Genomic DNA, 497,500 nt, shown 5'->3' on the forward strand with positions numbered 1-497,500 from the left:
TATATATATATATATATATATATATATATATATATATATATATTAGGGGTGCAACGATATTCGTATCGATATTGAACCGTTCGATACAGTGCTTTCGGTTCGGTAAGCATATGTATCGAACAATACAACATTTGTAATTTATTTTATCAATTTTCCTTCTGACGATGCTGTCTGTGTTGAGCGCTCAGTGAATCTGCATTCGACTACTCCGCCTAGGCTCGACAGTGCAGCCTAGGCGGAGTAGTCGAATGTAGATTCACTGAGCCTCAACACAGACAGCATAGTCAGAAGGAAGAGCGCAGGGCAAGTTAGCGAGACAGAAGTTAAGCTCTCCTTGTAACAGGCAAATTGAACCTCATTCAGATCTGGCGTTTGGAATTATTTTGGTTTTCATGTGACGTATGACCCTGAAGGTAAGCGAGTCATGGACTAAAGTAAAACAGTATGTTGGATGTGCCATGCAATGCTCAATTACATTGGTGTGAACTAGTGTGTTAGCGCAGTTAGCTCGTTAACGTGTTGGCCGTCTAGCCCCATGCACGGAGCTATCGGCGGTAGCTCGTTAACGGAGATTTGCCGTGTTGTGGCGTTAAGGTCATTTCAACGAGATTAACCTGAAAGCACTAGTGGGAACACAACGAATATGACTGCACATTTACGCCGACATCATCCTAGTGCAAAGACAAAAACAACAAGCATGCTACTAACTTTAGCCGAGTCATTTAGACAGCTGTTAGCACATGATTCTCCTTATGCTGCTGAGAATATAGCCCAGAAGAAGCGGATAGTATAGCTTTTATTTTGGAAAGAGCCATTTCTCTGTAATAAACTCTCTTTTCCAAAGATGAGTGATTCCTCAATCAGATACAGGGCTCGCAATATCGCTAGCCCGACGTCCCGGAGCTAGCGATTTTTTCAGTCGGGCTACCAAAATCTATCTCTTCCCTGCCCGTCGGGCTATTGTAGGAAAAATATATGTCAATGCTTTTGCATTCTTTCAGAAATGTAGCTGGGTAATTATGTCATTGGCATCGGTGAGCCACTGTCAATATGTGACATATTGAAATCGCGTTTGAATTTGCGCTTGTTTTTTTGCTTTCACTTTGCAATCGTGCGAACTGTGTATAGAGAGTGACAGCACTGATCTGTGAGTGATGATAATTTGTGCACCAATTCCTCTGACATCGTCTTATTAATCGTTAGCTTACTATGCAAACATGACAAGTGAAATCTCCCGCAGCAAGCTTAAACATGTGAGAGGTTGATCGCGCAGAGAATCGCTGAGCTTATGTGAGTGCGTGTGTAAAAGCATTTCAGTTCTGCTGAGCCAAATAAGACAGGTCAGGGTGAAGAAGTGACAGCCAAAGAAAAGCTTACCACAAAACGGAGAAGTTATGACAAATCAGACTATAAGGCAAAAAGAAAGTGCAGCTTTATGGTTTCATGGACAAAAGAATTTCTGTGGCTGCAATATGATGAGCTAAATAACCAGGGCTGCACATAAGTGGTCCGCAGGTGCGCATTCGCTGTCAAAATAAAAAACACGCACAAGGGTTAGGGTTAAATTTAAAAACTGTACTTTTGAGTTAAAATATATATTTATAATTTTAATAAATGACAAATAAAAAATGCATGAACATTTTTTTTGTATCGAAAAAATATCGAACCGTGACACCAAAGTATCGAACCGAACCGAACCGTGAATTTTGTGTATCGTTGCACCCCTAATATATATGTGTATATATATATATATATGTATATATATATATATGTATATATATGTATATATATGTATATATATATATATATATATATATATATGTATATATATGTATATATGTATATGTATGTATATATATGTATATATATGTATATATATGTATATATGTATATGTATGTATATATATGTATATATATATATATATATATATATATATATATATATATATATGTTTATGTGTGTGTATATATATATATACCCGAGTCATTTAGACAGCCATTAGCACATGATTCTCCTTATGGGGACCTGATATGTTTAATATGCTGCTGAGAATATAGCCCAGAAGAAGCGTATAGTATAGCTTTTATTTTGGAAAGAGACATTTCTCTGTAATAAACTCTCTTTTCTAAAGATGAGTGATTTGTCGATCAGATAGATTTATTTTTTTATTACTTTGTTGTTTTAGCAACATTAAATTTAAAAACTGTACTTTTGAGTTAAAATATATATTTATAATTTTAATAAATGACAAATTAAAAAGGCATGAACTTTTTTTTGAATCGAAGAAATATCGAACCGTGACACCAAAGTATCGAACCGAACCGTGAATTTTATATATCGTTGCACCCCTAATATATATAGTTATTGTGGAAACAGTAGTCAGTCAGCTTTTTATTTCTCATATTTGGATTCAGCACATAAAAATCCATAAGAAATAACACCGTTTATCTCAAAACCAGATAACCTCTTAAAACGTGTTGACAACTAAAGTCTGATGCTTTGCCTCATTTGCCCTCATAAGTAGAAACACTCTGTTCTTAATCGTATTTAGTAATTGTTTTTTGAAAAGTATATACTTACAAATTTTATATTTTATCATTTTATATTAAAACTGTGAACATAACACTGAGGCAGGATTCATTATTTTCATCAAAAGAAAACCACTGAGTAGAAAACAAACTTCAGAGAGAAGCATTTCAATACAGGTGATTAAAAGAAGGTGTGCATGAATAACAGGGATGTGCCAGAGTGTCATTTCAAATAGAAACCTGTAAATCTATTCCAAAAAGAATTATTGTGAAAAATAAAAAGGTATGCAGACAATCAAAAATGCAGCTAATCCCATTTATAATCCTACTGTGTGCAAAGACAATCCCTTCAAACTTCAAAAGAAGGCAGAGCAGCAAAAACCAAGTGCCCACAGTGACACTTCCACACAAAGAGCTGCTTTTCAGCTGTAAAAAGAAAAAAGACATCTGATTATCATTTCAAATAACTTAACTGACTAAGGTGAATCTTTTCTCTAATTAGACTTGAAAGCTGATCTAAACTTGGGGGGGGACTGTAAGACAGATAAAGCCATTTGAAAAGTAGTCAAACTGGTTTTATCCTGCTGGGTGCCACTTACCTGAACACTCTGTCATCTCAATTTCTAGGCAATGCCCAATCCTCCTCAAGTCTGACTGCTTTGTTTTCAGCTCTTAAACAGTACAAACTTCACTATAAAAGCCTCTGCTGTACACTGTTATATAAGAACAAGGTGCCAGTCAAAGAGAATTAGTCCAGCAGTCTGTGGCCTTTCTTCCAGTGGGCTTTAAAATCTGATTTGTAGGTTCACAATTTATATACTACTGATTTCAAGACTCTCTCTGAGCTCTGAAGCAGGCAGATGAAACTATGCAGCATATGAAAGACTTGCCAGTGTGATGGTGTGGGAACACAGCCTCAGCCGTAGCAGACGGTGAAAAAAGGGTGCGAAACTCCTGGAGCTGCAAGCTCTGCAGAGTCACAGAGCACAGAGAAAAGTGGCATCTAGACATTATGGCACCTATCCATGTTTCACTGTCTGGTCTACATAGTGTGTGTGTGTGTGTGTGTGTGTGTGTGTGTGTGTGTGTGTGTGTGTGTGTGCGCGCGCGCGCGCATGTGTGTGTTCTTGCTTTATTTGTGTCCTTGTGAGAACCAACTTTTGACATTCAAAGTCAGGATAATTTTAAGCGTATTCTTATAAAAAACTGACATCCTTTTTTAGTAAAATACATGACAGAATTTATTAATAGACTCATTTAGATCATCAGATTCATTCGCATGATATCACATGACTGTTGAAGAATCTTTATTAATGTAAAAGAAATATCACTTAAAGCACTTGTGGGAACACATCGGTCATAAGAACATTTTCAGCTGCATGCTTTATCTTCAAGGCAGCAGCAAAAAAAACTAATTAAAAACTTGTATTCATCTCTATGTAATTGAGTTACGAGATCACACAGTAATGAAGGACTATATAAGAAAGGTAATTGAAATACTTTAATAACCATAGCCACAAGGGTTCTTCGTGGTTTTCATCACAGTTAAAGATCTCATGCTGGCAGGGGTCACAAATCATATGCAGATATTTGATAATGAGCTTTAAAAGCAGGTTGATCATAACAAGGGCATCCATGCTATCACTTACAGTTTATGTATGGATTTATCTTTGTTTCTGTGAGTTACTGAATAGATGGAGTTTATATGAAAATGTGTTGTCTGTCAAAATGGAAAAAAAGGAACTAAATTATAAAGTATTGCCATATGTTATATACTGTGCTTTTATAAACTAAGGCTACGTTCACACTGCAGGTCTTAATGCTCAATTCCGATTTTTTGATCAAATCCGATTTTTTTGTCTGCTCGTTCACACTACAAATAAAATGCGACAGCAAACGCTCTCTAGTGTGAACGCTCAAAGCGGCCCGCATGCGCAAAAGAAGATGTCACACACAACGCGCTCTGTTTAGACCCAGAGCAACAATATTGTTTGACTGATGGCCCTTAATATAAAGACTTCGGACTTCACGTTTCCCAATTTTTGCTTTAAGTTATTTTGTTATTTACATAATAATGTAGATAACCTAATAATGATCCTTATCGCCGTTTAAGAGAGGAGCGGTGCTTCAAAGGATAGCTGTAGATTTCTGTCAGAATCTGCAGATTATACAGTACAAATAAAATGTTTATGTTGTCTTCCCAACAGTTTCACTGACATCTACACTGGATGGCCAGGAAGCGTTCGCGATGTCTTCTCGGGCGCTTCTCTGGCGCTGATAATTGGCTTCAGTCTTGTGTCGGTGACGTAAAAGGCGGATTTAATGCGACTTGACCGTTCAAACAGCAGTCGCTTTCTAAAACATCGGATATGTATCGGATTCAGTACCACATACGAAAGTGACCCAGATCGGATTTGAAAATATCGGATTTGCGCCGTTCACACTGTCATAGCATGATCGGATATGGGTCGCATAGGATCAAAAAAATCGCATTTGATGCGCTTTCGCCTGCAGTGTGAACGTAGCCTAAGATCTGTTCTGACTAGATAAATAATAATGCCAAAATATATTATTTACTTGCATTTTTTCACTTTTCTTACAAATTGGTCTTCTTATTACTGCAAAACAGGAGACCCAGTACGGTCAAAAACAGATTTCTGACAGTGCCCTATGCTCTGAGCTAAATCTACAAGAACAGAAAGACACCCACAGTGTTGGTACACTACAAAGTGTTGATGTTTGCAACTGTCACAGTTTGCCTAAACAACAAATAATAAAAATATGGATAATACAAAACTAATTCTAAACGTGCTGCCTGTGACAGAAGAGTTATAAAGAGAAACGTTTTAAGGATACATTCCCTGAATACATGTGTGCCTGCACATTCACTCATACACAATGTATTAGTTTAAATCTGTGAATAATTGGGGGTAATCTAACTCAGCTCTGCATGTGCTTCTGAAGTGTAAATGGACTGGTTATTATATAGTGGCTTTCTACTCTACCTACAACATGCTTCATTCACCCAAGCATGTTCTTTTAGGTATTTTGTATGTAGCATTCAAATTCTGATGGGTGTCTTTAGGGCCTGCTATGTTACTGGGATATTTGGCATGAAGTCTGACACAGACAGGGATCAAACCACTAACCTTCCAATTAATAGTTGCTCTATATCCTGAGGTCTGAGCTTGGAAAGGAAAGTGTCTGGACTTCTTTAAGTTTCCTTGAAGCATTTCACCTCTCATCTGAGAAGCTTCTTCAGTTCTAAAAGCAACTGGTGGAGAGTTCCAGATTTTAAGCCCTATGGGAGTGTCCCCAAGAGAGTCATGAACCCCCTGTTGATCCTCCACCTAATCACACGAACCAAGGTGTAAAAGCAGGTGTGGGTCACAATCAGCCAAGGTTTCAGGTGAACCCACTGTGAAACCTAGCCCCACCCTATCATGTGATTTATGGAGGTCAAATGGCCCAGGATGTGACTGGGAGTTAAGGCGTCTGAGAAGGATCTCAAAACTGGATTACCTCCTGAGCTACAGCCACCTGGGAAAATACGTTGGGTAGGTTGAACAGTTGTGGAGCAGGCCGAAGACCAGAGTAGACTGGGAGGCAGACTCTTCAGACACCTACTATGAAACAAGCTCCCAAAGTGGAATAAGTGGACAAACACCCTCCCTACTTTCAAGATTAAACTTCAAACGTTCCTTTTTGATAAAGCTTACAGTTGGGGCTGGGTCAGGAGACCCTGAACTGCTGCTGGGAGTTTCCTATGCATGATGCCCTGACCATTTCTTCTTCATTCATCCTTTCCCTTTCCGAATGCTTGTCTCTCCCCTGACTCCCAACCAGTGAGAGCAGATCACTGTCCCTCCCTGAGCCTCGTTCTGCCAAAGGTTTCTTCCCATTAAAAGGGAGTTTTCCTTCCCACTGTCGCCAAGTGCTTGTGTGCGTGATTGCTGCGGTTTCTTTCTTTACCTTACAATATTAAGCAGCTTTAGAGTTCTGCTCAACCAATTGGTAGAGCACATTTTCAGTCCCTATATCTAACTGAGGCTTTCACTGAAATTGCCATACCTTGTTGAGTCTTTTCTACCAATTGGTTTACATCTGTAATGCCAAAAAAGAATCCACCAGAAGGCACTGTGAATGGAAACTGTTGGCTCTTCTTATACCTCTCCAACCAGGAAGTCAGAAACAAAAAACCATCCAACATATTTTGAGTTTTTTTGATGAAACTAAGATAGGAAGATATAAATTTTTTATATATATGATAGTGTTAGAGGACTTACTAAACAGATGTATGTCACTTGACAGCATTAAAAAAGTGAAATTAAATGTTTAAGATTTTTTTTTTAAAAGTGCTCAACCAAACGGTTGATTTGTTCCTTTATGGTGCTACTGCTAACATAACCTAAATGTTACTAAAATTGATTATTTGCCATAAAATCAGGCCACTAGACCCATTTTGTTTATCCATTGCTATTCATAAATCACATCAAGTGTTAGCACAGCAAGAATATGCTGAAATAATTTCCTCAGTAACTCATTTTTGTAACTTTCTGAGTTAATGTTAGTAAATATTGTAAAAATCAAGAATAACACGTGGAAATCACAAATATCACAACTGATTACCTTTTAACCAAATTACAGTAGTTTTAAATTAATATTACTAAATTGTCAAAATTATAATTTCATGTTTAACAAGTACTATATGGACGCGAAACAATTATATGGCTAAAAATCACATGGTCCTGTGGCATGATACTCATGATACCATCCATCTTCAACCACAGTGTGTTTGAGGTCATGGTTTCATAAGCCAACAAGGCTGGCACTCTCCACCAATATATTGCCAACAAACCAGATGAGTGGGGCTTTAAATTGTTCTGCCAAGCAAGTTCATCTGGCATCATCCACGACTTGCTGTGTATCAAAGGGGATCTACATTCTTCAATGCTCCCCTCAGTGAAAAAGAACAGAAGCTACCTCTAGGGGCCAAAGTTGTAAAAAAAACTGTGTGCAAACCCATAAAAGAACCTCAGCTCTTCACAAGTTTCAGCTTGGTCCAGAACTTGCACACCTCCTTGGGTGTCAGGTCCATTGGTACTGTATGACCAAACAGCACCGTGGAGCTCCCCTGATGGCAGACAAAGACCTGATGAAGAAGGGCCATGGAGCCTGTTATTACAGGTCTGATGAAGGTCTGAGTGCAATAAAATGGTTTGACAAGAAATGTGTCAACCTTCTAAACAATGCCTGTGGGTTCATGCCTCTTTCATCAGTCAAACGGTAGAGCAAAGAGTCCAATGCAAAGATCACCATTCCATGCCCATCACTCATCCCTGTATATAATTAGCATATGGGAGAAATGACGCTTTCTGATATGCTATTACACCTGTATAAGGCAAGTTATAAGTTACAAGTTAAGGAGATGGCATATTCCACTGTTCGGCTACATCCTTGACTTGAATACCTGGTCTACAAGAGAGACTGTGCCCTACTGGACCAGTAACCGATGGCTCTCAAAAGGTTTCCACCTGGCTGTGTCTGAACCAAGTTAACAAGCCAGCACCTAGAGTTGGACAACCATGATTCAACTCTCCAAGACTACAGAATAAATGCTACACCCTAACACCCCAACGATCAAAACCACAAGCAGCTGTGCTTGATTTGCACTGTTTTAGGTTTTTTTTTTTTAAAACAAACATGATTTTGCACAGTAGAATTCAATCACAAGTGGCCTGAATGTGAGTATTTTGTGCTGTTACACATTTTTCACATTTGCAGATTTAAAAAATATGCATTTTGTTGTTTGATAGAATACTTTCTTTTGATGGAATGAAAACAGCAATGTTCACTGGCATGCTACTAGAAATAAACTGTATCCAATGCCCTGGATAGTTTTTGTTATTAATTTAATTATAATTTGGCCCTTTATTTGATTTTTTCAACTGTATTATCTAATGTACTTGTATTTGCATGACATTTCATACTTTTACCATTAAGTGACATCTCAACCATTTGGTAGAGATTAACATTTTAAAAACTACAGGGTCTATTGAAAAAAAATTATTGATTGTGGTTATTACTCACACAAATCAATAAGAAATGCAAGCAAAAATGTTTCCATTGTTTTTTTCTTGGTGTGGATCTCAAAGGGTTAAGGCAACTGCTGTTGTGAATTTGGGCTATATAAAAAGAACTGATTTTAACTGAGTTTACACACAGAAAAGTTTGAATTATTAGCATTGGTATTTCCAAATATAGCATTACAGTAAGGATGAGGATGTTTTCAGAGAGAACTAAAATCATGTAGGAGAACAGTTTCTGTGTAGATATATGTTTTCTCAGTGTCTTCTGTCTCACAAACAGGAATGATTGGATTAAATGCTGGGACTCTTTTGCCAACTGCCATAATACTGTGCTGTATTTACAGAATTGATATCATGCGATGACAACAGGACAGTCAGGTATTTTGAACATCCTTTGCTGTGACAGTTAGTGACACAACTGGTGCCTCAGCCATGTGTATGAGGCAGCTGCTGCACATGGAAGTAGGTCAGGACAGTAATTCCTTATGAGAGGAGAAAGCAGAAAAACTGCCAAACATGTCACTCTCTGTTACACAGCAATGAAAAGACTAAGGACTGAGGGTAGAGAGGAGAAGGGAGGGGGACAGAAACAGAGAAGGAGAAAAAAGAGAGAAACAGAAGGGAAATGGAGAAGATGGGAGAAAACAATGATGGAGCAGAAGGCAAGAGGCAAGAGAGCAAGCCAGTGAGGGAGTGGGAGGAGAATGCGAGGATCAGAGTGAGAGGAAAGAGAATATGACTGTACGAGAAGAAACCATTGCAGAAGAGTGATAGGTTAAGAAAGCGAGAATAAATAGAGCGGTGGGGGAGAGCACGGGCCAATGCTGAGCCGTGCAGCACGACATTAGGATTAATCGAGACTCTGTGGAAAAGAGGAAGCAGATGGACAGCTGTGCTGACTGGACTGATTCCTTTGTCAGAGAAAGAAGAAGATGAAAGATCTTTTTCAAACCTGGCCAGCACGCACACGCACACACACCACAGTAGGCGAGCCATCTGGAATAGTGTCATTAGCCAATCACAGAGATAGAGACGGAGACAAAGCAGATAGGAGGAGAAGCAGAGAGGTGAGAAGGGAAAGAGCAGTACTGTGTGTGTCTGAGTGGGTGTGTAATACAAGGGCACAGAGGCAGCTTATACAGCAAACAAAGATATAACCAGTGAGAGAAGTTAGTTCAAGCTGATTTTTCCAACTCATAAGCCAATAATGATTTGAGTTTTTAATTATGGGTTATGGGTTTTTTGGGGGGTTTTTTTGGCATATCCAGAGCTTTTGCTAGAAAAGTCCAGTGGTCTGAGATCTGTTATAGTGGAAATACAAGTGTTATCAATAACATTTACAATTACTTTGTTCTATTCAGATATTCCAATAATTCAATGAGAGCTTGATCCATGAACAAACCCTGAGGTACCCCTGAGCAAGGTACCGTCCCTACACGCTGCTTCCCGGGCAACCAATGGCTGCCCACTGCTTCACTGAGTGAATGAGTTAAATGCAGAGAGGAATTTCCCCACGGGGATCAATAAAGTATAAAGTATACATTAAAGACACAGAAACAGAAGCACAAATGCACATAGTGTGTGAGTATGTATGAGTTTTTGGACTGCAATGGACTGTGATGGTCACTATATTTGGTTGAGAAGGAGCCATGCTAAGTTATCAACTAATGCTAACAAGTGTGGTTAGCAAGCTGCAGCCATAAAATGTATAATACACAGACATACGTCTCTGATCATTACTATTAAATAATAAAATACAAGAATTCACTCCCTGGAGGGCAAACTTCTTGGATGCTCTGTAAAACACAGCAGGCCATGTTATCTGTGAGACACTTCTACTAAAATGTTCCAAAAAGACCAGGAGTACAAACAAACCATTAAACAGCAGTCGAGATATTTCACAACCAGAACGTAATGGCATAGTAGCTCATGCCAGCTCAAACTAACACATAAACTAATAAGAAATCCACAAATGTGTCCGTTACCCTAAGAAAATGTGGGGGAAGACCCATTAGGTCAGACCTTCCCAAAGTGTGGGGCCCACCCCCTAGGGGGGGCGCAGAGCCATTGCAGGGGGGCACGGCATGAAAAGGGAAAAAAAAACAAAAAAAACAAAGCTTGGACACTGCTAGCACGGGCTCCCACACAAACGCAAAGCAGGAGATGAAGCATTGCTGAATATGTTTCCAAACCAACTTCATTCTAAGCCAAAGACTAGAAAATATGGTGAAGCATATCTGCCCTTTGGCTTCACCTGCACAAGTGCCAAGGTAGGTCTCCCCGGCAGAATTGGTTTTCCCTTCGTCAGGAGCACGCACTGGGCTCTCCAAATCAGGGACAAACAGTATCCTACATTCTTGATTTTTAGTTCACAAACACTTCTTGTAATAACTAACTACTCCTGACATTTTAGAGATGTTAGCTCTTTATACAGTAAAGTTACAGCAGGATAAAAAAAATAATATCAGGCTGTTCCTGCCACAATTGTTCCCCCTGTCTAAATGCCGGTATGGGAAACAGTATGTTTATGTTTTTAAACCCATTTTGCACAGAGAGGCATTTTTTTAAAAAGGTATTGATAGCAATGTTGAATATTATTACACAGGAAAAAAAAACAATTACATGCAAAATAATTACACTGTGATGCCTCTGCCTTTCTAAATGGAGGGACAGTAATTGCATGTGTATGTGTAAAAGCGTGTAAAACCTGACGATAGAGACAAAATACTGTTAATCTGACTATCTGCTATTCTGCAATTCATCTCATGTAAACAATAACGTGGCGCACAGCGTGACTTGAAAGAAGGCACACTGTTAGCCTTTGCAGTAATTTCCATAGCTTAGTACTGCAAAATCAACAGTAAAAAACTCTAAAGGATGTTAGCAGTTTAGTACTGTAATTTGCATGTAATTGTGGGAAAATTCCATGCGATTACATTATTTTTACGGTAACTCACCGTACTCATGGAAACAGCTGTAAAATACAGCAAATGTAACAATTGGTGATGTTACTGAGATTATACTATTACACCATCCAGATTTCTGTTGTTTTCTACTGTAGATCTAAGAGTAATTACTTAAATCCTCATTCAGAGTGTATTACTATAAAATGTGATTCACTGTGAAAGTAGTATAACATATAAACTACAATATACAGCATCATTTTTAACTTAAGGAGTAAGTTGCAGCCACACTAAAATTTAATTCCTTGAACTGAATGGAACCTCATATATTAATAAATGTATTTGTTTAGTCAAACAATGTGAAACATTAGTAATACTATTAGTTAATAGTATACTTGTACGGTTAGTATTGTGATAGTCGAGTATATTTTAATTATACTCTTGTAGACATTATGACATTATGCTAGTACAATTATGGTGAACAAAAAGTACATCTAAAAGTTAATTTCAAGAATACTGTTATGTACTAAAATGGGGGCCAATATAGTCCCAAGAAGCATTATTAGTATACGTACTAGGTAAGGTATACTTGGGAAATATAATTGAAGTATACTTATTTTTTGTATGGCCAGTAGGGCTGGGCGATATATCGAGTTTTTTAAAAATATCGATATATTTTTATACGAGATATAAGATGTGACAATATCTTTTATATCGATATAGTCTATGTTACGTTATAATTGTGGAGCCACAAGTTTGCCTCTCTTTCGTCCGCTTTTGTCTTTACACAACATTACTCGGCCTCGCCTCTCCTTCACTGAACACAGCTCCCCCTCCTCCCCCATTGCTTCACCTGCAGGCAGCAACAAGATGGACACGGCAAATCTCCCTTAACGTGTTACTGCGCATCGCCCCGTGCGTGGGGCTGGACGGCGTCAACGTGTTAACGAGCTAACCACGCTAATGAGCTAACCACGCTAACGCCATGCACGGCCTGAAATCCTTTCATTTTCTCAAAAATCGACAGCGCGCCCTATGTATGAATCTGGTTGTGCTTGATGACCGCGAACCGATTTTATGTGGAACACGGCGCTCAGCAATCTGTCAAAAGATGTTTTAGTACGACTTTGCTAAGCTACGGAGCTGCACCGGCTTGATGGATTGTTGGAGCATTACGGGTACCGAGGAGCCTTGCGGACAGTGTTGCCAACTCCTCAGTAAGGAAAATCGCTATTGGTTGTCCTAAAAGTCGCTAGAAGTCGCTAAATGACGTCATCGCTTAATTTGCATAATTGGTCATGCTAATCTAATTGTAACCTATGTTGTTGGAGAGAGAAATAACATTGTGGAAGAGACATAAAGTGAGTAAAAAACGTCCTAAATGCATTTAGAGTTTATTTAGAACTACAAATTAAATTTCTTTTAGCAATTATTGTTTTTTTAATCTCACAATTCCAACCCTGCTCCTTTACCCGGGCTTGGACCGGCAAAAGTGACCCTAAATAGGCACTCTGGTGGAGTTACTTTGTGTGTGTGTGTTTATAAGTAGTTTTAAACCTTGTGATCCACAAAACAGCATAAGAGTAAAAGAAGAACTGACTGCATTACAGCACCCGCTGCTTGTTGAGAGTAAAAGCAATACGCGCTTTCACGTCTTTTTTTAGCGACTTTTTTTCTAAAAAAAAGTCGCTAAGGGGTCTGAAAACTCGCTAAATATAGCAACAAAGTCGCTAAGTTGGCAACACTGCTCGCGGAGTGATACGTACTGTGCTTCAACGTAATATTACCGTATTGTGTGACAGGTGCGATAGCCGACACCACACCTTCACCTGATGTACAACGTGACGTATGACGCACACGTCGGGTATTCACTTTCTAAACAACAATGGGGATAGAAAATATTGCTCGAGGTGGTTAATGCTCCTTTCGCTGGTTGCCAACCACCATTAAATAAGAAACAAGAAGAAAATATTGATCTGCTTCTTCTAGTTTTACACGTTTAAGATGCAATTCAGACTCAAACAAAGCTGCAAAGCAGGAGAACAACATGACCATCAACTATTCTGTGCCACAGATCCAGTTCACTGCAGCACAGAGTGATGATGAGACCGTTAACATGTGCAACTTAGAAGTGGTCAGAGGTAACTGGATGTTCAATCGGATTAAATGCAAGGTTGAATGGATTATATCTGAAGATCATATGCTATTCGTGATAACTCTGCTAGACTCCAAATTGCTCATCCATGCAGGAGTATCTCAAAATTAAATGAAACCACTTAACACTTTTTCCCTAAAAAGGACTGACATGGGACACATTAAAGTTGGATCGGAACCAGTTAATCAGTCTGAAGGTAAGTGTGTTTTTCACTCATTCGAGAGAAGTCCGAAATGCGTTCTTATTACTGTTTGTTTTGACTTTTAAGCTACCCTACCAGGATATTTTCATTCAAATGCTAAGACAAAATGTCAATAGCTATGAATGTGGAGACTCAAAAGACTAGTTAGGTAATAGTTGCCGATGGATTTATGAGACTTGATAGAAACTTGGACGTTTGCAACAGGTGAATCTGTGAACTACCGAGGTTGCGCCCAAATGCTTAAAGCTGTTAGCTGGTCAGTGTTTTCAGGTGTGCTTGTACTACCTGTACGGTGCGGAGTGCTGACTAAGTCATGTTAAACCCATTAAAGCGTCGAGCTCAAATATCTTTTCATTTTTGTGCACTGTTCTCTTGTAGGAACACATTTTCTGTTTATTGAAGCCTTTTGTGAATAATTTTGATCATGTAAAAACTGGGAATTGGTCCCTATTGACAATACTCTTATTTTTTTGCATTGCATATGTCATTCAGGAAAGGTAATTGGTCACTTGTGGCGGACCACCAGGTGGCTCCACTCACACCCAAGTTGAAGGGAAGTGTTGGGGTGGAGATTTTGGCGCTCAATATATGTGAAGTTCTGAGAGAGTTAATAAAGTTGGAGTGAGACACTGAGACCTCTCCTGTCGTTATTACATTACCTCCACACACTGAACTTTTTCCAACTATGTGTATTTCTAAATTTTGTGGCTTCAGTGCACGCAAATTTATATTGTTCAGTTTGCATGTTAAAAGCTTGCCAAGCACCCCAAGGCTGATTATGCTTGGTAAGAAGTCATTTATGAAATAGAGCTGATTAGACCATATTAAAATTTCTGTTTGGCACAGGAGCTTTTCGTGGACACAGGTATCCAGTCTCTGTTTTGTTAGCTCAAATTTCTGTAATTTCCTTTATAAACCAAGGTTGTTGGACATGTGTCTCAGTGAATCCAGCAAAGTAACAATATCAAATTTCACATTACATATTATTGATCAACATAGTAGTCTAGCTACACCAACAGCAAAAATACTGAAGTCAATACTGTAAAGTTTAACAGCAGCACAAACTATAAACTCCAAAATAACCTTACAGTTGATTCATCTCCGGTAATTTAATTGGTCTGACTCTTTGCTAGGTGTGTTTAATGTAATTCCCAATTATGTACAATTATAATATGTTAAAACGGACTTATGTACATAAGGCCATTAATAATTAACTGTACATAGCTATTTGCTTTATGACTATCTAGACAGTGTGAAGAAGTGAAGTATTGAAATTATTTTATGTTGCATAATGACAACATGTTGCCCCTATACATTTAAGGACAAAGTTCAATGACCGCCACCTGCTGGATGGTGAGTGCAGAGGGGTGTGTAATTGTTGAGCTGGACAAAGAGAACATCTTTGCTGATGCAATGTCAGTCTTCTTTGGTTCATTCTATGTATTGAACCTGGAATACCAGGAGTCAGCGTGTGCAAGGTTTTTTGTAAGGATAAACCCTGAAGAGGGAACAAAATGTACCTCCAAGGTTGGGATGAGCAGAAAGACTGCACTCAGAAAAATAAAGGTGCCAACTGGAACCAAAAGTGGTTCTTTAGACTGATGCCATAGAGGAACCTTTTTTGGTGCCACAAAGAACCTTTCAAACAATGGTTCTTTGAAGAACCATTTCTTTCAGTGGTTCATTGAAGAACCTTTAAAGGTGTCCCAAAGAACCATCAAGAAATGGTTCTTTGGGACACCTTTAATGGTTTTTCAAAGAACCTTTTTAAAAATGGTTCTTAAAGAACCATTTTTAAAAAGATCCTTCAAATGGTTCTTTAAAAAAACCATTTTAAATCTTTCAAAATAAAATGTATCACAAATTGAATTTGAGTAGGGTAAAATAAATACGAGCACAGCATAGACATATATTAATGGTTTATTGTCATTTTGTAGTTACCAAAAGACAAAAAGGCATTTTAACACTCAGCACAACATCACTACTAATACATGTCACATATTAGTGTTTTAAACAGTAATAATTAAACATTTTTACTATACTATAAATAAATATATATAAATACTGTATCTATAGATAACACAATTAATACATGTATTGTTTAATTAATAAAACATCAGAAAGTGATAAAACACATTAGAAATAGCAATAGCTTCATAACAGACCAATAAATCAACACATTTTCATCAGCAGATGCTTGCATGTTCAATAAAAATATTTCAACAAGTTTATGATTAAAATGATCAATGAACTTCAGCCTTACGCCATGTAATGTACGTTTCATGTTGTACTCATGGTCCTTTGTTAGTCCAGTTTAGGATAATGTCTCTGACGTATGTATCATATCAAATATATGTCATATCAAAACAAGCCCACACCTGCAGTTGTTTCAGTTTTTCACTGGTGTTTCCTGTCAGCTGGTCAACCTCACTCAGGCGGACATCCATATCAGCCAACCAAACGACAAGTTCCTCCCTTTGTGCTTCAAATCCCTCCCACTCTGAGACAAGGAGCTGAAAGAGAGAGAAAAGAGTCAATTATAAAGAAGAGAGAAAAGTGAAACCCTCCTCAGTAGGTCTGACTCGCATACCTGCAGTTGACCTGTGATGGACCAGTTGGATGTTCACGTCATCCCTCGCCAATGCCAACAGCCGAGTCTGCAGGGTGCCCTGGAAGAGCTGAGTTAATGTTCGACTCCTCCTGGTCAGGCTCTCCAGCTGGATGAGCCGAGGTCTCCCCTCTTGCCGCTGCCTCTGAACACAGAAACACAAATTGCATCTGAAGCAGGAGGTGCAGATTTTTTGTGTTATTCTTTTCTAAATCCAGGCTAGATCACGTGGAGGTATTTGGAAAACTTTTTTGGCCAGTGGACGACTGTTGTCTTGCAGAAAGTCAAATCAAACATATGCGATACACAATCAATTCACAAGAACACATTATAAAAAACAAGTCCAGTTCTTGCCTGATTTCAAATGAATTCTGCATCAAAACAGGGTAAAACGAGTGTTTGCAGCAAATATGAGCACAAAGCCTCACTTTGTACAAGCCTGCTATTAAAGTTCTCCTCTATGCAGACGACTTTCCTGTTTTCAAGGCACAACTTGGATCTGCTGTACGAATCTTATGGATACACACTAAATGAAACAATAGCGTGCATGACTCCAGATTCTGATCCCTCATCCTAATATGGTCCCAACATAGCAACAGCAATAAAGCAAATGTTGAGGCTTCAAAATACAAAGTCCATAAACCAATGGCTGACATGGGTTTTATCATAAGGGTGATAAATATACAGATTTCAGTCTGTCTTAGAGATTTGATGTTCATTTAACTGCAGATGCACTACACGTACCTGCTCCATGGTTTTTCACAACATTTTGCACATCACTATTTAATACAGGAAATAGGTGAACTAAAACAAGTCATCTTTCTTTGTGAGAGGACCATGTTAATGAAACAAACCTCAATGACATCATAGGGATCTCTAAAGATGCTCCTGCTGCTTCTCTTCTTCCTCATCCTAAGCTTCCTTCTCCTTGTCCTCGCCTTCCATCCAATTGTAATTCAACCTAATTGTGTTTCTCCCCCTCCTCTTCCTCATTTTGTTGGAGCTGTGAACACAATGTGAATCTGGATTAATTTGTGCAAACAAGAAAAATCTACAGCTTTTTGGTCAGAGGTGCTCTTGTGATTTAAGCCGGGTAGAGTAGATTTATGTGTTGATGCTACCTGCTTCAGCTCTGGCTGCTGAGTGATATTTACACCCTGGCTGGATTACAAACTTTAACCATGTGCTGAACTTTGGCCCGGCGTTGATACCTCTTGTTAGTATAACGACCTCTTCTTAGCTTGTATGTATGATGTATGATGGTGGATAAATGAAATATACAAAGAAAATTTAACTATATTACAAAAGAACATCTATCTTGGAAACATCAAATGACCGGAGCATAACTTGTCAACTAGTCCAAAAATAAGTTATGCAGGAACAGTCAAAGACACACCTTCTCATGTCACATTTCTATTCATTTCTATATTAGACAATAAAGAGTTATCTAATCTAATTATTCATTCAAAACACTTATGCATAGCTGTATTTTATACAGCTCATACAGAATTCAAAGTACAGGTTCATGTGAGTATTTAATGTACGGCTCAGATCTACAGAATTTCAGAGTTTCTAGAGCAGACACAGAGCTCACATCACAACAGGCTTCAGGCGCCATTTTAGTGACTTTAACAATATATTACATTTTAATTTCGGTCTAGCTGACATTAGGTTATGTACGCAGCACGCAATTGAACCACATATTTTAGAACCTTTCGCTTCACATGGGACCACTGTGAAGCGAAAGGTTGTTCACATTAACCCTCATGTCACAACTTTCCTCCAGTGGCTTACTGAATTTGAGTGGAGAACTTCAAATTAGGTAACTGTTTTTGCCATTTTTAGTGAATTTCTTGTATAATTTAAGTGACCAATGTGTTGTTACCCATGTCTCCACAGATGATCCATGGCTCATGCTTTCTGGACATTTACACAAGACGAGCAACAATGAAGACAAGCTCTCTTGCCATCTTGCAAGACGCTGTCTCTGTCCAATAGGTTTTTTGAGTGCAACAGTTTTGATTTTTTTCCCTTCTTTTACCCGTTTGTTAAAAATTATTTCAGCTACTTACACTTTAATTGTCACATGTATTGGCTCACCCTACAAATCAATGAACTCAGTTCACAAAGCAAGATCAGGGTTCAGTGCAGGTCAGTCAAGTTCCTTCACACCACACACGCTCATCCATGTCCTTGTGGACCCTGTTTTGTGCATTGATTTGGTGGTGTGAGCCAGTATTTTGGACAAAGTGTATATAAAGGCAGAAGTGTGGGGCTTGATATTGTATTCATTACAATTCAATTTATTTGTATGGTGCCAACGAAATGAATGCCAAGGCACTTCACATTGTAGGTTTAAGACCCTACAAAATATAACTAAGAAAACCCAACACTTGAGCATGTTGTCTGCCATGATATGGATATGACATAATATCATTATTGTTTGTACAACCATATGAGAAAATAATGGATTACATGGTTTAGTAAAAACAAGTGCTTCCTCAATGAAAATATGTTTTCAGTTCTTTTCAGTTTTTGATTTTGGAAATGTGTATTTCAGCAGGGAAAAATCAGAATTGAAATAAAGTGGTGTAAAGCACATGAATTATATTTTGTGTGTGTGTCTATCTACCTATCCATCCATCCATGCATCCATCTAGCCATCCAATTTTTTTGGAACCCTCCAGTCTCTTACAGTATGTTACTGTTAATTGAAATTACAGTAAATTACGACCTGTTAAACAGTAAATGACCGCCTGGGACACGGTATCCTCTAGCAGAGATGAATATTTTTGGTACTGATGATGCGTGATAACGGTAAGTTACTGGTTAATATATTGCAGTTTATTACCTTGCAGCGGGCTTACAGTGACATATCGTGAATAAACGGTAGTATACCAATTTCTTAATCACAGTATGATGTTACTTTGTTGACGTAATTTATGACATAACGGTATCTCACTGGCGTCACTGTCGCCAGTGAGATACCGTAAAAAAGGCTACAGTGCGTTACCATAATTTGTCCAAGAGTATTATACCATACCAGCAAAAAACGGTATCATCCTGCAGAACGGTAAGCTACCGTAACACAGCGTCACGGTATGAGCTGGCAACAGTGACGCCAGTATGTTACCGTAAAGTGGCGATGAAAAGTCTAACAGTGCACATAGCTTTAACATTGCATGAAGAACTCTGTATTCCTTGTCCACACATAAACGCAAAGAAGGTTTAAAAAATCTCCGTTTTCAGTGATTCGAAACGCCGTTTACGTGTGGACGAAACAGCTGCATTTTCAAAAATACCCGTGTAGGTGCGGACGCAGCGTAAAAGAGTTAGTAGTTTATTTTATTACTACCTGCAGATTACTTGTATTTGCTTAATTGTTTACTAAATGTTTGAGGTGTGAAATAAACCGCAATGGAGCAAAATATGGGTGTGTGTGGTTGGAGGATGTGTTAGTGCGTGCGTGTGTGCGCGCGAGGGGGGGGGGCGCGAACATTTTTCCTGTAAAACAAAGGGGGGCCTAGCGAAAAAGGTTTGGGAACCACTGCATTAGGTGTACACTCTAGGAGGAAAAGTGATTCTTGTGAATTGTGGAAGGCCAAATGTGTCGCCACGGCGTGAGCTCACCGGACCTTGAGCTAAAAATAAAATCTTTTACATTCAGATATTAGGCTTCATTAGGTTGATGACTAATAATACTGCAAGGGTGCTAGATACAGTAGCTATCCATATAGTATTTGTCAAGATGATTAAGTGTGGAAAACGTGATGGCCCAATTACTGCTAAAAATAATCAACATACATCAGCCACTTGCAATTCCTTAAACTGCAATCTAGTAATTTAAATAGTAGCTTTTTTTTCTACTTTATATATAATGTTACAGCAGTGCAGCAGGGGATATTGATATTAAACATGGCAAACAGTTTTTAAAAATGTGCTACTATTTGTGCAAATCCCTGTGAGCCAAAATCTCATACACTTTGTTCAACTCTGTGTATGATGTCAAAGAACGTGGCTATCCATTATTTGTTACCACTTAGAGACATCTCACTTTAAGTGACTCAAGTAAATACAAAAATGAATTTATGGATCTACAAAGACGCATGATGGGTCCACTCTAAACAGCATTGGTCACAAAGGTAAAGTCCAAGGACAGTCTGGGTAAGTCAGAGTGAAAAATAGATAAATAATAGAGTCAATAAAGAAAGTAAAGAGTAGCAGCAGCCTTCTTCTTCAAATTCCAAATAATTAGTATAATTTTGGCAGTACTTTCCATAACTGCAAAATTCAGCTGTTGTTCTCGTTTATCGGCACAAATCAATGGGGGAAAAAACATGCCCAAAATGGCTACTGTAAAAATATAAAAATGGAACACTGTAAAGTTGGAAAAGAAGTGACAGACCAAGGAAAACAATTAAAGAGAAGCTGGAAGGAAGGGTTGAGGGAAGAGCAAACACACAGTGCTGATGATGGCTGGCTGGTAAATGCCTCCCTCTCTCTCCACGCAGCCATCTGAAGCTGTTTACAGCCACTCAACCCACAGCACATGGCCATTCGTTTTGTATGGCGAGCTTCCAGTCGAAGCGTTTGTTAACAATGGCCCAATGCCATCAGATTAAACCTAACAGTGATCAGATGGCATTTTTATGGAGGAGCCCATCATTTGAGGTGGCTTCCGAAAGCATCGCTGTCAATAACTGGCTGCTGAAAGAGGAATGGATGCACCGAGTGCTTATTGATGAAACGACTTGACTTTACAGAGTCAATACGCTACAAATGGCGACAGTAAGTAATTGCCTTCTGGAGCACACTCCCTCAACATCAAAGCCATGGAGCTCATGAATTTATAAGGTAGTGCTCAGGTTTCTGACAAACCGCCCAACATACATGAACATGAATGATGCTCTCCCCGTGTCAGGAGGCAGGTCATAAGGGAGCAGTAAAGTTTTTAATTTGTAGTCTAAAACCACGCTAAACATCATTATTGCAGGAAAATGCCAGAAGGGGCTATGACTGCACCAACGGGAGAAACTCTGAGGATAGTATCTTGTTAGTAAAAGCTTCAAATGAGGTCTACAGTCAGAGTCAAATGTCACCACTGCAACGTATGAGGTTTAAAATAACTTGCACTGAAAGCAAGCGCCAAGGGAAAAATTACTCCAACAGTGCATTTGGTTTGTGTCGCTATCACTAAAAGAGGAGTGAAGGAATGCAGCTCTTATACACATATATGAAATATGTAGCAATATTAATATTCTGCCCTACGCTATCATCTCTTTTTCATATATTTAGGTAGCACCATTCAGTGAATGTCAGAATTTGAACAAAGATCTTCAGGGACACTGCAGCAAGGTCAGGACTGGCGCTGAGAAAGGCAGATAATGTGAAAAACAGCCAGAGCTCCGAAGCTCCGACTTCCTTTTTTTACCCGCAGCTAAACACAACATGGATATGAAGACACACAGAAAAATGACAAGCAACATGGAAAGGAAAGGAAAAGGAAGCCATGTTTTTTAATGTGCTGTTTTGCAGTTTAAGGAATTAAAAATGATCATGTAACCAGACACATTATAAGACAAAGGCGTGGCCCTCAAATCAAAAGATGTGCATGTTAGGTTAACTGGTGATTCTGAATTGACCAACAATGTGACATAAACATAAAGTATTTGAAAAAGATACACTATATGAATGCAAAGATAAACAGCACTGACTTGTAGTTTAAAGTGCTTTGAGTGGTCAGTGACACTAAAAAAGTGTCATGTAAAAGCAGGTATATTACAAAGGGGTGTCTGGGTTAGGTGACTAGCGGTAACCACGGAAAGTCAGTGAATGAAAAAACTTCTGTTAACACAAAGTGGAGTGTCTGAATCAACTGGATTACTGAGAGTGGAGGATACTGTTGATTGACACATCACACTGTGACAAAAACCTGAAAAGTTGTATTGACGTATATTTTTGGATGCTTATTATAGTCATTGGTATGGAATTTCTAATCTAGACATCAATGAGAAAGCTCACAAGTGAATTTATTAGCATTAGCATGATAGAAAGGTTGCATATGATTGCATTTGTAGGCAATATACCCTACCACGCTAGCTACCAAGTTAGCAAGCTTCGTATATTAAAACGTACAACAGAAATGTTGATGTGTGGATGAGGTTGTAGCAGGTAAACAGATTGCTGTAATTAAGCTTAGTATTTCTAGTTTTTCTTAAATTCTTGGATGTTAAAATTTGTAGTTTTCTGCTTGAACTGGCAGTGGGGGGTGGAAAAGATGCATGTATATTTGCTAAAAATTAATGTGTCTTAAATCATTGGTGCTTTTTCATTCTTATTCTCTTCTAACTGCAGTTCGGACTTAAACTCCTAAGATGTCAGCGCATGCATTCTCTGATAAGATGATTTGGGTGCTAACACCAGGTCTTCTGGGCAGGTTTCATATGGACAGATGTTGACCATAATGACACTCGAGCAAGCATGGTCAACCTAATTGCCTATTCCCCTATTGAACACCGGCTCAAATGATGAGTCGAATCAACCATTGCCTATTTAAACAAGGACCCTAATTGTTCCCTGCAGGCTAATGGCTCATCACACATTAGACTCCTGAGCTCTGCTACCTCCCAGGTTAAAAGTCTGGGACCACTGAGTCTGCGGGGCACAGTAATGAATACATATCATCACCAAGGTAATGGGAAGCCCTGTGTTCAACGTGGGTCTCCAGCATCCCCTACTGGAAGTTGGTGTTTAGTGCTTCACACCCTGGTTTCAGGGGATTTGAGCACTTTTCATAGGTTGTAAAATGAGATGCTGTGACCATGGCAGAAGCACCTGGCGGCCTTTTGCACTGCAGTCTGAGTTTCAGCTTTGTGCCTTGTTTTGTGAGCAGAAAGGTTTCCGTACATGTGCAAAACAGGAGCATTTCAGTTTAAGATTTTACTAACCCTGCTGATACTGGCAACTCCAGGAATTTTCAATAGATAATACATTTCAAATAAGGTCTCATAGATTCATTTTGGCATTATAGTTTATTTTTTGTTGTGAAAAGTTGTAACATTTGGTCCAAATAGGTACAAATTTTAACCTAATGTAAGAGGTTAACAAATTAGCATTTAAAACGTTTTAACTCCTGCTCTTTTGAATCTCCATTAATAAAAAATATTTTTTAAAACCGGCTTACCTGAGCTAGTCTTATTTTGACACCCTGCATTACTTGTTGTTTTTTATTTATTATTTCCTGTTACCCCTTCATTAATATAATATATATTATTTTAGAAACTGACGGTTTGAACATCAGATGGCTGCAGCTGCTCTGCTCACAGGCAGAAAAGTGTACCTGTGATGACTACAATAGTGATATCCATTCTCACTGACATCATATATAGCCAAGAGTAAAACGAAACTGTAGATCAGTCTGGCTCATGGTAATTAGTCATACATTCAACATCTCAAAATGTGGCCATAGTTGTGAACGTTTTACTTACATTTTGTAATTACAGTTAACTTACCTGAACACTATTGTTATATCATAAAGCTTATTATCATTATTTCTTAAAAACTATTCCAGTAACAGATTAGCAAGCTTCTGTGTGGTTGGTGCTTGCTTACACAGCCGTTAGCACAGATTGCTGCATAAATAAAAAGGAAAATCAGGCCATGCTGCATATTATGTAATAAATGTGTCCATCAAATACCTCATTATAGTTTGACTCATTCTTGTGAAATCATTCAGTGCTATCCACCATGCTGACGCCTCATATCTTCAAAAGGCACATGTGACGAACAGCCTGATTGTCCCATCTGCTGCGTGTGCATGAAGGAAATATGCAAAAAGAGAGCCCGAATGTATATAGCTGTGTGTGTATGTGCAAGTGCGTGTGCACATACACAAAATGTGCTGTACCTGTGTGTATGTGATTTAACACCAGGGAAGGCCTTTTTGCATCGTGTCAAAGCTGTTTGCTTGCACCGCCTGTCACTGTGCTGTCTCTGGCAGTCATACACAAACATCTCTGAGCTCAGTGACTCATCCTACTGCCAAGAAATGGAAAAGATCATATTTTCAATATCCTTTTTTTAAGTTGGCTCTAAAAGTGAGTGAGTCCCTATAGGCTCCTATTTTAAGATACTTTAGCATAGAAAAAACACATTTACCACCACAAATGTATTTATTTATTTAGTCTCTATTCAGGATAAAACCATTTGATGTTAACTTACCTGCCATTTTGAATGTGTGACATCACATAAATGGCAGACCTATAGATATCTTTACAATGGCTTTGGTTGCCCAATTTTGAATGGGCAATTTTTAGTACCATTTCTCTAGTATCTAGCAAGTATTTGCTGACAAGTCGGTATCTTCCATGGAAACCACAGGTGATACAACAATCTGGGAATGGGCAAAGCAATTACAAGCAGGTTTTTGGTGCAGCACTATGGAATTACATCTATGTTGAAAATTCAACAATTAAATTAAATTAAATTAAATTTCTCTTGCATAATTTTAAAAACCCACGCACGTAGAACTCAGAAGCCACGCACACAAAGAAACCATCGTGTACGCAAGAGTGACAACGGACAACTGTTGTTTAACAGCATCCTATTGGCTAACAACTTCTCAAACATATTTTCAGGAGATGGCTGCCCCTCCCTAAGCCTGGTTCTGCCAGAGGTTTCTTCCTGTGAAAAGGTTTTTCCTTCCCACTGTTGCCAAGTTCTTGCTGATGGGTGTCATCTGATTGTTGAGGTTTTCTCTCTGTTATCTTTATATAACAGTATAAAGCCCATTGAGATGAACTGAATTTGGACAAGAAAAAAGACAAAGAGTATAACAAGAAATCAAGGTCACCTGACCAGGTGGCTGAATTGCGCCTGTTCACATTGTCATGGCTTAAAAAGATGTTTGAATAGAACAAAACCACTGTTAATGTGAACAGTAGCAACTGTGATTTTCTTTTTATCACAAGTCAAAATATCTGCTCTATATTGTTTTGAAAATTTATTCTGCACATATAAATATGGGGTACTTTTCATATGGATTATATTGAATATAACTGTTTTAAATGTTAAGTGGTGAGAATTGTATTAAGCAGGACTTCATAAACCACTGTTAACAGCACCTATTGTCCGTACAATGTCATTCAAACTTCACATTTTCATTCATTGTTCCATAAGTCATGTTGCCACTGATTGTCAATCGAGTTAATGTGTAATTTAGCTTAGCTCAGCCTTTTCGCTTGGTTTCCTTCCTTAAGATTGACTTCCAGTTGCTCTCAGGCTTCAGCGAGCAGTACATGGATCAACCCAAGGTGTCATGGTCCCGGGTGTCCCAGTCTTTATATTTTTGATGATTAATATTCTGTGATTTAGTGGTTTTTCATGGTTTAGTCTTTTGTATTTCTAGGTCCATTAGTTATTCATTAGTATTTTGGTGATTTCTAGTCTTTAGGGTTTGTTACTGCGCCTCCCCTGTGTTCCTTGTGTTGCATCTAGTTATCCTGGTTTCTATGTTCGTGTATTTCCTGTTTTACTTTGACAGTCCCATGTCCTGTGTTAGAGTATTCTGTTTTGCTTCCTCCCTGTCTCGTGTGTGTGATTAGTCCCAGCTGTGTTTCCCTCCTGTTCCTCATTCCCGCGTTACCCTCTTGTGTATTTAGTTCTCTGTCTTCCTCTGTCTGTTGTCGGCTTGTCTGCGTTTTTCACCCCGTGTTTCCAGGTTTCTAGTTTTATGCAGTGTTTTGTATTTAGTTTTTCCAGTATAGGTTTCATTAGCTCCATTCTAGTCTTTCTTTGCTTTTTGTTTGTACTTTTGCTCAGCCAAATAAAAGGCTTATTATTTGTTCATCACCTCACTCTGCCTCCATTGTCTGCTTTTGGGTCCATATTATCCTCACTCCACCCCGTCTGCCTCTGCAGATGTGACACAAGGGTCAAATACATCTTAGGTCCTGGGTCATCTCTTTGTTATATTATATCCTATAGCCCAAAGATATCATTTTCAGATAAGGTTCATCTACTTTAGAGAGCTTTCTAGGCCTGACACTTATGGACAGCTTTGTGGCTTTGGCTCAGGAGGTAGAGCAGGTCATCTACTGGTGTTTCAGACTCTGGTTGTTCTAGTCTGTATCCCAAAGTATCCTTGGCCAAGATACAGAACTCCCAAGTTCTCCAGTTCTTTCACTGCAAACCACTTAGGTGTAGAAACACATGAATGGGTGAATAAGACATGTTGTATGAAGCACTTTGAGTGCTGAAATAGAAAACTATACAATAATAATTCCATTTACCACAACTTTTTAGGGACACTCAGCACACCATGCAGATATATAGCCAGTTTTTAGCTTAGGAATCACCTGGAGTAGATTTTTATATACCATTCAAACTCTACTTAATTATATATCTTTGTGACAAGCTGTTAGTTTAAAAGTGCCTAAAGACACTATTTAAAATGGGTTCTTTGCATTCTTTGCTCAAGACCACTTTAAAAATACAACAAAGTCTGGTTCCTTTGAAGCAAATTACAAACTGAGGGTGGCTCGAGACTTTCACACAGTAATGCATGTGCATCTATGCCTGTGAGAGGGAGAGCACAAAAAATAATCAATAAAAAATAATGTGTTATGCTTCACACACTCCTGACTTCAAAGGGACTTTAAAATCAATTAGCCTTGTCATAACCACCTCCGCCTCCCATCTATCGCTCTCTGTCCCCCACCCTAGAACCCCCACCCCAAACCACTCTGAATATATGCACAGACCTTAACCTGAATATTGTGATAAAGTACAAACACAGCCAGATGCAGGCTCAGCAGTGGTAGAGCCGCTTCTCTTTGAAGTCTGATTAAAGTGACTATTGTGCTGCATAATGAGACTTGCGCTGACCTTTGTGGAATAATTTGGCTTTATTAATTCAAAAACAAAAATTATCTGAGACTTTGTAGTGTGTGTAGGGGGTGTGCATACATAGTGTGTCTGGGATTTGAATAACACAGTAAATGCATATTGCCATTGTTACGGGAGGTCTGTTAAGAGAGCCTCCGTGCAAAAAAATAGGAATTCTAGTAGGGACCAGCAACAAACCACCACACACACACTGCAATGGGTTACACAAAATTTATTTGTTCTTCCTCTAGGCAAACTACCGGCTGAAGACCACCCCGGCCAGGGATCCAAAGCCCAAAGACCACCGCGGTCCGAGTTCTTCGCCTAGTTACAAACAGGGGAGAGAGGGTCACTGCACGAACACGCAACCAACCGTATCAATCCTGCAGCTCCCTAAAACAGGTTTGCCACCCACCTTTTCAGGCTTTAACTTTGTTCGAGGCTGGGTCTCCACATTACCTCCCGGCAGTTAAACTTCCCCGAGCTGGTCCAGTTCTTCTTATCGGGGCGCAGGAGGTCTCCAGTCTAGTGCTCGTTTTCCTCTTTTCCAACACGTCCCTTTTTTTTCAGCACGTCCTCTCTTTTCCAGCACGTCCTCTCTTTTCCAGCACGTCCTCTCACAGCTCCATAGGAATACGTCCTCCTTTCCACGTCCTCCGTTTCGTTAAAAGCAAAAACCAGGCCAGGCTAAAAAAAAATCCTTTCTATTAAAAATGCGCACACTTTGTCCTGGATCTCCGGGGCTCTCCTGCTTCACCGAGGTCCTACTAAAAACAACAACAACACTTCCTGCTTCCTCTCCCCTTTATAAAGAGGAACTCCAATCAGCCGCTCCCTGTATTCAACTCCGCCTCACTGGCAGCTGGGCTAGAGTAAAATCTCCCCTCCCACACAGGTGCAACAACCGTAAATAAACACAAAACCATGCAATTAATTCCAAAACAAACTCAAAAACAAAACCAACAAAACTTAGGGGGGGGGGGGGTTTCTCTCCGTCCTTTCCCACCATGCTATACTCCGTAACACCCACCCCAACTTTTTCCTAGCCCGTCCTCGGGCACTCTACTAAGTATATCGAGGTGGGGGCTTCCCGAGATTTTCACGGGCAGATCTCCTTAAACCCTCCTGAGTTGCAGGGGCGGACTTGTTGGAGGACGGATAGTGACCTGGCCCTGGCATCTGCTGTGCCATACTCCATAGAAGTAACCACTGGTCTGAGGCTGTCGCTATATCATGCGCAGCTGCCGTTCCTGGTTCTAAGGCGCCACCTCCTGTTTTATCATTGACGGAAGGCAAGAAAGTACATATGCGCAGGCGATTACGATGGACCACTCTAACAGGCCCATCTTTACCTTCTGGCCGAACTCTGTAGACTGGGTTCATAGGGTTTGGCTGGCCAACTACAATTTGGATCTCTTCCTCCCAGTGTGCTGCCAGTTTACCCTGTCCGTCCCTTCTTGTCGTATGGACTAGAACCCTTTCCCCCGGGAGCAATGGTGCTGCCCTAGCCCCAACATCATACCTGTCCTTCATCCGGCCTGCAGCCTTCTGGCTGCTCTTTTCCACCATCTGGTATGCCAGCCTCAAGCGCTCATGATGTCTCCTCACCCACTCCTGCGTCGTGGTTGACTCCATGTGTCTCTTCGTCCCCATAAACAGCTCGCCTGGCAGACGAGCATTCCATCCAAACATCAGGTAATGGGGGGTGTAACCTGTAGACGCATGGACAGAGTTATTATAAGCCTGGAGCAGTTCGGGCAAACATTGTACCCACCGAGTCCGCCTCTCTTCCTCTAGGGTGGACAGCATATTTATTAATGTCTGATTGAAACGTTCACAGGCCCCATTTCCCTGAGGATGATAGGCAGTAGTTCGGCTTTTCCGACAATTATAATACTGACAGAGCTCCTTTATGAGGGCGGACTCGAAATTAGCACCTTGATCCGAGTGCAGTTGTTCTGGGCATCCAATTGGCTGAATAATATGTCTCAACAACATCTTCGCTGTAGTTGCAGCGGTCTGGTCCCTGGTAGGTATTGCCCAAGCATACTTTGTAAACAAATCAGTGGCGACCAAAATGTACTGGTATGAGTCTGCCGGTCTACCTAATGTCAGGAAATCAACTGCCACGGTTTGGAGAGGTGCGTGTGTAAGAACAGGACTAAGTGGGGCCCGACCGTCACCACGACCTTTATGACGTACACACCGTTCACAGGATGTTGTCCAGTCCTGCACTCTCTTCTCCATTTGAAGCCAATAAAAACTACGGCGCAGCATCGAAAGTGTCTTTGCCACCCCCAAATGACCATTCCTTTCATGGAAAGCCTTCCATGTTGGTTGCTGTTCCTCCAAAGGAACAAGGATTTGGTAGTACGCCTCACAGGTGTTGGAATCCACCCCCCTGCGGACCAGAACACCCTCCAACAGCTCCAGCCGTGACCATTGTTTCATGTAGTTTAAGACTGCAGTAGGCTCCTGGCGTCTTTCCTCCCCAGATGGCATCTCTCCTCGGGCCATGTAGTATCTCACTCTATGCAGCGTGGGGTCCTGCTCTTGTAAGCCTTGCCAGCATCCTGGATCCCAATCGATGTTCACAGCCTGAACCCATGCTTTTTCGTCCACACTCTGTGGAGGCACCAAATCCTGGGGTTGCACCTGCAATGGCATTCTAGACAGAACATCAGCATTCACATTTTCCTGGCCAGGCCGATACTTAATATCAAATTGATAATTTGCGAGCTGGGCTACCCACCGTTGTTCCACTGCGCCCACTTTTGCAGTCGATAAATGGACCAATGGATTATTGTCAGTATAAACTGTGAACAGAGACCCCCATAGATAATCTTTAAATTTCTCAGTCACCGCCCACTTCAAAGCGAGCAGCTCCAGTTTAAAGGAGCTATAGTTTGCATCATCCCTTTCGGCGGGTGCTAAGCTTCTGCTAGCATAGGCTATCACACATTCCTTCCCATCTTGTACTTGAGACAGTACTGCACCAAGGCCCACTTTACTGGCATCCGTATAAAGCCGGAAGGGTAATCTGAAATCAGCAAAAGCTAAAATAGGAGCCTCGAGCAATTTCTGCTTCAGAAGATCAAAGGACTGCTGACAATCCTCATCCCAATTTATGGGGATATTCTGTTTTTTATTCTTCGGTACTCCCACTAGCAGCGAATTAAGAGGCCTAGCAACACCCGCAAACCCTGCAATGAACCGCCGATAATAACCGGCAAAGCCCAAGAAGGAACGCACCTGATGAATAGTCTGCGGGGCCGGCCACTTCTGTACAGCGGCAATCTTATCAGGGTCCGGAGCCACACCCTCACTGTTCACCAGGTGACCCAGGAACTTCACCTGTTGCTGGAAAAGAACACATTTATCAGGTCGCAACTTCAGCCCATAGCTCTTCAATCTTGCAAACACTGCCTGCAGATGTTCTAGGTGGCTGTCAAAATCCGGTGAATATACTATCACATCATCCAGATAGACAAAAGCGGACTCTGTGATTTGACTTCCCAAACAACTCTGCATCAACCTTTGAAATGTTGCTGGAGCATTACACAATCCAAAAGGCATTCTTTCAAACTCATACAAGCCAAAAGGAGTACAAAATGCAGTTTTTTCCCTGTCAGCTTCAGAAACTTTCACTTGCCAATACCCACTTGCTAGATCAAGGGTGGAGTAGTATTTTGATTTAGTCAGCATCGTCAAGGTCTCTTCAATTCTAGGTAATGGATGGGCGTCTTTATGTGTCACTGCATTCAACTTGCGGTAATCCACACAAAATCTCAATTCCCCATTCTTTTTCCTTACCAGGACAATGGGTGCTGCCCAAGGACTTGTACTCTCTCGCACCACCCCTGATCGAATCATATTATTCAGCAATTCTCGCACTTCCTGATACATTTTAGGGGGGATTGGCCTATACCGCTCTCTAATAGGAGGTGCCATACCTGTCGGAATAGAGTGCGTAATTACATCTGTGTGGCCATAATCCTCTTCGTCGGCAGCAAACACATCGCCCCACTTCCTCAAGAGACCATTTAACTTTTCCTGCTCCTCCATAGATAGATTCGACCGCCCTTGTGTCATAACTTCAATGTGAGGAGCTTTACCAGATGGTTCCAAGCTCACCTGGGATACGCCCACTTCAACGATGCCTGGCCTGGTTTGCTCAAACGTGACTTCAAAAGGTTCCTGAATGTCAACATTTTCCGTGGAGAATGTAGCCAGGGCCTCATAACGTCGTAACGTAATAGGAAAAGGATTGAGATTCCTTACTTTGATGGGGACCCGGCCTCTATAGACAGTTCCTAGCGATCGAGCAACGGCAACTGTACTAGGCCCTTCCAATGGCTCCACCAAGATACATTGTCCTTTCCTCAGTGTCTGTGGGGCCCTAGCCCAAATCACCTGCTCACTGTGCTCAGGGATCTTCACCGGGTGGCGGTAAGCGGGTCGCAGGGTCCCTACTTGTGGTACAGGGACAGCTGCCTGAATTCTTTGACAGTCCTGAAAAGCAGATGCCCACGCTTGTTGAGCGTCTACAGTCGAGCCAACAGGCCAGGTCTGGGTCTGCGTCTGAGGTTTCAAAAAAAACACATCCCAACATGGAACGATGATGTTCATACCTAATATAGGTAATGCATTAGAATTATTGGGGTCGTCCTTTGAAATCACAATTCCCATATCTTTCAGGGTAATGTCTCCCACCTGTACTTCAGCTAACACATAGCCCACGTAAGGAATAGCCAATCCATTCGCGGCCTTCAGCTTTAGCCAATTAAGATCACTCTCTTTCCCCGGCTCCCGTTCACCAAACAATCTCCTAAAACAGGCTTGTGGCATTAATGTTACATTAGACCCAGTATCCAGCAAAAATGTCACTTCTTTACCATCAATGAATACTTCTACTTGACGGCATGCCCCTAAAAATTGAGGGTGGTTTAACTGAGTTGGACCACTATCATCCTTTCCAATCACCTGGCCCATAGCGACTGGATTTACTCGTTTAAAGCCATCTGAGATGAAGTGCCCCGACACTCTCTTGCCATGTGTCCACTAACTCCACACCTACTACAAATAGGCTGCCCATGCTCATCCCACTTGTGCCGTGGTCGCTCCACTAACCGTGGGGTTTGCTTTGTCACCGGGGGTGGCTCGGACACTTCAACACCTCCCCTATATTGAGGGGAACTAAGGTTCCACCTTTCTCGCTCACCTCTAGGAGCTGAAAACGTCCGTGGCATTGGTGCTGGTCGGACAATTTCCCTCAGCTCCTCCTGAAGAGTATTTTTGAGATCCATAATTTGCTCCTTCATTTCTGCAAGGATCTCCACTTTAAACTTATCTCTCCAATTCAGAGTATCCTGCCACTTTAAATCCCCTCTTACTACAGCACAAGCGGAGTCCTCATGTACGCCATACAGCACATCCGCTTCCAATTGCAGAGCCTCTTTACGCACCTGTTCAAATGAGAGGTCAGGATCGTGCCTTAATAAACGCCGCAGATCACGCTGTATCTCACCCTCCCTAAGACCCAAGACAAACTGATCACGCAGGTGCAGGTCAGCCCGCCGAAACCCTTGTGGCTCTTTTGTCTGCAGGCGATGGCCCAACTCCCTTAAGCGTAACGTGAACTTTCTAATAGGCTCTTCTGTCCTTTGTCTACATTCATAAAACATGGCACGCAGGGTACCCACGGCTGTTTTGTCCCCATACAGTTCTTTAAGCTGAAGAAAGATTTTATCTGGCGTATCCCGCTCCGCTTGTTCCAGAATAAGAATTTCACGTCGTGATTCTCCTCCTAATGCACTCAATACAAAATCACATTGCTGTTCTATCGACCACTTTTGAGCACGGAGCATTGCGCTAATTTGACTCTCCCAATCTTCATAATTCGTATTAAGCCCACAAAATTTTGGTACCCAGGGCGCACCGATAAAAAATGGTGACGCCATATTCCTGGTTTCAGATAACTCATCCGCCATATTAATCAGTCTAAGGCAGGTAGGTTTGTATACTGGTCACAAATCCTGTCGACAAACGCCAAATGTTACGGGAGGTCTGTTAAGAGAGCCTCCGTGCAAAAAAATAGGAATTCTAGTAGGGACCAGCAACAAACCACCACGCACACACTGCAATGGGTTACACAAAATTTATTTGTTCTTCCTCTAGGCAAACTACCGGCTGAAGACCACCCCGGCCAGGGATCCAAAGCCCAAAGACCACCGCGGTCCGAGTTCTTCGCCTAGTTACAAACAGGGGAGAGAGGGTCACTGCACGAACACGCAACCAACCGTATCAATCCTGCAGCTCCCTAAAACAGGTTTGCCACCCACCTTTTCAGGCTTTAACTTTGTTCGAGGCTGGGTCTCCACATTACCTCCCGGCAGTTAAACTTCCCCGAGCTGGTCCAGTTCTTCTTATCGGGGCGCAGGAGGTCTCCAGTCTAGTGCTCGTTTTCCTCTTTTCCAACACGTCCCTTTTTTTTCAGCACGTCCTCTCTTTTCCAGCACGTCCTCTCTTTTCCAGCACGTCCTCTCACAGCTCCATAGGAATACGTCCTCCTTTCCACGTCCTCCGTTTCGTTAAAAGCAAAAACCAGGCCAGGCTAAAAAAAAATCCTTTCTATTAAAAATGCGCACGCTTTGTCCTGGATCTCCGGGGCTCTCCTGCTTCACCGAGGTCCTACTAAAAACAACAACAACACTTCCTGCTTCCTCTCCCCTTTATAAAGAGGAACTCCAATCAGCCGCTCCCTGTATTCAACTCCGCCTCACTGGCAGCTGGGCTAGAGTAAAATCTCCCCTCCCACACAGGTGCAACAACCGTAAATAAACACAAAACCATGCAATTAATTCCAAAACAAACTCAAAAACAAAACCAACAAAACTTAGGGGGGGGGGGTTTTCTCTCCGTCCTTTCCCACCATGCTATACTCCGTAACACCATGGGAACCATCTGACAGTTTACCTAGGGCAGCTTCTCTGTCCTTACAAAAGGTAATATGATACGGTGGGACTGCACTCCATTTGTCCAACCATTTCAAACTGTCCCATTTACTTGACATATTCAGAATATGTGATGTGCGACACATCATAGTTCATAATTTGAAAAAACTCCTTATTCCTGGTCAACAAATATTGGTGATTACTCTCTTTCAAAGCTGGAGTAGTCAAAATGTTCCTGCTAAAAAAAGATAAATGTGTGCGCACAGACCCACAGAGCATTATAGTATCACATCTTCATGTCCCCTTAGTGACTTTTAGCTCAGTGTTTTTGCAAAGAGCTGTGCATACATAACGATGAAGCATGCTAAAATGACTAATTGCTGCTGTTAAAAAATATTTTTTCTTGTATTCCGTCTTAATCTCAATCATATGAGCTTTAGTGGCAAATACAAGTTAGAAAAATGTGCACACGTCCACATCAAAAAAGTGAAGTGGGCCAAAAAGCATGAAAGTAAAAAACTAAGCATCTCACTACAGTTTTACCTTTTTATTGCATATACTGCATGAACTGCCACAGTTCGTGCAGAAATCCCAGCTTAGCAGAGAATGTTGATGACTACTCAGGTTTTTACCCTTTATCTCCAGCTGGGGTTCTAGGTTTGATCAAGTCAGCTAAAGCAAAGAAGGCCTAAGAACCTAAGAAGTACAAAGAACTACTTTTGTCTTCTCTGTGACTGCTGCTACGCAGCACAAACTCAGGCAGTAGCAATCCACATCATCAGATGAGCCATATGCATTTCTGCGTTCTGATTAAAGAACAGAGTGTTTAACACCTACAGATTACCAATCTACCACAATGCCAGTCACTTAAGGGTTGGTGGCATTCCCTTAAGTGACTGGAATTTATTTATTTATTTTTTTTGTAATAATACACCATTGCTGTATACATCTGACTCTGATTTTTCAAAGGGACAGTCCAAAAAAAATTTGGACTGACTGAATTTTAAAGGTGAATCAATGCAACCAAATTTTATGTATATATGTGGTTATGTTGTGTATTGCTTTAGCTCACCAGTTGCCCAAGAGATCATACATAAGATTAAGTGTAGTAGCCTGGGTTCAATTCCAACCTGAGTCTCTTTGTTGTGTGGCTTCCCTTGAATTCCTTCTTCTTCATTATTCTCATCAGATTAAGGCAAAAAATAAAAAATGTTGGTGTATTAACAGCATATATCAGCAATTAGTTTTTGAGTGTGTATAGGATGAAAAATAACTTTCAAAATTAACTGTGCAAACCAGCAAAAGTGAAGATCAGAAAAACAATCAACCACCTTAAGAACAGAAAGATACCAGAGACAGAAAAGAACCAACATCTTCTGAGCATGTCTCTGTATGTGAACACAATACAACTCCAGCATGGATACTGACTTACACAACACCTCGTGGAAAAAGCAGTTGTTGCTAATATTGCTATTGTTTTTCCATTGAATAATACAATGCCAAAATCCCAATTCCAGTTTACGGAGCCGTGGCTCAGGCAACAGACTGGGTTATCTACCAATCAGAAGGTCTGTCATTCGCTTCCCTGCTCCTCCAGCACTATCAGAGGTTAGCAGGCGTTCTGGCAAAGATTTGTTGAGAGCACTGGTCTTAAAGGCTGATGAGGCTCCACCTAGAGGTGGAAACCGAGAGCTAATAGAAAAACAGCCACTCACATGGACCATGACACAATCCTTCATACCCTCTCCATGACACGCTGGATAGTCGGAACACTTTCAGCCTCAAACTCTCCCTGTGACACTTGGACTATTTTCACTATTTTCACTTTCACATATCTTGTTTACATTGTATACAGCATAACTTTAGAGTACATATTTAACATGTTGCATCTTCAACAGAGTACCTTATTTTTATTTTTCTATCTTTCATATTTATAATTTAATTCAGTGTATGTAGCAAAGCAAATTCTGATGCTGATCTGAATCAAAAGCATTGTAGGGCAGGCAGAACTTTGTAAATTTTATGTAGATTTTTTTAAAAGTAAGTAAGTGTCTTTTGTCGAAGAAAATAAATAAATAAAGAGGAATGACCTCCGTGATCAGGTTATAGCCGCATCAAACTTTCTGAGCAGTGCCAGAGAGAAGGTGTTGTGTTACTCATACTTGCCCAATAAAGCTGATACAGATGTGTGCAGAATATCTCTGTTGTTGCTGTACTTTATAAAAAAAAAATTAAAAAAAAAACTAAGCAGTAGGGGAGACCGGGGATAGTTGTAACATTTTTGACATTTCTGTCTGTAAATTGGAGCTCTGTTAAGGTAGTGGATTCAAAATGTAATGCAAAGTATTTACATGTCTCTGCTATTAAATAGTGCAGCTATTTTCTCTGCAGCACAATTACCCATTGCATGGTATGGTCTCAAACACAAAGAGTGAAATGTTACAATTAACCCCATAGTCTGGGTTAGTTGTAACATATCCTGGGGTGAAATGTAACACAATGAAATAAGGGTACTAACAAAACATTAACATGTAATCTTTGTTTATTCAACACATGAATGCACTTAGAGCCATTTATGTAGCTCTGTGTGTGTGTGACAGAATGCCGAAATCTAGCTTTTGAACATATTCCAACCCCCCAAAAAAGACAAATTATGGAATTTTCTGCAACTGAATATTTCATTAATTTTGGTTGGTCTTCCTAGAGTTTGGCCTCATTGGCTCAGTGGGCATTATAACCTACAACTCTTGCACCAATTTTGAACATAACAATGAAGCTGAAAAAATGTAGTTGTTCACCAGCATCGCAATTCCATTACTTTTTATCATGGCTTACCTTGGTGTGGTTTTCAAAGTGCTTCAGAAAGATGAGGAAATCTGTTTCTTGCACCCATTTCCACTACCAGTACTTCCTACTGGTCCATCTCTGACACAGAGGTCTGCATAATGTATGTGTGGGAACACAAACAGTGGAGGAATTGTGTTGCCAATGGCATTAACCACATATACAAATGCGACCAGTGAACCTCTCTCTGCTGATGTCGTTGCCCCAACTTGTTTAATATAAGTTAAAGTAATAGTGTGGTAAGTTTTAACATCTGCGTTATTGTTACAACTGACCCAGACTGTTGCTGTTACAACTGACCCAGACTCCTATAGCCATGAACTAGCTAACATTACAGCCAACGGCTAAAACATTAGCACTAAAGACCTACACAGAATATATCCCCATAGACATACAAATAACATAATTTAAGTTTGATGAGTTTCGCTGCAAAGCAGATAATGCTATTAGAAATTGAAATAAATGGGAAAAACGTACTTTTTGGCATACAAATTACTTTTTTTCGTGTTAAATTGTCTGTGTTTGACAAAATGTGCTGATTTTCCACATGTGATAGCAGAACTGAGTTGGGCATGCACAGGATGAGTCACATCATTTGAAACTTAGCCCTGATTGGAGAAATTGAAAGTGTTACAACTGACCCATGTTGCAACTATCCCCGGTCTCCCCTATTCAGGTCACTTTAAGCAATGCTTAAGATGGCTCACTAGATGGAGCAACACGCTCAGACCTGAAACTGCACATATTCAAAAAGTAGTTCAGTTCAGTTATTTCAGTCAATTATCAGGGAGAAATTAAACTGAAGGAAATCACAGTGCTGACACAGTCATACGAGTTTTGAACACAAAAAAGTGTGTCTTAATGTGTGAGCCAAGGTTATTATAGTTAACTTAAACTAAATAAAAACATTTAGTTTTTATTTTTATTTTAGTTCAATCAAACTTAAAGAAGTTCACTTTTGAACCTATATAAAAAGGTTTGGTTAACTAATTGATCCACAGTCAATACAGAACATAATAAAGTAACCTCTATCATCTTCTTGATGTCACTTTGAGACACAGTGAGTCTCTCTGCTACCATAGTTACTCTACCTGTACAGGGACTGTCCAGCACATAACAGCAGGGTACAAGATTCTAACATGCACGGCATACATGGAAGACCATATACAAGTGGCTGGCACACTGTATAAAATACAGGAACATCTATGTTGAGTATGGGATATACATGGACAAAATGGGATATACCCCACAGGGTGGTTGACAATGACCAGGCTAAGATCCTGCAGACTTACTGATACAGAATAAAAAAATATTTTATTCAAAGACATTTTTGGTAAAAAAAAATGTAGGCCCTACTGTAGACCCATCGCCCACAGGAGGCATAGTAGGAGTCTGTTGCAATGTATGCCAGGTAGCAGCCAAGAGCAGTGACTCTGCCAGACAGATCTCCAGCTACCCAGAATGGTTCTTGGGATATGGAATGTCACCTCTCTGAATGGGAATAGCCTGAGCTAGTATGTGAGGTTGAGCGAAACTGACTATAGTCAAGCTCGACTCAGTGCACGACTTGGGCTCTGGAACCAGTCCCCCGGAGAGGGGCTGGACTCTGTTCCAGTCTGAAGTTGGCCATGCTGAGAGGTGGTGGGCTGGGGTGGGTATCCTTGTATCCCCTTGGCCTGACGCCTATATTTTGGAGTTTTCATCATTCGACAATAGGGTCATTTCCCATTTCCCATTCAGGTCCTGAATGCCGTTTATACTTATGCCATATTTTTTAAGTGATTTCATGGACTTTGCTACAGTGAAAGAATTAGGAAAATAATTTGTGTCATCTTTTCATTTGATTTTATGTGATGTGTTATGTGTTAAGTGTTCATCCTTCTTAGAGTATTTGTACAACCTTTCCACAGTATAGCAGCTTTAGAGTTTAAAGCCCGAAAATGTGACACGTAGTGCTAAAATGCATCTTAAAGCACGTGTTTTGGATGCCTACACCACAGCTCTGTCTTGTCCTAGGTCTGAAGCAGTTTTTCTGAACAGTTTAACCCTGGAGAACCCATGGGGTCAAATTTGACCCCATGGTTTCCCTAGTAAACCAATGGGGTCGGATCTGACCCCATGGGTTCTCCAGGGTTAAAATATTTTCTGAAAACTGATTATTCAAACTGATATCAAGGCATTTGGAAAGATGTACTGTATGTCTCTTTACAAGTGATATAAAGAGAATATCCTCTTTTTAGAGTGTCTTTGAATTCAACCTATGTAGGTTAATTATTCTCATTTCCACGTGATATCCTTTTGTTCCTAAGACATTACCAGGTCCATATCAGTACAGATATCCTTCTCTTTTTTTTGAGCAGTGTATAAAACACTGAAACCAAAATGGTGTGTGGGAACAGAGAGGCATGGCTGAATAAGAGACAGTGTATGCTTTATTCACACTGACTAAATAACTCAAACGATTAATATATGAAAATTCAAAAGAACTTTATTTTAGACTTTCATGCAAGGAAGGCAAACCTTAAGTGGTCCTGATAAAAATATTTGTGTAACCCTAGGTCATGCTTGGTGTTAAAAAAATCTTTTACTGTCAGATTTGCATAGATGCAAAGTGAGACAAATGTTTGTGTGGGTTCTCAGCCATCCAGGTGATGGCAGCATTGAGAGAGATCTTGACGAAGGAAACTGGACTTATAAGAAGACTTATCTCATCCAAGAGGCTTCTTCGGTTCTAAAAACAAAAGGTGGAGAGTCCCGGGAATTTAAACCCTAGTGGGGATTGTCCCATTTGGAGGCGGGTGCCTTCCTTCTTGCAACCAATCTGCAGCGGCACAACACGCCAAGTTACAAAAATTAAACCCGGAAAAGAGTAAGATGTGGGCGGATCGATCGAAATGCCGACAGCATCGATACTAGCATGATGGAATGGATGCTTTAGCTTCGTATTTTGAGGCATGTCTGTGCAAACGGCCGTGGCGTCGTCATCACCCCCAAAGTGTGGCTTGTGCCATCTTGTGGCATCACCTTAAAAATGTCAGATCTACACATGATGCCATCACCCCCAAACATCGGCAGTGGGAAACGCTGTGGCAGGTCGAGGCACCATCTGCTGACGTCATTTGTCCGCGACGAGGAATCTACGATGGCCGAATCAGAGTATGTGTTTGATTTTATAATCGTATCTAAGTCCATCCGTTCGGTTTCCTATGTGTAGATGTGCTGATTGTGCTTTTTCCTTTAAGTACGAATCTTAAAGATTCGATTAAGGTATCTATTTAGAAGGATGATGGGTGAAAAAGGCGTATCTTGAGGAGCTTACTTTCACATGGAGCTAAGTGTATACCGTCGGTGACTCGAAGGTAGCTCCGAACTGAATAAGTATACCCATGGCCTCCCGACCTGGCGTCACCCCTAAAATTTCTGGGTCAAGCTATTTGAATTTGTGTCAGACAATTCTGTTCTCCCGGCTGTCCTAATACAAGGACGCAAGAAAAGCCTTGGGACCTCAGGCTAACTAGGTCCTCATAAACACTATGTGTTTTTGGCGAATCAGTCTTAAACAGACCTATTATACCTGTCATACCCCAGTAACAAGTAACCTACCGTGGTAACACTGAAAAACCAAGTTTTAGGTGATTCCTAACAAGTTTTAGGATTACACCTGAAGCTACTCAAAGCCTCCAGTTCTCCACAGCACAATCCTGTGACTGAGCCACGTTTATTTAGTTTGTCCAAAGCTTTCTTCTCTTACTTTTTGTTCTCTTCAGGACAAAAAAGGCAATCAAGTTGGTTCCAGAGTATCTTCTGAAAAAGAGGAAGGCATACCAGGCAATCAAAGCCACGCAAGCCAAACTCGCACTGCTCGAGAAGAGAAGGGTAAGCACTGATGCCCATATTACATATATACAATACAATATATCCAAACGTCATGACCGTGCTTTGTAGTTAAAAGCTGTATGGAATTTATGTACTGTTGTGCATTCATGTGTGTATTTCTGTAATGCTGTAGGTGACTAAAGGGAAAATCAAGTTCAAGCGTTTGGAAGATTTCTTAAAGGAAAGCCACACACAGCATCGGGATGACACCCGCATCCAAAGGGTCAAACAGAGACCAGCTGAACCACTGCCTCCAGCCAAGAACAAGCTTGCCTTCGCCGTCCGCATTAGACAGTAAGTACTGGAAAGCAGACACAGGCTTCCAGAACCGGCCGACAGTTTGTTTAACCCGACTGGTTCTCTCCTGTTAGGACTAAAGGTGTCAGCCCTAAAGTGATGAAAGTGATCCAGATGATGAGGCTGAGGAAGATCTTCAGTGGGAGCTTTGTCAAAGTTAACAAGACCTCCATCGCCATGATGAAGATGGTGGAGCCTTATGTGGCGTGGGGGTGAGTGCGTGAAACACAGTGTGCTTTAGAGGGTAATGCTGGCTTGAATTTGTGTTCAATCCTCTACATACTGGGCTGTGTGTCGGACAGATTTCCCAACCTGAAGTCGGTTCGTGAGCTCATTCTGAAGAGAGGTCAGACCAGGATAGGCAGAAGGAGAGTTCCCCTCACAGATAACACCTTCATCGAGGAGCACATGGGTGAGTCACTCACACTACACTCCCTCCCCACTCACCTGCAGTCGCAGTGCACTTCATTTCAGCTGTGCACTCTCTCTCTCTTTCCATCCCTTCCTCTTTCTCTTCCTCTCTTTCTCCCTCTCTCTCATGTTTTCTTTTTTATCTCCCTGTCTCTTCCTCCTCCCACTCCCTCTGTCATACTCCATCTTTCTTTCAAGTGTTATGTAAAATAAAATACATGGTTCTATTTTTACTTCTTAAATTATCTTTAAGATTGTTTTTTGTAGCCATTTCCCTCAATGCCGGGTTTCGTGGCGGTTTTAATTTTCATGAATAAGACGCTCTCAGGACTCATCGAGTGACGCCACTGACCAGCCAGTGGGCTGTATGCAGTCTGACAGCATCACATTTTAGTACCTGGTCAGATCGCTTGGAACCCCGGGCAAGCAGGTGGCAAACCGTGCTGAGTTGATCCAATTAGGTACTAACAGAAAAGGGGCTATGATGTCCTCTAGAGGGCAGATGAACATAGTTGTGTGTATCAAGGTTTTGCACTCATGATCAATAACAACGTAATGTTAGCTTTCCTACTATCACATGTGATAATTAGAAAGGTCCATGACCATCTGGTAACCACCAGGTGAGTATATCCCAACCAGTTTTGAGTGGTTGATGGAAGTTGCTGGGGAGATGATGGCTAAAGCCCCAGTCACACATGCCTACATATGGTCAGTGACTCCCTGGAAACCATCTGTGTCTATATAATAAATGGGTACTTCAGGTCCAGTTAGGGAAAATCTCCTTGTGATCTTGTGATTGCTTTGGTTGGCAGCATATTGCTCTGATCGCAGTTTGAATAGAAGTGGTGGACTTGTCTACAAACAGCATCTAGCTGTAGTGAAACAGCTCCGGAAATGGAGAAGGTCCTTAGAAACATGTTTACTGTAACACTGAGACACAGCTTTCACTTTGAGATGAACCATGTCTATTTCTGGTTTGCATTCCACTTTTTCAAATTTTACTACTACCATGCTTGGAATTGGGAAGTATTTGCTGACAAACATGAGATATTACTGGCAACCATGGCATTCTCCTAGCAACCGGAGAAATTAGTACAAGGTTCTTGGTGCCGCACCATGTTTGTAACTGATTTCACCCAGCAACAGTGGCTGTCTGTAGTACTGTCATGCAAGGACGTGAGTTGTCAAAAAGCTGTATGTAATTGGCTTTGCAATTAAAAAAGTGTGTAGCCGCAGCCTTTTATCACGATACACATAATTGCCCACTCATTTCGTTCCTGCCCATCTCAATGGAAAGTTGCTTATTTTTTATTAGTTACCCTTTCTTGAAGCCGGGCCCATTTTGCCCACTGCTCATTGTTTTTATTCACAGATATTGTTTTTATTGTGCTAACAATAAAGCACACAACCTTTTTCTGCTTTTGACTCTAATGGTAATCAGAATTTGCAAAATACAGATATTATGGATGAAAGATTATAGCTAGCGGCTACGTCTCTCTTTTAGGTACAGTCTGTGGGATATAGCTGCTACACAGGCTGTTTTGGGTTTTTTTTGTTTTTTTTGTTTTTTTTGTTCATGTTGGCTGAATATGAGTTCAAATTCTGCAGGAATCGGCTTTAATGAGCTTTCTCTGCTCCTCTCGGCCCACAGGTAAACACGGAATTATCTGCTTGGAGGACCTGATTCACGAGATCTACTCTGTTGGGAAGAACTTTCGAGCTGCCAATAACTTCCTATTGCCGTTCAGGCTGTCAGTGGCTCGTCACTCCATCAAAGACAAAGCTGGGCTCCTGAAGGACCTGGGAAACCCAGGGTACCGTGGCACAGATATCAATGTAATCATCAGACAGCTGAACTGAGGGGGAGCACGTGCAGGATGGACACTGGGTTGGACATCAGTTTCAGAGACACTGTACCTGTTGAGGAGCAGTTGTCACTTCTTTGGCAGAGAAGGTCTTATTACTCGTTCTGTGGAGGCTCTTGCCTTATCCTGTATGAATTATGTTAAAATATTAAAGTTAACACATACATTAAGATTCCTCAGGTTCTCTGAGGAACAGTCAATACTTGCTACTTACGCAAGGTTATTAATGAAATGATCTAGGAGGGCTGTTCTCCATGCTGAAGCCAGCAGCCCACCTGCTATAAACTCTTATGGGGTCTGTAACCTCCAGTGTCAATAGGTTTAATGTGTGCAGCATGCTCACAAAACTGATTGCTGTTATTGAAGAGGGTGATGGATGGTATTGATTTATGTTATAATACTTTGTTTTACAATTAAAAAAACTAAACTAAATGACTGTTCGTGTGATGTTTGTTGAGGTGTTTAACGCACACGTTAAACGTTAAACAGAAGCTTGCACCACACAAGGGAAAAGAAAAAGACAAGTTTTTGTGTGACGAAACTGAAAAGGTGTCTGAGGAGGAACATTTTTTTTGCAGTGTTTTCTAACAAGTGGCGAACAATTTAGAGGCTCAACCACCCCAGTTAGTCCAGATATGTCATCTGGACTAACTGCCTTTCCACTTTTCAGTGTCTTCATAAACTTATACCGTCGTATACCTTCACCTTTTAAAGCCAGCATACTGTAAACCATCATTAGCTACAATCATATTGCAATTTCTCCAGATATAGTAGTTTTTCTAGACAGCTTGACCATCATTTGTGCAAACTCATGGTCTGAGATGAATTTTTATATTTTTGGGGGTTTATATAAATGCATTCAGGTCAAATCTGAGCAATTTGAATAAAAGAAAAAAAATAAGCTTAACACAATAAGGAAAATTTACAACAAGGAAAAAACCAATTATTCCTTTGTTGTAACAGTGTTTCAATTCAGTTTTATTTATACAGCACCAAATCACAACAACAGTCGCCTCAAGGCACCATAAGTATCTGTTTAGATACCATATTTCTAGGAACTTTAGGGCAAAGTACAATATGTTAGTACAATAACCTCATTTTTATCTGAATTTAGAAGCAGAAAGTTAGAGTTCCCCCAGGTCTTTATGTCTTTAAGACATCCCTGCAGTTTAACTAACTGGTGTGTGTTGTCTGGATTCATACATAAATAAAGTTGGGTGTCATCTGCATAGCAGTGAAAATGTCTGCTATACCTTCTGATGATACTGCCTAAGGGAACCATGTATAATGTAAACAGAGGAATGGGGTCTAAAAGACACGTTGACAGTTTGGAAGAAGTAATTACTGAAGTTAACTCAGAAAGATCAATTGGAGAAAAAGAGTAAATGAATATCAATGGTATTGAAAGTAGCTGTACATAATGTTACATCTGTGAGATAATGAGTATTTTTTCTCTAATGGTTCAATTTTTATTTGTGAAGAAGTTCATGAAATCATTACTAGTTAGCTTTAAAGGAATGGGTGGCTCAACAGTGTTCTGACTTTTTGTGAGCCTGGCTACAGTGCTGAGGAGAAACCTGGGTGATGATGAATAGTAAGAACTTCTAGCTTTATGAAGGGCTTTTTTTTATAAAGCAGCAAACTATTTCTCCAGGCTAAATGATAATCTTCTAAATTTGTGATACGCCATTTCCTCTCCAGCTTACGAGTTATCTGCTTTAGGTATGCATTTGAGAGTTATACTAGGGAGTCAAGTACTTCTGATTTGAGGCTGTCTTTTTCACAGGAGCTACAGTATCCAGAGTCATACATAGAGAAGAGGTAAAATTATTAAGAACATAATCGACTTTTCTTGGAGTAGTTCTTGGTAGAACTCTCCCAGGTAGCTGCTGTGCTCTGTGTTGGTACAAGACATGATGATAACAGTGGGTGAAATGTATTCTTAAAGTTAGTTACAGCACTATTAGAAAGTGGCAGAAATGTTCCTGGTAATAAATCGCATACTGTTTAAAGTTGTTTATTTCTCCTTAAATGCTGCCACATATGTAAGAAAAATTACATTTGTGGGTTGCACCTGTGACAAACTTGCCAAATCTTCTCTGCCAATGAAAAACAGCTTCATCTGCTACTGATTGTGTAGGTCACACTGACATGAACAGCACACTCAAGCTGATCTCACATGTGTTCAGTGGGATTGAGGTCAGCATTGTTATGTTGCCGACACCAGAGCAACAGCAGTTTGTCGAATGTACTGGCTCACTCCTAATAACCCTGCAACTTTGTTTTGCAGAACACCAGCTTTAAGTTTTCCTATGGTACAGTCCCTATCCAGGTCAGTCAGATGTGGTATTCTTGGAGCAGACACTGACCCTGTAGCAGACACTGACCCTGTAGCAGGGTCCATGTTCACAGGTGTTGCCAGCTCGGCTAACCTGATTGTCATCACCTGGGATACCCGAAGCTCAGAACAAGAGTCAATATCAGAATAAGCTGTTTGGCATTGGCAGAAAAGACTTGGCTACTTTTGCATGGGAGCAACCTACAAATGTGTTTTCCTTACATGTGGGGCACCATTTAAGAGGAAATAAACAGGCTAAAACATAATGAACCAAACACAAATTTCCTTGCTTTTAAATTTTTGTGCTAAGTTTATCTTTTCGTGCCTGTGTTTGAAGCCAAGGGAATAAAGCAATCAGTTGATGTTATGTACCCTGACTTTCTACAGTATCATCCCTCCTCTGTAGTGCCACCGTTAATTCAGTGAGGCGCATGAGTCACCAGCCGGAAGAGGGGACAGAGATGTGTGCAGCTGCGTATTTACCAATGCGCACTGGGAGCAGTGAAGGATGTCATGGGGTCCGTTTTGATGAATGTCAATAATGCATTGTCTGAACTCGGAGCGAGCGTGTGTCATCGGGGGTATGAATACTGAGAAAATGTCTTCATACTAGCTTTGGATATGGAAAAAGACAGGTAGGATACAACCGTGTGCGTGTGCTCTGTGGGGTGAACGAGGGATATGTCAATGAGTCGGCAAAATCAATCAGCTGCCATTGCCATGGTGATCAATTACCAGCGATGATGACGTGCCCCGGTTCCCCGGTACTGTTGCGGCTGCTCACTGGCATCACGACAAACATCGTCATCATGCCCGAAATGACTGCAACAGTTACAGTGCTCCCATGTTCTGTTGCCTCAATTCATTCCAGGTGGAAAACTAGAGCTCTCAAATCATAGTCTAATATTTAAAGATTTCTAGAGTGCCAGAGCAATCTATTCCCTTCACAGATTTTAGAAAGACTAGTTGTATTGGATTTGGGAAAGGGAAAGAATGGGCTGTGAACGTATTTCAAATAATTGCAAACCATTCATTAGCATTCTGATTTATTCTTCACATTATTAAAGAATTCTTTGGGTTGTGTCTCAGTGGTTTAAATAAAGTTGCCACTGCCAAAGATCTTTATAAGAGCGGCGTCAACAAATTAGCAGGATCTTGTATTTAAGTACCGTTAAGTACAAAGTTGACATGATGGAGTATTTCAATTTTATGAAACTACTTGTGTAACATATTTAGTAGATACCCGGCAGTAATTTAAACCCAATGAACTATATGGAGGTGGTTAGGTTTAATTTTAGTTTACGGGGAGCACGTGAAGGCATCTAGTGTCAAGGATAATGGGAGGTCCTACTCATGAAGTGGCTTCAACCCAGTGATGTGTTGCAATTAGAGCAGGTTGCCAGCGAAGACTCGTCCACAGGTAAGCATGCTGAGCTAATAAATTCACTCAAGAGGAAATATTATCAAGGGGGACTGGTATTCGCTTGTTTAGCTGTCGCCGAGGGCTCTGACAGAGCCGGCTATCAGATTAGTTTCACGTTGGTGCACGCGGTACCAATGTGAAGTTTAGGTCAGGGTGACTGGGAAACAAGACCATGTGGGCGCACTGATCAATATTTACCTGGCTTCGTCTGCTCGTGCTTCTTTAGGGTTAAGTAATGTCTCTTATAGCTATCCTGAAAACAGAACTGCAGCTACGTAGCAAAGGTGAGCCGATTTGGCTAGCTGTGTGGCAGGCAGCTGGAATGAATAAGCGCGTGGGGAGTCTGTAGCCTGCTAATGTGTCCGTGTTTGCGTTTCCAGGTTAATGTTCCTTACTCTGCTGGGAGCAGCATTAAGTGGAAGGTTTTACGTGTGTTTTTATGTTTCACACTTAGCATAACAATACAGCAACCAGCAATTCCACTCAATGTACTGCTTACGGTGGCTTAATTACCCTGTGACGTTCACGTCACTATTAACGTATTCTGAAAATTGTCCGCTCTCAGGTACTCAGAGATAAGTACGGCGAATAATTGTGTTAACGGAGCCTGTCTCTTAATCACAATTTTTATAAGTCAACTACAACATCATAAAATATTACATTACAAGAGATCCCTGAACTGGAATTTGATAACTCTGCATTTTTGTTGGGTCTAGGGTAATGGATGTGTGACAACCGTTGTGATTTGACGCTGTATAAATAAAGTTCATTTGTAACGTATTTATTTAAGGACATTCTTCTTTTGCTACCACATTTAAAGTGTCGTCCAATCTAAGGGTCCGGTTTTCTCAGCTTATCTGTTCTGCTGCCAGTGAGAAACTACACCATACTCTGCAAGCCAGCGTTCCGACACCTCTGGCGTTACGTTACCAGTTATCGCTAAATAATAGCACACTGTCATCATTCACTACAACAACAACACTTGTATTCTCATAACAAAGCTCATTAAGTGGTGATATCAGGGTTGGGGTGTAAAACAATCACTGGTGATTGCTTTATACTCCGCATTGCACTATGCACTTTATCTTTGTTGCTTATAAAAAAACAAATCCACTGTCTCCAGTCTCCGCCCACCCCCTCTTACCTTGATATCTGTGCTCGTGGTGATTCTTTTACAGAGCAGATCAGGCTGTGGCTCAAGGTTTAATGATTACTCACATTATTGGGCTTTTAGGGTAACTGAGATACAAACTCAGCTGGAGACTGTGGCTGCACAAATTCCAGAGATGATGACAGTAGACCAGCTGTGCCTGTGTGTAAACATGGAGCTTGAACATGTACAGTGTCTCTGAAAGTGATGTATTTTTTTTTAATGGTCAGTATATACAGTAGTTGTGGATTACCTAATTTCTTATTGTCATAACCTCATATAACTCATGGTCCAGTAGACAAAAGAAGTTAAATATATTTACCAGAACACGCCATTTTTATCCACGAGTCATTTTTCTTATTAAGTTGAGGAATCCTGTGACCTTTGTGCCACTTTTACAACTGACTTTTATATCAAGTGACACACTCAACTAGGTTTGATCACTAACAGCAATGGTGATTTGGATGGTGACTTGGGCAATATACTTAACCTCGAGTTGCTCCCTTTGCGTTCACTGAATTTTCAATTTCAAATTTATATTGCGTCAAATCACAACAACAGTTGCCTCAAGGTACTTTATATTGTAAGATTGTAGATTGTAAAAACCCAATGATACTACAAAGAAAGCCCCAGCAATCTGATGATTAAAACTAACATACCCAAATCTTATTTAGCCTGTCCGCAGTTGCTACTCCTATACAAGCCACTTTGCAACCCATTTCTGCTCCACAGTTCGTCCTTTTTGTCCTGTGTCCGATTTAATAAATGTTGATCTTTTGTATGCTGGTGTCTTGATGCTGGTTTCACCACCTCCAGCATTTCATTTAATAGGGGCAGAGGTCTTGGAACATGTCAGGAAATGGAAATCGGTGTTTTCTCTTCACTGAAATGGTCCTCACTGTCCAGATAAGTATAAATTTAGAAAGTCACTTGGAAAGGACAAGTTGCACTGAGTTTGGTCAGACTGTCCTTGGAATTGCCTGAAATCAAATTTAAAAAAAAAAAAAAAAAATCTGTTGGATGAACAATCAGTCGGATTTTTCTATTGGAGATTATGTATCTGAATTTCAGGAGCGGGACCACGCCTCCAAACACGCTCCTTCCAGTTGCCATCTATATAGGTTCCCCCCAGTTCTGCAAACTGTTGATTCTCGTTTACGTACCCCACCCTTCCTCTGTCCTTGTTCTCAATTCTTTAACTTCTTCACTTCTATTTAGTAGATTTGGATTTGCCAGGCCCGGGAGCCGTTGCCAGTCCCCTTCGAGGCCTTCCCCAAACCGCAGCTCAATTCATGTCCAAGCATTCACCTTTACCTACTAAAACACTGTCAATCCTAAAATGAGGACGTGGGCCCAGCTAGTGAATTACACTACAAAGGATAATAGGACATTGGTAGTATTCTTCCCATTTGCCCTGTAGTCCCTATTCTTAATATCCTGTGAAACCTAAGTTGCTTTAAGAGGAATGTTTGTGTTGAACTCTGTCTGATGAGGAGAATGAAAGCGCGTGGGTTGCTTTTAAACGGATTGTACAAAGCATTGGCCCTATTCAGGCGTTGCTCCTGTACAGATGCAAACCTTCCCAGGCTCACCCTTCCTCGCACCACCAAAAAGCAGGTTTCCTTTTTTTTTCTCTACAATTCACACACTACACAAGGATGATGCCACCAGCTCTGCTTAGACTACCTCACGTAATGTACAATCGTTGTCCCATTGTTGCTAGGCAACCACGACCTCCATGACCTCGTTGTGGTGTTTTGCGTAAGATGGCACAGCCACCGCTGAAAACGCACAGGCACACAGAGCATGGTCTGTAAATGGCCTGTATTTATAAAGCGCTTTACTAGTCCCTAAAGCATGGCTAAATAAATAAGTTTGCGAGATAAGTTCACTGAGACCGTGTACACCATATAAAGGAATTTTCCCATTTTGAAGTAAGTAGGTGAAATAGGCGTTAGCCAACTGGTGCAGAAGTAAATTTCTTGCCATGAGTCTTCCTTCCTATTGAGCAAGCCATTAACTGTACACTATTCAGACTGGAGTAGCATGTGGGGTTGCTGTCAAGTGTCCGGTTAGAGGCCACATAAAGTGAACGTTCTGAGACCCACACAGCATAATTGCAGATGGACATGCAAATGGTTGTCCACGCAGAACTTGTGTAACTCAAAAAGTGTGCACAAGTGTAGTCATCAATTTCTAGTGAACTCACGGACAGGAAAAGTACAGTACTGTGCAAAACTCTTGAACCAGCCCTCATTTCTTTATATTTTACTTCCAAGGACCTAGACCTTCTTGTATTTTCATTTTTTTTAAGCACTGGTGTGGACAATAATTCTTCGGTCTTTCGAGCTTTTTCTTTGGACATTGGCTGCTTTTTCAGTCATTTTCAAACCACTCAAAGAATGAACCAGCATTGGCAAAGAACCAATTTTAAATAGTATCTTTCGGCTTTTTATTAGCAGTCTGCTACAAAAGGACATAATTTATTCCAATTTCTTTGGTTGAAAAATCCCACAGATAACAGATGAGCATAAAGTAGTCTTGGACCAATAAGACGATTCTGAAAAACTATTAGTCCAAAATTTGGTAATCTCAGCCCAAAAAAAGAAAAAATGGAGAGAGAGCTGAGGATAAAAGTAGCACCAGGCCTAGAAAAACTATCCACAGCATCTGATAGTCATATCCTAAAGACATGACTTAAGGACTGGAGAAATGCTGAAAATTGAGTTGAAGCTGTGTGGGATCATCTCGACAATGTACAGAACAAAAGACCGCCAACATTCAAAGAAGAGCCTAATATAAAGACCTGAGGGGTGGCTTTAAACTTTGCACATTACTGTGTAATTTAGGCTTTGCGGTGGTTCAGCTGGTGTTTATCACAGAGATTCCTTCCTGGTTTCCTTTGGTGACTCTCCATTGTCTTTTCTCTTCGTCTTCTCCCTCTGATTTCTTCTCCCACTAGGTCTGTATTCAGACCTAGTGATAGCTGTGCTGCTCCTCTCTTGGACTTGGGCCTACTGTGGCTGAATAACAACCCCGGAGTAACTAACCTTGGCTACTGTTTGTCAAACTTAAATGTGATTTTTAAACTAAATCAGCAGATTAGCTGTTCTTAAAGCTGTTTTGTTTTTGTTTTTTTATCTTTCAGGGTTTTTTTTATCATTTTTATTCAAGATCAAATATGTCTTATCTTTTACAGTTTTTTGAATATCTTATTCATGCTTTTATCACAACTTGCTTGAACCACTTTGCATGGGCCGTACCAATGCTTCACTCACATGCCTCAGTCATTTCCCACATCCTGGCCTCCTGCCACTGGCTCTTCATTTTTTTAGGGTCCATTTTAAGATTTCATTTGGTTTTAAAACTTTTAAAGGCTCAGTTACAACTTGCATTTCTGAGCTGTTGACTCTGTACATCCCCTTGAGGTTGCAGAGGTCCATAGACCAGCAGCTCCTGGTAATTCCCAAAAGCTTGATTTAAAAAAACAAACAAGCTGACCAGGCTTTTTCAGGTGTAGCCTTTAAACTTTATAACCATCTTCCTGCCCATGTTGGAGTGCCTCACTCTTAAAACTCATTTTCACTCTTTGGCTTCTAACTCAGAATGACAGCACTGGTTACTACCTTGTAGTTTTTGTTTTTATTGTTTTAGTGTTTTGCCATTTGGTATTTTTGTGTTATGCTTTGTCATGCAAAATAAAACTGGATTGGATCATGTATGGGAAAAGCCTGGTATTTTGCACATTGTAAGCTCAGTTGATAGCAAGCACTAAATCTGTGCCGTAAAGGTCATTTCATGTGGATTCGGGTACTCTGATGTGAGACATTTGGATAGCCCCTGCTCATGTCCCATATGGAAAAGAGGTAGAGAGAGATCTCTCTATCTATCTATCTCTCTATCTCATATAAAATATCGTTTCTACTGTATCAATAGAATCACTACTTAAAACCTTTTAAAACTGCATCTACTAACTGCCTGGTGGGCATTTGAATTTGCAAACCAGGATGAACTGTTACGACAGATCTTTATTGCTGTCATGAGTTATTCTGCTCTGTTTTTATACTTGTACCTTTGGTGAGTAGCTTTGCATGATTCCAGTTCAAAATGATCCTCGTTATACTGAGCCTTCTTGAAACCCCTCATTCACTGATTTGAACAAGCCGTCAACAAGGTTGTTGCCCTCGTTTTGCCTCTTGCAATCAGAAGAGCTGTGCAGCTGAGATGAGCATATAAGCAATATTTGCTTTCTGTGATATCATGACTGCAGCTTTCTTTCTTGCTGTGCAGATTGCTGAGGAACAGTATAGCTTTATCAGTTCTTCATTTGCTCAGAGTTGCCCTCAAGCTTGCAGCAGATCTCCAGAGCAGAGCAAGGGCTGCTGTCACCAGCTGTTGTGCCAGACAGTAGAGTTGGAGTTTGACTGCAGTGTGAGAGATTGGAGACAATGGAATAACAAGCACAATAGAAACCTGTATATTCTTGGGTGGCCTGCATGTGGGCAACACTGATATAAAAGTGACCCATTTTGTGTTGTGACATTAAACAGCAGCACTGTAACTCTGCTCTGCGTTATGAGGCCTTTTGAATGAAACCAGCTACACTGGCAGCTGCTTCTGTTCCCAACCTGTCACAGCTGTGTATATTAGACATAATGAGCCACTGGGATATAAGTGGGATTTAAGAACATGTTTTATTGGCCAGTGTTTGATCAAACCAGCTGAGACTATTACACAGACGTGTGTGTGTGTGTGTGTGTGTGTGTGAGTGTGAGTGAGTGAGAGAGAGACTGGACTGACACACACACACCTTCATACACCAAGATGCTTTCTGCACAATGCTCAGTCTTTTGCACATTTCTATTGCACTTATGTGTCTGCACTGTCTTTGTTTTGTTAGCAATTTTTGCACATTGCACTTTATATAAACCTGTGTTGATTGTCTGTTATGTCATATGTAACACCACAGTCTTGGAGGAATGTTGTTTATTTTCATTGTGTACTGTACCACTGCACATGGTTGGAATGACAATAAAGCCACTTCACTTGATCTTTAAAGACATTCTCACACATCTAGTGTCACTCCTGCTAATCCTTCCCGAGCTTGTCTTTTAAAAGTTGCTAGAATGGAAACAAACAAGCGCTCCAGCCATGAAAAACTCAGTAGCCCCATCTAGATCTTTCACTACTTGTCATTTGAAACATTTGAACTTCAGGTGCCATTTACTGCTGCCAACATATGAAGATGTATCAAGTAGCTTTCTGAAGAGCAGCTGAGCAGGTGTCCATGTGAAAGTGGTATTTGTGTAAAGGCAGACAGTGACATTCCAGATGGAAATCTCATAATCCTTGAAAAGCAGTCGGTGTCAACAATGCTGGCAGTTTCCTAAAGCACCACTTTTTCTTCTCCTTTTTTTTTTTTTTTCTTTTAGTAAGTTGCTCTCACACATTCTTTACTATCTGATCAGACAGTTAACCTTTGATCAGCTGTTGGGTGACACATTAGACACAAACAAAAACTGATGTTTCCACACAGCAGGACCTCATGGTTAAACTAAGTAATTGAGACTGACAAAGTCTCGCTCTTTGCTCTGTGTTCTTAGCCCGACCTTTTTGCAATCAGCTGCCCTTCAGCTTTTTCTTGTCATAAGAAGTGTGGGATAGTGCAGCTCAACACGCTGTGAGAAAGCAACAGCAAGAAAGAAAAGCTGGTTTAATATGTAGAGGAGAGGGAGGAATATTTTCAGTTGAGCGCTGCATGGAGTGAAAATGCAGGGGGAGGAACAATGGGAGAATCATTTTTTCAGCATTAAACAAAGTACAGGGAACACGATTGTGTGTCTTGTTAAAGCATAATAACATGTTGGATTTTATTTGGTGAAATTAATCCTTATATATTGAATCCTTTGTAATAATATTGTGCGAGATCATTTGTCTTACTTGCTTCACAGGGGCTGCTTTTTTAAAAACATACAGAGTTTCTCCTCTGTCTTCACAGTTCTCATGTTTGACTGCTGTGACAAGGCAGGATACGTCCTCCAGTAAACCTTAAGTGAGGGTGTTGAGTGTCTGTCAGCCTGCAGCAGCTCAGTCTCAATAGGTACAGTCATTTCTTCTTTTCCCATAATTTTGTTTGTGGTATTTGTTTGTTTGTTTGTTTGTTTGTTTTTTTGATACCTAAGAATTGCATTAAGACTGACACAGAAACAGTTACATCATGATGCATAGATATTAAATCTTAGCAGACGAATAGAAACCACTCGTGTCATATGTAACTCAGCAGGTTAAACTGTCATAATGAGTATATATCAGGCATTTATTTGCACCATAGATGGTATAAAAAGATAGCTATATAACTTCCAGATCTGAAAAGTTAAACCAAAGCACAATTGCCTAAAACCTGCTGTTCTTAGTGGGCACCAGGAGATGATTACTGTTGATGCAAATGGATTTATGGGAAAATGGGCCTCTGTCCTGACCTCTGTAAATATCTCACTGTTGAGTTTATCATGGGCTCAGTCACACATTTCTGCTCCTGTTGAATAAAATATTAGGTGCATTTTATAAATTTTGCTATTTCTTAGTGTCATAAAGGAGCATATTGAGGTACCATATGCTCATTGGTGAATAACTTGTGATTAATTAGTTGCCAGTGAGTGTGGTCTTACATCCATCTTTTTTTTTATTTATGGTTGATGCACACCCTCGACGGAGAGGCCAAAATGTTTCTGGAGAAGTGCTTGAGAGATATGTGAGGAGATCTCATAAGAAATTCCAGCAAGCCCAAAGCCGGCCCTACTCAGGCTTCTGTGCAGAAGATTATGATTCAAAGAAAACTGAAGAAATGTTAATGAATTTCAATCCTTTAAATTCCAGAAAGCTAATAACAACTTTGAGTGAGGGAGAGTGTGGGGACTCAGTGGAATAAGTATTACACACTAGATGAGACAGTATCCTTTCACTAGCAAGAGCAACTAGTTATTGAATGACTAACCTGAACTGTGTCTTAATGGAAACTTTCCAGACCAGATTCTCCAAAAAGTTTGTTTGTAAAAAAATAATAATAATAATAATAATAATAATAATAATAATAATAATAATAATAATAATAATAAAAAATAAATAAATAAATAAATAAATAAATAAAAAATAAAAATGTAAAAGCACCAGACAGCAGAGCATCTGGAAATTTGAATGGTAATTATAGGCAGTGGATCATCTCTGTATCAGCATGGATGAGTGTTAGAGCTGGCAGTAATGCTGGAGTCTTATTTTGAGATTTGTTAGTCGCACCAAAGCGAAACATCTGTATACACGGTTTTTGCAAAATTTTTACAAACCACGCACTCCTGTTTCTGTTCAAACCCCAACTCTTTGTTACCAAACTCACAAAAACTGTCCCTTCAGATTTGTTATTTTTGCATACAACATCTCGATGCCTCTGCTGCCTCAGTATATTTCTGAGCTGCTGCCCATGCTTCCTCCAGGTTTCAAGTTGGATAAATAACTTTACATCCTTTCCTACTTCCTCTTGTTTTCTCCAGCTCTCAGCAGGTCTCCCTTTGGGTGAGGTGTTCTCTCTGACATTGTCATCTCAGCCTCTCAGAGGCTGTGCTTCCAAAGGCCTTCACTCTCTCAGCCCCTCCACGTCTGTGCTCATCATGGGGGAGGTGGTGCAGATGCACTTCACCACGGTGGACTATGTCATTTTTGCCTTGCTGCTGGTGGCCTCAGCTGGCATTGGCCTCTTTTATGCCTTCTCTGGGGGACGCCAGCGCACAACACAAGTATGATTTTTTTTTTTTTTTTTTTTTTTTTATTGAAAGAGTACAAAGTCAATTTTCCTTTTTAAATGTTAATAAAGATTTGTGACGCCTGTGCTGTTTGCCACAGGAGTTCCTGATGGCTGACCGCTCGATGAGCTGCCTGCCTGTGTCCCTCTCCCTGCTGGCCACGTTTCAGTCAGCTGTGGCCATCCTGGGTGCTCCATCTGAGGTGTACACATTTGGGACAGAGTACTGGTTTCTGGGATGCTCCTATTTCCTGGGTCTTCTCATTCCAGCTCATGTATTCATACCAGTCTTTTACAGACTGCGACTGTCCAGTGCTTACGAGGTATTCACAAGAACAGTTAACATGATTACACACCTGTATCTGGCCTTTACTGTTTGTGTTGTCTTGTTTTTGCTTTGTCATTGTCGTAAGTTTCCTTGGGTTAATCTCTTATCTCTCACACACACCGTAAACAAGACAATGAACAACCATCAGGCACTTGTAGTTTGACCTGACTTGGTCTCTGTTTTCTAAAATGATTATTAATTGTAATCTTTTTTTTCCTCTGCATTTTTCAGTTTTGCACTCTCTCAGCACACTTTTTTTTTTCTATTTTTGCCTTTCTCAAGTATGATCTCAGAGCTTAACATTCTTATCTGTCTTATCTGTGTTACCCCTGACACATTCACATCAGAGAAACAAATGTCCTTGCCTCAAGAATCTACGTCTCTCTTTATCTAAACTCCACTCACTGTTCCTCTATTGAGGCTTCTGGTGCTTCACTACAAATTAACTGGACAAATGACTGATGTCTAAGCCGAAGATCAGAACTTAAACAACCATTTCTGATCCTCAGTAAACATCTAATGTGCTGAATGCATATTACAGGCTGTCTCTGAGATGATATGTGGTTAGATTTTTGATTTTGCTCTTTTTTTTTTCTTTTTTTTTTCTTTTACATTCTTTCTTCGACAGTATCTGGAACTGCGATTTAACAAGACTGTTCGCATATGTGGGACTGCGACCTTCATCTTTCAGATGGTATTTTTATGGTTTATTTGTGAATCCTTATGAATAAGTGATGTTTTAATGTGCAATAGATACCCAGTGAAAGCTTAAATCATCTGAAACAGAGATCATATATTGCAGATTATTCTACATTTATATATCTACAGTAACTAGTAAACCGGTATTACAGTTGTCTTTAAATCAGTCTTATTGCTTTGAGCTGTTTTTAGTCACATCATCATGAGAATTTCCAGATGCAATGCAAAATCTTTACCCACCCACTGCACTGGATCACACAGCACAATCAGTTAACACTGGGCTTCACAGTTCAACTTTATGTGCTATTTAACACCGGTAGCTTGTGCCAACAATTAATAAGGAAAAAAGAAATAAAAATTCTAAAAACTCCCAACAGACCCATGGTGAGTTAGTTGAGTCTGGGGATGCGTTAGAGTAAAGGTGTTGTGGTTGTGACACCAGTGCTCGCTGTACTGTGAGATAATCATTAGTCTCTGTGTACGGCAACATCAGGCTCCACATAAAACATTGTTTTCCTAACTTTGTATAATCTAACAAAATTCAGCTCACTCTCTAGGCGGCGTAATATTAGATATTGATTTGTGAATTTGACTGGCTCATTGCAACACCTTGATACTTTACTTTTCCAATCGTTTTTTTCCCCAACAATTTTTCCAAATAAACAAAACGCATAAGAACAGAATACATGAAGAATAGTTTTCTTTGTCTTTTCTTCAGATCATGTACAGACCTTTAGAGTGTAAGACCATATCGTTTATCTTTTAAAAGATGACCCAGGCTGATAAGCCTGCCCTGTACAGTGTATTTAAAAGAGCTTTATCAGTGAACTCCAAAATATGACCTCTGAACTGTGTTCTTTTTCTGGGAGCCTTACTCTTCTATATTGTTGGTTTCTTCCTCTGCAGGTCATTTATATGGGAGTAGTCTTATATGCTCCAGCACTAGCTCTTAATGCAGGTAATGCATGGGCCATTACTTCATTTTTCATGTTAGGTCACACCTAGAAGGTTGGACAACCTGTTGCAGTGTTCAATGTTTTCGTTCTGTTCAAATGCAGTGACAGGATTTGACCTATGGGGGGCAGTGCTGGCTATGGGATTGGTGTGCACTCTGTATACTGCTTTGGTAAGTCTAAATTCACCAATCTTAAGACACATTTATCAGTTTGTCATTTTGACAAAACAAGTCTTTTAAAAGATTTTCTCCAGCTGCAGCTTATATATTTCATAAGAACAAATCCTTACTAAGCAAGGGAGTGAAAAACACTGGAAAAAGCTTAGGCAAACTTAGGAAGTTCAGATGAGATTACTTGTAATGATGAACATTATGGTCCGATGTTAATCTGCTACTGTTCCTGTCTCCCAGGGGGGGCTGAAAGCAGTGATGTGGACCGACGTGTTCCAGACGGTGGTCATGTTTGCGGGCCAACTGGCAGTCATCGTGGTGGGGACTAGTCAGGCAGGAGGAATAGCAGAGGTCTGGAGGAAAGCCATCAACGGTAGCCGTATTTCTGGACTAGAGTAAGTAGTTTGCATATTTGAAAGGCAACTAAATTAAAGGAGTTCTGCTTCACTCAATGACACCAGGTAGAAAACAGGAGGTAAAAATGGAATTCACTGATTCGCAAATGTCACAAGTCCATATTTTATTTACAGCGGAACATAGAAAGACAAAAAAGAATGAGCTGGAGTCAATAATCGCATGATCGGGTATAAAAAGAGCTTCTTAGAGAGGCAGAGTTTCTCAGAGGTTCACCAATCTGCCAAAAGTACTGCCTTTACATATTTTGGAACTACTTCTTGCAAAGGAGCTCTTTCACTCTCTACCTTTGTAGCCTGAACCCCAACCCTCTGGAGCGCCACACCTTCTGGACACTTGGTGTTGGGGGGGTCTTCCTGATGTTGGCTCTGTACGGTGTGAACCAAGCCCAGGTCCAGAGATACCTCAGTTCCCGCACAGAGAAAGAAGCTGTCATGTGAGTAACATGAAGTTGTCAGAAAAAGCTTTGCTAACGCCTTCTGTTTAAAAACCACTAAACCCTATTGATAACCATCTGTTTGTCACCCATCGCGCCTTTCCAGGTCCTGCTACGTAGTCTTTCCATGCCAGCAGGTTGTCCTGTGTTTAGGATGTCTCATGGGTCTGGTCATGTTTGCTCGCTATGGAGAAGACAGCCCTCTGGATAAGGGTTACGTCACGACTAATGATCAGGTGAGCTCTTATTTCATCTTTAAAAGTATCAGTAAATTATTATTAATGTTTTAGATCTAATGTTAAGTTTCTTTTTTTTTTTTTCTTCTTTTTTTTTTTTTTTTTTCCTTTTTTTAGATGGTGCTGTACTTTGTGATGGATGTGTTCAGAGATCTGCCTGGGCTTCCGGGGCTGTTTGTGGCCTGCCTCTTCAGTGGAGCACTCAGGTGATTAACCCAAGAACCACGACTGATGGTCGGGATTCACACACCCTTACACACTCTGTGTTATGACTGATTTAAGGTATTGTCATCTATTATCTCTTAATGTTAAAAATCATAGGTTACAGAGCACATCACATGTTGTGTGAATCCACGTTGTATTCACTTTAGCAATTAAGCTAACAGAATATATAACAGGACATTTGATTCATGGAGAGATTGTTTGGTTTCTGGGATTAAATCAGAACTTCAGCTATCTGTCCCTGGTGTTTACCAGATGTTTATTCAAACTAATTTGGTAGCCTTTTTGACTATGTTCATGAGACTACTCACAAAAATCGAGATTAACCACTACCAGATGGGTGCAGAATAGCCATAGTACAGCAAGCTGGCTAACCTAATCTTACTTGCTAACATCCATAGCAAAATCATGTGTCTGTGGAAATTCTAGTTGGCTAAACTACTAGAATAGTGTGATCCTTGAGATTAACTATATATGATGTACAAAGGTATATTGACTGCAGTTCACTATGTTATTAATTGCACTGGTGTCATTATTAACAGTTGTTTCCTGGAAGTTTTTCAGAGCACTTTAAATAGAGGTCGTGTTTCTTGGATTCGTCTATTTATTCGTGGCACTGATGACACTGCATACAGGGCTAGATTTTTGTGGCATTCTGCTGTGAAAATGGTATAAATGTATTTATTTTTTTAAGTCTTAAATTGTGTTTTTAAAAAGTGTTCTGCAAACTTAAAAGTAGATGACCGCTGAAAACTTGGTCGCAATCCTTCCTGTATCAGCTTTTATAGCTGGTTACTACCTTACCACCCAGGCAGAACTACAAATGGTGTTTTAACTTATTCATGTTATTTATACAGTGGGGCAAAAAAGTATTTAGTCAGCCACCGATTGTGCAAGTTCCCCCACCTAAAATGATGACAGAGGTCAGTAATTTGCACCAGAGGTACACTTCAACTGTGAGAGACAGAATGTGAAAAAAAAAAAATCCATGAATCCACATGGTAGGATTTGTAAAGAATTTATTCGTAAATCAGGGTGGAAAATAAGTATTTGGTCAATAACAAAAATACAACTCAATACTTTGTTATTGCCAACAAAGGTTATGTTACAGAGGTCAAACGTTTACTATAGGTCTTTACCAGGTTTGCACACACAGTAGCTGGTATTTTGGCCCATTCCTCCATGCAGATCTTCTCGAGAGCAGTGATGTTTTGGGGCTGTCGCCGAGCAACACGGACTTTCAACTCCCGCCACAGATTTTCTATGGGGTTGAGGTCTGGAGACTGGCTAGGCCACTCCAGGACTTTCAAATGCTTCTTACGGAGCCACTCCTTTGTTGCCCGGGCCGTGTGTTTTGGATCATTGTCATGTTGGAAGACCCAGCCTCGTTTCATCTTCAAAGTTCTCACTGATGGAAGGAGGTTTTGGCTCAAAATCTCACGATACATGGCCCCATTCACTCTGTCCTTAACACGGATCAGTCGTCCTGTCCCCTTGGCAGAAAAACAGCCCCATAGCATGATGTTTCCACCCCCATGCTTCACAGTAGGTATGGTGTTCTTGGGATGCAACTCAGTATTCTTCTTCCTCCAAACACGACGAGTTGAGTTTATACCAAAAAGTTCTACTTTGGTTTCATCTGACCACATGACATTCTCCCAATCCTCTGCTGTATCATCCATGTGCTCTCTGGCAAACTTCAGACGGGCCTGGACATGCACTGGCTTCAGCAGCGGGACACGTCTGGCACTGCGGGATTTGATTCCCTGCCGTTGTAGTGTGTTACTGATGGTGACCTTTGTTACTTTGGTCCCAGCTCTCTGCAGGCCATTCACCAGGTCCCCCCATGTGGTTCTGGGATCTTTGCTCACCGTTCTCATGATCATTTTGACCCCACGGGATGAGATCTTGCGTGGAGCCCCACATCGAGGGAGATTATCAGTGGTCTTTTATGTCTTCCATTTTCTGATGATTGCTCCCACAGTTGATTTTTTTCACACCAAGCTGCTTGCCTATTGTAGATTCACTCTTCCCAGTCTGGTGCATGTCTACAATACTTTTCCTGGTGTCCTTCGAAAGCTCTTTGGTCTTGGCCATGGCGGATTTTGGAGTCTGACTGTTTGAGGCTGTGGACAGGTGTCTTTTATACAGATGATGAGTTCAAACAGGTGCCATTCATACAGGTAACGAGTGGGGGACAGAAAAGCTTCTTACAGAAGACGTTACAGGTCTGTGAGAGCCAGAGATTTTCCTTGTTTGAGGTGACCAAATACTTATTTTCCACCCTGATTTACGAATAAATTCTTTACAAATCCTACCATGTGAATTCATGGATTTTTTTTTCACATTCTGTCTCTCACAGTTGACGTGTACCTCTGGTGCAAATTACTGACCTCTGTCATCATTTTAAGTGGGGGAACTTGCACAATCGGTGGCTGACTAAATACTTTTTTGCCCCACTGTAACCCTCGGGCTGAACCCAGTACTTTTTTTTTTTTTTTAAATTACGAGTTTTGGCAATAACAAGTCAGGCTGGCAAAGGCTATGCTGCTTTATCAAAATGTCAAGCAGCTGTTATTCATTGTGTGTGTGTGTGTGTGTGTGTGTGTGTGTGTGTGTGTGTGTGTGTGTGTGTGTTGTACTTGTAGCACTCAATCACAAGGCATGTCATTACCCTTTTAAGTTGGTTATTAAACAATAAAATCTAGTATATAAAAACATATTGAGTCCATGTTAACACTTTTACATGCATAGTTATCAGCTTTACTTTGATGTGCAGCCCAAAAAAATGAGTATCAGCAACTCTCACCTGAATAGATCTCACTGTAAAAGTCAGGCGTATGAGATGATGGCGTTCTGGTTCCTGGAGGCTTGTGCAGTGCAGATGTGTTTAAGCCACCCTTAACTTTCACTTAAACCGGTTTGTTTGTTTGATTGTTTGTTTTCTTCTTCTAGCACTATTTCGTCAGCCTTCAATTCCTTAGCAACGGTAACTATGGAGGACCTGATTAAACCTCATTTTCCAAATATGACTGAAAGCAAGGCCACGCTGCTGTCCAAAGGACTCGGTGAGACAAGTGGTGGAGTTTTGTTTTCTCATCTTTGCTCTAAACATGCAGTTATGTTGGAGTTCAAGTACTGTTGTGTGACTTTAATCTGGGATTGTGTTTTTGTTTGGGGTAAAGAATAATTCACATTTTACTTGCATGCTTAATGGATTCGAGCGAATATAGCCCTTTTCTACTCTACTGCAAGCCTCGTTCATTCAAGTGCTTTTATCTAACATTGACACTCCCGTGGACACATCAGGTCTGACCCCCCCACTACCTTCTGAGCCAAATGCTTTTATTCTGGTATTAGTAGTAGATGTTTTCATTTTACTTGAGTGTACTGGTGTTGTTTTATTATCTTAATGTCGGCGTATTCTACTCCATATTTTTAGAGTAGGGTATCTAGGTCAAGAAATCCTTATTTATTCTTAACTAGGGTTTGGTGTAGGCCCTCATTCACGGTCTAAAACGAGTATCAAGTCTTTCCCTGTTCTAGACAAAGCTGCTGTGCTCATAGCCAGAATTGTGCTATCAAACAATAAAAATCATAGCAGAGAACAGACTCAGTCTGCAGCAATCTGAAGTCTGATCTAGCAATTCACATAAGTATGTGTGTGTGTCTTTACCAGAGTAAAGATGCCATACAGTCCATGCTTTGCTTTTTACTTGTGGTTCTAAATACTTGAAGTTGGAGGTGTAACCACTGTGTGCTTGTTTTTCATCTGCTCCACAGCCCTGGGTTATGGTCTGGTGTGTCTGGCTATGGCCTACATTGCTTCTATAATGGGATCTATGCTGCAGGTAACTGTTCATCAAAAAGTTTGAAAATGCTTTATTACATTTAAGTGAATTGAGAAGTTTTGGAAAGTGAATGGTGGTAATCATGGCACTGGTTTAAAAAAAAAAAAAAAAAGACTATTCATACAAGACAGTTGTCAACTTTCTGCAGAATATTAAAAGCAACAACACAGAGACACTAAGTATTTAGTATTCATTATTGTGATTTGACCTACAGTTTGTTTGTTTGTTTTTAATTAGTTCTTCTTGTGTGTCCTCAGGCAGCTTTCAGTATCTTTGGCATGGTTGGCGGACCCCTGCTGGGACTCTTCTGTTTGGGAATGTTCTTCCCCTGGGCAAACCCCATTGTGAGTCCTGTTTTAACTTGGGGCTACTAATAATTCAGTGTCTGTGAAGGTTCTCAGTCATCCAGGTCATCGTAGTCTAAGGAGCTTGGAAAGAAAAGTGTCTGGACTTCTTTTGGTTGCTTGAAAAGACTAGTGTTTGAAACGGCTTTTGTTGTTATTTTTGTGGTCACACATAAATTGACACTGCTTCTGTCCTCCTGTCAGGGTGCAGTGGTTGGGTTGGTATCGGGCCTTGTCATGGCTTTCTGGATCGGCATCGGGAGCTTTGTGATGCGCATGTCTGTTCCCACGCCAGCACCTGCACTCAACGCCACTGCTCTGCCACTGTTTGATAACATAACTACCACTGTCATGAACACCACAGCCAAGTCAGGGTAACACATTTCATCTCAAGATAAACCACTTTAAATATGGTTTAGTAGTGTTGAGTGCTGGTTGATTGTACAGATGACCAAAGTTTGATGTTATAAATATCAGTCAGCATGGACAGTAGGGCCAGCAAGAGGGAGGTCATTTAAACTGTTGTTTTTTTGTGTGTCTCTTTATTCCCTCTCTCAGGTCAGCTGGTGTGAAGGCACTCTACTCATTGTCCTACATGTGGTACAGCGCTCATAACTCAGCCACTGTGGTGGTGGTGGGACTGATAGTTAGCCTGCTAACAGGTATACACATGTAGCTGTAGTCTGTGTCACAAATGGTTTACATCGTCTGTTATATAACCTTATTGTTTCTTTCCTCTTTTCCACTAACCCAGTGGACACCTTGATTCCCCAGCCAACTTGGCCAATATAATGACTCTGCCATTAATGTTAGAGAATTGGCTCCATTTACAGGATATGACTAGCTAGGAAAACTTTAGCATTAGCCACTTTTGTGTTACAACTCTAATCATAAATTATTATTCTGCGTCATTATATTTAAACCAAAAACTGATTTTGACCAGTACTAATTAATAATTTAACATTAACTTTGGGATTTTTTTTGACCTGTGAAATGACCAATACACTCATAACTCTCACATATAGGTGTGATGTGCTGTTGACTAAATGTTGTCTTAGCTAGCGTAGCATAATGGAATTGCGTATTCATTGCACCATGTTGGCATTCTGGTCATATAGCTAATGTGTACACTATAAGAACCTTTGCCCATAAAGCATATGGATGCTAGTGTTGGAAAGGTTACTTTCAACACTACAGATTACAGAATACATGCCCCAAAATGTATTTTGTAACGTATTCCGTTATGTTACTCAATGAGAGTAACGTATTCTGAATACTTTGATAATATAATAGGTAATCCATTTTTTTTTTAAACTACGTGAACGTACTATTGCTGTGTGAATTATTACTTTTACTGAAGGTTACTCGCCATACCAACACCGACTAGATTTTTAAATCTTAATATAAAATGAGTAACAGTAGGGTGGACGGCTACAGTAAGGCTGCACTTTTTGCAGCGCTCTCGTATAGAAAACTGTTTCACGCGTATATAAAACATGTCCGTAGTAAAGGGACCTCTGGCTAATACGTCGGGCTCGTAGCCGAAAACTAGCTTTACTTTTTTTTCTGGGTCAACTTTGCTAGCGAGAGACAGAGAGAGGTGTTGAAAGGCTGCTTCAACAAAACTTATTGTTTCAGAGAAAAACACCAAAAAAAAGTGTACAGTCGAGTCTTAATAGCTTACTTACAACTGGGCTCGTCAGGCACTCTTTTTGGCTGCAGTGGTTATTATTATATTTGCATACTTCCATCTCCCGCTTCTGGTCGATGACAACTCGTACTTTTCGACTCTCCTTTTTCTCCCTCCTCGCGCTCACAAACACATAACGAGTATGGCAGTCCATTCTCCCTGCAGCACGGACTACACTGCCCATTCTTTAGATAGCCCTAAAGAATGCAGCTTCTATTGCCTTCATATTAAATCATTTTTGTGAATAATTCTTTAAAATATTTCAAGTAATATGCCGCAAGTAGGGGTGACATGGGCCACGAGATTGAGACACAGGCATTAGAGCCTCTTAATGCATGTTTTGTTTGGGGCGTGGAAACCAAAAATAGAGAGGGCATAGTCGAACATATGAAACAGGAAAATACAGCCGTGTAATCCCTTTATTTCAGCAAAGTAACTGTATTCTGAATACCACCTTTTTAAATGGTAACTGTAATGGAGTTACTCATATTTTGTATTTTAAATACCTAACACCAGTACATTTATTCCGTTACTCCCCAACATTGTTTATGGGTTACAGAAACTGTGTGATTTCTTCTGATAAGGTCCAGTCAGCCTCTTCTGCACATATCACCCTGTTACTGTCATCATACTAGGGCCTATGAAAGAGAAGGAGCTGACCCCGGGCACAGTGTACCCCGTCCTGGGCACGCTGCTCTTTTTTCTGCCCGACCGCTACAGAGAAAAGCTTTGCTGTATCACTCCTCTGGCTCAGAAGGTAACCTCATATTTCCACTTGTTTCCACTTTTGTTCGTCTTTCAGTATTTGTGCTTTCAATAGTGTGTTTACCCTTGTTGGCCAGCCCACACAAAGCAAGACACAGCCTTATCAAATGGCCCAAAAGGACCGCAACGGAGAAGCTTATTCCAAAGAAGACACTGTCACAGAGGAGAAGGAGATGGAGAGCGACAGAGCACAGACGGAGGAGGACGACTCGGAGGATTCGAGGGCTTGGCCCTCGTGCCGGCTGACGGCTCACACGGTTCACACGGTTCAGGAGACAGCCTTGTGATCCTCTTTTTCTTTTTTGATGCACAAATACACTTTCAGACCAACTGCTACTCTGTGCAGTCTCTCTCTCTTGGTGAGAAGTGCAACAGATTAAAAAAAAAAAAAAAAAATCAGCAATGATTCTGTGGCACTAAATTTGAGTGTTGCTACTCACAATTATTTTTCTTAAACAACTTCAAATGAGCTTCTGCCAGGCTGGAACTGAGCTTTGGAAGCACAGGCATCAGCAGAACTCCACCGGTTATTCTCCATTTGTAACAGGCTTTTTAGACATGTCCCCACAGGTTCAGTCTGAAGTAACAGACTGGGCGGCTTTCATGTTTGTGCTCGACAAAAAACAGAGAATCAGCTAGTTAACAGATACTTAATATAAAATGTGTTATTTTTATAGAGATGCTGGAAGCACAAATTCTAGAACATGTACAAGAGAAAATAATAAAAGTAAAACAGACTGAACTTTAACAGAGGGCATGACAGGTTTGTGCTTCTATGATAGTGTAGTGTCTTAACAGGACCTCTGTTTGAATAGTCACCTTCTAGCTGCTAATGTAGATGTCTAAATATAAGTCCGTTAAAGTAGAGCTGCGAACTCTGATGAGGGCAGAGAGGGAGTCTCCAGCTGGCAGTGAAATTGGATGGAGCTCAGTAAATCCTTAACTTTACTCCAGTGTTCCTACACTGGGACAATATAACCTGCTCAGCGTATTTAAAAGAGCCCAATATCATCCATAACCTTCACACATTTAGCACTACTTTTATGTTCCAGTTTAAAATCCCAGTCAGTAAATGCACTGAATACTAATTGTAGTAAGTAGTCGTTGTGCTCTGCTGCGTCAGATACACAAAACTGCACAAACACTCCCAGCATCCTTTTCTGATGAGCTGCTTGAAGAGATGCTGATAAATATAAACAGTAGTTCAGTTTTTTTTCCACAGTTTTAATATGAACTTTAATCTTGTCCAGAGAAGACTTTAAATTTAAAAATTTTAATGTTTTGAATTTGATGCCAGCAACCAACTGACAAAAGACTGGAAAGCTTGTGTGATGCGTGAAGAAAAACACAAACACGCACACCTCTAGCAGAACACCTCACAGTTATCCATCCATTTTCTCCAATTACTGTGGAGGGACTGGAGCCTAGTTGCCATAGGGCTAGAGGCAGAGCACACCCTGGACATGTTGTCAGTTTGTTGCAGAGCTAACAAAAAAACGACAGACTATTTCGTATCCTGCTGAGCTGCTATGATGGTAACTTGGTTTGGTTTCATTTTGTGTAGTTTTCCGGTGAGTGTGATTGCACATATCCAGGTTTATCTGTCAGGATCTGTTGGAGTCCTGCTAAAGTGCCTCACTGAGCGAATGTTTTAGCTGAACTCCTGTTAGCTGTGTTTCCATGAGCTTTGCATGTTTAAGCACAAGTAGCTCAGTGTAGTCCATTACAGGAACTGTGGACAGTTCTCACAGTTGCTTATAGATTCACCTCTGCCCCCATCTGATGGCAGTATCGCTCCAAAGCCATCATGGACCACAAGAGAGTAACGTAATGTATTTAAAACTGATGGGGTCGCTGCTTAGAACTTTGTGTCGAGCTTCTTTTAAGTGCCCGTTCTTTTAAATTCAGGTTGCTGTCGTTGACAGTGTGTGATTAACATGAGTAATATTGTGTATAGTTGAATATTTTCATTATCGATGAAACTTTTTGGAATCCCAGAATTCTTGGCCATCATCATTTAAGTGTTTGAAGTCATGTCCTGGTGTTAGATGTCTTTGCGTGTCCAATGATTCTCAGTCAGTACCGTCTGTGCTCTTCCAAATGGACACAAGTTCATTTATTTGCCATGTTTGCTCGGCCAAAGTAGTCTGGCATGTTTCCAGAGAGTTCACTTGAAGCATGTCTACACTGTTTACCCACATCCCATTTCAGTAGTCCAGAACTAAGACTTGGATGTCTTGGTTGCCTTAGAAAATCCTGGAGTTAGTCCAACAAATGATTAGACAAAGGTTAGAGACTCAAGACCACCGTAACTCCTGTCTGATGGAACTCTGGCCCCTTGTAAGCAGCTGTCCGTTTACAGAACCAGCATGTTTGTACCATCATCCCGAGACTTGAATACCTCGATTTATCCAAAGCATATAGAATATGAATTCATTCTTTCTGATTTGTTTTCCGTTTTGTTTGTTGTTGTTTTTTACCAGAACATGTATTTGAGGTCATGTTTGTATATTTTTGTAATTTCACACAAAGCCTATCCACATTTCTTGACGTGAAATGTGGAATTCTATATGCAAGAACCATAAAAAGGTTTTTGTGAATGTTCGGCAGAAGTGGGACGTAAAATACATGTTGGTTTGTTTTATGGGAACAAATGATGTTTGTCACGCTGTTTGTTGTTGGTGTGTGTGTGTTTCTGCATGTGTTTGTGTGCACTGCTTCCCAAATTCTGCCAGATTCGCAACAATTTAAAACTTTTTTAATGGTTCCTATAATTGTAGAACTACTTGATGACGTATAGTTTCTTTATGATTGCGTAGTATCAAATCCTCCTTCATACCTGAAATTACTTGAAGTGTGTGCCTGGAGTAATAAACGCCCTTTATGATGTGAGGGATCAAAGTTCAAGTGTTGGTGTGCTGTATTATTATTATTATTATTAATGCTGTTAAATGTGTCATTTCTAGGCCTGGACAGGGTGCAGCACTGTGATTATAATAAATACTAACATGTCTAATAAAGCACAAGAAGTCAGTAGTTCTGCTACTTGAAATGTGAGCCTGCAGCTATCAAGCCACGTGAAACGGGTTGGAGGCAGCGTTTGTAGGTCTGGAGATTGAGTTTAAAACTGAAAATGTCGATGCGCGCTCCTCTCTGGCCTTTTTCCAGTGAAACGGCAATGGCACTTAGTAATTTCCTGAAACAATAAATATTGTTTGGAACAATATTTATTACATTTGTTTTCCCATCAACAAGAATTCTTCCTCTTGTGTATTCCAAAAAAGAGAGAACCTCCATAAGCACTGGAGCCCACATAACTCCTCTGCTTTGGCTGTGCCTTCATTTGTGATAAAGTTTTGTTTTTTTCCAACTCAATGTATTCTTCATGAATTTAGCAGGATTCTACCATATTGCAGTCTGTACTCAAACATCTGTCCAGGAGTGGACCAAAGTCTGCGTATTGCAGAAGTGAATTTGATCGAAGAACAGACGGCTGCTGTCAACAGCAGGAGTGTGATGCTAAACAGACTTTTTTATTATTATTATTAAACCTGTTGTCGTGATTCACTGTTTTTCAGATGTATGATTATTAGATTTCTGATTGAACTGAGATGGCATAAAAAAATGATAAATTAAAGAATGTTCATGGTTGTGTCTGTCAACTTCATTGCTGTGAAAATTAACCTAATTTTAGTGGCACTAATGCAAAACCTCATCTTCTTTCTCTAGTAATTAACACACCTGTTGAAATGGAAGGATTTGTAGCTTCAGCTTACCTGTGTTTTGTTATTTAACTATACACATTGAAAATACAAAGACATTATTTATATGCACTGCTAAATACAACAAGGGAACTATTGAATCAAAGTGTATTGAGTCAATAAAACTTGTAGGGTGTGGTCAGAAAAGTATCAGAGGGGTTGTTAATCAGTGTTAGTGAAATGAACAACAGGTGCGCTAGAGCAACGGTCCCCAACCTTTTTTGCGCCACGGACTGGTTAAAGCACAATATTTTCACGGACCGGCCTTTAACCCTTCAAAGCCGGTCCCGGTAGCACTGCAACCACATAAGCTAGCGCAATAATTTTTTTTGCATATGAAACCGGATTTGTTGTACTTACATCTGATGCCATCAGCTTGTCCTAGGTCACAGTTTCCTTCCACATATAGCTTTGCAAAAACTGCAAAGCTTGCAGCAACAAAAACATAATATTCCAGAAACACGCTTTGCCATCCGATCAGCTGTTTGTAACACTTCCTACGTCCATCAGCACGAACTATCGTGTCATCCATGTCCTGCCCGAAACCGGAAGTGACGTCATTTTGCGGAAATGTAGTTTTTTACTATCAAGGCCTTATGAGCCTATACTGGTATTTTTAAAAGTTATGTTTGACTTTATGACTTTGTGTGTCGTTTCTGGGATGCTTAGGACTCATATTGCACTGCTGGAAACTGTTTATTTTGATGCATATGCTGCTTTTTTTGCAAATTTGCATTATTATATTTATTTTCGTTTTTCCTGCAGTGTATAAAAATTGGTGTATTTCAAAAATAAAACTATGAAGACACTTAAAATAAATTTCCTGTGGTGGGAAACTATTTTGTGCAACTTTTTTGTACTTACAGTTTTGAGGGATAAGCCTCTTAAATTTCTCTAACTAGAAATATATGTTAAAAAAACAAAAACGATTTTAAATTTTTTTTGTAGTTTATTGCACTTTCTTGCAATTTATGTAGTTACTATGCACTTAATGCAGACATATTATTAAAATTTGGGCTATAACGGTTGTATTGATGTATGTCACACAGTGGAAAATTGTGTTTTTATATTTTGTTTTGGATTAGACTGTGTTGGTACATAGTGTCGATTTTATTTGCATGATTTTATTGTAATAGTGATATTGAATGTTTGTTTATTGATATTCCTATTGCATGATTTTATCCCCATATTTATAGTGTGTGTTTAGTGTTGATTGAACAATGTTGTTTTTTTTATTTTTTTATTTATTTTTTTATTCCACTGTGGATTAAGCGGACAATTGTAGGCACCTGTGAGGTGGGGGCGTTCCCCGAGGTGGCCTATCAGCCGCCAAACTGACTTAAGGGAGATGGTGAGCGCAAAGACTGAAAGAGAGACACACGAAAAGTGAAGAGCTGGAAACAAAACGTGTGCAAGCCAGCTTATGAACAGAAGGACCTCCGGCCTGACTGTGGGGCGCCACGAGACATTCAGCGATCGGCCAGCATAACCCGGCGATCCAGTCCCGACGGACAGAATAGCGACCGTGGGAGGCGACGCGTGAAATCCACAGTAGGGCAGGGGTACGCCTCTGCCTGCATCTGTGAGTATCGCTTTCCCACTGTTGGGCGCTAGGAGTAGCTTTGCCGGGGAAGGGTAACAGCGGCTGCGCCGACAACGTTGCTGGCCCGTGTCTGTTGTTTCAGGGCGGAGCTACGAGGGAGGCCGTGCGCGGGTGTGGAGAGTGGCTGGACTGCACGATCGCGCACCGTCAGGTGGAGATAGGAGCCTCCTCCCTGGTCTTCTGCTGGCGAGATTCCCCATCCCGGAGAAGGAGTTCCTTTCCTGTCTCTTTCAGCTCAGGAGAATTTGCCCGCGTGTTGCTGGACTGTGAGAATTAGGACCCTGGGGGGAGTTTTTAGCATAGGGAAAAACTAAAAACACAAAGCTGAATGAATGTGTTTAAATCATTCCGGCCGGCCGGGTTTTTAGCGGGTTGCAAACACTATTTTTATTGTATACGGGGATTTTAGCTTGTATTTGTAACTCTGGCTGTGGGTTGTTTTTTTTTTGTTTGTTTTTTTATGGAAAATAAATGGTGTGTTTGAAGCCAGCTAAGTTTCTGTGCTCTGAGCGCTGACCCACTCACTCCCCTTTCTGCTTGTATGTATACAGACGTGGTGGTGAAGATTTAGGTCCACCAGTTTAGCGGCTACATGTATATCAACTTGAAATGCTCCCAAAAATGGCTCCACAGCATGTAAAAATATAATATAAGCTCTGGCGGACTTGGTTCTATGGTAGGTCTTAAAGGGTTAAGGTGTCGCGGATAAATACGACAAAATAAAACTAGTACCGGTACCGGGGGAAAAAAGCAGATTTATTCATAACACACGTGAAAAGACCCAGGAAAACAGAGTTAACGATAAAAACTATAACAAAATAACGCTGAAAACCGATAAAAACCCTGAAAACCATACATTTCACACCTGAGCCTCAACTCTCGCGGCCCGGCACCGGTCCGAGGCCCGGGGGTTGGGGACCGCTGCACTAGAGGGACAACAAAGACACAACCCCCAAAACAGGAAGTGTTTTACAGGTGGAGGACAGGTGGTTTTCACGAGTTTTGCATTTGGCTATGGTCAGTGTCACTGCTGGTAGTATGAGGCGATACCTGAAACCTGCAGAGTATGCACAGGTAGTCCATTTCATCCAGGATGTCTGTGTGGACTGAATGTGATGTGCCAGTTTTCAGCCATACCACCCTGAGCATCATCTCAGACGCTAAGCAGGGTCAGGCCTGGTTAGTACTTGAATGAGAGACCGCCTGGGAATACCAGGTGGTGTAAGCTTATGGGTGGCTGTAGAGCAGTCTGCAGGCATGCATTTACTCCAGAGATGGCAAATTTGTTTTCTTTAATGGCCACAGTGGAAAATAAGAACCACAAGAAGAGCCAGACACAATTTATATGACAAATGGCATGGTTTTATTTAATCAACAATGTATGCTCAAAATCTAAATGGGAAGAAGAATTTGGTATCAAGTATTAGATATCGCAACCACAGACATTCAAGAGGAAGAAGGTTTGCAGAATATCCATAAATGCTCCTACAATGCAAGACACTGATTCCATTTAAAGCTTTACATCGTATACACTTTTCAAGAGAAAGGAGAGACCTTCAGGGTATATTTTATGTAACCTACCTGCGAGAAATGCTCCCTAACTGAAGATATGTTGCCACAGTTTTGTTTTTTGTCCCAAGGTTAAAAAATATTGAGTCGACATCTTTGATTCAATGTCTCAAATTCTTCGGAAAGAAACTTATTCTCACTCGCTGGAAGAAGAGAGATGCACCCTCTTTAAAGCTCTGGCTTAATGACCTTGCAAATACATTACATGTGGAACAAATATGAGATACTCTTTCTGACAGACTCTCCTCTTTCAGTAAAATTTGAGCACCTCTACATTTCTGCAGCTATAACCATGTTATAGTTTTTTGGCTTCTCATTATGACAAACTAGCTGGGACTGGGGTTGTGGGCGCGTGGGAGGGTATTGTATCATATTAAGTCATGTTTTGTTATATTTTGTTATGCTATGTAATCTTAATGTACAAAATATACAAAATAACAGAGCTAGTATCTGATTCTGTAAATTCCATTGTCATACAAATGTGAACTGCTCAATAAATATATCTTGAAAAGAACATTTATAACATTGAGTGAAACAAAAGTATGAAATCTCTAAACTTTGCACATATGTTCTGTTTCATAGAGCTGAACATGACAATTTGCGTTGAGTATGAAAGAAATGAAATTACATACAGATACAGCCTTTGGGTATGGAACTGGCTGCACATAAAAACAAAAGCTTTAATTTACAGCTCCAGCTCTCTCAGACTGGGCACAAAGAAATATAGCCTGTTGTTCTGCAGCTGCATGCCTCTTTTAGTTCAGCAGCTTCCAGGAAACTCTTCCAAGATGCCATATCTTTGCTGGTGTGTGGATTCATCAAACAACAATAAAAAAGTCTCTTGGCACACTGACACACAGGACTCTCCTTACACAAAGTATGAACAGGGCACACTTTCTGTTCAGAGCAGCTCGTATGTAGTTGGCTAAAATTATTGTGTAATGCGAGTAAGCTTGGTGATTTGGCCTGCTTTCGACTCATGGTTTACTAAGTTGTCTGGTGTTGGCTTAGTTGCTTATTACATGGTCTAAGTCAGCGGTCTCCAACCTTTTTTGCGCCACAGACCGGTTTATGCCCGACAATATTTTCATGGACCGGCCTTTATTAAGGTGTCGCGGATAAATACAGCAAAATAAAACTAGTACCGGTACCGAAAAAAAGCAGATTTATTCATAACACATGTGAAAAGACCCAGGAAAACAGAGTTAACGATAAAAACGATAACAAAATAACGCTGAAAACCGATAAAAACCCTGAAAACCAAACATTTCACACCTGAGCCTCAACTCTCGCGGCCCGGTACCGGTCCGAGGCCCGGGGGTTGGGGACCGCTGGTCTAAGTATTGCTATGTGATAGGCGTTTTTCTGGATCTCATTATCTCAGCTGATATTAAGCCTCATTAAGCCATAAAGTTTAGCTGCAGCTCTTAGTTTGATAAGGCTTATACTCTCAGTACTTACTGACATGCCTTACTGAGCCTTTCAGCTTAAAGGTACAGTCTGTAATTTGGGAGGTTATTTGGTAGAAAAAACCCAGTTTGCAGTTTGTGGAAGCTGATGTGCTCCCCCACTGCATTTCAATATAGTGGCTGGGGAGGACATCTGTATCCTGACTAATCGCATTTTATGTACGTGGCTAGAAAAAAACAGCACTGACAGAACTGTTAAGCTTATCCTTAAAAACTGAGAATGCATCAAGAAGATCCTGAGGTGAATCATCTCCAAAAGTTGATTCTGTTCATCTGGACGTAGCGTTTTCAGTGGGAGAAATGTTTCGTCACTCATCCAAGTGACTTCTTCAACCTCAGCTGACTGCAGGTTTTGCCAATCTTATAAACAGTACATTTGCATAATGACTGAAACCAGCCCACTGAAAGAACAATGGGCTGGGAGGTCAGTTCCTTCAACATGATTATGCAAATTCTCACGATCATTGATCAACAACCACTGACCAAAGACCACTGATCAATGGCCATAAGTGTCAGCTGAGACTGAAGAAGTCACTTGAATGAGTGACGAAGCGTTTCTCCCCCTGAAAACGCTACGTCCAGACGAACAGAATCATCTTTTGGAGATTTACTTACCTGGATGATTGAGAATGCATCAAGACATTTTAACCCACTTTGGCAAGGACTGCCTAAAGCTTGTACGTCAGTATGAGCAAACAGCATGTAAGAATGTGGATTGCAGAAACCACCTGAGATTCAGCCTCAGATGCAGACAATACAGGATTACTCCTAAAAGTCTGCAAATGAGCTCTTCAGTTAAAGGCTTCCGGGCAACAAAAATCCTCCAGAGGGCACAGCACCAGCTGCTTAATCTCACGAGGAGTGGATCTGACAAAGACTTACGATTCTTCTAGATGAAAGTACTCTTAAAAAGGTGTTTGATTTCACTGAGAAGGCTCGTCTAGCACAGCACAAAAAGTCTAAAACCAGGCAACAAAGGAAGTTTGACTTACTTGTTGTACGTCAGGAACCACAGCAAAATACAGAGAGTGTCCTCAATGGCCAGAACAGAGAAGGATGCGACACCGAGGATGTGAACAAGTGGGTGAAGAATTTGTCTGACAGACAGCTCACCCAAACAGAGAAAAACATCCTTGCTAAAGGGCTGAATTTTGCTGTCACGCCAAGACAAATCCCGCTAGTGGAACTGATCACAGCCACAGAAACAGCAATTTGAAACAACAATATTGCAGAAGTGGAAGCAGAGCAACTACGGACAAAGGTTTTGGCCTGTCTCAGCAATGCAAAGCCCCCAGCATCCAACATCAGCATGGAGAAGAGGAAGACACTCACATCACTTAGTAATAACAACAACATTATCATCCTTCCGACAGACAAGGGTGGGTGCACAGTATTGCTAAACCAGAAAGACTATCATGAGAAAATGTTGTCACTGCTCAGTGATGAAAATACTTACTGAAACAATACCCAGGAAGTGGTTACAGGAAGAGGGTGATATATTGTCTGAAACAGTTAGAACGAGACAATGCTATTGACCGGACCTCGTACCACAGGCTATACCCAGGGGAATCTACACCAAGTCTGTATGGTTTACTGAAGATACATAAACATGAAAGTACATGAAAATACATCAAACACCCTGGATTTCATTGAGAAGGTGAGAGATGTCATTATGGAGGCAAATGAAACAATTGTTTCGTACGCCGTTACATCTCTCTTCACTTGCATCCCAGTCACGGAAGTGTTGGAGGTAGTTTGTAAGAGATTACAGGATGACCCCATCCTCAGCAACAGGACCACTCTCAGCATCGACTAAGTGTGTTTGCTTGTGGAACTGTGTCTTCGTTCAACCTACTTCACAAACAGGGGTCAGTACTACAGGCAGAAACATGGGTGTGCCCCAGTTTCACCCATCGTGGCCAATTTGTACATGGAAGAAGTGGAAAAAAGGGTTCTGTTGTCCTACCCTGGAAAATCACCAAGTCACTGGTTCAGGTATGTGGATGACACCTGGGTGAAAATCAAATCTCACGACGTACCACAATTCACGGATCACATTAACTCGGTGGATCAACACATCAAATTCACCAGGGAGGATATGAAAAGTGGCAGGTTAGCCTTTTTAGACTGTGAGATTTCCATCAGTAATGGGGGACATCTAAAAGTTGATGTGTACTGGAAACCTACGCATACGGATCAGTATTTAAGGTCTGACTCTCATCATCCACTGGAGCATAAACTGGGTGTCATCAGGACGCTACAACATAGAGCGAACACCATCCCCACAGACACAGCGGCCAGGGAAGCAGAAGAACAGCACATCAAGAAGGCCCTGAGTAAATGTGGTTATCCCAGCTGGACTTTTGTCAAAGCTGGGAAGGCTCCAAAAGAAAGCTCCAGCCGATCCAGGAGAGAAGGACCAGCGCTGACTAAGCGAAAACCTGTAGTGATCCCGTACGTGTCAGGAGTATCGGAACAGTTGAGACGCATTTTTTCCAAACACCGCATCTCAGTGGCTGTTAAACCCCAAAACACGTTGCGCCAAAAATTGGTCCACCCCAAGGATCGGGTCCCTCGACACAAACAGAGTAACATAGTGTACGCTGGTAAGTGCCAGGAGGATTGCCAGGATTCATACATCAGGGAAACCAAACAACCTCTGGATGGCGAAGCGGATGGCACAACACAGAAGAGCTACCTCCTCAGGCCAGGACTCTGCAGTCTATTTACACCTACAGGCCAGTCGACACTCTTTCAGTGATGAGGATGTAACATCCTGGACAGGGAGGAACGCTGGTTTGAGCGCAGAAAAACTCTGCGGAAGTTAAAAGCACAGTTAAATATAAAATTAAAGAGAATGAAAGATGTCCTGTTAATTATTAGATCATGTATCCAGGATTAATCCTGCAAGTTTAGCTTGGTGATAATTCACTTATGCTCAATTGTAAGCATAACTTTGAGTTGAGCATTGTGTTATCTGAGACTGATCAAATGTGATCCAGAAGCAGACGCTGAAGCAAAAAAGAATAATTGCAGAGCATCATGCTTTTCTTCTACTACCCCCCCCCCCCCCCCAAATCTCCCTGTCTTATTATTTCCTATCCGTTTTTTTTTGCTCTCTTCTCCTGTCCTTTGTTCTTGTTCTGTATTTATCTTTTATCCCACTCTCTCTACTCTCACACTCTTCTCCTCTACCCTCCCTTCTACTCCATCATCCTCCTCTCCACTCATCTTCTTCCTCCTCCTGCTCATTGTGATCTCCCTGGACTTCCATACAGTTCCAGCAGAGGTCCAGCCAAAGTAAAGGGGAGTGTGGCCTCAGAGCTTCATAAATCGAGCCCGTAATCAGCATGTACCGGCCATAATGAGCACAAGATAGTAAAAATATGTCTATTATCTCCCAGCATGAGGCGGTGAGGGGGTAGACACTTTGGATACACACTTTGTTGAAGCTCTTCCAATGGCATAAATAGCTGTCTTTAGAAGGAAGCATGGACAAACACACACACACACATACAGAGTGTACTTTAAGGGCTCTCACTGGCCTGTACATGGAGTTGTTCCATCGAGTGTAGGCGTTCTGATGCAGTGTATGTATTACTTTAAGTACACCTAAGATAAAACCACCATCAGAAGAGATGGGACACCATCTAAACTCACACATAATAAATGAACAGAATCCAATAAAATTATTTTAGCCCCATCTGTCCATACTTAAGAGAAAATATTGTAAAACCAAAAAATCTAATTATGAGTTTGACGCTCATTCTGATATTGATAACAGCAACACATTTTTAAAATGGTCAGACAGAGATGGCAAAAAACAAGACAGCAGTTGGAACATCTCACCTTTTTTAATAATAATGTAGCAAACAATCTGTGGACGCCATCATCTACAGCACGTAGTCTAAAAAAGAATCAAATTACAGAGGCAATTTCTTGTACACACTGCAAAAGGCCCAAAGCCAGGGATGAATGGACTGAAGAGATGTAGGAAAACTGTCCTCTGGGCTAACCAGCTACACTCTGAGTTCATCTTTGGAAATAATGGGCATGTCCTTCGGGCTAGAGGGGAGAAAGACCACCCAGCTCGTTGCCAGGGCACAGTTCAAAGCCTATGGTTTTATGGGGGTTATTAGTGCATATGGTTCTGGTAACTTGCTCATCTGTGAAGGCCTCAATAATAATGAAATGCTGTTTTTTCAGGGAAGGCCTTGCTTATTTCTGAGGGATAATGCCAAATAGTCTTCTGCACATATTACAATTTTTTATTTTTTATTTTTTAAACTACAGCAAGTTATTTACTACATGTCCAAACATTTACAGGGTGTTGGTGAAAGAAAGGGTGGCAAACTGGTACATTTCCCCTTAACTTTTGTGAAGAACTTCTCTCAAGATATTTATGGACAGGCAAGCCTAGAACACAACACCTCCATCACGGTGGAGTAACAACAACTAGAACAGACTGCATTTAGGAAACTTTAGAAGTTATGAACCGGTCACCGCAGATGGCCGCCCCTCCCTGAGCCTGGTTCTGTCGGAGAATTCTTATTGTTAAAAGGGAGTTTTTCCTCCCCACTGTCGCCAATGTGCTTGCTTATAGGGTGTTATGTGATTGTTGGGTTTTTCTCTGCATGTATTATTGTGGGGTATACCTTACAGTATAAAGTGCCTTGAGGCAACTGTTGTTGTGATTTGGCGCTGTATAAATAAAATTGAATTGAATTGAATGAAGCAGTGGTTAAAATATAAATTCTGAAATAGATGACATTTAAGTGCAAGCACTGATATATGTTGTTGGGTCACTTTGGATGTGGTCAGTGGAAGTGAAAATCCTGAAAGTAGTTGAAGAAGTTCAGGTGGAAATGACATTGTGGAGGTCTTGGTTCAACTCACTGGGTTGAGCCACAGGTTGTAAGGCTAATGCAGAGGCTCACTTGCTGTGTGTCTTCTCCTGGTCTTCCTTTGAGCTCGCGCTCTTCTTTCTATTATCCTGCACCAATAAAGGCTAAAAACTTTAGCCTTTATTTATTTTTTACAAAAAAATTAAATAAACTACATCATGCATCAAACAAGTTAACAGTGGGTTTAAAAAAAAAAAACTTATAAAATTAGACTTTTGACATTTTCAGAGCTGTGGTCCATGTCCTTTAAAGAGAAAAGGAAGTGTTGATGTCGGTTGATAGAAAAACTTTCCTACAACAGCATGAGCATGTCATTATTCACTGTTTCCAGGCTAACTTAAATAAAACATTTCAAGGGTTTGAGTTTGTTTTTTGACTTTTTTGCACACTCACAGACTCACGTTGTTGTTGCTTTACCAAATAGTCCAGCTTGCCCCTCTATAACCTCTGATGTAGTAGTCAGAATGCGGCAGCTCCAAATTAGTCATCGCTACACATGGGAAATCGAGGAGACCCCCCCCCCCCAGCCAGCCCCAGACAGATTTATAGAAGTAGCCTTGAACGTTGGGCTGTTGCTTGTGGAGCTGAGCCCATTTTGTTCAAGGGGGAGACGCTTCCAGTTAGTCTTGTCTCCCATCTGTACTACACCCGACAAACATATCCACGTGACTTACTGGTTCAGGTTCTTATTTTTAAAATGACATCGTGATCATTCAGCACAAATATGAGTCAGTGAAATATGACTTGAGTGGGAAAAAAGTGGGGAGTGTTTTTATCTCAAAGCGTTGTTCAATCACAGCACACTAATGTCAGGGGAGGTTGTTTCTTTTAATGGGAGAATGTCTTTGGATATCATACGATTGGGTTTTAGTCAGAAATAAAGTTATTATAATTGCACACAGAGTATATGATGCTGAATCTCCAGAGTAAAAGATCCAAAACGTCCATAAACGATTCTGAAATTTCACCTTCCTTTTTTTAGCTGCATTTGTTTTGTTTTGTTTTTTCTGGGGGGGGGGTTCAAGGCGCAAACAGATATACAACATCTGCTTCTCTCTTACCAAACGTCTTTTTTTAACTGTGTGATGACCCCAGTGCACTTGTCACTGCTTACAACAGACTGGAATGATTTAGTTTGAAGTAAGTCCAGCTGTGCATGAACCTGAACAGATCACCAGTTGCTAAAGTCTCCAAATAGGAGCTTCCCAGAAACAACTTATTTATATTTGAAACTGTAATTGGTAGTTGTCACATTTCGTCACATGAACAGAGGACTGTTGGATTTGTCTTTGCAGTATTGTACAACTGTGTCGATCAGACTGTGGGTGGGCCTCACTGGTGGGGCAGCTGGATAGGGGTGGGGAGAAATAAAAGTGAATTCATGTGATTTTTGTAGCAAAAACATATAATAAATAGAACTTTATTTCACTTCTATTCAACCTGGATCCTTTTCCATCGTTACTGTTTACTGCAGTCTTAAGAACTCTTAAAACTTAAAAGTTGAGGGATGGAAGGTCGGTGAACAAGCTGCTGGTGGGGGTCTGGTGGCACTCTGGACATTTTGAGTGATATTCACTTTACTGCTCAGTAACTCTACAGGCTCAAAAACACCACAGAGCTATTCTGGAGTGATTTCTGATAATTACAATCGCTGTGTTTTTATGTTACAAGGAGATCATCTGGGGTAGGTCGAGCATGGATGGGATGAGTTGTATAGGAGGTCTTACGCTACACATTATTGAACCTGCGTGAACCGTTAAGAGTCGCTGCTGTCCTAGTGCAAGTAAACGGTTACATTCTGTGGCACTGCTGTAATGAACACTCAGTGATCAGACCCCCCCCCCCCCCCACGCACACACACACATTCAAATAATAAAGTAGGAAAACCTCACAAACGTAGACTTTATTTTTTTTTAAAAGAAAAAAAAAAAAAGCAAACAGGTGACTCTTCCTTGCAGGGAGAATATGATTTTTTTTCCACAAACACATTTTATTTTCTGTTTAAGACACATGACCACATTTAATTTAAAAGAAAGAAATCCAACACCAGAAAGTAAAAACTTAGCTGCAGGTTCATTAAAGTTCATTTAACTTCCGCATTTAGATTAAAAAAAGTAATTTGACAAAAACATCATTGTTTATATGTAACATAAAAATGTCTGCCTTGCTCGTCTTTAAGCCCACGTCAGCAGCGGTGCACCACATCCTTTGAAATTTGCCCATCTCTGCACATGAGTGTCTTTTGATGTCTCCTTTGCTACCAATAGCTGGTTACGATTAAAGATATAAAACAGCATAAAACAGGCTTTCACTCATCGTCTCCTTCTAAGGTAGGGCTCAGTGGGTGTGTCCTGTCCTGTCCAGGTGGAGTCATCTGACTGGCTGACAGCAGCTCTCCCACACTCCCACAGTAGAGCAGAGAACGCATGGGCCATTTCTGAGAAGAGACACACATTTATCCAGAGTCATGCTGGACGTCTGATCACAGGCTTAATCTAAGAACAGCTACACATTCTGAAATTCTGTACATTCTATATTTGAAACAGCTCATTACACTCAATGTGTGAACAAGCCACACTTGTTCAGTCTTACGGAGACAAACGTTAACATTTAACATGCTAACTGATGCCTGGAGATTCTGAGGTATAGCTCTTACTTCGTGGTACTGTGTTAACAAACACCTGAATTTTTTAACAAGCGCTAAAGGTGCATCTAGGAACTGCAGAGAATCCTGTGAAAACCTCTTTTACTCGACTGTAGCTAAAAGTATTTTGCGCAGGCACAGTGAACAGATTATTGACTAGTGATGGCCAATTAGCAAGTCTTCAAGTTGTATAATATATGTGAGTAAGACAATAATGGGCATAGCATGGAAGGCAGTGAGCTGTCACTTTCTAACCTTAACAGGATGCAGGTATCCACCCGGCCTTGAGGCCGTGTGCTCCGTTAGCATCCCTCCTTGGTCTAGGGTCTCTGTCAGGTGAGCTATGTAGTTAGTAGCCAGAACCAGAACATCCAACTTTGAGAGCTTGGTGTCAGGTGGGACTGAAGGTAGAGCTGCCTGCAAAGAAGGGAGAAGCTGCTGTGACAGCCTCTTTTTCAGCCGTCACCAAAGACGGGCGTACAGCAGAACTACTGAGAGTGCAGTGTAACGTAACAGCTCTGAGGCAAGTGTGTGTGTTTTGTACCTGCAGAGTGTGAAAGGCCTGCCGCAGGTTGCGTACTCTGCTCCTCTCTCGGGCTGCGTTTTCCGGGGAGTGCTGAGCCCTCAGCGCCCTGTTCAGGACCGCGGACCCACAACCAGAACCGGGGTTTGACCTGGACCCGCACACTGATTGTACCTGCTGCAAAGAGCACGCCGAGAACCTGACATTTCTGCAGACTGATTATCAAGTATTACTAAAAGAAACAAAAGCGTTCTGATTTTGTGACTGCATTATTGCTGCTCTGACAGTGTACAAAACACTGCTGCTCTCTCTTTAAGTTCTGCATTAATGGAGAAGAAAACAGGTCAACCTGCAGGACAGACCCAAGCAGTCACAAATATTTCATCAGCACACATCCACACATGATCGCTGCCGCTCGCATGTAAGTCAACAAGGTTACACAGTGACTACTTTGTTTGTTCTCCAAGCGCCCTTCTCTAATTGTCTGGGTTTCTCTGCGTTTCCATGTCACTACGGTTAATACAAACTGATTGAACCAGACCTCAGAAGAGGGAAGCTCCTCCACACATTGTATGAGGCTGTGCCACAGCTGAGAAAAATACTGACTATATTTGGCTACTTTAAATAAACACATATTTTAGATGTTCTCATGAAATTCTTCATATCATGCAAGAAAGGTTTTGCACTCTCCCACCAGCTGCTGGAAGTGATCAATCACTGCATTGCATAATTTGTCTGCAAAATCAGGGTCATGTTTGAATTTGAGAAGAGGAAAAAAAAACCTGGAGCATTATTTCAAACTCACCCACTTCTTGGACTCCCGACTGCTGCGTACGCTCAGCTTGTGTCCATGCGGGGAGGCTGGGCTCTGGGACGAAAGAGGCTGCCGGCTCTGCGGCTCGGCTGCACAACCAGAAACCAGCCGGTGGTTTTCTGCAACCAACATGAGACCTTCCAGAGGATTCGCTGCCATGAGTGCTGCCAAAGTGCTGCAGTAGATTCCCTTCAAGTCTCGAGAAATTAAATTACATTCAGTGTGTTTTCATTGGACGGATGAAGCTTTATTTTCCAGTGCTGGAGATTGCTATGAGAGATACTTTCTTTTCCTAGGTACTTTGCTGGACCCAAAAGAAAACAGAATCTGAGGTCATCCCTTCATCTAGTGTGAGCACATTTTTGAAGTCAAATCTGGATATGAGATGTGACTAGTTAAGTGAAGAACAGCAGAAATGCTCATCTGATCTCATGAAGTTATTAATGAGATGATTTCCCGCTGCGGGCAGCTCCAAGCTCCTCTGGAGAGTTCATGAGACTTCTGTGGGACACCAGTTCCACCCAGACCCTTAAACAAGGGCTGCTTCTCTGCGAATCACCATCCACCCAGAGACATCCTCCCAAGTCTGACCGTCTCTATCCCTCTCTCACTCTGGCTTTCCGTGAATCTCTGCTCGTTTCCTTATCGGGTGAGGTAATGTGGGGAACTTCATGTGGTCCTTATCTCAGCCGCCCGGTCATCCTGATCCTCCCATGGCTGCTTGGTTGCCAAGAGTTCCAGGCAGGCAGGCAGTCAGGCCTGGGGGAGTATTGCTCTGGGAGGGTGTCCTGAGCCAGGGCACTGTGGGGGCCTTGGGAACCTCAAAGCTGTGCTAACAGCTGGAAACAGAATTCTGGGGCAGCGCGACATGGGATGTAACGGAGCAGTGAGAAATACATTTATGGCCTTGGAGTACTTTTGACTTGAACAGTCATGAATCTGATTTTGTGGCAAGCTAATGCTGTACATCACACCAGCAAGTGTTTAGGATTAGCAAGGTAGTCAGAGCTGTCAAATCCAAAATCTTGGGCAACCCTAGTAGTGAGGCTCAGCTTCCTATTCCATGTAAGAAACGGAGAACTGAGCCTGAAATCAAAATCTGCCTTCGAGGCTTTTTGCTCAAAGGTTTTATTCTCACAGAGAAGCACGTGACACGCAGCAAAGGTCACCCAAGCTGGTTAGCAAGAACAGACACAGCAGGCATGTGGAGCATTTCAGCCCTCGTCTGGATTACTGAAACTCAGAACTGGATAAGCTTTTTAATAATGCAAAGCTGGACAAGCACATCTGCATAACTCACTTATTAGATCCCACAAACACAAAAGACTGTTTAAGAAAGCGGATTACATAATCTGATCATTTTACATTAGAAAATGATGTGAATGGAAATGAAAAGTTAGAAAGCTTTCTGCTGAAACTCACTCAAGCTGGTGAATACAGGCCTCAGACAAACACACTATAACTACGATAAAACGTTTCAATACAAAGAAATATACTGAACACACAAACTCATGCACAGAGGCTGGAGGAACACCTTTTGGCAGCACAGAAAGATTAAAATATTTTCTGAAGAGGTCAGAGTGACTTGTGAAAAAAAAAAACATTCCACTAGAGCCAAAGACATTTGGACTTGGGTTGCTTACTGAAGAACACAATTATAATTACAACAAACAATGAAGCTCAGTGTTAGCCAAAAAGCACGGATTTGGAATAAAACAAAACAATCTGGGCTACTTGTTTTCCCATTGTTGACAACTAAATATATAATTTAGTCTGATATCTGGAGGTATCAGACTTTTGAGTTTGTTTGCAAACTGTTAAATATTTAATCCCAGGTTGCAGTTTTCAGGCTTCACATCTTAACCAAAGACCACCTTGAATAACAGCTTTTTAAAGGCCCTCCAACTTGTTAAATAATAAAATCTTATGCACAATTACAATAAAGTTAATTTTGGACAAAGTGGTAATGTAACCAACACTCCCATTAGCTACCATTTCCAACCACAACTTGAATTATCACACGTCCAGACTGTGTAGACATGTGGGACATTTTAAACATTGTCTGAATTACAGAATCCTAGAACTGCAAAATGAGCTGCAGACTGGGAGCCAGTTTGGGTCTGTGGCTTTCGTACATTTCTACACAGAAGAAACTTCAGAAACGTGCAAACACACAGTAAAGTTTACACATACTTCTCAGAATGAGTCTTTAGCAGTGGAGCTGTGTCAGAGAGTCAAAAACTGAAACTGAAATACAGAAATTTAAAGCAGCGTCAGTTTTATTGGGTTTAAAATGCAGCCAGAGGTCAGTCTGGTGATTTTGGAAAGGCAACATACACAAAATTGCAACTTACTGTTCTGAATTTGACATCTTTATTGACTTTTAACGGCAACAGCAGATATACAAGGAAACTCTTAAAGAGACATCAGGAGCTCTGATTGTGATTTAACTCGTTTTGCAGCACTGTCACTATATTGTTAGGCCTCGAATGAGGAATTTCTAGTCATGATAGTAAAATATATATTTTAAATTAACTTGCACCAACATCAAGGTGGGGTAAACTGCCGCCAATCAAAAGCTAACTGACACAAGATGTAAATCTGATGCACGTTACAGACCCTGGCAAGTAACTCCAAGGCAGTAAAGGATCATCTGCGTAAGAAGTTGTGGAATGTCGCAACAGACGTCTGACTTCAAAGGTTTTCAACTTCCAAGTTAGTTTTAAATGACTCTGAAAAAAAAAAATTAAAACATAACCTGAAGCTTTAAGGCAATCAAGTGTTATTATTGTTGTGGCTTAAGTGCAGAGGTTTCGTGCTATCAGTCAGAGGAATGCCTGGCACCTTGTTTATGCTGTCAACACAATCCCACCATGTGCCCCCTAACCTCCCATCTGCAGCTGCTTAGAAACTGTTCTAACAACTACGAGGCTGAGAAATGCTGTAAGGAAGTTAGAAACTAGTGAACGGACCCCTGGATTCATGGAGTGGGAAGTTGCAGAAAGACGCTTTTCTTTCCAAGCTCCTTAGACTACGATGACCTGGACGACTGAGACATCACAGACATTAAAGATGGATCCAACCACTGTCACATCACCCACTACTTTGTAGCTATTTTAAACCTTGACTTCAACCTCGCAACTATTGCCATCTTGGTGTTTTTAAACCAGACATCATGGGGCAGGGTAAATCTGACTGAGAAACTGAGAGACTCTGCACAATCATTATTGCAGCTGTGCGATTTTACCTTGTTTTGTTACCTACTTTACTCCAAGTAGATCAAAGAGAATGCAAAGATGCTATCATTTTATATTTAACAAGACATGAAACCTTCAGTTGACACCAAAAGCCTATCAGTAAAGTTTTTACTGAGTGCATGTATCAAGTGACAAGCTGTGCGGTTTTTCCATAGACTTCTATACAACCAGGATCATTTCTTTAATCAGATTTGCCACCCCCTGCTGGCCTTTAGCAAGAATGCAGGTTTAAGCTCTAGTTTTCACCAGAGACTACATCCAACTTTTCCATAAATTTCATAAAAATAAACTGCAAGTTTAAGAATGAAAGGTGTAGCCTTAAATTCTAAACAGTAGATTGAAAACAAGCTGTGATTTTCATAGTAACCCAACCTCTCAACAAATTTTCAATTTCAGCCACCACTCATTATTTCACCATTAACACTGTATATGACTTTATCATAGTGTCACTTAGAGAGCTATCCTATCTTACAGAATCCACTTCAGATAAGAAATACAAAGCTTAGACTCTGATTCTAGATGAACTATGTCCACTTACTGCTCAGAACTTTGTCCCAGCTGATGTCTATTCATACTTCTGTATTTGTCAGTCCACCCTCTACTCTTTCACCTTCCCTTCCACAATCTTTGTGAACTTCTGGATGTCCTCTGCCATCAGCTGGGGCTCTTCCATAGCAGCAAAATGACCACCGCGGTCCATGGGAGTAAAGGTCACAAGTTTACGGTACTTCTGTTTGACCCACAGCCTGGGCGTGTGCATCAACTCGTTGGGGAAGCAGGCGAAACCCGTGGGGACATAGACTGGTATCCTGGGAGGAGACGGTGACAGTTGTGAATCAGCATTAGATTTTACTAAACAAGTCAGTCATTCTGAATATTTCAAAATTAGGTTTTTAAATGACAAAGTTGGGTGGCACAGAGCTGTTAAAGACTGTTAACAACAAACACCTTTCAACCAATAAGATGTTGCTGATGTGCTTTATGGGAATTTGGCATTTGTTCTCACTTACTTTGCATGTGGAGCATCAAGACCTTGGCCAAAGTTTTCCTTGTAGAACCTCATGGAGGAGATAATGCAGCCAGAGGTCCAATAGATCATGACGTTTGTCAGCAGGTCATCTAGAGAGAACTTCCTGCAACACATGACCCCACTGATATAAGACTACTGACAACTGAAAAACTAAGGAAACAAGCCTATTTCAGAATAGACAGCACTGCTAATACGCATGCTACTACTCAAGTTCACAACTTCTTATAACCTTCAATCCAATTTTATTTATACAGCACCAAATCACAACACCAGTCGCCTCAAGGTGCTTTATTTTGTAAGGTAGACCCTACAATAATACATACAGAGAAAACGCCAACAATCAGACGACCCCCTATGAGCAAGCACTTTGGCAACAGTGGGAAGGAAAAGCTCCCTTTTAACAGGAAGAAAACTCCAGCACAACCAGGCTCAGGTGAGGGGCAACCATCTGCTCCCACCAGTTGGGGTGGGGTTCCACTAATATTAGTGGGACATATTCTAATATTCTGCTGTATTCACCGTGTGAGTCCTCCGTCCTCCAGGTTCCTGAAGTCATGGCTCGTCCATGTGGAGAACTTCTCCAGAATGTAGGCAGCTAGACCCACTGGAGAGTCATTCAGCCCTCGACCTCAAGGGTCAGAAAGTAAAATATAATTCAATGTACACAAAATATTTTAGGAATCTTGAGCAAATAAAATAATTTGAAGGGAGATTAGAAGTATATTAAGTAAAGGAAAATGCAACCAAGCTCCCCAGTCAGACTTGAACTGGGTTATGCTGCTTGAAACCATCTTCTCCAAGTTCTTACCCACAGTGTCAGGCTTGGTGGCCTGGATATGCATGTAGCCAGTCTCTTTGATGGATTCTACCACCAGTTTCTCCATGCAGGGAAATAATCGCTGAATATCAAAGTCAGTGAAGCCAAACAGCTTAGGGAAGTGCCGGCCAAGCATCATGGACAAAGCCATGGACAGCCCTGGCTTGGAGGGCGGGGCAAAGTTCAAATGCAAGCCTTTGACAGTTCTGGGGGCGAAGCAAAAAAACAAACAAAAAACTGCTTACAAAAAAGATGTCCAGAAATACAAAAATGTTTGCATGCCTCACAGAGGTCTACTGTTCTTTGAACAAGTATACTACAGAAAACTATCGCCATGCTCAGAATTTGGTGTAATATTTCTCAATAAGACGTCATTTATACCCAGTACATTTGGTGTAGCTCTTGTATCACATACTTGGGTTCCAGCTGAGCCATGTTGGTGGTGACCAACCAGCCCCAGTCTCCAGCGTGAGCGTAGTACTGCTGGAAACCCAGACGCTTCATCAGTTTGTGGAAGATACGAGCCGCGCATACCGAATCAAAACCTGTTCACATGGAGGCAGAGTTAGAAAACGCAGCATTCTTGCATTTCCTTCACACTGACTTTACTAACGGTGAATTCCAACATTTATTTTAGTGCTGCTAACCACTGACCATCCTGTTTTCTCTACCAGCTGGCTCACTGGCCAGGTCTCTCTGATCTAATCGTGATAACTGATATGAATCAGCTGAGAGGATCTCATCCTTACAGTCAGACCAACTGCAACATTTAACATCTGGAGCTCAGCTGTGAGCTAAAGGGCAACTCCAATCTAGCTGTGCAAGAGGTTCATGAGGCACTACACTAAAATTGGCGAGTACTGCTGCCACCATCTGCAGTCCAACCACTACAGTTGAGAGACACAGTGGAGAAGCAGCTAATTATGTTGCTCATTTATAAAAAGTGCATGTGTGCACATATGAAAAAGTGCCTGATTTCTGATTTCTTATTTTTTCACTCTGCGACCTCTCCAGGGTCTGGGATAGGAAGATGATGAAGGTCCCTTCTTTCTTACTTAGCTTATTAGGGTCAACCTGGATTTACGCTGTTTTGTGTATTTAATGTCCTTTGTACACTTTGTGACTGCTTAGGGTTTACCAATTAACAAAAATACTACCCTGCACCCAACTTGTATTAACAAGTTGGGTGCAGGGTAGTTTTTTTTATTTCCCCTTCAACAAATATGGTTATTTTAAAGTCTTTGACCATGATAAAAGACTCTAGTGATACTGTTACAACAGTGATGATGGGATGTGGCCAAAGTAAAGAAATCCCAGGCTCACCTTTCTTATGTGGTGCTTCAGAGAAGCCATACCCTGGAATGGAGGGACACACCACCTCAAACACGAGGTTGTGTGGGTTTGACAGGTCTGTGAGCAGAGGGATCAATCCATAGAACTCATAGAAGGAGCCAGGCCAGCCATGGACCATAATCAGTGGAACAGCACTCGTCCCTTCTGGCACCTTTTTGGGTTTCACATGCAGGTAATGGATATCAATGCCTGGACAGATTTTTAACAGGTTAGAGACAACCAACAGTATTCTTCTTCATGAATGTGGCAGCTTAGTCTCACCCTCAATCTTGGTTTTGAAGTGAGGGTACTGGTTGAGCTTGTCGACCTGCTTCCTCCAGTCAAACTCATTTCTCCAGTAAGACACCACCTTCTGCAGGTACTGCGAGTTGAAGCCATAATTAAACTGGCTGTCCTCCAGTGAGGGAAAAGGACGAGTCAGATCAATCCTCCTGTAGAGGTCCTGACAAGAAATAAGAGAAGATGTACAAGTCTATTTGTGCGAGGTGGAATTTCTCAGCAGCAAATGCACCATCTATCCTGTGTGACCAACTGAGAGGAAAACTAACCTCCAGCTCTTGATCGCTGGTGGTTACCCTGAAGGAGCGGATAGTGTCGTCCTCCCCAGCATCACGGGGTGCTCCAGAACCCCACCAGCCATCCTCTGTTGTTAGGACCTGATTCTTACTCCTCTGAACCAGGAAGTAGATCAGTCCACCAATCACCAGAGCAAGTAGGACCTCTGTGAACATGATGAGAGTCTGCAAGAATGAATGACAGACAGGACAGAGGAAAAAAATGAAACAACATCTACACCCAGGCATCATTTAAGGTAGTAGCCATGAATCTGTCATCTATAGACTGTACTATGCTGTACCTGTATTTTGTCACTTTGTCCAAAAATAGATAATTCTTTTTTAAAAAGAAGTAGTTTGCATCCATCCACGTTAAAAATGTGATCAATTTACTACTGCACAACCCCCTTACTCTTATTTTGAATTGAATTAAATTGATATACCTTTATTAGTCCCACAAGGGGAAATTTCATAAGGCTGCCGACCTATTGCATGCAATGGCGGCACCATCTTACCCTCCAACCATACATACATTACACAAAACATCACATGGGAAAGACAGGTCAGAGAGGTATAACAATGGAAAATGCACCACATGAGGAAAGATAAGGAGAAAAAAATAACTCCCCCCAGACTGAGCTCCAACAGGGAGATCAGTTTGAGAACAGAAAAAAAAACACCTCTGCACAAAGCACATGAAAAAACTCTTAATACACCAAAGAAACACATGACAAGCAACAGGGGTGGGTAAAGGGTGCAGCATCAGAAGGGAATAAGTGTCGAAGGCGTTTGGAAAGGGAGGGGGGATGAGTGTGTGCATATCAGTGTATATGTATGTGTGTGCATGTCCAGAGTTCAGCTGAGACAGTGTCCTTCGCCCTGCTAGGCTAAGTAAACAGTCTTCCAGCCAACCCAGGTGGCCTTGCATGGAATGGGAAGGAACAGACTCAACACAGTCGTTATCAGGGAAAGTTCAGTCACTGCTGAATTAGTCCAAATCCTGAACTTTGGTTCATAAGGATTACCTGCACCAATGCTGACCCCATTATTGACAACTTTGGCCGGGTTCATTATCAGAATCAGAATCGTGTTTATTGGCCAAGTATATGTGCAGACACATACAGGGAATTTGGTTCCGGTAGATGGTGGCTCTCAAGCACAGCAATGTAAATCACACACACACACACACACACACACACACACACACACACACACACACACACACACACACACACACACGTGTCTATATATACACATTACACATACATACACAAAGCTGTGTAAACAAACTATAAATAACGAATCTAACTTACATACATAAAATACAGAAATGAATGAGGTGGAATGAATACTACAAAATGTACATAAGGTGCAGTTGCAGTCTGGCAGTGGGAGCAGTGTGACAGGTCAACTGTTAAGAAGGGAGATGGTGAGGGGAAAGAAACTGTTCCTGTGTCGGGTGGTCCTGGTCTGCAGGCTTCTGTACCGTCTGCCCGTTTCCTGGTTCTTGAGAGGTACAGATCCTGGATGGAGGGCAGGGGGGTGCCGATGATCCTTTCTGCTGCCCTTACAGTCCGCTGCAGTCTGCTCCTGTCCTGTTTAGTGGCTGCACCATACCAGACTGTGATGGAGGAGCACAGGACAGACTCAATGACTGCAGTGTAGAACTGGATCAGCAGCTCCTGTGGGAGACTGTACTTCCCCAGTTGTCTCAGGAAGTACATCCTCTGCTGGGTCTTTTTGAGGATGGAGTTGATGTTGGTCTCCCACTTCAGGTCCTGGGAGATGGTTGTACCCAGGAACTTGAAGGTCTTCACAGTTGACACAGGGCTGTCTGATATGGTCAGGGGGAGCAGAGTTGAGGGATGTCTCCTGAAGTCCACTGTCATCTCTACAGTCTTAAGAGTGTTCAGCTCCAGATTGTGCTGACTGCACCAGAGTACCAGCCGCTCAACTTCTTGCCGGTATGCAGACTCATCACCATCTTGAATGAGGCCAATGACAGTGGTGTCATCTGCAAACTTTAGGAGTTTGACAGCCGAGTTCTCTAACAATATACAGCATTGTACCACTCCTTGGATCCTTATATTTTTCAAGGAAAATTGGAAGTGGGTGCGTTGATTTGTTCATGTGCAAATTAGCATACCTCAGCCTTTTCTCCCTTTTTCCTTTCCTTAAGAATGGCTGTATGACAGCCGCCCTTCTAATGAGACCAGTTCTGATGAGGCTTCAGTAAACAATAGATGGATCAACTGAAGGCCCAGATGCATCTCTCATCTCTCAGGTCCTGTCTCAGGTCTTTGCTAGATTTACTTACTATGAGCACGATTTTCAGATACCTCTTACCTACTGTAGAGTGTCTTGTGACTTCTTATTTTATTGTATACTTATCCAGTTTCCTCAGATTTTTTAAAGGACTAAGTGCACATGTGCCAAGACTTGTAGCTCTTTAGGAATCACCTTGTTGGTGGAAAAATACTATGTCTGTCAACTGTGGCATCGTTGACAATTTTTATAGATTTAACTGAAGAAATGGGAATAAATTATGTGTCTTTTGAACAAGATGCTGGGAACAATGTGCTAATGATGCCATTTAAAATTGCTCTTTGCCAAATTAGGTGTCTTTTTTGGCAATTAACTCCATTTACAGTGGTTTAACACAAAACAGCAGAAAATGTCCACAGAACTTTGAAAGATCTTCACATAGTGGTGTGCGATACTGCATATTTTGGTATCGATCCTATACCAAGTAAATTCGGGCCAGTATCGCCGATACCAATACCGATACTTTTCAATAAATAAGGTGTATGGCTCATTGAATTGCTAAATCGCAATTAATTTTCATAACCTTAAGTGTTTTTTGTGATGTTTCCTTTGGTATTACTAATTAGTTAAAACCCAGGACATAATTAGGAGAAATAATTTATTTATAATTAAATAAAAAACGTTTTATTATTGTGGCAGCTCGTGGTCTGCGATGCTGCTGCAGGTGAGATGGACTCACCTTCACTGCATCTACAATGATGCCTCGCCGGCTTAAAACCTGTGCGCTGCTTGTGCTGTTGTTGTTTTTGGTGTTGATGTGTACAGCTGGCAGCAGGAGGGCTGCAGCCATTGAATGTAGGCTACTGTTACAGCAACCGTGTGGACAGCGCGCAGCTAGGGGTGAGCAGGAGGCTGGCGCGCCAGCGGGACCTGCCTAGCTGGAGACAGAGGTCGAGGTGCGCGGGGGTCCTGCCACGCCTGAGGGCGGCGTGCTGTCCACTTCGGCACGCAGGCTGCATAGTCCTGCGTGCCGGTGTTCCAGATCAACTGGCGTTTAGATCAACTGGCGTTGGTCGAACAGATGTGTGGCAGTCTTGCGTTTCAGGAGCTCCTACCGACAAACCAGCAAAAAAAACGCCAAATGTGTCATCTGTGACACTTGTGAGGTTGTCTCAAACACACTCCGTCAGTCTTGATGCTGTTGAACAACAAAATGTTTAAAAATGTGGCGAGTTTACCTGGTGATATCCTCATGCGCGACGCGATCGCGAAAACAGCAAACAAGTAACACCACGCCGTTGTTGTTCACAGGACAGCAAGAGTAAACGATCGGGAGACTCTTGTCGTCGTTATCGTTCCACTCGCACGGTTTATTTCACCGAATTCAGCGTTTTTGCTCCACAACTAAAGCGAGCAGTTTGCTCTGTGCACCAACATGGAGTCGAGTCAACCAGCGCCACCTCTGGCCAAGTGCCACAGCCTACAGCCAGATCAACTGGTGACACACATCTGCACCACGTTTGAATTCGTGTCATGCACATTTGTACCTTTCAATTGTGTGTTTGTGCGTCATGCAAATAAACCTTTGAAATGAATGAAATGATATCATGTATTTATTATCAGCCTACATTTGTACAAAATGCCAAATGACATACACATAAGAATCACCATCCTGATATCAATACTTTTGCCCATACGAAAAATGTCGTGAACACACTAATATTTCACCAGTGTTGTAACATCACATGTCGTTAGCATAGTCTGCCTGTGTCTTCCCTCTGCAAACAAACATGTTAGAGTTGGTTGTGATATACAGTCTGCATAAGTGTGGTCAATCTAATAAACATTTATAAGGAGATGGCAGTTACTGTGAATGTACAGCAGTTACACAGTGATTAGTAATAAACAGTCAGACAATGACTCTGACAATCTCATTCAATCTTGCAGATTGCACCTTCTGTGGAAAGTGGTACCACACGGTGTGTGTGGACTTCCCCTGTGCAGAAGGCGACTACAAATGTTGTGGGTGCTAAATAAACAGAAAAAATTGATCCCTGTTGTCTTTGCTTACTGATTGTTTTCAGTGTTGACAATCCACATTGCTGGCATTGCATCTTTCAACATGTTTGTGGGTAGATTTGGATGTACCAGGGGTAAGTGCAGCCACTCAGCCTCTACTCATTGTGATCATAGCAGCAGGTGCAGATGTGTCACAAGTTAATCTAGTAGTGGCCTATGGTCATGTGTTAGTGGTGGGAACAGTCATATCCACTCACTCTCACTGGCTGTTTATTACTAATCACTGTGTAACTGCTGTGAATTCACAGTAACTGCCGTCTCCTTACAAATGTTCATTAGATTAACCACACTTATACAGACTGTATATAACTCCAGCCATGTTGATGAATTGCCTATATTGGCTGGAAATATTCATTTTCAGGGAAAAGACACAGACAGACGATGCTTACAGGATGTGATGTGACAACACTAATGAAATATTGATGTGTCATATTTGTCCAAGGCGTATTTCATTGTTATGGAAAAAGAGAATATTAAAATCATGATGACCAATTGGAGTGGTGATTTCTATGACTTTGTGTATATAATTTGGCATTTTGTACAAATGTAGGCTGATAATAAATACATGATATCATTTCATTCTTTCCAAAGGTTTATTTGCATGACGCACAAACAGACACAATTGAAAGGTACAAATGTGCATGACACGAATTCAAACGTGGTGCAGATGTGTGTCACAGGTTGATCTGGCTGTAGGCTGTGGCACTTGGCCAGAGGTGGCGCTGGTTGACTCGAGTCCATGTTAGTGCACAAAGTAAACTGCACGCTGTAGTTGTGAAGCAAAAACGCTGAATTCGGAGAAATAAACCGTGCGAGGGGAACGATAACGACGACAAGAGTCTCCCGATCGTTTACTCTTGCTGTCCCGTGAACAACAACGGCGTGGTGTTACTTGTTTGCTGTTTTCGCGATCGCGTCGCGCACGAGGATATCACCAGGTAAACTCGCCACATTTTTAAACATTTTGTTGTTCAACAGCATCAAGACTGACGGAGTGTGTTTGAGACAACCTCACAAGTGTCACAGATGACACATTTGGCGTTTTTTTTGCTGGTTTGTCGGTAGGAGCTACTGAAACGCAAGACTGCCACACATCTGTTCGACCAACGCCAGTAGATCTGGAACACCGGCCGTCTGCCCAGCTGCCTGTGAGCCCCAGCTCACTTCCACGCCTGCTGCGGCGCCGCTGCTGCTTGTCATGGGTGGTCATCAGGTCAGCTCCGGGGCTTCCGCTGGAGGCGCGGGCGACCGCCAGAGTGGACACTTCCCCGTAGCTGGGCTGGGGCATGGGGCGCCGATGGTCCGGGCCAATTCCCTCGCCTGCTCGCGGGGTGAGGTGAAGTGGGCGAGGAGGGTATGTGGCAGGGCATGTTCTGCGATGCTGCTGCAGGTTTGGTGGTGGTGATGTGTACGGCTGCTAGCGGGAGAGCTGAAGCCGTTGAATGTACTGTTACAACAACCGTGTGATTATTGTAAGAATAAATGATGCTGCGAAGCATGAAAATGCCATCGGGTCTGCCGTGGTGGCGATCTTTTTTTTTAAATCTTAAGTGCACGCAAACCAGTAAACAAATTAAAACAAATACTGTTGTTAAACTAATACAAAAATTACAATTAAAATTCTCAACAACAAAAACAAAAAATATAATTAATATGTAAACAACTTAACAACCCCCAAAGTGTCTAAGTCACATCACGTGTCAGTGCAACACCGAAACATAAGAGTGGGGGAGAGGGAGCAAAGTGTGCCTGCTCTCCGCTGACACAGGAGCGGTGAGTCCAGCGACCTGGTTGTTTAGTTTTTGCCGAAAGCACAGCGTTGTAAGTGAGCAGAACTCAAAGTAAAGAATCGATATCACCAGGCTAGTATCGATCCGATACCAATGCCGACTTGGGATCGATACTATCGATATTTGGATCGATCCGCCCACCACTACCGGACACATCAGTGGCAGCTAACACGGGCCAGACTGCAATCCACTGGTGGAAAAGTCTGGACTGAGACCCTGTTTGCGTGTGTATTCATTCAAAGAGGATACACTGTATAAAGTTCAGCATCCCTGGTGGCTGTTAGCCCTTTTAGTCAAATGAAATAGGTCTGTTTTCTCGAACAAACTGCCCCATTCACACGAACACTGCAGCCAGAAATGCATCTGCCGCTCTAGATCCATCCAAAAACGCTACAGTGTGGTCAAGCTACGAACACAGATTAATGACTATTTTTTAATATTTTTAAAAATAGATAAACAAAATAAATGATACAACTTGTTTATATATGATATTTGATATTTTGCTCACAGGTATTATCATAAAGCTATAAGTCACTAACAAAAACTGACGACACAGTGGGAGCTTTCCCACGCACTATTTATGTCAAAGTTAATCTCGTCGAGCTCTTTACTGGAGGTATGCGAGGTGGCTGTACCTTTTAGGTTGTTGGTCGCTTCTTCTTCTGCTCATAAAATCAAAACAATTCAGCAGTCAGGAAAAGTAACATAGCTCTTCGCAGTTTTACTATTAAAGGTCCGGTCCAGAAGGCTGCTCGCTGCTGGCGGCGCTTTTCTGCTCCACTGCGAAACCAGCGTTTTTTTCCCGCCCTTGTGTCCCTGAACTGAACCAGAGCTGAACGCAGCAACAGCACGAAGCGGGAGCAGGCAAGAACTGACTTTTGTCCTAGAAACCAAATGCATGTGGGGATATCAGGAAGGGATCATGGGAGTTGTAGTATTTTATGGGGAAAATGTTTTTAAATTGGTTGGGAAATAAAAAGCAGGGGGAAATGGAATCCGGGGTTATGATAGTCAACTGAAACAATGTTCCCACTTTGCTGCACAACAGGAATAATTCGTGCTTTCAAAACTGAAATTAAATGACATTTTAATTCCATTCAAGGCAATTCTTGTCTGTGATCAGGACAGTGGAGCCTTCCGGTGTCTCAATATAACAAGTTCTAGGGCTCTCATCTTTTCTCATCTCTTCCCCAGAAGATGGCAGGCATGAGGGGGCAGGGAGCTTGGATTAAATGGGAGAATCCAATAAAATGACGGCTCACGGTTTGTTTGTTTTTGTTTTTTTGCCCTTTATCACCGTTCCTCTTCCCCGCTGTTTTTCTTTCTCCCTTTTCTTTCCCTCAGTCATGTCTGTCCTGTGAGTAGCAAGTGAAAATAAAATAAAAAATTAAAACAAAGGTGAATCAAATAGACCAATACGGCAAGGCTGGGATGGTCCATTTGGTAAAGTAAATCCGTTGGGAATCTTTCTTTGCCTTTAGACAATAATTGTGATGGCAAAAGAACCAAACGGGACAGGTGAAGAAAAAAAAAAAAAAAAAAAAAAGAAGGCTCACTTGGACAGATATCCAATGCAGAGCCCTAGGACGTCAAATGTCTAATCCAAGCTGTATGTGACATCTCACCCAGCCATACAAACCTCCCGATATGGAGCAAGGCTGAAACACCTTCCTGTCCAGTCTGTTCTGGGAGAGAGACACTCACTTATGTCTCATTAAAGCCAGCCACCAACATTTCTGTTAATATTGCAGATGCCCTCTTTTCAAATGAAATAAACAAATACAGACAAGAAAATGAAATACTGTAATTCTTTATTTCATGCCGCAACATTTGTACAGATTAGCTTTGTCCCAGTTGCTGTCACAGAACTGATAGGCAGCTTCCTGGACTAGTTAATATTCTTATTTATTGCTGTCATATATCAAAATACATCCAAAGTATTGCTCACCAGTCACAGTCAAAGCAAACAAGTTTTGTATTACCACAATGGGTCCTGGAGCAAAGAGAATGGTCAACGTCTCAAGGATCAGACTTAATTGTTTTCCCCTCTCTAATCAGGTGAAGAGTATATACACCTTTCTAAAACCCTTTACTCAATTCTGAATTTTGTCTAGAACCATGGCAGATCTAAGTGTGGAAACAGTGGCCTACAGTGGTCAAAATTAAAAAGCAACATTAAATATCTAATGAGAAACATTACTGGCATTACTACTTTTACTTACTTTAATTAAAACATGATTAAAAAATATTTACATGGTATTCAGTCAGAACAGCATAAAAAAAAAAAGCTACCCAATGGAGTTATCTATTGCTACTTGTATTATCGCCTACAGTTGCACAGGCATAAAAATACTTAATTTGGATTTGAAAATGCACAGGTTACAAATGCTTACACAGTCGACTGCTCCTCATGTTGTCACAGTATAAACTTCACTAAGTGGTCACTGTCAGCTGACCTGGCAAGTTAAAGCTTGAAAAGATAAAAACACCAAATTGATGTGACACTGCAGAGAAATCATCACCCAGAACACGATGAGGCAAACATCTAGAAATAACTGTGGGAAATGTGGGGAGGTGAAAAAAAAACAAACAAAGTTCCATCACCTGTGATGTGGACACTTGCCACATGTTCATATTAGAAAATTACATATTCACAAGTTTATGTCATGTAGCTGTGACATTACACTCATAATTACACACACTGCCTCCCAGAGAGCACCAAGGAGGAAGAAGTGGACAGTGAGTGAATCTGAGGTAGCAAAGCCAAATTTAAACACTTTGGAAGTGATCACGCAAAAAGAAAGAAAGAAAAAAAAAATGCTTTGACGCATTAGTGCATTTTTCCTCAAAGCCTCTAATACCATTTTTACAATTTCAAATCAAAACTAGATCTCTCTATAAAAGTATTCACATCAAAATTAAGACAAAACTTTTCTAATCTGACTTTCTGACAACATCCCTGGTCCTGAGAAGAAACACGAGTCCTAGTTCCACTGTACAGCTTATCAGAGAGGGGTAGCATGTTTCCATCCCATCCTTCACAATATGCACAAGCCACAGAATTCCTAACAGGAAGCCATACTTACAAAATCATCTGTATTAGCCAAGCTGATGCTGTAAAATTTTTAGAATTGGGGCACAGTAACATGTCCCAAAAACATAAGCATAAGCATGTGGTGTGTTATTCTTTAAGTATAAAAACAAAATATGTATATACAAAAATATACATCCTAACAAGACATTCCTAGCAGAGGCGTTTCATTTTTCCCCTCGTTTTGTAAACTTTTATGTATACATTTTAATTTTTTTTTAATTATAAAAAAGGCAATTTTCAAAAACTCAATATCATGATCATCAAAAATTCAGTCCTTCAGTTCAGAATTAAGCAATCAAAAAAATAAAAAGTACAAAAGGTCAAATCGGTCAATCCATTCATATTTTGGGAGCCTTCACACAGCTGTTTATACTGGGTTTAAAACAAACAAAAAATGTCCTCAGCTCTGAGTGTCCAGGGTCGATTTCCTCAGTAGACGCGGGGGATGATCCGGTAGCGGACAGTTCTGCAGTACTCGTCCCATGCCGAGCCGTACTTCCTCCTGCACTCGCTCATGTCACGCGAGTCTCGGTGTACAAGCAGGATGATGAAGTAGATCATGTAGTACCACGGCAGGAGGTGGCTGAAACCTGCAGTGACAAAACATCGCTTTAGCCTGACTGTACTCCAGAACATTTTTTTCCCAAGTTAATATCAGAAACATTAGAGAGACACTCAAGACAAATGGAAACATTCACAGATTAACTACGACGTCCAGGGAAAAGTTAAAAAACTTTTGGAGCAGAATTGAGTCTTTAAACCAGATTACACCATGGCAATGTGCAGTTTTTATGTCCCTGTGAGGATTCAAACTAGTACCAAACATCACATTGTGTTCACCTGAGGGCAAACCAACACAATGAGAGACTGAACTACTTACATGGGCACATTAATTTCAACATGAGATTTTCCCTTTGCACACATCACAAAATGAACAACTGAAATAAATAATAAACACAGAATTTCAAAACTATTGAATAGATATTTGATGCCATGAGTCTCTTGAAGAAGTCTTCTTCAAGAGAAAAAACACTGACAGAGCTACCAGATAAACAGGTAAAGCTTTGAACTCTGTGGTGCAGGAAGTAAAGATGGATGGCAGTGGAGCTGCTTTGTTTTCCCACTTAAAAATTATTAGTTGGATTGTTGCAAAACAAATATGTAATCAAATTTACTGACAGCCCACTATGTAAAGGAGCTGCAGTTTACCATTAGTTTACAGATCACCCCCACACAATGGTCGCCCCTCTCTGGGCTTGGTTCTGCAGGAGGTTTCTTCCTGTTAAAAGGGACTGCTTCCCTCCTATTGTAACAAAAGTGCTGGCTCACAGGGGGGCTGTCTGATTGTTGGCATTTTCTGTTTTATTGTTGGGTCTTTACCTTACAATATAAAGCACCTTAAGGCGACTTGTTTTGATTTGGTGCTATATAAAAATGACATGAACTTAAAAATAATAGGGTGCTTCTGTGCTGCTACAAACTCCTCTGCCTGTCCTGCTCTCGACTTGTTTTGTATTTAGCATCCTACATTCTTTATTACATTAACTGTAAATGCCAAGCAAACTCACCACAGGGTAGGGACCAGGCCAGAGCCATGATGAGGTCTCCCAAATAGTTAGGGTGGCGAACCACTCCCCACCAGCCAGAGACCAGCAGACTTTTCCCTGTAGCTGTAGGGATCGTTTTCAAATCTGGAGAGACAACAAGAATAAAAAGATGACTGAATAGTACCAACATGTACTGAGAAACATGCAATAACTCATTTGTGTTTCATTTCATTTTCTCTTTATGTAATGTTGATAATTAAGATTTAGGCCATTCTAACACTGCATGAGATTGCTGTTTAGACTGACGAGTATTATAAACTGAATGAAAAAAAAAGGACTGGGTACCATGTGGGCAATAGAACCCCATCAGCCTTCAACAGCTGAGGGGTTAATTTAAAAAAAAACAAAAAACACAATCAGAAAAAAAATGTGTATTTAGTGGACCATTTCATCTTAGTACTATTACCTCAGACAATAAAGAATGTTCATCAGGAAAAGAAACATGAGCCTGTTGCATAAACGAGACTTAATTTGGGATAAGCCCACAGGAGAACTTACGGGACAGTTTAGGGTTGGATGGGTTTCTCCTGAAGGCATTCTTCTCAGAGTTAGATTTTCTGAAGATATAGAAGCCAATCACTGAAATACAGAGAGAAAGGACACAAACACCAGAATGACTCAGCAAAATATTAAAAACATATGAAGAGGGTGAGTGAATTCAGTTTCATGCTCTCCCTCACATTTGAGTGTGACGATGGCTATGACTGCTGGCAGGCTCAGGGCGTTGGGATGGAGGACCAGGTAATACGCTTGCAAGGTGTACGTAAAAGGAACCCACACCAGATCACCAAAAGCCAACATGAAGCCAAAACCATCATGCATCAAGTCCATGGTGGTCAGGATAGCCTCCTGGGAAACAAACACATTCATTTGGTCTGAACAACAGATAGACTGGCAAGTTTACAACCTGTGAACCTGACCAGTTACTTCGTGTAAAATTGGCATAGAAAAATACTCTGCTGAGCTTACCTCATTCCAGAGGCCGTCCACCACGTAGAGCAGCTGGAACAGGTTCACTAGGATCATGGCATATGATGGAGCATCAAGATTGTGCTTCTTCATCTCAGCCAACGCCATGGCAAAGTTGATCAAACACTGCACACATAAAACACACAGAACTAAAATTATTAGGAAAGATTCCTGATCACCCGTAATGCAGAACTGCCATTTGTGGAGAACGCAAAAAATGTTAAAATGTGTGGGAAAACCTAATGCTGAGGCAGCATCAAAGCAGCATACTTTAAACTACTGAGGTTTTGTAGACACATGACCACCAACCAAGTGACATTAACTTTAGCTGCCATTTTGGACATGTAACAACAAAGGATGACATGAATAAGGCCATATTCACGCAGGTGTGACCAGTCAGGGATACCCCTGAGATACAATATTATACCAGTTTTCCTACCAACCAGTGGTTGCTACACATCCAATACGCCCAACAACTCTTGAGTCACTTGCGAAACCACAAAAGTCCACTGTTCTGTCTCTCCCTACCCATCTCACCTCATATCTCCATAAGTGTCATCAAGATTAACAACCTTTCCACTCCTTGTACTCTTTATAGCTGCCCTCACTTCTTCATTCACTAACTGTCGTTTATCGGTCTCTTATGTATCATTTTCTTTATTCATGAACTCCTCAAAGGACTCATTCCATCTTCTTAACACACTTTACTTAGTCAGTAGTACATTTCTATCACTTTCCCTAACCATCCTAACCTAAACTTAAAAAAATAAATTTAAACGATTCAAAGATATTCAGCTCAATATAGAAGGAACGTCTTTCTTCTTTAAATCAAATCTAAACTGATGCTCTAATTTAACCCTACAGCAGCAGACAGACACAAGGAACTCTTTTAGTAATATCAGATGACTTAAATTTAAAAGGTATTTCCCTGGATGGCCAGCAGAGAGCGCAATGTGTGCTTCAGACTAATTTTAAACAGATGAAGCAGAACTAATGAAACAAAGACAACCCACCCAGCCAATGAGTCCAGGGCGCATCTCACAGAAGAATTTCAGATCAAAGTTTTTGATGCGGGGATTAAGTTCACGTCCTTTGAAAAAGTCATAAACCACATTGCCTGGAGAAAAGACAGAAGCAAACTCAAGGTCTGCTGATTTACATAAACTGGCAAATTAAACAGATGAAGGGGCACAACAGAATGTACGCAATCTTCTTACCCGAGTTTCCCCCCAGTGCCAGCTCTTCTGAGGCGGCATAGCGAGAGCGAACATACAGGTAGATGCTGAGCAGGACGGAGATGATGAAGGTGGCAGTCGCCAGCTGGAGGAAGTGGCTGTGGATGTAGGTAAGATCAGCACCCTGGTGCACTGCTACTGCCACCACTATAGCACTCACCATTATGGCAAAGAAACCTGGAGGTACACACAGAGGCCGAAAAAAATATACTGAAGACCACAACTAGAATAATAATAAATATCATGACACAAATAAATGACTATAGTTCTTTACTATAAACAGTGTAGCACAAAAAAAAAAAAAAAAGGACAGAGACATTTATTGGTTCAGATGAAGCTACAGTTACAAATGAGTGATCGTCAATGACGTGACTTAGTAGTATGTTCTTATTGGGAGTGGCTTCACACAGACTCACCATTGGTTCTGTACTTCAGCCTCACTCCAGACCTCAGTGGCATGCCCTCACTCAGCTAGAGAAAAAGAGACAAACACCAGCAGCACTTTAGTGGAGCCACTTGGAAAAAGACAGATTGAAGTTGAAAGCCAAACATCAACTTAGGGTTTCTATTTAAAAATTTCAGATCTTCTCACTCACTTTTCCAACTGGCAGGATGTAAAGCAGTGCCTGAAATAAGATCCAGAGGATGACAAAGCAAAGAGCCTGGGCATCCCAGAAGGTGTCAAGTGGAGGCAGAGGAGGGGGGGCGTTGATCAGACTGGGGTCCGTTAGGTTGCCTTGAAGTATTACAAAGAGAACCCAGGCTGGCAAGAAGAGCAGCCAGAAGTACGCTCCTGTAGGCAAGACAAGAAACAGCAGGAATATTAACAATATCAGTTTGGTCAGGTTCAGCTTTTCCTCGGCATCTCTACCACCATGCTCCGATAGATAGTTAATTTTTTGTGTGTCTAACTGATTACAAATACACAGAGTTCGTACAAGCTCACAGAAGTGAGGCTGTGGCATGAAAATGCATTTTTCCCATCCTCCTACCCATCTTCCCTCCAAAGTCGAGTGGGGCGGAGGGGATGGTGGATGGGGCTGCAGCCTCCTTAGCCTTTTTTTCTGGCTGATCTGGTTTGGCTTCAGCTGGTTTGGCATCTCCGTCAGCCTTCCTACGGCGTAGATTATAAGGGCCTTGGTTTTTCTCAGACTCTGCCTCCACCTTAGCTTCAGACTTCTGGAATAAGATTTTGGGTTATTTAGAATTGGACACAAGTCAACAATTCATATTAATACAACTCAAAAGCATAACAATTTCAGCCAATCAGTAGGATAATGCAATCCAACCATTTGCATCTCATACAGAGGAAATCGATAGAACAAGAAACAAAGTTACTAATATCGAAATATCACAACACAAAACTGCCTACACCTACAAGCCTACACTACTACCTACACTGACAAAATACATGAATGAAATAATTAGGAGATTAAGTGTCTTAGCCCAATAAAGATCATTGCCATTTGCTGCTATGAAAAGAACATCTTTTTTCCAGCCAGAAAACAACAAATAAACTGTCAGAAATCTGCAGTAAATAAACATTAAAGTCAAAGAAGAAAAAGTTTTATATCTTAACTTAAATGCAGCACAGATTACTGCACACAGGACTTTAGACTGTCAGAAACAGGCACAGTAAAGAGGCAGCACATGCTAGTGCAACATGTGACTAGTTAAATGAAGTACAGTCTTGTGAGAGGAGCCCCCCCTCAGAAAACATACATGGGCCCCCGACGTGCATGCATCATGACATTCCATCAGCTGCAACTTACCTCAGAGCCTTTTAGTTCTGTTTAAAACCTTTTCACTTGGAGTGGTCTGCACAAATGTTCTTCTATGAGCCAATTATTTTGAGACACTTGAACCTTTTTAAATAAAAGTTTTGACACGTTTTTTGGGTTTTTTTTAAATTGCAAGACAAAACTCACCTCAATCACTTTGCTAGCAGTGTTATTCTCCTCTTTCTTTTCATGCTTATTGTTGCTACTGTTCTCTGCTGCCTTTGTCTGTTCCTGCTCAGCAAACAATGGAGGGTGATTGATGGAAATGACAGAGACAAAAACAAAAGAAAATAAAAAACAATGTGAGGAACATACAGAGGGAGTGTGATTGTGTTATGGTCAAACACCAGAATGAATGACTCACAATTTCCCCACAAGGACAAGGTACTGATGAATTAGGACATTTGATAATGGACTGGATCTTGCCAGAAATCTGTGGGCTATTTCACAGTTAATGGGACAACTTCTGTACCGCACACATTTTTTAAAATGTATTTTGGGTAGGGATGTTCCTGGCAACAAATCTACAGTTGTCTAAACGAGGGGAAAAACCCAAACATTTGCATTAGTCCAGTCATCACGTTCCTTGTTAACCAAATCATGTTTTAAGTGTAACTGAAATGTGTGTCACCTGAATTTCCATTCTAGTATTTCACACCCTGGTGCATAATTTGGCCAAATCTGTGGGCACTATAATGTCTTTGAACCGGTAACTTGTGTTGTACATTAATAAACTAAGAATATTTTTATCTGTCTGGCATTAGCAATGGCAGCAATGTTTACATATCTAGTTTTGCACATCCTTTGTACAAGGAGAATCCACAGTACACATTACAATCTCATGCTATGGCACACTAAGTAGCACTCTCCACAAAAAAGAAATATATAAATAAATAAATCACTACAAGTGAAATAATATACTCATGTGGCAAAGTGAAATAGCAGAACTTCATTAAGCACACAACCACTATCAACAAAAAAAAAAAAAAAAAAAAAAAAAAATGAACCCATTGGTCCAGGACCTTATGAAAGATTACTATAACTGAAACTGAAAGCAATGTAGACAAGTGCTGCTCTTAGCGTGGAGACGACTGTCATCTAGTCACAGTTCACTTTTATCGTTGCAAGCGTCTCATGAAGTACTTAGTGCGTCCTTAGCTTTCTGCTTCTTAATTCTTCAATTTCCAACTCCAAATATTATCTGGACACATTTTTGACTGATTGCATCGTTTGATGGGTGTCAAGTTTTATGAAGGGTGACTTTGACAAGACTATGTCTGTCTAAGCAACCCACTGGCAAACGGCATTGCAGTGAAATGATTGATATAATGATGATAATAATAATAATACATTTTATTTATAGGCACCTTTCAAGACCTTCAAGGTCACCTTACATTAATACAAAATAATTAAAAACAAAAGGTAAAGACAACAAAAAACAACTATAAAAGCTAATTAAAGTAAAAAACAGAATAAGACTGAGGCATGATGAAGTGTATGCAATTCTGAATAGATGGGTTTTAAGATGTGATTTAAAAGTAGAGAGAGGGAGTTTGTAGTCCAGAAATCTGGTGGATGTGTTCTAAAGTCTCACGGCAGAACAACTAAAGGCTCTGAGTCCCATGGTAGTCAGGCGAACAGGTGGAACAGACAGAAGGGACTATATAACACTGATATAGTCAGGTAACTAAAGAAGAGACTCTCTATATGTAGTATGTCTTCATTATAACAGTTACCTGCATTTATACGCTTTCTGCTGGCATTCTTCAACTTCTCCTTATCATGTTTTTGACAATCACTAATATTCTATAGTGCTCCTCCCCTTTGTGAGTGTGGACGCTTCATCTCTTTGCTCTTGAATGCTTTGCTTCTTATATTGATTTTTATGCTGATTTTTTCCCTTTTTTTAATTATTAATACTGCTATTACAGTATTATTAAATACTGTAAACTCTCTGAATGCAGCTGTATTCATCAGTGGACCTGTACCGCCGGTCAGAGGAGGAGACGAGAGATTCAGCAGGTTGTTTACACTGAATAAATGGCTTATATCAGCATGTGCTGACCACTCAGTGCACTTTATCGACAACTTTAATATTTTTTGGGAACGCAGGCATCTGTTCAAAGCAAATGGATTTAATTTTAACAAGTCAGGGGTGAAACTGTTCACCTCCAACTTGTTTTATTCCATACGTCATCCATCCGTGCTTGGTGCCAAGGCTGAGATAAACGAGGAGTTATCTCATAAAGAGGAACAAACAGTACTCCAAGAACAGACAAAGCCCAGCAGAAACCTTGAGGAGGAGCTCCATTTGCCCCCACCCGGGAAGAGCCTCAGAAAGGAGAGACATCCATGGCATCTGAGGAAGAGCCTCAGAAAGGAGAGACATCTAAGGCAAGAAGAGGGGTCCCTATTTGCCTCCAACTCTCTCAACAACACCAACGACCAGGACAAGGGACCACGACCTTCCCCAGTCCCCCAAACCCCTGACAGGCCATCACCCTCCTCCCCCTCCCTTTCTCCCTCCTCCCCACACCTGAAATTCACTGAGGAGATGATGGAGCGGGTCAATGCTGGGCTCAGATCTACCCCCCGTCCCAATCCCTTTTTGTCCCCCATAAACCCCCCACCAGAGCGGCCAAAGGTTCGCCATCGAGCCCCACCCTCAACAGAGCAATCGAAGTCACATTGCCCAGCCTCGCCCCCCTTAGTTCCTCTTCATGCCCTGTCTCCGCAGTCTGATGTGTGATGTGTGAAGGGTCCGGGCTGTGAGGATTATGGCAGTGATGACTTTTCCCAGGAGAAGCTGGGACCCTGTTTATTAGAAGGTTTTAAAATTTCTGTACTTTTAGGTGACAGGAGACATGTGGCCTGGTCAAAACACAGAGAGCTGCACTCTAAAAGATCTTTAAACATAGTAAACATACCTTGTGTGCCACAGACTGCTCCCAAACACGAGGGGACAAGTAATACCTCTAAAACACTTAAGTTGGCTTTATTAAACATTAGATCTCTAGCTGGGAAAACATTTTTAATTAATGATTTAATCACTGAGCACAGCCTTGATTTTATGTTTTTAACTGAAACTTGGTTGGACCAAAGTAACAGTGGAGCTGTTCTCATCGAGACGACCCCTCCTAACTACAGTTTTATCAGTGAGGTCAGGGCGAGCAGGAGAGGAGGAGGGGTTGCTGTCTTATTTAATGAATCATTTCAATGTAAGCAGCTATCTCCTGGAAGTTTTCAGTCTTTTGAATATGTGGCTTTACAGCTGAAGGCCCCATCCAAAGTTGTGTTTCTTAATGTTTACAGGCCTCCCAAATACTGCACAGACTTTTTTAATGACCTCAGTGAACTGCTGTCTGTGATCTGTGTTGATTTTGACTGTGTAATTATTGCTGGGGATTTTAACATTCATGTGGACAACCCTCAGGACAAAGGGACTAAAGACCTGAGTAACACTCTGGGCAACTTTGGGCTGACTCAGCATGTAACAGAGGCCACACATAATAGAGGACACACTCTTGACCTACTGATCTCCAAAGGCCTGAGCATTTCAAAGGTTACTGTGTCTGATGTGGGCAGAACAACTAAAGGCTCTGAGTCCCATGGTAGTCAGGCGAACAGGTGGAACAGACAGAAGGGACTATATAACACTGATATAGTCAGGTAACTAAAGAAGAGACTCTCTATATGTAGTATGTCTTCATTATAACAGTTACCTGCATTTATACGCTTTCTGCTGGCATTCTTCAACTGTGTAATTATTGCTGGGGATTTTAACATTCATGTGGACAACCCTCAGGACAAAGGGACTAAAGACCTGAGTAACACTCTGGGCAACTTTGGGCTGACTCAGCATGTAACAGAGGCCACACATAATAGAGGACACACTCTTGACCTACTGATCTCCAAAGGCCTGAGCATTTCAAAGGTTACTGTGTCTGATGTGGGCCTGTCTGATCATTACTGTGTTTTCTTTGAAAGTAAAATCTCAGCCCACACAAATATATCAACAACAGTGATCACAAAACGGTGTATAACTGAACACAGTAGTGCAATTTTTAACCAGGTCTTCCCATTAACACCTGACCTGCCCAGAGGGTCAGTCAATGAGCTCGTCAATAGCTTCAATGCTAACATGTTAAATGTAATGGACACTATTGCTCCCATTAAGGTGAAGGTTATCTCTGGAAGGAAAAAGTCTCCATGGAGAAACTCCACACTGGTGAAAAATGAAAAAAGAGAGTGTAGGAAAGCTGAGCGCAGATGGAGAAAAACAAACCTCCAGGTTCATTATGACATTTATAAAGAGAAACTTCACAATTATAATTTACAACTGAGGAATGCAAGGAGGTCCTACTTCTCTGACATCATCACTAAAAACAGCCATAATGCTCGGGTCTTATTTTCTACAGTTGACAGGCTAACAAACCCTCCTGTGTCAGTGGCAGCTGAACTTCATTCGACCATGGCCTGCAATGACTTTGCCAAATTCTTCACTGAAAAAATCCAAAAAATTAGACAAGCAATTGGTACATCAACAGCAGATCCAGGATATGTACTGTGTCCACCAAAAAACTGTTTAAACACCATGAAACAGTTTCAACCTATTAACAGCAAAGACCTGGAGGACATCTTAGGTCAACTGAACAACTCCTCCTGCTGTTTAGATGTCCTGCCAACAAGTTTTTTCAAAAAGGTCTCAAAGACTTTAGAGTCAGACCTGTTACAGATCGTCAACTTTTCTTTATTATCAGGTGTGTTTCCAGAATCACTAAAAACTGCTGTAATCAAACCTATACTGAAAAAGGACAATCTTGACAAGACACAAATGAACAACTACAGGCCGATCTCAAATCTCCCGTTTTTAAGTAAGATCATTGAAAAAGCAGTTTCTCAACAGCTCAGTTACTTCTTAAAACAGAATAATTGCTACGATGCCTTCCAGTCAGGTTTTAGACAGAACCACAGCACTGAAACCGCTCTGACCAAAGTGTTTAATGACATATGTCTGAATACAGACAGTGGAAAAATGTCAGTCCTAGTTTTACTGGATCTCAGTGCAGCATTTGATACAGTTGACCACAACATATTACTCAAACGACTGGAGAACTGGACAGGTCTTTCAGGAACTGTACTAAACTGGTTCAAAACATACGTAGAAAACAGGAAATACTTTGTATCAATAGGTAACTTCACATCTGAGCAGACAAGTATCACATGTGGAGTTCCCCAAGGTTCCATCTTGGGACCCCTTCTGTTTAACATCTACATGCTCCCACTGGCACAGATTATAAACAACAACAAAATAAACTATCACAGCTATGCAGATGACACACAAATATATATCACAATGTCACCAGGAGACCGAGGCCCTGTACAGGCTCTTAGTAAATGCATTGAGGAAATCAATGACTGGTTGTGCCACAATTTTCTCCAGCTAAACAAAAACAAAACTGAGGTAATAGTCTTTGGCGCCAAAGAAAAACGATTACAGGTCACCAGAGAACTTCAATCTATACATCTAAAAACCACAAACCAGGCGAGAAATTTGGGTGTAGTGATGGATGCAGACCTAAACTTAGAAAAACACATTAAGACAATAACAAAGTCAGCTTACTATCACCTCAAGAATATATCAAGGATAAAAGATCTGATGTCTCAACAGGACCTGGAAAAACTAGTCCATGCATTCATCTTTAGTAGGCTTGATTACTGTAACAGCATCTTTACAGGTCTACCTAAAAAAATCAGTCAGACAACTACAGCTCATTCAGAACTCTGCTGCTCGAGTCCTCACTAAGACCAAAAAAGTGGACCACATCAGTCCAGCTCTGAGGTCCTTACACTGGCTGCCTGTCCGTCAGAGGATAGACTTTAAAGTTCTGATGCTGGCCTATAAAGCTCTGAATGGTTTAGGACCAAAATACATCAATGACCTCCTGACCCAGTATGAACCATCCAGATCCCTCAGGTCATCTGGATCCGGTCTTTTATCAGTTCCCAGAGTCAGAACCAGACACGGAGAAGCTGCATTCAGCTTTTATGCTCCTTATATCTGGAACAAACTCCCAGAAAGCCTCAGATCAGCTGAAACACTCAGTTTATTTAAATCCAGGTTGAAGACTCACCTGTTCTCAGCTGCATTTGAATAAAGCACCAAATCCACACTTTAAGCTTAAATTTCAAAACTTACATTTAACTACTGATTTTATCTACTGTTCTGATTTTATCTGTTTTGATTTTATATACTGTTGTTTGTTTGTTTGTTTGTTTGTTTGTTAACTAGTTAGTTAGTTAGTTTATTTGCTTGTTTTATTCAATTTTAAATCATGCTTTTTATTTGTTCTTGTTTCTAATGTCTCTGTAAAGCACTTTGAATCACCTTGTTGTTGAATTGTGCTATACAAATAAACTTGCCTTGCCTATAATCAGACAATGACAAGGCAGCATAAGCACTTACCACAGGGCTGAGCCTCACTTCCACTGTATCCTTCAGTCTGGTATCTCTGCGAGAAGACGGTGTACTCTCTGTGATTGCTGTTGCAGCGACAGCTGCCGCTGTACGAGATGACGAACGACGTGTGGTCCTTGCCGGGGAGCGTGAACGGCTGCGACGGCGGGCTGGTGAGCGGGAACGAGAGCGAGAACGGGAGCGGGTCTGGAAACCAGTGACGCTCTGAGGGAAAATAACAATCGGGAGGAGAAAAAAAAACTGAAAGGGGACTGCTATACGTTTATCATTTAAAAAATGTTGCAAAGATTAAAAACTGAGGCTGAATTTTCACAGAGCATCATCTTACAGTTGAAATATATTCCTGACCATACCCACGACAGTTCTAAAACGTAACTATTAGTAGAATGCTACAGACATTACAGCTACAGTGATCCCTTTTACATGACTTAATAACTGCATACCAGTATCATCACTGATTAACAATCCAGTCTGTGTTTTCTCTTTTATCTTTCCTTTAGAACAAAAATATAACTAATTTAAAGCATTAGCGCTTCATGGTTTGAACCTACACCCACAGTGGTTAATGTGCAGATCTGACTTCAATGTTGAGAAAAGAAAAAAGAAAAAGAAAAAAAGAATTCACAATAAAGCACTCAGTGAAACCGAGAAAAAGAAAAAAAGAATTCACAATAAAGCACTCAGTGAAACCGAGTGAAGAGTCAGCTGCAGTTCACAAGAGCACGTGACTCTGATCCTACCTTAATGTCTTGCTCCTTGAGCTCCAGCTCTGTACCATCTTTGTAGATGACAGTGTAGAGCTGGCTTTTGGAATCAAAGCCCAGCACCTTGACCTGATAGTACAGGCTGCTGCCGGGCCAGCGGCCCATCACAGTGTCCCCTTTCTGGTACTTCACAGTAGGCATCTTCATTGACCTGACAAGGAGTTAATCAAAACAGAGCACGAGTTCAGTACAGAAGGAAGTACAACAAGCAGGGGAGAAAGTGGCTGAAAGTGAAACAGAGAGGACAAGAGAGAGGAGCAAAGAGACTTGACCAAACTGATAGGAGATATCAGGAAAAGCAGAGCAGGACTAACTTGTTAAATAATAATTAATTTAAACCTGCCACTGGTATTTACAGTAAGGCTCAATCATTTGAAGAAAAAAAAAAAAAAAAAAAAAAAAAAAAATGGCCTCGTCACTGCAGGCGGCCCCTTCTGTCTCCTTTCGTACCACTGAAGCACAGCATATGAAAGACAACGAAGCTTGAAAGACAACAATAGCAGCATCTCAACATCTCAGTGCTTTCACTTTTACTTGACAGCTTTGGCAGTAACTTTGAACTTTTGATAAAGTGCAACGGTGGCCAGGCAATACATCTGTAGTGACTGATCTTAAATATCGTTAGTCATCTTAAGTTACTCTGATGCACCACAGTATGACAACGGTCTCAAAAACTTGAACATTCTCACAGAATGTGCTTTGCAAACACAGAATGGAGCAGCAGCAGCAGCATCGTGTTAGTGAGGTCCTGTTATGAAGCAGAATATTTTCACATAACCATCTTAACATTCTGAAGGCAAGAATGACAAGCCGATTTGCTGGATCCAACCAACAAATCAGACATTGTACATGACCGGTAAGCAACCTGTCATCCATCTACATGCAGTGTTTTTTGCTCCCTCTGTGTTTATTTTTTTATCCAAATTCTATAAACCACACTAAATGCTCAGCAGAAAAACACACCTAAAATACAGCATTATTACTAGTTACTCAGCTGAAAAGAAGACTTTTAGATCATCACTGCACTTATCAGTCTTATATTTCTCATGACCAAATATCAAGCAGATGTGAGAATAATGATAACACTGTCACATGGAGGAAAAACAATGAAGAATGTGGATTTTATAACCTAGTAATAAAAAGTTCTTAAAATGTGCTCTTAAAATGAGAATACGAGCTCTTCCAGTGTAAAAAACACAGCCTGTGGACACAGAGTGTAACCAGCTTTATCATCTTTCTGGACACTAGACCAGAATTTACAACATTAACAGGGTGATATATTCAATTAATCCTGTAACTAGCATTTAAAACCAGAAACCCAGCACTAAAGTGTCTACTGAAGTGACAGCAAACTTCCGTAAAACCACTGATTTCTCTCCCCCAGACAGAGTCACTGCCCCCTGCTGGATTTACAAAGAATCCAGGTTTGAGGCTTTTCTGCACCAGAAGCTTAGACCATCTTTTATATACAGCCTATGTTTGCAAAGTACTGCAGGAAATATAATTCATAATGTAACTGCACAGTGCAATTGTATTGAGAAAATATTTAAACCAAAGATGGAGAAGATGTTGCTTAGAGCCGTGAGTCTAAACACGAACTTAATTAGAGGACGAAAAATAAAATTCCACTATAACTACAACCTGACCAGAGATAACTAGCCTGCTGTGGCCACTCACCAAAGATTTATGCTTCAAAAGAATTAAGGCAAAACATATCTAACCTGAGGACATCATAATACAAGGCTACATCCAAAGTTAAGGCTAAAACCCCAAACTACACAGGAATACAAAAAGTCCACCCTGTCATCACTTCTGGGGTTTTTTTGTTTTTGTTTTTTTGGCAGATGTGTGAAACCATCTTGGCAGAACAGGGGTGGTGCAGCAGCTTTCTGAGGTCATCCTCATATACAGAGGTTAAATGCCATTTTTGGCAACCAACTGTCAAGCTTGTTTCCTGTGTCTCCATTTATCCACCCAGTGATGTTATAGATATTCAGTTTACAATTTCACAATTGTATTAACTAACACTACGGAATGGCAAAATCCAACAGGAGTGCTCATCACTGGACACAAAGAGGAGGGCCAGGCAAAGTCAGCATTATAGAACATCAGTGACCTGGGAGGCTCAGTGTCTAGAAAACCAACACACTACTGCAGAATTGCTGACAAGTCTGTCCCTGCGAGGTTTATCCAGAGCTGTCTGTCCCAGTGGGTCGCTCCATTCAAGTCACAGCAACAGGCAAGGAATTTCACACAAACTGTCTCTGTATTCATGAATTTACTACTTTTGACCTGAACACGTATTCACTGGTTTACCTTTGCTGATAACCTCTTTAGGCAGCAAATTATCAGAATGCAGTTTAACTCTGTGACTTCTAATATTTAAATACTTATTTTATGGAAATAAAGCGTTTTAAGTTGTTTATTTTCCTTTGGTAGAAGTCAAGATATTTTACAATTGCAAATAAATAAAAACATTTTTTTAAATCCTGGTTTCCCTTTCTCATTAACCATTTTCTTGATAATAGTCTAGTACTGAAATGTTGAAAATTGCATATATTTCTACAACAGAATAATGGATCAGTACTTTAATAACCACATGAAAGGAATGCCAGACTTTACAGCATTCAAGAAGAGTTTTGGTTTCAAGCTTTAATCCCGATCTGTTCTGATAATAGTTTCAAACCACATACCCCAATGACAGCCAATGTCAGCAGTGATGCTAATTAAAATTCCATACTCCAGTAAATGGCATGTAGGATGTGCTTTGAGTTATTTTTGTTTTGTTTTTTTAACTTTACACAACATTTACTGAGATGTGACTGTCTCTATTGGTATATTATTGTATTGTTCTGAATGTCCTAATCTTACAATCTGAAACTAAAAAGTGAAACTAATAAAAACTGAATTAAAACCTTTGTAAATATTACAAATTAAATTGAAACAAGTACATTCACCAGGAATCTATCTGAAAGCAAAAAGTCAAACTATAGTGAAACGAAAATTAAAATATAAAATATAATAACTCTTTGAAAGTTGTACTTTCTACCATCAAACGTCAGAAATTAAGCATGGTGTACCCATCAATGAAATACTTTTTCTTCAACTTGACAATTAGTCTCTTGTTTGCCTTTATAATCACACAGTAACTCCACTAACTTACAAAGGCTCCAACTGTCCAATCACCACCGTTATAACAAAAAAAGCAGGAAAAGTGATAAATTTCCACTGCTAACTGATCGAATCTTCGAAAAACACAAAAACCCACAGCATCTGCGCAAACACCCCATCTCACAACAGGACACACCCAAAGTATGTCCCAATGCTGCTTTCCTGGCTCGCGTGCAGGCTTCCATATGGGATATGTGGTGTCTCCTGACTGAGGAGAGTTCCCCCTCAGATCCCCCCTTTGGGCTGATGAAAGGATATGGCTATAACGTGGGTGGGGTTTAAAATAGAAGACAGGCAGCCACCCTATCCACCCCTCAGCTTTGTGCTGAAAACTGCCCCACCTGGTACGCAGTCCATTTGAAATGTAACATGCGAGTCAAGTTGTAAACTCACACCAAAAAGTTAGATAAGTCATCTAAAAGGACAAAGGGTATGTACTAGAGCATCTCTAGAGTAGGTCAAACCGAACCGTTTTATTTTGGTCCACATAAAAGGAAAGGCAGATAACCCACAGCAGCACAAACTTTACTCGGACTATTAAGGCGCCATCAAATGTCATGTTACTGCAGTGTGTAGACATACTGTAGTTCACACAGTCTTATACTGGTAAAAAGAATACTGAGTATAAACCGTATCACGACCGCACTCATGTGGCTTCAAATGTTAAAAAAGGCGCACTTTTGTATGCATTTTCCTCCTTTTTCACTCCCTTTAAATATATGCATTATACAATTATATACATATGTGTATGTGAGATATGACATACATGTGAATAACTGTCAAAGCGCCGCTTTTACTGATTGCTTTAACTGCAGTTTTTGCGCTTGGGCTAGTGGGGTAAGCGACACTTTTCACGTACCCTCAGATAACATAATGGTTTTTGCCAAAGTGCAGGAGCTGTTTCTTTAACGAAATACGCTAGCTTAGTTAGCTTCGAGATAGCGCGGATGCAACTACAAGCGACAGAAAAGGAAAGGAGGGAAAACGTCATGCATTCAAATACTTCTGGCGAAGAAAGCAAAAGCACCCGCCATAGAAACAATACGTGGGCACGCATGAATAAGTTCGGCAAAGCTAAACTCGCTGACGATAACGCAACAAACCCTTTAAAAAAGGACACACAGGCAGCTGAAATTACGACTGAGTTAAACGTTCACGTTACGATCGCTTAAAGACTATGTTTCACTACCGGGCACCGTCTAATTTCTGAACTGTCTATCGTTAATCTGCTTGTTGGCGAATAGCCCGAACAGAGGTGGGTAGTTAAATTCGCAGTTCCGCTTACCAAAACCGACAAACTCTAATAAAAACTTGACCTATCGAAGAGCAAGGTTACCACCACACGTTAAAACAAATTCGTCCAACTAATTTTTTTGGTTGTGGGTTTTTTTTCCCACTTCAACCAACAGAAACAAGATAACCTTTCAGAAATTAGCCAAAGCCTACAACGCCGTTATACGACCAGCTTGAGTTAGCTTCGGCTAAGCCCCAGTTTCCCAACAAAGAGAAACGTAAAGAGTAGTTGCTCTTTGCATTGCCAACACATGCAATTGGAAGACGGACTTACCTTAATATTGTGCGAATAATTCCAGTAAGTACAACTGCTTAAAATATCCCGATCACGACGACGAATTAATAAATTAAGCTTAATATTTTTAAAAACGAACTTTGCTAACGTTTGACGTAGAACTCGTTCTCCCTCCCTCTTCGGGCAAAACCCACCAGTGACTTCAAAGGCGCGAAGGCTTTCGATTGGTTAGTCCAGCGTTCATTTCAAACGACTCTGCGATTTCATTGGCTGTCGGTGGATTTTAACTGTGTTGGGATTGGCTTTGAGAGAGTCACGACTACTTTGTTTACCGGTATTAAATTACTGTCAGACAAAACAGCGGTATTGACAATAATATCCCAAATTAAACTGTGTATGTATAATATGAATACTTTTTGCTTCATAAACGCGAACATTCTGGAGGGCATAATGAAAATTATTATTATGAGACTAACAATGTTGGAATAAAAATAGTATTAATATAAACGTATTTTTCAAACTGTTAATACTTAACAGTTGCTATTTTTGTTAGTACAGCCTACTTTAACTGATTGCAGTAACAAAAAAATGCGGTAAAAGTGAATGGGAATCATTCACTTAATTCTCACTTTGCCTTGTCCAGGCAAAGGCTCTGGAGACACATGCTTTCACATAAGTCACCTGTGTGACATTGATTTTAATGCAGAGTTTATCACGATGCATTACAAAATCTCTGCATTTAAATTTACACGAAAATTGCATCACTATTTAGCAGTTAAGTTTTCTGTCATCAACTTCTTTTTTGCTGTAATAATGCAGCAACAGAAAACCCTTAAATCTGTGAGTCATAATGCATTTGCTTTCTCATCATAAAGATACCAATTAATTTTAGTACCCCTTCAAAAAGGTTTGGGCCTGTCTCCAATGGAAAATGACTAGGATTATAAAAAGTAAGGTTTATTTAAGTCAAGCATAAGCAAAAAGTCATGCTTATCAAATGTGTAGTCACTCACTAAAGACCTATTTTAACATGGGGAATAAACCCCCTGATAGGTCTTACTGAACCAGCTGACAAAACTGGAGTGAAAACTATTTTTATTTTTAAAACAGCCTGTCCAGTTTAAAGTAAATTTCTTGCACCTGTTTAAATATCTGCCAGATTAAAGAGAGTTGATTACAGTATGCTGGACTGAGTATTTCATATGTATGTATGTATGTGTGCTGAGGAAGATTGCCCCAAACAATGGTAGTGAAGTGAAGCAGAAATGGTGTCTGACAGCAGAAGAGCATGACTTATTTGCATGGGGGAACCTGACAGTTGACACATTATTGGCACCTGCCGCTCAAAGCTAAAGCTCATTAAGACAATAAGAGGAAGAGGGCTTGATTTCGAAAATTCAAACTCGCCAATCAAGTCACAGCATCAGTGTTGTCTCATCTTCCTCGTCCTCATCTCTGCAGCTCGGGGTGTTTTCCTGTCTTAGTGCAGCTTTCGCCACAGCACGGCTCCTCTGTGGCTGCAAGTCAAAGCAAACCTCAAATGAACTGCAGATGCACTGGCACAGAGCGCTGTATGCTCCACCCACAGGAAGCATGGCTGTGTATGTTGTAAGGTGAAGCTGCACAGGAACCAATAAAAGAGGTTTATTCTCTAAACCAGGACTCTTGGTGTAACCCAGAAAATGTATGAAGTTATTAAACTCCATAATCAAGTACCATATACCATAATCAAGATGAACTCTGATAACTAGACGCCTCTGCAAGTAACTAACAACAATCCCAAAAACGTGATTTTGCACTTAAAAAAAAACTTTAAAAAGATGTGAAGGAGCCACATCTTGCAAAGAGTTTCATTGTAAACATTTTCCTTTGACACAAGAAAAACCACAACTTGCAGTGTTAGGTTAAACTTTTAGTCTTGAGATTCCTGTGGCCATCCTTTCACGCAGCAGCAGTTTGACTGAGCTCACAGATGTCAGTGGCACTACAAGGAAGAAAATGTGCACAACATGCAAGCTTTCGATAAGTGAGCTCATTTTTAGTTAGTTTCCCCTCTTCCTGTTCACATCTGCTCAGTGTGCACGTGAGACGACGTGGAGCAGTCAGACATTATGTCACTTGACAGGCTGTGAAATGGTGTGCAGCAACAGATCTGGGAGGAGAAAAAGGAGATCGAATGCTGATTTCTGACCAAGTAGTTGGAATCTGCTCATTTCCACTTCCATGTTTCCATTGTTGAACTGCATTAAGATTAGTTTTGTATAAGTTGTTGTTTTATCATAAACTGGGCTTTGGTACTTTATTCCTCTCGAGCCGTGAAACGAGCCGTTTCAGCCAAAGTCTTTGTAGAATAAGAAGCATTTATTGGGGCGATTATTCTAAAATTTATTTCAAGTAACTTTTATTTCAGTGCATGTACAGGATCACCAGGCCAAACTGATAAAAACTGCTTTCAAAGGTGTGCTGACTCAGGCCACCCTCATTAAGTCTGTTTCGGATTGTTTGGTGGGACACATTCACAGTGTCCTGCTGAAGGTCATTTTGTAGCTGTGGCAGTGCTCACCCTGTTCCTTCATGTATATCAGTATAATCTTGACTTGAAGTTGACCCATTAGAGCATTAACTTAAATGTTCCCATTCAATTTTCCTGTTGACTCCTGGGGGAGCATAGGTCCGCAACAACCCCACGCCAACGGACTCTGTTCTGGGCTGCTCTCTTTAGCTGGGTCCACGTCATTCCGACGGCCTTCGCTTCGCTCTCGACAGATCTTCTCCACATCTGTTTGGGTCTCCCCACAAAATGTTCCCATTAAACAGTGAAAAATAGTTGAAATCAGTGATCATTTAAAAAGAAATCAGTTCTAGTATTGTATTGCAATTTTTATTTCATTTGCTCAAACAAAAACAATATGTTAGCATGTAAGAAAAGACTAGACATGAGAACAGTATGGTACATTTCAGATGATAAAAGAATACGTCTGGAAACCCCTCTACAAAACTTACTTCAGTCAGTCATCTCTGCCATTATTCCCACAAATTCACAACTTCCATTCCCTCAGCTGGATTTACAAAGTGTTTCCATCATTGAGCAGACCTCACAGCCAAAACCAAAACGTTTTTTTTTTCCCAATCAGAGATTTCCAAGCATGTAAAGAAAGCTAAGCTGCTGAACACAAAGAGTTTCTGTGACATTTAAAATGGCATGAGGGAACACAGAACACTGCAGCCAGACTCATTGGGACTTCCAAACAGGGCTTCAGGTTTACAAAAAACTAAATCACACACACTGAAGATCATCTTTGAACCCTCGTAGGCCTTGTGTATCAAAGTTTGATTGTACTTCTGAGCTGTAAGAGAAGCAGCTTCACAGCTGCATGGAAAGAAGTCATGAGTTATGTTGAAAGCAAACAGAAAAACACTTTGTTTTCTTGGAGGGAACAGTACCAAAGTGATTGAAACTCTCCCTTTAAAATCAACTTGACCATGATGAACAAAGAAAGAAACTGCAGATGATCATAATGACAGTCCCATAGATATTATTACTAGTCAACTTTAAATCTTTGACATATTAAATGCAACTTCGGAACAAGGCACAAACTACACAGCTCCACAAAAGAGAAACTTTTCTTGATCAAAACATTTCCACTTCCATTGTGACATGTTTCTGCTTTTGACAAAATCATTAAAACCTAAAATAAAAAGGCGACTTTTCTGAGATTGATCATGTTTAGCAGGAGACCGTCAGGGTTAAAATCCTTTGGTGAGAGAGCCACAATGTTGGTGACAGAGGCTCTGAGCGACAGCTGTCACGGTGGATTGCTTTGTTTGTGTGTGGGTTTTTTTGTCTTAAAGTGCAATCGATGCTGTGTAAACACTCTTGGTGAATGAGTTGATGAAACAGCCTTTTTTTAAGTGGATAAACCTAAACTGTCTCGAAAAAAACATTCCTCCATGGATCACACCATGTCCACACATGAACTGAAACTGCTTTCATATTGTGTTCACAGTATTTTCGAACCAATCTCAAACTGATGACTGTAACTGAAGAGGAAAATGACATTTCTCAAGTGTGTGATGCCTGATCTTATGTAGCAAAGCTATAACATCAAAGCCCTTAAACAGTTGTGTAGAATGAGATCCACCAGAGGCGCCAACATCCACTGAAAGACATGATTATCAAGCCATCTGTTGGGTTAAGTAGTATAAAAACTGTGGTGATAAGAACAACAACAACAACAAATTAGCCAGTTAACCCAAAGATTCTTCTAAAGGGGGCATGGCCACATATTTTACACACAGTTTGTTAGACGTGCCATTAGAATTTTGAAGATGGTGTAATGGTTTCTTTGGTCTGGTAGGAATTTCAAAATTCTTCCTCATGAATTCATAATCAGGTCCTCATGGTCATCTCAGCCTGCACTACAAAGCAAATCTGGCATTACAATGTTGGAAGTGTGCCCTTTAGATTCATCATGCAGGTAGCTGGTTCATCGAAACTTAAGGCTTCACTCGCACTTAATTTTTCAAGTGCCAGCTAATGACATCATTTGCGAGGCAATGAAACCATCATGAAAAAAAAAAAAAAAAAGAGTTGCTTGTGCAATCTGCATATTTGCAAAGTTGCACAGAGATAGCTAGTTTAGTTTAGTTAAGCTGCATTAGCCTGCCTTGTGAGTGAATAGTTGTTGTCAATATGACGGTAGTGTCTGCAAAGATATGTCCCCAAAGGACACGAACAGCCACTGTCTGGCACTAAAGCAACCTCTCCACATACGAATACTGCCTCACTGAGGCTAATGGAGTTAGCAGTTAGCGTTATCTAAGTTAGCCGCCTGTCACAAACTTCTACAGAAATGAGTAATTGCTTCACTTTGATCCCAAACAGCATGTTTCACTGGTCTGCTGCTCTTTTGGGATATTTACATCATTTTGCTTGCTACCAGCAGCACTGAAACATGTGCACAATATGGCTGGCAGGTGCTAACAAGTTTTAGCAGCCCTCTCAACAGCACACAACTAGCAAAGAATCACCAAGCCAGATGAGCACTTGATGTTACCCCTATTCAAAGTGAAAAACGGGTGAGAATGTTGGAAATGTGACAGGTGCCCAAGGGAGCTAGCATTAGCTGTCACTAACTTAAGTAAACTAGTGATTACTCAGTGCAATTATCAGCTTTTCCATTTGATGTTAAATTACAGGCTGAACAAGCTTGTTTGCTCAGGCGTTTTTAGAATGTAATCGAAACATCGCAAGCGACACACTGCATCCAAGATTGTGTGGGCAACACAAAATGTCACAAGTGAGAGTTGGAGTCCAGAGAGACGAAACCTGAAATGTGTGTGGGATTGCTGCCTAGGAGTGACCTGTGGAGATGGTATGCTGCTGCTTTTTAAGATCCCATTCTGATGCTTGCAATATACACTAAAGACGCTCACGTTAAAACGTCACCCCCTCTTGAATGCTTAAATTGGCTCCTGCAGAGCACACTGTGGCTGTTAGCTAGCCAAGAAACTCGATTACGTTTTGGAAATGGCCACTCTTCAGGATCTCATTCAGACAACAAGAGTACAGAACCATACCACAGACTTTCATCCATTGCCTCAACCTGTTGCGTTGTATCTTGAAGCTTTGTTGGGACATCAGTCTCTCAGCTCCAAACATCTCTCTCTTTTACTGATTGTACTTTAAGCACTGAAGCTAAAGACATGCTGAAAGTGACAGTTCTATCTTATATCATAGCATGATAGGGGTAAATACAGTTTGTCATTTTAAGGATTTGACACCAGCAGGAGAAAAAGGCAAAGAAAAAAAATGACACGGTAAGCACTGGTGAAAGAATGAATGGCACATTCATGTCCTTGCATGGACACAATCTCTTAGATTTTTGGGTTATCCGGTGCACCTTTTGAAAAAAAGTTTAATTTTATAAATGTTTTGAAATGAAAACAGAACAAACACCCCCCCTCCAAAAAAACCCAACAAAAAAACAAAACTAATAATAAAGTTCACCTCCAATGTGGCTACAGATACAGTATCCTAGGATTTATAGAAGAAAAATTCTGAGCGTGTTGTGATATAGAAATGAATTCCATGAAATGATGTCTTACAGTGTTGCGCTGTTATTCAATCACATCAGCTTTCAGCTTTACAGAAAGGTGGTGGTGACACAGTAACATCCAACAGGGGCCCAGAAGAGCCCCCCCGCAAAAAAAAAAAAAAAAGGAGACACTGAAATGTTTGGTGGTGTTTAGGAGCAGGGCTGTAAAAATAGATGCTACACTTATTGCTTGTATTAAAACTTGTGACGGGTAATGTAAATTCGTGGCAGACCTGTGACCTTCGCCGTACTAAGAAAACAAACATGCTAAAACAAAAAAAACCCCACAACAGACTGAGAAGGATGGATGATAGAGACTCGTTAAATCAAGTGAAGGGGAACACCTATCTATACGTCTGGTCGAGGCGCATGGCAGGTGAATCAGCACTTCTGTTCAACAGGTAATGTTTGGTAGAGAGCTACAGGCAGCTACACCCCTCAGTGTCTCATCCACCTGCCGCTCGACGACAGAAAAATGACAAAAACGCTCGCTTTGGGAGGGAAACGGTGCCTCTGATGATGACTTCACAGATGAAGAGACGGGCCAGGGAGCATCCTGTATAAAGACTGGATTATTGAGCTACTCATATGGCCGTAGATCCACACTGAAACAGACGTTGGTGGAGAGATTTTATTTGTTTTGTCTAACTTTTTCTCTCTTTTGTATATGTTCAGGTTAAAATAGTATTTGAGGAAGACGAGCTTTACAGTGTCCTGCAGTGTTAGCCTCCACCAGAGACTGTCAGTCCTTCATACGCAAACACACGCTACCCCTATGGCATTATGGGAGAAAAGTTTTTAAGTTTCCATCCTTCGGCTCTCTGCACACTCTTGATAAAACTTTTGACAGTGAGCAACTTGTGGTTAATGCAGTATCACAGAAGAGTTCACTATTGGATTTATTTTCTTCTTATAGGAGGACAAACAGAGAGGAGCCATCTTTGCATAAAGACTTTCGCTCCTCTGTCCTCCAGGATGCCCTCAGCAGGAAGGCGAGGGGAGAGAGGGGGTTGTGAGATGGGGCAGTGGGAATACGAGGCTTTGCAGAATGGATTCTGTGAGTCACAGCTATCAAAGGCTACAAATCTCCTACCACCACCAGCCTGTCTGACACTGCTCCGCACCAGATAATGTCCTCTCTGTGTGGTAAAATGATTTTTGTCGTAATCGCCACCGTTTTTTGTTGTTTTCCATTGTTATATTGTCATGTCTTTAAGTTGACCGGTGTTGTCTGTCGGTTCTTGTGTGTGTTTCTGAACGGGGAAGTCAGATTCCTCTATGCTGTGCTGGACCTACCCAGCTCCTCCCGGATTGCTGAAACACAGAACAAAGACACGGCCACATTCTTAACGTGGATCACAATAAACTAAGCCAACAACTGCAGTTCCTGTAACACTCACTCAAGGCTGGCTTCAAGGGTGAGTCAGTTTCCCCATGTTAAAATACCCAACTTTCGGTGAATCTTTGTAGAAGTGAAAGAATTGGAGCAAAGAGTTATGAACCACCACACTTCTCCAGCGTGTTTGTGCTGTTGGCACCTATTATAGCAATGCCAATAGAATTTAAAAAGTATGAGCTCCTTTGAATGTACACACCCAAGAAGATGATGCTCCAGTCGTGGTGAATGAAATTATAGTATTTTAGTTGTCAGTCAATTAAAACTAACAAGCAGATATCTGTATCCTTACATCACACTAGGTACACTGCAAAACACTGCTAACCAAACTTGCTAGCTTGCTAACTTGCTTAATGGACAAGTTAGACCTTCTTGTCAAAATATGATCACTTCTGGCTCTCACAAAATAAAAAAAAAAGTTTTTAAACAAAGTGTCCAGAAACCATTACTGCACTGTCGTGTTTAGTATGGACTCACTACAAAGCCTTGCTGGTCTTTCTGTAGGATGACTAAAGTGGTGATAATTACCATCAATGAGCTCTTCTTTTAGTTTTGACAGCTCCTTCCTCATCTCATCAAGAATGTCCTAAAAAAAAAAAAAAAAAGTCACATTTTCATATAAACATGATAAATGTCATTAGACCTCAGAGACGAGCTTGTCTTGTGCAATTGTTAATTTTGCCCCCCCCCCCCCCTTTTCCTTCTTTTACTGTGGGTATGCATCCTGGCAACTGGTAAAAGAAGCTCCCATCTCAACTTTACATAGTAGCTAATCCCTTCTTAGGTAATCTCTGTGGGATTAGAGCTAAAGACTTACTTAATGACACCAAGATGCAAACAAAGTGACATACACAGTATGGAAGGCGTACTAAAATGATGAGCCTCAAGTTTGACCTATAACTTAACCCAGGCTTACTCAGTGAGACAGTGAGTGTGGTGAGTGGGTCTGTGGGCTGTCACGTCTGTGGCCAGTTGTAGTGACAGATATGCAGAACTCTGACAGACTCTTTACTTATCTAAGAGGCTCATTCACAAGGTCAGAGGGAGGAGCTGCCTTCTAACAGGACTGCACACACCCACACTACCACGCACTGAACTACTAACAGGGCTGCATAAATAATGAAGAAACACAGACCAAGGTCAATAGACGCTCCAGTTCCAAGTTCCATTTTACTTTTATTTTACAACAACAGCACTATACAGCTGACTTGCTTTAATATGAAAACTTTGTGGAGCAATATTGATATTGTCGGGCGACTTTTGGGCCACAAGGAAAAGAAATTCAGTCACCATATACTGCAACAACCTGAAAACCACAATCACAGTATCAAAGGGAATATGCAGAAATAAAATCTGTGTCTAAAAATGTCTACTTACCTGTTTCAATCTATCATAGTCAACAGCTTCTGTTGGCACACCATTGGCACTTAAGGATGCAGTAGGTGTAGGAGTGGATTTAGGTCTATGAGAAAAGACAAAGAGCATAAAAACTACTTGTAAGATCATAAAGCAACACCAGCTACTATGTGATTTATGAGTAATAAATGGAGGTTTTGAGCTCAGTAAAATCATTTAAACCACACAATCTGCCCTCCTACAAGAATGCTGACTCTTGTTTAGCTGCTTGTAAAGCAACTTGAGTAAATTACACCATGAGAGAAAACAGCAGTCGAATAAATATGTCTCAAACTGTATTTGAATCTATTTTATAGAGGAGGAACCATAAATAGTTGAGAGGATAACAAATAAAAACAAATCCGATGTAATATTTGACATCATTTACATGACAATAAACTCTGCAATCAAACTTGTCTGTCACCACAGGCAGGAGATTTATTAGTATGCTGAACTGCACACTGAGCATTTTCTCTTTTGTGTTAGTCCGATATAAAATGCACATAAACACAATTAGCAGCCAAATCCTGGTCGATGCATGCACAAACATTGGATACTGTACACAGAGACATGCAAGGGAATACACAGAAAAGCAAACACACAGTTCTCAGCCACCTATCAAACTGAAATAAAGAGGGGGCAGGTCCAGTTCATGAAATATACTATAATTATATGGAAACTGGATATTAGACTATGCAGTATGGATAGTTTAATATCCATACTGTGAATACACCAAAATATTAAATTCCTTATTAATTCACTAGCACGTTCTGATATGACACAGACTCAGTATTAAGAAGCTGGCAGGTTAAATACTGGGTGCACTGGATATTTGTCTTCTCACATGTTCCTCTGTCAGCTGATGTCTAGGAGAGTTAAGGGCGTGACATAGTCACTCATACCAGATATCCCAAGAATGTGGTTGAGCTGAAGCTTCTCTGGAAAGAATAATAGTATAAAATTCACTGTGGAGAACTGAAAAACTTATAAAAAGGTTATTGCTTCCAGAAGACATTCCCTTACTTTTCCCACAGCTCTGGAAATATTGAATGTGTCCGTTACAAAATAAAGCAACCTCTGTTTGTCTAGACAGAGATTAGACCACATTCGTAACAGTGCAAATACACTTTACTACCCCTGTCTTTTTAAGGAGGAAACCTGAGGTGTGGCACAACTTCCCTGGACCCCCCCCCCCACACACACACACACACACTTAAAGGAAGGAGGAGGATACCAGTAATTAAGAGAAGGCTGGTATTGCCCCATACACCATGTGAGGGACAAAAAACATTCAGAGCAGCCAGTTACTTTCAAGATAGGACACGTGACAGGAATGAGAAGTGAAGGAAAAGGAAGTGACCTAAACAGCAGGTCATTAGGTAGCTATGGGACTGGGAAAAATTCGGAAACTGAGATTGTGGTGTGTTTGTGTTCCTTTTCATGCTGGTCTCAGAACAGAAGAAATGGTGAAGGTAAGAAACAGACTGAGGAAGATAAATCAGTGCGCACACATTATACAACATTTACACAATAATTAAAAAAAAATATTAAAGCAAACAAATTAGTGTTTTGCAGATGATTTGGTGTATGTGTATATTGTGATTTACCTGCCCAAATGCTGCCCATCACACAGTAATACAAAATATAAAAAAAATATATATAAAAAGTAGCTACCCCTGGCTGTAGCTCAGGTAATACACACCACTACCTGAGCTACAGATACACATTCACATCGGGATGTGAATGTGTATGAATGTTATATAGGGAGCACTTAACAGTTTAGAAAAAGTGTTTGTGTGAATGGGTGAATGAACGAGTTGTATAAAGCGCTTTGACTGCTCAGAGTAGAAAAGCGATATATAAGAACCAGTCCATTTACCATAACAGTAAAAGTCAACGTTTTTCTGGTCAGATCAACAAAAAGCTCCGTGCAACACTACAGGGTCTGACAAGTGACAATCTGCTCAGCTCAGCTCTCTGTGGGCTGCATATGAAAGTCAATTTTATTAAGCTGGAATCAAAAACACCCATCTGGTCTTCTCTCTTGTGTGTGCACACACACACACACACACACACACACACACTCTTATCTGTCAGAGCCTGCTGGAACTGTTCTGGCTCTTCAAAGATAATACTCTGCCAAGTCTACTCTACACTGGGTGGACACACATTTTTGTGTTGGTCTGTATGATAGGGTGGGTGTACAGTATGTGACGGACACATATGGATTTCCCCATTTAAAATAAATTAAGTTCTGAGAGCAGCGGGCACACAGCATGCAAACACAATGACTAGATTATATTAGAAACCCATCATCCAGACGCACACTGATTTAGAACACACAAATTGGACCAAATGGCACGTATTAAACAACAGACGAGCAGTCCCGGCCCCCTACAAGACTGATAAATGTAGTAAAGAACACAAAGACGGCACACGATTCAGTCCAAACATCCAAGCACTTCGAAAGAACTCCTCTCCAACCAAATCGTCACAGCAAACCTCAACTTTAAAGGAAGTTTGATTTGAAGAAAAAAAGGTTCTCTCAAACTTTTCAGGGCTTTTCGCTCTACCTGTTGGAGGAATCTGCTCCCATGGGATTCCTCCACGGAGACTCTCGTCTGTGTGAGCAGCAGAAACACTGACTTTACAAATTACAGTGTAAAACCTATATATGTACTGCAAAACGCCAGCCTAATGGGAAGGCTTCTGTTAATAAGTGGTTGTGTAGATGTAAGAAAATACCTGGTAAAACCCTGATATAAGTTATGTTTACTTAAAGTTTCTTGTGGAGTTCCACAAGGTTCAATACTCGGCCCCCAAACTGTTTATACTATATAGATGATATCTTATTTGTTACATGTGTGGTGATGTCACTTATTTCAATTACTTTCTGCTGTTGTGGAAAAAGTCTGAAACAGCTTCTCATTTCTGTGTAAAGGAAATTAAAATGTACTATAATTCAGTGATAAAGTATATTTAAAAAACAAAACAACAACAACAAAGAAAAACAAAAAAAAAACAAAACAGAAAACCCAGAAACATGTGGAACCGCCTTTGGGTGAAAAGTTCTGAGTTTGATCCTTTTTTGTATCTAATCTGATTCATAACTGTTGTTGTTCAGGCTAATATTAGTTAATGCTAGCATGCCTGCTAACACAGATGAAGTATATTTTTTGATACATAAAATATGGTCTTGCATGGTTAAGGTTGACTAATTCATCCACCACACACCTTCATCTGGTTATGGATGTACACCATTTTTATTATTTGGGTCACTACTGTATATGAAAATATGTGGTAAGGATGCCATTACATTCTCACCCGTTCATTCTCACACACACGCTGGTGGTCTTATGAATCTGCACATAAAGGCCAGGATAAGCTTTAGTGGTGTTAGCCAGCACTAAACGGCCCCAGCAATGCATCATGCTAAAGCTAGTTGATGCTTATGCTTCAATATATCCTTGTATAGTTTCAGAGGCTAGGAAATCATGTTTAGCTGTGTCACACTGCCATTCAGTTAGGAAATGATCGGCATTCATATCCTGGGTGAACTTAATAAACAAAAATTTAATTTAGAACATAAATGTACTTGTAATAAACAAACATTTCAAATGGAGATGCAGGAAGACACTGTACCTTCCAATAACTGGAGATTTGCTACCATTCATGGTGTTTGTTCTTTCCCATGGCTTCCTGGGCATGTCTGGAAAACAGAAAACAAAATATAAGAAATACTGAAACCAAACATGAACCGACATTAAGATCAGTATGCCTATAACCTAACGAGATTAAAGCTAGCTGTAAACCTTGTCACCAGTTTCAGGAAGATGCTCGTTAACTGCTAATGCTGTTGTCTTCATTTAACACTCACCTGGTGTGCTACAAGCTGACACTTTAGGGGTCGTATTTATCTCACCCTCCTCCTATTGGGCACACAGAAACAAGGTTTAATGAGTCACAATAAGGATCAAGAACAGGTCTTGTGATGGAGTGTCTACACAGAATCACAGACATCTTTTAAACAAATTGAATCTGTAACACCAACACAAACTCAGAATTTTATCCTGTCTTCCTTCTTTCACCCCAACCAATCACAGCAGATAGCTGCCCCTCCCTGAGCCTGGTTCTGCTGGAGATTTCTTCCTGTTGAAAGGGAGCTTTTCCTTCCCACTGTTGCCAAAGTGCTTGCTCATAGGGGGTCGTCTGATTGTTGGCGTTTTCTCTGTATGTATTATTGTAGGGTCTACCTTACAAAATAAAGCACCTTGAGGCGACTGGTGTTGGGATTTGGTGCTGTATAAATAAAATTGGATTGAAGGTTATAAGAAGTTGTGAACTTGAGTAGTAGCATGCGTATTAGCAGTGCTGTCTATTCTGAAATAGGCTTGTTTCCTTAGTTTTTCAGTTGTCAGTAGTCTTATATCAGTGGGGTCATGTGTTGCAGGAAGTTCTCTCTAGATGACCTGCTGACAAACTTCATGATCTATTGGACCTCTGGCTGCATTATCTCCTCCATGAGGTTCTACAAGGAAAACTTTGGCCAAGGTCTTGATGCTCCACATGCAAAGTAAGTGAGAACAAATGCCAAATTCCCATAAAGCACATCAGCAACATCTTATTGGTTGAAAGGTGTTTGTTGTTAACAGTCTTCAACAGCTCTGTGCCACCCAACTTTGTCATTTAAAAACCTAATTTTGAAATATTCAGAATGACTTGTTTAGTAAAATCTAATGCTGATTCACAACTGTCACCGTCTCCTCCCAGGATACCAGTCTATGTCCCCACGGGTTTCGCCTGCTTCCCCAACGAGTTGATGCACACGCCCAGGCTGTGGGTCAAACAGAAGTACCGTGCCAAAGTGCTTGCTCATAGGGGGTCACATGATTGTTGGGTTTTTCTCTCTGTGTATTATTGTAGGATCTACCTTACAATATAAAGCGCATTGAGGCAACTGTTGTGATTTGGTGCTGTATAAATAAAACTGAATTGAATTATTCATTTTATATTAAACCAAAAACCTTTGCGATCAAGACAAAATAACAGAGTGCAGAAATTAAATGTTGTCAACTGACCAAAAAAACAAAAAACAAAAACGCTCCCTTAAAAACTGACCACATATCTAGAGGCACAAGTTTGGAAAGCTAGAACGTGGCTGTTGCTATATGCAGGTAGAAAGCACTAGATGATTTGTAATTATAAGCAAGAAGTTGACTCTTAAATGCCTTTAAATACCTGTGCGCAAAACATTCATATTGGCCTCCCTACTTCCACTGCCCTTATTAAGCCTGGCAGAACCATGACCAAAGCTTAAAAAAACAACAACCCCCCCCCAAAAAAAACAAAAAAACAAAACAGGAAACTAAATCAAACAAACATAAAAAAACCCCTAAAAGGCTAGATTTTCTCCATAGAATCATGTATAAGTAATTAATATAATACTCTAGGAATAGAAAATAGTATGGAAAATGTTCAATGTTCAGCTAGAATTCAACCATGTCAAGTGCTATTTAAATAGTGATTGGTTTATATCTTTATTAATATATCCACAACTCAAAACACTATTTTCTGCAATTTAGGTAAGTACTTTATGACATATGTCAATAGTAACAGACAGGTATGTAGAACATGACATCCTCTAAAGACATACAGACTTTCATATCGAAAGTACTCAGTGATCAAGGAGTGAAAATACTCTGAAATAACCAAAGCACACTGAGGAGCTATCGTCTGACGATAGCAATAATGACATTTTGAAACAAAGTCAAACACAGGACCATAGCATGACAGGGGCTTAGACGATGGTTCTGGTATTACTTACTGATCTCTGGTCAGGTTCAGGTGACGAGCCCTTCTCCGCAATTCTTCTCCTGTAAGATGTAAAAAGCCCAGGCACAGTGAGGAGGGCCTTAAACACTGATCGATATCAAGTCTCATTTCCAAATTTAAAACCACTAATTGCCTATTTTCAGAAATTAGGACAAAATTTGCATGGTGAACAGACAAATCTGGTTTTGGATGATAATATCGTGCGAGTGTACCTCCTGGCCAATAGGGCGCTCATCTCCTCCATAAGCCCCCCTCCTCCAGGAAGTGGCCCGTTACCTCTTGTCTCTGATTTAGCCCCTGTGGCCCCCATCATGGCTGCTGCCAGAGCTGCCCCTGCATCATCACTCTGAAGGGCCACAAGCAAAAACACATTTGTGTTCTTCATAAACAGAGAAGGTATTTACAGTGTTTGGGAAATAAATAGAATAAATGAAAAAGGATTGATGTTTTTAATACTCATTTTATATCAGAAAAGCTATGTTTTTTAAAGAAGTACAATACATATTTTACTCAAAACACAAGTAGCCATGTAGTCATTGGCAGACAGTGAGCATTACATGAAGTCCTCCTGTGAGCCCTAATGAGATGTGACAGATGGTGCGTGTGTGTGTGTGTGTGTGTGTAAGAGAGAGAGAGTGAGAGAGAGAGAGAGAGAGAGAGGGAGAGAGAGAGAGATCATGTGTGAACATGGTGCGTTTGGATAATGTTTTAGTGACTGTGAGATTGTGTATGATGATCGGGGGTGACCGAAGTGCATGCATATGCAACCGGTTGCCTTCCTAATACTTATACACTGTATCCTAAATGGTTCACTTATGAAGACATGTTAGTCGAGCTTTCCATTGGTCCATTAACAAATCAAGCGCTCACCCTTGGCACTTTGCGCAGCTTGGCTCCAGCGAGGGCAGCAGCCAGGCCTGAGAGAGGGCGGTCCTCTGCAGGAGAGAACAGTCCGGTGGGAAGAGGTGGTGCTGGGGGTGGTGGTGGAGCTCCGGGAGGGGGAGGGGGACCCGGCGGAGGAGGTGGCGTCCCGCCTGGAGTCAGTGTCGGAGGGAGTGGAGGAGGTGGCGGGGGTGGAGGGTGGCCGCCGGGGGTGGTGGGGGTGACGGCCGGGGTAGCAGCCGCAGAGGTCACAGTGGAGCTGGGTGGCAGGGGTGGAGGTGGGGGAGGGGTGGGGGTGGTCAGCCCTGGAGTCTGTCCCACGTCTGTTAGGGACAGGGGTGGAATAAGGAGCAGTGGGGGATGGGTGAAGACAGAAAGACATTTTTCAGAACAATTCCAGACACAAACCTGCGGACGGCAGGATGTTTGCATTAAAACTGATCACACTCCAGCGATTAGATGGATCTCTGGGGTGGGACCACACAAAATAGCATGATTACATTCCATATTGTTAAAGCAATGATTCTGTGTTACCTCTACTTTCCCTGTTTTATGCTTAAGCAAATCAAATTCCTTTTTTTTTTTTTTTGAAAGGGGGAAGGGCAAAAGCTCTTTGGGGAAGCGCACGAAAAAACAGGAGGAAAAACCCTATTTTCATGTTGTCTTTAATCTGACACTGGATAGTTAAGTTGACTGTTAAATGATGAGAAAATGTATTGAAAATGGATTAGGATGTAGACTGAACTATCACTAAACTATCACTTTTGAGGGGGAAAAAACCCCCCCAAATAGGCAAAGTAGTTCTATTTTCTTAAATATGATACTGACTTATGTTTGTATATCTTTGGCTGACATTAAACTGTCATATTTCATTTTGACCCTGCTGGCTACGTGTTAGCCACAGGTTTTCAGATCAATTATTAATTTGAACTGCATTACTGGAACCAAACTGCAGGATTTGTTGCCAGTGTGTCCCTACTTTTCAACATATAAAAGGAATGATGGCATGCAACATCATACTAGAGCAAATTTGTTTTATTAAAATGTGGAATTAATGACTGGATTTGCGTTTAAAGGAAGGCAGCGTGCCAAAGGGGTAAGTCAGATATCACAATTGCTTTTCATGGTTTACTGAAAACCCAATTTGGACCATTTAACATTCCAATAAACAGAACTAAGACATGCAAGCCACACTAAACATTCAATTAAACAAACAGTTTGGTGCAATGACATACATACACATACAAGCATGCATGTACACACCAATGCATAATAACCAAAAGACAATTATGAAAAGGAACTTGGGAAGAAGCATTAATTCATAAATGAGTCTCAAACAACCAGATGTTTGCTTTATGTGGGATAGTTTGTGCGGAACCTATGGTATGATACAAGTAATCCAGCCTCTTTCGCCCAATCATTGTGATGAACTCTGAAATATTTGTTGTTACTTTACTCTGAGTACAAATCAGCTCCTTTGCCCATCTTTACTTTTAAGCATATTCCCTACAGGTGCACCAATCAGAGCCTGTCTCAAAAAAATTAGATCAGGTATATCAAAGGTTCTGTGTTTGCTGCACCTTGTGTCAGAAGGAGCACGCCCATCACTAGTGGGACAATTAACATAGTTAAGAGGAAGCTAACAGCTGCATTTCAAAGTGACACCAGTTTTTCTTTTCTTTAGACTTTTTGACATTACCCTTTAAATCAATGACAGTTTTCCTATTAGCTTCTCTCTTAATGTTTGGTGCATTCCTAATATTACAGAACAAGTTCATGTGGATAAGATTTGAACAGCACAGTCGATGTTCCACTGATCAAGTCGAGTGAGCTTCCAGCTGTGCCTGCTTAGAAATTGGCTTCCAGACCCAAAGTAAAAAAAAAATCAAATTATGGAGAGTGAAAGGTCAAAATGTGTGTGAAGCTTGTCTGAGAATGAAGAAAAACAAATCAGGCAAGAGATGAAGAAAGCAAGAGTTTTACGCAGGTCTGTCAAAGACACAGACATGCCATGCTGAACAACAACACATTTCATATCCAATGAACAGCCAGCCAGCACGAGGACATACACAGGCTTTGTGAGACTGACAAAGAAGCTAGAAGTTGGAAAACAATAGCTGTTACACATTGAGATCCCACAAAAGTTACCATAGTGAATATTTTAATATTAGAAATTGTAACCAGACTGAGTTGAGTTACAGCAACCAGGAAAGGCACAATTTTTCTAAAGAAAACTCCTAGATCAGTCTGTGTCACAGGACTTACTTTGTGTTGTGGCCAGATCAGTGACAATGTAACAACCAACCCCTGTTAGAGTGTGAGTTGCAAGCAGTGAAAGACAGAGGGGAGAAAAGCAGTGAGAAAGAGAGAGCAGAATCCAGACTGGAGGCCTTACCATGGGGCTGGGGCTGACAGGAGGAATCCCCCTGAGCCGATTGGGGCTCTGAGCCTGCGGCTGTGTCCAGCTCCCCTGGCCCCGACAGACCCAGGCCCCAACAGAGGTGTTCAGCAGAGGCAGAGGTGGCAGCAGCAGCTGCAGCAGCAGGGGGCGCTGTGGAGGGAGAGGGCACACCAGGAGCCTGGGATGAGGAGGGGGGAGACGAGACTGAGGAGGAAGACGGAGGGGGAGCTATGGGCGAAGGGAGAGGGGGTGGGGTAGGCGGGGGAGGTGGTGTTGGGCAGGTAATGCTGAGGGGGGTGTGGCCGTGTGGGATGGTCACAGGAGAAGGTGCGGGAAACATGGGTGGCCCATTGGGGGATGGCGAGGGAGGCTTTTGGGTGAGAGGGGATGGCGCGGCAATCGGGATCAGTGGCCTTGGACCGGTGGCCTTCCCCGGGGGGCTGCTTATCATGACCGGAGGTGAGGGAGGCAATGGAGTAAAATTGCACGCTGACCACACCACAGACTTGGGTGGAGGAGGAGTTGGAGCAGGGGCAGGAGCAGGGGCAGGCGGTGGGGCTTGGGGAAATGCCTGCTGTCGCCGTGGAACTGTGGCGTAGTGAGGCAGGACAGGATGGAAGGCAGAACCGAGTGAGGTGGCAAATCGGGAGGCTGAGTGCCTGAGTGGGGGGGTTGGGGGGGTTGTAGTGGAGGATGGCGACTGGGTCCCAGGAGATGGGTAAGTGGGCGTGGATGGAGATATGGGCGTGGAGGGGGTCCTGCCGTACTCCTGAGGTGTGGGGGTGCACAATGTGCTTTCGAAAGCTGGACGTGCGAATTGGACAAAACCGAGGTTGAGGACAAGACAGGACAGAAGCGGACAGAACGAAGGAAAGAAGGCAGGAAGGAAGCAGCCGTCGTGCACACAGAAGGGAAAGACAGCAGGTGAGGAAAGATAGACGGAAGAAGGGAGGGAGGAAAAAAGAGAAGGGGGCAGATGAAGCAGAAAAAACCAGCACAGAGCTAAACTAAAGTTTTCCTCCAGCTTGTGTGTATGTTCTTAGGCTAAGGTGATGCTACTGTGTTAGTAAACAGGTGTTAGCACTGAGGACACAGGCAGAGATAGAAAGCTTTCAGACTTCTGCTCACTGAAAGAAGAGGGAAAGAATGAACGTACTGAGGACAACAATCAAATGACAGCTTACCACTCATCTCACTCTGATATCTCACATAACAAATCCAAAGTATAGACGAATATACCAATGTCATAAAGACTATTCAACAGCAGCACAAACAGGTCCAGATAAATTAATTCTAGACATTAAACAATGAAAATTTCCTGAAATGTAATTGCAATAGTCATGCATGAATACAACAACATTAATATGATTAGCAGAACTAGGGGCTTGTCCGGGATAAGGTGATGAAAGTTATATGGATAATCGTACTTTTGAGCAGTGTGATAGTTGCATGAAGAATGATTCTGTAAAGCTGCCTTCACACATGCACCTTTCACATTTTAGGAAGAGTCAGGCTGCACTGTTGATAGTTTAATGATTGTAATGAGTATGCAGTATCGTCATACCTACATAATAACCAGAGATGGGCAGTAACGCGTTACTTTACTCGTTACTTGAAAAAAGTAAGGGATTACTATTGCAAAAACGGTAATTAGATTACTGTTACTTTCCCATAGGAACGCTGCGTTACTGTGTTACTAAAACCGTGATTTTTTTCGAGAATGTCTCATGACAGTGACGTAAGCGAGTGCGACGTTCGTGACAACAGCTGTCTGCAGATCAACAGTGGATAATATATCGAGTGCGGGAGAGAGTATGAGCGTGCAGCGTTTAAAGCGTGGAAGTACTGACCTTACTTTGAGTTTGATTCCATAAAAAGTGACAAAAACATTAGCGTCCGTTGTGCGTGGGAAGAAAACTTCTTTTTACAGCGAAAATAATCCCCTAAACTTCCAATCAAGCACCGAGTAGCTACGACGTAATGGGAAACTCACAGAGAAACTCGTGGATTCTTCCACTGACCACCGCGGCACACCTGCACCAGGGTAAACCTCCGCCTACGCCACTCCTGCTTTACAGGTGAAAATAGAGCAACAGGACCGCTGAGTCTTTGATTTTATTTATTTTCTGCTGTGTTTTACTTGTATCTATTTGAAAGACAGTGTAAACACACAAAAAAAATTATTTTATGTGCTGGAATGTGCAGAAAATAGGTTTAAATATTAAACAAATTTCTTCCAGTCAGAGAATGTTGCATATAATTAAATTTTTGCTTGATGCATAAAGTTAAACGATTAAAACTAATAAAAGAAGTTTTAAAAAGGGACCTTTCCATTTGATTACATTTTGTATGATGGATTATGCAGAAAAAGTAGAATTGGGCTGAAAGATCTATCGCTTTATCACCTATTCAGGTTGTCAATCGTGAAACTGAAGTAACTAAGTAATTAATTACTTTTGAAAATAAGTAATCAGTAAAGCAACGGGATTACTTTTTTGGGGAAGTAATTAGTAATTAGTTACTGATTACTTTTTTCAAGTAACTTGACCAACACTGATAATAACAGACCCATCTTTCTCATTTGAAAGACAACATTCTGAACCCAGTTCCTCAGCCTGGAGATCTTCCAGTTTGTAGTATACAGATGCATAGCTTATATGTCCAAATCAGAGTCTTTACTAGTAGATGGGATGCCCATATTGTAATTGGTGTCCATTATTTTTTAAACTGATGTTTTAAGAACAAGAAAGGGATAATACATTAAAATGTAAAGAAAACAAGAGTCAAATTGAGCCTGAGGCCGCTTTTACTTCTTTCACTTTAGAAAGTTAAGAAAATATTACATTTTGATGAGGAACCAGACCACAAGTATGCTTAGTTTATTTTTTCTCACCAACATTCATTTGTGTTGTTGAGAGAACAAGCACGCCCCCCCCCCCCCCCAAAACAAAAAAAAACAAAAAACAAGGCAGAAGTATGATTGGACTCAATGGGCCTACTATAGACTGATCTAAAAATTGCAGCAATAAAAAAAAAACCCCATTATGAATGGAACATCAGGCACATTTAGATCAAGTAAGGTTTTTTGATTTTTGAATGATTTGATTAATTTTTAAATGTTTTTAAATATTTTGAACTTTTTGATCACACCTCATATTGCTTTAATGGGGTGTAGAAGCACATCTTCACGTCAAAAAGGAACAGTATGCAATGAATTCACATTAAATTCCCTCTCTTGTTCATTATGCATCTTAGCTTGGTCCCACCCTGTCTAATTACTTTGATTTTGCACCTCTAGTGCTTAGCATAGCCTAGACTGTGTTCTCTGTGCCTGCCATATGTTTTCAATGTTTGTGGATGGTGTAATCCTTACATCACCTTCTGCTCTACTTCACTTTACACGTGCTGCAATTCCACACCTGTATTTCCTAAGTTTTGCGAGTGGATTTTAGGTTTTTGCTCAGAGTAATACTGTGGAAGGGAATATTCACAAAAGATAATTTTGTGATTGTTTTTTATTGCAGATGTTAGATGTTCATATTAGCACCATTACTTGCGTAACCTCGGTTCTCAGAGTAGTACGAGTGAAAGTATCATGGGAAGGGCCTTCCTCATTGGCCGGTGATTGCAACGACCACGTTGGGCAGAATAGCCCACCTAGAGTTGTGCTAGAGTTATTATTCAAGATAAGCCCCTCATCTAGCTTCGCTTCAATGAGGACAGCTACCTGGTGAGAATTCTCACTCATGCTACTCTGAGAACCTGGATTACACAAGTAATCTCAAATTCTCAGACTCTCGCATTGCCAGAAATGCTCATCACTACCAATTCGCAAATAGCCCATCTATCCAAGTGAGGACCCCGAGCTTGTAATTAAGTGTTGCTTTTGCTACATTTTCCAAGGCCATGAGTGCACTGGTTGCCAGACTACTAGTATAGTAGACTGGCGCCTGCAACCCCCAATTTATATAACCAAGAGCAACTGCCTCCACAATCAAATGCAACATCCATTGGGTTTCAGCAATACCCTGGTCTGCCCTTGAGAAAACCAGAGTCCACGAAGAGTACATTGAAAGTGCATGAATGTTACTGACATGTTTAGCAGATGCTAAAGCTAGCAGCAAAACTGTTTTCAAACAGATGTTTTAAATCAACCTCCTGCAGAGGTTCAAATACGGGGAGGGCCATGAAGCCCAACACTGCTAAGTCTCAGTGGGGTCAGGGTTGCAGAATCTTCAATTCTGCAAAGAGGTATATGTGCATGTAGAGTTGGAGCAAGGAGTGTTGTGACTGTGAGATGAAGGGCTCTACTGAAACAGAATTCATCTTTCAAAACGTGAAGGGACACCTAATTAAATCTGTCATTGCCTCTCACAAGGCACCCAGGTCCACTGTCTAAAAGTTCTGTGAGCCCATTTTCACAGGACTATTTTTTATATAGAGTTACTGTAAATACTATATATTTTCTATATTAAGTTAAATTTAATTTCTTAATTGGACATAGTTTTAAAAAAAAACCAACTTTTTTTGCTGAAAAAATATGGTTCTACCACCATCTCATAAATTGGCAAACTTGTTTCTAAAAAGAAGAATTTAGAAAAAAAAAAATCATACAGCACAGCAATCACACAAGTTACAGCTAAAATCACACAATCAGCCCAAGTTCCTGTTAGATTCTGATTTGATTGTGAGATAGCATCCTAGTAGCTCCCTCACAGTCACTGCAGTGGTACTTCAGATTTTGTAAACAGCAATCACTGCACCCTGTTTCTTAGTGTTATTCTGCATGACATGTAGGGCTTTTACATGCACGTACGCACACACCAACACAAACATCCAACCCCAGGGGGGTTTCACCAGCATTCGACATGATGATGTATTTTTAGGCTCTGAGTCAGGCCACTGAACTCTGCCTGCCTCTGTGTGTGTGCTTATGCATGCATATGGTAATTGGCCAAGCGTGGCACTGAAGCATGCCATCCAACACAGCCTTCCCCGCTGACCCAGAGTTGGATTATAAGGAAATTTCATTCTTATCTAACAACCAAGCAGCTCCAGTTTAGAACGCATAAAACACTAGGGTGGCGTCTACCTACACCTCTACCCTGCTGCTCAATTTAAGCAGTAATTACACTTGACTGCAAATATTTGCACTCATTCTCTATGCTTGACTGAGGTGATGTGTTTGTTCAAAATTATTTTCCTCAGTCTCAGAGTTTATAAACTGTAGAATTTTAATTTGTGTATGAGCTGGCAGCACACTTTCTAACATAACACGCTAACTGTTGCATTCATGTGGAATCTGCTCACAGCGCCTGGCAGATGAGATTACTGTAACTCAGCACCAATGAGACTAGATGAAAATGTTAAAACAGAACGCTTCTCTTCATTCTTCAATACATTTCCTGTATTTCAAGTACTGCATCTAGTAACCTGTTTTGGAACATTCGGAGCGTTTCTACTGGAAAATTATCAACTGCTACTTCCGAGAAATGGACCAATTCTGCTTTTCCTTACTTTTAGTCATATGTGTACTGTTCCAGAAGTGGATGTTCATATTAAACATTGCAAAAGGGTCCAGTAATGAGGTCAGCATATGCGTGCAAATTCCTTGTGAGCCAAGTGCTCAGGCTTCAGACTGATGTTTCTAGCCTTGACGCTTTATGACATCAATGCGAGTAGGCATCCCAACATGGTCATCTCAAACACACAATGCTTCCTGTGAGCACAGAGGCCCCTCCCAGCTGGCTCAAATTTTGTTTCCAAGCTGCAGCCAATCAGAAGGAGACTCTCTTAAACTCTCTTAAATGGAGGGAAAGGAGTTAAAAGGGATTAACTCCTTTCCCTCCGAATGAGGCTTCATTAATGAAGCCTCATTCAAAAAGTCACCATGAATACAAAGAAGACTTGGATATTTGAGTGCACTGCTAATGGACTTGATTCACCCACAGTGCAATGCAAAAGCAGGCACTGCTTGCTGCTGGAAAACTGAGTTGTTTTTTTAATTGGGATGGATGGATAAGAAGACAAAAAACAACCCCCCCCCCCCAACCAAACAAAACAAAAATATGCATTGTGGTTAAAGTATAACAAGTCTAAATATCACATCATCACTCAGATCATGTACCACTTTTAGGGAATTTTGTTTTATACCAACTGAAAACCACCACGCGTATAAATAAACTGTTAAATATTAACACAATAATGACACTGTATGAAACTGACACAAAAACTTCACTAAATGTTCAAATAACAAAAATGACCATTTTAAAATGTACTTTGGAGAGATAACTGAAAGATAACGCTTGTCATTGACTAGTCTATATTTACTGTGAGCCTGAGACAAACTGCTCCTTGGACAGAAAACAGTCACATTAGTAATATTGTAGTAGTAAAATTAGTAAAATGAAACAAGTGTGCGCAGCAGCAGAAACACAAAGTGGATTACTCACCAGCGTTGGAGATGCGTCTCCCTCTCTCCCAGTCCTGCTGCTCTCTATCCAACTGCTCCTGCTGCTCCTTCTCCAGCCGCTCTCTCTCCACCTTCTCCCTCTCCATCAGTTCACGCTCGGCACGCTCCTGCTGCTCCCGCTCAAGTCGCTCTTTCTCTGCCTGCGCCTCCCTCTCCTGATGCTCCCGTTCCTGACGTTCGCGCTCCTGACGCTCCAGCATCTCTCGCTCCAGGCGCTCCCTCTCTTGGCGCTCCTGCTCCTGACGCTCTCTCTCCTGACGTTCTCGCTCCTGGCGCTCCCTCTCCATCTCCTTCTGTTTCTGTGCCTCCTGAAGCTGCCTGGAGGAGCAAAAGAGATGCAGGAAAATGATGCAATTTAAAAAAGAAAAAAAGAAAAAGAAAAAAAAAGAAAATCATCTTTCAATCGCTTCTGTTGTCTTGGTCAAATTTCTCCAAATAAAAAAATAAATAATTTTTTTTTATTTGAGCCTCTTTGAGTCTACAATCAAATAATGTGTGCTGGTATTTTTTTTTTTTTACAATGAACAGTTAGCTGTGGAGATGGGTTAAAAAACAAACAAACAAACAAAACAGGATAAAATGCTATGAATGAGTTTGATGCACATATTCACCATCATTACATAACACGTATAGAATAGAATTCAACTTTATTGTCATTGCACATGCACAGGTACAGGGCAACGAAATGCAGTTTGCATCCATCCAGAAGTGCTTTAGCCATGATATAGATATATTACAATATATATTAGCAATAATATAGATATGCAAGTATATTACAGAAATGGGTCATGTCATATGATAACAAATTTTCCTCGGTGCAATAACCATGCTGTTCAGCCAACTTCGCAACTTCACCCAACTTCGTTAAAATCTGTGCGCATTAAAAACACACACACACACACACACACACACACACACACACACACACACACACACACACACACACACACACTGACTGCCTGATGTGAAAGCCTGCTGCACAGAGCCAGGTGTGCCTGTCAGAGACACAGAAATATCAAAACTCTCACTGTGGCTTTTTCCCCTCACCTAAAATCTTAAAATGTGACCTTAATACTGTGTTCAGCACAGACAGTGGTTGCAGACTCATGTTTAGCCACTAGGTGTCAGCAGAAGGCAGCAGCAGAAGAACAGGGAAACAAGAAATGAACCATTTAAGCCATGTGAGCCAGTGTGAGCACTTCTGTGTGCCTGCATGTGGAAATGAAATCAAGTGCAACTTAAGGAGGCCATTTTTAATTTGCTATAGCTGAGATTCTGCGCAAAGATCGCTGCAGGTAAACCATTCAGTTTACAAGAATATAAAAAAAGAACACAATAGGAAAAACTATCATGTTTGAAAAATAAAAACTAATACTTTAACACCTTTTTAGAACCTTAACTAGAAGGTAAGACCAAACAATATTTAAATGGTGCACTATAATTAAACAAAAAAACAAAAACACAGTGAACTGATAAGAAAAAGAAGACATTTTGAGACCTTTTCTCTGATTTCAACCATCAGATTTTCTACTTTGTGCACTGGGCTACTATGCAGATTGTAGCAATGACTCCATGAGGATGTAAGCACAGACTCAGTATGCTGTGCAGCAGAGCTTACTGGGGGTGTAAGCTGATATTGCATTAAAAGGTTTTAAAAAGCACAATAGTTACAGGTTAGAAAAGTGTAAACGAAAAGACGAACACCAAACTGTTAAATGGAGGGGAGCTTATGGCCTCCAGTATCCAGAACCCTATGGAAAAAGCCCATATTTGTAGACCAGTTTGGTCTACAAAAATGGTCTGCCTCTCAGCGCTCTGTGGTGCTACATTTTTTTATTTATAATTCCCTTTTTGGTCCGATACTACAAGGTGTTAGTGGACTGCCTCGCGGTCACCATTAAGCCATATGGATTGCGTATTTGAAGACTTGCTCTTCTCTAGAGCAGGTTATGCTCAAGATAAGAGATCAACACACAGCCCCACCCCCCAGAGCACTTCTGAAACATAATGTCCACTCCAGGAAAAGCCTGTGGAGCTCAGTAAGTAAAAAGAGACTGTCTCAACACCACTTCACACCAATGAGACTTCAGCTGAAAGAATACAACTACACGCTAAAAGGAGGAGTCCTTTTACATCTAATTTCATTGTAATTACTGACAAATAAGAGCGAGGAGAATTCTGCAACCATACACGGCATGCTTTTCTCCCTTTAAATAGACTTTAAAAAGTGAATTTTAAATAAATACAATTCTTCAAGCTATACAGTGCTTTTCCAAACAATCATACAGCAGTTTTTACACTCTATAGTGTGCTTTTACCAACACACACACACTCACACCGCGCACATGTTCAGTCTGTATCATGTGCTTAGCTTTTTCAGATGATAGTTTTTCTTAGGATGAGTGAAGCCAGATAATGGCCATGTTGAACTAGCTTCATAGGACAGATCCCTGCTCCATTGAATGCATATGAAATCATGTACCAGAGCCATGCAGCACTCTGATAGACTTTTGGGTACAAATAAATAAAGTGTGTCTGTGTAGGGTGTGAACTGGGGGAAAGTACAAGAGATAAAATGCGAGGCAGAGAGCAGGTGCAAACAGCGGGAAGGTGTAATCTGTCAGGTTCACACACACACACACACCTTTAATTTCATTGGAAAGCCTCGACTGTGTTGTCATAGCCTGATTTACGGGGTCATAAATTATACTTGTTGCAAATAAGTGAGCGTTACATTCATAAATTACACAACCAAGAAGAGAGATGGTGGGAAATTAAGTTAAACGCCAAAGGGCACTCCCCTCTCCCTTTCTCTCTCACACACACACACACACACACACACACACACACACACACACACACACACACCAAATGAGACGCTGTCACATCGCTTGCCCTCACTCATCCTGTTTTTCTGAAAGCTGACTCACAGCTAAAAGTCAATCATCAGCACAAATGCTGCTTAATGCAAACTCCCTTTGCTTCCATCTGCCGGAGGGGTACACAAAAACTGCACTCGGCCTAATGCACTAACACACACACACACACACACACACACGGAGGAAGGTTTGGATTTGTGCTCTCACACAGTAGAATATATGTTGATTGTTCACTTCTAAGCCAAGGCAAGCAGGTGACTTCAGTTACTATAACAAGAAAAGGGTGACCGACCTAACACCTGTTTCAAATCCTATATTTACCCTTTTAATTTTAAACTGCAGATTTTGAATTCTGCACAGCTTCCCAGGTAAGGTATAAAATGAGACCAGATTCACCTTCTACATAATATGACAGACAGAATTAACAACTGTTCACAGTGGAAGCTTACCTGGGATCACTACAGTCAAAAGACAACTGAAAGTAATTTAAATGTGACAGCACAGCTCTCTTCTGGGACTTACCCACTCTTCTGTGCTTACACACTCACTCGTCACTTTGTTAAATATATCTGTTCAACTGTTCATTAATGCAAATATCAAATTAGCCAATCAACTGGCAGCAACTCATTTAGGCATGCTGAGATGGTTAAGACAACCATCAGAAGTTCAACGTGAGCATCTGAATGTGGCAGAACTGTGATTTAAGTGTTCTGTGGGTAAAAACGGCTGGTTGATGTCAGAGGATAAAAGCCAGAGTACTCTGAGCTAATAAGAAAGCAACAGTAACTGAAATAACCATTCCCCCCCCCCAAAGGTATGTCTCACACTCAATATTCACTGATGTGCAGCTGACAAATTAGCAGCAATTGTGTGATGCCATAATGTCAGTGTGGACCAAGATCTCTGATCCCATCGCCTTGTTGAATCTATGGCATCAAATACTGAATCAGTTTTGAAGTCACAAGGGCTTCCATCCCAGTACCATCAAGAGATACTTACACAAGCGGACAATGAGTGTATGTGGAAAGCATAAGATCCAGAGAGCAGCAGTCAATGACAACAGATATGTATGTCAGCAATGAATGAAGTCAGGCGCTGGGGGTGAAGGTGGGTTGCAAAGCAGCTTGCAGATGTTAAATAGCTTTTAAAGTAGAAGTCACATTCTCCCAAATATGGTGATGCAGAGCTTTATGTTATGTACTTTCACCACATCTTATGTACTCACAGGCACGCCCACACACACCCAGATGCATTGGGAACAATTAGTATCTCTCCTGGTAACACAGACATGCAAACTTAAGGACTCGACCCTTACATAACCTGCTCTACATCCCGAACCACCACCAACCTATATGAGGCAACTGACTGCATTACTAGCTGCAAAGTCAACTGAGCTCAACTTTGCAGCCTGCATGAACTAACGCTGCACGCTCAGTTTTATTGCTGGTAATTTAGAAGCTTGATCCAGACAGCTGTGATCTATGATACAGAGAAGAGTTAACAGGTGAATGATTTCAGTGTTTGGCTTCATTATGACTGATTCAGACCTCAAGTAGTACTCCGTCTCAGTTTGGCTGTGATGTGCCTGCAGAGCTCTTCAGCACCTTACTAGGATTAGCCTGATCAGTAAAAAAGCAAAGAGGTGAAAAGATCAAAGTAAAATCTCTTCCTTCAGCAGTGGTATGAATGAAACATGGGTTTCTCCCATTTTCCACTAGCAGAGAGACAGAAAACACCAAAGGATGGAAAGATGGAGAGAAAAGAATGATAGAAGGAAAAGGTGGAAGAAAGCGAGCCCATGGAAAGTTGCTCCCTCCTTAACTCCCTTGTCTGCCTGTCACTCACACACTTAAACCGTCCCAGTTCTCACGATGTCTCAGTTGTGCATTGATGTAATTACAGAAAAACGGAGCAAACCTGGATTCATGGCCAATGAAAGTGCAGCACAGCCATGTCTCTGAGGATTTCAGTCTTCTCTGGAGGCTTTCCAGATCTACAATAATCTACACTCTGATGGCAAATTAGTCCCTGTGGGATCCTCAGCGCTGCAACAGCATCAGAATATCTTCGGGATTAAAAATAACTCATGATGTCATGGTTGATGGCAGTAAAAGAAGTTTCATCAGGAAGAGGTCCACGTTTTTCATTCATTTTGCAATTTTCTGTGTGATGATGGTCAAAGTGCTAGCAGCAAAATGTTAGCAGGGAAGTAGGCACCTGGTGCAATTTGTCAACCAGCAATGTTGGAAGTTATCTTAAAGCCTTTCTCTGTTCTAAATCCATATGTGCTTTATTACTCAGACAGGGAAAGTGCAGAAATAATCCTCTGTGAAAAGGATGACTGCTCCAATCAGCTGCTGTTGAGATGTTTGTGGGTACACATGAAAACACCTACGGGTCACTCCTAAAGCTTCATGATAATTTAATAGTTTGCAAGATTTAATTCCATCTGGTCCTAGAGATTAAACCAAAACACTGCCTGATGGTCAGAACATGAACAGCCTGGCAGTGATGCAACCCACTAGCAGGACTGATTATAACAGTTCAAAGACCTTCTGTAGTGGGTCCTTGGAGCCCTTATCCACTGGTAACTACTGTGTTCAACTGCTAAGAATTAGATTTACAATGGTTCTCCCAAAAACACTGCTCACATCATGTGTTATTAGTAACAACCACAAGTTATTTAAGATGAAGTTGTTTTGTGTATTATTTCACTCCATTTCTGTCAGAATTACATCTAAAATTGTAAATTACATCATACAGAACCATACCTCAAAATCTACATGTTTTATATTAGATATTAGTTAAGTTACAGCAAATGGAGTGTTAAAAAATTTACACCAACCAATCACTGAATCCAAGCACAGTGGTTTAAAAAAAAACAAAAAACAAGTCTTGAACTTTTCCCAATACTGGAGGTGATCCAGTGCAGCAAGTTTGTGCAGCAAGTTTCCACACTGCTAGCCTCTCCCAAGACTGTAAGCTAAAGAGACTAGGTGATTCACTGGAGAGTACACCAACTGTCGGGACAATGTGCAGCATAATAAAGGTTATCTTTATCAAGGGACAAGTTCCAAATTAGAAGTAAGAATATTCATAGCCAACATTTTACCTTTCAGCCTCTTTTAAAACTTCTTAAACTCATTTCGAGCTCTATATTTTTATTCTGGGATAGTAGAGAATAGCTTGGCATAAATCACAGTCTAGACAAATCCCGATTTAGCTGGTTGAATTTCAGATCCCTCACTGAAATTCTGATTAACTGACCCTACAAACAGAAGGTTTGAACTGCAGGTGGGTGGGGCTGCTGCGCTTACAGTTGTATTTTTACACATTTTTAACAAAACGTTCCCATTGAAGAGTGTGAAGGGTGTCTCAAGACCTTTGCACAGTGCTGTATATATGAGAGAAAATAAAAGCAGACTAGTAGCATCTATGCTACAGAACTGTGTTCCCACAGGGACTTTTGTTGTAGGGGTACATTCTGACAAAGAAACATGAACTCCTAGAGATAGTGTAATTTGTCTTGTGTGCTCTCCCTCTGGTGACGGAGGTGTACTTGCTGAATCAGTTCTAATTAGAGCGAAGAGGCAATCTCAGCTCTGCTGTCAGGGTTGGAGTTTGTTTTGTTGTAGTTAAATGCCTCTGCTGGTGTTGATGAATGTCTTTAGGCTCAGAGGATATTCACGCTCTTGACTGGTGCAACTTTTTGCCCAGAAAAGGACATGGGAATCATGACTTTGACGTTTCAGGTCTCCAGCCTGAACATACAGGTTTCAGTGCAGGGCCATCCCTTTGTCTAAGTGCGATAAGTAGTAGTGTGCCAGCAGCTGGACAAACGTATACACAAATGCTAAAATTTATGAACGTAACACACGCACACAGCATTCTTCTAAGAGGGAGATCATGACATTCCTACACAGTGAGCACACCAACTTAAAATATCCCATCTGGAGAGACGTGGTCATGAAGAGTGTGAATGTGGTTAAATGTGTGTTCTCTTGTATCTGTGTACGGGAGGGAGCAGAGCGCCTGTAGTCTATCAGGGGGACACCTTTGAGGTTATGACACAGTGTAGCCTTTCAGCTGATGTCATGTGATAATAATAAGCACATTCCTGTTCAGTGAGAGCAGCTTCTCCCACAGCCGGAACTTCAAGCACACTCACACTCTTTCATTAATAGCAACAGATGAGGAAATAGCTTTGTCACAAACGCTTTTATGGACGGAGAAATGAGCCTAGTGAAATTCCTGTTAATACTGATACACAGTCAGTGTCTGTTAATGGAAATAAATCCATAATATAAAGCAGCCTGTGAATCTGGGCCAGTTTACAATTAACCTTTGCAAATGTAAAATGTTACTTTAGAAACTAATAACTTCTGTTTCCGGTTTAGTTGTCATTCCATAAATTCTTTAATTGCTCCACTCCACTGTAAATAGTTTCACAAAATGTATCAAAAAGCACATCTATCCATTCAGCTCATATTCTAATGTGTGAAATTTCCTCCTCATAAGCAGAGGTGAATAGATGGATGGATGGAATTCCATTAAAACCATCCAAACAGCACAAACACAGTGACAGGTTCAGTTTAGTGCCTCTGATTGGCTGTGGATAACAGGCATTACCTGCCAGTCAAAACAGTCACACACAGTTCTAATGAAATTTAAATGGGTGATTTACACCCCAAATAACTTTAACTCTTTTATTTACCAGATTAAACAAGTTATGGTCATGACTGAAGTCGGGCATTTTTAAACATGGAGTCTATCAGGACTGATGTGATTTTGGAACAAGCTTCAAGTGACCGTTGGGGAATAGCAGTTTGCATACTTTGTGTGGTTCAAAAAAAATCTTTCCAAAGTTTTTACAGTTTTCTGTCTAGGAGGCAGAGTTCAGCATCTTTTCTCTTTTCCAGAAATCTTTTATGGAATTCCATTCTGGAACTGACAGCGTTTAATAAAGCAGAGTATGTCGTCACTTCCAGGAAACCGATGTAACAACTACCACATTAAATTCCCCTTTCTATACAGTGCTGTCTTATTTCCTGTCTCCAGTGGATGAATCAAAAAACGAGCTCCCCTTCCCTCCGCATCCCTCTATGCCTCGCAGGGAAACGTCACAGGATTCAAAGCTGTGAAAAGCCTCGTGCACCGTTTAACTGGCGTCTCACTCGCCTCGTGACAAGCGTTGCTGGGAAACCGTTGCTATGCAAGTGTGGGCGGTGGCGCGGCCTGAATCTCGGCATGCACGTACATGCATATGCACACACGTTCCTTTCGTCTTTGCAAAAACTTTGAGATACTCAGGAAGTCGGGAAGGATTTGGGATGATATTGAAAACATCAAAAGGCTTACAGTCAAAACTGAGAGGCATGAAACAGAGGGAGAGAGCTGCACAGGCACAATGCAAACAGCGATAGAACAGGATCTGCAGTCAGGCTGTAAGGATCAAAGAGCTGCAAATGTTCTCAATAGGAGTTAATATTTTTAGTTAGGCAAGAAGTATTAAAAAAAATTATAAAGACTACTCTTGATGAACTAAAACTAAATAAATAAAGAAGTATATATGGTGGGAAAGTAGTATAGGTCAAAAACAAATCAGTCTAAAGTGAAAGAAAAAGTTTGAGTCACCATCATGTTCAGCTTCATCAGTATTGGACAGGAGTCCCTATAGCATTCGCAGCGTGGAGGCTCTTCCACACCAGCCCATCACACAATCATTACACACCATTTCTGTATTTCCAGCAAGCTCTAACGGACAGTAACTGAGTGACTATTAACCGAATACCTTAGTAATTAATTAAGTCTGCGACACAGCTCGCTGAGAGCGACACTTTTTGAAGCAGCATTTAGGGCCGTCACAAGCTCCCATTTTTACAGCATAATAGGTCCACTTCAACAATGTGAGGAGAAGAAGCCAACAGAATGAGGGCTTCTCCTGCCACTTCTATATTCTTGTTAAACCATGTCATGTTTTTATTATTGACTATAGTGGTTATCCAGAGAGGGAGACGTTTCATTATGTCCCAGAATACTGGAAAACAAAGAAGCTCACATTCTGTCAGCTTTAATCAGATACAGAATAACTAAATAAAGCTAAACTGAGAGCGAATTAACAGAAAAATGTCAGTGTTCATTTAACACTGTATTATATGTATTATGTATAACACAGTTATCTGTAAAGAGAACCTTAACCACATCTGTGTAACGTCAGCACAATCTGTCCGAGCAGAAGAACACCGCCTGTTTCAGATGATTTATTTTTGTTTTACTTCATCCTGAATGACGAGTGATTTTATCCACTGGCTGTAACACTCGAAATATTTATCTGTACAGTCCTTCATACTGAAATATTGTATGAATATTTCAATCTGTGGCTTTAAGACATTCGGGTGTTTAAACATCGAGCTGAAAATGATGTCACAATCTGGCTTTGCCATTTTGCCACAAGTGACAACTGCACTGAAACTCCTGGGACACTCAAGTCTGGCAAAATCTGCTGGCCAGCTGGAGTCAGCGGCTTGCTTGATTGGCTCACAGGACAAGGAAGTGTTGTCTGAATGGACAGGAGCCCAGATGGACCATATGGACCTACTCTATGAAGAATCTAGTCCAAATGTGCAATATACACATAGACACACTCGATGTGTCATGTGACCCACTGATAAAAGAGCCCAACCCTGCTATCAAAGCAATCGGTCTTTGAGTTTTGAGTGTGTGCTTGCATGCAAAGAGTGTGGATTAATATCCAGCACTGTCATTTGAGAATATCTACGGATATCAGCACAGGTTTGTGAGAGCGCTCGTTTCCACCAGCAGCTGCTGTGCTCTTACCTTCGAGCTCCTTCGCTAACAGCTAACAGAACCTGAGCAAAAACACACATGCATCTTTATCCTCTCCCATACTTCCATCCTCTCTTTCATTCAAGGCGATGCAACACATTTCCTCTTTCGCTCTCTCCCCCGACACACTCGCTTGCACCCACACAGCACACGGCTATTTATAACACAGCCTATTATTTCCAGCTCGTGTCTTTTTAATCTGAGGGTAGTACCCTGCATTTCTGAACAGGTGGTTCAGCTTCACTTTTTCCCTTAGCTGCAGAATGAATACATGCAACAAATCACTCACTCCTGAAGTGGCATTGTCTGCTTGCTTTCATTCATCTATGTATTCATGAAAAGGAGGAATACTAAGAGGGGGGGGACCGACAAACAGGGAAACGTGCATCATTTTCCCCTCCTATCATGTGACTCAGTGGAAAATCCCATCACAGAGATGTTTGGATATTCTGGCCTTTCCACAGTAGAAGGATCTCAGTGTTTGCTTCTCACACAGAGCAGAGACCCACAAGTGAGCAAGACAAAGCCACACTGATGAGTATGGAATGAGTCTGAATGAACATGTGTGGTTAACTGAGGAACGAGGTGGATCTCAAAATGAGGCAGAGAGGAATTTGGAGAGGGGGAAAGACAATTTCAGTATATCCACACTCTCAATTTCTTTATTCACTCCCAATCTCTATCATTCACACAGCACAAGGCTGAATGATTCCTGATGAACAGCAGAGAGCAAACTGAAATTAAATATTAGCTCCTTTGATGATAGTGTCTGCAATTATTCATAACAGACATGAAACAGGCTGGATGAGACAAAGGTGTCAAAGACAACTTATAAGACAACATAAAATAAACGTCAGTGAAACTTATGAGTGGATTTATTTCTCCAGGTTATTATTTTTGTTTAAGTGCTTCCCAATAAAGATTAAAAATAAGATAAATTACAAACAGGGAGTGAAAGATGAAAGACTGAAGGTGGTGAAACACTAGCTCTCTCTTCAGCTACTTTAGCCATAGTCTGATGCTATGCTAGCTCTTCTTTGGCATAACCTGACCCCGAACTAGACCCAGAAGTGTTTCCTTAATAATGCTGTAAGATGCTGGCCTATCAAGTTAGTCTACCAGTAGAATAAGAGACAGAACCTCTGTGATTAATCTGCATCAAAATGTCAGTAAACTTCCTGCTAGGATTACAAATGTTGAGCAGTTTTTGAGATGTGAACTTGGCCACCTTATCAAAGTTACAGCCAGTAGTCAAGGGAAGCAGCAGAGGCGGTTTCCTAATGTGGAAGAAGTGAAAAGTTGTGAATACTTTCCAAATGCACAGTATAGAGCTCAATGAGTTAGAGCCTGTTATTGAAATAGGACACCACTGAGGCTGTTTGTGACATTTGTTCCCTCAAAAACCCCTCCCTTCTGCAATCAAGTGTAAGTGGTTTTATTAAAAAGTGGAAAAGTTTAAGAAACACAGCAACTCCTGACCACAGACCAAAGATATAAAGTTAGAGCCTGGTTGCTAGGGCTGCCACGATTAGTCGACTAGTCACGATTACGTCAATGACAAATTTAATAGTCGACACGTCGTTTAAAGCCTCGTGAGATCCTGAAAGACGCAGGAATAAGTAGTAGGATTTAAGAGTGTAATAATGGATTGAAACAGAAGATGGCAGCACTCCATGTACAAGGATGCCAGCTGCCGTTAAACCCCGAAGAAGAAGAAGCAACTCCAGTATCATAGCTGTGTCCAAATTCAGGGGCCGCATCCTTCGGAGGCCACATTTGAGGGCCGATTACGTTACAGCGACGCAACGAAGGCTTTCCAAATTCGAAGACTTCTGCAATTCCCAGATTTGAAGGATGGGTCGGGCATATCCTTTGTGGCCCAACCTATCCCAGAATTCATAGCACGGCTCAGCCAATTCCAGTTTCCAACAATGGTGGCAGCTACTTAGTTTTAATTTTAATCTTATTACTCTTTCTGGGTCACAAAATAAACTTTTAACATATTTTCAGGCGAGAATGTAGGTGTGTAAACTTCAAATATCTGCCCAGTTTATCAAGACACCACATATTTGTAAAAGTGCTCCTACGTTTTCGGAGACATCTAGACAGGGTTCAAGGCTCACTAGAGCCTGCGAGATAACTTAGATAACTGAAAACTGTTGTTGTTTGGCTTTTTTCAGTGTTTTATTTGTTCCTGAGTAAATTTGTTTGGCTGAGATTAAAGTTACAGTTTTCACATAGCTGAATAAACGTCAAACAGAAAACTGATTAAACAAAAGTGTGAGATGGTAGAGAATTTACTCCAGTGTCCTGTTATATTTTAGATAGCAAGGAGCAGACAGCTGAGTTTATTAAAGTCCACTGAGACAATCTGCAAAATTCATTAAAAGTTTAATAAACTATCATCTTGTCTTTATTTTTAGTTAGCACATACCTTAAACACTTCAAGCTGTAAGCTAATGATAGTTATATAAGCGCAGATGCACGCTGATGCAATAAGCTGTATGCATGCATGATCCGATTAGTTGACTAATCGCAAAAATAATTTGTGACTAGTCGACTATTAAATAGTCGTTTGTGGCAGCCCTAGTGGTGCAAGAGTCATCAGTCATCAGTGCGCTGCAACTTGATAACTACAGTTTATCAGTCAAACATCCTCTGGCATAAATGTCAGGTGACAGTGCCAACCACTACACCACCATGACACCACATGTCCTTAACTTTACCTAATTTTAGGTGGCCATAGCTCTCTAGCATTGCTAAAATACTGTCTGAAACCACATCAGTCTTCCTGATGTAGAGCCTTGGCTATGAATATGAGCCATAGTTGATCCCACAGCAACACAAGCTACCCGCTGAAGTTTAGAAAATTTAGAATTAAAAGGCTCAAAAATGGCTTTTAGATTGCCATGGATTAACTACGGGTGTGTCTACAGTCAGATGAAAACCACAAACCTTTCGAGTGATTAGCTGAAGTAGGCAGGATGTACAGTGGAGGTAAACAGAGCCAAGACTGAATTCACGTGTTGGACAGTTTGGTCAGATCAGCAAACACTACAAACTGACCCTACAAATTAAAATCCCATGATGACCGTTTCACAGATGTTCCAATAAACAGTCAACAAAACCAGCTGGATCACAGAGAGTGGTGTAATAAGGGGATGTAAGACAGCCATCTGTTGTTCAAAAAGTAATATTTGTAAACCCAAGAGTCCAAAGCTTGCAGTGAGTTTGTGTTTCTTTTAATAAAGCAGAAAGGTTAGTACTAATGCGCATTTAATTTTTACACTACTCTCCTCACATCGCCTCTTCTCCCGTCACCGACCCCCTCGCTTTTCTCAACCTATGTTCTCTTTGATCCACACATCCTTTGCACACTCTTCCACGGGCTTGACAGTAGCCTCTGTATCATAAGATGACCTCTGTCACGTTTTCACTTCCTGCCTGTCTGTCATCTGCTGCTAAGTGTGGAATGTGACTGGAACTGGGAACAAGAGCATGGAAGGGAAGGTAAGAAGGAAGAGATCGATGACAGCAGGCAGAGACAAAACGGTAAAAGAGAAAAGCAATAGGGAAGTAGGGAAAAAAAGCAAGAAGAAATGGAGGGGACGCCAGCTGCCAGATTCAAGTTCCCCTCCAACACAATTAGAAGTACTGAGGCCCACTTTCACAGAAATCACTGCACTTTTCCATTTATTTCTAATAATGAGATAAACTAAAACAAGTAATCTAATGTTTCCTTCCACTATGGGAAGAAGTTTGGTGGGTGGCCATGTCAAAAACACCATATAGATTATTGCATTTTGCATGTGTCTGCAAGTCTAAGTTCCCTTTGAATTTTGCAGGAATGCAAAGATGATTTTGCAGTATGTTGTAAAAATCTGTCTTAAGCATTACTGGACTTGCTGTGGCAGCCGGTTAAAAAGGTGCATGTAAACAGTCTAAGTAGTCTATGCCAGAAGCACAAATGCAACACCGTTCTAATCAAATTACGAAATCCCCCCCCCCCCCCCCAAAAAACAAACAAACAAACAAACAAATAAACAAACAAAAACAAAACAAAACAAAACCCCAAAACAAAGACCCCAGTTCAGCCAAAACCCACATTTACTCAATGCCTTCACTGTCTCGCAGTACACAATACTTTAAAATAATGACGTGTTCAGCAGGATTGGAGTTTGGTTATTTGGAGAATCATCACATTTGCAATGTGCTTGAACACCTGGATTGATCATGTTTCAAGTGTTACACATTTCACTTTGATGCCCCTATTTATTTCTCACTTCACTGTTAACTCCACGTAGTTGTAATAAGGTGTTGTTGGTTGACTCATGTGGCGCATTAAGACAAAACTATTAAGACAGCCAAGGCGTCTCAAGAATTGCTCTGCCTGTGAGAGTGCTGAACAGGTTCTGAACCTTAGCCAACAGCTGTGCTCCATTAATGCAGCCCGGTGTGTATCCATGTAACTGTGTGTGTAGCTGTTCCATGGTTTCTATATTACCTCAAGAACAAGTGGCCTTGTATGGAGAAGAAAAACAAGGTTTTGTTTGAGTGTATGCGCGCATAAGACTGTATATCCACAGCATTCAGAGGCCTTATGTTACAGCTGAGCTTTGCTGGTGTCACTAAGCACATAAAGATGACAATTGTTATTCTCTGCCGTTAATCATTTTAAAACAATAATACAGCCCAATCTCTGAGCATAGCTACTATTTTACCATTTGTTTATACTTAAATTTGGCCCACGGCTTTAAACTGTTCCCACAGACTGTATCTAAAAGATGGACCTCACCCACTGATGAATAATCTTATTTTATTTTCTTGATTTGCCATCACATTGCACGCTCAAACAGAAGTGACTCAATCACAAGAAGGTCTGTTCTAATTCCCACCTTGCTTTATCATTGTTCTAGGCATTAACCAGGGCCTTACAAACTTAACTTACGAAATAATCACCACTGTGTGCATAAAAATGCATGGTATGTCCTTCAATATCAATCATACAGATTATTCAATAACTTCTGTAACAAAGTAACGACATAATGGCTTGATCAGTATGAGGAGAAGAAGAGAGTGCAGGCAGAGTGGACATTGGTGTCAGAGGTGATCTGTGACAGATGGTAGTGAGACCTCACCAAAGAGAAAGAAGGAAAACTAAAAGTGGCAAAGTGTAAATGTTAGGATTTTTACTGAGTGTGAACAAGATGGACACAATTAGAAATGAGCATGTCAGAGGGACAGATCGGGTTCAGAAACTTGGAGCTACTGTTAGAGAGGCTAGGTGAGATAGTTTGGACATGTGCAGGAGGAGGGAGTCTGGATAATATAGGCAAAAGGATGGCGCAGATGGAGCTGCCAATCAGGAGGAAAACAGGAAGACCACAGGATGGATGTAGTGAAGGAGGACATGTAGAGGGTTGCTGGGATACGTTGAGATGGAGGCAGATTATCTGTTGTGGCTCCCTCTGAAGGGAGCAGCCGAAAGCCAACAACAATGAAGACGTAGCAGTAACTAATCAGATTACTGGATTTAGAGAGCAGGGAGGAGGAACGTAGTAAAGCGATGAGTTGAGAAAGGGAAATTATGTTTGGTGCAGTAAAGTGTGGTCAGACCAGAAACAACGGTCTTCTTCTGCTAACACAACATTAATTCTCTTTACAAGCATCTGCACAGACAGCATGCTAACATGCTAAAACAAAGTTAGAAGCAGCAAAGCAGCCAAAGCCTGATCTTCAACAGGTAACAAAAGCAGTGGTTAGTGTTGTAGCATCCATTTCTACCTGTCCTGTTCCTACAGCAGGAATAGGACCTGGTTTACAACTTTGTTGACAAAGATCCTGTGTGCATCCTCATTAGGACAGGGACATGTGTCAGCATGTGGGAATATAAGCTTTAGGCTTATATCAGCAGTCCCCGACCTTTTTTGCGCCACGTACCGGTTTATGTCAGGCAATATTTTCACGAACTGGGCTTGAGGTGTCACGGATAAATACAACAAAATCAGTACTAGTACCAAAAAAACAAAAGATTTACTCATAACACAGGGAAAAGACTAGAGATGGACCGATCCGATATTACGTATCGGTATCGGTCCGATACTGACCTAAATTACTGGATCGGATATCGGAGAAAAATAAAAAATGTAATCCGATCCATTAAATATCACGAAAGCAGCTCACAAAACTTGCGACACGCCATAACTCACCTCAGAACGTTAGCACGTCGGAGCAGTATGCATCACGTGATAGAGCGGCTGTGGCATGCAGGACCGGTCGGTGGTCTGGATAGCATTTGGAGCTTCGCTAGCAACCCGGCATTTCATCTCCGACAAAGTTATCCCGAGAGAAGTAAAGCAAGTGTGTAAGTCCATCTCTGAATGTTTGTAAAGCATTCCTGCATTAAGCTTAACAAGCGACTGCCTCTTCTTGCTGCTACTTCAATCATGAAACTGCTTAACGATCAGCTGATCGGCTTTTCTGTCGCGAGTCCGTGTCTCTAGTTTGCTTTTGGCCCACTTTGCACCAGAAAGAGGAAACCAGCGGATAAACAACAGCAGCACGTTTAAGCTTGATAAGCTGTTGTTAGAATTTATTTAATATTACTTTCTACTCCAGGATCTTTTTCTACGTAGCTGATGCTGGTAACTGTGCAGGGGCGGATCTAGCAAAGTTTAGCCAGGGGGGCCGATAGGGCATTAACAGGGAAAAGGGGGCACAAAGACATACTTTTCTTTCTTATTCTCATTTAAAATGTCTAGCTTTTAATAAATAATTATCTGACACCCAAAGTTTTAATTTGATGCAAAATGAATAGAAGTCCATTACTGTATATAGTGACTATTAAGTCTAATATATATATACTGTATATACCCTAGTAAGCTATAGTACTTTTTCCTTTGGGAAGGTACCATCTGTGCAGTCTGCAATTTTGTTGAAGAAAGATGTTGAATCTATTTAATATTTCTTGAAAAATAATTGATTTCTGTGCATTTTTTTTCACACTGCATCAAATTAAGGTTGATTACGTCGATTAAGCATCATGAGGTGGAGCGTGAGGGGTGGTTCCCTATTTTTTATTTATTTATTTTTGTTGTTGCTGGGAGTTGGAACCCTATTAGTTAGGTTGCTTAATATTTACGCTAAGTACTCTTTAAAATACCAGAATAGGGAGGATGGTGTAGGTTTAAGTTTATTAGATTGATCAGTATTGCTGAACTATGAAATATTTTTTTTTGCATACAGGTATAACAGAATAGCTTTAGTGTAGTTGTTGTTTTAAACTTGAGTATGAACTTATACAAAATGCAGCAAGATATTTAAAAAACAGCTTTGTTGATTAAAAAACACTATATCGGATTCATATCGGTATCGGCAGATATCCAAATTTATGATATCGGTATCGGACATAAAAAAGTGGTATCGTGCCATCTCTAGAAAAGACCCAGGAAAAGGGAGTTAACGAAAAAAAAAAAATCATGATAAAAACCCTAAAAATCATAAATTTCAAACGACTCACGGACCGGGGTTGGGGACCGCTGGTTTATATCATTACTGGTAATTATGTGCCATTATATTCCATGCCATGGTACAGTGTAACACAAAAGTAATGTAACAAGTAGTGTGAAGAAGTACTCGCCAGGTAGCGATTAATATCATGTATTACTTATTTCAATACATGATATGTAATGCATTACTTAGTGTTGGACCCTGCATTATGACAGACTTTAAGCATGAAAAGTAGTCCTTACCTCCTCTGCAGGTCCATCTCCTCTGGTGTGGGACCATTCTGAACCTGGGGGCCCTGTCTGGGCAACGTAGGACCTGTAGAGGGCAACACACACACACACACACACACACACACACACACACACACGCCAACTGTTAGACATTTAGCTCACATGATCATTGTTCCAGTCAAAGCCTCTGACCTATCAAAATACAAGGTTTTTAAGGTAACCTGTGCAAAGAGCTGCTCAGAGCAGTTCATAGTGAAAGCAGGGAGATTCTCCTGGTTGCCATAGTAACCAAATTATCTGGCAAAATATCTGCAGTTTATCTGGCTTCTGTAGCTCTCTGGTGGCTTCATGTCCTGTAAAGCCATTTCTGGCAGACACTTGTTATTTGCTAAGAAAGGGAGGTAAATACTCAGAGCTGGACTGAAGCGCCAGGTCTGAGAGAAGAAAGAGAAAAAGCAGCACCACGAAGAAAAAACAAAACTAGCACCAAAAGGCTTTGTGGAATCTTTAACACGCTCACGTTTCATATTTGATCCAAACACGCAAACACTCAGTGCTTCCACATACATCTGCTACACTCCAGGTTCAAGTCATGCCACCACCCCACCCTCTTCCTGTAAGAACATTTGGATGCAGAGCAGTTCTCCCTTTCTTTTGTTAACTGAGATGCATCTCAGACTCCCAGGGGGGCTTTGAGCTTTCAGTGTGTCCAGTTAGTTTTTTTTGTTTGTTTTTCCAAAGGAAACATCATCACAATAAAGAGCAGTGTGAAAAATAACAGGTACTTTAAGCTTAAAATAAAAGTAATAAACAATGATATGAGTTTCTGCAATGAAGTAAATTCAAAGTGTAGATGGTGGAAATCACAGAATTAGCCCTGTTTCATTTGAAACACTGAATTTAGAACATCCAGTCATTTTTATAAAAGCTCAAAACCTTCTGAACAGAAACCGTCATGTATCCATATTAGTGTGTACCACAAATACTACAAGTTTCCAGTCATTCAGAGAACAATCGCCACCATATTACCCACTTTTCTCTTTTATCAGCCATTTTTATAACCAAGCAGGTACAGCAGGTGTGTGTGAGAGTGTGTGTTTGTGTGTTTTGTATACAGACAAAGCAATAGGAACTAGTCAGAATCATGCGAGCCGAACTGAAGACAAACACAATTTTCTGAGAATCTGCCAAGTCTGTCTGACAGTGACCTATCATGCTTTTATTCTTGTAAGTGTTACATTACAAATGCAGTTTGAAATGATCTGCGGTAATTTTAAAATGACTCAATATCAGTGCAGCACCATGGGTCAACCATATTACGACGCGGCTGGGGGGAAAACGTAGAGCATCACAAATATGATTCCTGCAAGGAAGGACCAGTTTGACTATTATTGATCTTTTGAGGGGTAACATCAGCACCTAAACAGGAGAAAAGAAAGCTATTAACCAAAAAGGCTAAATCTTTATAACTACAAGGACTGCTTTTTTCAAAGAAGATATTTATGATTTGTACAAAATGAGTAATCTAGCTCTTCTAGACAGTAAACATCTGTTCACACAACAACAACACAGAAAAAGGTCTGATTGGAATAAGCAAGCCGGTCTTGTTAGATCCCATCTCCAGTCTAACACCAATGGCCGTCGGCCACCGAAAACTTCAATATTAATAAAATGCAGAAGAAAATGAACAGCATCCCCCACAGGCAGGGAGCTGTGAACACAATATGCAGCATCTGCAATTGCAAGCAGGTTTTGTCTGATTGGCTGCCCCTTATAAATGGGAAGTAGGTGGGTCTTCTGTGCCCAGAGCCATAGCTGTGTGCCTGAAATGGCCAAATGATGGCCTCTCTGTGACTTCATGCAGATCTGAGAGTAGAAAATAGAACATTTTTTAATTGTTGTTTAATATTAAAAAAAAAAAAAAAAAAGGTAAAACAAATCCTGCATGAGTGAAACACTGACAGCTCTGTGTACTTTACACTCACTAATGAGCTAACTTTTACCTAAAGAGGGGCATTAGTCAGAAGGACCAAAGTGGTGCTGTGTACATAAAACACACACAGCAATGAGAAGCTTCTGGATCTGCACGGAGCAGATTTGAGTGTAATTAGTATTCAGCCAAGTCCTGACCGTATCAACAGACCGAGACAGAAAGATAAAAGGGGCTGAATCTGGGCTGCAACCAGGCTCATGACTGCATCTGAATACCAACGTGCTCACACACATTGCCTCTACTTAACACTGCCATTGGTATTGACAGCAGCTACTTTTCCCACAAGGGGAGAATACGAGGTTTGCCACGTCTGTGTCAAAGCAATCAGAGCACAGGAACAACAGCTCTCTTTATGTTACTTCCTTTTCTTCCACTTGCCTTATCTCAGCATTTTTTGTTCAATTTCAGACTTTTAGGTCATCTGCAAGAAATGGTGAAGGATTTTCTGTCACCATAAAAGGCCACTTGACAAAAGAGTATCCAAGCAGAAATAGCCAAATATTTGGAATACAGATTATCGAGTTAAAAGGGGAGATATGAGTCAGCGTGGTGCCATTAAGGCCTTCATTTATCAGTCGTAAATACTAGCTGTTTGTTTTGAGGACAGGTCCATACCATAAAAAACAAAAAACCTACTTGATTAAAATATGACTGATCTCTCCTTCAAGGCCATCTACTAAACACTTCTGGACCATTTTAAGACGTTAAATCAAAACTGTGACCCTTCAGCTTGATTCATTTTTTCCATTTTCCAGAAAGCAAAAAACACAAAAAAGACAATGGAGGCAAAAAAAAAGAAAAGAAAAGAAAAAAAGCTGTCCGCAAGAGATGGCCCAGAACGCAGTTCAGATCATTCACATAATTTTATGTGAGTGTTCTCCCAAAGACACCTCAGGGTGTTGCAGTAGAAGCTTGGATTGCCACAAACACCCAAGTGGAAGACTGTGGGCATGGACAAAATCCTTTGGGGTGCTCAACTGGATGGGATGTGGGAAATGTGCAGAATGTGCCAATGCCTTGGGCTCTGGTTCAAATTATCATGAGATGCTCCTGTGCAGTTTGTGTGTTGTGATGGAGAGCCGCGTCTATCTGGGGAAAACTGCTGCCTTCAGGGAACCCCTTTGCTTTGGAAGTACAAATGTACTCAGTTATTTGTTTGAACCCTGCACTGTCACAACACATAACACTGATATATTCACCTACATCCAAGTTATCTGATATTTACGACACTGTTTTTGTTACCTTTTTGTAAGTTGATTATATAAAGCAAAGAAAGTTTTATTTTTCATTAAATTCCATTAGGCATTTGAATTTTTTAAATTTCTAAATCTTCCAATTTAGCTTTCATATTTGTGAGGAAACGCTGGTTTTACTACAGGATTTCAATAGCTGGATAAATTATAGAGAGTCTAGTCTTTATTTACGCACTCAGAAATGAGATATGTAGATTCCAATTTAAAAATTATTTGTTTGAAAGAAAACTTAGCATGGTGACACGTTTTGGTGACACCCCAAGATTTTAGCATTTATCTGGTGCCAGTTTATTACCAAAGAAAAAGAAGAAACCTTTAACCTCGGCTCAGCTAACTAATGCTACCACACCCTGTCATCTACACATAGACACAGACAATCATACGCTCTCATATTTACACTTATGGGCAATTTAGAGTTACCAATTAACCTAACCCCACTAACTGCATGTCTTTGGACTGTGGGAGGAAGCCGGAGTACCTGGAGAGAATTCACGCCAACACAGAGAGAACATGCGAACTCCACACAGAAAGGCCCTGGCCTGATGATGGAATTGAACTCAGGACTTTCTTGCTGTGAGGCAACAGTGCTAACCGCCCTACCACCCCAATTTTTGAACCTCTTATTTTTATTCATGAATTTAAAACAGGCTAACACAGAGTGACACATAACCATTCACCATCACAACAGCAGCCATTTGTTATATTGGCTAACTGAAGTTATATTAGTAACTTCACTATCAAGTTTATCAGTCAGATATGTTTTGCTAGTTTAGTCCCTGGTAAATGGATCTGTATTCACGCAGACCCAGATGGATGCACTGGGGCTACAGTACCTTGTGTACAAAAAAAAACAAACCCCATGGAAAATATCAAAAAAAATATCCACAAAACAGCAAGGCTGCGAAAGGTGAACCGCATCAAAGAGAGGGACCACTGTATTTATGAGAGATGTGAGTTTGCTAGTCCTGAGCAAGAAATGCAGATCAACTCCTAAATATTTATTTGTTGAAATCACACATGAAGACGAAAACATGTGCTTAATTTTTGGAGAGCAGGTTTCTGTGAGGATTACTTAGAATCGCCATTACAAGACTAAACACACAGAAATACAAGAACCTTACAGATGCAGAGCAGAGACAGACAGCTGAAGGACTGCTAGCAAACCTGCAAACACAAGGACTTTTTAACCAAACTTTATACATCCATTTACCATAAAACTAGCTAAAAACTGTAATCCATTCTTTGATGGTGGCTGTTGCAGTAAAAAGAAGAAGGAGAAAAAAGAAGCAAGAATATGGCCCTCTCCAGGTAACAAGTTACATCGGGGCTACTGTGGGAACTTGAGCGCTTCAGTTGGAAAACAAAGCAGGCAATTTTGACTTTTCCTCCTGTTTATTTGTGTAATAAATGCAATAGTCTGAGAGCTGGCAGCCATGTACTGAATGAAAGAGGCTTCTACAGGAAGTCATTTGTTCAGAGGTAACATGCCTGGATAGGCTCAGCTGAAAACTGGCATGATAATAAATACCTAATGTTGATTCTAAAACTTAGAAGACACCTGATTTTATATTTGAGAAAATAACTACAGGAGTTATAAAGAGTGGCTAAGCTGTGACTTCAGATTCTGATTTATGTAAAAAGCACAAAGCACAGAGCGTCCTTAGATTGTTGATAAATATCACAGAGGGGGAAAGGATTAGCACAAGCTAACATGGTTTGTGTGTGTTACCATCAGGATCCCAAAACTGAATATCAAAAACTAACACAGAAAATAGATGCAGCTTAGCACTTAAATAACAAACACAATGCTCTTAAAGCTACAGTGCCTTAAAAAAAAAAAAAAGAAAAAAGAAAACACTTCAGAGACACTTTAATCCCTGAACGTCAACATTGTGTACTGATTATCCCCAGCACAAAGTAAATCTGAACAAGACTGATACAGAGCACTTTTTTTGTTACCACCTCTGCATGTAGCTATCCATCTACTGTGATCCAAATCATCTCATCTTATTACCATGATGATTTCCTTCTAGTCCAGTCTTGAAATATTATCAAATGAAGGCAGTCTATATCTGCAACTGCTGACATGGTCCCTTGTCTCCATCTTCCACTGCCTGTGGGTGTAATTGTGTTACTGTCTGCTCTAATAGAGCTTATGTGCTAATGACAAGACTCAGACAGCAGCCTAGCAGGGCAACAGCCCCAAAAGCTGCTCAGGAGGGATGACTTTAAATCAAATCACCGGGTCAGACGCTCATTTAGGCCTCGTTTTCTCATTAGACCAAGCTTTTTATTACTGTATCTTAGTATTTAACTATTTAGCACAAGGAAGGCAAACGCCAAACCTGCCGGTGCTCGGAATGCTTTCTCAAAACACAGCCAGCCTCCCTTTTTGTCAAATGGATCGTCTCCTTAGAGCTGAAGTGATCCAATGACCCCAGACAACAGCACTTGGGAAAGGCTGGGAAAACAGGCAGAGAAAAAAGTAAAGCCAAAGACAAGTAGGAGGTTTAACAAAAAAAAAACAAAAAAAAAAGCAGTATATCATTAGATCACCATCAAGGTCTAAAACACTTTTTTGGAAACAAGAGTATTGGCAATGTGTCATCTCAGCAGGAGTACAAGGGAGATAATAGTTTATAGGAGATAACAGAAAATCTATAATTGCCATCCACTCACAAATCTGATAAGTAACTTTTCTTGAGCAACCTTGAAATGTCCTGCAGATACACACAAGTACAGTAGCCACTGACGGCCATCACTCCTGTATACCTACATGAGGGCAGCGTCATTGTGGGCCTCCTCTGGCAGCAAACGTAGCGCCACAGTCCGTGTGAGGCCCCGTCTGAACCGTTGCCAGGCCTCAGAGTCACTACCACCCTGCTGCCAGCTCCTCTTGTACAGTCCTGGGACGTCACATATAAAACCATAGCTCGGGCTCTCCAGAGTTTCCTCTGTCAATTCCTTGTGCCTTAGCTGTGCAGTGCCCACAGTGAGGGAGGTTTCTAACGCAGACTGATGCTTACGAGCAAAAGTTCCGTCAAAAGAAGACTCCTTTTAATAAAATAGCAGTGGCACAAGTTCTTTATTCTCTGCAGTCTGATGTCCTGATATCCCAATATCCGGACAGTGCAACTTTAAAAATGATGCTGGAATGCTGGGTGTGGTTTCTCTTTGTGCCAGTTCTCCAACAGATTAGAATTGATGGAAACAAAAGGAAGAGGGGAGGGAGGGATATAAAGTAGGAGGGAGGGATGAGCATAAGAGGGAGTGAGAGAGAGCAAAACTGCTGGAGATTCAGAGTGAGTAGAAAGAAACTGATGGGACATAAAAGGAAGATAAAGAGGCCAAAGGAAAAGAAATAGACCGGGTGTTGTGTACGTAATGTGGTACGATGGATTCCCTACCTGATGGGTTGGTCCACCGGTTTGTACTTCCTGGATCTAATCTATTATTTATGCACTGGATACAGAGAAGGACACATGCTGCTGCTCTCAATATCATTACCAGCATGTGCATGGAGATGTAGAGGGACTGAAACTCCACGGTTTGTTGTTTCACATAAATGTAGAATACCTAAATTATTCATTCAGATGACAAGAAATGGCATCAAACAGAAAGGCTTAGTTCACCCAAGTTAGAACACCATATAATGTCTAGACCTACAGACAGAGTGGATTTTCTTCTGTGAAATTCTCAAACGGACTAGCCACAGAAAAAAGTGTAACAATTAGAAAGACCTCTTTGAGCAAGCACCTGGCGACAGTGGGAAGGAAAAACTCAGTTTTAACAGGAAAAAACCAGGCTCAGGGAAGGGCAGCCATCTGCTTCGACTGTTTAGGGAGGGTGACTCCATGTAATTCCTGGACACCGAGCTCACACTCAAGCCCTAAAGACCATCCAAATAATATTTATAATCGATAAACAAAAGTATTTATAGCCTGTTGTCTGAGCCTGGAGTAGAATAAACATCAGTCTCAGTTCTCCAGACATCAGTCTGAATACAATCCAAACACCACTTTCAATATACTAGAAGATTTTTTGTTAGCCCATAATAAAAATAAAGATCAGAAATGTACATATTAAAGTTCTGGGTAGACAGAAACATCGAGGTTTAAAAGTAGTTTGGCTTAGTCAGTAGTGATATTAATATTTACCCCCCAAGCACTTGCTTATGATGTTTTGTTGCTATTTATTCACACACTTTGTGTCTGAGGAAAAAAAAGATACTGTTTTCAGTTCTATTGGTGAATGCCATTTAATGATCATTTACCAACGACAGTATCAGCCAAGCATCAGTACGGCTGCATCCCTGCTATGAACCAAGGTAACTGAAAGACAGGTAAGTCTGCTATTTTCTTCCATTGTGTTGGAGGCAGAAATCTCAGAATGATGGATGAGAAATTGTGCAAACAAGATTAAAACAGCTGTTTTGCTTGCTGGAAATGCAACGCTAGTCTGACAACCGTCTGACCTGAGGATGTCAGGGTCTGCACAGGACGGGGGTGCAGCATGGACTACAAGTCTACAATTAAGCTGGTACTAAACCAAGGTGATGTATTACTGGAAACAAACTATTTTATTATTTTTTTGAATCAATGACATGGTAACGATATTATTTTTGAGCTCACAGGAATTAAACAGCAATATTTCAGTCCTTTCCGATGTTTTATAAATCATTTATAATTTATAGAATATACTTCATTTTATTGACCAAACAAATAACAGCTGATTAAACCTCAATTTAAAACAAAAAAAACAAAAGCAGGAAAAAAAAAACTGGTTTTTTTTTTTTTGGGGGGGGGGGGGGGGGGGGGGTTGTTTTTTTTTTTTAAAAAGTCAGGTTGAGCAAGCTTAAACTTTTTTGGTTCTATCCTCCACGTCTCATCAAAAATGAATATGGTGATTACCTTTTTTTTTTTTAAAAAAACCCAACCTTAGCATTAGTTATCGGAGCTATCTGATATGATCTGGACACAAAACACAAAAGTAAAGGGGGGGGAAAAAAGGTGCCATCAAACCTCGCAACCATCCCGTTTATACAAGTGAGGAGCTGACACTGTCAACTGCCAATAGGTCAAGGTATTTCTGTAGTGTATGTGTCTGCAGTGGACAAGCATTTATTCACTTCATTTCTCTATAAACATGTCCATCCGTCAAACCCTTAGGCACCAACATGCTAAAAAGCACACGGGGTTATAAATAATCTATGAAGCTCCGAGTTTCTGCTTTGGTACACACTTTGATCCACAGAGCCTTACGGTGTCACGAGGTCCTACATTTTTTAGCACACATGGCTACAGGGAGAACCAAAGCCAACAGCGTGTTAAGATACAGTCAGAGACATGCTGCCCTGGAAAACCGAATGAAATTCGAAATTGAAACTGCCTTCACACAGTCAAAGGTAACATGTAAGACAAATGTCCACAGCCAGCTTGATTTAGACTGTCTGGCACAAAGCTCAGACAGCAGGATTACAGGGACAACTTTTTACACACCTAAAGCTCACAGCGTCATATAGATCATGATGTCATCCTCCAAGGTCTGTTGTCGGGTAAAGTGGCCGCATCTATAGCCCATGCAGTAAGAGAGAACACGGCCGATCTACAGAAGTACATTATTCTAATCAAATCAGATTTTGGTCATATTTACCAGCTCAGAGCATTGAACTAACTCCATAAAATCGCTTCCATTGCATTTGCTTAATTCTGTTTACCACCCATAGAACAATAACAGTTTACTGAACTGCGTTTGAGTCCAACTGTGTAGCCAAATACGTATGCTGAGTGAAGCATTGTGTCTTCTGGCCATCATGAAAGGATGCAGGTGTAAGGTGCTTCAACAATATCTTGAATATCTGTCTAGTCATTACATCCTTTTTTTTTTTCTTTTTTTTTTTATCTCCAGTTTGTTCTGCGGGTGTCTGCAGTTCTCCTACTGGCCAAATGCAGGCAGGATTGAGAGAGTTACTAGAAAACTAAGTATTTGTGACAGAGCCGGGAATGTGCCGTCCGCCTCAATCTCGTGCTTCCTGCTGAAGTCTGTGTCTTCGGGAAAGGAAGGTGAAATGGTTCTCCATCAATAACCATTATATTAGATAGCCAAGTAAATGGCTCATCTGGCACATAAACCTTTAAATTCTCTGCGTGGCTTCCAGCTTTCCTCATCAATTGCTCTGCCGCTGCCTGTCCAATCCCTTACCTCTGTTAACCTCATCCATTACTTCATTAATTTAAAGCAACCTTGCCATGACCTGATTGGATGGCTGACATTACACTAAGCAGGAACTTAAAAGCTCATAGATGCACTCCACCATCAAAAGCAGTGACTTTCAAGCTATTGGTTACTGGGATTCAAAAGCCTTCTCTCTTTGCAAAGCGAAGACACCAGAGTGAAATCTCTTCTTTGAAAATGGCTGATCCAGATGTTCCGTTGCTGCAGTTTTAAAAGATTTTAAAGATTTAACGTGTTCTTTTTATGTGTCCAAATTTAAAAGAACTTGGGCCTCTGGAAACCCCTGTTAAATCATTGACAAATTAAAATCTGAATTTGTGAATTTCTTCTTGATTTCATTTTTTACCATGCTGTTCAAGGTCAAGCTTAAAAGCTGTTACTCCTTAAATCAGAAAAACAACTTAAAAAGACAGGTGTTAGGAGTTAGATTCACACAGAATTTGCATCATTACAGGACCTCTGACTCAATCAGAGAGAGTACATTAATTATTATGTTAATTAGCGACAAATCCTGTTACAGACAGACGTGCAGGAGATTTAAGTAGCTGCGGGTCCAGGCTGAGCTGAGCCGTCTCCATCTGTTTCTGTATCTCCGACTCACTCAATGTGTCAAAGGATTATTTTGGGGCTCGTGGGAGTCACAATGTCTAGAGGGGCAGTAGGGTAATGATATCTATACCTCTGCTCAGCTACACATTTCAATCACCACCCCTTGAATGACTGCTGGAAATCCAATTCCAACCCAGTGCTCTGTCAGAATATCTGAGTGACAGGGCAGGGATGATTCTGAATCCATGTCAAACGACAGGGATCATCTGTCAGTGTGACACAACCTACAAACATGTACTTAATATAGTTTCAGATCTGCCCGGCAACCTGCAGAATCAAGGGTTATGGTAAACACTTGGAACTAGGGGAAAGCAGGGGGTTTGACTTAGAGGGGACCAGATGATCAATTCAACAACTGGATCACATAAGAAATTATTAACTGGTCAATCACTTCCCTCTAAATGTTAATTAAATGTAACTAATTTGTTGGTTGCAGACTCGCATGTAGAGCCAAACTGTTTGTGCCAACCTGTTTGGATGTAAAGCAATGGCCCATCTACAGCAGGATGGAACCCAATGGTCCTGATCCAAGGACAGAATGAGTTCCACACACAGATAAAGGCAGAAAACAGGGCTGGCTTGGGTGTTCCTGTAAAGCTGCTCCCTCTACCTTACCCACGAGAATCTTTCACACACACAAAACCAATACTGTCATGAATTATATATTACTGAATGACTCATTATAGCTCGACAGGCTAATGGTAGCAGCAGCAGCAGCAGCAACAAGGATGGATCAGTTTGGACAAGAATGTGAGAGGAAAACACTACCAGACAGCAACAAAGTAGCTGTAGTCACATGGAGTGTTCAGTCACCTCCCCCCCACAGTCTTCACTGTGAAAACTTGAATTAGAGAACGAAGAAAAAACAGAAATTAGAGATAAGCCTAAGTGGGGATGAGGAATGCAGCACAAGAGGGGGCAGCTGTACATAAAACTGCTTCATCAGCTTCTCCGGTAAAATGAGTCTCCGATCATTCAGAACTGGCAGTGAGTGCTCAAAAAGTGCCGAAAGGCTCATTTTGTCAGCATTAAATGACAAGAAATGGCAGCAGATTATTTTAGACTGAGAGAAGAGAGCATTCTGTGGGTAAATAATAAGACCTATTATCTATCTTCTTTTTCTTTTTTTTAAATTCGATATTTCATCATGTCAGAGCATTCCTCCAGTCTGCGACATCTTATGTGTGCAGGAACGTCGAGTTTCTTTTCCATGACTTGGAGTTGGGACACCGCAACAAAGTTTGCATTTTTTGGTCTAATTTTTGCTATTTGAATCTAAGAAAGGTTTAAAGACAAGACAGCAGTGGAGATCCTTTAATTACACTACCACTCTGCTGATACCCTCCCAGCTCCTACAGATTCACACAAATTGTATTTAGCACATGATTAATGAGTAACAGCTGAATGACACAGATTCGCTTGACGCAAGGAATCTTTGCATTCCATGCTATAAGATTAAAGCACATATGACTTTGTGGGAATGCAATGATGAGCAGGAAATTTGGCACACACCATATAACTGGCCATTAACCAGAGACCAAAAGATGGAAACTTATTAGTGTGACTCAAGTCTTGTGGTGTCTGAGGATGTTTTGACCATCTGAGCTGAAAAATGATGACAGCCATAATTACAGCGTGGTTGTTTGGCTTTTTAACTCAAGTGTTTTGTTTACTTCCTCGTGAGTTTTGGCAAAGTTGAGCAAGATTTGGTTTCGGTGAGGGTTTTCTAGATTCATTATGATGTTTCCACTGAGTTGGGCCTGTACCCAAAAGAATACATGCCTTAAAGCTGCATATTCTAAGTACTGGTCTATATTCTAGATAAAGTAAGCAATGTTTCTTCCTGCTTAAAGGCCAATACTAACTGGTTTCCCAAACTATCATAATATTTATTGTAGTGATAATTAGAAACTATTACAAAGTTTTACACAGTAATATTCAGCCAGTATAGTAAAATTGCAAGGATTCCATATTAGCATGCCTCCGTTTATGGTAATTCTTTTTTTTCTTTTTTTTTCTTTTTTTCTTTTTTTTAAACCAGATTTCCCAACCTTAGAATTTAAAAAAAAAAAAAAAATGGCTGTAGCTTCTAAATCTGAAAAATGAAGAGGCAAGTACTGTTGAAAAAAGAAGTCCAGTTTTATAGTAAACTAGGAAAATGGGGAAAAGGGCTGTGAGCACTTAAGTACCACCAACTTGAGTGAGGGAACAGGAAGGGAACTAAAATAGCTCATTTCAGACAGTGGATGATTAAGGGGGTTGCAAATGCGAAGCTGCTATAACAAAGTGAACAAATGAAAATATGGAGCTGAAGAGGAGCATGAAATATCCCGTGTAACATTTGTTCAGAGTCGTCTTAGGTTAGTTGGCTTCGCACTCTGTACTCTGGAAGCCGGTCAGTGGGCTTTTTGGTATTTCCGTACTCATAGCTGTGTTTTTATGCTTGGACGGCCTGTCAAACAAATCATTACATATATCACACCCAGCTGGCAAACACAAAGGAGGACTTGTGCTGTGGCTCACATGTACAATTAAACTTGTTTCTCTTTCAAAGATCATGAGACCATGGCAACTATGGTCAATCTTCCCTCCAGCCTTTTGACACTGTTGCTACACGACAACTAGAGCACAGCTTAACCAATGAAATTACAGGAGAGCTCTGCAGCCAATCAGGTTTCTGCAGAGTCCTCACTTCCGACTGACATGTGTCTGAGACTCATGGGACAAAATGCTTAGACACGCTGAGAAGGCGGCAGTGGAATATATTCATGTTTGACTGTTCATTTAACTCGACGACAGTAATGACATGATGGTTTACTGATGGATAAATCTTTGTGCCCATAACAGGTGTTCTATTAAAAAGCATATGAAATATAAGCAGTATTTGCAGCTTCTTTAAAACAACAGCAAACAGAGTGTTTGTCTGTTGTTTTTTAATCTTGATAAACAGCTCAAAATTAATTTTTAAAATTTCTTTTATTAATAAAAAAAAAATCGTTTGTAGTTTTACAAAAATACAAACGATTTTGCCTCATCATGCATAATCTAAAGACCAAACAGAGGCACGCAAGACAACATAAAACAGCCAAGCAGATAGGTGCTCCGGTTCAACACTTCTGCCAGGCTGACTACTCACTCCTGAGGATGATTTGAGCGCGGCTGATCTTCTGCTGCTCCTGGGGGAATCTGTGAACTCTTGCTGCGGCCGGCATGTCTGCGGATACTTCTGCAATGTATTTCTCTTTTTAAACTCTGTCACTTACTCTGTCCTGTTGCACACAACTTTCCTTTTGCCTCGGTCTCTCTAGTCCAGCTGTGCAGTCGTCTGCAAACTCGCGTTTGATGCCAGAGACCATGAGCTCATCGAGAAATAGAGGGGGGGGGGGGGGGGGGGGGGGCTTCTGATGCAAGCGTGATCACACGCTGTCATGTTAAAACAAGAAAAACACATGCCAGACTGGTGTGGTGGACAGTTGCTGGGGGGAGTGCCGGACCCCAAAATGTTTACGCATTGCTCTCACTCATCTGTGACCTGCAACCCCCCCTCCTCCCGGTGGTCCAGGGACATACAGGCTGTTTCTATGAGATGAGGGATGAAATGTGCCTTTCTCTTCACCTCCAGCTCTCAGGTTTCACCCCCTCCTCTGCAACAAAGGTTTCACAACATCCAGAGCCACATGCTCTATACTGCTGGCAGGAACAGTGAGGACTCAAAATAAATTGATGAGCCGCACTTAGCAACTTTTCACACATCTCTGTGGAGACAAGCTTTTGCCAACTCCAACTGTGGCTACCCAGACAAAAAGAGCAGAGAATACAACTCTACTGGCAAGCCTGCATGAACGCTTTAACTGCCTAACTGCTAGCTTTTCTCTCCTCCATTTGGTGAATGTACATTTACTCAAGGTAATGCTCCATTAAAAGAACAAGCCAGGGGCAGAAGCTTTAGGAAGGTAGAAGTAAAATCCATGCTCTAATACAAAAAGAAGATATGCACAGAGTTCAAAGTTAAGCCTTAAGTTTTGAAAATAGAGGAAAAGAAGTCAGAGGATAAACAAAAAGGGGAAGAACAGCGTCTGTACAGTGAACATATCCCAGATATGTTTTCTTTATCTGGCTTCACTAAACCTGACACTAAACTAAACTAACATCAGCAATCAAGCTGCAAAGTCACACAGAGGTGTTAGCAACTGGATGTGTCAAATCAGGGTTTTCCCCAATTAAGGTGTAAACATGCTTCCATTAAAAGAGGCAATGTTGGAAGCATATGACTAGTCATAAGGTCAGAGGTCAACTGGCAGCTGACAGAGAGTCAAAAATACATATAAATGACAACAGAGTGTTGTAATAATGTCTGTGTGTGCCAAGTGCTTTGAGTGGTCAATAATCCTAAATAAAAGAATTAAAAACAAGTCCTTTTGAAGACAGGAAGGACAGCTGAAAAACAATGTGACAGTTTGTCATATTTAATCAGCTGCATACCAGTCAGTATTTAATGGACTGACAGCAAACACAACAACTACGAAAAATGAAATTCAAACCAGTAAGTAGTGCTTTATCATACAGATTTCCAGGATCCACAGAAGAAGGCAACACCAGGCTTTGGGAAGAAAAAAAATGTAAATGAACTGATGACTGACAGGAAGACGAAGTACACACACAGATGAACCTCTCTCTTCACTACGACAGACCGGTACAGCGTCTGCATCACTGCAGCCACAGCACCGATCAGTCTGTTGATCTCCTGCTCCCTTCTCCCGTCACTCGCGAACAAGACCCTGAGACACTTATACAGATATAGATGGGTTTGTTTTTTTTATATATACATGTTGGTATTTTCAGGAGATATGACTGACCAACTAAAAATATTACAACTGTAAAAACCTAAATTGGAGTGTCAGACTGGTCCATACTGACATGACATGAGTCCCACAATTGTTTGTCAGCTGCACATCTATGTCATCATCTCCTGATCCATCACACCTCAAAGGTGGCAAGTGATTTGGGTGAATAGTTGCCTCCCTTCCTGTAGCTGACAAGCGTGGCATGCGGTGTGGTCTTCTGCTGCTGTCACCCATCAGATTCAACATGCTGGGCATTCAGAGATACTATTTTGGGGTTTAACAATGGTTATTTGAGTTGTTGTTGCCCTCCTATCAAAACAGTCTGGCCATTCTCCTCTGACCTCTGGCATCAACATCCTAGCGACGTTTGTGCAGGAAAAGCACAGACAGGTCTAATGCTGGTCGCTTTTCGAAGCAGTGAGTTGGTGACACGCAAGTCAGGATGTGACAATGCTGTTTTTCTAACCCTTTATTCAAGAAGGCTATATTTAAAAAAGGAAAAAAAAGGGATGCATGCATCAACCTATGACCTCATGTCCACCTTTAAGTCTGCAATTCTCTGCTCAGACCTGACAGAAGCGGATTACCAGCCAGACCACAACACACGGCTGGCAAGTCTGTGACCCATCCCTCCCTCTCCTGATCCTGGCCTTCCTTCCCACCCTGCTTTGGCCTTTTTAGGAGAAAAGGAATAACAGATAAACTATGTGTGGGCTGTCTGCGCCCTCACTTATCCACATGTGAGCTCACTTTTAGAACAGAAGCTGGTCCAAGTCAATATCCAGCAGTGAGGTGACGAGCTGGTTTCAGTGACGTAAGACGGCGACAGAGTCGAGTGTGCGGTGTTTGCAGAGGTCACCCGCAGTAAATGCGCATGCCTACTGTATACAACCCATCATCAAAGTGATGAGTGTTTGCCTTTATTTTAAGTGCTTGTAGACACGCACATTTTCCACATGGCAGCAGTGAACCATATCTATTCTCTTCCCTCACTCGGAAACTATTCTGTGCTTTGTTCAATCTCTCACTCACACATTCCTAGCCTCAGATAAAAACACACATCACATAATTCACTCACCTGCATGTGTGGGAATCCTTAAATAACTAAAAGTGTGATGCTATTGGGCAGCTTTGTTGGCCAAACAGCAACAACGTATAAACTGATTTCCTTCCTCTCTCTTAATCCTCCGAAACAGCTGAAATCGTAATCTTCTCTGGCTATGCGGGTCAAGCTCGACTTCAAAGACATACATCAAAGCATGTCCTGATCCGGAGAAGCATTTATGGGAGGAGGAAATCAGTTCTATCTCTGATAATATTGAGCATGGGCTGCAATTGTAGAGCATCTCTTCATTAGAAACACTGTGGAGGGTTCTCAGGGGAAAGGAAATAAATCAGTGAAGTCATGGAGGGCAGAGGTCATCCTCACATGGTTTCCACATGTGCCAAGATACTTTAATCCACTGTCAGGGCTGATTTATCTAGGGTTTAATGCATGAATCCTTGCTATAGCTAAATCGAGGCACTTGTAATATGATGTTGTCCCATCATCAATTCATATGTTCTATATTTCTGGCTTCTTGCTAAAGTTTTTGTACACTTAGATACATTTTCTTTAGAAGCACTCTCAGGTTATGAACCCATCTTTTATTCAGTACATCTAAAAAAAACAAAAACAAAAAAGTATCCAAATTAGCTATTCTCTTTGTTCCTAGGACTCAAAGTGATGGAGATAAAACTGGTGTCATGTGATAGAACTTGTGTATTGAACTGAAACGACTAGTGTTTAATCTGCCTGCCTTCTCAACAGGAGTATTTTAGATCGTGCTTATGGCATGCTGTTCCAACAATCCTGGCTTGTCAGTTGATCTCTGTATCAGCAGTGATGCTGGACAACTGTAACTTCTAAGAGCCAGAATGAAAAAAGTTCAATCTGAAGAAAAATAAATAAATAAACTAGCAGCACCAAGAAGAACGAGATGGTCCTTTAGCAAATGCCTCATGGAAGTAGTAACGAACTAAGTATCTGTGCCATATAACATGATTTGGTCCTCATTACCTTTGCATACACAGTCTGCTGCACTATTTGTTGGAATATTCAGTGGTTTTTGCTTTCTGCTCTTGTCAGATTGCACTCGGTGGCAGCAAAGGAGACAAAGTTTAAATGCAAGTAAAAAACTAATATGTCTGGACTAAAGTTCAGTTCCATCCACCCTAACTTGTATCATAAGTATTAAAGTATCAGTTGGAATAATTTTTAGTCTTGTTTACGTGAAACAAAAATTGAGCCCAGCGATAATTTGTTTGGGTAAACGGCAGTTGAGATCACAAGAGTTTACCTGGCGGCTCAGCTGATACCCTTCTACACCTCAAATAGAGTGTTAGGTTCTTTAACCCCACGCAGCCTGCCCGCAGTTACAGCTACTGCAAGCCACTTTGCAACCTAACTAAACCAGAGACATCTCTGCTGCAGTGTCACTACTGCAGATGGAAATAACAGCCTTCTTTTGACTGAACGGGTCCTGACTAAAACACGAGAGCAAAAGCAGCTGTGCAAATTAGTCTGACTGGAAAAGCTAGCTTCAGTGACTATGCTCATCCTGCTGCTTGTCTTGTTCCAATTAAGTGTGCTCACTGGCCAAGGCCGCGCCATACGATTTACATCTCCACTGATTACTCAGTAGTTCCTGTAGAGGATCAGGTCACATGTTTCCACCATACTGTGAAGCACTTTAGGTAAAAGGTTAGACAGCTAGTTATAATTCTGCTGAACTTTATATTTGAGCTGCAAAGCAAGTCAAAATTTTAAATTCTTTAAATGTTCTTTTTGTCTTTGTTTATTAAAGTGGTCATGGTATGTCACATACTGTACACCACATCAAAGAAAAGCGATTTAGAACAATTATTAAAATGGTTAAAAGCTTCCACTGTATGACTGCCATGCACATGGTAATATCAGTGATCCCACTCTGAGGGCAGGGCCCATCCACCCACTGAGTGAGTGACGGAGGGCAAACCCTATGTGTCGCAGGGGGCTGTCAGGTCCACGGGTAAATGTGGCTGGAATAGGCGCCACTGAGTGCAGCTGTCACGACAGAAATACAGTAGCAAAACAGTGGGGTGAAAGAGGAAACCCTCTGGCTTCTGTACGGAGCTGACTGCACCACAGAGGGGGGGGGGGGGGGGGGGGGGCAATGTGAGAAGAATGAGAAAGACAGAGGGAGCAGAGAGGAAATCAGGCGAGTGAAGGAAAATTAAAATGTTAGAGAATAAAGCAAGCAGCAAAGGAAAACGCTGGAGGCTGAAGTCTTTGGCTGTGCCGTTTTCTCATAAGGCTCTTGTGGGGGTAAAATACACAGCAGAGAAGTCTAGTTAGTTTCAGCCATCTTGCGTCACTTAAATGGTCCGGCTAACATTCCAGCTTTGTGATACGATTTAAGGTGATTCAAGTGCATTTAAAACTAATGTGTATACAACCTGACAAGAAAACAAAGATTATATTTTTATAGACCACAGTTTGGTCTGAGCTTCATTATAGTGATACTGTAAATTAGCATGCTTGCACATCCAACTTAAAGTTTTTTGATCCGGTGTAACACAGTATTATGATTTTAATCACAGTTTTTTTTCTAAACTGCATTGAAATAGATTTCTAAGTTTTAGACATACTACAGCACCATAAGACACTTTAGGGGATCAAAACTTTCAGTATTTGAAGCGAGCAGGAGCAGAAAATTCTAGCAGAAGCCTCTCAATAGTATCACCATTATACACCATCACCAGCTGCTTCTTATACAAACAAATCACAGCAACATTTCTGCACATCTGTAGTTGTTTCACTCTAAAACTCAAAATGGTAATCCCAAGATAACTATAGTATATACTCGCCCAGCTGTGTTTGTCTTTAATTTTCTTTCTTGTGATTAATGACTTCTGTCACTCATAGTTTGAATGAGCATTTCTCAAGGAAGCAGCAACCACGCTGAATATACACAATCACTATATGACTGCAAAATACAGATAAAAAAAACATGGTTAAACTCTCAGAGACACTGCATTAGTACTTTTTTTAATGTAACAGTTAATGTAAAATTGAAGAGCTAAAAAAAAATTAAAAAAAGCCATCAAGATACATCCACTACTTTATTGGTAAATGGTAAATGGCCTGTATTTATATAGCGCCTTACTAGTCCCTAAGGACCCCAAAGCGCTTTACATATCCAGTCATCCACCCATTCACACACACATTCACACACTGGCAATAGCAAGCTACATTGTAGCCACAGCCACCCTGGGGCACACTGACAGAGGCGAGGCTGCCGGACACTGGCGCCACCGGGCCCTCTGACCACCACCAGTAGGCAACAGGTGAAGTGTCTTGCCCAAGGACACAACAACCGAGACTGTCCAAGCCGGGGCTCGAACCAGCAACCTTCCGATTACAAGGCGAACTCCCAACTCTTGAGCCACGTGAGCCACGTTTTATTATCCTAAAACGCTTGGATGCCAGCACCTATTGTAGGAAAAACAAAACACGACCCTCACAGTTCTACACAACTGTCCACATTTAGCCTTCCTCTGGTCGTATTAGGGATGACAAAATCCTGGCAATTCCCTTCAGCTCTGTTAAAATGTGTCCTCATGTCATTCCACTCTCACTCTAAAGTCTGTTCTGTCTCTCTCACGCAAACACACCACACATGTCTTAGCCCCATTAGCTTGATGAGGCGCATCTCTATCAGGTTAATTAGTGGATGGGATTAGAGTGTGATGAGAGGCATGGCTTAGGGAGAGGGAAGGGAGCATGGAGTAGCATCTGGATGCTGGGATTGCAAAAATACAAACAAGCTGCAATTAAAACCATCTTTTTTGTATTAAAATGAGGTGCTTTAATACAACGGATGTTTCTAAAGTAGGGAAACATCCATCCCTTCCTACATATGCGCGAACGTAGACACGCAGGAAGTCAGTGGAGCAAGTGTGTGTTTAGAAAGCCAAGGTCATGGAAGTTTGAGCCTGCAACTATTTGCTGGAAATTGGATTCAGCATGAATGTGCGTGCTGTGAATATGGGGCGTTTCTTGAAGTGAACGAGGCCGTTTGTGTTTTGATCAGATCTGGGGTCGATATTCAATGTTTGATAAATGAATTTCTTGCGAGAAGTAACTGCTAACCAAGCTCAGCAATGCTAAAAAATAAATAAATAAACCACCTCATTAGCATTACCTCCTGGCTGTGCTTTCAACTTGAAATGAAAATCACGTTTCAAATGGGTTTGTTTTTTATTTTTTCACGTTTCAAATGTTGACTTCCCGCAACAAATTAAGATGTTTTACTCTAATCGTTGCTTCTGGAAAAAAATGTTTTGTTCACTCAAAAAACATTTTTATTGTTGACACGTTTTTTAATCCTTTTTTTTTTTTTTTTTTTTTTTAAGCATTAATCCCATGTGCTACACCTTCGTGCCTCTTAGCATTTCATATCCAAAAATTGCTCTTGCCTGCAGAGTTGAGCAGAAGCACAAGTTAGTGGTTCTACTTCCAGTAAACACAGGTCCAAAAATGCAGCAGGAGCTGGAGTTTAATGCTACATTATTAGATATGTGGAAATCTCTCAGTGCTCTGTACAGGTACAAGCTCTGAACTAGTGTTCTTCTTTTCAAACATCTTTGTTAACATCCCTCCTTTGGAATGCTCAAAAGAAATAAAATTCATCAGCGGTCTCTGTTTTAGTGGAGGCTCAACATGTTATGAATACAATCAGAGGATGAAACCTCTGAAACGGAATTAATATGAACAAACTACTGGCAGTGTAAATGAGTGGGCTCTTGACATGTTATATTTGTTATGTTACAAAAATATTGAACCCCAGTGTGGGGAGTTGAAAGCTGCTTGCTCAACTTGGCTGACACAGACATGCACAGGCTGTATAATATACAGTGGGGCAAAAAAGTATTTAGTCAGCCACCGATTGTGCAAGTTCCCCCACCTAAAATGATGACAGAGGTCAGTAATTTGCACCAGAGGTACACTTCAACTGTGAGAGACAGAATGTGAAAAAAAAAAAAATCCATGAATCCACATGGTAGGATTTGTAAAGAATTTATTCGTAAATCCGGGTGGAAAATAAGTATTTGGTCAATAACAAAAATACAACTCAATACTTTGTAACATAACCTTTGTTGGCAATAACAGAGGTCAAACGTTTACTATAGGTCTTTACCAGGTTTGCACACACAGTAGCTGGTATTTTGGCCCATTCCTCCATGCAGATCTTCTCGAGAGCAGTGATGTTTTGGGGCTGTCGCCGAGCAACACGGACTTTCAACTCCCGCCACAGATTTTCTATGGGGTTGAGGTCTGGAGACTGGCTAGGCCACTCCAGGACTTTCAAATGCTTCTTACGGAGCCACTCCTTTGTTGCCCGGGCGGTGTGTTTTGGATCATTGTCATGTTGGAAGACCCAGCCTCATTTCATCTTCAAAGTTCTCACTGATGGAAGGAGGTTTTGGCTCAAAATCTCACGATACATGGCCCCATTCATTCTGTCCTTAACACGGATCAGTCGTCCTGTCCCCTTGGCAGAAAAACAGCCCCATAGCATGATGTTTCCACCCCCATGCTTCACAGTAGGTATGGTGTTCTTGGGATGCAACTCAGTATTCTTCTTCCTCCAAACACGACGAGTTGAGTTTATACCAAAAAGTTCTACTTTGGTTTCATCTGACCACATGACATTCTCCCAATCCTCTGCTGTATCATCCATGTGCTCTCTGGCAAACTTCAGACGGGCCTGGACATGCACTGGCTTCAGCAGCGGAACACGTCTGGCACTGCGGGATTTGATTCCCTGCCGTTGTAGTGTGTTACTGATGGTGACCTTTGTTACTTTGGTCCCAGCTCTCTGCAGGTCATTCACCAGGTCCCCCCGTGTGGTTCTGGGATCTTTGCTCACCGTTCTCATGATCATTTTGACCCCACGGGATGAGATCTTGCGTGGAGCCCCAGATCGAGGGAGATTATCAGTGGTCTTGTATGTCTTCCATTTTCTGATGATTGCTCCCACAGTTGATTTTTTCACACCAAGCTGCTTGCCTATTGTAGATTCACTCTTCCCAGTCTGGTGCAGGTCTACAATACTTTTCCTGGTGTCCTTCGAAAGCTCTTTGGTCTTGGCCATGGCGGAGTTTGGAGTCTGACTGTTTGCGGCTGTGGACAGGTGTCTTTTATACAGATGATGAGTTCAAACAGGTGCCATTCATACAGGTAACGAGTGGGGGACAGAAAAGCTTCTTACAGAAGACGTTACAGGTCTGTGAGAGCCAGAGATTTTCCTTGTTTGAGGTGACCAAATACTTATTTTCCACCGTGATTTACGAATAAATTCTTTACAAATCCTACCATGTGAATTCATGGATTTTTCTTTCACATTCTGTCTCTCACAGTTGAAGTGTACCTCTGGTGCAAATTACTGACCTCTGTCATCATTTTAAGTGGGGGAACTTGCACAATCGGTGGCTGACTAAATACTTTTTTTGCCCCACTGTATGGGTATAGTTTCCTGGTCTAAAAGGTGAAGCCATGTTAATGTGCCTTAAATCTGCAATGTTTTTAATGGCCACCAAGACGCAAAATCTGTGGTTTCAGTCCGATAGCAGTTTGTGAGTCCTCTACTGGGCCATGAGCTCAGTCAAAATTTTAATGGGTTTATGGACCTGAAAGTCAGTAGAATGTGCAGTTCGACCATCATTCCTTCTTTACACATGGATTCAAAACAATAAGATTGTTAAGAAATCAGTTTTATCCCAGTTCTTTGTATTCCTCGAGCATCCAGAGATGGCACCGGACTCAGTAGTCATTTTCACAAAACTTTTATTCATCTTTATTCATCTTCATTTAAGCATGCACTTCTAGAAGACAAGGCCGGTGTCCCTCTGCAAAAATCTTCAACCCTTTGTTAGTTACAGCCAGCTTTATAGAAGCGACCCCATCATAAAACCCCCTACAGTGTGCTGCAAACTCTGTCTGTGTCTATGTGCACGAGCACATGAATGCCTACATGTGCGCGTTCCCACGTGTCTATGTGAGTGCTCGTGTGTGACTGTGTGCACATACCTGTGTGTATGTGTGAGTGCACATGAGTGAGTGTGCGTGTGAATGTGTGTGCGTGACAGTTAAAACACTGTGGGTGTAGGTAACTCCCTAGGTCATAAAACCTTTCTCCCTTCCAAACCACAGTTACAAATGTTTAGACCCCCACCTTAAAACATCCTCTGGGGAATTTCCACTCAGTGGGGGAGAGGCCTCCTACAATCTACTCTTAAGTTCACGACACAGTGAGGCCTTTATTACTTTAAGGGCAGTATCAATGTCTCTACAATAGTTCTACATTCTATGATAACACATTTCTAAACTCTAAAATAAGCTAAACATTCTACAAGATGAAGTAAAAAGTCATCTGAGGCTTCAAAACAGTAATTCAAAAACAAGTGTCTGCCTATATCCTCTAAGGACGACAGTCAAAATGCTAAATTGGAAATGTCCATCTTTTATATACAGTATAGAGACAGGCCAGTTATTGGTCAGCCTGATTAGAGGGGCTGATATTCAGAACATTTAAAATCACTGGTGTTATTTTGAAATCATGAAAAAAAAAAAAAAAAAAAAAGGATCATGGTGGCTAAACCTATGCAGCCTGCAAAAGAGAAAAGGTATGCTAGCAGCTAATTTAGCAGGCTGCTAATGACCATGTGACGCTCTCATGCCATTACATCTGTTACTATTCTTTGTTTTGATTTCTTTAAGAAAGGGAAATCCACATGTAAAATGCAATGTGAAAACAAATCTACAGAAGCGTAGCTCTCAGTACAGAGAGAACACGACAAGAAATATGACTATGATTTCTCCAAATCCCGACAGCATGCAGACACCAATATATCGTCATGTTTGCCCATCTTCAGGAATAACAGCACCAAGTGTAAATGCAGATCTGATCTAAATAAAAGCTATAGCTGAATCCTGTATCAGGATAAGCTATATAGTTTGTGCATGCATAATTTAGATATTCAGTTATCATGTGGTGGAGCTAGAAAGCATGCATGCTCAGGAGGTCTCACCTGTGTCCTGCGAATTAAGCACCTCCAGTGCATGCATCATGGCACTGGCAAATACGTTTGCATCCTCCTTGCTACCAAAGTTGAGGCCGTAGACTTGTCGGGCATCACGCCACTGGTGGAAGGTCTGTGTGGCCTGGTTGTACTTCAGCCCCTTGGGAATGGCACAGTTTATCACCACCTGCAGACATCCGTGAATCAGAAGAGAGAGGAAACGGAGACAAGACAGGAGAGGTTTATGACTTCAAGTCTGAAGGATCATAATAATAATAAAATAAAATATCTCCAATTAAAACACAATATGTCAACCTTGTAACACTGTCGCCTGTTATGTTGTTTAAAGTCACTTTTACTTCCTCGTAAGTAGACTTTATGATCCCCTCACTCTGTGTCTAATTTAAGGCACTTTAAGTGTTCACATCTGAGGTTTTTACTGTTCGGGGCACACAGCCAAACAGTAATGCCTCAAGGTACTCCCAGTTAAATAAGACCAATAGGGAGGGGTCCCAAACCATTTTCCCTAGAACCTAAAGGAACTGTCTGAACATTTTCCTTTTTCTACTCACATGCAAAGTCAAAAAGTATTTTTAGAAAAATCAAACTTTTGAAGCAACAAGGGGAAATTACTCACATTTGACTTGTGTATTGGCTCATATCACAGTACAAACATATTCAGTTCCATCATCAGAGTGCCTACACAGCTGAAGCCTAAAGTATCCATGTGGTCCATATGGATAATGTGTGTATTTTTAAAACATAGTTAGGATTCTGTTTAGGCTTGAAGTCAGGGATATGACTTTAGTATTTTATTCGTTAAGTTTTTAAAAAATTGATATATTTATCATTATTAATATTATTTATCATTATTATTTTAGCAATATTTCATTCACTGGAGCCTGACCATCAGATACTGGCATTTTAAGACAGACAGACACATTTTAAAAACCACATATGGTGAATGATTATTCTTTCAGACCATAAACCATATGGTCTATAGATACAACAGTGTCCAAATATGACCTTTTGTGGCTCAAAAGCAGCCAAAACTTTAATATCATGGCTTCAGTTTGCACAGTTGAGAAACAAGTGGTGATGTCACAATGGGTGGCAGCATTCTCCAAGTTACCTTTAATTTCAGTCATCAAGAGGAGAAAGAGTCATGAGTCCAATACGATTCCTACTTCATCCTAAAAATAACATTACAATACTGTTTTCCCCCCTAACAGCTATGCTTCTGTGGCCATCCACAAGCTCCAACACATCCAGAACTCTGCTGCTCGTATTATCACCAGGACCCCTTCCATCCATCACATCACTCCTGTCCTGCAGCAGCTTCACTGGCTCCCGGTCAAATATTGCATCAATTTCAAAATACTCTTGTACACATTTAAGGCTATTCATCATCTCTCCCCTCCATATCTCTGTGATCTGGTTCAGATCACCATCCCATCTCGGTGTCTCAGATCTTTCTTCTCTCTCTCTCTGTCCCCTCTCCCCGTCTCGCCACCATGGGGAGCAGGGCTTTCAGCTGCTCTGCTCCTCGACTCTGGAATTCCCTACCTCCTGATTTTAAAAAAAAATATATCATTTCCTTCTCTCTCTTTAAGTCCAGACTCAAAACTCACTTGTTCAAAAATAGCTTATCCCGCATAACCTCTCCACTCTATTTTAAATTTGTTTTTATGTGTTATGCTTTTATGATTGTGTAAACTGCTTGCTTTTATTACCGGTATTCTGCTGTGTACAGTGTCCTTGAGTGTTCTGAAAGGCACTTTCAAATAAAATTTATTAATATTATTATCATCATCATTATGTCCCTCTCTATAGTGTCTTTGCTATGTCCGTCTTTTACAGTTACTGTATTTAAGATTTCTGAACCAAACAAGCTTCTAAAACCTTTGAGAAGGCTATTAAGGCTTATTAGTATACATTATTTGCAGTAGATTTATTGGATTGTTAGCATGCTAACTTGCCTTCTCTGCTGTTAAAGTCCAACCTCTTTTTCCCCCACAATGAAAGCATTCATATTTGAAGCATCATAATCAGCATTATCAGTGAATTCACACACACACACACACGCTTCATTTTGTTACAGTTCATCTGATATAGCGGATATACCCTGAAAAGATGTGTAATGCGGTTTAATCTCATAATCGCTGTGCTATCTCTCGTCCAAACTAATAAGGAGAATAAATTCAAAACATTCCCCAACAGGGACCCAGCAGCTTATCACACAGGGCTTGGTGGTGTGTTTTGATTTCTGCCGCATCCTGATTTAAATGAAGGATTACTGTACTGTACTGACACTAGGCTTAAAGGTAATATTGCAAAAATACTTCAGAAGACGATACTGCTACTTTGGCAAAAAAAACCAGCTCTATGAGTGCTAATACCTGTAATCAATCTGCTCATTTATAAAGAAACAAGCTTTAGCACCAGAGCAGACATTTATTTGACTATGGAAATGGTCTGTTGTCGATTTTTGAGTTTTTGCTAATGTGTCTCTGGTAGGCAGGAAAGGATTCCCATATTTGCTTTGTATTGTTGATGGACTGGATAAGATGACAAGCAGCAAATGTGAGGAGGAACTGTGTAACTGCAAATGTTTTGTTGTGGATGGCAGTGAAACAAATAGAGGAAATGGTAAGATAGGCAGTGCCACACAGTGAGAAATCAGGCTGAAGCCCAAGTGTGAAGCGCCAACACAAACACAGCCAGTCCAGCCTCTGACTCGTCCATGTTTTTACAGGCCTCATAACTGAGGATGCGCACACTCCAGCCAGTCAATTTTTAGCACGTCTGTATTATGAATATGAAACATGTGTTCCCTGATATTAATGAAAATCCACTGTCTAAACGCTCCAATTTGCTTTATTAGATATGTTAAAATTCCAAATGGTTACCAGATCGGAGGTTGGAGGAATGGGAAGCTGCCATAAGCATTGTTCACTAGCCGAGTTTTTATACACAGATTTTGTGGCATTCCAGAAGAAAGATAACCAACACCAAAGGTTTAGTGCAATTTAGTGCGAATGTGCAATAAATGCACATGCAGAGCACACTGACAGCTGTTTGCAAAGGTTTGCGCAATAAACACAATTCTGAACTCATACATTCAGCTCATCCCTCTCACACATTGCATTTCCTGCAGGAATGTTTGCCTTTTCACAATTCCACAGATTTGCCCCAACTTTTGCATATAACTGTACCCACTGTGCCTCAGCTCTGATTGGGATGCTTTCATCTAAACTGAGGATTATTGTCAGCTTCGGGATTATTGCTCTGAAGCTATGAGCCATTTGAGCTAATCTGAGTTTCTTTCTGCTCAAATGTCCTCACCAGGACTCTGCTGTGTAGGACTAAATCATTATGTGTTCATACATGCATGGCTTGCTGTAATAAATATATGATGGTTACTTATTCTTACAAATAAAAGCTAACCAGGCAGCACGATGTGCTGACATGCACAGAAAAAAGAGGAACAAGATGGTCAAGAAGAAAACAGTTGAAGACTCAGAATACAGGTTCAGTGGAAAGTCGAAAAATATTATGGCAAAGTGCAAGTAACTCAAGGTTATTTCCATCCTTTTCTGTTGTCACTGAATAAAGAAACCATGTCATTCACGTGTGAATCTACTGAAACACCCAGTGGGTCACAGCATTTGGCTGTTGCTCTCTGAACCTGGTTCTGCAGGAGGTTTCTTCCTGTTAAAAGACAGTTTTTCCTTTCTACTGTCAACCATGTGCTTATTCATACGGCTCATGTAATTGTTGGGATTTTCTCTGTATTATTTAGTCTTTACCTACAACATACAATAAAATAAAAGGCAACTTCAAGCAGCAGTTGTTGAGATTTGGCACTGTATAAATAAAATTAAACTGAACAGACCAGTAAAGACAGCATTATAAAGTATAACTCAAATTTGAGCACTCAAGTAACTTTTGCAGTTTTTTTTCCACTGAGAAAATTTATGTAAAACTACAAAATAACTACTTAACACTTTTGATTAATAATAACTAAAGTAATTGTAAAATACTATCACATAATAAAACTTAAATTATTTCTACGTGTGACGTTGCATCTTGAATTGAGATTTTTAAACCAGGCACATTTTTCCACCATGTAAGCACATCAGTAATTCATATCCATTGTTTGCTCTTTGTGACACACTGATTCAAACTATCAAGTGTTCTAGTGACACTTGATGGAGTCATTCATTTGCACATTGCACGTCACACCTTCCCTGCTAGGATCTTGTTTTTTGGTAGTCTGCTGCAGAAATTACATCACAACGTGATTCTTTTTTAATATGTATAAATATTTATACTAGTATCATTGCAGATGATATGATACAGCACAACAATCTTCAAAACTAAAAGGTATATTTGTAAAAGGGCTCCAAACAACTACTGGCACACAAATCAACATGAATACTACTAATGCTGGAATGTCCCAGCCAGGGCAGGACTGGTCCAGCGGATGGACAGTTCTGTCTTGAAAAGGATCTGCTGCCAGAGGACACAGTCGGAGGTCAAAAAATGTAATATCAGCACTATATCACTAACGCAAATGTGATAATTGTGTCATTGTTTTTGTATGCTTATAGTCACAGACCATTTCTCCTTTTCAAATCTATATATACACTGTGATAGTAACAGCCCCGTCTCATCCACTGACCTGATGATCTTGGATCTTGCGTCCCACTACACGGAAGGCGTTGTTGCCCGTGTGGTGGTAAATGTGGACTCTGCTGAAGCCTGTAGAGCCACCGGCTGGGACCCACTTCTTATTGGCATCGTCATACACCATGACAGCAGCTCGCGCCTGGCAGATGCTCTGTTCACTGCAGGGACAAGAGACATAGAAAAGTTTATTCTACCATTTTAGAAATCCAATCTTTTTCAATCTTCCTTTCTTCTTTGAAGCAAGTTTTGTGAAGTGACCAAGTGCTTGGGACTGCAAATACAAAGATGACCCCACAGGTATAAAAGCAAGAAACTGAGAGCAGAGCACACAACACCAAAAACAGACTGTAAAATGAAATTAACTAGTGAATGTTTCATTGGCTCCACAGCTCACCAATAAACTTCACTACTTCAAGCCTAGCTGTAATCCCAGCAGATCAGCTGATGGCTCAGCCGGTACACTTCCACACAACATCTCATATTGTGAATGTCATTTCAGTTTTAGTCTGTGCACAACTGATTCTGCCTCTGCAAGCTGCCTGGCAACCCGCTCCCACCTCAGCTCTGACTTTTATACAGTGATGGACCTAATCAGTGTCATATCTGCTGTCATTGTTGCTTGCAGTCCTAACTAAACTAACTTTGTTGTATTAATAGTTTGGTATGTGGGTAGGGGGGGGGGGGGGGGGGGGGGTGTTTGCGCGTGTCTTCTCAGTAATCACTTTCTCCCTAATTGCCCCTATGTATTACATATCTCACCGTCTATCCCTTTTTTGCTGCCTAGCCTGACCTGTATCCACAATGTAAGTTTGTATATTGTATGTATTGTATGTATGGTCGACTAGGTGTGTCATTTCAGCTGCAGGCAACTGCAACCGACAAAAACAGCTTATCCGTATCCTTATTTATTTATTTATTTTTAAAATCGGTGTTTAACATGGTTCATACTCCTCCATAATCAAACATAGCAGTCTAATATCAGTTTAATCAAACATACCAATTCTCAAAGGCAGCAAGCAAATGCCTTCATTAGTGTTACTGATCAGTATTAACTAAATTCCCATGAACTTGGTCTGCAGTGCACAGACTAAAAGTCCACAGCCCTTCAGATGCCTCCAAGCTCCTCAGTGACACATTAGTAATCATCCATCTAGAGATTCTCTTAAACCAGCAAACAGCAAACCCAGACAGTATCCTACTGGTTGTCAAACTATTTCTTTATTATATACTGAGGTGTCAAAACTCGTCATTAAGGGTACAGGGAAGGAGATCAAATGTCCTCTTTACAGGGGAAAGAGTTAAAGACTGACAGTGAGGGGAGACTGCTCATTTGAGAGGAAAAAAACTGCCTCCAGTCTTTTCTGCTGCGATGGCTACATCTGCTGCCACACAGCTGATTTAAGGCCTGGAAACTCTGCTGTGCTCACTTTTCACTGTAGCTATGCAGCTTTGGAATTGCACTTTCTGTAGTGGACACATGAATCTGCCTCCAAAATCACTCCAGAGGCTATCATGTTGAAATGCCCAAATTCGGCTATGAAATGTGCCTTTTTCAGCCTGATATAAAAAAAAAAAGAAAAAAAACTGTTTTTGCCTCTATGGACAGTTTCCACCTACATAATAATGGTACTGTGGTTTTGTTTTACATCTCATCAATCTGGTTTTACTTGAGGCTTAAAGTTAAGAGCTGTGGAGGCTTCTAATGACAAGTGTGTCTGCACAGTCAGATGTAGAGACAGCGGTCATTCAGGCCTCAGCACTGCTAAGTGTAGGTGCATTGGAATTGGACAGATTTTAAATGCAACTTGCCAACTAGGCTTGCTAACATCAGCTGAAACTTGGCTGCTTGCAAAACACACATGCTAGAGTGAGATGGAAAAATGATTTTCCTTTAGCACATCAAAAAGAAATCTGTTATACAAGCTTCCATATAGCGTGGTGACATGTCCTGGTAATTAATAAGCTAGGATGTAGTTTTGTATCTGCTCATATTCAAGGTTTGCTATAGATTATTTTGCATCCATGCAGTTCGGAAACACACAAGCTGTTATATCATGTTTTTTTCTTTTAAAGGTCAAATTTAAAAGCAGCACAAGCCTGCAGTCTTCACGTTAACTACCCTGCCTTATAAACGTCAATGTCTATAAAACACCATCTCATTGGCTTGTTATATATACTGTATCTGTTGTCTCAAACCCAGTCTGACACTAATGACATCATCATTGTTTTCTCACCTAAAGCCAAATATGGTGGCCTATGATATCATGAACCTGTGTGACAATTTACACTCTGAATACAAGCAGGCAAAAACGCAGAGGTTAAGACGGGAAACGGAGGGAGAGCTTGAGAGACAGGAAGTGTAAAAATGACAGGCATAATTGCTTGGGGAAGGGTGAAGGAGTGAAAAGAGTCAGGGAGGAAGTGATGAGAACAGGCCATATACACATCCTCAGAGAGTCTGCGTCAGTGTTAGAAATGCATGAAAATAGAGGCTTTACAGTGAGAAGAAAAACACATCTCGGAATGTAGACCACGAACGAGGTTCACACACAGACACACAGGAGTGCAAGCAGTCTCCTGCATATGCCAGAGCTACTTAACATGCATCTCACTCCAGGTTTCAAAGAATATTCTGTGGAATTGAAAAAAAAAAAAGAAACTTCCCGAGACTGCTGCAAAGCATTTATCGCCAGTGTGTATTGTGGGCTTGTTCATACACCCATGCCTCTCCAAAGTACACACAAGGACACACATGCACGAGGTTCAGGCATCCATATGCACAGCTCCCCGCATTTCCAGCTCTCACAAACACTTTCACGCCTCTGCTCAAATGTGCTTCATCATGGTCGAGCTGTGGTAACACCCCACAGAAGCTGATGAACTTACAATATGATTTAATGTCAAACCTCTCTGAAGATGCACCGAGACTTCACACCTCAGCCCTCACCTTACATCAAACTAGTAAAAGCTCTGAGCTCAAACACACTGGAGCTGGAAATAAAGACAGAACCATTCATTCACGATCACTGCAGATTTTTCAATATTCTACGGGCAAATTACTCCAACCTTACGTCTCTATTATACTGGCCAAACGGAGTAAGAACGATTAACTTTTCTCCTCTGAGGCTCACAGCAGCAGCAGCTACAGTGATTTCAGCTGGGATTGGAAGATAAACCCACCCCTAGTCACTGGTTTATGTGCATACAAGTATTCAGACCGCACACATGCCTTTAAATTTCCAGTTACATACTAAAAACTGCAAAGAGGGATGATACATTTCTGAAAACACCAAGTTTTCAGTCTCATGTGCTAATTTACTTCCTCTTAAAAACAAGGATTTGTTTTAAAGAAGCAGCACTGTAACCAAGTATTCAGTATTGTAATTGCTCAGATGATAAATTAACAGTTTTTAGACCTTCAGTCCTTTATGCTAACAGATAGCATAGTTGGGTTGGTCTGGTAGCTGGGTCAGACTAGGCAAAAAAAAAAAGTTGCCTAGTCTGACGAGTTTCCTGTCCTGCTGTGACATTTAGATAGTAGAATCAGAAGTTTCAGTAAATAATACGAAAGCATGGATGCATCCTGACGTACATCAATGGCTGAGGATGCTGCTGGTGTGGAGGCGATTTTCTTGGCACACCTTAGTACCAAACGAACATCGTTTAAACACCACGGCCTACCTGAGCGTTTTAGCCAACCATGTCCAATGATCACTGTGTACTCATCTTCTCATGGCTGCTTCAAGCAGGATAATGCACCATGTCACAAAGATCAAATCATCTCAGACTGGTTTCTTGAACATGACAATGAGTGCACTGGACTCTAATTGCCTCCACAGTTACCAGATCGCAATCCAATAGAGCCACTTTGGGATGCAGTGGAATGGGAAATTCACAGATGTGCAGTCCACAGCCTTTTGACGGTATTGTGTCAGCATGGACCAAAAACTCTGAGGAATGTGTCCAGCAGCTTGTTGAATCTTTGCCATGAAAAATTAAGGCAGTTCGGAAGGCAAAGGGGTCCAATCTAGTACCAGCAAGTGACAAAGTGAGATTTTGTTATTTTGTGTCAGTTTTCTTCTTGCTTTTATTTAACAGGCAAGTTTAGTCAGCCTTACTGTTTGGCTTTAGCTTTAATTTACCTTATGATTATAGCATTTCATCATCTTTACATATAAAACCATTTCAGACTCGCTTATATACGGGAAGTTAGGAATGATTAGGACCCCCCAAATGCTATGACTTCATATCCCAGGACCTCCTGGAATTGTACCAATGGATTTGGAATTGGGAGAGTGACTGAATGCAGCCATTCAAAAGAGGCACTCTGAACCTCACAACTGAGCAGTAAAAAAATAATGAGAGCACTGGTGCATATTTTGGTTACTGTGGTCACTTTGTTTGGCCAGATAGGATGTCACATATTATCATAGCATAAAATAAATTCAAGCTCAGGACCACTGCAGACCATAGCCTGCAGGCTTTAAGTCATAAACTCTCACCACACTGGGTGCGCATGTCTATGCAATTTCTCAACATTACATTTTTGTGTGGTGAATGTAGTACAGCTTGCATGTGTGCGATTCGAAGAGATTTTGTGTTGAAGGTCCAAGTGCTCTTTGCAACCAATGTGAGCAAAGACAAGGAATATGTGGAACCAAAAGAAAGAAAATGTGGAGAACAGATGAGCAGACATGACACAGTTGCTTTCTCCTAATTGGTCCAATCTCTGTAGGATAATTACTTTGACAGTTATGGTTCTTTTAAAGCAGACAGTCATCAGAGGAAGAACCTGTAAAATGCACCCTTATTTACATTAATAGCAATCCTAACTGAGATTGTACATGAGTATGTACATTATGTAGTGGTGAATTGTCTTTCGTCTTTGCAGCCAATTCAGTGATATGTCTCAGACAGTCACAGTGAAATGTAAGCTTTGATGGTTAAGTACTTGACCGGTGTAATCTAGTCCTGTTGACCCTCCTCGTCTCCTTGTTAACCCTTCCACTAAATGTATCAGCTACCCTCTGCCTGCCTCTCTACTGAGACTACACTGCTACACTCTGTGCCTCTGTGCCAACATGACTGCAGAAAGAGCCATGCTTTTTCCTAAAAAGGAATTCCTAAATGCAACTACAGATTAGATTTCTGAGATTTATATTAAGTTAAATGTGCTTTATAAAATGTTCTTCTTGTCTGAATAGCAACCAAACTTTGGCACATGGATACATTTAAGTCCAATGGTTGGATCCACTGGTTCCCATCTATATCGGATATTATAATGTCACCTTGCTACCTGGCAGCCACCTACCAACGGGCTAAAATCAACAGTTTACTGACGGCTGGACATTCATGATGTCCAGCCTCCGGGAGTGCTGACCACTTGAGGATAGAGAGCAGAGCTCATGATTCAATTACAGGAAGTCGTCCAGCTCCTGAAGCAGCAAAGAAGCCCCAGACGTCACACTAGAATAGAATAAAATAGAATACTGTCATTGTACATGTACAATGAAATTATGGGTGCTCCACACCAACTGTGCCAGAATAAAATATAAATAGTAGACAGCAAGAATAAATAGCAAACGGGAAAAATATATACACAAGAGGGATAAATAAAAAAAATAAATAAGGCACACATTGGAGAGCAAAGTAGTTGCAAAGTGCTTGGAAGTAGTGCAAAGAAAAGCGCTTGTCTGAATAGCATCTGTGAGTGGCCTCAGTGATGGGGGTTGCTCAGACCATGGCTCAGATTGGTAAGGTGTGTGGGCAGGGGTGGTGTAAATTGTGTGGGGTGTGGGTGGGGGGATAGTCATTGAAGCAATGGGGGCCATGAAGCAATGAAGCATATCAAGTAGCATTAGCTAACAGTAGCTTACATTAGCTTAAATGACCATCTAATTAACCAGATCTGCTTAGTTTAACAGCTTACTTTATGAGCTCCTTAAATTTCACCATGTTAGATAAAATACCAAACTACAGGCTAAAAATCTGAATGCTCTTACAGACAAACAACAGTTTTACATATATGTGGATACTATTTCCCTGTTAAAAGGAAAAGCGAATAGTGACACATCAACACACACACCGACACACACACAAAGAGGACAAATGTGCAGATCTGACAAAAATAGAAATGGAGAGAATGGGAAATGAAATGAGAATATTTTCATCTCCTTCATTAATGTTAATGAAGCTCTGAGTTTGGAGCAGTTCTGACTTCAAAGAGGAACAGAACAGCTCCAGGGTATTCACTACCATGATGTCACATCCTGCCAGGATTGGGGTGGGTGAGGTACTGTGGGTTTACAGAGAGCAAAGGAGTGCAGAGGAGAGAAGTAGAAGACAAAAGCAAAAGGGAATCACTGATTTGGCTCCTTCTAACCCATGGTTGTTGAACTAAGGTACTGAAGACTGGAGCAAGTCAAATTTCTGATTACCTGAAAATTACTGACTCAGTCCATCATTACTATGGCTGGAAACTGCGACTTTTTCCACAACTGATGGGCCAGCGTTATGTAAGCAGCCGAGTGACTAATCTAAATATAGAAAAAACCCAAAAATGGCCAAACTAAAAATCTCATTCAGTGCGTCTGCCAGTCTGACAAAGCCAGGAGCTGAGTGATGAATTCATTTGTGTCATTGTGCCAGCTATACAGAGCCTTATGATTCACCATATGTGGAGTATTACTGTGGTATCAGTGTGATCTCTTCACAGTAGGGCTGGGCCGTATCATACCGTTCACGGTAATACAGGTATAATGTTGGGCAATGATAAGAAAATGAAATATCGCGATAGAATATGAGTAAAACGCGCATGCGCAGTGCCTTTGTTTTTATATGCACATGGCGAAAAAAAGCATGGTGGCGACAGAGAATGAGAAGAGCGAAAGCGGATCGTTGAATGGAACGGATGAACCAGAATTGGTTTGTAAAAATGCTGCAACTTCAGGGGTGTGGAGCTGGTTTAGCTTTCATCTGTCAGATACACAACAAAGCACTATTTCTGGTAGCACATGCTAGCGGGCCGTCGTTATTACCGTGTGTTTTGGAAAACACGGCACACTTAAAATCAATCCTTTGATTTTTCTGAAAATCGACAGAGCACCTTATAATCCCGTGGGGCTTATGTATGAATTCGGGTTGTGTTTACTGACCTCGAAACGATTTTATGTCATACACGGCGCTCGAAAATCTGTCAAATGTTTTAGTATGACTTTGCTAAGCTACAAACCCGCACCGCTTGATGGATTGTCAGAGCATTACGGCTATCGTAGGCAGGAGCCTCGCGGAGTGATACATACTGTGCTTCAACATAATATTACCGTATTGTGTGTGTATAACCTCTTTTTAAGTTTTGTGGATATTATACATGGTTATGCTGAAGATATGACTTTAATGCACATAAAAGTTCTGGTCATGTCCCAGCAGTAAGTGGAGAACTAATTATGTAGTGCCACACCAGGCTCACCAAAGAATAGCAACTACATCACTATCACCAAGTCCAACACAGTGGAGCTGTAGTTCATCATCCCACAGATGCTCGATTGGATTGAGAGTAGGGCTGCACGATTTTGCATAAAATGAGAATCACGATTTTTTGGCTTAGAATTGAGATCACGATTTTCTTTTCCAGTATAAATATTTATTGCACTTATTAACTGCACATCAACTTCGTAACAGTTGAGACTGAACATAAAAACAACAAATGTCTCACGTTTTGTTGTTGCCGCAAAATGTTGTACTGCTTGAAATTCCGTCTCCACCGTTGCTCGACGCTGCGTGTATAGAGCAGGTAGTGCAACAATAGAAAAATAGTTGCGGGACGGCACTGTGTAGCGTTTGTCTAGGGTGTTGATCATTTTCCTAAATCCCTCGTTTGCACAGTGTTGATGGGAGCCATATCTTTGGTCAGGTGATAAGTAATAGCCTCCGTAATTTCTTTGTGCCTGCGGGAGTTCGACGGGTATAGGGAAGCGCTGTATAAGGTTCCCGTTATTGATGTTTGGGTGGTTGACGGGACGGATTTTCTCCTGTCACTTTCTCGTCATCCCTGACGTGCTCTCAGTTGTTTTTTTCCCTGCTAATTTTAGCATCACACGGCACAGCTTCTGTATCACGTGGCATGAGGCTCCGCCCTTGTCATTTGTTGAGCAGGAAGAGTGAGCGCTTGTTTTCATGCAGATTACGTCCCGGATCAGAATGCGGTACAATCGTCGTCTTTTTTTTTTTTTTTTTTAAATAGTTGTCATTTGGAAATGAGATTGCACATAAGTATGAATCGAGATCGCGATTTTCTAACGATTAATCGTGCAGCCCTACATGTGAGCCAGGAAATCCGTAGGCCAAGTCAACACCTCAAAGTCAATGTCTTGCTGAAAGAGGCCACAGCCATCCAGGAGTACCGTTTCCTGCAGACTAGGAACACCCCAGAAGAGCTGCAGTTTAGGAGACAACAACAATCACATTCTGGCCATTGTCAGATTCACTCAATCCTTACGTTTGTCCATGTTTCCTCCACTTAACACATCAACTTTGAGAACAAAATGCTCCGTGATACATCCCACCCACTAACAGGTCCCATGATGAAGAGACGATTAGTGTTATTCACTTCACCTATCAATAGTTCATAGTGTTATGGTTGATCAATGTGAGAGATGGAGAGTGGAAGTTTGCAGTGGCTGCAGTTTTTATACAGCTGCTCTTATCGAACATTCCACTTCACTGGTCTGATATAAAATTCAGATTTCCTCATTAATGATACGTTGCTGATATACAATGACTGTTTGTTTACAGTGTTCATTATTTCCGAGTTACACCAATGAGGTTAATTTCATTAAACTCTGTGGTATTTTTTGGCCTGAACAGATGTATAATCATTGAGACTACACTTAGCTGCTCAGACTCAATCAGCCTTCAAGAGACAAATTAACAAAAGGGTGCCCCTGACAAACACAAACACACACACACACTTCTCAGAATAGATTCATTAACATGACTCACAACAGAGGCATTTCTTCATTCTGCCTCCTCCTCTCTCTTTAAACTGACTTGCTCTCTACAGTTTGCCCCATTTGGCTGACAATAAACTGAGGCTCTGGTCTGAAAAGCCAGAGTCAGCCGTTTTCAAGGTGGGGGAGGATGATAAATCCTGTGAAGCTGAAACAAAACTTGCAAGCTGAACCAAAATGAATGTTAGGGAAAGCTTTTCCAAGCTTGGGCGTGGAATCCAGCGGGAGTCCCCGCTGTGAAAATGCACATGAGGAGAAGAATAAAAGACAGAGGTATACTGGGATTGGGAAAGCCATGAAGGTTGTTAAGGCAGAAGTGCAGCTGGCTATAGACAGAAGGAAGGAGTTCAGTGTAGAGGGGCTCTAGGGAGCATCCCAGCCACATCTGCATCCTTCCTTTTCACTCAGCAGCCTGGACTAACTTTTAGCTCACTCTATGTTGTTGTTGGGTTTTTTTGTTTTCTTTGTTTTCTTTTTAAACTCTCTTTCTAACTTTCTGTCCCACTAACTCAACCTCTTGCTGCCCTCATCTAAACCCTCTTTCCCTCTCATTCTCTTTTCTATTTTATTAGTCAGCCATCGACTACAGTGTGGAGCAGAGAGCTCCTAGCTCATATGGAAGTGATCAGGAGCAGACAGGGAGGGAAGACGGAGGCCCGCAGACAAGAGAAAGATCCTGTTCAACCACTGGGCGCAGTTACAGTACCAGTGTTTAGAGGAAGAGAAAATTAAGAGATTCCAGTGGACTCCAGACTCTTGGGGGTATCTGAATATGTCCAAAAACCTAAATCACCCTAATCTAGACAAGAAGTCAAATAATTTTCAGAATGGATTTGCTCCACATCATATTTGCACCAAAGACTTTTGACATGAAGCTGCAAACAAACAAGAGCAGGAACTGACGATGTTCACACACATACAGTCCACCTCACTTCTCCTAAACAACTGTGCTTATATCAGACAATAAAGGTGATCCATCAGATGTACTTGTATTACACCCACCTTTTAAACAGGAAACGCCAAACAGGAGAACGTCAGCTACCTGATATGACGTCATGACATTTTTCTGAAACCATTCAGCATGTTTCATAAATGAGATTCAAACTTGAATCAATACATCAAATTTAATGGCAACATGGAAACCCCCTTTATCACATCAGTCAGCGTTCAGAGGAAAAACCAAAATCGACTTGTGAAACCTTGTTAATCAATTAGAATAATCAATACCCGCAGATTTGATATTTGTAAAGTAAGCATGGGTCCACACACACACACACACACACACACACACACACTATCATAGAGCAATGAGAAAATACCCTCTGCTCTTAAGTGTGAGTCATCCACTCTACTAGATGAGGAAAGAAAGAGATGGATCAGGAGAGGACCACCATGTGGCATGATAGCTGTAAAAACACCTGGTGTGTGACAAAGGAGCCATCACTACTAGTGACTATATATATATATATAACCCAGTACAGCCCACAATGATGGTGTGCGTGTGGGGCAGCTAGACTGCACTAGCCCTGCAGCCAGATATGAACAGCCACAGCAACATTCAGAAATTGAGCAAGCAAAGGTCAGCGTCTGGCCAGTAATTTAAGCAGGAATCAATAAAGAGATACACTCGTCATTTATAGATGTTGTAAATCCTGGAAAGGGTTTATAAACCCAATGCTGAAAAAAATGACTAAAATGACAGGCTTACTACTAGGGCTGCACGATTTTGCATAAAATGAGAATCACGATTTTTTTGCTTAGAATTGAGATCACGATTCTCTCACGATTCTCTTTTCCAGTATAAATATTTATTGCACTTATTAACTGCACATCAACTTCGTAACAGTTGAAACTGAACATAAAAACAATAAATAAACATAAAAACAACAAATGTCTCACGTTTTGTTGTTGTACTGCTAGAAATTCCGTCTCCACCGTTGCTCGACGCTGCGTGTATAGAGCAGGTAGTGCAACAATAGAAAAATAGTTGCGGGACGGCACTGTGTAGCGTTTGTCTAGGGTGTTGATCATTTTCCTAAATCCCTCGTTTTGCACAGTGTTGATGGGAACCATATCTTTGGTCAGGTGATAAGTGATAGCCTCCGTAATTTCTTTGTGCCTGCGGGAGTTCGACGGGTATAGGGAAGCGCTGTATAAGGTTCCTGTTATTGATGTTTGGGTGGTTGACCGGGACGGATTTTCTCCTGTCACTTTCTCATCATCCCTGACGTGCTCTCAGTTGTTTTTTTCCCCTGCTAATTTTAGCATCACATGGCACAGCTTCTGTATCACGTGGCATGAGGCTCCGTCCTTGTCATTTGTTGAGCAGGAAGAGTGAGCGCTTGTTTTCATGCAGATTACGTCCCGGATCAAAATGCGGTACAATCGTCGTCTTTTTTTTTTTTTATTTTTTTTTTTTTATCGTTGTCATTTGGAAATGAGATCGCACATAAGTATGAATCGAGATCGCGATTTTCTAACGATTAATCGTGCAGCCCTGCTTACTACTCTAAATTAGCAATGAGAAACTGGAGAAAAAGCTCCTCAAGGAACAGCAAGACTGAAAAATACCCCAGGAAGCTAACATAACCCTTATTTTTAAATATCTACAAATGAGCCAGAGCTTTAAAATCCCATGGTTAATGCAAGGTGGTTTTGGGCCACGAGAATATTTCCATAGTTCTAGCAGCCGTTACAAGCGCCAGCCCCTTTCTGGGAGTAAACTGCAGCATCTGAGTATTATTGTAGTTCTTACAACTCCATTTTTAGCTTTCTTGGTATAATGGTAAATGGACTGCAACATATAAAGTGCTTTCTGCTACTACTTTTCTATTTTGAGTATGTCTCAGTCATCTAATCAAACAGTGCTTTTTAACATTTGCAGACACACACATTGATGCAGGGTTCAGCATCTTGTACAAACTTTTCCAGCAGTTTCAACTCGTAGCAATTCACCTAAACATGCTCAAAGAAGACTCGAAAAGGCTGAGCTACACTTTGTTTTAAGTAGTTTAAGATGTCCAACTAGGCTAAATAACAAAACATGTCAGTAATCCAACTCCAACATCCAAATTTATTTCTAGCCAACACAGTTTAAAGTCACAAAACATATCAGATGTTCCACACCGCACTGGCTTCCGGAACCAGGCCTACGCATTTTATCTCATGGTCATTACACAGCTAATCACAGAAAATGTTGTTACCGTTAATGACTGTTAAAACAAACTTCTTTTATTCCATTTTAAAGCTATATTACAATACAACTAGTGTCGTCACTCCCTTGATTATTTCCAAGTCACCTAAAGATGTAAAACATTATCATCTGCTAATTACCTGAACCCCTGACTGGACTATTCAAGTTCCAGTCTTATTTAATGAGTTCTAAGGCCAGGTCCACTGAATCCTTTTGGATTCAATTAGGCTTTGTGTAAGTCACTCACAGAAACCATTAGCTGACTGAAGAGCGTGATCCTCAGAGGCTTCGGCCACAGGTGGCACCAATCCTCATCCCACCACACAAACACGCACATCTTTTATTAGTGGCTCATCCTTTTCAGTGTCATCCCCTCAACAAGCCCATTTTGACCTTTCCTTAAATTAAACCGCACACTTTTTCAAATGGGCTACATTACAGTCAAAGAACAACGCTCAGACACATTTGGCTGACCTATTAGTAAGGACACAGCAAATAGAGACAGAAAATTTTACACTTGGCAGAAAACAGGCTGTTTCAAGCATGCACTATTGAACATAACCCAATCCAGATATCGAGTTCTCCAAGGTGTTTGTTCAAGTCGCTGTATATCACTTATATCTAGTGGTTTTTACAGGTAGTTTCCAGGGTTCAGACTGCGGCCTAACTGGGTGCCTGGCACATTTTACAAGGGTCCAATCACAGTTCTATTCACACACGGACAGGGGACACATTGATGGCAGAGCAAGTCTGCACTGAACTCAGCTTTCACTCCTCTTAAACCACTGAAATAAACAACTGCAGCCTTCAGGTGCAAAACTGCAAAGGTCTGGTTCAGCAACAGTCACATCACAATTCTGGTTTAATGTCCACAAAGTTCATAAAATACCTCCAAACTTCTGTTTCTTTGCCAAATACTCCCACAGGACTGGTTTAAAAGCCACAGAGCACCCTTTGTTTAGGTGAAGCTGGACATAAGGCAGTTATGCACTATGCCTTGGAAACTTTGAAAGACTGTCAGAAAGTCTCAAGATCTAATGCTCAAGACAACTTGAAAACATACAAGAAAGTCTGACTCCTTTGAAGTGACAAAGCAAACAAAACCAAGTATAATCTGTCTAATTCAGAGTTAGGGTCAAACTCAATCCCAGCAGATTATCCGATCTCACTGCCAATTAATACTTAGTGCCTCATATGATCCCTTTCCAGAAAACCTATTAGCAAATCTCAGCAGGTTCCAAAATTACAAAGCAACTCTGCAGGTCACCTCCACACAGGCTCCTGCTGTTCATGCATATTCTGCATGTACTTGGAAATCCCAGAACAGAGTCATAGTTCAGAGTGTAAAATATTTCAAATGTAATAATCTTATTTTTTGCAAAATTATCCAGACTAAAAGATCACTATTAATTTCTTAATAACATGGCATGTGAATGGAGAAGATGCTCATGAGGACCATGAAATAACACAGAAACTTAAAGAAATTCAGCATCTGCAGTAATCATGCTAAGCTCTCTAAACAGGCTTAGTTTTAACATTAACATACAGAGCCAGGTTTCAATCAGCTCTCCTCCCAATCACCTACTCACAAGCTCACTATGGCTGGTCAAAATGACCTTTGTTCTGATTTGAAGGCTTGTAAAGTCAAAGGTCAACTATAGGTTATTATCCCAGCCCTGTTTGTTGAGTTATATGGTCCATATCTGGATCCCTTGGTCCATTAGGCGATTTGAATACATTCGGTTTAATTCATTCATTTTGTTTCCCCAACTTTAAAATAAATAAATCTTCATTTCATTCCATGAAAACAAACAAAAAAAATCCAAATGAACATAACATTCGTGCTACTGAGCCAAACTCAAATGTTGTCTGACATTTTAGCAAACAATCATCAATAAATAAACAGAGTCTTCATGTTTAACATCACGTTGCAACTGCTAAATCACCAATGTAGCTACTTGGATCCAACCAAGCCCTTGGGGAAGAAGGCACACAGGCATGAGAACAGAAAATCCTTCAGTCAACTCAGAGTTGACTCGAACACACTCCGACAAACTGAGATTCGAAAACAAACTGCCCAAAAAAACCAAAACCAGACCTTCTGCATGTGGATTTAAACATCTGGTTTTAAAAAAAGAAGGGCATCAGACTTTACACAGGTCGCCATTATTCACCGATTCAGGGTTTAAAACTCTATGCATCACATTTATTATGAATGCAGCAAAAACAAATGATCACAATTATTTAGGGGGACAAGCACATACAACACTAGCATCCATTAGTACAATACATCCACAATGTAGCTAATACTAATCAATTATCTTCTCTTGATAGTTACAGAAAACCAGAACCGTAGCTTTATGCTCTACATGACATGTAAATTAAAGTCCTTGTCATGCCTTCAGTCTGTGCCAACCATTTCTTAAAACTTTAAAGAAGTCTGCACAAAGGATCAATTCCTGAACAGTTTCAGTTTCTGTTTGTGGAAGCGAAGGGCCCAAAATAACAGACGGCTAGCTTAAACAGATGGTGGCTTATGGATGAAGTGAGAGGCTGCAAGGGCCATTGTAAGTTAAAAATGATTCGGTGTACTGTGAATCATGCAAAGAGAGTAGAGTCAGAAATACACTCAACAAAAATATAAACGCAACACTTTTGTTACTGCTCCCATTCCCCATGGGATGGACGTAGAGACCTAAAATTCATTCCAGATACACAATATAACCATCCCTCCCAAACAGTGGTCACAAATCAGTCCAAATGTAGTAGTGGGCACATCTGCTATATTGAGATAATCCATCCCACCTCACAGGTGTGCCACATCAGGATGCTGATCTGACATCATGAGTAGTGCACAGGTGTACCTCAGACTGCCCACAACAAAAGGCCACCCTGGAATGTGCAGTTTTGTCTCACAGCAAAATGCCACAGATGCCACAAGCAATGAGGGAGCGTGCAATTGGCATGCTGACAGCAGGAATGTCAACCAGATCTGTCGCCCGTGCATTGAATGTTCATTTCTCAACCATAAGCCGTCTCCACAGGCGTTTCAGAGAATATGGCAGCACATCCAACCGGCCTCACAACCGCAGACCTCATGTAACCACACCAGCCCAGGACCTCCACATCCAGCAGGTTCACCTCCAAGATCGTCTGAGACCAGCCACCCAGACAGCTGCTGGAACAATTGGTTTGCACAACCAAACAATTTCTGCACAAACTGTCAGAAACCGTCTCAGGGACGCTCAACTGCATGCCCGTCGTCCTCATCGGGGTCTTGACCTGACTCCAGCTCGTCGCCGTAACAGACTTGTGTGGGCAAATGCTCACATTCGATGGCGTCTGGCACGTTGGAGAGGTGTGCGCTTCACGGATGAATCATGGTTCACATTGTTCAGGGCAGATGGCAGCTGAGAATGTCCCAGTTCTTGCATGCCCAGCATACTCACCGGACATGTCACCCATTGAGCATGTTCGGGATGTGCTTGACCGGCGTATACGACAGCGTGTACCAGTTCCCATGAATATCCAACAACCTCGCACAGCCATTGAAGTGGAGTGGACCAACATTCCACAGGCCACAATTGACAATCTGATAGACTCCATGCGACGATGTGTTGCACTGCATGAGGCAAATGGTGGTCACACCAGATACTGACCGGTTCTGGGTCCCCAGACCCCCAATAGAACAAAAAACTGTAAACTTCCAGGGTGGCCTTTTGTTGTGGGCAGTCTGAGGTACACCTGTGGACTACTCATGGTGTCAGATCAGCATCCTGATGTGGCACACCTGTGAGGTGGGATGGATTATCTCAATATAGCAGATGTGCCCACTACCACACATTTGGACTGATTTGTGACCACTGTTTGGGAGGGATGGTTATATTGTGTATCTGGAATGAATTTTAGGTCTCTACGTCCATCCCATGGGGAATGGGAGCAAAAACAAAAGTGTTGCGTTTATATTTTTGTTCAGTGTATACAGTGGGGCAAAAAAGTATTTAGTCAGCCACCGATTGTGCAAGTTCCCCCACTTAAAATGATGACAGAGGTCAGTAATTTGCACCAGAGGTACACTTCAACTGTGAGAGACAGAATGTGAAAAAAAAAAAAATCCATGAATTCACATGGTAGGATTTGTAAAGAATTTATTCGTAAATCAGGGTGGAAAATAAGTATTTGGTCACCTCAAACAAGGAAAATCTCTGGCCCTCACAGACCTGTAACGTCTTCTGTAAGAAGCTTTTCTGTCCCCCACTCGTTACCTGTATGAATGGCACCTGTTTGAACTCATCATCTGTATAAAAGACACCTGTCCACAGCCTCAAACAGTCAGACTCCAAAATCCGCCATGGCCAAGACCAAAGAGCTGTCGAAGGACACCAGGAAAAGTATTGTAGACCTGCACCAGACTGGGAAGAGTGAATCTACAATAGGCAAGCAGCTTGGTGTGAAAAAATCAACTGTGGGAGCAATCATCAGAAAATGGAAGACATACAAGACCACTGATAATCTCCCTCGATCTGGGGCTCCACGCAAGATCTGATCCCGTGGGGTCAAAATGATCATGAGAACGGTGAGCAAAGATCCCAGAACCACACGGGGGGACCTGGTGAATGACCTGCAGAGAGCTGGGACCAAAGTAACAAAGGTCACCATCAGTAACACACTACAACGGCAGGGAATCAAATCCCGCAGTGCCAGACGTGTTCCGCTGCTGAAGCCAGTGCATGTCCAGGCCCGTCTGAAGTTTGCCAGAGAGCACATGGATGATACAGCAGAGGATTGGGAGAATGTCATGTGGTCAGATGAAACCAAAGTAGAACTTTTTGGTATAAACTCAACTCGTCGTGTTTGGAGGAAGAAGAATACTGAGTTGCATCCCAAGAACACCATACCTACTGTGAAGCATGGGGGTGGAAACATCATGCTATGGGGCTGTTTTTCTGCCAAGGGGACAGGACGACTGATCCGTGTTAAGGACAGAATGAATGGGGCCATGTATCGTGAGATTTTGAGCCAAAACCTCCTTCCATCAGTGAGAACTTTGAAGATGAAACGAGGCTGGGTCTTCCAACATGACAATGATCCAAAACACACCGCCCGGGCAACAAAGGAGTGGCTCCGTAAGAAGCATTTGAAAGTCCTGGAGTGGCCTAGCCAGTCTCCAGACCTCAACCCCATAGAAAATCTGTGGCGGGAGTTGAAAGTCCGTGTTGCTCGGCGACAGCCCCAAAACATCACTGCTCTTGAGAAGATCTGCATGGAGGAATGGGCCAAAATACCAGCTACTGTGTGTGCAAACCTGGTAAAGACCTATAGTAAACGTTTGACCTCTGTTATTGCCAACAAAGGTTATGTTACAAAGTATTGAGTTGTATTTTTTTTTATTGACCAAATACTTATTTTCCACCCTGATTTACGAATAAATTCTTTACAAATCCTACCATGTGGATTCATGGATTTTTTTTTCACATTCTGTCTCTCACAGTTGAAGTGTACCTCTGGTGCAAATTACTGACCTCTGTCATCATTTTAGGTGGGGGAACTTGCACAATCGGTGGCTGACTAAATACTTTTTTGCCCCACTGTATAGAGTTGGAAATGAGCACTACTGCCCCCCTTTACCTACACCTAGTTTTCCAACAGACATAAATCTGGGTTAAAAGTTTCATTTGATCATTTGTAATCATGCTGAAGTGTTCAGTATGTCAGATTTTGGTTCATGATCCTAATTCTGAAATTGACTAGATAACTTGATAAGAGCACACCAAATCAACAACAATTGTCACTGGTGAAGCATGAGGCATTCTCTTCCCATCGATCAAAAGTGAGCAGCAGTTTCCGTTTAAGGTTCCTATAGAAAGAGCACAAAAGCAGCAGGACTAAGTCTGTGACAACAGATACGTACCGGTGGATTTCCATTTTGGAGGCCAGTACACATCTCTGACTGAGGATGAAGCTGGAGGCTTTGGACTGTGGACCAGAAGACTGGATCTGCATAGCTGCCCACAGCCTTCCTGCTTAAGTAACTCAGCCAGCCCCAAGCGTGACTTCTCCCCTACCAGCCCTTTCCGGCTCTTGTTGCAGTTGCTTCAATTTTGCCAAAGTAATATCCCTGCTACCAAACAGCTCTCTTCATCATGCAAAGCAGGGTGCCAGCCACCCCCCTCCCCCTTCTCTTTAAAGTCCCCTTCTCAGGGTGATTCTTTCCTTATGCGTACATGCGACGACAGCAAGTCAGCCAGCAAGTCGGCAAGCGAGGGAACCGTCTAAACAGTCAGCCAGCTGTGTTTTTCCCATGGCAGCGGCACCAGCCAGCAAATACGCGCACGCTTTGGTCTTGGCTTTTCGCCGCCGTAGCGACAGCAGAGGTATCCAGGCAACAGGCTCCTGCACAGCCCACTCCTGCGCTCCTGTGGAAGAGGCTGCTGTGGAGAAATCCACACGGCGGGATCCAGCAGTTCACAGCGGCTCAATTCAGGAGGTTGCAAGCGGGGGCTGGGGCATGAAGGGAGGTATCCTTTACATCTGTCGCTCTCCTTCCCCTCGCCGCTTCTGCTACATCTATCTCATACCTTTTGTCTCTCACTTGATCACCCCTTCTTTCATCTACCCCTCCCCTCCCTCTCTACTTTATCGCTGTGACCATCCACACACTCCCTCTCTCACCATATACCCACCCACCCAACTCTGCTCTCTCACTCTCCTAAATAAATAGACTAAAGAGAGTGAGCAGCCAGATGTAGTGATGTATGGCGGATGTGGAATAAGGATTAGTCGAATATTTCCATCTCTGTTGTCACAGGAGGCAGACATTCGCAGCGACCACGCAAAGTTCTTCATTTCTTTATTCAGTGTCCTGGCCTGCTTCGGCACAGCTAAAATCCTTTCTTTCACTTTCAGCTATCATCAGCTGGCATTGTGCCGAACAATGTAACATCAACATACATACGTTATGAATCTACCTAACAAGTCAAAATGACCCGCATTGGCGCTCCTAATCAAACATAATATTGGATGGAACATGCGACAGCTTTCTATAAAGGCTCATGTGAAGTAGAATCTGTATATACTGTGGGGTGGGGGTGGGGGGGGGGGGGGGGGGGGGGGACATTTGGGCTTTCCTGCTGTGCTGCGATTCGCTGTTCTGCAGCCTGTACCAGGTTGTATTGGTTGCTATGCCAACTTTTATGTTAAATTGGGAATTTGGGAGTCTTTTTTCCCCCTGTTTTGTTACAAGTATTAAAAGGAGTAGAAGAGCAGATTCACAGCACGCAACCTCCTGCCAGAAAAGCCCCAGCTTTGAACTAGGAATCATTTTGCAGTGAAGTGACAGTACTAACCATCGGACAAACATGCCAACCAAATTAACTTATCAAGTAGTTTACAGCTGGAAACTGAACCTTTCACCACCTTCAGTGTCCAATCAATTTGGGGCATTTATGTCTAGAATTGAGTTTCATAAATTTGCAGGGCCGATTTCATGCTCATTTAGAGATAGATATGTGCCTTTCATCACACATATCTTTATTGGAAAAATTCTTTTTCCTTAGGAACAGACTGTAAATGAATATAAACAAGAAAAACAACCTCTGCCTTTTTTCCATTTTAAACAAATGTATCAATGTATTTCTACTATACATGATTGACAGTGCCTTTTCCAGTCCTGAAGATGTGTCTTCCTGAGCAGCTGTCGTGATAAATGATCGACTTGAACACATTTTCCTTTTTTTCAGGGTTAAAATTAGAGTCGTGCTTCACCCTGAAGGCTACAAACTAATTCAAAAGTGGATGTAAATACTACAAGAGCTGAAAATAAAGGACTTTTTAAAAATTATTTCCCATTGGACAGCTGGCTTGACAGGCACTAAATCAGCCTCAATAAAGCAGCGAATTTCTATCAGCGCAGAAGGGCTGACATGTGCTTTCAGGGCAGGACACAGAATGTATAAAAAAAATACACTGAGACAGACACACAAACACAAAATACACAGGGTTCCAAGGGCAGACTGTACTCTTGGAGGTCGGAACAACAAGAGCTGGAGGAGATGCATATATGCGCTTTGGTTCAGCACATGAAATCAGACACTGAGGCAACACTGAAAAACTGAGCACTTCAACACAACACAGGCATACAAACATACGCTGTCATTGTCTCATTTATAAAGTCCGATATACAGCTTTAGATTAAAAAATAAATAAATATGAAGACGTATATAATTACATTAAAATTCCGGTTCGTCCATAAAGTACAGCTGCCAGTGTAAGACAGAACTATTAAAGGGAGAGGTAGCATGTGCCCTGGAAAACGGGGCTTGACGAATGAAAGGTCTATGCAGAGAGCAGTTTGTCACACTCCACTTAAGCACTGAGTCAAAAGCTGCCGAAACCATGCTCACACATCACAAGCTATTACAATCCATTTGGGAGGGGTGAGGAGGAGGAAGAGGGCAGTGTGAGGCACCTGTAATAAGCTATCAGTTATTTCTATCTGAACACCCGTTACAAATGACTTTGGCTGATCACTACAGCCAGTAGTGACTTTGAAAACATCCAGGGTTGTAATTTGGCAATTAACAACACTCTCAGAATTACAAAAGAGGCGAGGTTATTTTGTTCAGAAACACTCCAAACTGTGTGTTTACAAAAACTTCCAGAGAACAGAAAACAGCAGCAAAACCCAGCACTGAACAGCGTAGGCAACAACAACAGATACGCCTTTAAACAACAGTCATATCAGCATAAAGGAGGAGGAGGGGTGGAGGTGGGTTGCCAAGAGGCTTATAGATGTGCAGCAAGTGTGGAAACCTTGTTTAGGGCACCTGTTCTGGTCATTTCCATCGCCGCAGTTTTATATTTAGACTCCAGTTAATTAGCTTTGAATGACTGGCAGTTCAGCTTTTTCCCATGTATTTATCTTAAACTGCGTCTTGGTGCAGTACCTCTGCCTTTACATTACCCGATTATGCTTCACTGTTTCACAAATTGAAAGATTAAACAGCAGGTGGGTGGGACTGCTGTTCTCAAAGCTGTGGCTGCATGCCTGAGATGACCATAGTAGGGATATCCCTCTCTATAATATCACAGCCAGAAGTAGAGAAGACATGAATAAATTTTTTTTTTTTTTTAAAAAACAACAACTCTGAAGCCTGAGCTTTTGGCTCACATGGATAACCTGTACACATGCTGAAACTTCAGCCAACTTAATATGAGCATCCACCATGCCAACAATGGACAAAAAAATATGGAAAAGCATAATGTGCCTTTTAAGACTTTAGTTGTATAGAACCTTTAGTAATACTGGGATCCAGGGAAACGGGAAAAGGTGAAAAGAGGAGCAGTGTAAGCTCTGAAAAAGAAAGAAATGCTGCAAATAGCTCTACTAATAGAAAGAGAAGGAGAAGAAAGAGATGAAGTGAGCAGCACATCTCGTCTCCCCCGAGGCCTGATGCCATTTCAGGTTGTGTCACCGCAGGAGGCTGCCGAGTACAGGTGGCTCAAATGCCACAGACAAACATACACACAGCTCATAAACCGCAAGCTACGTCCCACACAGTTATTTCAAAAGCTAAATAAAACAGCGACGTGCACACATTGTACTGTATACACTGAAAAGAACAATGCTAACAGATTGTATACCACAAAACTCCCAAACTATAGCTACACCACAACGGCTTCCACAGTGTCAGTTTCACAAAGTCTTACATTTAATACAAGAAGAGTGAGTAATGAAGACAAATATTTAGCAGTCATCAACAGAGCCCAGCTGATGCAGGATTTCTAAGGCTGACAGAGATACCAGTATTTGGAGATGTCAAAATACCGGTTATACCAGCTGATGTAACCAGGCACACAACACAAAGAGATTTGCCCAACATTTGTTAGCTGTAGTTCGTCTGGGATAATATGAGATTTTCAATGTTTAAAAATAAACTTGTGTTACTGATACAACAAGTCGTGGATTACTCATTTACTGCTCGGATCAGCTGGTTGTTGTAGCGATGTTTGAAATACCACCAGATGCCCTCTAGTGGATAAACTATTCAACATTAACTACGACAAAATCGTTGAACTGCTTTTGCCCAGTCTCATTTTCCTTTTTAAAAATTTTCTGTCATAAGCATTTTACATAAGCAGGGTGTTTTTTATGACTGTGCGGGTTTGTTCCTGGAGAGCTTAAATTACAATGCATCAATTATACATGTGTGAAAGGCAACTTAATTCATGCACAAGTAGTATAACCAGAATGACTACTAAGCTGTCTGTGTCCACAACAGAGTACAAGTCAAGTTTCAGTCACACCAGCTTTACACATTGTAGAGACACCTGTGAGTCGAGGCACAGGTCACAGTGACACATTTTAACAGAGCAGCTAGTGTTTCCTCAGAGCAGAGTAACGATGAGTCAGGGGTGGATAAATGGCAGTAGAAAATGAAATTAAGAATTAAGACCTCTATTGTTTGCAAATGTCCAGTATTAAATCCCCCAAAGCTGCATGATTTACCTTGGCTTTTTCAAAGAAATAGAACAAAAAAAAAACAAAAAAAAAAACAAAAGTATAAAATCAGTCAAATCACAGAATTAGATGGTACTTTTACTTATTTCTAATCATTAACTATACTCTGGAGAGAAGTCCTCCTCCCTTTGATGTTAGAAATTAATATTTAGAGGTTGTGACAGGATCCAGCAATGATTCCAGAAAATGTATTTGTTGAAAGTAACATGAGTTAAAGTAACATGAGAAAGTAACATGTTAAAGTAACATGTTAAAGTAAGTTAAAGTTACAAGTTAACAAGTTAAACAAGTTAACAAGTTAAACAAGTTAAAGTAACATGAGTTAAGCCCATCTTCAATATGGACAAATAAAGCAGGGTTTTCATCAAATATGAGTATTTACTTTCTACTTCTAATTTAAATGAATCCAATCTGGAGATCACATGATCAAACGTACAGTATCAATCGTAGCAGTTCTCCTGCTGGTGCTGAAACAGCCCTCCTCTCTATTTACACTCAACAAACAGCCTCCTCTTCCTAATGTGGGTGTGTGTCCGTGTGTTACTGAGGGACGAGGATGACATCATCAGGCTGGTCAGCAGTACTTTTTGCCTCAGCAGGCAAGAGAGGGGGAAAAAAAAAACAAAAAAAAAAACAACTATAGCTGACTAAGAGGAGAGGAGCGTGAGGAAGAAAGGGAGCTTTAATTTTTTTGTGTATCTATCTATCTATCTATCTATCTATCTATCTATCTATCTCTCTCTCCAGTTATACTGCAATAGGTATAGGCTGATGGGGGATTCCCATGATGCACTAAGTGTTTCTTCTTCGCTCACTATGTGTTAATAGACCTCTTAATAACATACTTGTTATTAATCTCTGGCTCTCTTCCACAGGATGTCTTTTGTCCCATCTTCCTTTTCTCTCCCCAATTGGTTGCTGCAGATGGCTGCCCCTCACCGATCCTGGTTCTGCTAGAGGTTTTTTTCCTGTTAAAAGGGAGTTTTTCCTTCCCACTGTCGCCAAAGGGATGTCATATGATTGTTGGGTTTTTCTCTGTATGTATTATTGTAGGGTCCTTACAAGATAAAGCACCTTGAGGCGACCGTTGTTGGGATTTGGTGCTGTATAAATAAAATTGAATTGAATAGAATTTTCTGAAACTGTCATATGTAGGAGTATTATAGGAGTATTGGAGAGATTTCGTTCATAGCAGACTGCCATGTTCAAAATAGTTCAATTGGTGACTAAAGCTCCTAGAAGAAGTCAGTTTTGGGATTACCGAGAGATCAAGGCAGGACATTTGAGACTGAAAATTTTGGACAGTAAAGCTTCAAATTAACCATAACACAACAACATTTTATGGATCATTCTACAGCCCCAGTCTCCCAGTTCACATCAGGAATTTTCTTATGAAGTCGTGAACACTTGCTTTAACTTAATGGAGTCACACCTAAACTCCAAATGCTTTTAGTGAGGTATGACTGGCCTTCTGAGCCTAATACCTACATTTGTATGATTCGCTGTATGTGTAGTCTGAATGGGACTTGTTATAGTGCACAGGACAAGGCTTACAGTGAGTTGTATGTGAAGCTGAACACTAAGGAAGGAGAAAAGGATTTGGAGTAAGGGGATAGGGAGAGAGATCGAGCTGGAAAGGATGTACAGCAGATTAAGGTTAGTGATGGAGATGTACTAACAAGTGAAGACAGTGTGCTGAGAAGCACATAAGAAAAGGAATGTCGGTTAAAAAAAAAAAAAAAAAAAAAAAAAAAAAAAAGTGGTGATGAGGATGATGAGTGGAAGCAGGTGGTACAGACAACATACCTGTGGAGGTACAGAGGTGTGTATGAGAGAGGGCAATAGATTGTTTAACACAGTCTTGTAGAGTGGGAAGATGCATGGCCTTCTCTATAGTGTGTTGTATCAGAAGTGCTGTAGTAATTACAGATGGATAAAAGTGATTCACTACACAATGAAAGGGAGTAAAGAGAGGAACTGTGGATGAGTCAGAAGTGGCAGAAAACTATGTGCAGGTGGTGCAGGGCATGTATGATGACAGAAGACGATGTCTACAGCAGGAGTAACAGATGGTTTCAAGGTGGGGGTGAGATTACATCAGGAATCAACAGCTTCTGGTGATGGACAGCAAAACAGATAAAGTCAGACAGGAGTCTACATGGAATATTATGTTCACGACAACGCTGCTCTGTAGACAGAGTAGGGAGCAGGTGGAAGAGAGCCTGGAGAGGTGAAGGTATGCTCTGGAGAGAAGAGGAATGAAAGTCAGTGGAAGCACGACAGAATACATATATGTAAATGAGAGGGAGACCGGTGCAACAGCGACAAAACAGAAGTAGAGTTAGTTTATGGTAGTGAGACCTTGTATAATGTGGAAAAGATGGCACTAACAAAAAGACAAGAGAAGCTGAAGGTGACAGAGTGGAAGATTTTCTTTAGGAGAGAGCAGGATGGAAAATTAGAAAATAGATTTGAAATGAGTGTATCATAGTGACAGCTAAGGCTGAACGCTCTGGAAACAAAGTGAGAGAGGCAGGGACGGCTTGAGGGACAGACACCCCCGTTATACTTCATGAAAAAGTTTAAATAAAAGGAGCATTTGGTACGGCTTGGAAACAAATCACTGAAGTTAAGAACTTTAGCTGAAAGCAACAAAATTTAAACCTTGACGATTACATGAAGTTGATCAAATATTTTATTACTGTTGGTTTTGTTTTTCCAAGAAAATCTCTAACATGAACTACTAAGTTTAGTTGACTTGGTGTGTGGGACAATCAAAGTGTCACGGTAACTCTGAGTACACACTGTCAAAGAAAATTAAAAATTACATGGCTGCTAGTCTCTGCTTGGCCAACAGTCTTTGTTTCTGTATTATGACAGACAAAGTTACAAACAATATTGTCATGAGTGACTGAGTCAGCTTTGTAAAGACTAGTGATTAGTAAAGAGGAAGATGAATTAATGTGGTACCAAACAGTTTCCCAGGAACATCAGGGAGTGTGACAGACTAGAGGGGCAGAAATATAGCAAGAGAAAAGACAAGAAAGCTGGATCATGGTGGAAACCTCTTGTGCTGAGCCAATCAAGCAGTTTCGTGTAATTTGGGAAAAGGACCCAAAACAAAAACAAAAACAAAAAAGCCCCACACACCCTGCTGCTGAAACACAGACATGCATGTCTCTCAAGGGATATGAATGGCTAATAAGCTACAGATCAAGTGGCAGGCAGGTACGCTAAGACTGCTAAGGAGGTCTGTCCACAAGACAAACTAGTGATATCAGTGGTCCATTTAATCCCAGACAATATACGAGTATAGTCACGGTTCTCACAGCACACAGGGTGTGAGAACACTGCCGCAGTACACAGATAGCTTCGCATTACTGCACAGACGGCAAAACTGAGTGGAATACAGCTGAAGAAAAACCAGCCTTTGTCCTTGCATACCTCTCCCAGGATGTTTTCAGGTACACTGAAAGGCACATGGATCATTTTACATGAGTGGACCGAGGAGAAAAACCTGAAACCGACAGTGTTCAGCAGAAGGCGGATGCTGGGTGGGGACTTTTTTTCATTATTTTGGTATTCTCATCTGCACCTTGACCTTCTGCACCAACCTGTGGCACAAACCCCAGTTTTAGAAAAAAAAAAGGATCAAAGTGCCTCACAAAGAAAACACTAATCGACTGAGTGTTTTACTCAAGAGATTCAGCATTCAGCAGTTTTGTACCATGTAAAAGTCCTCTGTTTGAATTCTGCTGTCATCCACTCTGACATATTGGACCCAAGCCTTCTCCAGCTAATGGCTATATGACATTCAAGCATATTACAAGCTGTTTAGCAATAGTTCAGTTCATTTTTATTTCAAACATGTGCCTTCACAATCATTACAAACTATTATTCCATTATTTGTTTGAAAAGGAGTAGGCAGAAGTATTTACTTATGTCCCTACCCCCTCAAGTTTTACCTCTCATTCATTTAATTGTTTTTTTTGTCTTAAATTAAACAAACAACATATGCAACAAAAATAAAACAAAACAAAACATACATAAATCAAAAACAATAGCAAAGGATAAAGAGAGTCACTGCAAACTTAGACACATAAGTAAGAATGCACCAGGCACACACGTCAGATTTTAGGCATAAGAGTTAAAAGGTATCAACATCAAAGGAAAAAGTAAATATCAAAAGACATTTTTATGATAAATAAATGCCATTTGTGAAGTTACTGAATAATCAAGGTTACATTACTGAACAAAATTATAATGACTATGATTTTTGGCTATAACCAAGTAGCAAATATATTCAACATGAATATCTGGAGTTTAACAGCAAAACTGTTTATTGGTCTGTGAAAATTCCAAGATAAAGCAGTTTGCTTTTGTTGCCTTCAGTGGTGATTTAGGTCTGAGGTTTGAAGTACAGACATAACAGAACAGCACGGTGCTGTGTGGGGTGGGAGCATAACTCTGTGTTGCTGTCATTTGACCTGCAATGCTTCTGATGTCCAGCCTGGACAATGATGTCATTGTTGCTGGGTGAACCATTCTAGAAAGAAAAAAAAAGAAAAAAAAGAAAAATGGGGCAGCAGGTGATCTGCAGATGGATGCCAAGTCAAATTTGCAGTGTTGTGAATGTGGGGACATTGAACAAAATACCAGTTTAAAATCACTCATTTAGCTACATTACCTCCACTTATTACAGTGAAACACATTTTGGAAATCACTTTGATGCTGCCAAGCATCCAAATGAAAATGAAGGGAGACGTGCTCAGTGGAACAAAGGGTATAAAAATGATGTGGCGAGCAGATTCACAGGGCACAAATCAGCAGTCCTCACACTAATGAGACAGCAGATATTTGCCAAGAGGAGGTGAACTATCACCACAGAGATAAAATACCCCGAGTCACCATCACATACATTTTTAACAACAACCCAAGAAGGACAAGCCTGCAAAGAGGTTTTTAGAGTCCTTTAGGAAAAACAACGGCAGCTCTAGAAGCAGCAAAGGAGAAAAGTACCCTGTCACCACACGAAGAGATGAATCCTATCCTGTAACCGAGCTCCAAACTCCCTCTGATTGGACTCTGAGTTTAACAGCTACTGCAGTTCTATAAAAAGGAAAGCTCCTCAACTGGTGAGAGCAGCTTTTTTAGATGGGGGGGCTCCGAATAATGAATGAATTTGTGGATGCTGATAACAGCTGCAGTGAGCGTTTCAGCTGAACTTTGAGTGTCCATGGTAAATGGCAATGGTTCAGCCAGACAGGTAGACGGGCAGAGAGACTGAGCTCCACAATAATCACACTTCCCTGAGTCTATACTACAAATACTTGCCAACTCTGCTTTGGAGATGATAATACTGTAGGTAAAGACATAGAAAATGGTTAATATGGTTAACCCCGAAATCCTACATCGGCTCCATTGCTATGGCCGGCTGAAACTTACGAATCACGAGTCATCCTGGTGTTGGTAACCGCTCAATCTGGCACTTCCACCAACTGTACAAGAAAATCGGTCGCTGGGAAAGTTTGGTCTAGTGTCCACTTTCTCCACAGGCTAGCTGACTGAGCAGCTGCTTTGGCCTGGCTCCACGACTGACTTGACTCCACAAGGGAGAAAGTGAGAGAGTACGGGCATCCACCCAACCACAAGGCCTGCTGGAAGTAACCCCCTCCCCATTTCAGCCCATACACCCACCCGGACTCACTCACCTCACAGGAGCCTGGGCTAAAAGTGGAGCAGCTAGGTGGGGGCATGTAGGGAGTGTAATGAGTCAGGGGTTAAAGAATCTTTTTCTACAGTCCAAAAATAGATACTGTGACCTGCACACATCAGCTTAGCTCATGTGGGGGACTGTCAATGGTCTCCCAATTCAAGGTTCAACTCCAAGACATGTTTTACCATCTATTACCAAAGAAGGAACCTGAAAACGAGCGTTAAAATCCTTATATAGGTTTTTAAAAACCCGGACAAAAAAAAATAAAATGTTTTTTGTCAAATGAAATTAATCCATTGGATTAGACTTTTTATTTATATTCTTAGGATATCCAGTCAGGTAGACGTTCTGCAAACAGAAGGACACAATCCACAATTATGTGCCGATATCTGAGAGTCTTTGGGAGTTTTCCCACTCTGCTTACAGTTTAAACAGTCTGATTGGAAAGTGAAAACAAAACCGAGACATTTGTGCCCTTCTACATCTCTTCAACAAGTTAGACCATCTGCTAAGGCCATTCCAGTCACAGAGCAGCTTATGTTTTAACGGCTTTATAATTACACAAAACCACAACAAAAAAGAAGGAAAAACAAACAAACAAAAAAACAAAAACAAAAAAACACCACACTTGAGGTCTACAGAGGTGCTGCTGACATTCTGCCTCTGCTGCATCACAGAAACACACGACATAAAACTAGTTCTTCCTTCCCCTCAGAGTGAAACGATGCAGCAGGGATGTCTCCATTCAGCACACTGACATTGCACATTAGGGAAAGCACAGCTGCGACTGTTAATAGTAGTTTTCTCCCCTTCCTGCGTTTCATTAAGCCATGACAGAGCCAGCATGCTCAGGTTCATACTCAGGTTGCTGAAACTAAAGGGTTTTTTTTCCCTCCCCTCCCCCCTCTAATCATTTTTCACTGACAAAATACTGAACTCGGGGAAATACGCTCATAAAGCATTTCTAAATTAAAAACAGTCAATGTCTTTTCCCCCAGGTAAACTCACAGGTAAACACTGCAGCAGTCATCACACAGTAGGTTTAATGCCTTAGATCATACATCTTAGATCATCTCTAGAGCATCTAAAGCCCCCTCTAACAATCAGACCACTAAAGACTGTGACTTGCTTCAAGTGCACAAATGTGAAAGTATACAGAAGTTTCACTTTTCCCATATTTCAAACTTTTCTATGTACAAAGAGAGTTCTTGTACAGGGATCAGAGGGGCAGATCAATAGGATTTGACATAACCTAGATGGTTTGAAGGAAGTCTGAAGGATTGAATTGGAACCTTTCATCGATTCAACAATGCACATTTGAAACTCAATGCGAAAATCTCAGAGTTGCCTACATTAAAAAGTAAAGGCCTTCAAAGGCCATTTGCATGAAAGTATGTGAACATTCTCAGCCTTGAATTACTGTACTCTGCTATTTAGGGGGCCTGATTGCACTGAAGTACAGGAATGATCTGAAAGCTACTAGATCAATGAAACTGCAGGAATAGAAGTCCTGTGTTTGACCTCCCACTGCCTGACAAAGCATACAGTCGGAGTGTTTCACTCTATAGTCCTCAAAGGAAAGGTTCTATGGACAATTCTCAAAGGTGCGTCAGGTCAATATTGAACCCATTTTTTCAAAGAGTTTTGCAAAACTATTGATATTATTGACGCCCACAGATACCAAGTGAGCTGCAGTTGGCATTCAATTGCTAGTTTTAGCACGCAGATCATTAGTGTACTATTTTGGAGCTAGCATCGACAACTGGATTCTGCACTGTGTACTACATTGCATCTATTTTGTGCAACAACTTAGAGACCAGCTACATGTTGTATATCGGAATATCAAAATGACAATATAATTTGACTTGGGTGTGACACAGCAACCATGAACACACGAGTGGAAATTAGTCATCTAGCTTCCCAAATTCAAGCTAACATGACCCATTATATTAACCTGTGTATAATGTCACATTATACTGGTTTAAGACAACAACAGATCATTAGCTTAGGCTGTTTTGGATTCAATCTGAAACCCCGCTTTTTGTCATTTGCTGACATTTGTGAACTCCTACCATTCTGCTATTGTCAGATAACGTTCATTATTGTTGACACTACGAGCTGAAGTAAGAGTTGACAAAGATTATGTTTTTATGATACCGTATTTTCCGCACTATAAGGTGCACTTAAAATCCTTTAATTTTTACAAAAGTTGGGAGTGCACCTTATGTATGAATTCTGGTTGTGCTTACTGACCTCGAACTAATTTTATGTGGTATAGGCGCTCAAAAATCTGTCAAAAAACGTTTTAGTACGACTTTGGTGAGCTACGAAGTTGCACCGCTTGATGGATTGTCGGAGCATTACGGCTACCGCAGTCAAGAGCCTCGTGGAGTAATCTGGGTCCAAAACTCCATCTACTTCAAGTCCCAAAGCCAAACGAACACTGCGTCATCAGTGAGAGTTAAAAACAGTCTAAATTCTTTCATATTTAATAAAATGATCAGCGTTGCTGCTTTACCAGGTGTAAAAATTAAGTTTAACATCCAGTTTCATCTAGGAAGTTAGCTCACTAGTTTCCACCTAAACATGATATAGCATGTTCCGACTGAGCGATCTCTGAAAGAAATTACAGCTCTGCCATCACTTCCAACATAAATGAAGACAGAAAACTAAACGGCTCTGAATTTTTTAGGGTTATTGAAGTTGGACTAGCTGGTATATAATGATGTGCTGCGTGATTGCTAGCGACACAGCTATGTTAGCATAACATAAACACAGTGAAGATGGAGCATGAATGCTAACTTTTTTCACTGGATGAAAGTTATCGGGAGGTTTCCCGATGGTTATTGACAAATGCAATCGCATGGCAGGATGCTGTAAATGGACCAAACTTCAGTCAGGAGAACAACTGAAATAATCCATCCACAATACGAGGTTAGTCATAGGGCTTTTCAATATAACCATATCTATCAGATGACGATATGAAAATGTCTATCGTTTCATATTACACTCTCATTTGATTCGTGGCGTCGCAAAATAAACTTTTTATGGCAATAGTTTTTCATCGTTTTGATGGTCACTGTAGTGGCTATATTAATTTCTTAAAGTTCTCTCTTTCTCTTATATTTAAAATAACCACACTACGGATGGACAAGCGACTGTTTTTTATGCATTGTCGTTAGCACCAACGATGTGCGGATGTGTTAGTGATGTGCGGATCGATCCTGAAATATCGATTCCTCCCATACCAATCATTTATGTTCTAGAATACATTCTCACATTAAAATATCGATATTTTAGTAATTTAGGTTAAATTTGTAGTTTATCATTAACAGGAACACAGTGAAAAGAAACCATAACATTCGGATTGTCTACATTCAAAGGAACTACTTCCTCTTCCGCCTTTCATAGTCATGTGCGAAATACGGCTGTCTGTCTCGCAGCCCCTTGGCGTGTGCACTCACAACAATGGCTGAGCGTAATTGGAGTCATGTGTGAACGTATTTTACCTCCACAAAAGCTGAAACGTGGTTTGCAATAGTGATGGGATTTATGGCTCCTTTCAGAGAACCGGCTCTTTCGGCTCGGCTCACTAAAAAGAGCCGCTCTTCAGGTTGTGTTGTTGCTTTAATGAAGTTATTATTAGCAATAATATAAAATTATGCACAAAAGGAAATACTAATGTTAAAAAAAAAAAAAAATTTAAAAAAAAGGTTTTATTTATATATGTTTATATATAAATATATGCGGTGGCCCCTAGAGACAAAACACGTACAAACTCCAAAAAGCACGTACAAATTCCAAAACAGTTAACTGAACTTCCAAAACAGAGCTACCTAGATCACTTAAATTACACAATTGAAAGCATATGTGTATTGTTTGTGTATTTATACACAAGCACTCATATATATTCAAATAATTAAAAAAAAAAAAAAAAAAAAAAAAAAGTTCATTTACCTGTTACTACCACACACCAAATCCGGTGGTTGGTACTTCCTGGCTTGTGTAGCCACTAGGTAACAAAAGCTCAACACTGCACCTAGCATTCTGGAGCACTTCGGTTGTCTTTTGTACGCGTTTTGGAGTTTGTACACGTTTTGTTTCTAGGGGCCAACGTAAATATACTTTTATTTATTCACTCCACATAAAATGTAATAAATAAATCATATAATACAAAAACCAACTATTCACATTTCAACTTTTAACTATTTAAATTTTCAGCTTTTCCCTTTTAAACAAATTTAAAGTGAAACAACACAAAACACTGCAAACCACAACACAAAAAATATAATTAATATAAATGAAAATATGAAAACAAAAAGAACATGCATATTCTCTGTCATATGGGTTTCTGAATCCTTTATGATCCTGCTCTGTTCCTGTGCTACTGCTAGTTTAACTACCGCCCCTCCCCCCTCTTCCCAGCTCAAAGCACAAGGCTCGCATGCGGAGTGAAGCGGGAAAAAAGTGCAAGAGAGGGTGAGAGAAAGGAAAAAACAAACAAACACAAAAACAAAAAACAAAACACGGCTCGCGATAAGGAGCCGGCTCACGTCGTTCACGTCAAAGATCCGGCTCTAAGAGCCATTTCGTTCGCGACTGACACATCACTAGTTCACGATACATGTGGCAAAAACGTGAGGTGTTGTGGCCACACTAGGGAGATAATTCAAAAGAGCTGTTGGGGGGGGATAAATACATTTACAGTGTTTTTTTATCGAATAAAATACGTTAAATGTCTGGAAACAGTGGGCGTGTCCAAATTCAGAGGCTGCTTCCACCTGAGGACCCGGCCTTCGCGGTCTAAAGAAAGCTGGGTAGTACGTCACGAGCTCCCTCGGTGGAGTGAAACTCTGCCGTCTGCTCCTTGCTATCTAAAATATAACCGGGCGCTGGCGTAAACTCTAGACTCTCTCACTTCTGTTTTCAGTTTTCTGTTTGGCGTTTATTCAGCTGTGTGAAAACCCGGAGGAACCCTCCTGAGGGATTAATAAAGTTAAATTTAATTTAATCAAATCTAATAACTTTAATCTCAGCCAAACTGATTTATTCACGAACAAATAAAACACTCAAAAAGCCAAACAATAACATTTTTAAGTTATCTAAGTGACTTATATATCATGTTTAACCCGAGTAGCGAAAGACCGCGGGGGTTTGAAGCCGATGTGTTGGTCGGTTCAGATATTTGAACACAGCTACATTCTTACCTGAAAATATGTTAAAAGTTTTTTTGCGACCCAGAAAGAGAAATAAGAGTAATATTAAAACTAAGTAGCTGCCGCCGTTGTTGGAGACTGGAATTGGCTGGGTTGCGCTATGAATTCTGCATATAGTTTTTCAATTTTGTTATCTGGGTGGAAAATCTGAAGAAATTCAGGAGAATGGTGGCTCCGGGAGATTTTCGGGAGGGGCACTGAAATTCGGTATTCTCCCTGAAAAATCGGGAGGGTTGGCATGTATGGTTGTGGCAACTAGAGATGGACCGATCCGATATTACGTATCGTATCGGTCCGATACTGACCCAAATTACTGGATCGGATATCGGCGAGGAATAAAAAATGTAATCCGATCCATTAAATATCAAAAAAAGCACCTCACAAAACTTGCTACACGGCGTAACTCGGCTCATAACCGTAGCACGTTGCAGCAGTATGCATCAGGTGATAGAGCGGCTGTGTGTAGCCTTGCTAGCAATCCGGCATTTCATCTCCGAGGAAGTTATCCCAGAGAGAAGTAAAGCGAGTGTGTAAGTTCATCTCTGAATGTTTGTAAAGCATTCCCATGTTAAGCTTAACAACCAATATATGGAGGGACTGCCCCTCTCTCTCTCCCTCCCTCTCCTGCTTCAATCATGAAACTGCTTAATGATCAGCTGATCGGCTTTTCTGTCGCAAGTCCGTCTCTCTTTGTTTTTGGCCCACTTTGCACCAGAAAGAGGAAACCAGCGGCTGAACAACAGCAGCATTATTAAGCTTGATAAGCCGTTGTTAGAATTTATTTATTATTACTTTCTACACCAGGATCCTTTTCTATGTAGCTGACGGCTGGTAACTGTGCAGGGGCGGATCTAGCAAAGTTTAGCCAGGGGGGCCGATAGGGCATTAACAGGGAAAAGGGGGCACAAAGACATACTTTTCTTTCTTATTCTCATTTAAAATGTCTGGCTTTTAATAAATAATTATCTGAATCTTACACCCAAAGTTTTAATCTGATGTAAAATATAGAAGTCCATTACTGTATATAGTAACTGTTAAGTCTAATATACCCTAGTAAGCAATAGTACTTTTTCCTTTGGGAAGGTACCATCTGTGAATTCTGCAATACTGTTGAAGAAAGATGTTGAATCTATTTAATTATTCTTGAAAAATAATTTATTTCTGTGCATTTTTTTTCCCACACTGCAATCGAGCACCTTATTTCAAAACAAGGGGCCTCTGTATCATGGACACGGTGTGATTATGAAAAGTCTGACACAGACCAGAAAACTGTACTATGCAAATTATGCAGGAAACCGGTCCCCACCTCAGACTCAAAGAAAATGGCGGTCGTTACAACTTATGTCTAACTATGTATAGTTTCACGTATTGGTCAAAACACTGGTACACGACGCCCAGCTGAAAACTTTACGCAAGTTGAGTTGCCCAAGATTCACAGAATTTACAGAAAATGTAAAATTATTGTGATATCGTTGTCGGGACGATAAATGTCTTATATCGGGATATGAGATTTTTGTTCATATCACAGCTCTAGTTAGTCATTACTGTACTGCAACAACATGGGAATAGAGTAGCTACGAGAGAATTCAACATTAATGAATCAATGGTACGGAAGTGGAGGAAGCAAGAAGAATGAGTTGAGTAAAGTTTGATTTATCTGGGGCAATCGTGGCTCAAGAGTTGGGAGTTCGCCTTGTAATCGGAAGGTTGCCAGTTCGAGCCCCGGCTTGGACAGTCTTGGTCGTTGTGTCCTTGGGCGAGACACTTCACCCGTTTTGCCTACTGGTGGTGGTCAGAGGGCCCGGTGGCGCCAGTGTCCGGCAGCCTCGCCTCTGTCAGTGCGCCCCAGGGTGGCTGTGGCTACAATGTAGCTTGCCATCACCAGTGTGTGAATGGGTGGATGAGTGGATATGTAAAGCGCTTTGGGGTCCTCGGGGACTAGTAAAGCGCTTTACATAAATACAGACCATTTACCATTTATCTGCCCGTTTTGTTTTGCTTAATGCGCCTTATAATCCGGTGCACCTTATGTATGAAAACAGGCCCATTCATCGAAAGTGTGCCTTATGGTCCGAAAAATACGGTGTATTGAATTGTTACAATCTGTTCTGGCAAATGGCATCTAATATAGAGCACAGAGCAAATTTAAGTGAATCACAAGTACATAGCATGGATGTAATAGGGAGAGGGAGCATGCAGGAGCTGTGAGCCTTTGTGTTCGTCTCCAGTAACATTCTGTTTATCATCAACGTATAGTGGATATACTAACCTTAGGAAGACAAACACAAGGATGAGTGAGATAAGTCTATCAGTGACTGATGGCCATGATCCTAATGGGGCTATGTAGGTCAGAAAACTTATAGAGAACACGCACGCTTCAAAAATCAGTTCAATCCAGTGTCTCTTCCACGCTCTTGCAAGTCAGTTATATTTGCTGCTGCGTCCCCCTGATACAGTACTTTAAGACAGCTGTTAAATAGCTTAGCTGTCTGCAGAATGCTCATCTGAGAGGAGGGGTGGGTGGGGGTCGAGCTCACACAACCCAAATAGAAATAGCATATCTTTTCATTGTGATGTAGTTGAACAAAAGTTTAAAAGAAATAATCCTTCTTAATCACTGCCAGTGCTGCTTTTGTCAACTGATACACAAAATCCTAAAATAAATGTAGTAGTTTGGCCTTCAAAAGAAAGAGTGTCATTTTATGGAATTCCAATGTTTAAATCTTAATCATCAGTGTTGTTAACAGCTTTCCCTATTGTTTTCTAGAGCAGTAGTCTCAGGATCCACTGGTCCATTGTTTGGTCCGTATGATGTTGTAAGTCATCTGTAATGTTATTTCTGGGAGCAGGAGGTACAGACTACCTGTAAAAACATTACACTTTTGTACCCTGCAGACTCAGTCTCAACTGTGACTGCTTTTACTGAGATTTGGCTTCAAACTAATTAGCAATATGTCAAATGAAATCTGCCAAAAAGTCAACTGTAAAACTGCAGCAGTTTGCAGCCCTACAATCTAACATGAATTAACATGTAAAAATAGTAAGCTAATGTGTGTTAGAAGTGTAATACTTTCAGTTTGTATCTATAAATGTGTTTTTTCTAATACTAGGTTTTATAAAAAGCACACTCACCGGCCACAGTTTCACCAGCTCCAGCGTCAGTAGCAGCATCTCGATCCAAACCAATGTGTGTGTAAAGATGCCTCGCTCATCTCAACACAAAAGGGTCTCAAGTGCATAAAAAACGCATACATGTTCAGTCGAAACAAACTTTGAGGTTTGTATACAATACCTGGGCTGTTCATTGTAAAAACCTTGAAAAATATTTCCCAGGCAGTTATAATATAAACTGCTGTGATAAAGTATCACTTTAGAGTAGTGACACATGAAATGTATGTAGCTATATTGTAAGACTAATTCATGTCTAGTCAAAACGTCAAAAAACAACAACAACAACAACAGGTACCTTTAATAGTGTTTTGGCAATCAGATGCAAAGGTACTCCAAATGAAGTTTACTTACAAGTGCATTTTATGAGTAGAGATCCAAACTGCCAGTAACTTTTGAATATTTAAAAAAAAAAAAAAAAACATAGTTAAACAAAGCAAAGACAGAGCAGACATAGTTAGGAAAGCAGAATTATCCATAGCAATAAACCTCCTTGACTGAACAGAGCCAATGTATCATTTATTTTAAAGTTTCCCACTGCCACATTTTCCCATCCTCTCTTTTAAACACATTCTCCTTTTGTTCATTCCTTTGCTCCATTTCTCGTTCAGTATCTCTTTTCCCAGTCTAAACTCTCTCGCTCCCCTCTCCATTCAGTCTCTCCTCTCTTCACCTCTCATGCTAATGGGCCATTGATGTGGTCTCTATGGTGATGTACTTTTCATTCCCTTGGAGAGGAAAGGGCCGATGAACTAGAGGATTAGAGCCAACTAAGCAACCGGTCAGCGTCTGAGTGTGTGAGCTCAAGATCGTGTAGGAGAAATTACAGCCGTTTCCATTTAAAGCTGCGTGTACAAGAGACACCTTTCATTTCCACTTATGTTTATATAAATGCAAGTGTATATAATTGAAGTCTTATATCCCTTTGACTCATTTTTTATAAATACTGGCTATTTTTAACAATCAATAGCACACAATGCTTTGGTCATCATCTTAAACACAAGCAAACCTCAATAAATATAGCTCAAATGGTTACATTGGTCAGAGGTAGCGTTATGCTGAAACTTCAGGGCATTTATTTGACTTGCTGGCTTGACAACAGGAACTAATCCCAAACTGCTTCCTCTTTAGGTATGAATTTAATAAAATTCTATTAACTCGGGACGCAACAAAAATAATTATACTATCACCATGTAGCCCAGTGGCAAACAGATGGAATTAGAGACTGTTTATTGTAATTATTATTAAAGGTGTTTTATTTTGTTCAGTTAAAAGCACTCATGATTGGAGAGAGACTCTAAAGAAAAAATCCAAATTATTTTGTATGGAATTGCATTATTTGTGTTATTTATTTATTTATTTTGTTTCTCAAAGGTTATTTTTTGACCTGGATACAAATGCAGTCCAACCAATGGGATTGTTTGTCCCGCCTTGTTTTTCATGTTTGGTTGCGCTGCTAAGGCTGCTTAGACCACACGCGCCATAGCAGTACCTGTGGGGAAAACGTGGTAGCTGTTGAAACAGCGAAGCTGTTGGTGTCTGCTTGATTAGCCGCCAGATTTGGATAGCCGAAGCTAGTTTTATGAATACGAAGTGCTTTGCACTGGTGAGTAACGAAACTGTTATAGCCGCTGATCGGCATCCTGAAATGTTAATGTTGTTCGCTTCAAAAAACAAACGCTAATGGTGACGGTACTATGCAAGTAGCTAGCGAGTGTGCTAAACGCTCACTCCCGTTGTTAAGCGTTAGTTGAGAACTTATTAGCTGTTGTTAGGTTAAGGAAAAAACAGTATGTCTATCTGTTGTATTGAAATGTTTTATTGTGTTACTTTTATTCATCACTGTTGTTACTTGACCGTGAGCAGAGTATATTGAGTTTGCTGCTTTTAATGAGCAGTGTGAATTGCTTTAATGATTGGTGATAGCTACATTGCCATGTAATGAAAACGTTTAGAATTTGATTAGTTGTACAACATTAGAAATTGAAACACATTTTGTTCATGATTTATACTTTAAACAGAAGTGTTAGTTAAGTGTGAACCGTGTTCATTTGAAGTAATTCTGACCTCACTCTTAGGTCAGGTTTTTTGAGTTGGAGAAAGGAGCCGAGACTCCTCGGAGAACATTGGATTACAGACTTTGTGGAAATCCGCAGAAGAGGAATAATTTTCCATTGCAATGGATGGCGAGCCACAGCCCATTTGGAATTGAATCTTGAAGTCTGGTTGCCTGAACTGTGGTAGGACAAAACAGTGCAAACCATACATCGATCGTGGACTGAACTCACACCAATAACTCACCAGATCACCAAACAGGCCTGATCTGGATCCTATTGACACTTTAAAAGACCCGGGTCTAACATTCTTTTCTTTTTTATTTTGGGTATCTGTGCGCGCACACACAATTTTGGTTGTTATTGTAAAGGCAATACAGTGCACAAATTTCAAATACAGTTGAACTATTGCTTCATCATTTGCAGTTGTGTTTTCATTGTGGTTACCCATCCTCTGGGCTCCTGTCGTTCCTGAAATCTTCTGATTTGCCCATTGTTTATATATTTTGTTACATACTGGTTACAGTGTAAAAGTGGCGAGCCAGCCAGGAGCCTTGAATTAATGGGTGACGATAGTGAAGCATATTTTGTGTGATTGAGCTTTTGGTAAGACCGTCTGTCGCACCAAAAGATGGATTTTGTTGAAAAATTAGGTATTAAGGTCCCAAATGCTGTCATAGTGCGTGGGGTAACAGGATCAGAAAAGGATGAAGAGATTTTTGAGTTCTTAAAGCAGTACGGCTCTATTAGTAGGGTCCTCACCATTGATGATCAAGTATCTGAATTCAACAAGGATCAGATAGTGGAGTATAACTCAGGAGTAGCAGTGCAAACATTAGGACCCTTGTTGCCCTATGTCCACCCCTCAGCTGCCAATCCTGATGTAGTATTTTCTGTACATGCTTTGACAGATGTTTATTCCCAGAGAGTTGGGGGGAGTGTCACAGATACTTACCTGAGTGAACTGCGAGGAATAGCCAAGCTAAGTGGGAAAGATTTTGAAGAGGTACTGAGAGAGGTGATGACAAAAATTGAAAAGTCTGTGGGTGTCGCCGAAGAAAGTGTTGCACTCAGTACTGAGGTTGAAATAGAGGAAGTTGATCATACTGACAGGCCCAGCCAGACCCCTGCTACTTTTATTGAATCAGCTGGTATTTCAGTCTGTCCTAAGCTTGGCCACGCTGATGATGAATATCGCACACCGACTTTAAGCTCTGGAACCAAGAGATCCCTGACTCTAAATCCTGGTGAGCTTAACCCACCAGACGTACAGAGAATTGTGGTTGAACACATTGTAAAGAGTGATGATAAGATGTCACATACCCATTCCACCTTGAGACTGAGAGCTTTTTCTGGGAAGATTCCCCGGCCATATAATGAAGCTGATTATGATACTTGGCGCTCTCATGTTGATTTAATGATGGAAGACAGCTTTCGTTTGTCCCATTGGATTTTGGGAGTTTAACCGTATGCCGCAGGGCATTACGAACGCTCCAAGCACATTTCAGCGTCTCATGGAGAAATGCATGGGGGATATGAACCTGAAGGAGGTTCTTGTCTTCCTTGATGACATCATTGTTTTCTCTAAAACGCTGGAAGAACATGAGACCCGACTGATCAAAGTTCTCAACCGTCTGAAAGAGTACGGGTTGAAATTATCCCCTGAGAAATGTAAATTTTTTCAGACATCAGTGAGGTACTTGGGACATGTTGTGTCTCGTAATGGGGTGGAGACTGACCCTGAAAAAGTGAAGGCTCTGCAAACTTGGCCAGTGCCTACTGATCTGAAAGAACTGAGGTCTTTTCTTGGTTTTGCAGGGTATTACAGACGCTTCATTAAAAGCTATTCTAACCTAGTGAAGCCCCTCACCAATCTGACCTCAGGTTACCCACCCCTTCGCAAAGGTACCAAGCCCAAAGCTAACACTCCTCAGTATCATGATCCGAAAAAACCCTTTGGTGAGCGATGGACTCCAGAGTGTGAACAAGCTTTCCGAGCGATCATTGAAAAGCTAACTACTGCTCCGATCTTGGGTTTTGCTGACCCCAAGTTGCCCTACACTCTCCATACGGATGCCAGCACTATGGGGTTGGGTGCTGCTTTGTATCAGGAGCAGGAGGGGCAGATGAGAGTAATAGCATATGCTAGCCGAGGTTTGTCCAAGAGTGAGTCTCGCTACCCTGCCCACAAACTAGAGTTTTTAGCTCTAAAGTGGGCAGTTACAGAAAAATTTTCTGATTACCTCTATGGTAGCCAATTCATGGTTGTAACTGACAGCAATCCCTTAACATATGTTCTGTCTACAGCCAAGTTGGATGCAATGAGCTATCGTTGGCTAGCAGCACTCTCCACGTTTAACTTCCAGCTTCAGTACAGAGCTGGAAAGTTAAATTCTGATGCAGACGGTCTTTCAAGACGACCACATGGAGAACTGCTCAATGACACCGTTTCACAAAAAGAGCAGGAACGTATACAGCGGTTCACTGAAACACATCTGTCTGGTCAAGGAGTCACTCTTGGCCCAGACGTGGTCCCAGCTATCTGTGAGAGGCACCTCATTGGCTGTAGCCCAAGTGAAAACAAAGAGATGGATTGTGCTTTCACCCTGGTAGACTCTTTGGCCATGTCTGTATCTGCTATACCAGATGAGTTTGTGAATGAAGATCAGTGTGGTGGGTTACCAGTTATTCCCCATATGCCAGTAGAGCAGCTAAGGGCAGAACAACGAGCTGACCCGTGTTTGAGGGAAATTATAGCTCAACTCGAGACTGGGGACAAGGTTCCACCCACCGTTAGAAAGCAACTGCCCGATATTCCCTTACTAATCAGGGAATTCAGTCGCCTTGAGCTACACAATCAAATACTGTACCGAACACGACAAGATGGAGGTTGTGTAACCTGGCAACTTGTTCTTCCAGAGCAGTTTCGAGACACAGTCCTCCATAGCCTCCATGATGATATGGGCCACTTAGGGATTGAACGCACTCTCGACCTGGTGAGAACAAGGTTTTACTGGCCAAGGATGGCTGCAGATGTTGAGAAAAAGGTTAAAACCTGTGATCGCTGTGTTCTGAGAAAATCCCTTCCTGAAAAAGCTGCTCCTTTGGTCACCATAAAGTCCACCAGACCTCTTGAGCTTGTTTGTATGGACTTTTTGTCCATTGAGCCTGATAGGAGCAATATTAAGGACGTCCTCGTACTTACAGACCACTTTACTAAGTATGCCATTGCCGTCCCAACTCCCAATCAGAAAGCTCAAACAGTTGCCAAGTGCCTGTGGGATAATTTCATTGTCCATTACGGCATTCCTGAACGTTTGCATAGTGACCAAGGGCCTGACTTTGAGTCACACATCATCAAAGAACTATGCAACATCCTGGGTGTTCACAAGATTCGTACTACGCCCTACCATCCTAGGGGAAACCCTGTAGAGCGTTTTAATAGGACGCTGTTGAGCATGCTTGGCACATTGGAAAACAAGGACAAATCACAGTGGCATAGCTTTGTGAAACCATTGGTTCATGCGTACAATTGTACAAAGAACGACGTTACAGGGTACTCACCTTATGAATTAATGTATGGCCGTAAACCCAGATTGCCCATTGACCTGGCTTTTGGTCTTCCCCTCAGAGACGACGGCTACAAGTCACATTCGCAATATGTGCAAAGTTTGAAGTCACGTCTGGAAGAGAGTTACAGGATCGCGGCACAAAACGCAGCAAAAATTGCTGACAAGAATAAGACCAGATTTGACTTGCGTGTAACCGCTTCTAAATTGGAAGAAGGAGACAGAGTTTTAGTGCGTGCTGTACGCCTAAGAGGGAAACATAAGCTTGCTGATAAGTGGGAGTCAGATGTTTATGTGGTGGTAAAGCAGGCGGGAGATCTCCCAGTTTACACAATAAAACCTGAGAACAGAGACGCTTCTTGGCGAACTGTCCATCGAGATCTCCTACTCCCTTGTGGTTTTGTCACACCCACTAAGGAGAAGCCTGTTATGACAAACTCCACACGCAAGCCTGTAACACGGCAATCAGCTAAACAGTATGATGAGACTGAACCTTCTGAGACAGAGGAGGATACCGTTTGGTTTCGTGAGAGGCGTCCCAGAGAAACCATTCGATTCACCACATTGTACGAGATTCCAAAATCATCCCCTGACACCGATGATGGTGAGGCAGCACAGATAAATTTAACTGAAGACTGCTTAGCTGTTAATGATACGGTAGTCAGAGAAGACTTGTCTCATGGAAATGCAGAAATCATTTTGGAGGATACTGCCTTGGATGCCGTGAGTGAAAAACGCTCAGCTGCTGATGTACCTGGAAGTGGAAATGACTTAGCAGACACATCCACCTTTCAGGGAGATGTTCTTCTAAGCAGAGAAGACTCTGACAGTGAGCCTGAGGCCTTTAACAAAGAAGATTCACAACAGAGCGTGGAAGGTGATAAAACGGACACTCTTCGACGTTCAGTGAGGAATAGAGGTCCGCCAGAAAGACTGCAGTACACCCAGTTGGGTAATCCACTGATATCTATTGTGCAATCCTTATTCCAAGGCTTGAGCTTAGCTTTTACTGATGCTTTGCAAGAGAGTAAGGAGGTTGGAACTTACCAGGAGCCACTCTCTCAAGTGGTGAGGTCACAGCCATCTCCCATGCAAAGGGACTTGCATGAATTTAGGAGGGGAGAGTGTAGCCCAGTGGCAAACAGATGGAATTAGAGACTGTTTATTGTAATTATTATTAAAGGTGTTTTATTTTGTTCAGTTAAAAGCACTCATGATTGGAGAGAGACTCTAAAGAAAAAATCCAAATTATTTTGTATGGAATTGCATTATTTGTGTTATTTATTTATTTATTTTGTTTCTCAAAGGTTATTTTTTGACCTGGATACAAATGCAGTCCAACCAATGGGATTGTTTGTCCCGCCTTGTTTTTCATGTTTGGTTGCGCTGCTAAGGCTGCTTAGACCACACGCGCCATAGCAGTACCTGTGGGGAAAACGTGGTAGCTGTTGAAACAGCGAAGCTGTTGGTGTCTGCTTGATTAGCCGCCAGATTTGGATAGCCGAAGCTAGTTTTATGAATACGAAGTGCTTTGCACTGGTGAGTAACGAAACTGTTATAGCCGCTGATCGGCATCCTGAAATGTTAATGTTGTTCGCTTCAAAAAACAAACGCTAATGGTGACGGTACTATGCAAGTAGCTAGCGAGTGTGCTAAACGCTCACTCCCGTTGTTAAGCGTTAGTTGAGAACTTATTAGCTGTTGTTAGGTTAAGGAAAAAACAGTATGTCTATCTGTTGTATTGAAATGTTTTATTGTGTTACTTTTATTCATCACTGTTGTTACTTGACCGTGAGCAGAGTATATTGAGTTTGCTGCTTTTAATGAGCAGTGTGAATTGCTTTAATGATTGGTGATAGCTACATTGCCATGTAATGAAAACGTTTAGAATTTGATTAGTTGTACAACATTAGAAATTGAAACACATTTTGTTCATGATTTATACTTTAAACAGAAGTGTTAGTTAAGTGTGAACCGTGTTCATTTGAAGTAATTCTGACCTCACTCTTAGGTCAGGTTTTTTGAGTTGGAGAAAGGAGCCGAGACTCCTCGGAGAACATTGGATTACAGACTTTGTGGAAATCCGCAGAAGAGGAATAATTTTCCATTGCAATGGATGGCGAGCCACAGCCCATTTGGAATTGAATCTTGAAGTCTGGTTGCCTGAACTGTGGTAGGACAAAACAGTGCAAACCATACATCGATCGTGGACTGAACTCACACCAATAACTCACCAGATCACCAAACAGGCCTGATCTGGATCCTATTGACACTTTAAAAGACCCGGGTCTAACATTCTTTTCTTTTTTATTTTGGGTATCTGTGCGCGCACACACAATTTTGGTTGTTATTGTAAAGGCAATACAGTGCACAAATTTCAAATACAGTTGAACTATTGCTTCATCATTTGCAGTTGTGTTTTCATTGTGGTTACCCATCCTCTGGGCTCCTGTCGTTCCTGAAATCTTCTGATTTGCCCATTGTTTATATATTTTGTTACATACTGGTTACAACCATCTATCCCAATAGAAGAAGGGGTATGGGGCACACTATGAATACTATAGGGTGCATGGGGTTTGCCCAACTAGTTTACATGTTTGTGGACATTGACAGATCATTTGACCGCATCCTCCTGGGGTTAGGTGGTGGGGGGTGCTTTAGTATTGGGTATCAGGCCTGTTGCTAGGGCAATTTGGTACCTATACAGCCAGAGGGATAGCATGGGGCAATCAAGTGTCCAACACATTTCTCTCACTGCCCACTTATGGCAGTGAATCAGTTTTACTAGCCCTTGGTGGTGGATGTGAGAAGACAAAGACCAGGATTTTTACTAGTAAAGGTTTTAATCATGGTTACAATAATGTAAACTGTTGTTGTGAATGCTAAAGAAAATGTTTCTTTCATCTGAGCTCTACAACTCTGTAATGGGACCCCTCTGTGCTGTGGCTACATTTTAACTACAACAGCATCTTTATCGCTTTTGTTGAAAATAGACACCAACTGCGTTTGATAGTACCATCATCACCAGTCCAAACCATCAGCAGCTGGCTAATTAATTTTTACTGTCCCCCAGCCACAAGATCATTGATTACAGTGGCTGCCCTTTGCAAGTCATTTTGTTTTTAGCTTTTAAGAACATAGTTCCAGGTTAAGGAGGAGTTAAACTCCTCTACTTAAGGTAGTAAGTATCTCGGGGTCTCGATCAACAAAGAGGGGAGAGTAGAGCAAGAGATTGGCATATGGATCGGGTGCAGCATCTGCTGTGAATAATATTGCAGTGTGTTGTGCTGAACAGAAAGCTAAGCTTGGGTAGTGATCAGAGAATAAGGATACAGCTACAATTAGTGGAAATGAGCATGCCTGGGTTCAGCCTTACAGACAGGATGAGGATAAGATGTTCAGTCATCCAAACTGAAGAGTAATGATACATCTCAAAATTGCATATTTCCACACTTTTTGTGCACAAGTGCCTTCACATCATTAAATACAACTACATGAACTGTTTTGTGAGTATATCGTGGCCCCCAAAAGTTTCAGCTAGTAGCAGATGGATACATTGTAAACGCAGAAAGGCTAGGACTAACTGCCTAGACATTGCGACATTTTTTCAAATCAATGCTACTTGTGTTTTGGCTTTGCTCAGTGTTTGTGCTTTCACAAACTGAGGTAGCTAACAATCACAGACAAATTTTGCAGTCACCCTTTCGAATAAGTCCAAAAAAGTTGATTTCCTTCATCTGGATGTAACGCTAGAAATTTTGTGATTTCATTATCTGGATGATTAAGCATGCATCAACACATTTCAAATAAGGGTAAAACTTGCTATGAGCGACTGGACACTGTGTTGAAATTTGTGGAATACTCAAGAACTAAAGAAGCTAAACTACTGTTCAGTTTAGCTGGGTTAGCCTGAAACTAAGGCTTTTAAAAGCAATAAGAAAGCAACAGCATTATTAAACTTTGTTAACGCCGATTGATCAGGCTAGTTTAAAAAAAAAAAAAAAAAAAAAAAAAAATCTGGTTGTTAAACATTTGTCACCCTTTAACTTTTGGTATAGATATAATTGCTACAACTACTATGAAGTACAACACACACACACACACACACACACACACACACACACACACACACACAAGTTATTAAACCCAATTCAGAATAATAAGGTGTGAGCACACTGACAACCAAACTGTAAGCATGCATGTGGGTGAGTGTGTACATGAAAAAGCAAAAGTCTTGATCATCACAGCATCACACTGCTGACTTGGCAAAGCAGCAAATGTTTGCTGTGTTTGGTAGCAACACTCTGTTGCTACTGTAAGCACCATGAGTCCCATCTATCAAACTGTAAGTGTGGTTACATGTGGACACAAAAGAACACAGAGTGGGTAAAAGACTAATGGTAAGAGACAAACATTTCCTCTCCACAACAGGGGCAATAATAAATTTTTCCATGATGTGAAAGGACTCCAATTCCATCTGGAAGCTAAACATGAAAGAAATGCTAAATCATATTACTTGGAGGGTTTGGCACAAACTTTATGACCCAAAGCGGATCCTTGCAGACAGAGCTGCAGAAACCAGAGTCTGACCCAACGGGTCCTCAGCTGTTGACACAACAACACTCAATGATAGAACTGGTGTAGAGACAAAGGAAAAGGCTGCGTTAGTCTGGCAAGGAGTAAGAAATGTGCAGAAAGCCTGCCTTCGTTTCCTCAGCCTTCTATGATCATCCTTTACCACTTTTTTGAGCATGTGTGCTTTGTTCACTCACAACCATCAAGCTACAGATTTTAACCAGAGGAAAAGTGGTAATGTTGTAATTGCATTAATATACAGTCAGTAAGTTAATGTTTTGCTCACCAAGGTTTTAGGCAGTAAAGTTTAAGACTTAAAAAAAAAAGGAAAAGAAAAATTACCAAATCCATTCCTAATATCAATTTTAAGCTGTTTCGATTTGTGTATTTAACAGTGAATCAAAAAAAAAAGTGAATGCAAAATGTGCATTTTAGCCTCTTTCAGCTCTTTGTGCGGGTTTCAACTCTTTCGCCCCCGATTCGCAGCAAACTGTTTCAGTAAGACATTTTAAACAGACCACTGGATTCTGCCAACCCAGCATAGTTAGGAAGCAGGCTGCCGAACAGAGTGAAGCTCTTAGCAGCTACAGAGCGAGATCTCTCCCTCAGGAGCTGGTGGAGAACAAGAAAATAGTTGGAGGGAGTGAATTTTGCACCTACAGTAAAAGGTAAACTAATTGCATGCTTAAATCTTGTTGTGCTGATGACATTAAGCAGTTTTACTAATCGAACTGCATTAGTGCTTCTAAAAAATAAAATAAAAAACATTATTTGCATATTACACACACCATCTTCCTCTTCTCAGTCATGCTCATTAGAGTCTGAAACAAAGTCATCTCAGGCTGTACTCACAAATAAACTTCAAGATAAAATGAGCCTTTGTCATTTTCTACTTGAAGTAATCCACAGCATGAACTCTCCCATTTCACAAGAGCCGAGAAAAGGAAAAATGTTAACACAATGTCAGCATGCAGACTGGAGCAGGCAGGGATTCAAACCAGCAACCTTCCGGTAGTCAACCTGTTTTACCTCAGCCACCCCGTGGCTCAGGGGTGCTGAATTCATCAGCTGAGGGCAGTATGCATATGACAGGCTGCACAGAAGAATTCTGTCTTTATCTTATTTGCATTCAGGAATGACCTCTTTATCCTCTCAGAGCAAATTCAACACCACACAGTAAGAACAGACACTTATGTCACATTGCTCAAAAAATAGATACACCACAGCCTGAGTTTCGGCTTCACTGAAGGAGGGGGATATACTGCAGGGATGCACCCACATACACACACACTCTTTGAAATCTCACCTCAAGCATCCTTTACCTAAATAAGTGTCCAGTATTCAAAGCTTTCTTCTTCGCCAGTTAAAAAGCAGAGAAAAAGTTTTTGTTCAAACTCAGCCTCCAGTTTGTGCCGAGCCTGTGGAATTCCACTTGCACAGGAGTCTGTTTGTGAGCCCTACTGGTGTATTTAGGACTTTCATGGAGCGTTTCCTTGCTGTGCCAGTGTGCGTGCAGTCTGTGTTTTGTTACGCAGCCTGCTGCCATTACAAGCCCGTGACAGGCAGATGGCATCTGCAGACATAATGAGAAACAGAAATTCTAAACATACAATTGTAAGCTCCTAAACATGGAAGTGGAGACATCTTTGATGGGTTTGCAGCAACTCGGTGGTCAGATTCTAACAACAAAATGTTGTGAGCACTAAAACTGAACATAAAAGGGAAAAAAAAGCCACATTTTCTTCAAACCTGTATTCTTTCTAATGGTCAACAATGGGCTAGTCTGCTGGTGGCAGAGGTTGGAGTCCAGCAGTATGAAAATGGAGGAGAAAAATAGCCAAACCAATCTTGGTTTATAAGCTCAATGTCAACAAACTCTACTGCAAGTTTCACGTCTTGTTTAATACAGCACGGTGCTCATTTAGTTAATTACAGTTTCACTTATAGTACAACAGACAAAGCATGGTATGCTATAGGCCATGCTTTGTCACAGCTTCTGGGTCAGATCCACTTCTTGAAAACATTACATCAATGGAGGATGAATGTAACAACCTCAAGCCTTCATGTCACAAAGCAGTAGGTGTATTCTCAGAGGCCATGTATGTTTTTACATATACAATCTATTGCTGATGTCTCTGCTAAATTTCACCTCACAGTTACCGATATAGTAGTTTGGAGCAAAGTGGTCGACTGTTTCTCTTTAGTTTCCCCCCCCCCCTCCCCTCCTCACCCTCACACCAACTTTAATCTTTTCATTTCATGCTCTTACTTTGAAAGTTCAGTTACTGCACATCATCCTTCTGTCGAGTTCTTTCACTAGCGTCTGGCTCCGTCACGTTGTTGTTGTGGCGATTCTTTATATCATTCAGCTGCTTCTCAAGGATCTTGTACCCAGTGTACTCAAATATACTCAAAGTCCACCATTTCTAACTGCAGCTGGTGGCTGCGGTCCTTCTGAACTGGCGGGCTACTTTAGCCAGAACTTGCAGCAAAAACTGGTTCATGTGCCAACAAGCCAAGCCTACAGTGACTTCAGTCTCCACAATAAACAGAATCTGTGGGAAACCCCATCTTATTCATGCTTGCGTTGTTGTGGGTTCTTTAGGTTATTTGATGCCCTGAAGAACACAAAGAAGTAGTCATAATGTACTAATATACAAAGAATTTTGCTGAAGTAAGAGAGTTATTGACATTAACTTCATTTTTTTTTTTTTTTTAAACTGTCCAACTACTTCGCATTCTACCATGATTCTTAGTACATCTCCAAAGTATCCTCATTGGCTGAATTTCCCCATTCCTTCTGAAGATCCACAAAAATGGGTACCAATGTAGTCACATCATTACTTACAATTTCCTGGGGATTACAAGACAAAGCAGAACTGTTAAAGCTCTACTGATGTTAAAAGGACTGCATAAAGATCCATCCCAATCAGGGCCTTCACAGGTCACCAACTATATGTTATGAAAGAACCAATGCTGATCAGAGTCCAGAATTTTGGATCCAGACTTGTGCTGAAATATAGGGACAAAGATGGAGAGACTGATATGGAAAGCAGAGAGGTTTTTAATCAGCTGAATGATGGTGGAGAGGCAAAGAGGAATCCATCCTGCAGAGAGGAAGAGAAGCTGTGTCACCACTTACACATTAATGCTTTTAGCTGCTAGCAGTGTTTAAAACTGCAATGCAGGCTTCCATTAATTATTGTGTTTGTCCTTTTATTAGAGTTGGCTTTAATTTCATCCTCACTTTGCAACTTTAAAAACTCCAGCAACAGCAATTATTAATTAATGCAACAGTTCAAAAGAATTAGATTGTGCACTTTTAACAGGGGGTCGATGTGTTCTTGGTTTTATTAAGGTGCTTGGCTGCTGTGAAAAGCCCTCAGGGAAATAGCCATAATTCTATAGAAATAATTGTTTAAATTGAAGGAAAAATAAGAAAAAAAACCAACTTCCATGTTCCTTCATGAAGCCTTAAGCAGCTCATCTAAAGATTCATGAGACACACATTATATTTCCCTCTGCTACCCTTTAGCGAGCCAGTGAATCCCATGATGCAAAAGCACAATGGTGACTAAGTGCAACGTGATATAGCACCTAGCTACAGATTACACACCAAAAAAAACCAAAAAAAAAAAACCAAACAAACACTTGGGCAAATCTCATGACTCACTGTCACATAATCCTTATTGAAGGAAGCAGTAATAAATAACAGAACAGTCAGTAAGGACTTGCTGTGAAAGAAAATGAAGGAAACCTCAGTACCTTATTTTGGCAGAAGTCTCAGATGCAGACCACCATAAGAATCCTAATCAACTGGACCACAAGCTTTCAGTGCTGCTCCAAGTGCCACTTGGGGCTTTGGTAGTAATCACAGACTCAAACAATCACCATACACATTTTTCAGTCTTGTGCTATGACTTCACACAATGCACGGTTGTGCTCTGAGAGAGCACTGCCCGTCCATCCATTTCTCCAAAAAAGAAAAAAAAAAAAAAAGAAAAACGACAGTGCGCCTTATAATCCAGTGCACCTTATGTATGAATTCTGGTTGTGTTTACTGACCTCTAACCAATTTTATATGGTACACAGCACTCAAAAACCTGTCAAAAAAATGCTACGAAGCTGCACCGCTTGATGGATTGTCGGAGCATTACGGCTGCCGTAGTCAGGAGCCTCGTGGAGTAATCTAGGTCCAAAACTCAGTCCGCTTCGGGCCCCAAAGTCAAAGGAACACTGCAGGATCACTGAGAGTTAAAAGCTGTCCAAATTCTTTCATCTTTAATAAAATGATCAGCATTGCTGCTTTACCAGGTGTAACAATTAAGTTTAACATCCAGGCATGCATGAAAACAGAATTTAGTCAATTTAATTGAGTTAGCAGGAAGTTAGCTTGCTAGTTTCCACCTAAATATGATATACCATGTTCTGACCGAGAGATTTCTGAAAAAATTAAAAAGTACAGCTCTGCTATCACTTCCAACATAAATAAAGACAGAAAACTAAACAGCACCGACTTTTTTAGGGTTACTGAAGTTGGACTAGCTGGTATATAATGATGTGCTACGTGATCGCTAGCAACACAGCTATGTTAGCATAACATAAACAGTGATGCTGGAGGATGAATGCTAACTTTTTTTCCCCCACTCGATAAAAGTTAACGTGAGGGTTCCCAATGGTTAGGATCAAATGCAACCGCATGGCAGGATGCTGTAAACGGACTAAACTTCAGTCAGGAGAACAACTGAGATAATCCATCCACGATACGAGGTAAGTCATGCGAAAAGAGCAGCTGCAAGAGAATTCAACAATGAATCAACGGTACACAAGTGGAGGAAGTGCCGTTTTTGGCTTCTAAAACGTGCTTCGTCTCTTCGCTATTACTGTCGCCCGGCACAATTTCCAGATTATATTGCTTGCAGCCACTGCAATGCTTTTGACCAAAACAGGCGCAGATGACACCATCCACATGTGCTATTGCGGTAGAGTCAAAATCTCTACCATTGGCCAAATTCACCCCTACACAGAGTATTCCCCAGGTGAAGTTACAAACAACAAGCTGACCCAAAACTGAAAACCAGATCCCCACAAACAGAGTGAAGTAAAGGTATCATAGTATTTTTCAGTGTGTGTGTGGCTGTACAAAGGAAGACATGATGGCCAAGTCTCGGCCTGTGGTAACATCAGTGCAAGATGGAAAAGAAAGTCAATATATTAAATCATTTAGTTTAAACATCACTTTTTACAGAATGCCACCTTCTCATGTTGAATGAATGCTGAGAGAAACTTATAGAAACTGTTTTTTTGTTTGCTTTTTTACAGGATGGGATTAGAGTGAATAGAAGGTTACATAAGTACTTGGTGGACGAAATAAAAGCCCTTTTATAGGCCGAATCCTCTGCGTTAGGTAACGGCAAACAGTGAAAACAAATTGGTAATCTCTACCGTGCACCATTACATATTACAGCGGCAGCAGACACTATTTTTTGCACAAACCCTTGCCCCGAGTAAAAGGCTCGATCTGTACATCGCACGGTGTTATGGTGCTTCATTAAAGTGATTAATATTCAAACTTCACAGCTTATGCTTGGAATTCTTTGCAAAAAGCAGATAAGAGTGCCTTTGAGCATACCACTGGCTGTTTGCACAGGAGATTTTTACTCTCAGCAAGGAATTTGACAAAGACAACAGGAGCGCCGCCAATACGTCAGCAAAAGAAACAAGCTCTTATGAAGCTGCCAGCTCCCCTCCTCTCACCTGACTTTCCCTTTGCTCTGCATTTTCTGAGTTAGTGAAAATATTTATGGAAGTCCCAATCGCAGCCTCCTGTGAACTCCTTATTTTAAAACCAGCATATGACACAGGTCTGTGACTACACTTGTTATAGTCAGTCCTCCCCTCCACAGTTATTCAGCACACTGATTCTACTGGACCCAGACTCGCCGCTTTCTCTACGCGAACAGTGAAAACTGTACAGTTGGGTTTATCATTTTCAAAATGTATGCAAAGACAAGACAGTGAGACAACCGTGTTAATATTCAGATAGCGCTGCTAAGCGTCTTTCTCAGAGTGTGTGCTCTTTACTCTGCAGTGATTTCACTCAATGCCAGAGAGGCCTAATTCTCCAATGCAGACTGTATGTTTGTTGGAACTGCACTGTGATAACTCCCAACACCAGGCCGAGGAAGTTGCAAACTTCTTTCAGCTATATTCACAGATTTGAGCGCACTGTAACTGCTGTCAAAACCCTGAAAAATTGGCCATGTTTGCCGTGTGAAACAATGGCTGCAACCCATCTGTTAGTGTGGGCGTGAGAAATGAAGAGAAAACTGAGAAAAGTGATCAAGAGCAAGAAGACGTGGTAGAGGAACAACAGAAACGAAGAGGAAAATAAGAATGAGAGAGGGAAAAAAGTGAGAGACAGAACAACTGATGCGTTTTTCAGTGTGTGAATGGGTGGATGACTGGATATGTAAAGCGCTTTGGGGTCCTTAGGGACTAGTAAAGCGCTATATAAATACAGGCCATTTACCATTTACCATTTTACATGCTGGAAACTGTTTATTTGTCAAAGATCTGAAAACCCTGGATGTCTGTTCTTCACCATTCATCTGATTCACTTCAAACTTGGTGGCTGGATTGCAGGGGACCCTGGTACCACGTAGTTCTCAGATTTTGGTTAAAAGTTGCTGTGTTAGTTCAGTGCGTGCAGGGGCATAAATACACAGATCAAACGGAGAGAAGCTTTCACTCACCCAAACTCGGTCAAATGATTGGCTGAGTTTGTTTTTCAAGTGGGCCAGAAATGTGCAGGGAGTTCACTCAGAGTGGATGAAGTGCAAAACCAAAAACACAAACAAAACGCTGAAGGTAGACAGGCATCGAGTTCCCATAAACCACCAACAAGCATCAAGGCCAAACAAACCTAATCCTAAAAGCAAGGCGTAACCCTAAAAACAGGGTTTTCAAGAAGCATGATAACAATTCCACCTAGCTAACAAGTTATAACTTTTACAAAAGGTGGACTTAAATGCTCATAAAGACAGCTGTGGAAGTAAATACCACGTCTAACTGCCATATTACAAGAAGGCTGGGCCATGACACTTTAAGGGATCTCTGTAAAATTGTAGCCCAAAAAACCCCCACACACATTCCACTCTGTAACATGCACCCCAACAGTTACAATGAGAAAGAAATAACAGTAGGAAAGAAAAACATTTATCAGATTTAAGAACTCTGATAACGATGATTTTCATTATGTAAAAAGCAGACGTAGCATACTTAAACCACAAAGAGCATCAACCAGAAAGCTAGATGGAAGCTTTGCATCACTCTGTGGCCCTGTAACACCAGAAACATAGAATGTGTGAATTTGTACACCCAAAAAACTGAGTTTCTGAGAAGTCTTTCACATTTGAACAAAAACAAACAGAAAGAAGATGAAATGAAATGATAAAAAAAAAAAAAAAAATCTAGAGGTTAAGGAGGGAAAGCATGCTTCCAAAGGGAAAAGACAGAAGGAGAAAAGAGAATAGAGGCTGGCTAAGATGAGCGGTCAGAATGAAGCGTCTCTTTATCTTGAGCTGATAAGAGCAGACTTGGCTCACACAGTGTAGGATGAAGGACAGACACTGCTTTAGGTCTCCCCCTCTCTCTCTCCCTCGCTCTCTCTCTCATATGCACACACAGATTATCAGACTGACTTTGTGGAAGTTTAAGGACATTCACAAACATGTAAACAGATTTATTTAAAGAGTAAATATGGTTTTTAAACAATAAATACCGTTTTACTCTTGAAAATAACTGCATTAGTGAGATGACATTAAAATTAAAAAGATTATTTCTAAACTAAACCCTTCATTGATATTCTACAGTTTACAAGAAACTTCATTTTACATTCTATGTTAAATTTTTCAGTTTAATTAATTTCTCTGAAACACACTTTCAGAAATGTTAGGTGGGAATACACAATACAATGTTATTAGAGCACATCACTCAGAATACAACAGTATTGTGATTAATGAATTTTGAGTATTCCAATAACATGGGATGTGATCTATCACCTTCTCAACTGCAAGTTGAATTACACTTTGTATACATCCATTTCATCCAATAAAGGTCAAGTTATCTTACTTCTGTCATTTCTTTATTACTGCAAAAGGAGATCGTCAAGAATTTAGTACCAACACTGCTTCTAAAACCTGCTACTAAAGTCTGCCACGGTCACAGATGGGTCAAACTGGCAATTACATAAAAACCCGTTTCTCATAGTACAAAAATTAATTGTGATAAATCATAGACAATCTCCTATGTTGCTGTTTACATACATAAAGTCACATTTAATCATTATATCTGAGATTGGGAATACTACCAATGAGTGCTCGTCTAAAGTATTTTAATTGATTTAACAAGAAATGATTAAATTATTCTTGTCAGGACACAAGGACAGCATATTTGTTGTCCTTGTGTCCTGACCCAAACACTCAACTATCCCTACACTGAACAACAACAGTTTACCCAGTGAAAAGGTTTACGTCAATCAGCTTGTTTTTGAAGTAGTGCATCTCCATTAACCTGACATACAAGTAGATATATCAGATGATTTATGGGCCTATGTGTTGAAGAAGATTAAAGAGTGCTCTGTTAATGCCAGTTCAAAGTCCTTCATCGTTTGCATTTCTCTGAAATGGAGCCAGTATTTTTCCATCCATTTCCTCATTGTGTGATAAATGCAAAGAGGTGGAAAGAACCCTTGGTCACCTTTTTTGATCATGCCCAACACTCAGGAGTTTCTGGGAAGCAAGAGAGCAAGCGATCTATGTCAATGGAAAATTGTATTTAGTAGTCAGTATAATCTTTTAGTGATATAAGTTTGCTTATGGTAGGATGCTGTTTGTAGTTATTTGGTAGTGACAGGATGTGTGATTTTTAGCAGGCTTGGTTCACCCCCACATCCTGGGAGCATGGGAGAGGTCGTACCTTGTTTTATTGTTTTAACGTAGCTATGTCTGTTTTAGTCTAAGTGCTTTAACTGCTGGACTTCCTCACCGTGCCATCTAGGGTGGGGGAGACTACCCTCTTTATGACCAAGGATGTACCTTTTGTGCTTTCATGTTTTATGACCCTTTGATCAGCAGGACACACACACACACACACACACACACACACACAGAAGTATAAATAAAGACCGGGGCAGTTTCTTAGTGCGAGTCTCTCAGTAGGGAGCTGCCTTGCTAGCAAGAACTCTGTGTGTTTCTCTTCTCTGAGTCTTTACTGAAGAAGTGTTTTAGAATATTTTCCCTAACAATCTATATCTATCTAACCAGATTTATGACTTAAAATTAAAGCCACATAGTATACTTGCAGTCATAGGCTGCTCCGTAACCTCACTGGCACTTCGACATCATCTTCAGAAAGCCTTAAAGTTTGGCATGATTGTGGCTAAAAGACTTCTTAGAGCCTGGAAATCACCATCCCTTGTTTAGGGTTTGGCTATGTGAGGTGACCGCATGTTCGTATGTTGAAGAGGTTAGTTTTCGTCTGGCTGACACTCACTTTAAATTTGTCCAAATCTGGGGGCCTTCTTCAATCGTATTAACGGGGGTTCAACATAATCTTTAACCCATTTGACTGTGCTTTGTGTTTATGTGAAATCACACTTCTGCCGGACCCAATTCCTTCCAGGACTTGTTCCCCACATCTTTTGGACTCTGAGCTCCGTTACCCTGTCTAACGTCACACAGAAGATCATCTTCAGACTCTAGCATTTCTCTAGAACTTTTCATTTCAACTGACTAACATACCAAGATGAAAACCTTACAATCCCACATAGCAGCTCTACATGAAATATGTTCTCAATTTCAAAATGCCCACATATACATTAAAACACAAAACCACATCACTTCATACCAGCAGCCTCGCAAACAAAGATAAAGTATATTTATTAGTGTTACTAGTGTAGACTGGCTGAATTGTACACTGTAGTTTGTGACCCCTGACCCTAGTAGAAATCACATGCACACAGAGTGGGTGAGGGGAAAGGACAGACAGCTGCTATGGAAGAGGGTGCAGATGGACAAACAGAGCAGCCACCTGTTTTTACTCATCTCACACACATTTCTATCAAGACGCTCAGCTTTCTTCACCCACAGCATCCCACCATACAGGCTCCCCCGATGTCTCCGAGTGCTTCAGCTTTTTGCATGTGCTGTTGTCCACACACAAAGGAAACATGTTTTAACAGTTGGCAGACTTTCACACACAGAAAGGGCCCACAGTGAGTGTGAGAGGAAGAGCATCTAGCCTGGACTGGGTCAGCAACCAGCCTCCACACCTAATACACACAGAGTCAGAAACACACAGAGTCAGAAACACACACGCCCACATGATGGCTGGCAGGGTAGGGTATTGGGCATTAGAACGGCTGGGGCATTACAGGCTGCCACATAAGCCTCTTCCAGTTTTTACTACCAGTGACATCTGCTGCCTGAGGTTACATGTGTGGATATAGTACTTACACTGATAATACAGCAGCAATGGAAATGTGATCTGCACAGGCATGACCCAGCAAACAAGCTGAAAAAAAATAAATTCCACGGCATTCATCTAATTAAGGTCATTTGGTTCCTTGGGTATAAAATCCAGTAATAAAAGTAAACATTTGAGATGTTTTAAAAAGCATTATTAACCAGCAGCTTAGCAACAATTTATCTGTTAATGTCATCACAGACAAGAGGAAAACAATACATGGAACTAGGATTCTGTGCAGTTCCAGCTGTTTTGGTATTTTTCTCATCTATTTAAGGGGGCAAACATAACACAGAAAGACAATTGTTGCACTAATTACTTCAATTTTTATAAAAATACAGAACCTAATGACATACTGGGTAATACCAAGAATGCCAACTCTAAATGTTAGCCAGCATAGCAGTGCCTTAACAGCTAGGAAGGATAAATGAAATAAAAAAATAATAAAAAAAAAAATAAAAAACAACAACCCGACAAGCTCCAAAATAATTCGTGACCAATAGAGCCGCCGTCTGCTCCTAGAGATACTCCAGCGCTCCACTATTACTATAGGTGGGGCTCCGGCAGCTCTTCCACATGTAAAAATGCTGGCAGCCATCAGCACGACCCGCCAGCCTCATAATAGATGCACCTAAGGTATCAAGATCCAAGATTGCACAACACTGGACATTATATTCTTCATTTCCAGTTAATACTTGTACAGCTGCTGTTATTGTGTATATATTTATTTATATTTCTTCATACATTCTTATATAGTTCTATATTGTGTATTTTGTTGTACAGTTATTTTATTTTCAACTTTAATTTATATATTTTATCTTATTCTTTCCCAGTTAAATTTACCTTTCATTCTAATTTGTGTTGTACAGTTATTTAATTTTTAACCTTAATTTATATTTTATTCCTTCCTAGTTAAATTTACCCTTTTTAATTTTTCATATTTATTTCCTATCTTATTCATAGCCTTTTCCTTTTTTGTTTTCTTTAGGTCACGAGCAGTTGTCCAAGCATTTCACTACATATCGTACTGTGTATGACTGTGTACGTGACAAATAAAATTTGAATTTGAATTAGATCCAACGCCTACATCGCCATGTTCTTGAGTTGTTGCATTCACAAACTTGCATGTCCACAACGTCCACACGCCCAATGGGGTGTCGACAATACCCATGACCCTTTTATGGCAGAGGGGTAAAAACCATGGCAACAACAACAAAAAAAAGTATCAGATTTAACCTAAAAGCAGAGCGGGAATCTACAACCCTGTACCAAATATATTATTCCAGAGTAGATCATTTACTGCTTTGGGTGCAGTTTTATTTCATTTGTTTTCCAATTATTTTATGTACTGGACTCTTTCAAAGCCTCAACATTAGTGTTTGCGTGTTACTGCAGTATTAGTAGTAGCAGCAGTGGTAGTGGTGGCGGCGGCGCCAAGTAACCCTGAAAGGAAAAAACCCACCACAGAGCAAGCTCCATTTTGTCAGAAAATTCCAATAAAAATGCTCCAAACTGCACAAACATGGTGAAGAGGTTCACTTCAATGATTCCAGTTAATGAAGGTAAGGCTGTGCATATAGCCGTCTGTGTCAGGATCATAATCTTATTTCCTACAAGCTCTTATCACATTTTCTGTGATAAGAGCCTATGTCAAAATACCATTGGCTGTGCCGGGCAAAAGAAAAGTCCCTCAGCAGCTCAGAATGTTATTCTAATGTACTTTCACTAGATCACTGCCTTACCTGTAAACACCCATATTTGTGTTCCACTATTTGTATTTCACTCTGTGTCTTACACATTTGTACTCTCAAAATGCTGGTGATGTCACTTAAGAGGTTTTTTTTTGTACTAAGATCCTCTACTGCCTGACATTAATAAACGGTTTCAGTCTCAACAGTACTGTCTGGCTAATAAATCCATTTTGACATGTGCAATTAGCAGAGTGTACTGTTAAAGGAAAGCTGTCATTCAAGCTGTACTTTGTTAATGGTATTTAACTGCGTAGCACATCTTATCTCAATTGGATTTACCTCACTAATTTCAGTGTGTACAGTACCGCTGGAGGAGAACTTGTGTGAGATCAACCTTCAGCTGATGCTGAATTCTTACAAAAGAAATGATGGGCCATGCCCACTGAAGTGCCCCTGAAACTGAACACCCTGTAGCTAACTCTGAGCTCAGCAGAAGTATCAGGTGTTGACAGTAGAGTAGCTGTTCCTGTTATAATACTTTGCAGTCCACTGCCCGAGGAACATGCATAGTTGGTGCATCGATGGTCCATGGACAAGTCCACACAGTCACCCAGAAAACAAAAAAACCCACACATGCAGGGACCACTGCGTTCACTGGAGGGTGAAACTAAATAAAGAAAAAAAAACAAAAAAAAAAAAACACCACACACACACACACACACACACACACACACACACGACATCAAATGACAGTTTTTCTTGAAATACAGCACAGGTCAGGATTTGCAGAGAAGAGCAGGCCAGAGAGCCCCTGACACGGCTGTGGTAAAACAGAATGAAGCCTAGTCCACCTCACCTGGCTGTCATCTTAGCCATGCCTCCTGCTGATTTGTCACATAATAGGCCAATAGCCAAGGTGTGTAGAAACAACAAACACACTCATACTAAGAGCATGCACGTATGCGTGCATTAACCACATTAAAGTATTAAAACCTGGAAACTGGAGCATAAAAATCCAGCCACAAGTCAGCAAAACAAATCATTCCAACCAAACCCTGTGACTGAATTCTTACTTCTAACAGTGGAGAAAGCAGTAATCTGGTATCATCTAACTCAGGGGTGTCAAACTCAAATACACAGTGGGCCAAAATTGAAAACTGGAACAAAGTCGCGGGCTAACGTTAATATTTATTGAAATATATTTATTCCTCCAGATATAAGAATGAATCTTTTCTTATGGACTCAAACACATTTTGCTGAAAAACTGAATATGGAACAAGCAAAGCTTAATACTAAACAATATATATATTAGCTGTATAATACCAGTAGGCCAGCTCTAATAGTAATTTGGTATGGCTTCGCGGGCCAAATGTAATTAGGCTGCGGGCCAGAGTTTGACACCTATGATCTAACTAATGTCAACTGTGAAGATCATTGTCTGAAATCCTTGAGCCATTGCCCCAGACACACTGACCAGCGTGCAGGAAAATAACCAGTTCCAGCTACCTCCCAAAAAGCAGCTATACCAAAAAAATAAATAAATAAAAATAATAAATAATAGAACCTCAAGGTCTTGAACTATGTGAAAAGTAATTAGAATAGTTAAAGTACAACCCCGACTCTTTGTGTGTGTTCTCAAATGTCAACAGGTGATAAGCAGGCTGCTTTCAAACGGCAGCTGTGCGACTGAGCTGTCAGCGAGCAGAAAATGAGTTACATCAGAGGCCTCTGAAATTTTAATAAGAGCTTCGTTTAAAAGATGAGGTGTAGCTGCTACAAGGAGGAGAATTTGAAGATCTCAGCAGGTTGATTGCTCTGTGCTGCACACAATGTTCTCTATAACCACGTGGGTCTCCTTTGAGAGCAACACCAGCTGATTGGTGGAAGAATGAACACCCTTTGACAAATTAATGACTTTTAAAGATTGCCAGCGAAAAACTCCATTTAATATAAGGCACGCGACCATGGTTATTCCTAATAACATTAGTATAATAAGTGAAAATTGACTTTGTTCAATCTGCCAGCAGATAGCACATAAATCTGCCAAAGCCACCGTCAATGTGCTTCTCACTTGTGCAGTTGGCTTAGTGTTATGTTTTTTTCTCCATGATGCTTCCATGTCAGAGTGGAAGGCACAGAGTAAAATGACAATCCCCTCAGTACATTGGACCATCTCCCATTTAAACAAACTTCAGGGAGTGTTAACAGCCTTTTAAAACGAATAATAAAATAACCTACATTAACAAGATTAGGTCAGTTAGAGACTTTGAGTGTTAGTTTTGATTCATTTTGAATTAATCGCCCAGCCTGATTCAGAAGCTTTATTAGCTTGTCACCACAACCACACAAAAAGGACCCAAAGTGAATTAAAGTACATATACAATGCTACACACTTATACCTGAGACAGTCAGTTCAACCATAAGCCACTAATATGTTTAGTGGGTCATGTGGCAGGAGGTACATGAAATCAGCCAGGTTGTGTCATCTTTGTAGTGATTTTCAAAACAAAAGAAAGGAATTCATGAGGAACAACCTGCAACCCAAGTGCCCAAAATTTAATATGCTCATCTTTGAGGACATTTACTTGAAATATGCATGCGTGTTGTATACATGTAATAAAGCCCCATTACTACGGCTGCACGATTTTGCATAAAATGAGAATCACGATTTTTTGGCTTAGAATTGAGATCACGATTCTCTCACGATTTTCTTTTCCAGTATAAATATTTATTGCACTTATTAACTGCACATCAACTTCGTAACAGTTGAAACTGAACATAAAAACAATAAATAAACATAAAAACAACAAATGTCTCACATTTTGTTGTTGCCGCAAAATGTTGTACTGCTTGAAATTCCGTCTCCACCGTTGCTCGACACTGCGTGTATAGAGCAGGTAGTGCAACAATAGAAAAATAGTTGCGGGACGGCACTGTGTAGCGTTTGTCTAGGGTGTTGATCATTTTCCTAAATCCCTCGTTTTGCACAGTGTTGATGGGAACCATATCTTTGGTCAGGTGATAAGTGATAGCCTCCGTAATTTCTTTGTGCCTGCGGGAGTTCGACGGGTATAGGGAAGCGCTGTATAAGGTTCCTGTTATTGATGTTTGGGTGGCTGACCGGGACGGATTTTCTCCTGTCACTTTCTCGTCATCCCTGACATGCTCTCAGTTGTTTTTTCCCTGCTAATTTTAGCATCACACGGCACAGCTTCTGTATCACGTGGCATGAGGCTCCGCCCTTGTCATTTGTTGAGCAGGATAAGTGAGCGCTTGTTTTCATGCAGATTACGTCCCGGATCAAAATGCGGTACAATCGTTGTCGTCTTTTTTTTTTTTTTTTAAATCGTTGTCATTTGGAAATGAGATCGCACATAAGTATGAATCGAGATCGCGATTTTCTAACGATTAATCGTGCAGCCCTACCCATTACTCTCCAAAAGTTCCTTTGTACATGTTGTTTGTATCTCTTTGATTTCTAAGAAGTGTAGCCCTGACCATGTCCAAGAACGTGTCCTTAAAAGCAGCACTAAGACTTTCTGGAAGGTGCAACAGACGTCTAGCCAAATAGATCAAATAAATCTCCATTAAGGTCATGGCAACAATTACCCTCAAAGCAAGAAAAGGAGAACACTGTCCATCTCATGAGCTCAGATATGCAATACGTAATAATGCTGGCTAATATTGCAGTGCTTGGAAGCACAGTAGACAGATAAACTATCCCTGTGTGTGTCAGTACAGCCTGTTGAACACAGCTGACTGCTGGGAGTTCATGTGTCAGATGATTCTCTCCTGCTGCACAGGCATTGTGCAGGGAAACAAAGATGGAGAGGTTTGTCTGGGGTCGTTTCATTATGGAAGCCAAATGAGGCCTAGCTGAGATGTGGATGACCTGTTTCAGAAGTCACGTTCTTATGCTCCTCCCTCGCCTGTCTTTTGCCTTCTCTCCATCTTCATGGAACTGTGACTATTATTTCCCCCTTTCTGTTCATTCAAGATGTAGTGAGGCCACAACGGGCCAAACAAAGAGCGTCAATTTGGCGGTATTCTTGTGTTGCCTGGACGACCACTTCTAATGACAGAACCATTTGGGCTAGGGGGCAGTAATCCAAGACTTGGGAATGCGAGTTTATATATTTTGAAAAAGTTAATATAACAGGCAACAAACATTAAACACAGAAGCATTGACAAATATTACTTTTAATAATTAATTGTGCAATAAGAAAATTACAAGTGAGCTAAAACTTCAGTTAAAATCTAAAACTTTAGAAAAACTAAAGTATGTAGTGCATTCCAAATAATTTTGCAACAATCCACCACTTACACTTCAACAATAGAGAGAGCATAAGGAGATGTCTTATCTCTCTTTCCCCTTCTTTTCCCCTTCGTGTCAACCAATCAACAAAGATTGCACAATATAAATAACATTTAGTTTAACTGACCAAATCAGTCCACTGTCACCAGTCATGCTTTTTGGTCAGGATTATCTCATATCAAGTCCAAATTTTGGACCAGTGGATCACTAAATTACAAAGTAAAGCACTACTATCATCATATTACATTTCTCTCCAACTGTGCTATAAAGCATTAGTTACTAATAATCATCCCAGTGGAAGGATTGTTATTAGTGACTAATTGCACTCCATAAATTTGAAGTTAATTGATCTCCAATGTTTCAATTATCTGCATGATTTGCGGATACAAAAAAAAAAAAAAAAAAAAACTGTGTCCACAGTGGAAGTGATTTGCAGTGACAGGGTATATTAAAGTTGTGATATAAAGTGAAAGGAATTTTACGACTCCATGAAACGATGGGTGAAATAACCGCTGCCACCAAAGTGTTTGAGGAAACCACCAGTCAGAGTGTGCGATATCATTAATTGTAGCTGCATGCCAAGTAGTAGTAAATACATTAGAGGGTTACCTAGGCAACCGGAGCCGGGAGTGTCTAAATTTAAAGGGATGCACATTCCAGTGTGCAGCGAGTCTTTTTATGTACATGCTTGACTTCATTTTGTGGGAGACAGGACAGCAATCAGAGTGATCTTCAAATTTTAACAGTGCTGATTACTACTATTAAAAAAAAAAAACAGTAGCAGTAAGGTCAAACTGTGCAATGATCCACCACATCAAACCTTTCCAAAAAACCTATGAAAACATCATGCTAGCATCTTTATACGTAATGATACACACAGTGCACAGGCACACAGTGCACAGACACACAGTGACGTTCAAGCTGAGTGTGCGCTAATCCAAGAGACTATTAGTGTCGTGCTAACTACAAAAGTAAACAAGGAAAGTAATTCATTACTTTTATTGAGCAACCCCTTCAACAGTACTCAAAATTAAAAGCAATAGATGAGCTTTTTCTGAGCTTTAAGCAATTGTATGCGATTAGCTATAAAAAGGAGCTGAAGAGGATCTTAGTTCATGGAGTAGTATTTAAGTTGACTTACTGACAAACAGTCTGTCAGCAACTTTAATTCCGTAAAAATTCTGACAGTGATGAGGAGTTAATACTTTAATATAAAGCAATACCATAACTACAATCAGTATGGGTTCTTTTATGCATGTAGGTCATGCTATTATCTGCTGAAAATAGTCAATCTGCCTGTAGGAAAAGGATTAACACACAGACAGGTTACACAAAACAGTCAACAGGAGAACACACACACACACACACACACACACACACACACACCCCCACCCCCCATTAGGAGGTCCCCAGAGCGTCACACAAAAGATGTGTGTATGATAAATCCATATACTGTCCTAGCAGAGGGTTCAAGGAGTTAGCAACCACAGGGGAGTAATAATAATCCCTTCAGCCATCATCAGTATGTGTGCCTTGGTTTGTTTATTCCTTACTGAAGAATGAACAAAATTACAAGTTTACCCATCCGTTCATTTCTAATCTCTTTCCAGTCTGACTCTGCTGGATTTCTGTGGTGTCAGGACAGCCAAATTACACAGAGAGAAAATGTGAGAAGAGGGAAATTCACTACTGCTGTTTTATTATTGATTTCTAGCTAGCCTGCTACTTGGTGCCTCAAGCCACATCCACAGCTCTTTTAGAGCATCAGTTGTGCTGGAGGATAGGGCTGCTCGATTATGGCAAAAATGATAATCACGATTATTTTCACTGAAATTGAGATCTCGATTATTTGACGATATTTATTTAACCCTTTAAGACCTACTATAGGACCAAGTCCGCCAGAGCTTATATTATTTTTTTACATGTTGTAGTGCCATTTGTGGGAGCATTTCAAGTTGCTATACATCAATACAACTGTTATAGCCCATATTTTAATAATATGTATGCATTAAGTCCATAGTAACTACATTAATTGCAAAAAAGTGCAATAAACTACAAAAAAAAAAAAATTGAAAATCATTTTGTTTTTTGTTTTTACATATATTTCTACTTGGAGAAATTTAAGAGGCTTATCCCTCAAAACTTTAAATACAAAAAAGTTGCAAAAAATAGTTTACAACAACAGGAAATTTATTTTGAGTGTCTTCATAGTTTTATTTTGGAGATGCAGCAATTTTTATATACTGCAGGAAAAAAAAAAACAATCCTATGATGCAAATTTGCAAAGAAAACAGCAGGTGCATCAAAATAAACTATTTCCAGCAGTGCAATTAGAGTTCTAAGCATCCCAGAAACTATTCAGAAAAGTCAAACATGACTTATAAAAACACCAGTATAGGCTTTTAAGGCCTACAAGTAAAAAAAAAAAAAAAAACAACAACTACATTTTCCGCGAAAATGACGTCACTTCCGGTTTCAGGCAGGAAATGGCGGAAATGCGATAGTTAGCGGTGACGTCTGTTTTAATGTGTGAAGTGCTACGAACAGCTGATCGGATCGGCAAAACGTGTTTCTGGAATATTATGTTTTTGTTCCTGCAAGCGCTTTTTATGCAATCTTTGCAAAGCTTTATGTGGAAGGAAACCGTGACCGAGGACAAGCTGATGGCATGAGATGTAAGTTTCATATGCAAAAAAAAAATATATTGCGCTAGCTTACACGGTTCAGGTTCTACAGGGATTTAAAAATAGTTACACAAAACGGAGCGTGCAGCTCTGACCGGCTTTAAAGGGTTAACAATAACAATGTATTGAATAATGACTTTAAAAAAATAATATAAAATAGTGTGCAACACCACTGAAGTTTTTTTTACCTCTCTTTTCAACCAACAGCAGTCACTCTCCTCTCCAAATAACTTCTGCTTAGCTTTCCGAGCTTCCCTCGGGTCCTCTTAATCAGCGGTCTCCAACCTTTTTTGCGCCACGGAACGGTTTATGCCCGACAATATTTTCACAGACCGGCCTTTAAGGTGTCGCGGATAAATGAGGGAGGGGCTAATAATCGGCTCAGTCATTTTTAATGATCGTTGAAAGCCCAGATCGTAATCGTGATTAAAATTCGATTAATTGAGCAGCCCTACTGGAGGGATGGGTGCAGTATCAGCCCTGCAAGTAGGGGTTTCACTCAGTTCTTTACAATCCATCAGTCCTGAACCTGGACTAAATCAACATGCTAACACAACTTTATTTTCTTCAGTCTCTGCACGCTCCTAAAAAAACTCCACACAAATAAAGCAACGCTATCCAACTCCAACCTGATTAATCCTTACTTGCTAATCAAAAGCTTTATAATTTTGTATTACCAATTTCAAAAACATCACACAACATTGTTCATTTCACTAGATCTGTAGCAAAGGAAGCCCACGAAGGTGGTTGGGGAATCTGACTAGTGTGCCTCCTGGGCACCTCCTAGGAGGTGTTTATGGCATGTCCTACTGGGATGAGATCCCATGCCAGAACTAGAACACAGTGGAAAAATTATTTCTCTTAAGAACACAAATGGAGAGAATGAGAGTTGTACAGATCTGTGCATATCTGATTAAAAATCTGCCCACATTTTTTTAAAAAAAGGGGAAAAAAAGAAGAAAACAATGGATGGATGGACGAGAGAAAGATATACAGAAAGACTTCAAAGACAACAAAACTGAACCAACAGGGTTAAATATGTGTGAGATGTGAAAAGAGATAAGATCAATTGAAGGGAATTGGAAGACACCAACAGTCTGATTACATCACTTCGACTCTGCTGACAGACTGGAGGAGCCAGTCTACGTGTCAAGTATCCTTAGGCAGCATACTAACCCCAAGTTGCTCTCCGATGCATCCATTGGAGTCTGAATGTGTATGAATGTTAGATAGGGCGCACTTAACAGCTTAGAAAAAGTGCTTGTGTGAATGGGTGATTGTGGCATGTTGTATAGAGCGCTTTGAGTACTCCGGGAGAGTAGAAAAGTGCTATATAAGAATCAGTCCATTTAAGGACATACTGTTTGAGCTCATACAACACTTCATTTTGTTGTAGCTGTTAGGTTGGCTGCAGGACAAATTATACCTCAGTGCTGCTTATAACCACATGTACAAGTCTGACTGATCGTTGGATTTAAATCAGCAGATCACGAGGTCCTCAGACAGTGCATGTGGGCTCACTGCTGGAAAACCTGTTCATACAAATAAAGGCAGCAGGCCAGCCGTTAACTTTAAGTTAAATTGTCCTGTTCCGTTTTCACCATAACTCCGACCTTTTAGAGCACTGGACTGATTGATCATATTGACAACACTGTATATTAACATCATTCGAATAGATGCAAAACATAGTTAAAGAATAAACACATCACATCTCAGTGACAGCTATGCTTAACCTATATAAAACTTATTTCCAAGGTCCAAAAGGGCCTTTAATCCTCCAAACAATGATCAGAAACATCCAACTGATCCTGCACTGTGAAGCAATTAAACCAACAGGGGCAAAAATGCTTCTGCGTCACATTTGCTTCACCTCATCTACCATCATCACTGTCACTCCTCATTGCATGCTGACCAGCAGAGCTGAAATGGCATAAGCATAATCTCAGAAGAAGGAGAGGGAGAGGACAAGTGAAAGGTCGGCAGTGCAGAGCGTAGAAAAGCACATTCATGAGCTGTCGTGGATCATCAGGCTAGCGTGGCCTCCTGTTGGCAAATCACACAGTTGAGCACACCGTGGGCATGCAGCTGGCCAGAGCAATGACACGTACTGTTGACTAACACTGTCTCAAACACTCCTGCACAGTCAACCCTTTTCACATGCTCTGATGAAACATATGCCAAAAGTATGTGCACAGGTGTCCATATTTTAACAATTATTTCCAGCTACCTGTGTGTTTCTTTAGTAAATATACTTCGTTCTATAAATTGCAAAAAATTAGCTATGTTACCAACATGATCTTTTGACACCCACTCCCTCTAATGGATCCAAAGCTATGTTTATACCAGATACTCCTTTGCGCTATGATCGAACTGTATGCCACCGTGGAAGAATTTTGGACAGATCATACCAAACTCCTATTTTGTAGTCTCAGTACTTTTTCCCCCTCAGACAATGATGTCCATGGCAGAAGCTCACAAATTTCACAGGATGGTAAAGTAAGCACACAACTTGTCTGACACACACACACACACACACACACACACACACAGACACACACCAAGTGAAGCATTCAGAGCTCAGCAAACACTTTTGATTGATTGATTGATTGATTGATAATACTTTATTCATCCCGAGGGAAATTGGGTTAAAGCTGCCAGCCGTGCCAGCGCTATCTTACCCTTCCGACCATACATAAATTACACAAACATCACGGGGAAGACAGGTCAGAGAGGTATAACCATGGAAAATGCACAAGATGAGAAAAGTACTGACGGTCTATAACTTCAAGTAGGCATTAATATTGTTTTCTACCTTTAATCAACTTCAACACTAGTCATGTAACTAAAAGCAAACCCGAAATTTACTGGGGAAAAGCGCCTGATCAACAACTCCAACGTGAAGAAAGAAAGACCGTTGTATCAGCTTCCACTCCCTGCTGTTTTACACAGGAAGTACTACAGTAAAGCTACAGAATTTAAAATAAAACAGTGTTGAAATTAGTCCGCTTGCTGAAGGCTGGTGGATATCATCTCACTTTCTAGCAAGCAGGGGTGAGTCTAAAGGGGGGTATGGGGTGTACTAGGCCAGATCAAGACTGTAGTAACATTTTACAGATTTAGATCAATATAAATCAATAAACTATATTGCTTAATTGTAGTGTAATAATATTAAAAAATAATATAATAATGTACAATTATATTTTTTTTATATTACCAAACTAAAAGCTTGGGGGGGGGGGGGGGGGGGTCCTTCCTCCACAGGCCATTAAAAATATTCCTGGGCCAATATCACTGAGCAGGACACCAGATCATCATCATCAACAGTAATTACAGGTGGCTAATTACATGATATGCTCGCATTTCTTCATTGTTACTCCTTTAAATGCTTACAGACATGCATACACAGTCATACACTAGCACATTTAAACACAAACAGGCTGTAATGATTCATTCACCGAGCAACTCAAATAACTCCACGCTACAAAAAAAAAAAAAAAAAAACCCTAAATAAATAAAAAAGATTTTAAAAAGAATCGTCAACACTTTGTTTAGTCTCCAACTCTGCAGCACTCAGTTGTCACCATGTAAGCGCACTCACATTTGTAACTAAAAATAAACCTGCAACAGAAACATATTAAGGCGCATGGATGCATGCATTAGGCCCAAGCAGCCTCTTGTGGGGGGGGTTTTGGTGAAAAACAACAAATCACAACAGCAGCAATGACATCATAGTTTAACATGGAGCTGGAGTTTGCTCTTTGCCATTTGTTTAGACAAAGAGGCTGAGCATTGCAGAGATGTGATCACATAGAAGAAAATGTCTTTTTTCTTATCAGATAATTTAATTTTTTTCTTTAAAAAGAGGATACAACAGGAATCAATGTGTGATCATGCTTTTTATTTGTTTTTGTTTCTAATGTCTCTGTAAACTTTGAATCACCTTGTTGTTGAATTGTGCTATACAAATAAATTTGCCTTGCCTTGCCTTGCCTTGAATGTGAAGAAACAACTGCTGTAACTTCACGGGGGGGGGGGGGGGGGGGGGGCGAGGGGGAGACTACAAAAGCTATATTTAAGATAAAGAAATACACTTTCTGGATGCAAAATGTTCCATATTTAACGAGAAGAAAAGTATTTTATACCAAATCATTACTCATTTCACAGTTAAATGTCAAGCAGCATTTATCTTTGGGTAACGCCGCTTCTTGGTAAATGTCAAAACCGGGTTTAATTATGACTGGTATCACTCATTGTACAAAAACCCCCAAAACAAAACAAAAAACAGTGTCAGATAATTCCAGTGTTTCACACTCAAAAGCTAGAAACTTAGCATTTGCATAATATTTCGGGAAAGCATTAATAAATCTCAATTTCACCAATTTTTTCCAGCCACTATAGTTTTCAACCTATTGACCTCGAGAGATCCTGTGATGAAGGTACTTAGGAACAATACTTTTATACAAACTTTTGTTTAGCACCACAAACTAATACACAAAGGAAGCACTAGAAGATTACATTTCTTTCTATAGACATTAGTAGATAAGCAGCAGACAGGTATCATACTAAAGTGTTGAGGCCCCATGGGATGCCAAAACCAATTCAATGCTTCTTGGCAACTAGAGACCATAGTAAAGTTTCACATTTCAACAGTAGTGATGTATTAAGCAGTTAAAAGTGTTAATCTGGCCAGCCCACACTTTAATGTTAGCTACTTAACTATTAGCAATTACCCGCTAGGAACAATAGCTGTGTGTAAAGTTATCAATAAGCTAGCAGCGAACAGCTATGGCAAATAAAACATTAACATTATTATAGGAGCTAGACTTCTTCCTTTTTATTTCATTGATGTTGTTGTATATTTTTACGCATCTTATTTTTGCCATCCCCCATAATATCAAGTATCAGTTAGCTTAAAGTTCATCAATTGGACATTCAACATGCTGACTGAGCTCTAGTCCCACATTCCCCCCCTTATATAGCTCTCATTTTTTAATCCGCTTACAACACATATGCTCTTGCTTTGCAGCACTGTGCTTTTACCCTTTCCTTAGTATGTATATTATCAGTCGATATTAGCTACAAGCTATAAGTTATAAGTGTTATGTTGCAAAGTTTATCAACCGGTGGACACTCTAAAACTTCTGTTGGCAAAACACATTTGGAATATCATAAATAACCAGCTGGATCCGAGACCACTGTAAATGAGTAAATAAATAACTAAACATAACAAATTTAAGCTATAGAGAGATGGATCAGAATCAGAATACTTTATTGATCCCTGGGGGAAATTATTTTTTGTTACAGTGCTCCATTTTAAACCAACATTAAGACAAGACAGACAATACACTAACTAAGAATAGTACAAAATATACATATATATACACATACATAAGTCACTCATAAATAAATAGTTGGAAAAGAAACATGTGTAGCTGTAGTAGCAAACAGTGTGTTAAGTGGATGCGTTGTACAGGGAGATGGCCACAGGCAGGAAAGATTTCCTGTGTCGTTCAGTGGTGCTTTTCGGTAATCTCAGTCTCTCACTGAACGTGCTCCTGTGACTGACCAGCATGTCATGGAGTGGGTGGGAGGTGTTATCCAACATTGTCTTTATCTTGGACAGCATCCGCCTCTCCGACACCACCTTGAGGGAGTCCAGCTCCATCCCCACAACATTGCTGGCCTTACGGATTAGTTTATTAAGTCTGTTGGCATCTGCGACCCTCAGCCTGCTCCCCCAGCATGCAACAGCATAGAGGATCGCACTGGCCACAACAGACTCATAGAAAATCCTCAGCATTTTCTGGCAGATGTTGAAGGACCTCAGTCGCCTCAAAAAAATAGAGACGACTCTGGCCCTTCCTGTAAAGTGCTGTGGTGTTTTTAGCCCAGTCCAGTTTATTGTCAATGTGTACTCCAAGGTATTTATAGTCCTCTACAATGTCAACATTGAGCCCCTGGATTGAAACAGGGGTCAAGTGTTTCCTGGTCTTCCTGAAGTCCACGATCAGTTCCTTGGTCTTTGCCACGTTGAGCTGCAGATGATTCTGCTCACACCACGTGACAAAGGAGTCGACCACAGCCCGGTACTCTGTCTCATCATCCCTGCTGATGCATCCAACCACCGCAGAGTCATCAGAAAACTTCTGAAGATGGCAGGTCTCTGTGCAGTGGCTGAAGTCTGTGGTGTAGAGGGTGAAGAGGAAGGGGGAGAGGACAGTCCCCTGTGGTGCCCCTGTGTTGCTGATCACCTTGTCAGACACACACTGTGGGAGACGTACATATTGTGGTCTTCCTGTCAGGTAATCAACAATCCAGGACACCAGAGAAGCATCCACCTGCATCGCTGCTAACTTATCACCCAGGAGGGTCGGCCTGATGGTGTTGAAAGCACTGGAAAAGTCAAAAAACATGACCCTCACAGTGCTCGCCGGCTGGTCCAGATGGGTGTAGACACGATTGAGCAGGTAGATGATGGCGTCCTCAGTTCCGAGACGAGGCTGATAAGCGAACTGAAGGGGATCCAGGTGTGGTCTTACTATGGGTCGCAGCTGGTCCAGGATGAGCCTTTCCAGGGTCTTCATGATGTGGGAGGTCAGTGCCACGGGCCTGTAATCCTGGGGGCCACTGGGACGTGGCGTCTTTGGTACAGGGACGAGGCATGATGTCTTCCACATCACCGGGACCCTCTGCAGACTCAGACTCAGCATAAACAGTTTATGAAAGACTCCACACAGCTGGGGGGCACAGGTCTTGAGGACAAGGGGACTCACTCCGTCTGGTCCAGCAGACTTGCCTGAGTGAAGTCTCCTCATTTGCATCTCAACCTGGTATTGAGTGAAGGTGATGGGTGGGGGAGGGGTGTCAGGAATCTCACAGGAGGCAACATGTGAAGAGAGAGGCTGGCACAGTGGTGTGGCTCTGGATTCCAGGCTGACTACAGGTGAGGTTGTGGGGGTGGGAGCAGACACTGTGGTGTCGAATCTATTGAAAAACAGATTCAACTCGTTAGCTCTATTCTCACCTCCCTCAGCTCCCCTGCTGTTGGTTGGCCTGAATCCAGTGATGGTCTTCATGCCCCTCCACACCTCTCTCATGCTGTTCTGCTGGAGTTTCCACTCCAGCTTCCTCCTGTAATTGTCCTTAGCCTCTCTGATCTTGTCCTTTAGTAACACCTGGATCTTCCTCACCTCCTCTTTGTTGCCCCCTCTGAAAGCCCTCTTCTTGTTGTTGAGGAGGGCTTTGATGTCCTTAGTCACCCACGGCTTGTTATTTGGGTAACAATGAACAGTCTGAGCTGGAACAATGGAGTCGGTGCAGAAAGTTATGTAGCCTGTGATACACTCAGTAAGCCCATTGATGTCCTCGGCGTGAGGCTCACAGAGTGTTTCCCAGTCGGTCACCTCGAAACAGCCCTGTAGTTCTGCTAAGGCCTCCTCTGACCACCTCCTGACAGTCCTGGTGGTCACAGGTTCCCTCCTCACAATTGGCACATAGCAGGGGGTGAGGTGAATCAGGTTATGATCTGACCTTCCAAGTGGGGGGAGGGAGGAGGAGCTGTATGCATCCTTGACGTTAGCATACAGTAAGTCTAAAGTTTTCTCTCCCCTGGTGGGACAGTCCACATATTGTTTGAATGTTGGTAGTGTATTGTCCAGTGATACATGGTTGAAGTCACCCGAGATCACAATAAAGGCACTCGGGTGTTGAGTCTGTAACCGAGCTATGGCAGAGTGGATAGTGTCACATGCAGCTGTGGGGTGATGAACTCAAGGGCCGGTGTCCTGCAGGTTTTAGATATCACCCCAGGTTAACACGACTGAATCAAATGATTAGTTCGTTACGAAGCATCTAGAGAACTTCAAGACATGTTGAGGAGGTAATTTAGCTATTTGAATCAGCTGTGTTGGATCAAGGACACATCTAAAACCTGCAGGAAACTGGCCCTCAAGGCCTGGAGTTCCCCAACCACTGCTCTAAACTAAGGTAGAAGTTAAGGTCTCTGTAGATGAACCTGTTGAAGAATTGCTAATAGTTGCCTGCAGCAGCCTTTGTTTCCAGATCTCTTACCTGCTCAGCTCTGGGTAGTATGTGACTGCTATTTTTGTCTCCATTGCTAAAATGTTTATCAGTAGAAATGCATTTTAAGTGCTTTATTTGTCTACTGCCACTTCTCAAAGGAACAAAGTATCCCTGAAAATACTAATCATAAAAGCAGCAAACTACCACTGAAGAGAAAAAGGAGATCATTTCTCAGTCTGGTCTGTAATATCCTGAGTGTCCATGGAGTGACTCATCAGAAAAATACAGGGAAAAGGCACAGAGTTAAACACAAGTATCATTCAGCAGGAAGAAAAACACCAAGGACGTGATGGCTGGTGGTAGCTTACAGATTAGAGAAGGGAGCTTCTAAGCAGGAGGCCAATGATGTGAATCACGAGGTCAGCAAGGACGAAGTATGAATAAAAATGAATGAGTAATTCTCTCCTCATAAATTACTGTTGAGACACCCTTGAGCAAGGCACTTAACTTTCAGAAGCAGCACCGGGCTGTGGTTATGGTAAAGACATTAATTGGTCTTTTCTGTCTGTCACAACCTTAAAAATACCCTAATATATATCCAAGTAAAGCAATATGTTACCTATGGTGACTTAATACTAAGAGCTCCATGTCACATCTTTTACTGTAGTGAATCAGCAGTAATCCTGGGAGAGCTGGCCCTGTGTCAGCCACAAATCCACGGTATGATTACTTTGCTCCTCTGGTTGACTTTACCTCAGTAAACAGCCATCCAGTAGACGGCCGAAACATAAGACCTCAGTCATGAGGGATGAAACTCGTCTGGAACGTCAAAGGGATGAAAACTTTGGGGGGGGGGGGGGGGGGGGTCCTGGCTCAGAGAGGACTGCAAAGCGGGCCTTTTTGGAGCAGATTGGAAGAGAAATGAGAATGTGAGATTAAGGATGGACTGGCTGACAGCAACTGCAGAAAGAGGTGAAGGGGAGAGAGAAAGTATGAGGGGCAGATGATGGCAAGCTGCCAGGAGATCAAAATCTTCCCCAAAAACTTCAGAAGCAAATCGTTCTGGCACAACACCTTTATTCTCCTGTCCCATTTTATAGTTCAATTCACCCCCATCAATAAACAGACAACATTATACATTCGGTTTTATAGTCAGATTATACTCTTATACTCTTCCAGTTGATTGGTCTGTTTATAATAATTTCTAACATTTTATAGGAATATAAAATATATGACAATTCAGGTATCACAATAACACAAGGTCACATCAGCAGCTCTGCAGCCCTCACTCTGCATCTGGAGGAAAACTTGGACCAGTCCTTGCATTTACATGGAAACCATAATACAGGAATAGCAATCCCGAAGATTTATAAAGTTAATGGCCTGTTCAAAAAGTTCATTAAAAAAAAGACACAGACACACCATTGTACTTCCAGTCTGGACAAGGCCTTTGAAAAATTCCAACTTTGAAAACCAGGTTGCGATCAGCTTGTGTATTAGAGGGGAATAAGGCCAAATGTGCCTCCAGAGCTTGCTACCAATTCCTCACTTTCCTTTAGAGGTCACATTTATTTCTACGATAGGGCACAGACAGGGGGGGCTGAATCCCTGGGATTTGTGGACAAAGACTGCTACGCTGAAATTAACAGAGAGCGATGCCATTATGTGTCCATTAAGTAATCAAATCACAGTTCTTGTAATATTGTCTGTGAAGGTTCTCAGTCATCCAGGTCATCGTAGTCTAAGGAGCTTGGAAAGAAAAGCGTCTGGACTTCTTTAAGACAACTGACAACAACTTAAAGAAGTCCAGACGCTTTTCTTTCCAAGCTCCTTAGACTTCTTGTAATATTATTGTCAGAAAATCTATTAATCTGACCTGTAAAGACGAGGAAAGGATCCCTGACTCTGTCACTCTGAGATACGATAAACCCAAAGAAGAGACCAGAATCAGTGACTGTGTCTTCAGTCTTTTAAGTCAACGTAAAGTGTATTGCATTTATTCCAATTTCAAATTAGCCTTAGGATGACCTCATTAATATCTCATTTGGACTAGATACCATAGCTGGCTGCAGTCCAGCTTCAACTCATGAGGGACTGGGGGTGTTTTTCTCTTCATAAACAGTTCCTCCAGTGCAACACTTACATTAAAATGTTCCAAGCTGCATGGAGTCTGACCTCAGCTCCTGCCATTCATCTGTGGCGTGAACCTGTAGTGCCTCAGAGGCACGTGGCCCTTCAGCAGTTGTCAAGAACTATTACTGTGACGCCTCACAGCCCCCCATCGCCCTTACAGTGCTGCTTATCAAACAGCCAGAGATAAGCTGGCATCGGTGGTATGTGTGCCCTGACAGAACATGGAAGAATAAGCTGACAAGCATTATATAAAGTCTCCTCCTAATGGTTTAAGAAGGACCATTCACCAGGTACCTTTTACCTTAAGAGTCAGGATGAGGCCATGTTGCTAAACATCCAGCATTCACACACGCACCTCACTAAGAACTCATAAACTAAGTTTATGACACATAGATGTGACACATAGATGTGAAACAATCAATAGGCGTTTTAACGTCATCAATACCATCTCTCAATCCTTTTTTTTGTTTATTTTGTAACTAATTGATATCAAACTGGGTAAGTTCTGACGCAAAATGCCCAATTTTGCAACAGTAAAGAATCCTTCAAATAATTCCGAAATCCGTTTAGCTGAAGTTTATCACTTGTAAACTGGGCCTAACCTCACCTATGGTTAAACTGGAATTATATTTCCCCACCTTTCTGAGAAGTTCTACTAACAAACAGACAAACCAAACCACTCACATAACCTTTTCATTGTATTTTTTTTTTTAAACTGCAAATTTAGAAAGTTTGACTTACATTGGCTGCCTATTAAATTTTGTATTGATTTTAAAGTTCTGCTGCTTACTTTCAAATGCTATCTCACCAAAGGTCTGTGAGATAGTCAGGGGCTATCTCACCGACCTCCTCAGTCTCTGTACTCCCAGCCGTTCTTTACGATCTTCCGGTCAGTTACTTCTGGCCCAGCCCAGGCACCGTCTGAAGACTAGGGGTGATCGTGCTTTTGCCTCTGGAATAGTCTTCCTGCTACCATTTGTGCCTCTGACTCCATTCAATCCTTTAAAGCACACTTGAAAACTTACCTATTCAACCTGGCTTTTCTAATTTGCTAATTCTCACCTCATTAATTGCTGTATCGCTACTCATTTCTCTGGATAATCATGATCTCTCCCTTTCTCTACTTACTAATGCTTTTTGTTTCTTTTCTCTACTTTCTCTATTTTACCTTGTTTTAATGACTTACTGTTCAGTGTAATCATTTACCGTTATTTTTACTGTGAAGCACTTTGGTGTATCCCCTGGTTTTAAACGTGCTAAATAAATAAAATTGTATTGTAATTTTAAAAAGCTAATATTGTATATCTGAGTTATTGACACTATATAAAAGATTGCTAAAGCCATATAATCAGTTTGTGGACTGATGTTCTGAAGACTTGAGTTTCACCGTTTTTAAACCTTGGTATCAAAAGCAAAGGATGAATGTGACTGAGAAACCAAGAACACTGCAAACTCATACTTTTACACAATCTCACTACATTTTGCAACCACAAGAGTAGCCCCTGGATGGCTGTTGGAAAGAATGCAGGTTCAAGGCACTACTGCATTTCCAGACTTTGCTGTGTTCACTTCTTTATTGACAGTCAGTAGTTTGGGTTTTTCAGTAAGTCTCCTTGGCCTCTGCAAAGTAGCAGTTACCATTTTAAAAGCAAAAATGTTTTATGAAAGAAAGAAAAAAAAGTTTAGTCATCTAAAAAAAATATATATATTGTAAAGGTTTATATCTTATTGTAAATTTAAATATAATGGGGGGGTGGGGAACCCTTCAACGTGGCTGGCGCAAAAATAAATGTCAACTCATCCACCCACCGTCACCATCGCCCAGCTGTGAGTTAAATAATCAAACTGCCTTCTTTGCTGTGATGATTGGAACAAATTGAACAGCGCTTTGCTGGAGATAATTTTGAAAATGGCTTGCTAATACTCACCTCCAGGAGCATGTACTGAATACTCAATGGGATAATAACTTTGGGGTGTTCATGTGGTCACAGCCATGTGGCACATGGGGGACAAGGAAAGGACAAAAAAACAAAAAAAAACAAACCAACAACAACAGATCCACACAAGTGTCCTGCATGAGTCAGCTGCAAGCAGCTGGGGCAGCCACTCGTCCACACACCTGTTCTATGACACAGACACACAAATACATTCCTTCTAAACAAGATTTCTGCCTCTGAAAACAACTTGTGTTAAAAATTACATCAGCCTTTATTTCTCTCTGTTGCTATCTGCAGTTTGGTGATGTTCATTTTCAGCGCTCCTCCTTGTATTTTAAAAGACATGCTCAGGGGCTCATAAGAGACTAAAAACAACTAATGAGGGAGTTGTTAAGAAATATGAGGAAGAGGATGGGAAAATGAGAGACATGAGAAGTTAGCGGTTTCCATTCTGGGACACGGACGCAACATGCGGCTCTTTGAAACAACCAAAACTATTGTTAACCACAGTTTGGCCTACAGAGAGATTCCAACAGCTGGCTTCAATTAAGGGTTTTCTTTAAAGAGGCAGGCCTCCTGCACACTGCATGTCTCACTTCTTAACACACACACACACACACACACACACAGTAAAATAAAGATCTCAAATGTCCACAGAAGCGGTTTTGACACTGAGCTTTGTCTGGATGAATGTGAGCATCACAAATGAAACACGCAACAGGAAATGTCTGACAAACATTGCCGTGCTATGTTAGCCATGTCAAACAGAATCAAGTAAATCCAACACTTCTTCTGGACACATTCCTGTGGAGATGGCAGCTCTACATGAACTGAAGAAAAAAAAAATTTAAAATACAAAAAAAAAAAAAAAAAAAAGAATACAGCTTTCATGCATGATGTATCTAAACAAGGCCAGTGCTAGACCTTGACACTTTGGTGGTAACATTACAGTGTGGCTGCTCATGCAGGAGGCATTTCAGGAACCTCAAGGCTTGTGCAACAATGTTACACCAAATCGTGGAAAATAAGGCCACAAGAAATGCATTGTACATCATGACCCCCAGAAAGAGTAAAGTAACACAGCATTCATTTTCACTCCCACACTCAGCTCTATATGAGGCTGAAATTTTGTTCATGTGGACACTCACTACGGATGATGGTTCTTCACAAGAAGTTGCGTATGTTTTGGGTCATTTCTCTGACTAAAGCGATAATCTAGACCCACTTTTGCTCCTGACTGCTTGAGGTTCTCTTTTAAAATCTTCACATGTCCTTCTTTATTCATATTTCCTTCTAGATGAGATTCCCAGTTCCAAACACACTGAAGCGTTCCCACAGCATAATAGTCCCACCACCGTGTTGTAAGTTACTCCCTTCTCCAAACATAAGCAGTGTTTTTATTGCCAAATGAATGAGACAAAACTAGAGCCCATTTTCATCTGATTCTATCATTAGTAATAGTAATTTCTAGTCACTTCAGATGCTCACCTTGGAGTTGAGAAACATTTAACTTGAGACTCGTCAGCGATTATTTTGCTGTCACTGAATATCACTGTGGTCACCACATCACAGCACTACTAACAGAATTCATTCAACTTTTTCCTCTATGGGTTTAAAAGATTTCTTACCATCTGTTTCTATGTTGTACATCATTCAACATTCCCCTTTTTTCCTTACACAAAAGCCCACGTTGTTATGTCACCACCAAACACCACAGTGTGGGATGGGTCTTCCCTCCACATTAAACAAGCACTGACACATGTTTGTGTCAAAAGAGACACCATCAAGCACAACCTGCTTGTCAAAAAGTGTTTTGCCATAAGTGAAGTAAAGTTGAAAGGATGCAAATACAATTTGCACAATAGATATCCGAAAATAATTTGGACAAAAACAGACCTCCATAGAATAAGCAGCCGTTCAAAGTATCTGCACGAATAGGCTTTCCCTTCAGAAGATATCATGTTTCCACGCTACATAACAGCCACACATGGTAAGCTATGATGGTTTTGTCAGGTGGTACATCCAACATGCTGCACGAACATTGTCAAACCCGTGTCCTCCCGAGTTCATGACACATGTCAGAACTGCACTATGTGTTTAAGCAGCTATCATATGTCTTCGCCATCTGCCACCAGACTCGCTCAGGCTGGGTGTCTATGGAGCTAGCGTTTATTTACCAGCCATTCTCTGTGTGCTTCTCTGCGCGTGTGTGACAATCATGATGTGGCATCAAATAAATGCCACCCCATCAGCAGCACCGCTGAAAGATAATCCTCTCTCATGCAGAGTGGGAGTAGCAGCAGCAGGAGGAATAAGCGAGCGCCATTCCAAACCCATGCACGTCCACAAATGCAGCACAAATTCAGATTCAACTGAGCGCGCCTGCTGGCGTTAATAAAACCTGACCACAAACAAACACCCTCTAATAAGGCGAACACGGCACTGCAAGCAGGCGCGCACCGGTTACTCGATACAAGCCGTTATGGAAGCAAAGTTGGCGTAATTTTGTAGTTTTCATTGTTTCATCTCTTCCCCCCCCCCCCAAAAAAAAAAAAAAAACACTCACTCCTCTCACACTATTTCAGAATGAAGACAGGGGCTTCCTACCTCATGGTGAAAGTGGTGTCAGGCCAAATATGTCACAGAGTCTTTCGAATAACGACGACGGCTGAGTTGCTGTGTAGTTTTCACCAAAGTTCGCTGCTCGGTTCAACGATACAAGCGACCTAAGATGAATGGGGACTCCCGACGACGGCGTGACAAGATGTTTCACAGTTTGCGGGCTATCCGATAAAAGTACAAAAAAGGAAAATAAAAAAGAAAATGGTGGCTTAAAAAGAAACAGTCGACTCCTACATGTTCTAGAGCATCGCCGCTCCGCTGCTGGCACTGAATCACTGGGAACTAAAGCGGAGAATCGCAGCGTTTCTCGGCTGTTTCTGACGCACTCAGCTCTATGTGATGCGGCGCTGTGCCGCTCGGATACCGGTCTGCTGCCGCTGGCTGCTGGCCTCAACATGTGCTGCGTTTAAGGACCCGCTGTAAACTCCTACTCTGAAGTTTCTCGGGAATAAATATGCCCCCTTCCCTAAAACAAACAAACAAAAAATGAATTTTACCAGCGCCAGGTGTGTCTACAGAAAAGTATTGCCTTTCGTCTTGAAACTCCTTCAGGCACTTATTGGGGCAGTTTTTCTAAACGAACTTTGATTTAAATGGTTACATCATGGACAAAAATCGGCATGTCTAGCATCAGCACGTATGTAATAAAACTGTTTAAAATGTTTGCCCCAAAATAACGTTTTAATAACCTTTCTTCACTTGCAAGTTATGTGTTCTACCACCAACTTTGCTGTCGTCGAAACCTCTAATGCATTTCAATCTAGGACTGGTCCAGGTTTCTTCATGTATTGTACCTTTTATAAAATGAAGCTTATTTTGGAAAAACACAACAGAAGGCTAATTTAGTTCGAAACATAACTCAGGCAACAGCACCCGGCTTGCTGCCTTTTTTTCATGCGAGCCGGCATAAGTTGGTTATGTCGCACTGTACCTGAATGCAGCAATTTACGCAGCTTGTCAGACGTCGCACGTACAGGTTGCCCTTGACAACTGAGGTGGATAACTTTTTCAGTGTTTCTGCGTTGACTGGTTCCTGTAAGGAGTTGGTTATGTCTTTAATAACACTCCGTTGTTCTTTATCTTAATTTCCACACTTATAGACAATAGTTCAAATGGATTTCATTATGATTTACACACATTCACAACATTTTACTCATGCCCTTGATAACTAACATGTAAGTCTTAATTATGTAATTATGTTAGTCAGTCTAACTGAAAACAGTAGTAAAGTAAACAAGCAACAACCATTGTACATTTATTTCCCAACTTTTTTCTTCTTATTGTTTGTTTTGTCAGGTTGGATGATGAAAGTCGGCATTGTCAGGTTTCTACAGAGATGTTCAATAGAGTTCAGGTCAGTAACTGGGCTACTCTAGGACTCCTGTGTTGTCATTGTCATGTTGGAAAGTGAACCTTCAAGTAATTGTCACAGAGACATCCTCAGTGAAAACCTGTTCCACATGTGGAACAGGTTTTCACTGAGGATGTCTCTGTACTTTTCTACTTTCAGCTTTCCCTAAACCCTAATTAGTCTCCAGTCCCTTCTGCTGAAAAATAGCCAGACACCATGATGCCACCATACTTCATTGTAGGGATGATATTGAGTAGGTCATAAGCTCTGCCTGGTTTCCCTTCAGACATAATATTTAGAACTGAGGCCACAAAGTTTAATCAAACCACAGAATCATGTTTGGTCACAGTCTGAGTGGTTTAAACTACAGATGGCACGATACCACTTTTTTATGTCCAATACCGATACCGATATCATAAATTTGGATATCTGCCAATACCGATATGAATCCGATATAGTGTATTTTTTAATCAATAAAACAGTTTTTTTAACATCTTGCTGCATTTTGTATAAGGTCATAGTCAAGCTTTTGTGTTTTCTTTTAAACTAAAGCAATTCTGTTATACCTGTATGCAAAAACTACACTGCACCCAAAATATTTAATTGTTCAACAATACTCAGTGGCGGTCCTAGGCTGTTCGGTGCCCTGGGCGAACACCCCCTCTGCCAGCTTGAAGGATTGACCACCTACAGGGGCGAGTGGGCAATTTTTATATATATATATATATATATATATATATATATATATATGTATATATATATTAGTGCTATTTCTTAAATGTGTAAAATCTGTAACATAATGTTACATAATGTTTGGAGTTTAGTCTGTTACTGTTAAATATTCTGATTCTGATTGTTTCAGGATGACCTGCCATGACATCTGCTTACCTGTATCTTTTGCTCTTTTCTCCTCCTCTTCTTTTCTCTTTTTTCTACACTGAGCACCTGATGGCTTTGAACTTTTCTTGTCCATCTTCCATTGGTTTTAATTTTGCACTCCAGTATGAACAATCACCCCCCAACCCGAGGATCACCACAACATAACCTAATAGACCTACACCTTAGTTCACAGAATCACTTTGTCTAGGGTTTATTTCTGGGATTTCGCACAACCCAGGATTCAAATCATGAATACATAATGGACTTGGATTTACAACATTATAAATGAAATGTGCTCTGTTTGGAAGCGGCAGGGCCCCCCTCCCCTTTCGACGGTTTGTGTGTGAGACTTTAAATCATCAAATATAAATTTTAAATTGTTATTGATCCCTTCACTAAAAGTCCTAAAGTGTATATTTATTTTCTTACTCTTCTTATATTTATTGTTTGTTTACTTGCACTGTTGTAACTGGAGCCTCGTCTCTCTATATCCTGGACTGTATGTAGCGGAGATGACAATAAAGTTTACTTTGACTTCAGCAGCGAGCAGGCGCACCGAGGGCTCTCGCGCTTACTTTGCGCATATGGAATTTTGAAAAAACAGCGGTGCAAATTATAAGTCTGTATTATAATGTCTGTTGTTTTCGTGTTTGGTTTGTTTTTATTTAGTTTTATTTTGCGGGTTGGTTATTAGATGCTGCTCCAGCCAGCCAGAGAATCCCCCGCCGCCCCGCCCTCTTCTCCCTGTGCCGCAAGCAGCAGGCGCACTACGCAAACGAGGGCGCCCTTACTCCCAGCAAATGGGCGATAGAAAACCGATCGGTGCCTGTGACATTCCCAATATGCGCTGGCATGACGTCGGGCAGCATGAGTACAAGTAAATGGGCGTGATGCCGCCCCCCACCACGATGCCGCCCGGGCAACCGCCCGTGTCGCTCGTATCGAAAACTGCTACTGACAATAATGATCAATCTAATAAACTTAAACCTACACCATCCTCCCTATTCTGGCATTTTAAAGAGTACTTAGCAGAAATATTAAACAACCTAACTAATAGGGTTGCAAACTCCCAGCAAAAAAAAAAACAAGGAACCACCCCCCACCCTCTGCCTCGTCATTCTATACATTTTACATCAGATTAAAACTTTGGGTGTAAGATTCAGATAATTATTTATTAAAAGCTAGACGTTTTAGACGAGAATAAGAAAGATAAGTATTTCTTAGTACCCCTCTTTTCCCTGTTAATGCCCTACCTGCCCCCCTGGCAAAACTTTGCTAGATCCGCCCCTGCACAGTTACCAGCCGTCAGCTAGGTAGAAAAGGATCCTGGTGTAGAAACTAATATTAAATAAATTCTAACAACAGCTTATCAAGCTTAAACGTGCTGCTGTTGTTCAGCCGCTGGTTTCCTCTTTCTGGTGCAAAGTGGGCCAAAAACAAGCAAGAGAGACGGACTCACGACAGAAAAGCCAATCAGCTGATCATTGAAGTAGCAACAGGAGAGGGAGGGAGAGAATGAGGAGCAGTCGCTACATATATCCGTTGTTATTATGCTTAACGTGGGAATGCTTTACAGACATTCCAAAATGAACTTACACACTTGCTTTACTTCTCTCTGGGATAAATTTCTCGGAGATGAAATGCCGGTTTGGTAGCAAGGCTCCAAATGCTCAACCAGACAGAGGTCTTGCACGCCACAGCCGCTCTATCGCATGAGGCATACTGCTCCGACGCGCTAAGGTTATGAGCTGAGTTACACCATGTCACAAGTTTTGTGAAGTGCTTTCACTGTACTTACATGTTTCCGTCACTAAATTTCAGGGTTGTGCATTGTACATTTCACTGCATACATTTATTTCACAGCTAGAATTATATTGCTTATTAGTCATAAAGCCTAGATCAATGGAGAGCTCCAGTGATAGTTATCCATGTGGTCTTCTTCTTCTGTCCTTTAGTCAAAGTGATCATTAGGTCCTTGGTCATCTCTCTCACTATACCCCCCCCCCCCCCCCCCCCCGCGCGCTTGTTGGGCTTGTTATTTGCTCTCATATATATAATCAGTTGTGAAACCTTCTATAGAGAGCTGTGTGTCTTTCCAGATCGCATCCAATCAATTGAGTTTAGCACAGGCGGACTCTAATCAAGGTGTAGAAACATCTCAGCAATGATCAAGAGAAATGTGTCGTTGTGTTTTTGCCAAAGACTATGTAAATGTGATATTTCGGGGGAGGGGTCTGAATGCTTTCTGAACACACTGTAAAATGAAAGCTGGAAACATTCAGACTTTAGTGTGATTCAGTGGTTCTCAAGCTTTTAACAGGCTTTGTCTCATAAAGAATCCCTCCCTACTCTGATGGGAATTTTTATTAATGTCTTTGACTGAGAAAATACATTTGAGGATTTTACTTTCAAGTACACACACACAAAAACAACTTGTAGCCCTCCCCACAAAGACAAACAGGTGTCAGAAACACAGACAGCTGATGTTCTGCCACAGGTGGTGCCTGACACAAACTGTGTGATTTACTGCTGGTCACTCTCTCTACTGCGGGTGTGTGTTTATGTGTGAGTGGACTGATGTGAGAGTTCATGCTGGTGTGGTAAAAACGCTGACTGCTGATCCCTGACGATTATTAATGTGCAAGTCAGTGAGAAGCAAAATTGTCATCCTGTTGTCACCATTACAGATCCGCAGCCACAGCGAGTGTTTCTATTTTAACTGGTTGCTTGAATTTCAGCCATATGTGTGTGGGATATATCACATGTCCATCATCAAGTGAAGTCCTGTAAGCTACTGACACACAAAAGGGCTGAAAGAAGCTTATCAGAGGTGAGGCTGAATCAGTTAGTCCACAAAACTGAAAGGACTATTTATTTATGTAGCTGAAGGAGATCCTCCTCCTCCCTGAATTGTATAAGTGCACAAACCACTCCTGTGTGTCGTTGTGGTTTTATAGCCGAACGGAAAGACCTGACTCAAGACCTGACTCTATAGTTCTTGTAGACTGCAAGTACAAGGTGGCAAATCCCAAAACATAACAGATTACACATTCTATTATCCTCTTCTAGGACATCTAACAGCTTCCTAGAAATATCATTATCAAACTGTATGTAGTGGAAAGGACAAACAGACTTTTACCACAACATTAGAGGCAGCTATAGTTTGCAATGTTGCCTCTGAGATGCAGGTTCTTCGTGCTAAAAGCCTGTGTTTTGTCAGTTTGTTCATGAAGGGTCTTGTCGCTGTGTTCTTCTGTGAGGATGGAGTCCCCGTGGGTGTGTATGTGTCGAAACACTAGCACCATCCATCCTAAAATCCGAAATCAATACAAGTCATCCACTCGAGTGACTGAGCTGTGACTGACTCACCGATGATGAATGAACCATCAGCACAACGCCCACTCCTCACCAGCTCTGTTGTTGTGACATCTAACACAATGAAGCAGTAAATGTCATTAGATCTGAGGCAAATGAAGCATACTCTCACTGCAAACTGCTCAAAGGCAAAAGGGCACCATCCAAATCCTGATGCAAGCAGCCTGATCTGAACTCAGTTTTGTTGCATCAGTTTTCTTCTGCGCTCATTAGGTCTCTAAAGTTCACCCCAGATGCCAGTGAACTCTGTCTGCCATCTAGTGTGGAGACCATGAAATGATCTCCACAACATTACCAACATTCTGCCAGTGTTAAAAAACATCTTTGTATTTGGGTACTGTAATTCTTTTCCACACTTACTTCACTAAAATATTTTTCTAGTACCTTAGGTGCATTGGTACTTATTAGTCCTAATCCTCTGAGCTCTAAGACAGGGATGGGGAACTCCAGGCTTCAAGGGCCGGTGTCTTGCAGGTTTTAGATGTGTCCTTTATCCAACATAGCTGATTTAAATGCCCAAATTACCTCTTCAACATGTCTTGAAGTTCTCCAGAGGACTCATAATGAACTAATCATTTAAATCAGGCGTGTTGACCCACGGTTATATCTAAAACCTCCAGGACACCGGCCCTTGAGGCCTGGAGTTCCCCACCCCTGCTATAAGACAGTAAGTCATAAATGGAACCCTAAATTTATAGGGAAAACGTGAGAAGATTTAGATGTGTTTCAGTTAAAATTGTTATTTTCTTTGCTCCCTGGTTGTGAAGACATGAGAGAACAATTTCATAAAAACAAAAATTACATACTGTGATAGCCCTGGGTAAGAATTGGGGTTTCTTGGACCTCAGAGGATTCACAGTGACTGTTAAGGTTGTTTTTTTGTGTTAATTTGCAAACCATTGTTTTGTCATTCTTGGTCCATTTGCTACTTTGACTTTTGTGTGTTTAGTTCCTTCGGGGTTTCCATATATGTTGCTTCCTATATCCTTTGCCTTCCTCTGTTTTCTTTTATCTGTCATCTTGTCAGTCTTTGTCTCAGTGCAGTTGTCTCTTTTTTCCCTGTTTGTTTCTCTGGGCATCAGTTTAGTTTCCTGAGTTTTGTTTTTTTATTTTGTTTTAGGGTTTTTTTGTTTTTGTTTTTGCTCTGCTTCAATTATAAGGTATTTTTCCTGCTGCTATGCTTTTTTTTTCTTAACTAATTAAGTTAAGAAAAAAACCTAACTGGTTCTTTGCCACTAATCTTAACAAATTAATAGCAAACACCCAGAGATTCTATTTCATGTAGTTGGGTTCACTTCACACCCCAACTCTGACATTTATGTGACAATAGTGTGAAGGTGTAACCCTCTTTTTATGTGTTATGTGTAATGTGTAAATCAAAGAGTGCAGTCATGTGTAAATAATTTAGAAACTCTACTTAACTGATAAAAAGGAGTAGTGTTACATTAGTGCTCGTTTCTCGTTCCTGTCCTTTGTGTTTGTAATTAATATGTATCACTCTGGATGAAATTGTTCATTTCTTTAAAACTTTGTGTTGTGATTGTGATTTTCTCTTTTAATTTAACAGCCACATTTAAAATGATCACATATGTTTAAAATATAATAATAATTTCTCATTTTCAACATATAATATTTTTTACTTGAAATTTACATAATGAGCATGTCCTCATTTTTTTTCATTTCTTATTATTATTGTTATTTGTATTATTATTACTTAAGTACTTTACTTTGCTGCCGTTCAATATTCTAAATACTTGGGGTGTATGATTTTAAATTTTGATATACATATTTTGTTATTTTAGTCGTCTTTAACCACAACCACTTGGAGGCGACATAAAGGCATTCCCACGCTTTACAGCACAGTAACATTTCCGGGTCTGGGCCTGTGTACAATTTCAAAACAAAAGCAAAACAAACCATCCCGACTGCTCAGAAAAACGAGAGGCAATATTTACGTTACTGAACTAGTGTATGACATTCCATAAAGTGTACAGTGTAAATAAATACACAAATAAATAAACAAATTAAAAACTGTTCTATATGACTCTGCGTAACTGCTTACTTTTGCTTTGTTGAATTCGAAATATCTATTTACTTTGTCATGTGTTATGTTATTACTTAAGTTTTCAAAAATTTAAGTGTATGCTGATTTTATTTGATTGCATTTAATGAAATTTCAGGTTTGTGCCTTATCAACAAACGTGTCTGCCTCTTATTGCCTTTTATACCATTCTGCTTAAATAAGCTATTTGTTATGTGTTTTCTTTTAACTTAATCTTTTTAAACCACTGTTTAAAAAAGGCTCATTGAGGAAGTATGTTATATCAATTTATTCATCTTGCATTTCAGGTCAGCCTATATCATGTGGCCGTATCTTGATGAAACATTAATTTTGAAGGCTTAAATTAAATGTAAATGTTTTAAAACTTTGTAATATTTCATTGCTAGTGCTGTTTATACATATATAATCATATCTTTCTGACTAAACTCACCCCAAGACACAAGAGTTAGGAGTTAGATGATTTCTATTAGTCTACATTATTTTATTTTCTCTCTGCTCCATTAGTGACATTGATTTCCCTCAGTGTTGGATTTTTCTTTTCTATGGCCTGTGTTCACAGCACATAATTTTTTTGAAGGCCCTTATTTATTCAGAGGGAATTTTGCCACCTTCAGATGAATGAAATGACACGATCAAACAAACATACAGAGACCCCCCCCCCCTCCCAAAGAAAACAAACAAACAAAAATGCCAGGTCCCAATCAGAGTTTCAGGCTTAAAAGATCAAAGGTCTAATCAGGTCTAGGATTTTTATCAAGTCAGTGTTTCAGTTCGTCGTCTCTTTTAATAGCTTGTAAGGGAGCACTGCTCGATTTACGGTACTCTTACCTTTTTTTGTGATTTTTCAGTAAGTTCAAGTCTTGTGCTTTTATTTTGAATGCGCACACCGGATATGGGTTCGCGCCGTGGTCTCTTCGGTCTGATTGGTTGTACTCACGTTGCTGCTGATGTGGTGTTCCGAAGTTAGCAAACGCGAACATCCGATTCAAACTTGTTTTCTGCTTTTGTTAGTATTGTATTTGTGAAAACAATGCCTTACTATCAGACGTGGGAGGAGTTCGCCCGTGCAGCAGAAAAACTGTATCTGACAGACCCAATGAAGGTAATAACGCTTTATTTAATAAGTACCATACTGGATAGCCTGTTAGCTAAATGGCACGTTAGCGACGTGACTGTGCTGACTGGTGGTTCGATATTTTTTCATGTTAAATTCTGAACATTTTTGTTATGTTATTTCTTTTTTTCAGGTCAGAGTGGTTCTAAAATACAGACACTGCGACGGAAACCTGTGCATTAAAGTGACTGACAATGCTGTGGTAAGTACACCGAGGAAAAAACGTGGAATTGTTTGTACCAGCCAGTGAAATATGAGAGGTTCTCTTGAGAAAGCTCTTAAAACTTGTTTTTTGGACGAGCAGCCAGAAACTTCTCTCTTTGTTTTCTGAGTCTGCTGGTACTAGTTTGTGTGAGGCTAAATCGTAACGTGTAGCAGAGTAACACAAGCAGGCTAGCAGCTGCGAGTTTTTTTTTTCTTTTTTTGTTTAATAAAGCTCCTGTAATATTTTACGTTTTGTTGTGTAATAAAGTGTGAGCAGTGGGAGGGGGATACACCATTTTAGCTGTTTTTCTTCTTCCTGTGTTGCGCTGGATTTTTCCGTGTTCATTTTATGGTAGAAATATTAGGCTTACTTGACAGTGATACCCAATGTCTAATGACCTGGCTGCATTATATTCCAGATATCCCAAATTCTTCACTTCTATGAATTCTTTTGGAAGGTTGGCGGGTAAACTCATCTTTAGAGAAGACTACAGATTTATAATATTGGCATCTAGCCATATATTCACAAACTTTCTTAATACTTGGAGTAGATCCCATTGTCAAAATGCTAAGAAAGTTCTTAGATTTAATTTCGTTTTAAAATCATTTATCCATAAATTCATATAAAATCAGGGTAAAGAGGCTTAAATGGTTCTTAGGCACAGGAGAAAATGACAGTATGTAGATTATCATGCCACTTTGTCCACTTTTTCTTTAAGTGAGGTAATGGCATATGATTAATTCAGTCTCAAATCATTGTGAGCCTTCTGCTCAACATCTCCATCTAGCATGTTTGTGCACTTTGCCTCAAATTTCAATGTTTGAACATGAACATCTCAAACTATTAAAACTATTAAAGATAAAAGCTGGAAATTTTCATTTTGATATTTCTTAGTACAGGATTGAAACATACTCTGTACTTTAGGACACACACACACACATATATATATTTATGTTATATTATATTATAATATATATTAGGGGTGCAACGATACTCGTATTGATATTGAACCGTTCCATACAGTGCTTTCGGTTCGGTACGCATATGTATCGAACAATACAAAATTTTTAATCTATTTTATCAACTTTCCTTCTGACTATGCTGTCTGTGTTGAGCGCTCAGTGGATCTGCGCTCGACAGTGCAGCCTAGGCGGAGTAGTCGAACGCAGATTCACTGAGCGCAGGGCAAGCTAGCAGACAGAAGTTAAGCTCTCTTTCCAACATGGCAAATTGAACCTCCCCCACCCTCATTCAGATCTGGCGTTTGGAACTATTTTGGTTTTCATGTGACGTATGACCCTGAAGGTAAGCGCGTCATGGACAAAAGTAAAACAGTATGTTGGATGTGCCACGCAATGCTCTATTACATTGGTGGGAACTAGTGCGTTAGCGCAGTTTGCTCGTTAACGTGTTGGCCGTCCAGCCCCACGCACGAGGCGATCCGCGGTAGCTCGTTAACGGATATTTGCCGTGTTGTGCCGTTAACGTCATTTCAACGAGATTAACGCTGACAGCACTAGTGGGAACATAACGAATATGACTGCACATTTACTCCGACATCATCCTAGTGCAAAGACAAGTGGAAGCAGACAAACACAACAAGCAAGCATGCTACTAACTTTACCCGAGTCATTTAGACAGCCGTTAGCACATGATTCTCCTTATGGGGACCTGATATGTTTAATATGCTGCTGAGAATATAGCCCAGAAGAAGCGTATAGTATAGCTTTTATTTTGGAAAGAGACATTTCTCTGTAATAAACTCTCTTTTCCAAAGATGAGTGATTTGTCGATCAGAGAGATGTATTTTTTTTTTATTACTTTGTTGTTTCAGCAACATTAAATTTAAAAACTGTACTTTAGAGTTAAAATATATATTTATAATTTTAAGAAATGACAAATTGTTTTTCATGCCTTTGAACATTTTTGTTCAATGGCATGAACATTTTTTTGTATGGAAAAAAACATCGAACTGTGAATTTTGTGTATCGTTGCACCCCATATAGATATAAAAAAAAAAAAAAAAAACACCCAGCACGCCCCTGCGGGCGGTTTATCCTTCAAGCTCGGGTCCTCTACCAGAGGCCTGGGAGCTTGAGGGTCCTGCGCAGTATCTTAGCTGTTCCCAGGACTGCGCTCTTCTGGACAGAGATCTCCGATGTTGTTCCCGGGATCTGCTGGAGCCACTCGCCTAGCTTGGGAGTCACCGCACCTAGTGCTCCGATTACCACGGGGACCACCGTTACCTTCACCCTCCACATCCTCTCGAGCTCTTCTCTGAGCCCTTGGTATTTCTCCAGCTTCTCATGTTCCTTCTTCCTGATATTGCTGTCATTCGGAACTGCTACATCGATCACTACGGCCATCTTCTTCTGTTTGTCTACCACCACTATGTCCGGTTGGTTAGCCACCACCATTTTGTCCGTCTGTATCTGGAAGTCCCACAGGATCTTAGCTCGGTCATTCTTCACCACCCTTGGGGGCATCTCCCATTTTGACCTCGGGACTTCCAGGTTATACTCGGCACAGATGTTCCTGTACACTATGCCGGCCACTTGGTTATGGCGTTCCATGTATGCCTTGCCTGCTAGCATCTTGCACCCTGCTGTTATGTGCTGGATTGTCTCTGGGGCATCTTTACACAGCCTGCACCTGGGGCCTTGCCTGGTGTGATAGACCCCAGCCTCTATGGATCTTGTGCTCAGAGCTTGTTCTTGTGCTGCCATGATTAGTGCCTCTGTGCTGTCTTTCAGTCCAGCTTTGTCCAGCCACTGGTAGGATTTCTGGATATCAGCCACCTCCTCTATCTGCCGGTGGTACATACCGTGCAGGGGCCTGTCCTTCCATGATGGTTCTTCGTCTCCCTCCTCTTTCTTGGGTTTCTGCTGCCTGAGGTATTCACTGAGCACTCGGTCAGTTGGGGCCATCTTCCTAATGTATTCTTGGATGTTCGTTGTCTCATCCTGGACTGTGGTGCTGACACTCACCAGTCCCCGGCCCCCTTCCTTCCGCTTAGCGTACAGCCTCAGGGTGCTGGATTTGGGGTGAAACCCTCCATGCATGGTAAGGAGCTTTCTTGTCTTTATGTCAGTGGCTTCTATCTCCTCCTTTGGCCAGCCTATTACCCCAGCAGGGTACCTGATCACGGGCAGGGCGTACGTGTTGATGGCCCGGATCTTGTTCTTACCATTCAGCTGACTCCTCAGGACTTGCCTGACCCTCTGCAGGTACTTGGTGGTTGCAGCTTTTCTAGCGGCCTCTTCATGGTTCCCATATATATATATATATATATATATATATATATATATATATATATATATATATATATATATATATATTTTATTATTATTATTATTATTTTTTTAAAGTGCATTGGTTATAAAAAATGAATAAATTAAGCACTTAAAGTGCCATATTTTAGCACACACTAATAATACAAATATCACATGGCAAAAGCCACTGAGCAGCAGCTTGTGAGTGGTGTCTAGCTGTATTTCACAATAATACAAAATAAAACACGTAGAATACTTTTTAACTTGTAATTTCCTGATCCCTGCTTGCCAGTAGGAGTTTTAAATGTAATCTTAATTACAAGACTTCTTCAGGGCGATAAGTCTCAAAGTGGCAGGTAGAATTGATCTTGAAAAGTAAATATAGCAAAACAATTAAAAGTTACGAAAAATGGCTTAGTAAGTTATTCCACATAAGTAGTCTTGCAAAGCCAAGTTGCCATGTCGACATGGCATAACTTGCAGTCTGATGTATAAGTATAACCCAGCCCTAATCTTAATGCCACAACTGCCACAGGCATTCGATATACTGACTGCATGAATGAACGCTGCAAAAGTTTGTGTGTGTGTGCGCATAGATAGATAGCATAATCTGAAATATGAGAGTGCTTCTTGACCATGCTGCTTACAACGTGGGTCTTGAAAAATGAAGGATATGCATATATTTAACAAAATAATGATTTCAGTTATAAGTACTTCTCAATGTGAAGGTTTTTATTTATGTATTTATTTTGTATTATTATTAATGTGTGCTCATATATGGTACTTTACAGGACTGCTTATAGTTTTCAACTAGCCAGTACTGGCATTTGTTTTTATATATTTCAGTCACAAATTACAGGTCCTGATTCAGCTCTGTGTAAAGAAAAACAAGTGAAAATTTCAGGCTTTTATCCTTTTGAGATAAAGTTTTGAGAGAGCCATATTTTATTATTGCCTGTGGAAACAAATGACTTGAAAGTGGCTAGACAAGCCTTTACTTGGGCCATGAAATTTGTATTGAAATTGGAATGACCCTTTGTAAATCATCGCATACAGTTTGTATAAAGTAATTAATGGATCTTTGGACTGGAATTAATATCTTTAATTTTTGGGTTGTGATACATGGTGAAGACTGCTTTGAGTCTAGTATTATTCATATGAGAATATAAGTGGGGCTGTTTGGTAACCAACACATCAAGCACAGCTGTGTCATAGTGCGTGTTGTTTGGTTGATGTTTTCTAGAGATGCACCGGTTGACCAGCCAGGGACCTGAATTGGTTGTTTTCACTGTAACTTAACAGCAAAAATGTCCCTGGTTTGAATCCTGGCTAGGTTCATTCTCTGTGGAGATTGCATGTTCTCCCTGTGTCTGTGCCGGTCTTCCCTGGGTACTTGGTGCTGGCTTAATTAGTTGTAGTTGTGGTGGTGTGGTGTTCCTGGATGTTGCTGAGCTCTCTTAAGGCTCACCTCTCATGGTTGTAAACCCAACCCCAGCTCCAATGTGTTGGAATATTGTTGTTGATGGTGGGTCTTGCTCAAGTGGAGAGCTGTGGTGCTGCTACACAAGGCTACAAAGCATAACAATGACTTCTGTGACCAGTTACAGTCTAATTGAAGTTTGGATTTCATCCATGAGCTAAGAAGATGCTGATTGTGTTCTTGTCACATAATTATAGTAAGATTTATTTTAAAAAGGCATTGAGTGTAGAACCGTGTACACATGCCAAAATAATGTAACTCTGTATCAAGCAATTATTGATTTACAAAAAGGTGTGCACCACCAAAAGAAAGCAACAATGTAACTCTATCATTTAGGTGACTACTTAATCACTACTATAAAACCGTAAAAACCTGTAGTTTTCATGCTGTAACTGCCTTCATTTGGTGTCTTCTCCATCTTTACAGTGTTTACAATACAAGACAGACCAGGCCCAGGACGTGAAGAAGATTGAAAAGCTCCATGGGAAGCTGATGAGACTCATGGTGTCCAAGGAGACGCACAGTGGTGCCATGGAGACGGACTAAAATGCTCTTGAAGAGCTAAAGTTTTGGAGCTCTCGGACTGAGTTCAGAGGACATGGTGGTGCTGCTGAGAGAATAGAAACATCAGAGTGGGACGAGTCTGTAAAACGGGAATGTGGGGAGCTGGATCTGGCTGCTTACACTGGTTTAATGCTGCCAGAGAAGCTATAGATATATACTGTATATATTTTCAGGATTTGTTTTTTTTTTTTTTTTTAAGTTTCACTGTCCACTTTTCCTTTACAGGCATGATCACATCCCTAATGGTGTAAGTTAAATGTAAGATCCGTGTAGGGGTGGAACAACATTAGCTGCTGTGTAAGCAGCTTTGGCACCTTGAATTCTTTAAAGACATTTCCATAAATTTTTAGTTTTGAAAGGGAAGAAAAAGATGGGCAATGAAGATAACTTGTCTTTTTTTTTCTCATCTTTCTAGCTATGTCAGATTCAGTTTAAGCGCAGTTTACTTTGATTTTTGTCCCCCCTCATTGTGCCACATGAATGAAGCAGAGCTTTCTGATTTCCCAGCAAGGGTGTGGAGAAAACCCAGTGTTTCCACACTGACATGTTCAATAAATGGTTGTTTACCCCAGTCAGCAATATATCTCTTTTATTCATCTCGTTATGGATTATATTGTGTTCAACTGTCATACGTCAACGTTATTATGCGAGACAGCTTATATGACATTGGGTTTGAATTAATGAGATAACACGTCCTTTATTTAGCCCTAGCAGTTAAAATAACTCAAATGCAACAAAATCAAAAAGTACAGTTTTATGTAGCTTAGTCATAAGTCAAAGTAAATAAACATATAATATAGATGCTGATTTAGAAAAACAAATTTAAGCAATATTATATAGCAAAGCAAACTGAATTAAAAAGGGCTTACTAATTTAAACGATCACCTGTGTGTCGGTCTTCCTGTTGTTCATGTACTCAGGTACTCTTACTCCTGCACCACAGCAACATCCTGTCCTCAGATGGACATGGATCATTTATCGGCCTTCTGTGTATTTCAGTGAAGCTGAAAAAGTTATGTTTGTTTTAATTAACCAAGTTTTTCCCAGGAAAAAAAAAAACCCTTTGTGAATTATGTAACTTTTTTATTCTTGGTCCAATTATTTTTCAAGTTCTTGTTTTTACTTTTTCATTCATAGTGATCAATATGAAAAAGGTATTACAGAAGCAAAAATAAACATTTCTGTTTGTGTCATATTTAAAGCTGGAGTGAGTGTTTAATGCAGGCACACAAACGCAAGGATGACTTCAAAGTGAGCCTTTAATTGTTGAAATTACCAGTACATTCACAAAATCCAAACAATAGAAATAAGGAGCCTGGGGGCAAGTCCAAAGAGAATAAGCAAAGCTGCACATGAAGGAAAACAGGAGTATACAAACCTCTTGTTGAAAAACAAAATAGAAACTATGATATTTGATAATATGTTGGTTTCTAAAATTATAGTTTTGTGAAATGAGCAGCTGGAAAGATGTCGTGGATATGCTGAACCTTCTTCCTTGTACAGACCCCGGCTCTGAGGTAGGATGGCAGCTGCAGAACGGTCTCAAACATGATGTGCTCTCCCCCATGAGTGGCACTGGGGATGATGTTGTTGGAGAATGCTCCTAATGTAACAGTGGATGGTGTCCTGGGGATCTTTTTCCAGATCTGGATTAGGGTGTCACTGAGCTCCTTGAGCTCTCTAAGGTGCAAATGTCCAACAGCCTAAGCCACCAATAAATCAGTCATGCGGGATGACGTTCTCCACATAAAAATCAAACTACATGTGTTTTGTTCCTTCATAGATCAACTTTGATCTGTAAATCGTGAATTGATTGTAATTTATTTTTCAGTATCTCTGTACCTATTGTTCTTTTCTTTGCTGGCTCCCTGCTACTGAGTTGTCTTCTTGTAAATATTCAGGAATATTCATTCATTTTTCAGTTGTAGTCAAAGTGCCTTTTTTTCTAACTAACTACAAACATGTGTATTTGGGTCTTCCCTGTCAACATTTTCATCAGTAATACAAATGCTGAAAGTTAAGTTTATCATAGTTTAATCCAAGGTTATTATCGTTAACGAAAACTAGAAGTAAAAAAACATTTTCGTTAACTGAAATAAAAAATAAAAACAAAAAAAAGGAAAACTAACTAAAATTAACTGAATTTATAGCAAAAATGTGTTTAGTTTTCATTGATGTGTGCGTGTCATACAATAGTCAAGGGTGAAAATGAAGTTTAGTTTCCAGATTTTTTCTTGCCGTCTCATTATGCCAGCAGGTAGCAGTACGTTAGTCGAGTCGTCTGTGTTGCTGCTCCGTCCACGCGCAGAATCATGTCGGGAGATAGCGCCAGAGTCCAATTTGGGATTACTTTGAATATGACTGTGTTTTGGATAAAGCAAGTGTCTTGTAGTGGAAAGAGACAAATTATGAGGGACATTTCTAAAGGGAAAAAAAATCCCACAAACCTTAAAGTGCACTTGAAAAGCTCACACAAGAAGGCTTGAGCTCCCTTACCTTGAGAAGGTAAGGGAGCACACTCAACCCTCATCCCCAGAAACAGAAGCCAGAAAACAGAAGCTAACCCCAGGCAAGGCAGCGTGATGCATCCCGAGACAACAGGACGGGGATATCTACATAACTGTGAGTCAATTGCCTTCAAAAAGTTTATCAATTCACTTGAACCAAAATTACGAACACCCGGTGCTGCAAGAGTTAATAGTCTCATTGGGGCCAAGATATACATTTTATAGTTGCCTGGTAAGGGCAGCATGGCACGGTGGTTAGCACTGTTGCCGCACAGCAAGAAGGTCCTGAGTTCAATTCCACCATCAGGCCGGGGTCTTTCTGTGTGGAGTTTGCATGTTCTCCCCGTGTTTGCGTGCTCCCTCTGGGTACTCCGGCTTCCTCCCACCGTCCAAAGACATGCAACTTGTGGGGATAGGTTAATTGGATAATCCAAATTGCCACTATGTGTGAATGTGCGAGTGAATGCGAATGGTTGTCTGTCCCTGTGTGTTGGCCCTGCGACAGACTGGCGACCTGTCCAGGGTGTACCCCGCCTCTTGCCCTATGACAGCTGGGATAGGCTCCAGTGCTCCCCGCGACCCTGAAAAGGATAAGCGGAAGCGAATGGATGGATAGTTGCCTGGTATCAATGGTTGTTTGTCTGCCTGTATGTATTTATTTAAAGAACCCATAGGTGGAAATGTGAGTTGTCTGTCTCTGCGTGTTAGCCCTGCGACAGATAGGCGACCTGTGTAGGGTGCAGGGTATGGTAGCTGGAATAGCAACATACCCAAAAAATAAGCAGAAGAGAATGACTGATATGACGAAACTGGGATTTTGTTACACTTAATTTTTGCAAACACAACTAAAACTATAACTGAAACTAATCAAAACTAAACTGAAACTAAGGATTTTCAAAAAAATAAAAACTAAACTAAACTAGCAAACAATTGGTAAAAACGAATTAAAACTGATATAAAATTGAAAATCTGAAGTCAAAACTAAATAAAAATAAAAACTAATGAAAATTGCAAAACTATTAAAACCCTGGTATAAGTACACGTGCTCGCCCAAAATATGAAGATCTTTATTAAAGGTCCGTCCATTTTTCTTCTGCGTATTCTGTTAGCAGAGCTGCTCTGTGCAGCGTTATGGCATAATAATTTTAAGGGAGAATAAAAAGTCGACACACATATCTCATTCCTGACGGAGGACTCTACCACTACACTTCTCCAGTCCATTCACAGAGTCGTTGCATGGTAAGACATGGATAGGAAGTGGGCGGAGCCTTTTACCGTCATTTTATTACGACGCAAAGTACAAACACCTGTGGACACACAATCCAACATATTCAATTCAAGGTGGCAAGAGTCCAACCCAGGTGTCATTGGGCAACAACAGGGCACAGGTTTCACGTCTGTCACCAGGTTGACACAAAGAAAGACAACTATACACACTCATATTCACAAATTAGAGTCACATTCCTTTGGGAAGAAGAGGAACGCACAGAGAGAGCCCAGCTACTCACATCTGCACAGATAGACTCCAGGTTAGCAGATTCAAATCCAGGATCTTCTTGCTCTGAGGCAACAGTGCCAACCACTGCTCCCCTAAAGAGTGAACTTAAAAAATACAGCAGGAATATTCAGAAATGTTTTATGTTAATAGATAACTGATGGCTGCCTTTCGTCAGAAGGAACTTTTTAAAAAATTATGCAAACTTTGCCTTACTTAAGATGACCGAGTTAGGGCGAGTAATTCACTGTAGTCGTAGTGACGTTATTGTTTTTTCAGGAAACTCTACGTTTAGTTTTTTGTGCTTTTACGTCCATATAACGTTTGACGTTTTAATTTTGAAGGTCGAAAACGGAAGTTCAAAACTTTTCGCCCCTAGCTGGTTTGCATACGCAACGTGCGCTGTGACAAACTTCCGTCATGAATTGGACTACAAATGTCCCCAGATCGTGTAGTTATTTTCCCAGTCCGATGGATTCTGTGAGCAGCCTTTCTCTGAACCACGGCCACATTTAGGAAAAGTTGAGCATAAATGCGACTTACACCAGGTTTGTGTCAAAAGCTGTTTCAGTGTCGTTTCAGCAACTGTGTTCATCAAGTTTTGCGAAGACGATGCGTTTACAGTTTGAACCAGAGTGAGAGAAGCCAGCCAGCCGGCTTGAAATTCAAACTTAAGGATGCGTCGGTTGTCGTTAACGTCACCACTACCGCGTACAAACGTACACTAGCGTTTAGTTTAGTTATCTTGCCTAACATTAAGGTTCCTACGAACAAAGGAGCTGTTCTTCTCATCTTTGAAACGTTAGCATCTTGTACGTGTGGACTTGAGTGTCGCATTTTGCCTTTAACAGATTATAGTTGGGCGAGGCTCCGTCTAATCTGTGGAGAAACAACTTCAGCTGAGAGGTGCTAGTCACACTTGTCAACTACGTATGTTTCGCTGAATGTGACAACATGTTTTAAACTGTGCACGTGTCGTAAATATAGTATCACTCTTATATAAAGCAGTGTCCAGATGGCACTACATATGTTCTTGGGTATTTTTCATAGATTGTATACAACATAGGTGTTGTGCCCGGGCCATCTGACAATGGAACTAGCACCAAGATGGTATTTTAAGGCCAGCTATTAAAGTTTAGGTATTTATGTCCAGATAATCTGGATAGTAAAAAAATGCAAATGCATATAAAATATCTGTTTAACAAGTGTAATGATTCTAGTACGTAATAGAGACCTTATGGCTTGTAATATGCCACTTCAAAAAGGTCACTGTAGTGTTTTCCAGGCTCAAAATGAGCACTTCAGTCCGCATGAACAGTGGTTCGGGTAATAAGTCTGCGTGACATTATTCCATTCTATGTCCTGCTATTTCTGGCCCTTTGGGAAAAACAAAAATTTTATTTTTCAGGGAGTAAATCAAACCTCAGTCTGTATCAGAACAAAGAATAACCAGAAAAAAGAATTTAAGGCAAAAAGTAAAGAAGAAAGCAGTAATACTAAAACCAGTGGATCTTTACAATTTGTTAGTTTTACAGTAGCTTCATGTTTTTGTGTTGAAGCACAACAGGGCACCTGTCTCCTCTTTTCACTGTCTGTTTATACATTAGTTTGCATTTAATTAATCTCTGACTCGTTTTCACACTGTGTCTTTTGTCTTACCTCCTTATCCATCACCCCCAACTACTTTCAATAGATTACTGCCCCTGCTTGGGCCTACAGGAGGTTTCTTTCTGTTAAAAGGGAGTTTTTACCTCCCGTTGTCACCAAGTGCTTGCTCATAAGGCTGAATGTTGAGGTTTCTCTGTATTTTTGTTAGGGTCTTTACCTTGAGGTGACTGCTGTTAGGACTTGACACTATATAAACAAAATTGAATTGAATATTTAAATTTATTTTTTACAATGGCAGGAAACTAGACCTTGTTAGAAAAATGGTACTTGATGTAGAAACTGCCTGCATTTCTAGTAGGAACACGGGTAGTTCCTCAAATGGTCCTGAGAAAATGTTCTACTGATTACACCAGGTGAATGCAAGCTTTTTGTTTTTTGGTAAGATTTTTAAAACTTCAATCTCTGTCTGCGCTGTAGTTATTCAACACTCCTTATTTCACTGTCAGCAGCATGCCCATTTTGACCAGTCAGCGTTATAAGTTTTTGTGAACCTGTTGTCTGTTTCCACAGCGGTATGAGTCTACGGGAAATTAGTGAGAATCTGAAACTGGCTCGTGAATATGCCTTGCTGGGAAACTACAGCTCAGCCAGTGTTCTCTATCATGGGCTGCTTGAACAAAGCAAAAAATATGTGTACACGTTGCGAGACAGCAGTTTCCAGCAGAGGTGGCAGCAGGTAAATGTAGTGCTGATCTTTTATCTGATCATATGAGGAGCCGGTACCAATTTTTCTTATGCATGCACCTGTGGTTGTTTCTCAGCTGTGGCAGGAAATCATCGAAGAGAATCAACAAGTTCAGGACATAATGTCAACTCTGGGGAACTTTCAGTTGGACACAGCTCCTGTTAAACCCAGTAACCATGATGATTTTGAAATGAGACCTTTGCATGTGGAACAGAGGTACTGCACTGGCTATTTACATACACGTATTATTTTCTGCTTATTCGTTGCTTAGGAAATTTCATATGCTACAAATTCCGATGCTTCGTGAACACATATCTGCTTCTGGTGCAATTCTGCAGTTTTCTGAACTGCAATTGTTGAATAAGCCAAGAACAATAGTCATGATGTAGTCATATGATTGAGATCAGTGAACCTCTGTAAGCCTCTGTGAGCTTGATTTGTTCCTGCTCTGCCCTCCAGAAAGATGGCTGGTAAACCTCAAACTGTGTATTTTTAACTGTCAGAGATGCACTTCTTGAAAAATTCACCTTTTTATTTTTTTTTAACTTTTGCAACATAGTTTATATTATGTTGCTTGTATGCTTGTAACATATTTTTTTGGCCACATGCTCCATTTTGAACAACATTAGTAATTTTTAAAAATGTATATATTTATTTTATCAAAGCCAGAAATTTCCTTTTTGGGATGAGAGCAGCTATCTGCCACAAGCAGATTATGGCAGATAGCTACTCCACCTTAAGCTTGGTTCTGTCAGAGGTCTCTTCCTGTTAAAAGGAAGTTATTCTACCACACCATCTCTGACTACTACTCACAGAGGATCATGTGATTTGTATGGTTGTCTAAGAAGCTTGGAAAGAAAAGCGTCTGGACTTCTTTAAGTTTCTTGAAGATTTTTCACCTCTCATCTCATCAGCTTCTCTGTTAAGAAGCTTAAAGAAGTCCAGACTCTTTCTTTCCAAGCTCCTTAGATTGCGATGACCTAGATGACTGAGAACCTTTACATATTCTTGTGATTCTTTCTCTAATATTGTGTGATTTTATTTATACCGATGCTATACACAATAAATAGCACTCCACCCACCCAGTTCAAGTGAGTTTTAAGTTATCTGGTAATTAGCAGACTGTATATTTGTAACACAGATATCTGCACATCAGTGCTGTCTTATAAAATACTGGAATTTCACTCAGCAAAACTGAAGCACAAACGTCTTTGATAGCAGATACCACAAAGGACGCCGTCTTATTTGGCTACAGCTGCCTCTAACCATTTCACCCACCATACAGATTTTAGTTTTTTAAGAGGAAAATTATGCAAAGAGACCAAATCTGTTTTTGTACAGTCTGTAAACATGTCTGTGCCAAAAAAAAAGCCCAACAAAAAACTGTAACGTTGGCTGTTTAATGGGACTGTTTTTGGCATTTAGGGGCTTTTTTCATTCGCAGAGGTTGCCTTGACTCAAAATGAGAAGCAGATTGGACTGAGAGTCTGGCTTCTAGTGCAAATGATGATGCTTAAAAAAACATGCTAGCTTATTATCATCATCACCGAGGACACTCTCACAAGAGATGCTTGATCTCACGAGTTTTACGTCCTGGTTAAATAAATGTTTGTTTTTGTTTAGAGGGGAAAAAAAAGAGTAGCATTAACTTCAAATGCAGGACTGTGTCTCAGCCTTTTTTTTCCCCTTTGGCTTTTTGACTGTGTGCTGTGGCAGTTTGGTCTGGTCTTGCTAGTTTTAAATGAAAGATTATGATATTAAGCTCTTTAGTTGGCTATTGGCCGATAGAATAATCGGAGTGGTGTCAGATCAGTAATATTTAAGGGGGGAAAAAAACGATCAATCATACGGTTCTGTCTGGTTTGTGCTCCAAGCACTAAGGCAAAAGCTGATTCACAAAGAATGTAAATGTTTCAATGATTTAACACCTGTTGACATTAAGGGGTTGCAGTTGATAGTCTTATCCCTGTTTTCTTCACAGACATTCTCCCTGTCCTGTCAGACGTCCTACCAACCCCTACAAAGACAGCAAACCTGCAAACAACCGCCTGAGTGTGGCTGTGAAGGCCCAGCAGAGACACCTGCCCCGAGGGGCCAATGGCGACAGAAGCAGACCTTCCAAGGGCAAAGAAAAGAAGGAACCAAAGGAGGCTGCTGGCAAAGCAAAGGACGATAAGGTGAGCGATATGTTGATGGTTCCAAGTTGCAGCACACATAGTCACAGCCTTCTCTATTATACCACATAACAAAAAGTCACAAAGTATTGCTGATCAAACAGTATCACATGCGGTCTGTTTACTCACTACCTAGCCTGTCATTCCAGTTTGGGTTTTTTTCCCCGAGAGATTTGTTCAAGGAACTGGGAAGGGTTATTTTATTTGTATTTACTTATTTATGGTCTGCCTCTCAGAATAAATCAGATGTCCAGGAGAAAGAAGCAAAGAGGTTTGATGGGGCAGGATATGATAAAGACCTCGTGGAAGCTCTGGAGAGGGATATTATATCTCAAAATCCAAATATTAAATGGTAGGTGAACGTTTCAGATGCCTTGAATGACTAAGCTGTAGTCTTTGAGCTTTCCTCCGTTAGACAAACTGTAGTTTTTGGTATGTCTGCTTTGGCTTCACTTAATGGCCTTTTTGTCCTGTAGAGGTTTATCTATCTTTCTTGGCATGAACACCAGCCTCCCTGAGAGTTTTCACATCTGACATCAGTCTAAACTGTTTTTATAGGGATGACATCGCAGACTTGGAAGATGCAAAAAAACTGCTGAAAGAAGCAGTTGTGTTGCCGATGTGGATGCCAGCGTTTTTTAAAGGAATAAGACGACCCTGGAAGGTAGTGTGCAAGCACAAGTTTGTGTCATCACTTGTATCACATGCGTCCTGTTACATAGATGTTATTTTCTTCTTTAGGGTGTGCTTATGGTGGGACCTCCTGGCACCGGGAAAACACTTCTGGCTAAAGCAGTTGCTACTGAATGTAGAACCACATTCTTCAATGTCTCCTCATCAACTCTGACCTCCAAGTACAGAGGAGAGTCTGAGAAACTAGTTCGCCTTCTCTTTGAAATGGTAAGTTCAGTTTTTGTCAGTTTTGTGTTTGTTGGTGTGCTTGAATGTTCTGAACTTAGTTTCTGTTGTCTGTAGTAGTATTTCCTTTAATTTTTCAGGACTGTAAGTTAGTTTTGGAGCCCTCTAGTGGATGGAAATCACCTAACACACCTTTATTTCTGAGAGTGAATTTATCACTCATTAATAAATAATCATTAACTGAATAAAACGTGCTTTCATATTAAGTTAAGCCATTTTTGTGAACCAATTATAACAATCTTTGTGTAAAGTTAAACAATTTCTTAGTATTAAAAATAATACACTTTTTTTTTTTTTGTCCTTGATCTGAGTCATTGCATGTGTCCCCGTACAGGCACGTTTTTATGCTCCCACCACGATTTTCATTGATGAAATTGACTCAATGTGCAGCCGCAGAGGAACCTCAGAGGAGCATGAAGCTAGCAGGAGAGTAAAGGCAGAGCTACTTGTGCAAATGGATGGTATAGAACTTTTGTCTATTTCCATTCATGCTAGATATATTTACCTTTTGATGGAGGCAGGTTTTTTTTCTCTTCTTGTTGTTGTTTTTACGCAGGTGTTGGTGGAGCATCAGAGAACGACGACCCATCAAAGATGGTGATGGTCCTGGCTGCAACCAACTTTCCATGGGACATTGATGAGGCTCTGAGGAGGCGCCTGGAGAAGCGGATCTACATTCCTCTTCCTTCAAGTACAATTGTTGTTTTACTGATTTCCACATTGTTGGCAATGAAATGCAATTATTGAAAATGAAAACTGCCAAGAACTCTAAACTCTGAAAAGTGTTGCATGTTTCAATAACTAATAACAGATCATAACAGATTGGATCATAACTGCTCGACTTGGTGACAAGCATCAGCTGCTCAGCCTCCACATTCCTCACATTCCACTGATTTGAAGCACAGTGCACACAGCTGACAGCACATGCAGCTTTTTTTAAAGCTACTTTCTGTTCTATGGAAACATTTATAACCATGCCAGAAGGCTGCCTGGTTCAGTGTCTGCTTTGTGTTAATTAAACTTGACAAATGTTGATTTAGAAATGTACAACATGGAATTACAGTCCCAACATAAATATTCTCAAGGAGGGCTAAATTGCTAACGATGCTGAGTAAATGATGACCTTCTGTCTTCGTGTAAATATTGCTGATGAAATGACCATTTACTGAAGCAGAAAGCATGCTCTAGTTGCTGTTGGCCCTCTGTTTGCAGCTAAGGGGCGAGTGGAGCTGCTCAAGATTAACCTGAGGGAGCTGGAGCTGGCCAGCGACGTGGACTTGGACAAGATTGCTGAGCAGATGGAGGGTTACTCAGGAGCTGACATCACTAACGTGTGCAGGTCAGGGCATATTTCAAAATGAAGTTTCAAGAATACACTACGCATAACTTCCAGATAACTGCTGATATTTACTGATGGCCCTGGTAGTTAAATGAACTGTAGTCTTGGTATTTGCAGTACCATATTTTCTGCACTATAAGGTGCACTTAAACTCCTTGAATTTTCTGAAAAATCAACAGTGCGCCTAATAATCCGGTTTGCTTATGTATGAATTCTGGTTGTGCTTACTGACCTCGAACCGATTTTATGTGGTACACTGCGCTCAAAAATCTGTCAAAAAACATTTTAGTACAACTTTGGTAAGCTACGAAGCTGCACCGCTTGATGGATTGTTGGAGCATTACAGCTGCCGTAGTCAGGAGCCTCGCGGAGTAATCCAGGGTCAAAAACTCCGTCTGTTTCAGGTCCCAGAGTCAAACGAACACTGCAGGATCACTGAGAGTTAAAAACTGTCTAAATTCTTTCATCTTTAATAAAAGGATCAGCGTTGCTGCTTCACCAGGTGTAACAATTAAGTTTAACATCCAGGCATCCATGAAAATAGAATTTAGTCAATTTAATGGAGTTCGCAGGAAGTTAGCTCGCTAGTTTCCACCTAAACGTGATATACCATGACTGAGAGATTTCTGAAAAAATTTAAACGTACAGCTCTGTTATCACTTCCAACATAAATGAAGACAGAAAACTAAACAGGAGTGACTTTTGTAGGGTTACTGAAGTTGGACTATCTGGTATATAATGATGTGCTACTTGATCCCTAGCGATACAGCTATGTTAGCGTAACATAAACACAGTGAAGCTGGAGGATGAACACTAACTATTTTCCACTTGATAAAAGTTAACAAATGCAATAGCATGGCAGGATGCTGTAAACGGACTAAACTTCAGTCAGGAGAACAACTGAGATAATCAGTCCAAGATACGAGGTTAGTCCTTAATATACTGCAACAACATGGGAATAGAGCAGCTGCCAGAGAATTCAACATTAATGAATGGAGGAAGCAAGAAGAATAAATTGAGTAAAGTTTGACTTATCTGCCTGTTTTGTATCGCTTAATGCACCTTATGCATGAAAACAGACCCGTTCATCGACAGTGCGCCTTACAATCCGGTGCGCCTTATGGTCTGAAAAATATGGTACTTTGCTACATAAGATGTCTTGCAATTTGTCCGTGTTAGCAGTAAAACTAGTTTTTGCTAACACTAACCAGATGAGAGAGAGAGAGAGTGAATCGTGATCACTCTGCTGATGCTCACGAAGCTCCTGTTTGTTAGCTAATAATAAATTAGCGGCTAACGTGGACAAATTGTTGCTTCCTCGCTAATTCTAGGTTTCTTGTGTTCTAGACTGGCTAGCACATTCCTATGTGAAACCACATCATTTTGTGAGCTTGTGTTAAAGTCTGTTGTGCTGGTAGCCATATGTGTTTGATGTTAGTTATTAGTGGACTGTTACGGTACTCTTTGGCTGTGTTGCTTGCTTTATAACACTTTCTTGGGGACTAAGAGAGACGCTGATGCAAGGGACTCTGCAACAAGAATAATCTCCACAGCTGGGTGCAATTTTGCAGTATGATAATGCACGCTGAAAACATTCATGAGTTTGGTTTCAATTTAACCTAACATTCCCACCTAAAGGTTTGTATGTGAGGAACAGTATTAAGTGAAATCTGACAAATCGTTGTTGTGTGTCGCGTAGGGACGCATCTCTGATGGCCATGAGGCGAAGGATCGAAGGCCTCACTCCAGAGGAGATCCGCAACATTTCCCGGGATGAGATGCACATGCCCACCACCATGGAGGACTTTGAGTCCGCTCTGAGGAAAGTGTCCAAATCAGTTTCTGCAGCTGACCTGGAAAAGTATGAAAAGTGGATCGAAGAGTTTGGCTCCTGCTGATGAAACTTTAAGTGTGCAGCTTAGTGTAAGGTTTTGTGTTCCTGCTAACTGAAATGTTTTCTTGGAGAAATGTGTCAGCTCTGGTGTATCGAGCTGCAAGTACATTTCTGAATCAGCAGGCAGGTTTATTACAAACGTAATTGCACTTGAAAAGTGGTAACTCTTGTACATGTTGTTGCTATGCAAACCTTTTCATCTCAGTGAGTGTCGAAAGAACAACAACTCGGAGCTGATTGTTGATACAATTCATTTTTGGACTTAATCATTTTAGTTGACTGGTCCTGAACATGTTGCCAAAATGTTAGACAAATCGGATATAGCTATTAGAAAAACTGACAAAACGTCGGCATTTCCTGAAATACACTAATAGTAAAAGGCCAAACATGTTATATTATTAGTTTATCCTCAGTGTCGTTTTATTGTCTTTGTGCTGGTGTATCTGTTGGATACAGAACCAGCCAATCAAATGTTGTTCCCTTTATTGTTGTTCTTTTCACTTTGCACTTGATTTTATTTTAAACCGTATGGATCTATAACACTTTTTCTTATAAACATTAAACTAAGAAGCCATTTCTATATTGCGATACGTGCAAGTTTATTTATTGCTCACTATATCTGCTTAAAAAAATCTACACACAGATGAGTTCACACATTTAATTGCAACCAAAACAAACCTGTCCAACTTCCCCTGTATCCTGCAAGCTCTGTTTCAGGTTTTTTATGCTTGGATCTGTATGTTACTGAGAGGGGGTGTCCTTAATAGAGTCCCGATCAAAAGTTTAAGACCACTTGAAAAATGGTAATAAATAAATAAATCATATTTTGCATGGTTGGATCTTAACAAGGTTCCAGGTAGAGCTTCACCCTCCAACAAGAAGAAATGAGAGTGAGACAAAACATTTTTTGAGCATGGAATTTATTGAAAAAAATGCTTAAACTGAAACAGGCTGTTTTACAGCTGATCAAAAGTTTAGGACCACATGGCGCAAAAAAAAAAAAGAAAAAAAAAAGAAAAAAAAGAAAAAAGATTTTTTTGTTGTTTGTTTGTTTTGCCATTTTACAAGTTGTCTTAAACTTTTGATCTGGACTGAGTCTGTCACTCACACAGCTATGGCTCCACCTGCTGTTCAAACCTCCATGAGCTGTAGCTGGGTTAAAGGGAGTGGGGAGGGAGACTAATTTAAGACAGCGTGTTTCAGATTGCTTAACTGAGCTCTTCCACAGTCTGAGGTACAGCCTGGTGGTGTTGGATAGACTGAAACCAAATGTCCCAGGGTGTTTTATTGGATTTGGGTCAGACGAGTCGGGGGGGGGCATTCAGTGGTAACAGTTAATTTATCCTCCAGGCAGTGGCAGAGCGGGGGGGTGGCTTACTGGGCTTAAGCCCGGGTTGTTTTTTCAGAAGCCCGGGGTCTTTTGGAGTGTAATTTTTTTTTTTTTCATAGTTAGATGCCTGACTGACAACTGTATAAAGCGAAAAACTACACACAATATTCGAAGCACATAGTGCATACTCTCACCACATGAAGCATTGTTGTAAACCAGGAGGAACCCAGGACCCACTGCACTAGTGTTGGGTCGTCCTAATACCTAATGGCAGTCAGGGTGCTGTTGCTCAACCTTTAGAGGTGTGTATGTATGGTCCTCCTCAGACCCTCACTGACCCACCATCACACTGGTCATGCTGAATGATGTTACAGGACGTATAACGTTCTCCGTAGCTTTTTGACACCCTTTCATGTCTGTCACATGTGCTCGCCTGCTCTAATCTGTGAAAGCACAACATGCCACTGGTCAACCTGCCATTTTTGGTATTCTATAGTAAATGCCATACAGGCTTCAATGTGCTAGGCAGTGAGCACAGGGCCCACTGAAGGATGTCAGGCCACCCTCATGAAGTCTGTTTCTGATTGTTTGGTCAGACACATTTCACACCAGTGTGCTGCTGAAGGTTTTTTTTTTTTAATAGCTCTGGTAGTGCTCATCCGGTTCCTCCTTGCACAAAGGAGCCGATACCGGTCCTGCTGAGGGATGCAGGACCCTTTACAGCCCTATCCAGCTCTCATAGACTAACTGCCTGTCTCCTGGAATCACACAGCAAATCTGGCACTGGCATGTCTTGATGTGCCATCCTGGAGGAACTGGACTACCTATACATCCTCTGTAGGATGCATGTATTACATCATTCCACCAGTAGTGTCAATGACCACAGCTTAATGCAAAATTAGGGAAAAACGGTCAGAAAATATGAGGGGAAAATGTCAGTGTCCTCCACCTGTAAAATGGAGCTACACTGAGTTTGCTTTTAGTTTTATGGTTGTACTCTGAGCTCTTCCATGATGCTTGGTGTATAGGGGTACATGGTCGCTCCGCAAGGTAGACATTACGTGCCAGTATAACACTTGATCATTAGTCTGTACAGTAACACAGTATGATCACCCAACATACAAAGACAATTATCAGACAATATATCCATGTGATGGTTGTAAGGAAAGCTTTTAATTAGCATGATTTCTGACCCAAATACACAGTCCAGCTGTAATTCATACAATGTATGCACACAGATGCCAAAAAAAGATATCACGCTGATGTATCAAAGACCAAATTAAAACATTTGTTGTTTAACTCTGAACCAACTAGGTGTTGCGTACAGCATTCTGTTGCACAACTTGAGGCAGATTCCAACACTGTTTTAAGTCATCATGCACTTTCCTATTTTTAATGGAAAACTTGTTGATGGAGCAGCAAACTCTAGTCACTAGCTACACTATGCATGCACCTTTTCGTTGTACGCAGTATATCATGCATACTGCAGTTTAACTGAGCCCTAGGGAGAGAAAATCATGACATCACAAGCTGATCTTTTGGGATGTCTTTGAAAAAGCATGACCAATAGTAAAATAACACCCTCGCACATAAAAACAAACAAACAAAAAAACCCAATGAAAAGAGAAAATGTGGTTTGTGAATTTATGATGAATGAAAACGCAGGTTTTTCACCGACAGCCTGTTGAGCCGTTTGATCCTTCACACCTAGAGCTGCCAAACATCAGAGAGGGCTGCACTGCAAAGCATGATTAAAGCTTCGCAAGGTCAACTAAACCTGCTGAACATTTAACCTGCTCTGGAGCAGGTAATGTTTGAGATCAGCACTTCCTCTGTTATGTGAACGCACACATGGATAGATGGGAAACTGGGGGTAACTTCTGCAGTTGATAACCACCTTTGTGTGACTGCTTAGCCAGATTGTGGCGTCGCTTAGCCCAAGTTCAGAAAAGAACAGCTACTTTGTAGCACAGGCCACTGAAGTGATAATGAGGACATGCAGATTCGTTCTTTGAACAAGAGTTGTGTTTCAGTCTTGGACTGTATCAGTCCGCTCGTAGTTTATATATGGAGAAGGTGCATAGACATTCTGAACAGCTTCACGGACATTCTACAATATTAGTAACAGGAAGCCACAAACAATACTGATTAAAGTAGACCACATAGTAATCCTTCTCATGATAGAATCCTTATAAAAAACAAAAACTGAGGCACAGTGAAAAAAAAAAAAAGACAATTAACAGATGAACGTCAGTAATGTCGAGTCAAAGGAAGAAGTTTTTTAGTAGCGACAGAACAGAAACTGACGCAGTAATCTGCTTAGCTTTGTCTTTTTAGACATTTCAACAGATTTAAGCAAGTGTCTTTGCCTCTGTTTACTTTTAAATACATTTAATGCATTTAGAGCTGTCTTCATTTTTTCCAGCTGTAGGTGAATGATTTTGGAGAAAAAACAAAGAACTGCTACATACACAAAGTTTTTTTTAAGGGAACTCTGAAGTGTTTGGTTCTGGTTCTAAAATTCTCAGTTTGTCCATATTTATAGGTTAACCCCACAGCATCTAGCTTTTTATTCTGCGCTGCAAACTTTTAGTGATACGTAAACTTGAACTAAACAGGATAAATGGTCCATTTAGTAACAGTTCTGAGGATGTAGACCATATCAAACTGCTTTGGTCTTGAGCTTTGGAGCAGATCTGATACAAAGGCTAAAGGTTATACTTTTGTGTAATACCAATTTGTACCACAAGATGGTGCAGTGAGCCAACCAGGCAAGTCATTAGGAGCACATTCTTATCAACAATATCATACCGGGAAAAGCAAAGCTACTTGCGGAATCAGGGATATGGCAGAAATAGAATTACCAAATAGAAGTAAAGAAGCTTACATTCAAAAACATTTCTAAACACCCACTGATAAAACACTGCTCCCTGGTGGTGAAATTTCAATGACTTATGTTAATGTAATCATTTGTATTTATGCCCTATACACTGTGTCTGCACAGCTCTGCCATCAGGAAACTGGGTTGATCACGTTAGCCTTGCAGCTAACAGTTAGTTTTACCGAAGCAAAGGAAAGAGAGTAAACTTTGAATGGTTTGAGTTTATATAAGAGCTGTTATGTCATGTTATTACCAAAAAGGCCTTTTCCAGTTTTTGTCCTGATGGACATTATAAATAATATTGAGAGGGTCTTACCATTCATTTAGATGGGAGCTTCAAAACACCTTCCAACATGGGTGCCAGTTAGGAAGGGTTGCTTGTAGAAAGATTTTGGCAGATTTCTTTAAAGAAATCTAAACAAGACCAGCAGCTGGAGAGCGGTATCAGTCTTTTCCTTTGACCTTCAGCTAAAATGACTTAAAAAAAAAAAACCAAAAACGAAGTGTTTCTCAAAAAGCAGAGCTTCAGCTCATCTGATAATCCCTTGAATCTTGGACATTGTTTTTGTTAACTGCATTACAGCTAAACATGTTTTGGGTGTGGGTAAAGCCAAAGTGGTCACTGTTGCAGATTCTCTGCATGATGTGCTGAAAGCAGATTCTGGTAAGGTAACCGTAAGCCTTCCATACTTTAATCTCATTGCATCATGACATTCAGCACCATAAATCTCTCACTTTAATCTCCATTCTGAGGGACTCATATAAGCTAACATTAAATGAGCTTATGTTGGCTGATGAAAAGATTCACAAAGACCATGAAAGAGTAAAGTGACAGGAAAAGCTGTGGTGATTCACAGATCAGAACAAAACCAGGCCATGCCAAACCGCAGGTTAAACAACAAATAGGAACAAACTGGAGGAGCCGGTCAAGATGATCCTCATTCAAGGCTTCTTCTCTTCTTCCTCTGCTTCTACTTCTATGTTCTCCAGGAGATTGTGCTTCTCATCCTCTGGCATCACAGGGACAGAGTTTACATTAAAAATGCGCCTGTAAAACAGAAAATAAAGTTTGTTGGAAGTAATCACGGGGGGGTCAAAATTTTTGGGACCCAACCTCTGGGTCCCAAAAATGAAGCCGATGCAAAAAGAACTGTAGTTCATCTAATGACCACTTGAGGTCAGCACCAAAAATTCAGTTGAATTTTATTTATATAGCGTGCACAATCACAGTTGCCTCAAGGCGCTTTGTATTATAAGGTAAAGATCCTACAACAGAAAACCCCAACAATCATATAACCCCTATGAACAAGCGCTTTGGCAAAAGGGGGAAGGAAAAACACTCAGCAGAACCAGCCTCATCTGCCAGGAATTTTTCTGCAACTCAATAATTTGAATTTGAAAGTTTAAAGTTAGGAGGCAGTTCAAGAAGTTTGCTCTTCTCTTCTGGTGAGTGAAATTCTAGCATTACATTAAACTGTTAGCAATATGCATGTCTGCACATGAATATGAATGCTTCCTAACCAAGCTTGCATTCTTTAGCAACTCAGCACGCCACCCTTTCATCTAAATATGGTGACTCCCACCTCCAGAAAACAAATATGGCGGCAGCCAAAGAGTAAAGAAACCAATAGGTGACAACAGCTACATTCATCTTGTATCTATGCAACAAACTCACTTATGTTCACAAATTGGGAAAAACACATCTAAGATCTTGACGATGACGGCTGATCCGACCACGCCGATCACGACCACCCACATGACCAGGAAGAAGAGAGGCAGGGATTCGGAACAGAAGCGCCGCAGACGCTCCCTGGCTTGCTCTACCCACTGACACATGGCCTGGGGAGACATTGTTAATTGTTGTGGAAGAAATTTTCAAACAATGTGCTCACTTTGTGAAGACTAGAAGTGTCAAAATTGAGGAAATGATGTGCTTTTAACTGCTGGATTGCAGGATTTCTTTTTGTATAGCTAACTTTGTGTAGTTTGTGATGGAAATAACTCAATATTTTCTCCTGATAACATAAAATAACTACAAACTTTGACATTTTTTTTCAGATCTTTCACTTTAATCTTCCTAATAGTAGAGACTCTGGCTCCCTGTTTTTACTCTGTGACTCCAAAGAGTAGCTTTGTGTGATTTACAGTATTTTATACTGGCCTTGGTTTATCCTCAGTCCGACCCTATGAAACTCCTTGTGGAGCAGACTGTATTGTTTGGAATGAGTGTGATCTTACTGCAGACTTGCACTTACAGAGTAAGAAGAAATAAGTTCCTTGGGTGGAGTTTCCATTTGATTCTGATCAGGCTGGCTCGGGTAAGTGTAATCAAGTTCATCATCATATCTGACATCATACAGGAGGTCAGGATCCATACGCAGGGGGGTCTCTGGGAGTTTTCCAGGGGATGCAATCTCTTCCCGGGTGGTCTCTGTGTGCTTCAGAGGATACTGGCTTGTGGTCTGAGAGATCAGCTGCTCTTCATCTGATTTGAAAAGTGCAGGAGGAAAAATATTAAATATTAATTAATAGCCAATATTCTAAACTGGACAGCTAATGAGTAGTTTACTGACAATTAGGACACAAAAAGCAAACCTTTTCTAGAATTTGGTGGATCTGTGACAACCACATCATTTTCTCTGGGAACCCTAAAGATATCACTGTGTCCAATGGGGTAGATGTTGGTAAACTGGGCCAGCTTCTGGAAGTCTGGGCTCATCAGTATTTTCACCTCACACATGTCAGGCTGCTGGACCTGAATAACACACACAAAAAAAAACAAAAAGGAAAATGCAACAACTTTTTAAAATAAACATACTTAAGCTGCCTCTTTGATGCATATTTTATGCATGAGTCATCAGACTCAAAAGGCGCATCCCACAATGCATTTGGAATTTGACTTGAATGACAAGTCAAATTCTAGAATGCCGTACACAATGGCTACGTTCACACTGCAGGTCTTAATGCTCAATTAAGGATTTGATTTTTTGATCAAATCCGAATTTTTTGTCTGCTTGTTCACACTACAAATAAAATGTGACAGCAAACGCGCTCTAGTGTGAACCCTCAAAGCGGCCCGCATGTGCAAAAGAAGACGTCACACACAACGCACTGTTTAGACCCAGACCAAACAGTATTGTTTGACTGATGGCCCTTAATATAAAGACTTGTTTTGGACTTTACGTTTCTCAATTTTGCTTTAAGTTATAAAGTTATTTTGTTATTTAGATATGGCCTAATAATTATCCTCATTGCTGTTTTAGAGAGGAGCGGTGCTTCAAAGGATAGTTGCAGATTTCAGTCAGAATCTGCAGATTATACAGTACAAATAAAATGTTCACGTTTCTCCAACGCTGTCTTCCAAACAGTTTCACTGGATGGCCAGCAAGCGTTCGCGATGTCTTCTTTAGCGCTGTTAATTGGCGTCTGTCTTGTGTCAGTGATGTAGAAGACGGATTTAATGTGACATGACCGTTCAAACAGCAGTTGCTTTCTAAAACATCAGATATGTATCAGATTCAGTACCACATGCGAAAGTGACCCAGATCGGATTTGAAAATATCGGATTTGTGCTGTTCACACTGTCAAACCGTGATCGGATATGGGTCGCATAGGGTCAAAAAAAGCCCTGTTGTCACCATTATCCAAATTTCACAGTTAAAGCAAGGCTGACTGCTCATTCTAAAGTGATCTGTCAATCACAAGTGAACTCCCCGCCCCCATAAAAAAGAAGCTAAGTCTGGCTTGTTTGCTTTTTGTGCATGTTAAAGGGGACCATAATTTACAACATAAACACTAAGTTGCATCCTCTAAGACTCAAAACTAATGACTGGCATCATAATCGTCGGCAAAGTGTTTAATGAGGTCATAGAGCGAGGGACATTTTTCGAGAGACTTTTATAAACTTCTTTTAGCCACCACAATTGCCGCCCCCTGCTGGCCGTTAGAAAGAACCATATCAGGGCCCATTGTTCATTCAGTGGTGCTACTTTCAGTCACTGTGCAAATGTACTGTTTATAAGGTCGGGGAAACCTGCGTTCAGCTGAGACTGAAGGAGTCACTTGGATGAGTGAAAAAACATTTCTCCCACTGAAAACGCTACGTCCACATAAACAGAATCAACTTTTGGGATTTCCACATATGGTTCACATTTCAGACCTGGAAGCTATGTCCATCCGATTTGGCTGTACTGGAGAAATGAGGAAACACTATTTCCTGTTGCTACATGAACATAAACTGTTTCACTTTGGATTTTTGAATGTGAAAGCAAGTTTTTAAGAGCATCAGCTTTAAACTCTGGTCATGTTTAGTATAAGCAATCACCACCTCTTTAAAGCCACAGAGGCTTGTCCCCACATGATAATTTCAGTCATATTTACTCCAGAGTTATTCTTAACATTAAAAAAACAAACAAACTGTGAGATTCTGTCAGAGAGCTGTACAATTAGTGTTTACCTCTTTGCCATCCATCTCTATCACTTCACTGAAGACCTGAAGAGCCACCACCTCCTCTGAGTCACTGTATAGCCTATTCTGGCTCACCATCACCCGGGTAACAGTGGACACTATGTCCCCAGACTCAAACTCACTGCTCCCATTGACACTGTCCACTAAGAAAAACAAACAAAATGTAGCAGAATTAGAGGAATTGGAGGTTGAAATGTCACTGTCAAGAAATCCACAGACTTCCCTTGAAAACAAGAACTGGAGTTGGGTCTAACCAGTCTCTAAAAGACTGGTGGGAGGACCTTGTGCACAACTGAGCAAGAATATAAGAATTTTTACTTCTTGGGCTCCAACTGGCAGCTTCAACAGAACAGGCCACATTTCCCACTGTCTGTGCTCATTTGTATGTCTGAATCTTCATCTTTTATTGGCCAGTCTCTGATCTCTCCTGTTTTATGGTTACACTTTAATGAAGCTGCCAGCTGAAGACTTAGGCTTTTTCAGTTGTTGCTTCAACTGCTCAAATGTATTGCTTCTTTAATCAGCAGTACGGTTTTCAGCTATGCTTACTTAATGGGAAAATGTCTTCCTATTGATCACTTGGCATTTTTAAAATGATAAACTCACATTAGGAAACATAATGTGGAACCCAGCCACCTGTTTGTCTGTTGGGTAGTCCATTAAAAAACCATTAGTGATTTATGATTGTCTAAAAGTCCATTATCACTGACTTTTCCAATCACTGTAATGTTAATTGACTTTAAAGTGGACTTGTGTTCATTTCCAGATCCATATTTTTCTTATTGAATTTAAGTAGACTATCACAGCATGACTCACAGTTCACCAAATACCAAAATAATCTGTATTTGTGTTATATAGAGCTTGCCCCTTGGTTCATTCTCAAAGTGTTTCAGACCACTTATATTTAATGTGATTAACCACCATGTGGTTTTTCTTTTCTTTTTTAACAAAAACAATAAGGAAAAGCATAAGAATAAACTACTCTAATCTGATATACATTTGAAATCATGATTGATTAAACAATACTGAACTCTACTGAATTTACACTGACAATAATATTTACATTTCTAACATTTGAACAGTATATTTTCTTCCAGCTGAGATAAGTGCTTTCCCCTGATTAAAACCACAGTGGTTTGAATAAATGTGTGGAAAAACTCACAGAGAAGCGCTTGGCAGTTGAACCTAGTGACCCCCGACAGCTCCACTGGGACGTCATTGACCAGCACCTGCTCTTCACTCACTGATATGTTTAAATTTATCTGAAAAAAGAAAAAAAAATAGACAAAACAAAAAGGCGACTAATTGTCGCAGTTCATACTTACAGAAAACAAACCTTCGGTTACTGAGCAGTTTACACCGAGTACCTGTAAGTTGTTAGAGTCTTGCAGCTGTGTGTCTGCCAGTGTCCCCGCTGTCACATTGATTAGGATGTTTTCCTACGGTGGTCAGTAATTAAAAACGAAAGGATTAGGTTTAACACTGCAATGCTTGTAATTTACAGTACATGTAGCTGTGCTCTATTGCAGGAAGCAGGTTCACTATGGCAACAAGTAAATAAAAAGAGTTACAGAGAGTTAATCACTGTTTTATATTTGAATGTACTTAATGGCTGTAACCACCTTAAAAAATTGAATGGAGGATTTTATCATTTCTCCCATGAAAAAACATTTCTTAATGAGATTTGCAAAAAAACCTTTTAGTGTTCCCCAGTTTAACCCTTTATAATGTGAACTAATATTTGCTTTCACTGTCTCTCTTGCAGCCATAGCAGACATGTTACAGTTAATTGGGTTCATGTTGCACCTGTTTTGAATGCAACTTGAAAAATGCAGGACAAATTTTCAAATCTGTTATGAATGTAAACTTTAACCATTAAAGACAAACATGTTATAAGATATGCCAAAGTTTTTAAAGAGCTCTTTATATTCTGAATTAGACATTTTACTTGCATTGTGGGATTTGGGACAAAATAAGCCACTGTGAACTGATCCAAAGCAGGTCCAGACAGAATGAGATGGGAAATGGCTGGATCTGAATTGGATACAGATTTGATCCAGTCTGAATCTGTGATCCTTATGCACTGTGCGAGTTGACTCCAAGGCAGACCTGTTTGCTGATGTTGACAGTGGGATGTTTTTTAATATCATTTAATGACTGAATTTCAGTCCGTGAACACATTTCAACATGATGTGTAATCAGATTATAGTTAGACTTTCTACAGCCTCGTTTTAAAAAGTCACTTTAAAATCGGTTTAGTTCTTAAAATACCAAAACCATTTCAGCCTCCTCTTCACTCACATATTCACATCACCAAGATCTCAACTATGACACGCATTTTTCCATCAGTGTGACCGATTACACAAATATGGTTGATCACTGATCAGCGTGTTCTGTGTCTAAAGATTTGATTAAAACGGTCAACCTTTTTATTACAGGGAAATAGTCAAGAGTTAGAAAGATGCAGACTAGCCTTTAGAGTTTATTCTGAGTTGATAATAAATCCGCGTAATCGCTGTATCAGTTGTTGACGACTAAGTGATTATAAAAGCACTCATGCTGGGTACATAAAACAGTAAACTAACGTGTAAATAGGATTTCTGTGTTTGTAAAATGTAAAATTCTGTAAATTAATTCGCTCTGCTATGTGCTATTTGGATGAGGAAATTGAAAAATGTGTTCAGGTGCTGCAGGAAGGGAGGAGTCTGTGGAAGGACGACTTGGTTGACTAAAACTTGCTAGTGAGCAAGGTAAGTTCACAAAGTGTTTCCAAGGTATCCGAGGCTGAGATTACGTTAACTCTCTTTCTGGGAGAAAAAAAAAAAACTTGGGAATTTCCACTCATCAGGTTTAGCCTCAATTGTTGGCTAAACCTGCTTTCCGGAATAGGGCCCTGGACTCTCAGTAAGCTAATGCTATGATGATCAAGTTAGCTCCATATATTTGCTGCCTCCGTGGCTCTTACCGTATTCAGTTGTCTATTCGACGACTCTGTGCGAGTTGCTGAGACAAAAAGAAGTAATAGAACACAAACTGTCGACCACGTCATTTCCATTTTGAGTTCACTTCCCAGCAGCAGGACAGCTAAAACAAAAACATTGAGCACGCAAATGTACTGCGCAGGCGCAGATTTTCTTCTCGCGAGAAGAGGAACGTCAGCATGGCGGTGCTCCTTGAAACGAGTCTGGGCGATATTGTGATCGATTTGTTTACAGACGAAAGGCCTAAAAGTAAGACTACAAAAATTCTTACTCTTGGTGGTAGCTAATTTCTGTAAGCGGCTGCTGGTTGAGTCACTCACTGGGACGTTAAACTACAGAATTAATGGTTGCTAGCTACCGTCGTTAGCATGTTTGCTTCATATTCGTTTTAGTAACATTAGCCGGTGTTGTGCAAAGTTACCCATACATCGTGTTGCTATAAATACTCTGTTAATAAAGACTTAGTTAATTATAATTACTTTGGCTTAACTTGGACTCTGTGCTCTTTTTCCAGCTTGCTTAAACTTTCTGAAGTTATGCAAGATAAAATACTACAACTACTGCCTCATCCACAATGTGCAGGTAAAGCGAAATGTCCTGTATAAACTTTATGTGGTAGTGAATGGTTCAAATTTGGTTTTCTTTGGGAAACCTCAAGCAACCCAGAATACGGTATGTAGTAATAGCGGAAGTTGGGTGTAAGTGGTGTTGCATTTGGACCCAGTAACAAGTTAATATGGCAGAATTCAAATTCAATTGAAACTGCATTGTTGCCATAATGGCAAACCAGCATGTAGACGTTACCGTGTAAGAAAGGAAGGTTGGTGTTTCTACTGCTAAGTTTGTTCCCATGCGTTCAGACTTGTTGATTAGTCTAGATTTAAATTTCCTTTTAGTACCTCCTTGCTTGTTAGCCACAACTTTCTTGAGACAGATAGTCCTCAGAACTTTATCCATGTTCCATGGCTCACCTTTATCAGCAGGACAAGTCTCTAAATACTCCCAAACAGTTTACTAGTTACACTTGTCTAGCACCTGCATGGTCGTGCATGCAGTACGTCTCAGTTTTTCTACATGATAAACAAATGTTGTTCTTGTAAATTGAAGTTTGTTTGTTTTTTCTGTGAAATTACAGAAAACAAGGTTCTGGTAGCTCATTAACGAGGCTCTCCTGTAATTACTTTCTATAGCAGATAATGAATAAAAGAAGAACTTTTCTGTCATTTAAATGTCTAACTGCCAGTTAGTTACTTTGGTGTAGCATGAATGGCCATGGGGAAGGTCTTTGTAAGCAGGAAAAATACAGTTAAAAGTCCACAATTTATGCCCCTCTTCACATTTTCCAAAGCCAGATCGTATATTTGACAACCCTGCACTAGAGAGATCATATCTTGGCGGGTTTGAGAAAACCTCACTGTTCCCTTGGATGAGCTGGAGTTAGTGGCCGAGGAGTGGGAGGTCTGGGTTTCTCTGCTGCCCATGCAACCCCAATAAGCAGTAGATGGATGGATCACTGGAAGCCTGAACGTCAGAGTATAATTTCATATTAGATTTGTATTTGATATTGTAAAATTAAATGAGAAAAATGTAGTAGCTAAAGTTTTAAAATAACTGGAGTAATTTCATTTCTCATTCCGTCGAGAGTCACCTGTGCGTACTCCAGGTATTGCCGCTATAAAGAGACAAAGTTGCTGCTGTCAGCCTGCAGCAAAGTCTAAAAGAAACCTATCAAATTGACACATGCAGCAGTTTGTCAGTTAGAGTATTTCATTCAGACATCCGTTATTTTAGCTTCTTCTTGATTTAGTTGTGCTGCCACTGCGTAAAGCAAACCCATTGTCAGGGTTTTAATGCTGCTGGACCACCGGGCGTTTGCCTTTGGGTGTCGTCTGCCAATTTTTATTCATATATTTAATCGTATGTAGACTTTTCAGTAGAAACTTTTAACATCTGTAATCTTCTCCATATTTTTTCAGACTCTAATGAAGATTTTGCACTTTTTCTGTCTTTTTCTTCACATTATATGTGTAACATGTCATAACTCTTCATCTTCTTTCCAGAGAGACTTCATCATGCAGGCTGGAGATCCTACTGGCACAGGTCGTGGAGGAGAATCTGTGTATAGGTGAGTCTTATCCGTCTTTTAAGAGGGCAGCAGATTGAGGATGTTGGACAAAAAATAAAGATGCTCTCCATTGTGCCTTATTAGCAAACTGTATGGGGACCAGGCACGCTTTTTTGATCTGGAGAAAATGCCACGCATTAAACACAAGAAGAAGGGGACGGTGTCCATGGTGAACAATGGAAATGATCAGCACGGCTCTCAGGTGAATGAGATGAGCACCCAGTGTTGAGTGCTTTCAGACCAGTAACCACAGAAAAAATACATTATTATTCATCCCCTGTTGGTTAGACCAGATTAGATGATCTATAAACATATTCAACATTCATACAGAAATCATAGATCTGTATGTAATATATATTATAAATACATTTTAAATAATATTTTGCAAGATTGTTTAACATGAGATACTATATCTAGAGGTATGTTTCTTCCTAGTTTCTAATTACCACTGGCGAGAACCTAGACTATCTGGATGGAGTTCATACAGTGTTTGGGGAAGTGACTGAGGGCATGGACGTCCTGAACAAAATCAATGAGGCCTTTGTTGACAAGGATTTTGTCCCATTCCAAGATATCAGGCGAGTCAAGACAAACTGTATTGCACTTGTTTTATCAACTTGAAGAATAATGTTAATGCTGCGTTCATTATTACTTTAATAAAAAAAAACCTCAGGGCATATTATTATTATTATCATCATTATTATTATTATTACATTTTTCTGTAGGATAAACCACACAGTGATCCTGGACGACCCGTTCGATGACCCTCCTGACCTACCGGTGCCTGATCGATCGCCTGAACCCACCAAGGAGCAGCTGGATGTGAGTATAGGGCCGCAGCTTCAATTAGATAGATGTTCATAGCAAGATCATAAAGCTAAGATAAAAAAGATATCTATCTCATATTTGCGATTCTAATTTTAACAAGCTTAAAGGTCAAACACCTTCTTTAACAAATTATATCAGTAAGGAAGCTGACTAAATATTCACTGATAATTTATGGGACAGGGGTGGGATTAAATAAGTGTATACTTCTTCCCACTCCCTTTCAACATGTAAATTAATCAGAATGTTTTTTTGTATGTAATTTGTATAGTATATTTTTTTTCTCTCATTTCTTTTCTAAATGTACTTGTATATTGTTCACATGTTGAAATAAATTACCAATCAATCAATCAATCAATCAAACACATCCTGAAATTTCTTAGGCAGCTTGCTTGTTAAAGTTGTTTAAAAGAATATTGATCTTGATGGACATCAATGCTCTGTTTTGGATGTTGGCTGCCTTCTCTGTCAAGATGACCCCACACTGCCCTGCGGAGTCCAATCCGTGACTGATAGTGTTCTGTTGTGTGTTTTTCTATCTAGGTATGCTTCGACTGCAATGGCAGTCAGTTTGACATCATTGTAATGCTGAAAAATTAAGCTGCTGCCAGTCAGATCCTTTCCAGATGGTTTTTCAGAATCGAACGATACTTTGTTGCGTTCATAATTCGATCAGTTTTGACAAGATCCCCAACACCACTGGCTGAAACTTAACCCCAAACCATGACAGAGCCTTTGCCATGTTTTACAGATGGCTGTAAGCACATGCTTTCTGAATTGTGTAGAAGTAGTACTTGTACACACTGCAGTAAAAGAAGCAGCCAATATGCAAAAAACACTTTGAACAATCGTCAGAAAGCCAGGAGAACTATTGCTCAAAAACCACTTTAAAAATTAGGTCTGGCACCTTGGAAGCAAAATCTAAAGAAATTAGCATGACTTCTGTACAGTACCGTAAGTAAATGTTTCTGCCATGGCTGTGCAGAGTGGCCGTATCGGTGCAGATGAAGTGGTCGATGATACAGATGGGAAAGGAGCCGAGGAACTGGAGGAGAAGCTGAAGGAGAAAGAGGCCAAGACTCAGGCTATCCTGTTGGAGATGGTAAGATAAGGAAACCTGCTCTCAGCTTTATGTTGAAGTGTGTGTGTGAGAGAGTGCGTGTAAGAAGATGCAAAAAAATAAATACTCAAGCTCTTCTGTTGTAAATCCATCCAGGTGGGCGACCTCCCTGATGCAGATGTGAAGCCTCCAGAAAACGTGCTGTTTGTGTGCAAGCTGAACCCAGTGACCACAGATGAGGACCTGGAAATCATTTTTTCTCGCTTTGGATGCATAAAAAGGTGACGCTTCACTCCAAGTACTACAAAGTATCTTGTTTTTCAGTTATTTCTATTTATTATATTTTGCCTTGATTCTATATTGTCTTCTTCAAATAATCCTTTGTTCTGTGTAGCTGTGAGATCATCAGAGACTGGAAAACTGGAGACTCCCTCTGTTATGCTTTTATAGAGTTTGAAAAGGTAAGTGTGTGTATACTGCAGTGATGACAGTTTAAAGAAAAAGTTCTAGATTTAAGGAAACACTTTTTTCCCCTATAATAATAATAATAATATAATCAGTGCATTATGTTTACTCTATTTATAGTTTTTAGAGATATCGTGATGATCTGTTTTGGTGTCATGAGCTTGAGCCAGGGCACGATTAGTCTGGTTAGCTTACTGATTAACATGTCCCTAATAACATGTTTGTGTGTACACATTTGGCATTTCAGTTTGCATGACACAACCAGTATATCTTTAACAGTCTTCCATGTTTCACTGTCCTTTGTGTGATACATATGTGCAGAATGGGGAAGCATATCTATCAGTATCAGTAGAGTAAATACAATAAATTTAGTGAAAGTGATAGATGGGAAAACCCTGGTCAGGAGTAATGGAAATCAGTCATGTTCTTATAGTGACATGTTGTTGTCATGCCGTGCCTCAGTGGAGTCGGTATCATAGAGAAGTGAGAACTAAACCCACGATATAAGACTGTGTTTATCATGAAGGTGCTGTCAGCCTGCTATACATTGTGAAAATAAAAACCATAAAACTTTGATTTTGTGGAATTTGCCCCAGGTTATGACTGGTAATGACTTATAACTATTAAAAGGGCAACTCCCTGTGGTAAACTCGTAAATCTACACCATCAGAAGATAACGAAGAACACAATCATGGACTATTAGTTTTTTCACTGACTATGGTGAATTATTGATTGAGTGCACTTGGCCTCAGAACATCCCAACACCTGCATGCACACCGCTGGAGCTTTCAGAGGCGTTTCAATCATGTTTCATTTAAAAAAACAAAACAGGTTCAAATTATTTGGGTTAGCATTCGTCCACAAGAGGGCAAAACAATGCAAGGCAGTGCATAGCTAATTGTAGAGTCACATATATTGCAACATAAGCGCGTCTTTAAAAAGATCTACAAGCATATAGATTGCAAATGAAACAAACAAAAGAATTATGTTAAAGTACATCAAATGTATATTTGAAACTTTGAGCGAGCTCTGCTTTAAAAATATGGAACAGCAGTTATCTACCTCAGTGTAAATAATGATCAAACGATCAGTAGGGTTCCTCTGACGTTCACTCAGTGGGATGGTTTCTTCCTGTTAAAAGTGATATTTTTCTTCCCACTGTCACCAAGTGCTTGCTTGTGTGATTATTGAGGTTTCTTTCTAATATTGTTAGGTCTTTATCTAACTATATTAAGAGACTTGAGCCCACACTACTTGGGTAGAATATTTTTCTTTTTTACTTTTACTGTTTTATCCTGTTTTTTATCACCAGTAAATTCATTACAACAAAATATTTCCAAACAGGTCTTCAGGTCTGCACTCACTGGAGCAGAGTTGAATTGTGAGCTCTGCCGTTAATACCGCTTCTCTGGTTAATGAACTATTCCAGGCCTAAATCTATCCTCTGTTAGGTTTAAGCAGCAGGGAAATGTTTGGCTCATCTGTAAAACGTGCAAAAGTATGCGGATCTTAATAGACAGGAAACACTAAATTGTATTTTTATAATTTACTGGGAAGTTTATCACCAGCTGTTGAGACCTTTATGTGGATCAGCTTATACAGGGAGTGCAGAATTATTAGGCAAGTTGTATTTTTGAGGAATAATTTCATTATTGAACAACAACCATGTTCTCAATGAACCCAAAAAACTCATTAATATCAAAGCTGAATGTTTTTGGAAGTAGTTTTTAGTTTTAGCTATTTTAGGGGGATATCTGTGTGTGCAGGTGACTATTACTGTGCATAATTATTAGGCAACTTAACAAAAAACAAATATATACCCATTTCAATTATTTATTTTTACCAGTGAAACAATATAACATCTCCACATTCACAAATATACATTTCTGACATTCAAAAACAAAACAAAAACAAATCAGCGACCAATATAGCCACCTTTCTTTGCAAGGACACTCAAAAGCCTGCCATCCATGGATTCTGTCAGTGTTTTGATCTGTTCACCATCAACATTGCGTGCAGCAGCAACCACAGCCTCCCAGACACTGTTCAGAGAGGTGTACTGTTTTCCCTCCTTGTAAATCTCACATTTGATGATGGACCACAGGTTCTCAATGGGGTTCAGATCAGGTGAACAAGGTGGCCATGTCATTAGTTTTTCTTCTTTTATACCCTTTCTTGCCAGCCACGCTGTGGAGTACTTGGACGCGTGTGATGGAGCATTGTCCTGCATGAAAATCATGTTTTTCTTGAAGGATGCAGACTTCTTCCTGTACCACTGCTTGAAGAAGGTGTCTTCCAGAAACTGGCAGTAGGACTGGGAGTTGAGCTTGACTCCATCCTCAACCTGAAAAGGCCCCACAAGCTCATCTTTGATGATACCACCCCAAACCAGTACTCCACCTCCACCTTGCTGGCGTCTGAGTCGGACTGGAGCTCTCTGCCCTTTACCAATCCAGCCACGGGCCCATCCATCTGGCCCATCAAGACTCACTCTCATTTCATCAGTCCATAAAACCTTAGAAAAATCAGTCTTGAGATATTTCTTGGCCCAGTCTTGACGTTTCAGCTTGTGTGTCTTGTTCAGTGGTGGTCGTCTTTCAGCCTTTCTTACCTTGGCCATGTCTCTGAGTATTGCACACCTTGTGCTTTTGGGCACTCCAGTGATGTTGCAGCTCTGAAATATGGCCAAATGATGATCACGCTTCAGAAGCTTTGCAATTTTGAGACTGCTGCATCCCTCTGCAAGATATCTCACTATTTTTGACTTTTCGGGGCCTGTCAAGTCCTTCTTTTGACCCATTTTGCCAAAGGAAAGGACGTTGCCTAATAATTATGCACACCTGATATAGGTTGTTGATGTCATTAGACCACACCCCTTCTCATTACAGAGATGCACATCACCTAATATGCTTAATTGGTAGTAGGCTTTCGAGCCTATACAGCTTGGAGTAAGACAACATGCATGAAGAAGATGATGTGGACAAAATACTCATTTGCCTAATAATTCTGTACCCCCTGTATGTAAGAAGACATAATGGGATATGCAGCAATAGAAATCCAGGATGCTTCTTGATTCAAGCATGTTAGCAAATTACATACAGTACTACATCTGGGCCCTGTTGTGATCTGTAATTCAATTTGACACCCCAGCTGTTATTGCTAATGTATGTAACTTATACTGTATTGTTACCATTCATTTATACAAATATAAAATGGCTTAAAAGTTAGAACCAAATTTTTTTTTTATAAAAGCAAAAAAACAAATGCAGGCCTGTGTTGTTTACTTCAGCTGTTCAGCTGATGTCCATGTATATGTTCCCTAATTCTTGATTTCTGATTAATGAAAGTTTAAATATTCATTGGTAGTGCTACATGGTGTGAGTCCCAGCCAAGGGGTTTTCCCTTATGATTAGCAGAGAGGTTTCGTGCCATGTAATCTCTGTCAGTAGGGAGGATACCTTTGCCTGTCATTCTTATTTAAGGAGTTTGGCACTTAATGTCAAATTCTCCTCAAGGTCTTTTCTTCTTCTTGGATATCTGATAGTAGGCACTGATAATGGTTCTTATTGGAAAACCTTGCTGTTGTTTAGAGGGTTTCTTACTGTTTGCTTAGTTCATTAATGTTGAGAACATCTGTTTTTTCTTTTCTTATTTTTGGAAAAGCATATTTTTGCTTTTTAAACGCTGAAAATATCATAAATATAACAGATTACTGCTGTCTTTTGGTTTCAGTTTCCAGTAACTTAACGTTTTATCAAAACTCGATCTTGATTCTTGTTTCACATGATTGATGACGCATTAATTCCTGCATGACTGTCAACGACATGCACAGATGTTTTTGGACTATTCATATTGAAGCTTTAGTATTAGTGGTTTGCTCTTGCATGTATTTTGGAGCCAGACGTGTCCATATTTAGGCCAAAACGTATTAACAGCTTATGCTAGCTAGCTTGGTTATCAAGTGGCATCTATATATTAGTGTGTCTGTTTACATTCAGTGCACACAATATAAAATACTAAAAGTTCAGTCACCAAAACTGAACCACAAACCTTTTATACCACTTGAATCACCCAATGAGATGTATTGCTTTGTCAGATAAATTCATTAATAATGCTACAACAGCACAAACACACTGGAGAAGACGAGTTCAGAATTAGCAGAGGTGGCTTAATTCCTACAGAAACGCCCACTGCAAAGCTGTTATGAAACTGAAAACTGTCTATAGGCCAAGATGTTTGTACCAAATAGCATTACTGCAGTCTGTGGAGAATAACTTGCTTTTGAAGTTAGCCTCAAGAGGCCATAAGAGGAACTACAGTTTTTGTCACTTTGGTGCTGGTAGACGTTGCCATTTGGTCTGCATATGCAAACGTCCTGGTGGGAGGGGGTTTTCAGTTTAATGTGTGTTATAGAATAGAATTCAACTTTATTGTCATTGCACATGACACATGACACATGACTCGGCCTCTGTGTGGAAAGGTTTTAGGAATATTACAAACTACAAGCCTAAAACCCCCCACTCCACTGATGACTTGCTCTTAGCCAACACCCTTAACGACTTCTACTGTCGTTTTGACGAGCCATCAGGCAGCCTTCACACCTCCAACGACCCCAACAATAGAGGCACTTTGGACACTCATTCCCCCACCTCTCCCCCCTCCATAGAGCCATCACCACCTTCAAACTGTTCACCTGCAACACCCGCCCCCTCACCCCACACAAAAGAGGATTTCACACCACCTCCGACCACAACTCTTCATATTCATGAAGCAGATGTGAGGAAGCAGTTTAGGAGTCTGAATGCTCGGAAAGCTCCCGGCCCAGACGGTGTGTCTCCTGCCACCCTCAGACACTGTGCAAACGAGCTGGCCCCAGTGTTTTCTGGCATCTTCAACTCCTCACTGCAGGCATGTCATGTGCCTGCCTGCTTCAAGTCCTCTACCATAATCCCTGTCCCCAAGAAACCTAGGATCACTGGACTAAATGACTACAGACCCGTGGCTCTGACATCTGTGGTCATGAAGTCTTTTGAGCGCCTAGTTCTCTCCCATCTCAAGACCCTCACGGCCCCCCTCCTGGACCCCCTGCAGTTTGCATATAGAGCCAACAGGTCTGTAGACGACGCCATCAACATGGCCCTACACTTCATCCTGCAGCATCTGGACTCCCCAGGAACCTACGCCAGGATCCTGTTTGTGGACTTCAGCTCTGCCTTCAACACCATCCTTCCAGACTATCTCCGAGGCAAGCTTTCCCAGATGAATGTGCCTGATCCCATCTGCCGGTGGATCACTGACTTCCTGACGGACAGGAAGCAGCACGTGAGGCTGGGAAAGAATGTCTCGGACTCCCGGACCATCAGCACCGGCTCCCCTCAGGGCTGTGTTCTTTCTCCTCTGCTCTTCTCCCTGTACACCAACTGCTGCACCTCCACCCACCAGTCTGTCAAGCTAATCAAGTTCGCAGATGACACCACCGTCATTGGGCTCATCTCGGACGGGGACGAGTCTGCCTACAGGAGGGAGGTTGAACGTCTGGTGTCCTGGTGCAGCCACAACAACCTGGTGCTGAACGCCCAGAAGACAGTGGAGATTATTGTGGACTTCAGGAAGCACACAGCCCCACTCCCCCCCATCATCCTGACTGACACCCCCATCACCTCTGTGGACTCATTCCGCTTCCTGGGTACCACCATCACCCAGGACCTGAAGTGGGAGCCCACCATCACCTCCGTCATCAAGAAAGCCCAGCAGAGGATGTACTTCCTGAGGCAGCTGAAGAAATTCAACCTGCCAACACGGACGATGATGCAATTCTACACTGCAATCATCGAGTCCATCCTCACCTCCTCCATCACCGTGTGGTACGCTGGAGCCACTATCAGGGACAAACAGAGACTGCAGCGTGTTGTGCGCTCTGCTGAGAAGGTGATTGGCTGCAGACTCCCATCTCTGCAGGACCTGTACACCTCCAGGACATTGCGGCGTGCAGCTCGGATCTCAGCTGACCCTTCTCACCCTGGACACAGTCTGTTTGACCTGCTCCCCTCAGGCAGGAGGCTCCGGTCCATTCGCACCAGAACCTCTCGCCACAAAAACAGTTTCTTCCCCTCTGCTGTTGGACACATGAACAATAACCACATGACTGTCCCCGCCACCAACACATGACCCTACGCTGTGTCACTGCATCATTTCATGTTTGGCACTGATCACCACCTGCACTCATGTATATATCTTTCTACGTAGCACTCATAATTCTTATTCTCATGTATATATCTCATGTATATCTCATGCACATATCTTCTTTCTACATAGCACTTTAATTCTTATTGTCTGCACTGAAGCACCGCAGCAATTTCCTAATGTTGTAAACCTCAACATCTGGCAATAAACCCATTCTGATTCTGATTCTGATTCTGACATGCACAGGTACAGGGCAACGAAATGCAGTTCGCATCCATCCAGAAGTGCTTTAGTGATATAGATATATTACAATATATATTAGCAATAATATAGATATGTAAGTATATTACAGAAATGGGTCTATTATGGTATGTTAGAATGTACACGGTATGAAGTATGTTGTGAATATTCTATAACTATAAGTATAAGGATATAAATATGAAAAACTATACAGAATATGAAATAAATAACTTTACAGAATCTGAGATATACAGCTATACAGAAATGGGAACTATGCAAGTTGTAAACAGTTGTAGGATTAAAAATTATCGTATGTACAGAATGATTATTTACACAGAGCTATACAGTAGTGCAGTTAAGATAAGTGAGGGTGTGGATAATTTCTACAGAGGCTATGTAAAGTGCTATGTTATATAACCTAAATTATAATGTTGAGCAAAGTAATCAGGACTACAACTTTTACCATTATCGAGCAGCTTTACTACCAGTTTTTTTTTTTTGTTTTGTTTTTTTAACTGAAGAAGCTTCTCGGATGAGAGGTGAAATGTCTTCAAGCAACTTAAAGAAGTCCAGACGCTTTTCTTTCCAAGCTCCTTAGATTTACTGTGGGGGGGTTTTTCTCCACAGCAAGAAGACTGTGAGAAAGCTTACTTCAAAATGGACAACGTGCTCATTGACGACAGACGCATTCACGTAGACTTCAGTCAATCAGTTGCAAAGATCAAATGGAAAGGGAAAGGTAATGAAGCTGAAGGCTTTGTGGTTTGCATGTTAGTTTATGTTGTTTAAAGTGCACCAGTTACACCAAAGTTTCTGTCATTAGTGGTGTTGTTCTCCCTTTGTATTACCACACCTTTTCATTAGCTGTGACCTTCACTGCTTTCTCCGTTTCCTAGGGGGGAAATACACTAAAGACGACTTCAAAGCTTATGAGAAGGATGTAGAGAATCGATCCAAACTGGCTCTCAAGGATCAGGTGAAGCCAAAACAAGAGTATCCTTGTGCGTCAATAGGCTGGGATTGAGTTTTCCAGCTTTTCCACTTCGTGCCACAACATATCATTCTGCAGTACATGCCAGCTGCTGTGTGCTTTTTTTGTTTGTTTTTTGTTTTTTCCTTTTCTTTTCCTGGTTTGAGTTGGCAGAGCTTTCAGAACTGACTGTCTCAACTTCCTGGAGATTTCCATAACTCAGGTAAAAGTTCCAAGTACAACCTGATAATCGAGGAAGAAGAGGAGGCACCGAGTCATCGGCACTCTGAGAAGAAACATAAAGAGAAGAGGCACCATCATCATTCAGATGATGAGGACAGCAGGAAGTCCAAAAAGCGCAAGGTAATAGTCAGTCCATGACATGACATAACATTTTTTTCTTTGCTCGCTGATCAGTAAGAATTGTTTTAGAAATGTTTTTAATTCTGTTAGTGATGCACCTAAAGACATGCGAGCCACTTCATTAGGTACGCCTTTTAACTGTCCAGTAACACAAATATTTATCTTTGTGTTATTTAATTATGTTCAAATCACACAACAGCAACTTAATGCATTTAGACATTAACAAGATGACCTACTGAAGTTCAAACTGAGCATTAGAATGGGAATTGTTAAAGTGACTTTGAATGTGGCAAATGGGCTGGTCTGAGTATTTCAGAAACTGCTGGTCTACTGGGATGTTTCCACAAAATAGTCTCTTGGGTTTACTGAGAATGTTCCAAAAAAACGGAGAGTATACATTGATCACAGAAGCAACCTTTTGATTTACTTATCTGGATGACTGAGCATGCATCGAGACATATACACTGATATGCAGTTGTCTGTGTAAAAATGCCTTGTTGGTGTCAAAGGTCAGAAGACAATGACAACACTCCATTTTTCCACTTATTTAACAGGGTAACACATGGTAATGAACATCAGTATACCAAACACATAAAGTGTAATCATGTCAGATCATTGGAAAACTGCTCATTTACAACTGCAGTCTCGGAGCAGGTTGCATTAAACTTTATAATAAACAAAAAACCATAGAGATATATGGCGAAAACAAAAAGCATGAATAGACACAAATGAGTTAAAAGTGGTCACAGATGTGGTTTGCCAATGTTTAGGATAAGCTTTTAACAGTATGTGGAGTGCTCCTTTATTGCCACGGGTAAACTATTCTAATATTTAGTTCCCTTTAGTGACAGCACAGTTTGTCCACGTGCAGTGCCCTTATAGGTGTCGTGCTGTTTGAGAAAAATATGCTAGCATCAAAGTATCACTTCCAGTCAGGCAGGTGCTCATTTCAGAATCAAACCGAGGTAACTGTGAGTCACTAGTCCTGAATTTTGAATATTTGACTTTCTGCGCGGTGGGGACAGGATGCTGTCCTGTGGCAACCTACATAACTCTGGTTTTGGCATCTTTGATCATCATCTGTGAAGGATCACAGTCCTACACAGTTATATTCATAAAAAGCATGTCCCGGTCATAGTTTCTTTTCTTTTTTTGTTTTCCTTTGTTTTAAAGAGTGGCAGCACGGTTCATGTTAAAGTAGAGCATAACTTCTTTAGCTATAAATTCATGTTGAATTTTCTGAGGGATTAAACCATCTTAACCCAGTGGTAAAGAGAGTTAGTCATACTAGCTGCTGTATTTTGTATCATTATAGAAATATAAATTTCACACAGCAGATGAAGGTATTACGTGTTCTAAGAGTTATCATCAGTACTTGTGCTGGTAACACTTGGAGTAGTAAAAGAATATTACCATGAAACGGAGGCAGAGGCAGATGCGTGCCTCTACATGAGGTGACACTTCACCTTTATTAAAGACTAACTGGATCGTTTTAATTAACATACAGTTATTATCATGTTATTTCTTGTGCACATATAACTGCTTTAACCTGGTACAGGTTCTGACTTTTTCAAAAAGAAAACAGACACTCTGATATATCAGTGATGAAAGTAATTGATCAAGAAAATAGTTGCACATCTCCCACTCACTCAACCAAAGTACCTCCAATAAGTTGATTTCTACTTATAGAAAAGGTGGGCTACATGGATTATAAATAGTCAGTCTATATTGTTATACACAGTAAATATATTAATATTTAGAAAAGTCTTCTAAATAGTTTAGAAGCTTGTAATCACAAGCTCTACTGCCCATGTCACATCCAGCTAACATAATAACAATGAAGGAGATGTGTTAGAGAGTAAGCAGCAGTCAGGTCCTGAAAATGTGTTGCACTTGTTTAACTGATGATCAGACGATTCGAGCACCTCTGTAACAGCAGAGGTTTTGGTTGTGTGTGGGACTGAACTGTTCAAGAGAGTGTTATCACCGCACCACAGAGGAAAGATATCGGTGACGGTTTTAGAGAAGCCGGTCTGGGAAAGGTTATAAGGTCATTCCCAACAATTTGAATTCCACCATGGACAATAAGATGGATTATTCACAAGTGGAAAAGACAGTTGTCAGTGATTCAGAGATCGGACCTCCCAGCAATGCTCTGAGAAACTGTAAAAAACACAAGAGGTACATCTCATTATACGAGCCTCAGATAACATGTTAAAGGTCAAAGATCATTACAGTTCACTTGGCAAAAGACTGAACCAGTATTGATTTTTCGGATCAGCGGTGTCCAACTCCAGGCCTCAAGGTCCTGTAGGTTTTAAATGCGTCCTTGAACCAATACAGTTGATTTAAATGGCTAATTTACCTCCTCAACATGTCTTGACGTTCTCCAGAGGCCTGATAATGAACTAATCATTTGATTCAGGTGTGTTGACCCAGGGACAACACACCTGCAGGACGCCAACCCTTGAGGCCTGGAGTTGGACATCCCTGATTTAGGGTCTGAAATAATTATACTGTGTTCACTGAGTTATTTCCTTTGTTATACAGAGCTGCAATCACAGTGCATCACTGAGCCCTATTTAGTCTAGGTCTATACACACAACACACACAGTTGAATATAAATGTTTGACAGAAATCTGCCTCGTTAGGTGATGGGCTCGCTGTCAGTTACAACTGTCCCTGAGTGTGTTTTACAGCGTCTGTGTTTTACAGCGTCTGTGTTTACAGGCGAGGAGTTACCTGGCTGGCTGCCTAATTAGGTTATGAAGTGATCGACTCCATTGTTTACACACTGACCTTTGATATCTGGAGTTTCCTCGTTTCCATTAAAACCATCTGTCAGTGTGTAGCCCAGCACATTGTGGACAGTCTGTTGATTGTGTTAAAAACCGTTTGTTCTCATTTCTGCAATGACTCCACAAAAACATGTGTGTCACATGTTCAGCTGCATCATATGGAATTTAATAGTCAGCATGTTTTTCACAGATGGTATCAGATGTCAAGATAGCCCCAGCTTATCATGTGATGTGTTTCCTTGTTTCTTTGGTTAATTATACATTTGTCCAGTCAGTATTTACTTTTAATTATTCTCCTAAGATCTTCTTTTCTAGGCTCTTTTGCCTAGAAAAGAGCCCAGTGTATCAACACCTCCACAGGGAAAAGAATGGAATAGATTGGTTGTTTTTATTTTTTTACAACTTTGGATGTGGAGTGAAACCAGTCAGGACAGAATTCATTGCAATATTTATATCATTGCATTTGTGTAACTGCTCTACTCATGTTTAAGTATAGCAGTAAATGCTAACACTCAAACATTTATGGTCATTTTTAAAAGAAAAGAAATACACTGTTGTTTTTGTAACGTGACATTGATCAGTCATGTTGTAAATATAAATTTTTTACTGCATGACTTGCAATTTTTTTTGGCTCTTGAACTTGTGTCTAATGTATAATAGTGTCAGACAATATGTGGATCTTTCAGTCATGTCATAAATAGCCTCAGTGTATGTAAAAGGTTAACTTAAAGGTCATATTATTGGGATTTTTCTGGATCAGAAGGAGTCCTTGCAGGACTTCCTGCCCGCCGACAGTAAATAATTAGTCGTTTACTTTATTTGAGAGAAACCTGCATTTTCCTGTTATGTCTGAACTTCGGATAAACAAAAACGGCTCGTGCATGAATAAATCCAGCCCTACCTGAAAAACGAAGACAAAATAAGATTCTTGGAAAATAATTTCCCGAGTGCCTGAGAAACACTCATTTCCCAGAGATGCCATGGGTCCGAGGGGAAAGTAGCAACTTTTACCTTGAAAAAGCGAAACATGAAATTTGTTCCTGTGCGTTATCTGTCAGGTCTTATCTTGTGTCAATCCTTTTGACTGATCCTTGTTCTCAGGCTTACAAGTTGAACATAACTCTTGGCTGACTGACGTCATTTTCAGTTACTGCAAATTTATTTCCTGCATGACACACGCCTTCAGAATCTCCTGAAACTGAAACAGTTTATGAGCTGATTGCTAGCCTAGCAGCATTAAGGCTGCAAACCACCCTCAGGATGCTTTGTGCAACACGCTGGAAACCGGGTAATAATAGAGCTTATTGTTCCATACGTATGCAAATCCTACAATTGTGTACTGATGAAAATATATTAAATACCAGTAACCAAAAGAGAGAAGAGAACATTTTTTGTAGCTTTCTCTTTATGGACTTAAAGACGAGCTGCTTTACTGAACATACTCTGCCTCTCCTTCTTTTCCAGGACAGTGAGGAGGGCAGGCGGGACAGAAAGGGAGGCCGCCAGCGTTCACGCTCACGATCTCGCTCCAGAGACAGGGACCACAAGCACAGCAAGTCCCGGGTCAAACATGGGAAAGAGGGGCACGATAAAGGCCACAGGGACAGGAGCCGCAGTCGCTCTCCCAAGAGGTCCAAGGACAAGGAGAAGAGTAGATACAGATGAGGGAGGACAGAGGACGAATGAGATATATATGTATTTGGACCACAGCCACTGAACTGTGATCATCATGAAATGTCTGAATATTCATCATCTTAAACTTCCTCTTAAATCACTTGATCTTGACTTTTAGGGAACTAGTCGGGTGATTGTCAGGTTTTTGTCACGTCGTCTAGATCGCCACTAAGAAATGTTTTTTTTATATGTGCATTAAAAGTTCACTGTAACGAGGTTTTTATTTGATCACTTCTTTCACTTCATTTGAATGCCGTGACAGATGTCACCGAATAAGTGTTGTTTACTTCCTTTCCTTGAACCCCACACATTTTTTAGAACAAAAGTGGTAGATGATTAATATCCAACCTTCAACTTTCTGACTGTGCGGTCTTTTACATTTAGAAAATGTCAACATGGAAAATTGCTGGGTGGTGTAATCAGACTGCTGAGGGAATTCACTGGTGTCTCCCTCCACCCACCTCCTAGATCTGGGGTCACACCGTAGCTCAAAATGCCACTCAGTTGCCATCAATTAAAAGCCCGCAAGGGGAAGATTTGAGGTATTATCATTGTGGTCTTAGGTTAATATAGGTTACTAATGAAAAGAAGATGAAAGGATAAAAGCAAATGCTGAAATAAAAACGTCATGACTGTAAGCTGATTTTAGACCTGTTGATGTGCCATGAGGTTTGTAACTGTGGACAGGTGGCTACCACAAACTAAAATTTGTCCCCACACAAAACTGCATGGCGTTGCTGTGGTTAGCGCTGCACCACAAGAAGGTTCCTGCTTCTAACCCTGGCTGCAGCCTTTTATATGTGTTTGGGTTTCCTGCAAAAAGGCACGAAAATGTAGGGCAAGCTTATTATAACTAACTAAACTAAAATTAGTGTGAAAAATTGTTTGAGTTCGCAATGAAAGTCAGACATTTAAAAAGACTGTTGACTTCCTGATGAGGCTTTTATGCACATGTTTATTGAGACTTGGGATGTTTGTGATGGCTGTGAGTGAATCTTTTGCTCCCACATATACCCTCTGTATAATAATAAAAAGACTAAAACTAACACAATTAAACCAAAACTAAACATTTTCAAACAAATCAGAACTAAACTGAAACAAACAAACCCACTCTGGAAACTGACTGAAACTAAACTGAATAGGAAAGTTTAAAAGTCAAAATGAATGTGAAGAAATACAAAACTAAAACTCTGGTTTATGTATGATCTGTTTTAATGGGGCTATAAGTAGGCCATAAAATTCTAAATCATTCTACTAGTACATCTCACAAAGTTAGAATAGTAAAATTATTATTGTAATTTAATTTTTAAAAGGTAAACATCCATATGTTCTACATTCATTACACATGAAATCTTTCAAATATTTTCTTGTTTTTACTTTGATGATGATCACCAGTTAATCCAAGTGCAAGTCTGTGGGAGGAACCCAGAGAGAACCCACGAAGACACAGGGAAAACATGCAAGCTCCACACAGGAAGGTCCCGGCCAGGCGGTTGATTCAAACCTCAGAGACAACAGTGCTAACGGTGTTTGAGTAAAAATTCTTCCAACGAGATGAGTACTGAGTGCTCTGTCTAGTTAACTGTCATGGGGAATATTTCTACCTGGTGATCACTGGCTCCCTCCATAAGAAGGTTAAGTCACAGAAGGTCAAAGGATTTTAACGGAAAGTTGACTGAAAGGGAACAATGTGGTAGGAAAAGTTGCCCAAGCATCACGGATGACCGCAGCTTTGAAAAGATCGTTAAAAGTTGATTCAAGAAATTTGGTGAACTTTACAAGGAGTGGACTGAGGCTGGTGCCCAGTAGCGGTTTTTGATACGGGCGGTTGCCCGGGGCGGCATCGTGGTGGGGGGCGGCATCACGTCATGCCAGCGCAGGGAATGTCATAGGCACCGATCGGTTTTCTATCGCCCATTTGCTGGGAGTAAGGGCGCCCTCGTTTGTGAAGTGCGCCTGCTGCTTGCGGCGCAGGGAGGAGAGGGCGGGGGATTCTCTGGCTGGCTGGAGCAGCATCTAATAACCAACCCGCAAAATAAAACTAAATAAAAACAAACCAAACACGAAAACAACAGACATTTTAATACAGACTTATAATTTGCACCGCTGTTTTTTCAAAATTCCATACGCGAAAAGTGAGCGCGAGAGCCCTCGGTGCGCCTGCTCGCTGCTGAAGTCAAAGTAAACTTTATTGTCATCTCCGCTACATACAGTCCAGGATATAGAGAGACGAGGCTCCAGTTACAACAGTGCAAGTAAACAAACAATAAATATAAGAAGAGTAAGAAAATAAATATACACTTTAGGACTTTTGGTAAAGGGATCAATAACAATTTAAAATTTATATTTGATTATTTAAAGTCTCACACACAAACCGTCGAAAGGGGAGGGGGGCCTTGCCGCTTCCAAACAGAGCACATTTCATTTATAATGTTGTAAATCCAAGTCCATTATGTATTCATGATTTGAATCCTGGGTTGTGCGAAATCTCAGAAATAAACCCTAGACAAAGTGATTCTGTGAACTAAGGTGTAGGTCTATTAGGTTATGTTGTGGTGATCCTCGGGTTGGGGGGTGATTGTTCATACTGGAGTGCAAAATTAAAACCAATGGAAGATGGACAAGAAAAGTTCAAAGCCATCAGGTGCTCAGTTTAGAAAAAAGAGAAAAGAAGAGGAGGAGAAAAGAGCAAAAGATACAGGTAAGCAGATGTCATGGCAGGTCATGTATCGTGAAACATACATATATATATATATATATATATATACATACTATATGTAGTATATAGTATATATTATACTAATATATAATCAGTTCTAAATATCAAGGATTAACAGAGGTGATTATAAAGAAAATTGACAAGATTATTCCAGAGTAGAAAAGGGGGCGCAGAGGGGGTGTTCGCCCAGGGCACCGAACAGGCTAGGACCGCCACTGCTGGTGCCAGTGCATCATGAGTAACTACACACATGTGTCTTCAGGAAAACTGTCACATCTCAGATTTTGTTGCCCTGGAACCCACTATAAGCAAAATTTAAACAAAATGTTTGAAATATTTAACTTTTGATGTAATTCTTATATAATATATGAAAGTTTGCCTTTTTTAATTCAAAATGATTACCTTTCTCACAGCATTCAAATTTATATCATTCCAATAAGCTCAAAAATTTGGGCCTATATTCTTGAAGCTTCCCCAAAAAGCGAGTTGCTCCTTGTGAAGTATAGACATAATCTTCTTAGTGTTGTCAATATCGATAAAAACTAAACCATTCCCCCGTTAACATAAGATGGTAAGTCATCCATCCATCCATCTGGGTCCGCTTATCCTTATCAGGGTTGAGGGTGCGCCGGAGCCTATCCCATCTACAACAGTGCGAGAGGTGAGGTACAGGCGAGGTCAGTAAAGAGAACAGACTATAACTATTAGCATGCGATTGGGCTATTGGGCCTTGCCGCTGAGGTTAGAGTTTTAGCCCCTTCCCTGCTCAGAGTCTTTTCACTTGTGCAAGAGAACTATGCTGGAATTTTTTAGGCTAAGTTAGGAGGTACCCACATTTGGTCACATGGGTATGTGGATACAGGCCCTGCTGCACAAAATCCAAAAGAACTGGGATTTGGTTATCTTAGAGATGGAGACTACGTAAACAGAAAAAGGCAACCGTTGCCAATATGAGGCAGTTGGAGAACCACCTTTCATCAGCTAGACAGATTAACCATAATCAGCCTGAAAGCAAGCTGTAATATCCAGAGGGTGGGCTGAACCACACTTAGTACAGTTTTGTATTTGTGTGGATGTATGAGTAAGAGATTAAGACCCTGGTCAGATAAATGTATTCTGAGTATCTCTGCTGCTAGACTTGTCTTCTTGCGTCATGTTTGCAAGTATCACTTGAGAATTAAAAAAACAAACTCTGACAGTAATTCAAAGTTGATAGGCAGGCAATTAAACCTCTTGTCCTCTGGTCTAACCATAAGGTTTCAGGTTTTATTAAATTACAGGTAAAAAGTTGCTTCTCAAATGACAATGACTGAACCAATTGTTATGATGGAGCTGCAAGCCATAGTTGATGGTGAGAATATTACAGGAATCCAGCTGAGGCAAAGTTTGGATTCGCCTATGAAAAAGTGATAAATATAATTAATGATAATTACAGAGCGCAATTAAAGTATGACATGAAAAGGATGAACACAAAAAGGATTCAACTATGCCAGAATACCAGTTCTCAAAGTAAACTCTTGTGTGTTTGGGAAATGTTACAGAAATCTGAAGGACAGATTTTGTGTCAATTATAACCCAAGAATGTGTCTTATGTCAAAATGAAAGTGCAGCTGTAAACCTTTTAAAATGTTGGTAAATTAATTGTGTTTCTTAGTGGTCTTTTTTTTTTATCAGATCACCATCAGATCCACAGGTAATAATCAAATAAAATGAGTCATTAGACAACAAAAGTATTTAAAGTCTTATGCGGGACGTGGATTATCCTTAAAATGTCTTTGTAGGGTTTTATACTTCTCTAGAATGACTGAGAAATGACTATTCTAAGTAAAGCTAACCACAAACACAACATTAGTAATCTCTTGATCAAGACATGTAACTCTTAAGAAAGAGTTACCACACAATGTTTTGAATTCCCCGAATACACATGTTGATTTGTAGGTGGTGAGGAGATGTGCGGTGAGCAGTAATGGAACTAAAGGGTGAACCCGTAGGAACTGAAAGAAGAGAGTGGAAAAAAAGGGTTGCACCACTTCACACCCCCGAGTGGAACCACTGGTAGACTTCCCCAGCTGCCTACGCTGTGTACTCACCCCCTTATCACCTTTATCCTGTAAACATCACAGCAATAATGCTGCACACCCTGACGGGGATGGGCTGCGACTGAATTGAACACAGTTACTGTAGAAATATCGCTGAAGTGATCGATGACGGTGTTCAACCCCAAGATTTTCACCTGTGGCTTGAGCGTTGTTCCCTGATGTTTAGCTCTCTTACACGTTTTAGCAGCATGTTAAAAAAAAAAGATACAAAACTGTGAGAAATGAACTGTTGTGACTGCTGAATGAGAAGCTGTCATTCAGTCCTGCCAGTCCAAATTTGTTTGGTTTACTGTCGTATGTGTATGTGGGCATTTATTTTAAATTAGTTTAGAAACTGAGCTCAAGTAAAGTATGAAACTGAAAAGGTGATTATTTCAGCTTATTGCTGTAATTGCTCATTACAGCAATAAACAAGTCAAACTGTGGGTTTTACTTTAACTGTGTACAGCTCTGATTTCACATAGAAGGCATGGGAACTGAACGGTGCTTTAGTATTTGAAACTATTTCAGGCTCTGTTTGGAGTTGCAGATGCACAGCTAAATGCAGCAAAAGGCAATGCAAGTACAGTGAAAGGAAGCTGCTCCTCCTACACATTCTCAGTGGCTTCATATGTCGCCTCAAGAAAATGTATTATGGATCGGATAAGACTATTAGACTGCTGAGAGGTCCTGTCCTCTTTTAGAAGGTTTTAGAAGATATCAGTTTTTCTTGTCTTCAGTACTGGTGTTCTTACTCATAAAAAATAATTATTTGGGGCATTTTTTTTTTTGTTACATTATTTTTGGTTACTCCTCAGCCTGGCCTACAAAAATTCCAGTTAAAAATATGTCTACATCCAGAATGAATTCCCAGCACTTGCTCCATATGTTACAGCTTTTTTCCAAAATAATACAATTTTATTTATATAGCACCTTTCTAGACAGAGTCACGAAGTGCTGCACATAAGATAATAAAGAATAAAAGGTAAAACAGACAATATAAAACATGCAAAAATTAATCAAAAGCAGTTTTAAAAAGGTGAGTTTTGAGTTGTTTTTTTAAAAACAACTGCTGAGTCCACAGTTCTTAAGGTTTGGGGGAGAGAGTTCCACAACCTAGGGGCCACAGTGGCAAAAGCTCTATCATCCTCAGTTCTCATCTTAGTCTTTTTTATAGCAAGTAAGCCTTGATCCGATGACCTCAGGGACCTGCTAGGGACATAGGGCTGTAGCAGTTCAGAGATGTAGACTGGTACTAGTTCATGCAAGACTAAATGTCAAGACCAGGATCTTGAAATGGATTCTAAATTCCACAGGAAGCCAGTGTAGCTGAGATAACAATGGTGTCACATGTGAATACTTAGAAGATTTTGTCAAAAGCCTTGCTGCAGCGTTTTGCACAACCTGCAGACGATCCAGAGAACCTTTGCTTAGACACATAAACAGTGAGTTACAATAGTCCAAGCGTGACGAAATAAATGCAAGTATAGCAATCTCCAGTTAGGAGCGAGATAAAATAGGGCTTAGCTTAGCCACATTTCTTACATGATAAAAACAAGACCAAACCAGAGAATTCACATGCCCATCCAATGTGAGAGTCGAGTCAAAAGTGACACCTAAATTCCTGATAGAGGATTTAACATACACTGAGAGAGGACCAAGGGCTTTCACTATCTGGGATAAAAATCTGTCCAGAGCGCATATGAGGACTTCCGTTTTCCCCTCACTGAGTTGGAGGAAATTTGCAGCCATCCAATGTTTGATTGAATCTAAGCAGTCATTCAGAAGCTGAAGCTTAGATAAATCATGGGGCTTAAAAGAAACGTACAACTGAATATCATCAGCATAACAGTGATAAGAAATGTCCTCAAAAGAGCACATTATATGCTGGAGGGGGAGAAGATATATTAAAAACAATAAAGGCCCCAAAACGAACCCTAAGGGACACCACAAGTAAGGGCGGTAGAAGATGACCTAAAATTGGAGACTGCCACAAAAAAGGATCGGTGATGGAGATATGAGGAGAACCACTGTAAGGCAGTTCCAGATACACCAACCCAATGATTAAACCTTTCAAGGAGGATGTGGTGGTCAACAGTGTCAAAAGCCAATGTGAGGTCCAACATAAGTAGAACAGAGCATTTTCCTGCATCATTACTCATCAAAATGTCATTTGAGACCCTAAGAAGGGCTGTCTCCGTGGAGTGAGCGAAACTGAAACTTATCGCAAATGCTATGTTTTTCCAGAGCCGCTATAAGTTGCTTAGCCACAACCTTTTCTAGCAGTTTAACAATTAATGGTAATTTGGAGATTGGTCTGTAGCTGCTCCAAAGAGAGGCGTCTAGCTGAGGTTCTTTTAAAAGTGGGAGAATATAAAAAGCATTTTTTAAGTAAACTGGAACTATACCAGACACAGTGAAGAGTTCATTAGAGTGAGCACAGATGGACCAATTGCCTGGAAGACATTTTTGAATAATGATGCAGGTACAATGTCAAGAGAACAAGAGGATGCTTTCACTGAATTCACTAGTTTTACCAGCTCAGGTAGTGAAACAGGAGAGAAAGTATCCAAAATGAAGGACCAAGATGGGGTGGAGATCGACATAACAGGTGAGAAAAATTAGAATAAAAGGTTTGCTTGAAATAAAAATGTATGCATCCTGTTTTCCCTGATCATCTGAACAGGATGGAGGTGGACCCCTGCCTGGTGGCTTGGATCTCCGACTACCTCACCGACAGACCACAGTACGTCAGGCTGAAGGACATCACGTCTGACACAGTGGTCAGCAGCACAGGAGCACCACAGGGAACTGTGCTGTCCCCTCTTCTCTTCACCCTGTACACCTCTGACTTCTGCTACAACTCTGAATTATGCCACATTCAGAAGTTTGCAGACGACACAGCCATCATGGGGTGTATCTGGGATGATCAGGAAGAGGAGTACAGAAGTCTGGTGAGGAACTTTGTCGCATGGAGTCACACAAACCACCTGCAACTCAACACCTCAAAGACTAAGGAACTGGTTGTGGACTTCGGGAGGTCTAGAGCAGGTCCACTGCCGGTTCAGATAGAGGGGGAGGAGGTGGAGGTGGTCAACAAGTACAAGTACCTCGGGCTGTGGGTGGACAATAAACTGGACTGGTCATGCAACACAGAGCACCTGTATAAAAAAGGCCAAAGCCGACTGTACTTCCTCAGGAGGCTGAGGTCTTTTAACATCTGCAGGAAGCTCCTGAGGATGTTTTACCAGTCGGTGGTTGCTGGAGTACTTTTCTATGCTGTGGTGTGCTGGGGGAGCAGCACAGCAAAGAAGGACTCATCCAGGCTGGAGAAACTGATCAGGAGGGCTAGCTCTGTGGTCGGCATGAAGCTGGACACTGGTGACAGTGGCAGAGAAAAGGACATTAAAGAAACTGATGGACATTATGGACAATGCCAGACATCCTCTGCACACGGCCATTAACAACCAGAAGAGTCTGTTCAGTGACAGGTTGCTTCTCCCAAAGACAAGAACTAACAGACTTAAAAACTCCTTTGTCCCACACGCCATCAGACTGTTTAACGCCTCCCTGGAGGGGAGAGGGAGGGGAAACAGGAGGACAAAGGAGGGGGGAACAACTAAGCTGTAGTGCCTCTGCACCTCACTGTGCAATACCTTTTGTGCAATACTTTTGTAAATAGTCAACGGTGCAATAGACTCAATACTTGAAATGTGCAATTCACTTGTATTTTTATTTTTTATTCCTATTTATTCTATTTATCCCCTTCGTATATTTTATTTATATTGTCTCTGTATTTATATATGTGTGTATGTGTGTATTATATATATATATATATATATATATATATATATATATATATATATATATATATATATATATATATATATATATAATATTCTGTAACTCTGTAACTTCTGTCGGTGCTGTGCTTTTTTGGGAAATCGAATTTCCCAGAGGAACCCACCCGAGGGATTAATAAAGTTCTATCTAATCTAATCTAATCTAATCTAATCTAATCTATAACTTGATTAGTGTGCACCTGTGGTGAATCCAACTGATTGGACAGTGTGTGGAAAGGCTCACACCTTTTCATATAAGACCCCATAGAGGACGGTGGATATTAAATTCTCCAAAAAGAGCCAGGGGATGAAGGGAATAACAATAAAGATGAAATTGACATATTGCTGTGTAGCAGAGACATGCAATGTGTTTGTACTATACCTATATGTACCATCTCATGTTAATGTAAAGGGGAAATTATAATATAGTACTGTGAATATTACATAATATATATGCAACCATCCATCCATCTTCTCTGCTTATCCGGGGTCACAGGGGCAGCAGCCCAAGCAGAAAAGCCCTGATCTCCTTCTACCCCGCCACCACCTCCATCTTGTCTGGGAGAACACCAAGGCATTCCCAGGCCAGCCGAGAGACAGAATCCCTCCAGCGTGTCCTGGGTCTGCCCTGGGGCTTCCTCCCAGTGGGACATGCCCTCCGCCAGGAGGCATACTTCCAGATGCCCGGACCACCTCAACTGGCTCCTGTTGATGGCATCAGTTCACCAGGGCCTCTGCTCCTGGCCACTGCCCAACACACAATGCACAGTGCCTATTGTGGGTAGTGGGCCTACAGGAAGTTGGGCTTATGATCCTTTTTCAGGCTGTGCCCGGATGGGCCCCATGGACTGAGACGCTTGCCCTCGGGCACCCTCCCCAGACTCCAGGAGGAGCCCCAGTAACCCTATCCCGGGCTGAACTGTTCCCTCGATGTTCTACTCATAGAGGTCATTTAAATCGCTCTTTGTCTGGACCAGTTTGCCATGGGTGACCCTAAAAGCCCCCGACAACATAGCCCCCGGGATCCCTGGGACACACAAACTCCTCCACCATGATAAGGTAGTGATTCACAGAGCGTTTCATAATATATACTATAATTTAATGGAATTAACCTTTTTGCTTGATGAAACAATTACACTTATAATTAATTAACTTCTTATGTCACACTTTTTATATTTCTGCAATTTCCTTTCAACCCTGCATATTTTGATATCTTATTTCATTTACATTAATGACCCTGGATGACAGACCTACAATTACTATCATAATAAGTTGTATTCACATAAGAAGTCATTAAGATTAGAATTAGAAACAGTAATAAATAATCCAACCTGTGTCCTTGTTTGCACTGCCACCCTCATTCACATTCAACCACGTGCCTTTCAAGGAATTAATCAAGCGTCTCTTGGAAACAGAGCCAACTAAAGGTGATCACAAGGCAGCTATAAAACAGAACAAGCCCTTTTAGGAAAGTCTTGCTCACAGAAGAAGTCATCCATCACTGTTACCTGTATTTGTTCCTCATTTTACACAGTGTGACTACACAGGGGGAAACTCAGATGTCATTTTAGGGAACCAAAAGCATCATATGTTATTTCAGAAATAAATACACATGCTCATTGAGTGGTGGTGATAGGGGAAAAAACCTGTTCCATACTTGTGTTCTGGCATATCTTGCTTTTTTAAAAATGCCGTATAGACTTTTGACCTCTACTGTGGGAAGTGGTCAGTATTTAGTAAAAATGCTGTTCAAATGCTGCATTTAAGTCAGAATTTTCTGCACTTCAGATTAACTGTGTTACATGTCAATGCACTCATAATGCTGACTAAAGGCAACTTAATTAAGTCAAGTTTAAATGATCATTATGCAGCCATAATATATATATATATATATATATATATATATATATATATATATGTGTGTGTGTGTGTGTGTGTGTGTGTGTGTGTGTGTGTGTGTGTGTGTGTGTGTGTGTGTGTGTTCTTCCTCTACTGGGGCAGAGGGACACCTCCCAGCAGGACAATGACCCTAAACTTAAAGCCAGGGCAACAATGGAATGGTTTAAAACAAAACATATCCATGTGTTAGAGTGGCCCAGTCAAAGTCCAGATCTAAATCCAATCGAGAATCTGTGGCAAGATCTGAAAACTGCTGTTCACAAACGCTATCCATCTAATCTGACTGAGCTGGAGCTGTTTTGCAAAGAAGAATGGGCAATTTCAGTCTCTAGATGTGCAAAGCTGGTAGAGACAAACCTAAAAGACTGGCAGCTGTAATTGCAGCAAAAGGTGGTTCTACAAAGTATTTACTCAGGGGGCTGAATAATTATGCACACCCCACTTTGCAGTTATTTATTTGTAAAAAATGTTTGGAATCATGTATGATTTTTGTTCCACTTCTCACGTGTACACCACTTTGTGTTGGTCTTTCACGTGGAATTCCAATAAAATTGATTCATGTTTGTGGCTGTAATGTGACAATGTGGAAATACTTTTGCAAGCCACTGTAGTTAGCATGTGCTGACTGGCTGAGGCCTTGGTGGAGGTGGCATGTTCTTCCTGTGCCTGCTCGTGTTCTCTCCAGCTGCTCTGGCTTCCTCTAACAGTCCTGTAGACTGTAAATAAAAGACTGAAATATCCTAAGGATCTGACACGTGAAGGCAGTGCAGTAGTGGTTCAACCCTCTATTATTTCAATTACTGGTTGTAAGCTTATTAAAAACAACATTGCATCCATTTGATTAAATTACCTATTTGAGCCAAACAAGTGTGCTTTATTGTGTGATTGATAAGTGGGATTGAGTTTTCAGTGACATCAGTGACCCCTCAATTGCCTCATCTCATCTGTGTGTGTGTAGTACAGTATAATGGACCTCAGATATAAATGTATACATAAATATAGTACTTAATCACTTTCTCTAATGAATTTTCTTTGCCCTGCTGTCAGTGCTGATGTAGCAGCACCTCAGGTGTTCTGCTGGTAAAGATTTTTGCAGTGGAGTGTGTGGGTGTGACACTATATGCTGAAAATAGAAATGAAGCATGTTTCAGGCTTTACATTTTAAAAACAAAATAGCTGTATAAGTTGAGCAACAGCTAACTCTTTGGGAAAGGATTTACATGCTAAAGGCACGCAAAGTGTTCTAACATACCTTTAACATTATTCAGTTGTTCACAGAAAACACATCTGTGCTTAACGCACCCATTGGCACACTATTTTCTGTTTTCCATCTTGTGTTTGTGATTTTGCCTTTTCCGAGTTTTCTTTGACAGAAAAGAACAGTAACCACTGGGTGTCTCCGTGGCAACATACTGGACTATTAGGACACATAAAAACTTTTTAGCTGTGCCAAAAAAAATCTTTGAGGTACTTAATTATGCATTAATTATTTAATGTTATGTGGGAAGGAGACCTGTGACAGGAAATATACAGTCATAAAATGATGAAATAAAGTTTGATTCTCAAGTCAAGATGAAGCCAGAGTTTGAAGTAAGGTGTAGCACATTGTGTTTAAGGGTCATCACAGGTCATGTAACCAAACTTATAATAAAGTATGATCATTGTCTCTTCCCATTGCTTCTCGTTCATTTCTGGAGATTCCGGCTGTCTAAAAAAAATCCCCACTATCAATTCAATTGAGTTCAATTGTGTTTTTATATAACACAAATTCACAACACCACCTTAAATTGCTTAATATTGAAAGGTAAAGACCTTACAATGCTAGAGTGAATCCCCAACAATCAGACGACCCCTTTGAGCAGCACTTGGTAACCGTGAGAAGGAAAAACTCTCTTTTAACAGGGGAAAAACACCCTCTGGCAGAACCAGGCTCAGTGAGAGCTCAGCATTATAACTTATATTATAACTATTGCAGGAAGAAGATAACAAAAGGTATAAACACACGAAGAGAGAAAAGAATGGAAGAGAAGTGCTCAGGGTATCATGGGAAGCCTGCTAGCAGACTGAACGTATTGCGGTATAAGGAATACTTCAGGATCAGCAGTCAAAAAGGAAAGTTTGAAATCTAACCTGAAAAGTAGAAACTGATAAGAGTTAAACTTTTGAGGAAAACAAACAAAATGTATTGGTCAACTCCATCCTCACCTTACAGCAAAAGAACCGGTCAGACTCTGTCAGAGCCTTATTATATTGTTTTCTTTCTAACACATAATCTTCAAGAAATGACTGTTTACTTTCCTAACATGTTTAATGAGCACCATTGTTATGGATTATTTACTCTTATTTGTGTGTTTGCCCAAATCATGAGCTCTAAGCATGAACGTATTCTCATTAAAGCAGATTTTCTGGCAGCGGTGTGTCGTGCTACATTTCCATTACTACAACTTTTCTTTCATATCACCTTTTCCATGAACTTTCCTGACCTAAAACTGTGATTGTCTTGTAATTTTCATTTTCAACATGTACTCAAGTATGAGTAAGAAATTCCAGTCAGTAGTTGTAGCCTTGCCCCTCCATTCTGATCTCTCACTCACTCCCACACACACACATTAGTCCCCATTAATATTTATTATTTCCTCGTGTTTCTTTTTCTTTTCTTTTTTTCTTTCATGTCCAACATCCTGGTTAGATAATGCGCACAAAAAAACAAAACCGAAAAAAAAAACATGGGCGGCATTAATGCTGTTTCATTGTGACTGTGACTTTTCCTGTTCCTCATTGCCTGAATTATTCTTCTGTATTTATATTGTTCTCGATTTTCCCTGCCCTACTTTTAATGTTGTCATCATCACATCATTGTGAAGTCATCGTTCTGTTGCTTATCTTTGAACACATATCTGTTTTTATGTAAAGCTAGAAAAGCAGACTGTAGGCTTTGTGTGAGCACAAAGAGCAACGCCACAGTGTGCACACTTTGACCAGAGCAGGTCTTAGAACTAGAAGCAATTCAGATGAACTATATACTGTCATGTCAGCTGTGGTGTCAGGTTACCTACTTAAAAAAACAGAAAGAAAGAATGAAGAAATAATTGTATTATAAACATGCCACAGTTTCATCAGTGCATGCATGAATGACACTCAGTTTCTATTTGTGGAAATAGTACAGCTTATAAAATCTCATCTGTGTGTTTAGACCCAGTTTTCTGATCACTCATGTGCCTGATTGAAGACGGCAGAGTCTCTGAACAAAAGTCCTTTTTGTTTATTTGACGGGCAGCGGCGCACACAGATTCTCTGTGGAAGGATCAGATGTCACTCTCATTGTTGTTTTGATGCGGTGAAGATTAAAGTGTGTCACTCAGGTCAGCTTGGATGTCACCTTGTGGTTTTGTCAGCATCATATTTGGGCGATATTTTCTCCCCTTGGGTTTCATGTTGACAAAGTGGAATGTCGCTTGTGTATATTTGATTTGCCTGCTCAGTACTACACCACAAAGACGTTAGCAGACATACACGCTTCTAAATCAGTGAAAGGGTTTTTTTTTTTTTTCATTTTTGTCTGTAACCAGCAACTAGGCATCCAACTTCAACAACAAAAGAACATGCTGGGTATTGGCATCACTCAACATGTGAATTAACATTTTTTTATGTTATATAATATTATGCATGTAGTAATGTTAGTAGACTACTCTGCAACCAGTTTAATCCATCCTGTCATCAAAATATAATTTTAATATTTTAAATACACGCTGACACCACCATGTGAAAGATCATGTGAAAGGAGTTCATGGTTTTTGTTTAAGTACATACAGTACATAACCCCACGTGGTATCAAACTGAGCACTGAGAATCATACTGTTGGTACTGACTATAGTCAGTAGCTGGTGATACCAGAAAAGTAGTATTAGTATACTACTTTTCTGGTATTGTGACATTGCCAGCGAGTATCTGCTTACTTTCACTGGCCGTGTATGAAAGGTAATGATTTTAAAATTTCATAATATTGAAAAAAATGATGATATTTGTTTTGGTTCATTTGGGTTTTTTCAGTATCATGGGAAACACAGGCACATATGCACCAAGGTTACAAGTTTTCCAAGACTGATAGATGCAACATATGGCTGTGGGTGTTCTAGTCTATCCTTACATCCTACAGAAGACCAAGCATGGCCAAAAGATCAGCAAAAATACTGGTGGCCAGCAGTGCTAGCCCTCAGCCTCCTCGCACATATGGTAATAGTTTGAAAATCCTTCTTGAGTTATTATGTTCAAGATTTTTAGTAAAGTTGAGCCCTGAATTACACCGAGTAAGCCTCAAGTGGCCATTAGAAGAACTGCAGGTTTCTTCCACACTGGCTTCATTTTTCACCAGCAGCTGTTTCACAAGACTGACTCACCTTTGAAACTCCACATTAGTTTTCTTTCTCTCCTTTTTAGGCCGTTGCCCACATCAGACAGCCATGTTACTTCAAACATAACTATTAACACATACTACCATTGTTTTTGCCACAACATGGAAAATATAGCAGGCAAATTTTGACTCTACACTCAGTGACCATCCTGCAGTTTCAGACAAACATGTTAAGCGACTGAACTCCAGGCCAGACAGTAGACTTACTTCCTCATAATCCCATAACAGACAACAAATAGCAGAAATCAGCACAGATTGTGTGTTTGAAGGCAACTCAAACACACTTGAATTGAAAAGAAAATGTCAAACAGCTCATGGAAACAGTCTAAAGCCTTGGTCTAACTTGGCCAGTTCAGTTATTACACCACATCACAAGAGCTGGAAAAAAAAAAGCGAGGAGAAAGGTCAAACATATCCCTTTGACTCCCAGATCCCAGATCAGCCCTGGCTGCTGCACATAAGGAAGTTCAGATGGCTTATTTACATGTTCTCTTCCTTACTGGTCATAGAGGGTTTTTTTCTCTCCCCCTTTTTTTTCTCAGCAGCCTTTACTTCCTCCAGTGAGTAATAAGAGCAGCTTCACACAGACCAGTGGTTTTGTCTATGTAAGTCACTCATTGAGAGCAGATCCCACACACACACAGAGGGAAAGAGATTAATGCTGCGAGCCACTACCTGCTGAATCTGTAAGTGTGAACTCAAAGTCTGACTGCTGTTTGTGCTGAATGTGAGCTGAGGGTGCAGTCTTGTCATGTGTAGCTCTGTGTCAGGTCCAGACCGTGCGGTCTGCCCTGAGCACAGAGGTTGTGGGAGATAGTGTGGCTTTTTCAGAAAACAGTGCTAGGAGCTTGCAGTTTACCAAGTGATCAGCAGAGGATGTGGTCTGCTGCAGGCTGCAGCAGGCCTGTGCAGACTGCAGCCCCTTGCTGACAGTACTGTAGGTGGTGTCAGATGAAAACAGCTTCTCCTTTACAGATATTTGTGGAATGTTGGTTCTGGTGAGATAATAATAGCTTTTATAGGTCGAACAATCTTCTTAGAGATGAAACGATTGTTAGATTGCTTTTTGTTTGCTTTTTGTTTGCTTTGTTCTTTCTTCCTCATACCTGAAATGTTGCGTTAACACACGGAGGGCAGTACAGTAATCAGCTCATCCTGCGTTGCACAAAAGTGCGATGGCGTATAGGCTGAAGGGTCAGTGACACTTCCTCACAGCGGTTTCGTGTGTGAGAACATTGTGAAGGTCTCCTACTCGAAATAGCTCTGTCTTTGTGGGAGGACAAACAGAAGAAGTGGGCTGAGTCATTCAGCAGTATTTTTTCTTCACCTCTACACTCACTGTGATCTGTGTTTGGACCTGAAGCGCAAGAGGGGGTTTTCCAGAGAGCGCAACAGCACGCGGGTGGAATGGGAGAGGCCGCTCACATCAGTTCCATTCATTCATGATTTGGCAGAGCAGGGTGTGACTGTAGGTAAAATTAGAGCTGTGATCAGTGCAGACCCTTTGCTTCCTCTCCTAGTGTGTGTGTGTGTGTGTGTGTGTGTGTGTGTGTGTGTGTGTGTGTGTGTGTGTGTGTGTGTGTGTGTGTGTGTGAGGAGGAGGAGAGACAGAGAAAGGGAGAGACAGGGGCTTTCTTAGCCAGCATGACGTCAGTGAAGCGTTCGCAGTCATGAGGTTGTGGTAACCAGAGCAGATTCTATCAACCACAGTCAATTTGTCTGAAAACCCCTGTGAGACCGCAGCTGCGCTTCCTGTGTTTATACCGACACTCTCTGTCTCCACCCCTCGCCTTTCTCCTCTCCTCCTCCTCCTCTTTTGACACTTGTCAACTGTTCCAAAACACAGGCTGTCTCCGTGGAAACGCCGATGAGCCACAATAAGGAGGCGAAGAGTAGGATTCCCCAGCCAGACGGTCCCGAGCGCGCAAAGGAGGAGGAGAGGAGCCACTCTGATTCGCTGGCAACCATGGACGCCAAAGTGGAGCGCTTTCTCAAGTTAGGATACTCTTACAGCGACATCCTCAGGGTACTGGAGAGCCTCCGGCACGACGCCCAGACCAATGACATCTTGGAGGAGCTGATAAAGACGTGCCACACTCGCACCCACAACAACAGGAGCGTGCCAAACAGCCCCAAGCTGGTGCCCAGAGGCTGCAGCCCCAGCCCCAGCCAAGCCAGACCGGGACCGGACAGAGAAGCGGCAGCTGGATTCAGACCGGTGGTTATAGACGGCAGCAACGTGGCCATGAGGTGAGTCAGCACATGACATTCGCTTTATGTATGCTTATGCATTAAGTACAGTGGAAGGAGTCCTCCAGTTACAGTGCACTACAGTAACTTCATACTTCTTCATATCAGAGTAACCGTGTCTGTCAGGTGTTAGGCGGAGTGGGTGGGGGTGAAACGCAATGAATACATCTTATCTGAGCTTCTCAACATCCACCCGTAAAGTTTTAATTGAATGTTCGCCTCTCTGAAATGGAGCTGATCTTACAGAACAAGTGTGTAAGAGTGTTGATTTGAAAGGTAACATCTGAGAGCGAAGTTAACTCTAACCCCAAGTTTGTGCCACAGACCCGATGGGTGTTAGGCAGCTGTTCACAACTGTACCGAAGCCCTTCGCTCAGTTTATTTATCAGACAGGCACGAAGGCACAAGGAAGCAAACCGTTTTTTCACAGCAAAGAAAACACGCTTCGTCACTTCCTGGAAAAAACAAAACAAAAAACACTTGTTTGAGGCAGTAAAAAGAGCGGAGACGCGTTCCTCTCTGTGAGGCTGAATGAGGATAACTTTGGTTTAACTTGTCTGTCTATGTCAGAACTTGTTTCAGTTCACAAATGTGATTGCAAAACACTTCCTCTTTAAAGACGTGGGAAGTGAAAACATGATCTGAGCCGACACTTTTCTCCCTTTTGTTTTTTCACTCAATTCCAGATTATGTTCGTGCCCTGAAGGGCCTTTGACACAGTGACCATTCCACAGTGCGTTTTACTTGTCAGGTTTGAGCTCTTTAAGTGATGTTTGTATCGAGCGTGACTTGTTACACGTGTAGCACTGTACATTAACGCCATTTGATCTCACGGTTGGCATCTGCACCTCCACCCAAAGTAGATAACAAGGAAGTTTGGAGTGAAAAATGTTTTCGCTCGAATCAAAGACGGTATGGCATGAATTCAAAACAAAAAGCAAAGGAGCAATGTTTTCATAACGCATATTCCTGTAAGGACATGAAGTGAGCTGAAAGAGGAAGAGGGCTCAGATATTTACTGTCACTGCTTTATTCCCAGGTAAGATGGTGTAACTGTAGTCCAGCCTCAGGTGTGAAACCTCAGAGGCTGTGGGGGGTAGCTCTCATCGGTCTCCCTGTTTTGTTTCCCTTCTTCAGCTCTGAAGCTGACGTACAGTTTATCATGTTTAAGTGGAACTTGAGTGTCTCATGGGAAAAACAGACCCAGTTCCTGTCCTCAGTCATCAGAGCCTCTCACTGCTCTTTCTTCCTGATTAGTTTTTTGTGGCCATGTAAAGGAAATCAGTCAAAGGGATTTTACTGCTGCACTTTATTGAAACTGGATTACCTGTAATTACATTTTAGGCCCGACAGCTGCAGAAAAAACAAAAAAAAAGCACTAAGTAAAAAAAAACTCAACAAAAAAACAAAAACCTACTACTCCTACACATTGCCGTTCACACCGTGTTTTTGCAAGATTCTTGCAAAAACCCACATCTTTTTAGTTTTTTGATTGAAACACCCCCACATTCTTGGTTTGATAAATCTGTCATTTCTGAGCCCATACCTAGATTAATCATGACACGTCCCTTCATTCCCTCTTGACACAAAAAACATTATGCTCCAGCACATGTGACAAGTAATTCTTCACGTTTATCAAAAGAGAACGATTCACACATGAGAAATGTACAAAAAAAAAAAAGACATGTTTATAACATTTTGGAGGTACGAACTGCTGATCTGGCAGCTCGGGTAAACTCATTACTCAGCAGACTGAGACTTTATCAGCAATACATGAGGATTTAAAGCTGAACGGATTTATATATCACCAATCTGAAAGACGCTCACAGTGACAAACCCACAGACAAACCATTTTTCACCCACTAGTTCCCCTCAGCTTTACAGAACACTTTAACCTGTTTTAGCTAATTATTAAGCTTGCAGCTTTAATGTTTACAGCAGCAGATGGCACTTTACACTGGAAACTGCTGCCAAACACCAGCACAGTCTGACACAGGCCAGAATCAAGTAGCTCAAGTGGCTTTTTACTTTTTCCTCTTATGTGATGTTTAAAAGATTCAGTAACTCTTATGCACAAGTTTATCAAAACTTAAACAACACCTCTTTACAACTGTAATAAAGTAGGTAATGAGTTGAATCAGAATACTGATTCATGAAAAATAGACCAATAATAAATAAATAAAAAGCATTAATTTTTTACATTCCTGCACTGTTTTTGGTTATAGTAGCCACAAATAAAAAAATTCATTTGTTCATTTATTCTTAAAAATCCACTTTTTTCATTTAAATTTCTAAAGTTAATTAGTTGCTTTTATTTTGTTCCCTTTAACTCACGAATGAACGTGCAGCCCTCTGGTCTCATTCGACTTCTCTGGGAGCTTAAACAAGACAGGAAATATCATTTTAAAGTGTCATCTGTGAGTCATCTGTAAAGTTATGCAAGGTAGATTAGCTAGATTATCTGGGATCCATAAACTAGCTCATGCCAAAAGCTTTATCTTTGTTACCTGTTGTATGCAAAGTATCTTGCCACTTCCTGATGATGAAAAGAAGGGGAACACCCACAAGCACACGCCTTATTCTTTTCCTGCAGGCAAAACGATCCAGTTTACTTCTTCTGAAGCCTTTTGACTTCATACAGTAGGTTTGTATTTCAGAGAATAAATGTTGAGCTGTTCCAAAGAATGAATGTTGAACTAGAACAAACACAAGTGTCGTGTTGTCTCAGGCTCTCCTGGCTAGGTGTGACAATGACCACAATTCAGCAGTGTAGTGAAATGTAACCTTATTCTGTTTTCCTCAAAATTTCACGATTAATACATTGCTGGAGAAGGCTGTTTGTTTTAAGCTTCCACTTTGTGAATTTTAAAACATTAATAAATGATCTCACAAATTCCACGTGAAGAGTCTCTCTTACGTTGAAAACGACTTATCTCTGTGCTTGTGCAATCATGAACTAGTGAACACTTGCAACATCATTAGTTTCCTGAAAAAGGGAGAAGCATGTGTGGGCAAAATGTGCACGTTAGCGCAAAAGAAGAAGCTCTCTGTTTTGTTTTTTCTTCTGTTGTTCACTATGGTTTTTGTATGCGTTGTTTTTTTTTTGTAGCCACGGCAACAAGAAGGTGTTTTCGTGCCAGGGTCTCCAGCTGGCAGTAAACTGGTTTTGGGACAAAGGGATGCGCGACATCACTGTGTTCGTCCCCCTGTGGAGGAAGGAGCAGCCGAAGCCTGAGGCGCCCATCACAGGTAAGGTCACCTGACAGTGCTGTGCACTCAGCTCAGGTCAGCTGTGTTTGTCAAGTCTCCACTAATTATTCTTGTTCACTGATGAAAAAGTGCCTTTATAATTGAATCCTCCTGGTCAGGGTGAAGTAGAAGTGAAGCCTGATTAACTCACGCTTCAGTTATGATTCCATAATTACTTCAGCGTTTTGTTTGTCAGCATTTACATTCAAGATCCTCAATTTGATTACAGGGATTCTTGGCTCAGTAACCAGGAAGAAATGTCTTTCTATTAAAAGGGGTTTTCCTTCCCACTTTTGCCAGGTGCTTACTTGGTTTATCCGGTTGTTGCAGTTTTCCCTTTTCCATTGTAAGGTCTTTACCTTACTACATAAAAGTGCCTTGAGGTGATGGTTGTTCGATTTGGCATTTGACATAAATAAAGCTGAATTGAATTTCCTCCTTTCCTGCTTCACACAGTGGGGTGTGTTATTCTGCCTATTATAAAGCTGCAGTCATTCATTTTATTTCTGTTAGGACCATGTGTCCATCCATTTTCTTCAGCTTATTCAATTCAGGGTTAGATAAAATCTGAATGTTATTCCTTTTGCAGTGGGTCTTTCTGTGCACAAACATAAAAAACACAAAAAAACCAGCAGAAGACTGCAGAGCAAAGCACATCAGTGACAACATATATAAGACTGATTATGTCAACAGACATGGGTTCCAAAGGAGCTTGCAGTGGTAGTTGCAGCATACAGCATGCAGTACATAGAATGAATCTGCTTTAATGTGCCAAATGCAGTCTAATATTTCTAAATCCAGATGATACAGACTAGCAGAGCATTTAAATGGAGACAAGCAGCCACTGTGACAGTACACTCAGTGGTTTATTACACTGTCAATATAATGTATACTGATTAGTGGAACTTTAATCTGTGTTTATGTTACAGTTAAATCATGCCATTTGAATACTAGTACATCCTCAGCTCATATACTTTTGTAATTGTAAGTTTGGCTTACCAACAGTACTCCTGACTCAAATATAATCAAATACACAGAAGCTGCCTGAACGTCCTGCTGCCTGTGTGTGTGCACGTGTTATAAAGAAACCCAACCTGAAACTATGCTGGTCGACAAAGCAGGTTGTTTTTTGTAGTTCATCAGTGTAAAGCTTTAATGTAGTCTGAAGCACTTGTAAACAGTCAGAGTTTCCAGGCAGAAAAAGTGTGCTTCACAGGAAATGATGCATTTTTCTGTTAGAGAAGCAGTTCATTTAAATAAGCTGAAGAAAACAGTGCATGCCACTACACTGTGTGCCACACACTGTCTGATCGGTTATTAGCAAAGCAATCACAAAAATGGTAAATGGACTGGTACTTAGTGCTTTTGCTATTACCACCCTCCTGAGCCACAGCTCGGAGGATTTGAAGGAAATAAAATCTTTATAAGTGTTCTTAACATGTACTTTGCCAGTGGGGCACATAACAGATGGCTGCTGGTAAATCCCTGTCCCTTCTTCCTGGCTGTTAGAGTCATCTTGTTTGGCAGCTGGTGGCTTCCAATGGAGCCCATCCAATAGTTATGACCTCGTTTCATTGTGAAAAGCAGGTATTGAACCCATAGAGCCTCCTTAAACAATGAGGAAGTGTAAGCATGAAAACTGAAATCCTACACGTCGTTCATGTCCAATCATGTCCAATCATGTCGGCTAAAAATAGCTGCTTTCCGGAAAGCTGCAGTCAGCTTTTATTGCCATTATCAGTGTCAGGTAAAAAAAATCCACAAATTGTTTCTTCCTGGTGTGATGTTTACTGTAAAAACAAAGAGACTGAGAAAAGATTAAAAGCTCACATGGAGTACAAGGTGCCTCAGTCACCTGCCTGAATAAATGTCTCGTATCTGTCAAGGACGTTACCACACATCATTTAAAGTAATCTCTAACCTGTATAATATTTGTCCCATAGATCAACATATTCTCCACGAGTTGGAGAGGAGGAAGATCCTGGTGTACACGCCATCCCGCTGCGTAAACGGGAAGAGGGTGGTGTGCTATGATGACCGCTACATAGTCAAGCTGGCCTTTGACTCAGATGGCATCATCGTGTCCAATGACAACTACCGCGACCTGCAGACAGAGAACCTCCAGTGGAAGAAATTCATAGAGGAGAGGCTGCTGATGTACACATTCGCCAATGACAAGTAAGGCTTCTTAAGGGGCAGGTTGAAGGGGGTTACTTGTTTTGCATGGCTGATTGGGGGTGATTTGCCCCACTATTGGACCATGTGTTCAGCTAGACTAACTGCAACTCTGTGCCGGTGCAGGTTCATGCCTCCAGATGATCCTCTGGGCAGGAATGGTCCCACTATTGATGATTTTCTGAGAAAGAAGCCACGCACCCCAGAAAACAAGCTGCAGCATTGTCCATATGGTTAGTACGGTCTATTTGAACAGACAGCTCATGTTACACTTCCTTGTGCTCCTCTAAAGATAAGAAAAAATATATACAATCAATGGAACTTCTGTGTAAATAGAGGTTTGTTTTCTGAGCAGATACCATTTCAAGTTCAGTCACCAGGGATACACCCACACACCCACACACACACACACACACTGCTGTTAAGCAAACATGACAGTAAGCAAATATGATGCATTTCTTGCATCAGAAGATTCCCACCAGCATTTCCTGTCCAAACTTCAGCACACACAGCAGAGGACCAGTGCATACAAACAGGTCGTTTTACACTAGTATCATGAGTATTTATGTTTAAAAGTAGCTGATCTAAGGAGCTTAGAAAGAAAAAAAAAAAAGCATCTGGACTTCTTTAAGTTGCTTGAAGCCGTTTCACCTCTCATCCAAGAAGCTTCTTCAGTTCTAGGGACTGAAGAAGCTTCTCGGATGAGAGGTGAAACATCTTCAAGCAACTGAAAGAAGTCCAGATGCTTTTCTTTCTAAGCTCCTTAGACTATGATGACCTGGATGACTGAGAACCTTTACAGACAATAGTAACTGATAAAGCTAATTTTACTTTGAAGAAGACATTCTGCTTTAAGCAGTGAGTAGCTTTGCATAATTCCAAGTTCAAAAATAATTCTCAGTCCCTACAAGACGATTAACCCCAACAATCAAATGACCCTCTTTCCTTCCCACTGTTGCCAAAGTGCTCAAAAACTCAATTTTAACAGGAAGAAAACCAGCAAAACCAGGCTCAGTGAGAGGCGGCTATCTGCCAAGACCAGTTGGGGGTGATGGGAGGGAAACAGGACGAAATAGTTAGAAATTAATAATAACTAATGATTAAATATAGAATGGTAGCGGTGGTAATTCACCCTATAATTGATAAAAATGACCTTGAAATCCAAATAAGTCATCCACCACTGTTGAGGTGAACAGCTCATTCATTTGGTAGTTGATATAATTCAGTGAGGGCCACAGGTTCAGTTCACGTCTACTTTTGTATATGGAATTTTCTCCAATATGGCACAACCAAATGGAAAGTTTATGACATACTCCGGTTTCTGGGAATGTGCCTGTGTCTAAAATACAGCCTTAAATCTGGTGTGGAGTTTAATAACTGTAATCACCAGCATGTAAAATAGTTTGAAACTTGAGTAAACCTTCCCCCCTCCAGAAAAAACAGTAAAGCCCAGACTTTCTGACTGCGAAGTAGTAAATGTGGGAAATGCTGGAGATAAACCCAGACTGACCACAGTGTATTCCTGACATTATCTCAATATTTCATAAGAATAGAATGATTTTTCAGCCCACAGAGGAAGTATAAAGTCTCCAGATGTCATTACAAAACTCAGATTTCAACACATCACAACCTTTTTTTAATGACTGGTACAGTTTTTTGTTTAAAAAAAAAAAAAAAAAAAAAAAAAAAAAAGTAAGGTTGTTAAATGTTGAAATCATGTGCTTTATGGCCAACAAATGAGGAGAAACTGAGCCAGTAGGGGGCTCTGGCTTCACTTGTCTGCGCTCATTCAGCAGTGACTTTTCAACTGGAGAATTTGAAATTTGTGGAAGGCCCTGATCTCTCAGGAAGAGCTTAGCTGAGGAGTCAGTCAGTGACTGGACTTAAAGACATCCATTTATAAGACAGCTACAAAGTGCCCTACACTGTGAGTGCCAAAGAAACAAAGAGAGCAGATGATTTGTTTGTAATTCTAGTGGCTTTTACACACATCCTGAGCTAAAGTTTAGCTTGTAGTGGCCCAGACACAATTTCTAATTTTGGGAATTTGTATTTTTGTCTTTTAGGAAAGAAATGCACTTATGGAGTAAAGTGTAAGTTCTACCATCCAGAGAGGGCCAACCAGTCCCAGTTGTCAGTGGCTGATGAGCTGAGGGCCCTAAGAGACAGAGACAGAGCCAAGAACATCTCCCCTGCTGCATATCAGCAGGAGCACAGGTACATCTCCACCCCTCCACCTCTGGGCATAGATGAGCTGTCACACAGGGCTTCGCCAGGGGAGCAGTCCATCTGTCAGAGGGACACCAGCAGCCCGAGAAACCAAATGAACTCAAGTCTCCAACACTGCCCGAGCCCAGATATAGATGAAGCCTTCAGCTCCATGGACAGCTCTCTGTCCAGGCTCTATATCCATGACATGGCCTACAGCAGGGAGCAACCTGTGCACAGCTGCAGCAGCGGGGTGGCCAGCTACAGCCTGAGTCAAGATGAGTACTCTGGGTCTTATGGTGGCAACGCCCCGAGGATCTGCCTGAACGGGGGTTACTACGCTCAGCCAAATGGACTGGCATCGCGTGAGCCCCCCACGTGCAGTCAATGCAGGTGCTGTCACCAGCAGACCAGACTATCCCCAAACAGCCACCAGCAGCAGCACCACCACCACCTCCAGCAGCATGGATGGAGCTCATGTCCAGCTCTACCACCACATAATGGGGAGCTTCCCTCTCAATTTGCAGAGAAGCAGTACTACAGACAGCCCTCCCACAGACAGACCCACAGCTTGCCCAGGGACCCATGGGTGCAGGGCAGCCTGTCTGACCCTAGGCTGAGCAGTGGGGCTAAGAGCCCATTGAGCGAGCGGAGGAAGGCTCTGAGGATCCAGCTTAGCACCCTATTCCCCCAGAACATGGTAGAGCAAGTCATGAATGCTTACCCGCACGTGTCTGACATGTCTGAACTGATTTCTCTCATCCAGAACTACAGAGCAAGCCACTTCAGTTTCTAGATCCCAAGGATTTTTTTTTTTTTTTTACATTTCTTCAAACCGAGCCCATGTTGGAGTTCTCAATTCAAAAGAAAAGTGAAAACTGAAGAACGAGAGCACTTCTCGAAATTACTGTGAATTCATTATGACAGTTTGTACTGTGAAAAATGATGTCTTGCTTGAACATGATGCAAACTTACCCTTCATTTGAAGCATTACAAAGTGACACGATCTGCAGAAAATGTAGCAGATTGAGTGCTCTCTCTTTATCCTAGTGTAAAAGTGCAATGCACTAAGCTCCATACAAGCTACTTATTGTAGCCTGAAAATTGTTTTGTTTTAAATAAAAGCAGCATGTGTTGTTTTCCCATGTTGCCTCAAAGTGAGGAACGCTATATTCTATATTTCTGTAAAGAATGTCATTGATCTATTTTTAATATGAATTCGAATGCCTTGTTTTTGCTGAGAAATAAAAGCGCTCAAACCACATTACCACTGGGTAATTTTCTATTTGAAACTGTGCTTATAGATGTGAAGCTACGGTGAAATTTCAATGCCATTAATGTCATTAAAAAAAGAAAAGAAAAAAAAGACAGCCATTGCTCTCTGATGGTAGCTTTAGTAGAGCAGCTTTGCATGATTTACAGTTCAAAATGATCCTTATTTTGGTGCATGCCATCAATCTGAAACAAGCTGTTTACACCTAGGGCTGCATCAGAGAAACAAACATAGCTTCTGGATCTGAAAAGTAAAGTCTGTACAGAAGTGCCACCACCCTGCGTACATCTCCTCCAGCTGAGCTTTTTGCTCAGTGATTTGTGTACATACACCGATTTCACGATTTTAAACTCTGGCCATACTGGAACAGTACAGAACAGCAAATAAGGAACAGCAGAGTACGTCTACTTTAAAGTGAGCCCGCTGTTCAACCAGTAATGACGCTGCAGACGTTTTCCTTCACACGTCAAGCACATGCATGTTCCTCCCGAGACACGGGCTTCTGAGCCTCTTTTTTTTAAACCTGTGTGACATTTTGTTTTGTGTTTAATGTACCGTTGCATTTCCCAGAAAGCTGTTGACTTACAAAAGACTGGACGAAATACAAGGAAGCAGGAAATAAACCAAGAGGAGGCCAGAGTGCTCTCTGACATGTGAGCACTTTTGCAATATCTTTCTTCCTTGTTTTTTAAGGGCTGACATAAAAGGTCCATAGGCCATGGCCATAAAAATGCAGGTAGTAGATAACACGATGAAACGCTGAAATGTGATAATAAAGATAAAGCTGGAAATTATTGCTTCATTTTGCTATATTAGGCAATTTTGAAAAAGACTGCATCATAAATTTATTTTTATCTAACCATCTGCAGGGAAACAATCTCCCAGCCAACCTGTACACTGAGCTATACTGCCATCTAGTGGACAGAACATTCAGAACATGACAGAAGCAGCACAAACATTCTGAATAGATTTTTTTTTTAATTTTTACAAATAACTTATCTGTTACAAAGACAGTTTTCCCAGCTAAAATCAAAAAACACTTTAGATGTCCAAATTATTTTTTTTTCATGTATTAAAACATGAATAAACTGCCTCTTCACACCAAGGTGCAGATAAAGCTGAAAACTGGTTTTTGGGGGTTGGAAAAAGAAAAAAGTATGACATTAAGTGCTTAAGAGACAAGAATTCATTTATAAATTCATAAATCAGTGAGTTAAAGTCATAGGAAATTTTAGGGGTTTTAAAAAAAACAAACAAACAAACTTGGATGTGACAGGGCAGGTTATTAATACAAAGGCACTAATGCAAGCCATTGTTTCACATAATCCACAGTTCCACAGTGAAACATGACAGGAAGTACATTTTAGAAAAACCCTCTGCAATAAAAGCTTAGGAGGATGAACTGCTCCAAAGCAAAGTGTGCAGAATAGACAGTTTGTTTTGCCTCAACTGCTCCCAACACGCAACAATCCTGACTGTAAGGCACAGGAACACCTTTAACAGAAATATATTCACTTTGACCTTTGGTACCTAACAAAAAGCCAATTCAGGCACACAGCAACATGGAAACTGTTCCAGGAGCACTTTGACATGGTTCTTGATTGCACTGGAGAGTGAGTGTCTCTTTGCACTGAGGTGTCGTTGTCCTCCAAACATCAAAACTACATTCCAGTTGTCAGATAAGATGGCAGTTTGTTATTTACCCCTTCCCTCCCCTCTCCAAACCCACCCCCAACAGTCCCGAACGTAATTGGTGTCCTGGAAAACAAAAACACACACTCACGCTTACACTCGCACGCACACACATACACTCACAAAACAGGAAAAAAACAAAAACAAGACGCCTCCATCGCCTTCCACTTTTGCTGCATCTGCAGATCATACACAGGAACCTCAGCAATGACGCGGGCGATGAACGGGCCGGGCAGACGTAGCTTCATGATGACTGCGAGGGGTTTGAACAGCTCCACTCCTCTCCTTCTGCAAGGCTTCAACTCTCACAGAAATCAAAGCTTAAAAAGGGGGCACGGTGCTTATTTGGTTGAAAGAAGGGAATCAAAACAAGTTAATAAAAGTCTATAAAGCTATACTTACAGGAAATACAAGTGATTCATAGTGTGAGGAAGAACGGTTTTAAAAGGCACATTCTAAAATTATGTACAGTAAAAAGCTTGAGGGGAGTTTCTGCCTCCGTGTTCTGTACACAAACCATGCAACCGTTTTTTGTTTCGCGTTTTGGTAACTCACGATCAGAGACACAGAGAATGGCGCTGAGGAAAGTAGGCACGTTTGAGTGACAGCAACACTGGCGGTTCCTCCTTTGGCATCCACTACAAACAGCAAACAAACTTTAAAGTCCACGAGTTCCCTTCAAGTGGAGAACGGTGGCTCAACACAGTTCCCACCCCCCCTTCCCCAGTCATGCCACCACCACAGAAGAAGAAGAAAAGGGACAAAAAAAAAAGAAAAATCAGCAAAAGGCACATCTGTGTTGAGTGTGCATGTGTGCAATCACGCTGCAGGGCCACGCTTGTAATACTGTGAAGTGGGAGCAGCAAGGTATCCCCAGGGTGTAAAGTGTCACCTGTCGAGCAAGGGATGTGTGGAGAACGGGACCCCACACTATGCCAGTCTCTAAGGTGAGGTATCATCCGACTCTGCCAGCCTATATTAAGAAACGCAAGCTGTAAACACCATCCAGTCAAGCCTTCAATGGACAGTGTTCTACAAGCCTATAGAGAGGAGAAGAAAATAACAAAACAAAACAAAAAAACAAAAACAAACGGGCTGCACGGTGTACGAGGACTATGCCCTGTCCCGGTTTTCATACATCTAGGAAGTAACAGACAGAGCCCCGGTCTGTTCTAATCTGCTAGAAGACAGGCGGGCAGAGGAAGGGGCAGCGCGTCGCAGCCTTGTTGGCTCAGAAGTTCCGCGGGAAATCGCACTGTTCACAGCGGATCAGGGCAGGGTGATTGAGGAAGGTGCAGGCTGTGCAGCTCCACTGCGTCCCCTCGTCCTCCTGGTCTGTGATGGGCTTCACACTCTTACTGCCCGTGTCTGAGAAGGAGAAGAGGAGTCGAGTGAGGGATGGGACAGATGTAACATCACAAGCATAAGAATGCATTTATCAGCACTTAAATGTAATATTCTGATAGTGCCTTGGTGTCAAGGAGAAGAGTCTCTAAAAGGCTGCCACTTCAACAAGCAGATCAGATGATGAAATAACAACAGCGTCCACTGTGTCCGTTTCATATTTGGAAACCCTCCTTTTTCATTTTTCAAAGTTTTGTAAGCTCACCAGTTTAAAAGACAGCCAGTTTATCAAAGAACCGATACTTCATGGGATTCGGTTTCCATAGCTTTGATTTGACTGATGAGCCAAATATCACCACCGGTCTAATGGCAAATATGAGGCCAATATGTATCTCTTGTGACACATCAACTATGTGTAAGCTAAATGTTCAGAGACTGTGTGAAAAAGAGCTAAAATACTTTAAAACTCATTTATAGAAGACATTTTTTACTCTGTAAGAAACCCCCCCCCCCCCAAGGAAGACTGAAAGACAGGCTGATTCCAATATTTTCTCAAAAACTTATTCCAAACAACACCTATCTGGAGTTTCGAAAGTTTTGCAAATACCATAAATGAGGGTATGCTATTTGAACATGCATCACAGGGGCTTAGAAATCTGTTAAGCATGCAAAAGAAGTGCATACTCGATAGAAACAGGACTGAGAAGAACCACACAACCATTCCACTATGAGGTCTCAGTATTTACACACCCTCTGCTGTGTGGTCCAGCTACAATACAGACATGCACATCAACACGAGGAGAAGTGTAGTGCACTGACTCCTGACCACATGCCGGCTTTAACCTTAGGACAAGGGTGTCAAACTCCAGTCCTCGAGGGCCAGTATCCTGCTTATTTTTGAGATATCCCTGCACTACCTGCTGCTGATTAGCTGGATCAGGTGTGCTTTCCCAATAAGAAGCTACAAGGGCAGATTAGGTGGAAAATAAGCAGGACAGCCGCCCTCCAGGCCTGGAGTTCGACACATGTGCCTTATGATATCAGGGGCGGTGGCCAGTGCAATGAGAAACGTCAGACATGCAACCTTTTTTAAACTTACCAATAGATAAAGTACCTTTGGGTTTGGGTGGGACAGGACCGAGGAATCCAATGTTGTCGTAAAAGTTATGGATTGCACCGGGATTAAAGTGTGGTCCTGTACACAAAATGAAGGAGAATGGAACCAAGCCTTTCCCACACATTTCACCGCATGTTGTATTTGTATAACTATGCACGTGACAAATAAAGAATCTTGAATCTTAAGGGACAGTATTGCAAAGGTATGATGTACTATTAGCATTAGGCACTAGAGAGGTCCTGAGGTACTTCCTAGCAGGGAGATCCCCTGACAACGACCTTCAAAGCATCTTTTCTGCACCACCAATAAGAAAGCTACAAGGTAAAAACAGCAAACCATTATAAACTATAAAAACAGCTAACTAACAGCCAGCTCTTGCAGGAATGGCTACAACATTTCCCATTTCACCCATAAAATGCTAGAATTCTGCTAATGCGTGCTGTTTGGGAAGAATTTACATTTAGAGAGCACACACACACTATGAGTTAAATCAACAGAAACCTACACATTTGAGATACACTCATCAGGGCTCCATTCATTCTGGGTTATCTGATGAGCAGCAAAAGCTGAAACAAGGAGTCCAGAGAATGGGAGTTTGAATGTTTAAGATATCTAATTCATATCTAGACTTGCATGGCAGCCACTGGATGAGTAACAAGGGGTTGAAGCTGACTCCACAAGCTCAACAGGTTCCCCTATGGAAACTGAGTCTTACTTCCTCTAGATAGATCTTGTTAACTGAGTCAGTTTAAAAATTTAGGGAGGGGCAAAAATCTCACTGCTATTATATCAAGTTGTGTGTGTAATTATTGAATGCCAAAAATGTAGCTAAAGTTCAAATTCAAATAATTAGCCTGCCTTGCTCCGAAAACGCAAAATATAATTTCTTCCAGGAGTTATAGGTAATCTTCTTTTTTACATCACACATGAACAAAGGTTGCAAACAATACATAGCATGGAGGACACTAACAGCAAGTCAGTTTTACAGTCTTGCAACACCAAAAACTTTTATTTGTATCTTTGTTTCTATGTTTTTTCCCCCTTACTGCAAACTGTGGTCAAGTGAGTATAGGACAGGCAATCGCTGTCAGCAGATACCTAAAGCAAAGGTATCAGTATTGTATCCAAACTGCATTCAGTGCGATCAGTGCACCCCTACATTTAAAAACCATTTGGATCCATTCATCTTGATGGAGCTTTTCCATCAAGATGAATCCGTCTCTGAATAGCAGCTAAAATAATAAGGATATCTATGGAAGTGCCATGTATGATTTGCAACAAAGGCCTAATTCACTGAAATTAATAAATACATCAAAATTTCACTGTTTTTTAACAGTCGGTAATACCTTAACAAAAATGATTCTGTGTTGTGATTTAAAAAAAAAAAAAAATCCCCAAGGATTATTTATGCCTTCCTTTTCACCTGTGCAGACCTGTTAGGCAGCGGCAGTGATCTGTCGGTAGTGGAGTGCTGCCAGGGGACCAATAAATCCCTTGTTACCCACCAGCTACAGGATGCAATTCAGGAAGAACTGGTAGTTAGCAGCACAATGGTAGCACTTTGGCTGCATGTGTCAAGAGGATGTGAGGAGGCCAGAGTGATGTGCTATTGCTGCCAGGCCTCAATCTGATCTGGCCTGCTTCATTTAATGACTTACTGTTGGCTTTATAATCTGAAAATACACGCAGATACAAATAAATCAGAGATGGTGAGTCAGGCTCGTACCTTTTGTTTGAAGAAGATCAATTTCTTTGCTGAGGCAGTCTATATCAATCTGCAATGACCTGTTTTGGGATCGCAACTGCTTCATTTCATCAATCTGAAAGGGAAAAAAAGAAAGGGTTCAGACACGTAGCTTCAAATGTAGGTAGCTTGGAGTCAGTGACCTGTGACCGTGTCACGAGGAGAGCTGTTCCACTCTCCTCAGTAAACAACACTGAACCAAAGAGTTCCTGAGCTCAGACCACCATCCAATTAACCTTCTTCAGCTACTTTCTCCCCCACTCTGTTGACTCAACCCGATGAAAACAGCTGACTCGACATAAAGCAGAAAGCACTGCTCTTTCTAAACCCGCAATATTACAACAAAAATCATAGACGTAAATGCAACAGCGATGGTGGATGTGCAGAAAATAAGAAGGGGTGTTTTCTTTTTTCTGAAAGTAGCTGCACAGCTCTAAAATGAACTGCAAAGTGAATCAGACAAAGTGTGTGCGCTATCAGCCAAATCATAAATGGACCCTGTAATCAACATATTTTCAGGGTGTAGGAGAACTGATGTGAATGGCAATATGACCCAGATAATGTGGTTTTGTCTATTCAGCCTTTTATCTATCAATAATAACCAGAAGTACATTTGGTTTCAGTTATGCTGATTCTTTAGCATTTTTATTTCTAAATCAGCTGCTGATACAATCATAATAAACTGTTTTTGTTTATAATCTGTTGATCTGCCAGTAAAAGATGTGGTTTAGGAGACTTTTGACAATTCTCCTTTTCAAAGATTAGAACAATCTGACTGGTTCAGCGAAGAGATCATTACCAGATTTCTACCCAGTTGAATACCTACGAGATATTTTGGACAGATGTGTTAAAAACTGCTCTCCACCCCAAAGATCAAAACAACAAGTGAGGAAAATGTTGCAATGAGCAGTGAAGCTCTTATGGCAGTCTGTTAGGTAGCATTTATGCACATGTTAAATGCTATTTAGAACCTGTGTAAGTAATCTTAAGCCTCAATACCAAGCAACACTAGCTCACAGTTAGCTAGCTAACAGCAGCTCCATCTAATTAGAAATATCACCAACTTCATGCACCAGATTCAACTACAAATGTTTTAAAAAAGACACTCCCACAAAAACACACACACCATAGACTTTTTTTTTTTCTGGTAACTAACAAATTCTCCTTACAGAAGGAATTTGGGAAGCCGAGTTCGATCTCTCCAGACGTCTCCTGGTCAGGTCATTCTCCATTTCATTGACCTCTTCTTTTAGTTTCTCCAGCTTCTTCTTCTTCATCTCCAACTCATGCCACAGCCTCTCCATTCGTGCCTTCTGATGCACCAACAATGCTAAAAGAAAAGAGACAAACACAAAGAAGTCTCAGTAACAATTATTATCAATGAGAAATGACAACATAATTTAACCTGATTTGTACAGGACGGAGGGTGAAATCCATGAAAAGTTCAAGAAAAACTCATTTATAAAAATTATAATAATGGATTGCATTTATATAGCGCTTTTCAAGAACCTCAAAGCGCTGTACAATTCCATTACTCATTCACTCTAACATTCACACACTGGTGAAGGCAAGCTACAGTTGTAGCAGCAGCTGCCCTGGGGCAGACTGACAGAAGCGAGGCTGCCATATCGCGCCATCGGCCCCCCTGGCCATCACCAGTAGGCGGTGGGTGAAGTGTCTTGGCCAAGGACACAACGACCGAGACTAAGTAAAGAACAAAAAAATGCTGACAACAAGCCACTCAAGCAGCACTGTGCTCGTGGGTATAAAGTAACAACACATTTTCAAATGCACCACAGACTGCACACAACAGTCAAACCAGTTTAGATAATTCTCTTCCCATAAAGACAGCCTTGTGTAAGGAGAGACGGCGAAGCAACATTAGAATCCTCACTGCTGCCTTTCATCACCTATTGTGGTAACACAAGGAGATGAGACTTATTCTGATTAGCAAACTGCTGCAGGCAAATTCTGCCTTAACCATGCACATAATGTACTCAAGTCTCTATAGTACATTTCCCATAATTCATTAAAGTTCTTGCACTTTCTGACAGGTGGCAACACCACCTTCACAGGCATTCTACGATAAACAATTCTCTCCTGCAATACACAAACACACGCCACTACACACTGAGGAGTTATAACATGATGGCCCACAGAGTCCTCCAGTATTTAATTAATGTACCTGATTCATGGATGTGAGTGAAAGGTTATCAGGTGAATCAGTAGACTTGTATTCAGTCGATTTTTTTCTTTTTCTTTGTTTTCAAAAGGATAAAAAGAATTAACAGGACCAGTAGACATTACGATTGGCAGGAGTTCAACAATCAACGCCAGGTTTGTTTACCAACTCCACTTGTAAGGTTCCCTCCAACTTCATCCACTTCCTGAAGATCAAAATCAATTTGATTCGAGGCTGTTGTGACATAATAGATGAGATCCAGCATACACTGGAGAGGCAAACTGCGATAAATATTTACTCACACACACACACACACACACACGTTACTTTACTGACTACTGGAAGTGATAAACTGAGGTGTCTCTCGCCATCCATCTCCTCCTGTGTTCCCTCTCCTCCTGCTCAGTGCAGAAGTGCCTTAAATATGTGTTCTATTTGTCAGCGACAGGTGACCTTTTTGGGTGCAAAAGAAGTCGGAATAACCCCCTGTAAACATTTTATGGTGGCACGGTGGTTAGCACTGTTGCCGCACAGCAAGAAGGTCCTGAGTTCAATTCCACCATCAGGCCGGGGTCTTTCTGTGTGGAGTTTGCATGTTCTCCCCGTGTTTGCGTGGGTTCTCTCCGGGTACTCCGGCTTCCTCCCACCGTCCAAAGACATGAGCTTGTGGGGATAGGTTAATTGGATAATTCAAATTGCCACTAGGTGTGAATGTGCGAGTGAATCTGAGTGTGAATGGTTGTCTGTCCCTATGTGTTAGCCCTGCGACAGACTGGCGACCTGTCCAGGGTGTACCCCGCCTCTCGCCCTATGACAGCTGGGATAGGCTCCAGCGCCCCCCGCGACCCTGAAAAGGATAAGCGGTAGCGAATGGATGGATGGATGGATGGACGTATTTAGTAAATTATGGTCCTTATTAGAGTTAAGAAGGACAACGCTTCATGTTGGGCCAATGTTATAATTGACAAGTCACTGTCGTAAAGGTGTGCAGCATGTACCATAGACATCACTCACTGCTTTTGGACTTTGCATTTAGAAGTGCCATTGTCACTTTTTTGTCCAAAAGAGGTAAAGTGCCAAGTTACTGGCTAAAATTAACAATGCTGAATAACCAGCTGCAGCCGTACACTGTACTGGGACTGAAGCACAAACTTCAGTAATCCTCCAGTAAGGTACAAACACTGCAGAGCAGTTCAGTTCAGTGACAAACGAAACTATGGCCCAGCCCTGTGTCAGCACACCTGTCAATCAAGGTGATCACACCCACAACTCCAGAATTCAGATGGATGATTTACCGGTACAAAAAAAAAAAAAAGGGAAAAAAAAAAGTGGCTGTTGCCCCAGAGGGCAGAACCAACTGTTTAACAGTTATGCAATACCACTAATGTTATTCCACTGCCAGACAATAACACACATTCTTGGTGACTGATGGTAGTTAACACAGTTATGTTCAACTAACAGTTATGTGGTGACAGGTGTGTCTGCATAGCACCAACTTCCAAAGTGACCTTGCCAATCAAAACAGTAGGGGATAACATTTTCCCAAACCAGTGAGGATAAACTGATGGAAAACTGCACTGATGAGGGTCAATGGTAGAGGCAGCATGCCTGGTGTGAAGCCCCTCTTGGTGATAGTCACCACAGTGCAGGAGCCATAGCTGCTGACTCACTCACAATACAGTGAAAAGCCCAAAAAAGGAAACAGCAGTGTGCTCTGACATGTTTGACTCACACAACAGAATCTGCAAGTCTCAGGCGCTGGTGGAGCAAATGCAGCATTTATTGTGGAGGACTCACACTAGAGTCATGATCACACCGGCCCCCACTCAGCGAGTCACCTTTGCTTTTCAACTTTGTGGAGATGAACACAACATGTTTCCACTATGGCTGAACAATACTGACAGCAAGCATAGACAGTTTGGCTCAGGAAATGCACTGCAGAGGGTCTTATGGGAAAAAAAGCAGTATACTTGATAGTTAAATGACTTTCTTGGCAGAAGTCTGTGGAAAAGGTATTTTGGCCTCCTGAGAATAGCAGAAACCTGAATAATATTTGTTAATAAAAACAAAACTCAAATGAGATCAACATACACAGGAGGACTGTTGAAGATATTAACCCGCTGTACCTTGGCTACATAGTCAATAAACTGTAAACCAAACATTTCTAACCAGATTTCAGAGGTCTATATGAAATACGATTCACAGTGTAAACAATTTCTGGAGCTTTGTGTCTGTTCAGTAAAAAGCTGAACAGAGAACAGAATAAGTCTATATATCAAGCATTATAAAACAGAAGATGCTTTCTATGCAAACAACTAAGAAATGCTACAATGTCAGCATTGTAAAAATAGTACAGGAGTAATTTTAAAATGGGAATGACCTTTATTATCGATGCTACTGTGTATTTCTTACCTTGTGTGTATGCTGCATCATCAGAGCCCATGCTGAGTCTGCGAGGTTCACTCTGTCTCTCCCGGTGTGGCGAAAGTGGGTCTGAGAGATGCTGGGGGTCTGTCTCCACAAAGTGGTGGTCTTGGGGTAGGCCGAGGAGATTGTTGACGTCAAAAGTCGGGGACACGACTCCAGGGGACACAGCTGGGGGTTTGTTAGGAGACACTGTGATTTTAAAAGTGTATTTGGTGTTGGGCTGAGTGACCACCACGCGTGGGGAAGAAGCTGTACCCCCTCCTCCCACAGAGGGGCGAGATTTAGGTGGATGATGGTGGATGTAGGCAGGGCCCATGCTCACTTGACCCCCTATGTTCCTGGCACCTGAGGGCCCCTGTAAGGAAGGGTTTGTTGAGATGAAGAGTGTGTGAGGATTCCTACCCAACTTGGGCTGTGGGCGGGAGCCGGCTGAGGCAACAATGACTTCCTCGGAGGGAGTGGTAGCAGCAGTAGAGATGTAAACAGTGGGACCCGAGCCTCCGATTGACAGAGGGGTGGCAGGGACAGAAGCTGCCCCAGCAGATGAAGAGGAAGAGGAAGGGCAGGAGGACGTGGAGGATGAGCGGGGCCCGCTGCTCGTCCGCAGCACAGCTGTTGTAGAATTGCTCCTTTGGGGAGATTCAAGTTTGATCTCTATCTGATTCTTCCGTGGGCCGGTGGAGATGTTCTGGATATTGTACTGGCTGATCGCAGACAGGGAGCTGGGCATGACCGAAGAGGAGGAAGAGGAAGAGGAGCATGATGAGACACCAGAGGAAGAGGCCTGACTTCCAGTAGGAAGAAAGGAAGGCGCCTGGGGATTTGTAGGTGAGCTGATGGGCATGTAGACGTGAGAAGTTTGATGGCCCTGGGTCTGGGGCTGTGAGGTATGAGAGGAGGAGGAAGAGTGCTGAGTGCCGGACCAGGAGCCAGACAGGGAGGAAGGATGTGAGATCTGGTAGATCTGCTGCTGAGGCTGGGAAGTGGGGCTGTACTGGGCCCTGCCTCCCTGCTGCTGGTTTTGCCGTGTCGTACCGGACTGGCTAACATAAGGCCGAATGTAAATAGAGTTACCCTGTGGACTGCTTAGGCCCGACTGTGGCCCACCATGTATGTGCAAAGAAGTAGGGGTGTTGCGTCCTGTCTGAATGTTAGGGGCTAACGTCACGGTGATTGGGTTGAAGCGTGGTGTCTGCTGGGAACCCATAGCTGGTGCTTTGCCACCCAGAGGGTAGAGTCCAAGGTGCTGTGGAGGCTGCGGTTTACGCGGGGGCTCCATCACGCCAAATACATTGAAATTGGAGGGCACCTGCACTGGGGCTGACTGGGGCTCCTGCTGAAAGAAGTCACTGTTAGTGGCCTGGCCTGTAGAGAGGGGCCCTTCGCTCAGGCTGTGGGCCAGAGTCCGGCTGCCGTTCATTCTCAGGCTGTCCCGAACCGGGCCCACATGCACATTCTGAGGCTGCAAGTCCAGGTTCAGTTGGGTCATGTGATTATGGAGCCTGCTGAAGCTGGGGTCGTCTGAAAAGCTCAGGTTCCCTTCTTCGCTGTACAGGTAGCCTGGACTGACTTGGGACAAGTATTCACAGCAGGCGTCTAAATTGTTGTTATTCTGCAGGAGAGAGAAGAGACAGACTTGTTAGGCAACATGTGTGTTTGTTTCATGTTTACTTCCTTACAGGAAGATGAAAAAACTAAGATGCTTACACCATTTCCACATTTCCATTTTTGAGAATAGCATTTTATGGCCAGGTTGAAAGAAATAATAATACACAGGTACTGAAAATACAACACAATACGCAGACCTACAACAACACAACTACTGAAAAATTGTATGCAGGGATCAATGCTGTAACAAGGGGTGTGGAGCTTGTTTTCTTGGCAGCACCGCTGTCATGCAACAACTAACATACGAACCACAACTTCAGTAGCTCATCCAACTCATGAGTCAACATAATTCACAAGTTACTGCCAATAACAAATTTCCCACGTGTGGGACTAATAAAGGTTATCTTATCTTATCTTATCTTAAAATGATAAAAGAGACCTTGGCATCAATTATGATGAAGCCTTTTGAATTGATCATTGTGTGCAAGTTTAATTCTTTTTCTTTCTCTCTCTTTTTTTTTTTTTGGCAAGTTTAATTCTGATTAATACTGTAGATGGTGTAGTAATTCTATAGGGGACTAACAGAACATGGATGCCTCTCCATGGCATAATCTCTTTGGTCTTTCAGGCACGGGAGTTAAAATTAGTCCGTTATTCATTGTTAAGACACAAAAGTCCCTTTTCCAGTAGTACCTACTTGGATCGACTCGCCACGGTTCAGGGCTTTTCATTAGTACCTGGTACCAGGTGATTCGAGTAGGTACTAATGGAAAAGGAGCTAAAATGGTAAATGGCCTGCATTTGTATAGCGGTTTTTCTAGTCCCTAAGGACCCCAAAGCGCTTCACACTACATTCAGTCATTCACCCATTCACACACTGGCAAGCTACATTGTAGCCACAGCTGCCCTGGGGCGCACTGACAGAGGCGAGGCTGCCGGACACTGGCGCCACCGGGTCCTCTAAATTGATTTTGGTTTAAGATGAACCACCAGCTGTTACTCCCAACTCTACAAACTTGAACTACACTTTAGTCAATTCACTCAGTGAGTTTTGGGGTTTCTTTTTGTTTTTGTTCTTAAATGCACTACCAGATCATATCACACTTGACATCTTTCTAAACTGCGACAACTGATTTTCACCAATCAAAAACCTTGTTTAAAAATAAATAAATAAATAAATAAAATAAAAACTAAACAAACCCCCCCGCCCCAACAACCTGATAATCGACTCAACTCATTTCATCCTGAGCATGATCATCCAGAGTATACAAAATACTAGACATGTTTTATCAAGGCTGGACTAAAGATACTAATTTCTTTAGAGTAATGTGAAAAAAAACGTAACCTTGGTTGCCCAAGCACAATCAGGAGGTAAGCTTACACACTGCATTATTTTGGCCCACTCTCCTTTATGCCATAACATTCTTAGCTGAATTCATTGTTAGTATACACTACTATCCTGTTCCCAGGCATGAAAACTGCTTTGTCTTATTCAACAGCTATCTCAATTTATGCTGTTTTCTTTGTTGCATTCACTTCTAAGATACCAACACTGAGCCACTGACAGTTAATACAAAACACACAGACATGAAGCAAAAACACCATAAATTATGCAGACTTTATTTTCTTTCACATAATTGCGAGCAGAGGTGTTTATAACGCCCTTACCTGCAGAACACACTGGGAGACAACACCTTCTGGGACTTCAGGGAACTTTTGGCGCAGGTCATGCAAAACCTGAATATCAATCTGGTGGCTTCCCTGGGCCATTCGTATGATGCCAGGTCTGTTTGTTCTGTTCAGCACACGGGGAAGTCAGTCTCAGCAGCAAACTGCCTTCATTTTGAACATCTTCTAAATTGAAACAAAGAAAGGAAGGAGAGAATCTGATAAGGAAACAACACTCTCTCATGGTGCTTCTGTCAAATAGAAACATCTCTTTCTCTGTACAGACAATACTCTGACCACCATTTCACCATTATGAGTTGTATAACGGTGTTTTGTTAATATTCAGTAAGGAATCTGTCCAAGAGGCAGAAAAGGAGCAAATGTGGTCTATTGCAAATTTTCTCTAAAAGACATCCGTCAGCCGTTTGAGGTCGACTTTTTCATTATTGCCTGGGAGCTTTCAAAACAAAATTTCAGAGATGTTCAATGAGAACAGACAGCATTCATTTCAAAAGCCCTTCTCCCCACAAAGCTCCTTAATAAAAGAGTAGCAAAGGGAGGAAACCACCTCCAACTGACTACTGAGAAAAAACCTTTCCAACTCATCTCAACATCAACATTCACTTATTACAGAAAAGAAAAGGGCCTGAAAACCAGCGTAGTGTGGATGCAGATCTTCATATAGACAGGCAGCTGTGCAGAACAGTTGATTCCTCAGAATCCCACTGTATGATAAAGACCGAGCTAAAGGGCTGCATGCCATTTGTTAGTTTCCCTTCCTGCACACATAAATGTGAACCACTGAGAGAAACATTTGTGAGCCACAGTAATAATGCTGCTGCTTTGTTATGTTTTACAGCTTTTGAACAAAGCGCTGTTGGAAAATGACTAAACAAACATGAAGAGTATGAAACTGCACATTTATATCTCCAAGCTAAACTGCTACAGAATAACAATGGACTTAATTTTTTGCCCCTTTAGTGCAAACTAAACATTTCTCCTTCCAGCTCTTCAAATTTGGTCTAAAGGGAATCTTTGAGGTTTTTACTTATTTCCTCTCATAATTTGAAATTCACTACATACTTGCAACAACAGTGAATGCAAAAATTAAACAATGCCAAAGCATTTTGACGTCAGGATTCGTAACCATTTCGAATGCCATAAATGCTCTGTTCTGTAAGCACAGAAGCCCCACCAACCTGGTCTTCAAACCTGTATGTGAGAGGCAGCCAATCACAACAGTGGGTTAAAGAGAGTAAAGCCTTACAGAGGGAACAGCTAAGCCAGCATGTTAGTTTGTAAAGTGCAAAGTTAGTCTAGTGGAGACTTGAGCAAATTAAACACATTTAATTAAGATTACATGTGATATTTATGGTTTGATTAAAATTTACTGATGCATCTCGATATCAGAAGCACTTCTATATTGGTATCAGCCATTATCACCCCTGCTGACACTAGCTGATATACAGTAAATAAAATACTGATATCAGGGGCTGACGTATTTGCTGTCTACCACCAATTTTGCTTTGGCTATACATTTTCATAGGCAGTGAGATGAAGAGCTAAAACACAAAACTCAAAAGGTGAAGCACCTACAGAAACCAAACAAACGAGAAAGCAATACTGGCATCATCTATCTTTCAAACTGTTGCATCGGCCCTGAATTTCACAACCATGTTTGCCTACTTGAAAAGGATTCTGCTGCAAGAAGTTAAATTCTACTTTTGGCACACACTTCTTATATTTAGTGTACCATCAGTAAGTCAGCTTGTATTAGTAAACACTTTTCTGTATAGTTCAAAATATAATAAACACCACGGGCTCCAAACCAGGACTAAAGAAAAAAAGAAAGAAAAAGAACAGAAGCGGAGTATGTTTTAAAAGACCAAGTTGGCTGGTAGGTTGTACTTCATTCAACGTATAAGCTTTACTCATACCTGGGAACTTGCCAAAGCAACCACACTTTACTACTAGCCACTGTGCAATTTCTCGAGCAGTCAACGCACTGCAGTCATCTTTCCTGCAAAAAACCTTTTCTATAATCCCGCTTCTCCACCATTATCCTGCTGTGTGAAGGAAGCACAAGCAGACAAAAGTGAATGCAGCAGCCATGAGAACTTCAAAGCGTTAGTTCATGACAGCCATGTTTAGTCTTCTCCCACACTTTTCTTCTAACCACACTCTTTCGAAACAGCTTTCAGTGGGAGGTTCAAATATGCCAATCACAACATTGTGACACATGAAGCACACCCTGTTGTGTTCGACGCCAGTCAATGCTAAAAAGGAATTAGTGATACATCTCAACAGCAATCCTAACATGAGATTTAAAAGTGAAATCATTTACAGAGACTTAAATACACTTACTTAATGATGAGAGAAATCATGAGTGTACTTCAACCTCACTGGGATCTTATTTCAGCCAAGAAGCAGCTGTTTTTGCCTTATCTGTGAAATGAGGATGTGTAATGTCATAACTTCAAAGTTGTAAATCAGTTCTGCAAAACATCCGTCTATAGCTGAAAGCAGTAGGAGGACCTATTTGCTACTGTCAATCGTAGGGTGGCAACTGCAAAGAAGTGCTGAAGCTCCTTTTCGTGTGAGAGACTAAAAATCCATAGCAGGCAACATGAAGTCAAAGCTGAAGATCTCCTTAGAAGAGCACTACCAGCATAGACAGTCATGTTTTCATCTAAAAAAGAAAATATATTTTCTTTCACAGAGATACAACTTATGATATTCTCCACTTATGAAAGACTTTTCTTTCCAGGTCCTCTTGAAAGAGAAGAACCATTAAAGTCTTGATAAAACTTGTCCATTACATAAGAATCTAAAATAACTGTCAGTGCTTTCTTTTGTCTTCTGAAATACAAGCAAATGGAAAGCTTTGCAAGTATGCCACCAGACTGTGGAATTCATTTAGAGGGTGTCGAAAAGAAGCACAAAGTGCAGCTTGATGAGCAACTAACTGCAAACCAGAGGAAAACAGTGTGCCGCATCTCAGATTACATGTTTAGAGTAAAGCCTACTACTCCAGTAAAGCATGCTCCGTCTCCACCAGCACACGAAGCTAATAAACCCACAAGAAAATGAATCTTTTTAAGTAGTCAACTTAGGGAAACTAATATATTATCAGTGTATATTTACCTGTTTGACTTACAGGCTAAGAGGATGCATGAGTGCAGGGAGCCAGAGGGCAACAGTCCACAATTTAAACTCCACTTAGAGAGCTGCAGCACAGCCGTTGTGGGACAATGGGAAAGGAAATTCGCTGTTTGGCGGCTGACCCAGTTACAGGTCAACAGCATGGTTAGATTGTTTCCCGACTTCAAAAAAAAAAAAAAAAAAAAAACAGAAAAGAAAAGAAAAGAAAAAAGAAGGGAAAAAAAAGGTCCACACCTCTTCACTCTAGGTAATTATAGGTCTGTGAGCGGCCCGTGTATTAGGGGTTGCTCTGACAGGAGCAGATCAGTGCTTGCTGTCCCTGAAGGCAGCAGTGGAACGATGCCTGAGGCAGCACAGATAGAGACAAAGCTCCCATTGCTCAGGGTGTTATTCACTGTGCCAAAGCATTGACCCACAGCCCCACATTCATTTCTGGCAGTAGCAGGCCTTGCCATGCTACATCAATGGAGTCATTCACTACGCAAGACTGAATGCTCCTAAAAACGTCCAAATCAATTAAAGTTTAAATAAAAGGGGAATAAATCATCAACAGGAGCTCTTGGCAGCAATATCAGTCCAGCACCTGATGCTTGTGCAATCCCCCCCTCCCAAAAAAAAGTTAGCTGACAAAAAAACAAAAACAAAAAAAAACAAAAACACACTGAATTACAGCTGGGCCATATCATACCGTTCACGGTAATACCGGTATAATGTTGGGCAACGATAAGAAAATGAAATATCGCGATAGAATATGGGTAAAACGCACATGTGCAGTGCCTTTGTACCTGCACCGCTTGATGGATTCTTGGAGCATTACAGCTATCGTAGGCAGGAGCCTCGCGGAGTGATACGTACTGTGCTTCAACATAATATTACCTCTTTTGAAGTTTTGTGGATATTATACATGGTTATGCTGAGGATATGTTGGCCAATTCCCACTGGAAATACCTTTTGGTTAAACTGTCAGCAAGGTTTTGCATTTGCACGGTTAAATTTTTATATAGCTTTAATGCACATAAAAAACAGCTGCTTGTTCAAGTGAAAATACATTATTAGTGCAAAAAAGTTGTGAAGTTGTAAAGTAATTTGTCTAGTGTCAGTTATATTGTTATCGCAAATTTTAAAATGTGTTATCGTGATAAATATTTTTGGTCAGATAGCCCTGCTCTACTGTGAACAATAAAATGTCATGTCGTACTATCTACTGATTGCAGATAGTGGAATGCATGATGGTAATTGTTTAGGACAGTGCTGAGCTCGTCATGTCAAGTCTTCAAATGACTGATCTTCTGCAGAAATGGTAGCTCAAACATTAAAAACATACAGGTTGAATCCAAAACGTCCCCTGCAGCTTTAAGGAGCAGCACAGCAGCACTGCATGAAATATTTCTGCTGTGTCTTGGTCCAGCAAAACCTAAACAAATAAAGACGCTAATTGGTAGCCTGTCCCTCCCTAACCCAAAACTCACATGTATGTGTAAGTTTGTGTGTGCATTAAGCAAACACACTAACACAGGCATGGACATGTCGTACTTGAAAACATCATGCACAGTCAGCTACTGCTAAACGCACTCACAGGACCAGTATCCACTCCTGTGAGTCATGACTGTGGCAAATTATTCTCAGAATAGCAAAGCAAGCTGCTTACTTACCAACTTAGAATAATGTTGCACATAAGCAACATATTTACAACACAGAGCTTTCAATAAGGCCAATCAAATCAGTTTAATTACACTTCAGATAGCAAGGAATGCACTAAAGATAACGCAAAGCTGTAGATCAAATGTGCTGTACTACACAGTGTAAGATTTATGATTATGCTGAGCTATAATGCAACTTGCAGCTGTCTGCTTCCATTTATTCACATTATTGTGTATTACTCACATATACGTGTTCTTAAAGAACGCAACCTGACTCATACTTTTTGCTCCGTTTCATTTCATTTCGATGCAATGACTTTGACCAATCACAGGCCTTACCTTGCCTCCCACAAACCATAGAAATGCATGGAAATTTTACTGAGGAGTCTAGTCTTAACAAAAGAGCTCTCAAGTCATCAAATAAGCTGCGACCACCTGACTCAAAGTGATTTCTCACCATATTAATGTCACAAGTCAGAGTAAAATAAACTTTAAGATACACTGCAATTGTGTAAGGAATCTTGAGACAACTGTTCAAGAAGACACACGCACGCACGCACACACGCACACACGCACACACACACACACACACACACACACACACATGCACCAGACAATGCCTCCTGAACAGAAACAAACCACACACATTAAGTGCAGAATCCAAACTGCCATCCACTGTCCATTGAAGCCTGGGCCTCAAAGGCCATGCAGAGCTGGGATCAACTCTGCTCAGCTTTTAGTTGCTCGCTTTTGAAAATAGGGACATGAAACTGTTCATGTGCATGCGTGCGTGTGCAGGAAATCAAAAATTCTTCAAGACCGCAGCCTGCAGATGGTAGTTGATTGGAAGCAGGCAAGAGCACCAGCTCCCCAGGTTAACCAACCCCTCCCAAGGCACTGTGGGAAACTGGGAGGTCTTAGAAGTGCGAAGACATGCCTTTCTCGAGAGGCCTCTCTGTGCAACCATGGACTGACAGCTTTTTCCAACTTTTTGTTTTCTTCTGTAAACACCATACAGGTAAAACAGCTGGCCCGTTGTGTCCATCTTTGCCTAATAAGGGAAGGAAAGGAAATGAACTCACCTCCTTTAAAATAAAAAAAAATAAAAAATCCTCCTCCACCTACCTCTTCAGTACAAAATGTCTGTGGGCAGCACATTGCTGAGCTCATTAGCCAGGTTTTTAGAGTACAAATGTGTGTGTTCCATCACGCAGCCGGCCTACAGCTGTTTTCACCTGCAACCACCTCGACCACGAACAGGAAGGTGGCGGGATGCTAATCCATTAACAAATCTAATTAAAAATACAACTGTAGCTATGCTGCTAGCTGACAACAGTTATTTCCAACCTGTAGCTTTTAAAGGCATGAAAAGGAAAAAAAAAAATAATAAAAAAGTAAGACAATAAACTGTTTATTTGTAGTAAAACTGGCAAGTCATTAAGAACACATTAAAAATGACAGACTGATTTAGTTGAGGTGCTCTCTGTTACCTTTCCTAAGCAGGTTTATGCCATTTCCACACTGGCTTACTTTTCAAAGCTGGAAGCTATTTTCATCTTTTATCTACAGTCTGTGGCTAAAACATAACCTGTATTAAGCATTACAAAGCTACTGAGTTGACTTCTTCAATTCCTTTCGTAGTGCAAACTCCTCCGACAAGACAAAAGAATTTCTATGTTTACTTCTCTTGCAAAAAAGTTTGAAAATCTTAGACTTTGAAGACGCTTACTTGCCAACAATGGGGAGAAAATAAAAACTGCTTACAGACAACTTATTGAAAAATGAGAAGCTAGTTACTATAAACTAACCTGTCTTCCAACTGTATATCCATATGTGAAAACAAATTATGAGGACGTCAACTATCCACAACTACGTAAACAGGCTTAGCGTCACATAGCTGTTGCATTTCCTCTCTAACCCCGACTGGTCAGGGTAGACCGTTGCCTACCCTAAATCTGGTGCAGTAGCAATTTTTTTCCTTTCAGCGGACGTTTGTCCTCCTCACTGTGTGCTGTTCATGGGAGAATCGGTGGCCTTGACCTTGCTATAAAGTTGCATGAGATTATTAACAGTACCAGGGTAGGGCTGCACGATTAATCGTTAGAAAATCGCGATCTCTTTTTTTTTTTTTTTTTTTTTTTCTCTCGCCTGTCCCATTTGGTTCTTTAGCCATCAGAATTGTTGTCTGAAGACCAACAAGGATACCCAATGGATTTACTTTGCCAAATGGATCATCGTGGCATTGCCGTATTGGTCCATTTGGTCGATCTTTGTTTTTATTATTTATTATATTTTATTTTCAGATGTTACAGACGGGACAGACATGAGTGAGAGATAGGAAAGGGAGAAAGAAAGAGGAAGGAAAGGAAAAACAGAAGGGGAGAGGGACAGTGAGAAAGGGGGGGAGAAAAAAAAATAAAAATCTCCTGGATCACCTGTTGAGAGAAGAATAGAAAACAAGCAAAAAAAGACAAAAAAAAACAAAAAACAAAGCAACATACTAAACACAACACCATCGCATTAATCTAGCTAAGTGTAAACAGCAGTAAATACTAAATATTCAATGTTGTTGTGCAGCACGCAGGACAGATGTGCTTCGAAGTAGCAGCCAAGAAAGGTGTAATTTGGGTCTACGAGCAGTGAACACCCGTGTGTACACCTGTGTGCATACCTGTGTGGATCAGCGCGCTTGTATTCCAAAGGTTTCTCCATGTAACGATCTGCTAGGGAGTGTGGGGGGCCACAGCCCCGTCCTCCAGGGTGTGAAGCAGGTATGGAGGAGATCAAAACTCCAGACATCCAGAGGCCCCCAGAACACAAGAAACCATGGAAGACCAACAGAGGGGCAGCCGCGCCACTGTCCCAGTAAGAGCTGAGGAGAGTCCCAGATGAGGGTTCACTCAGCAGCCGCGGAGCAGAAGCCAGGGGGAGTTGCAGTGACGCGCCCGTGAGCTCCGCCGGCTGCCAGCTGTGCCTGAGTGACCGAGCCCCAGGCCGAGAGGCCGGGGGCACCCCACCCCCGAAGGGGCCCGAGCGAGCCCCAGGCTCCAGGCCCCGATAAGCGGCCGCCAAGGAGTGAGCCGGTGTGTACCTGGACGCCCACCCCCAGACACAAAGAACCACCAACGCACCGACACCTGAGGGAGTCCGCCACCGGCAGGGGAAGTGGTGGTAGGTGGAGATAGGCCTCCAAACCTTGGAGGGCCTGAGGTGTCCCCAGAGAGGTGGCGTCTGATACCCAACCTGACATATAGACACAGACATACAGGCACACACAGACACAAACATCCATTCCCACCCTCATGCTCTCATATGCACTTACTCCACACTCAACCAACGTGGAGACAGACATAAAGAGACGCTGTACACACGATCACACTCCCCAAGCGTATTCTACAAACCGGGTCTAGGTACCCTTGCTCCTGGAGGGGGGAACTGCACCCAGACCCAGGTGGTGTTACCCTTTTCCCTGCGGTGGGGAGAGGCAGACCACCCCGACTCCGTAGCAGCAGGGAGGCCCCACACTCCAGACCGCAGTCGGACGGCCAACTCCACCTAGCCCTCCCGCTCCAGCAGGCTGCAGAGAATAGGGGTGGGAGAAGACTCCAAACCTCCCTCCACCCGCTCATTGTAGTGTTGATGCATGTGTGTTCTAAGGTGCAATTAAAACCCAGGAGGGCAAGAAAATCGCGATCTCAATTCATACTTGTGTGCGATCTCATTTCCAAATGACAACGATTAAAAAAATAATAATAATAAAAAATAAAAAAAAAAGATGACAATTGTACCGCATTTTGATCCGGGACGTAATCTGCATGAAAACAAGCGCTCACTCTTCCTGCTCAACAAATGACAAGGGCGGAGCCTCATGCCACGTGATACAGAAGCTGGTTGCTAAAATTGGCACGGAAAAAACAACGGAGAGCACGTCAGGGATGACAAGAAAGTACCCAAATACCCAAATATCAGAACCTTATACAGCGCTTCCCTATACACGTCGAACTCCCGCAGGCACAAAGAAATTACGGAGGCTATTACTTATCACCTGACCAAAGATATGGCTCCCATCAACACTGTGCAAAACGAGGGATTTAGGAAAATGATCAACACCCTAGACAAACGCTACACAGTGCCGTCCCGCAACTATTTTTCTATTGTTGCACTACCTGCTCTATACACGCAGTGTCGAGCAACAGTGGAGACGGAATTTCAAGCAGTACAACATTTTGCGGCAATGACAAAATGTGAGACATTTGTTGTTTTTATGTTCAGTCTCAACTGTTACAAAGTTGATGTGCAGTTAATAAGTGCAATAAATATTTATATTGGAAAAGAAAATCGTGATCTCAATTCTAAGCAAAAAAAAAATCGTGATTCTCATTTTATGCAAAATCGTGCAGCCCTAGTACCAGGACAACAATGACTGAGTGATTCAAAAAAGACATGAAAGATAAGGTGGTGTTATTAAATTATGTTTTTCAATAAGAGATATTCTGATTAAGATCAGATCAGTATTTAATTCAGAAATCCAGTTTATTCTTTTAACTGTGTGGTGCATAGGATAATGGTAGCTGCCGAACTCCAACATTAGCATTATTGTTTTATTATTAGCCATACCAGGTAGCCATTAGGAAGAGCAAATGAAGTAATGAGACCATAAAGACACCTAATGTGGCTATCTGATAAGGGTGCCCTCAGCTGCTCAGTGGGGTTGTCATAGTGAACAGATGCATTATTTGGTTTTGAAAAGATTTTATGATCGATGTGCTTCCTGACACAGTTTCCCATTTATCTGTTCTTGGCACTGGCACTAGGAATACACTAGTTTGTGAGTGGTCAGTGAATGGTTTTGGTGGCATGGACACTGGGCTACTGGCCCATGGATATATATATGACAAACTTGAATACTTTGCTCAATATTATACCACAAAGCAACCTTTAAAGAGTCACTGTGCATTATTGAAATGAAAGAAAAAAAATTGTATGTAACACTAATTAACTTTTTCACCCCAATTATAATTCATCCCAACATTAAAACTAAAACACGCTGTGTGTGAAACACCATCAAGGTTTTAAATCCTGCCGTATACTTCTTTTCCATTTTTGGATGGCGTTCATCCATCTTTTCCTTTTCCAGCAACTGGCATCTTCATTTCTTATCAAATTACATTCTTTTTACATGGCTGACTTCAACAAGAGAAAAAATGCTGTCAGACACTGACAGCATTATTTGTTTAGCAGAGTATTCTGCATTCCTTCTGAATAGGAAAGGTTAGGGTCACAGTGTGAACCACATTGACATGCAAGAATGACATCCCGAGGACTGCTCCATAGCTGATCACAGGATGTTCATTTACTCACAGATTGTTGAGTCATTTTCAGACGTATACTGCAGGCCTGAATTCTTCTAGGACTTTTCTTTGCAGTGCAGTCATATTGAAATTTAACCTGCCAGTTTCCTAATATAGTTCATTGCAAGAGTTGCTTGCATTTGCTGCATTTACCACTAATGAGTCAGCTTCATGTGTGCCGCTGGCTCTTTCAGTTCACAAAACAAGAATTAGGTACAACCTGGATAGGTCGCCAATCCATCACAAGGCCAACACAGAAAAAGGTTTGAAACGATCATGCTTTTTTTCACCGTTTGAGGGAATAATGTATATGAAAAGAGGATGAAAGAGGATACATTTTCACATCAGGATGATAATCATCTAAATGTTTCAAAATCCATAATATGCTATGTCATGGGCCAGCTGAAAGCTTTGCTGTGTCCCTGACAGTCCCGTGTATGAAACACTGAAAGCCTGTAGAATGACTCGCTCTATCCAGGCACCTACTTGCCTAAACTACAAGGAGAATTTCCACTAGAGTGGTATGAACACACCTGAAGTGAAACATTTCCTTCTGTGTGCAAAATATGAGAAACTGTGGAAAACATTCATTTCTTATTCCCCAAATTGAAGTGAGTTTGCATGTTCATTTGGCTTAAGAAAAATCATGAAGTGAATAGCAGCAAAGGGGTCTTCATGCCAGGCCAAATGTGCATGATTGATTTTCCTTCCCCAGTTAGGTTTTTAAATCATAAATGTTTCTTATTTACATTTGTTTCAAATTTCACTGAATTTCAAAACATGATGAAAAGATATATCTCAGAACTTACATTTACATTGTCATTTACAGTGATGAATCAGTCAAAGAAACACCTCTTTATTGAGGCTGTGCAACAATCCTCCACCACTGACAGCAGTTGTTTTTGCAGACCCTACTCCCCGCTTTAACTTTCCTTAGGCATTATATGTCAGGACCACAGCCCAGGCTTAAAATAGAACCCTCAACAACATGAAAAGCCTTATCCTGAACCATTAATCTTTTTGTCTGCCTTCCTCCAGGGAAATCGGAATTAAAAGAGAGGGCGCGAGCAATCTACAAAGCAAATTAATAAGTGAAAATAAAGTGTAAAGCAACGAGGGCCTCAGCAGGGCACTGTGTTTTTCCTTACATTGTGGAAACATTAATTGTCAGCTGACAAGCCCCAACACACACTCTCATTGAGCAGGTACGTTAGAAACTATAAGCTAAACTTTCCAAGCCTAGTCTCAGGAAAGAGAGATAGAGATTAGTTTTCCATCTTTAAACCAATCAGCAAAGCAGCAGTGTCCAAACCATGTGACTGTGTACATTGCTTTCACACTTTACAGGGCCAGCATGCTTAGGAGGAGGACAGACCGTTGGCACTCACTGCAAACTGTGCAGTTTTCACTCAAATACAGCCAGAGGCCAAGAGGAGGGTGGAGACTTAAACCAACCAATCCAAGCTGAGACTGCTAGTAAAAAAGAAATAAATAAAATAGCAATTCAAACATTTAAAATGGGTATATGAAGCTGTTGGATGAATATTTGAACACTTTATACCACAGGAGTGCACACAGTCTGACTCTGGTGTGACCAAACAGCTATTCATTTTCTGCTCCATATATTATTTATTATTCCCATCACTGCACGTCTAAGCGGCTGTCCAAATACAACAGGATGCACCAAGTTATCTTTGTCCTAGAAAAAAAAGAAAAGAAAAAGAAAAATTTTCAGATCTATTCCCAAAACTACAAGCTGCAACAACTACATGTGGGATGGCAAATGGCAAACTCTGGAAACCGACGAGCACAAGGATGCAACAGATCTGCATTTGGTGTGTAAGCATGAGGAAGGACGACAAGAGAAGATAGATAAAGACATGTTCCTGTGTCCCACGCGATGGCCGACAGGTTCAGTGACTCAGCTCCGAATCACCAAGTGCCCCCTGCTCTTCCTGTTCCTTTAATCGAAAACCTCACTGCACTTTTTCACAGATTGACACTGTACACTGCACACACTGTATATCTTTGACAATGTCAGTTTTGGCCGGCGGTCATAGGTTCTGTCCAATAATATGACGCGAGACTGGAGTAAAAGACATCCATGGATTGGCACTTTATTAAAGAAGGAGCATGATAACAGCACAAACACTAACTACAACTAAACAAAATGGCTTCCTTTTATACTCTACCTTTTCAGGTGAGCATCTGGAATAGCCCAAGTATGGGGGTTAACTAATCAAAATGAACACATAACCCTCCACACAAACAAACATACAATAACATTAAAGCACATCACAAACATATACATATTTCCAACACATACTATAAACAACCCAGTAACATAAGCTTCACCCATTTCTATCTAAATTAAAACCCTCTTTATCCATACTCCCTAACCTGGCACACTGGTCTGCTCCAAGAGCTCTTAAACAGGTGATTGAGCCGCTTTCACTCTTTTGCTCCACATCCTGCAAGAAGCAACTAGGACAGGTGAGTACCTTTACAAGTTCTCATTTCACATATGTTTAGGTTATTGATAAATGATTAACTGCAAACAGCTCTAACTTTGGCTCTTCTCTGACACAGGTAGGATGGCCAGTCCCACTGTCTCTTTTCTGTTACAAGCTGTCAATTTAATTGTATATCAAATAACCTAATAAAAGACTCCAAAAGATCTAATGTGTTTTCTTTATTACCCTATTTTAAATTCCCAATCCAACAATTTATTATTAACAATACCAACCAGGTAATGGAACCCCTGGTCTCCATTACAGACAACCACAATGTACATAAACCTTCAAAACAGCTTTGAGTTTATTTACTGTCTGTCAACTAATTATTTCATCCCTACTGGTGGATATCCAGGGTTTCCCCACACACACTTTTATGGCAGCCCAAACATATTTTGAAGGACCTTTGTTTATTTTTGTTTTTCATCCCTCGACCCATCAGTTTGCTGTTGGACATTGGCCACATTGTCATATTAAAAGTTCAGATGCTACTAAACTTTTACCAAACTGCTAAAAGCTAAAGGTCATTGCAATAGCTCCTCTTTCTCACCTAGCTGGCTACGTCCCAGCTGTAAAGGGCTGACACCACACAATTTCAGAGCCAATGACCTACAGGCAGGCTGGTCAGGTTGATGCCTATGCCAGTCTGCTGTCTTGAGTCTCTTGAACCATTTCGCTCTGGACATGTGCTAGGGCTGAGCGATATGACCCAAAATTCATATCTCGATATTTTTTAGCTGGATGGCGATATAAGATATATCTCTCGATATTTTTTTAAAGCCTTTAAGTAAGAACAAAAAGAGAGTTCTTAGTCAAAGCTGTGTCCCAGATGTCACACAGGCACTTTTATGAACATACAGCATAGATGTACATGAAAAAAACTACTCAAAAATAAATTATGAGCATTTATTACGGAGAAAACGTTGAATATATTACGTTGAAGCACAGTACGTATTACTACGCGAGGCTTCTTGGTACCCGTAATGCTCCGACAATCCATCAAGCGGTGCAGCTCCGTAGCTTACCAAAGTCGTACTAAAAAATTTGACAGATTGCTGAGTGCTGTGTACCACATAAAATCGGTTCGCGGTCATCAAGCACAACCAGAATTCATACAAAAGGCGTGCTGTCAACTTTTGAGAGAATTAAAGGATCTTAGGCTGTGCAGCCCCTCTGGGCTGCATGGCGTTAGCGTGGTTAGCTCGATAACACGTTGACGCCGTCCAGCCCCACACACGGGGCGATGCGCTGTAAATCGTTAACGGAGATTTGCCGTGTGCATCTTGTCGCTGCCTGCAGGTGAAGCGATGGGGGAGAAGGGGGAGTTGTGTTCAGTGAAGGAGAGAGGCAAGGCCGAGTAACGTTGAGTAAAGACAAAAGTGGACGAAAGAGAGGCAAACTTGTGTCTCCACAACTATAATTATAACGTAACATAGACTATATCGATATAAAGGATATTGTCACATCTTATATCTCTTATAAAAATATATCGATATTTAAAAAAAAAAAAAAAAAAAAAAAAACTCGATATATCGCCCAGCCCTAACATGTGCTGTGGTTAAGATGACCACTTTGACACACGCAGGAGGTGGAAAATTAGTGCCACTATTCTTCATTTTACTACACCCACAGAACAGAACAGAAACTACCATCAACAAAACTTCAACACTTAAAGTGTTAAGAAGTAAATTTTCAGTTTGAAAGAAGACATTTTGCAATCATCAACATTTCAAATTAAGATTTTTCCCCCCAAAATGGTTTTTATAAGTTTTAAAATTAATGTTTTTAATCACAGGAGTGACGCAAACATGAACGTGAGGGAAACTAAGCATGTACTGCTTGACTGTTGGTACCTTAGGTTAACTCTGCAGGAAGTTTTGGCAGGTAGTTGTCAATCACTAGGAGGACTAACCCTGCTTCCATGCATTTGTTCATTTACAGCTGTCAAGTGGTCACTGTGTTCTGCCTCCCAAATGAAGCTGAGGCCAGAATGAAGAACGTTTCAAAGAAAACAGAGGTTCAACAACTCCAAATCTACTGGTCAAGTAAAAAAATAATACATCTGCATGTGCATGGGCAGTGAAGAGTTACAAATCAAAATATTTATCAAGTTTATTTTAGTTGTTTACTTGTACAGTTGCATGCAAATGGTTAGGTACAAAAGACTTAAATGAGTGAAATGATTCTCAAAAGGTAAAAAAAATAACAGCTGGAGAAAATTTCAAAGCTTTAGAAATTATTCGTGCTCTCTTGCATCACCGACAAAATGCACCAGCTAGAATCACCCATTCATTTCTGAATATTATACTGAAATTAAATTTGAAAAAAAAAAATGTTCAATTGGTTTTTTTAAACATAAAAATTCAGAATTTCAGTTTCTAATCACTTTTTCAAATTGATAAAACTTTTGACCCTGACTTGGCTCCATATATTAAGGAGCAGCTGAAGGTTTTGTAATGCCCCTGACAGTCCCCTGCAGACTTGTGGACAATTAAACTGCATATGTTGCTTTTCTAGTACCGTATTTTTTGTACCATAAGGCGCGTTAGGCAAAACAAAACAGTCTGATAAGTCAAACTTTACTCAACTCATTCTTCTTGCTTCCTCCACTTCCGTACCATTGATTCATTAATGTTGAATTCTCTCTTTATCGAGTGGAAAAAAGTTAGCGTTCATCCTCCAGCTTCACTGTGTTTATGTTATGCTAACATAGCTGTGTCGCTAGCGATCACTTAGAACATTCATTATATACCAGCTAGTCTAATTTCAGTAACCCTTCAAAAGTCACTGTCGTTTCATTTTCTGTCTTCATTTATGTTGGAAGTGATAGCAGAGCTTTAATTTTTTCAGAAATCTCTCAGTCAGAACATGGCACAAGATTCAGCACACAGTGGGGAGGACTAGTGGAGTTTGGACCCGGATTACTCCGTGAGGCTTCTGACTACGGTAGCTGTAATGCTCCGACAATCCATCAAGTGGTGCGGCTTACCAAAGTTGCATTAAAACATTTTTTGACAGATTTTTGCAAGCCTTATAGTCCGAAAAATACGGTATGTCAATACACTTGAAGGTAAGATTTTCTTTTTGGTGGGAAAAAAAAAAAAAGTTGTTCCTGGATAACAAAATATACAAGACAGAAAAAACAGCAGATAAACAAAGGAACTTGGTGTGCTGAATGGAGCCTGTCCACAACAACAAGTCATACGGTGACTCATGGACATGTGGCAGAAGTAACCTGCTGGCTGCTCTAAAAACAACTGAACACCAGCTTAGTTGTTAAGTGGAAGAGAACATTGCACAAGCAGACTATGAATTACATTCATCAGCTACAAGAAATTTAAAGCTAGTTTACATTTACTAAGATGTGCACCTTTCTTCCTTTCACAACTGACGGTTTCTGTCCTCTTGCAGAAAGACAGTAAAAAACTAAGGAAAATCCAAGTGATGTGAAAACCAATCTGATGAGAGGTTGGAAGTAGATGAACTCTGTTGGGGGGGTGGACCAAAAAAAGAAAAAAGGTTCAGAAACAGTTGGTTCTGATAAATTTTCTGCCAGAAGTTTCAAAGACCACTTGGTTTTACTGTCCAGCTGCATGGCAGCAGATTCCTCCACTACATGTTTCTCAATGATTGATTATTTGGCAGCTTGAGGGCCAAGGCAGCAACTTCAGCCTCATTAGTGGCTGCTTAGACTTGGGAATTTATTGCACCGTGCTTACCTTTGCATCCTACAAATCAAATCAGGGTGTGACAAAAGCCGATAGCAAAGGTTTTTCAGATTGAGAGTAGAAAGGTGTAATGTCTTGATTGGTGAGACATTTTCAACAGACGACATTTGACAATCATGAGTAAGATCGTCAGTCTGGACTGAACAGTCTGACTCTGACTAATACCTGGTATATAGAGTGGTATCTTAACCATTCCTTGAGATAACAAAGTAACACACACAATAAAAGACATAAATACCAGACATAACTTCTATGTCAATCTCATTCCAGAGCCCCTCCTTCAACAGCCCCCCCCGACACACACGCCTTTTTCCTCAGTAGTGCAACAATACAGACACGCTAACAGAGCAAGCCATCTCCTGCCGAGATCCCACCCAATATTTCCTGCAAAACAAAAATCTTTAGGTGCAGAAATGGTCCAGGTTATTTATGCTACTTATCTTTAAAGTTACTTCTGATCACTTTTTGACCTTTTTGATGTGAAGACATCCAGTACAAACTAGAGATGAATGAGAGATGAAGTTTTGTATCTATTTACATTATTGAGGAATCTGTAACAAGTGATCTGTGTGTGTGTGTGTGTGTGTGTGTGTGTGTGTGTATGCTCTGAATGTGCAATTGTAATCTTACTTATCCAAGTACATTTACAGCTATCTACTCTTCACTGTTCAAGAAACTGAGTGCCCTGCTTAAAGGCACATCCACTGAGGAGGAGGAAGCATTTCCTATCCATCTCTGGGATTCAAATCTTTGACCTTCTGGCTCACTGCAGTCAGAGCTTGGGTGGCAGTGGCATCTCTCACCACTCGCTGCAAGGCAAGTGTACACAATAAGACTTCTACGAGACTCCTAGCACTCAGACGTTTGGTGATGACATGGCAAGTATGCAGCAGCCAAATCTTCACCCTTTATCACCTTACGAAATGCACTTACTGTATGTCATCATGCTCTCTGAAGTACACAGACAGAGGGATATTAGCAGTACTTCTGTCTTTGGTCAGCTCAATCTATCGTTTCAACCCACCTCTGAGGGTGTTACCAGGTGGGAAAAACATTGTGAAGCCTTTTAACCACACTTTTAACAGGGTTTAAGTGTAGATTTAGGTTGTGAGGCTAAAGCAACAAATTTAGGCTCTTTCCAGAATAGGTGCCTCTCAGATTTCCTTTGAAGAAAGTGGAATCACAAATCAAACAGTTATTTTTGTGATTTGTTGAACAAATCCAAGCTTTTAAAATTTGGTTCAAAAAGAAGTAGACATCAATGCATGACTGTATTGCTAGAGCTCTGTCTGCTTGGCTAAGGAAAAAACCCTCCACCGGAAATACTTCCTGCAGCTGTTAGGAGTATCATTCCCCCACCTTGAGGCCAACCAAAAGACAAATAGCAGCCAAGTCATGTGACTCCTCTGCTGCTGAGATGCCATTGAGTTTTATTCTACCCTTCTAAAAAAAATTCAAGTCATACTTGTCTCCTACAGAGAGCGAGCCCTTTTCACCCACATCATTGTAATGCACTTGCAATACAAGCCATTAGTTGTCATTATAACCCTACAAATCACTATAACCACAAACTAAGCTTTCAGCCATAACTGGTCAGTTTATCTGGTCCACATTAAAGATTTCTCACTACTTGTGTCTAAGTATTCTAAGCCATTATTATTAATATAAAATCACTAGTTTAACTTTTTAACTTTATATTTTTAAGGGATTTAAAAAAAAAAATTCTTTTAGCTCAAACCTTAAACAACTAATAATATCTTGTACTTTGCAGCTGGCCAATCTGTTGTAGAAATCCAAATTTGTTCTACACATACTATTAATGTAAGGGTAAGAGGTAGGGGTGGAATACATCCATGGATAACAGCTACACATGTGTTAAAAAAAAAAAAAAAAAACAACCCCAAAATGGATGATGTTGCTAAGGAACTATTAGATAGACCCTCATAATTGCACCTTAAAATAAATTATTATGCACATTCCTCTTCTGTAATTGCCAGAAAATTCAAGTCATACTTGTCTCCTTGTCTCTTTCTCCCATCTTTCTTTTATATACTTTGTTGAATAATTGCTGAGATCAGGAAGACTTTTGTATATTTGTGAGATTACACCTTTCTTAATTTCTGACTTATAAGCATTTACAAAGAGTTGAATAAATGGCCTTGCTGTAGTGGGTATTTGGTTTTTAATGTTTCGAGTATAGAAGTTTCTTAACTGTAAGTATCTATAGTGGTCTTGGTTTTCTAAAATAAACGTTTGCTTTAAAGTGTGGAAACTCATAATTTCATCTTCCTTTACAATACTACATATCAATGTAATTCCTTTATCTATCCAGTTTTTAAAACTAGGGTCTATTTGATTTGATGTAAATTCCGAATCATATGCACACCATTTTAATATTTTTATATCCTTCTCCAGCTTATTTTCTTTTACCACCATTTTCCAAACCCCTAGTGTGGTCTTTACCCAAGGATTTCTTATTTGGAAATTTAGTCCTGTAGATGTTTAGAACTGCCTGTATATGCATATTGGTTTTTGTTTTGCATTCAATTTCCTTCAATGTTGCTACATACGAGGGATCGCACCAGTGCAACATTGCTGAAGTATAGTATTATTTTTTTTAAAACATGGTAGGTCCCAGCCGCCATTCTCTTTGGGCAGTTGTAATGTTTTGTATTTCTACAATTCTTGAATAGACCATCTGCAAGTTTAATATAGCTTAAACTAGCCCCAACCACTGCACCAGTAACTAGAACTGAGAGGAAACTGCTCACAGGCCTCCATCACCTAACTAATACACGAGACACTGTGGTCTGAGAAGCAGCTGACATTGGTCACGCACTTTCTTAACTGATACCTGGTGGGTGGAGTTATGACAGTATTTCATAAGTGCTTCTCATGTTATATGATAAACACTAGTAAGTAAAACACACAGGTGCCTCTAGGTTGCATCCCTGGCAGCTTGCTATCTAACAAGATATAACATGCAATTTGGAATATTTGGAAAGTCTAAAGTGCTTTTTTTAACCTCCTAATTGAAGCTAGGTTAAACATGGCCCAGACCTGTCTCTGCACTGAACACAGCCAGAGGACTCCTGGAAAGAGGGCAAACACTCATCCTGTGTTTAAAAGCTAGGTCCTCATAATGGCAGATCAGAAAAAAAAATAGAGGATGGGTAAACCTGTTTTATATCCCTTCATTTAGGTTTTCAGCTTAATGTAAATAAAATGCAGCCAAAGTTCATTTGTGAAGCCGTGACACCATGTCACGGCTTCACAAATGGGTAGCTGGGGTGAGGACAATCATTGTGTTAGCACAGATAAGTGTGTTTTGTTTTGTTGAGCCATTTCTCTTAATCTTTGTGAGAAAGTCATTCCTTATAAAAATTATTCCCAGAGTAATGTTAGACTCCAAGAACACTACTGGGAGCAGATCATAACAAAGCTGCCTATCATCATAACAATGTAAAGGTAAACACCCTGTTAGCTATTTGAAGTAGTAGAGTATTAGCTGAAGTATTGAACTTTTGCTTTAAAGAACTCAAGGCTGAAAGCTCAGAATTTCTCAACAGCCCCTTCACCATAAAAGTATGTTTTTAAAAACAGCAAAAGGCTCTTAAGATAGAAGCAATTTGATCAACACTGAAGGCTTATTGAAAAGGTATCCCTTAAGCTCATCATCTGTGAGGGTTTTTTTTTTTTTTTTTAAACATGCTTTGCATTTTCCTCTGTTGAGCAGAAAATGCAAATAACAAGATTGATTTGGAACAAAAAAAATTAACAAGGTATATGGCGTGAAAAGTGAGATCTTGAAGCCAGATATCTCTTATAATCAATAAGCCTATAAATTCTCCAGATATATTGTTTACTGCAGTAAATGTGCACAAATTGTGATAAGAGTTATATCTACCACCAACTTAAGGATACTGTGAAATGCAATCATCAGTGTGCAGTACTTCATGGTTTCCTGGATACATGCCTCTCTTTTCACACACATCCAGTTTTCCTGGCCTGCAGAGGACAGGAGGGACAACACAGCATCGGTTCTGCAAAGACTGGCACCAACAGGTGTGCCTAGGGGGGTGCCAGCATCAGCCTGGCCTGGTCCACTGCACGGACATCAGCCAAACCACACACATACGCACACCAGAACCCAAGGCAGTGCATTCCTCTAAGGAATACCACAGCACAGCGGCTTTGTTGTGACATCTCTAACCAGGCGCTGAGGCAGGCCAGTAGGTTTGGGAGACAAAAGGGCAAGAGATGAGAGAGAGAAGAAAAGGTTATGGGGGTAGGTATGAGAATGATGAGGTGGCTGGACTCCATGATCTAGAGATATCCCAACACAGTCTCTACTTGTGTGCTATACATTGAAAGGAAATTTCCTGTGATCAGTAAGCAAGCACAGGAAAAAATTTCAAACAAAGGGAGACCCTGTGCCACTAGGAGAAAGAGCAAAGGTCCCAGGGAACAATCTTATCTGTTTGCAGTGGTGTTGTGTAATCACCGGGGGATGGGTTCTGTACGTGTTATGGGAACTAAGACTTTCTACCCCCAACCATCTCAGGTAGCTCTATCTTAAGTTCAGAAAGATGCAAAGCCAGAGTCTAATTTAATAGACCACTACTAGCTGAAGAATTTCAGAGAGACCCACACAAGCATTTGCCCTTGGCAAAGCTACACTGAACCACAACAAACAAAGACTTTCAGCTGGGTGGACTCGGTTGTCCACCACGCCCTGACAATATGTTTTCAGAGTGAGACAGTGGGGGAGTATAAGAGCCCGGGGCCCCTGCTATTACTGATAGGACAACCAGATCAAAGCCCTTTCCCATAGTTAGTGAGCACAAAAAAACTGAGAGAGATGAAAGACCATCAGCAGATTGTGGGAGAAATGATGAAGGACAGGGCAATCCCTGCATGGCACTTCCAAACAGCTTTCTGCATTGCCTCTGCAAGTCAAAGTTGGCGGGAGTAAGAGGGAACGCAGGGCCAGATCCTGTCCACAGGATAAGCATAGTGATATGACAGTCCCAACCTCCAATATCATCCATGCAGAATACAAGCTGGGAGGTCCGTTTACAATCTTCTTATTCAGAGTACACCAATTCAGTGGAGACAGAATTAAAATAGATTGAAAGAAACATGAAAGTCTAGTAAAAGTTGCACCTCTAAATCAAATCAGTGCCATTCCCTTTATAGTAAATGTATGTAAACCTATTTTTCCGCCATTGCTAATTTTACTTACGTGTGCAGAAACTGCTCATCTGTGGAAACTGAAGCAACCTCAGGAAATGTAATGCTTGACTTGAATAAAGCTTTAAAAAGGGAGTTTACAATATTCAGTGTTTCTTGACTTGTGAAGGTCATCACTGGAAATTTGACAGCTTATTCTAAAATGAACACAAAACTTAAGCAATCATCTATGACCATGTTCAAAGAAACATTTGAACTTTGCTCAAAATTTGTGCAATTTTTTAAATTCTGGTTTCATTATAAATTTCTTTCTGTTATATAAAATAATAGGAATGTTATTTGAAGAAAAGAACAATTAGCAGCAAAATACTGTCAGCAAATTTTAGAATCACAGAGTCAGACTTTTCCCAAAGAAACTGAATTTGTTCCACTAGCTCAATAGCCAAAAGCCCTTCATATATTGTAGCCAGCCACCAAAGAAAGGAAGAAGGAAAAAAAGAAAACATTTCGCTTCAGGATGTCAGGTAAGGTCAGGACATGCGTGTAGTATTTAGTTATTTACTACTGTCTAATAAATAAAATAAAAAATAAAAAAACAAGGGCACTAATATAGTCCATTGGTTGAGCAGATGACCCATATGCCAAAAGGTTACTGCAGAGTCCCACATTTGAGTCCTGGGCCATTCACAAAACTGATAATTGCATCTACATCAATGCACAGTTTTAATGCATTCCTTGAAATGCTTGCTAATAGGCAGTGGTCTGATTGTTGGGGTTTTCTCACTATTACTTAACGGTCTATAGCTTACAAACCACCTCGAGGCGACTGTGCTTGTGATTTATATAAATAAAATTACATTTAACTAAAACTGAATCCTATGCTCCTCTGACAAAACCTGAATGTATGTGAAAATGCAAAGCGAGGAGTTTCAGAAAGAAATGTAAAAGGGAGAGGAAGTGTTTGTGTCAAGCACACATATCCTGCAGCGGAGGCTACAGTCTGCATGACTGTGAGGAGCACAGAGGCCAAAGATAACCACTGAACCATCTTCCTGTATGTTGTCACACAGAGGTTACGTAAAAAAAGAGCAGCACATGCAACAGTCCTGTGAAAGTACAGTAACATATAACACCTGAGATTTGTGATGAAAGTGACTGCAGAAAAACAAAATGACAAGGATATCTGTAATTCATACTTAATATTTAGCTTGTTTGTGAAAGTTGAACAGCACCAGATTGCACTGAAAAGGGGGTCTAAGAAAAGGCACAGGCGGCCAATTTGAAATCTGAGAGATGTCTGTGGTTGAAAATTCAAAACAGCCATTAGCTGATGTGGAAGAATGTGATACTGCTAGCAGTATAAGCCTCTAGTTATAAACTATGAAGGAATTAACACTAACTTTGTAAAGAATATACATGAAAAGAAAGCAGAAGGACCAAACACAACTTTTATAGACCAAAAGGACATCAAAAACTGAATAATGAGTAAATATTGTCAAACTGAATCCTAGAATTTGTTGGTTCTTGCATCTGGTTCTATGTGAAAGTAAAACAACCAAAAGCACAACTCCAACAACAGGAAGTAAACAAGTTTTCTGTATGCTCAAGTGAGTGCATTCTATTGTCATGCTGTTGTAACAAGGCATTTTGTTGTCATTCAGAAGAAAGACAGACCTAATCCTTACTGGTCTGCTGCTTCTATTGACCAATAAATCACAAAAGAGAAGCGAAGCTGGAAATTAACGCTTCAAGCACAACACTGATCCCACTAACAATGCAAAAGTGTCTCAAGAGCTGCACTGCTGTCTTTCCAAACATGCCTGTTTAACACACCAGCAGCTCTGGTTCCAATTAGTTTAAATGCTGCATCCAAAGGGAGCCGGCCGGGGAGCTCCACAATATTCCTTTAATTGATGGTTGTGCTACTATCCTATTTCATAGCAGACTTTCTGCAGAGGAGACTTGAAAAGCACTTCATTAGCATGAAAGCTCCTCTTTAATTATTCCATCGTACTCAACTCTGATTTACAAGTGCTATTACACGGGATGTCTATTTTGAGTTAATTTATTTAGCTGAACAATTCCCTGGCCTGTAAACTCTGCTAATACTGGAGTTGATGTGCTCTCGTCTCCAAGAGCTAATGAATGCAGACAATAGCAATTTTAGTCAATAATTCTTCACACCATTGACATGGGAAAGTTTCTGCATTTGTTGACTTGTTTTTATTTCTTTCATCATTGGGGAGTTATTACTAACAAAATGAACAGCAGTAACTTCACAACCATCCAAATGTAATTAACAAAGTATGTTATTGGTTGGCTGGAGATCAAAACATCTATCCATCTTACACATAATATGTAAATCAACACTATATTCTTCTTTTTTCAATGCACACTTTGGAATTCATGAGCCACATAATGAAGCAAATGAATTGCAAATTTCTGCAATAAAGGGACAAATCCTTCGACACCAGTCAAACAATAAATAATTTAAAGTTTGAAGGCTTAATGTGTAAGCTAGGCGTGCCCTGATGAAGGCAGAAACTCCTGTTCTACTTTGTGTGACTTCACTTTTTCTGGACATTTTATTTTGGATCTGAACTAGCCAATACCAAGGTCACACAACAACACAGATCATCTAATCAAGGCTGTTATAAACAAACAACTTTCATGTTTTGCAAGGTGTGCACACACCAGTATACAGCTTTAGTTTCTGTCCCAGGGGGTGTTGCTTTCTGTTTGGGGGTATGCTTGCTCTCACCTACTTTAGGTACCCCACTAAATGTGGAGCTAAACACTTGTTTTTGTATGTTTGCAAGAGTTTTAAACTTAACCACAAGTTGATACAATTTAAAAAAAAAAAAAACAACCTCACACATACTTTTCCTGTTGACTTCGCCCTTTCACTGAAATACTTACTAAGAAGCTTTTATTCCACTTACACTAATATAACTTGTAGCCCTCATCCAGTAGTACCTACTCAACTGAACTGAGTACTACCTGATGTGCGTGGGGTCATTATAGCAACTTAGCCAAAAGTCCATAGACATCATTTTTGTATGACACAAATACAACAACAATGGAGGACGTCGAGGCGATGGTACACCTGCTGCTTAGTGCATTTCTTTTTGTCAAAACTCTGTGACCACAGTGTTGTTTTTGTGCAGCCATTTCCCTCATTGTCGGGGTTTCAAAAATTGCGCTTTTGATTTTCGTGAATGAGTCACTCTAATGACTCATCGAGTGATGCCAATGACTGGCCAATCGTTGGCATCGCTGGTTGGTGGTGTCACGTGTCCAACTTGCCTTAAATTGCTTGGAACCGCGGCCCAGTAAGTATTAAACAAGTACATGCTACCAGACACTACTACCCAATGAAAAAACCAAAAGAACCCTTGAGTCAGGGCGAGCCAAGCTGACTTCACCTGTCTTTTGCCAGCACTGCTCTACATACGCGTTTGAGGGTGGGAGAAGGGAAGTAGTGAAAATGTAAATTAAAGTATGCAGCAAAAACTCAGTGAACTCAACTCAGTTGACTAGTGCAAATAGTATGTAACATTTGTAAAATACAATTTAAGTCAATCCTAATATTGTCTTACGATAAAGAATGACTCCAAGTCTTAAGCTTAAAAGGTAATCATGGTTACGTTCACAATTAACTGTAACCATGTATGAGCCTATTAAAATGTGAATTTAGACAGAACTGATAGAGTACTGACCAGGATGATCAGGCCTGGGTTTGTTTATTTATTTCTAGATAGTTTTGCAGCATCAGAGTTACCCAAGTAGTTCTAGGTCTGTGTCAGTTAAGGGAAGTTAAGGCAGAGATCTTAGAGAAGTAGAAAGCAATAAGAGATGAAACCCAGGAACCCAAGTCAGAGGTAACACGATGGGGGAGGGGTAGCGTACATAGAGTGTCCAAGTTGCAGTTCACTCTTCTTATGTTGTCTGATGTGCACAACGACCAATGCCACTGAAGAGGCAAGCTACGACAACACCTTTAACAGCAGAGCATTTGAAAAGTGGGCCAACAAAGTGGAACTGAAAGTCAAGAGCCCAGAAATGCAAAAACCAACAGACCACAGCAGCACTGGGTAAAGCTGCCTCATGTAACTTTCACCTGAACTCAGAAGTACAGATACACACATTACAGGTGACAAAGGCCCAGACATACCACCACCAATAAAGATTACTTTCACCTGAAATTCCCATCCTATTAATTTAAGTCAACAACACTTAGTCACTGAATGCATCATTAAGACAGGCCATAATTTCACTGTTTCCAGACAACTAACAGATGGAAATAAATTACAACAAACATTAGCACTAACAATATGGGAGAAACAAAAATGTACCCAGCAACTAAAATGGAAACTTCTCAGATCAAACGGAAATGTACACTGCAAGACTCAAAGACTTCTTCAGTGATAATCCAGTTTCAGTTCCAGCACAACAGCAACATCACAGTTGTGGATGCAGATTTATAAACGACATCTCTTTTACATATCAGACAATACCTGATCTCAGTGGCATTCCATTAGGACAAGCAAGGCAAGCAGTGCTTGTCTAATCAAATGCAAAAACATTTTTGGTGGGAGACTGATGGGAGATTTGCATGCTAGACACGCTGCCATTGTCACTGCTTTCACTGCTCAGAGATCAGTTAAAAGCCGTGTTTTGTGTGAAAACACGGCTACTATTAGCAAATAGACACACACAGATTACTGACAGGTAAGTTTTCTCATGTGTGCCAACATGTGTGATGTAGATCGAGTGCAGCATGAAGAGGTTATTATTATCTCTTTTAGTATATAAGCAAGGAAAGCTTTGATGATGAAGAAGGGGTTTCAAATCCAGTTTAATAAAACAGGCCAGTTGAACAGGTGCAGGCTCAGCCATCAGAGATTAGCATCTCTGAGAAATCATTACTAATTTTAACCAGCTGTTTGCCAACAAACCACTTTCATGTTTCTCTAATAATTTAATCCCTGTAGATATTGACAGTTAACCCTGTGACACAATTCACAAGCCTTTCAGTTCAGCTGTGAGTTTTGTTATTATTTTAACATATTTATATTTGTGTTTCTGAGCGTATTAATTTTTCAGATATGTTAAGTCCACACGGGAAAGCCACCACAAACATATGATTTTCTGCATTACAGTAGTAATCTATATGACAATGATGAGATATGTCTTGTTAGTCAGTGGCAAAGATGTTTTGATCTTTGTCTGCCTTTCTGTAAGTCACAGCATGCCACTGCCTAATCGCTATGCATCTTCAGTTCCTTATTGGCATTAGTGCTGCAACATCTATGCAGTTTGTCAATCATGTTGACCCATTGTCCCAACTGCAAAACAAGTATCTGGCTTAAAGATAAGTGAAGGGTTCACCAGAGTCCTTGCGGGTAAGGAATACATTTAACACGCCCTTGTTTTTCATCAGTTCTCTTCTCTACTAGATTATCTTTTATTAATTGTTTTAGTTTAGATAGCCAATTACAATGCTGATATTCTATTCTATTTTGTTGGTTTTGACTTTCAGAACATACAGATATTCAGCCAATATATCTGTGCATCTCTACCATAAACATAATGTAACTAATAACAATTCAGTGCCATTCAGACCTGAAACCTCCATCACGCCGAATACAGATTTTAAAATATTATTACCCAAGTGTAGAGTACGCTTACACAAAAGAACTACTTTTAATTTAGACTTAGAAGTAAGGCTAACTTAATCTACAAAATTGCTCAGGTTCAGCAAATAAAATTACTTTTCTCCAATCACATAGTGAGAAATGCGACAGAAACGCTTTAAAAGAAAATGCAGTAAGAGCTTTAACCTAACCTAATCGCTTTAATTACTTTGAGCATTTAGGTCTACAAATGCATAATTAAGTGTCTGATGATCAGAAAGGATGCTTGCAGCAGAAAATTGGCAAATTTCCACTGAATTCTACAGTTTTATGGCACTATCGGCCTTGTTTTCGGCTAATATTTTAGGTTTACAGCTACATCTAATGTACTTGTGCAGCATCAACATAAGCAAGTCAAACAGGTAGAAACTAAACCAAATGTCATTCATACACATTAATGGAAACAACTCCGGAGATTATGGGACACAGTATCTGGCATTAAAATATATTTAGTGGATAGAAACAATCTAAGCTCTGATATGTATACATTTATTGTAGTTCTGTATTTGTTAGGTCAGTGAGGAGTTCTTTTTGCCTGAATGAAATGACAGTGCCAATAAAGCTTAATCATACACAGCTCCGCGTCTCCACGGACCATTTGTAAAGCTGCTGCAAAATTCACACTGCAAAATGAAGAAGCTCGTAGCCTTTGGCAGTTAGACGTATAGAGGAGTGTGCAGTGTCAGCCTCAATGTGTGCAATTTAACCCTTGAACTGGAGACAACCATGAGCAGCATGTGTAATGGAGGCCTCACATTATAAAGCAGAGAAGTCAGGAGAACTGGACAGGGGGAGGGGGTTCTTCCTGACAACCACACACTGGAGAGGGGGAGGGTTAAAAAACATTGAGCCCTCTTCCTGAGTCTGCAGCATTTGGGCATAATGTGATGGGTCCTTCCTTTTCACCTAACTCCCATTTGGGCTTACAGTTTGTTTGTTTTTTTTCACCAACACCTCTGAAGAAAGCACACCCTCCAAAATAACCTACGTGGACAAGTCACTGAGCAGGGTGCTCAAGCATTTGTAGCGTCTTAGATATAATCGCCCCTGACACTCAGAAAGGTAAACCAATATCATTTCCTGGGTTAAACTGACTCTGCACTCTTCATCTGAACAACAAGCAAGTTGTACGCAGTCCAAGAACACTAATATGCAGCAATTATCCTTCCCCTTGTGAAGCCAGTTGTAGGGTGGGGGGGCAGGGGCACAAGCTACACAACTATACCACCCCCACCCTTTGGTTTGCTCTGCAGTGATAACTTGTTGTACAAACTGCAAATGATAAATCAGCAAACAGGTTTTTCCAGGAACAAAGATTTTAGCATTGGCACAGGCCTCGCGACAACATACCACAAACTCTCAGGCTGGTTGTAGAAGCTCTCAAGTGTTAGTTCTTGCTTGTTTATTATGTACAGAAGCAATTAGAACAAGGGAGCCTGTTTCTTTTCACTTCTCTCAACTAGCATAAGGATAAAGCACTCCAACTACCTGTTAACATTTGCCTTAATGCTAACCAAATAAAGCGATCAGCAGCATGCCGTTCTATACAATTCCATAATCCTCCCCCAAATCCTCATTTAGCACTTATCGCTCAGGCTCGTGCATTCATTGCCGAGTCTCCAAAGTGTGGCAAATCAGCAAAGTCTCCTAGCAACATATTTGCCTAGCTAAAGGCACACATGGTTTCAGTTAGGGGTCTGCACCTATAAACAGTTGGCCGTGGCAGCTTATTGGTCAGGAAGTGCAATGCTGACTGCAAGTCAAGACAGGCAAAAGCTGATAGTGAATAATACACAGTCTTACAGGTTAGCGACAATAGCAAGGTTTTGATTGCAGGCCAAAAACGAAGGGATTCTGAGTTCTGCAGTTTGAAAGCAGTAAATGAGTAGTATAGTGGGAATCACATAAAAAGCCACAGTCAGGTAGGCTGCGCTGTGACTGGGCTGTTTCTTTAAGAACAGAAGCAAAAAGGAGAGGGAGAAGAGAAAAAAAAAATCAGAAGTCAAGTCACAAGTCAATTCAGGATTTTAAAGCTGCCAATTTTAGGACAAAAACGATTAATTGGACACAGATTGATCACCTTCCAAAGTGGCTGCTGGAGCCAGCAGACTTTCCAGCCACAACCAACATTGTGCATCAACTGGTGTCTTGTCTTAATAGGAACACCAGGCTGAGTGAGGCTACATGGAGAAACACAGCCTGCCTGAACACACCCAAGGGGTTTTCGCTGGGCTACGACAAACTGATTGTTACACCTCTTTTTGTACAAGGTAGCAAACTTATCCAGCATCTTTAATCTAATACCTGTCACGGAATACTTCTATTCGGAATACTTTTCCTAAGATTAAAAGCTGACAAAGAAAAGGAGCAGTTGCTGCCACAGATTTTATTCTCACATGAAACTTTCACGATAAGTCAAATGTATCTCCCAGTCCATGCTGGCACCTTTAGTGTTTTCACGAGTATAAATAATACAACACAAGCCAGAAAAGTCAACATCCCGACAGTTTAAATGATCTCAGGACAAACACTTCTCATCCCAACTATACCCAGAGCTGTCATTCTCGCTGGTAAAGGTTAGGACCCACTCCCTATCACAAGTGCCACAAATCTGTCGGACCCATACGGTTAAAAGGCGAGAAACAAGCAATCAAATAGGCGAAGTCACTGTCTTATTGCCTTAGTTATCAAACAACCAAAGACCACACTATTTGAACCTCGGAGGCTCTACTTGTTCATGATACATACAGTAGGGCTTCCACGCGTGTATGTATCACAACTTCAACTTGTGTGAAAGTTAGTCAGTAAGAAAGTTTTCGTGCTTCCATTGTGGTAGCGACGGTATAAACAGTTAATTGAGGTGTACGAGCTTCATTTTTAAGCTCGTAAGGGATCAAATATTCTGGGGAGGAGAAGAAGAGAAGCTTCAATTTTATGATTTAACGTTTCCATCCACGACTAATCGTGCGACGTTTCATCGGAGAACTCAATGGAAAAAATAGCATGAGCTAACACACTATAAAACATGTAGCGCCAGGCAGTGTAACTCTAAAATAAAGAGACCCTTAGTATCTACACGGAGCTATGAATATTAAACAGGACTTAGCGATTAAGCTAACGAGTTGGTTTCAAAATGTAAAGTAGTAGTTACCCAACTCAGAGATTTGAACAGGCTCTAAACACTTCAAGTTAGCTAACTAAGTTAGCTGCTTACTGTAGACAAAAACTTTTTCCACATCTGAAAAGCTTTTTTTTTCCTCTCCATTTTCTTTCAAATACAATGGGCCGTATATAGAAGCACTTGCGGCATAATAAGCCGAAATGCCTTTTCCTTTTCACTGTAACGCTATTAAAACTGTGTTGTTCCGGCTGTTGCTAAATGGCGAAAGCCGTGTTAATTAAATGTAACTTACCCTCCAGTCTCCGCCGCCGCTCCCCGGGCCGCCTTCAACACCCAAGACCGCCGCTGGACCTCCGGAGGGCCGCGGAGCTGGGAGAAGAGAAGCTAAGAAGGATCCAGCTACTGCCAGGGAGACGAAGAGCCAACTTGCACCGAGGCCCCGGGCCTTCTGTGTCCTCGAAATAGCGTTAGGGGGAGGGATACCGAGCCTTAGTCCTCCGCCGTTTGACAGAGACTCGGGAATACCTTTTTGACAGCTCCTCTTCTTGTGCCCCCCCCTCCCCTCGACAGCCCTTCACTTTTCTCTTTTTCCTCACTTCCAGCAGATACGAATCAAAATACTGTCAAAGAATATGGCGGCTGCTTAAACTAGTTACTATCGCGAGAAGAAAAGTTGTTTTTCTTTTTTTCCCCCAGTTTCCCAAGTTGTGCCGAGGGAAGAGAAAGTAGTGATTGCAAAATAGGCTGAGCAGAAGAAGGTGCAAGCGACGGGAGAAGGATGTGTTGCTCCAATTCCCTTTAAAATTACGGGAATAAATTGCATTTTGGTCCAACCCATATGAAGTGAGACAGCGGCATTCTGATTGACGCTGATCTCCTCTCAGTTCACAGAGAAAGCACAGATGAGATGAATAAATAAATGTGATAAGATGGCTTTACTAAAAACAATACAGAAAAAATAAAATCAAGTTATAATAGATTATTTTTGAGTTTTTAAACTAATTGTAATCAATGAGCTGCACTTTGTAGTACCCGAGTTAAGCTAATTTTATAAATACATTAATAACTATGACTAAGCGAGATTCTTTTCTGAAATGTAAGAGTACTTGTACACAATATTTACATTATGTTCTGACTTTTTGTTTGTTTGCACTACGGCCTCTACATCGAGCAGTTACAGAAATAACACTGCACAAGTGTTCTGTGTTTAGAAACATCGAGCACAAATTATTACTTAAAAAAGTATGCATACAACTATACTTCTCACTTTTTCGATTAAATCAATAAAAATAAGTAGGCTTCAAAATATCGATATGTTTTAAATTCTTTACTGCTTGGAATCATTAGCATTTTTGTCTGAACTGAGCAGTTGCTGTCATATTTCAGCCTGCTAATACAACAAAATAAGATCAGAAGTTAGTGAGGTGGTCTCTGCTACAGCTACCCTTGAAAAACCTAGAAACTATCCTAATGGTCGTCAAACCACGTCTTTAATGACAGATCCTGAGATGTCGAAAGTCATCATTTATTATATTATCTTTATGGGGAAAAGAGTTAAAACTAAACTAGGTCATTACAAGCCCAACATCAAGTTTCATAGATGTATTCCATTTGTTTGTTTGGTTTACAGGATCACAGACCAGCCTGAGTTTAACAAGAAAAACCACAAAGTAGGGCAGGGTGAGAACATCTTCCCCTTATCGCTCAGTGACACCTCACTCGATTTAGCAAAACAAAAAAAAGTACTGGTGCCAGAAATGAACACTTCTGCTGCTTTTTAACACTCATCCACAGCTGGAATTAAAGATCCGGAACATCCCAATTTGGACTATAAACAGCAACAGATCCAGCGAGCACCCACTGTTAAAACAGTGTTAAAACATTTGTGGTGGTTCATTAATGCATTTTATTAATAAATGCCTGTATTTCCCAAGCAATAGCCCAGATAGGATGATAAAATGATAGCAAACATTATTCACAAAGATGGCTGCAGAAGTTTGTTTTTCAAAAGGTCTGTCCAGTATGCAATAGCAGAGCTACTATGTAAATTCTATTATCTTTCCTTGCTGACATAAATGAGTTAATGTTACTTGGAAATGAAGAATGCATGTTTTTGTTTTTTTTGGTTTTATTGTGTTTTATTGTAACTGTTTATTATATGAAGAATATAAGCAATCAAGGAATAACAAGTCAAACAATGTCATTATTTCACCATTTGGATGAAGCGGTAACTGTGCCAGGTCTGAATATTTTGTTGTTGTTGTTTTTTTTCACTTTTAAGGTGTCCCACCAGGCAGCTTTAGCAAAAAGAAATATGATCTGAATGATCTGTTGTGCAAACCACACCAGGAGGCTAGTCAGCTTCTTTTTATTTATTTTCTTTATTAAGAAGATTTATTATTATTATTATTATTATTATTATTATTATTATTATTATTATTATGGGTTATGGGTTCATATCACCATCTGGCTGGGACCTTTCTGTTTTGGAGTTTGCATGTACTCCCCTTGTCTGTGTGGGTTCTCTCCAGGTACTCCAGCTTCCTCCCAAAGTCCAAAGACAGAGGCTTAACTGGTGATTCTGTGTAATGTATTCAGGGCATCACATAATATTATGTGTCAACCCTGTGACAGAGAGGCAATACCCTGCCTCTCATCCTATGGCAGCTGGGGTAGGCTCCATCCCACCCCACAACCCTGGTAAGGATAAGCTGAAGAGACCGGATGGATGGATTTTTATTTTATTTTATTTATTTAATAAGCATTGCCTAACAATGTCAGAGCTGACAGGCAAGAAAAAGAGAGCAAAAAAAGGGTCTAGGATCCATTTGCAACTGCTCCATCTATAACAAAACACAGTCAAAGAAAAAAAACTTGATAATGTGTGTGAAAAGCTGAAACAAACACCAGAGACAGAGAAAGGCCCAGGAGACCCAGGCTGGCCACAGCTCATTAAGTGTAGTGAGGATCCGAAACCACATTTCCCAATGATAACCACGTGTCTGCCTCAACAGAAGGAAGAGGGAGGCTCCAGACAGGCCCCACGGCCAAAGGGCAAGAGGCCCAAAGGACAAGAGGCAACGGGTAGCCAACCCCCGGCCATCCTAGTACAAGCTGAGGACAGGACCCCAGGGCCCCAGGCACTCGAGAATTACCCAGCACCTGTTAAAGACACCCCTTAAACGCCAGACCACAGCTCCCAAAGAAGCAGGCCAACAACCATATCTGAGTTCTAAGAATGTTAAATACTTATATGCTTTACAGTATGAATACAAACTGTAACTCTTGAAAAACTGAAATTGTTATTTTAAGGTGTTGGAAATGAACTTTATTTTATCAGGTGACGTGGTGTGGTTCATTTCTGTTGATGACATTAAACTTGTGGATTTTCCCTTCTTCAGTCAGTAACTGTTATCTGTACTGTCAAACACTGGTGGGGTTTTTATTGTCTTTGCGAGTTTGATTGTGGCATGGTTTTTGAATGTTTCATAATATTGTACTCTGTTTGTTCATAGTTCAGTTCTACAAACCAGATGTGACAGGAATGTGCACCCTTGGACTACAGAGCCTCCTTGTTTTGCATGGTGATGACCTTCTTAATGTCTACAACACTGGTAGGTGTTTATAGCTGCATGTTAAAAGCACCAAATCACAGTTGACTTCATTTATATACAACAGTAATACCCACCTCAACAACTGGACTCAAGTGGATGGATAACAAATGATCAGGTAAAGCATTTCAAAATCGCAACAATCACCTGACTCTGTTTATTTTTAAGCTGTTTTTATGTATAAACATGGTTCCTGCGAATAGTTGTCATTTAAGTTGTTATTTCATTTTAGACAGGCTTCTGAGTGAGGAGGTCTGGGGGTCTCATCTACAGATGGCTTTACCAAACCAACAGTGCATCTTCTAAAAACTGTCGGACGAGTTTGAATTTCAGTGACCTTGACCTCAAGGTCAAGGTCAGAGGTCAAATTTCAGAAAATCATCTGAATGAGATAACTCGAGAAGAAAGTTTGCCTAAGATTTTCAAATTCCCACCATGGTACAACTCCTTAATTTTTTTAAGTTAATTCTGTTTCATATGGTTTCCAGAACTGGTTTTTCATTTTAGTTTAGTAATTGTTGTTTAGAATGTAAAAATGTAGTTAAGTTTTCATTAGCTTCAGTAATTTGAGTCTTTTAACATTATAATATAGAGGGTATAAAAAAGGTTTCAGTTTTTAGTCTATGTATGTTGGATAGAAAGAACTTGTGAGCCATGTATTGAGTGCTTGGGTAGAAAAGCACTATAATAAGAACCAGTCAGTTTGACCTTTTTTCTAATTTAAAAGTTTGCACCCACTTCTATTTAGTTAGTCATGATGTTTTTCACCGTGCCTGAAAACCATAAGCAGGTGTCCCTTGTAATCCTTCTTTTAGAACATAATTAACGTGGACCACATCTCACACAGTGTGAGCGAGAAAACAGACGCTTGTGGGAACTCGTGTGAAAAAGCACTGTGTATTTGTTCCTCAGCGAACTGGGCGGAAACATATGGCGTCTCGTGTGTCGGCGTAGCACAATGACTCACACACACACACACACACACACACACACACACACACACACACACACACACAAATTGTAGCCCCAGCTATCTCACACACACTGTGACCCCTTGACTCTGGGTCTGAAGCCTGGAGAGAAGAAATCCCCTCCAGTGGGAGAAGCAAACTGACAGCACAGTGCAGCCTCTTATCCTCTCTGTCCACTGCTCTCGTAGCTTTACACAATGCCTTCTACACTTTGAGATAAGCTGGTGGTAAACGGGGGGCTTTGTGTCAGGCAAGTGAATCAGCAAGAAAAATAAAAGGAGGAGAATCGAAATTCTTGAGAAGTCCCAGTGAATTCATGTGGTGAATGTGGCTTCAGTTTATTCCTTCTCCAGTTCTCCAAGCTGCCTAAGAAGTCGAAGGAACTTATAAACTCTCCTGCACACACTTCCCTCTACATACACACACTACACCAGTTCCATTTCCCTACATGTGTATATGCTGACACATATTACAAGAATGACAATGCATTTTTTTAGTCTTTTATTTTTTTTTAAGTAAGGCAAGCTTTGCACCTAACGGGCACCCAGCTGAGAGAAATCCACTATAGCAGCCGGTCTCACTCCTCAGATAGGCTTTTTGGAGCAAGAAAGCCGGCCACCCACAATCTTGGCATGGAACATGGACCGTTTGTCACGGTCTGAGGACAGCTTGTCATGGGTCAGTGGTTTAGATTTAGCCGCGCAGTAGGTCTCCAGCAATTATTCCCCTCTTAAGCAAACGTCTGTGCTTGTCCACCGGACATACAGGGAGGGCTATGCAGCAGCTCCAGCACCGACCAGTTCGACACAGTGTCATTAGGGACAGGGGGAACTGAGAGAGCGGGAAGCCGTCCCATTCTCAGATGTACAAATGTGACTTATGAAATTGCAAGTCTGAGCATCACGCTTGGATCACACTGAGGTTAAAATCAGCACAGATGCAATGATATGTTAAATACATGAGTCTATACCTTCAATCCACGCTGGTAGAAACGTATATTATATCTACTTCTTACATGATCATAAAGAGTACCTATTATGTTCATTTTATCAAATACATATTTTCTGTCTTTGATTCTGCTGGTAGCTCTGCAAGTAGCTCTGCATATTACATAGTTTCAAATAATCCTTATTTATCTTACTCTGGTCTCAGTGCAGCCCCTCAGTTTATCATCTGTCTGTAACAACGTCATGGTTCTGCTTCTTTGACCCACTGTTTTATGTTTTTGGACTTTCAAGTTCAGTTTACTGTTAAATATCTTCTGTTTGATTCTTAGTTTGCTTATTGTTTAGGTTTTCACCTTCTGTGTTTTCAATCTTGAGGGTTTACTTCCAGTTACTGTTGTGTTTATTGTATTCCCTCTGTGTATGTCCTCAGTGTTTCCTGCCTTTCCTCTCAGTCTCAGTTCCCCCATGTTTAGTTTAGTTCTGTGCCTGCTTCCCACTTCCTGCTTTATTCTGCTGCCATTTGTCTCTTGTGTATTATGTTTAGCTTTACTTCCTCCCCTGGTCCACTCTGTCGATCATCCACACCACAAGTTTCCCCAGCAGTCTCTTTGTGGTCCCTTGGATTTTGTAGTTTTAATTCTTGGACTGTGACTTGGATTTATGTTAGGATTTATTTTTTTTATTTTTTTTTTTTTGGGGGGGGGGGGGGGGGGGGTTATTAGCCAAAGGGGAAAAAAAAATCTCACTTTTGTTTTTCAACACCGTCATTGCGTTATGCATTCTAGCCCCTCATTCCTCACTGTCCACATAGTGACAGCTGGGTTGTTTTAGCTCCCTTTCCAATACCTTTATGCCAACTTTCTCTGTATTTGTGGCCCTTTATTAACAGAACATTTAAACAGCAGGTGGTTGCTTATCTGAGATGACAATTTTAGGGAAAACCAAACTCAGTGACATCATAGAGAGCCAAGAATAGAAAAAAAATGTCAACATATGCTGAGCTCATTATTTGAAACTGTACAAAGATATGACCAAAAATGAGGAAAAGCAGAATCTATCCCTTTTTTTGTACCTCTGATTTTTTTTTATTAATTTTTTCAATTTCTCTAATAGAACACAGACTAAGACACAGTGAACCTATTTACAGTCTGGGCAATCACAGAGAAAAATATATAAATAGAATAGGTCCTTTTTAACATTTTGTGACACTTACCTTCAAGAAACTTTCAGTTGTAATAAATCTCAAGGTTAGAATGTGTGCATAGGCCTTTTAGCCTGGGCCTGACAGTTTAAATGCCTCTCACAGTACTCTTTCAGTATCTTGAGGTACATTTACTGAAATTACAGCTGTGTCAAGAAGCGTTGTGTGCAGGCAGGGGATGAGGACTCAAACGCAGACTTTACAAAGGCAAAAATGGGAACTCAAAAACACTGCGTTATTGCAGGCTCAGAAATAATACAAAACCATGTCAAACCTAAACTGGGAGAATTCTAAGTGTACTGGGAGACACTGGGAGACACACAGCATGAGGGACAACACAACACTCACTCAGAGAAACACAGGGCTTAAATACACTGGGAAATAACAAGGGGAATGAGACACAGGAGGGGAGCACAGCTGGGAGAAATCAGACATAATGAGCCCAAAGGGAAGCGAAACTCAATACATTCGCGTAGGACACAGACCTTCAAAGTAAAACAGGAAATGTAACACAGATGCGGACTGACTAGGGGAGACAGAGCAACAAAGAAACACAGACACCAACATAAAGGAGGCACAGAGGGCAGCTACTAAACACTCAGAAAACTAAACAGAATACAAGAGACCCAAACACGCTACTGTAACGCATTACAATAACGCGTTACTGCCCATCTCTGGTCATAATACAAAAACCCTGAGACACAAGAAACTCAAAACACTGGGCCATGAGATCCAGGATCCTGACAAGCTGGAGATTTTGTACTTTTATGTAATATCTAAATCTGATGTGAATCTGAATAGACTCGTTTTTAGGGGGGCACTACCAGATAAGCCCAAGTACCCTTTGATCAACCCTATTAATCATGTTCAAGTGTTTTCAAACTGGATGAATAATGCAGTCAGTGGTTTCAAGCTGGAAAGAGATAAATGGAAGTATTAGCCTACTTGTAGCAAGGAATACAAGAAATATTAAAAAGTCTCTTTAGCCGAGATGCAAACCAGACAAGTCTTGAGCCAGAATGCCCCACACACTCCTTGAATCTATCGGCTCTTGCTAGAAGTAAACTTCTGAATCTGACAAAACAAGGGAGCTACTATTACGCTTGTAACACTGTGTGTGCTATTATATGCATGAAAATCTGTAAAAGAAGCTTAATAAGAATAAAGGAACTGAGTGATAACAACACAAACACAGTGTGGGCCTGTTTTGAGCAGAATGGAGAATTTATTTCTGAGAGGCAATTGAAATGTCAAGGTCTGTGGAGTGTAAGCATCAAGTTGTGGTTGGGGGCTGCCCTGAAAGCAGACTGGGAGTGAGTAGTCTGATGGCAGAGGTCCAGGCACCGATCTCCTACCCATAAGGTCAAACTGACACTATGTGGATGAGTGCAGTACTCTCCAGCCAGAATTGAAGTGGATAGAAAGGACATGCAGCTCACACTTTTGTTGAGGCAGGGCTAAATGATCGCTATTAGGCTGATTATATTAGAAAAAGATTAGACTAGAAAAAGCACAGTGGCACGGTGATTAGCACTGTTGCCTACACCAATGTGATTCCACCACCTGACCTGCCTTTTCTGTGTGGAGTTTGCATGTTCTCCCCATGTTTGCGTGGGTTCTCTCCGGGTACTCCAGCTTCCTCCCACAGTCCAAAGACATGCAGTTAGTGGGGTTAGATTAACTGGTAACTCTAAATTGCCCATAGGTGTGAATGTGAGTGTGAATCATTATCTCTTTCTATGTGTTAGCCCTGTGACAGACTGGCGACCTTTCCAGGGTGTATCCTGCCTCTCGCCATATGGGATAGGCTCCAGCCCCCCTTGCGACCGTGACAAAGATAAGCACAAGAGAATGGATGGATGGAAGATTTTCAATCCACCCGAGAAATCTTCATTATGGAAGCTTTCTCACCTGTATATAGCAAACGTGCTAGCAGTGTGGCTCAATAGAGCCTATGTTCGCTGCACCACTATGGTCCAGATAACTGAGGCCCATGACCCTCTTAGGGACACTCCCAATAGGGCTTAAAATCTGAGACTCTCCACCAATTGCTTTTAGAACTAAAGAAGCTTCTCGGATGAGAGGTGAAATGTCTTCACAAAACTTCAAGTCCAGACACTTTTCTTTCCAAGCTCCTTAGATTACCAGCATGAGGCTAACACGCGTGTAGTTTTCAATCCTGCACTTCCAAATCCTAGATCATACCCAAAACCTCATGATTATCAGTGCCAAGTTTTATCCACTGACTGTATATAAAAGATGGTCATAGCCAGCACAACATCAGCCATTTGTTAGTAAAGTCCTGTTGTGCACTTTCATTATCACATCTTGGCAAATATTACAAGCGAAGTGTCTTGATGCATGCTCAATCATCCAGGTAAGTAAATCCCAAAAAGTTGATTCTGTTCATCTGGACGTAGCATTTTCAGTGGGAAAATGTTTTGTCACTCATCCAAGTAACTTGGTTTCCCCAACCTTATAAACAGCACATTTGCACAATGACTGAAACTAGCACCACTGAATGAACAATGGGCTGTGAGGTCAGTTTCTTGATCATTAATATGTAAATTGTCTTGACCATTGATCAACAGCAAATGATCAAAGACCATTGATTAATCGTCAATGGATGTTCTTCTGCTTCCCTGGCTGCTCTGTCTGGGGGATGATGTTCGCTCTGTGTTGTTCATTGGGCTAGTTTCAGTCATTGTGCAAATGTGCTGTTTATAAGGTTGGGGAAACCTGCAGCCAGCTGAGACTGAAGAAGTCACTTGGATGAGTGACGAAACGTTGCTTATGCTGAAGAGGCAGAAGGAAAATTATCAGACACTGAGACAGTCCAGAGCCTGTAGGAATAATCACCAGACAAGAATATGATGACAGAGGAATCTTCAGCAAGTGGGCGTGGCTGGTGCTGTCCAACTCTTCATTGTTGGTTGTCTGCCTTTCTCTCTCTCCAGCCACTTGGCACTTGTGATACCTGTTCTTCCCAGATGTGCTGTTGTTCCTTTGTAGTTGAGAGTACAACCTGAATGGATCTTGCTAGTTTCTGGGATCTTGAGTGGAGAACAGGCCATTCATTCCTTCGACCTCTGCTTCTTTCTCATACCTCTTCAGCCTAGTGGCCAAAGGTGTGAGCCTTTGTTTTGCAGTTTCCAGAGCTTCAGTTATGAACACCTTGCTGTACCTCTTATTCATCCGGGACCCGTCTCTCATGACTCTTCTACTCCTCAATTAACTGACACATCATTGTGGGCTTCCCTGATTTTGGTTTCAAGTCACGTTTTCCACAGGGGACTTTCTCTACATGCATCCTAGACCTTATACCCAAGTGCTATATCAGCCTACCATCAGTTGTCATGCTGTAAAGTAGGGTATTTTAGCATGGGAATCTAGTTGACTTGCTTTTAAAGCCAGCCTCATGTGGGGCACTAGAGGAACTGCACTTTTTGTCACTAAAAGACCAAAAAAGAAGGAAGGACAAACAAATTGTAATAATTTAGGAGAAGGTAAGAATAACTTGGTGACTTCATGAGAATATAAAGCTGTGTGACATGGCAGTAAGGGAACGTTTTGATTTTGAGGGATTTTGCTGCTTTGGATACAAGGTTCACTCTATCCATTCTCTCTCTGTGGCTCCCCACCCTCAGTCGGCTGGTGAAAGTGCAAACACTGTGTCCACTAAGGAGAGGAGAAGGAGGAGTACACCAAGACAGCAGTCTAACATCCCATGCCAGGCAGTGAGCCAGTCAGCATAAAGTCAGAATTGCCAATGCTCACTTCTAACCCAAAGTAAGCTCTGTTGCCTTAAAAATACAAACAAATCAGGTGTGAATCCAGTTCAGTGCTATATTTAAATTTATGCATGTTATAATCCCGGGTTGACTAAAACCAACCAACAAATTTGAAATGAAACGAAAACAGCTACTCATATTTGAAGTTGTGTTTTGCTGTATGATATGTAAAACATTTTGTTTTCATGGTGGTGCCTGTCTGATATCGCCAGCATACTTAGACAACAGGTTCATCCTGTTCACTGGAATTCGTACTAAAGGGACCCGTGCGTTAAAAGTGTCTTGTTCAGCAGAAACTAGGGCTGCATAGAAATATTGTAAAATTGTCATATTTTCAGTGAAAAATTGCCACCAGTCTGAATGAAAACCTGCCAATTAATTGATAAAATCAATGTGTAAATTTGAGAAGTTGTCATCCCCCCAAAGAGAATGGGAAATTCTGGGGATTTCTTTGTATGTGGAAGCCAAGCAAAGGGAAGCCATTTAGAATTGGGCATTTAGAGAGGTGGGCTTAGAGAAATAGGAGTTAAATTTGCTTGTTTTATGCTGTATCCCTTTTACCTCAAACGTCGGACATCAGAGCTGGAAACAATATCCCTCCCGAGTTCACCTTGTTCAGTAGTAGTAGTTGGAAAGCAAGTTAAACAGGCTTTGTTTTCTGCCTTAGCAAGGCAGAGGCATTCAACCATCAGTAGTGATACAAAGGAATGCTTGTTCACAGAGCATGGTCTGTGTGTGGCTTTTTTAGGGAGTCACAAATACAGTACTCTGGTACAGTATAAGTTTTGCAGTTTCATTAGTGTTTATGTGCACTGGTGCCGTCTTGGATTTTTGACTTTTTCTAAGTAAATGTAAGAAACCTGGATTGATTGGCATTCCAGTTGAAAATTTCCGCTTGGAACTCTTGATTTCCAACCTCCTACTTTAAACACAGAATTTGACCAGCCTCTAGAGCAGGTGTGGGCAAACTTTTTGGCTCAGTATATAACTTGCCTTCGTGCTTGATTCCTGGATGGTAGTTTGTTGGATAAAGGTGTTTTGCTGAACCTGCAAACTAGCTGCTAATCTCTGAGCGGTAGTCGTGTGTTCTTGTGTCAACTGGTTGTTAGCATAATTAGCATGCTTGGTGGAAAAGTGACGGCTCATGTTGTATTCCTTTAAGACCGCAATGGTTTCTTGGCAAATACAGACATACGGCCTTTAACCAAACTTCTGTGAAAAGGTAATTAGTTGTCCATTCCTTGTTAAACACTCTGCACTCACTGTCGACTTTTCTTTTCTTTCGCCCACTTATTGTTGCAGATAGGTTCAGAGTAGTAGCAGAGTAACAACAGAGAGTAGCCCGGGCTATTGGTGGTACAGTTTTCAATTTTGACAGCGCAAATGAGTACTTAATTACAGTAACTTCATACTCCATGCCCCGCCCCGCAACTTCATGGCTTGAGACATGGATGAGACACACCAAACTTCAGCGGGCCGGAATAAAAAGATCAAAAGGCCGGAGGTGGCCCGCGGGTCATAGTTTGCCCACCCCTGCTCTAGAGGTCAAAAATGAAGTCACCATGGTAGTGACAAAGTGACTGCAGTTCCTCGAAATGCTGTTACGAGTGGCTTGCTCTCAAGTAGATTCCCATGTTAAAACGCCCAACTTTACAGGTTTTGGCCTCTAAGGATAGCGTGCCCCTTTATTACAATCGTACATGGCAAACTCACCTGTTTAACCTTTATTAATACTTAAAGGTGGCAATGTGGCTTTCACTAACAAGCGACAGCTGTTACATACTGCCACATTCAGAGGTACATCGATACCTCTGAGCCCGGGGCCTTGTGTTTAACACCCCTAGTCTAGAAGCATTGGCGTGAGGTTAAAAGACACTGTGGCACTCCGCAATTAAAGGAACTCTCTCCCACCCTCCCACTAATGAGGATTAGACACAGTACGCACTATCAACCTGGAAAACAGCTTGCAAGACACAGAAGACAACTAACTAGCAAAGTAACACAGGAATAAAGTATACATTATTATTATTATTATTATTATTATTATTAAATAACAATAACAAGTAAATAAGGGGTCACATGGGGAAAAGACAAGAGTGGAAAGTAGTCAAATCAAATATAAGCAGTAACTGTAACTACAACTAAACACTAAAAATAGTAAAAAAAAAAAAAAAAAAGATGAGAATGTAAACAACAGGCAAATTATGAGTATAAAAGTATAAAATATTTATTAGTAAACAGAATATGTGGTTCTGTGAAAGAGCAAAAACACAAAACTCCATTACAATGTTGGGTCAAAAACAAAAAATAGTAATAAAAAGACAAATCTAAAATAAAAAAGTGGCTCTGCAAACTTGTGGGTAATATAATATATATAACCAACTGAAAATGTAAAAGCTGATCTAAATGTTATATATTATCAGTTAAAACACTGGTCTAAACTTAGCCACAGGGAGGCCAGTGCACTTCTAGTACCACTCCGAAGACAGGATAAATGGGCTGACAAAGAGAGTTTTAGAACATGAGTTTGAAATCAAAGGGGTGATGAGGAGGGGTTGGGTAGGTATGGTGTTAAGGAGATGTGGAAAGAAGAATGGAAATGGCTGTGGTGAATACATACTTCACGAAAAAGATGCAGTGTGAAAGTGATAAGAGACTCAAAGCTTTTGTTGGGAGAATGTAGCTAGGAAGGTTTACGAGATAGTACTGAGACCTGGCATGATGTATAACTTGGAAACAACAGCGCTAACAAAGGGGTGGTAGAGATGAAGATTTTCATCGGAAGTAAGTAGGATGGACAGGACTAGAAATGAGTACATCAGCAGACAGCTCAGACTGAGTGGTTTAGAGACGACGTTAGAGAGGCAGGATGAGATGGTTTGTACATGTGCACAGGAGAGATGCTGAATATATTGGACAAAGGATGTGAAGGAGGACATGCAGAGGGTTGGTGTGACAGAGGAGATTACTTATAGATATACTTTCATTATTACAAACTGGGTACATCTATTTATATAAGCGATCACCTGTCTAAAAACATGCCAGAAATTAGAAGAACATTGAAGAACCTCTTCTAGCACACATGGTTTATTGGCCAGGTTTCACCATCTCACCGGACTTTCCTTTTGGCTTAGGCGTGTTCTGTTAAACGCTTATTTGATGCCAGGCCACGCTGTACATCAGTTATATTTACAGCACGCAATGTCTGTCACAGCAAGTTTTGTCATACTCTGTCAGTTGCATGTACATACAAGTCGTTGTCGGTGCTATTGAACAGAATCACTACCAAACCAAAGCTCCTGATAGTTTTAATTAGACCAAAGCATTTCTTCCTAAACTGAGTACAATCCCTTAGATAGCAGTTGCAAATTCTGAGAATTTATGCTGAGGTCCAGGGTCAGTTTGAACCCTGCCCGTGGTAGGGTTTAAACTGGAAGCTACACGTGTGGGATGAGTTTGCTCTTTAGTTGCTATTGCAGCACCTGAAGTAGGAAATGGGGCCATCTGTGTTAACACGTTCTACTGCTCTCTGAGCCAAGTCATAAATTTCCCTCAAGTGGTAGCAGTAACACCGCAGGCTGATCTGTCAATCCAGCGCCTCTGCCAGAACTCGTGCAGCTGATGCCAAGTCTCAGCTTGTCTGCAGTGGTTTTACACCAGCAGCCTGTAGGGAGAACTGAATGTAGTGCTTACTTGACGCATCCTTTGGAATGTCTTGTTGGTTGGTACAAGTGTTTAGATCAGCCAAAGACATTCGCTCCAGTGTGTGTAACCCTATAACACCAGCAGGGATAGTAATTAGGACAGGCTGACTTTCTGCAGTCCATCCAGTCTTTACTTCTCCATAAATCAGACTAAAATATACTTTATCACTTTATGCTAGCACCCATCACCGCTGACATTTGCACACTATTGGCTCTTTGGCAGGATGCTTTGCAGGTACGGTATTGTCCAAAAGTCTTGAGCAACATGTGCAAACATACATGGAAATACAGAAGCCAAAAACAGAGTTTGTACAGTTCTAATACGCATAGAAGTCAATATTCGATGCAACCATCTTTATTCTTCAACACAGCTCCAACTCTTAGGCAGGCTATTCTTTAATTTCCATTTACCACACTGGTAAATGGAAGGTCCTTATATAAGAGCAACTTAGGGTTCAGCAGACTGGAAAAGCCAGGGATGAAATCAACCACCAACTGCACCAACCTTCAAGTTAGTAGATGACCTTCCCTGCCTCCTGATCCGCAGTCAACCCACTGCTTCAATGTTGTTGAGGTCCAGATTTTGGGGAACCCAACCCAGGACTGACAAAGGGCTGTTGTATGTGTTTTTCTATCCAGGTATGCTTTTACTGCATTGGCAGTAAGTTTAGGATCAATACCAAGATATGCCAAGTTTAACGCTAATATCTCTGGGAATCACCTTGTTGGTGGAAAAATACAGTTTTATACTTGTTATCGTTGGCATTTTTATAGTTTCAACTGAAGAAATAGGAACAAACTTGTGTGTTTTTGTGGCAGGCTGAGATTTAAAATCTTTGCTCAGTTGTCTGTTAAGTGTAGGTACAACACTGATTCATCCCAGGATTTCCTGCTCTCTACCAGAAAATCCTGAAAGAAAGGTGTTGGAGTGGCCTAGTCAAAGTCCAGATTTAAATCTGACTGAGATGCTTTAGCATGACTTTAAACAATCCACTCATGCTCAATAACTCTCGAGCAGTTCTGCAAAGAAGAGTGGGCCATAATTCCTCCACAGTGATGCGAAAGACTCATTGCCAGTTATCACAAACACTCGATAGCAGTTTTTGCTGCCAAAGCTGGCGCAACCAGTTTTTAGGTTTAGGGAGTAATTAATTACTTTTTCACACCCAGCCAGGTAGTAAATCAATAATCATCATTAAAACAGCATTTTGTCTTTACTTGAGTTATCTTTACATAATATTATAATTTATTTGATCATCTGAAATGTGCAACAAATATGAAAAAAGAGAAATTAGGAAGAGGGCAAAAGCTTTTCACACCACTGTAGTCTTTTGTCAGTTTTGGTTATTCTACAACTCAAGAATGAGGATCATTCTTTATACACTCCCTGGCTCACAACATGTCAATTACAAGCCAACAGGCACGTGGTTTCACAGATCCACCTGTCGCTTCACAAACCAAGACCAACCAGACAGAGGTGGATTATTATGAACTTTGAATGATGCAAAGCGAGTCTAGTAGAGTCCAAGAACCAAAAAAGGGAGTTTGAAATAACCATGCCTATTTGTGTCCTGAAGTGATGATGGTCAGCTGGGACAGGCACACATTCAAAGAATCAACATCCTAAACAGATTATAGCATAAAATAAGCAGATTATAGCATAAAATAAGACCGTTATGGTCCTATCTCTTATCATTTCCCTTTAATGAGAACAACGTCCAAACCATTGACTCATGCTGTTATTCAATATATGGGATGTTGGAATAAAAAAAATGATTAAATAATCAAATCCTTGATGGATGCACAACTTTGTGAACTGGAAAAACTCTAGGTCTTGTAATGACTAAGTCACTTAGGTTTATGAATATTGAGTACTGACATTAGGAATAGTCTGAAAATGATTCAGCAGCACATTAAACAGACACCCTCGGGTGCCGCCAAGTGGTGAATACTAACAGCTGCAACGTTGCTGCCCTGTCAAGCAGCAACTCTCCCAACAACTGCACAACGAAACAGATTCAGACAAAAGAGGCTTTTATTATAATAGAGGATATAAAATAAATATACATGACTTCTTCTCATTTAACAGTCATTTGTACAGTGAAATTTGGACAAGTTTGCTAAAAGCAGCTAAATAAATTTTTACTTTTTCGGATTTTCGCTTTTTCGCCGACCTATTGCTGCTTTATCTATAAACACTATGAAAAGACAATACCATTTAGGCCATATGTATATTTCAAACTCACGCTCACACGCACTCACGTAATACAGATAGAATGTCAAAAATGGACAGACACCCCAATCTGCAAAGCATCACTCTGATGTGGCTCGGGTGGGGGGGGTGGGGGGAGGTACTTTTTGTAAATACCCATTTTCAAAAACATTATAAACCTTCAAAAATGAGCTAAAGCTTTCAACAGGATGTGAAGAAACAGCTGCCATGAAAACATCTATGCAAGGTGTTAAAGAGATAACAAATGAAGTTCAACTAGGACCGTGCCGTACTTCCTTGCAATACCAATTTGTACCACAAGGTGGCGCAGCAAGTCAGTGTCACCTTAACTTAACCACCAGGCAAGTAATTATAAGCACATTCTTATTTACAATGGCGACCTGGGCAAAGAAAAGCCTCTTGAAAAAAAAAAGGTGATTTTTATTGAAAGCTTTAGTCAAAATTTGCAGATGGTAATTACAAAAAAGGTTTTTAAATAACAGTTACTTTTCTGCTTCCTCTCTAATCCCCCCCCCCCCCCCCCCACAATGGGACAGAGTGTCAGTGGAAACATTTTGTGATTTTTATGCCAATTTCTTTTCTTTTTTAAAAAAAAAAAGGCAAATGGCATCACTTCTTTCAACTCTGCAGATGGAGCGTCTGTCCGCCTGTACAAAGTGTTGCGAGAGCGACAGTAAGTGCTTATGTTCTCCATTGGAAAAAGACAGGCACATGCAATACTATCAAAAAAGAGGCGATGTGAGAGGACGGGCAGCCTAGAGGTGCACTAGATTTTATAAAAGCGTTGTACAAGTAAGTGTCCTTCCACACACACACACACACACACACACACACACACACACACACACACACACACACACACACACACACACACACACACACACACGCACGCACACACCTACCTTCTAACTTTCATAGCACTGCCAGAAGTTTAGTGTCTAAAGCGAGACATTAAAAAACATTAAATACCATATTTTTTATTTACCACTAGATATTTTAGCAACGACAGTGCATTAGAAGACAATTACTATATCTCAATGAGAAGTCCTTAAAATGTTTTTTATGTACAGCATTTCAAAACATAACTGCGCTTCAGTAATGTGTGAGGACGATATCTATGAGCAGAGAAAACAACAGCCAATCCTGCATCAGGATTCTTTGCAGTCAAATCAAATAGATACTTAGCTGCTAACAATATGCTACATAGTAACAAGAAAAATAAAAGACTGACAGAGGAAGTGTGAAAATACAAAATTAAAACCCCATGACAAGTTTAGCTGATGAAATTTAAAAAAGAAAAAAAAAGGCACCATCCACTCAAACTAAAACGTGGACCGTTAGTTATCATTCCTGTAAGTAAGGACAGCAACACTGTGGAACCGAAGCCAGTGAGCGATCACAGGCGTCGGCGTCACCTTCATTCTACTGTACAGTGAGGTGGTGTGAACACATTCAGTAACTAGACGTTCATTCCACGTGAGCTTATTTATGAAGAGGAAACAACCAGGAGCAGGAGAACTATGGTCTAGCGAAGGCGGGTCTGTCTGACAGAGGTCCCTTTCTATAGCTACTATAGTTAAGGCAGAGGAAATTCAAACATGGGTATTATTAATACATGTATGGAAAAAATAAATATGATTGTATACTATTCATATATATATGCATTTCTTTACAATAATTCTTTTAGAGTACATTTTAAAATGCTGTGGGGGGAAAAGGACATAAATGAGAGCTGTCTTGGTCTACTGTACTCAGTATTTCACAAGAAAGGAATACACATCACCCAATAAAATATAATAAAACCTGTCAACTGCAAAACCTAGAAACAGGTAAAAGCTTTAGTCTGGGATTTCTTTGCATAGGAGTTTGTCTTTTGCTGGAGCCTCGTGCTCATTAGTAATACTTGTGACACCTCGTTTGTGTGGAGAGAGAAATGTACAACAAAGAGTCTCAACATATCCTCACTGCTACTCACTTCAACTTCAAATACACACAGTAACGGGAGGCCAAAACCTTTGAATAACTGCTGGTTTAGATCCCTACTGTGTGCCACTGACCTCCCCCCCCCAACCAGTGGATCTGTCTGCCAGTCTGTCAGAAAACAGTAGAAGTAAAGATGAACTAAAGACACGGAGTGCAAAAAGCTACTTCATCTGGACATTTCAGGTACAGGTGCATTCCTTTAAGTTTCTCTTTAAAGCTGCTATAATCAAGATTTTTAGATAAGCAAAAGCTTCAATGACCATGCTTCCCATTAAAGGGGCCACAAAGTGATGGATCCAGAAAGAATTATAAACAGTTTTATGGAATACTCAAAGACCTTTGAACTGTTTTGGTTTATTTTCATTTAAAAAAAAAAAAAAAAGGCTGCTTGCATGTTTTTCTCCATGTTCGTTACCAAGGAATGGCAACATGTCCATTTTTTAACATGCAGCAAAAGCAACTCAGCAACACTAATGCCAGTGTGCCTTTTATGTGCACATTTTTCATACTAGCCTGGCAACAGGAAGGTGTAACCATTGACATGCTGACTGACTGCTAGCTTTCCAAGCTCCTCAGACTGCTGCTTGTTATGGTTTTTCAGCTAAGACACTCTCCGCAGACATGGTTTGGAAGGTGAAAGACATTTTGCTCATCTAATCACCTTCCAAATTTCTTGAAAGATTCATAGGGAGGTGTTACATGTTGCTTTATGTCCTCCTGCCCCAAGAGACCAAAAATATCAATTACTGCAGCTTTAAATGAGTTTAAAACATAAAGGACCCTGCCTTTGTGTCATGTAAACACTGAACAGTTCAGAATCGCTTAGCATGAAGAAAAAAAAAAGGCATAACTGGGAGATTTTTCTATGGGCTTTAGAAACAGGACACACATGCTCTGAGCGGCTTGTTTTTAAAAATGGCTGTGGGGAAAAAACCCACAAACTAAATTTGCAGTTTTTCCACATTTACATAATTTTAATAAATGCAGTTTAGAATAAACTAAATAAATAAAATAAAACTAAATACTATAATAAACAAAGTTATCTGAATCTAATTACTATATTTTTTAATTGAAAAAATTAACCTGGGTCTTTCTGGTTAGGGGTAGGTTTAGGTTAATCCAGCTGTTTTATGGATTTTGGTCTATTTAGCATGCTCACATTCTTCAGAAACCAAAGATATTGTGCCAAACGGGCAACAGTCCATAAAACCTCTAAAACTCTAAGCTCTGTAACTCTATACGGGTTATCAAAGACCTGTGGGACATTAACTGACATTATATCTTTGAATTTTGAAAAAGGTTTGATTTTAAACAGTATCCATATCTCATCTCATCAGACAATGTATGCACTAAAAATGTAGATAGTGGCCATTTACAGAAACAACCACACACTCAGATTATGCATGTCCTGTTTTAAATGAAAAACCCAGCAGTATGTAAATTTTCACACTTTTTTCACATTGTGGACAATTTTGACTAAAACTGTGACAAACCTACAACACTAGAAAGGACTTTCTCTTGTTTAAGAATCAACAATATTTTTTTAAAACATGATTTCAAACATATTTTAGGTCAAAATTTGACATGAATCCTGTTACAAGATCCATCCAGATGCACTTTGCTTTAAATAAGCATAATTTAGCAGAACAAAATAAGCAGAACTGAGACTACCCACCTATCTGCAGTTAGTATCAATGCATGAAACATAAAGCCTTAAAAAAGTTCTATTCAGTGGTAAAATTCTAATGATGTTGCTAATGTAACGCGGGTGGGTACTTTTAAGCATCAGTGAACCATAACTGGACACAGAAATACAATTATTTTCATTATACACACATATCTTGCATGTTCTGATTAATAAAAAAAATCCCTAACACCATTATCTATTTGTACTATTACAGCTTTGATAAGGACAGAGGTCCAGTTCTCTTTCCAGCCACAAGGTGTCAGTGTTTCCTAATTAAACTGCAGGTCACACGTGCAATAAACACAATGTCTCTTTTCCTCTGTATGGGGGCAAATGCAGTTAGTCAAATAACTGGGTGCATTCTTTAACACAGCATGCAGGGTGGTCATTCATGATGGAGCAAGTTGTCAGGAGGATATGAAAAGAGAAGACTTGCTCTTACTGTTGTATTGTTAGTATTATAACCCGTAAAATTAATACTAGAAATGCTTTTAGCAAAGTTTACTGTAAGTATCAAAGGTAAACATACCGTATGAACTAGTTCATAGTGTTACATACTGTGTAGGTAGCATTTTTTTTAACAATATATTGTGGTGCAGATAATAATCTGCATAATAATTTTAACTAGTCCATGCTGCGCATTGCCACTTCTAACAGTGAAAAACAGCCTCAAAGACAATTTTGTATGTGAACAGATCCCTAATAACTTTTCTGTAAACGCCTGAAAGAAATTCTGAAAAGGAAAATCCCCATATAAAAAAAAATCAGATTTTCAAAAATACTGAAGACAAATTGGTTTGTGTTTAAAAAAATAAGATATGATCAATATGATCTTCTGAAATGTAATGAAGTATTACTTGAAAAAGAAGACTTTGTGCTTAAGGAAGAAAAACAGATTTGTGGTAATGCAGCCATTATGTTTTGCTCATTACCAAGAGTTAGATAAAAACACTGATATCACACTCATGTCTGCAGCAAAATTTAAAAATGTTACTACCAGCCCATCAGTTTAGCTTAGCATAAAAACTAGAAATAGGGGGAAACAACTAGCCTGGATCTTTTTTTATTTTATTTTTGTTATTAGTATTATTGTATTTATTTATTACAGGCTACAAGCACATTTTAGCTCATAAGTTAGCATGTTATACATCACTAGTTTGACCTACACAAAACACTGAAGTTTAAAGTGTCATACAGATAAGTTGTTCTAAGAAGTAGTTTAAAAAAATAAATAGTAAACGTATTAAAATGTCCACATATAACATCATTAGCTTTAAAAAAAACAAAACCCATGAGCTTAAGAAAAGCTGTTATCCTCTAATAGCCCCATGCTAGCTCTCCTTTAGTGTTTCCAGGATTTATGCTAGGCTAAGCTAATTAGCTACCAGGAATGGCTCTACACTAAAGATACAGGCAATGTTGAGAATTATATTGATTATAATAGTAATATAGTGGTAATAATAGTAGTTGGCAGGTTGCGCTACTAACAATGTAATACATATATTGTGACATTTATTGTGACTTTTTCACTTTCTACATTTCGGAAGAACAATTTTGCTGAATTTCTAGCACTGAAAGGCATTCATGTCTCACAACTTGGCTTGGTACCACCCACATGATAGACTCAGGTTGCACAGAGCAACATACATTGATTTGACTAAGATGAAAAGCGTTGTCAAAAACACCAGTCAGAACTTGGGTGAAGGGGTCCCAAATGACTGGAGGGTGTCTCAGTACAGACACAGGCTCCATTGAGATTGACATTCATATTTGACCCAACAGTTTTGCTGTCCCTTGTTCATAACGATATTAAAAAAAAAGGCAATTCCTGCACAGGGAACAGGAGTACGGCAACCCTGGGAGTGTTATACACTACAAAACTTATTTAATTGACATATATACTATATTCAACACTGTGCTCTGACTAGAGAACTACTAGTCAGAACACAGAGGGTGGGAGTGAGCATATCAACCTGGTCATTTAAGTCTCAGCGAGAAACTAGAGTGTTTCCCTCACAGCTTCTTCAATTGTAGCACTTATTAAATGTCCTTCATTTCACTTTTCTCACAAGTTGATTCATTAATTCAAAATGAACTCAGACATACAACGGGTTGTATACACTGGATATAAAAATGTAAATAAGTTGCTCATACCTCCATGCATGTACTAAAGAAAGCACCCATTGTCTTTGAATGTACCCCAGTCTCTACCTGCATACTCAGTGTGGCACCGCAAGGGTGATATGGAAGAGGGCGAGCCTCACATTTGTTCCAGCTCTTTGCAGATCGGTTCAGTGGTCAGTGCAGTTCTAGTAAGTAAAAGGATAAACAACATGCATAAAAAACATACTGTACACACACACACGTGCACACGCTCATACACGCCCACGGGACAACAGAGATAACAATAAAATCTTAAAAAAAAACAATCTGACATCAGGCAGTAACAGTCTCAAGAAGCATATGTCGGAGGGGGGGAAGCGTACTGTTTAGCTGCCCTGTACGATTATGCGCATCTTCAGAAACCTTAAATGTTTCAAGGGTCCAAAATAACACAGGTGTCACAGCAAAGTGAAAACCAGCGAACAAGAACGCACTCCGGAGCTGCCGGCCACCAACAAGAGGTGTCAAAACCTCCCGAAGACGCTGCCATCACAGAAAGCAAAGCTCAGCTGTTAAATGGTTCTTACTTCTAAAAGTGATGGCGTGATCACATTATACAGAAGCTGTAAAAAGACAACTGCTTTTCTTACATTCCAAATCCAAATCTAGATAAACACTTCTAAATATAGAAACCCTATAATATCAAGATTTAAGTTAATTGTTTTTATATTTCCCTGCAATGACATCAGCTTAAAAGCTGAGGTTTTTTTTCTTTGTAGAAACTTTTTTCTTAAAAGGTTGGGTTTAGCTCAAACTTTAGCTTATCGTCATTTGATTATCCGTGATAATTATACACTAGAGATGACAGTAAAGGGCTTTTCCTTTTAAGTTGCCTCACATCTGATCGCTTCTGTATGTAACAATATTTATAATGACAAGTTAAACTTGAAAAGTCTAGCAAACGAGCAGGAGAAAAAAACTCAAATAGAAAAAGGTGCTATATAATATACTTGAACACAGCTGCGATTCTTCCTGGTGAGGAACGTTGTGTTTGTAAGTGCCACGGTTCTGAGTCTGTGTGTGAGACGCCTTGACATCTATCTTACACCTTTTTTTTCCCCAGTCGATTTAAAAGTGTTTCAACGCGCCGATGAGGCAGAATTTGTTTTCTCATTGGATTTCGTTTGGTTCCTATGTTCATCAGCCTTCGTGTTACAGTGCCGCTGAAGGCTGTCGGGCGAAAGGTCAAAGGTGAGGGCAGTTTGAAAAGAAGGATGACTGGAGTTGGAATGATGTAATGAAGGGACAAGGGTCCAACCGGGACACGGGAGCCGTGGAGCTGAGGTTGTTGAGGGTTGGCTGAAGACAAGGAGGAGCTTGACTCCTCTGCTGGTTAGGGAGTGACAAGGATCCTCAGTAACGGTGGGTCTGGTGGGAGTACTGGGAGCTCTGCTGGGTTGATGATGAGTATCCCATGGTGCTCTGGGGTTGAGTGGAACCTTGGACATTGCTTTGGTAACCAAGGCGGGAGCCAGAGTGCTGAAAGAGAGAGAGAAGTGGAGACGCAGTCGCTAAATCACCAGACTTCTTATTAGCAAACATTCAAACGGTGACTCTGGAGGTGTGCAAAATATTGTGTTTTTAAGGCTACATCCAGACATTGCGCTAATGAGCGCGACTTCCTTCCAGATTCAGTTGTCTGCAGCTAATTAACCTTTCCTCATAAGCTGTTTTCCACATGGATTTCAAAAAATTGGGATTATGATATTTCCCTGTGTGTTCAGTGGCTCTGGGATTATTTCACTAGTAATGAAAAAAAAAAAGTCTCATTTACACGCTTGGAGACATGGACTGTAAAAAGTACTGGTGCTGAAATTTCAACGATCTGGATATTGCTTTGAGAATCTGAGACCTCAACTGTTTGCATGCCTCCATACCACAGTTGTGGGTTCTTGGCTACACTGTTCTAGATTAGGGAAATGATCGGTGGGTGGTGCATGATGGAATATATGTGGATAGAGATCAATAAAGGGAAAAAGTAGGACACTGACAGTAGCAGCTATAGCCACACTCGTGATGTGTCTGACCACTGCGACAGTTTATTTATACATCAACTGAGGCCTGACAGCCACCAGCTGTGTCACTTGCAACTAGGCATATCTCTGTATGCAATATACTTGTGTGCCTCGCTGATACAGAAGCGGGAGAGGTCAAAGCGGTCACTTAGATCACACCGTGCTCTGTTAAGTACTGACACATGATCTCCCTGCTCCTGCGGTCATGTAACGCTCAAACCTGAGCTAACCCCATACGTTGCTGATTAGTCGCTGATCACATTTATTTTCTGCAGCAGTCGGGTTCTCCTTGAAAGTCAAAATATGTCATATGCCAAACTTTGGCATCCAGCTTCACTTCATCACAGGCCGAGAGCTGTTGTCTCTTTGGCCTCGTGATAAGAGCTGAGCCGGCGATACAGGAGGCGCCTGAGCAGAAAACAAAAGCTCACAGGCTCCATTGTGATTTGATATCAGCTCTGTACAGTCCTTATCATTTAAACAACATCTTGTTGTTGTCTGGTATCTGAGTGTTTGAGTATACATTTTTTAGCCTGCAGCCCCCTGTAAGCATTCTCAGCCCAACAACATGTTGGTTCATGTCTTAATACGTTTAGATTTCCCTATCCTAACTGCCTAACGCAGGTTTTTTTCCTTCTGAAGATCATGTCAGTTTCTTAAAGCACGTACTTGCAATCAAACTGAACTCAAACAGGAGTTTGGAGTGTCTCATTTTCAGTGCTGGAATGGTACATCCTGCTGTGGTCGACCTTTTATGCTTTTATATATATATTTTTCTTCACATATACTGTTACACTGTGGGATGTTCATATTAAACAAGCCTTCAACCTGCTCTAAACACTAGGTTTAAGACAGTTTTTTATGATCGTTTCAGGGTTCAGGTACTATGAGCACAGAAGCTGCACTCACCTTCCAATCAGGACACAGTTAGTTTGAAGGGACGAGGAAGACAGCTAAAACAGCTTGTTTCAGTCAGATGATAAACTCACGTTTGTGCCAGAATAACACTACAAAGGAGAACTTGGAACTCATGCACAGCTACTCATGCAACTAATAGAGTCCAAGAATGAAAGTCTGGAGCAGGAGATGATTATAATGGACTCATTTATCGGGCAATCGTGGCTCAAGAGTTGGGAGTTCGCCTTGTAATCGGAAGGTTGCCGGTTCGAGCCCTGGCTCGGACAGTCTCGGTCATTGTGTCCTTGGGCAAGACACTTCACCTATTGCCTACTGGTGGTGGTCAGAGGGCCCGGTGGCGCCAGTGTTCGGCAGCCTCGCCTCTGTCAGTGCACACCAGGGTGGCTGTGGCTACAATGTAGCTTGCCATCACCAGTGTGTGAATGTGTGTGTGACTGGATGTGTAAAGCGCTTTGGGGTCCTTAGGGACAAATACAGGCCATTTACCATTCATTTAATAGAGTTTTAAAGTACAGACAAATGAACAGTTTCACCAGAAAATGTTGGTGTTGGTGTTTGTTCTATAATATTGTACTGACCTGGTAATCTGACTGTAGCACCCCAGTGCCTGAGGAGGCCCCAGAGGGTCCGATCCGAGGTTTCTTGTTGGGTGGCCCCTGGTCCTGACCGTGCTGTAGCGCTGCAGTGGTGGCCCCCGTGGCTCCGGCGGTGCCGTTGGTTTGAGCAGAGCTCTGCTGGGAGGGGGCCTGCTGGGCTGCTGTCTGCTGCTGGTTCTGGGCCTGAGCCTGGCCAGTTGTCTGCTGGTGCTGCTGGGTCTGGTTCTGCACAAAGACACACAAAGCTGAAAGTGGGTCGGGATTTATGGAGTGGACTAAAAGCGAGTGTGTGGAATGATCTCGGGTTCTTGCTGAAAACAAGAAACCAAGATTTTGCTCTATTTTTAGCTGTAGGTTGTTCTTTTCTGCATCTGTGACCCACTTTCCCACTCAGATGACTGGATTGAAATGCAGCTCAACAACATGAGTTTAGAGTTTTAAGGACGCATTAAAAAAAACTTAAGTAGACCACAAGAAATGTTAACCTAATGAGCCAAAGGAAGGAAGGAAACGTATACTAACTCATCTGAGGATGAGACAGTAAGGATAGCTCATATTCTCTGTCTGTCTATATTGTTAATAAAGCAGCTATTACATATCTATTTCCATGTTTTGAGAATCTGTTGCCCATTTATGCTGCTGGCTCAGGCCCTAAAGCCCTAAGTCTGGTTTCAAGTTCAAAAATCGAGACCGCAATGACGGACCAAAATCATTGTTATGGTTTCTGCCAGCAGCCATACCCCAGAGATGCCCCAAATGGCCCTTGGATGTGGATGCGTGGCTGAGTTGAGGGAATGAGACACCCTGTGTGAACAGTTCAGTCCTTCCTCAGGTGATTATTAAATATGGTTCACAGAAATCTGCAGCCAGTTTCTGGTGCAAACATTCATTACGTTCTGGCTCATTATGTGGCAATTATGTGGTTTAAAATTTAGTCAAAATTTGAAATTTGGTGTAAAAATTTGACACAGTTGTGAATTTATCAGTTTATGGCTACAATTCAGGAATTCAGTGTGCAGAATGTTGACCTTCAAGCCACCACGGGGCTTTTAGGGTCGCAAAAATGCGCTGATGGGAGTGGAAAGTTCTGAGGCGATCCCCTAACAATCCGCTTGTTTGTATACAAAAATGAAGGCGGTCACATCAACAATGACCAGCATTCTACAAAGAACACGGCAGATTACAAGCATATGAGCTACCGTGAGAAAGTGAATAATGAGCATAGGCACAGGTTTCTTTCCAGAGACAGCATAACACCATGAAATCAGTCAGTAGGGACCCAGTGAAGAGTTGTAGGACACAGCCAAAGTTTGGCACTGCACTCACAGCTGTGACCCCTCCAGCGGCACAATTATCTTTCCTCCTTTCAATCCAAATAAATGACACCCCCTAAAACACCATCAAGCACAATTAAGACAAGCAGAAAATTCTGTGCCACAAACCTTGATAAATCAAGTAACAAGTACTTTTCTTTGAAAAAAGAAAATAAAAACATCCCATGATCGGCTTACAGTGGGTTGAATTTGTCAGTTTGCTTACTTACAAACAAACAAACAGTCTCTAATTTTTATGGTTATTTCATTTTAACAGAGACAGAATATCAACCAAAAATCCAGAAAAGCTAGAAGCTGATTACATTTACATTTCCCTGAGTGAAATAAGTATTTAATCACCTAGAACCCAGCAGGATTTCCCATACATTGCACATGTCCCCGTGTGTCCACAGAATCAATGTCTTCCATTCCAGCTTCTCTGCCACCATGAACAAGAGCAAAGCAAAGATATCAGACTTGCACAAGGCTGTCACCAAGAAGCTTGGTGAGACAATGATAACTGTTGGTGCGATTTCTTTAAATGGAAGAAATATAAAATAATTTTCAGTCGTCCTCGATCTGGAGCGCCGTGCAAGATCACGCCTCATCAGGTGAGGATGAAAGATGGTGGATCAAAAATATCTGAAAAACTGCATTTAGTCAATATAATGGCAGATATAGTGGCTAGTGTATTTTAGTATGAATGTACAGCATGATGCATAATCCTGCATGTAATTTCATAAAATCAGCAGCTTTCACTTCAGTCTGCAATCAGCAGTTTTGGTGTTGTACTGATTTGGAGCAGCCAAATTATTTTGTTTATGTTGTCTATTATTGATTGTGCATGTCCACACTTTATGCTGACAGGAAGTCCAACCAAAGCAGTGCAAGCCGAGCTCCTCAAACACTCTGTTCTCTGGTGTAAAGCTCAGATCTTTTCCTGCCAGCAGCTACCAATATGATGTAGGAACAGCGGTCACATGGAGCCATCGGCCTCTGCCTCAGTGCTCACTCTCTCATTAGATTTCACAACAAAAATCTTATCTTACAGTTTTTGCTCATTGCTTGAACACTATAAACCCATGCTTAGACTAAAGTAACACAACTTGAAGCTTTTGTTACCATACCCCAAACACATGTACCCATACCTTAAACAAAAGTGCTGCTTTGCACTCTGGTTGCAATTATGCAACACACATGGTCCTGCATACTACACTCTATTTCATACATAAGACACTTCGTTCAAAAATGAAATTTCAGGGTGCCATTTGGAAAACACATGTATCCAAAATACAAAACACATCGGGTAATTGCAACCACTCAAATATACACCTGAAGGCACTTACTTGCAAAACTGAACACCAATTAGCCAACCACAAAAAGCCCTCAGTTTAGCCATTTCAAGAACTTTGCAAGCATGGATGGAGGGAGAGCAAGAGGAAGAGGAGGAGGGGGTCAAAGAGGCCATGCACGGACCCATATTTCTGATGATATAAGAGCAACTTTGGTGGACCATGTCATCAACCACGGCCTGACTATGAGGGAAGCTGGGCAGAGAGTCCACCCACATCTAAGCCGCTTCACAGTGGCATCTGTAATAAGAAAATTCCGACTAGAAAACAGGTCTGTCTTCATCTCACTGCCTTCTACTCTACTCAGATGGTTTTCATAGTACTGTTCTAAAGTTACCATATCAAGTGTACAGGGTATTGCAGGGTGCTAATGCTCCTTTTGCAGCCAAAGTGGTAGTTTCTGTGAAACATACCATGATTACTTATATTGAAGTACAGTGTTGTACAGTGGATGATACAGTATATACAGTGAAGTACTGTAAGAAAAATAAGCAAACCGATGACAATATGTGGTTGTATTTCTCTAGAATGACTCGAAGACCTTCTGGGGGAGGACGCCAACGCCTGTTCACACAACGGCAGGAACTTGCTGTTGTGGACCTAGTGAGGGCAGACAATGCCATCCGTCTCCACCAGCTACGACGGAAAATACTTGCAGACAGGCGAGTGTTCAGCAACATAGACCATGTGAGCATCACCACCATCAGACGCATCTTGGGTAAACACAGCATCACCATGAAGCAGCTCTACAGAGTCCCATTCGAGAGGAACAGTGACAGGGTCAAAGGACTTCGAGCTGAATATGTACGGGTACGTGTAACTGTCCCTTACATTTACAATAGAGTATTGGTGAAGTCCAGTAGCAGCTGAATATGTACCATATCAGTACCACATGGATCCATTCTGAGAGCTACACAGGTACCTGTGTGATGGGGTGAGGGTGCTGTATGTGTAGCACTGTAGTACAGTGATATGTTCCCCTTTTTTTCAGAGAATCTTGGCCATGGATGGAGCTGCACAGCCTCATGAATACATTTTCATTGATGAAGCTGGATTCGACCTGAGCAAAACAAGACGACGGGGTCGTAATGTAATTGGCCAAAGGGCAATTGTGCACGTCCCAGGGCAGCGCGGGGGAAACATCACATTATGTGCCGCCATATGCCTTCGAGGGCTTCTGCACCATCATGCAATACTAGGTCCATACAATAGCCAGCACATACTCACATTTCTAGATGCTCTCCATGATATAGTTGTACAGAACAGACCAGATCAGCCCAGGTTTGTGGTGATATGGGATAATGTCAGTTTCCATCGGGCTGCTCTGGTCCAGGCCTGGTTCTCCAACCACAGTCAACTTGAAGTGGTATGCTTTTGCCCCCTTACTCACCATTTTTAAACCCTATAGAGGAATTTTTTTCGGCTTGGAGATGGCGTGTATATGACCGCCAACTACATGCCTGCATGCCTCTTCTGCAGGCAATGGAACAGGCCTGCGGCAACATTCAGGTGACAGCAATCCATGGATGGTTTTGACATGGAAGAGGATATTTTCCCCGGTGCCTAGCGGGAGAAGACATTGCTTGCGATGTTGATGAGGTCCTGTGGCCAGACCCCAACAGACGGCGGGATCCATGAGCCCACGTATGCACAATTGTCATGATTTTTTGTTTACAGTATAGTGTTTTTTCTATTACTGTATTATGGGGTTTTTTTTGTTTTTGTTTTTTTTGCTTTATCTGAATTCATAGTACTGCAATGTACAATATTGAGTAGGTCTATTTGCTTTTTTGGTTGTTTGCAAATGTGTCTCCTGAAAATATGCCTTCTGAATGAACAATGGAAATCAAAGACTGCAGTGCTTTATATAAAGTAGACTAGTGTGTTCCTCCTGCTCTGTAAGTGTTTGCATATGATGCAAGTATGTGTCATTTTGTCAACAGAGTTACATTTTGACAAAGGAATGTTAGGTTTTGATAGCAGAGTTTAGGTTTTGAGAGTAGAGTTTCAATTTGGTGCAGATGTGAATGGTATATTTCCCAGTGTTGTGTCATGTTTACTTGTGTTTAGGGTTTTGGCACAATGAGCAAAGTTTTGCAAAATGTGTTCAGGCAACGGGCAAAAACTGTAATCTTAGCGCCTTTGAAAAAAGGCTGCGCTTTTTAAGCTACATGCAAAGCAACAATGAAACACAGAGCACAAGGACGGTCAGCCTCCTCATGCACTTCTGTACACCGTGTACAGTGTGTCCCTGCCTCTGGCAAAGTCGCCGCTAAATGCCTGCGCTGAGTTATTACACTGTAAAAATAACTCAAGGGACACTGTTGACTCAACTAAGATACTGCTTTCTAAGAACCAGTAGTACTATAACCTCATATCACTCCAGTAGATAACAATATCTGTTCTTTATGGCTGAAAGGGAAAGTGCCTGGACACATTTGGAGCTACCACTTGGAATAGCAATAGTACAATCCACTAGTGAAAAGCTGTACATTAAGACTTTATCAATTTAACAGTCCCCAAAATTTCTACAGAAAAAGCCTGAAAAATAAATGCAAGACTTTGTGAGGTGGGACAGCCGCGCATTAACCCATAAAATACACCAAAAACTGCCACATTAGACCCCATTGACAACTAACTTAAGATGGGACGTTAAGTGAACTGACACAATACCGATCGATGTTTTAGTTTCTGAAAATGTGACGGTACTTTTTTAACCATGCAGATACTGCAGGCAGTATATATACCAAGAAGGGTTGTCCAAATATCTATACTCTAGTGCTGAACATTAATATCAGCTTAGGTATTCGCACATTAGCAGTGCCACAAACTGTGCCGTCTTCACACGCAGCTTCGCACAGCACTGCTGCAGACAGGCGGGGACACAGCCCTTTCTCTCACTAACAGCTTAGCACATGAACAGTAGCACAACAAAGCATCTCAAAGACTGACATCCCAATCTTTATGAGGATGTTTCTGAGGTGTTAATGTAGCCATGTAACTATTAGCAATAACCTAAAAGCTGCATTCGCCGCCAGTGAAGTTATCTGTAAGGCAGCGGCTAGACTGCCTTACAGTCTAAGGCACAGGATAACTGGATAACACTTACCTTTTCTGTTTTCTCCTCTGGCTCGTCTTCATTAAGAAATTCTCGTTTGGGGTAGGGGATCTGACAGCCAGCAAACACACTAGAAGAAAACAGATGAAATTAGTGATTGAAGCACCAACACGATTGTGTTGATTAAAGTTTGCAAACGTTTACTAAGGCTCACTCAGTGGTTGGTAATGGGTCCTCTAGGAAGTACGGGTCCTGCAGCGCCTGCTCTGATGTGATTCTTTTAGTCGGGTCCATTGTGAGGAGCTTTTGGAGCTGAAGGCAGAAAAATACACATGGTTACAAGATCTACACACACACACACACACACACACACGCACACACACACACACACACACCTGATCAGTGTACGATAGGAAAATACAAAAAGGTGGAGGCTTCCTGATTAGTGGCCTTTCAAAATAAGACGATTTTATTAAGTAGTAATAGTATTAGTATACGTGTTTACATAGTTATACTGTGTGCACCTGCACCTCATTTGGGGAATAACAGCCCAGTCCATGACCCTTTAAAGTTTATTACTTTTAAGGTGAGTTTAATGGTTAATTAGTTAGCAGTTACAGTTAGGTTTGGTCACCAGGAAATGGACATAATGCCTCTAAAGTAACTGAACTAAGATATATGTGTGTGTGTGTGTGTGTGTGTGCACTTACCAACAAGAACACCTTGCTGTCTGGTTTCACTTTATGCTTCTCCATGTATTTGATTAAGCTGCTGTTTGCATACCTGTTGGATGACAAATGACAGCATATGTGATATTTCATTTACAAGTCTACAAGCTCCCCGATTATAGAGGTCATTAGAGCGGCCACCCACGTCGTCCTCCTGAAGTCTTTTTGCAGTGTGGGGTACTCTGGCATCTTCCTGATGTCTTCCCAGTCTTTATCTGCGAAAGACACAAGCACGTGACTAAGTTAACACTTTTATCGATACACTAAACAATCTCTTGTATATGTGTGTGTGTGTGCAGACCTGCAGGGAAACCCATGACACTAAATATCCTGTCCAGCTGGTCGTGATGGAATGGGTTACTGGTCTTGATGTCTTCCTGGCGACAGTGAAAGATGGGCTCCGATGTTAGCAGCTCCGCAAAGATGCAGCCAATCGCCCAGATGTCTGAGGCACGCACACATGTAAACAGACAACACTTAGTCTCAGTATTGTGGAGATACACTAGCTACAATGGCTAAATCTTCCTGGATTACAGGAAGTCATTTTTTTCTGCTGGAATATTGATGTTAGTGTTACTGCTTAACTACCTGCATTGAAAATGCTACGTCCAGATGAACAGAATCAACCTTTTGGGATGATGTGACGTATTTATTTTTCTGTATAATGTTTATAATGTAGATTCTGCATTTCTCTGTAAGCGTGACCTACCTAAACAAAATTTCTTACCAATTCTGTTTTTTTCCTCATTATTAGAACTGACAGCATACACAACTGAAACTAAACAACTGTATGTTGCACAATTTTCTCTCACTGAAACAACTGAAAATGAAGTGTCCTGCTACTGGAAAGAGGTGCAAAAATGTAATGAACACAGGCTGCTGTATGCTCAGCTCTACCTGGCATGTTACCTTTCCAAACAAAAGAAAAAGAAATGTCAGTTACACGCATCATTTTTCCAGTATGTTTATAACTTCACCAGATAACCAAATATCGACAGTTTTCTCTTTTTCACTCATCGTCATAATTTTAGCCACGTTGCCTGAAATTAGAAAATGTCAGCTGGATGATTTAAGCATCTGTCTTTTCGTTGCAAACATTTTCATGGTGGTCGCTATTTTGGAGAACTTTTACACTCACGGTGAGGATCCTCCACAGTGGTTGTGACACAGTGGAGTGCATCTATTTGCTTGCGCTGCCCTGCACGTTTTGTGCATGCGTGAAATGGGCCGCCTCATAATCGGACACACGTGAGGCTGACCGGCCGGTCACCACACAGGGCGGGGAAAGCTGGAAAATCAGCTGATTCTATACTCTGGCCAGCTGATTGGTGCATGTCTGGGTTTTTTTTGTTTTTTTTCCATTTCCTTGTTGTACTGCATTATTTATTATGTATTTTCAAAGCCCGACTAGGAAGAGTTGTTGGCTCCTCTTTTAAACTTGTTTGAATTAAATGTTCTGTTTTTGTATGTCAAGACACTTACATGTTACGTGATGTGAATACAATGCAATGGTGAGTCATTGCTAACAGCCTAAGTCGACTTCCATTCAATGGACTGACGTGGGAAGATGTAAGATACTGAGATTATAATGGAACATGTGCTCCACGATTGATTTATTCTGATGATGTCCATGGATCACATGAGTACTTTGAACTTATCAGCTGTGCATGTAAACCAAGAGACCCTGCTTCTAAAATCACAGCTAATTCTGTCAACTAACACAAACCTGATGCAGTTAAGCAAACAGCCAGGGATCAAAGTCCTGCCTTGGTGCAGAGCATTACGTTTTTTTCATCTGTGTGACTCACCAATAGCTTTGGTGTAGTGCCGGGCCCCCAGCAGCAGCTCCGGGGCCCTGTACCAGAACGTCACTACCACGGGGTCAAGGTCCGCCAGCGGCTTCAGCGGAGAGTTGAAGAGTCTGGCGAAACCCATGTCAGCTACAGAAGGTGCGAAAGAAGATAGACGCAGTTAGCAAACAAAGGCATTATCAGATAGAGATACGAATGCATGTTCAAGGCTGCTGTCAGAGCCACGGGTTCTAGACAGAACCTCGGGCGTCTCTCACACCGCAACTAAATATGAAACATCCACAACTGTAAAGCTGAACAAGGCAGGCTTTTAATGTCAAACCACATCTGTTCTACTTAGCATGAAAAGACAGTATTCTTTCCTTTTAGCAAAAAAATCCCTTGCTAAAACGGTAATGTGAGAAATAGAGCAATTTCCCACTGTTAAAAAAGTACCTTAACAGAAAACATAAAAGTTACACATAAATATTTAACTCTGCCTCATTCTAGTAAAGATTAACAGGAAACTGGCACAAACAGATTCTCTTCCTGTGTCTTTCTAACAGACAGCAGAATAAGGTACAGCTCCCCTAGAACCTGGTCAGTGGTCTGTGTATGGCTTTTAAATAGCCAGTCACAAACACACACCAGTGGCTGCAGAGATTACAAGTTTTCCTGCTGTTGCTGCTGTCATCTTGGATTGTGGAGTTGGGATTGGAAGGACTGCTATTGCAAATTGGAATTCCGACTTCCCACTTCGAATGGAGCACACCATTAAGCAAGATATGCTTCACTACCACCATGAGTGAGCAGTGTCCTTGGCTTATCAATCAAATGTGGTTAGTTTCAAAACACCAGCATTCTGTTGGTTTGAGTTACATCAGAGAAAACTTACAGTAAGGATAATCAAGCACCACAATAATGAGTGCACTCTGTCAGTGCGCCCCAGGGTGGCTGTGGCTACATTGTAGCTTGCCATCACCAGTGTGTGAATGTGTGTGTGAATGGGTGGATGACAGGTTGTGTAAAGCGCTTTGGGGTCCTCAGGGACTAGAAAAGCGCTATACAAATACAGGCCATAATATGGAACGTAAATCCATCCTTATCAAATTAGTCATGTTTAGATGGCAACAGCATGAGAAGAAGAAAATGTGACACTGTGTAGCTCAAATACAAATGACAGACTAAAGTCAGCCTATTCTGAATCAGCTTTATTTCCACTGGTGAAGTGGGGGACATGACCCCTCCACATTTTACATTCACCTCTGTAGCTGCCACTAAACCTGAGCAATCACCAAGAGCAAGAGTTCTGGGGTTTTTTTCAAGTCACATTTCTGGGATCTACAGAAGTGGGATTATAGTCTTATATGGATACCACAGATGGGTAGTCTTATTGTGCCAACTTCTATATGCGCAGTAAATAAATATGCTAATATTGGACAATGCTAATTGGACATTTCACTGTTTTTTAATGACTTTAAAGATGCATTATACTGATCATAGAACTGATCACAGACTGTATGTATAAGATGGAGGTAGCATCTGAGTCTGAAAATGGAAAGCCTATACAGAAATCCTTTAAATCTGCATTCTTTGTAATGGCCAGTAGGGGGCAACTGGTTGGTTGTACAAAGAAGTTGATGGGAAAACACTTCTCGGCTGACCTCAGTAAACTCTGAGGTCATAGAATGAGTGAGATGAGATCATGATGAATAATGTGCTCAGTTGCCAGATTCAGGTCTTACTGAATATAATTAAAATGTTAATTAGAATTAAAAGTAAAACTTGTCACTGACACTGTTCTTGGATGAGCCTTGTACAGAGTTTTGCATTTGCCTACTAATGATACTAATGATGATGATGATTCATAATGAAACGTTCACAGAAAATACAACACTGACTGTAAAGCAATATCTACAGGAACAAGTAAGGCTGAAAAAGTTGTTCGCTTAACCAACGTGCATTCAAATACAATTATAATGAATGTGATTTCTGATACTTAGTTCACATTCTCCTAAAAAATGAATGAATGAAAGTTGGAAATGAATAAAATGAACATCCTGCTCCATGTAACTATTAAGATATTAAACATATTTATTAAACCACAGCAGCCTTGTGGCGTTCATTCAAGTAAAACTTTTACCAGCACCAGTTGCAAAGACTCTGGCTGCACTGGAACAACACTCTATGCTATTACTGGGAGTACGGGGTTTAAAAATAGATGCCAGCAATGCAGCATTACCCTTCAACACTCCCCTGGCCAGCTGGCTTATGCAACAGGACTGATCTGAGCTTCCTGTCAGCCTCTCTGGACAAGGTTAAACGTTGTAGCTATCAGACAATCAAACACGTCAACAACCTAATTGATCCACTTTCGTGCTGACACAAGTACCTAAAGGTTGTGTAAGTTTCAAATCAGTCAAGCAGTTTAAATGATGTTTTTTTAAATCTACTTTACCAATTTTAACTCTTCCTCGTTCGGGGCCTTCCCCCATCACCAGGATGTTAGCTGGTTTCTGTGGGAGAAAGAGACAGAACATTACGAGCTGTTGCGTATACTAAAAATCACTCTGTTTTTAACTTGGAAGTACAATAAATGTAAATGGTTCTAACACACAGTTGGACTGATAATACGTTCAGAATACCCGTGGTATTACAGTATCAGTGGTTCCCTTTGCAGAAACATGTTGAGTGGTTATTGACTGTCCTGTTTTTGTAATGAAGCACACAACCACATGACTATGTCAGTGAGCCATTTTCCGGGAGTGCACTTAAGCCAAGTGATCATACACCCAGGAATGGAGTCAAACACGCTCAAGCAGCTGGGTGTGTTCATCTGGTTTCCAGAGAGAAACTGGAACCACACAAGTTCCAAGAAGTAAAAGCTTTGTTAGCCAACCAAGCTGACTGCCGCCACTTATGTGGACACAAGCCATAGCCCAGCACATGCTGTGGCTTTTCAAATCACCCAATTGATATTGGTATTTAAAATCCTATATTAGTTGTTAGGCTGAGTACATTTCACAATAACAGGAGAACAGGTTGAGTTCTTTTTTGTTTTTAGGTCCAAGCCTTAAAAAACATCCTAGACCAACGATGTTAGGTAGTTCAGAAGCATTCATTTAGATGATGTTTAACCACCGTTTAACCACAAATGCTAAATTTTAGAACTGTGAGTCACTCACAAAGAACAAATCATAAACAAATTAAATTAAAATACAATGAACAGGTGAGGAGAACTAAAACACGTGACGTGAAGTTTTTCACAGATATAGTCGTTTGATCCAAAACTGATTAGTCCTTCTCCTGACCACTTTCAAGTGTTGAAATAGTGCAAACTGAACAAGAACACTGACTTCCTTTTTTAGATTTATTTTTGCCTTTGTTGATAGGGCAGCACAGAGAGTATTCCATTCAGTTTTATATATATATCTGGCGCCAAATCCCAACAACAGTCACCACAAGGCACCTTATATTGTAAGGTAAAGACCCTACAATGATACAGAGAGAGCCCAGAGAAAGCACTTGGGCAAAAGTGGGAAAAAAGTATTTTTGTAAAGATGTTATTACTAAAGGCTACTAGAGTAGCTTTGCATGATTCACTTCTCGGAATAATCCCTAGTTATCTTATACTGGGCCTTGGTGCAGTCCTTCAGTTCATTCTCTGCTTGAAATAAGCTGATCTAGCCTAACTTTCTTTAAGGCTACACTCACTTTAAGCAACTTACTCACTTGTTGGCAAGTGGGCCTTCTGTGGGAGGCAACAAGTGCCATGTGCCACTGTTGATCATATTAGGGATATCCCCTCTATGATGTCACACAGTGCCAAGCATCTCCCAAACAGAAAATTAGGAGGCTGTTGGCTCACACACATTCAGACGTCAACATGTGAAACTGGTCCACTGTGTAAACAGTATATAGCTGGGATGGGAAATAGGGAAATATTAACCTATTACATTTTCACTTAGTAAATATAACAGTAGTTACTGCAGCACAGCAAACTAGACGCTCAACGTTGACATTTAATTAACAAATTGTTAATTTTATAGTGTTCACTGGATTTTTCTGAGCCTGTTGGCTGACGGCGGTTGCTTACTCCCCCAGCTGAAAATTAGATGGATCAGAGTGAAATTAGGAGGCCCCTAAAGCTGAATGGCCACCAATGCATACAACACCCTTCAGAGTCACAGGATGCATTGCTAAAATGAGTAATTAAAACAGCTTTGAATGCTGTTATCTGTGTTTTCCTCTTCAGAAAGGAATGTGGAGCATGAAGAAGTGTTGGTTCAGGCTTTTGCCACAGGGCTCGCGGCACAGCATCTAGGACGCAACACATGAAGGCCGATGTATTTTTCTCACTGCTCTTCAGACCATTCGCTAACTCAACTTCTTGCATATAATTTGCAGTTGTAAGCACAGTGGTTTTAAGTCTCTGAATTACCAGAGGATATAAAATGCATCGGAAAACCTCTGTACGTTTTTTCAGAGGGCAGATAATATCAGTGGGCCCCTGTTTTTGAAGTTTACCTTGTCGTGCAGTAGGATGCAGTAATGCTTGTTGTCAAACTGTCTCCCTGGGTGTTTGAGTGAATGTGAACCCTCTGGCTTGGCAGACTCAGATCTGACTGGCAAACGTATTTTGTTGCCATAGAAACAGCACTAATAATGAGATCTGCTATTCATGCCCACAACATGACACCCCCACGATCGGCAAACACAAAGACAAGCGTCTCTTCAAAGGCCCGAGGAGTTCAGCCCCTCTTTCAAATTCTAAACAGACCTAAGTGAATTAATATGCCTAGCCTGAACGTACTCTTTTTTCTTTTTTTTACCTCTTGAATGTTCTGTAAAAGACCTGAGTGAGTGCCAGTGCCTTCAAAATGCAAAATGAGCATGCAAAAATGAAGTTTGATGTAAAGAAGTTCACGTGTCTAATGGAAGGAAAAGCTGAAAAGTAGAAACATGAGTGCAAGAGGGACTGTTTCAAAGAGCAGCAGACCACAGTGATATAAGGAGATGTAATAAATTGATTGAAATATGCACCAAAGTTAGTGAAGCATGCACCAAATTCCTTTTCACACCCCCCATATTAAGATTTCCCTTCAAATGCAGCCAGTGAAATTAATCAGTTCCATTTGGACAGTTTCATAAATGGATCGGGAGCCAGGGGAAAATAAACACTCTCCGCCCCACAGAGGATCTGTAAACCCAGTCCTTAGGGACGTGGCCCTCTTTTACAAAATCATTTACATCTTTGTATCAAAAAGTAGGCCACTTCAGGAGCCAAACTTACACACTTACGTAACAGAGTGGGCAAGCTGATAAACAAGCTGAAGCGAAAGGTGACAGCCTACAGGACTCATCAACGACCAACTGTCCAGATAATGAAGCCCCTTTGAGCTATTAGTGCAGTATGCAGTAGTATTAAAGCATGCTTCATCCTTTCACGCAGCCAGTTGGTTGGTTCAACTCTCGTTCTGCTTTTCCTCAAGTAGCTGCTGTTTGTTTACAGTGTGTGGAGTGAGAGTACTCAACCCCTAGGAGCAGTGCTTGGCAACAGCGGGGAGGAAGAAGTCTCATTTAGCCAGAAGGGACCTCTGTCACAACCAGTTTAGGGAGCACCAGGCAACCGTTTCGAATAGTTGTAGGGTGACGCAAAATACAAGGGGGAGGGAAAAAAGCACTGTATTAATACCAATGCTGCTACAATGAGATATTACTCAAGCTGACAAATCACCTGTAAACAGAGTGAATTAATAACACGCAGACTGCTGAAGCAAGGCAGCGATTAAATCTGTCATGAAAATATGAGGAAATTTGTTTGGTGATAAGGCATTAAGGCTGAACTTGGAGAATTCAAGCCTGACTCATGTTATCATTTACATCTAGACCACTGAGATAAGAGGAAATGCACGCCTGTCCAGGAAAACATTCAGGTCATCTAATTTTAAAAAAAGAACTTGACCCTTGAAAGTGAGCTTTATTAACCCCAGTCCAGTAACAACGCAACGTGAAGGGAAACCAGATGATCCGACGAGGATGTTTCTGGGATTTTGATTAAAAGAGGCCTTCAGTATAAAAAAAATTCCAGGAGTAATGTTAAAACTGAAATAAGAAAACACAGCTGAAACTGGGCTACGAACAGAACACTTCATGGTCCGGCTGTACCAAATGTCATATTTAACCAACATTGCTTTAAGTTTTTGTTAAATCCCTGTTGCCACAATTCCTTTCCCCTTATGTCTTATCCTTTCCTCCTCCACTGAGATTGGGACTAAGATGTGAGGACAGGAGTTGAGGATGTACAAGATTAGAAAAAGGGGGTAAAAACAACTAAGAACTACTGGAAACCACAGAGACCAGAACACAGAAAAGGAAATAATTGGTGTAGAGTTCTTAAGCTGAAAGTGCATCTGACCTACAGCAGACATTTGTTTAATCAGTGTGCATTCAACGAATAAGTCCTACCAATAGGAATCACCAATCAGACAGTCATGAAGCTCCTGTTTTAAAGAAATATGATCAGAAATTATCTTATGTTTGGATCATTTCCATCATATTTCAATACAGCAGAGCTAATTGCATGCTACTAGCAGCCCAGATATTTTGAAAATTCAGATCTGGCTCTAGTCAAACTCTCTTGCTTTTGGACACTTCTTAAAATCTTAAAAAGGTAAAACAACAATATCTTTCCATTATTAAAGAGTTTATATATGACACATAAACTGCAGAAATAAGTTAGTTTTAGTGCAAAACACAGATGCTGAGTACAGATTACATTGTTTTACTCGTGTCACTGGATTAAATACCTCTTGGTAATAATAGAAGTAAATAGGTTAATATTAACAATTATAATCTGAATGAGACACCAGATTAGAATTCAACTCATCTATGCAAAACTGAATGAAAACTAAAGCAAACTTCTCAGTGCAAGCACACACGGTTCACTTTCCCACTTTAGACACTGAAAAAAAAATGTGGTTGTGTAGAATTCCACGCCTTGCATGATGAGTTTCTTACAGCCACCCACCCAGTAATATGCATGTAGTATAGCACTGCTGGTTACTATAACAGATGACCTTCAGTAATACCCTAACACACACCACCCCTCTCTTAAGTGATTATTGGTACAGTCCATGGAAATGCATGCCTTTTGCTTTGGCTTGCAGAGTCAGGTTCTTGAATCAGCTATCTGTGCAGAGCGGTGGGCTTGACATCATCTTACATAAGACGGCAAGCACCTCTGATTGGGGGGGGGGGGGGGGGGGGGGGGTGGACGACGACAGAGGAGTAACTGCAAGAGTAAATGGGGGATGGGCTTTGTGACAGTGCAATGCACAGTACATGGATGCTTTCCAGAGAGTCAGAGCATGCTACACTCAAGCACAAAGACATGCTTATGCAACAGCAGAACTATTGCAGCTGTTAAAGATACAGTGGGCAGGAAAACCGTTCCCTGTGTGGCACAATACATGTCTGCTCCTCCCCTCGCATGTATTCACAATACAGCTCATGGGAAGACTTTCACATCTACTTAGACAGCAGTAAGAGGCCTTGGGTAGATTTTTCCATAACGTAGCATCATGTTTGCTACGAGCAGTCTCTCTAATTTCAGTTGTTATTTCTCATGCCCGCGCAGAGACCCGACACAGAGCCAGGCACCTGCACAAAAGACGCTAATCTCACCGATGACAAGAGACAAGAATGAAATTTACGAGTGAGGTTATGTGGCAACAATGGCAGGAAGCCCTGGCAGAGAGACAGCAAAATAACGGCTGCAGCGAAAATAATCGAGGGGCCGGAAATGTTGGTGTGTAGATAAGACTGGTGTGACCTTAAGAGAGCCAAAACATCCACACAGCTACTGTAAGAGAATTCATATTGTGTATATTATGAACTTTGGTGCTTAAGGTTTCCACAAATTTACAAAGTGCTACAAAATAAAAGTCTGTACGAAACATCCTGACACGTTATTTTAAGAGCCTGTCTTTTACTGAAGACATGTTTCAGGCTCACAGAGTCAACATTAATGTTACTACTAACACTTGTGTTTTTCCTACTATGGCAACTGCTGTGAGCAACAGAGACTACTAAAGCCATGCTGGCACACTGTGAGTGCATGATTTGATGGAGGGTTGCTAGTTCACACACACTACAGCACAGCGTATACTCGGCAGCTCTAACTGGTTGTTTCACCTTGTTTTATTTCTTGCTGCAGGCCTAATCAAGGGAACAAATAACGAAAACAATTGTAGTTTGCTGTTCTAACACCTGATTTATGCTTCAGCAGTAAGTCTACGCCATAATCTACAACGTAAGCTGATGTGCACCCTCATCAGGTTGTAGCACAACATTAGGTCGACGCAGCCCGCAGCTATTGTGATTGTCCTGTTCAGCAGTGTCGATTCTTCCTGTGCACTTCCAGCTACTTTTTCACTGCAGTGTTTTAATTTATCAGTAACAGAATAATAATTATCATCTCAGTAAAAGGAATTATAAGGTTATCGGTTCTTAGACTGTCACTACAATCAGCTGTGTCTCCAGCAGGGAAAAAGTGGCACAGTTTACATTACTTTTATTTTTATTACACTATAGAATGAGAGCGCGATGGCAAAGTGGAGACTGCTCCAGGACAGAAACAACTGCTAACACCTTACACCTGCACAGACAGCATGCTAACACTAAGTTAGCCAAGAGCCCAGAGTGGTGTTAAAGCTGAGTAAATGCTGACCCCAGCCCAGCACTGCGATAAAGTGAGCCGTCATTTGTGGCGAAATCAGCCACTGCTGAACTTCAAAGGGTAACAAACTGAAGCCTGTAGCCTCCATTTCTACCTGTTCATGTTTCTAAAATAGAATCACTCTGGTGATCGCTTTAAAGTGCTGGTTTTCATCTTTGCTCTGTGCTGTCGGCTTTGTTTTCATACCTAAATTCTAAGAAAAAAGATCATGAGTCTACTTATATAGGTAGGTGAGGTGTTGGTGTGTGGGGCTGTAGCCTGTAGGTTTATATTGTTAAAGAGAGGGAAGAGAAATACCTCCAACATCCACGAAGCATGTAATGATTTGCATGAGTGTAACGTCACTGATATGCTGCTTAGAGATGGGAGCAACTCGCAAAGTGGAGCCAATGAGGATTGATAAGTGATATTGACAATGGAATCGGAATTGCTAAATTCCTATCAATTCCCATCCCTCCTTGTAAGGAGGAATTTAATACTACCGTGTTTTGTATTTTATCTAAATGGTCTGTTTCATAGGATTCACACAAAGAATCCTGAATTTTGTTGGAGTTGTTTGTTGTTGTTTTCTTTTCTTTCTTTTTTTTTTACCCCAGGGTCTTGTTTTTAAGGTGTGATTTATCTGACAACTGAGGCAAAGGCCACTGTATACAACATAACAGCAAATATGGCATGTTTCTGTTGAGTGAAGTGAGGGTGTGCAGGATTAATGCCGGACTAAGCAAACAGATGATGAAGTCAACTAGAGCAGAGGCTATGGATAGCTATAACCCTCAGCAAAGACACTATTCATAGATTTAATCCTGACTGGTAAAAAGGTTGGCCCGAACAAAAAGAAACATCAAAGGAGAAAAAAAGCATGAATGAGGACAACAAACAGCTGCTGCAGTGGACAGTTTACAGCTTACATGCTGGGACCTTCTCATCATAGGTGCACATGAGTACGTCAGTGGCCTGTCCACAGTACAAACACATGTGAGGAGCCATAACATGACTGGCTGAGAACACAAACATTTATGGTCTCGTCACTGACGCATTTACAGCATCCAAACTGTAGAAACTTTTATAGATACCTTGTGGATCACCAACAGACTGAAATACCTACTTGATCCGTTCAGGTTTGCATAATGTGCTGTCAAGACACCACATGACTACAAAGGATCGTTTGGGATTACGTAAGAGTTGACAACCGGACATAAAGAAAACGGAACCCATAGACAGATGCTTGAACTGTTTGGGAGCTCTGCCCTTTGACTTCTGAACCTGATTTATCTAAAGCCAAAAGCTTAGCTAACTTTCGCTTAAACAGTGTAATCTCAGTGAGCCAGTCTTACCAGAGCATTATCTGGAAAAAGGACTCAGTGCAGCCCATCTGACGTCAAAGCAGCAATGGCAGTAATCAAATCAAAGTTTCACCACATAATCTGCTGTTTGGTTAATTATACTTTTTCATCCATCCACAAGCAAAAGTGCACATGGTCCTCAGTGGTGAGTGACAGATGCAGGGAGGCAGAGAGAGGCAGGGGAGATGCACTTACAGATGGGCTGTGGGAGTTTGCAGTGCTGAGTCATATGTTGGAAATTGTTCCAGTTCTGCTTTTTCTTTCTTTAACATGTGACAGATCTGTTTTCTCAGAAGGTGCCTGGAGCCACGTTGACTGGTTCTTTTCGGTGGTACTAGCATAACAAAATTGTATCTCCAAACAGACTGTCAGAAATCAGGTAATATACACAGCGACCTCCCTTCAACCAAAGCCCTGTGGGAAAAGCGAGGAGAACAGAGGCTCACAGGAACCACGTGTGTGTTGGAACCAGGTTAAAGGGTAGACGGGAGTCAGAAAGCACTCAGAGTTCAGGTCATTGTGCTTCTTCCAACAAATAAAATCATCATAACACATCACACGAAGACATAACAACGAAAGGCAGTGAAATAACACAGCTCTGCTCGGTGGAATCGTTCCGTGGGAACGAGTTCTGTGAGCAGTAGATATAGTAGAGTGGACAGCCTTCAGATAAGAGGTTCAGATATTTTCTCCCTAAATTTTCATTCCTAACAGTAAGATAGTCACACTATTTTATTTTCATTTCCTAATTGTTATCTAACACCTGTTGCAGGAAGGTTTTACTTCCAGTATCAGTGGATTTTTAGCTTTTCAAACTGCTTAGCTTTAGTAGTTTGAGCAGTTTGAGTTTGTTTTTTTATTTATAAAAATACGTGGTGGTGGTGGGGTTCTTTGTTGTTTCAGATAAAAGAAGGAAGTATGTTATTATATTTAACTTCATACCTAGCGTTTCCTTTCAGTTTCTCAATTTTAATAACCTTGGTTAATCACAATGCCTTTGGAAACATATGTATGGAGTGGGTAAGTGTCTGTAAAGGGAAATGAGAGCACTGAAGCTAATATAGCCACTCACCAGATCCCTGTGGAGCACCCAGTTGGCATGGAGGTAATGGATCCCATCCAGGATCTGATACAAGAGAGACTTCACCATCCCTCGGGGCAGCTGCATAGGCTTCTTATTGGCCTTGGAGGCGCGGTGGAACTTGATGATGTGCTGTGAAGCAAAGAAAGGGTTTGCCTCACTTATGCATGCCTCATCAGATGGAATAAACACAATATCTACAAAACCACCTCCAGTTGTCTCCTTTTCATACTTTCCCCAGAGCACCAAAAATATGAGTGAACAAATAAAACATTTGTAACAATCCAGAGACACTGCGGCTGCTGTTTATACACAATATTAATGGTTTAGGGCACAGTGCTGAATCTTAATGTAAACATCATTAGGTAACCGTTTCTGTAGCACGAGGTTTTCTGTCATTCATTAATCATATGAACAGTTCTTGCTAGAAGTAATGGCGCAGAGACTCACCCACAAGTCGTGTTCGGCGTAGTCAAAGAGGAGCCAGACCTTTCTGTCACTGTGGGACAGGAACACTTTCTGGAGGGCGATCACATTTGGGTGTTTCAGTTCTCGTAACAGCTGGAACACACAGTGGAAAGGTCTGATTAATGTTTGATGTCAGGTTTGTGCATCACATATGCTCATCTGATAACGATGTAACAAGTGGCGAAAAGCACAAAATCAAGAAATAAGAGCTGTCGTGACAGAAAAAAATGTTAACTTTTGCATCTTCAAGAAAACAGCAAAAAGGAGCCGGAGGAATAAAAGTAAAATGGTAGACAAGAACAAAGTGTCGCCTGTCCTCACACACCTTAAATAATCTTGAATTGCCCCCAAAAAAGACAAGGGATGATGGGTAATTACATTATCGTGCCCTTTAGACAGGCCCACGGGGGTGTTTCAGTCAGCGAATAGACTGAATTCAAACATGACTCTCACCTACAGGGTGAATTACTCATTAGTGCATGCTAACATAACTGTTTTTGTCATTCACCTCCATCACAAACAGAGAATAAAGTATTCAGATGCACACAGTGGCTGACCTGAAACCAAAAGGTAAATATCAAGGAAATGTACTGGGGAGTAAGACTAAACACTATGAGAACACATTTCCGCCATAAGTAGTTTTTTGTTTTTTAAATCAAACACCTAAAAGGAGGTACAGCTTCAGCCCTCTAATTCACACTCCAAGAGTAACTAAGGCTGAGGCTAAAATACTTCACGGCTTTCAAACTGGGTCATACACTCACAGGGAAAAGCTCTAATTTCACAGAGAAACCACTAACACAAATCCACAGTTACACTGCTTTCTGAATAGGACTGTACTACTATTACCTTCTTAAGTCATCATATAAAGCATCTTCATTTAAAAAATTGCTATATAAATATATATATTAATATTTATATGGTCATGTGAAAAAGAATGTTGTCACAGGACTTCTTGCACATGATTGAACAGCAGAACCATCCTTTACAACATGGACGAATTTAACCCCACTCTTCTTTAAAACATTCCTTTAGTTCACTGCAGACTGCACGGTGGTGTTTAACAAGTCCTTTTCACATATCTGCACCTACAGCTTGTAGAATTTCAAAAATGTTTGTTTTGACACTTGCAGTCACAGTTTGTCCCATTTTCTGTTTCAGAGAATTACAAACATTTTAACAAGTTCCACTCACACACACACACACACACACACACTTGATACAGATTTCTCGAATGTAAAAAGATACAAAACTAATCTTTCATTCGTCTCTAGTTTGTACTGGACGTCTTCACATCACTTCACATGTATTTATATCCTTGTGGGGACATCTCATTTACATCATGCTTTCCCTAGCTGATTACCCTAACCATCAAAAATGAATGCCTAACCTTAAACATTTCCACATCATTCCATACCTAAACCCATTAACACCTGACCTGTCCAGAGGTTCAGTCAATGAGCTCGTCAATAGCTTCAATGCTAAAATGTTAAATGTTATGGACACAATTGCTCCCATTAAAGTGAAGGTTATCTCTGGAAGGAAAAAGTCTCCATGGAGAAACTCCACACTGGTGAAAAATGAAAAAGGAGTGTGTAGGAAAGCCGAGCGCAGATGGAGAAAAACAAATCTCCAGGTTCATTATGACATCTATAAAGAGAAACTTCACAACTATAATTTACAACTGAGGAATGCAAGGAGGTCCTATTTCTCTGACATCATCACCAAAAACAGTCATAATGCTCGGGTCTTATTTTCTACAGTTGACACCGAAAAACTGTTTAAACACCATCAAACAGTTTCACCCTATTAACAGCAAAGACCTGGAGGACATCTTAGGTCAACTGAACTCCTCCTCTTGCTGTTTAGATGTCCTGCCAACAAGTTTTTTCAAAAAGGTCTCAAAGACTTTGGAGTCAGACCTGTTACTGATCGTCAACCTTTCTTTAATGTCAGGCGTGTTTCCAGAACCACTAAAAACTGCTGTAATTAAACCTATACTGAAAAAGGACAATCTTGACAAGACGCAAATGAACAACTACAGGCCGATCTCAAATCTCCCATTTTTAAGTAAGATCATTGAAAAAGCAGTTTCTCAACAGCTCAATTACTTCTTAAAACAGAATAACTGCAGGTTTTGGACAGAACCACAGCACTGAAACCGCTCTGACCAAAGTGTTTAATGAGATATGTCTGAATACAGACAGTGGAAAAATGACAGTCTTAGTTTTATGTCTGTGAAGGTTCTCAGTCATCCAGGTCATCGTAGTCAAAGGAGCTTGCAAAGAAAAGCGTCTGGACTTCTTTAAGTTACTTGAAGACGTTTCACCTCTCATCCGAGAAGCTTCTTCAGTTCTAAGGTCAAATGGTGGAGAGTCCCAGATATAAACCTAGTGGGAGTATCCCCCCACAGAGGGACAAAAGGACCCCCTGATGATCCTCCAATCGCCTGAGCCAAGGTGTGAAACTGGGTGTGGGTCCCAATCAGCCAGAGTTTCGGGTGAGTTCATTGTGAAATCTGGTCCCACCTTATCATGCGAATTCCTGAGATCAGATGGCCCAGGATGTGAGTGGACGTTAAGGCGTCTGGGGAGGGATCTCAAAACTGGATTATAGATGGCAGAGAGTTGGTGTCGTAAACCACCGCCTCTGTTCAAAGATGGTCGCTCACAGTGGACATAGATGGCTTCTTTCACTCCTCTTTCAAACCATCTGTCCTCTCTGTCCAAAATGTGAACATTGGCATCCTCGAAAGAGTGTCCTTTATCCTTAAGATGCAGACTTTAAGAACGCCCATTTAGGATAGCCGCATGTTTTAAGTGCGGCTATCAAAACGTGCACAACACAGAAGAGCCACCTCCACAGGACAAGACTCAGCAGTTCATCTGCATCTTAAGGATAAAGGACACTCTTTCGAGGATGCCAATGTTCACATTTTGGACAGAGAGGACAGATGGTTTGAAAGAGGAGTGAAAGAAGCCATCTATGTCCACTGTGAGCGACCATCTTTGAACAAGGCGGTGGTTTACGACACCAACTCTCTGCCATCTATAATCCAGTTTTGAGATCCCTTCCCAGACGCCTTAAAGCCCACTCACATCCTGGGCCATCTGATCTCAGGAATTCGCATGATAAGGTGGGGCCAGGTTTCACAATGAACTCACCTGAAACTCTGTCTGATTAGGACCCACACCCAGTTTCACACCTTGGCTCAGGCGATTAGAGGATCATCAGGGGGTCCTTTTGACCCTCTGTGGGGGGAAACTCCCACTAGGTTTATATCTGGGACTCTCCACCATTTGACCTTAGAACTGAAGAAGCTTCTCAGATGAGAGGTGAAACGTCTTCAAGTAACTTAAAGAAGTCCAGACGCTTTTCTTTGCAAGTCTTAGTTTTACTGGATCTCAGTGCAGAATTTGATACAGTTGACCACAACATATTACTCGACTGGAGAACTGGGCAGGTCTTTCAGGAACTGTACTAAACTGGTTCAAAACATACTTAGAAAACAGGAAATACTTTGTATCAATGGGTAACTTCACATCTGAGCAGACAAGTATCGCATGAGGAGTTCCCCAAGGTTCCATCTTGGGACCCCTTCTGTTTAACATTTACATGCTCCCACTGGCACAGATTATAAAGAACAACAAAATAAACTATCATAGCATAACTATGCAGATGACACACAAATATATATCACAATGTCACCAGGAGACCGAGGCCCTGTACAGGCTCTTGATAAATGCATTGAGGAAATTAATGACTGGTTGTGCCACAGTTTTCTCCAGCTAAACAAAAACAAAACTGAAGTAATAGTCTTTGGTGCCAAAGAAAAACAATTACAGGTCACCAGAGCACTTCAATCTATACACCTAAAAACCACAAACCAGGCGAGAAATTTGGGTGTAGTGATGGATGCAGACCTAAACGTAGAAAAACACATTAAGACAATAACAAAATCGGCTTACTATCACCTCAAGAATATATCACGGATAAAAGATCTGATGTCTCAACAGGACCTGGAAAAACTAGTCTATGAATTCATCTTTAGCAGGCTTGACTACTGTAACAGCATCTTTACAGGTCTACCTAAAAAAATCAGTCAGACAGCTGCAGCTCATTCAGAACTCTGCTGCTCGAGTCCTCACTAAGACCAAAAAAGTGGACCACATCAGTCCAGCTCTGAGGGCTTTACACTGGCTGCCTGTCCGTCAGAGGATAGACTTTAAAGTTCTGATGCTGGTCCATAAAGCTCTGAATGGTTTAGGACCAAAATACATCAGTGACCTCCTGACCCAGTATGAACCTTCCAGATCCCTCAGGTCATCTGGATCCGGTCTTTTATCAGTTCCCTGAGTCAGAACCAGACACGGAGAAGCTGCATTCAGCTTTTATGCTCCATATATCTGGAACAAACTCCCAGAAAGCCTCAGATCACCTGAAACACTCAGTTTATTTAAATCCAGGTTAAAGACTCACCTGTTCTCAGCTGCATTTGAATAAAACACCAAATCCACACTTTTAAGCTTAAATTTCAAAACTTACATTTTAACTACTGATTTTATCTACTGTTCTGATTTTATCTACTGTTTTTTTTATTCAATTTTAAATCATGCTTTTTATTTGTTTTTGTTTTTAATGTCTCTGTGAAGCACTTTGAATCACCTTGTTGTTGAATTGTGCTATATAAATAAACTTTCCTTGCCTTGCCTAAACCTATCCCCAGTGTTGGGTAAGTTACTTTAAAATAGTAACTTAGTTACATTACTAGTTACTTCTCTCAAAAGTAACTCAGTTACTTCAAGTTACTCGTTACTTTCAAAGTAACTAGTTACTAGGGAAAGTAACTTTGGTTTTACTCAGAATTCTCTTGTTAATGTGTTTCTTCCATAACTTTGCCAGTCTTCTAGCTTGCTTACTTGCCACAAGTGCACTGTGCCACCTACCAATAGAAAGGAAAAGATAATGTGCATATTTCCACGAGAAGAAATCCCACGCCTGGACCGTCATTGACTGCTGCCATGATTCTAGCCTACGTCACAGAGTCATGTGCGCCTTTTACATCCAACACAAAAACTGCAGTCGTGGTGCTTTCGATTGTACTCAGAACTTGGAAATTCTGCCTTCTGAATAGGAAGATGTAGGTAACACCAGACTGCAGATGAGCTGCATACAGAGCTGGACTGGGACAGAAAATTGGCCCGGACATTTTGACTAGAGACTGGCCCACCATCATAGGAAAAATCATAAAGCCTTTGAATGAAAATAAACACTGTTGTGACAGTGATGTTCACTGTCTTGATGGTATATATGCATCAATCTATCAATCGTTTGTTGTAAGATTCAGATAATTATTTTTTAAAAGCTAGACATTTTAAATGAGAATAAGAAAGAAAAATATTTCTTTGTGCCCCCTTTTCCCTGTTAATGCCCTGGCAACACTTTGCTAGATCCGCCCCTGCACAGTTACCAGCTGTCAGCTACCTAAAAAAGGATCCTGGGGTTATTTGTCTCTCAGAAACAGTTCATAACTTCCCTTCAACTCATTCATGTCACCTAAAAGGTAAACCTGTTTCTCCATCACCTGTTCAGCTCTGATGATCCAGTAAGGACATCTCCTGGTTTCATCTTCATGTTTCCCTCTCACCACATATCCAAACCGACATCCTGACCAGCAGCTTTTTTACAGCTGTGGCTCCAGCAAACATCAGCTGATACTAGAATTTAATATTAAATAAATTCTAACAATAGCTGATCAAGCTTAAACGTGCTGCTGTTGTTTAGCGCGACATCCGCTGGTTTCCTCTTTCTGGCGCAAAGTGAGCGATAAACAAACAAGAGAGCCGATCAGCTGATCATTGATCAGTTTTCATGATTGAAGTAGAAACGGGAGAGGGAGGGGGGAGAATGAAAGAAGAAGAGGCAGCTGTGCAGCAAAGACACAGAATAACTCCAGCTTTGTGCCTTTTTCATTGTAGCTGAATTACGGGACAAACTGTTCCTTTTCACCTCAATACGAAACGCGTAATATTTTCTCTGAATACCAGACGGGACGGTTGGCAACTCTAATAACTTATGAACAAAATAAAGTGCAACATCATTAACTTCATAGCACCACCCAGCTGTATAGAAACTCCGTCATGCTAGCTAGCACGCAGTACGGAAAAAGTCAGAATAACGAAAATAAACTCCACCTAAACCTGGTTCATATCTGACCCAGAGAGACTGCAGGTCATAACTTCTTACCTGAAGTTCAGTTCACACTTGGACCGGTGGCCGCCTCGGGTCTCTTTTCCTTCTGCGTCCCTTTTCCTTCATCCACCTGCTGGCCTCCACCACTTGCTAATGTTACTGAATCTGTGGAAGCTCCGCGATAGCCACCACACGAAGTAACGAGTAACGACCCTATCTAAATCCCAGTAACGACTAACGCGTTCCTGATTTTGGCATAATAACTAGTTACCGTGCTCGTTACCACAATAATAACGTAGTTACTGTAACGCGTTACTTAATAACGCGTTAGTCCCAACACTGCCTATCCCTAACCTAATTATAACCCTAACTGTAACTAAAACCGCATTTTGAGTATCAAAAATGCCTTCAAACTGGGAACTGGGATTTTGGTCCCCATAAGGGCTGTTGGTCTAGTATAGTAAACTTCCAATTTCTGGTACCCACAAAGATATTAATACACACACACAAAGTGAGAGAAGTCATATAGAGCCCAACGGATTTTTGGGGGGTTCCTTTTTGTTAATGAATTTATTTTCTGGTCTATATAAGCTAAAAAAAAAAATTATTTTATCCAAATTGACGGCTTCAAGTGTCTTCTTTAACTCAACAAACTGAAATAAGTAAGGTTTCGATTTATGTATGCCATGAAGCAAATCATGGATTACAGCACACACAGCTAACTACCTAAATCAACCACAGAAGTATTCACATGATCGAAAATGGATAATAAGATTCTACCCAGTAAATACACATCAGATCAATTAGAATATTTCTCACTATACCCTCGAGGTAGGCAAGAATAGCTCTATCTCAGAAAACGGCAGAGAGGGGTACAATACTGGAATTGTATCCAGGCTATTTGGTTTTGCCTCATATGGGGAAATGAGGTTTGTGTTTAATAACAGCCTTAATCCACATGCTATAATGGGGCATTGTGATAGTAAGCTTGGGCTTAGGGCTTGAATCCCCCCATGCACTACAGCACCACTTTAAACCACCACTTAGGCCGCGTGCTGAACGAGGCAGACCCAGTACGACTTTGTGATCACTGACTCTATGCGAGACCACGGTTAAACACAAAGTCCATAGCTGACACAGATTAGAGACTATGGGCTAACCCCTGTATTATTTAATAACCCACTCCCATAGGTTAACTCCTGATGATTTTGATATGTTAACTGACAGCTGGGACAGACTCCAGCCCAGACGTGGAGAGGTTGGAGCATGAAGCAATGGCTTCATGGTAACTTGTTAACTAGTTAATTTAAACAATTATTTAGCAAAAGTTGTACAAACACAAAAAATACCCCCCAAAAGTTTCCTCCACAAAGGAAAAAAAAAACATGACAGAAGCCACATTTGCTAAAATAAGTCACAAAATACACATTATCCTATTTACATTCAACATATCAGCACTTAAGTGAGGTTCAGGCTTAGCTTACACTTTAGACACATTGTAAACAAACACAGCATCAAATGGACGTGTGCTGTATTAATCCCTGGCTGCTAAAATCTGCAGGCCATGCATCCTTGGCCAAGATGCTAAACTCTGATTGCTCCCAATTCATTCATCGTGTAAGTCTGTGTGAATGTGTGTATGAATAAGACTTGTTATTTAAAGCGTTTTGAGTGCTCAAAGAACCAGAAAAACACCGCTAGCAAGTAAACATACATGTAAACAATGCAGATTAGCAAACAGCACAAGCTATACTTTTATAAATGTTTGGCAAGGAAGAAAATGTCCCCAGTGTGTTTGTAAAGCCCCAGGGATACAAACATGTTCTCGTGAGTAACCAGGGATGTACACACAAAAAATTTGTCACATGTTTGCCCCACAATAAACCTGGTTGGTAAAAGAAGATTTATGGATTCATGTTGATTGACACTGTCACCTCAAGAAGGTTCCTGGTTTGAATCTCCTGGTAGTCTAACTTCACAATTCACAAAGGGAAACTGGTTCTTGAGTGTCACAGGTCACAAAACATTGTTCTGCTCATCTGCTGTAGGTAAGAATATACTGCCAATATCTGAGTAAAGGAAGTGGTTGACGGTGTAAAATTTACCAGTCCAAACACCATGGCCACCCTTCATTGACCCACTATCAAAGGCAACATGAAGTAACAACCATTTCTCTACTTGGCTTCACATGACAGGAACAAAACAGCACGAGATGCACTGGTGTATGTACAAAATATGGTTATCTCTCGTGTAAATAAAGTTTTTCACAGGGAGCTTCACTTTGCAACCTGCTGACAAAATAACACAGAGTCCTGGGAAAACACTAACACAGGTCACAATCACGCACGTCTATAATCCTGGGAGAAATCCAGAGGTCCTCTGGGAAAAAAACTTTAAATTGCAGAAAATCTTGTGACCAGGCCATTTAGGCCACACGTGCTGGGATGGTGGGCTCGCCCTAAATCGTCACCACATTGAACAGCTTTCTGCTGCAAAAACCTGCTGATTTTAAACTCACTGAGTATCTGAATAAAAGCTGAACTACAAACTTTTGCCCACATTTCACTACATAAATTGATCATTATGTGTAAAGTAAATGGGAAAAAGAGGGATAAGATAAGATAAGATAAGATAACCTTTATTAGTCCCACACGTGGGAAATTTGTTTTGTCACAGCAGGAAGTGGACAGTGCAAAAGTTATGAGGCAAAAATTAGAATACAATAAGAATAAATACAGTACACAACTGTACAGAATAGAATAAAATAAAATACTATATACAGTAGAATAAAATAAAATAAATATACAATAAGATAAAAATAGAATACAAATACAAATACTATATACAACTGAGTAAAAATACAACGATGACAGAAAGGATTATTGCACTTAGTATTATTGCATATGTATGGATGTGTGTGCTTGATCAGTTAAAGTCTTTATTATGGAGTCTGACAGCAGTGGGGAGGAAAGACCTGCGAAATCTCTCCGTCCCACACCGTGGGTGCCGCAGTCTCCCACTGAAGGAGCTGCTCAGTGCTGTCACAGTCTGCTGCATGGGGTGGGAGATGTTGTCCATCAGGGATGACAGCTTAGCCGCCGTTCTCCTGTCACTCACCACCTCCACTGGGTCCAGAGGGCATCCTAGAACAGAGCTGGCCCTTCGGATCACCCTGTTCAGTCTCTTCCTGTCCCCAGCAGAGATGCTGCCGCCCCAGCAGACCACGCCATAAAAGATAGCAGAAGCAACAACAGAGTCATAGAATTTCTTCAGGAGTGGGCCCTCCACTCCAAACGACCTGAGTCTCCGCAGCAGGTACAGCCTGCTCTGCCCTTTCCTGTAGAGGGCGTCTGAGTTATGAGTCCAGTCCAGTCTATTGTTCAGATGAACACCAAGGTACCTGTAGCTGTCCACAGCCTCAATGTCCATACCTTGGATGTTCAGTGGTTGCAGTGGAGAATGCTTGTGCCTGCGGAAGTCTACCACCAGTTCCTTGGTTTTACTGGCGTTGATCTGGAGGTAGTTCAGCTGGCACCAGTCCACAAAGTCTTGGGTCAGACCTCTGTACTCCTTGTCGTCCCCATCAGTGATGAGGCCGACTATTGCAGAGTCATCAGAGAACTTCTGCAGGAAGCACTGGGTGGAATTGTGGGAGAAGTCTGCAGTGTAGATGGTGAAGAGGAACGGAGCCAGAACCGTTCCCTGTGGGGCCCCCGTACTGCAGACGACCCTGTCCGACACACAGCCCTGAGTCCTCACATACTGTGGTCGGTCGGTGAGGTAGTCCAGGATCCAGGTAGTGAGGTGATGGTCCACTCCAGAGTTCACCAGCTTGTCCTTTAGAACCGAGGGAAGAATGGTGTTGAAGGCACTGGAGAAATCAAAGAACATGATTCTCACAGTGCTTCCAGCGGTCTCCAGGTGAGCGAGGGAACGATGTAGGAGGTGAATGACGGCATCATCCGCTCCAATGCCAGGCTGGTAGGCAAACTGAAGTGGGTCCAGTGATGAGCTTATTAGGCGCCGAAGCTGAGCCAGGACCAACCGCTCCAGGGTCTTCATCAGGTGGGATGTCAGAGCCACCGGCCTGTAGCTGTTGAGGTCCTTGGGGCGTGAAGTCTTTGGCACTGGTACAACACAGGAGGTTTTCCAGAGCTGTGGGACTCTTCCCAACCTCAGGCTCAGGTTGAAGAGGTGCTCCATCACCCCACACAGTTGGTCCGCGCAGGACCTGATGACCCTCGAGCTGATGCCATCTGGACCCGCTGCCTTCTTGCCATTAATCCTCCTCAGTTCCCTCCTAACCTGGGTGGTTGAGAGAGACAGGCTGGAGCCTTGTGTTGAGTGTGTATTGGATGCTGTTGTTGGGGGTGGGGGGGAGTGAGCAGGGTGAATAGAGGAGGTGTGAAGTGTCTGAGGTGGAACAGCAGCAGTGGGGGTGGGTGAGTCTGCAGCCGATGTTGCAGACTGCCTCATGGCTGAGTCAAATCTGTTGAAGAAATGATTCAGTTCATTTGCCCATCTCACATCCCTCCCAGGCAGAGAGTTCTGCTGTTTGTGGCCCGAGATGGTTCTGAGGCCTCTCCAGACTTCACCAACGTTGTTTTGTTGAAGCTGGTTCTCCATCTTCTGCCTGTAGCTCTCCTTCCCATTCCTTATCAGTCCCCTCAGCTCTCTCTGCACCCTTTTCAACTCCTCTTTGTCTCTGGATTTGAAGGCCCTCCTCTTCTGCTTGAGGACGGTTTTAATTTCTGGGGTAATCCAAGGTTTGTTGTTGGAGAAACACCGTACAGTCCTGGTAGGTACAGTGTTATCCACACAGAATACACAGAACCAAAGATCTGACTGTTTGGCCTTCAAAGTGAAATAGGTCAAAGAAAAAAAAGCAAAACCCACTCAGTGGTTTCTAAATATGTGAAGCTAAACCAGATTTAGTCCACTTCGAACAAGCTCACCCGAGAACCAACTGGGTGCACGTCATTGAGCATCACATGACATTTTGAATTTCCATCTATTCTGCATCTGACGTCTAAGACAGGACATCTACCATTGTCAGCAGTGGGTTAGAATGAAACCATTGCTTTGTTTCTAGTGCAGCTGTTATTCAGTATCTGGGATCACATTTCTGTAAACCACTCATAGCTCTGTTCCAAGAAATCAACTTTTAGTTTCACATTTTACCTAAAAATGTGGTTGCATGATGGTGGCATGAGTGGTACTGCTGCCTCACAGTAAGAAGGTTTCTGGTTTGAATGTGGAACTGGTACTGTGCAGCTACACAGCACCAAGAAGTGCTTGTTACGGGTGACTGGTGACTGGTATTTGTACTTGGTAGGGAGCTGGAATGTTTGAATTCCTACTGCTAAACATTATTATGACTAATACTGACTGACACATTCTTTCGAAAGACTAAACTAGAATTAATCTGATAGATTTCACCTGACCTCGATGGTCTGTTTTGGCTACATCTCAGACTTCACATTAGCGTCTCAAAGTGCATAACACTGACAGAAGGTTTGGCGAGCAACAAAAGGCCACAAGAAAAGCAGTTGTGCCCTGGATCTTGCTGCTTGTGAGGACTGAATAACAACTTTTCTTGTGTGGCTGGCAGGCAATAGATCCACTTCAGGCTGCTTCGTGCCTGCCACTGGTTAGAGACAAACACTGCAACTCTGTCTACGGGGGGTGATGGGCCGGGCCTTCTCCCTCCACAAAGAACAAAAGTGGCGGCTACAGGCTGAGCCAGACGGCAGCAGAGCAGCAGCCATTTGGTGTTCTTACAGTATAAATACTACTGACTAGAGAGTAGGATGCAGCTGCACCTATAACTAATGATGCATCACATCAGAAGAATATTTCCTTACCACAACAACAGCTGTCCCTGTGCATGTATGCTCTGTGCTTTACCAGGTTTTATTTCTTTAGATGAATCTTAATCATGAAAGAAAAGCCACCCCTTTCGAGGACAGCAGGACACCAGCACTCATTTTGCCCCTAGCAACCATCAGCTACCAACACCCTGTACAAATACAACTAAAGTATGTTCCTGTTTGCACAGCGATTGCCAGGACTGGCCGACGTGGGCCAGAAAACACACAAGCCCGTCTCATCGATAAGGCAGTCAGAGATTATAAAAGCCCATAATATTATATTTCTACCCTTCAGCCACTTTATTACTGTGGAATGTTCTTGGAGTAGATCATTATTACTGCGTGAACGATTGCACACTTATCTAAACATGAAGGAAGGCTAACGAAAACAAAATAACATCCTTCAGTTATATTATCTGGCGTCTGTGTGCCCACAAGTGCTGCTATGCCAGAAGGGAATGTTTATGAGGGCAGGACATTTAGCTAAACAAAAGCCATTGTGACCCAACAGGGGAAACAGCTCGTTTTATGGAAATAATAAAATCCAGGAACAATGTTTCAATTCATGAAGGTCAAACATAATGAAGGGAACAGATGTGAAACAGCAGGTGGGTGAAAATAAATAAGCCATGACAGATTTTGGCGCACTTTGATAAAAATTGGAACAAAAAAAAGAAATTATTTCATATTTTAACAGAACCATACTTGGCCGTTACTTATTCAGTTTTTGCTATGTTTTGCTCATCCACCAACAACTGTTCACTGGCTACTTACTTTGTAAGTATTTGGTAATAGACTACAAAGAAACTCAGTCATAACATCATAATATAAAAAGACTGTCAGAGCTGTTTACACCTCCCCATTTCTCCAGTTCCTAAGATAATGACTATGAGAACAGATTATAATTAAAAGACAATCTGGCTAAGTGAACACAAATCATCTTATTTGCTGAGATGCTATTATCTGTCAACAAGAGAAAACATAACACATTTGACTCAACAAATAAAATTTAATATCAGAAGTGTATCCTGTGCTGGATTCATTTGGGGGTTCCTAAAGTTTACGCACAGCTTCCTGACCATACTTAAAGTGCCAACAGACTCGGCCAACCAATGATGCTGTACCACACTGCCCAGATCTATCATGTTTTTGGCTTTCTTTGTCACCTGTGACAAGAAGGCTTTCCACAGAGAGCCCTTAGTAATGTCACAGAGAGGTGACATACCATACCATAATCAGAACTTCATTTACCCAGTAGATTTAACACCCTTTGTTTTTGTTTTTTTAACTTGGCCTTTTCAGCTTTATTTGATAGGGACAGTAGAGACTGACAGGAAACCAGGGGGAAGACATGCAGCAAAAGGCCGCGAGTCGATTCAAACCCAGGCCAGCCGACCATAAACCAATGCGGCATATGGTCACCTGGTCATCCCACTGAGCTAAACCAGTGCCCTGTAATACCCATTGTTAATAGAATAGGCTAGTTCGGCGCCCAGCGTGAGCTAATGATTCTATAGCCTTCACATGTGATCCTTTAAGGTGAAAAACTTGAGTACCTACACTGTAAAATGTAATATTGTGTTTAATTAAAAATATTAAATAGGCTGAACTCAGTTTTTATCAATTTGTTATTAGAACTCGATTTAAATAAGTTACCAGTACTTTTGATGCAAAAAACGGTGATAAACTCAATTTATTTGAGTTGTCTTAACTTAGAAAAACTAAGTATGATGGAAGTTTTGCTTCTCAGTGCGGAAGGATGAAAGATGTGTTTTGAAAATGCCACGTCACTACCGTCCTCCTCCCTCGCGGATCAGTCCGCATGTTCATGGTGCCAGCGTTTGTTATGGAACATGTTGAGCAAACCTGGAAAAGCTCAGCTCAGGATATTATTGTTGTCATTGCTGTGGATCTTTAGCTGATACACTGACTTGGTGAGTAAATGTTTACTCTTATTCAAACTGATTTTGTGGCTTCTCTTAGTTTAGCATCAGGTTTATAATCTTGCTAGCTAGTTAGTGTTAGCCTAGCATTGCTGCTGCGGCTGGGCTCATGTTACTTAAAAATTAACACCACAGCCTTAAAAACCTTACATAAAACTGTGTCTGTGAAATTTTCTGTTGATTGTTTGAAATAAAAAAGGGAGATAAGAGCCCAGACAAAATTCTTCGGGAGGTGCAGCCGTTAGGGGTGGGGTAGGGTGTGGGGGGTGTTTTCAATCCATAGCCATAACTAACTAATTAACTATATATATATGCAACGATATTCGTATCGATATTGAACCGTTCGATACAGTGCTTTCGGTTCGGTACGCATATGTATCGAACAATACAAAATTTGTAATTTATTTTATCAACTTTCCTTCTGACGATGCTGTCTGTGTTGAGCGCTCAGTGAATCTGCGTTCGACTACTCCGCCTAGGGTCGACAGTGCAGCCTAGGCGGAGTAGTCGAACGCAGATCCACTGAGCGCTCAACACAGACAGCATCGTCAGAAGGAAGAGCGCAGGGCAAGCTAGCGAGACAGAAGTTAAGCTCTCCTTGCAACATGGACCTTCCCCACCCTCATTCAGATCTGGTGTTTGGAATTATTTTGGTTTTCATGTGACGTATGACCCTGAAGGTAAGCGAGTCATGGACTAAAGTAAAACAGTATGTTGGATGTGCCATGCAATGCTCAATTACATGGGTGGGAACTAGTGTGTTAGCGCAGTTAGCTCGTTAACGTGTTGGCCGTCTAGCCCCATGCACGGGGCGATCGGCGGTTGCTCGTTAACGGAGATTTGCCGTGTTGTGGCGTTAAGGTCATTTCAACGAGATTAACCTGAAAGCACTAGTGGGAACACAACGAATATGACTGCACATTTACACCGACATCATCCTAGTACAAAGACAAGTGGAAGCAGAAAAAAAACAAGCAAGCATGCTACTAACTTTAGCCGAGTCATTTAGACAGCTGTTAAGATAAGATAAGATAAGATAAGATAACCTTTATTAGTCCCACACGTGGGAAATTTGTTTTGTCACAGCAGGAAGTGGACAGTGCAAAAGTTATGAGGCAAAAATTAGAATACAATAAGAATAAATACAGTACACAACTGTACAGAATAGAATAAAATAAAATACTATATACAGTAGAATAAAATAAAATAAATATACAATAAGATAAAAATAGAATACAAATACAAATACTATATACAACTGAGTAAAAATACAACAATGACAGAAAGGATTATTGCACATGATTCTCCTTATATGTTTAATATGCTGCTGAGAATATAGCCCAGAAGAAGCGTATAGTATAGCTTTTATTTTGGAAAGAGACATTTCTCTGTAATAAACTCTCTTTTCCAAAGATGAGTGATTCCTCAATCAGATACAGGGCTCGCAATATCGCTAGCCCAACGTCCCGGGGCTAGCGATTTTTTCAGTTGGGCTACCAAAATCTATCTCTGCCCTGCCCGTCGGGCTATTGTAGGAAGGAAAAATATATGTCAATGCTTTTGCATTCTTTCGGAAATGTAGCTGGGTAATTATGTCATTGGCATCGGTGAGCCACTGTCAATATGTGACATATTGAAATTGCGTTTGAATTTGCGCTTGTTTTTTTGCTTTCACTTTGCAATCGCGCGAACTGTGTATAGAGAGCGACAGCACTGATCTGTGAGTGATGATAATTTGTGCACCAATTCCTCTGACATCGTGTTATTAATTGTTAGCTTACTATGCAAACATGACAAGTGAAATCTCCCGCAGCTTAAACATGTGAGAGGTTGATCGCGCAGAGAATCGGTGAGCTTATGTGAGTGCGTGTGTAAAAGCAGCAGGATATATATTTGACTACGATGACCTGGATGACTGAGAACCTTCACAGACAGATATATATTTTAGTTCTGCTGAGCCAAATAAGACAGGTCAGGGTGAAGAAGTGACAGCCAAAGAAAAACTTACCACAAAACGGAGAAGTTATGACAAATCAGACTATAAGGCAAAAAGAAAGTGCAGCTTTATGGTTTCATGGACAAAAGAATTTCTGTGGCTGCAATATGACAAGCTAAATAACCAGGGCTGCACATAAGTGGTCCGCAGGTGCGTATTCGCTGTCAAAATAAAAAACACGCACAAGGGTTAGGGTTAAATTTAAAAACTGTACTTTTGAGTTAAAATATATATTTATAATTTTAATAAATGACAAATTAAAAAGGCATGAACATTTTTTTGTATCGAAAAAATATCGAACCGTGACACCAAAGTATCGAACCGAACCGAACCGTGAATTTTGTGTATCGTTGCACCCCTAGTATTTATGAAGACTATTTGTAAGACTGGTAAACTTACCTTTGTTTGTATGATGGTCTTTCGTTCTACACGGAGCATTTCAAGGTCCTGTACCCATCCGTCGGTAAACTGTACCTGGGCTTGTTGCAGTGACCTGAAGTTACTAAACTTCATGAGTGTATGCACTCACTCCAAGAACCGTATAATTATAAATATGAGCGTGCTGAAAGTTGGGCAGCACGCTAACGTATTTTGTCCCTCTGTGTGCTCGTAAGGGTCTGACCCTTTCACTCCTTTGATTTTTTTCCTCGTATCTTTTCTTTGCCTTTTCATCGAGTCTGTCTTTGTACGGTCCGGCATTGTTCTCCTTCGTTTTGTACATACCTTTTTTGGGGGGCAAAGAAAAACCAAGAAGGTATTGGAACCGGAGAATGAACGTTTTGCGGTGCTGCAAATGCTTGCATTTGATGCGGTACTTGGATTGTTTTGCCACGAGTTCCCGGCATGCAATGCGCGAAAGTCATGTGGTCTGTCAATCTCTATCATACCATTCACGGTAATACCGGTGTAATTTTGGGCAACAATAGGAAAATGAAATATCGCGATAGAATATGGGTAAAACACGCATGCGCAGTGCCTATGTTTACATACGCACATGGCGGCGACGCAGAATGAGAAGAGCGAAAGCAGATCGCTAAATGGAACGGATGAACCAGAATTGGTTTGTAAAAATGCTGCAACTTCAGTGGTGTGGAGCTGGTTTAGCTTTCGTCCGTCAGATACACAACAAAGCACTATTTTTGGTAGAGCATGCTAGCGTGCCGTCGTTATTACCGTGTTGTTTGGAAAATACAGCACACTTAAAATCAATCCTTTGATTTTTCTGAAAATCGACAGTGCCCCTTATAATCCTGTGTGCCTTATGTATGAATTCTGGTTGTGTTTACTGACCTGGAAACGATTTTATGTGGTACACGGCGCTCGAAAATCTGTCAAATGTTTTAGTACGACTTTGCTAAGCCAACCCACATCCACTGCCACTGTACTTAAGGGAAGTTAAAGACTTTCTTCTGCACTTACATTTGGATCGCCTCGATCCATGATAGTCATTCAGGAAGTAATGCCTCGACTGGAAACAAGCCATCCTTAAAATAATACAACATTCCAGCTCATGTGTTGGAATGCAAAACAAATGTGTTGTTTAAATTAGAGACTGCACTTGTGACAGAACAATAAATATATTTTATTTTGATCATATAAGTAATGTAAGTACAAAACAAACTTGAGGTAGGCCTAAACTTATTTTCAGAATAATTACATCTGAGACTTTCATTGTAAGATTATAACAGTGATGGCAATATAATTGATGGTTGTTCAGCAGAACAGTGCCCAGTATGTTGGCTGTTATACTTTGTTGTGTTTGAAAATAAAAGTTGGGCTCATTTTAACATCATTACAAAAAGTGTTGTTAATTATTTTTAATCATATTCAGGTTACCACAAATTGTCATCTTAAGTAAGCTTTACTTAGTTTTTTTGAGGCAACGAGTTTCCTTAATTTTGAGTTCTGGGAACTACGGTAATTAGATTTTACAGTGTACCTAATGCCTAACATTGGCAAAACACTTTGTTTCAACAGTGTTTTTTAAGAAAAAAAAATGGAACAGGAACTTAAATTTTTTGCAGAGGTTTTTTGCACCCTTTACCTGTAGGGTTCTCACCGACTCTGCAATGGTTTCTATAATTTGACCTAAACGGCTGGATTGGTTAAAGCTTGCCTGCTTACAATCCACGTGTTCCTGATTCTCAGCAATGATTTAAGTAAATACATCTGCCCACCCCCCAAAAATTATGCCTCCAAAATATAAAAATAAGAACCTGCCACTATTTGTTAGGCAAATACAACCTAAAACATCAGATACAGTTTAGATTCAGTTTCATATATTTTTTGACGCAAGACAAAACTTTTGTATTACACTCCATATTCTGTAGTTAGCGAGTAGTTTATTACGTTCACCTAACTGACATCACAAAATGAAATGTCAGAAAAAATACATCAAGAACTGCCAACTTGTTCTTAAAATAATGCTTAAAATATTAATTAGATATAAATTTCTCAGTGAGACATTTCTAGTAGTTTTGCATTATAATATTGTTCAAACAGTTCAAAACCAAACCTGACCCAACCCTGTTATGCACAGTCAAGAGAATGCGTGATAAGAGAATGGTTCTCTCAATAATAAAACAAACACAGCAGCCAACAGTCTGGAGTTCACTGCTGCATGCAAAAAGAGAAGTTCCTGTTTTTCATTCTACCTGCACTCCCTCCGTCCATAAACCCCACCGTATTGAATTCAACGTACACAGGTGAGATCATCTCTGACAGCCAACCAGCAGATTTACCCAGGTTGCCCAAGCATTATCTAAACACAGACTGTTTATGTCACACAGGTTTAAAGCTGTAGAACCTTAGTGCCATGTTATGCAACCTGCGGCCTGTGTAGAGCTGAGTGTAGGAACTCGACGCTTAAGGAAAAGAACCAGCATGGACTAAAAATTGCAGGTTTCACTTTCTTGATCTACATCAGAACCTGCTGTGCTTACTCCTTCAAATATTGATTTCCTGAAGGTTTTCATCATCACCTAAGTGGATTATTTTTGACTTTCACCTCACCATCCAGAATAGAAACAGAAAGCAGACTTGGCATTCATGATAAGTAGTGGACATATCCGGAAACAGTCTCTGAGACAAAAGGCCAGACTGTAGAACCGGTTTCTTAGGAGAACGTATTTATTTATTTAGTAAATATTGTTTCTTCACGATGGAGCTGATCTTTATCTGATGTTTCTTTCTGATGCAAGCATTTTATTTCTTAGCAAGAACATATAGTTTTATTAATCTTATAGCATTTAGGCTATAAACATTTCTCTTCATTATAAACACTGTCAATGTTGTTAGTTAACATGTACTCGTTATCTCATGTGGATTAGCTAGCTGTGACAGTATGCCCCTTCCAGCATTAGCTCAGAAAGTGTTTACAATTAAACTAACAGTATATAAATAAGAAACTTTATGTCCTACTCCATAGGGCTGGGCCATATTATACCGTTCACGGTAATACCGGTATAATGTTAGGCAATGATAGGAAAATGAAATATCGCGATAGAATATGAGTAAAACGCGCATGCGCAGTGCCTTTGTTTTCATACGCACATGGCCGATTGTTGAGTGAAACAGATGAACCAGAATTGGTTTGTAAAAATGGTGCAACTTCAGTGATGTGGAACTGGTTTGGGGTTTGTCCGTCAGATACACGGGAAAGCACATTTTTTTGCAGAACATGGAAGCGGCCGTCGTTATTGTCGTATTTGTCGGACTAAGATGCTCTTAAATCTGGGAGTAATCTGGGTCCTAAACTCCGTATTCTTCAAGTCAAACGAACACTGCAGCATCACTGAGCGTTAAAAACTGTCTAAATTCTTTCATCTTTAATAAAACGATCAGCATTGCTGCTTTACCAGGTGTAACTATGAAGTTTAACTTCCAGGCATCCATTAAAACAAAATTTATTACATTTAACAGAGTTAGAAGTTAGCAGGAAGCTAGCGGAAGTTAGCTCGCTAGTTTCGCTAGTTACCTAAGCATGATATAGCATGTTCTGACTGAGAGATTTCTGAAAAAAATCAAACGTACAGCTCTGCTATCACTTCCAACATAAATGAAGACAGGAAACTAAACAGCAGTGACGTTTGTAGGGTTACTGAAGTTGGGCTAGCTGGTATATAATGATGTGCGACGTAATCGCTAGCGACACAGCTATGTTAGCATAACATAAACGGTGAAGCTGGAGGATGAACACTAACACTTTTCCACTTATAAAAGTTAACGTGAAGGTTCCTGATAGTTGGAGACAAATGCAATCGCATGGCAGGATGCTGTAAACGGACCAAACTTCAGTCAGGAGAACAACTGAGATAATCCATCCACAATACGAGGTTAGTCATTAATATACTGCAACAACATGGGAATAGAGCAGCTGCCAGAGAATTCAACATTAATGAATCAATGGTACAGAAGTGGAGGAAGCAAGAAGAATGAGTTTAATAAAGTTTGATTTATGTGACTGCTTTGTTTCGCTTAATGTGCCTTATAATCCCGTGCACCTTATGGTCCGAAAAACACGTACTGCACACTGCAGTTTAATGTTGCAAAGCACCTCTTTTTAACTTCAGTGGATATTATACATGGTTATGCTCAGGATATGTCAGCCCATTTCTACTGGAAATGCCTTTTGGTTAAACTTTCAGCAAGGAATTTGCATTTTCACTGTTACATTTTTATTAAGCTTTAATGTACATAAAAACCAGCTTCTTGTTTAAGTGAAAATAAATGGAAGGTTGTCTTTTTGCGCTAGTAATGTTGTGGAGTTGTATTTTGTCTCGCATCAATTATATCGTCAGTTCTATCGTTATCGCAAATTTTCAAATATATATCGTGATAAATATTTTTGGCCATATCGCCCTGCTCTACTACTCCAGGGGAAGTAAGGGAAGTTCTAAACTAATAACTGAATCGGATATCGATCCAATCCAAACTGGCAAAGTTGGATCCTATATGTACAGTCAATTAATTCAGTTCCTTTGTACGGTAATGGTAAGTAAATTCACCCTCTGTAACATTAGGACATAATAAAACCGGCTCTAGTTCTTACCAAAATAAACAGAACCTGTGATGAACAACAAAACATATATTACACATGACAAATACCACCAATTATTGCCGTTTCATGAGCTTTGCACAGTCCAGCACTCGGGTGACTTTTCTGGGATGACTACTTTTGAGAAGATTGGTAATTGTCTTGAGTGTTTTTGATGTGTGAATGATCTTTCTCAGTGCAGAATGATGGACTTCCTGTTGTTTGGGAATGGCTTTATAATGCTTCCAAGAATGATGCACAACAACAGCTGCATCATGTCTGTCTTTCCTGCTTCCAATCGTATTAGCACACACCTGAATTCTCCAAAACTGCAAACTGCTAAAACTTCTGCTTTTATATAGGCGCTCATGCGGAGATTCAGTTAATCAAGTGCATTTGATTAACAGAACATGGTTGCTTTTATTTTCTTAATTCCTGTGGAAGCAGTAAGGGTGTTCTACTTCTGCATTTTGTCTTAATTTCTGTCCATCTATCCATTTCCTTCCACTTATCTGGGGCAGGTCACTGGGGCAGCAGACTTACCAGGGAAGAATTTTTGTTAAACACAAAATTACACCATGTAATCTGCCACGTTCAGTTGTTCATCTGAGGTTATAGGTACCTAATTTTAATAATGTCATGATCTGTAAAACCTTTGAATTGACAGAGGCTGTACTGTATACCGTTTATACCACACAGCAACAGAAGCACACCAGCTGCTATCATAGCACAGAGAGCACGAACAGCTGTAAGATGTTTCACTCTAGCTATATAAACTTTACAATAGAGAATATTTTTAATCTGATTTACAAATGAGCTAAAATGTCACAGTGGATTTCAAACGAAGCAAACCTAACTGTATAATATTTTTCTGAGGATAAATTCAACCAGTCGAAACAATCCAATCCAAAACTTTACATCGACATGAAAAGACCAAAAAGATCATGCTCATTATTGCTCCAAAACCAAAAACATTTTGCAGCTAAGCCAAGCCCTCTCCTCCCTTCCTGTCTCAATTCAACTTCATGCAGCGTGCTAGTTAATGAAGTGCACCGTTTGCTAAACCAAGCGAGGTGGTGGGTTGGAAGGCACAAAGACCCCTTTGTTCTGCTGGGAAACTCTCAAATATTTTAAGCAAGACAAATTTATGGTGCAACATTTAGTAGACAAGTGATGTGAGGCTTGTCCTGCTGAGAAATAAATGTAACTTACATCCTACTACTTACAGTCTACAGTCTAACATCTACCTACGTTAGACCATATGACTGCACTATTATTCAGATAACCACAAAAAATAAATACATAAGATCTGATCAAACTTGTGGACAACTCAATATAAATCTTCTGGTAAGAAGGTTGTTTCAATACATTTTGTTGCATGGCTTAAAAAAGGCTTGATAACAAACAGAAACTGTGTGCATTAGCATTATTCTGTGAACCTTCTGACATACTAACAATTTAATAACATTAACATAAGTGTAGAAAACGATAATTGACAGGTTTGTATACTTTTGGGGTACTTGAATGCCAGAGAATTCAAGAAAGAGCTACACTCACTTCTGTACAGAGTGAATGTGACACTACGCTCCATACAACAATGCTGCTGATTGAGTTTCACTGTGCTCTTAATGTTTTTCCCACTGTTTAGTGTTAAGCAGAGGAACCTCCCCACTAAACCCTTGATTATACCCTTTTGCAGACACAAACAGCTAGAGAACTAACAGCCAAGCAATCATTTCTGTTATACTTCCTATTATACCCTTTGAACTTTAAGTCTACTGCCTGGTAAAAAGTATTGTCAATGTTGTTGTATTACAGAGCAAAAAATGCAAAGATGGAAAAATGATTGGTATGATGTACACAAAGTTAAACAAAAACTGTTAAGAGAATTCTGTTGGAAAAATAGACACTCACCAGCCACTTTATTAGGTATGCCTCTTCAACTGGTAGTTAACACAACTATCTAATCATCCCATTGCAGCAGCTCGGTGCATGTGGACATAATGAAGAAGACCTGCTTAAGTTCAAATTGAGCGTGAGGGAAGAAAACAAGGAGCATGAGTCCAGAGCATTTCATAAACAAGAAAACAGTTCAACACAGAACCAGATCCATCACGAATCCACAAGAAAGTTCAGGGGGCGGACCATGCGGACGGCAGCGGCGGCGACGATGAAACAATTCTGGGGGCCGACCGCGCGGACGGCAACGGTAGAGGCACCGGTGGATCAAATCCGGGGAGTGGCCATGCAGAAGGCAGTGGCGAAGGTGACAGAACAGGTCCGGAGGCCGGCCACGTGGAAGGCAGTGGCGGCGGTGGCAGCGCAGGTCCGGAGACCGGCCACGCCAAAGGCTGTGGCAGCGACGGCCTCGTTCAGGGTGCCGCCCTCTACGCTGATGACGTCCGACCAAAGGCCTGGAAAGTGGCCGGCGACACTGAGGTGGCAGTTGGGGACCTGAGGACGGCGTGGCCCCCGCAGCACCAGGCGAGGCAGAGGCTGGGCCAGATGAGGTAGAGACAGAAGCTGAAGCAGAGGCTGCACCAGGCAAAGCTGAAGCTGATGCAGGTGAGGCTGATGCGGAGGCTGGGCCAGGCGAGGCTGATGCGGAGGCTGGGCCAGACGAGGCAGAAGCTGATGTGGAGGCTGGACCAGGCGACGCTGAAGCTGATGAAACTGCTGCTGCAGGCGTGGATGAAACTGCTGCTGCAGGCGTGGATGAAACTGCTGCTGCAGGCGTGGATGAAACTGCTGCTGCAGGCGTGGATGTTGCAGGTGGTGGAGCAGCTGGTGGCTGGACGGGCTCCTCGGGCCCCCCAGCTGACGAGGAAGGTTGCTGGACGGGCTCCTCGGGCCCCCCAGCGAAAACAGTCACAGAACCAGCGGGCACCAGGGTCCCTGGCACACACAGGGCTGAACCAGCAGGCACGGGGGCCTCTGGCAGGGACAACACAGAACCAGCAGGCGCACGGGCCTCTGGCAAACACAGAGCAGAACCAGCAGGCACGGGGGCCTCTGGCAGGGACAACACAGAACCAGCAGGCGCAAACACCTCTGGCAGGGACACCTGTAACTGAAGCTGCACTGGGCACTGGCTCTGCCCAGGCAGTGCTGGCACGGAGCAGTTCTTAGGGAGCTGCTCAATCTCCAGGGGTCCAGAGTCTGCTGGGGACTGAGACCTAGCCTCTGGTGAGGCCCTGGAGTGGCTAACTGCCCCTAAGACAGCTATGTTATGGAAAACACCCTGGGTAGGAATGAGATTTTCTCCCTGCATAGTGGTGGGGAATGGCTGAGTGGCTGGTGGTGGTTGAGGTCTAAGTGAAGATAGGGATGGCGTAGGTCCTCCTGAGTCTCTGAAGCATGGTGGCTGGAAGAGCTTAGAGGAAACAGCCTGTCTCAGAAGCTTCTGTTCTGAGTGAACAGATAAACAACAGTATTTTGCAGGCTGGCTGAGTTTGCCTGGGCTCCAAGCAGAAACAGGAGGCAGAGGCGGCTCAGCTAAGCTGCCAGCGGAGAGAGGAGTGGGCTGCACTAGCTCAGTAGTCTCTGGAAATGCAAGCTTGGCAGCAACAAGCACAGTTTTTTAATTGAATTTTTAGTCACTGAGTTACTCGTCAGTTTATTTGTTTTAGTTCTAGACTCTACAAGAGCATGAACAGAGTTATTTGTGTCTCCTAAGATGAAACCGCCCCCCTCGGATGGGATAGAGGACGCGTTTTTGTCACTCACCCCAGCCGGCTGCTCAGAAGTCCCAGAATCTGGCTGAGTTAGGGGGTGCCAGCGGGGTGAACGACGTTTCCTCCCTGATGAGGGAACAGAGGTGACGGAGGAAACTGGTGATGGTGGAGCGATGAAGGCTTGCTCCTCCTCCTCTGACCATATTGCTGCCAGGAAGGAGGCCGGTGAGCTAGGCTCAGAATGGCACGAGGAGGAATTCCGTGGCAGCCGTATTGAGATTCCCCTCTCAAATGGCAGTCGCCGGTGTGTAGTGGAAAGCTCCGTGCACCGCTGCTGCTGCTGTGGGGGCTTTGGGACAGAATACCGGGAGCGGGCAAAAGCTTGTAGCACCTCCTGGGCTTCGTGCAGCTGGTCCGTCAAGCCCATAAATCCCTTTAGTGGACGCAGATGAGGATTTCCCTCCAGGATCGCTTCGATAGCGTTAATCCCAACTGCCATTGCCTTAGCGTCCTTAGTGTGGGAAATCCACTTGACCAGGCTGTGGATGCGGGACAGATCACACTCCCGGGATGAATCCGCTGGGTCCAGGTAATGGTCGCGTTGTTCTGTCATGGCTGTGTACCGGCAGGCAGGGAGGAAGGACCCAAAAAGCAGGATTCAGTTAGGCGAAGTTGAACTCAAAGTAAACAGCTTTTGCAGGTTGCAGATTGAACAGGGGACAAACTATACTGGGAAAGTATAAACTAACAGGCAGATGATCAGGGACCAAAACACAGAGCATAGACTGAGGGTGAGTAGACATTAACGACGCGACACTGACACAAGGACACACTGGGCTTAGATACACTGAGGGAGTCATCAAGGAATGAGAAACAGGAGGGAGACACAACTGAGAGGGTTTGGGCTAATGAGACACGGGGAGCAAAGCTAGACACACTGACATGAGGCACAGCCTTTCACAATAAAACAGGAAACAAGAAACAGACACAGACTTGACACTGAAGTGAACCTATACTAGACACAAGACACAACCCAAGAACTAACCCCTCACAAAGAACATAGAATAATACTAATAAACAAAGCATAACAAAAGGATCAGAATAAAAACCATAATACAAAGGAATGTAAAAACTGAAAATGCTGGGTCCAAATGACCCAGGACCGTGACAATCCCCTGAGCAGCAGTTTATGCCAGAGATCAGAGAACAGCCAGACTACTTCAAACTGATAAGCTGGGAACAGTAACTCAAATAACCATTTGTTACAACTGAGGTATGTGGAAGAGTATCTCGGAATGACAAACAGCACTTGAAGCAGATGGACTATACAATTAGGGAGCCACACTGGTTTCACTCCTGTCAGCTAAGAACAGGAAACTGAGGCTACAATTTACATAGGTTCACCAAAATTGGATGACCATCTAAATTTGGTTTGAACAAAGACTTTTTGTATTTACCCACTCAGTGATTTTCCATTGATCAAAGGCCTACCAGACATCTGTATGGTAACCAAGCTGTTGTTTCAATAAGGAGAAGGCTCTTCTTCACTGACATTTTACTGAATTGTGAAAAGTTGTGTTTAGAGAGCTACACAATGTTCAAACAAATTACAAAAAATAATATTTCTGGACAGTGGACAATGGTTCATGTCCCATTTGAGAACTCTGTACTCTCCAGTGAGTGTTTATTCTATGTGGTTTGGATTTAAAGAAAAAGGCCCGTCACAACAAAATTAACCATGCATCAATATATGGCAAGTATAGCCTCAATACAGCAGTTACTCTGGCATTGACAAACAACTTTGCTTTGACAAAAGACCCTCACATTCTAAAAATGCAATAATTAATATTTGATTAAAAAGTTAAATGTTAAAAGTAGATTGGAGTACAACCCATTAGTTGGTCACTGTGTGCAAGTTTCCCAAAATGATAACCAATGTTTAAGGAGGAGTAGCAATGCGTTTGAATAGTGGATTAACCGACAGAGAGACGACAGGTAAAAGAATGAAAGTGTGTCTATAGCATAAGCTCATTGGTATTTGGCCAGATGAGCTAAAAATAACAGAATGCCTATTATACCCATTCCAAAGACAACATTCTTAAACTAACCACCCAAAGACACTGTGTCAGTTTTTGTCTGATCGCCCCTTTAATCACTTTAAAGATTTCTCCCCTCGAATTAAAGAGATCTGAAGTACAAGTGCAAAACACACAGATCATTTGCATAATACTTGTAATGGTTTAAATCCACTGAACAAACAACCAGCCAAGTTTCATAGTCCACGCTCTTGAACTCTTTCAAAACCCTAACGTTCAGTTTTCCAAAACTGTTCACTGCAGCACAGAACTATTGTAGAAAATGTTGGAAAATAATTACTTGTTAAAATTAATCATTACAACTGTAAGAAAAGCAAAGGCAGCCTAGCAATATTTCGCCCCAGGAGACAGAGACTGTTATGGTCTGATCTGATTATTCTGGAAAAGAATGCTGTGACAAAAGGATATATCCTATTTTTAATTTTCCAGATATCAAAAACAGAGCAATTTTATCATCAGAGGAGGAGTAATTATGAAAGGGATGATTGTTCTTCCAAAGCTTGAAAGACAAAGCAACACAACTGTATCCTTTTAACCCACTAAGCTCCACTTGTGAATGAAACATGACACCCAGTCAGATCTCCGTGAGCAGCCAGTTCTGCAAGTAAAAAGAATGGTCCAACCAAATTTCTAACAAGACTCGTTTCACGCACGTCAATGTGAATTGTTGACCAGAGAGGTGTGACTCATCAATCATCACTACGCATCAAAATCGCAATTTGACTATTCCAAGGATGTGACGCACTGCTCCACACCCTGTTTAGCACAAAACTACAATCAGGACCAGAAAGAGAGATTGTTCAGCAGGCATGCAATCTGACACCTGCTGAAAGGCAGAAACTGACAAGCTGTGAGAGGACAGACAGAGAGAAATACAACTGGCTTTTGCATAACCAAACTATCTAAAAAAACAAGGGACCCTGAAAATGTAAAATCAGAACTTAACAACTGGGACCTGCTCTACCAAGAGAGCTTGTGCAGTCTTAAAATAAGTAGGTCTTAATTTTTTATCATCCACCAGATTGCCAGTAAACCACTTACACATACAGTACTCAAACAGTAAGGAACAAGATCACCATAGCCTCAAATATTGCATGTTTCTGTGCCGTGCTGAAGGCTGTCTCTTGAACAGGTCTTCTTTTTCTTCCATCAATAGTCCCCAAAAACCACAGTTCACCATATTCAGTCCATAATTTTACAAAATTGTATGTGCTTCAAATTTTTCAAAATGACAAATTACATGTGTGATAATTTAAGTTTAATTTATGGCTCAGCCTCCCTGGGAAAGTCTATGCCAGGGTCCTTGAAAGGAGAGTCCGTCTGTTAGTAGACCCTCAGATACAGGAGTAACAATACGGTTTCCGTCACGGTTGTGGAACACTGGACCAGCTCTTTATCCTCTCGAGGGTACCTGGGAGTTTGCCCAACCAGTCTACATGTGTTTTCGACTTGGAGAAGGTATTCAACAGTGTCCCTCGAAGTGTCCTGCGGGAAGTGCTTTGGGCGTGTGGGGTGTTTGGCCCATTGCTACAGGCCATTCAATCCTTATACAACCGTTGCAAGAGCTTGGTCTGCACAGCCAGCAACAAGTCGGACTTGTTCCCAGTGGGAGATGGGCTCTGCCAGGGCTGCCCTTTGTCAGCGATTCTGTTCGTAATTTTTATGGACAGAATTTCTAGGCGTAGCCGAGTGGCGAAAGGCTTCCACTCGGGTGGGCTCAGAATCTCATCTCTGCTTTTTGCAAATTATATGGTTCTGTTGGCTTCATCGGGTGACGGCCTCCAGCTCGCACTGTAGCGGTTCGCAGCTGAGTATGAAAGAGAATCAGTACCTCCAAATCTGAGGCCATGTCCGCAGCTGGAAAATTCATACACCCACGTGCAATAATTATGATTTGGAAATATATATATAGTCAAATTGAGCGTATGAAAATTTCTAATTCTAATAGATCTCCTCCTCTACAGGGGTTTAAGGGTACTGGACTGATAATGGTGGTCAGGTTTCTTGATCACTTCTAATGTTCTACAGATGTTAAGGTTAGCAAAGGACCAAAAATTCTTCATTGCTGGTTGGAACACCTAAAATATATTTTAGGGGTATTTTTAGAGGTATATTTAAGAAAGAATATTTTTAAAAGCAGTTTTTACTACTGAAGAGGACAATACATATAGGGCAAATAAATGATAAAAAACTGATAAATAGTTGAGGACACAGAAAGAGAAGCCTCCACAGTAGGATTTAGGTCACAGACCTCTACATATCCAACCCACCGACAACCAACCAAAGCTGCAGACAGTCATCAATAGACAGCTACCGCTAGATCACCTAAAAAAAAAAACTTATTTTACTTTTTCTAGGTACTTTTTCTTTTTCATATCTGTTGCATGGCTGTCCTTCTGTCTTTTTTTCTAAAAAATCAGTGCCAGTGCCAGGAAGATGACACCAGGATGGCACCATAATCCTTAAACCAGTATGAGAGGGTTTAAGTTCTATATAAAAGCTCTACAGCAGTTTCCAAAATGACAAAGATTAGTAACTACTTTAACTTGCACAGGTGACATTGTGGAGTAATGCCAGTACAGCAAATTTTTGACACTCACTGCTTCAACACATTCATGTAGCCAGAGATGTTTTACTGTATATCAAAAATCTGACAGAGGCTAATTAACGCAGGAAGTTCTCCAAAATACTAAAGGAGGATTCAGGGTCATCTGATCCAACCGTAACTATATACTTAATCAAAGAAGAAAGTTCTAGGCCAAATCTTAAAAGTAGAGAGGGTTCCAGTGTACTGAATACAAACTGGAAGCTGGTTCCACAGAAGAGGGGCCAGAAAGCTGAAAGCTCTACCTCCCATTCTACTTTTAAATAGTCTAGGAACACAGTATAGGGCAGAGACCATCTGCTAACTACCTTGAAAAACTAAGAGCAGGCGCATTGTCATGGTCCTGAGTCTGACGACTCAATGTTTTGCGTTTCTTTATAATATTCTGTGTTCTTGTTTATTGTGAATTCTCCCTGCAAGTTGCTTTCTCTCGTGTTCAGGTTTGTTGTTTAGGTTTTAGTTTTCCCAGTGTAGTTTATGTCTAAGTTCGGTTTTTCGCCACACTCTCCTTTTGTTTGTTGTCACTCGGGTTCTGTGTCAATAAAGCCCTCTCACTTCACTGCATATCCGCATCTTGGGTCCTTTGTTAAATTCACACGGCTTGCCCCGGGAACCCGTGACACGCATCTGGGAAAAAGAACCATTCATTTTTAAAATAATCTCACTCTATTTTTTCAGAAGACTGTATATCCAGTAGATATACAGTAAAACCTGTTCTATGTTGACAGATGAGTAAAATGCAGTGGAACCAAGGTCTACAAAATCCCCACGCCAAAGAGTGAAAACCACATACTATACGGCTGAAAGCTGCTGTCCTGGGTTCGAATCCACCCCGCAGCCCTTTGCTGCGTGTCCAAGCTTTTTTTTTTTTTTTTTTAAATAAAAGCTCAGTGTAATAAGTGTAATAATACTGCACGTTATTTAAATCAAGTGAGCTTTTATGTACAGTCGACATGTCTTAGTAGAAATCTCACTTTCATTTAGTGTAGTGTTATATCAGTTTTCTTTGTAAAAAATGTACACACTACCCAGAACATCACAGGCAAAAAGAGGAACTGAGAACATGCAACACGTTGTTGAGTGAGTTTAAATGTTACTGGGTGGCAAAGGGGCATGGAAACTACACTGAGTTTGGTCATTACTGATGGATATGCAGGTGCAGAGTCATTTACTGTGTTTACAATATACAGTGCTCAGCTCGCCTCCAGCTGACCATGTTATACATGAAACCAGAGACCTTTACATAACAGCTCACCAGCCTGTCTGGCCACATTCTGTGTCTATCGGCAGGACTTGCTAAGTGACATACTGACATGCACTCAACCAACACGACGTCCCCTCTACTCACCTGACAGAGTCAAACGTGACAGCTGGCTACCGAATCTTACAAAGTGATTATAAAAATAAATAAACACGTCTATTGTGTGAAGCTTTATGCAGAAATATTGTAAACTATCCAAGTGACATTGTTTTGTCATTCAGTAAATGTACACTGCAGCTTCTTTTTAAGACTGAGAGAGTGGCACGCCCATATTGCTCACATGATGGGGGGAAGAGAATCTGACAATGAGTTAGAAAATTTTTGATAAGAAGGTACAAGTTGTTTTCTTTTTACTTCTTACAGGCAACACTGATGTTTTTCTATTGCAGCCTTGATCATGATCGTGGTGATCATGTGGTGGAGAGTAGATACACCTATGGTATAAATTTGAAACGTCTATGTTGCTTCAATCTTGAGTTATCACATTCACAAACTGCCGCAGGGTGACCACAATAACCCATCAACCTTTTACTGCTGAGGGATAAAAAAGCATTTATTATATTCAGTAAAATATTATTCTGCACATGGCCTCTTTATCAGTGGCATGGCAGTGAGGAGAAAATAAGATAAGAATAAAAATCCTTGAGTAAGCTGTAGAAAATCAAGTCGATAAAAACTTAAATTAATCAATTCTGCACCTTTTTAAATTGTACAAGATATATTAAGGTGTACAAACCACAGGTAGTTACAGCATCAGTCTGACCCGTTAAATATAATACGATACTTTATCTACTGAAACTTTGCCATTTTAAGTTTACTTCACAAGTAAAAGGGTGAAAACCACTGTTAAATAGATCTAATGAAGTGTTAAAAACATTCTTTATGAGAAGAGAAAATGCTTCTCATGGTTTTATGTGTGCAAGCAGTACATTTGTGGAAACAGTGCCAGTGCTAGCATCAATGTCATCACTTACCCACTTGAACTATATTCTATTACGTTTCCTTTCTACTTGAAAAACATGCCCCAGTTCATTAACAGCTTCAAAACGAAATGATCAATATGACCATCTTTGGGCTGTATGGATTAGAACAACTCAGGAGACTTTTCAGATAAAATACTTTACTTTATTTCTTTGACCTTTTTAAAATTTACTAAATCTGTCAGCGATTCTGATTATAATGAATCTGTTCTGAATATACTGAGCTGCATCTCTGCCAAGTTTCATTCAACAGACATGAAGCAAAACAACGCTACATTCATTTTAATTTTAGCAGCCGCGGGTTGACCCTTTACTAACTTTACTCTGTGTTTTAGTAGCAGACTGTACCTGTTGTTTGTAGGGAACTAGAATCAAAACTACAAAGGAGCATGTATCTCTCTATCTTCTGACCAAAATGGTTACCAGTTCTTACTGTCTGTTCTCCCTTTAGGAACTTCAAAGCAATCACTTAAAATCCTCATCTTGGACAAACTCTGATACTATTCTATATATAATGCTAAAAGAAACATCCAGACTAAAGAGTCTGCTTGAAAATATTGGGTAAGTCTTCACAGGGTTTTGTGATATTTGCTGATGTTTATCTCTGCAGCAAATGAAGTCATCTCGACATCTACCAGGTCGCTGGCAACCCATTTAGGGTTAGGGTTTTTCACAAGTTTCGTCTATGATAAAAATGGACGTCTGTTTGGATTAACCAATTCAATTTTATTTATATAGCGCCAAATCACAACAACAGTCGCCTCAAGGCATTTTATATTGTAAGGTAGACCAAACGGACACAGTCTTGGCATAACAATCGTGTTGCCAAAATGAATGTATTGAACTCCATGCGAAATGTAACATCTTCTAGTTTCTGAAAATTAGCCTATTTAGCAAGTAGCTAAAACAAAAATATCCTTGACATAACATTTATACTAAGCAATGACTTAGTGGGTGTTAAGAGGTTGAAGAGCCTGAGAACAACATGGTCATGTAAGGCCTTAGTAATGAAAACGGTAACTTACAGCAATTTCCCTGCAGGCAGACATTGATATTCCAGTGCCTTCTATTTGTTTCAGTGCATACTCCTTCTCATCTTTCCTGTGGTGAGAAAAAGAGAAAATGAAGAATATTAGAAGATGGCCAACAAAAAGGCTTTTTGAGGGTTTGATTAGTAAAGGAGGTGTTTTGCAAGGAGGATGAGGACAGCAGAGGGCATAAAAAACATCCTGTGGTTCAAGTTCCACAACTGCCATAGAGGAATCCATGTTATTAGTGATAGCTTTTGGCAGCAAAGATCCATTAGTTCCCTGCAGGAGTGCTCCCTAGGTCTGGATAAGTGCCCCCAGTGAAATTCCCCTTGATGCAGGGACGAAAACTCAAACTACACACTGACACTTCCAAAGCTCTCAGTTGGCAATTTTCCTCTTTTTGCAAGGTAGTCATTTGCCGTTGTGCATCAAATTTGAGCATGAAAATCAGTTAATAAGTGAAATGTGAGCCCGCAGGGCCGAGCACTTTCAGCAGACCAATATTGATTATTTGAGATAAGCAGAGTTCCGGTTAAGGAAGCCCAGCCTGAACACAGAGCAGTGGAGAAAATAAGGGCTAAAAGGATTCATAAGTCTGTTTACAATAAGCAAAGAGGCATGATTAAAATGTAAACACACTCAGTGGACAGTGTACAATAACAACTTCATTCAGTGAGCAGCCTGCACAGATCAAAGAGGTCCTCATGGTGGTAATATCAAACACTTTTCAGCCTAATTTGCATTGGAGATGGTCACGGATTAACTGGAGCTCTCAGGCACACATCTCTAATACTAATTAAGCTGCACAGATGCTCAAAACAGCTCAAACATTTAATCCTTTAGTCTATAAAAAAAATTGCACATTAATATAATCAATTTACTCAATAAAACAGTTTATCCACTCCGTAATGCAAACCAGGACAAACTTACAGAGCTTGACATATAAAGATGGATCCAAACACTGTAAACCCAAATCTATATGCTTGAAATTTCAATTTTATGTCAGAAGATGAAAGTGATTATGAAACAGGTTCACTGTTTTATAGATTAAGGAAGCCCCACTTAAACACATTACACTATTAACATATATAGTGTTTATTTCTACTGTGTGCGTCTTCTGTAGTCTATGTAGTGCCCATAGTGCCCTCCATGCTTGCAGTACTAATTATGAATGTTTGCTAATAGAGGTGAGAATTACCAGATATCCCAAAATACAATATTATTACAACACTTCACTCACAATACAAGACTATTGTTATTTGTAACCTTATTAATAACATTATCGACATTTAAAGTGCAAATTATGACTTCAAAAAACTGTCAATGTCACAATCTATTCAAAAGTGGCGGTAAAGGTGCAACAAACTCAAGCTTTGGAAAACCATTACCATTGGTTGCTGGTCACCAAATGAAATTTTGTTGTATCTTTCAACAATGACAAGTGCGTTATCACATTGTGAAAAAAGCCACCATTTTTGTTCTAGCATGTGTGTGACTGAGCCATTGGCTTGCTCTGAATAACTGTGTCCAGTGTCTGATGGTTTTTCAGTTGAGCCAATTTAATGTAACGTAACGTTAGTCAAACAAACTTACATTAAATTGGATGGTTGTGCGTGAGATGAAACCTCTTCTTTGAAGTACTCCCCGAGTATTTTAATTCATTCATAACACTGATATTTGGCATCCCTATTTAATAGATTATTGCCATACAAAATATTGCAATACTATGCTGTATAGTTTTTTGTAACCCCACCCCTGTTAGCTAAATTATTCCACATTCTTTTTTCTGTCCTAACTGAAACATTTGTGTTGACTTGATAAGCAAAAGTAACTGTAACTATCGAGTGTATTTGGCAATTTGACAAAAAAATTTAATTCTAAAAAACGTTTGATCGAGAGTTTAAAAAAACAAAACAAAACTTGGGTGTGTCCCTCATGATCTGCCTGCTAGACGTTACTAATGAGACACCCTACTCAGTGTTATCCATGGTAACTGGTCGGTGTTGTGGTTGTTTCTCCAAGTTGGTCGTTGTCTTTTTTCTGAGTGTCTTAAATATATGCGCATATATCCATACAGTATATGCATCATCTCCAAAGCAGGAGGGTTTAAGCCATGTGGCACATCAGCAGTAACTTCAATAAATATCAGTTATTCACAGCCCAAACAGGCACTGTCAGATCTACCGTAGACAGTCAAAGAAAGAGTCACAGTTTTACACTCACTATTATTTGCATTTCTGCACCATGTTCACATATGGATACATTTTTGTATGACAGACCGTTAACATGTATGTCTAGATTGCACGGCGGACTAAGTTCACAGACAGTGATCTCTGGAGCTCCTTGGCCCATACAGTAATTTTGTGAGACACATCCATCAAATTAAAAATGAACATTTTCTTCATGAAAGAGCAAAATGTCTCCGTGTAAATATCATAATTCTATGCTGGATTCTGAATTCAATGTGATCTGAAAAATCACTACATTCTATTTTTAATGACTTTTTTGAGAATATGCAAACTGTAATATTTTATTATATTCATAACAATCCCTGAAGTGATTGTTCTTTTGGTTTCTATGAAGCAGGCCCAGAGCACTCTGAGGAGACACACCACTGACTATCAATCCTTTTCAAATCGGCGATACAGGCCAGCGCACAGATCTTGTGATGGTGTGCGTGAGCCAGCTCCGTCTGCCTCTGCCATAATGTCTCTACGGTTCACGTCTTCCTCAAAATTTGGAGCTGCGGTCTGGTGCCCTGGTGACTGGCTCTTAGCAGATAATAACACCCTTAAAATACACACATACACAAGTCAGAGAAAATCAGCACTGGTAATGTCTGAACAAAGGTTTCTTTGGACCTGAACTGCTGTGATTTCATAGAACATTGTCACAGTACACCCACAACAGATTGTACCAACTAGTGGTCTGTTCTCAAAAGCCATACAGGATACTTGTAATGAACCCACTGGTACAACTCACAGGAGCTGACCAGAAGCAAGACAGATAAAGCACTAAAAATAGCTATAAAGAAATGAACAAAACTTTGCTTTTTATGCTCTTTATCCAACAGTCACGGTTAAAAGAAATTTCAATGACTTCCTGACCCATACATGCACCATGAATTCCTTCCAGGACTAACTTTATGTCACTGTAAAAACATGCATCCATCACTGATATAACTATCTATAATGTAGTTATTAAGACACACTGAGCTGTTGGTGGGACGTGTTCCACTTGTAAAAAAAGCAAAACTGGATCTTTATACTTCCAAGACACAGCATTTTCACATGACAACAAGGCCCCTTAGGCTCCTTAAGCTTTCTTAAGTTGAGAAAGCAGCAAACAATGAAAATTATCCATTACTTTAAATTCTGCTGCAAAACTGGGGTAAGTCATGAGTAACATTTTGGGTACTGGGAAAAGGAGGCTTTGCTAAGCATTAACAGGTTCACATTTCTGGGAATTTATAACGCTCTTTATTCTCAGGGCCTTTCATCCTCTGAGGGTCAAATCCAACTGTCTGTCAAATTTCTGAATGACGACAGCTCTGTCAAGAACAGAAACAACGACCACATTCAGTATTTTAAGTTCCCGTCTTGGGCCTGGATACATTTATTTTTCAGACCTTATGGCGGACTGGATTATAAAGCACACTGTCGATGAACGTGTCTGTTTTCATACATAAGGCGCACCGGATTATAAGGCGCATTAAGCAAAACTAAACCGTCAAATTTTACTCAACTCATTCTTCTTGCTTCCTCCACTTCCGTACCATTGATTCATTAGTGCGGAATTCTCTCGCAGCTGCTCTATTCCCATGTTGTTGCAGTATATTAATGACTAACCTCATATTGTGGATGGATTATCGCAGTTGTTCTCCTGACTGAAGTTTGGTCTGTTTATAGCATCCTGCCATGCGATTGTTTGGCAGGATGCTATTAGGTGGAAAAAAGTTAGCATCCATCCTCCAGCTTCACTGTATTTACATAATGCTAACATAGCTGTGTTGCTAGCGATTGCGTAGCACATCATTACCAGCTAGCCCAACTTCACTAACCCTACAAAAGTCACTGCTGTTTAGTTTTGTCTTCATTTATGTTGGAAGTGATGGCAGAGCTGTAAGTTTTATTTTTTTCAGAAATCTCTCATTCAGAACATGCTATATCATGTTTACGTGGAAACTAGCAAGCTAACTTCCTGCTAACTTCTAACTCCGTTAAATGTAATAAATTCTGTTTTCATGGATGTCTGGATGTTAAACTTAATTGTTACACCTGACAAAGCAGCAACACTGATCATTTTATTAAAGATGAAAGAATTTATTATTGAGTTTATAGTTTGGAAAGCACTAATGCCCCCTTAGTTTTACATGAACTCGGCCCACTAACTAAAGCAATACCAGTGGTTAATTGTCTACTTTATGTTACTCCATCGAACTATTGGCTAAACTAGAGTCAAGTAGCTTAACATTGCTTTTAGGCTCACTTTGTTTAAATCCAACATATCTACACTGCTGATAAAGTTACAATATTGCAATATTAACAAACACAGTGAGGAAGAAACAGTCTAACTGACTGATCTACAAACCTAAACTGTTTCAGATTTTAAAGACACTGAGTGATTGTAAAAGTTTTTAATACATCAATTCTCAAAGTACGTGAAGAAGAAAAGGCCTTCTTTAACAGCTTGGGTAAATTTTAATTTGATTCTATTACAAAGATTTTAAAATGTTAATAATAATTGTATTATTTGAGTTGTCTATAGAGGTTATGGCCACATTAGCATTATCACAGCAATACAGACAAAACGTTGAAAGAAATAAAGCTAATAAAGCTTTAACTTTATTTCATGTTTTTTAATCTCTTTGGAAAAATACAAAATATATTTAAAATACAAGTGCATGGAGGTGCAGACATTTTATAACCATAGCTATACAAACATGAACAAAAAACAACTGTTTTATGTGTATTCTTAACCAGTTATGAATATTGACTTGATAATGGCTATTATAAATCTGGAAAAGCTAGCTGTTCCCTGTGACACTCCTTTTAGGTTGGATCTAATTGGAGTGATACTGTTCCTACTGGTAATAAAACAGTGTTTAGCTTTGCTATAACAACACTGACAATTCCATTCCATTCCATTTTATGTATATAGCGCCAAATCACAACATCAGTCACCCCAAGATGTTTTATATTGTAAGATTAAAGACCCCACAGTAATATAGAAAAAATACCCAAAAATCAAATGACCCCCTTTGAGCAAAAAGTGGGGGGAAAAACTCCCTTTTAACAGGAAGAAACCAGAACCAGGCTCAAGGAGAGACAGCCATCTGCCATGACTGGAAAAAACAATTTATTTACATATTTACTTTTTTCTTCTTACACCGGATTGTATATTTGTACATTTTTATACATGCTCTTTATCTCACTGTACAACTGTATGGTGACAATAAAGGCATTCTACTCTATTCTATTCTAAAACGAGTAATACATGGGAAGAAGTCCAATTGGGCCATCTGTATAATAAGTTCATCTAATGCTTAAAATTAGTTTCTCCATCTCAGATTTCGAGAAAACTTTATGACAAAGCATTTGGAAGACGGGGGCAGCAAAATCAGCTCTTAATGCACTGTGCCCTTGGTTAACGCTGCTTTTCTTGAATGTAATTTTTAGATCAGAGTGATTAACCTTTTGGCTATCGTACAAATGAAACTTGTAGTATTCAAATACGAAGCGCACTGGCCAGATTCTGCCACTTTTTTGGACTGGGATTTTGCCAGTTTGCATAAGGAACATTGACACCGTTGGCACAGCAGAGCAGAAATGTGAGAACATATCTGTCCTGCTTTCTGTTGCTGATATATACATCGTGGTCACACGCTGTCATATGCTTGTCAGTGAGTGTAAGCAGCAAATGGCAGAGAGAAAACAATGTGTGTCAGAAAGAGGGAGAAAAAAAGTTTGGCACTCCACGATGCTGAAAACGGGGCCAAGAAAAGCCGCTCAGGTGTCACTATTGCGCGAAGTGACGATAGAATACGATAGAAGCTACCTTTGCTGCGACCGCCGACAGGACACTTGTCAGAAAATAAACAGCACCGCGGCTTTACATTGTTGTTTGGGGGTGTTGGGGAGGAGGAGGAGGAGGAAAGGGGGGAGCTCTGAGGTTGGGGACGGAGGTGGTGGGGGGGACCGTTGGTGAGTGAGTGCGTTACATGAAAACAAAAACACAGAGACACGGGCTATCGCTTCGGGGAGCTTCAAATCGAACGCCCCGTTCAGCACATAACCGAGGCGTGTGTTCACAAAATGCATCCCGCGGTCAGTTTTATGTCAGCATACACAATAACGTTCACGGTTATCTTACCCGTCTTTGCGCTTAGCTTTATAAACGTGCCCGTAGGTGCCTCGACCCACTTTGCAACCTTCATATTCGAACAGATCTTCTACTCTCTCTCTCTCCGCCGCCAGCTTTGTTTTGAAGTCGTAATCCATTTTAACCCATAAATACGCCTTAATTTACAATAAAATAAAATATTAATTATAACATGCATTAATTAAATAATCTGGTCGTTTTATTCCCCCACCATTTCCTTGTTTGGGATTTTGGTCTGCTCCGCTTAATGTTCACTGGCTCGTTGACGTTTCTAATTGGCGCGCGTGGCTCGCTGGGTATGGTAGTTCTTATGAGCAGGCGCCGCAGTTTGCCGCGTTGTCAGGCAAGCTATGGCAAACTACAACCCGCGTTTCTCGCTGCTGTTCGTTGCACTTTGCGTACTCATGAAAGCTCTTCAAAAATGCGGCCGTCGGTGGTTTGAGGTTACCTTTTTTTAACGTCACGTAAGATGAATAAATAAATGAGCTAAACGGATCCTCGTTATCTGGATCATCATCATCATCATCATCATCATCATTATTATTATTATTATTATTATTATTATTATTATTATTATTATTATTATTATTTAATGGTCATAATAATAATGGTGTTGCAAAAGCTGAACAACTGTGTACATATGCAGTGTATTCATTTAATATAGTTAGAGTGACCACTTCCCACCAAACTCAATGTGATCCGAAGGGTATGGGACCTATTACAAATTGTTTAAAGATATCAAGTGCTATGTGTAACTTAAGGATATGTGCAAACATCCTGGGTGTTTCTGTGGTTGTTTTTTCGGGGGATAATATTAGTTTTCCAACTTCTTAACTGTTATTTTAGCTGATGTTTTTTCTGATAAGCATCTAAGGGTTTAAGTAGGTCGCTGCATCTCTTTTTAAGACACAGTTTTCTTTAGAGATTTAGATTCATTTTTTACTTTTGTGAACTACAGTCAGCCAAAAAAAGAAAAACAAGAAAATTGTTTAGTGCAGTTAGTGGTAAACATATGAAATGTCTTCCATAAATAAAGGTTATGAAAAAACAAAACATCATGATGGAAGACCCTTGCCTTCTATAATAATCGATAGGTTTTTGACATGCACACACACCTGTATATGTAGATGAGTGACGTCATGTCATATGTATGTGATTCATACTTAATTACTGTCATTCTATTGGGTGACAATTGTATGTGTGAGTTCCCACTGCCCGGAACACAATGAGACGAGACAAGTCCTGTAACACATACAGTAGATATGTAATATCCTTTGGGAGTTCTTTCACCTGTTTTCCTTCTATAAGTACACTCTTTTGCTAAAACGAATACCTGCGCAGTCCAGTTTAGTTCAATCCAATTTAACAACTTGGTCATATTCTCATTTAAGTGGTTTATATCTGATATTCGCAGTTTAATATCAGTATTATAGTACCATTAAGTGAAAAAAACAAATTATACAGCTTAAAAAAGAGAGAGCGTACATACGAAAAATTAATGTGATAAGTAAACACAATGGCTTGTGTTAGAAAAAAAGTTACGTAATCGTCGTGAACAGAAGAAAACTTATCAGAAAAGGACTTTTACACGAACATGCCGTCAACTGTCATACTGGCCTTCGTAAACTTAAATCCAGATGTCATGTAATGTTGATGTTGCTGTTTATATATATATATAATTAGTATGTATTTCCAGAGGAAAGCTACATGCAGGCGGAAAAGTTTCATGACGGAAGACCCGCCTTCTATTATAATTGATAGGTTTCTGACCAATCACAAATCCCAAGATATGGCTTCGCGTTCAGATTGGCTCGAGGTGAGGCTTACGTAGGGCTATTGCCAAATAAAAGCTCCGCGCGGTCTCCATTCAGCGCTTACACAGTATGGCCGGCGATATTAGCTAGCGCTCGCTAACGGTATTCTCTGCTAAAGGGAAGACGGTAACTCAAGCAAATCAACTCCTGGATTGTTTTAAGGACTGAACCTCGCGAAATAATAACAGGTCGAGGAAGGAGTAATTAAGCTGTAAACGTTATAAACGACGTTGTAATATTTTTGGTTGTTGGGTGTCTGTTGTCTCACGATGGAAGATAACGGTGCACATTTCTTCGAGGGGACCGAGAAGCTGTTGGAGGTGTGGTTCTCTCGGCAGGATGAGACCAAAGGAAACGGAGACCTCCGTACCATCCCAAGGTTCGTGTTACTTGAGTGTCTCCGGGGCAGTGTCAGTCCACAGCAGCCTAGTGGTACATGGACAGAAACACCGGCTACATGCACGGCTTCAGTGGTCACTTTTTGAGATGTATAACAACTTGAATATTGTACAGTCCCGTTTCCGTTTACACTGTATTCCATATAGTTATTAATCCACCCCTTCATAGACGGCAAGCATTGAAGTGAACCAAATCTAACCGTGGATCCTTAAGCTGGGGAGCTAGCTAACGTCGCCATTGGAAAATGGACACCTCCCCCTTTTAACAGTGGCTGAGTCATTCATTCTTCACCCTGGGAGCTTGCGGTAATTAATATATTCAGCTCCCATCGCTTGTTTTTGCGAGATGATTTGTCGCATGAGGCTTGGACGCCACCATGACAGCCAATTTAGAGCTACTTCATTTAAGCTAGTCCCTAGGAAAAAATATTCAAATTATCAGCCGTCTCCTGAATTCTCCGACGCTGAATTCTCAGACTGCTTGTGATTTAGTGATGAGGCGATCTTATTGTCGTTATTTGCCAATTGCTATATATATATTCGTGCTCGTGTGCACTAAATTGCTTGGGCTTTGTAATTACATATGCTTTATTTTTTCCTGCGTCACTCTACAACGAGGGGGGCATGTGAGACATGTGGTCGTCCGTTGTCACCGCGTGCCTTGCTGGCACGGAAATAGATTCAAGTATTCCAATTCCACCTTTATTTTATTTTTTTAAATTCTTTACTTTTTAAGGCTCTAAGTGATTGGGGAAAACCGTCAACCTTTCCCTCTGCCCATGCGGTTGCTAAAGGCTGGCCCCAGGTCTGTTACCGCTGTCTGTTTAACCAGAGAGAAACTGCGTAAAGTCGTGTTCACGTTTTCGGCCACGCGGTGCTCTCGCTCCTAGTTGCTCTGATTGGTTAGAGGGTTCCCTGTTACGTTGTGCCGCGGGGCACTTGGTTACGTTTAAAGACGGGGGGGGAGGACCCGGGGCGGCATGGATTCTGAAAAATCCATGTGGGTTCAGTTCTTGTGAGAAATTCGGTTTTTGCTTGCTAGCAAAATTAGCTGGTTTGAAATGCACGTTTTAAACAACCTTTAACAAGGAGAAACCTTAAAGGCAGATTTGTACCGTGTGTCATAATAATTTTTTGCTTCCCAGACTTTAGTGGAACTTGTCCACTGTAAAACAAATAGATTGTTTAAAATCACCTGGGTTATGTCACCTATAGAGGTAAGAATGGTACTGATTCTTTAATGTAAGGTGAGAGTAAGTGAAAGTGTTAATGGTGTCCACTGCCTTTGCTTAGGGTTTTGTTTTTAATTTTTTTTTTTTTTTTTTTTTTTTTTTTTGCTTTTTTCTCTGGCAGTGTGTCATTTCATGACTGGTTCAAGGAGGCCAAATCATCTCCAGTGATTGGTGACTTTTTCTGGTTAATGACCAGATCAGGGGCTGGTTTGACAAGTGCATAACCATTGGAGTAAAGGAAAGCTGGCATTAATTTACAGCCAGAGGGCAGATTAACGGCTCAAAGGGACACTGTCAGTGGATCAGACTCGATGGACGTTAGCCAATGTCCAAATAAGACCACAAGGGCATCTGATTCACAAATGTGAAGCTTGCTCACATTACCTCTGCTGCCACTTGTCAGGGTTCAGACTGCATACCAAGCACTTCCAGTCATTGTAGGGGAGACTGGTTCATAAAGTCATAGCATATTCACCTCTAAACACCTGAGAAATTTACTGTTCCCTGTGTTCAAGCCATCCAGTAAGTGACCACTTTTCTGTCTGATAAGTGGCAAACGTTCCAACATGTGCTGTCTTGATCAGCCATGTGTTCATAATCTCTGGGATGCATGAAAACAGGTTTGGCGCTTTGCTTTCTTTGAGGAAAATATGATCTTGTTGCACAGCTAGAAATAACCTCTGGTGTCGATTTCTCACCGAGGCAGGAGCTGACACAGCTTGCTAATGCTTGGCCTCTGGTATGAAACTGGGAAGTAGGCATGTCGCAACAGCTCTGTTATGTTGCGGGAAGTGATCGAGCTGAACTGTATCCAGACATACCTGTAATGCCTTTGTTCATCTTCCAAATACACTGTTGACATTACTTAATCATATTATATCATTTGCAGAGTTTAGATGGTACTATGATATACACCCATTCTCATCAGGCTTGGCCTTGATGGCAAACTAAAGATGTTGAGTCTTTGCATTAAGGACAATGCCAAAGAGAAGCTGGTGTATAACAAAGCCATCTTAAAGGCACATCGCCTGCATGGCCAGATTTAGAGTAGCTTATAGCATGATTTAGAGTTTATATCATCTTGCTCCAATGTTGGTCCTCGGTGCAGGACCTTTGTTTATCTTCTGAGACGTGCAGTTTTGAAATCATTCACATCCTTTTACACAATTTTCTTATGCACAAACTAAAAACCAGATTTTTAAATTGGTGGTGTTTTGGGCTGGAAGTGTAAAAAAACAAAAAACTGTTTACTTGTTCATGTGTTGACCTTATTTGAAACTTGATATTGGAGCACATTTGACTCCGTGATACCATACCTACCTCTTTTGCCCCCACCCTCTCAGAGGAAGTGATGTTCACAATAGATGACGTAAGCCTGTCACTCTCTGAGGACAATGTTGTTAAGGGATTAGATGAAGTGTTGTTTGTGGTACTGGAAGGTAGTAAACATATTTGTAGTTTAGTTTCTTGGGCCATTAGGCCCGAATACAAAAGGCTGCAGTGTGAACTGTATTCTTGATTTTGTTGTCTTTAGAACAATGTCTGAGAGATGCATTGTTTATTTGTGTTTTGTGTGAGTTTCCTCAGTCATCTAGTTCATTTGTAGATTGACCATGTAGAAAGGAACATAATTGGGTCTTGCATTTTTGCCCACAGCCTTTACGCATACTGCTGCAGTCTGGTTACTGAGGGGCATTTCTTTTTGAGAGGTTCTCTAGAAAAGCCAGTTTCATAAAGCATTCATTGAGCTGCTGGTATGCTTTCATCGAACACTTTATTTCTTGGAACGTTTGTCTTGCAGCCCAGGCCCCCACTGTGAATGGGTTTGGCTGCTGTTCCAAGGTTGTAATGTGACCCAGCTGTCTGGGTGGTGTCCGGGGTGGGGGGGGGCCAAGGCAGCTGCTAGAAGGTGTGTCTGCTGTAGGTGCAGAATAAGTCCACATTACCCTACAGCCATCTGCACATGGTGGAAAACACATTTCAGTCTGAACAATACCTCTATTGATATCATCAGTATTGTATGCCCAGAGCATACTCTGGCACTGAAATTGTTATATGCACTTACTTTTTCAGTGTAAAGACTACAGCAAGCTTCATAGACATTTCTGTTCAAAATCCTGAAAACATTTCAAACTTGGCCATGTTACATAACCATCAATAGTTCTTTCCTGTAGTGGGTGCCACTTTAAAATGACCTCAAAAGAGAACAACTTTGTCTTTGTGTGCATTTAACTTGTGTTCTTTTTCTTTCAGGTTTGAGTGGGACAAACTCTTGGAAAATGTGCATTGTTTGATAATAAGTGTGACAAAGACTGACAAGCAGGAAGCTTATATACTCAGGTGAGTGCCTGCTCGATACCTGCAGAAAGTCTTTCCAACTAGACCTTAACCTAATTTCCATTAATGACAGTCTCAGGTGTCAGTATGGGCATGTACTCTACATGTCACATGCAGTGCTTATATGAATGTGTAGTTGTGTTAAGGTAGGCCAAGTATGAGCATGTCAGATAAAACTAACATGAAGCTAAAACTGAAGCCAGTAAGCTTAACTCCTCTTGGGTAATCAAACAAGTATGACAAGTTGAATGGGAACTAGGGTGTGGCTTTTTCTCTTCCTCCTTTTGCTCACCTGTCCACCTTTTTTCCTTTCCCCATTAAAAAGGAGAGAAAGCCTTCACTGAAGTTTTACCTTCCCCATTACTGCTCTGCAATGTAGTAAGGTGAAACAAATATAGAAACGAATACCGGACCTCTATTACACGCATCAATAGTAAAATTTCATTTTACGAATGAGTAGCTGAGGGGCTTGGTTTGCTCATTTTAGGTAAATATTACAAAGATACCAGGTTTACTTAATCATCATTATGTATCATAGAATATAATGAGGAAAACGATGCTCTGTGGTTATTGGTGACCAACTCCTTTCTTGTCTCTACAGTGAGAGTAGCATGTTTGTCTCCAAGAGACGTTTCATTTTGAAGACATGCGGAACCACCCTCTTGTTGCAAGCACTGGTGCCTCTGCTGGAACTCGCCAGGGAGTACTGCGGCTTCGACACCATTGAGGTTAGACTGGTGTAGCATTTGCATGACAAAGCTTATTTCATCTCAATCTGAACGAGCTGTATCAATGAAGCTGATTAGTTGCGTAGGTTTATTCATTAGTGTCTCGTTTGCAGAATTTCTTCTACTCCCGTAAGAACTTCATGAAACCAGCCCATCAAGAGTTCCCTCATCGAAACTTCCAGGAAGAAGTGGACTTCCTCAGCCAGATTTTTCCCAGTACGTGATACATGAAACTCTGAAGTGTGTTACACACGCAAGTAAAGGGTAGGGCTGTTCGATATAACGATATATATCGGATGATGATATAAAAACATCTATCGTTTCATTTTACGTTATGTTTCGTCGTGTCGCAAAATAAACTATTTACGGCAATATTTTTTTTTTCATCGTTTTGATGGTCACTGTAGTGGCTATATTAATTTCCTAAAGTTGATATTATTTAATATAACCACACTACAGACAGACAAGCGCCTGTTTTTATGCGTTGTCGTTAGTAACAACGACGGTAACACCATCGCGTGTCCGCTTGTTTATGTTCCACATAAACCTTTCACAATAAATCTCAAGATCCTGTTGAGACTTTTCAAAATAAACTGAATCACGTGAAAGAGCAGATTATTTACAGATGAGAAGTAAAAAAGAGCCGCCAGGTGCTAAAAAAAATAATCCTAAGACTCAATTGTTAGAACAGGCTTTTCCCCGCAGCACGCCGTGTAATAAATACTCGCAAAGAAAACGTCGGCCGTTACAACTTATGTGTAAAAATGTATAGTTTCATGCATCGGTTAAAACACTTGACTCCGGGTACATGCCGCACAGCTGGAAACACTTCCCGCAAGTCGAGCTGCCAGAAATTCACAGAATTTATAGAAAATGTTACATTTTTGTGATTTATATTGTTATCGGGACGATAGAATTCTTATATCGGGATATGAGATTTTGGTCATATCGCACAGCCCTAGTAAAGGGTGTTTGTAGCACAGTCTGTTAAATCCCTGACGCTCTGAATTTACAGCTGGAAAATGCCCAGGGCAGTTCCCGGTTTATGGCTGCTCCTGGCAAACAATCTGCTAGTTGTTTAAACAAAAAGCTGGACTAGTTGACAAATCTAAAAGACAGAACTCCTCAACCACTACCCCCACAAAAAATTGAAATCAAACACACTTTAAATGATCAAAGTGAAACGTTAACCAACAAACACTTCATGTGTTAGCTGTATTAAGCAATTAGCACATTCCTCATTGATCAAACATAATCTTAGCAGTGCTGTTAGCAGTAGGCTTCTCCTATGCTAACATTGACAACTTGGTTTTATAGTTTATTCTGACAACACCAACATGCAGCTTTTTAAGCACAAAAGAACTACAGAGCAGCACTGCTTAACATAGCTGTCATGTATTTACCCTCATGAATAAAGTAATAAAACTGTTTGGCACTGACTAGCGGGGTTAGCGAACATTTAAATATCCAATCATAAGACACACCCTGATTTTGATTAATGCAAATCTTAGGTTTGTTTTTATAGATCAGGTAATCATGTATCTGTGATCATCATCTCTACCCAAGCTGTTTTAATCATTTAAGAACAAATGTTGCTTGTAATATTGAGACTATGGAGTGCATTGCTTATACTATAGCTGTGGGGACAATGAAATTCAGTATTATCACAGACTGTAATTCTGTGTAGCTTAATTTTATCATTGTGGGTTCTCTTCAGAGCTGCCTAATGTTTTTGTTGATTATAAACGGTAACCATAACATTCCCTCCTTTTACAGATGGTGCAGCCTACTGTATGGGACGTTTGAACTCTGACTGCTGGTGAGCATTAAAATATCCCACATTGGCTTAATATGCTAATAGCTAAGATGGTCAAGATTTTCAGTCATGAAATATAATTAAATATTTGTGGTTTCTGGAGTTCAGCACTTGTCAGTGAATGTTGGTAATGCCAATTCATGAGGGAGGTGAAAAGCCTTTAGTTTGAAAGGATGTTCAAGGCCTCCTCTCATAGGTAGCAGCTCCATGCATTGTCCAGGTTTGAAAATCTTTAATGCCCCCTTGCATCTCTCCCACAGGTACCTGTTTACTCTGGATATGCCAGAGTACTGGGAGAACAAGTGTGCTGATCAGACGCTGGAAGTTCTGATGAGCGACCTTGATCCAGCCATCATGGACCAGTTCTACATGAAAGACGGTGTTTCCGCAAGTGAGGTCACTCGTGTAAGTTTTCCCCCGGTTTCCCCCTCAGAACAAGCATGTGGTAGTAGTTTAACCTTCGTAATCACGGTCTCGTTCTGTTCTCGCAGATGAGTGGAATTCGTGACCTGATTCCAGGTTCTGTGATTGATGCCACAATGTTCAACCCTTGTGGATACTCGATGAACGGGATGAAGACTGACGTGAGTGGCATTTTGTTTCTTCATCATAGTTGCGCGCTCAAGCAAATCAGTGATGCGACTTTGCTCATTTTCCCCACAGGGAACCTACTGGACCATCCACATCACCCCAGAGCCAGAGTTCTCCTACGTCAGCTTTGAAACAAACCTCTCCCAGACATCATACGATGAATTGATCAGGAAGGTTGTGGAGGTGTTCAAGCCAGGAAAATTTGTGACTACACTCTTTGTCAATCAGGTGCATTTCAAATCCAATTTTTGCATCTAGTCAAGTCAAGTTTATTTATAGAGCACATTTAAAAACAACCAAGGCTGACCAAAGTGCTGTACAGTAAATACAGATAAAAATACAATAGAACACAATTTCGTAAAACACCTCGCTGATCAAATAAAAAATAAATAAACAAATAAATTAAACCTTTCTAAAAGCCAATGAAAAGAGGTGAGTTTTAAGAGCAGTTTTAAAAGTTTCTAGGCTTTTGGAGAATCTGACGTGAGGAGGTAAACTGTTCCACAATCTACCCGGGGGGATTTTAAACGGCTTCCTGTAAAGTGGTTTGTTTTTGTTTTTTCTCCTGCAGAGCTCTAAATGTCGCAGTGTCTTTTCTACTCCCCCAAAAATGGAGGGCTACAAGCGCCTCGACCGCCAGTTGGCTCAATTCAACGATTACAATTTTGTCTTCACAAGCTACACCAAGAATCGCCAGCAGAACCAGCAGCAGAGCTGAGGGTCGAGGATGAAGAGGCGCAAAAAACGTGGCGCCTCGGCGCTCCCACGTTGCAATGCGCTTCACCACAGAGTAGCGAGCTTGTCATCATCGTCTCTCCTGTCCCACCCTCCCCGCTGCTGCTGTCACCATCCAGATTGTCCTGGTGTCAGCGATGGCGCTGCTGCCCCTACTTTAACTTCCAGTTTGAGTTGTTTGCATTGTTGTACCCGTGACTTAGATCCCTTGCATGAAAGCTCTTTTCTCTGTTACGATATTCTAGCCCACTCTTGCTGTGATCTTGAAGTGCATGTAGAGGTATTAAACACGCTCTGTTTCAGGCTGTCCACCTGTGCCCAGTACAATGGTCCCTTCCTGCAGGTGTCCCCCCTCATTCCCCACAGACAAGGTTTCCGCCCACCCTAGACCAGGACCCTGACGTGCTCAGATCAGTCCGCCTCTTATGAGCATACTTTAGATCTCATCCATTGGTTTAAACTTCAAATTGCACCCACCCACCTAGTTAGCATGACTATTTCTCTACTCTGTTACTGAGTTTATTTTAAAACCCTGTTTACTCAAGGTACTTGGAGGCAAATCACCTCAGCTCAAGTTGTGCTGAGCTTGGGCATTGTGGGATTGTCTTTGAAATGCCATCTTGCTTTGATGTTGCACTAAAGGTTCAAAAGTTCTCATCTTATTGGTCAGGTTTTGTTTTTTGGCAGTTTTGTTCTTTGGTAAACTTTCAGCTTATACACTTCAGATCTGAGCTTGAACATTTTACATTGGCCCACATCTGTAGGAAGCATCTAGATATTTCAACCCAGTCATGCAGCATTCACAGAGGGTTTTTAAAAAAAAAAAACAAAAAAAAAAACCTGAATGTAGCACAGGCCGTGCAGAGCGGCTTGCTCGGCCATCTTTCGAATGTACATTTCTCTGGAAAGAAAGCCTGGAACAGGTTTGAGCTGAATGTACGACTCCAGACAACGCGCTCACAATGCCCTCTGCTGACCGGCCATTGTTCAGCCCCAGCCCACCGAGAGCCAGCCCTCCTGGCCACTCGCACTGTGTTCAGCTCTGAAAGGAAATAATGAATCAGACACTTTTTGCTTTAGTTGCCCACCAAAGCATCCCCCCAAACATAATATCCACCCTGTCTCTTTCTGCCACATACAGAGATGTAAGCGCACAAAAGAGGCCCACTAGTCTGAGCATGCCAGGGTGGTCCCAGATCATTCCGCATATAACCACTACATAAACTGCCATTTATGAAATTTATTGTGCCCTCACTTTTTTCTTTTTGTCATTTGGGTCAATGCCCTTTGTTTGCAAGGGGAATCCTGACACACTGCATGTGACTACTAGTGCCGTGTTGCTCAACAGTGTAATGTAGCGCTGTCTCTGCTGTCAGTGTGTGTGCTTCACCTTCCTCTTGTTTTACAAGGTGAAAGTTGGAACTGCCCCAACCTGGTACATGTTGGATAGGTGGTTTTGTTTGTATTTTATTCCCCCTTTTTGTTTTGGTTTTTATTTTTATTTTTTTATAAATTTCATGTACCTGTCTAACTCTTATAGATTTCAGGCTTCAGACAGGTGCTAAAAGCAGGAGAAGTTTCAGTCTTGTTTGTGGTTTTGTTTTTATTTGATACCCTACTACAGCTAAGGTTTAGCTTCTCCTGCCAGAGAATGCTGTTAGAATCTTGCAGATGTGATAGTTTTATCCCGATTTCAGCACTTGACATCATCTAAGGAACATAGCATGCTAGTCAAGCTAGCACTTGGTAAATTTATCTATATAAGGGCAGGAATTTTGAAAAGTGTCCCTCTAGTGTGGCTACGTGGCTTTTTGGTTTTCTTTTTTTTTTTTTTTTTCCTTCAATTTAAGATTAAATGACTTGTAATGGTAGTCTGATTTATATTTTTTAAGAATTTCCATCTAGCAACAGAAATGGTATGCTAGCTGTTGGATTAAGTGCATTTCAGCCTTGTTGGTGTGGATCGTTGGTGTTTTTATATGGTGATCTCTATTTTGCAGTTTAATGGTAATTGAATTTTATACAAAATATTTTGTATTTCTGCTGCGGACCAATTTTATTTTTAATTTTTTTCTTTCTGCCCTTTGGTTCTAGATGTTTTTGTGAAAACGATGTTCCAACAAAGTTACTTGAGGGATGACCTTTTCCAAGTTGACTAGATCATGTTATCACTTTGCTTTGTGAATTCAAGGAAACGGAAGCCAGGAAAGCCTCCTTGTGAGGGTACAGTTGCAGGTTGTACTGAATGAGCAACTTTGCTGTTCTAATTCATTTATCTGTTCTCTGGATGGTCAAGATGTGCTAAATATCTGTGCTATGAGCTTAATGCTTCAATAAAAGATACTTAAATGTGAGATCTGTGTGCTTTTATTTTGGTATCAAGACCCTGTAGGACTGACTGCATCAGAAAGCTTTAAAGGGATGGTTAAGTGGGTTTTGGTGTAGTTTGTGCAAAAAATCTCAAGACCTAATGTGAAACAAGCTGCTCCCTACTCTAATACACTGATTAGACCTAAATCACAGGGGATCTCTCCTGGTCATACAGTGCAACTGGACTGGTGGTGGGGGGGCACAACAGTGGCTCCAGGAGGAACAAACTGGAGCTGTGTGTGAGAATAAGCTGCTCTACAGTAGAACAGCACAGGGTGCAGTCTTCAATGACATCCCCTCTAGGCTCTCCCCCCCCCCCCCATATGGGGGGGCTACCAAAAACAATTTCCAGTTTGATTACGGTGTCAAGTATAGGTTACTGAAAAGAGGGTAAAATTATGCCTGGTTAATATCCTGCTCTTAACCCTAAAAACGGGTACATATGGAAACAAAGATTTTGAAATCATCTGTTTGAATTGACTGGAAGCCCCAAAATGGGGCATACAACAACAAAAGTCTTCTATAATTTTAATTTTTTTCAGAACAGTCTTTAATTGTGATTAGTTTAAATTTATTGATGTTAAGTAAGAGACCTGATGCTTTGTTTTGTTTTTAGCTTAAGGAATTTGGGTGTCGTCCTTTAAAAAGAAGGCTCTGTGCTAAAATCAATTCTTGCCCAGGTAAAGAAATTCCTTTAATGGGATTATTATTAAATATTTTTTTCTGACAGCCCAGAGGTGAACCAACCAGGAGAAAGAGATATGGGAAATTGAACAACCTTAAGTTTCTTATTGTTCTCACAGCAGCAATGAAGTTACAACCAAATCTAAATTTATTTATAATTCAGGTTCAAGGTTACTTTATTTATACCCGTAGGTAGATTTGCTTTACAGAAACATTATAGCATTTGACACCCCTTCACAAAACGCACACCTATTTAAACACATTTGGTAATAATTAGACAAGATGAATTAAATCAAAAAACAGTTATTAAGTTAAATGATGGCGGCATATCTGCTCGTGTTTGTATAGAGAATGAATAATAAGGGCGATAAGACGCACCGTGGAGGAGAACACTGGGTCAGGCAGCACACCATTTATTCTCACTCTTCGTGACTTGTCAGTTAAAAAGCCTAAAATCCAACCCAGCAGGTTTTTCCTGATTAAATTTTTTTTAATATAATTCTATTTACATACATTATTATATAACATAATATATAATAATGTATAAAATATCACATCACGCAGGACCTGTCATGGTCCTGTCACATCAACACCGTGGTGAAAAAGGCCCGACAGCGTCTCTACCACCTCAGACGCTTGAGAGACTTCCAACTGCCCTCCAAGGTGCTCAGGAACTTTTACTCGTGCACCATAGAGAGCATCCTGGCGGGAAACATCTTAACCTGGTTCAGGAACAGCACCATGCAGGACAGACGAGCTCTACAGAGGGTTGTGCAGTCAGCTGAGCGCACCATCCGCTCCGAGCTCCCTGACCTGCACTCAATCTACAGCAGGCGGTGCTGGACCAAGGCCAGGAAGATGGTGAAGGACCTCAGCCATCCCAACAACAGACTGTTCTCTCTGTTGAGGTCAGGAAAGCGATTCCGCTCCCTGAAGACCAACACAGAGAGACTGAGGAGGAGCTTCTTCCCGCAGGCGATACGGTCTCTCAATCACACCACCACACAGTACTGACCCACACATACGGTTCTTACACACACACTGGACTTTCTGGACATTGTTTTTGCACACATTGTTTTTTTGCACAACACTGGTCACTATATTCTTCATTTCCGGTTAATACTTGTACAGCTGCTGTTATTGTGTATATATTTATTTATATTTAGATTTCTTCATACATTCTTATATAGTTCTATATTGTGTATTGTGTATTTTGTTGTACAGTTATTTTATTTTCAACTTTAATTTATATATTTTATCTTATTCTTCCCAGTTAAATTTACCCTTCATTCTAATTTGTGTTGTACAGTTATTTCATTTTTAACCTTAATTTATATTTTATTCCTTCCTAGTTAAATTTACCCTTTTTAATTTTTCATATTTATTTCCTATCTTATTCATAGCCTTTTCCTTTTTTGTTTTCTTTAGGTCACGAGCAGTTGTCCAAGCATTTCACTACATATCGTACTGTGTATGACTGTGTACGTGACAAATAAAATTTGAATTTGAAAATTTAGTCAAGAGGCACTCTATTCCAGGAGATTTTTTGTTTTTGGAGTGAGAAATGACAATCTGAACTTCTTGTACAGTCTGATCAGATATGGGGATGGGATCTGCCTTCAGAGTTTAAAAGGCCATCAGCAGATGACCACTTGATGGCAGTATTTTGAGTTGGGTTTCTTTTGTTAAATATGATCGAAGAAGAAAATCGTCGCTCTTGTCGTTTTCACGTGTTTCTTAATTAGTGTGGTCGTTAGCGATTAGGAATAAAAATACATATACAATGACGCAGTTGGATTCTGTAATGTAAGTGTGGACTCTCGCTTTGGGGGGCCTGGGAAGTGTTGCTATGTATCGTTTTATGAATGTGCTGTTTATGGCAAAGCTTCTAACCTTTAGCTGTCGGCTAACTGCAACTAGCTCCGTCGTGGAATCGGCATGCCTCTGTGGCATCTCCCTGTGCCATGCCTCTGTGGCATCTCCCTGTGCCATGCCTCTGTGGCATCTCCCTGTGGCATCTCATTGTCCGATCTTCAGATGCCACAAAGGATTTGGAGACACCCCATATTTCTACATAAGCGCATCATCAAATCGATTTCCCTATCTCTCAGCCTCATGTTCGTCTTTAATGTGCTGTGAGATTAGTGGTGTTATGCCTAAAATTCAGGGTCTAACGGTCTGAGTTACACTCGATTTGAGTATTTTATGTTTAAGGCAATCATATTAATATAATTAATAACAAACTCATTTAAATGTCTTGTTTTTGTATCCAGTCTCTCTGCTGAAACTAAACTTTTTAAGGTTACCATCTTACTTTCAGTGCATTATGTTTTGGTACATACTGGCATTGCATACAAGTTTGGTTAATATTTCTTCAGCGCTGTGCACATAAAGTCTCTATTCTAAACATAGCATTATTCTTAGGCATCTATTAATGTATTGGCAGATGTATTGATTCACATCAGGGCTGCTCTCTGAAACAATGCTCTAAGTTTTAAGATAGTTTGTTGTCAAGCTAGAAGACATTCAGACAGTGAAGTTATTTTATGAAGATGATTTCCCTGTGTCTCTGAAAGAAAGAGGAAGATCGGAAACAAGATGAACAGAAACAATATCTGTATTGGCTAATTGATGTACATTTTTAGGTCATCAACCAATCAGAAATACCGGTTTGATTTTCTGATAGTTTGCCTTGTGTGCAGTTTGTCATCTTTCTTATATTCCCTTGTGTTTTCTTCCTCAGAAAACCGAAGACAAAGCGCTCAAAACGCTTCTTGGAGAGCAGAGCACCCAAATTGACTGAAGATGTGAAGAGTGCCATGATTATGAAAGGAGGGAACACAAGTCAGACCATCACGCAGGCCCTGAAGGACATAGTAAGTCACAGAGGAGCTGTGTAAGGATGGAGTTTGGCATATTTGTCACACTGACATGTTTCAGATCATCAAACAGATTTTAGTATTAGACAAAAGCTGTCCAACCCTACCTGGCTCTATGTGGAAAAAGCCCCACCCACAATTCTTAAACTTTGGGGTGTTTTCACACCTGTAAATGATGAGTTCTTACACTTGGATCTATTCCTAATGATCTGGTTTGTTTTTGCACCAAATGCCTTACTACAAACCACATGAGACTGTTCAGTCGGCTTATTGGCCAGATGTGTCTGTGGCAGCAGGAAGAAGGTGCTATGTTCTAGACTATTGGAGAACACAATACTGCTAGGGGCTAGCCCGTACAGACCTTTGCACATCTATAGTTCCTCTACAGGAGGTTTTTTTTATTTATTTTTTTATATTTTTTTTAGCTCAGACTTGTAACATACACCTGGTAGTTGGTTCAGATCGAGGTCGGATCATGTTCACACTGTAAACGAACCACTCTGGAGTTCGCTTGGAACAATAACAAGTCCAAATCTGCAAAAAACAAACTGCACTGAGGGGGGAAATGAACAAGAGTTTGATCGAAATAGCCTAAATAGCACAGGTGTGAAAATACTATTAAATTAACTATGATTAACCAAGTTCTTTGGAAAGCTGAGTTTAATTTCAGATAACCACACCCAGGCCTGATCACAGCCAGAACAAGACTTTTAGAGTCTATCTGAAAAAGTGAAGCAGGCTAAACAAATCTCAAGAAGTAAGATATTGTGCCACGATCTAAAGACAATCAAGAACACAGATTGACGCCTATCAGCTTGAGGCTGGACGTTAGGGTTGGGTGACTGGCCGAATATATTGACTCTCGACATAAGGCTAAGCCCATCGTTGATCGTTTTTACAATTTATTTATTTATTTGAGTAAGTTAAATGGTGGATCTAATAGAAGCAGTCAACAGGAAAAATTAACCCATCTGGAGCACAGTAAATCCCTGAAATGAATCTGTCAATGCATTTCGGGCAGTTTGTCCAAGGTTTGTTCATTCTGCGCTCCAGATGGGTTGAGTGCGTTAAAAATTTTAATCGTGTTAATAGTGATGACCGCATTAACGCTGACAGCCCTAATTTCTTGGGGGGGAAATTAGTTGGAGTTCTTCTGTGTTGTAAACGTGCAAATCAGTCCGTGCATGATTACATTGCTTTGCCCATCAAAAAATCTGCACATGTGCAAATATATTGCCCATCATTGATTATTGGACTGACGATTGTCGGGTATAAACTTTTGCATATCGCCCAAGCCTACTGGACGTGTAAAATCCATGTGAATATTTGGTGTGTTAAAAATATTTTACTCATCTGTTCTTAAAGCAGCTGTTCACGCCGACGGTCTAATTTGATTTGATTTGATTTTATTGATTACCATTCAAATATCTCAGTGAAGACAGAACAAAGATCTACCACAAAGCAAGAAAGCATGAGACAAGGCTAATCAAAAGGTATTGGCTGAAGCATTTGCTTATTACGCCAACCCTTTTAACATTTCACTGGATGAATCTGTGGCATTCATTTTTTCCAAACTGAGATCAATTTTTTAGATTTTTTCCATCTCACAGTGCGTTTTGAGGTTTGTTTGTTTTGTTTTTCAATGTGTAATTTTTCTGTATATTCATGCAAGTACATTTGTTTCCTTCACAGTATTCCCTGAAGAAACCCAATGCTGTGCTGTACAAAAAGTAAGTGACATATCCTCTTTGTTCCTATAATAAATGCTCGGGTTTTATTTGATGGAACAGGTTTATCAGTTCATCTGCTGAGTGTGGGTCGTTTCTAGATATTTGAGCTGGAAAAACTTTGAATTGTCTTTTTGGTCGCTTCAGATGATGACTGGGAGGTAAAGAATTACACTGGTAGTTGTATTTACATCCACGTGTTGAACTTGATGTCACATCAGAAGGCGCGAGCTGCCTTGTTGGTGTCGTTTGTCATGAACCGTATCCTGGCAGAATGTGATGATGCAGTCACAGTTTGAAGACGCGTGTACGGTCATGCTGGTTTTTCCCAGTATTTTGATGATATTCCAGTATAGACGCTTGGCGATTGTCAGATTATATGGAGGGAAACGTTGAAGCAGTTTGAAAAGATGAGACCTCCTGAAAAAAAAAAACGTTGGAAAAAAGGTCTTTAAAAGTAAAACACAACACCAGTGTCTTTGCTTCTGAGTTTGTCTGCTTCTACTTCTTCTTCTTCTTATGTCAGTGCCAGTGTGGCAGTTATGTGGTGAGTGGTGACACCTAGTGTCCAAAAGAGTACTGCAGCAACTACCTATACCTTAACGGGGAGTTTAAGCAGAAGTGGCTGTGTGATCACGTTACTGTGGCTGTGGAGCAGCCTAAAACGGAAGACCAAGCCTGCCTTTTTC

General features: G+C 40.9%; 16 protein-coding genes, 1 long non-coding RNA gene and 1 pseudogene across 25 annotated transcripts in view; 10 read left to right on the forward strand and 8 right to left on the reverse strand.

Annotated features, from left to right (window-relative positions):
* Positions 1-30,692: 30,692 nt before the first annotated feature.
* On the reverse strand, positions 30,693-32,362 carry LOC146617747 (uncharacterized). The gene is made up of 2 exons (XM_085373236.1): positions 31,324-32,362; positions 30,693-30,730 (listed from the first exon to the last, which is right to left on the reverse strand). Exons 1-2 carry the CDS (start codon positions 32,360-32,362, stop codon positions 30,693-30,695), a joined length of 1,077 nt encoding a protein of 358 aa, XP_085229362.1.
* A 7,836-nt stretch (positions 32,363-40,198) lies between these two features.
* On the forward strand, positions 40,199-43,990 carry rpl7l1 (ribosomal protein L7-like 1). The gene is made up of 6 exons (XM_085372044.1): positions 40,199-40,323; positions 40,935-41,043; positions 41,177-41,337; positions 41,415-41,552; positions 41,643-41,752; positions 43,403-43,990. The coding sequence occupies exons 1-6, from the start codon at positions 40,199-40,201 to the stop codon at positions 43,609-43,611; spliced, it is 852 nt and encodes a 283-aa protein (XP_085228170.1). The 3' UTR covers positions 43,612-43,990.
* A 3,354-nt stretch (positions 43,991-47,344) lies between these two features.
* On the forward strand, positions 47,345-56,128 carry LOC146617749 (uncharacterized). Its single transcript, XR_014906866.1, has 3 exons — positions 47,345-47,374; positions 54,526-54,627; positions 56,072-56,128. It is a non-coding gene; the product is annotated as an uncharacterized LOC146617749 (long non-coding RNA).
* Positions 56,129-56,159: 31 nt separating this feature from the next.
* Positions 56,160-67,579, forward strand: slc5a6a (solute carrier family 5 member 6a). The gene is made up of 16 exons (XM_085371957.1): positions 56,160-56,314; positions 56,421-56,642; positions 57,276-57,341; positions 58,253-58,304; positions 58,405-58,472; positions 58,713-58,867; positions 59,182-59,322; positions 59,429-59,558; positions 59,676-59,764; positions 62,736-62,848; positions 63,564-63,631; positions 63,889-63,975; positions 64,180-64,349; positions 64,534-64,637; positions 66,301-66,422; positions 66,508-67,579. The coding sequence occupies exons 1-16, from the start codon at positions 56,189-56,191 to the stop codon at positions 66,715-66,717; spliced, it is 1,923 nt and encodes a 640-aa protein (XP_085228083.1). The 5' UTR covers positions 56,160-56,188; the 3' UTR covers positions 66,718-67,579.
* Positions 67,580-75,461: 7,882 nt separating this feature from the next.
* On the forward strand, positions 75,462-78,282 carry LOC146617751 (uncharacterized; annotated as a pseudogene).
* Positions 78,283-82,044: 3,762 nt separating this feature from the next.
* Positions 82,045-83,912, reverse strand: tcf23 (transcription factor 23). The gene is made up of 4 exons (XM_085373345.1): positions 83,709-83,912; positions 82,925-83,080; positions 82,636-82,797; positions 82,045-82,173 (listed from the first exon to the last, which is right to left on the reverse strand). Exons 1-4 carry the CDS (start codon positions 83,874-83,876, stop codon positions 82,045-82,047), a joined length of 615 nt encoding a protein of 204 aa, XP_085229471.1. The 5' UTR covers positions 83,877-83,912.
* Positions 83,913-85,989: 2,077 nt separating this feature from the next.
* Positions 85,990-97,707, reverse strand: ephx1 (epoxide hydrolase 1, microsomal (xenobiotic)). Of its 2 annotated transcripts, XR_014906868.1 has the most exons (10): positions 97,498-97,707; positions 90,723-90,914; positions 90,436-90,616; positions 90,145-90,363; positions 89,237-89,366; positions 88,813-89,027; positions 88,524-88,632; positions 87,985-88,107; positions 87,513-87,783; positions 85,990-86,449 (listed from the first exon to the last, which is right to left on the reverse strand). XR_014906868.1 is itself a non-coding variant. In XM_085372088.1 (9 exons), the coding sequence occupies exons 2-9, from the start codon at positions 90,903-90,905 to the stop codon at positions 87,573-87,575; spliced, it is 1,371 nt and encodes a 456-aa protein (XP_085228214.1). In that variant the 5' UTR covers positions 90,906-90,914; positions 97,498-97,707; the 3' UTR covers positions 85,990-87,572. The 2 variants fall into 2 exon arrangements, 1 of the variants encoding a protein (XP_085228214.1); XM_085372088.1 differs by having other exon boundaries at positions 85,990-87,783.
* Positions 97,708-98,687: 980 nt separating this feature from the next.
* On the reverse strand, positions 98,688-117,579 carry lbr (lamin B receptor). Its single transcript, XM_085372109.1, has 14 exons — positions 117,529-117,579; positions 112,767-112,941; positions 112,015-112,230; positions 105,696-105,779; positions 104,760-104,946; positions 104,364-104,560; positions 104,184-104,238; positions 103,750-103,944; positions 103,546-103,649; positions 102,533-102,658; positions 102,244-102,412; positions 102,062-102,142; positions 101,525-101,647; positions 98,688-100,546 (listed from the first exon to the last, which is right to left on the reverse strand). The coding sequence occupies exons 2-14, from the start codon at positions 112,935-112,937 to the stop codon at positions 100,386-100,388; spliced, it is 1,869 nt and encodes a 622-aa protein (XP_085228235.1). The 5' UTR covers positions 112,938-112,941; positions 117,529-117,579; the 3' UTR covers positions 98,688-100,385.
* Positions 117,580-120,362: 2,783 nt separating this feature from the next.
* Positions 120,363-269,464, reverse strand: enah (ENAH actin regulator). Of its 5 annotated transcripts, none has more exons than XM_085372730.1 (15): positions 269,094-269,464; positions 188,152-188,317; positions 183,477-183,654; positions 159,442-159,514; positions 141,946-142,283; positions 135,488-136,297; positions 133,081-133,415; positions 132,423-132,556; positions 132,203-132,251; positions 130,256-130,307; positions 130,021-130,087; positions 126,361-126,445; positions 125,512-125,569; positions 124,988-125,049; positions 120,363-124,901 (listed from the first exon to the last, which is right to left on the reverse strand). In XM_085372730.1, the coding sequence occupies exons 1-14, from the start codon at positions 269,096-269,098 to the stop codon at positions 125,000-125,002; spliced, it is 2,400 nt and encodes a 799-aa protein (XP_085228856.1). In that variant the 5' UTR covers positions 269,099-269,464; the 3' UTR covers positions 120,363-124,901; positions 124,988-124,999. The 5 variants fall into 5 exon arrangements, with proteins under 5 accessions (XP_085228856.1, XP_085228855.1, XP_085228857.1 ...); XM_085372729.1 differs by lacking the exon at positions 269,094-269,464 and adding an exon at positions 216,325-217,148; XM_085372731.1 differs by lacking the exons at positions 124,988-125,049; positions 269,094-269,464 and adding an exon at positions 216,325-217,148.
* Positions 269,465-277,713: 8,249 nt separating this feature from the next.
* Positions 277,714-283,976, forward strand: srp9 (signal recognition particle 9). The gene is made up of 3 exons (XM_085372917.1): positions 277,714-277,877; positions 278,023-278,091; positions 283,273-283,976. The coding sequence occupies exons 1-3, from the start codon at positions 277,806-277,808 to the stop codon at positions 283,390-283,392; spliced, it is 261 nt and encodes an 86-aa protein (XP_085229043.1). The 5' UTR covers positions 277,714-277,805; the 3' UTR covers positions 283,393-283,976.
* Positions 283,977-287,872: 3,896 nt separating this feature from the next.
* On the forward strand, positions 287,873-296,468 carry katna1 (katanin p60 (ATPase containing) subunit A 1). Its single transcript, XM_085372438.1, has 11 exons — positions 287,873-287,960; positions 289,591-289,756; positions 289,842-289,981; positions 291,747-291,942; positions 292,176-292,291; positions 292,498-292,603; positions 292,681-292,839; positions 293,192-293,318; positions 293,414-293,548; positions 294,070-294,196; positions 295,896-296,468. Exons 2-11 carry the CDS (start codon positions 289,595-289,597, stop codon positions 296,092-296,094), a joined length of 1,467 nt encoding a protein of 488 aa, XP_085228564.1. The 5' UTR covers positions 287,873-287,960; positions 289,591-289,594; the 3' UTR covers positions 296,095-296,468.
* Positions 296,469-298,578: 2,110 nt separating this feature from the next.
* Positions 298,579-307,903, reverse strand: ginm1 (glycoprotein integral membrane 1). The gene is made up of 8 exons (XM_085372533.1): positions 307,735-307,903; positions 306,137-306,208; positions 305,932-306,031; positions 304,758-304,912; positions 302,897-303,056; positions 302,557-302,786; positions 301,977-302,140; positions 298,579-301,349 (listed from the first exon to the last, which is right to left on the reverse strand). The coding sequence occupies exons 1-8, from the start codon at positions 307,822-307,824 to the stop codon at positions 301,244-301,246; spliced, it is 1,077 nt and encodes a 358-aa protein (XP_085228659.1). The 5' UTR covers positions 307,825-307,903; the 3' UTR covers positions 298,579-301,243.
* On the forward strand, positions 307,902-324,664 carry ppil4 (peptidylprolyl isomerase (cyclophilin)-like 4). Its single transcript, XM_085372532.1, has 13 exons — positions 307,902-307,999; positions 308,265-308,332; positions 309,811-309,875; positions 309,960-310,077; positions 310,311-310,453; positions 310,601-310,697; positions 311,686-311,802; positions 311,917-312,041; positions 312,155-312,221; positions 319,276-319,387; positions 319,545-319,641; positions 319,849-319,981; positions 324,244-324,664. The coding sequence occupies exons 1-13, from the start codon at positions 307,930-307,932 to the stop codon at positions 324,442-324,444; spliced, it is 1,413 nt and encodes a 470-aa protein (XP_085228658.1). The 5' UTR covers positions 307,902-307,929; the 3' UTR covers positions 324,445-324,664.
* Positions 324,665-340,031: 15,367 nt separating this feature from the next.
* Positions 340,032-350,326, forward strand: LOC146617760 (putative ribonuclease ZC3H12D). The gene is made up of 6 exons (XM_085372511.1): positions 340,032-340,088; positions 341,249-341,652; positions 344,762-344,901; positions 346,845-347,079; positions 347,203-347,309; positions 349,143-350,326. Exons 2-6 carry the CDS (start codon positions 341,270-341,272, stop codon positions 350,078-350,080), a joined length of 1,803 nt encoding a protein of 600 aa, XP_085228637.1. The 5' UTR covers positions 340,032-340,088; positions 341,249-341,269; the 3' UTR covers positions 350,081-350,326.
* A 2,668-nt stretch (positions 350,327-352,994) lies between these two features.
* Positions 352,995-395,374, reverse strand: tab2 (TGF-beta activated kinase 1 (MAP3K7) binding protein 2). 4 transcript variants are annotated; one of them, XM_085372802.1, is made up of 7 exons: positions 395,036-395,374; positions 364,340-364,522; positions 361,049-362,675; positions 357,624-357,784; positions 356,437-356,530; positions 354,693-354,788; positions 352,995-353,617 (listed from the first exon to the last, which is right to left on the reverse strand). In XM_085372802.1, exons 2-7 carry the CDS (start codon positions 364,439-364,441, stop codon positions 353,481-353,483), a joined length of 2,217 nt encoding a protein of 738 aa, XP_085228928.1. In that variant the 5' UTR covers positions 364,442-364,522; positions 395,036-395,374; the 3' UTR covers positions 352,995-353,480. The 4 variants fall into 4 exon arrangements, with proteins under 4 accessions (XP_085228928.1, XP_085228930.1, XP_085228927.1 ...); XM_085372804.1 differs by having other exon boundaries at positions 354,708-354,788; positions 364,340-364,525; XM_085372801.1 differs by having other exon boundaries at positions 364,340-364,525.
* A 20,475-nt stretch (positions 395,375-415,849) lies between these two features.
* Positions 415,850-479,748, reverse strand: cdk19 (cyclin dependent kinase 19). The gene is made up of 13 exons (XM_085372496.1): positions 479,492-479,748; positions 473,114-473,189; positions 440,419-440,529; positions 439,960-440,100; positions 431,263-431,320; positions 428,823-428,954; positions 427,316-427,459; positions 427,160-427,229; positions 426,997-427,069; positions 426,501-426,598; positions 426,338-426,416; positions 420,546-420,788; positions 415,850-418,513 (listed from the first exon to the last, which is right to left on the reverse strand). Exons 1-13 carry the CDS (start codon positions 479,617-479,619, stop codon positions 418,388-418,390), a joined length of 1,479 nt encoding a protein of 492 aa, XP_085228622.1. The 5' UTR covers positions 479,620-479,748; the 3' UTR covers positions 415,850-418,387.
* Positions 479,749-481,388: 1,640 nt separating this feature from the next.
* amd1 (adenosylmethionine decarboxylase 1) lies at positions 481,389-489,190 on the forward strand. The gene is made up of 9 exons (XM_085372554.1): positions 481,389-481,693; positions 485,198-485,284; positions 485,883-486,009; positions 486,123-486,225; positions 487,786-487,828; positions 488,086-488,230; positions 488,317-488,409; positions 488,489-488,644; positions 488,988-489,190. The coding sequence occupies exons 1-9, from the start codon at positions 481,584-481,586 to the stop codon at positions 489,132-489,134; spliced, it is 1,011 nt and encodes a 336-aa protein (XP_085228680.1). The 5' UTR covers positions 481,389-481,583; the 3' UTR covers positions 489,135-489,190.
* Positions 489,191-493,930: 4,740 nt separating this feature from the next.
* The window catches only part of rpf2 (ribosome production factor 2 homolog), an 11,979-nt gene continuing 8,409 nt past the window's right edge, over positions 493,931-497,500 (forward strand). The window contains exons 1-3 of the mRNA XM_085372568.1: positions 493,931-494,011; positions 494,949-495,081; positions 496,777-496,814. Coding sequence (XP_085228694.1) covers positions 493,989-494,011; positions 494,949-495,081; positions 496,777-496,814 — 194 coding nt within the window. The 5' untranslated portion in view covers positions 493,931-493,988. The remainder of the gene's footprint in view (positions 494,012-494,948; positions 495,082-496,776; positions 496,815-497,500) is intronic.

Source organism: Diplotaxodon limnothrissa, linkage group LG15 (assembly GCF_057381915.1).
Source record: "Diplotaxodon limnothrissa isolate DT_005_m linkage group LG15, D_limnothrissa_male_GT1.1, whole genome shotgun sequence".
NCBI classification, from domain to species: domain Eukaryota; kingdom Metazoa; phylum Chordata; class Actinopteri; order Cichliformes; family Cichlidae; genus Diplotaxodon; species Diplotaxodon limnothrissa.

Bases quoted from the DNA above. Each gene is read 5' to 3' on its own strand.
- LOC146617747 (XM_085373236.1), bottom strand. From the start codon at position 32,362: ATGGGCCAGGTGATTGGAAAGGATGATAGTGGTCCAACTCAGTTAAAC. The intron at 30,731-31,323 runs GTATGGCACCTC...GTTCTTTTCCAG, and splicing joins TACGCACTCTATTCCGACAG to CAACAGGTGAAGTTCCTGGG.
- rpl7l1 (XM_085372044.1), top strand. From the start codon at position 40,199: ATGTCAGATCTACACATGATGCCATCACCCCCAAACATCGGCAGTGGG. The intron at 40,324-40,934 runs GTATGTGTTTGA...TGTTCTCTTCAG, and splicing joins TCTACGATGGCCGAATCAGA to GACAAAAAAGGCAATCAAGT. The intron at 41,044-41,176 runs GTAAGCACTGAT...GTAATGCTGTAG, and splicing joins CACTGCTCGAGAAGAGAAGG to GTGACTAAAGGGAAAATCAA.
- slc5a6a (XM_085371957.1), top strand. From the start codon at position 56,189: ATGGGGGAGGTGGTGCAGATGCACTTCACCACGGTGGACTATGTCATT. The intron at 63,632-63,888 runs GTAACTGTTCAT...GTGTGTCCTCAG, and splicing joins TAATGGGATCTATGCTGCAG to GCAGCTTTCAGTATCTTTGG. The intron at 63,976-64,179 runs GTGAGTCCTGTT...TCCTCCTGTCAG, and splicing joins TCCCCTGGGCAAACCCCATT to GGTGCAGTGGTTGGGTTGGT.
- tcf23 (XM_085373345.1), bottom strand. From the start codon at position 83,876: ATGGCAGCGAATCCTCTGGAAGGTCTCATGTTGGTTGCAGAAAACCAC. The intron at 83,081-83,708 runs GTGAGTTTGAAA...TGCTCTTTGCAG, and splicing joins GTCGGGAGTCCAAGAAGTGG to CAGGTACAATCAGTGTGCGG. The intron at 82,798-82,924 runs GTACAAAACACA...CCTTCTTTGCAG, and splicing joins AGGCCTTTCACACTCTGCAG to GCAGCTCTACCTTCAGTCCC.
- ephx1 (XM_085372088.1), bottom strand. From the start codon at position 90,905: ATGTTCACAGAGGTCCTACTTGCTCTGGTGATTGGTGGACTGATCTAC. The intron at 90,364-90,435 runs GTGAGACTAAGC...AAATCTGTCCAG, and splicing joins CTTCAAAACCAAGATTGAGG to GCATTGATATCCATTACCTG. The intron at 88,108-88,523 runs GTGAATACAGCA...CATGTGTTGCAG, and splicing joins GAGGACGGAGGACTCACACG to GAAGTTCTCTCTAGATGACC.
- lbr (XM_085372109.1), bottom strand. From the start codon at position 112,937: ATGAAGATGCCTACTGTGAAGTACCAGAAAGGGGACACTGTGATGGGC. The intron at 104,561-104,759 runs GTAGGAGGATGG...TCTTGCCTACAG, and splicing joins CGACTTTGGAGGGAAGATGG to GAGCGTACTTCTGGCTGCTC. The intron at 103,945-104,183 runs GTGAGTCTGTGT...GTGTACCTCCAG, and splicing joins GCTGAAGTACAGAACCAATG to GTTTCTTTGCCATAATGGTG.
- enah (XM_085372733.1), bottom strand. From the start codon at position 206,363: ATGCAGATCCAGTCTTCTGGTCCACAGTCCAAAGCCTCCAGCTTCATC. The intron at 130,088-130,255 runs GTGAGTGTTAAA...TCTGTTTTCCAG, and splicing joins GTCAGCTTGTAGCACACCAG to ACATGCCCAGGAAGCCATGG. The intron at 124,902-125,511 runs GTAATTATCACC...TCTGTGTTTCAG, and splicing joins AAAAGAAGAGCTCATTGATG to CAATCCGGGAGGAGCTGGGT.
- srp9 (XM_085372917.1), top strand. From the start codon at position 277,806: ATGCCTTACTATCAGACGTGGGAGGAGTTCGCCCGTGCAGCAGAAAAA. The intron at 277,878-278,022 runs GTAATAACGCTT...TCTTTTTTTCAG, and splicing joins ATCTGACAGACCCAATGAAG to GTCAGAGTGGTTCTAAAATA. The intron at 278,092-283,272 runs GTAAGTACACCG...CCATCTTTACAG, and splicing joins AAGTGACTGACAATGCTGTG to TGTTTACAATACAAGACAGA.
- katna1 (XM_085372438.1), top strand. From the start codon at position 289,595: ATGAGTCTACGGGAAATTAGTGAGAATCTGAAACTGGCTCGTGAATAT. The intron at 292,604-292,680 runs GTAGTGTGCAAG...TTTCTTCTTTAG, and splicing joins GAATAAGACGACCCTGGAAG to GGTGTGCTTATGGTGGGACC. The intron at 293,549-294,069 runs GTACAATTGTTG...CTCTGTTTGCAG, and splicing joins CTACATTCCTCTTCCTTCAA to CTAAGGGGCGAGTGGAGCTG.
- ginm1 (XM_085372533.1), bottom strand. From the start codon at position 307,824: ATGGAAATGACGTGGTCGACAGTTTGTGTTCTATTACTTCTTTTTGTC. The intron at 306,209-307,734 runs GTAAGAGCCACG...TGACCACCGTAG, and splicing joins CGAATAGACAACTGAATACG to GAAAACATCCTAATCAATGT. The intron at 304,913-305,931 runs GTGAGTTTTTCC...TGTTTTTCTTAG, and splicing joins CAACTGCCAAGCGCTTCTCT to TGGACAGTGTCAATGGGAGC.
- ppil4 (XM_085372532.1), top strand. From the start codon at position 307,930: ATGGCGGTGCTCCTTGAAACGAGTCTGGGCGATATTGTGATCGATTTG. The intron at 312,042-312,154 runs GTGACGCTTCAC...TGTTCTGTGTAG, and splicing joins CGCTTTGGATGCATAAAAAG to CTGTGAGATCATCAGAGACT. The intron at 312,222-319,275 runs GTAAGTGTGTGT...TTTTCTCCACAG, and splicing joins CTTTTATAGAGTTTGAAAAG to CAAGAAGACTGTGAGAAAGC.
- LOC146617760 (XM_085372511.1), top strand. From the start codon at position 341,270: ATGAGCCACAATAAGGAGGCGAAGAGTAGGATTCCCCAGCCAGACGGT. The intron at 344,902-346,844 runs GTAAGGTCACCT...TTTGTCCCATAG, and splicing joins GCCTGAGGCGCCCATCACAG to ATCAACATATTCTCCACGAG. The intron at 347,310-349,142 runs GTTAGTACGGTC...TTTGTCTTTTAG, and splicing joins GCTGCAGCATTGTCCATATG to GAAAGAAATGCACTTATGGA.
- tab2 (XM_085372802.1), bottom strand. From the start codon at position 364,441: ATGGCCCAGGGAAGCCACCAGATTGATATTCAGGTTTTGCATGACCTG. The intron at 354,789-356,436 runs GTACGAGCCTGA...TTTTGTGTACAG, and splicing joins TGATCTTCTTCAAACAAAAG to GACCACACTTTAATCCCGGT. The intron at 353,618-354,692 runs GTAAGTTTAAAA...TCTCCTTCTCAG, and splicing joins CAAAGGTACTTTATCTATTG to ACACGGGCAGTAAGAGTGTG.
- cdk19 (XM_085372496.1), bottom strand. From the start codon at position 479,619: ATGGATTACGACTTCAAAACAAAGCTGGCGGCGGAGAGAGAGAGAGTA. The intron at 426,599-426,996 runs GTAAGTGCACAC...TTCTGCCTTCAG, and splicing joins ACAGCAAGGTGTTCTTGTTG to CTCCAAAAGCTCCTCACAAT. The intron at 426,417-426,500 runs GTGAGCCTTAGT...GTTTTCTTCTAG, and splicing joins GACCCATTACCAACCACTGA to TGTGTTTGCTGGCTGTCAGA.
- amd1 (XM_085372554.1), top strand. From the start codon at position 481,584: ATGGAAGATAACGGTGCACATTTCTTCGAGGGGACCGAGAAGCTGTTG. The intron at 486,010-486,122 runs GTTAGACTGGTG...TCTCGTTTGCAG, and splicing joins GCGGCTTCGACACCATTGAG to AATTTCTTCTACTCCCGTAA. The intron at 488,410-488,488 runs GTGAGTGGCATT...TTTTCCCCACAG, and splicing joins TGAACGGGATGAAGACTGAC to GGAACCTACTGGACCATCCA.